This window comes from Homo sapiens, chromosome X (assembly GCF_000001405.40).
Source record: "Homo sapiens chromosome X, GRCh38.p14 Primary Assembly".
Classification (NCBI taxonomy): domain Eukaryota; kingdom Metazoa; phylum Chordata; class Mammalia; order Primates; family Hominidae; genus Homo; species Homo sapiens.
Genome location: NC_000023.11, coordinates 5,809,362 through 6,386,077, shown reverse-complemented (window position 1 = coordinate 6,386,077; position 576,716 = coordinate 5,809,362). Strand labels below are relative to the sequence as shown.

Below are 576,716 nucleotides of genomic sequence, written 5' to 3'. Positions count from 1 at the left end.
ATATGATTTTAAAATGTAGAATTAGAGAGAGCAAAATAGAGAGAGAGAAAGAAAGCTAACTATAAGAGATATTTAGATAATGCATGTTTTGCAGTGAGTTTGACATTATAATTGAATGACTTCAGACATTACAATGGCATCTACTAAAATGTTTTCCACAGGCTGAGATTGCTGCCTTGCCCTTGGTCTACCCCCAAGTTTCTCAACCATCCCACTGTCAGAGGCGTTTGAACCAGAGCAACTCCACTATCTTGAATAGGGGCTGGGGAAAGTAAGGCTGAGATCTGCTGGGCTGCATTCCCAGAAGGTTAGGCATTCTTAGTCACAGGATGAGATAGGAGGACGGCAGAAGATACAAGTCATAAAGACCTTGCTGACAAAACTGGTTGCAGTAAACAAGCCGGCCAAAACTCACCAAAACCAAGATGGCAACAAAAGTGACCTCTGGTCATCCTCACTGCTCATTATATGCTAATTATAATGTATTAGCATGCTAAAAGACACTCCCGCCAGCGCCATGACAGTTTACAAATGCCATGGCAACATCCAGAAGTTACACTACATGGTCTGAGAAAGGGAGGAACCCTCAGCTCCAGGAACAGCCCACCCCTTTCCTGGAAATCTCATGAATGGTCCACCCCTTGTTTGGCATATAATGAAGGAGTAATAATAAGTATCCTCGGTGGAGCAGCTCAGTGGAGTAACCATTCTTTTTTTTTTTTTTTTTAACTTTCTTAATCAACTTGCTTTCACTTTACTCTATGGACTCACCTCAAATTCTTTTTTGTGCGAGATCCAAGAACCCTCTCTTGGGGTCTGGATAGAGACCCCTTTCTGGTAACACCACTATTGACATTTGGAAGGAGATATTTCTTATGATGGGAAGCTGGCATGTGCCCTGTAGTATCGCTGGGCCTCTGCCTGCTAGATGCCAGGAACAACCTCCCAGCGAGGACAAATAAAAAACGTGTCCAGATATTGCTAAACATCCCTAGAGGACCCAGTTGCCTCTGATTTCCCTTGAGTAGCTAAGCATAGCCAGAACTTACATTTGTATAAATGAATGAAAGAAAGAATAAGTCATTTTCCTAACAATGGTTACTTTACATTTGAAACACTAGAGCCCTTTCCCCACTTCTCTTTATGAACACAGAGATCGCCTGGAAAAAGTCTATGCACTTAACCCTTCTACTAGGTGGCTTTGGGTATAGAAGAAAAAAGCCCCACACCCCGGAGCAATCAACATTTAGGAAAGTGAAATCACAGGAGAAAGAGGGTGTCATACAAGTCGCTACTAATTTCCTTGACAAACGCTGTTTTGAGGAGCACTGTTAACTCTCTGAAATCTCTGTTTTCTCCCTCCTGAAAGATTTTTAGAGAGGATTCCTTTCAAAATTGGGTTCCGGGACTCCGTGTTTCCAGTGGAATGCTGTCACCATGAGACCCCGTGACGCACTAGCCCAGGAATGCCGGCAATAGCCAAGCAGAGCCCTGTGCCTGTTCTCTTCCTGGCACAGAGGCACACAAAACCCAAGCAGGCCCACCCAAGTCAGATCCTGGGCTGTGGGAAAGCCTTAGTGAATGAGCTCATTGAAGTGGAGAGATGAAAATGAGGGAGCTCTGAAACTGGCAGGGCCTGCAGAGGATTCCTAGGGGCAATTCCTCTGCCCAGAAAACAAGGGAAGGGGCCTAAAGCCCAAACAAGGACCCTCCTGATTAGTAGGGAGACAGAAAGCTCCACTCTCTTCCCCTCGCCCCCGCCCCCCACCCCATAAAACAAAGCTATTCGGGATGCTTCAATTGCCAAGTAGTGCAACAAATCACTTTGCCAAACGTGAACTCTGAAGTCAGGGGTGCTCAGCTCCGGCAAATGCCACTCTATGTCTGCTCATCCATGCAAGACGCTTTGCAATGAGAATGTTTACACTAGCCCTCCGTAAAGCACACAGTTACAACCCATCAGGAGGTATGCAATCAGCAACCAGGATGCACTGTCTGCTCTGGGCTTAGAGGCTATGAGCTAGGGCCATTTGCATAACTGAGTCAATGAAGGTGGTGAAAAGGGTTTTGATTCCTATCTTGCATGTGGAATCTCATTCTCTCTTAGAGATAATGAGTTATGGGGTCATCTATCCTTCCCTTGGAAAATGATCTGAGATGACACTGTAGCTCCCCATCCTCTGGGATCATTGATGTCTGTAAGATTTTATAGGAAGCAATTGAGTTGAGTGTACCCCCTTTCCCCTGTCCTCAATCTAAGTGATAATCTCTGGCACCCCAAAGGGTGTCAGACTGCTTTGTTGATCTTAATTCTGGAATCCCTCTAATCCCTAACTGGGCTTCCCACAATACCAGTGCCCTGGCTTAAAGGAGGTTTGCAGTATGCACACATCTCTGAGGATGGCTCAACTCTCCTGGCCCCCAAGGAATTCCAGGTATTCCATCCCTCTTAATACCTCCTGAAGTCTCTTAACTTCCACCAGACATCTTGTAATTCAGCCTAGATGACCAGATTTGCGTTTGCACCTGTCAATCAGCCTTTCGAGTTCTTGATGGAGAGAATGGAAAACATTCCGTTCTTACCAGACAATTCCTCTCCATGCCACAGAGCTGGCAGAGCACCTAATAGTGATGCTGGGTAAAGTGGCTCTCCAGGGGCACTGGGCTGCTACAGTTTTGAGGACAAGCACCCACACACAGCCAGTGGGCCCCAGGGCAAGCGCACTGTGAGGCGTGAGACTCTACCCAGTAAAGCTGGAGCCTTCAACCCCATAACTCCACCAACATTTGAAAACTCCAATTGCCTCTGGAAGATACTGCCGCTTTCTTCTCCAGGAAAGCATCTTCTGTCTGCTGAGAGTAATATTGTGCGTGGAAAGTCCCTTACCACGTAGTGTTCAGACACTGGAGAAAGGGAGAGGGAGTCATCACTCTGAGAGAATCCACGAGAGATCTGTGAAGCTGATGGAATTTCAGGGCGCAGGGTGTCCTATTCATACAGTAGACCTGAGTGTGTTCTGCTCACATTCCAAAACAACAGGACAGGGGAGGTAAGGACCTATATAGAGAGCCTCTGCCTATATAAATCAGCTTTCCTTCCAAACCATAAAGCCAAGGAACACTAGAGCTGTGAATCCTGGGAAGCATTTTGATTTTGTGTTCTTTCACATCTGTCTCATTAACATACGAAATAAAGTTAGTTAGTTGCAGGTTGTTTCTTTTTAAAAAAAAGAACAAGACAGGTGTAAAATCTATAAACACCTGCTAGATCAGTAACTGCCTCTCAACAAGACCAGCTGGCACATCAACATCTCCAGGAGATCATATCTTAAATGTAAAGTGAACAGTTAATGTTCCTGAACTACCTCTTATTTTAAAGCCATAGGAAACCTTTTGCGGGGGGGTGGGGGGCATCTCCCCAAACTCCTGCGCATGACAAGAGCTCTGCACAAAAGATAGGAAGACCCGGTCACCCTAGGCCACCTCAGCAAGGCGGTTGGTTATGTTCTGCTGAGAAGCCATGGAGCGATTATGTGAAGAAAGGCTGTTCTCTTTACCGGTGCCAAGAAAAAGATTAGATAAGAAAAGGTCACTGGGGCAAGGAGGGGTGAGTGGTTGTTTAATTTTTAACAAACATTGCGCACTCCATAGCATGGCTGTTTCCCCCACTGTATGATGTTTCAAACATTAATTGAATAAAGGGATGGTCTAAGCAAAGGTAAAAGTAGCCCTAAACAGAATGTTCCTTTGTGATCGGCGAGAATAGTTTGGGACTACATAGTCATGGGGCCTCAGAAGGACAGAAAGTCTACAACCAAGTTTGTGTTTTTTAAATGATTAGATCCAATCTGTGGGTATTTGATAAGTTGCCAAAACATTTCTTTAAATGTGTCGGCTGGGTGCGGTGGCTCACGCCTGTAATCCCAGCACTTTGGGAGGCTGAGGTGGGAGGATCACTGGAGCCCAGGAGTTCGAGACCAGCCTATGCAACATAGGGAGACTCCCATCTCTACAAAAAAATAACAAAAAATCGCCAAGCGCCTATAGTCCCAGCTGCTTGGGAGGCTGAGCTGGGAGGGTCGCTTGGACTCAGATCAAGGCTGCAGTGAGTTATGATCGCACCACTGCACTCCAGCTTGGGTGACAGAGCAAGATCTTGTCTCAAAAAAAAAAAAAAAGGACAGATGTTGCAGGGATGAAGAGTAGGATGAGGTGGGTGGAGGACATCTTTGGGGAAATGACAGGGAGCCGGTGAGACAGAATCCAGAGATGTAGAAGGGAAGTCAGCACAGACATTGGCCTAAGCCCTCCTTGTAAGGGACTGCAATGTAAAACGAAACCTTTCATACTACAGGAGACTCCACGGACTCCTTAACCAGAGCAATAAGGGGAAATCTAGCAGCAGTTGTAATCTTAAATTCCTTCTAAGAGGCAGAAAAGATAAGACACATACACAGAGGAGAAGGCCACGTGGAGATGGAAGTAGAGAGTGCAGTGATGTGGTCACAAGCCCAGGGAAGCCTAGAGCCCCCAGGAGCTGGGAGAGGCAGGAAGGTTCCTCCTCTAGCATCTCTGGAAAGGACTGGATACAATTGTAGTGGATTGAACAGTTGCCTCCAGAAAGATAAATCCACATCATAAAGCCCAGAACCCGGAATATGACGTTATTTAGAAAAATAGTCTTTGCAGATTTGTAATTAAAGTCAGATCTGGAGATGAGATTATTCTGACTTACGGTGGCCTTAATTCAATGACCAGTGTCCTTCTAAGAGACAGAAGAGGAGACATGGACACAGAGGAAAATGCCACGTGCCACATAGAGACAGAGGCAGAGACAAGTGATATGGCCACAAGCCTAGGGATATCTGAAGCCCCCACGACCTGGGAGAGGCAGGAAGAGTCCTCCCCTAGAGCCTCCGGAGGGCATGCCACCCTGCCCATACCTTGTTCTCAGACTCCTGTTCTCCAGGACTGGCAGAGGATATAATTTTTATTATGTTAAACCACCCAGTTTGTAATGATTTGTTACAGCGGTCCTAGAAAACTAAAACTAATAAACTAGTACAGATTCATGACACTACTGTGTTGATTTGCCTCTGCAGAGAAGTAGGTACCATCCAGGCAAGGATTCAAAGCGGCTGGTAGAGAGCTGGGCTCAGAGCAGGAGGAAAGGCCAGGCTTTTGCTGAACTCCTGGATGGACACAAGCTGTGGAAAGGTCACCAGCAATTGGCTGCTAAGAAGACAGGTCAGTGTGTTTACCTGATAGACCCAATTCAAGATCAAAGGAAGCTTCAAAAACAACGCACCAGTTACTTCCAGCAAGAATTCCATGAAGACCCTGAAAATCTTCTATGTCTGTAATGTGGCGGACTCTGGCTGAATACGACCCTGCAAAGGGCGTATAAAATGTATCTTGTGTTCCAAAGCTTCTCAGTGTATCTTTTCATTTGTGCCTTTCAAAAACCAACGTGATTCCACAGGGCTGGCCTGTCTCTACGATGTGGGCTGTAAGACAGCCTACTGTACCCCTCTGAGAGGTTTTTCTTAGCTGATTGATTGGGAAGGGTACAGGCACATCCCCGTTCATGGGAGGAAGAGGCGTCTGCTTCAATAAGTATATGACTGTGGCTGGCAGATTAAACAGACACTACAATGCAGTTACTTGGATTCTTAAAGTTACCCAAACAAATGAGCAAAGAAAATTCATATAACCCCACCAAAAAGTGGGCAAATGCCATCAATAGACATTTCTCAAAGGAAGATCTACAAATGGTCAACAAACATGCTCCACATGCCAACAAACATGCTCCACATGCCAACAAACATGCTCCACATGCCAACAAACATGCTCAACATGCCAACAAACATGCTCCACATGCCAACAAAAAATGCTCAACATCACTAATCATCAGAGAAATGCAAATTAAAGCCACAACGAGATACCAACTTACCCTGCAAGAAGGGCCATTAATAAACAGTCAAAAAACAATGAATGTTGGTGTGGATATGGCAAAAAGTGAATGCTTGTACACTGCTGTTGGGAATCTAAATTAGTACAACGTCTATGGAAAACAGTATGGAGATTTCTCAGAGAACTAAAAGTAGACCTACCATTTGATCCAGCAATCCCACTACTGGGCATCTACCCAAAGGAAAAGAAGCCATTATATGAAAAGGACACCTGCACGCATATGTTTATTGCAGGAGAATTCACAAATGCAAGATATGGAATCAACCTAAGTGCCCATTAACCAATGAGTAAATAAAGAAAATATGGTATATATACAGCATAGAATGCTACTCAGCCATAAAAATGAATGAAATAATATCTTTGTGATGGGGCTGGAAGCCATTATTTTAAGTGAAGTAACTCAGGAATGGAAAACCAAATACTGTAGGTTCTCACTTATAAGTGGGAGCTAAACTATGAATACGCAAAGGCATACGGAGTGGTAAAATAGACACTGGAGACTCAGAAGTTGGGAGGGTGGGAGGGAAGTGAGGGATAAATAACTACATACTGGGTACAATGTACACTACTCAAGTGACAGGTGCACTAAAATCTCAGACCTCACCACTAAACAATTAATCCATGTAGGCAAAAATTACTTGTACCCCAAAAGCTATTGAAATAAAAAATACATAGTTTTAAAAGTTACTACAACTATAGTTGGTGTGATGGTTAGTTTTATGTGTCTGCTTGGCTAGAAACTGGTGACCAGTTGTTTGTCCGAACACGTAGTCTAGATGTTGTTGGGAAGGAACTTTTTTGTTTGTTTGTTTTAGAGACAGGGTCTTGCTCTGTCACATAGGCTGGAGTGCAGTGGTGCAAATAATACAACTCACTCCAGCCTCAACCTTCTGGGCTTAAGCAGTCCTCCTGCCTCCGCCTCCTGAGTAGCTAGGACTACAGGCACAAGCCCCAATGCCTGGCTAAAGTATTAAAAATTTTATAGATATGAGTCTTGCTATGTTGCTCAGGTGGGTCTCACTATGTTGCTCTGACTTCAAGTCATCCTCCTGACTCAGCCTGTCAAAGTGCTGGGATTACAGGCGTGAGCCACCAAGTCCAGCCAAGGGAAGAGATTTTTCTTTTGAGATGTGGTGAACATTTACTATCAGTTGAGTTTTAGTAAAGCACATTGTCCTCCGTAATACGGGTGGGCCCCATTCAGTCAGTCCAAGGCCTCAAGCACAAAGACCAATGTTTCCCAATGAAGGAGAAATTCAGCTTCCAGACTCCAACATAGAAATTCAGCCTGGGTTTCCAGCAGTTAGACACGGGACTGCGTCATCCACTGTTTTCCCGGTCTCCAGCAAGCCAGCCTGCTTTGCACGTTGTTACCAGCCTCTGGCACAATCGAATAAACCTTTCTCCCTCTGTCTTTCCTCTTCCTCTGCGTATATAGGTTGGTGCAAAAGTAATTGTGGTTTTTGCCATTAAAAGTAATTACTTTTGCAACAATTTAATACATGTATCTGTGTGTGTATGTATATCTACATATACATATATGTATATGCACATGTATATGTGTGTATATGTGTATATACACATACGGATATGTATATATACACATATACACGTATATATATATACACATATACATTCATCTATATATGTGTATATATACACATGTGGGTGTGTGTATTATGTGTATATATGTAATGTATATATACTGTATGTGTGCATACATACATGCATGTATGTATGTGTATATATACATGCAAATGATATATATGTGTATATATACATGCATGTATATATGCACACACACAGTATATATACACTACATATATATACACACCCATATCCTATTGGTTCTGTTTTTCTGAGAACCCTGACTCACATGGGTGGCTAAGGTATTTTCTTTTTTAATTTTTATGGGTATACAGTAGGTGTATATATTTATGGAGTATGTAGGATATTTTGATACAGGCATACAATATCATATCATGTAAACTTTGGTATCTATCTCCTCAAGCACTTATCCTTTGTGTTACAAACAATCCAACGATACTCTTTTAGTTATTTTTAAATAATAGTTAAATTGTTATTGACTATAGTCACCCTGTTGTGCTATCAAACTAAATCTTATTCATTTTTTCTACTATTTTTTGTACCCATTAACCATCTCTACTTCCCCTCTCACCACCACCCCCACTACCCTTCCCAGCATTTGGTAATCATCATTCTACACTCTATTCCCATGAATTCAATTGTTTTAATTTTTAGCTCCCACAAATAAGTGACAACATGCATAATGTTAACTCTGCTGAACCACTTTGTGTGGGGGGGAGAGACTGAGAGATACAGACAGAGAGAGACAAAATAGAGAAAGAGAGAGATAAGAGACAGAGATGAAGAGACAGAAGGAAACAGACAGAGAGCTGTTTTTTTTTTTTTTGTATATGAAGCATATATTTCTCATCATCTCTGAATGAAGAATTGTATGTATTAAACCTTTCCAGAGTGGTTTTGTTGTGCACTGTCTTAGCTAACCTAGGACTACACCTTACAACATCCTCTTCTGTCTGTTTCAGAGCCATTGCATCACTCAGACTTCAAAGCTTTCACAGACATTGTTGCCTTTTATTCTTATAATACTTCTCTAAGGTCAAACTAGGTGATATTTTTATTGCCACTATCATCACTTTCTTGTTGTCTCATTTATAGATGAGAATGCTGATAGGAACAAAACCAGAATTTGATCTTTTCATGTTGACTTCTTATCTTTTTTATTACACTGTGCTCCTAGTATTATGAGGTTCCTATGAGCATTCAATTCATGCGTCTATGTTTGTAACACAGTGTCTGATACATAGGATCCGGAATAAACAGCCTTGATAGTAACAATTAACAGTTCACATCAAAATGCCACTCACATTTAGTGAAAAAAAAAAGTGGATATATAAAAAGGAAAAAATATAATTTAGTGGATTATCGATGTTCATCTATACCATTTTCATATAGGTCTCGTGTGAAACTGGCCAAATGCATTAATCTGGCAGCTATAAATGCAAGTTTCCAAATGTGTTCTTTTCCTAGAAATGTATGTATTGTTTAAGTCATTGTGCCATTGTGCATGCATGCTCCTCCTGGGAAGTTCAGAGTGACAGAAGATGTTTAAAGACAGACACGAATCTTTGAAAATTGCATTCTCTGAACTGTAAGGCAGATTTCTCCACAATCCCTTGAGTAATGCAAAGCTACGCTTTCAAGCACAAGAGAACTAAAATGTTCCTGAGAGACTGGCCCACAACCCATCACCCTCTTTAGAAAGGCATTAGGCTGATACCTTAACAAGGACTCTGTAAATAGCATTAAAGAACGATTTAAATTGTTTCCTTGAGAACACTAACTTCTGTGTCACTGAAACATTTTGCTAGTAATTATTTAAGAGGGAAATTATCAACGAGCAGAACAGAGGTGAAATTCTTTAGGTTACAAAATGCTTTTAACGTATTCTAGAAAAGAGACCACTCACAAACTTGGAAGTCTCTTTTGCAGAGTGCTCCATCCACTCAGCCTCATACGGATTCCATAGAGAAAAATAAATGACATGATGCCTGCTGTCATCTCGACAAAGTACCAGTAGATGATAAATCATTAAACACTATGGCAGAAGATGCCTGACTCGTTTCTTTGCAATGAAGTGGAACAAGTCTGAACCCTCAGGTCCGGAAGCCCAGCTTCCAGTGGCATTGTCTTTACTGAACAAAAGCTCAGACTCATTTTAAAATTATCTTTGACACAGAGGCTGCAATATCACCCTCTCTTCAGGGTTCTTCAGAAGATCCTTTGAAGCTCTTTTTGAATTTAAACATACATTTATAAAGCCATGGTTGTAAGGCAGAGTTCTGCAACCCTTTTGTTGTTGTTCCCCAAGAGCCAGATAATGTTTTAGACTTTTCAGTCTGTATACCCAAGAAGCAATGCTGAGAAGATTATGTAAGTACATATACAACCAATTAAGTTTTTTTTCAACTTTTGCATTCAGGGATACATGTGCAGGTTTGTTTCATAGGTAAATGTGTGTCATGGGGGTTTGCCGTGCAGATTATTTCATCACCCAGGTATTCTCATCAGTTATTTTTCCCAATCCTCTCCCTCCTCCCACCCTCCACCCTCTGATAGGCCCCAGTGTGTGTTGTTCTCCTCTAGGTATCCATGTGTTCTCAGCGTTTAGCTCCCACTTATAAGTGAGAACATGCGGCACTTGCTTTTCTGTTCTTGTGTTAGTTTGCTAAGGTTAATAGCCTCCAGCTCCATCCATGTCCCCGCAAAAAAACATGATCTCGTTCTTTTTTATGTCCGTATAGTATTTCTTGGTGTATATGTACCACATTTTCTTCACGCAGTCTGTCATTGATGGGCATTTAGGTTGATTCCACGTCATTGCTATTGTGAGTAGTGATGCAATTAACATATGAACCATTCTTAACACACCAGTCATTAAAAAAACTGTTAACAAACACAGAAACATGGCAGCAGGTCAGATTTAACCCATGGGTCATAGTTTACTGCCCTCTGTCTGAAAGTATCAAGAATGGTCTAAGTTGCCTTATGAATAGTAATTTTAGTAGTAATAATACTATTAAAAATAATCCAAATAACTGAAATTTACCTGTTGAAGCTTACAGAATCATTTCACATGCATTACCTTATTTGATTTAGGTGAGTTCCTTCATTTCAACCATCATTGTAAGTGCTGTCTCCATTGGGAGCCTTAAGGAGGGGACTAATTTGATTTAATTCCATGAGGATAGAACCATCTTTTGTCTGAGATGTTCATAAAATGCTTTGTGGGATCAGCTGGCAATGAAGGATGGCCCAGCAGTTCTGCATGCTATTTTATTGACATTGCCTTCTACAAGACAGGATTTAGAGAAAAACAATAGGCAGTGCATAATACCACTTAATCCTCAGAAGGATTTTAGAGGATAAAAGATGTGTAGCCAGGTTTCCAGTAGGGACTGTGGAATTTCACCTATTTGCTCTTATGATCACTCACTCAGTCGCGTGTGTTACCTCTCCCTGCACAAATGCAAGTTCCATCAGAGACACTTCTCTATTGTTTGCCAGCTCAAATACAAACAAGCCCAAATTCATCTTGCAAAAATCGTTCTTATGTCTGAAGCAATAGATATCGTTCAATGCAGAAGGTTGGACGTAGGTTGCATAAGTAGATTGCAGAGTGCTCCATCCACTCAACTTCATACGGATTCCACAGAGAAAAATAAACGACGTGATGCCTGCTGTCATCTCGACAAAGTACCAGAAGATGATAAATCATTAAACTCTGTGGCAAAAGATGCATGACCAGTTTCTTTGCAATGAAGTGGAGCAAGTCTGAACCCTCAGGTCAGGAAGCCCAGTTCCCTCACGGCCTCACTGGTAAAGGATCATCCTGTGGTTATTAACCTGTCTTTCCCCCTTCACTCCACATGCAGGAGTTTGAAACCGAACTGGAGGAAATCGAATAGGAAGAGTTCTAAGATTTCAGTAAGATAGAATCCCTTCAACGATTTTCTTTTTCCCAATCCTTGCTTTAAGAATGTAACTGCCACAGGGTGTGGTGGCTCACGCCTGTAATCCCAGCACTTTGAGAGGATTGCTTGAGCCCAGGAGTTCCAGACCAGTCTGGGCAACATGGCAAAACCCTGTCTCTACAAAAAATGTAAAAATTAGCTGGGGATGGTGGCATGAACCTGTAGTTCCAGCTACTTGGGTGGCTGAGGCAGGAGGATCAATTGAGCCCCCAAGGTTGAGGCTACAGTGAGCCATGATCATGCCACTACACTCCACCCTGGATGACAGAGTGAGACCCTGTCTCAAAGCGGAAAAAAAAAAAAAAAAAAGAATTCAGCTCAGAAACTACTAGATTCATACGAGCCAGCATGTGGCTGCTTGAATACTACCACGACGACTATTCCACGGAATCTGCCTTGGCAATAGTCATGTTTTTTATTGGGGTTCATTTAAACATGCAGCACCATAAACTCCTGGAAATCAATACTCCAGGTAATAACACTTTCTCTTTTGCTTCCCCACATTATTTTTGTTCAGTGAAGATACACTTATTAGTTTAAAGGAAATTTGAAAAGTTTTTTAATTATGGTAAAATACACGCAGCCTAAAATGTGCCATTTTAACCATTTTAAAGTGTTCAGTAGTAATTAAGAACACTCACGTTGTTGAGTAAGCAAATCTCCAGAACTCTCTTCTTTACTTTTAACTTTAATTTTAGGTTCAGGCATACATGTGTAGGTCTGTTATTTAGGTGATATTTTTTGGGTCTCTGTCCCCACCCAAATCTCACCTCCAATTGTAATCCCCAGGTGTCCAGGGAGAGACCCGGTGGGAGGTGATTGGATCATGTGGGTGGTTTCCCCCTTGCTGTTCTCGTGATAGTGAGGGAGTTCTCACGAGATCTGATAGTTTATAAGTGACAGTTTCCCCTGCTCTCCCTCTCCTTCCTGCCACCTTGTAAAGAAGGTGCTTGCTTCCCCTTCACCTTCCATCATGATTGTTAGTTTCCTGAGGCCTTCCCACCGGGGCAGAACTGTGAATCAATTAAATCTCTTTATAAATTACCCAGTCTCAGGGTATTCTTTACAGCATCGTGGAGATGGACTAATACAATAAGTAAACTGCGGGTCACAGGGTGTGGCGTACAGATTGTTTTGTCAGCCAGATAATAAGCATAGCACCAGCTCAGTGTTTTTTCTGATCCTTTCCCTCTTCCCACCTCCCACCCTCAAGAATGTTCCATTGTGTGGTGTTCCCCTCTATGTGTCCATGTGTCCTCATTGTTTAGCTCCCATTGATAAGTGCAAACATATGGTACTTAGTTTTCTGTTTCTGCATTGGTTTGCTTAGGATAATAGCCTCCAGCTCCATCCTTATCACTGCGAAGAACATAATCTTGCAGAATTCTTTTCATCTTGCAAAATGTGGACTCTGTACCTATTAAACAACAAATCCCCATTTCCCCTGCCCCAACCCTCAGGAAACACCATTCTATTTTCTGAATGAATTGCATTCCACAAATCTGATGACTTTAGAAGCCTCCTATGAGTGGGATCACATATTTCTTTTCTTGTGATAAGTTTATTTCACATAGCTTCATGTTCTCAAGGTTAATAAAGGGAATTTGTTTTTTGTTTTATTTTTTAAAAGCTTGTTTCACAAGGCATAGAATTATAGAATACAATTAACCCCAATGTAGGAACATTTTAGACAAACTTGGGTGGAATATATTTTTCTAAAATCTAGTGATTGGCTCCGTTGCATAAAGATGAACAACATAATTAAAATTCATGTATTCCCTTTTCAAATGGCGTCCACATCGTGTAAAAATATGGGGGCAGTTTTCACAGTTTAGTCTGGGGATTTAATTAGGAACATGGCACTGAGACACAATGTCTGCCAATTAAAAAACTAGAGCACAGGGTAATAACTAATAAAAATGATTTAAAAGTACTTTGGAAACATAGCCTGAAATGTCTGTGCAACAGGATAATGGTGATTTTGGTGGTTATGGGGCAGTTGTTTCCAATAATAGTCGAATGTGCTCAATCCAGAACAATGATGTAAGATGCTTTTAAGATTGGTTACCTTCTTAAAGGGTTATCCTGGTTTTATCCTTATTTAATAGAAAAGGCTTTGTTAGGCACACTTTAAGTAAGACATGAAACACCTAAAAAACAACATCATTAAAGAATATGTATTTTTCCCATGTGTTTTTACCTTTTCTTATTTCAAGGCTTCTTGTCTAATTATTTATATTAAAGAGAAACAATGAGTGTCACATTTGGATTATGAGAAGAACATTCTCTGCTGAGGATAATGCATCTACCTGGAGGAAGAGTGTGTTTGTTTTATCTTCATACAGCAGGGTCATCCTGCACACAAGTGTAAAGGGGATGGTTTTGCAGCAAACTGCAACACTTGGATTTTAGTTAGTGCCTCCTTGCCTCAGATGGGCCGTGTGGCTTTTCTACATCATGTGAAATGAGGAAGCTGCATGGATCATGAGTCTTCAAATAAAATTGTGGCTGAAACTGCAATCCTTTAAAAACAAGAACAACAGAAATCCATAAGATTCTGAGCAATGGATTCAAGAGCAATCCATAAAACAATCAGAAAGCACTTCTATCATTCATAGTCTCCACCTCTATCATTAACAATCTCCACCCCTCACCCTTAGGCCAAGTGGTGCTCAGAACAGAGTTTGAAAATCTCTGGCGTATGTCAGCTCTCAGATACCACCCAGCTTGGATATACAGTTCAAAGACCTGGTAGTAATAAACAAGCAAGCTGGAGAAAAATCTGCTGGTCATTGGTTGCAAATTAGAAAACATATTTTGGAAGATGCCAGGGATAGCAACTTAATGGCTTTAGTCCCTTTGGTATTCAGAAACCTTGCTAGAGATATAAAAGGAGGGAGTAGGGCATCTGGGGTCCTGAACCTATGGGGGAGTTCTCTGGGCAACACCTAGGAGAGGGCTTTAGGACCAGCCCCTAGTGGCCCATACTGGTAGACCTCTCTAGTGCATTGCCTCGTGGAGGTTTTCACCTCGCTGCTTGGAGTGGGTTCTTCTCTGGGCATCTTCCTGAGTGCGTTGACACAACTGTTCCCCAGCCAGAACCCTGTGTGCCTAATGCATACAAGAGGATGACCATTTTCCCCTCCTGATCCCTATAGAGATTTGGAAGCAGAAGCCTCCCTTTACCTCTTAGGGAAGGGTGGACCTCACTTGAGCAGGTTGTTGCCTACTGGCCTATTAAACTGCTCCATCTTCTACTGCCCACCAGAATGAGAGATGGTTGGACACAATGTCTCATGCCTGAAATCCCAGCACTTTGGGAGGCTGATGTGGGTGGATCACTTGAGCCCAGTGGTTTGAGATCAGCCTGGGCAACATGCTGAGACCCTGACTCTACAGCAGAAAATAAACAAACAAACAAAAAAATTAGCTGGGCATGTTGGTGTGTGTGTATAGTCCCAGCTACTCAGGAGGCTGAGGTGGGAGGATCCTCTGAAGCCAGGGGCTTGTTGTTGCAGTGAGCTGTGATCACACCACTGCACTCCAGCCTGGGTGACAGAGTGAGACCCTGTCTCAAAAAAAAAAAAAAGAGAAGAAAAGAAAAGAAAAAAGAATGAGAGCCTCCTCTGGTAAGCTGCTTTGTTTGGTGCAGAGGAAAAACTCAATTAATTTTAAAAATTATTATCTCATTTAAAAATGAGGAAGAGACACTATCAACATCTAATGAGGAGGATATAATCGGAGAGACAAAAGAGAGAGTACAGATGAAAGATCTTGTGACCACCAAGGAGATAAAATGAGGATATTTTTTAAAGAGACTTTCTGAATTTAAGAATGATATTGGTAAAATTTAAAAATCAATAAATAAGGCAAGTTAAAAAGTGATGAGTCACTGCTAATAAACTACATTGATATTTTAGAAACACAAATGAAAAAATTATCTCAGGAAGTAGGAGGCAAAAATAGAAAAAAAAAGGACAATTCTTATTAAATTGATTAATCACAAAGGCACAGAAAAAACCTTATAAGCCTCCACAAATGAAGGATTACCTGTAATAAAAAGAAAATTAGTCTTGAATCAAACATACTCATCACCATACAGGAATCTAGAAAACAGTTAATATTACATACTATGACTGGAAAACAGCTGGGATCCAAGCATCCTATATACACTAACTATTTTACTGGAAGGAAAAAGGAAACAGAAAAAAGAAAAGAATTTTTTTTAATATATGCAGCATCTCAGAAGATTTACTTTCCTTACTGAGACTAATATGCACAAAAGTACTCAATATAAACAAACAAAACCTCTGGCCAGTGCAGTGGCTCACATCTGAAATCCCAGCACTTTGGGAGGCCAAGGCAGGAGGATCACTTGAAGCCAGGAGTTCAAGGCCAGCCTGGGCAACACAGCAAGATTGAGACCCCATCTCTACCAAAAATAATTGTTTCAAAAATTAGCATGATGGTGGCACACACCCCGAGTCCTAGCTACTCAGTAGGCTGAAGGATAAGCCCAGGAGTTTGAGGCTGTCATGAGCTATGATTGCAGTCTGCATTCCAGCCTGGGCCACGAGAAAAACAAAACAGAAAAAGTCTGAGTAGAGATAAAGGAAGATGGTGAGACTAGAAAACCATTTTGAGCAATGGATCTCATTACATAAAAATATGTTTTTAAATATTCATATTTAGAGTTAGATTATAAATATATTTTTAAAAAAGAATGATAATAGTATTAGTGGATATTATAACATGCTCTCTAAAATAATATATATACATACAGAAAAATATGTGTAAATATATAAACAAAAACATATGTGTAAATATGTACACACATATACAGAAACACATATGTGTAAATATATACATATATAGAAACATATGTGTAAGCATATACATACATATACAAGTACATGTGTAAATATATACACACATATACAGAAACATGTGTAAATGTATACATGCATATACAGGAACATATGTACAAATATATACATATACAGAAACATATGTGTAAATATATACATATACAGAAACATGTGTGTAAGTATATACATACATATACCAAAAACATATATGTGTAAATAAATACACACATACACAGAAACATATGTGTAAGTATATACATATATACACCAAAAACATATATGTGTAAATATATACATAAAAATACAGAAACATATGTGTAAATATATACATACACATACACCTAAACAGATATATGTATCTTCTTGCAAGAAAACCATTTACATATATATATATATATATATATATATTTTTTTTTTTTTTTTGAGAGGCAGTCTTGCCCTGTTGCCCAGGCTGCAGTCCAATGGTACGATCTTGACTCACTGCAACCTCCACCTCCCAAGTTCAAGCGATTCTCCTGCCTCAATCTCCCGAGCAGCTGAGATTACAGGCATAAGCCACCACATCCAGCAAATTTTTTGTATTTTTACTAGAGATGGGGTTTCACCATGTTGGCCAGGCTGGTCTCGAACTCCTGACCTCAAGTGATCCACCTGCTTTGGCCTCCCAAAGTGCTGGATTACAGGCATAAGCCACTGTACCTGGCTCATTAATACATTTTAAATTCTCTCTGCAAAATCCTAGGAGTTGAAAGGTAGGGAACTAGTAGGCTCATAAAGAATCTGGATATTGGAAATTAAAACACCTGGATTGAAAATCCCTCTGTGTTATTTAATTTTGAGGTAGTAACAGAGATAAAGATGTTTAGCTACTTACTCAACAAATATTTATTAAGAGCCTATATGGGTAAGGCATTCTTTTAGTCAAGATGATACACCTATCAATAAGATAAGCACAAAGTTTTGTTTCCTGAGCCTTACATCTCAGGGGCAAAAGACAGATAACAAGCAAACAAACATAAATATACTTGAAGGTGGTAGAAAGTCCTATGAAAAAATTAAAGCAGAGAATGGACTGGGAAGCATCTTGGAAAATGATAAAAGAAAGCCTCACTTAGAAAGTAGCATTTGAACTGATATTGGAGTAAATGAATGAGCTCTTATACACACACCCCTCACACACACTACTGGGGGAAAGCATTGCAATCAGATATCAAGAATTTAAACGACTGATAAAAGAGGGGAATAAAGTGGATGAGGGGAAGAATGAAAGAATGTGAGGTCAGAGAGACTGGAATTGTATTTCAAGTGAAAAATGGAAACTGTGTGAGCGTGTTATCAGGGATGTGACGGGGTTGCATTTATGTTTGAAAAACCTAACCCTACAACTTTATCTTCTATTGATGAGAAGAACTTGATAACCTGAAAATGCTCCTGTTAGAAAACAACTAGAAGTGCTATGTACGGTGCAACAGCTGTCCTTTAAACGCAAAATCAAATTCCCCCCTCCAAAAGGAAAAAACTCAGCATACCCCAAAAATAAAAAACACAAAACAACATGAATATAAGTGCATGACATTATTGCCACCCTGGGAATTTTGTGCTGGTTTTAGTAAACTACAGGGATTGATGGAGCTGGAACTGAGACACCAACTAAGTTGAGACCTTTCAAAGTAAAGATAATTTTCTGCCAGTATAGGAGAGTGAAAAAGAAAGTTTGTTTTTTCTTGATCTATAAAAATGGCATTATTGTACATTTTTGACAGTTAATTTTGATTGCATGGATCCAGACTTGTAGTTTATACAATCACTATGCTTCTCGAAGCTGCAACATGCAAGTAAAAAATGAACTGGTCCTGGGGGAGTGTCAACACTACAGCTCATAGCAGAAACACATTTAAAAACCTTCTACAGAGGAACACGCTCATCAAGAGCTGCACACAATTCCCATTGATAAAACCCTCCTGAAGATGAGTTCACAATAAAAAAATCACAATATAGTGAAGTCACAACCCAATGCTCATGAAGGTCAAAAGGCACAACACAATTCCCACTGAAAAACCCTCCTGAAGATGAGTTCACAATAAAAAATCACAATACATGTGAAGTCCCAATCCAGTGCTCATGATGGTCAAAAGGCACAAATAGCAATATAATCACAACAACATAATACGTAATCAGATTTGGATTACAAAAAGCATTTAGAATTGAAGAAGGACCAGAAATAAGAGGAAGATATTGTAATTAAAAGACAGATGGGTTTGAAATAAAAACGAGAACTTGTAGAAGTAAAAAGTAAGCCCTGGAACCTAAACCTCGATGGATAAATTAAAGATCAGATTACACATGACTGAACTGAGAAAAAAATGAATGGGCAGAGAGACATGAAAAAATTACTTAGGATGCAGCACATAAATATCAACAGATAGATTGTATCAAAGTCAGTTTTAGAGAGAAGGAAGGTACATGGAAGAGATTCAGGATATAATGACTAAAAGGTGATGGAGAATAACAGCATCCTGAGAATAAGGAACAAGCAATATTCCAAAAGATAATCATGGAAATATTCCAGAATCATATGAAACAGGAACACGCAGAGTCATGAAACAAAATGAATCCCAAGCAGGGGAAATAAAGACAAGTCCACACCCTGGCACATCAAACTGAAATTCAAGAACAGACAAGTGAAAACTCACAAAAGCAACCAGAATAAATAAAACATCATATACAACAGAATAATAATTATAGGAGCAATACAGCTCATAGTAGGAATGACAGAAGCCAACAAGCAGAGATTTGTTTGTAGTGCCCAGAGAAAGTTACAGTTAAAATTCCATACTTAACAAAATTAACTTTATTAAGTTAATAAAGTTACTTTTCTTTAAAATTAATTAATTAAATTATTAAGATTAACTTAATTTTGAAAGAACAAAAAAAAGAATAATGTAGAGGACTTGTCAAGATTTATTATAAAGCTACAGAAAGTAAGGGCATAATTGTGGAATAATCATTGAAAAAATAGAAGAATGAAACTACATAGAGAGCCTGGAAATTTTTTCCCACATATATGGAAGCATATTTACAGCAGTGTTGTTACGAATTACTGGGAAAAGGATAAACTAATAAATAAAAGTGCTTGTGAAATGGTTATCCATAACGGGTAAAAAGATAGATCCCTATCTCATGCCCTATGAAAAATTAAATAGATTAAAATCTAGAGAGATTAAAGGCCTAAATGCAAAAACCAAAGCTTGAAGGATTTGAAAGCAACCATAGGTAGAAATATTAATTTCCTTGAAATAGAATAGATTTGGCATATAAGACACAAGAAGAACAAATTCTTTTAAAACAACATCGATTAATTTGAATACAAATGATCAACATATCTGAAAATTAAAGATACCCTGAAAAAAGAGAAAAACCGGTGTGAAAACTATTTGGAACATATTTTATTCAAAGGGATTATAATTAATATCAAGAATATAAAAATGTAAATATATATGTATGTATGGAAATATATAGAGATATAGCTATTATATATAGCTCTATTTATGAATACACACACACATACTTCAACAAATCAATAAGTAAAGAGAAAAAAACCTCTGTAGGACATATTAAAGGAAAAGAAGAGCATTTAAATGAAGGAAAAAACCTGAATGACCAATTACATGTGAAAAGACCTCTTTTACTGCTGGTTAGGGAAATTCAAATTAAAACAGCAATGAGACTCCACTAAGATGGCAAAAAGTAAAGTCTGACAGTATCAAGCACCAAGGAAGACATGAAGTCAAAAGGGATCCCTTGCTCTGTTGGAGATAGTGTGCATTTATAGAACCACTTTGGGACGCTATCTTGAAACATCAGGAGAATTGAAGATGTGCTCAGCCTACCAGCCAGCTTTCCACTTGAGAGAAGCTCAAGCTATGGGTGCAGTGTCAAGGACAAGAATGCTAACAGTAACTTGCTTGGAATAACGAAAAGTTAGAAACTGCCCACATTGGAATAATCAACAAGATGAATAAACTATAGTTACAGGTATCAATTCATTCCATCTCAAATTTAACTATAAATGAAGAATGACCTTCAGCATGATACGTTTACTTAAGTTTTACAAATGAACCTATATCTTTATATCTATCTATCCATCTACCTGTCTATCAATTCTATTTATCTATCTATCTACCTATCTATTATCTATCTATGCAATCTATCATCTATTCTATCATCTATCATTTGTTGATCTATCATCTATCTAATCTATCATCTATTTTATGATCTATCATCTACCGGTTCATGTATCTCTACCTATCTGTTTATCTATCTATCATCTATTATTTATCTATCATCAATCTATATCTACTTATAGATATAGATACACACATATGCATTGCAATGATAAGGCAATCCAGAGCAATGATAAAACCAAATTAACTAGAGTCCATTGGGAAGGAAGGGATGGAAAATAAAATCCAGAGCATGTACATAGGGGATTTTAAAATATTTCTCTAGTGTATCATTATATTCTGAAAACCAGCATAAAGAAGACATAAGGGAAATATGGTAATGCTATTCACATTACTCCTTCCTCCATCTCCTCCTCACATCCAGCAAACTCCCAACACCTTGTCTCAGTTGCATGGCTACATTCCACAACATCCAAGTCCTGACACTGTCTCCCTCAAAAAATATTTTTGGGACATGAGGAAAATTACAGACATAATTTTCCTAATGTGAAGTGGTTCCTCCTAAGTTTCAAGAATAACAAGAAATATCTAATTCACAATTGATTTAGTTTCCTTTCATTCATTTCACTTTTTTTTCTAAATGTGGTATGTTTACATAACAGCAAATACACAAAAATAACAAATAGTAGAGATTCTCCTATTTGAAACTATAATTCCTTTGTTTCTTTTTTTATTTTTTAGAAATAAGACCCCTGCGAATCTTGGGCATATGCGAAAACACATATGCTCACACACTTAGATAATGAGGTTCAGTCATAGCAATTAGGTTACATTTAAAATTCCTAGCATCAGTTGTAAGAGTCTAAGTACTTATTTTTTCTGAATGTAACACACCTTTATCTCTGTGCATAGTCTCTAGTATTCCTAAGTCAGTCTCTTTCTTTGCCATGGTCTAACTTGGTAGTCTGAACTTTCCATTCTTTCCTCTGAGTAGGGTAATCTTGAGAGTTGAGGTGATTAACATCTCTAATAATTTGTACAGTATAATGTAGTTAAAAGTTGATGCTTAGGGTAGTGAATGTGTGAAGAGAACAGAAGATCAACAGAGAAGAGAAAAGTTGCTAGCTGGCATGAGCTTTTTCCCAGTCATTATTGCTTGGAAAGAAAGTTAGAATTTTATTGCCAAGATATTTAACTAAATGCCACATATGTGTGTGTGTGTGTGTGTGTGTGTGTGTGTGTGTAGTGTGTGTATATATACACACAAAACACCCAGATACCGATAAGTATATATATATATATATGCACACACACACCTATATATGCACACATATATATGTATATATACGTGTGTGTGTATATATATATGTATATATATATATATATATAGCTCTCTCTCAGAGAGGGGGTGAGAGAGAGAGAGAGAGAGAGACAGAGAGAGAGAAATAGATTAGGAAGAGATAGATGTAGATAGAATAGATGGTAGATAAATAGGATAGATGGAATAGATGATAGAGATAGATATGGATGCAATAGATACATAAATAACACGAGATAGAATATGTATATATATATCAGATAGGGAGATTAGATATAGATGTGACACACATACATACATATACACAGTTATTTAGAATTCTTGTCAGGCAGCTTTGTGGAGATACTATATGTGTTAACTTCACAATTAAATCTTCACAACTGTCATGAGGTGGAAGCTATCATTATAACAATTTTGCATAGAGAGCTGTTGCCTAAAGAGGCAAGTTACATGACTTGGCCCAGCTAGCAAGAGGTGCAGGGGTGACGTGAATCCAGGCTGTGTGATCTGCAGCTCCTTCTTCCAACCCACCGTGCGCTATTAGAAGTTGCCATTTTTCAGTTTTCCCCAAGTGCAAAGTGGCATCTCAAGAGGATATGAATGTCCATAGAAATACTCACAGAAATCCCTCTTACTGAATTCAGTATTCTGCACCTAAGGCTAATCATCAATATAAAAATTCAACGTTCATCTTCGCCATTCTATGTATTGAACCAAATCTCTTCCATATGACGGTTGCATTTTCACTTCCAAGCCATAAGAGGGAGATGAAGGATCCTCTGTAGTTTCTCTTGCTGGCGATAACAGTTGCAAAGGCAAAATTTTGAATGCATCTAAGTTAATCACCAAAGAGAGGCACTAATAGCCCTGGCTCCATTTAAGTAGCTCCTGCATGGAATGTTCCTTATGTATTGAATATTTTTAAGCCCTATCATTACCATTATCATCTACAGCTACATTCATCATCATCCACAAGTAATGGAAAAGGTTTTCCTCGCTCCCAAAGTACTGTGTGCTCATTTCAGAACGTCCTGTGCTCTTAATGCATTTCTTAATGATGACTCTAGTCTGTGATGAGGCACAGGGGTTTTGGAAGTCAGAAAGCCAGGATCTCATTGCACGCTCATCTTCAGTGGAGACCTCTTGCCTAGCTTGAAATGCAACTCAAATACATAGAGCTCAAATTACCTAGCCTTTCTGCTCCAGGTTATTCAAACCCAACGAAATATTGATATACTTTTAAAGATAATTATTGCACATAAAAAGTCACCTCTGATTTTTGTATGAGCAAGATAATGATTGCACATAAGCCACCTCTGATTTTTGTATGAGCAAACACAAGATGGAAAAACGAGAAGCTATTTTCAAAGCACTCAGACCTTGACTTATGTAAGGAGATTTAATATTAAAAAAATTAGTTGCAACTTGAAGTGAGGTCCAGCTTGTCTAAATGTGGAGTTGGTAATGCAAATGAGTCTGAATGGCAATGTGTGTGTGAAGCATTGTTAGAGACAGTGAAAGCCTTCGGTTGGGTTTCTTAGAAGTAGACCTTGACACAAGGATTTGGGTGCGAGGGATTCACTGATGAAAAAACCAGCTGCTCCCATGTCAGAGGGTCTTTGGCTCTGGGACCCTTTGGGTAAAGAGATAAGAGATAAATTTCTAGGAGGAGCAACTCACTGTCAACCAAGGGTCATTCTCCAGAGCAGCAGAGCGGCTGTGAACTGTTAGTAGTCCCCACTTCCAACAGCCAAATGTGCATTGGCCCTTTAAAAAGTATTATCAGGGCACAAAAACAGCATCTCCACGCCTTCTAACTCCTGCAAGTAGAAATCTCTTCAAGCGTCTATTTAAAATAATATCCCTCTTCATGCTGTGATGCCTAATACATCCCACTCAGAAATTTTAATGTGTTAAAATCAGATCAGGTAATGGCTTATTATGCTAATTGTAATTGTACTTAAGGTCATAGTTGCTAAATCTTTCACTTATATCCTAACTATCAGGTAAGGGTTTGTAAATAAAATGGTGTTTTTTTTTTCCCCAAGATTTATTGGTATGATTTCCCAATCTGTGGTAGGTTTCGCACACGTGTTTCCTTGCTTATAAATCCTCATGCTTAGCAAGAGCTGATGCTTAGGATAATGATTTCTCAATGAGAAGTTGAGCTGGATTTATTAGCAGGTTTTATAAATCAAGTGCCAAATATATAGTTTAAACTTCAGAAAGCACAGATTTATGTGTCCTTGCAATAAATCATGAGAATAAGTATCCACTAAGTCCTTCTTTTAAGCTAATCTGGTCAATTGCTGGGTAAATACTTCATGTCTTTTAATCCATTTTGTATTCATAATTAGAACTCATTATTTCAGTAAATATCTGTCGATTTATGGTTATCCTAAATGCATGCATTTGGAGAAGTTTGGAAACTTGCCTGCATATTAACAGTTACAAAGGATAACTCATGCTATCATCATGAGAATGAATGAAAAATGTACAATAATAATATTGAATCCCATAATTAAAGGATAAGGCAGAACTTCAACGAACTCAGCTTCCATTCTCAAAAAGGCATCATTTAATAATAATTATATGGTAATAAGTCATCAGTTATAATTGTATGATGTTTTATAATTGACTTAGCACTTTATGCATGCTTCTTTATTTTATTCTGATGGTAAGAAGTAGGTTGCATATAATTTTAAAGAATTGATGAGACCAAGCCTCGGACATTCAATGTGTTACCCAACATCACTGAGATAGCCTGTCAGTGGTCTCTTTTCTCCAGGTTTTGGCATCCAGCTCTCCTCCGACATCCACCCCAACATGCGTTAGCATGGATGTGAATGTTAATTGCATGAGGCAAATGTTCTCTATGGCCACTTTGATTTCTCTCTTCAAAGTCTGTGTATACACAAAGAATCATACTAAAGGGTCAAACTGAAATTCCATTTGTTTATACCTTCCTCCATAATCATGGGAGAGGACAACGTTTAAATAACCCCCCCCCCCCCACCAAGTTGACACAAACCACTTGTACAGGTTTTAATGTCACTTTTCTTTCATCTTTATGTAAATTGCCAATTACCAGAGAACCCTGGCCAGGTCTCATTTATTCCAGAAGACATAGACTAATAGTTAAGCACAGAGACCCTCCCGTTTGCCTCACAATGGTGGAGCTAGTTCAATGGCTGTATACAGTCATTTAAAAAAATGAAATAGCCAGACGCGGAGGCTCAAGCCTGTAATCCCAGCACTTTGGGAGGCCGAGGCGGGCAGATCACGAGGTCAGGAGATGGAGACCATCCTGGCTAACATGGTGAAACCCCGTCTCTACTAAAAATACAAAAAATTAGCTGGGCGCGGTGGCGCCCAGGCTGAGGCAGGAGAATGGCGTGAACCCGGGAGGCGGAGCTTGCTATGAGCCGAGATCACACCACTGCACTCCAGCCTGGGCGACAGAGCAAGACTACTTCTCAAAAAACAAAACAAAACAAAAAAATATTGACTTCATTTTCAAGGATGGATTAAACACTTTGTTAATATTATTGAATACTGAAGTAACATTTTATAATTTTGATCAACGATTAATACCAATATGGAAAAGAGGATCATCAAAGAAAAGGTTTCCAATGGATCCTATAAATAACAAACTAGTCATTTAAAAAGAAGAAACAAGGACAAGAAAATTGGAAGTTTGGAATGACAAAGTGAGGGGGATGCTGAATGAGGCCACTACATAATTTTGTCATTCAAGCAGGACTCTTGAGAGAAATAGGGACTCAGAAACAAATTTATAATTTTCTAAAGTTTATAATTTTTAAAAACAAACACTGAACATAAATGTTATTAAATTGGTGGAGCTATAAATTAGTTCTATTAAAAAGTATTTCTAGACACAGACACACATCACTTTAAAAAATACTTCTGGCCGGGCGCAGTGTTAAAAAATACTTCTGGCCGGACGCGGTGGCTCACGCCTGTAATCCCAGCACTTTGGGAGGCCAAGGCGGGCGGATCACAAGGTCAGGAGATCGAGACCATCCTGGCTAACACGGTGAAACCCCGTCTCTACTAAAAATACAAAAAATTAGCCAGGCATGGTGGCAGGCGCCTGTAGTCCCAGCTACTCGGGAGGCTGAGGCAGGAGAATGGCGTGAACCCGGGAGGCGGAGCTTTCAGTGAGCCGAGGTCGCACCACTGTACTCTGGCCTGGGTGACAGAGCAAGACTCCGTTTCAAAAAAAAAAAAAATACTTCTTGCATTCTGGTTTGTGATAAAGTGGTGTATTCATTGGCTTGAGCTGCCATAACAAAATATCACAGAGACTGTGCAGCTTAAACAACCTTTTATTTTCTCACAGTTCTGGAAGCTGGAAGTTCAACATCAAGGTGTGGGCAGGGCTGTTTCCTCCTGAGGCCTCCCTCCTTGGCTTGTAGACGCCATCTTCTCCCTGTGTCCTCAAAGGGTCCTTCCTCTGTGTAGGTCTGTGTCCTCATGTTCTTTTCTTATAAGGGCACCAGTCCTGTTGAATTAGGGCCCACTCTAGTGACCTTGGTTACCTTAATCATGTACTTAAAAACTCTATTGCCAAACACAGTCACATTCTAAAGTCCTAGGGGTTAGGGGTTCAATATATAAATTGTTCAAGAAAACAATTCAGCTCACAGATGGGGCATGTACAAGTTTTCCTGATCCACCCACTGAATGAAGCTATGAAATCAGGACAGGATGCATGGGGCAGCTATTTGAGGACTCTAAAAATGAAATGGCCACTACCTACTTGTGAGAATGGCCCAAATTTACAACACTGATCAAACCAAATGCTGGTGAGGACACAGAGCAACAAGAACTCTCATTCATTCCTGGTGGGAATGCAGAACAATACAGCCACTTTGGAAGACAATTTGGAAATGTCTTACGAAACCAACAATAGTCTTATAATAATATCTAGGAATTGTGCTCCTAGGTATTTACCAAAATGAATTAAAGACTTACGTTCAAACAAAACTGCACATTAATGTTTATAGCAGCTTTATACATAATTGCCAAATCTTGGAAACAACTAAGGTGCCCTTCAGTAGATGAACAGAGAAGTAAACTGTGTTAAATGCAGACAATGGAATGTCACCCCTCCCGAAAAAGAAATGAGCTATCAAACCAGTAGAGACACGGAGGAACCTTGAATATGACTAAGAGAAACAAGACAATGTGGAAAGGCTACAGACTGACAGTCTAACTGTAGGACAGTCTGGAAAAGGCAGAACTATGGGGACAGTAAACAGATCAGTGCTTGACAGGGGTCTGAGGGACGGAGGGAAGAATAGGCAGAACACAGAGGACTTTTAAGGCAGTGAAAATGCATGAGACTGTAATGGTGGATCCATGTCATTATACATTTGTCAAAACCCACAAGATGCACAACACTAATGAACTCTAATGTAAACTAATGTGAATCCTAATGTAAACTGTGAACTTTGGATGATAGTGATGTGTCAGTGTAGGTTGATAATTGTAATGTACCATCTGTTGCATGATGTTAATTGTAGGGGAAGCTATTCATATGTGGGGCAGCGGGAAGATGCCCCACTTAACTTTGCAGAGAAGCTAAAATGACTATAAAAAATAAAGGCTATTGGCTGGGTGTGGTGGCTCACACTTGTAATCCCAGCACTTTGGGAGGCAGAGGCAGGTGGATCACTTGAGGCCAGGAGTTTGAGACCATCCTGGCCAACATGGTGAAACCCCATCTCTACTAAAAACACAAAAATTAGCCAGCATGGTGGTGCACACCTGTAGTCCTAGCTACTCGGGAGGCTGAGGTAGGAGAATCGCTGGGATCCAGGAGGCGGAGGCTGCAGAGAGCCAAGATCATGTCACTGCACTCCAGGCTGGGTGACAGAGGAGACTCCATCTCAAAAAATAAATAAGTAAATGTAAAAAAAGCCTATTAATTAAAAAACAACAGCAACAAAAACTAAATACATCCCATTCAGAAATTGTAATATGTTAAAATCAGATTAGGTAATGGCTTATTGTGCTAATTGAAGTTGTACTTACTCAAGGTCACAGTTGCTATGATAGAGGAGACAGGTTGGAGAAGATGAACAGAGTTCCAAGTTCCACCAAGACAGTGATGAGCTGGTTATTGCTTTCCCTTTGGGGTCTGATATGGTTTGGTTCTATGTCCCCACCAAATCTCATGCAGAATTGTAATCCCCAGTGTTGGAGGTGGGGCCCGGTGGGAGGTGATTGGCTTTCATGGAGGCGGTTTCTCATGAATGGTTTAGCGTCATCCCCTCTGTGCCATTCTCACGGCAGTAACTGAGTTTTCATGAGATCTGGTTGCTTAAAAGTGTGCAGCACCTCCTCGCCCACGCTTGGTCCTGCTCCTGCCATGTAAGACACCTGCTTCCACTTTGCCTTCTGCCATGAGTAAAAGCTCCCTGAGGCCTTCCATGAAGCAGATGCTGCCATGCTTCCTGTACGGCCTGCAGAACCATGAGCCAATTAAACCCCTTTTCTTTATAAATTACCCAGTCTCAGGTATTTCTTTATAGCAGTGTGAGAAAGGGCTGATACAGGGTCCTTTATCCTGAATGCAATGCACCAACAAACCAGGAACTGAGCTCGTTAGCACAGGTAGAGAGGATAACAGAAGCACTTGTTCTGGTTTAAGGATCAAGAAAGAGATGCTGTACCATTCAGAGAGGGTGCAGAAACCCCAATTCTTCTCTTTTACTTTCATTATTTCCCCCTGTTTTCATCTTTGCTTTCCTTTGTGCCAGCCCTTGAGTGACCCTGTAACAACGAAGGTAGTGAGAAAGCCCACAGGTGCCTGATTAGAGAGAACCCTGACTACATGCAAGGTTCATTCCTCTCTGTACAAAAGAGGAGGACTATTTCAACAGCCTTTTCAGATAATGTGGCCGTTTATTAAAGTTTGTGTGCAATGTGGAATCTAAAATCACAACCATGAACTTTTTGTATGTTCTTAAGGAAAATGTATTGCTCTGTGTCGCACTCACAACGTTTTGTCTTGTTTTTACTCACTTAAATTTTTTAGCACCATGCAATTGGAAAACAACAGTTGATTGAATTATGCAGATTTTCAATATGTGGACATATTTCACTATACAGGGCCCAAAAGTCACATTTGTTAATGACATCAGCAATCTGATTTGAAAATAGCTTTGCTAAAGGGATTTCTCAGTAGTCAATGAAAGTTTTCCAAAAATCTGATTTTTCCTTGAAGTGAAGGGCTCACTTTATTCAATTCTGAATTACCATGGTGAGTCCATCAGACATTCCTTCAAATGCTTTCACTCTTCCATGAAAACAGCAGCCACTTCAGCATGCAACTGAAGCAACGTCACACTTGTTTTTCCCAAAAACAGCCATCACACTTCAGTATGCAGCAGAAGTGCTCTCAAGCAGTTTCCATGTCACCGTAGAGATTATTAACAAGACAGACATAGAAGAGCTGTATACAATTTTATTGTCTCCTCCAAGTCACTCTTAAGTGAAACGGCCCTTCCCCTTCTTTGTTTCTGAGACTGCATGGTGCTAAAAAAAAAAAACACAATGGCTACCTGTACCTTTCAGTGTCACTGTTTTGATTAGCTTTAAGGCACCAGTAGCTTTATTCACCATCGTTTTACCACTGAAGTGCATATATCAGCATTCAGGAAAAGGTACATGACATGATTATGTTATGAAAGTTGTTTTGACCACCTGGTTTTAAACCCCATCATAGGATCTTGGGGACTCCAAGGGTCTGAAAACCACACTTTGATAATTGCTACTTTTGCCTACTATAAACATTTATAATTGTGGACAATTACAGCTTTGATTTTGATATGTTCTGATAGTGCAGTTCATCTTGTTGCAATTATGAATGATTTGCGAACCACAACTACTCCCAAGTATATGTTTCACCCATTGGTTTCTTACTATGGTAAGAGCTTTGTGCCTACCAAGGTGTGTGTTTTATAAAATTGGTATCACATTATGACAGTAAAACAAATAATTCCATCTTCTGTAGGGAGACCCCCTGAAACTATTGCTATGGAATAAAAGATGAAATGCTCCTGATTATTGTAAATACAAAATTGCATGCAGGATTGTGTAAAGACAATGCCAGGTTGGACTGCCAGAACGAGCCAACAGCGTGTGATGTGCTTCCCCCTGCAGAGAGCCTATGAATGGACGTGCAGTCAGGGAGGTTTCACATCACCAAGATTCCTATCCCAGAAAAGCAGATGTTCATAGCACTGGGAATGGAATGTGACCATCATGGAGAGCCTATAAACGGACGCATGGGGGAGTGCCTGTCCATATGGATAAGATAGGGCTATAAACGCCCTCATCTTGCCATGGCTCTTCTAGGCCTCTTTAGGGTTAAGGCATACTCCCTTCTGAGAATTTCTGGTCTAAACGGTTGCCTAGCTTCACGTCCTGTTTCCATGGATTGTTTGTAACCAGCTTTTGTTGCAATTGTTACTCCTAATTAATATCTTACTAATCATAGGTTATGGAAAGATTGTGTTTCTGTTTTAAGGCTCTGTTAGAAATTACTGACGCACACACTATATTGTAAATTCTTATCTCTGTATACTGTACTTCTGCATACAAATGTACTGTACTTCTACATACAAATGTTATGTTAAGGAATTATTTCATCCCCATGTGACCATCTCACCTCATAATCAAATGACCCTAAATCCCTCACTAACCTACCCCCGCCCTCACTAAACTTAATAATAAATGCTGGTATATCCAGTGCATTGTTGGCACCGTGGGAGCAGAAGATGGTGACCCCCTGGACCCAGCTTTCACTATCTTGTGTGTGTCTATTATTTCTCAACCTGCCGATCCACCTGGGAACAAAGAGAGAGCCCTGTTGCACTGCGGGCTGCTGGCCAGATCCCACAGTAATCGTCCACATTAGACCAGCATTCACAACAAGCATAGAGTTGCAAGTATAATAATAATTTTAAAAAAATTTGCAAAGCTCTACTTTTATTCCATGAACTGGCTAGAAAAAAAAAAAAAAACTGCGCCATTATCAGAATTAGCTTCATTGATATTCTATTTCTGTCCTCTGATGTTATAGATAGAAAACTGATGCCATTCATGTGCTTGTGAAGGTGAAGCTCTTTTGCTAACAGAGCCATCATGCTAATAGCCATCACTTCACTTTCCGCATGTGAACGAGAACATTCGGAACTGAAAAGGAGGAAAAATAGGCCGGCCATGGTGGCTCATGCCTGTAATCCCAGCACTTTGGGAGGCTGAGGCGGGCAGATCACTTGAGGTCAGGAGTTTGAGACCAACTTGGCCAACGTGGTGAAACTCCATCTCTACTAAAATTCTGGGATAACAGGCATGAGCACGCACGAGAATTTGAGAGCTTGAGAATTTGCCACCATTTGATAATTTTCTGGGGGTTATGGACAGCCTCCCTGGAAGAACGTAGCTCTCTATAAATACTCTCCATCAAATTTCAGAGTTCAAGGAGTTCCTGAAGTCTATCCAGGGATCTCCCAGAACGGTAATTATTCAATGATGGCTCTATCTCATCTTGGGGGGTCATTGTGGAATTTTGTGAGTTATTTGTGTTTTATTATTGTTATCATACTTATTATCACTGTTGACATTTAGTGGACAAATGCCAGGAATGAGAAAAAGTTTAGCAATGTACATAACATGAAACAAAAGAAGAATTGTATCATTTCCCATACTATTTTGAAATATCCTGCAGGTATGTATGTATATATAAAACAATTTTGAAATATCCTGCTAGGTATTTATGTATATATAAAACCTCTCAATGATGACCTGAATCTAAATCTAGAACCTAACTCCATTTTATATCTAAACTCAAGCACTTTTTTTTGCACATTTTTAATAAGCATTGAACTTTCCAGGAAACAGTTGCCAAGTAATTAAAGGGGAAATTATAGCTTATTTATTTGGAAACTTACCAAGAGTTGTTAATAATTTCAGAAAAAATTCCAACACTGTTTATGGTATTTGAGTCCCTGGCACAAAGAATTCACCATCCCCACCCCATACTCCTAACGTGTGTCAAGGGCATTTGCAACTATCACAAACAGCTGATTTGATGTGCACGCATAAATATTGGAGCACTTGCTTGTGTCATGCAGTGAAAATACATAAATTATATTATTGCACATTACTTTCTATTTCTTCTTTGAATTGCAGGTAGGAAACTTCACAGAGCTTTTGAGAATCATTATTTATTTTGCATGATACTTAGTAAACACTGCACTCTATGAAATTAGCTGTCATTATCATCATTATTAATATTAATATATATGTGTGAGAACAAGTGGCATATTTTAAGTATTTGTCATATAAGTGGGAGATTTGTGTCTCTGAAAGTTTAGAAGAATTGCTCTAGGAATAGTCCAGGTTGAGAGGTTTAAGGAAAATTGTCTTTAAGTAAAGACAGGATGTTAAGATCTACCTTTAAAAGGTAGGCATGTTTTACTCCTGTTCCCTTAAATGTATCCTGTTTTTGACATTACTGAAATGCTTCTTCGACCTAGAAAAGAAATACTAATTGTACTTGTAATTTTAGATAATTTTAACCTTTTTCCGTTGTTCCTTTTAGTACATAGAGTCCACCTCTTCCATATTTACTGAGTGGTGACGGAATGGACAACCATTTACAGAGAAGTCTTTTGCCTCCAACATTAAATGACATGTTTGCTCAAACAAAAGCAAATTCACGGAGCCTCACCGCAAACAGACCATGGCCATGTCCCTCATGTGGTTGCTCATGAAGTCTTTGTTTACCATGTCTGCCTGTCTCACATCCCTCTGTGATTACAGACACACCTATCACCGTCTGTATTTATGATCAATCATTTTTCTCTCTGTGATCTCCTAGGGACTCCAATGCAATCAACCCCACCAAAAGGGTGACATTTCAGCATTTTAGTTTTGCTGAGACTGCCTTGCTGAGAAGCGAATAAGATGTTTGATTTCTGCTGGTAAAATAAAATTGGCAACCATGAGACCTAAGAGATTCTGAGAAATGGCATGGACTTTATAACTTCTTGTAATAAAAGTCAAATCATGCATTATTTTCTTGGCTGTGTTTCAGGGAGTGAGGGAGGAAAACCAGGGAATCTTTATATATATATATATATATATATATATATATATATATATATATATATATATATGTGTGTGTGTGTGTGTGTGTGTGTGTGTGTGTGTGTGTGTAGCTATCTATCTATATTTATAAATACAGACACATGTATCTTCAAGATATTTACATATCTTTACGAAAGTGACTCTCCTGAAGGTATTTAAATTATATTCAGGAAAGTGACTTTCCTGAAGATATGTAAATTGCTTACATATATTTTTTCTTATTCTTTGAGAAATGCCTATTGCTCCTTCTTTCATTTCTCAAATAAATCTCCTTCAAATTTCATAACTTGCAATGTAAGATGTGCATAATACGCTCTGTTTTGTGATCCTTAAAGTGCATAGATCCACTTTCTGTCAATATCAGTAATGAGCCAGCTATAATTGCTTATCAGAAAAAACAATTCCACACTACATCCTACCTAAGTTCTCATCAAGCCCAGTCAGAAGAATTGTCTTAATGAAGAGTAATTGAAGGAGAAGTAGCTTACTTACCTTCTAGATTTCTAAAATATCAGGACATTTTGTACTCTGTGTATTTGGATAATGAGTCCTATTTGTTTGTTTGTTTGATTTTTGCCACCACATGACAGTCAAATTTAGCATGGATACTAAAAGTAAAAATTAAAACTAATGGCAAAAGCGCAATTACTTTTGCACCAGCCTAATACATCATCAGCACGTGTTGAAGGATTCAACGCACATATGTCCTTTAAGCCAGCCCTTTCATAGGTTGTAAGGATATGATGGCAAATGTTCACTACTCCATCTCTTATATTAAAACCCATCTAAAAATATCCAGGCTTATGTTTTAGAACAACCTCCGTTTCTCCTAATGAATCAATGGGCTTTATTTTTCTTGTGGAAGGTCAAACATGGAGCCAATTTTTATGAACTTTGTGGACTCTGTTATGTTACAATTCTCTTCTATAGTTCTGTTTTTCATTCAAATATGTGTTTTTATATGTTATCATATGTACTATAACAAGTATATGACATTTCCCCGTTCCCTAACATTATGTCCCCAGCACGCCTTCCCTTCAATCTTCTCTGTCGCTTTTTTTTTCTCAAACTTGATGTGCATCCCCTGAACTTGGGAATACCTGACTCTCTCCTGAGAATATGAAACTGCCTTGTGGTGCAGAGCACAGGGCTGTGTCTGAAAATTCACTTCCTCCTATCATCAGGGTGATGGCATGTGGATCGTCATAAAAGGACCAGGGTGAACCCTGCACATCTGCATTGGCTTGAGATCATCTTACAGCGATGAGTTTCCACGTGTGCAGCCTGCAAACGCAGCTTCCCCTCTCTGCTCTTGCCCTCCAGGAGCAGAAGCAGAGGAGGAGGTTTCAGAGTTGCCATCCTGAAGAGCAACACACATTGCCTTTGGCCATAAGAAACAGGAGATAGCAAAGAGCCCACAAATGGGTCCAAAAGAGAGCATTTCAGTCTTGACCATTAGCTAATTCCAGAAAGCAAGGAAAGAGTGTCATCAATGAGAGTGTCATGATACCTGCTGAGTAAGAACCTACTGAGGCTCTTACCTCTCCTCCCTCTTGTAGACCCTGGGAAAAAAAAAAAGAAAAACAGCCACCATATAGGGAAGAAGGAGAGGTAAGAAAAGAGACATCACCCCCTTCCCATATACTTTAACTGACTGGTCTTCATCAAGCTGCAGCTGGGGAAAAGGAGAAGTTGTAAATTTATTCGGTGTTTTATTGTTGTTGTTTTGGGGGTTTTTTGTTGTGGTGGTGGTTTTTGAGAAAGGATCTCACTCTGTCACTCAGGCTGGAGTGCAGTGGCATGATCACAGCCCAACATCTTGGGCTCAAGCGACCCTCCCATGTCAGCAGCCTCCCTAGTAGCTGGGACTACAGGCACATTCCACCACGCCTGGCTAAATATTTTAATTTCTTGCTATGTTTTCCAGGCTGGTTCTTGCTATGTTTTCCAGGCTGTTCTCCAACTCCTGGGCTCAAGCAATCCTCCCATCTTGGCCTCCCTTACAACAATTTAAGTTGTGAATTTAAATCAAGATGATTTTTCTTGGCTGGGTACAGTGATTCACTCCTGTAATCCCATTGGTTTGGGAGGCTGTGCCAGGGAGAATTGCTTGAGCCCAGGAGTTCGAGACCAACCTGAGAAACAAAGAGAGACCCCATCTCTACAAAAGAAAACAAAAATTAGCTAGGCATGGTGGTGCACCTGAAGTCCCAGCTACCTGGGAAGCTGACTTGAGCCCAGGAGGTCAAGGCTGCAGTGAGCTATGATCATGCCACTGCACTCCAGCCTGGGCAACAGAGCAAGACGCTATCTCTGAAAATAAAAAAGGTATAGAAATTATGTCTTGGTGTGCATCTGTACTCCCAGCTATTCAGGAGGCTAAGGCAGGAGGATCACTTGAGCCCAGTAGGTCGAGGCTGCAGTGAGGTATGACTGTGCCACTGCACTCCAGCCTAGGCAACAGAGTGAGACCTAGTCTCAAAAAATATAAACTAAAATAGGATGTTTTTTCTTTAACTTTTTTGTCTATAACTGGACGTCTCGTGTAACTGAATGGTGGATTGTGTGACCAAAGCCAGTGGAAAGAGCGAGATTCCCCTCATGGAGGGCGTTGCCGGGAACAGTAAGAGGCAACGTGAGGATGTGCTCTGATTGTATCTCAGGAGTCCCAGAAGCAATGATCCAGCCATATGCTTGATGAATATTTATCAGGTTCTGACTAAAACCACAGACCGTGCTAAGTACCAGGGAAACTGAGAGAAATGAGACGTGGTGCATCTGCTGGATGAACTCATTGTCTTAGAGAAAGTACGGAGAGATCCAGGTACACAGAGAATGTTTTGCCCCCACCACCTCATGCTGCATGGTAAACGATGGATCTAGTGTGAACTTAATGGTTCCCAGTCCTAGCAGGCAATATCATAATTAATTAAAGGAATGATGCTATGTTCTTCATTCTAAGAAAAAAAAACTTAAAGGAACATTAGTTTACCTTTACTTGCAAGAGACCATTCTAAAAGCATGTCTTGTGCAGCTATTCTATTAAGTAGAATGAGCATTATGCCAGGCACTTTGGGATTAATGGATCATTTTTTAAAAATCTTTGCTACAATTAAAAGTAATTGAGAAGACAAAGTGAATGCCCATAAAACAATAGGCAGTAAAAGTCTGAATGTATTTACCTGCTACTTCCAAGCAATTACAATAAATGCTTCACAGTTTTATGAGGGTCGGTGCCACCTTGATTAGTAAAATCTTCATAAACAAAGTGGGATTTGCAGAATGATTAGGATTTACCTCAAAATAAGGAAGAAGAGAAGTCATTCTACAGAAGAGCACAATAAAATGAATCAAGGCAATAAGAATGAGAAGGGAATATTTTTAGATACCTTGCTTAAAACACACTGACAAAAAGTCGAGTTTGTACAATGGGGGGAGTCAACACTCATTTGTCTAAGTAGAGAAGTGAAAATTATAAGGGATCCAAAATTCCAGAAGAAATTTAAATTTATGATTGAACAATGGAAAAGTATAGTAGGATTTGGAGCAGGGAATTGGGATACACTTAAAGCATTTCAATAAGATTAAACTCATAGAAGAAATTGCCACTAGAGAGAAATAAGAGAGTGTCCAGTCAATTAGGTTCATTGAGAAGCTACTGGCCTCATTCACTGAAGAAGGTGAGTGTAAGAGGCAAAGGTGGAATGAATGGAAAGGAAGACCTGTACAATTTGTGCTTCCACCAATATGACAGACTGGTTATGCCCAAACAACATTCCCACTAAAAACCCATGGAAGTTCTAGAAAAAGTGGAATGTTCCTTAAAACACATAACCAATTCTAGGAAAGCAGAAGTCATTAATTGCTAGCGGGTAGAGACACAGCAAGTCAGGAAACCTGGGTGTTCAGAAGACTTGAAACTCTCTGAGGGGCTTAGTCATTATCAGGATAGAGAATAAACAAGATATTGATCTTGTACCGAGGATGGGGTTGGAATTGAAAGCCCTTCCTGCAGCTACAAACTCGAAAGAGTATTCTGCCAGTCTGGTACTGGACTAGAAAAGATATCCACCTGCTAATATAAGAAAAAAAAAAAGATATCCACCTGCTAATAGAAGAAAAAAGAAAAGTGTACCCTTTAGACCTAAAGTCCAGGCTGGAAAAAATGTCTCCTGTAATGAATTTGTAGTTTCAGAATTGTCCTTGCAAAGGTTTGGGTGTTAGACATTACCTTAGATGCAGAATTTAAGAAGATTCAAGAAAATAACTGGACATCAGATGGCATCATGTTGGTAACACACAGGATGCCTAGAACTGGGAAGGTGGTTCGTCCCCCGTAACAATGGGCAAAAGGATTCTTACAGATGCACAGGTTAACAAACGTGCAAACACAAATTAAAAACCACAGAAGGCAACAAGCCACCAAGAACAAGAGTTAGCTGTAGAAGCAAACAACATGTTAGACCTTCAAGGAACTCAGACTTTGGGATGCTCAAACATAGAATGTAACACCTCAGACATACAGACTTTTGGATGTAACTCAAATACATTTATGATGTTTACAAAAACAAAGCAGGAAACAGACTGCATGAACAGGGCATCAAGTTAAAAAAAGGGTTTAAAAAAAAGGACAAGCAGATTTGGCAAAAGCAAACAAACAAAAGATACAACAAATAGAGCATTTGTGACAGTACGTTAAAATTAAAACAGTGCAGATTAAACGGAAGATTAGATGGCACTGAAGAAAATTATCAGTGTATCAGAAATTAGATATTAAATATAATACACAAATGTAGGACAAAGAGACAAACAGTGGAGCATAAGAGTGAGAAAGACAGTGAGAACAAAAAAATGAGTTCTAGGCCACGCGTGGTGGCTCACATCTGAAATCCTAGCACTTTGGGAGGCTGAGGAAGGCAGATTGCTTGAGTCCAGGAGTTCAAGACCAGCCTGGCCAACATAGTGAGACCCCGTTACTACAAAAAATACAACAATTAGCTAGGAGTCGTGGCATGTACCTGTGGTCCCAGCTACTGGTGAGCCGAGATCAAGCCACTGTACTCCAGCCTGGGCGACAAAGCAGGACTCCATCTCAAAAAAAAAAAAAAAAAATAGTTAAAATGTGTCTGATATACATCAGATCCAAATCCTAAATACTAGAAAAGCAAGAGTAAAGCAGGAAGCACAGCTGGAAAGAGCTCATATTTATGAAAGCTGTGACTCTTCAGATTCAGAAAGCTCAGTAATTCACAAACTACATAAATTAAGAAGAAATTTACACTTAGCTGGAATGTAGGGAGCTGGCAAACTACGGAAGTCATAGAGATGACGTTCAAAACAGCCAGGGGTGGGAAAGGAGCCATTACTTACAAAAATCAACCATTAGGCTGATGGAAGCTTCTCAACAGCAAAGATAGGAAGCCAGGAAGCAGTGAATAAAGTGTCTTCAAAACGCTGCAAGAAAATTACCATCAACCTAGAGTACCTTTATCTATGGCAAAAATGGTACACCTAGTCATCAAGAAAAACATCCAAGACATAGCCAATTGTACACAACGAAAAGCAATTACCTTGGAAACAAGGAAAACAACTCAAATACTGAGACTGGTGAGTGAGGAAATTGGTTAGTGCCATTACATTTACACAAATACTAAATATATTAAGCAAAAATAATAATGTCTAATTTTGGGAGTAACCAACCAGAATAGGAGAGAAGAGGAAGGAAGAACTTAAAAGATGCAAAGGAGGTGTTTGGAATTTAAGTATTCTCAACTTCTTGTGATATTTCATAGAAGTGTAGAAATACAGATTCCATTTAAACTCTCTGAGTATTCAAAATTTTAAGGGTAACCGATAACAGGATAGAAATAGAGTGTAATCTTTCAAACCAAGGGAGAGGCAGATGAAGTTACATAGAGCAAAATTTCTTTGACAACAAAAATAAATCTAGAATGTTGAAAAGAAAACACAGAAAATACAGGACAAATAAAAAGTATCAATTACAATGGGAGAAATTAAACCAAAATGGAGTAAATGTAAATGGACTAAATTCAACTGTTAGAGAGAGAATTTGACCTTTGATTGTAAAATATCTCATTATGTCCAGCTGAAAACGGCCATCCCTAAAACATTCAGGACACATAAAATTTCGAAAGTAACAGAAGAGAAAAAGACATCCCAGGAAAATAGTAACTACAACCCTCTTATTCTGCCTATATTAATATTATAAGATCTCAAGGTAAAAATCTTTAGTAAAGACATAGCAGATCAGAACATCACAAAAAAAATTAAACTCACCAGGAATTACTGAAAAACAATCCTAGCTTATATATGGCAAATACACACCAGGGAGCAGAAATGTTCCCCAGTGAACTTTGAAAAAAAAAATAATAAGATTGTTGTACGAAGGAAGAAGGTGAAAGAATCAAAAGAGGGATAAATCATTGATGATATCAGGAAGAGAGAATGTATGTCATTAAAAAAGAACAGTGGATGTCATCACCTCAAATTGGACTATTAGAAATCCAGAAAAATCTAACAGTGCTCATTTTAAAGTAATCATTTAGGGAGTTAACATGCTAGATTTTTGGTCTAACATGATGTCTTGAATACTGTCTTCCAATTGGGAAGTCAGCATTCCCCTTGGAATTCCCATTGCCATTTGAACAAAGCAAGTCCTAGATACAAAACTCCCCTAATTTATGAGAGTCTAAATCAACTCCGGCTTTTCTCAGCTTCTATTATTACTGAACGCTTATGTTTTCTCTACTTTCAGCTAAATCAATATAAAATATTGATTCTTTCTTTTAACATTTTGCCAAATAGTAGGATATTCATGGAATCAACAGCATGGACAAAAATCGTCCAATAAAGAAAGATTGCAGGTTTAACAACAACAACAGAATGCCATTAAAAAGACATGACCTTAACAAAATTCCTATTTAAGGTAGTTTTCCCTGCTGTCGTGCATAGCAGTCGCATTAGCAATAAGTCAACTAGCTACCAAAAGTTATGAGGTTCTGGGAGTACATCAGATATATTCCCACCTCAAGTATCTGGTAATTGTTAAATGTATCTTAATTTTACAAATTAAATAAAAATGAAAAGGAACTATCATAGAGGCAGATCGAATTCTCAATCTGAAGGCACGTAAATTTTCCTTTCACAGGAAGCTGCTAGGCCACCTGTGCCTCCAAAAGGTATCTAAGGACAGGTATTCCCAACCAAAGCCTGTGGGCAAATGGCAAAGGAAATCAATTTTGACTAATGATCAGTTTCAAGTGGTTGATGAAGGCAGATATGGTCAATAGAAAGGGTATTTAATTTACAATGTGTGCATGACATCATAACTTCAATGTTTTCACATAATTTATTGCATTTTGGCATTTCGTATAATGAACAATGACCATGGGTGATTATGGCTTTAGTTATTTGCGGATGTTGTTATTGAGGTCCAGACAGGTTAAGTATGAATGAGTGAGTGCCAATCCAGGCACCGTAATCCACGTCATTTCATCTGTAATCCAGTGCTCCTGCACTAAAGCACAATTCATATCGCACAGGAATCCATGAGTTAGCTTCACGAAGTGAAGAAAAAATAGTAGATGGAGTAAGTCTTTGCAGGACTATCATTCAGAGAGGCTGGTAGAGTAGATTATTTTCTAAAACAAGCCTCTGGGACTTAACAAGAATTTAACAAAAATGGCAGGTCTTAGATTAAGAGGATGATGTCAATCAACTTTCAAACTTTTCCTGCTTTTAAATTTAACGTAATTCCCATAACTTCTTTGGGGAGTAGGAATACACTAATAGAGGTCTAGCAGTTGCATTTATATTGGACACATCCAAGGTCATGTTTGTATAACAGATATTTTTACAATTATTCCTGTGCATATCTTATTTTTCTTATTACTTGCTACACCCTGCTGTCCCCAACTTTTCCATAAGACAGCCACTTCTTTGACAATATGCATGGTCTTACCCTTTCCTGAGCACAGACAGGGCTGAACCCAAAAGAACTTGTCCACAAGGAACCCAACAATTTCTTCTGGTTAAAATAAAAGGTCAAGAACTCATATTTTGCCATAAACTATGCTTAGCCTAAACCTTTTAAGAGGTATGTTGTTTTGCTTTTTCTTTCATTACCAAAATAAATCCAAGACTATTCTAAAATTTTGATCTATAAATACCTTGAGATAGTATTTATTAAAGTCAACTGAAAAGATTCCTAAAGCATATTCTATTTCAATTGTTAGAAAAAGTGAAGTTGAGGTAAATCTAGAAAAGGTTTCTGAATGCCAATTCACTTCATGCACAAATATCTAGTATTTATACTTTTTCTGAGTACTTTTTAAAAATAAGTTTTTGTCGCTCATATAAGTAGGACCTCATGTGTAAACTACCCAATAAAAATCAGGGTATGTACAAATGCATATGGGTTGTTCAGAAAGGTTTTCCAACAATATTACTGGAAAAAAAATCTGGAGTCAAATGAGTTTGGAAATCCCGGGGTTAAACAAAACGAAGTAGATTTCTTGACTGCAAGACTTGTGAGAATGCCGATAAGTCTGTGAATCTTTAAATCAGCTGATTGTTGGCATATCAGCATATGTTCTTACCTTCTCTCACTTCAGTGAAAGCTGCATTTCTAAAACATCAACCCATCCATTTATCCATTAAGTGCCTTTTGGCTCACAGCCTGTGTTTGGTTTCAGAGACACATGTGAATGTAAAGCTTACAACATCATGTGTATCATTCCTTTTAATGACAATAAACAGTCCAGCATATTAAATATGTAGTAACACAACTAAACAGACTACCAGAAAATATGCATAAAAATGGATCAGATAAAAGATAAAAATTAAAGGTCACATTTATCTGGGACAGAAGCCAGCACACACCGAGCATTCACGCCCATTTAACGTGGTCTTCATTCCAGAGGAATATGACTTCTGAGATGAGATCATGAAGGTTAATACACAATTCAATTAGAGTTGAGGTCAACTTCCATCATGCTACTTCCAATAGACTATTCACACCAGCGTTCATCATCCTACCCTTAATAAACTACACCAACCTCTGACATCTGACCCCCCAATAAACTATTCACATCAGCTTCCATCATCCTTTCTCAAGAAATATTTACACCATTTCCATCATCCTATTCCCAATAAACCATATCAATATCCATCATCCTATCTCTTATAAAATATTTACACCAACTTCCTTCACTGTTCACAATAAATATTTACACCATATCCATCACCCTATCCCCCAATAAACTATATCAACTTTTTCCATCCTATTCACAGTAAAATGTTTACACCAACTCCTTCATCCTATATCCAATAAATATTTATACTAACCTTCATCATCCTGTCCCCAGTAAACTATTTCTATCAACTTCTTCTATTATCTTATTTCAATAAACCATTTACACTGATTTCCATCATCTCATCCCCAATGAATTATTTACTTCACCTTCCATCATCTTATCCCCCAAAACTATTCTTGGGGATGAATCCATGACTAGGGTAGCTGTACATTCTCATAAACATTTCCTTCTCCAACCACATTGCATTCATCACCCCCTAACCTTCGTTCAGCCATTCTTACTTGGAGCCACAAGCTTAACCATATCCTAAGATGAGCTCAGCTTCAAGCTACTATGAAGACACTGGGCAAAGCTGAAGATCCCAGTTCAGTGATTGAGACGGAGAGATCTCACGGGGAGATCTGCACCTCAGATAAGAGCCTAGCCTAGGCAGTACTGAGTCAGACCAACTACACAGGCCATGTGGTGCTCCATGTTTGATCTCTGCATAAAGACTCTTCCTTTAAATGCCCAACACAATGTCTTGTCCAATTGTAGAAATGTAAATCAGTCATCTCTAGTCTTTTCTGTTTTCTTTGTAGACTCATCACCTAAATATATTGAAATACTTTTATACCTACTTATACTCTCTATCTATTATAGCCCTTTCCAGAAACGAGGTCTACATCCTTCCTATCTGGTGTGTAAAGAATGGTTGTGGCATTTGTCCTAAAACTATGACTTTCTGACTTCCAGGAATGTGTCCTGGTTGTGGTATTCTGAAATTAGCTCAATAAAAATATATAAGTGTTTCCATATGCCATGATTTTATAAACGTCAGTCACGAATTCCAGCTCCCTTAAACTTTCCGGAACAATCAATACCTACCTTATGGCTCACTAATAAACTTTGCTTCTTCCAATTCTGTACCGAGTCTGTAGAAGAAAATCCACCTTCCCAGGTCATTAAAAAGGAAAAATACACGGAAAATCACTTGCACATTCCTGAAGTGGTTGATTTCAGATCTTGGGGGCTACAGACACAAATTTTGGTTTATCATTCTTTGATATGCAAAGAGCTTTAAATTATATTGTTTTTGTTTTTTAGGCATACTTTGGATCTGAACATACTATCAGGTGATGTTAAAGATTGGCCTTTGTGATTATGGAGATTTTGAAGGTTTATCTCTAAGAAAACACGCTGAAAGTAGTGAGAGGCAATGTATACCCTAGTTTTGTTTTGTATGTTTTTAAGAGTAATAGCACCTATTTGAGGTAAGAGAAGAGCAAAGTAAATTTCTGAGAGAGAGAGAATACCAGGGAAGTTGGAGAGCAAGGTAGATGATCTTTTGCAAAATAGAACTTGAATAGTAAAATAGTTTGCAAACTATCAAATTGAATTGTTCTAAATATATAAAGACTTTCTATAATATATTAGGTGAAAAATGGTACAAAATAATCCATATAGAACGCTGACTTCTGTGTTGGAAAGATGGTTAAATAGAATTACATATTCATTTTCATATTTGCATGAAGGAAACACCAGAAGAATATACAGAAATCTAATAATCTAATATATGATTACCTGAAAACAACTGATGAAATGTTAGTATGAAATGTCACAACACAAAATGTTTATTTTGAGTTTTGAACTACTTGAACAGCTTACTAATTTTAACATTAAGTAAAACTTAAAAGTTCAAAAGTAAGTCGCATGTAAGCTGATTTTAAAAAGATACGGATTAAATGATTCACTCCTGATTTTTAGTAGATATCTAATATTCAAGACATAATTCTGATCAAGATGAAAGTATTAATTGGGGCTAATATTTTGGGGGTGGGCATGAGTCAAACTATCTGACTATCTATGAGGAGTTCCTTATAGGCACAGAAGGTGGAATTTTGAATGTGCCCACTTGAGATATATAGATATAGGTAGATATAGATACATTGCATTACTCGAGATTCTCCATGAAAAAAATACTCAGGCAGAACAAGTATTTTCAAAAAATGAAATTTTGTACGAAAAATCACAACGAGTCTAAGGATCGGGGTGATCTCTTACTCAATAATTTTCAAATAATATATCCAGATTATCTAACAAGCCCTCAAGGGAAACTACAAAAGAGAGGCCCAGAATATAATTGTAGTGTCAAGAAAGTTCAGATCCAGAACAAGTTGACCACCACACAAAAATGCTAAAATGACAACAGAAAAGTGTTTATAATGTTACAGTTGCTGCAGAAGAACACCACCTGTTGCTTGCTGTAGAAGTTACACTTTTCACTGTTGACAAAGAGACAAAGCTCGATTTCTCTTCTGCTTTACCTTGGTGCTAGGCTGGACAGAATAGAATGAGCATGGTTAGGAAGGAGTGGCAGTTTTCGGCATTTTACAAGTTGCCTGCCCAATGTTCATTGTCGTCTCCTTCAGGCTGAGTAGTCCTCTTGCTTTGTTCTGAGTTAGAATATAACCAACTAGAATAGGACTTCATCGTCCATCCTGCCATAAAGCTGGGTGATGCTCTGTGTGACATGGATCTACCCAATGGTCTTTAAAAGGAAACCATTGCCTTGGCTTGGACAAGTGTGCCTTGCTATGATATGAACTTATCTGGCTTATCCCTTGTATTCTCCCATTTTTCCTTCTCCCATTGTGGAATGGAGACGAAATCACTGGAGCTACAGCTGTCATATCGTGACCATCATGGAGACAGAGACCAAAGAGAGTGGCACCAAATGTGTCCCTAATATTTCTGAATCCCTAAGCAAAAAATAGGCTCATGTCTCCTTCCAGAATTCTTATTAAATGACAACAGGAACCGAAATTGTTTGATAATCATACTAACAAGAGATAACATTTAATCAGCAGCCACTATGTGTCAACTCTTTTCTGGAAACATCTCCTCTACTAGCAAATTTCATGCCCACCACACCCCTATGAAGTATATGCTACAATTGTTCCATCTTACAGAGGAGGAAAAGCAGCGGTTGCCCACATTAACACAGGGAGTAAGAAGCAGAGTGGAAATCTGAAGCCACAGAGTCTGGCTTTGAAGGCTATAGGCTTACCCACTAGGCTACACTGGGTTTCCAAGCCCAGCTTCCTCGTAGAGCACCTGCCCACTTCTGAAGCCGGTGCTCTGAGAATCACAGCAGGACGCGATTCTAATAATTCTAATCATCCACTAGGAGTACAATCCTGGTAAAAGAACACCTAAAGCATTTTGAATCTGCTTAAAACTCTGGCCTCAACAATTACCAGCTGAGACACTGAGAATGTGTTGAAGACATCAAAGTAATATTGCCATCTTTGAAGAATCTTGATCAATGGGAAGGTTAAGAATATATATAAGGATGGGGATAACTATAAGAACTTCTTTTATGGCTTTGACCTAAAAAATATATTAAACATAATTCTTGACTCATGAATACTCTCATCATTAGTCCTTGAATGACCTATTTATTTGTTACTGTGTTTATAATAATATAATAGGCACCCACACAAAAATACAATTTTAAAAATAACAGATTTGTGCTGTTTGGTTCCTCTATTCCATCTCCCTGCATTCCTCTGCCCAGAGAAACTGTTATCCTAAATCTTGTATTCATCACTTTCTTGCCTTCTTTGTATTAAGTCTTACTACAGAACTATGTATTTCTAACATATACACATATGTATATTTATGTTTAGTGCTTAATTTCTATTTAGTTTTTTATACTTGATTAAAACATGTTGAATGCTTTAACTTTTGAAGAATGTGTGCATTTTTAAGTCATCCCTCTCATGACCATTTATTAGATCCCACTGGACTCTATGAAACCAGGTCAGGAAACTAAATCCAGCCCTCCACTTGTGTTTGTAAAGATAGCTACTGTAAACCCATTCTTTTACATATTGATCATGGCTGGGCTTGCGACAACAGCACAGCTGAGTAGTTGTAACAGAAACCTTATGGTCTACAAAGCCAAAAATGTTTACCATCTGCCTATACAGAAGACACGCACTGACCCCTGCTCGGCCGCCATATTGCTACAAAGGTAAGCGATGTAGAGTCTCCCTCGTCAAGGAGCCCTCAGCCCAGAATGATACAGATCTAAGAGTAGCACGAAATGGAATGCAGTGAACACCATTCACAGAACAAGGACAGAGCATGTGGACAAAAAGGAGGATGCCTCTAGCCATTCCTGGAGCAGGTTAAGAAAGTTTCAACAAAAAGATGACACTGACTGGGGCAAGGAATGGAGAGGGCATTGGAAAGAGGTGGGAAAGTAGGGAAAGAAACAACAAAGAAGGGGAGAAGGATGTGGATATAGGAAAGGAATTGGTTTATCCTGAAAACCAGAATATCGTTTGTTCCACAGGAAATACAGAAGCAAATATAGAAGGACCATCATTCTACTCTCTGCTTTTAAGAGTTTGACTTTTTTAGATTCCACAGGTAAGTGATCAGGCACTGAGGAGATGTTGGTCAAAGAATACAAAATTTCAGTTAGGAAGAAGTAATAAATTCAAGAAACACACAGTTAATAATAATGTATGCTTGAAAACTGCTAAGAGAGTAGACTTTTAAGTGTTCACCCTGTTAAAGCAAACTAAATATGGCCTGAGAAGGACTCCGTACTTCTATATTTGAGTCCTTGTGGATGAACTGTAACTTAGCTTAATAGTCAGACAAAATTGAAAACCTAACTTAATAATATGCGCCTGTAACAATAGCTGAGTGTTGGCCAATCCCAGCTGCCATACTTCAACCACTCATAGACTGCTCAATGTTCAAACTGCGTTCAAATCAGGCAAACACTGAGCTGTAACCAATCTCACTGTTTCTGTACCTCACTTCCAATTCCTGTACGTCACTTTACCTTTTTGTCTATAAATTCATTCAGATCATGAGGCAACCCGGAGTCTCTCTGAATCTGCTGTGATTCTGGGGACTGCCCGATTCGCGAATTGTTCATTGCTCAATTAAACTCCTTTAAATGTAATTCGGCTGAAGTTTTTCTTTTATCAACCCACCAAATAAATAATAAGTAGGTGAGTTCATCGATATGTTATTTTGATTTAACTGCTTTGCAATGTACACATACATCAAAAATCACATTGTATACCATAAATATATATTATATATAATTTTTATTTTTCAATTAAAAATTGAATAGAAGGACTCCATTTACTGGCAACACCCCCTCACCCTCATGGCACCAGTTTCCTCTGCAAGGGAGTTCTTGTGACCCCACTCTCCCACTCTGAGCAAAGAGAATCACTGAATTAAATGATCTAGTTTACCTTTGAATCCTGACTCCCTGGGAAATATTACTATTTGGAGAAAAAATAGCTTCTTCCCTATCTTTTGAACAGTAGACTTGATATTATTTCAAATCATCGATTCACATGGCAGTTCCATTTTCCTCCCAAAAATATTTATTGATACCTGCCCCCTCCAAAAAAAAAACCCAACAACTATGGTTCTATATCATAGCTGAGCACGGCCAATAAATCCAGGAGCCTTTCAAAGTATAAAATGACCTTAAGTATAGTGAACTTTAGTTTGCTTAAACTAAGAAATATTTGATGTGCCATATAGGAATCACTTTGGTGAGGTAGATGCACTTGAAGGAGGTTGGTATGGAAGAATAAATTCTCCAGCCTCTCTCTGGGAGAGATATCTTAGAAAGGAATAATTTCTAAAAACACTGAAAAGTTACAAAGATGTTTCATATAAACTACCTAATGCAAAACGAGGATAGTTGCAGCTACGAGTAAATGGTGGTGGTTTCTCCATTTCTCCACCGTCTGCATCTGTCATATTTATTTCCCTAAAAATCCTGAGTACTTTTTTGAGGAAGTTGCCATGGGCATGCAACTGTGAATTTGACTGTCTTCTACAAAGCAGGAATTCTCACACAAAATTGCATCTAAGAGATTGGTTAGGGGTTTGTCCATTCAACTGTGTTTTATAGCTGATGAGTTCTATGTAAAATTATGAAAGAGATGTATTAATAGACACTTCTCTTTTTTTCTTGAATACTAAGTACTTGTTATTTGTCAAGGTAACACAGAATGGCTGTGCTGAATATATTTATTATGAATGTGCATGTATTTAAGTATTATTGATTTTATTATAGAATGCCTAGGGTAGAGGCCAGGCATGGGGGCTCACACCTATAATCCCAGCACTTTGGGAAGCCAAGGAGTTTGAGACCAGTCTGGCCAACATGGTAAAACCCCATCTCTACTAAAAATACAAAAATTAGCTGGGCGTGGTGTCCTGCACCTGTAGTCCAAGCTACTTGGGTGGCAGAGGCAGGAGAATCACTTGAACCTAGGAAGCAAAGGTTGCAGTGAGCTGAGATCACACAACTGCACTACGGCCTGGGTGACAGAGCAAGATTTTGTCTCAAAAAAAAAAAAAAAATGCCTAGGGTTCAGACTATGAATATGCCTCAGAATTCAGATATACCTGAATCCTGTTTAAGAGAAGAAAGAAGATGAGAGTAGAAAGCATCATGAAGCTTAAGAAGTGGCAGGACCACTCATTTGTGTATTTATTCATGTGCTGAGCCAGGCGCATAAAGACAGAGAACTACATTGGTTAAAGTGGCTGTTTTGAAGACAAATACACTCTGCAGCATAGCTGTGCTTTTCTTAATTCATGTAACGTATGGTGAATTGTAAGGCTGGTGAACATTTGGCAGTCTGTTCAGAAAACACCAAAACTTACTTCTAATTTGTGAAAAAATAAATATAAAATTTCAGCAATGTATTATGACAACACTTATTCTAGTTTTACAGGCAGCTGCCATTTTTAGCAGTTGTCAAAATATTGGAACACAAATACTATTAGAGTATTACACTTGAAAAATAGTTATTCTGCACTTCTCATATTATGCATTTTATGATCTACTTCACTGTCATCGCTATGGAATTAATTCTTTCTTTGAAGCCACTTCAATTTTACTTATTTTTAAATGTTTCTTTCTTTCACACTTTTTCTAAAGAGTGGGTGATTATAAATCATTCTGATTTTATTTCTTAATATATTGCTCAGCTTTTCCAGCTAAATCATGCTACTGTGTGCTAAGAAGTTCATGCTAATCCAATTCATTCATTCTTTTACTTCAGGTTTGAATCAAAAATGGAATTTTATTAATCCAAACGTTGTCATGTACCAGGTTCAGTTTGTACTAAAATGAAAGATTTTTATTGTTGACTCTTAAAGGACAATTTTATTTATTATTTGTTATCAATTTTTGATATCAAAGTTTTGCAACTTTGATATCAAAGAATTTGGTATTTGAAAGTGTGTTAGTTCTACCCTGTCTAAAGTTCTTCATCATATAATATAGACAGAAAATCCACAGTAAACTTATAAGCATTACAATGAAAATTATAAACATCATATTTGATATAAAGTGTATGAATTATACACATTTTATATAAACATTTACATTATAAAAATTATAAACATGAAACTATACAATATGCTTTATAATCTGCATGGTGATAGAAATAAACAGAGATTGCAGATACCTTCCATTTCTGGATGATAAGAGTAGATGCCTGAATGAAAATCTCTCCGTGCATCTTTTCAAAAAAGACAAAATAAAAATAAAAATGAGTGAAAATAAAATCATGTATGACCCATGCCTAGTGAAAGACAACAACCATTCCAACTTGCATCTCTCCGTTATGGTCAGCCTTGAGAAAAAGGAAAGAAAGTGTAGGACCCAGAAGAAAAACAGAACAAAACATCCCATAAAGTCTCACATTGAGTGTTAAAGACGGAGCATGAGCCTTGGTGTCTAAGAAAACCAGGTGGAAGAAAGAGCCTTCAATGTGAGTAGGTCTCAGGTTAGCAGCCTAGAAGTGACATTGCCTGGGGAATAACAATCAGAATAGTCTCATTAGAGAAATAGTTATATCGAGAGAAAGAAGGAAAAAAGGGAAAATTAAGATTCTGCTGGAAGGAAAGAGTAACAAGATACTTCAATCCTATCTTCTCCACCACCATCACCATCACCATGACCGAGCATTAAAAAGACCACACTTTACCATCATAACTGAAGAAAGTGGTCTTGAACTAGAAATCCTGTTTACAAAATGCCAAGAAATTGGGGAAAAGTTAAAGCAATTGCAAACAAAGCTACTGTAAAAAGAAAACAGGAAAGGCAATCCATGCTATTCTAGCTGGTAGGAATTCTCACTCACAGCCGGAAAAAAAAAAAAAAAAAAGAAGAGTGAAACTCTCCATTTTGTCCTAATATTCTGCAACACTGAGACAACGGTATTTCTACAAAGTCCAAATGCAGTCACTGACCTACAACAATCTCTGGTAAACAACACTGTAGAGTCCCAGTTCCCCAGTTTCTTCAGAACAACATCTAAGATCAGGGAAGCATCTGCTTGGGGCCAGAATTTCAGGTGCTCACAGCTTCAGTGGTTTACCTTTGCATGTCTATTCTTTGAATGATGGCTTCTCCAAACACAAAGCATGTCTAATATTTGAAAAGGAAATCTAAATTATGTGACACTCAAAATCTCTCCCACAGTTTTCACTACGGAGTAAAACTGTAGGCAACAGGCAACCTTACTTCTTCCTTGAATACTTATTGCAGAAGGAATATCACAGCTGCAGAAGTCATAGAAAGAAATGCTAGGTATTTCCAAAGTAACATTTCCCAAGTGAGAGTTTGAAAACTGAGACACTTAAAACATTTCATTTACTGTGTATCTCCAAACGGACTTTGGGTGATATTTGATTGGCACTTACAAAATTTTTCCACGGGAGTAATCATCTCCTTTCTCTCTCTCTCTCTCTCTCTCTCTCTGTCTCTCCCTCTTTCTTGGTCTCTCATTCTCTTTCTCTCTCGCTCTCTCTCTCTTTCTCTGTCTCTCCCTCTTTCTTGGTCTCTCATTCTCTTTCTCTCTCGCTGTCTCTCCCTCATCCCATTCCACATTTAGAAAGGCTTGGTGGCTTGGAGTTGCCCACTGACACTCCAAACCACCACGCACCTCCAGGTCTACCAAGTTTTGAAGTTGCTGAGTGTCTGGGTAATGCTTCACCAAGGACTAACTACATCGTATTTTATTACGTGAGGATGGTTAAAAAGATGAAGACTCATGAGGGCAGCCTCATCACACTGGATATTAAAATATGCAACAAATTCACTATCAAGACTATTGGCCGGTGTGGTGGCTCACTCCTGTAATCCGAGCACTTTGGGAGGATGAGGCAGGTGGATTGCTTTAGGTCAGGAGTTTGAGACCAGCCTGGGCAAAATGGTGAAATCCCATCTCTACTAAAAATACGAAAATTAGCAGGGCGTGGTGGCACAAGCTACTCTCAAGGCTGAGGCGTGAGAATTGCTTGAACCCAGGAGGTGGAGGTTGCAGATCGTGCCACTACACTCCAGCCTGGGTGACAGAGGGAGACTCTGTCTCAAAAAAAAAAAAAAAAAAGAAAGAAAAAAAAGAAAAGATTATCAAACTGGCATAAGAATAAAGAAAGTAATGGAATAGAATAGAAAGTAAAGAAATAGAGCCAAGGATATATAGAAATGTAGTATAGGATGAAGTTAGACCTCACATCATTTGGACAATAGTGGACTTTTTAAAAAATGGTATTAAGACAAATGTGTGCAGCCATTTAAGAAAAGGTAAATTTAGATCCACCCATCACACCATATCAAAAAAGAATCCCCAATGGAACATATATCTAAAGTTTTAAAGTTTTTTTAAAAAATGAACTACAAAAGAACTAGCAGGAAAGCTGGAAATTTTTTTCTATGACCTGGATGGAGGAAAATGGCTTTTTATGACACAGAACCCATATCAATAAAAGAAGACTGATAAATGTGAGTACATTTTTAAAAACTCTACATTGCATAAAATGTCATAAGTTAAGTAAAAAGCTAGTGACAAATAATGTGGAGATATTTGCAGGGTTTATAATGGATAAGTGGCTAATATTCTCGATATATAGAAACTTATTTGAAAAAACAAGGAGGAAAGAGACATGTTTTTAAGAACAGGCAAAAAGCACAAATAAATAACTAACAAAAAGACCTTTTAACAAACTAACACAGGGATAGAAAATCAAATACCGCATGTTCTCACTTATAAGTGGGAGCTGAATGATGAGAACACATGGACACATAGAGAGGAACAACACACACTGGGGCCTTTCAGAAGGTGGAGGGAAGGAGGAGGGAAAGGATCGGGAAAAATAGCTAATGGGTATTTGGCTTAATGCCTGGGGTATGAAATAATCTGTACCACGAACTCCCATGACATAAGTTTACCCATACAATAAATCTGAACTTGTACCCCTGAACATAAAATAAAAGTTAAAAAAAATCAAATTAGAAAAAACAAATGACCTTAAGCATATGAAAAGAGGTTGAACTTTACTCACAGTGAAAGGAATGCAAATGAAAACAATATTTTTAGAGGGGAGGCTCCTCATGCATTTTCATTATAAAAGGTTGCTTTTTTGATCAAAAGAATCAGAAATGGTGGGACCATTTAGGGCCAATACTGCAGTTGACTTGTGGGTATTCCTTTGTCTTTTGGAGATTTCAGCTAATCCAAGCAGTTTTCAAACCACTGATACTCTCTTGAATGTAACTTTTGTACACTGTTGGAAATACACAGACCAACACGCTCAGTATTTGCGTTGCAAAAATGCACAAAGCTACCTTGATTTTTTCATTACTGATGACATGGGTTGTTAAATTATCTCCTCTATAATTGAGCATAGTGAGTATTAGGCTTTTAGAGTGAAATGCTTTATTACTGTTTTTATAAACAAATGAAAACCTGATGGAGAATTATTTGGCTTGCTGATAATATATTTCACTCTCAGGTAAGGTAATTTTATGTTCAATTAATCTCAGGAGGAGGGAACGGCTGTCTCACCTAAGTCCCTGTTGCCAATTTACATGTATTGTTGTTCCAAGTAATGACCTGACCCGAACTGTCATTAAAAAAGCACATATTTAACCAAATATTCTGTCTCCACGTAGCCCCTATGTCTAGCCTGGATAGTTCATAAGAATTTTTAAATGAGTAAGAGCTGTCTGAAGTATGTTTCCTGCTGTAAAATATACTCTTAAAAGCACCTATGAGTTTATCATGGGTATAATTGATAACAGATTGTTAGTAAATCATTTTTTAAATCTCCTTGCAATGAAAGTATTTTAATTCATATTTTTAACTGTTCCTATCAATGCAACATAAAAAGCTTTCTGATAAATTTTCTGTTGCCAATGGTTAGCAATGTGTAAGTATGGTAAAAATCTTCACTGATCAAAACTCCCAATTTTTTATTTAGCAAGATTCATAAGAAAGAGGCAAATATTTAGGGTTTTAAGCAATCAGACCCTAAAAAAGTTAGGATGTATACTCTGCCCTAATTCCTATCTTCCCAATTTTCTATTACAAAAAATAATTAAAATTGAATTTTATTATGAAAATATTATAAATGGATATAAATTGTTAATGAATTATGAGTGCATATAGGACTGTCATGACATATATTCACTGTATATCTTAATTTCTCTTAAAAATGAGTTCAAGGTCAGGTGCGGTGGCTCATGCCTGTAATCCCAGCACTTTGGGAGGCCGAGGCAGGAGGATCACTTGAGGTCAGGAGTTCGAGACCAGCCTGGCCAACATGGTGAAACCCCATCTCTACTAAAAATACAGAAATTAGGAGGGCATGATGGCACGTGCCTGTAGTCCCAGCTACTCAGGAGGTTGAGGAATGAGAATCGCTTGAATCTGGGAGGTGGAGGTTTCAGCTAGCTGAGATCATGCCACTGTACTTCAGCCTGGGCAACGAAGCAAGAGTGTCTCAAAAATTTTTTTACAAAAAGAGTTTAAGTATATTTACCAAGATTCATCATTTGAAAATAGATTATTGACAGGGAGTCTATTAAGGAAAAATATGTATACAGACACAACTTAATCTTAAATTTATGTTTTTAGAGAATTGGAAAATCATTTAGATGATATGATAAATCAATAAAACAGAAAAGGGAATACAATTTGCTTGATATATACTTTCTGCTAAAATATAATTAGAATTTCTTATTTAACATGTTCAATATATTAGATCATAAATATCATAGGTCATCAAATTTGAAAATGGATCGAATCAAAGTATTCTGTGGTACAAGTCTAATTTTAGACAATTTAGCTTTTTATTTTTGCCTGCATCATACTCTGCACCCATCCCCCATAGTCTTATATACCCATTCAGTCTATCTTCTGGCCTGTCATGTAGAGGACTCTGGATTGGAATTAAGCTATCGACTTCTTGTCCTGAATATTCTTCTAATTACTATCAACTACCTGTGCCTTGACTTTATCACCTCTAAGATGAGACATGAGTTGGTCAACATCAGAGATGCCAACTTTGATTTGTCCAATGTCAATCTATGATCAGCTAGAAATGGCTACATTATATTCTTTGTTGAGAAGAAATATAGGCTTAGTTGGAAACAGTATTGATTATTTCATCTGCACAGAAGCCTAAAAAATAGGCTCGTGGCATATATTCCAAATACCTGCTCCTTGTGTCCTGCAAATGTCCAGTTAACTCTTTGTGTGCGTGTGTGTGTGTGTGTGTATTTATGTGTAGAAGTGAAGTTTTTGTGTATTTGTGGGTCTGTTTCTCAAGTATCTACTCTGTTTCCTTGATCTGTTTGTCCATCTTCATGGCAATATTGTGATGTCTTGATTACTATAGCTTATGTATATCTTGAAATTAAGTAGTGTTAGACCTTCAAATTTGTTCTTTTTTTATTTTTTGTAGCTATTCCAGGTTTTTAAAATTTACAAATAAATTGTAGAATAAGCTTGTCAATTTTGAGAAAAAAATTAGCTGGGATTTTGACTGGGATTGTGTTGAATCTATCAATCAATGTGGGCAGAACCAATATCTTGACCACACTGAGTCTTCCCAACCATGAGCAAAGTATATCTCCCCATTGATTAAGGTTTTCTTTAACTTCTCAGTAAAGTTTTGTAGTTTTCAGTGCACAAGACTTTCTTGAACATCTTCTGTAGGAATTATCCCTAAGAATTTCATATTGTTGATGTGGTTGTTGTTTTGTTTTCTTAATTTCAGTTTTCAAATGCTCATTGCTAGGATATAGAAATACAATTTATTTTTTGTCTATTGATCTTTATCTTGAAATGTTTCTAAATGCACTTAATAATTATAGTAACTGTTTGGTATATTCAGTCAGATCTTCTACATGGATGACCATGTCATCTGCAAAGGAAGACAGTTTTGACTCTTCCTTTCCAATCTGGAGAATTTTCGTTTTCCTTATTTTACTGGCTACAATCTCCAGTACAATGGTGAGTAGAAGTTGTGAGAGCAGACATACTTGTCTTGTTTCCAACTTGTGGGTGGAGGGAAAGAATAATTCACCATTATGTTATTAGTTGCAGGTTTTATGTAGATGCTCTTTATCAAGTTGAGAAAATTGATTCCTTTTCTAATTTTGATAACAATTTTTAAAAATCAGGAGTGGATGCTGAATTTCAATAATTATTTTTATTCAAATATTAAGGCAATTTTGTTTAATGTTAATATGGCATTGGTTGGTTTGAATGTTAAAACAACCTTATATTTTTAGAATTATCCCTCCTGGTCATGATTTAATAATCTTTTTATGTAGTTTTGCTACAATTTGCTAAAAATGCATTTAGAAATGTTGTCTCTATGGTTATGAGGAATATCAGTCTGTTGTTTTCTTTCCTTGTGCTGCCTTTTGTGCAATGTTATATGATAGTATACATCCACTTTTCCTTCCCAGAATATGCTATCGTTGTAATGCATTTTACTTCTAAATATCTTATAAACCTCACAATACATTCCTATATTTCTTTAATCAATTATCTGTTTAAAACACATAAAAAGATAAAAGTCTTATAGTTTTATCAATTATCTACCATTTCTGCTGCTTCTCCTGCTTTTGTGTACAATTGAAATTTCCATCTAATATCAATCCCTCTGCCTAAAGGAATTCTTTGGACATGCATTGTACTGCATGTCTGCTGATCATGAATTATTTCTGGTTTTAAATGTTTAGAAGTGTCTTTTCTTCACTGTTGTTTGATTTGAAGATATTTTTGCTGGGTATAGAAGACTGTACTTATTATCTGTAATAAGTATAGATTGATTGATTGATTGATTGATTTTTGAGACAGAGTTTCTCTCTGACTCCCAAACTGGAGTGCAGTGACACAATCTCCGCTCACTGCAAGCTCTGCCTCCCAGGTTCACACCATTCTGCCTCAGCCTCCCGAGTAGCTGGGACTACAGGCACCCACCACCACACCCGACTAATTTTTTGTATTTTCTGTTTTAGTAGAGACGGGGTTTCACTGTGTTAGCCGGGATGGTCTCCATCTCCTGACCTAGTGATTCACCCACCTCGGCCTCCCAAAGTGCTGGGATTACAGGCATGAGCCACTGCACGCAGCCTAAGTATAGACTTATCACCTGTAATAAGTATAGACTTCTATAACCAGCAAAAATATAGATACTTATTAGAAGTACCGTAAGTATGTTTCTTCTCTTTTTGCTTACATTATTAGTGACAAGAAATCCAAAGTTATTCTTATCTTTGCTCCTCTATACATAATGTGTTTTTTTCCTCTGGCTAATAGTTATATTTTGTCTTTATCACTAGTTTTGAGCAGTTTGATTATGATGTGCCTTGGCAAAGTTTTTCTCAGCTTCCTTGTGCTTAGAGTTGGTTGAGATTACTGTGTCAATAGGCTGATAGCTTTTTCAAATTTTTTGAAAATTTCTGGCCATTATTTCTTGAAGTGTGTGTGTGTGTGTGTGTGTGTGTGTGTGTGTGTGGGTGTGTGTGTGTGTGTCTGCTCCCCTTTCTTTTCCTTTGAGTATTCCAATTACTCACCCATTAGGATACTTGAAGTTGTCCCACAGCTCACTGATGTTCTTTTCGTTTTTACTTTTTTTTTCTTCTGTGTGTTTCATTTTAGACAGTTTCCATTGCTATTCATTCAAATGCAGTAAGCTTTTTTTCCTTCTTCTTTTTTTTGAGACAGAGTCTTGCTTTTCACCCAGGCTGAAGTGCAGTAGTGCGATCTTGGCTGACTGCAACCTCTGCCTCCCCCGGCTTCAAGCGATTCTCTTCCCTCAACCTCCTGAGTAGTTGGGACTACAGGCGCCAGCCACCACACCCAGCTAAATTTTGTATTTTTAGTAGAGACGGGGTTTCACCATGTTGGCCAGGCTGGTCTCCAACACTGCGACAGGCCCAAATGCTGTAAGCTTTGAATGCCAGAGACAGTGAATTTTACCACTTTGGGGGTTGGGTTTTTGTTTTTTTTTTATTCCTCTAAAATTTCTTAGGTTTTATTCTGCGCTTGAGTTAAGGAATTTTGAATGAGATTGATCTCTTAGAGTCTTGCTTTTCAGGTTTGTTAGGCAGGACCTGATTAGAACTCAGGTTGTTGCTAATCTTTTCTTCCTTACTAAAGCAAGACCAACCTCAAAACTTTATACAGTGTCTCATGTATTTAGGGAATTTTTTTTCCTTCTGGCTGGTGAAAACAGGCATCATTTACAGCCCTTTGTGAACCTTGAACAGTGTGCTGATTCTTTTGGATGTTTATATCTCCATCCTTGTGTAATTTTCTCATATGCATGCTGCATCAGCAATTGGTTAAATACTCAACAGGGACACTCTGCATGCAGGCTTTTTTTTTTTTTTTTTTTTTTTTTTTTTTTTTTTTTTGAGGGGGCAGTTCTCTGTACATCTCTCTTCTCTCCTGTAACCCTGTGCTTCAAATTCTAGCTGCCTTGTTCTCTCTAAACTACCAGGTTCATCACTTCAAATCAGACAGTCCACTGGTTCTGTGTAAGTTCCCCTCCTCATACCATTGCCTGGAATCTCTCTCAATGTGGGAGCTATGCAATAAAAAGTATTCACCTCATTTATTAGCTCTCTTTCTGGAATCACTTATCTTTTGATTGATATCCAGTGTCTTAAAAACCATAGTTTCACATATCGTCTTTGTTTCTTTCTGATGGGAAGGTAATTGCCTGTTTACCCCCTCTTAGCCAAAAGTGCAACTTCTACATTAACTTTCTACACCTAAATTTATATAAATCCCAAGGAAGAGAAAATTTATGCAATGTTTGATTTATGAGAAATATGAATTTTATATATTTGAGAATTTTTCACACCAATAATCTTGCCACCCAGCTACTTTCTCAAATGCAAAGGTGCATTAACTACTGCCATCAGTCCAAGTTCTCACTGGTTTATCTACAATGCAGAAACAATATGGAGCCATGGTTAGGCAGCCAGACTCTGGTTTGTATCATGGCTCCAAAACTCATCTGCTGTGTTCAATTGGGCAGGTTACCCATGCTTGTCATGCTGCCATTTTTATTTTATTTTATTTTTATTTTTTAGAAGAAGTCTCGCTCTGTTGCCAGGCTGGATGGAGTGCAGTGGTGTGATCTCGGCTCACTGCAACCTCCGCCTCCCGGGTTCAAGCGATTCTCCTGCCTCAGCCTCCCGAATAGCTGGGACTACAAGTGCGTGCCACCACACCCAGCTAATTTTTGTATTTTTAGTAGAGACGGGATTTCACCATGTTGGCCAGGATGGTCTCTATCTCTTGACCTCATGATCCACCCACCTCAGCGTCCCAAAGTTCTGGGGTTACAGGGGTGAGCCACAGTACCCGGCCCATGCTGCCATTTTCTTATGCACAATGTAGGGAAGGCAATAGTGCTGCTTTGTTAAGTCATTGTGAGGACTAAATGAGTTAGTATTTGTAAGACCCTTTGAACACTTCCTGGCATATAATAAGTACCATATGTGGTTGTTTGAAAAAATGGTAAATCTAAAAAGGAATTATAAATGTTGCAGTGGAATAATGGGAAAGTACTATCTGTGATTTCAGGAACCATTATGTAGACAAATAGCTCTCTCATTCCAGTTGTAATGGTTTTATCAATAAATTATGCTTAAATCTTTTATAGCATTATATCACATCAGTATTTTTTAAATGGGTCATCCTGACAAGATTGAAATTAAATCATTAATCTTATTTTTAATTCAGAATTCTAATGATACTTGCGACTAAATACATACAGAGTAATTATCCACCCTCCAGCTACTTACTAACCAAAGAAAAGAGCTTTTTTTTTTTCTTTTCAGAGGAAAAAGATAAACATGTACTTAAAGGGAAAATGTTAAATGGTCTGATAGAGGAATAAGGTCAGTGTCCAGAAATGAATACATCTAGTGAATTTAGAGGAAGGCATTTCTTAACATCTCCTCTTTGAAACTGGATGTGTATCAGGTATTTCCCTGGAGAGTAGGACAAAGAGGCCCGATTTTTCAAATGGACCAAATGAAGAACTAGGAGTTGAATTCTGATTACCCAGTCATTTTCTGCCTTGAACCCTTTTGCATATAAATGTTCATATTGCCCCTTCCATCATTCTATAATTTCAATCCAAAAGTTATAACCTAAAATCATCCAGCTGTAGCTATCTTAGGATTTAAAGGAGACATGAGTTTTAGTGAAGTCTCTTTAAGGATCAGAACTGGACACATAAGTTGGGAAAACATGGTCCTATCATAGGACATTTATTTGGGCATTTTTACATGGTTTGGATTCTGAAAGGTCACTTGAGTCAGAGCAAGAAAGTTTGGGTTTGGTTAAGTTTCAATTTACCCATATGAAATGGTGAGATCCAGGTCATTAAATGCTGTATAAACTCGGAGAAGTCAGCGAGGAGTGGATAGACGTCAGTGGCTTTGTAATGTGTTAATTTGGCTTTGCTGAATTAAATTTCCAAGAACTCTCTTTCTTACATATTTCCCCTTTCTGCATGAATTTCCGCAAGGGAGATTCTTGGAGGACGAGGAATGTAGAAAGAAAGCAGCAGCCACTTTGCAGGTCACACACTTAGTCACAGATGTGCTGAATCACCTTGTTAGCAGGAAGCAGCAGCCAGGTCTGCAACTGCCCCACCTGTTCCTGGATCCTCCTTTGGCATCTCTGATTCCTAAGCCAGGTGTGTGTGTTTAGCTCTGTAAGGCAGGCTTCTGGATTCTGCAGTTCTGCAGTTCTTCATTACCAAGGTCAGAGGCAACGATAAGACATATGTTTTAGTCCATTTGTCTTAGTCCATTTGGGATGTTAAATAAAATACTATGGACTTGGAGCTTGGAAACAACAGAAACTTAATTTTCACAGGTCTGGAGGCTGGGTGTTGAGGATCAAAGCACTGATAGATTCTGTGTCTGATGAGGACCCACTGGTCCATAGATGGCTCCTTCTTCTTGTGTCCTCATCTGGTCAAAGGAGTAAGGGAGCACTCTGGGGTCTCTTTTACAAGGACACTCATCCAATTGATGAGGCTCCACCTGCATGACCTCATCACTTGGCAAATGCCCCACCTTCTAATACCATCACTATGGGGATGAGGATTTCAACATGTAAATTTTGAGGAAATGGAAATATTCAGACCGTAGCAGCACCATCTTTGTATGGCTGCAAGTCCCACTTGTGGACTCCAGACTGTTCCCAATCTCTCCCACTTCACGGGCATCTTCCCTTCCTAACCACCTGCCCTATAGACGTTTGGCTCCAGCATTAAATTTGCAAAGACAACAGGCTTAGGTAGGCAGCTCAAACAGTTCCTTAAGTTGTTAAAGTGAAATCTCTGTAACAAATATATTATACATACATATATATATATATATATAAACACACATATATACACACATATATACATATATACACACACACATATGTACATATATACACACACATACGTTTTCTAGGAGTTCTGCTCTGATGACATTACCCTGATTGATTTACAGGAAGAGGAAAAATCTGGAAGGCATGGTAAATGTATGAATGAGTATAATGCCACCAACAGTGAGAATAAATACTCTCCTGTCATTGTGATGGGACTTGAAACTTTGCTAACCCCAGGTATCAAATCAAGGTATCCACTTGGGTAGGTTTATTCTTCGACAATTTGGAAAAAAGGAAAAATGATCACCAGTGAAACTACCAGCTGGAATCCTTTAATTTAATAATTAACATCAGGAAAAATGTTTTCAAATGTCAAAAAATGATTTTTTTTCATTCTGTATCATATTTGTAGATATAAAACAGGGAAAATGGGGCTTTCTCCCTACTGCTTTAAAAAAAAAGTAAACTAATACAATAGTAAATTATTGATTTTTAAAACACAAGAAATTAGGTAGTGATAATGATCACTTTAAAGATTTTCCTCTCTTTGCAGTTCTTCAAAATAAAATAAAAATAAATAAGAAGACACATATCTTAGGATGAGGAAGTAGCTTCAACATTTCAAGGAGTAGAGTCTTTTAAAGCATTGTTTCTCATTTTTCTTTTTTCTTTTCAGATGGAGTCTCACTCTGTCACCCAGGCTGGAGTGCAGTGGCACGATCCCAGCTTACTGCAATCTCCACCTCCGGCATTCAAGCGATTCTCCTGCCTCAGCCTCCCGAGTAGCTGGGACTACAGGCACTCGCCACCATGCCCAGCTAATTTTTGTATTTTTAGTAGAGACAGGGTTTTGCCATATTGGCCAGGCTGATCTCAAACTCCTCACCTCAGGTGGTCTGCCCACCTTAGCCTCTCAAAGTGTTGGGATTACATGCCATGTTTCTCCATTTTTAATGGGTATATGAGTCACCTGGAAAACTCAAATGCAGATTCCATAATAGGTCCAGTTTGCATCCTGAAATTTGGCATTTTCTACAAGCTCTCTTTCAAGAATTACACTTCCAATAGTAAGATATACATATGTGTGTGTGTATAAAATATATACATAAATGTGTGTAATATATATACACATACACACACACACATATATATATATATATAATTTTTTATTCTTAAAGGCCAAATAAAAAGGATAACTCTAGTACAATAGGAATTTTGGAGGTGGGAGTGGGTGGAAACCTTAAAAACCCTTAGATCTCTGCCGTTGCATGGATGCAGTATTTGACCTCATCTTTGAAGCAATCACATGGTTCTGCCTTATAGCCAAGATTCATTCTATGTCTGAATTCTATAGCTTCTCTGCGGAAGTCTGGGCAGAGATTTGAAAACGTGCCTTTGTTTTATTATTTAGAGACAGGGTCTCACTCTGTCGCCCAGGCTAAAGCGTAGTGGCGCAATCATAGCTTATTGCAGCCTCCAAGTCCTGGGCTCAGGAGATCCTCCAACCTCAACCTCCCAGGTAGCTGGAATTATAGGTTTCACCACCATGCCCAGCTAACTTTTAAAAATTTTTTGTAGAGATGCAGTCACCCTCTGTTGCCCAGGCTGCTCTCAAATGCCTGGCCTCCAGCAACCCGCCTGCCTCAGCTAAAAATGTGCCTTTTAAACAAATTCCCAGATCATCAACCTTCTGGTCTGGCGACTACAGCTTAGCAACTACTGTTTTCTATTATTGTGTCCAGTTGATTATTCACAGTCTTATTTCTTCTTTTTTTATTGTATGAAAATTACCATTTAAACATTCTCAATTCATACTCTTGTATGATACAAATTACCAATATATGCGTATGTGCATTGTAGGAGAAGAAAAGGAAAAGAGAAGAGAAATGACCTTAATCTAAAGAGAAACCTTCCTTTGCTTTAGAAATACATAAATTTGTAGCTGAGGCTGTGTATAAAAGAACATCTAGGAAAATTTTAACAGAATTTTTAACCATTTAAGAAAAAACATGCTCCACATTTGATCACGTATTAAGGCTAAACGATGTCGTCACTTTAACGTATCATTTTTGTATTAAAATATCTCGTCTTTAATTAAGAAATCCGATGCAACACAAGGTACCATCAAGGACAGTAAATTCTTGTACCTGCTAACTCCAAGGAATTCTGAACAGGGCGTGGAGCCAGGAAATTTCCCTGGTGATCCGTCCTGACCAGAACTGCACGAATCCATTCATCTGGATAAGTAGAAACGGCCAGTCCTCATCAAGACTGATTTCTAGAGTTTTGTTCCTTTACAGAAATGGGAGTTTTCTCATAAGGGGACAGAAACCATTCATCAGAGAGCTAAACTCTATTAGTATTTTACTGCTTCTGTAGAAAAGCACCATGCATTTGCCAGCTTAAAACAACACAAATTTATTATCTTACAGTCTTGAGGTCAAGATTCTGACATGCTATCACTGGGCTAAAATCAAGGTATTGGCGGGATATCATTCCTTTTGGAGGCTCTAGGGGAGATTATTCTTTGGTCTATTCCAATTTCTAGAGGCTACCCTCATTCCTTGACGCACAGCCTCTTATCCCCATTTCCACACGATGCTTCAATCTCTCCTCCTTTCCTTCCCCTTCATTTGTCGTCTTTTTCTTCTTTTTTCTTCTCTCTTCTGTTCCTTCAAGGTAATATCGACTCCAAATACAGACAGGATGCTAAACCCATTTTTAATTGAATGAATAAATCAGTCAGGACTACCCAACGAAACCCAACACGTTTCACATTTTTGGATCCAGTCATGTCTCCCAAAAGCATGCCCTTACATGGCAAATAATAAGTACATAATTCAAATCCTATGATAATTCCATTATGCATCCTTTTGGGTTTACGATGATTTAACTCCCCCTTTGGTCACAGCAGAACCACTCCAGCATCGTTGTGAATTTTGTGATAGAATCGTAGCCATAAAATTTCAGAACCAGAGGCAACTTTGGAGGCAGCAGGTCCAGATTCCTCTTTGTAAAAGAAAACACAGAACCTCACAGTCACTGGCCTGAATGAAGATACCATCATGGTGCAGAGAGCCCAGGGACTAAAGTTCATTCACCTGAAACATGCTCCAATATTCTTTCCATTACTTGACAGCTATTTGCCCTCTCCTCGAACTTCTACCCCTCCTATCTGTTCCTAAATGCAATTTAAGAAAAAATGCTCCTACCTCTAATGCTGTTTGGAGTAGAAACTGGCACAACTCTTTGGGAAAGCGTTTCAGCCATGTGCTTCAGCAACTGTGAAAATATTCATAGCCAAAATTCGAGATGCATCAGAGGGTACATTTTCCTAATTTCAAGCATCACAGTTTGATATGGTTTGGCTGTGTCCCCACCAAAATCTCATCTTGCATTGTAGCTCCCATAATTCCCATGTGTTGTGGGAGGAACTCAGTGGGAAATAACTGAATCATGGGGGAAGTTTCTCCCATACTGTTCTGTGGTAGTGGATAAGTCTCACAAGATCTGATTATTTTATAAGGGATAAACCCCTTCCACTTGGCTCTCATTCTCTCTTCTTGCCTGCCACCCTGTAAGACATCCCTTGCTCCTCTGCCATGATTTTGAGGCCTCCCCAGTCATGTGGAACTGTGAGTCAATTAAACCTTTTTCCTTTATAAATTACCCAGTCTTGGCTATGTCTTTATTAGCAGCTTGAGAACAGACTAATACACAGTTCATCGCCTAAACACCCCTGATATCACAGATATGCATAACCACAGCACTGTGACATCATCGTGGGCTGGGACTTGCACCAGCTGGGAGGTCAGAGATGCAGCCAAGCCTTGGTTTGTCCCCAGCCCAGAAGAAGGTTAAGGAAGGACAGATGCCAGCTCACCTGATCTGTGATATGTTATAGGAAATTATAATTAAGATACAAGAAGTGTCTCCCGCCCTATTCCTACAACTGCTAGTTGATATTGGAGTTCAAAAGGGGGCACAGGAATGGAGAGAAATTACTACAGACAGCTATTTATGGATGGGGATGGGAAACAAAACTTCACACAGTTCAGACTGAAAGTTTATAAAAGATGCCTGTTGTAGACTCCGGGGTCGATTTTAATTTCAAATGAGACCACCCCCTTATGCACCTTTGTGGGCAGTGGGGGAAGAGTAGGAAGATGGAATGAAGGGGCTGAAACTGGAAAGCTCTTTAACTCTAGAAAACAGACTCATTATGGTGAAGTTCCTTCCCCTCACAAAGTTCATCTCTGCACAGTGTTTCGTATATTTGTCACAATTAATTAACCCAAACTGTTACACTATCATTAACTAACATCCGTATATTATTTAGAGTTCCTTCCTTTTTGCCTAACAGTCTCTTTCTGTTCCAGGGTCTCTTTCAGGGTACCCTACATCTTTAATCATCTTTTCCTCTTAGGTTCCTTTTAACTGTGGCAGTTTCTCAGACTTTCCTTGTTTTCAATGATCTTGACAGTTTTGGAGAGTACAGCTCAGGTTTCTTTGTAGAATGACCCTTAGTTGCAATTTTTCTGATGGTTTTCTCATGTTTAGGCTAGGGTTATAGGTTTTTTAAAGAAAGGCAGAGGTAAAGTACGGTATTAATCACATCCTAGCAAAGAAGCGTCCCACCAACATCACTTATTTCTGTTGACCTTGACGTTGATCACCCAGCTGAAGGAGTATTTGTCAGGTTTCTCCACTACAGTTACTACTGGTTGTCATTTAAAAATATATTTAATACAGACAGACATGTGCAAAGAAAGAATTAAATTACTTGTAATTGCACCACTGTTATCTATTGGGCATACATCTTTATAGTTATATCTATGACTGTATCTGTATCTGTAGCTGTGTATCTGCAGCTATGTTTACATACACAAAATCATTTTGACTTCTTTTGTTAATTCATGTATTACACTGGTGACCCCCTCTCTCATTAGTTTTCCTGGAACACTATCATGAAATAGTTGCATTGGCTTTCAACTACTTTTAGTTTTACCCCAATTCTCCATTTGGGATATTCAGTGTCTGTCCACCTCTTCACTGTGAATAAACAAAACTTGGAAGAACATACAATTAAATCTTTGCACCCATCAGTGACTATTTGCATAACCTATGTTTCTAGGAATGGGATTGCTAAGTCAAAGGGTATTCATTGAGTATTATTACAAGGTGAAAAAATAACATGTTGGTAACACTATGGAGAAAAAGGAATGCTTATACACTGTTGTTGGGAATGTAAATTAGTTCAGTCACTGTGGAAAGCAGTTTGGAGATTTCTCCAGTAACTTAAATAGAACCAATCTGAAAGTTTGAAGTGTAGGCAGGACTTCTATGTTGCAGGCTGGAGGCAGAAGTCCTTCTTCTTGAGGAATCCTCAGTTTTTGCTTTTAAAGCCCTCAATGATTGAATGAAGCCCTCTGTTACAGAATGAATGTGCGTGTCCCCTACAAAATTCATACATTGAAATCTTAATTCCCCAGGTGATGATGTTAGGAGGTGAGGGCTTTGGGAAGTGATGAGGGCAGAGCCCACAGGAATGGGATTAGTGCCTTTATGAAAGAGACTGTAGAAAGCTCCCTCACTCCTTCCACCATGTGTAGACACAGCAAGAAACTGCCATCTATGAACCAGGAAGAGAGCCCTCACCAGACACAGAATCTGGCACACCTTGATCTTGGACTGCCAGCCTCTAGAACTATGAGAAACAAATGTCTGTTGTGTAAACCTCCTAGTCTATGGTGTTTTTGTAATAGCAGTTCAAGTGGACTAAGACACCCACACACATCACAGAGGGCATTCTGCTTTTGTCAAAGCATATTATTGTAAATGTTAATCATACCTACATAATACCTTCACAGCATCATCGCAACTGGTCTCTGACAAAACAGGAGCGCACCTTAACCCCGGGCAAGTCGACGCATAAAATGAAACAGCCAAGACAAGAAAGCAAAATCCCAATTGCATCAAGAAGCTGGAGCAAGAAAAGGATAAGTAGCAAAGGGTGGATAAGAACATGCCAGACCAAGGGGATAGCACCTGCAAATGCTGGGAAGAACAAAAGGTCATAAAGCATTCATTCAAGAAACTGCTGCATTCTGCAGGGACTGGAGTTCATAGTATTGATAGAGAAGCTGTGAAAGAAAGGTACAGGAGAGATGCAGGGCAGAGAGTAAACTTAGGAACTGGACATCAGTAGCCCTGTTGGCCTTGGTGTTGTGGTCTTACTAAAAGTGAAAATGTTTTACCACTCCATTGGAAAAAAATATTAGTGGCATCTGAGGGAAGTAAACGACACCCCACGGTTTCTGGTGGGAGATAAATTGCTGTAAGTTTCTGGAAAAAAAATACAGCAACGTACAGGAAAGGCTTTAAACATGTAAATACGCTGTGTTTTTTAATTTCAATTTTTATTTTAGATTCAGGGAGTACATGTGCAGGTTTGTTACCTGGGTATATTGTGTGACACTGAGGTTTGTGGCACAGATGATCCCATCACCCAAGTAGTGACATTGGACCCAACAGTTACTTTTCTAAACCTTGCCACCCTCTCTTCCTCCTCATTCTACTAATCCAGTGTCTGCTGTTTCCATCTTTAGGTCCATGAGTACCCATGTTTAGCTCCCACTTGTGAGTGAGAACATGCAGTGTTTGGGTATTTCGTTCTCTGTTCCTGCATTAATTCACTCAGGATAATGTCCCCCGGCTGAATCCATGCTGCTGCAAGTAACATGATTTCATTCTTTTTATGGCTGTGTAGTATTCCATGGTGTATATGTACCACATTTTCTCCATCCAGTCCACCACTGATAGGCCATTTAGGTTGATTCCATGTCTTTGCTATTGTGAATACTGACATGATGAACCTGCAGACCAAAGAGCCAGAGGGCAATTCTGGGGTGACTCATCATGTATTCTGATGACATTTTCAAAAGAAAATCATTTCTTGGGGCCAGGTGCAGTAGCTCACACCTGTAATCTGAGATGGGAGGATTACCTGAGGCCAGGAGTTTGAGACCAGCCTGGGCAACACGGTGAAACCCCGTCTCTACAAAAAATACAAAAACTGAGCAGGACTTGGTGGTGCATGCTTGTAGTGCTAGCCACTCAGGAGGTTGAGATGGGAGGATCACCTGAGTCTAGGAAGTCGAGGCTGATCCGAAATTGTGCCACTGCACTCCAGCCTGAGTGACAGAGTGAGACTCTGTCTCATAAACAGAAGGAAGGAAGGAAGGAAGGAAGGAGGGAAAGAAAGAAGAGAAAGAAAGAGAGAGAAAGAAAAGAGAGAATGAAAAGAGAGAAAGAAAAGAAAAGAAAGAAAAAGAAAAAGAAAGAAAGAAAAGAAAAGGAAGGAAGGAAGGGAGAAAGAAAGGAAGAAAGAGAGAAAGAGAAAGAAAGAAAAGAAAGAAAGAAAAGAAAAGAAAGAAAGAAAGAAAAGAAAGAGGAAGAAAGAAAGAAAGAACAAATTTTCAGAGTTCACAATGTGCCTACGATTTCACTGGAAACAATCAGCTCATTAGCAGTTATGGGTGCTTCTCAAAATTATACTGCAGGCTCCCCAAGTGCTGCCTAAATTCTCTGGTTATTTCAACTGTGGATGAGAGAATTTGCCCTGTGTGCATGGATGAGTAGCAGGAAGGCCTTCTATTGTTATCACAGAAGACACATGGGAAAATGTGTTTGGGGGCTTACTGCAAATCATACTTATAGGATTGTCAGCATGCTTGCAGAGCAATTATCTGTCATCCCATAAAACAAACCTGTGTCATTATATTCTTGATACATGCATTGGAGCCACCAAAAAAAAAAAAAAAATGTTTCCTAGACCTAAATGTGAAAAATCCCAGCCGGGTGCAGTGGCTCACACCTGTAATTTCAGAATTCTATGAGACCAAGGCAGGAAAATCATTTGAGTCTAGGAGTTCGAGACCAGCTGGGCAACATAGTGAGACCCTCATCTGTACAAAAAATAAAAAATTAGCTGGGCATGGTCCGCATGCCTGTTGTTCTAGCTACAGGCTGAGGCAGGAGAATGCCTTGAGCCTGGGAGGTCAAGGCTGCAGTGGGCCCTGACTACATTTCTGCCGGGGCAACAGAAAAAGACCCTGTCAAAAAAAAAAAAAAAAAAAAAAAAAAGAAAAGAAAAGAAAAGAAAAGAAAAAGAAAGAGAGAAAAATCCCTAAACATGGATGAATATCGTCTTTTAACCCCTTTTCCATTGACTAGACCATTTTTACTTTGTAGGCCCGGTAACTCATGAAATCTCACCTTTACAAGGAAAAGTCTCTCTGTTTTTTTTTTCTGCCTCAGAATTCTTTAATATAATGTAGATATCTTAAGACTCAATGCACAAGACAATATGTTGAATTTTCACCAATCTAGAAATGATGAATAGCCCTTTAAATATTCTGAAATTAATTGAATTATGGAATGTTATAGATTGCATAGACTTTTGACAAGATAGAATCCCATCCTGGAGACTGACATAGCTTTGCCTAAAATATGTATTTAGAAAAGTTTTGAACTCATGTATATACATCATTAACTCACCCTAGTAAAGCACCTGATGACAAAAATGACACGAGTTAGTGCCAACAGCCCATAATCATGTATTTAAATATAGCTTTTATTTTGCATCCTAATTTCTTGTGATACTTGAATGTTCTTTTGATTTCCTGTGATTTAACTTTTTTAATAATTCAACCTTGTGCATTTGTGCTCTCTGTGCTGGAAAGTACAGGTGGCATGAGATTGACAGACCATTCTGAAAACATTACATCAAGAAGAGCAAGTTTTGAGTGGACAGGAGACCTCAGAAAACTGAATGAGGGGGGTCCATTTTTAGCACAAGCTTCGCCAGCAAACAGCTATGTTCCTACCCATATGCAATGTCTCTGAAACCCAGTCTCCTTATTCCTCAAATGCATATGCATTTTACCTGTCTCAAAATTGAGAGATTAACATGAGGTAATGATTATGAGACTCTCTTATAAATGGAAAAGTGCTTTATAGTTGTAAGGTAGCATTACTTTTTTTTTTTTTAAGGAAACTGACAAGTTAATTAAGCTATTCAAGATAATTTTAAAATACCATGTTGTTAATATATTTTAAATAAATTCTAAGATTACCACTCATTTGGTTCATAGCACTGTAAATAAAACTTGTATTTTAATATCATGGAGTAAACCTAATGTCTGTTTTTAATTTTTTGGTCGTTGTTTGTTTTGGGGAAAGCATTAACGTTGAATTTTAATTTTGGTAAATGTTAAATTCTACTAATGTTATTTAAAAATTCATAATTATCAACATAAGTTTAAGATTATTTATTGAATAGTCACACACCACAGCTGGATGGAAATATATATGTCATATTTTGAACACACACCATGAACCGGATTTTATTTCTCTTTCCCCATGTATGGGAATCCAACAAAATTCTCTGCAGTACAAATACAAAAACAACAAGAGCTAGCATCATACGTAATGGTGAAAGGCTGGATGCTTTTCCCCTAATATCAGGAACAAGACAAAGATTTCTGCTCTCACCACTTCTATTAAACATTATACTGGAGGTTCTAGCCAAGGCAATTATGTCATTAAAAAAAAGGAATAAAATGAAAGGCATGCATACTGGCAAGGAAGAAGTAAAACAATATCTATTTGCAGATGTCATGATCTTGTAACAAGAAAATTCTAAAGATGCAAGATCAATATTTAAAAAGTCAATTGAATTTCTATATGCTTCCAATGGATGATCCAAAAACAAAATTACGAAAAATAATTCAAGTTGCAATAGCAACAAAAAATAAAATACATTACTTAGGAGTAAATTACAGAAAGCGGTACAACACTTAGACTCTGAAAAGTACGAACATTTGCTCAAGGTAATTAATGAAGACCTACATAAGTGGAAAGGCATCTTGTGTTCTAGGTTTGGAAGACCCGATATTGCTAAGAAGATTGTATTTGACAGGGTGGTCTCCTGAATCACCACAATCCCCAGCAAAATCCCAGTGGACTATGTCAGAAGTGAAAAAGTTGATCCTGAAATTCACATGGAATTGCAAGGCACTCTGAATAGCCAAATCATTCTCAAAAAAGAAGACCAAAGTTGAATAACTGACACGTTCATTAATTGACGGGTGGATAAACAAAATGTGATATAGCCAGGCAACGGAATAGCTAACCATAGAAAGGAATGAAGTACTGGTACATGCTGCAACATCCATGTGCCTTGAAAACATTATGCTAAGTGAAATAAGCCAGAAACAATACCACTTTTGATTATATTTATATAAATGTCTAGAACAGGCAAATCTATAGAGATCATCAATATATTAGTGCTTGCCTGAGGCTGGGGTTGTGGTGGGGTATGGGGGTGGAATGCAGGGTAATAGCCGACGAATACAGTATTTCTTTTGGGGATGATGAAAATATTCTAAAGTAGGTTGTGATTATGGTTGCACAATCATTTTACTGTGCTAAAACCCATTGAATTTTACACCTTAAATGGGTGAATTATATCTGAATAAAACAGTTACCAAAAAAAAAAATAAAACCAAAAAAAAATTTCTATAAGTCAGAGAGCTCTGTAGCTTGGACCACTTTTTTATACTTCAGCCAGCTCTTTTCACGGTGTTGATTTTTTACCCCCTCATATCCCACAGTTAATTTTCTGTTAAGGGAAAGGATGAATTCTGGGACTTTCAGTGAGTCTTACTTCCTTAGGATACATGAGTCAATTCCCCTGGCCTGCATGTGGGGAAAAAATTCAGGTTTGAAAATATGGAATTCTGATTAACACAATCAATCGATAATCTAATGTTTCTGCTATCAGAAAGGGGTCCCAATCCAAACCCCAAGAGAGAGCTCTTGGATCTCCTGCAAGAAAGAATTTGGGGCGAGTCTACAGTGCAAAGCGAAAGCAAGTTTGTTAAGAAAGTAAAGTGGTGAAAGAATAGCTCCTCCATAGACAGAGTAGGCTGTTCCTGAAAGTAAAAGGAGAAATGCGCCCACCCTAGGTACAATGCTTGTTTATATAGAGGATAACAAAAAATCATGGGGAGATGTGCTGTATTACAAGCATTTGTGATAAGGGATTAATTTTCCTTACTATATTTTGCAAGAATCGATATTATTGTCTTTAAAGCAAAATTAGGAATGCTTTTGTTGTCAAGATATCGGGATATCCAGTACATTCCTGAATTTGGGTCTGTTTGGTAAACATTATTAATCTATTCTCCCCTTAACCGTAAACATCTAGAGGCTAGGAGTACCTAACCTCCTTGGAATGCAGCCCAGGAAGTTCCAGCCTCATTTTTCCTAGCCCTATCTCAAGATGGAGTTGCTCAGGTATGAATGCCTCTGACATTTCTAGAGTAATTGCCTAGAACACAGCATACAAGGTCCAGGAGTTCTGTTGATACTGAGCAACTGTGTAAATGAAAGGAAGCATCCCTATCCTTAAATCCAGTACGACCTAGTCCAGCAGATATGAGGGTTTTAAATTTTTCTCTTTTAATTTCATTTATAGTTTATTTTTGAATATAGAAATTGTAAACTTATCTGTGCCCAAATTCATCAATCTTTGTGGTGCACAGGGTTTCTGTCTTTCTTTGAAAGTTATCTCCACTTCAACACCATGTTTGTAAAATAAACTCTGCTCCCTTTTAGAATTTCTACACTTAAATTTAATTGTATATAAGAAAGAATATAAACCACAAGTAGATAAGTAGAAATCTACATCTATATGCATTCTTATATAGTTGAATTTAGCATATTGTATGTGTATAAATATGTACATAGTTACTAAATATAGTAGCAAATTTAGTTACATATACATGTATGCATGAATATATATATGTATACATGCACATATATGTGTACATGCATGTATTTTTCCCTCTAATGGTCAGAACACACAACTTTTTGTTAAATGCATTCTCTCTTCCTCACTGATTTGCAGTGCTCCCTTTGTCATGTACCAAATTCCTTTCTGTGTACCAATCTATTTATGGGCCGTTTGTCCCATCAATTACTCTCTATGTATATTTCTGTGCCAACCCCAAGTAGCTTTAATAAATGTAGTGTTATAAATCTGGATATATAGGTGGGCTGTTCCTCCCCCATTTCTTTTAAAATCAGCTTTTCTAGAACTCAAAGAAATTCTGTTGGCATTTACATTGATATTGCCTTCAATTTACAAATTAATTTAGGGAGACTGACATCTTTACAACACAGAGTCTTCCTCACCAAGAAAAAAATAATATGTTTTCCCACTAACTTAATACTTACTTAATATACGCCAGTAATGTTTCAACATTTTCTCTAAATTTATATTGTACCTGGCTTGTTAAGTTAGTTTTGAAGTATTTTATTTGTATTTTGCCTATTTGGTAACACAAATGAGTTGTTTTCCTGTCAGTTTATTTCCTAACAGATTATTACTTTGATGTGGGGAATATATTGAATATGTGTGTTAATTTCATAACCAACTATGTTACTTTACTGACTTAACATCTCCATTCTTACTTTCTGCTTGGTTCTCTTAAGTTTTAGTTACAAAATTGTCCCTTCACCCCGATATAATTACTCTACTTCCTCCTTTATAATTGGCACAATATATTTCATTGCCTTCTGCATACTGCATTGAATAGTAATTCTAAAATAACACTAGTCATTAATGTTCTGGGTTCTCATGAAAGCAACTAAAGACTATGTGGTCTCTTAAAGTCTCTAGGGGCCCAGGCACAATGGCTCACTCCTGTAATCCCAGCACTTTGGGAGGTTGAGGTGGGCAGATCGATCACCTGAGGTCAGGAGTTCGAGACATGGCCAACATGGTGAAGCCCCGTCTCTACTAAAAATACAAAAAAATCAGCCAGGCATGGTGGTGGACACCTGTAATCCCAGCTACTCGAGAGGCTGAGGCAGGAGAATCGCTTGAACCTGGGTGGCAGAGGTTGCAGTGAGCCAAGATCATGCCATTGCACTCCAGCCTGGGCAACAACAAGAGCAAAACTCAGTCTCAAAATAAATTTTTAAAAAAAGTCTCAAGGAAGAAAAGAAAACAGAGATGAAACTGAAACTGCCATTGCTAAATCATAACTGAGAAAGTGAAAGAGATCTGACCTAACAAGCTCCATCTTGCTTCTAACCTCCAAGCTGTCCTTTTCCACTCCTGGGCATAGGCTGAACTAACTTTGGTAGGAACTTAGTTTATTCTTTATAGTTTGAAGCAAAGACAATCACAGCCCTTTCCCAAAACAAACCTCCTTCTTGCTTAGGCACTAGACTGCCTTTGTAGGACTAACAAGTTAGTTAAAATATTAGAAATTATGGTTTAGGAGTCACAGGCAGAGGCTGCAAGATTCTCAACCTCCCCAAACTCCTCCTGGGGTTAACATCACTATTGTAAAGCCTAAGATCAGAGCTTGAGATATTTTGCAGACCCTGCACCCAATGGATCAGCTGGTACCACCCCGATCCATAAACTGGCTCATTTAATCTTGTGGTCCCCACCCAGGAGCTGACTCAGCACAAGAGAAGAGCTTTGAGTTCCTATTGAGAGAGGAGAAAGGAAAAAACCTGGTCAGGCAGGCAGTTAGAGTGGGTCCTCAGCTGAATTATTTTAAACAAAAGAACAGCCTGCAGACACAGATAAGGGAGCTTGCAAGGGAGTGGGGAGAGCTTGCCTAAGACATGCCCATAGACACACAGATAAGAAAGCATGCACAAGTGACTTGCCAAGACATACCTGCAATGGAAAATTCCATTCCCTCACACATGTGCAGTAAGGGGAACAAAGCAATATGGAGTAACTCAAGTTAAGGGCCCACGTGTGCATTAGGAGGATGGGTTGGATCTACCAGAAGTTTGTGCATTATGCAAACGAGATGACCAGCCCTCATCAGTTTCTTATAAAAGCTTTGCAAAACAGCAGCCCTTTTTCCAGGATCCCTCTCTGTAGCAGAGAGCTGTTCTCTTTCTTTCTCCTATTAAATTTCTGCTCTAAACCTCACCCTTGGAGTGTCTGCATCCTTGATTTCCTTGGCCATGAGACCAAAAACTCTGGATGTCACCCCAGACAACGAGGCCACTTCACTGTGATTTCCATCTCCAACCCGGCCAATCAGAACTCCTGACTCACTGGCTCCCTACCCACCAAACTTCCCTGAAAAACTCTGATCCCCGAATTCTCAGGGAGACTGATTTAAGTAACATTTAACAATAAAACTCTTGTTTCCCACATAGCCGGCTGTGCGTGAATTACTCTTTCCCTATTGCAATTCTCCTCCGTTGATAAATCCCCTCTGTCTAGGCAGCAGGCAAGAACCCATTGGGCAGCTACAAAACAACAAGTAAACTGGTAAAAACTATAGAAAGAAATGAAAGAATGGAGACTGGTGGTTCTGTCCAGGAAAGAATTTTGATCCTGAACTGCTCTTTGAGGATCTTACAAGAGGACCACCAGTGTCAGATGAGCAAACTCAAGCTTTTCATGTCCCTGATTGTCTCTCAAGGAACTCCACCTACAGCTGGTGAGCAGTAGTAGGGCAGCATTTTCTAGGTTCACCCAGCACCTAGATGGCCTTTGTGGTGATGTTTCCTGACCCCGGAACAAAAGTGTGCATCAATGATGCTCACCTTGATTACTCAGCAAAGGTGGTGTTTGTCATGCTTCTCCAAAGTAAAATTACACATTTGCCTTTAGTCAGAGTTATCTAGAGGAACATAACTAATACGATAGATGTGTATATATGGGGAATTTATTAAGGAGTATTGACTCACACGACACAAGGTGAAGTCCCACAAAAGGCCAGCTGCAAGCTGAGGAGCAAGGAAGCCAGTCTGAGTCCCAAAACCTCAAAAGTAGGGAAGCTGACAGTGCAGCCTACAGTCGGTGGTTGCAGGTCTGAGTCCCAGAGCTGAAGAACTTGGAGTATGATGTTCAAGGGTGGGAATTATCCAGCACGGGAGAAAGATGTAGGCCTGAAGACTAAGCCAGTCTAGTCCTTCCACATTTGTATTAGTCAGGGTTCTCTAGAAAGACAGAGTTAATGGGATATATATTATATATATACATCTATATAAAGGGGAATTTAGGCTGGGTGCAGTGGCTCACACCTGTAATCCCAGCACTTTGGGAGGCCGAGGCGGGTGGATCACCTGAGGTCGGGAGTTCGAGACCAGCCTGACCAACATGGAGAAACCCCATCTCTACTGAAAATACAAAATTAGCCAGGCATGGTGGCGCATGCCTGTAATTGCAGCTACTTGGAAGGCTGAGGCAGGAGAATCACTTGAACCAGGGAGGCGGAGGTTGCGGTGAGCCGAGATTGTGCCACTGCACTCCAGCCCAGGCAACAAGAGCAAAACTCCGTCTCAAAATAAATAAATAAAAATAATAATAAAGGGGAGTTTATTAAGTATTAACTCACACAATCACAATCCCAATCACAAGGTCCCTGTATTAGTCTGTTTTCACACTGCTGATAAAGACATACCCAAGACAGGGAAGAAAAGAGGTTTAACTGGCCTTACAGTTCCACATGGCTGGGGAGGCCTCAGAATCATGGCAGAAGGTGAAAGGCACTTCTTTCATGGTGTAAGCAAGAGAAAATGAGGAAGAAGCAAAAGCGGAAACCCCTGATAAACCCATTAGATCTCGTGAGACTTATTCACTGTCACAAGAATAGCACAGGAAAGACCAGACCCCATGATTCAATTACCTGCCCCAGGATCCCTCCCACAGCACGCGGGAATTCAGGGAGATATAATTCAAGTTGAGATTTGGGTCGAGACACGGCCAAACCATATCAATCCCACAATAGGCAGTCTGCAGGCTGAGGAGCAAGAAAGCCAGTCTGAGTTCCAAAACTGAAGAACTTGGTGTTCGATGTTAGAGGGCAGGAAGCATCCAGCATGGAAGGAATATGTAGGCTGGGAGGCTAGGCCAGTCTCTCTTTTTCACATTTTTCTGCCTGCTTATATTCTAGCTGCACTGGCAGCTGATGAGATGGTGCCCACCCTGATTAATGGTGGGTCTGCCTTTCCCAGCCCACTGACTCAAATGTTAACTTCCTTTGGCAACACCATCACAGACACACCCAGGATCAACAATTTGTATCCTTCAATCCAATCAAGTTGACACTCAGTATTAATCATCACAAGGTTCTTCTGCCTGCTTTGATTCTAGCAACGCTAGCAGCTGATTAGATCGTGTCCACACAGATTGAGGGTGGGTCTGCCTTTCCCAGTCCACTGACTCAAATGTTAATCTCCTTTGGCAACACCCTCACAGACACACCCAGGGACAATACTTTGCATCCTTCAATCCAGTCAAGTTGACACTCAATATTAGCCATCACAGTATCCACTGGGCAGTTCCTTCAAACTGTGAAAATATCCTCTTCCTCATCAAATTTTCTACTCACTTTATCCATATCAATATGAACTTGCTGTTTCTCATTTCACTCAATAACTTATAATCCATTAGTATTTTCATGCGCGTCCGTGTGAAGAGACCACCAAACAGGCTTTGTGTGAGCAACATGGCTGTTTATTTCACCTGGGTGCAGGCGGGCTGAGTCGGAAAAGAGAGTCAGCAAAGGGAGATAGGGGTGGGGCCGTTTTATAGGATTTGGGTAGATAAAGGAAAATTACAGTCAAAGGGGAGTTGTTCTCTGGCGGGCAGAGTGGGGGTCACAAAGTGCTCAGTAGGGGAGCTTTTTGAGACCAGATGAGCCAGGAAAAGGAATTTCACAAGACAATGTCATCAGTTAAGGCAGGAACCGGCCATCTGGATGTGTACATGCAGGTCACAGGGGATATGATGGCTTAGCTTGGGCTCAGAGGCCTGACAAGTATGATTAGTTGTTTTGATACTCAAACTGTACCCAGATTGGCCAGTGGTAGCTCTCCAAATTGGCTTGCATCTTTTACCATAATCTCATGACTCTTTGAATATTTTCTGATATGTTATATTCCTAATTACCATCTTACACTGCTCCTGACTCAGCCCAGGATTCTGCAATTTTTCCAAGGAGCCCTGGAATCTACAAACGAATAATAATGTGTAGAAGACAAAATCTGGATCCTCAATGTTCTCATTAACATTGGAGTGTCCTCATGCCCAGAGTCTCTTAGTGAACAGAACTAAAATATGTACACATATATACGATGGGGTCCATGGCTACCGGCCCCCTAAATGTTTGCTGAAAAATCACTGACATGAGGCAGATTGATTAAGAGGAGAAGAGGAATAGAAATTTATTTAATGTGTATATATGGGAGACACAAGAGTGAAGCTCAACTTCCTAATCCGGTTCAGAAGCTTATATGCCACCCTGAGATTACAGAAAGAATTAGGACTTGGATCCTGTTAAAACAGGTGGTGGGGCGGTGTGGGGGGAGGAGAAGAATTCTATTGAGGGGCAACAAATACTTTGTAGGGAGAATGACAGGAGGAGAACAGAGATTAATTTGTAAAGAGTTCTCTTTGGAATTTAAATGATCCTTGGAAGACACTCATTATCGTGGTAAAAAGGTCTGCTCAGGTGTGGGGTTACATCCTGGTCTTTTCTGCAACAGATAAAGAGATAACGGGGAGGAAGAAAAAACAATTGTTTTCCTTTGGGGTTCTGAATTTTAGGCAGATAAGGGAACTTCAGGTTCCTCGGGAGAGAAGGTTGAGGAAGGAGGTCATCAGAGAGACCTTGAGGCTTCTTCAGTTCAGCATGTCAAAATGCCATATTTTGGGGTATTGGTTTCTGAGCCCCAGCAACAAGTACCTATATTTATTTTCTTTATCTCTCAAAAAGACTATCACAAGCCCATTACTTGATTCTGATACCTCCAATTCTATATCCATACCGTCATGCTCATTCTAGCTTTCCTATCCTTAATTGTAATTCCCTTATCTGATGGAATTTTGGCTCCCATTGTTCCTAATATTTGTGCTTATTTTTATTTGCCCTTCCCCTCTATATGTATCCAATCCTCCATAGCAGCTATCAGATCTTCCCCCAAGACAGATGCCCACTCCCCTTATTTATTTATTTATTTGAGTCTTGTTTTGTCACCCAGGCTGGAGTGCAGTGGCATGATTTCGGCTCACTGCAACCTCCACCTCCCACATTCAAGAAATTCTCCTGCCTCAGTCCCCCGAGTACCTGGAACTACAGGCATGCACCACCACCCCTGGCTAATTTTTTTTGTATTTTTAGTAGAGACGAGGTTTCGCCATGTTGGCCAGGCTGGTCTCGAACTCCTGGTCTCAAGTGACCCTTCCACCTCGGCCTCCCAAAGTGTTTGAATTACAGGTGTGAGCCACCATGCCTGGCACCCTTCCCCTCATTTAAACTTCAACACCTCACACCAAGTAGTCTTCCTGTATGGTCACCATCCTCACACTGACTCTCACCTCTTTCTCTGGACCACTGGGGCACTTTCCCTTCCCCGGTTTTGGCACCTGTCTTTCTCAACCGCATCCTGTAGATTCAGGACTGAATTTGTCAGAGGTGTTTGAACAAGCTTGACCCCATCTTGAATAGGGGCTGGGTCAAATGAGGTTGAGACCTGCTGGGCTGTCTTCTCAGGAGGTTAGGCATTCTTAGTCATAGGAGATAAGAGGTAGGCACAAGATAGAAGTCAGAGAAATCCCACTGATAAACCAGGTTGCAGTAAAGAAGCTGACCAAAATCCTCCAAAACCAAGATGATGATGAAAGCGACCTCTAGTCTTCCTCACTGATCATTATACACTAATTATAATGCATTAGCTTGCTAAAAGACACTCCCAACAGTGCCACACCAGTTTACAAACGCCACGGCAATGTCTGGAAGTTACTCTATAAGGTCTAAAAGGAAGAGGAACCCTCAGTTCTGGGAATTCCTTGTCCCCTTCCCAGAAAACTCATGAATAATCTACCCCTTGTTTAGCATACAATCAAGAAATAACCATAAAAATAGGCAACCAGCAGCCCTCGGAGCTGCTGTGCCTATGGAGTAGCCATTCTTTATTCCTTTATTTTCTTAATAAACTTGCTTTCACTTTACTCTCTGGACTTGCCCCCAATTCTTTCATGTGGGAGATCTGAGAACCCTCTCTTGGGGTCTGAATCCAGACCACTTCCTAGTAGCAAATTAGTCAAGAAAGTAGGAGAAAGAAGAAGATGTAGAAGAATGCTAGGAATATTTCAACTCTCTTCAAGGGCTTGGTTGAGTTGTGAAGAAAATATTTCACTCTATTTTTCATAGCAAACGAAAATTCATGCACTGGATTAGGTATAGTAACACTAGTTCATGAAATACACACAAAAATGTAAAATAGCTCAAACACAAGAGATGATTTTCTCATTCTTGTGATATGAAATCCAAATGAGTAATCTTGACTAGCAAAATGATTCTCCTTTGAGGAATAATTCAGGTGCCAATTCCCTTCCATGTTTTGGTACCATAATTTTCTTTCTCATATACAGTGAATCTGAAAGAGGGGAAAGAATGATGCATATTGTCAGGAAGTTATATGGGAGACCTGAAAGTGGCACACATGAATTCTGCTACCATCTTGTAACCTAGGACCTCACTGCAAGGCAAGCTGGATACATGCACCCCAATGCACCTAGGAAAGAAGAAAGCGGCTTCCTGAACAGTTAACCAGTTTTTGCCAGGTAGCATATACTGTAATTCAAATTTTAAAATACTATATGAACATAAATCCTGAATAATATATGAGGCTATTAGGGAACAAGCTTGCTCTTACAGTAGTGTAACTTGTGTGTGTGTTCAATTCTTCAAGCTTGTTTACCACAGTGTTGACTGTTCTCAGTCATTTCTGTTCTACTTAGACTATTTTGCTTCTATGACCCCTTGGCTTTCATCATTTTGGTGCTTTTATTTTCCTTCTCTGCATTCTCCTCCTGCCATCAGATTATCAGAGGAACTCTCTTACCAGCTGCAGGATTTTGGAAAGTTGCTTGCCTTTTCTGCATTCCCTTTCTCAAGAATGAAAAGACATTGGTTGGCTCCATAATTCTTTGTATTTTTATTATTTTCACCCAGGTTTCATGTTCAAGCAGCAGGCAAGATTTACTGAATGTGGCATTTTTTTATTTCTTTCCTTTTTTTTTTTTTTTTTTTTTTTTTTAGACAGAGTCTTTTCTCTGTCACCCAGCCTGGAGTGTAATGGCACACTCTGGGCTCACTGCAACCTCAGCCTCCTGGGTTCAAGCAATTTCTCCTGCCTCAGCCTTCTGAGTAGCTGGGATTACAGGCGCACACCACCATGCCCAGATAATTTTTGTATTTTTAGTAGAGATGGGGTGTTACCATGTTGGCCAAGCTGGTCTCAAACTCCTGACCTCAAGTGATCCTCCCAACTCGGCCTCCCAAAGTGCTGGGATAACAGGCATGAGCCACTGCACCTGGCCTTTTTTTTTTTTTTTTCTTTTTGAGCCAGGTTCTCACTCTATCACCCAGGCTGGAATACAATGGTGTGATCGCAGCTCATTGTAGCATCAAACTCATGGGCTCAAGCAATCCTCCTGCCTCAGTCTCCTGAGTAGCTGGGACCACAGGCTCCTGCCTCCATGCCCTGCTGATTTTTTTTTTTAGAGATGGGGTCTCACTATGTTGCCAAGTCTGGTCTCCAACTCCTGGCTTCAAGTGATCCTCCTGCCTCAGCCCCCCAAAGTACTGGGGTTACAGGTGTGAGCCATTGCACCTGGCTCCAATTTTCTATGATTGCCATGGCTTGGATGTGTTCCCAAAAGTCCATGTATTGGAAACCTATTCTCCAATGCAATAGTGCTCAGAGGTGGGGCTTAGGGAGAGATGCCTGAGGGTCCTGAGGCCTCCAACCTCATGAATGGATCAATGGCTGCTTATTTTATTTATTTATTTATTTATTTATTTATTTATTTATTTATTTATCTATTTTTTGAGACAGAGTCTCACTCTGTCGCCCAGGCTGGAGTGCATTGGCGCCATCTCGGCTCACTGCAACCTTCGCCTCCCAGGTTCAAGCAATTCTCTGCCTCAGCCTTCCAAGTAGCTGAGATTACAGGCGCCCACCACCACGCCCAGCTAATTTTTTGTATTCTTAGTAGAGACTGGGTTTCGCCATCTTGGCCAGGTTGGTGTTGAACTCCTGACCTCCTGATCCACCTGCCTCGGCCTCCCAAAGTGCTGGGATTGCAGGCATGAGCCACCACGCCTGGCCTTCAATGCTGCTTATAAAAGGGCTTGGGGCCAGGAGTTGAATCTCTTGCTCTCTGGCACTCTTGTCTTCCACCACAAGATGATGCAGCATGAAGGCCCTCAATAGCTGTGGGCCCCTCAATCTTCGACTTCCCAGCCTCCAAGACTGTAAGAAAGAAATCTCCATTCTTGATAAATTACCTCATCTGTGGTATACTGTTACAGCACCACATAACAAACTAAGACAATGATTGAAGAGGGAAGTGTTTTTCACCCCCTGGCAACAGGTTTCAATATTTCACTTGTTTAAGGTTGAATTAAAGAAAGGAATGCAGAATAAGCATGTCTTTACTCAAACTTCATTGGCCAGAAATGTCAAATAAGTGCTAGTTGGATAAATGTACAAACGAGTGGTACATATACACTATGGAATGCTATGCAGCCATAAAAAGGAATGAGATTATGTCTTTTCAGGGACATGGATGGAGCTGGAAGTCATTATCCTCAGCAAACTAACACAGGAACAGAAAACCAAATACCACATGTTCTCACTTATAAGTGGGAGCTGAACACTGAGAATACATGGACACAGGGAGGGGACAACACACACTGGGGCCTGTCGGTTGGGCCTGGGGAGGAAGAGCATCAAGATAAATAGCTTATGCATGCGGGGCTACATACCTAGGTGATGGGATGATAGGTGCAGGAAACCACCATGTCACACGTTTACCTATGCAACAAACCTGCACATTCTGCACATGTATCTGGGAACTTAAAATTAAATTAAATTAAATTAAAAAATAATATACAAACAAATTCATTTCGAATATACCCAGGCACTCACTAAAAATAGCACCATCAGAAGCATAGATTCCCAGCACAAGCCACAATGCTGGTAGCTCACACCCACTCCTTTACTGGAAAAAAAGCACAGATTTGAGTGATAAGAAAGATAACTCAAATGACCTTGTCCATTTCCCTGCCAACTCAGTTTCCAGTGAATGTTTCCTTGAAACCAACATCATCTAGACGGTGTCAAATATGTAAACATACAAAATAAAAAGAACGTAAATCATGACAGTAATCATGGATACTCTAAAACATGCTGGGAGCTATACGCTACAAGATGAAAAGATTAATGGGCATTGCTCCAACTTTCTTTGTTTTACATAGGTCCTTTGGTATCTCTTGATAAATATTTCCTTTTCCACAACAAAGGGATCATATATAGCCAGTCAATTTTATTTTATCTGTTGATCATTCTAGAGATTAGAAAAGACCTTAGAGTAGTAAAATTTTCAGTGCTTTTTAAAGTAAATTTGAGATTCTGAGATAACAGACATTGCCAGTCAGTAAGTCAACACTGTTTAAGACGTAAGAGTGAAACCGTCTTTGCAAAATTATGACTGAGACAGTGAAAGAGATCTAACTTAACTGACTCCATCTTGCTTCTAACCTCCAGGCTGTCCTTGTTCATTCCTGGGTGTAGGCTGAACTAACTTTGGGAGAAATTTAGTTTATAGTTTATAGTTTAAGCCAAAGACAGTAACAGCCCTTTCCCAAAGCAGACCTCTTTCTTGCCTGGGGACTAGACTGCCTTTGTAGGACTAACATTAGCCACAAGATTAGAAATTATGGTTTAGGAGTCATGCAGCTGGAGGCTACAAGATTCTGACCCTCCCTAAACTGCTCCTAAGATCAGTGCTTGAGATATTTTGCAGACTCTGCATTTGATGGATCAGCCGGCACTACCCAGATAGTTAAACTGGCTCATCTGATCTTGTGGCCCCCACCCAAGAAATGACTCAGCATAGGAAGATAGCTTCAACACCCTATGATTTCATTCCTGATCAATCAGCCCTCCTGGCTCACGCGCCTCCCCTCACCCACCAAGTTGTCCTTAAAAACTCTGCTCCCCAGTGCTCGGGGAGACTGATTTCAGTAATAAAAAAACTCCAGTCTACCATACAGCCAGCTCTGTGTGAATTACTCTTTCTCTATTGCAATTGCCCTGTCTTGATAAATCGGCTCTGTCTAGGCCATAAGCAAGGTGAACCCACTGGGTGGTTATAAGAAGACCTGGTCAAAAGATCAAGAATAAAATGAAGAAAGATGAAGTCATGAACTGAAAGTCTGTGTCTCTATCCCCAACCCCCAAACTTATATGGTGAAGCCTTAATTCCCACTGCAATGGTATTTGGAGATGGAGCCTTTGGGAGGTAGGTAAGTCATGAGTGCAGAGTTCTCATCATGGGATTAGTGGCCCTATAAGAAGAACGAAGAGAGAGACGATAAATCTCTGTCCACCATGTGAGGATACAGCAAGAAGACAGCTGTCTGCAGGCCAGGAAGAGAGCCTTCACCACACAGTGGATTTGCTGGTGCCTTGACCTTGGACTTCCCAGCCTCCAAGCAGTGTGAGAAATGAATTTCTGCTGTTTAAGCCACCCAGTATTCTGCTGTATCAGCCCCAGCTAAGTCAGATGAAAAACAGGGGAGAGAAAGACAGAGACCACAGAGATCAAGCCTAGGCTGATATCACATGGACAGCATTTCTACCAGGAGCCATTAGGAATCCTGAGATTCACCTCCACAGCTGTTGGCAGTTTTGTCTTCCCTCTAGTTGACTGTGAATGAGGTGTTATCGGTTACTGTTCTGGTTGTTTGTGGCATAGTAGTCATGTACTGGAAAGTTTGTCATCTACTCCACGGGAATTTAGCTAAAAGTTTCATGGCAGAGTAGAATACTAGAATACGTCTCACTTTGCACAGCATAGTTCTCAGACATGGTGCTGTTGTTGGAAGCAACATGGGCAGTGTGGCAGCAAGCTGTGGGAAGGAATATTATCCTCTGTAATAAAGGAAGCAAGGGAGAGGGGAATTTCATCTACCTTGAGTGAGTCTTACCTTCCATTTGCATGGTGTGTTGTCAAAACTGAGTACAAGCCCTCAGACCAGAAGCAATTTGAAGGGACATAGAGCTTGGAGGGTGAAGAGAAAGAAGCTCAGTTCTCAAAATCAAGGGAAGTCCTTAGGGATCTTCAAAAGAGGGCAGCTCCATCTCTCCATGGAGGGGAAAAGTCTGAGTTTCCAAACTTAGTAAGCACATTATAGGCAGACTCAGAGAAACTACAATCCAGGAACAACTTCCCAAGAGATGGGTGACTTCTCTGTTCTGTTTCCTTATTTTCAACATGGGTCTACTCATAGCCAGTTTACAAAGTACTTGCGAGGATTCCAACAGAGCATACGTGAAAAACTTCTGATACACTTCAATGGCTCTGAAAGTAGTCGTGCTTCTTCCTTTGGCATGCTGAAACTTGGTTCAGAAATGTTGATTTGTTTCAAAACTATTCTTAGAAGTGGCATAACATAATTTCATAATACTAATTGGATTTTGAAACAAAACCTTCCAATGACTAGGCTGTAACTTTGTACATTTTCTGCAAACATCAGGCTTTTACAGCTCTTACCTCATTCCACATCTTACCTCACTCAAAGAGGTTGTTATTCAATAATTAATGGATGCAAGAGATATGTTGAATCACTACTGTTTAAAATGCCCTGAGATGATGTTCTGGGCACTGAAAGAGGCTGGTGAACAAGATGTATTTTTTCTACTTTTGTGTAGCTTAAAATAGACTGGGGAATTACGTTATGTGACGAGTACTCAGAAATACTTAGGGGAACCCCTAACGCGGTGGTCTGGGAACATCCCTTAGAACAATAGGGATGGTCTTCTGAGAGATAACGTATACACTGAAAAGGAATAGATGAGGATGGACATGAGGGATGTGGGGAAAGGGAAGCATGACCCAGGAAGTCAATATCCCATGCCACATCCTGCGGAAGAAAGGAGCCTGGTGTACTTTTGGGACTGCAAGTGGTTCATCACTGCTAAAAAGCAGAGTCAGAAGCAAAGAGCCACAAGAGGTGAAGCTGGAGAGATAAGTAGCAGAATAAGTGGGTTGGGGTGGGAGAGTAACAAAGATTTAGACACAAATCCAAAACATTAGACAACGGTTGCAATTCCTACAGACACACAGGGAAGCATTCCTCATGAATTCATTTGAGTGACACAAAGAGAAACCCTTTGAAAATGACTGCTCTGTATTATTAAATATAGAATTCTATGGCTTCTGTGGAAAAAAAATAGGAATGGAAGGAATGGGCTGAGGTGAGTAAATAACAGTCTCAAGTTCAGAAAGCTTTTTGGATTTCAGAAATGTTATCACAAGAAAAAAGATCTGTTTTGAAATCTTCATAAGGAAAAAGTAAAACCTAGAGAGATCAATGCAGCAATATGCATGGCGATTAGAGAGAGTGGATACCAAGGTGAAGAAAATGGAGCTTTTTTTTAATGATAAGAGAATGTATTAGATTTATTGAGGCTACAGTACCCTGCAGAACATCACTATAAGCTACAAAGAGTAGTTGGGGACTAAGAAAATGAAGACCAATGAAGGAAGGGAGTAAATATTGAGGACATCGTAGAAAAAACTTTCCTTAAGCTGAGAAAATAATTGAGTTTGGTGACTAAGAGTGCTTGCCAAGAATTTCATGGAAAAGGAAAGAATCATATACATTCATTCAAGCAGGAAACATAAGTGACCTAAAAAATGGAAGAAAAAAACAGCTTATCCTCGGGGGTTTTTCCACGAAAAAAATGCCATAAGGTGATTTTAAAACTATGCAGAGCTGTTAAGGAAAATGGTTGTGGGGTGTCATTTGTAGGCATAGTTCATTTCATCTCTGAAGGAAAAGCAAAGTCAATGATAGTGGGAAAGGGTCAATTTAAATATCTACTGTGGGTACATGTTTGAATATGTCATATTACATCAACCTCAGTGGATTATTATATATATCAAAAATAAACATTATGAAAAGCACGTAGAAATTTAGGAAATACAATATACCATATTAAGTATTAACCAGTAAAATACAATTTGATATGAATATGATAACAATGCATAAAATACACTTGAAAAATATTGGTTTGAAATATAGCCACATGTTAATAGTAACTGTCTTTGAGGGAACTTACTATAATGCTTTTATTTTTTTCCCTCTTCAATATGTGAAATGTAAACTTTTGGCCGGATATGGTGGCTCACCCCTGTAATCACAGCACTCTGGGAGGCCAAGGCAGGCAGAAGGCTTGAGCTCAGGAGTTTGAGACCAGCTGGGGCAACAAAGTGAGATTTGTCTCTGCAAAAAAAATTTTTTTAAAAATTAGCCAGGCATGCTGGTATGCACCTGTAGTCCCAGCTACTTGGGAGGCTGAGGTGGAAGGATCACTTGAGCCCAGGAGGCAGAGGTTGCAGTAAGCCAAGACTGAGCCACTGCACTCCAGCCTGGGCAACAGAGCCAGAACCTGTCTCAAAAAAAAAAAAAAAAAAGAAAAGAAATGTAAAGTTTTCTATAGTTAGCCTGCATTAATTTCATACAGAAAAACAAAACTTTATTATTTAATTTATTGATGTTTTGTCCGTCAATAAATTTATGCAACAGATATTTATGCAAATCATCTTTAAAATATTAACATAATTATGCAAATCATCTTAAAAATAAAATAATGTATTTTCAAGGAATTCATGGGCTAGCAGGAAACCTGGACATGATCACCAAGCTGGCACTGTCACAACCCCACAGGTGCTGATCCCTTCCTTTGTGTTTCTACTTTCCAGCCTCTGCTTGTGTTTGATCCTTTCTGTGTGACTTCACAGCTCTTTCATTTTTCCCCCCATCTCTTCCCTTTCTCTCTACCTCATAGCTTCTGCTGCTACCTCTTAAGTTTGGGCTTCCTTAGAGTGTTGTCTAGTATGATCTCTGGTTTCTGTTTTTCCTTCCTCGTTCTGTTTCCACATTTGGGTGAGCTCATTTCTCATTCTTTAACACCTCACTTTCCCAGTGTGTTTTCTAGTTGGTATTTCTAGAAGGAGCCTACCCCTAGTCTGTGTCATCTCTTCATACCAGACCGCACCTGATGTGTCTGGCCTCATTCTTCCTCTTAGGTCAGATTTCCCTCCCCTTGGTCCAATACACAGCACTCCGGGAATAAAAACAAGAACTCTCCATAGTAGATCCTTCAACATGGGGTGTGGCCACAGCAGGAAGTATGGCATGGCAGTCCTCCTCATGATTGAAAATCAATACATAAAACCATTGGCCCTCCTAATAACAGACATTTAGCTAATTGCTATTACTCAACATGAATCATGGTGTCACTGTTTAAGACATTGAGCTGTGGAGGATGAAAACAAATCCTTGCCTCTAATCATATCTAATTCTCTTCTCCCTTCTTGCTTTTGCTTGAAATCACTGGATAGCTTTAAGAAACCTATGTTCATTAGATACATGGATTACTGGAAACATTTATAATGATACTCTTAATTGAGTAACGTACCACATGCCTAACACCCATTTAGTTATAGGAACAACCTTAGGAGGCTAGTATTACTATTACTGTGTTATATATAAAGGACACTGAGGTTAGAAAAGTGACATGACTTACCCAGGGCCATATGGCTCATGAGTGGCTGTGTCATGGCTGGAACTCAGGCTTGGTGGCTTCCAAAGCATGACCTGCCCTTGCCTGCACCATCAGAATTCACTATGGGACTGCAACAGTGTGTCACCCCTGTAATCCCAGAGCTTTGGAAGGCCAAGGTAGGAGAATCGCATGAGGCCAGGAGTTGGAGACCAGCTTGGGAAATATAATGAGACCCCCAATCTCTACAAAACAATCTCTATACAAATAAAAAATTAGGCCGGGCGCGTTGGCTCACGCCTGTAATCCCAGCACTTTGGGAGGCTGAGGCAGGCAGATCATGAGGTCAGGAGCTCAAGACCAGCCTGGCCAACATTGTGAAACCTGAGCTCTACTAAAAATACAAAAAAACTAGCCGGGCCTGGTGGCAGGTGCTTGTAATCCTAGCTACTCGGAAGGCTAACGCAGGAGAATCACTTGAACCTGGGAGGCGGAGGTTGCAGTGAGCCGAGATCGCACTATTGCACTCCAGTCTGGGCGACAGAGCGAGACTCTGCCTCAAAAAAATAAAAAAATAAAAAGCCAGGCATGGTGGCAGGTGCCTGTCTGTAGTCCTAGCTACTATGTAGGCTGATGTGGGAGGATCAGTTGAGCCCAGGAGTTGGAGGCTGCGGTGAGCTATGATCACAGCACTGCACTCCAACCTGGGGACAGGATAAGACCCTGTCTCCAAAAAAAATAAAAATAATAATAAAGAATGCATTGTGACACAGAACACATATACATCAATCAATGTGAGAGATACACACAAATTAGACATTTCTAAATTTTCTGGGCACTTCTGATAACAAAAAAATGAATTTGCTAATGCCTTTCCCAGAGGAAAAAAATGTATAATTTGAATCTAGCACAGAGATGAAGAGACGATAGAGCCTTATCATGAGTTACAAGTATGGGATGAGTGGTAGTTGGCCATCTGCATCTACATGGGTAGAGATTCCTCTCCATGTCTTCGCAAACCTTTGTCTGTGCTCATAAAAAACGGAGTTTGTACTATAAGTACATGTCTCCGGCTTTCCATCATTTCATCTTCATTCTTCCAAACACCCTACATATCTACACATGCCTGATTATGCTAATGATGAAACAAAACCAAGACATAAATGGAAGCCATAGTCACTTGAAAAACAAGTACGTCAGCTTCATTCATTGAAGACCATGTTCATGAACAACTTAATGAGCACATATAGGTGGGAATAAGCTATGCTGAATGCAATTGAGTTTCCCAAGTTTAAGAGGCAAGCCTAGGAATTTGAGATTACATCCTGTTTGTGCATAAACTTCTGAATAAAGAATTGGAGACAATTATCCAAATAATTCAAAAGAAATACAAAAGTTTCTGCCAGATATAGCAACTTCACTTTTTGACAGTGGCATGCTTTATCTCGAATTAAAGACAAGTAACACACACATACACAGGTGGCATTTTCTTCTACAAGTGGCCTAGATTCATTGTAAAATGTGTTCTTTATAAGAAGTGCAAGTTTCTGTAACCGCAAAGAGTAGGAGGATGAGAAAGAAGGTTATCTTGAGTTCTAATACCGTGTCTACCGCTCACAAAGGTGCAACCCTGAAAAGGCTTAATAAGCATTAGGAGTCCTATTTTCTATGTAACTGTAGCAGAAGAATAACATTGCTTTTCGTATTGCTAACCTGCCTGCTCGCCAAAAAAAAAAAAAAAAAAAAAAAAAAGAATTGAAGATGGTTTATACAAATAAACCCAATATAAATTTAGCTACACTTAATAAATCAAAGGACAACTATTTCACAGTAGAAGACAGGCTGTGCTGCACATTGAACCTTTACTAATGTTGTTGTGTTTTCTCCCCCAACTCAGATATTCCTGTTGGTGCAAATCCCTGGAAAACTGTCAAGCATCTTGCAAATGTAGGCATTATTACCATCCCACTTCACTTAGATTATTTCTATTTGTTTTTTGTTCCTTAGAGTGCAACTCATTTTATTATTTCTATTCCTGAAAGTGTGCAGTGAAAATATTCCAGTGCAATTAATGTCTGCCCCAAACCATTGGCAATTACTAAAAAAAAAAATTCTGTCTCAGGAGGTTAATAATAATACTAAGTTCTATCAAAGAAAGGAAGACGCATGTAATTGGAAAGTTCTGATTAAGGCAGAGGGGTTGCTGGGCGTTCCTCCAGTACCTGCTTACTGCCTGTTCCACTGCCTGCAGCTGTGTCTCTGTGGGATTTTTCATACTACTCCTTTCTCTCTGCACTACTTCAGTCCTTATGTGATCACAGCTCACTCTGCTTTATTCCCCAAAACACCTCCACAACAAAGCTGCTGTGTGGAACCAGCCTGAGCATCAAAATATGCAACAACCTCTTTCCTCCCACATCTCCTTGGGTTGTAGAAAAGTGCAGAGAATGTCACTCCCACCAAAAAGAGAGAGAGATGGAGAGCCTACACACTTGTAACTTGCCTTAAGCCCTCTGAAGAGGACAAGGCCTTCCAAGGAGAAATGCTGTATGCAACTGGGGAGGGAAGGCCAGCCTTTACAATAGCAAATACAACAATATCAGCTGAAATGTTAAACAATTTTTATAGGTCCACTGTGTGACCATGTCTATCTGAAATAGCTGCAAGTCCCTCTAGGGAAAAATTTTGAAAGACTTTGAAGTGGAATGGGTGTCCTAACTATCTCATCCATCTGGGTTATTTCTGCCTCCATTGGCCTTGACCAGGCTATTTTATGACTCTCTAAGTTATAGAACCCCAATAGCAAAGCAAATAATTTGTGTCCGAAGCGATGCAAATGATTTCTAGTTGGATGCCATTGGTTTTCACCATGTGAATTTTGCCAGTGTGATGTTTTCTGGATGCGTCAACTTGGCTACACTATGCAACAGGAAACAAATACTAGCATCTGGTCATTTACGCAACCATTTGTATATTCATTTTAGTGTTCTTTATCAGACCAAAAATATGCAAACCGATTGTCTATTTTACCAATTCCTCATTAACTAATAAGTAAAATAAAATACTTAGCACATGATTACTTTATATCTTCACGAGAGTCTGGAATTTACCTTTTTAAAAATTTTAATATCCCTAGAATCCCAGACACAAAGGAAGTTTCTGCCTACTGCCCGTCTCTCGATAGGCCTCATTATGTTCTCATGAGACAGCTTGGAGGCAGGGCAGGAGATACGAGAGAGTCCACTTCAATGACGTAGGCATGCGGTGCGTGGTGTCTCACACCTGGAATCCCAAGCACTTTGGGAGGCTGAAGTGGGAGGATTGCTTGAGCCAGGACTTCAAAACCAGCCAGAGCAACACAGAGAGACCCTGTATTCCCAGCTACTTGGGAGGCTGAGGTGGGAAGATTGCTTGAACCCAGAAGTTCGAGGCTATAGTGAGCTCTGATTATACCACTGCCCACTGCACTCCAGCCTAGGCGACAGAATGAGACCCTCTCTCTGGAAAAAAAAAAAAAAAAAAGGGTGTAGGCCTGAAAATGACCAGCAGTTTCACTGTCAATAAAAAAGTGAAGTCACTTTGTAGTGATTTCTGAGAAAATTTCTGAAAAACCACAAAGTCCCACTGTGATGGGTAATATTGAGTGTCAACTTGATTGGATTGAGGATGCAAAGTATTACTCCTGGGTGTATCCGTGAGGGTGTTGTGAAAGAAGGTTAACATTTGAGTCAGTGGACTGGGAAAGGCAGACTTCCCCTCAATCTGAGTGGACACCATCTCATCAGCTGCCTGGATGGCCAGAATAAAAAGCAGGCAGAAGAATGGGAAACACTAGGCTGAGTCTTCCAGCCTTCATCTTTCTCCCATGCTGGATGCTTCCTGCCCTCGAGCATCAGACTACAAGTTCTTCAGCTTTTGGACTCTAGGACTTACACCAGTGGTTTGCCAGGGGCTCTTGGGCCTTCAGCCACAGACTGAAGGTTGTTCTGTCGGCTTCCCTACTTTTGAGATTTTGGGACTCAGACTGGCTTTCTGGCTCCTCAGCTTGCAGACAGCTTATTGTGGGACTTCACCTTGTGATCGTGGGAGTCAATTCTCCTAATAAACTCCCCTTCATATATTCATCTATCCTATTAGTTCTGTCCCTCTAGAGACCCCTGACTAATACACCCACAAACTTCCCTGACTCCTTCACTCATTGGAAACAAAGACTTAAATCACTGAAAAGAGATGCAGCAAACAATATCAACCATTATAGCCCAGGCGAAAACCCTTCCTTCATAGCCAGTGTAAGAATAGAAGACAAATCCTCTAATTTTAGAAAAGGAGCAGATAACTCATCTGGCCCCAAGATCTTATCCTAATATAAAGCAGTGCTCTGCTGCCTCTGGCGAAAAGAGCATGAATTGCCTCCCACCATGGCCAACCATAGATTCCTCCCTGAGTTTGGCTGCTGTGAAAGGGAGAGTCTCACCTCCCATCCCTGAGAACACGGGACCAGCCTCAATCAGAGGCTAGATTAGGAAAACAGAACCTACTCTTTCACTCAATCTCCATCACCAGCAGAACACAAACTATGAAGTAACAGCAATGAGCTGCTAGGGAAGGTGGGAGAGTACAAAAGGATGTCTTTCCTGTGAGATGCAGAGAGCAGGAGAAGCCAAAAGCTGAGGGGAGAAAAGAAACAATAAGAAAACCGTCGTGCCTCTTAGATTCCACCCTAAGCCCACGGTAACAGCAACTTACCCCTGGACAAATTCGAAGCCTGGGATGCAATGAAGTTAATCATAAGCACAACCAAGCCCAGCTGGGTTAACTGCCCTCCATTATAGGGAAAGATGCAATTATATTTCCAGCTTTGCTAGATTCGTTGACATGCAACCCACACTTAGAAGGGCCCCCCGCACTTGGTTTTTAATGTTTTCCTGTTGCGGTCTTAAAATTAATTACATATATCTTAAAATTATATATACATATATATATATATATAGCATGTATATTATATATATGTATACATGATACAGTGTCTCGCTCTGTTGCCCAGGCTGGAGTGCAGTGCAGTGGGTAGGATCATAGCTCACTGCAGCTTCAAATTCCTGGGCTCAAGGGATCCTCCTGCCTCAGCCTCCTGAATAGCTAAGACTACAAGCCCAAGCCACCACACCCAGCTAATTTTTTATTTTTACTTTTGTAGAGATGGGGTCTTGTTATGTTGACCAGGCTAATACTATTTTTGAACAAGAAGCTTAGCATTCTCATTATGTACTGAACCCTGAACAAGACAGAAATGATGCTGGTTTTCTGCTATTCTGCACGCAAAGGCCAGCATTCAACCCAGTTGAACAGAAATTCCCATATTGTGGTTTGGGAAACGCTGAGTGTCTGCAAGACCCTTTCAAGGAGTCCTTAGGGTCACAAAGCTTTTCATGATAGCCCCAGACAGTGTTGCCTTTTCCGCCCCCCTCTCTCATTCCCTCCTAAGTTTACAGTAAAGTTTTCCAGAGGCCGCATGACATGTGATATTACAGCAGATTGAATGCAGAAGCAGACAAGAAAATCCAGCTGTCTTTGATCAAGCCCACTAAAAAGATTAGTGCGACTACAAAACCATGTGGTCTTACTCCCCGGTTTTTAAAAATTATTATCTTTAATAAAAATGTTTCTATATTAACATGCAAAGGGTTTATTATATATAAATTTAATAAAATAATATAAATACTTCAAATGTTTTTAGGTTTCTACTTTGATAAATATAACCTACATTATAAATGTTATTTGAGGTCCTCAGTCATTTTTAATAGAGTAAAATGGCCTTAAAACCAAACATCTTGAAGAGTGCTGAGTTAAAGCAGATATCCTGCTAAGTTGCTCCCTATAACAAAAATTTGACAAAGGTTAAAACACTTTTTCCCTGAGCTGATTTGTGTTGACTTGAGAGTCTATGCATGAACCTTGACTTGACCTTGAGGAAGACCTCTGCCCTTCTTTGCTGAGGATACTCCATCATTTCTAAATTGTAAGGACCTAGATGACATGTTACAGAGATTTCAGAATATTTAACTGCTTCTCTTCCATGGGGGCTGAAGATGACAATAATATATTAAGAGAAGGTGGGTGAAGATGACTATAACATAAGAAAAGGTGTCATTGAAATTAAATGTATATATACCAAGAGAAAGGGAAGAAGATTTTATATGTGCATAAATGTACATGTTTTCTGCTCTAGTAAGACAATTACAGGTGTGGAATTGGTAAGCCATAAGAACATTTTATTTTCGCTGAGTTTTAGTGAGTAGGATGCATGCTAGTTATTGTATCAAATAACTCCACAGCTCAGTGCAACAAGCATTTCCTTCCCCCGTATACAGAGATGTCCCTGGTCAAATGGTCCTGGGCGGCTTTTCTCTACAGTAGGTATTTTAATGTGTATATGATTCACCAGGTGGTCTTGTCTCAACGCAGATTCTGATTCAGCAGCTCTAGGATGAGGTTGAGACTGCATTTTAATGTTTTATATTTTTTCTTTGTGCATATTTGTGGGGTACCTGAGAAATTTTGTTACATGTATATAACACATAGGGATCACGTCGGGTATTTAGGGTGTTCATCATTCTGCTGCACTACATTTTTGCTGAGTACAGTTACCCTACTCTGCTATCAAGCTTCAAATTTATTCCTTCTATCTTACTGTATGTTTGTCCTCTTTAACCCACGTCTCTTTATCCTCTCTCTTCCCATGCATCCTTCCCAGTCTCTGTATCTGCTTTTCCACTCTCTTCTACCATGGGTTCAAATTTTTTAGCTCCTACATGAAAGTGAAAACCTGCACTATTTGTCTTTTTGCACCTGGCTGATTTCACTTAAAATAATGACCTCCAGTTCCACCCATGTTGCTGCCAAAAGACACAATTTCATTCTTTTTTATGGCTCAATAGTATTCCATTATGTGTATTTTCTTTATCCATTCATGTGTTTGTGGACACTTAGGTTGATTCCATATGTTTGCCATTATGAATAGTGCTGTTATCAACATGGAAGTGCAGGTATCTCTTTGACATATTGATTTCTTTTTTTCAGGGGCAGGTAGATACCTAGTAGTGAGATTGTGGGATTAATGATAATTCTATTTTTAGATTTTTTGTAAAGCTCCGTACTGTTTTCTGTAATGGCTATACTAGTTTAAATTCCTACCAACAGTCAATAAGAATTTTTTTTCTCCAAATCCTCACCAACATCTGTTCTTTTTCTTTTTTAATTTTTTTTTTTTTTTTTTTTTTTTTTTTTGAGATGGAGTCTCCCTCTGTCACCCAGGCTGGAGTGCAGTGATGCGATCTCACCTCATTGCACCCTCTGCCTCCCAGGCTCAAGCGATTCTCCTTCCTCACCCTCCCGAGTAGCTGGGACTACAGGTGCCCATCACCATGCCAGGCAAATTCTTTGTATTTTTAGTAGAGGTGGGTTTTCACCATGTTGGCCAGGCTGGTCTTGAACTCCTGACCTCAAGTGATCCACCTGTCTCAGCCTCCCAAAGTGCTGAATTACAGGCGTGAGCCACCATGCCTGGCCTGTTACTTTTCATTTTTTTAATAAAAGCCATTTTGACTCAGGAAAGTTTATATGAAAAAAATGCTTAGTATCACTAATCATCAGAGAGACTGTGCAATTTTATGAGCTCCAAGATGATGCTTCATGTTGCTGGCTCCTGGACCAGGCTTTGGTGAGGTTGTGAGCCCAAAGGAATGGGGCTCTTGTCAATGTGGTCTTCCCCCTGTGTCCACAGGAAGAGGAATTGCGGTTGATGAGTAGCTACCGAGTTTCTGCAATACATAAATAGTTAGCTATTACTGTGTATTTATTTAGGATGTTTTGTTTCAGTTTAGATGTGTTACTGCATTTGTCTTTGAAAGGACCTTTTACTTAATTTGTAAATGTTTTATATTTTCATGCTGGTAGTTCAAGGAAAATAGAGTGAAATGTTACTATACTTAGAATTATTACATCAGCCTCGCAGGAAGTCACTCCAAGTTCATAAAACTTTCCAGTTTTCAACTGTGTAGAAAATAATGTATATGATATCCATTTCCAAGACAACGTGCCTCTAATAGGCTTGGGCCCACAAACTATGGAACAAAGGATATACTAGGCCCCTGCTTTAATAGCCGGCACCTGCTTGTCAGGGCCCCCTTAGTTACCCACACTGGAACCAAAGACCTTTATCTAGAGTGAAAGTTTACTAGCCTGCAAGATAGCTCGCTTTATCTATTCTTATCAGCTTGCCTGACTACCTGGGTCATAAGTGAAGTACTTGAAGAGCCCCAGAACTGACCATGATTGTAATGCATTATGGGCTGCAACAAAATGCAGTGAGACAACCCTAAAGAAAATACCTAAAAGCCTCAACCCAAAGACCAATAGGCGACATCCGGGAAGATTGTGATCCCATAGTACTCAGCCTATGAGGAACTGAGGGAGGGACTTGCATACTAGGGGATAAATGGCTTGTTGTAACAGTACTGGGTGTGTCTGCCTACCCGACATCCAATCTTGCAAGACCATCATTAAAAGTCTCGCTTCTGCTATTCTCCATGTCTCTGAGTTCATTCCTTGGGTTTGGACAGGTGAGTGCATTTTTCACAACCATGGTCAGAAATTTTTTTCTAAAAAGTCCATGTTTCGGCCGGGCGTGGTGGCTCACACCTGTAATCACAACACTTTGGGAGGCTGAGGTAGACAGATCACGAGGTCAAAAGATCGAGACCATCCTGGCCAACGTGGTGAAACCCCATCTTTACTCAAAATACAAAAATTAGCTGGGCATGGTGGCAGGCGCCTGTAATCCCAGCTACTTGGGATGCTGAGGCAGGAGAACTGCTTGAACCCAGGAGGCAGAGGTTGCAGTGAGCCGAGATTGCGCCATTGCACTCCAGCCTAGGCAACAAAGTGAGACTCCATCTCAAAAAAAAAAAACAGTCCATGTTTCATCTCAGTGCCAAGAACTAGGTGTTTAGGTGCCTAGGATGCAAAATAAACAAGCCCAGTGAATTTGGCCACATGAAAAAAGTGTCTTAATCCATTTTTGTATGACTGCCTAAAACATGGTTATATTTTATAAAATGTAAAAATTAAATATGGATGGTCTCGAAAGAGCATAGCTTACATCTAAATTTGTTTAAATAAACTTTTAAGTGATTTACAATGTATTTTGCTATCAAAACACTAAAAGATTTGATTAAAATTTTATCTACTTTGCTATCTGCCGTTTTGTGCAATTACTATCCCCTCCTCTCTTTTAATTATTCCTTAAAGGAAAACTGCAAAGATAATACATGGATAAAGCTGAAGGATTTTATAACCAGGCAGTTTTCTCAGTTTTACAACGCTTGCACTTTGACAAAATTTTGAGTCAGAAAATCAAAAGTTTAGTTTTGAGAGAAAAATGCTAAATTGAACACTTGGTGCTGATTATCTCTGATCACTACTTGGGAGGATATATAGAAAAACACATTCTTTTGGTAAATGGATGGTTTCTGAATTGTTGACCCCATCACAGATTCCTATACTTCTTTGATGCATTGATTATAATACAGAAACCACATGGCCCTCAATGGCTGACCAGAGTATACTATTTCTGCATCTACATGAGGTTATTATGGAATGTGGTCTAAATCAAATGGGAAGAGAAGTCATACCGCATGGGACCCTTCCATAGCCACTAACCCTGGTATCAATCTCCATATTCCATGAAGACACTGTTTCTTGAGCAAAGGCTGCGTGTGTGCAGAAACTCAGCCTTGTGGGAGAAAGTGCCTTGGCTTTGAAAAGGCAAAATACACCACTTACATTCTGAGATACATAGATTAATAGATACAGAAATATTATTTAAAAGTCTGTAGAACTACAGCAGACCCATTTTCTTTTCTAGTAGAAGTATTATCTTTACCTAAGGAATCTAAGGATGGCAATGCTGGAGGGGGAGGGTGTTTTACAAACTTTTATAGAAAGGCAAATGTCAAAATCATTTAACAAGAATAAACTTGAAAACCACACACAGTGGCTCACGCCTATAATACCAGCACTTTGGGAGGCCAAGACAGGTGGATTGCTTGAGCCCAGGAGTTTGAGACCAGCCTGGACAACATAGCAAGACCCCTTCTCTCCAAAATATTTTTTAAAAATTAGCCAGGCATGGTGATGCACTCCTGTGGTCCTCGCTACTCTAGAGGCTGAGACGAGAGAATCACTGCAGCCCAGGGGGTCGAGGATGCAGTGAGCTGTGATCACAGCCCTGCACTCCAGCCTGGACAACAGAGCGAGACTCTGTCTCTCAAAAAGAAGAATAAAGTTGAGTGAGAGGGCAGATTGAACTTACTTGAAGTAAGAGTCTTTGACAATTCAGGAATGAAATGTATCCAACCAAAATTGAGTTTCAAAATGTGGCAAGCATGATAAAGAAAAAAAAAAAAAAACTATTCCCCTGCTACCACACATAGCTCAAAGAGGAGCTTTTTTATTTCTTGGTAATACTTCATACTGACAAAGTGAAAAGGAAGCAAATGTTGTTGTTACAAAGAATTAAAGATAGCTCATATCATTCCATCTCCCAAGAAGAAAATAAATAGGAACAAGGGTAAAAATGAGAGAGAAATGGTGCTGTTTTTTTTAAACCACACAAGAGTGTCTAATATGGTTTGGCTGTGTCCCCATCCAAATCTCATCTTGAATTGTAGCTCCCATAATCCCCATGTGTCATGGGAGGGACCCAGTGGGAGGTAACTGAATTATGGGGTGGATTTTCCTGTGCTGTTCTCATGATAGTGAATAAGCCTCAGGAGATCTGATGGTTTTTTTAAAGGGGAGTTCCCCTGCACCTGCTCTCTTGCCTTCTGCCATGTAAGACGTGACTTTGCATCTCCTTCACCTTCCACCATGATTGTGAGGCCTCTCCAGCCAGGTGGAACTGTGAGTCCATTAAACCTCCTTTTCTTTATAAATTACCCAGTCTCAGGTATTTCTTTATAGCAGTATGAAAATGGACTAATACAGTGTCCCATCATAGAAAATCATTTAAGTTCCATTCTTTACTTGGATTTATTTCATTTTATTTTTTTTTATAAATGGACACAGTAAATTTTACTCTCTTCAAGCCCTAGGAATTTACCAGTAGATGAGCATAGTACGCATAATATAAGTGTGCTTTTAACTAAGATGGGCAGCCATTTCTCTCTTATACAATACGTTCCTAAAAATCAACACTAAAGTTGGATATGAGAAAATCCAACAATAACTTACCCACTAACAAGAGAGCTTTAGATCCATAAAACAAAAATGCATATTAAAATATCCCTTTCAGAAAAAAAATCATTGATGACACTATTCCAGCATTTCATACTTGCTGTTTAGTTTTTTTCTTTTTCTTCCAAACAGCAGTAGTGGGCTTAAGCCCAATGAGGTAGAGATTCTACATTTTTCATCTCACTGAAGGATTTTCACTTTTGTTTCAATCTCATTGACTTTTTGAGACATATTTCATATTGCAGTAGTAGCATGCTAGTTGTTCCATTTCCTACCCTTTAAGAAATAAAATTATAGAGGCAAAATCAGTAAGATATTCAAAGAACCTTCTTAGCATCACTGTACAAAGAGGAAGAGTCTATCAAAAAGTTACCATTGACTGGCAGAGAATACTATTCAGCAGAAGCCTGTGGTTCTCCATGATCAGATAATAGAGCAAAGTACAGTTTGGCATATTCACACATAAGCATTGATACAAATATATATAAACACAATGATACATACATGTGTGGATATCTAACTACTTATATATACAATACACATATATTTTAAAATCCTTTTCAAATTAAACAGAAAAGTGTTAATATTCCAGTTACTAGCAGTATCAAGGACTAGATCTTTTCATACTCGAATGAGGGTCTACATGTCATATCCAACAAAATGTCCATTGAGTCTTTCTGATTTGGAGGGAGTCTTTACTGGCCAGGCAGTGTGATCTCATGGTTGACTAAGTTCTAGGTTTTGAGTTCTGCTATAGAGTCTGAGTTGGACTGCAGTCTAGTAGAAATAATGAGCTGAAAGTAAGGAAAGTGAGGAAACATTCATCTCCCCAATGAATGCTTTGCCCTGCTATGGTCAAGAGAAATAATTCCAACAATCCCTGTGGATGGCTTAGAGGATGACTTTGCTACATCAGTCTTTTCTTCCTTCAACTGAATGAGAGGGTCCGTTGATCTCTAGTGTGACCCACAAAAGATTTTGAAGGAGATACTAAAGATTGATTTAAGAGAAATGGAAATGTCTTGTGAATGCAACTTGCAACAATTGATTGAAAGAAGGTTCATGGTTTGGAAGGTTTAAAAGCCCCATGAACAAAGGAAAAACAGCAAGAAACTTAAGATATGTGTAGCAAAGAAGACGTGTTTGAACCATGCTGAGAGCTTGGAAATGCAGTTGAAGGCCAGATGGTGGAGGAATTGAAACCCAAGCTTGGGAGATTGTCTTTGAGAGCATTGTGTTGAGCATAGCCTGAGATTCTGGAAAAGAGTGAGCCAACGTCATGAAAGTATCCTGGAATCCTGCAGACTGTGGCTTGGCCACCTTTCACCTGGGTGGTCTGGGAAACTTCTATCCTAATTGGCCCTCAGTCTTATAATCTGCAACGTGAAAGTGATAGGACTGTTGTAAAAATTAAATGTGAGTTCTATGTGAGGTATCTTTTACACGGTAGGCATCCATTAATGTAGGCTTATTATGATTGTTACTGAGACACATTCCTTGAGAATATCCCTCACTGGAAGATGGGTAGAACAACGAAGATGTGTGCAGAATGGTGGGGGTGAGGGTATGTAGGAGTTAAGAGTGAAAAAAGGTCTTGAAATTAACCAGGATTTGAGATTTTGTAACATGAATGTAAGGAAAAGAGAGGCAAGCCAACACATACCTGACAAATAATTTCTGATGAAATCCCAATGACTTAATATCTATTTTTTAGAAACAAATTATTTATATTTTAAGAGAACCACTGGATATAGTAATGGCTTAATCCAAGGCATTGAAATAAAATTTTAAGGGTGATAGAAATTGTAGTCATTTGTACAGCTAAAACAGTAACTTTATCATCACGTCATCATTATTATTATCATCATCATCATCATCATCATCATCATCATCATCATCACATGAGGTAGGTTGTATCTATCATTATGGAAAGGCTAGGAATGGTTATCTATTGATTTGGGGGTAATCATTAACATTCTTGATATGCTTTGGCTGTGTCCTCACCCAAATCTCATCTTGAACTGTAGCTCCCATAATTCCCATGTGTCATGGGAGGGACCGCTGGTAGATAATTGAATCATGGGGGCGGTTTGCCCCATACTGTTCTCGTGGTAATGAATAAGTTTCACCAGATCTGATCGTTTTATAAGGGGTTTCGCCTTTCACTTGGTTCTCATTCTCTGTTGCCTGCTGCCATTTAAGACATGCCTTTCACCTTCCACCATGATTGTGAGGCCTCCCCAGTCATGTGGAACAGTGAGTCCATTTAACCTCTGTTTCTTTATAAATTACCCAGTTTCGTGCTGCTGGTATGTCTTTATCAGCAGCATGAAAACGGACTAATACAATTCTTAACGTAGAAGAAGGACCTGGCCATCTGTTCTGTCTATAAACAATCCTGTACCTTCATCACGGACCCTTGCAACATTTAACCACCTCCTCATTCTTCAGGTATGATATTAAATGTTCTGTCCTGTGCAAAGTTCCTATTCCTCCAATATTTTCTATTGTTGTTAATTTTCTGCTGTGTGTACATGGCAATACTGATCATGGTTTGTAGTTTCCTATTGTCTGATACATTTCTGGCCACCTCCTGTGCTGGACAGACTTTAAAATGACCCCCAAAGATCTGCACTTTCTAGTTTACACTTTCTTGTATAGTCCTCTTCCACTGAATGTACCCTGGACCATGGATATAAACTCTATGCTACATAAAACTCCATCTTGCTAGTCCATTCTCTCTAGAGACTTTCTCTCCTGTGGACATTGAAGAATCCCGTGTTCATGTGAGCTGAGGACGGCCCGTAAGAGTGGAGGGTGTCTCCTAGCCCATAACCAACAAGAAGCTGGTCTCTCAGTTCTGCAGCCACAAGGAAACAAATCTGACAACAGCATACCTGAGGTTGGGAGTGAATTCTTCCCAAGTCCAACCTCCAGGTGAGAGCTCAGCCCAACACTTTGATGGAAGCCCTCATAGACTCTAAGAAGAGGATTCGGCTAGGCTTTCCCTGAATTCATGGCCCACAGAAACTGTGAGATCATAAATGCATATGGTTTTAAGTTTGGGGTAAGTCACAGTTTCTATCCAGGCAAAAAGAGCACCCATCTATGACCACTGTATGTTCAGTTCAGTGTAGGGCACTAAACACTAGAGATCTTAATAAAGATATCTTGTAGGATGGACGACTGGATAAATGACCTTAATGAAGAAAGAAGGGAGAAAGTAGTGAATTGGAAATGAATTGCATTGAATTCTTGCAAGGATCTGCTCAGTCTCATGGCTGAATTTTTCTGATGTTGGTGGAATCTCTGCAGCTAAGACAATTGTAGCACAAGCTCGTTCACATTCAGTCAACAGCCATCACTAAGTGAGTAAGAGCTTCAGAGCTGGATTTGGGAGGGAAAGGTTGGAACCCCAGTTCTGCTGTTTACCAACTACTGATATCACCAAAACATTAAACCTCCTTCTATTTTATTCTTTGTAATTTGAACGGGGCAGATAATAAAGCCTCACAGAGAATTAACCAACATATGCAATGGAAGGATAGTTCTGAAAGTATTTAAGAAGGTTGTCCATATCCCAAGCCCATGATCAATGTGATTTGACTTCCTCTGTTTCTTTCCAGAAATATTAAGGAACATTATTAATCAGCTGCAACAAACTCTCAATTATGACTCTCCTTAATACAAAATTAATTTGGTGTATTCTATTCCATATATCCTATTGTTTCCCTGATTATCATTTGTATTACTCTTATGGAGAAAGGCAACCAATATTAAACTCCTTGACATCACAAGGGTTTTGGTAAATGGTGAGATCACTCTGTTTCTCTATTTCTATGGCTAGCAGTCCTTCAAATTGCTAGGTACGGTGTTTTGCCCATAGGTTAGACTCATTCATTCAATCGTCCATTTAATAAATATACACTGAGGACATCTTTTGTGCCAAGCATGGTAATAGACTCTGATTTTTAAAAATAGAAAAGATGACTATGACTCCAGAGAGCTTTCCATTATTCTGAAACCCCAAATTATACTTTGAGATCTTTTAGTTGTATCAGTAACAAAATTCTACAGTATAACTGAAGAAAGACCGGGGCTGGTCAGGGTGCTACCTTAATCCAAGCACTATTCCCATTTATAAAATAAACCATACTTCCATAGACAAAACTTCATCTTCCTATACCTGTAGGAAGAATCACACAAGGATATTTTGCATATTCTCCAAGATTTTGCTCTGAATCACTGTGGCCAAGTTTTTCATTGATATTCAATGACTTTTCATATTAACATCACTTTGGAATATATGCTCTTAAAGATGATACTTCTAAGAGATTGTGTGTTTTCATGATTAGTATATGGCTACTTTCATCTAATCCCTTAAACTGAACTTTTGATGAATGCTGTGAAAATGGATCAATTAATTCAATTGATGCCATGGTTTGCTTAAGAAGGAGAATGAAAGCAATTCATATTTTATGGATGAAAGGGAGCAGAGTCTTGCAATCTCTGAATTTACATTAAAAAGAAACATACTAAATACAGATGGTAATTTTTTTAACTTGATAAAATATATGTAGGAACTGTATAACTCTAAGCCATTAGAAAGACAGATTCCCAGCATTGACTATGTCTTTATTTCTTTCTATTCTTGATTTCCATCAACTAAATAGATTCCATTCAGTTATTTAACTTCAATGATAAGTAAATCGGAACAAATACTGCCATGATAAATCAGCCACCCACTAACTGGAATCACATGTTCACTAGAGCATGTCATGTAGGGTTTAAGAGACATCACAATTTATTCACATTCTCTGGCACTGAAAAAAATAGAAAAGGTAAATTATCTTGTTTGGCAATTTCAAGGCATTCCTGGAGACGTCTAGTTGTTGTTTTACCAGCACATTTTGGTTCTATTGATGACTTAAGTCCACAATCCAATGTACTTTTGAATATATTAGAATCACAAATTGAAATTTCATTGTTGTAACAAAATGCCCTTGAAGACTTTTCTTTTTATTAACATAAAAAGAAAACCTTTTTGAAACAAAATGATTTAACAATGATGAGAGGAGGCGGATGTGAAACTCTGACTTCCAAGCTGCACAGTGCCCCAACATACCTGCTGGATTTTGTAGCAATTGGAATCAGAGACTAGCATTAAAGGATGTCTGTTCATCCAAAGTTGTCCAAACCTGTTACCTCCAAGACTTTTATGCAGCTCTTTTTCTCTTATTCTTTGATGCTAGCTTGGTCTATAACATCCTCAGAAATATGATCTCTCTCTCTCTCTCTCTCTTTTACTTTCTTGGAGAATCTGAGTTGCATAAATGCCGCAAAAACATTTGCATCAAACTGTTAGAGCACTGGATGTTAAAACACTCATTTTACAACTTAACCCACTGCTTAAATTGCACTGCCAAGATTGCAAAGATTAAATTATAACTCCCAGAAACATGGACAGTGTAGAACTTAATGAAGAAGGGTCTACCGAGATATACATCTTTCGTATTGCTTCCAGCTAAAGCCGCTCAAGGTGAATCCGTCTGGAAGTTTGTTTAAAAAAAGCAAAGAAGAGAAAAAAAGCAAGAAACAGCATCACGGAAATGGGAGTTATATAATTCTCTGGGTTATTTTTAGAATCCTTTCCATGGTGTGAAAAATAACGGATGTAAGAATTAAATTAATAAGGTGCATGTACCTTCTTAGTAACACAGTGAGCTTTCAGATCAGTGGGGTGTGCCGTCTCTGCATCTATAAGAAAAAGGCTTCCAGAACATTAGGCTTCCTTTAACATTTCATGTCAACAATGCACGGCAAACGTCATGTTGTTTTCACCTCTTTATTTTTAAGCTTAGGAGGCGCATCAGAAAGAGGGGGAACTGATTCACTCTCTCAATAATTTGCCAGAAGGCTTTCTCTCCACTGCTCGGGAGTCCTCAGAAACGTCGTTTTCCTGCATACATGCCGAGCAAATATTGTTCTGTTTTCAACAGTTTCCCTACCAGTCTTTTACTCATGTTTCTCAAGATGATGTGAAACCTGCAAAGATCAGTACAGTTACACATTTCACTCTGCCCTCAAGTGTTGCTGTTATTATTGTTGTTTTTCCTTCAAAACCTGCTTTCTGTTGAATCCAGCCTGATTTCTTTCCAAGCCAGGAGGCATGCACTAATCAGCATAACTATTCCATAGCCACCTTTTCTTTTGGGATATCCTGGAAAAAGACACAATGCTCCGTGTTTCATAACAAATATGGGAACATTAGCTCCACAGCTGGAGATGAAAATGTGCATATTACCAAAAACAGTAGGGATTTCAGTAAGGATACTAAACAAACAGCGAGAGGCACCTCATTACAATTGGACAGGGCACAGTCAGACTCCTACAAGTATTTTTTCCTGGCGAGTATTTCCGTTCTCTGATTCAGGGCATACAAGCAAAGCAGCTCAGTAGGTTTGGGGGATGCGGAGGCTAGCCAAACCTTTCATTTGTCTATTTCTCTGGCTTTCCTGCAGACTTCCAGCTCTCAGAAGAAGCCAATAGTATTTGCAAAGGGGCCCAATTAATGCTGAATGGCTTTAAACCTGTTCTGATGGAATTCCACAAAATAAAGTTGCATACACTCACCACAGCTGCAAGTCAGATAACTTCTGCAAGAAGAGAATTTCGAGGAGCAACTTAATAAAACATGTCTCCAGTGCAGGCACCCTAAATTTTGTCAAAAAGGTACAGCGTGTGCCAGAAAAATTTCAGAAAGCTTCCCTAACTCCCTGAAGTGGCCAAGATGAGGAAGATTTGGTGTTTCAAACCCAGTCCTCTGCCCTGTGTGCTGGTCTGCTATTTTTCCCTTTTCAAAGTTAAGCATTGATTACTGAGTCCTGGATGGAGGTTCCTCCTCCAAAACTATCCCTTCCTAAACTACATCTCTAAGCCTTGGGTGAAAATATCTCCCATCTTAGGGTGCACTCATAATTCTTCTCCCGTTCCTTCACATCATTATAATGGCTATCCTTTGCAGTTTTCGGAAGATGCCTTTGGAATTTTTCATCTCCTTGCAGGTTATTTAAATGGTGTCATCATTTTTAAGCATCAGGAACAGTTAAGAACCAGACGAACAATATGTCTCTCTGAGCCATGGCTGCATTTTTTAGGCTTTAGACACCCATGCCACACCACTTAAGGCCATCTTTACTTTGGGAGACCTTCCTCCTATGGGCTGTGACTGCCTTTAAGTTGTAAATTCTCAGAACCAGCATTTCGCTGCAACCGAACTTCCTCTGACAAGAGTCAGCAGGGTTCAACATCAAAATTCATCCAATTTGGTGTCTCACGAAGACCTGCTTGTGGTTGGCGGGATGAGAACTCACTCTGTGTGAAGGAGCTTGCAGTCTCGGGCTTGCCTTTTTCACTGAAGACAGAGAACCATAGGCTGAATTCTACCCACCTTGTGAGGAGCTGAGCTGCCCCCAACTGTCAGGTTGATACCTTGAAGTTCTGAGAACCTTCGAATGTGACTTAATTTGGAGATAGCCTTTAAAGATGATGTAATCAAGTTAAGATGAGGCCATTAGGTGCGTTCTAAGCCAGTATGACCAGGGTCCTTATAAAAAGGGGAAGTTTGGACACAGAGACAAAACACAGGGAGAAGATGGCATCTGCAAGCGAAGGAGAGAGGGATCAGGAGAAACCAGCCCTGTCGACACCTTGGTCTCACACTTCCTGCCTCTAGGACCGTGAGAGAATAAACGTCTGTTCTATTAACTACCCGGGTTGTGGTACTTTGTTACAACAGTCTGGGAAGACTAAGACTCCCCTATGTATCCCTAGCCACAGATCACCAGAAGGCTGCTGCTTTAAACCTGGGCTACCATTTTCTGATGTTTTACAAATTATCAAATGTAGTGACAGGATGACATTTGATAAACAAGGAGATATTGTCAGGCCTCTGAGCCCAAGCTAAGCCATCATATCCCCTGTGACCTGCACGTACACATCCAGATGGCCGGTTCCTGCCTTAACTGATGACATTCCACCACAAAAGAAGTGAAAATGGCCTGTTCCTGCCTTAACTGATGACACTGTCTTGTGAAATTCCTTCTCCTGGCTCATCCTGGCTCAAAAGCTCCCCCACTGAGTACCTTGTGACCCCCACTCCTGACCGACAGAGAACAACCCCCTTTGACTGTAATTTTCCTTTATCTACCCAAATCCTATAAAACGGCCCCACCCTTATCTCCCTTCGCTGACTCTCTTTTCGGACTCAGCCCACCTGCACCCAGGTGATTAAAAGCTTTATTGCTCACACAAAGCCTATTTGGTGGTCTCTTCACACGGACGCACATGAAATTTGGTGCCGTGACTCGGATGGTGGTGGGGGGGCCTCCCTTGGGAGATCAATCCCCTGTCCTCCTGCTCTTTGCTCCATGAGAAAGATCCACCTACGACCTCAAGTCCTCAGACCAACCAGCCCAAGAAACATCTCACCAATTTCAAATCCGGTAAGCGGCCTCTTTTTACTCTCTTCTCCAACCTCCCTCACTATCCCTCAACCTCTTTCTCCTTTCAATCTTGGCGCCACACTTCAATCTCTCCCTTCTTTTAATTTCAATTCCTTTCATTTTCTGGTGGAGACAAAGGAGACACGTTTTATCCGTGGACCCAAAACTCCAGCGCCGGTCACAGACTGGGAAGGCAGCCTTCCCTTGGTGTTTAATCATTGCAGGGACGCCTCTCTGATAACTCACCCATGTTTCAGAGGCGTCAGACCACGCAGGGACGCCTGCCTTGCTCCTTCACCCTTAGCGGCAAGTCCCGCTTTTCTGTAGGAGGGGCAAGTACCCCAACCCCTTCTCTCCTTGTCTCTACCCCTTCTCCGCCTTTCTGGGGGGTAAGAAACCCCCAACCCCTTCTCCTTCACCCTTAGCGGCAAGTCCCGCTTTTCTAGGGGTGGGGCAAGTACCCCAACCCCTTATATCTCTGCACCCCGATCCCTTATTTCCACGCCCCAACCTCTTATACCTCTGCGCCCCGATCCCTTATTTCCACGCCCCAACCTCTTATATCTCTGCATCCCAATCCCTTATTTCCGTGCCCTGACCTCGTATCTCTGTGCCCCGACCCCTTTCCCGCTTTTCTGGAGGGTAAGAACCCCCAAACCCCTTCCCTCCATGTCTTTATGCTCTCTTTTCTCTGGGCTTGCTTCCTTCACTATGGGCAACCTTCCACCCTCTATTCCTCCTTCTTCTCCCTTAGCCTGTGTTCTTAAGAACTTAAAACCTCTCCAACTCTCACCTGACCTAAAATCTAAGCATCTTATTTTCTTCTGCAATGCCGCTTGACCCCAATACAAACTCGACAGTAGTTCCAAATAGCCAGAAAACGGCACTTTCAATTTTTCCATCCTGCAAGATCTAAATAATTCCTGTCGTAAAATGGGCAAACGGTCTGAGGTGTCTGACGTCCAGGCATTCTTTTACACATCGGTCCCTCCCTAGTCTCTGTCCCCAGTGCAACTCGTCCCAAATCTTCCTTCTTTCCCTCCCACCTGTCCCCTCAGTCCCAACCCCAAGCATTGCTGAGTCTTTCTAATCTTCCTTTTCTACAGACCCATCTGACCTCTCCCCTCCTCCCCAGGCTGCTCCTCGCCAGGCCGAGCTAGGTCCCAGTTCTTCCTCAGCCTCCACTCCTCCATCCTATAATCCTTTTATCACCTCCCCTCCCCTCCTCACACCTGGTCTGGTTTACAATTTCATTCCGTGAGTAGCCCTCCTCCACCTGCCCAGCAATTTCCTCTTAAAAAGGTGGCTGAAGCTAAAGGCATAGTCAAGGTTAATGCTCCTTTTTCTTTATCAGACCTCTCCCAAATCCGTGAGCCTTTAGGCTCTTTCATCAAATATGAAAAACCCAGCCCAGTTCATGGCTCGTTCGGCAGCAACCCTGAGACGCTTTACAGCCCTAGACTCTAAAAGGTCAAAAGGCCGTCCTATTCTCAAAATACATTTTATTACCCAATCTGCTCCCGACATTAAATAAAACTCCAAAAATTAAATTCCGGCCCTCAAACCCCACAACAGGATTTAATTAACCTCGCCTTCAAGGTGTACAATAATAGAAAAAAGTTGCAATTCCTTGCCTCCACGGTGAGACAAACCCCAGCCACATCTCCAGCACACAACTTCCAAACGCCTGAACCGCAGCGGCCAGGCGTTCCTCCAGAACCTCCTCCCCCAGGAGCTTGCTACAAGTGTCAGAAATCTGGCCACCAGGCCAAGGAATGCCTGCAGCCCAGGATTCCTCCTAAGCTGCGTCCCATCTGTGTGGGACCCCACTGGAAATCGGACTGTCCAACTCACCTGGCAGCCACTCCCAGAGCCCCTGGAACTCTGGCCCAAGGCTGTCTGACTGCTTCCCAGATCTTCTTGGCTTAGCGGCTGAAGACCGACGCTGCCTGATTGCCTCGGAAGCCCCCTAGACCATCACGGACGCCGAGCTTCGGGTAACTCTCACAGTGGAAGGTAAGTCCGTCCCCTTAGTCAATACGGAGGCTCCCCACTCCACATTACCTTCTTTTCAAGGGCCTGTTTCCCTTGCCTCCATAACTGTTGTGGGTATTGACGGCCAGGCTTCTAAACCCCTGAAAACTCCCCCACTCTGGTGCCAACTTGGACAACACTCTTTTCTGCACTTTTTTAGTTATCCCCACCTGCCCAGTTCCCTTATTAGGCCGAGATACTTTAACCAAATTATCTGCTTCCCTGACTATTCCTGGACTACAGCTGCATCTCATTGCCGCCCTTCTCCCCAACCCAAAGCCTCCTTCGCGTCTTCCTCTCGTATCCCCCCACCTTAACCCACAAGTATGGGACATCTCTACTCCTTCCCTGGCAACCGATCACATGCCCATTACCATCCCATTAAAACCTAATCACCCTTACCCCGCTCAATGCCAATATCCCATCCCACAGCACGCTTTAAAAGGATTAAAGCCTGTTATCACTCGCCTGCTACAGCATGGGCTTCTAAAACCTATAAACTCTCCTTACAATTCCCCCATTTTACCTGTCCTAAAACCGGACAAGTCTTACAGATTAGTTCAGGATCTGCGCCTTATCAACCAAATTGTTTTGCCTATCCACCCTGTGGTGCCAAACCCGTACACTCTTTCGTCCTCAATACCTTCCTCCACAACTCACTATTCCGTTCTCGATCTTAAAGATGCTTTTTCACTATTCCCCTGCACCCTTCGTCCCAGCTTCTCTTTGCTTTCACTTAGACTGACCCTGACACCCATTAGGCTCAGCAAATTACCTGGGCTGTACTGCCGCAAGGCTTCACAGACAGCCCCCATTACTTCAGTCAAGCCCAAATTTCATCCTCATCTGTTACCTATCTCGGCATAATTCTTATAAAACCACACGTGTTTTCCCTGCTGATCGTGTCCGATTAATCTCCCAAACCTCAATCCCTTACAAAACAACAACTCCTTTCCTTCCTAGGCATAGTTAGTGCGGTCAGAATTTTTACACAAGAGCCAGGACTGCACCCTGTAGCCTTTCTGTCCAAACAACTTGACCTTACTGTTTTAGCCTAGCCCTCATGTCTGCTTGCAGCAGCTGCCGCTGCTTTAATACTTTTAGAGGCCCTCAAAATCACAAACTATGCTCAACTCACTCTCTACATTTCTCATAACTTCCAAAATCTATTTTCTTCCTCACACCTGACGCATATACTTTCTGCTTCCCGGCTCCTTCAGCTGTACTCACTCTTTGTTAAGTCCCACAGTTACCATTGTTCCTGGCCCGAACTTCAATCCGGCCTCCCACATTATTCTGGATACCACACCTGACCCTCATGACTGTATCTCTCTGATCCACCTGACATTCACCCCATTTCCCCATATTTCCTTCTTTCCTGTTCCTCACCCTGATCACGCTTGATTTATTGATGGTGGTTCCACCAGGCCTAATCGCCACACACCAGCAAAGGCAGGCTATGCTATAGTACAAGCCACTAGCCCGCCTCTTAGAACCTCTCGTTTCCTTTCCATCGTGGAAATCTATCCTCAAGGAAATAACTTCTCAGTGTTCCATCTGCTATTCTACTACTCCTCAGGGATTATGCAGGCCTCCTCCCTTCCCTACACATCAAGCTCCAGGATTTGCCCCACCCAGGACTGGCAAATTAGCTTTACTCAACATGCCCAGAGTCAGATAACTAAAATACCTCTTAGTCTAGGTAGACACTTTCACTGGATAGGTACAGGCCTTTCCTACAGGGTCTGAGAAGGCCACCGCAGTCATTTCTTCCCTTCTGTCAGACATAATTCCTCAGTTTAGCCTTCCCACCTCTATACAGTCTGATAACAGACCAGCCTTTATTAGTCAAATCAGCCAAGCAGTTTTTCAGGCTCTTAGTATTCAGTGAAACCTTTATATCCCTTACGGTCCTCCTTCTTCAAGAAAAGTAGAACGGACTAAAGGTCTTTTAAAAACACACCTCACCAAGCTCAGCCACCAACTTAAAAAGGACTGGACAATACTTTAACCACTTTCCCTTCTCAGAAATCAGGCCTGTCCTTAGAATGCTACAGGGTACAGCCCATTTGAGCTCCTGTATAGATGCTCCTTTTTATTAGGCCCCAGTCTCATTCCAGACACCGGACCAACTTAGACTGTGCCCCCAAAAAAACTTGTCATCCCTACTATCTTCTGTCTAGTCATACTCCTATTCACCGTTCTCAACTACTCATACATGCCCTGCTCTTGTTTACACTGCCGGTTTACACTGTTTCTCCAAGCCATCACAGCTGATATCTCCTGGTGCTATCCCCAAACTGCCACTCTAAACTCTTGAAGTAAATAAATAATCTTTACTGGCAAGGCTATGCTGAACCTCCTTAGGCACTCTAATTAAATGTCCTAGGTCCTCCCAATTCTTAGACCTTTTATACCTGTTTTTCTCCTTCTCTTATTCCGTTTTTCAATTCATACAAAACTGTACCCAGGCCATCACCAATCATTCTAAATGATAAATGTTTCTTCTAACAACCCCACAATATCACCCCTTACCACAAAATCTTCCTTCAGCTTAATCTCTCCCACTCTAGGTTCCCACGCCACCCCAATCCCACTCGAAGCAGCCCTGAGAAACATCGCCCATTATCTCTCCATACCGTCCCCAAAAATTTTCACCGCCCCAACACTTTACCACTATTTCGTTTTATTTTTCTTATTTATATAAGAAGACAGGAATGTCAGGCCTCTGAGCCCAAGCTAAGCCATCATATCCCCTGTGACCTACACATACACATCCAGATGGCCGGTTCCTGCCTTAACTGATGACATTCCACCACAAAAGAAGTGAAAATGGCCTGTTCCTGCCTTAACTGATGACACTGTCTTGTGAAATTCCTTCTCCTGGCTCATCCTGGCTCAAAAGCTCCCCCACTGAGTACCTTGTGACCCCCACTCCTGACCGACAGAGAACAACCCCCTTTGACTGTAATTTTCCTTTATCTACCCAAATCCTATAAAACGGCCCCACCCTTATCTCCCTTCGCTGACTCTCTTTTTGGACTCAGCCCACCTGCACCCAGGTGATTAAAAGCTTTATTGTTCACACAAAGCCTGTTTGGTGGTCACTTCACACGGACGCGCATGAAAGATATTGTTTGATCAACCATGAAACTTTCAGAAAGAGCTTTTGTGTGCTCATAGCTAAGTATGCCTTCCAGGACAAATCCTGCAAGCCAGCAAGAAAACAATTGATAAAATCAGCTGCATAAACTCAAAATTTCTAAATAACAATAATGTCCTCAACAGCGTAAAAAGACAAGGCATAGTGAGGGAAAATACATGCAATAAATCTGTACCGGTCATGATTCTCCAGACGAACAGAACCAATAAGCATGTCGGATATCTGTATCAATATTTATATCTTAGTTGGGCATGGTGACATGTACCTGAGCTCCCAGCTACTTGGCAGGCTGAGGCAGGAGGATTGCTTGAGACCGGGAGGTCAAGACTGCAGTGAGCCGTGATTGCACCACTGCACTCCAGCTTGGGCAACAGAGCGAGACCCTGTCTCTTAAAAAAAACAAATTCATATTGCCTATATATTTACAGATTATAATATATATTATAAACGTATATAAATATTATATATTTAAATATATTATGTACCATATACAGACACATAAATATATATAATCTATATGTTATATGGTATATACTATATAACGTATACAGTATGTACTGTATATATGGTATATATGCAAGTCAGCAGGGTTCAATGTCAAAATTCAACCAAATTTGGTGGCTCATGAAGACTTGTTTGTGGTTGGCAGGACCACAGCTCACGCTTTATGATACATATATATGTATATACCATATATAATAATATATGGCATATATATTATTACAGTGTATATATTATTATACTAATATATGGTACATATATTATTACAATCTATATATTACAATAATATATGATATAATATATTACAATGATATATATGATATAATATGATATAATAATATATGACATTATGGTATATATTATTTGTGGTATGTTATATAATATATAGATTATAATTTATAAATATGTCTTAATATATGTATATTATGTAAGTTATATGACATATATTTACATGTTTATCTAGAAGTATTTTACATATAATATATGAAGATGTGTTTATTTCAAGGAATTGGCTCATTGAGTTACAGAGGCTGGCATGTTGAAAATCCATATAACAGCAGTCTGGTGGCCTGGAAACTCAAATAGGTACTGGTGCTGCAGTCAGCAGACAGAATTTCTTCTCCTCCAGAAAACCTCAATTTTGGTTTTAAGGTCTTTCAACTGATTGGGCAAGGCCAATCCCATAATCAAGGATCGCCTCCTTCACTTAAAGTCTACTGTTTGTGGATTGTTGACCACAACCTCCGGACATGATAGCTTAGCCAAGTTAACACGTTGTGAGTTGTGCACTCCCAAATTCACATCCTGAAATCCCAACCCTCAGTGTCATAGAATGTGAGTGTATTTGGAGATATAGTTGACCCATGGTATCCTTGGAGGATGGATTCTAGAACCCCCCTTGGATACCAACATCTATGAATGCTCAAATCCCTTATGTAAAACGGTGTAGTATTTGCGTTTAACCTATGGACATCCTCCTGTATACTTTAAATCAGGGATCCCCAACCCCCAGGGCATGGACTGGTATCAGTCCCATGGCCTGTTAGGAATTGAGTCACACAGCAGGAGGTGAGCAGCAGGCAAGTGAGCTAATGTCTGAGTTGCACCGCCTGTCAGATCAACTGCAGCATTAGATTCTCGTAGGAACATGCACCCAATTGTGAACTGCGCATGCGAAGGATCTAGGTTGTGTGCTCCTCACGAGAATGCAACCATAAATGTAATGCAATTGAATCATCTCAAAACCATTCCCCATCCCCCCACCCCACATCCGTGGAAATATCGTCTTCCACAAAACCTATCCCTGGTGCCAAAAACGTTGGGGATCGCTGCTTTAAATCATTCCTACATTACTTACATTATTCAACACACTGTAAATTCTATATAAATAGCTGTTTTCCTCCATTGTTTGAGGATAACAAGAAAAAAAGTATGTATGTGATGTTTGTGTTTAGTACAGACACAACCATCCATTTTTTTTCTGAATATTTTCAAATAGCAGTTGGTTAAATCCACAGATGCAGAACCAACAGATATGGAGAACTGACTAGTCTCTTTAAAGAGATAATTAAGGTAAAATAAAGTCATTAGGGTGGGCCCAGATCCAACAAGACTGGTGTCCCTATAAGAAGCAAAGCTTGGGACACAGACACACACAGAGGGATGACTATGTGAGGACACAGGGAGAAGGTGCCATTTACAAGCCAAGGAGAGAGGCCCCAGGAGGAACCAGCTCTTCCTATACCTTGATCTACGAATTCTAGCCTCCAAGACAGTGAGAAAATTAATTCTGCTATTTAGGCTATCCAGTCTACGTACTTTGTTATGGCAGCTCTAGCAAACGAATGCAACAAAATGCAACAGAAAAATACACACAAAATGCAACAGAAAAATATGTACAAAATACAACAGAATGTGGGCTGGCAAACTTAAAATATATCCAGGATATTTACCACAAAGGAACAAAGACTGAACAGGGAGTTTGAGGGCAACAGAAAGATATATAAATTCAACTAAGTGAAAACTTTTCTTTTTCCCCGTAAGTACCAAAATGCAGATAAAAACAATAGTGAGAGTCCATATTTTTAACCTTCCAATTGATAGCAATCTAACAGATGGGTAAGGCATAGGAAGCACTTTAAATAGTGACTGGGAATCAGGCAGCCCCTTGGGAGGGAAATTTGGGAAAACAGACCCACGCTTAAGATGCACACAGCCTCTGACCCAGCACATACTTTTACTTCAAGGAATACATCCTGAGAGATGCACCCCCACATCATGCAGAGATTTATGCTGAAGGGTGTTTGCACTGCATAATTATTTTGAAATATCACAAAAACTAGAAAAAAGAAAACTAAAATGACTGTCAATAGAAGTTAGCTAAATGACAGTGATTCAGACATGGAATAGTAGGCAGCCATGAAAAAGATTGTGCACGCATAGGCAAGTGCGTGCATGCTTGTGTGTGAGGGGAAGGTGAGCGGGTGGGTGAATGCATGTGTGAATGAGACTATTTGCAGAAGGTTGCTGGAGAAAACTGTAACAGCAACAATCTTATACTGTGGCTCAGAATCTGTTCTTCAAGAACGATTGACTCTTGTTTGTACATCTTTTCATACACTTGCAATTTTTTCTCCATATCTGTTCTGACTTTTGGTGTAAATCATTGATTAAATATTCATGAATTGCCTCATTTCTATTAACACAGTGCTAGATTGAGCCCTATTCTTGTAAAATAATCATGTTAACACTATACAGAAGTGGCTTGTAAAACACTGAATTCTGCAAGGGGACTCACTTTGCTCATTCACATAGACTCCACTGAAGTGCTTTAAAGTTAAGTGCTCCTTCATATGCAACTCATTGTAAGATAAAGATTAATAATGAGTTGATTTCTGGAAAAAAGAAAATGCTAGCCTTTCCTCGAAGGTATAAAATATCTTTGAAACAGTCTCGTGCAGCACACCAGCATGGCACATGTATACATATGTAACTAACCTGCACATTGTGCACATGTACGCTGAAACTTAAAGTATAATAATAATAAAATAAAATAAAATAAAAAGAAACAGTCTCAACTAAAGATTATCAGACATAACTTCCATCTTTTACATGCATTCTGAAGGCTGGGTTACAATTCACCGTATCCAAGCAGACTGTTATATAAAAGTTGACTTAATTACTGAGCACATCACATCTTACATCTGTGTTTTGTGTTTATAAATACAGAAGGAACCATTTATAGTAATAAAACTATGGACTATAAAATGTGTATTCAATAGCTACAAAGAAGAAAAGCCTGTGATCTTAGATTCACAGTTTTCTATCCAGGTTCTAAAAATTCTGGAAAAGATGATGACACACTGAAAGTATTCTCCAAGTGCCAACAATGTTCAGTGCTGCCTCCAAGCAGACAGGCTATAATTGTTAAGAACGCATCTGAGGAGCTCACAGAAAAGACAGTATCTGACATTTATTTAATTGTTCTACACTAAAAAGTGAGTAATTGCCTAGGTGGCTATTACTATGATTAGTAGACGGTATGCACGTAACCATGAGATATGGATTTGAACTCATTACCTTCGGAGTTCAGCAAAGCCTCTTGCGTCAGATAGACTTCAGATAATCTATAGTTATCAAATTGGCTGTAGAGTTTCTTCTGCAGAATTCAAGTCATTTGACAATGCAAAAGCAGAATGCTTCTTTCAAATACTGAGCCAGCTTTTATTGCGGGATTGAGTCACTCTTTGGCCATGTTTTGAGCATCCTTAGTAGCCCAGCCTAAAAGGCACTAAACTTAGAGCTGTGGACTCTAGTTCTTATTCTGCAATGAACTAGGATTGTGGGTGGAATTGTGTCCCCACAAAATTCATATGTTGAAGACCTACTACTTCCTAGCTTCTCAGAATGTGACTTCATTTGGAAATAGGATCGTTGTGGATGTATTTAGTTAGGTTGAGATGCAGTCATTAGGATGAGCTCTAATCCAATATGACAGGCATCTTCGTAGAAAAAACAAATTTGTAGAGATGCACACCAATAGGGAGAATGCCACATGAAGAAAAAGGCAGACATTGAGGCACAGATAGTGCTTGTATAAGTCAAGGAATGCTATAGATTGACAGAAAGCCACCAGCAGGTAAAAGAGAGAGCTGAAACAGATGCTTGCTCATTGAAAGGAACCAATGCAGCCCGTACCTGGATTTCAGACTTCTACCCTCAAGAATAAGACAATAAATTTCAGCCAAGGCTTCTATCTAACTCCAGAACTTGTGCTGACTTTTTCTACAGACAACAGTGAGGAAGGAGACATTGGTTTGCCCAGTCATGAACAGAACATCTGAACTGCAGAAAGAGGTTAAACACAAGAGATTCAATAAAGATATGCTAACCCTACTTCGAGGAATGAGATTTGATCAGAATATAAACTTGGAAGGAAAATTTGAGGTTTAAAAGTACCCTACAGCTAAGCCCTCTGAAGTTGGGAAATTACCATAAAAATTTCCAGAAGAAACTCATCCCCCACAGATGATAATTGACATGTGCCCTCTCAGTGGGATTTCTTTTTTGTAAACTCAGTGTATCATTTGTTTATATATTTTCTCCTTGATTATTTCTCTTTTTTTTTGTAATTTTTAAAAAATAATTTCAACTTTTATTTTAGATTCAGGGGGTATATGTGCAAGTTTATTACCTGGCTATATTGTGTGATCACCCAGGTACCGAGCATAGTATCCAACTGTTAGTTTTTCAGGCCTTGCCCTCCTCCCTCTTTCCTCCCTTTAGTAGTCCTCAGTGCCTATTGTTTCCATCTTTATGTCCATATGTGCTCAGTGTTTAGCTCCTAAAAGACACATGCACGTGTATGTTCATGGCAGAGCTATTCAGAATAGCAAAGACATGGAGTCAACCTAGGTGCCCATCCACAGTGGCCTGCATAAAGAAAACATGGCATATCTATGCCATGGAATAATACACAGCCGTAAAAAAGAATGAAATCATGTTTTTGCAGCAACCAGGATGCAGCTGGAGGCCATTATCCTAAGCAAATTAACGCAGGGACAGAAAACCAAATACTGCATGTACTCAGTGGGATTTTACTACTTCCCATAGACACAATTTTAGAATGTGAATAAGGCAACGTTTGTAAATGAGGTATACCAATTTCTCCCCTTGGGGAAAAGTAGGGTACAAAACAAGATATAATCAGGAGGACTCACGCAGAAAGGTCCCCATTCCCATGCTGTGTGTCATCAAATGGTCAACCATGAGCTCTTACACTGGAATGTTAGGCTGTCCTCTCAGGCCAGGCATCCATTGGGCTGTTGCTGTGCTAACCTTTCCTCTACCCCACCATAGCACATTCTAATCTAGGACACTGTACAACATGGCTGTAAGCAGTTGAGAGTGACAATATGTAAAAGGAATGACTTTAAACAGGTTTCTAGGTATGCATGCCCCGCAATCCCATGCTCTGGGTCCTGGAGAAATTCCCCCTCTGGGACAAATTGGCCCTCGTGTGGCCATGAAAAATGTGCTTCTCATTTCCTTGACCACAGGGAATGTTATTTAGTGAGATCCCAAGCTGCTGTGCTGTGAAATCCATCACCTCATTTGCAACATGCTCATTCTTCCTAGAGACTTAATCTCCCCAATGACTGAGGATGGCAGGGATACTAAGGTGAGTCCTTTATTGGAGACACAGGACCCGTGGTGGCCAGCATTGGCTGGAGGGCTATCAGACCACCATGCCCAATCTTCCTGCTCCTACCCTCTTTCCTTTATGGGAAGTCAGAGTAGCATTGAGCTCTGTCTGGTGGATCTCCTAGCCTCTTTGGGGTGAAAAGAAATCTCATTCGGGACATGATTTCATTCTTTTTTATGGCTGTGTAGTATTCCATGGTGTAGATACACACATTTTCTTTATGCATGCCACTGTGGATGAACACCTAGGTTGACTCCATGTCTTTGCTATTGTGAATAGCTCTGCCATGAACATACATATGCGTGTGTCTTTTAGGAGCTAAACATTTTCGCTCCCACGGGTAATTCTCTCAAAACAATCCTTGCCCATCTCATCACATCTGGGTATTGCTTCTCCAAGGATCTGTCGTGGGGTCTTCTTACTAGGCAACCAAGATTAATACAGGCGTCCTTTGGTTCAGCCTTTTCCATCCAAAAAAGGCACGTCTTTGTTTTTCCCAAGGAGAAGCTGTTTTCTCTCAAATGAGAAGTTAAAGCTCCACCAGTTCAAAAACAGTTTTTAAAAAAATGTTTGCAGCATTCCAATGTCCCTTTTTCTCCTTTCTAGCCATGAATCTCAAAAAAAAAAAAAAAATAATGAGGTTTCAGTTTTGGTGAAAGTACAAGCTTCCCAAGGAATTGGTGTATCTTTCTATTTGCAAGGAATGTCTGCCTGTGTCTGATGGGTGTATGTGACTGTTTTTTGATATTTTTCAGGACAAAAGAAACATGGGTATGTCAGAATAGCTGAATATGAATATTTTTGAAAAAATAATCTGAATTGTAGAATAAATGATAGTGAGAGCTGAAGAGAAAGTCAGAGCTCAGGACAAAACACAGCATGGTTTAAATTTTTTCCTTTTCTTTTCTTTCTTTTAAGTTCACTCCTAAGCTGCCCCACATACATATATTTAGGTCAAAAGCTAGAATCTGTTACTCAGTGATATCAATGCTGGATTGACATTAGGTTGACCCAGATAGCATATTTTTTAAAATGCCAATACCAGGTCCAAGTCGCGGAAGTCCTGATTCAATTGGTGGCAGGTGCAATCCTTGCTGGACACGAGCGGTTTTTATCCCCCTTCCCCACTGATTACAATGCACAGCTGCAGTCGGTCTGGGCTACGGCATTGAACTCTTTGAGTTAAATCGCTGATCCATTAGGAGAAATAGACTACTTGGTTTGTCTCTGCCCCTGAAAGGATGGTAGGACTGAGCCAAGAGCCAGTGTGTGGGTGGATAATTTTGCAAAATTGGTGATTGTGACACATGTTTGACTGACTCAGTAATTTTAGCAATTGAAATGATCCAATCTGTCGTGTAAAATTGTCCAGAAAAAATGTGTATATATTACAGAAAATATTTCTGAAGATTATCACTGCTTTCAAAAAAACTACATAATGATTTAAAAAATAATCCAATAGATAGAGCTTCATATGTAAGAGGGGCTAAGTGGAATATCTATTATTCCATTAAATCTTCATAGTAAACATTTTGGATAGATATGGTAAAGTAATATTTCCTTGTATCTGACCTCAAGGTATAGTTCAGTATGTGAATGAAATTTTGTGTGTTTGTACATGATTTAGTACATTAAACTGAATAGGAGCTCTCACTGATGTATTTAGAAGTTTTAATATATTTTTATAAAGCAGTTGAAATACAAAAAAAGCATATTTAGAAATTTTTGACTAATGTAGATATAATTTTAGTTTCATTCCATTACATTCCTTCTCCCTGCTCTCCAAAAAGAGAATCCCTCAAGTGAATGTAAATAGGTAGGAAAGAACTCCTAGTTCTTTGTGACATGCAATGGAAATACAAGGGTAGCCCACTATGTAGCTTCCAATTTCCCAGGAATCACTTTAAAATATCCAACCAGAAACAGATGAAATCAATTTTAGTAATATTTAATGTAACCAAATACAGACAAAATATAATCCTTCTAACACGTGATCAACTTAAAAATATTGATGAGATATACTCTATTCTTTTTTGTCGTGGTGGTGATGGTGTTAAACCTTTGAAATCTGATGTATATTTTACACTTAGAGCACATCTCAATTTGGACTCACTGCATTAAAAGTGCTCATAGTCACATATGTCTACTGTATCGTGCAGCCGAGGTCTTAGTCAAAATTTTTTTCTCCAGTCAATAACCCATGAATACACCACGGATATTAAAGAATCATAGTAGGTTAGAGAAGAAAGGGAGTATACATCTTTTTCTGGTCTAAGGACCCACTTTAGAAATAATAATACTAAGGCTCAGAGGGGGTCAACTGGCTTATATAAGGTCACAAAATTAACGAGAAAACTAGGACTAAGACTCAAATCTCAGCATCAGGTTGATGACTTTTCTGCGTGTGTTTGTGTGTGTGTATGTAAATTTAATTATCAGCTATTTTGTGCTTACTACTAATGTTCTACTATTATAGATTTATTCTTGTTTATTATTCACAGGGTCTGTAGTGGACACATGTTAGAGGAGTCCCATGGTTCAGTGGTTCATTATACAATTCAATTCCCCTTGAATATAGGCAGGAATGGTGACTTTCTTCTAGCCAAAAACATGGCAAAGGTGAAGGGAGTGTTTTAGATGTAATTTACATCCTGAATCAGTTGATTTTGAGTTGTCTGCCTTATCATGGGTGGGCTTGGTTTAATCAGGAGAATGACCTGAAAAAGACTGAGGTGACAGCCTCTCTTTGAAGACCTGATGAAATAACGCCATGTTGGAGAAACCCAGGTAGCAAGAAAGAGTGGGTGGCCTCTAGGGAGTGTGGGTAGCTTCTATGACCCAAACGTGGCCTCTAGTCAAGAGGTAGCAAAATGAAAGTCCCCTAACCACATAGTTGCAAGGAAATAAATTATGCTAACATTCTGAATGAATTTGAAAATGTCTCTCTCCACATTTGAGACTCAGGATGAGAACATAGCTTAACTACCCGCTTCACTGCAGCCTTTTGAGAACATGAGTAGAGGACCCAGCTAAGCCATACCTAGATTCCTGACTTACAGAAACTATAAGATAATAAACATATGTTACTTTAAGCCTCTATATTTGAAGTGTAATTTATTACAAGATGATAGTAAACTATCAATATCTGTTCCCAAATTTTCAGCCAATGTAGCCGTTGATAATTGATCGTTTTTAACAGTGGGATCATTTATTAATTTTGAAAATACTCTCAGTCAAGCAAAGTGGTTTGGGAGAGTTAACAAATCAAGCATGATTGAGTGAAAACTTAAATAGTACTGTTATGCGTTAGTCATCTAACTTTTGGTTGTATGTGTTAGTTTTCTTGCTTGATCTATTTAGTTTGAACAGCTGTAAGGAAAATTGAGATTCCCTTTTAAAAAATTAACTAACATGTGCCCCAATAAAAATGCTAATGAATAACAAAATACTAATGTTTATTAGAACTCTGATGCATATTGGAATATTTTTAAAAATTGTGATGTTGAATGTTACGTAAGTGAAGGAGAGCACTCTATTTCAGACTTTGGTCAGGAGTTGCAGCAAGAGCATCCATGAGCATCTGATGACCAGCAGTTCCAATGCCAAGGTCTTATAAATGATCCTGCTTCTATGTCTGGATGCTAACTTAATAGCTATTCCAGCAGGGGGCCTTCTGTTAGTTCATATAAAGGCCACAACCCATTTATTAAAAGCTTTTTGGCATTGTCATATAAAAGACAGAGAGAAAAAAATCAATGTGTTAACTTCAAAAATCAATAGATTGCTGAGGTTTGGAGGTGAGTGTAAACAGCACATAATTAGGAAGATCTTGGGAGAAGAAGGATCTAATATTTAAACCTGTCGCACAATCAACACAAGGTCAGATGTTCTGAAAGCATGTGCTCTTAAGGCAAATCCTTCCTAAATTGTACTCCACATTTGGTCTCAGGAGTAGAAAAACTTACAAACTAAGCAACATTAATCTCTCAGCATGATCAGTTCTTTGAGGAAAAAGAACAACAGCAATAATTTTAGTTATTTTTTACATATTTATTCCAAGTCACTCACTCTGATAATAGTCATGATACGGATAAAAGGTTAATTTATTAAAGCTCTTAGCCCTTAAAATAGAAGGGCTGTTAATTGCTTTAGTTAATGGGCAAATTGAGTCAGAGATAAATAAAGTTTGTTTGGATTCAGAACCAGGGCCTTTAACTCTACACCTCACTGACGTTATAATGGAATTAGATATGTATTAGTTATCTATTGCTGTGTAACAAATTACCTCCAAACGTAGCACCTTACAACAACCACCACTGATTATCTCACAGTTTCTGCAGATCAAAGACCTGGGCATGGCTTAGGTGGGTTTGGAGCTCAGCGTCTCACAGGCATGCAGTCAAGATGTTGGCTGGTTGTGTTCTTATCTGGAGATTCAAAAAAGGAAGAATCTGGTTCTAAGCTTAGCCAGGTTGTTGCAGAATTAAGTTACTTGGGGCTGTAGCACTGAGAGTTCTGGCCATTTCTTGCTGCCAGACGAGGACCAGTCCCCCATCCTAGGTCATCCTTAGCAGCTTGACAGTTGGGTCTCTCATCTTGATGACTGACTTCTTCAAAGTCAGCAAGAGAAGTCTCTAGCAAGAGTCTGCTAACAAGATTGAGTTTTATGTGGCATAAAGTAAACAAAACACAGAAGTCACACCCCACAATCCTGGACACACCCAAGGAATGTATCCTCATGCACAAGGGTGTAAATACCAGAAGATGAGAGGCATTGAGGGTCACTTTAAAGTCTACCCACTACAGCCAAGGGGACATGTGGGCTTCTCCAATATGGGTGCTTATATCATTGAGCCCACAAGGAGAACCTTTCGATCTGATGAAGTTAGACCTGCCCAAGATAATCACCCACTGGATTTACTTAAAATCAACTAATTTGAGGTTATTAATTACATCACAATTTTTTTTCACCTTCTCTATATTCTGCATAACTAGAAGCAAGGCACAGGTCCTACCACACTCTATAGGGGGGAATGGCACACAGGTCTGGACACCTCTATGGGGACTATTGGCATAACCTTGGAAATATATTGTCTATCACCATATATTTGAAATGCTTATGCACGAGATCTGAGAATACAGAATTCCAAACAAAACTACCATTGTGCAACTGTTCATAAAAGAAAGAAAGATACTTTTCTGGCATAAATGACTCCAAAAATGTTTTATCCAGATCTTTATACAGACAATATGAAAGGATATACTTTATCATAAATATAAATATAAATAAAATGAAATAAGTTCTAGGCTTCAATGTGCAAGATAAATAAAGGCCACTATGAGCCATGTTGTTAAATCTATAATGTTAATTGTAAAGATAATGTTAACATAATATTAAAATGTTATACCAAAAAGTAAGCTGGAATTGAAATGTTAATAAGGGATGAGACGTAGGGAAGGGCCTTGACCAGGTTGGGTACATTAACACCATTGTCTTGTGCAGAAAGAGGATAAGAGCTATGAAGTTTACTAGAAAGTTAGAAAATCTGAATATTTAAAAGAGCAAGTGAAAAAACTGAGCCGCCAATGAGTAAAATCCCTAGAGGTCAGAAAAAGAGAGGGAAAAAAAGAAAGCTAAGTGTCAGGGGGTAAAAAATGGAAAATACAATTTGAGATAGTAGAAATATGCCCACTTATCTATTATCACACCAGACATGAAAGGCTAAACTTCCCTTTTAAAAAGGCACAGACACTCAGGTTTAATTAAAACTAAATAAAATGATAACCTAGCTCTAAACTATTTAATACTGATACGTCTATGAAAAAAAGATATGAAAATAATGGAAATGAAACTTGCATACCATAAAAGCAATAATCAAAATGAAGTTGATCTACAATAGAATTGAAGACAAAAGTAGGTAACAGAAGTTTAGGGATTTTACATCATAAATAAAACATGCCACCAGAAATCCATAATAATCAAAATCTCATTACATTGAGACTGAGAGTCTTTATAAATAAATATGTGTGTGTCTGTGTATGTGAATATATTATGTGTGTGTGTGTCTGTGTATGTGAATATGTGTATATATATATTTATGTGTATATACATATACACACACACACACACACACAAAATGACAGAATTACTAAAAGATATTTTAAAACCACATCTGTAGTGGAAAAATTGAATGAACCTTTGTCAAGAGTTGATAAAGAAAGCAGAACCCTCCCCCACCAAATAAAAAAGAGAGAGAAAAGGATAAAACTTACAATGTAGTAATTAACAAACATCATCTGATTGATATATCAATATGTATCACAAAAAGAGACATTACTTGTTGTTTTTCAGGCATCTAAATTATTTTGCAAGATTAACCTGTGCTACAAACAAAATCTCAAAAATTCCGTAGTCAAATCCATAGAGACAACATTCTTTGTCTATTGTGCAATTATACACCAGCAATAAAGGAATATAAAAAAATATGGAATTTAAATGTCTAACAATGCTACAGCCACATATAAAAACATGCAGAATGAGCATTATTCACAATAGCAAAGACATGAAATCAATCTAGGTGCCCATGAACAGTAGACTGGAAATATAAAATGTGGTGCATATATACCATGGACTACTATACAGCCATGAAAATCAATGAGATGATGTCTTTTGCAGCAACATAGATGCAGTTGAAGGCCATTATCCTAAGTGAATTAATGGAGAAACAGAAAATGAAAGACCACATGTTCTTACTTATAAGTAGGAGCTAAACATTGGGTACACATGGAGATAAAGATGGGAACTATAGACACTGAGGAGTCCAAAAGGGGTCAGTAGGGAAGGGTAGAGAAGCTACCTTTTGGTACTATGTTCACTATTTGCATGACGGGTTCAGCTGAAGCCCAAATCTCAGCATCATGCAACATATTCATGCAATAAACCTGCACGTGTACCTCCAAATCTAAGATTTAATATGTAAATAAACAAAAAGTAAAACATGCAGAATGCATTGGCTAGGAGAGGAAATTGGAAACACACAAATAAAAAAAAAACAACAATAAAAATTCTTTAAAACCACTATTCGAAAACATAAGAGAGTGACTTTGCACCCTTGATTTAAGAACAAGCCTTCTGGAAAATGTTAAATCCACTGATCTTAGCCTAATTTAGGCTATTACCAAAGACTCCTGTTCATGCAGACTCTATAACTGTTTAACTGATTTCATGCATTCTGATTTTCCAAGGGTCAGATCGTAGTTTTTGAAATGTGACTACGTTCCACGTGGTTAGCCTTGATTCTGTTTTCCCGGGGCTTGACCATAGAAATCGTGCATGGACATAGAAATGCACATTTGTTATTATTAGCAATATGTGTTCATTTTCTTCTGTGATGGAAGCACTTGCCATTCATGGCTATGCTACTAACATGTTTACATTTAGAACTTTCCATTTGCAAGGGAAACATTAGTCTTAGAAATGTCTTGGGTGCTACTCAAGCATTGCCTAATAGTATGTAGCAACCATATGGCACCTGGAAATATATTGATTTATGAGTTCCCTAAAGCACCCAGGCAGGAGATGAAGGATGAAAAGAATGTCACACCACAAGGTAAAAATAGGGTGCAATCACTAATTACTGTTTTTTTATGTTGACACTGAAATTTCAGGTGCAGGTTTTTAAAAACCATTCTAGGTTGAAAATGGATTTTAGAATGCCTTTGCTAGAACAACAGATCTAATTAAATCTCTGGAAAGAAAAGTGCTTTTCTTTGCTTTAGCAGAACTACAGTAGATAAAGTCAATATAAAGATGTGACTTACGCATAGATCTATTGTTAATGTCCTTTTTGAAATACTTCGCAAGTGATTTAATTGATGATTACGCAAAATAAAATTAAATTTAGACTTTATTATAGCTACAATATAGCTTTCAAGTAGTTGTTTACAATTTAAAAAGATGAACTGACTACTGACCTGTGTGAGTACAGCAACTGACACTGAGGTTATTGCTATACCTGGTGGAATTCAACAATAAGGGGGAAAAAGTCTAGAAAAGTAGCCTAGATAAACATTATTGCTGCAATTCATTAATGATACGTTTGTGTAACAATGTAATAATTGCATTGAAGTCAACAGCTTTACATAGAACCTAGTCTCATAATAAAAGGAACTAGGAAAATTCAGTTAGATGTTGTAAAGTACTAACCTCGGCATGTTTGGTTTTAAATGTGGAGCAATTAAAAAGAAAACAACATTCATTTAATGATTTTATGTGAAATAGGATTATCTTCGCAATCCATTTGGTACTTTTCATCAACATTTTTATTTTCCTCTCTCCCTCCTGTATCCTAACATAGCTTTAGATAGTGATTTAGGCAAAGATGTTCTGAACATTTAGTAGCAAAGATAATAGGTCAAATTAAAGTTAATAATTGAAAGGTTGCTGGGTGATAAATGGAATCATGTACTTCATGTACCTAAAACACTCTGTCTCTTTTAACTACAGAAGGTAGCCCAGGTGTCAGCCACAATGTTTTTCTAAATCCCCCTGTAGTTTGAAGTCTCCTTTTAATAGGCACATATTGAAGGAGGAAGGGCCCACCTCATATCCTGCTTTCGTTTCTCATCACTATCCCTGGGGACTCCAGGAGACATCCACCCTCGGTCTAGTCCTCATTTGGGGTTAGGGATGAACCTGCCCCATGGCTCCATCCTACTATAAATATCAACAGCCTCTCAGGTTTCCATCCGCAAACCCTACCCCAGTGACTTCAGACCTCCTACAGGGCACTCTGACAAAACCATGGAAGGTGTGGGTCATGGGGGAGGGGTGATGGAGACTTTAAATGTTAGAAGTTCCAGTCTTTAGAATCTTTGATTTTCTTATGAGAGCACAGGCTTTATCTGAGCTCTCTCTTTGCAGATCAGACCCAAAGATTTCACTCTTCACACTCAAGGGGCATTTCTCTCAACCAGGAGTTTGCAAACATTTTCCATAAAGGCCTGGATAGAGCATAGGCTTTGCAGGAAAGACAACCATCTCTGTTGCAACTACTCAATTCTGCCACTATAGCGTGACAACGGTCACAGATACTACGTGAAGGATTGGGCATGACTGTGTTTTAATGGAATGTAAATTTTATATACTATTCATGTGCCAAGAAAGTTCTCTTATTTGCTTTCAACATGTAAAATGTAAACTCCATTCATAGCTTGCAGTCCATACAAATACAGGTTTGGGGTGGATTTGGTCCAGGCACCATAGTTTTCAAAGTCCTACCATTAAGGATAAGAATCTTTTTGGCTATGATTCTTAAACACTAACCCACTAGACAAAAATTGCAGTAGTCAGATTTCTTTAAGTAACATATTTAAAGAGTTTTACTACACCCAAAGAGACATCTGTTGAACAGAAATTGGGCTTAGTGGGATGCAGGGCTCAGGCTTATAATCCCAGCACTTTGAAAGGTTGAAGTGGGAGGATCACTTGAGCTCAGGAGTTCAGGACCAGCCTGGGCACCATAGGGAGACTCTGGCTCTACAAAAAATAAATTTTAACAGAAAATTAGCCAGGCTTGGGCTGGGCACAGTGGCTCATGCCTGTAATCCCAGCACTTCGGGAGGCCGAGGTGGATGGATGACTTGAGGTCAGGAGTTTGAGACCAGCCTACCAGCATGGTGAAACCCTGCCTCTACTAAAAATGCCACCATGGTGGCAGGTGCCTGTAGTCCCAGCTACTCGGGAGGCTGAGGCAGGAGAATCGCTTCGACCCAGGAGGCAGAGGTTGCCGTAAGCCGAGATCGCGCCATTGCACCCCAGCCTGGGCAACAGGAGCAAAACTCCGTCTCAAAGGAAAAAAAAGAAAAAAGAAAATTAGCCGGGTGTGGTGGTGAGTGCCTGTAGTCCCAGCTACTAGGGAGGCTGAGGTGGGAGGATGGCTTGAGTCCAGGAAGTCAAAGCTGCAGTCACCTATGATTGCACCACTGCACTCCAGCCTGAGTGACAGAGCAAGACCCTGTCAGAAAGAAAGAGAGAGAGAGAGACAGAAAGGAGGAAAGAAACAAGAAAGAAAAAGAAAAAGAAAGAAACAAGGAAGGAAGGAAAGAAAGAAGAAGAAAGGAAAGAAGGAAAGAAAGAAGAAGAAAGGAAAGAAAGAAAGAAAGAGGGAGGGAAGGAAGGAAGGAAGGAAATGGCAGAAAAGGTGGAAAGAGAAAAAAGAAAGGAAGAAAGAGAGAGAAAGAACGAATGCATGAAAGGAAGAAAGAAAAAGAAATTAGGCTTAGAATCAGAAAACCTTGATTTCAGGCCTAACTCAGGTGTACCTGTTGTGGAACTTCTGGAAGAAATGCCTGACTACTAAATCCTGTGGATTTCTGAGCAGGCTATACAAAGGAATGTAGAGAGAGACTGCACTCCATGTTGTTTCCTATCAATGAGGATCATAGCGAAGAGTTTATGTGGCTAGGATTTGATTCTTTGGGCCTCAAAGGAGGAAACCTATTACCTGCACACATTGCAACAAACACCTCCAGAAAAAGCAATTAATTTTGACCAGACTTGTTCTCTCTTATTCCGTCTTTGTATGAATAATCAGCAGAAACAGTACGAAATGACTCTCTGGCCACAGGTTAGTCATGATCATGGGATTCTCCCCAAGGTGAAAATCATGCTGTAGTGCTTGGATCAGCACTACCTCCTCACTTCAAAGGTTGATTGTGATCAATGAAGAGCTGTTCATTTGAACGAACCAGGTTTGCTTTGCAAGGTTCTCCTGCACTCTCCATCCTTAGCCTCTGAAACAATTTGTCTGCATCCTCCTGCTACAGATCAGCAGGAAGAGAGTTTAGGTAAGATTGCAGTGCAACTGTTGACTTAAAAGTTTTATGACTCCAAATCTCTTCAACAGGCAGAGAATTGAAGTAAGATTCCACTTCACTTTAAAATTCACTTTAAAATTTTATTATTCCAGGCCAAGAATGGTAGCTCACACCTGTAATCCCAGCACTTTGGGAGGCTGAGGTGGACAGATCACTTGAGGCCAGGAATTTGAGTCAAGCCTGGGCAACATGGTGAAACTCCATCTCTACAAAAAACACAAAGAAATAATTGGGAGTGGTGGCACATGCCTATGGTCCCAGCAACGTGGGAGGCTGAGGTGGGAGGATAGCTTGAGGCCAGGGGTTGGAGGTTGCGGTGTGTTGAGATCATGCCATGGCACTCCAACCTGGATGACAGAGTGAGACCCTGCTCAAAAAAACAATTTTATGATTCCAAATCTATGTTGCTTTTGTTTTAGTGCTTTAAAATGTTTAAATATTTTTATGTTCACTTTTATTTATTTTTTTCACTTAAGTTTTATGTTTTGGTGAAAAAAAATCACCCAACTCCCCAGTCAACTTTAAAAAATATTTTTGACACACAATCTCTAACTCCACTGCCTTGAACAACTATGGTGACATAGACCCTTTACTTGGAATTTATGGCACCGAGCAAACCCGCCTATAAATAACAGGTATGTTAATTGTGTTAAATGAAATGCTTGAGGAAGAATGAAGAGTTTTTAGGGTGTTCAATTTCTCATATTGTCTGTTTTGTCTGCAGAATGAAACTGAGACAGACAACGCATTTCTTGGTGTTCAGTACAGGGTATAATTAAGTCTCAGTGCTTAATAAATAATAAATGCAGCAACTAAGCACACAGTATTCCTACCCTGCTTAATGAAAATAATTAGTTTAAATAAATGACTTCATTGTTTAAGGCCCAGAGAACCTACAGAAAAAGTTCCGTATACTCTCAGCTTGAGATTTATTTAAGAATAAAATGTGAGGAAGGAATGCTTTCCCAGGCTGGAAGATCCCATTAGGTCCAAGTGGAGATCAGAATTTTTAAATTGAATTCTTTACGGAATTTTTCATGTTTCAGTTTCCTAGAAAAAGCCGTGGTGTGCTTGCTTTCTTCTCTCAGTAGTCACGAAATCAAATTTTTTTAAAAATAGTGCCAAACAGAGAGTTGGAACGTTTAAAAAACAAAAAACAACACAAAAAAATCATTCAAACTGGTTGAAGTTTGTCTTCATGCCCAGCCCAAATTGAGGCTGATTTAATGGCTAGACCAAATTGGTTGTTCAATTTCAAGGTCTACCAAAACAAATTGAGTGTACTTTCCATTCAGATGACTGCAGACCTATTAAGAGAGCCGATCCACTTCTAAAAAACAGCAACAACAACTTGAACCTCCTCCACTAACTTGGACATTGTGTTTTGTCTGACATACCCAGAAACAGAAGCAACCAATTTTCTGTCTTAGTTTTAGGTCACGTCAGGTAAATCCGCAGTATCTTTCATGACTATGTTTCTTTCATCTGTATATGGATTTTTTTTGAGCATTGCTATTGAGTATTTCAACACATGGTTTAGTAAGAAAATCTTCTTTGTATGACATGAGAATATGAGAGGTAATTTGTCCTTTTATCTCATTTTTCAAATCCAAATCCCAAGGGAAGACACTCTTCCAAATGAGAATATTGTTATATATTTGCTTATCTTAGAAGAAGCTCCTATGGAAATTAAAAGGGCAACCTGGCAAACCCTCATCAGTTTCCCAAGCATTAAAGTGAAGTGGATTCATTGTGGCTATTTGGGTTTCTCGATACCATTTTTTTTGGTTGAATTCTCTCTGGGGCCTTGATTGACACTCCCTTAAAATAGGTAAGACTCAGATTAGATTCAGGGCAGATACAACCAATTCCACCCAAGCGGTAACAACCAAAGCAGAATGGAAAAATCTAGTTAACGACTAAAACTTCCCCACATACATTTGAGGGCACTTCTCAATCTCAAGGTCAATCACAAGTGAAACCTGCAAAGAAGAAGCCAATCTTACGACATCCATGAAGACCTCAGTATTTCAACTTGGTGCTGGGCCCAAATGTTTTGCAAGTAGGGGAAATGGAGTTCTCCTCATGAAGTGCAATTAAATAATGATTGCTCACACCCTGAGAAAACACAGACACTGCAGATTAGCTACCTATTTTTTTTTTTTTTAAGAGAGAGTCTCTCTCTGTTGCTGAGGCTGGAGTACAGTGGTGAGACCATGGCTCACTGCAGCCTCAAACTCTTGGGCTCATGTGATCCTCCTGCCTCAGCAGGAGTACAGGCACACAGCACCATGTCCAGCTAATTTTTTTCTTTATTTTGTAGAGATGGGGTCTCACTGTGTTGCCTAAACTGGTCTCAAACTCCTGGCCTTACGTGATCCTCCTGCCTTGGCCTCCCAAAGTACTGGGATTAGAGATGTGAGTCACCATGCCCAGCCATTCCTAATGCAAGCAATTTGCCACCAAAAGTTTCTTGACTTTATTACAAGCCAAACATATAAATTGATGAGATTCTACAGTGTTGCAGAAACCTAGCCAAAGTATTTTCCATCACATTTTTTTTCCTCATAGTCTCTTCACCGTAGTTATCTGATTTTCATCCCCAGTAAAAATTGTTAGCTATGCCCCATGAATCACAGTTAAAAGAGAACACATTTAAAGAAATAATAAGCTTGCCATTAGAACCAGCAGAAAGGTCTTTCATATCAGTTATTTCCTTTTCTGGAGATATCCCCAGCTGAAATACCAAAAGTTTTGCATGGCCTTTTTAAAAATGTAACATAATCTTCATAAATGTTTTTAAACATCAAACTTGACCAACAGAACATTTCTACTGTCACTCTGTGAAAGTAAATATGAATGACCATGTAGGAGTAGGGCTTTTCAATCTGCATAATAGCCTTAGTATTCTTGGTGAAAGCTGCCTGTGAACTCCCCAGACAACTGAATGCAAGAAATCAAATTTAGCACATTCCTATAGTTAACTTCATAAATTGTTTCCTGCCTGTCTTTTTTTTCTCATAAAATAAAATATTCATCCATTGCAAATGTTCAAATTCAATCACTATATTACTTTTACTGAAATGTCTACTTCAATAAGAGAAAGCAGAAGATATTATAAGAACTAAATGTTATAAAAGGTTTCACTAAAAACAACTGAAATTTTGTGTCACCATCGTTAATACCTTTAAAGGGTGAGGTACATGTTTATATTCCTCTGTCTCAACAAAACAAACTTCTATCATGTTCACAGAAAAAAAGTGCTTTTAATTATATCCTTCACTATAGTTAATATGACATTGACTTGTGATAAAAAAATAAGTTTGCCAATCCTTGATTTAGATTGACAGGTACAGAAGACTGTCTTGATGACTCAGGTTGAGTGAGAATGTCTACTGTAATTGTGCCTGATTCATTCCCAACTGTACTGTAAGATCAAGTCTCTCTAAATCTTCCACTGAAGAACTAGGGGCAAGGGCTGTTGCTGTCATCTTTAATAACGAGGAAGCTGTCACAATTACTGTGTCCATTTTGTTTACTGTGCATTTTGTTGAAATATAAAATTCCTTAATCATGTTGTTATAAAATATTTAAATATCACTGGTAAAACAAATAAGTAAAATCTATAAATTATGGGAAGATATTACCTAATCTTTTGAAACTAACTTTAATACCTGTCTCCTAAACATATTAGTAAAGCCCCACACTTAATAGCTCAGTTTCTTTTAGGCCCATGTCCCGCTTACTCCCATCCCCAGCTCCTAATAAGTTGACCACACCTCCTTTGGAGAAAAGGGGCCTCAGCTGAGGACAGGAACCAATCTCCAATAGCATTATAACCAAATCTGCACTTTTTAAAACTACATTTCAAATAATAGCCATTCTGACTTAGGTGAGATGGTATCTTATTGTGATTTTAATTTGCACTTCTCTGATGACCCACGACGTGGAGTATTTGTTCACGTTTCTTGGCTGCATGTATGTCTTCTTTTGAGAACTGTCTATTCATGTCCTTGGTCCGCTTTTTAATGGGTTGTTTGTTCTTTTCTTGTCAAATTGCTTATGTTCTTTATAGATTCCAGATATTAGACCTTCACTGGATGCATAGTTTGCAAATATTTTATCTCGTTCTGTAGGTTGTCTATTTACTCTGCTGATAGTTTTCTTTGCTGTGCAGAAACTCTTTAGTTAAACTAAGTGTCATTTCTCAATTTTTGTCTCTGTTGTGATTGCTTGTCAGGTCTTAGTCTAAATTTGTATTTTCACATGGTAGGTTTTATGGGGGTAGGTAAATTTTTGGATAGTTATTAAGCTTCCAAATATTAAAACTCAAGATCGGTCCATAAAAACCACAGTTTCCAAAAAGCATGGGTCCTTTGAAAAGGTCTGGCTCCATCCATGCTCAAAGCACAAAGTGATCAGGTTGAAAGGATTTTCACCAGGCTTGTCAGAATCATTTAATTATTTTACATAAAATTACAATAAAGCCAACTGGGACAAGCCGAGTTCATGAAGAGCCATCAAAACCCAACAAACTCTGAAATGGGAAAGCTGAACTAGAGTCAACTAACAGGTAGATATATAGATGTAGACTATGACTATACACTATGTTTCACTGTTTTATTAATTGGACATCAATTAATCAATTTTTTAATTCTTGGAAGGCATCCTATGTAACCCAAGACTTATTCACATTGCATCTTCCAGTTCTCCCTAATAGTTGCAGTGGTCTCCTAGACCCATTTTGCACTGGCTCATTAGAGTTAATCTCTCGTATTTCAGAATTTTAAAAAATGCCATTATTAAACACAGTCTCCATTAAAAATTTAATTATACAATCTTAAAATTAGATACATTATTTTAAAAGGTGCTAAATGCTCAAAACTCCTCATTGACTAATTATTGTACTTCATTTTAAAGTTATCTATATTCTTGAGGTTATTTAAGTCTATTACATCTTCATTGTGGAAACCCTATAAAATCCTATACTAATGTACATCTCTTTGTATGTCCATGCTCTGGGATTTCACTTTGGTATATGAAATTGGACAGAATCCAAGTACATACACTTTGGAAATCAGTAAGTGCTACCAATGAAAGCTTCCGCCTCTGCCAGATACCCACTTGTTAATATTTACCACCATACTTCATGTAGAATATTTTCCTCACAATATAAATAAACATTTTCTGAGGACCATGCCTTATGCCTTTAGTTTTGTTTTGCTTTGCTTTTTTTGAAACAGGGTCTCATTCCAGTGCCCAGGCTGGAGTGCAGTGGTGCCATCATGGCTCACTGGAGTCTTGAACTCCTGGGCCGACGTGATCCTCCTGCCTCAGCCTCCTCAGTAGCTGGGACTACAGGTGCACACCACCATGTCCAGCTAATTTTTTGTATTTTTGGTAGATACAGGGTCTCACCGTGTTGCCCAGGCTGGTCTCGAACTCCTGCACTCAAGCGATACTGCCACCTTGGCCTCCCAAATTGCTGGGATTACAGGTGTGAGCCACCGTGCCCGACCTTATCCCTTTTTTGTACAAATTAACATGTCAAGCACCATACTGAGTATATCCACCACCTCAGTAAATTCTTATTTACTTACTTTTGGTGAGTGGCTATTGATGCTATTTGAAGAAATGGTGACATTTTATAATTTGTCCCTTAAGTCATAGATTCAGTGCCTTATAGAAATATTTATCAGCCTATTGTTCATTATCCCCACCACCACCCCCAGGGAGACAATTTAGATGTATTTTTAAAATTTGCGCCAACTGTATGATTTTCACACAGCAGACATATCGTGCATTTGCTTGCATACTCTATGTATATCTTTATATATAAAAAGAGTAGTTTTTTTGCTCCTCAAGGACCATCTTTCACTCTCTAGAGGGTGACATCACCCTGTCAAGAAGGAAAGTCTAATAGTTTAACAACACCATTTGCTGTTGTCATTTCTCATTCCTTGTTAGCTAAGCCATATTCCTTGAAACTCTTCTTCAGTATTTTGCTCATGTCTTCTGCTGTTTCTGCTTCTGGATAGAAAAAAAATCTTCAAAGTCCTACCCATAGCATTATGATCTACATAGGTCAAGACATGCTTAACAGACTCTCTAACTGTCACTTTTCTCATCTGTGTTATGGAGAGATCAAAGACCATCTTCTCGCACTTGTTGAAAATATTCAGGAAGAGGTTGCATGTGGAAAACTCAACCCCATTCACTGATTATAAGTGAATCACTCTTCCCCTTCCGGTTTGGTCAGTTTCATTTGAGTAGATGAGAACATCTTAAATACTGTTTATAGACTCAATCTTACATAGACCAGATGAAAATATTTATCTTTGTATTAATAGTTTGCTCTCTTTCTCCCTCTCTCTCTCTCTCTGTGTGTGTTTATGTGTGTATCTGTCTCTCTCTTCTTTATCTTTTTACTCTTGCTTTTTTCTGCTTTCTTTCTGTCCTTAATTTTTCATTTTAGCAAAATAGTAAGTGGGCTTAAAATACCTAGACTACTGGCTGGGCACGGTAACTCACACCTGTAACCTCAGCATATGGAGAGGCCGAGGCAGGTAGATCACTTGAGCCCAGGAGTTTGAGACCAGGTGGGCCAACACGGTGAAATCCTGTCTCTACTAAAATTACCAAAAGAATTAGCCAGGCATAGTGGCAGGCACCTGTAATCCCAGCTACTGGGGAGGCTGAGGCAGGAGAATTGCTTGAGCCTGAGAGGTGGAGGTTGCAGTGAGCCGAGATTGAGCCACTGCACTCCAGCCTGGGTGACAGAGGGAGACTCCATCTCAAAAAGAAAAAACAAACGAAAACAACAAAAATACCTACAGTACTGAAGAAAAAAGCCTGAAACTGGAAATGGAGTAAAAGAAAAGCTCTGCAAATAGCCGGCCACTTCAAGAAATGCAGAGGGAAAAGTTTGCTTCTCTAGGAGTCCTCAACCAGGGTAATTTAGCTTCTAAACCAATGCAGGGTGTTTGACCTCCACAGTAAATGAAAAGTGCATGTCCTTAATTAAGAAAAAGGCGGCCCGAAGGAAGCCAGATGGTAGAGGAATGAGCCATTGGAGGGAAGATAGCTTTGCTTCTCTGACAAGGCAGGTGTGGTGCAAACTGATGGACCCCCCAGGAAGACCCAGTGTCTGAGGCCTAGGTAACATTGCAGTGAAGTACTTGCCCGTCTAATTCTGTGATTTAAAGTGCCAACACAGGAAGAGAAAAGTCTCGTGAGTTGTCAGTTGCTGCCTACTTTTTATTCAGGTTTTCTGTTCATACAGAGCAGAAGAATTAAAGGGGAAAACTCCTCCAGGGGCAAGCTCTCTAAAGTGTCAGAATCACTCTCCCCAAGCTCTGGGGAACTAGTCCGGTGGGGATGGCCAGGGGGAATTCAAACCCAGGACATGTGGTTTTGTTTTATTTTTATTTTTTGGAGGTTTCAGCTATATATAAAAATAAATGTGCCAAGCATGGTGGCTCACGCATATAATCCCAGCATTTTGGGAAGCCAAGGTGGGTGGATCACTTGAGGCCAGGAGTTTGAGACCAGCCTGAACAACACAGCGAAACCCTGTCTCTACTAAAAATACCAAAATTACCTGGGTGTGGTGGTGATGCACACTTGTAATCCCAGCTACTTGGGAGGCTGACGCAGGAGAATCACTTGAACCCGGGAGGCAGAGATTGCAGTGAGCTGAGATCATCCACTGCACTCCAGCCTGGGCAACAGAGAGAAACTCTGTCTCAAAAAAAAAAAAAAATTAAAATAAAGATATATTAAAAGAGGGTTATAAAAATCATGAAATCTTTTGTGTACACACATGGAAATAGTTGATTGCAGCACTATTCACAATAGCAAAGACTTGGAACCAACCCAAATGTCCAACACTGATAGAGTGGATTAAGAAAATGTGGCACATATACACCATGGAATACTATGCAGCCATAAAAAAGATGAGTTCGTGTCCTTTGTAGGGACATGGATGAAGCTGGAAACCATCATTCTCAGCAAACTATCGCAAGGACAAAAAACCAAACACCGCATGTTCTCACTCATAGGTGGGAATTGAACAATGAGGACACATGGACACAGGAAGGGGAACATCACACACCAGGGCCTGTTTTGGGGTGGGGGGAGGCGGGAGGGATAGCATTAGGAGATATACCTAATGTTAAATGACGAGTTAATGGGTGCAGCACACCAACATGGCACATGTATACATATGTAACAAACCTGCACGTTGTGCACATGTACCCTAAAACTTAAGTATAATAATAATAAAATAAAATTTAAAAAAAAAGAAAATACAATGATTGTGTATGTCCTGAAGAATCTCAGGTTGGGGCCCTGCTATTATAGATGGTGAAGCCCTTGATGCATGAATTTCCTACCGCTGGATCTTCTTCCTCATCCTGCCTCCTCTTCTTGAGCTGGAAGTGTGGCCCAGGGTGATGCCTGAAGCCAGTCAGGAGGGTGCTTTCCTGGGAGAGGAAGCCTCTTGTGTAACTCTGGACACAAGGATGGGTCCCAACAGGCTGAGGTCTCAGGCAAAACCAAGGGCTTCTCAAAGAAAAAGTGTGAGACAGCTTGAACTTTACAAAGGGCAGCCTACAGGTCCCTGTTGGGAAGCAGAAGAATTTGCTACATTTCACAGTCCTTGCCTGTCACTGCCCAGTTCTGTCCAAGGGGGAAAAGGGTGGTTGGAGGGGTGGGGGTTGTGGGATGGGTGTGTGTGTGTGTGTGTGTGTGTGTGTGTGTGTGTGTGCACGAGAGAGAGAGAGAGAGAGAGAGAGAAAGAGGGAGGAAGGGAGACAGAAATTACTTTTTCTTAGTGTTATGAAACACAATTCCAATTTGAATAAAAATATAATCTGTAAATGATTTTTATTTTCTTTGAATTGGCCAACTTGAAACAAAGATTCCTTTGTAGTCTTGTATATCCGATGTGCAAGGAGCTCCTATTATAGATATTTATCCCTGTTTACTATCAAAGGGCGCTTTACCATCGGGGTCTAAGAACAGAATGGCTTAATTTTGCTAGTCGTTGGTGCCGGTAACTTAAGAATTATGATGATGTGCGTGGAAACTGTGTTTATTTGGGACTTCCATCCTTTCCTGTTGTTAATAAAAAGCATGTTACTTCATTTAATACCAGAAGGCCAATGACATTAATATTTTTATTAGATCTCATGTGCAAATGACTTCACCTTGGTCAACATAAGACAAGAATCTCAACATTCAAGAAAGACACAACGTAAATGGAAAGATGTGGTAATATCCACTGCTCCCAGTAAGTTTCTATTGATTTTTTTGAGTGATTGGATCAGTGTACCAAATGAAAGTGAACTGAAGAAAATGAAGGCAAATTCAACATTATATTATGTTAAATATGTGAAGGGGAAAAAGATGATAAATGTATTGATTCCCACTGAACAGTACACTTAAAAATGGCAAAGACAGTAAATTATATATGTATATTTTACCTCAATTTAAAAAATAAATTCGCCAGGCCCCGTGGCTCACGCCTGTAATCATAGCACTATGGGAGGCCTAGGTGGGTGGATCACTTGAAGTCAGGAGTTCGAGGCCAGCCTGGCCAACATGGTGAAGCCCTGTCTTTACTAAAAATACAAAAATTTTCCTGGTATGGTGGCAGGCACCTGTAATCCCAGCTACTTAGGAGGTTGAAGCAGGAGAATTGCTTGAGCCTGGTAGGCAGAGGTTGCAGTGAGCAGAGATCGTGCCATTGCACTCCAGCCTGGGTGAAAGAGTGAGGCCCTGTCTCAATAAAATAAAATAGAATAAAAAATAAATATAAAACAAATAGCTTTAAAGCAAGCCATTAGGGACAGATATGGAAATGGAATCCACAGTGTGATGGATGGCGACCCCCACCAACCCACACACACACACGCACACACACACACACACACACACACACACTGTGTGTGCCATTGCAAGTAGGCCAATTACGTGCTGTTAGAAGGTTAAGGTGCTTTTAATGTAGAGAGGTGGGATGATGAATTTTTCTGAGGAAGGGATTTTGGGGGAAATGGGTGGGTCAAAGGAGATTGCGCTGATGCCGTGTTGAAGAAGGTTTTGGGGACTATGCATCAGTCCACGAAGAAGAAAGCATCTCCTGTGGAAGGAACATGAAACACTCTAGTCAGCAACTAGCAGTATTTGATCAGCCAACACCTACCGGTTTCACAGTGGTTCTTGGCCAGGAACCTCAACACTCCCTTCTCTCCTCCACCAAGAGTATTTGCAAATACACAGTGAGTGTTTGCTTGTCAAAATGACTGGGGAGCCTACTGCAATTATGACACAGGTGCCAGAACTGGTAAGCATTCTGAAAGGCACTGGAGTTGGACATATCGCAGAGATTCAAAATGCCTGTGGGAACGTGGTGAGAAGAATTACCAAGGGTGGCTTTCAAGGTTGTGCAAATTGAAGAAGGGATTCTTTGTCATTTTTTTGATGGTTTGTTTGTTTGTGTTTTGCTTTAGAGCAATGGTTCTCAATGATAGTGATTTTGTCCCCCAAGAGACACTGAGCAATGTCTGAAGACATTTTTGATTGTCACAAGTGGGTGAGTGGGGGAATGATACTAGCATCTAGTGGATGGAGGCCAGGGATGCTGTCCAGCACCCTGAAATGCACATGATATCCCTCTGCAACAAAGAATTTTGCAGCCACAAATATCAATTGTGCTCAGCTTGAGAAACCTTGCTACAGAACTTTCCATGTATATGTAGCTCAGAAAATTAGAAGTACCTGGAATGGCATAATATTTCTAAGATTCTCACACCCTGCTTAGCACAGGGCCTCCCAGATGGTAGGAGGATTTGCTAATTGTGTACTGATGTGATGAATTGTAGAAAGATGAAGATTGTTGATGAAAGCAAAGCGATTCTCAGACAAAGTGAAGAAAATCTATTTTGCTTGATGCAGAAACTACAGATTTGGTTGTCAAATTCCTCCTCTTCCTTAATTTGATACATTTTGGCAGGCTTTATGAGCAGATGATGGACGTTTTACTCTGGTTCATTCATCTATGCTGTGTCTGAAAGGGTTGTAGCAGCAATCCTGCAAATTGGAAAATATCTAACATATTTGTTCAACTTAGTCAATTTTTTTTACTCTTCCTATCTGCTAAAGTTGTGTATTGTCATCTATATCCATATCTATTCCTACATACATATTTATATGCATATGTAAATAATAGTAGTCTATTACAACATAGTGGCTTCAAAAAATACACATTTCATATGTCTTACCTTCTGTGGATCAGAATTTAGAAAATAGTTGAATCCTCTGCATTGAGTTTATTTACAAGGTGCCATCAAGGTGCCAGCCAGGGCTGAGGTCTCATCTGAAGACTCCAGCGGGGAAGAACTCATGTTGAACTCACATCATTGTGGGTAGAATTTGGCTTCTCACAGACTGCTGAACTGAGGGCTTTAGTTTCTCATTGACTGCTGGCTAAGGCCCACTATTAGTCTCTCGATATGTGAACTTTCTCAACATGGAAGTTTATCAGCACCTATTATTATCACAGGGGCACCCCAGAATGTGTGGAACAGGCCTTAGCCATCCCATGCAGTATTTGACATTCTCCTTTAATGCCATATCCATTCCACGTTGATCCTTTTGGTGACACAAATATTAAAATGAACAAAAGACATTCCACAGTCATAATAACAAAATAGGTGATTTTTTTTCAATCATCAATCAGCAAGGCAGAAGGCTGGATGGCAAGATGGAAGTCACAATCTTTATATGCTAACCACAGAGGTGGCATCCCTTAAACATTGAAGTATTGAATTGGTTAAAGCCAAGTTAATCCAGTAGAGGACAGATAAATATATATAAATATGTAATATATGGTATACAGGCCTGGTGCAGTGGCTCACGCCTGTAATATCAGCACTTTGAGAGGCCAAGGCGGACAGATCACTTGAGGTCAGGAGTTCGAGACCAGCTTGGCCAACATGGTGAAACCCCATCTCTACTAAAAATGCAAAAATTAGCTGGGTGTGGTGGCACGCATCTATAGTCCCAACTACTTGGGAGACTGGGGAATAAGAATTGTTTGAACCCAGGAGGCAGAAGTTGCAGTGAGCTGAGATCATGCCATTGCACTCCAGCCTGGGCAACGGAGTGAGAACCCATCTAAACAAACAAAAAAATAAGTATGGGCTGGGCAAGGTGGCTCATGCCTGTAATCCCAGCACTTTGGGAGGCCGAGGCCAGTGGATCATCTGAGGTCAGGAGACCAGCCTTGCCAACATGGTGAAACCCCATCTCTACTAAAAATACAAAATTAGTCAGGCATGGTGGCGGGCACCTGCAATCCCAGCTACTTGGGAGGCTGAGGGAGAGAACTGCTTGAACCCAGGAGGTGGAGGTTGCAGTGAGCTGAGATCGCACCACTGCACTCCAGCCTGGGAGACAAGAGTGAAACTCTTTCTCAAAAAAAAAAAAAATTTAATATGTGGTATGTTCTCTCTCTCTCTCTCTGTGTGTGTGTGTGTGTGTGTGTGTGCGTGCGTGTGTGTGTGTGTACGTGTATGTATTTTTAGAATGAGTGTTGCTCTGTTGCCCAGGCTGGAGTGCAGTGGTGCACAATCGCAACTCACTACAGCCTTGAATTCCTGGACTCAAGCAATCCTCCTCCTTCAGCCTCCTGAGTACCTGGATCTATTGTTGTACACCACTGCACTTGGCTAATTTTGCAATGTTTTTAGAGATGGGGTCTATGTTGTCCAAGCTGGTCTCAAACTCCTGGCCTCAAGTGATCCTCCTGCCTCTGCTTCCCAAAGTATTGGGATTACAGGTATGAGCCACTGTGCCAGGCCTGTAGTCTATAATCTTTACATATATATAAAATGTTCTTTTTTTTTTTTTTTCACTCTGTCGCCAGGCTGGAGTACAGTGGCACAATCTCGGCTCACTGCAACCTCCGCCTCCAGGGTTCAAGTGATTCTTCTGCCTCAGCCTCCTGAGTGGCTGGGACTACAGGCGCCTGCCACCATGCCTGGCTAATTTTTTGTATTTTTAGTAGAGACGGGGTTTCACCATGTTGACCAGGATGGTCTCGATCTCTTGACCTCGTGATCCATCTGCCTCGGCCTCCCAAAGTGCTGGGATTACAGGCATGAGCCACCGTGCCCAGCCAAATGTTCTTTTATAAATTACATGTATTATCTACATATATAATATACACTATATATACTATATATACACACATTATATAGTGCATTCCTTTTTTTTTTAGAGAGGGTTGGGTTCTGTTGCCCAGGCTCGAGGGCTGTGGCACAATCTCAGCTCACTGCACTGCAACCTTCACCTCCTGGGCTAAAACGATCCTCCCACCTCAGCCTCCCAAGTAGCTGGGACTACAGGTGCATGCCACCATGCTCAACTATTTCTTTTTTTGTATTTTTTGCAGAGATGGGTTTCACCATGTTGCCCAGGCTGGTCTCAAATTCCTGGGCTCAAGTCATCTGCCCGCCTGGGCCTCCCAAGGTGCTTGGATTACAGGCGTGAGCCACAATGCCCAGAAATGCATACTTTTAAATTGGGTTTCCCACAGCCACCTCAAAGACAGACAACAGAGGATGGGCCAACACCCCCACTACCAGCACACACACTTCATTTACAGCATCCGTACATGGCCTATGTCATAATTCCTAGTTTCATGTTGTTGTGGAAAAATAAAGTTGACTTTCTTTGAAAAAAATCTGTATACCATTGCCACCTCCCATATTATGTCTGCAAAGCTCATGTCATCAATTATTCCACTTTAATATTTTAAAACTGTAATTTTTCATAAGCTTTATCTTAAGGACAGCACTGGGTTAACAAGAATTCTGAAGACAGTAAGACAGTCACCATACATCGTATCAGGGGTACATACTATCAACATAACATCACTGTTGATGTTGATCTTGCCCACCTGTTTGAGGTAGTGTTTGCCAGGTGGCTCCACTGTGAAGTTACTCTTTTGTCACTCCTTTCCAAACTGTAGGTAGAAAGTCACTATGTCAGCCCACACTTCAGGAGTGTGGATTAATGCTCCCCTCCATGAGAGTGGACTATGGTATTAGTGCATTCTTACATTGCTATAAATAAATAACCTGAGACTGGGTAATTTATAAAGGAAAGAGGTTTAATTGGCTCTCGGTCCTGCAGGCTATACAGGAAGCATGATAATATCTGCTTGGCTTCTTGGGAGGTCTCAGGAAACTTACAATCATGGCAGAAGATGAAGGGGAAGCTAGGTGTCTCACATGGCCAGCATGGGAGGAAGAGAGAGAGAGGGAGGAGGTGGCACACACTTTTAAAAAACCAGATCTCATGAGAACTCACCCACTATACAGTACCAAGAGGGGACGGTGCTAAACACACAGATCCAAACCATATCAGTATACCTGAATAAATTATTTGGAATGATTTATCTGTTACCCTTCCCAATTTCTTTATATAATCAATCATTTGTGTATATCAATATTGAACTCATAAATGATTTTTTATTCTTTGGGTTATAATACAATACTGCTTTATTTATTCAGTTGCTCAAAGAGATACAACTCTGGCCATTGGGAGCTCTTTTGGTTGGTTCTTCTGTCCCTTTGACATACTCTTATCATTGCATTTTTTTTATCTTTGATTTTTGTCTGTTTTAGCACATTTTTACTTTCTGTAACTACATTATGCTCCAGGCTCATCTTGGATATTTCCTGCCTGAGTCCTAGAATCATTTATTTCTTTATAAATTCCTGGATTCTTTTATTGGATAATGGTATTACAAACCAAACTCTGAGCACTAGGTGTACTCATTGGTACTTAGACATTGTGGCTTTTAGATTTCACCAATTATTTTTAATTATGATTATCATTCCATTATCATCAAGTGCCAGGAAAAATACAGCATAATAACAGCATGACTCTGTGGCTTTGTGTGTTTCATGTAGGTTTTCTTCCTATAATATTATTGGCAAGCACCAATCAATAGCTAAATTTTAATCACCTGTTAGCCAGTCTTTAATAATCTATGATAGGGTGTTAGATTAGCTGATTGATATGGTTTGACTGTGTCCCCACCCAAATCTCATCTTGAATTGTAGCTCCCATAATTCCCACATGTCATGGGAGGGACCTGGTGGGTGGTAATTAAATCATGGCCGGTCTTTCCCATGCTGTTCTTGTGATAGTGAGTAAGTCTCACGAGATCTGATAGTTTTATAAAAGGGAGTTCACCTGCACAAGCTTTCTTACCCGCTGCTGTGGAAGAAGTCCCTTTGTTCTTCCTTCGTCTTCCAACATAATTGTGAGGCCTCCCCAGTCATGTGGAACTATGAGTCTATGAAACCTCTTTCCTTTATAAGTTTGTGTTTATTAGCAGCATGAGAATGGACTAATACACTGATTTTATAGGTACTAGATCTCTCCCAAATTACTGAAAATGATTTTGTGGTTTTTTCAACAAAATGAACTAGATCTGGTTGAAGTGGCTGCTTGGCATCAGATTGATTATTCTAAAAATCCACTGTAATTAGTCTGATTAAGGATAAAGTTCTAGCACTGTTCTGCCAACACGTATTTATGGAGTTTCACTAAGGCCCGGCAGGTGCAAGCAAAAGAGAGAGTGATGAGTGGATATTGCAATTGGTTTTCATGGCAATGAGAACAAACCAGTGCCAGGGGATGACGAAAAGTGTGACTGAACCTAGGCATGAGCTCAGAAATTTGAAGTTAATTCTCAGCGAGTCACTAGAATCAGTCCAGAGACAAGGCGTCTCCAAACATGAAAAGGCATGGCAGTGTAGAAGGTGAGAAAAGCAAGCTGCCTTGGGGAAAGTTACAATTATCCAAGAAGCTGTGCCTGACTGCTATGCTCAGAATGCTCCTCCCCACCAAATTTGTACCTTGAAACTGAATTCCCCATATGATAATATTAAGAAGTAGGCCATTTATGATGTGATAAGATCCCTCATGAATGGGATCAGTACCCTCACAGAAGATGATCCCTTTGTCTCTTTTGTCACATGAGGACACACAGCAGCCATCATCTTTGAAGGAGGGAACCCTCCCCATATGCTCAGTCTGCTGGTGCTTTGAACTTGGACTTCTGGCCTTCAATAAATTGCTGTGGTTTATAAATTACTCAGTCTAAGACAATCTGTAATAGGAGCCCGAACGGACTAAGAGAGTGGCTTATTGGACATATGGAAATACTGTCTCATTAACAAAGAATGGAAAGTCCACAGCAAGATTAAATACATCAGGAAGCAGGACATCATTGACCTCAGCCAGGGATATTTTGTATAATTTTACTTTTTTCTACAGTCAATGAGTCAGTAAGTGTAGGTAACCACAAATTTATTGGCTCAATTTTGAACTTGAAGATGGAGTTACGGAGTTATGGTAGGTGTGGGGAAGAGAAGAGTCATACTGAAAACCAACTCCTGATATAAAGAGTCAACTAGAAGCAGAGTAGGCATGAAACATTCTGTGGTATGTGGCATAAATGGGTTTGCCAGATAAAAATCCAGGATGCCCAGTTTCATTTTGGTTGTTGTTGCCATTACCTTTTTTTTTTTTTTTTTTTTGTGAGACGGAGTCTCGCTCTATCACCCAGGCTGGAGTGCAGTGGTGTGATCTCAGCTCACTGCGACTTCTGCCGCCAGGTTTCAAGTGATCCTCCAGCCTCAGCCTTCTGAGTAGCTGGGACTACAGGTGCGCACCACAACACCCTGCTAATTTTTGTATTTTTTAGTAGAGAGGGGGTCTCACCATGTTGGCCCGGCTGACATCGAACTCCTGAACTCAAGTGATCCACCTGCCTTGGCCTCCCAAAGTACTAGAATTACAAGCGTGAGCCACTGTGCCCAGCCCTCAGTTACATTTGAATATGAGACAAACAAAGAAAAAACCAGCATAATTATATCTCAAATATTGCACAAAACATTCTTTTAGTAATGTTTTTGTGAGTCCTATATTTTTAGCTGTTAAATCTGGCAACCCTAGGCCCAGATGTCTGTGCTAACGTCTGGTCTATCTACCACTTAGATAGATACTTGTGTGGTTATAAGCTGTATACTTGTGTAGTTATAAGCCGACCACACCACTTCTCCCAGACAGCTTCCTTACATAAGTTTCCTATGACAAAGCCCCTGTCTTAATACTGCTCATCTTCTCGAAGACGCATTTTAAAAAATCCATTAACACCTTTCATATTAATTAGGGCACTTCCTGTGCAAGTAACATAAACCCATTTAAATAAGCTTAATCAAAAGAAAACAGAAAAGGAAATGTGTTCAAGGATACAGGATGTCTCACAGGTTCCAAGGGCAGTATAGCAAAATGAACACTGTCCACTAAAAATTCATGTCTACCCAGAACCTGGGAATGTGACCTTATTTGGAAACAGGGGCTTTGCAGATGTAATTAAGGTAAGGATGAAGATGAGATCATACCAGATTAAGGTGGGTCCTAAATCTAATGAGAATGTCCTTACAAGAGACAGAAAAAGACACATGAAGACACATACAGAGGAGAAGGCCATAGGGAGATGGAGGCAGAGACTGGAGTGATGCGGCCACAAGCCCAGGGACGCCTGGAGCCACCAGGAGCTGGGATAGACAGGAAGGATACTCCCCTAGGTCCCCTGGAGGGAGAATGGCCATGCAGACACCTTGATCTCAGACTTTTGATCTCTAGAACTAGGGGAGAGTAAATGTCTTTGGTTTAAGCTGCTCAGTTTAAGGTACTGTGTTACAGGAGGCCTAGGAAATTCATACAGGTAAGAATGTGATGGGGCCGGGTGTGGTAGAGTGCACCTGTCATTTCAGCACTTAGGGAGACTGAGAAGCAGGAGGATCCTGTGAGGTCAGGAGTTTGGGACCAGCCTGGGCAATCTAGTGAGACCCTGTCTTTATACTAGATTGGTGCAAAAGTAATTGCGGTTTTTGCCATTAAAAGTAATTGCAAAAACCACACCAACTTAATAAAAATTACAAAAATTAGCTGGGCGTGGAGGCACACACCTGTAGACCCAGCTACTGAGGAGGCTGAGGTAGCAGGATCTCTTGAGCTCAGGAATTCGAGGTTGCAGTGAGCTATGATAATGCCACTGCACTCTAGCCTGGGCAACAGAGCAAGACTCTGTCTCTAAAAGAAAAACAACAAGAACAGCAAAAGAATATGATGAAGATGTAGAAGGATGTGCAGCCCTTCTCTTTGTCATTCATTACCTTTCTGTCTTCATATCTACTTTGTACATTGTATATAAGCTTCCTCCATTTTCCACTGGACAAGGTGGAAAAGCATGACCAGGAAGGCCCCTAAATTTACCTGTTGCCTGTCCACTCCTCTAGAGCCACCATTTGCTGTGTGTGTGGCTGTGTCCATGGACTGCAGTGTCACAGTTGTGAGCCAGCTTTCCAGGGACTGCATACCCATAGCCCGGCTCAGCTTAGATGCTCAACCTTGGACCAAGCAACGTGGCCACAAGATGAAAATCCCTTTGGGTGGATGCTACTTTAACTCTCAGCCTGGATGACCAGATACCTAGGAGGCCATGCAAAGCTGTCCTCCAGGCAAGAGCTTCTCCAACTTTGGCGTTTGGTGCAAATCACCAGAGAACATGTTAAAACGCAGTTTTGATACAGTTGATCTGGGGTGGGGGCTCAAAGTTATGCATTTTTAACAGGCTTCCAGGTATTAATAACACCCATGATATTAGACCGAGGACTATAATTTGTTTAGCAAAGTATCAAAACTCTAGATCTTTTTGTATATTTGCAGGAAAAGAACAAGGTATTGCATGGGTCCAGGTGTTCTTTACATAATTTTAGTCATGACTCTTCCAGGAAAATATTACCAGGCTCCTAATACACCAATGCTTTATAACAGATCAAACCCCACTCAAAACAATCCCATTGGTATTTATACATATGTTGCATCTGCTCTGTTTCCACATGTATGCATACACACATGTGTGTACTTGTCACATGCAAAACGGTATTTGCAATACATTCCCTGTCTTCTCAATGAATAAGACCTGGAAAAAACCAAAATAAGTGTTTTTTAAAAATTCCAATACAGACCTCGAGTTTGAAAAGATAAAAGGGAACCATTGTCCTAGGAATTTTTTGTCAACCTCATTTTATTTCACCTAAAATTATAAACCACACTGCATTCACCAGAGGTGGTCTATATGCCTACATACCTATGTCTAACACCGGTCATTAACAAGAAAGAAAGCTGTTTGCTTGAGCTTTAATAAATAAAACACATTGATGCTGCCTCTTATTGTCTTACCCCCATGTTAAATGTCTCCTTTTAAAGTACAAAGGAAGAAAACAGGAAGAGAGTCCATGTGCACACCCACAACAGAGATACAATCAGGCATAAGTCAACCATCCTGGGAATATAAACCCCTCTGTATTGTATAGATATATATAGATATAAATATAGATATAGATAAATATGTATCAATATATAGAGATAACTATTCATATAGACAGATCCATATCTCTATAGATATCTATAGAAGATACAGATACGCATATATATGTCATAGATACCTATAGAAGATACAGATATCTATAGAGATAGAGATACAGATATACATTGAAACAGACATAGCAATTTCTATAAACATCTATATAGAGATAAATTTATGAATTTATATAAGCCTATCTATATGCCTATTTCTAAATCTCTCTCTATATACATGCATATCAATAATTCCAAGGTCCCAAACTTGGAGAAAGATTTATGTATATTTCCATACTTTTAAAAGTGTAGTGCATGTTGTCATTCATCAAAGCGACATAGACATTGTAAAAGATTTTCATTTTAAAAGTCTTAGGCAAGAACAGTGGTACAGTCGCTGCAGAATGTCATTTAAAAATGAACTCTATTTTGGGCCTCTTATTTGGGATTCAATATCCTTGGTTTTCTTACAAAAGCAATAGTTAATGGATTTCTCACCGTCAATGAATGTAGTGAAATTTTGGAGCCTGAATCTTTTTTAAAAATCAGGGCCGTTTAAAAGTCATTTAGGCTCATCATGCCCAGTGATGAAATAATAACTGGGGATAGAATTTAAAATAATCAAATGGAAGGCCAGCAAAGAGCATAACTCTCTACTGTGGATGCATGTTACATAATTAATGGTGTGTTACAGGTTTGAAATAACAGAAGTCAGAAGGACAAAGGCTTCAAGAAACCAGAAATAGACTCTTGCCCACAAAGATATCTTTATTCCCATTCATCAGATGCAAAAATCGAATTAAGGGTATGTACAACCTTTTTATCGGAAAATATCAATTTAAAGTATTTCCTTCAAGCTGTATTAATCTTATAAAATACTTTCCCTACAAAACCAATGGGAATAAACAAGAGCATCTCTTTATCTCCTCCATCTGGATTTCTGTAATTATATTTACATGTAAGAAATGTTATATACATTCAACTATTTCAATAAAATCTTATTTAAGTGACTGACATTAATTTTAAATTTATGATAATTCAGCTTCAACTGGTCTGGAGTTTACTTGCTATCATTGAAAGAAAAAGGTTGATTTAGCAACTTTGGAGTGTAAAATAAGACAGAATGAATTTTGCTTAACCTTAAGGGTGCAAATATTTCTAAGGTTTACAGCATATTACTCTTATTTAATCTACGTTGTTAATTACCTTATATTTTAAAAGACTTTAAATCCTGTTTGGGAATAACATTTCTTAAATGTTTTCTAAAAAACTGAGTATGTTGTTTACCCTGGTTTATGATTTATACACATATATATTTTTAGATATTTTCTAGTTTACATATATATCTATATGTAAATATCTATAGCTATATCTTTTTATATATCTATATCTATATATTTCCATGTGTGTATATAGATAGATATAGGTATCAAAACAAGTATTATATAAATGTTACTCTTTGTCCTATCATTTCTCAAATTTATTAAACCTCATGTTCTGAACTGGCCTCATATAATGGTGACCACCTAAGGCAATTATCATCAACATGTTTCCGAGATATTTTTCTAAAATGGTGTCTACAATAGCAAATGAAAGTAAGAAACACCACAAATAAACTAACAGATGAATAAAAATAAAGTGGAACAATCGTTCGGATCAGAAGGGGCATTGGGTAAAGAATTAGCTATGTGAGGGCAAAGACTATGTCTTATTTATCCATCTTGAATATTTTGCAGAGTTTGTGGAACAAGCAACAGTTCTCACATTCACGCTTAGTGAATAGTGAATAAAAATAGCAATCAGCAAACCACTTAACAATGACCCACCACAACCCTGCTATTTCTGAATTTACCTTATCTTTTTTTTTCCTTTCACAGGCAGACTATAATTATGATTTCAACTTCCTCATCGGATCCCCAGTCATGAATCTATCTAACATATTCAGCTGAAGGCTGTCAAGGATCTACTGATTCCACAATGCAGTGGTACTCTCCCATCGCCCTTCACTCCTAAAATCTCTGAAGACCATGACACAGTTGACTCCTGCCTACTCCTTGTGGAGGTTAAAGTCCTTCCTTGAATTCCATACCACACTTTCTCTTACCAAAGATCTTCTGCAGATGGGAGAATGACCCTATTTTAGGTTGTTATCAAGACCCTACCCAGTGTCACTTTCTCCAAAGATTTGCCTTTTCTCTTAAGGGAACACTTTCTCTATTTTACACCAAAATGTTAAGTATCATATCCATAGGGTTTGTGCTTGGATCCGTAGATCCTACCTTAAGATCCCTATTCAGGTCAAATCTCCTGTCCCAAAGATCTCAGGTCTGTGGGTCATTGGTATTTCTATGATCCACCAGCACCTCATTTTTCTTTCCACACAAGTGACTCTGGCTGAGTGCACTCTCATTCATCTTAGCCTTCCCATCTCACCACATGAAGGCTATCTCTAGTATCTTCTCATTTTAGGGCTCCATCCCATTTTTGCTCAACTTCTGCAACTATGCATATAGTCAAATGCCACTCATAGTGAAATAAATTCATCATAACTGTGTTATTTTCACTAATACTGCCCTAATTTATGAATGCAGCAGCCTCGCTGTACTCTTTTGTTCTAGAATGTCCCAGCCCTTAAATCCCCTCAGAGTAAGCTCTCTGAAAGGTAATCTCTGCTACCATCCCCGACTAACACCCATAAGGATTCCAGCCAATGAATATTCATCAACCTCTGTAGTCCAGCCTGACCAATTTCTTCTTATTCTCCTCTATGAATCATAAGAACCTATCATCAGCTCACCACCACTCCTGTTTTCAGGGTTTAATTTGAGGATTATCTAAAAAAGCAACCTCATGTAGCAGGGTGGCCCCCCAAATGCAGGTTCCAAGAACTCACTCAAGACCTGCTAGGTTTGAATCCTGGTGTTTAGCTCTAGAGGCATGGATTTTGTAACCATCTTCCTGGGTCATCCTTGTGCACCTTGAACTTCCAAAGCCTTTGCTCACACTATATCTGTTTCTCGTCTCCAGATATTGTTAACTTGGAATAATGTCCCACCCCTGCTCTCCAATTCCCCAGGGAAACCTTGTTCATCTGTGAACCATTTTCTCAGCATCCCAATAGGAAGCCTGTTACGCCTTCTGTATGCTTTGGAGATGGCATATGTCACACATTGAGTTGCATTTTAATAATTAAAGAGCTTAATTTATCCTCTTATTAGATTTTAAGCACCTTCTATACTATACATATTTCTCTCTCTAATAATGATTAGTAATTAATAACATAGTATATATTACTATTGCACGAACAATTATTATCCTACTGAAAATATTTCTGTTTCACTTGGACCATTGTATTAGGAGAGTCAGTATGAATCAGTAGTGCCCCACTGGCTTCACCAGTATTGCATTCAGAGTTCTACGTATTGATCTCACAGGAGCTTGAACATAATACCAGAATGTGGTTGATGGAGACACTGAGATGGAAAATCAGAGAGAACAAGTAGTGTGGTATAGATTATTTCTCATGTTCCCTCCAGTTCTTGTACCAAACTCAGCTTATATATCTTTCTTGGAACCCTACAGTTTTATTTCATTTTATGACTCCCCCAGCTCCCACATTTCACCATACTCCACAATTAGATTTAAAATGGAAGCATGAAGAATGATACTCTTATCTCTTCCAGGAATTGTGGATCTAAACCTCTGTAGCTCCTCTGTCTGTGTTGCAATCTGGTGGCCCAGTTGTTAAAAATTGGTGTTTTGGGTCCTATCCTGGTCTCCTGTAAGGGATTTTGGATTAGGGAAAATGATAATTTCATAACATCTTATATTCACTTTTTCTTACAATCATGATTCCACCTGTCTAAGATGCTTTCTGACTTTTTTCTTTTTTTGAGGGAGGGTCTCATTCTGCAACCCAGGCTGGAGTACAGTGGCACGATCATGGCTCACTGCAGCCTCGACCTCTCTGGCTCAAGTGACCTTCCCCCTTCAGCCTCCTGCACTACCACTCCCAGCTAGTTTTTAATTTTTTTATAGAAACAGGGTCTCACTATGTTGCCCTATTTTTCAAATTATTTTAAAAAACTCTCAATGGAGTCATTCAGATAGAAGTGAAAATGTGCTTGCCTGCTCTCTTCCAGGTCACATATCTCAGGGAAGAGATCTGGTACCCAACCAATCCACCCACAAGCTAAGCCAAGCATTCAGATTTTGCCCAAACTCTCCTTCCCAATCTTACTTTATCATGCTGCCTTATTTAGAAGTGATGTCTCCCCACATCAACTTCTCTTCCCTTCACTACCCTTCCCTTCCTTTTTCCTCCCTTCCCTTTCTCCTTTTCTCTTTCTCTCTCTGTGTCTCTCATTCAGGACTTCATTTGTTGCATCCATTCTTGCAACAATCTTACAAATATTTTCTTTTCTTTCCACGTTGGCCCTCTTCAACTTGTTCTCCATATTGCCATCACAGTGATTGTCCTAAAATATAAATCTGATCATTTCTTCCCCTCTCCCTGCAGAAAATATGTTACTGGCTTTCCCACTGCCTACTGGATAAATTCCACCTTTTCAGTATGGCACTCAAAATTCTTCACAATTAGGTCTTTAATCCTTTCCTTACCACCTTCTTTTCATACTCAATGTCATGGCATTCCAAACCCTCCCTATTTCTAGATCTCCACACATACAGTATTGCTATGATGTCTTTATCCATGGCTTCTTTCTCAACTTCTTGACCCAATCAGTGTCTGTGTACCATTTCTTCCCTACTCAGAAAGTTCTTCCTTTGCAAACCCTTCTTTAATCATTTTCACCTCCATGGGTCCCTATGAATTCATATGTATTCCTTGTGCACACCTTCTTGTAATCATATTTTTTCTCATGCTTTTGGCTATCTTGTCCACTAGACTGTATGCTTTCTCAAAAATAAATGGATGAGTTTCACTCACAGATGCATGTCAGTGCTTAGGACTGCACCAGTGCTAAAAAAAAAACAACCCTGAATTTATGAATAAGTCAATGAATTAATACATTCTTGGCAAAACCCATGACTTTCTGGCCTACTATAAATTACTGTGTTCAAGGTGAGATTCTGCTTTAGTTTAGGATATAGATATCTATATATATGTCCATATATCTGCAGCTATATATCCATATCCATGTATATCACTGATTTGGGGAATAAGCTATACTTATTAACAATATTACTATGTTAATGGGTCTTCAATATCTATACAATAACGGAAAAAGTACATGCATATTTCTAAATATCTATCCAATAATTGGAACACACACGTATGTATGGATGGATATATTTTTTTTTATTATTGGGTATAGATATCTATTAATAGATAAGTGTATATTTATGTACCTATCTTGTTGGTAAAAGGTGCTTTTATACATATTATTTCATTTAGTCTCCACAAGAAATCCACAGGAAAGGTAATTTTAATCTCAGTTTAACAGATTCACAGAACATAACTGACTTTACAACAAGGCAAAGTTTGTGAGGATAGAGTCTTAACATGAAACCAGGTCCCCAAATTGGTGTCTATCACCTTCCCCATTATTGGTCAGGCTGCCCAAATATCCTTCACATCACCATGGCAGGCTTCATGCTTTGGTTTACTGCCTAAAGCCGAAGCAATTAGGAGGATATCCTATGTGTTGCGGACACTATCTTTTTCCTTCCATAAATGAATTAATGGGCCATGAAATAATTTTAAGAAAAGCTAACTTTTCTGGCCAAGCAGAAGAATAAAAGTAATCACCATGTAATATTGTTGTGAAGACTACCTGGCCCCACACATTAACTCAGCTAATCATTACAGTATTACACGGTGATTATCTGTTCCATTTTACAGATACAGAAATGGAGGCAAACGATTAAAATACACACCTAAGGTCACATGCATCTTGAACCCAAGCAATCTCATTTTAAAATCCGTGTTCATTGTCACAACACTCTATTATGCCCTCTGATCTTTGCATTGCCAATTTAAATCCAACTTTCTCCAACTCAACTTTAAGTACAGGGGTCATACCCCCGTCCTCGCCCCCCGCAACTTGAAACTCCCTGGGAAAGATAACCTCCTGGACCCTGGAAATGAAGAGGCGTATTTAAAAACAAATGCCTCATCCTGGGCACAATTCCAACATTTTATCAAAATCATGAAAGTATAAGAATAGAAGTAAACAAAAAGCTTTCATCGATCCCCTCTCAACCATACCCTGAGCATAAAACAGGTCCTGTACTTTACAGAACTGTATTCCAAATTTTGCTGCTCTTAAAAATTTTTTTTATATCATTGCTTCCCAAATGAATTACAATAACGCAGACATAGAGACTGCTGGAGATCGTGACCTTAAACAGTTAAAGATGTTTGCATATACTGCAGCATGTTTGGTGTGGAGGGTATCTAGAGAGTCCTAAAAAAGCAAAGAGGAAGAAGGTTTGCTGTACGCGTCTGGTGCGGTGGCACCGTTTGCCATGCCCACCTGCTCTATCTCCCGAGTACCCGGGATCTCTCCGTTACAGCTGGTTTGCATTGGGATTAGCAGCTCTTTGCATGAGGTTGTAGCTGTGGATGTGGTTTCTGTAGTGATGGGGCCGACTCCGGAGATCTATTGGCTGCTGGCTTTGTAAATTTCATTCAGTTTGGTCCAATGGCAGAGGGAGAGCCCCGGAGACAGCAGGACCTCTCTCCTCAATCTCTCTTTTTCTTGCAGAACCGTCTCTCTCCCTTCTCTGTCTCTTAGCACAGAGCTCTTATTCAGCCACTAGCTTGGCCCTTCCTGCTTCAATTGTAATGCTTGTTCTGCCCGTCCACAGACTATTGGCGGCAGAAACAACGAATTTCCTCCAAACTAGGCGGTGTTGGTGGCTCTTGCATTCCTCTGGATGAGGAAATCTAGTTGGGGGGTTCCAGAAGGGGAAGGCTCCTGGGCTTTCAATACATCCTCCTGAATCATACCTCGTTTCGGGTTCCCTAGAAAAATCTGGACGTGTAAAAAGAACTCTTAACGGCCGATGCAGCTCTTCCAAAGCTAAGGTAGGTGCAGTTTTAAGACCTGTCTCTGGGACATTATTCTCATTTTAAAAAGCCGTTTAAACATTTTGACTTGCAGCAAAGGATGGAAAGCCTCACTGCAGATACTTGAGCTTCACTTCATCTGATCTTTATTTTTTCCTTTTATGATTATTAATATTATTTTTGGAAAATTTGGACAGGACTTTCTCCCATCTGTCTCGCTGCATTTCTTAGGTGTGGGTGGGAGTGTAGACCTTCATACGGTTTTTACATGCAACCTCTCCACAGAAATATTTGGTTTTATTTTCACTTAAAGAGAAAAATCCAGACCACCGTTGTTTGGAAGCGTTTTGCTGCAATCAGCTATTTGAACGGCTCTGGGGCCGTGTGTGATGTGTTTACAAAGTAGCGCTGCCTTCCACACAAATAAACAGAAGACTGTGGCGGGGAGAGGAGGAAAAAAATATATATGTATCTGCAGTACAGGGAGAAGAAGGAGAGAAGCGGCCAGGGCTGGAGATGGTGAAGGCAGGAAGACTTCTGCAAACTGTGAGGCATGGGAGGCTTTTCTTTTCTTTTTCTCTCCCCCCCCACCCCCCCCCCTTATTCTTTAAGAAAACTGTCAGCTACCACCGCCTGGGGTGCTTTTTTGAGGGGTTGGGGGGGTGCTGTTAACCAGAAAGAAAAAGGGAAAACCGGCTTGGTTGGGGTCGCATTTAAGCGATTTTTTTTCCCTCCTTCATCTCCGGGCCTCGGATAAGATGACGGCTTGGGTGATGCACGAAATAACGCACGTGATTGATTAGACCTGGCTTGGCTTGGCTAGGGAACGATCCAGGCGCGCTGGAGACCCCGCGTGAAGATGAAATGACGGTAGCTCCGGGCTGCTTCTGTAAACCGGGGAGCGGGCTCCATGCACCCCTTTCCCGTGTGTGTGGGTTTCGAGGCGGGTGGGAAGGGTGAGGCAAGCCGCAGAAGGAGGGTAGAGCTGGTGGTTTTGCTTCTTTCGGAGCCTTTGAGTGTAGTCTGAACCTTTGAGGGGGGCGCGGGGGGGCTTGCAGCTGCCGCCCTGGGAACCATCTCTGAACTGCCCGCTTTTCCGAAGGAGCGGAAAAGTTGGAAGCTGCGAGGACAGACTACCGGAGCCCTGGTCTGGGTCTCGGGGGATCTGGAGCCCTAGTCGGTGCCCACTGAGAACACCCCTTCTCGGAGCGAGGGTGTCGGGGGGAGTGTTAAGCCTGCGGGGCGCACGGTCCGCCAGTCCCCGAGGTGGGGACGGGGGAGGAGGCTGAGGAGTCGGTTCCAATAGGCGCACCACCTCTACAGCCCTGGAAAACGCAACCGCCACCCCCTCTTCCCTTCCATCCCATCCCAAGCCTCTCTGCTGTCCCGGGCCGATTTCATCTCGTCTCTTCCCCCGCCTCCCCGCTTCCCCGCCTCCCAATTCCCGCGCGGCTCGGCTCAGCCCCTTCCCACTCCAGTGGGCAGAACTGATGGAGAAGATCCGCCAAGCGCGCAGCCGGCGGCGGAGGAGACAGTGCGGGGTGGGCGAGGGGCTTCGAGACCACGCAGAGAGAGAGTGAACTTCAGTCCTGACCCCTCCCCAAGGCCGCGGCTGGGGCGCCCACAGCCCGCGCTGGCACCCGCGTGGCCTGACCTGCGGAAGCGCGAGCGGGGATGAGGTAGGGAGAGGGAGGTAGGTGCCGCTCGGCTGCAGATGATGCGTGGGTGGGGGGCTTGCTGTGGGAGGAGAGGCCCAGGTCCCGGCCTGCGCCCTCCACTCCGCGGCTGCTCCCTCCGCCTCTGGTTTTCCAAGAGGCCGGTCGCTACCCCGGAGGACACTCTCATCCTTCAGTCAGTCTCCTGGACACCCCTTCCTCCTCCTGTCCCTCAACCTGACCTGGCTCTTTCGCCCCTCCGAGAACCGGTAGGCTGGGGTCCCTCGGCGGGGTTCTCCTGGGCCGCACCCGAAGCTTTGCGCCCCCGGTATCCGGGCCCAGTGCTCCGTGCAACCCTGGGCCCGAGCGCACGATTCCGGCGCCTGCTCGCCGCCAGACACAGCGCCCTTTCTTCCCGGAGCGGCGGGGGCGGGAGCAGGGGGGTCAGGCCAACCCTTGCACCCCCGAGGCCTGGCCCGGGCCACCCTGGGAACGGATGTTCTGCATGGAGAGCGAGGGGCAGCCGGAGGACGTCCTCCGCATCATACCCCTCCCCTTCCCCAGAAGGCTTTTTTTTTTTCCGGACTGCGGGTTTCTTTTTCTCTGCCTTCTTCCTCTGAACCTACGGCAGGTGTCAGCCTCTTTTTGTGTATGTGCTGCTGCTATCTCGGGGATGGCGGGGGAGGGGGTGCAGGAGGCAGCGTGAAGGGGTCCTAGGAGGTTCCGGCGGGGTTTTGGCCCCTGCGGTGCGCCGGGGCTTGCAACTCGCCCGGGTGCTGGGCGCGCGCGTCACGAATTCAGCCTAGGGCTTGGGCGAGTCTGCGGGGAGTGAGGACAGAGGATCCCGATCTGTCATTTGGACCCAACTTAAGAAATTTGGGGTGGGGGTTGGGTGGGGGTTTTGGAACTAAGCAGGTGATGTTCTTGCGAGCTGGATCCACAAGGTGGTAGTATGGCTTCTTTTTATTTTTATTTTATTTTATTTCTATTTGGTCATTTTTTTTGGGGGGGGCGGTGGTTTGTTGTTGTTGTTGTTGCTCTTATCTTATGCTTTTTGAAGGCATCCGTTGCCCGTAGGGTTTACATCGGAGCGCGTTGCATTATATTTTCTTGAAAGGGGGTGGTGTGCGTGAGCTCCCATCTCAGAATCAGCCCTTCCGGTGATGTGAGGAAGGCAAAAGCAAAAAAAAAAAAAAAAAAAAAAAAAAAAAAAAGAAAAAAAGAAAGAAAAAAAAGGAAAAGAAAAAGTTTAGGGAGACCTCGTTATCCTGACGAAGCAGAATTGCCAGTTTGTGTGGGCGTTCTGCGGGCAACATAGAAGTGCATGCTTAAGAAATCCGGGGTAGCTTCCTTCTCCAGCTAGAAATTAAATGGCCAGGGTGCAAACACCTGACTTTGATGAGAACAAAGCGGCAGAAACTGCAAGAGACCTGCATGGTTTGAATGGACGCACTGAGCCTTTTCCTAGGGGATGGCAGAGCGGGGTGAAATCAGATAGCAAAGAAATCTGCCGTTTTGTGGGGGCAGATTTGGAGAGTGGAGAATTATTTCATACCTTTAGTTGGCTGTGGGGAAGATGTTAGCAGTAATCCATTAAATCCTCAGCATAGATTTTCCTGTGGAAATGAGCAAAATGTTAAGTGGGGGAGGGATGGCTAATGGCACATGGTTGCATTAATCCCTGTATTTCCAGAAAAAAATATGGAATTTCTGTGTATCCTAAAATTAAGAATACAGGAATTTCATGGAGAACTCTGCAAGCATGTATTTTCTCAGATTAGAAATTCAGTATTTTATTACTCAATGAAATGTAGAATGCGTGTGTGTGTATGTGTGTATACAGACATACACACACGCATTCTACATTTCTACATATATGTGTGTGTGTGTGTATATATATATATATATATATATATATATATATATGGCCATTTTAAAGAGTATTTTCTTTGACATGTAAGAACATAATCAGGGCCAGTTGTAGCAAGTGGAAAATTACTTCATCAGTTTTAAGTCAGTAGATTAAAATGGAAGGCTTCATTTTTTTTTGAAATCAGAATAATAATTGCATTTTCATAATAATGCCTGTGCGTGGATGCAGTTTTAAAGATGCTTTGATGTTTTCTTCTCCAGTGGAAGAATTGCTACTTTTCTTTGCGTTTTATTTAAATAAACTAATGCCGAGTATACAGTTGGCCCTCAAACCAGTAACCTAGCTGATTTTTACCCAAACCTGAGAATGTAACAGATACTTGATAAGGGACTGGTGGCTGCATAAGGTAGATAATGAAGTTATCTTGATGCTGTGAAATTTACAAGCAGACTTGAAAGAATTTGAAAGTTCATAGTTGTTGGCCTGGAATGTAGCCTAATGGTAAATATATAGATTTTTTAAAATTTGTGAACTTGGCTATTTCATTGTTTTGTGTGTAGTAATTTGTGGAAAGCTTATAGTCTCTCCACAAAGATGAGAGTGTTGACTGACTCCGCAACAGAGACTTGCTTTTGGAAGTGCAGGGGTCTCTTTAAAAGCCATTTGGAATACTGTGCTTTTATTTCTAGACCACAACCAAAAGGTTCTCAAAAAACTAAACATTCAAGTGCACGAGGGAATGACCTCCGTTTAACATTCTTTCTTTTTAATTGGTACGCCACATTTCAAACCTTTTGTAATACTGTTGAATATTGCCAATAATGCAACTTGTTGAGCGAATGCATTGCATTCAAATGAAGTAGCAATATACAAATATTTTAAGTCCTTTAGTATCCTCCTTCTAAAGATAGGCTTATCTGGTTAAAATATACTTATATTCCAAATAAGGTGAGAGTTGGTCTTAAGATGTGAATGTCAAGTGTAAGAGACACGATTTTAGTTTGTAAACCAGAATGTATTCTTTCTGTACTGCTTTCTGCCTTTTAACAATATGTATTCTATTCCCAAATGGGGAAATATGTTCAGTTTAGTTTAAATCTGTTGCTCTTTTTGTGTGTGTTTTTGTCTGAGTACTGTACTTTTTCAGAGGAGAGACTTCGTCTCCTATTTAATTATGTGAATGGATATTCAGACAGATTTGAATAGCCACCACTGATTTCTTAAACTCCTGAGCTACCAGTTTTAAATCAAAGATACATCTTTTGCACAGTCAATTAGAGGAAGTGAGAATCAAAATTGAAGCCCAGGCTGCTGAGGCAATTAGGTCATCTGCTGTGCTCTCTACTACCATTCACTCAACGAATATTTTCCAGTTCTGTCATTTTTCTCTAAACAACCTACATTTGGACTTTGAAAGGCTCCACTGTTCTTTGTTAAGTGAACGGCAGTGTAGGAAGCCCTTCCTCATTTTTCTTGGAGCACAGTAGCACACATGAACAAGAAAAAAAAGAAGGTGATAGCTCCTAGCAGTTTGTCATTGTGCCATTTATAGGCTTTGAATAAATGTATAGATGAAAAGGCTTTCCCTCTGCAGGTGGTTACATTAAACAAAAAATAAGTAAATAAAAGCCTCATAAAATCATTACGGGAGTGGAAGGTTGGTGGTGGAAAACAGCCCATCTACCTCGGGCTGAGATTTCAAACTTTAGACATCTCGTGTTCAGTTCACGTGTCCCAGGTGTGTGCGGAACACCTCCATACACCACATCTTCCCAAGGCACTCTCATCTTCCCAGAAATGGTACCTGAAGGAGAACAGACCTAACCCCAACAATACTAAAATACGTATATAAAAAACTATATATAGTAAGATATGTATCCTACTATATAATATATATATGGTAATACATATTATAGTAAGGTCTGCATCATGTATATAAAAATACACTATATATCTTATTATTATATATATAGTGAGATGAGGTGTATTAATCCATTCTCAGGCTGCTAAAAAAGACATACCCAAGACTGGGTAATTTGTAAAGGAAAGAGGTTTAAATGACTCACAGTTCAGCATGGCTGGAGAGGCCTCAGGAAACTTACAATCATGGTGGAAGGGGAAGCAAATACTTCCTTCTTCACATGATGGCAGGAAGGAGAGGAATGAGAACCGAGTGAAGGGGGAAACCCCTTATAAAATCAACAGATCTTGTGAGAACTTACTCACTATCATAAGAATAGCATGGGGCAAACTGCCCCCATGATTCAATTACTTCCCACCACATCCCTCCACGACACGTGGGGATTATGGGAGCTACAATCCAAGATGAGGTTTGGTGGGGACAAAGCCAAACCATATCATGAGGTTTTATTGAATTTATTTGAGACAGGAAAAGAGTAATCCTCCATAATTTAGAAAGGAGATGAAGTACAATGAACATTTAGGTCCTCATTAGTTGAGGAATACATTTCAAAGAGAGAAATGTTAATTTCAGTATAGTGCTAATGAAACGATCTAGGCTTTCACTGCTCTCTGGAAATGTGGATAAATGGCCCAGAATTTTGTTTGGGTTGTTTTATTTAAAATGTATATTATATAAAGAAATCATGGTTTGTCAAAGTAACAGAGTGCTATTTTTGGCTTACAACAGGACTTTCTTAGCTCCACCTGTTAATATCGGTGATCATTTTGGTTTTAAGAGGCTGGTACCTGATTGGATGATGAAAACTTGGATCTCAAAGCCATCACCCCAGACATGTGATTTTATTAACATCTGTGGGCATCTGTCCGGCTCCCACATCAACCCTTCATCCAGGCTCATTTTCTGTTTGTTTTTGTTTGGTTGTTTGTATGCTTTGGTTGGGGAGAGGGGACACGGATTTTGCTAAGGGCACCTTTTTCAGGAGTGAAACTTAGCCTGTCATATAAGCTGAAAAGGAACTTGGGTTGTTTCAAGTTGCATTACTTGGTAAGTTTTTGGATCCTTTAAAAAAGAAAGGACTGAGGTTACTAAAAGTGTTATTGGCACTGATAAAAGAGCTATGGTGAATTGTGGTTTGTTTTTGTAAAGTGCAGAAAAGGCCTCTTTGGTTCTGTGATGATGGCTGTGGTGAAGTTGCATGCGGTGCCATTTTCCATGTTTAGTATTTCAACACCACCAATATGTGGCTCTGGAGTATGGGACGGGCAAGTCCAAGAACTCAGTGAGGCATGCCGTGTGACTCCAATGGTCAGAGCTGTTCAGCATGGAACTGTGGTCTCAAAAGCATGGGGGATGGGGGCAGAAGAAGCTCGCTGCAACTGAGTGCCTTTAACTTATTCCACTCTTCAGTACTCTCTGTGACTATAACTCTGTGAATGGGTTAGGTGGGGAAACTCACAAAAGTAAATGCATGTTTTCACAAACAAAATATGTCATTGTTAACTGTTTTCCTAAGTGAGACAATATGCCCTCATGCCCTGAAGCTACATGGTAAGAATGGCAGTGTGTATGAGCGGGTGTATACACATACATGTATGCATATGCTAACACATTAACTAGGAACTAGTCTTTGCTGAAAATGTTTTTCTCAGCCATTGCAACACATTAGATAAAAGCAAATATATATATATATATATATATATATATATATATATATAATATAAGAAGGAAAAATGTGGTTTTCCATTATTTTCTTTTTCTTATCCTCATCATTCACCAAATCTATATTAAACAACTCATAACATCTGGCCTGGGTAATAGAGTGAGACCCCAACTCCACAAAGAAACAAAAATTAAAAACAAATTAGCCGGGCCTGATGGCAAGTACCTGTGGTTCCAGCTGAGGTGGGAGGATCACTTGAGCCCAGGAGTTCAGGGCTGCAGTGAGCTATGATTACGCCAGTGTACTCCAGCCTGGGAGACAGAGCAAGACCCTATCTCTAAAAATATAAATAAATAAATAAATAAATAATAAATAAAAATAGAAAATGTACAATGAAAGTTATAAAGTTGGCCAGGCGTGGTGGCTCACGCCTGTAATCCCAGCACTTTGGGAGGCTGAGGTGGGCGAATCACCTGAGGTCAGTAGTTCAAGACTAGCCTGGCCAACATGGCGAAATCCTGTCTCTACTAAAAATACAAAAACTAGCTGGGTGTGGTGGTGTGTGCCTGTAATCCCAGCTATACAGGAGGCTGAGGCCGGAGAATTGCTTGAACCTGGGAGGGGGAGGTTGCAGTGAGCCAAGATCGTGCCATTGCACTGTAGCTTGGGTGACAGAGCGAGACTCTGTCTCAAAAAAAAAAAAAAAAAAAAAGAAAGTTATAAAGTTACCTATGATGGGTCTGGATGTACTCCTTATTTAGGAGTGAAGACATTCGTTAACATGAGACCTAAGTAAGTAGAAAGTATGTGTTTAAGGGACAGGTGTCCATTTTCTCTAGGTCTCCTGGAAGCTTTTTTTTTCTAATTTGAGTACTAGTTCCAAAAAAGGTGTTACCGCCTATGTTTATAGTGAAACTATCTATGTGTGACAAAATTCTACCCTCTCTTGTCCATCAATATTGTGCAATGTTGTGTACTTGTATGGAGAAATAGACAACTTTTACAAAGATCAAACTAGGCACCCTTTACCAACGCTAAACTCATAACCCTTTTATCTGCCTTTGTAGAAGATTCTCACCTTTATTTCTCTTGGTCCCTCTGAGAAATATTTTCCTCTGAGACAATGCAATCTATGCCTCATCTTTAAGCAATCCTAGCTCACCAGTATGAGTAATGTTGTCTATTTTTAAGGTTATCTCATTATTCTAAAAGACTTTAAATTGTTGAAAAATAAATTGTGTGAGGGGTGGTAGAGTTTGAAACAATTATCTGTGATGTTACCAGATATTTTAGACTAAAATATATTAGAATCCAAGGTATTGTTCATGCCTTAAAAATGCTGAAATATCTGACTGTTGCTTATTAATTTTAAAAAGAATATAGGAAATAGCCATTAATTAATGAGGCTGTTTCCACTACCACATAAAAAAAAAAAAAGCTCACAGGTGCCTGTATGTTTTTGTCGAATCAAAGTAATCTGCTTTATGTATGCATTTATTCATAGAATTTACTAAAATCAAAATCAAGGTTTTATAAATATAGGGTTTGACAAAGTTTTAAAATATAACCAGCTATACAAATATGGCATGTGGGAAATTCTATTAAATTGTCATGAACATGCTTCTTTGTCATTCCAGGAGTCTTTCTTTTCATTACTCTTTCCTATTTGATCTGTTATTCTATAGAATTATCTTCATTTTCTCTTTAATACTTTAAGGATCCCTGAGACCTTGTCACTCATCCAAATAGAATAAAGGAATGAGGGAAGAAAGAAGGAAGGGAAGAAGGAAGGAAGAAAGGACGGAAGGAAGAAGGAAGGGATGGAGGAACGAAGGGAGGAAGGGAGGGAAGGAAAGAAGGAAGGAAGGAAGGAAGAAAGAAAGAAAGAAAGAAAGAAAGAAAAGAGAAAAGGAAGGAAGAAAGGAAGCAGGGAGGGAGGGAGAAGGATGATAGATCGAAGGGAAGGAGAGAAGGAGGGAAGGAGGGAAAGAAGAAAGGAAGGAAAGAAAGAAGAGAAAAAGGAAGGAGAGAGGGAGGGAATGAAGGAAAGAAGGAAAGAAGGAAGGAAAGAAAGAAGAGAAAAAGAAGGAAGGAAGGAGGGAAGGAAGGAAGGAAAGAAGAAAGGAAGGGAAGAGGGAAGGAAGCTGTGGTTTCTGTGCACCATTAACTAACAATAGCTCCTGTGAACCAGCCTGGAAGTTCATTCACCACATACAATATAGTTTCTTTTGGAAAATGCATGTCAAACTATATATATGGTTTGTGTGTGTGTATATATATATATACACACACACACATACATATATATACGTATATATGTATATACATATAAAATTTGCATGTACTTTTCATACAAAAGAACAAGAACTATATATATACAATATATATACATTGGAATATATTTATTATAGATGTATATGGATTTTACTATATATTATTTCTTGAAAAAGTATAAGAACTCCCGAATCAGGGATTCTTTCTTGAAGAGGCTGCCTGGTCCAATATTTTTGGAAAACCATATATCATTTGCCTCTCTTCAATTATATCCTGAAAATGGACACATTATGGCCTTAAAGTCTCCTGTACTAATGGGTTTAGCAGCTGTGACGGATAACTTAGGGTTCTTTGTAATGAGTTTTAACCAAATTAACCACAAGAGTGTTGAGAATACTTCTGTTGACACAGAGCAGAAAGAAGTACTAACAGGGTATGAAGATACTTGAAAGTGTTTAAATTACCAAGACTACTTGGAGATATGAACTTGTTGGTTTTTTTCTTTATTTCACGAATTTATTCAAAACTTGTTGAGTACCAATAAGTGGGGTACAAAGAAGATGAAATTGCTTATCTTTCCTATATTAACCATACACTAATGTTATTTTGCACCTCTGGTTTTATGTTTAAGAACAAATAAGTTTTACCAGAATTTTTCTTCTGGTGTGTGTGTGTGTGTGTGTGTGTGTGTGTGTGTGGGTTTAATCTCTCATGTCCTATTTCAAAAGTTAAGGAAAACAACAGCTTGATTCAGTCTTCATACATCTTTCTTAAATAGTTAAGGGCAAAATCATCAGAGCTACATAGCCCAAATATTAGGAATTAGGTTCATGTTCGAATTCTCAGAGGGTAATTATATAGTTCGATTTTAACTTCTTCAACAGACCGACTACTACAGTTGATGAGCAAGGAGATGAAAGTATTTGATAAACATCATGGAGTTAATATGATTCTTGAGGGAGGGGAGAAGGCTGCTTGTCTTAGGTAATGCTTTTGAGGGTAGGTTTGTCCTAGCCTTGAGGTAGCAGGCTTGCTCTGTTGGCTGAAGAAGCCTTAACATGCATGCCCGTATTGCAAATTTACCCACATGCCAACTGTATGCTGTGGGAAGAAATGAATAATGTAGATGCCATTACAGGGAATTAGGCGGAACGGATAGACTTAGTGCATCAGAACCAATGAGAAGTAGACAAGACATTTAGAAAATAGCAACAGCAATGAAAACAAATATAAGTAAACCACAATCAAAACCCTTACATTTGGGTTTCTAGTTGCCTGTTACCACAGAGGGTTCTGGTTACTAGCTAAAATGTAACCCAGTAGGAAGGTCAAGACAAGGCCCCTCATGCTGTCTCAAACAGTAACAAACAGTAAGGATGACCCAGGGAGAAAGGGTAACAAGTTACATGGAAGTTAAATACCAGTTACCTGTGCAGAGACTGAAAACATAAAGCAGACACAGGAATGGCAGTAGTAGAAAGTGGGGAAAATCTGAATTTGTTGCAGCATAAAACCAACCAACCAACCCTAGTGAGGGAATCAATACCTCAAAAAAAAAATCTTCTGACAATCTAGGTTCATGGTAGAGATTAAACGGTACCATATTATGAGGACAGAACAATAAATCACACATGGCTTCCCATAGAATTTGTGTGACAGTGGTTGTGTACTATGATTCAGTCTGTCATGACAATTTCACCAGTAAAATAACCTTCCAGGATTTATTTGATATCTCAATTGATAAGCCTCCCGTAAGTGAATAACCAGAATATGACATAATTTATAAAAATTAACTTAAAATTACACAAGAAGTTATGTGTCTAGTCATTTCACAATCAAATGTATTTAGGCATTTAATCTAGTAAGATCCCAAATAATAAAAAATTGTTTCTTTCTAGACCAACATGTATCCTGATGTTATAAATACATATGTAAATTATATACATATATTTGTATATGTAAAATACACATACATTTACATATGCATACATAGCTCACTTTTTATTGGGGAGCACATCTTCCTGAAGGTTTTTCAAAGAATAATTATTCTACCTGTAATGCTGTAGCAGTATTTGTAAAAAGTTCAAATGTGGCTGGGTACAGTGGCTCATGCCTGTAATTCCAGCATTTTGAGAGGCCAAGGAAGGAGGGTTACTTGAGCCCAGGACTTTGAGACCAGTCTAGGAAACACCATCCATACGAAAAAAATTTAAAAATAAGTCAGGTGTGGTGGTGCATGTCTGTAGTCCCTGTTACTCAGGAGGCTGAGGTGTAAGGCTCACTTGAGGAGTATATCAGGAGTTTGAGGCTGCAGTGAGCTATGACCTCACTACTGCATTGCAGCCTGGGCAACAGAGTGACACTCCATCTCTTAAAAAGAATTCAAATGCCTCATTTATCTGGACAGAATTTGATTGGTGTTATTCTATTGCTGAATAATTCCAGGGTATGCATTTACCTTTTCTCTATTGACTTTAAACATAGCTTATGAAAAACAAACAAACAAAAACCAAACAGAGGAGTTTGCAAAACTATATTTAAAAGTAAACCATACTCCCTCACCCCTGACTCCACAAAAATACTGTTTAATGTAGAGAAACCACAGACGGTGCAGCCCCCAAATCTGGAGCATCCTCAGGTACCTGGGGGCATTCTGGAGTGAGGGGCTGAGCCTCAGAGGCATTTGGTCACACTTGGGTGGGGATGCCTCATTGGCTAGTGAAGAAGCAGCTGTCTCTTCCATGTAGTGGTCAGTTGTGGCCTCTCCTGGAAGGGAATTTATCCAGCAGTGTGTGTTCCTGAAGATGCTAATAGCAAATTATGTTCAGTGAAGCCAGCTGCATCCTGTTGGTCTTGCTAGTCCCGGGATTCTTGCCACAGCAGGTCAGAATGGAAGGGAGCTGCTTATCTTTCCTCCTTACTTCCTCTCCCCATCCCAGCTCTCATCTGACATCCTTCCAACACCTATATGACAGGAAAAAAATTCTCTCTTCAAATTAAGAAAAGGGTCTGGTCTGGGTACGATGGCTCATGCCTGTAATCCCAGCACTTTGGGAGGACGAGGTGGGTGGATCATATGAGGTCAGGAGTTCAAGTAGTGAAACCCCATCTCTACTAAAAATACAAAAATTAGCCAGGTGTGGTGGCACGTGCCTGTAGTCCCAGCTACTCAGGAGGCTGAGGCAGGAGAATGGCTTGAACTCAGGAGTCGGAGGTTGCAGTAAGCTGATATCACGCCACTGCACTCCAGCCTGGGCGACAGAGCAAGACTCTCTCTCAAAAAAAAAAAAAAAAGTGTTTGAGTATTTACTCTCCACATCTTTCAGCTATTTCACTTCACTGGGAGTAGACAGGACAGGATGGCTCCAGGGACAGTGCTATTGTTACCTTGTTATCCACTTCCAATTTGGAAAGGTAAAAATATGCTTCAGTGTCTACTAAATTGCCTGCATTGAATTTGAAGTACAGTTTGTTGGGATACTCATGATGAAATTGGAAAACAGAATCACAGATTGTTAGGACTTGAATGTACTTGAGCAATCATTTGTATTCCCTCATGTACACAAGGAAATTGAGTCACAGAGAGTTTCAGTGATTTATCCTCATCCTTTTTTTTTTTTTTTGAGACGGAGTTTCGCTTTCGTTACCCACGCTGGAGTGCAATGGCGCAGTCTCGGCTCACCGCAACCTCTGCCTCCCAGGTTCAAGTGTTTCTCCTGCCTCAGTCTCCCAAGTAGCTGGGATTACAGGCACACACCACCACTGCTGGCTAATTTTGTATTTTTAGTAGAGACAGGGTTTCTCCATGTTGGTCAGCTGGTCTCGAACTCCCGACCTCAGGTGATCCACCTGCCTTGGCCTCTCAAAGTGCTGGGATTACAGGCGTGAGCCACCATGCCCGGCCGTGATTTATCTCCATAATTTTAAACACTATCCCTGCAATGAAAAAGGAATACCCCCAATTTTTAACATATCTGCTTACGCCAGTTCATGACAAGCTTACAAAATTAGAAGTAATTTTAAATGGGCAAAATAAAGCAAAGTGCATTATTTAATTTTCAAAACAGACTTTTCTTTATTATGCAGCAGCGATTTAAACAGATAAATCATTTCTATGAAAGGGACTAGCAGAGAAAGCAGGAAAAGACATGTCCCACATTAAAAGCTGAACTTGTTGGTGGGAACTCATTTTGTTTTATGAGTTATGATGAATGCACCTTAGCTGTTTCTAACCCCGCTCCCATTCCCTGTTTTTATTTGTAAGTCAGAACCCAGCATTTTTACATTTTTTGAAGTGTTAATTAATTGCCTTTGTTTAATGCACCTTGCTGTGTCTCAAGCATTGTTAAGAAAGGATAAGATCTTTTTCAGGGATGATTCTTTCCTTTCCTTACAGGGCTTTGTCTGTGATGAGAACTTTCTATACACATATTTTTCTTTTTAAGAGACGGGGTCTCACTATGTTGCGCAGGCTGGTCTCGAACGCCTGGGCTCAAGGGATCCTTCGGACTGACCTCCTGAAATACTGGGATTACTGGTGCGAGCCACCGCACTTGGCTCTATCTTTCTGCAAAAACTGGTGGATTCTACTTCTCTCTCCATCTATGTTTAGTCCTGGGAGATATAATCAAGAGAAAAGAAACATCTACCTTCATTAGATTAAGAGTCAAACAAAAGGGCCTAGAGGCAAAGAGGCTCCACGACCCTCTTTTGCGGGTGAGCCTGTGCATTGAAATCCTCAGCTTCAAAGAGACACAGAAGGCAAAATAGGAAGTTGGATTTGCAGGAGTTAGTCTCTTGGAGGGTCTTGTAAAATTGAAGGGTTCACATATGCCCTGTCAACTCTCCAAGAGAGAGATGACTTGGTGAAATCTGTATTTTGTGATGATTAGTCTTTCTCAGAGGGCTGGTTCAAGGGCAAACGAAGGGCAGAATAAGGACTTGCAGATGTGTTAAGAACAGAACCCGCTGTGTTGTGCGTCAACGACAAAAGCCCACTCCACTCCTGACATTCATATTTTGGGGTAACTGTTTTTTGCAGTGCAGACCTGTGAAACCTGGAGTATTTTCAGTCACAGCTTTTATCGAGATGCTTTCTGTTGACCTGAGAATTAATTATGGTTTGTCAAACAGCTTGACGACCTTGTCAGTGGTGTTTTTTGGTTTTTACAACTCCCCATCTAAGGATTTGAGAATGCCGCAGTGGATAAAACTGTGTGACTGACGTTCATTATTTTTTTCCACAATGCTTTAAAGTAAGTGCGCTGGGAATGCTCCATTTATTATGTAGAGGAGAGACATTTCCAAACTTTAACTTTGTTGCTGTTGCTTTTGTACACTGAGGCATTGATTCTGCAGGATTAAAAGAAGGTGCTGATTATTCCATTTGGTGGAAAGTTTCAGGAGTGGAAGCCAGCAGAATTGTTCCACTGAGATGATAATTCTGACTCTTTGATTCTTACACATTGACTACTTTTACAAAATACAAACCTGTTTTAATCTTTTTAAAGGACATTTGTGCGCTACTGTTTTCATTTTTTAAAATAACCTTTTAAAAATTTTAGGATAGTTTCAGGTTTGCTGAAAGGTTGCAAAGATAGTACAGAGAGTTACTCTTTAACTCCACACGCATATCGCATCTTACGTGACCATCTGTTACACTTAAGGAACCAACATTAGTACGTTACTAAGAACTGACATCACAATTTGTTTGGATTTCACTGGTGTCCACCTAATGTCCTTTTTCTCTTCTGAGGTACCATCTGAAATACCACACTGCATGGATTTGCCCTATTTTCTTAGCCTCATCTAGTCTGTGACAGTTTCTCAGTTTTTCCTTGTTTTTCATGACCTTAATAGTTTTGAGGTATTAATGTCATGGAGAATGTCCACCAACTAGAGCCAGTCTGATGTTTTAGACAGGGGTATGTGTTTGGGGGAGGAAATCCACAGAGATGAAGGTTTCCTTCATCTCACCCTAGCAACGGTGACTACTGTCCAGAAGACTTTTGCTGCTGGTGTTGGCTTTGATCACCTGGCTGACAGAGAGTTTGTCACTTTTCTCTGCTGTAAAGTTGTACTCTCCCCTCCCTGCCCAAGTCTAGTCTTTGAAACCAAGTCCCTAAAGTGGGGTGGGGGTGGGAGAAGAGGCAGAATTAAGCTCCACTTTCCGGATGGTGGAATATCGATAAATTATTTGGAATTCTTCTCTAAGAAAGATGGGTCTCTCCCCTTTATTTACTTAATCAATCATTTATATCAGTATGGACACATGGATATTTTAGATATGCTTTGGGCTACATTGCTGTGACTTATTCCACTTTATATTCCTTGTGGCCATGATGTAGACACCAGAGAGTCTATTCACTTGAATAGCAAGTAAATGAGGGGACTCAATGGTAAATGACTCTTAGAGAAACTCTCAGCCCTGCTGGTTCATGGATGCTCAGCTTGCAAAAACACCTTCTTCCATCAGGAAACCTCAGTGGATGGGCAAACATTACAGCGTCCTTGAATATGCTTCATTGCTTTAATCTACGAACTTCCTATGCAGTAAGCAAAACCACCCATACCACAGCTTAAGAGTGGGGCTTTCCTCCCAACACTCATCCTAGTGTCTTTTGATAAAGAGGTATAAAGTTGAAGGAACATGTTACTAACCAGAAGACTTCCAGAGGACCCCATTGATCAGGGTAGATGAATGGCTGTGTGCGTCTTGTCACAACCATCAGTATTTCAAAAGGTGATATCATCCTCTTAACCTTATGATGTGTTTTAACATAAAATTTTAATATGCATACAGGCGGTTATTACTTAAGCATTGCTTAAGAAGCAGTCTTTTTTTTTTAATTCATGTAACTGGATCTATTCTCTGAATAAGGAATATAAGCAAATCGTAGCCATTTCAAGGACTCTTTTTTTTTTTTTTTAAATGGAGTCTTGCTCTGTCGCCCAGGCTGGAGTGCAGTGGCGCGACCTTGGCTCACTGCAACCTCCACCTCCTGGTTCAAGCCATTCTCCTGTCTCAGCCTCCCAAGTAGCTGGGATTACAGGTGCCCACGAGCACACCAGGCTGATTTTTGTGTTTTTAGTAGAGATGGTGTTTCACCATGTTAGCCAGGCTGGTCTCGAACTCCTGACCTCAGATGAGCCGCCCACCTCAACCTCCTGACGTGCTGGGATTACAGACATGAGCCACTGTGCCCAGCCTCAAGGAGGCTTTTAAGGGCAGGATGTTTTTTTTTCTTATGGTGAAGGAATGAAGAGTAGTATGGGAAAGAAATACAGAAACTTTGAAAAAAGAAATGTAAAACTGGATCATCATTCCATAGGCTAGTAGTTAATAGTAAATAACTGTATAGTTTGTTCAAGGGATTTTGTGAATATTTTAAACACAGATGATAATTCTCTATCTACATCTACGTGTTTACCTGCATTTATATCATATGTACGTATGGACATATATATTTGCCTGTAGATCACATCTTTGTATGGTATCTGTACCAATATTAGAGTCTATAGCTACAGCATATCAATAACAGTATCTATTCTTATCTATATCTTAATCATATCTATTTTTGTATCTGTACACATATCTTTACCGATATTCACATTATATTTCTATGTCTAGATCTATATATATCTCTATCTATACCATTTTGAACTTTACATTTCCTACAGTATGATAGCATAAGCTATTTTAGGATTATTAAAAATCTTCATAAGCATTGTTTTTCATGGTTAATTTTCTCAAAAGACTATGCTTTAACATACCCAGTTCTTTATATATTTTTTGACATTTGGCTTATTTTAATGTTTTTGCTCCTCTAATGTATTTTTCTTTTTTTACTCCACACCCCTCCCGCCTCTAATTTTCAAATTGGGCATTCTTCATTATAGGGGCATTGCTTATTTTCTTTTGTATGTTTCAAAAAACATTCTGCATTGGTCTGTACACATTTTTCCCTCTTGTATCCCTTCTGTAAACATTTGTATTCACTTGAAACCTTATGGAATATTTTACTACAGAAAATTTCTGGTTATGATAAAAAAAGGCAGAGAAGATAGAATAAAGGATCCCATGTGCCCATCAGTTGGCTTCAGCAATTATGAATGGATAGCCTAATCTTTAGTATCTAACTTCATTCATATTTCCATTCTTATTATGGCATGATGTAATTCATTTAAAGATATGTCTGTACGTTGCTCTAAAATATAGGAACCATTTTATTTTACACAGCTGCAGAATCTTTTCCATGCCTAAAATTATCAACAGTAGTTCCTCTGTATCATCCACTATAAAGTTGTAACTGTCAAAATGATCTTCTCGTAGTTTTGTAACTCACGCAAGGTCAAGGTCTAGCACTGCAATAGGTTGATTTGTCTTTTACATTTCTTTTAATTGATATAGCTTCCCTATCTTTTTATGCACATTCTTGTTGAAAAAACTGCTCTTTTTACTCTACATGAAAGTGGGTTTTAGAATTGGAAAATGTAGTTGTCAAGTTATTTTAGAAGGAACGTGTGTATTTTCCGTAATGCACAGTCTTAAGTTACTAACTCCTTAGGAGCAAACGCTGTGTGACTTGGTAGTGTTCTACCCAGAAGGAATGCTGCTGGGTAAATTTGGCCAGCTACGTGACAGCTCTTTGGACTCAGTATATCTCAGTTTTATCTATTTTTAACAAGGTTTTATTTTGAAGACAGGGTCTCGCTCTGTCGCCCATGCTGGAGTGCAGTGATGCAATCATAGCTCGATGCGGTCTTGAACTTCTGGGCTCAAGCAATCTTCCCACCTCAGCCTCATATTATCTAGTACCTGGCAGAGATACAGATCTGATGAGAAGCAAAGATAGAGGGGTGTCAGAAGGTAGCTTTTGTTGCACCATTACATACATACACACACACACACACACACACACACACACACAAACGGGCGCACACGCACGCACAAAGAATCAACTGCAATTTTTTCCTCTTTGCCAACCCACAGTTAAGTAAAATTATTAGTTCTATTGAACTCCACATTGCATGTGATATTTTGAATGATAGAGGCTAAAGAGAGGCCAAAGAGGGAGGATTGCTTGAGGCCAGGAGTTCAAGACGAGCTTCGACAACATAATGAGACCGCGTTTCTACAGAAAAAAAGAAAAAAAATAGCCAGATGTGATGGCTCGCTCCTGTAATCCCAGCTACTGGAGAGGCTGAGACAGGAGGATGGCTTGAGCCGAGGAGTTGGAGGCTGCAGTGAACTCTGATAGTGCCACTGCACTCCAGCCTGGGTGACAGAGAGATTCTGTCTCTAAAAAACAGGAAAAATATGACTAAAGAAAACCAAACTAATCTAATCTATACAGTTATAGATAGTTGGCTATCATTCTTATGCTAATGTAAGTATGCCTCATTTTAAGAAGAGTTGTGTGTGTGTATGTGTGTGTATCTGTGAGTGTGTGTGTATGCATGATATAAATCCAGACTTCTAAGCGAGTATCAGGGATGGTGAACTATTATTAGTAGATCATTGGAACCTGTTACACAAGGATGCACTAGAGAATTTTACAAACTATTAAATTCTGTATAATTTAAAATGTGACTTGATTTACTCAGATATTTTAAAAGGATGCATGTCTCTTACAAAACAAGATTTACTAACTTTGGTGCTCTTGACGTTGAGGCTGGATAATTCTTTGTTGTGGTGGCTGTCCTGTGCCTTGCGTGATGCTGAATGGTATTGCTGGACTCAAGCTTCTAGGTGCCCGTTGTATACACGTTCCTGTTTTAAAAAAAACTTATATAAATTTAACGGGCACAAGTGCTGTTTTGTTACATGGATATATTGCATAGTGATGAAATCTGGGTTTTTAGTGTAACCACCACCCAAATAACATACATTGTATCCATTAAGTAATTTCTCATTCCTCATCATCCTACCACCCTCCCACCTTTTTGATTCTCCAGGGTCTATTATTCCACTCTCTGTGTCCATGTGTACACATTATTTAGCTCCCACTTAGGAGTGAGGACATGTGGTTTTTGACTTTCTGTTTCCGAGTTGTTTCACTTAAGGTAATGGCCTCCAGTTCCATCCATGCTCCTGCAAAAGAGATAGTTTCGTTCTTTTTATGGCTGAATAATATTTCGTTATTCATATATACCACATTTTCTTTATTCATTTATCCATTGATGGATGCCTAGCTGGATTCCATATCTTTGCTATTGTGAATAGTGCGGTATTAAACGTATGCGTGCAGGTATCCTTTTGACATAGCGATTTCTTTTTATTTGCGTAGATACCCAGTAGTGGGATTGCTAGATAAGATGGTAGTTCTATTTTTAGTTCTTTGAGGACTCTCCATACTGTTTTCCATAGAACTTATACTAATTTACATTCCCATCAACAGTGTATGTGGATTCCCTTCTCTCTGCATCCTCATCAACCTCTGTTATGTTTTGAGTTTGACATCCACAATGTCTGCAGACAGTCTCAGATATCCCCTTGGGAGTAAAATCCATCCCAGTTAAAAAGCTCTGTTATGAAATGAGGTGTACTTATTCCAAGTTTTACATGGGGAATTTCACTGGTTTTTGGGTTCTAGTAGCCCCGACGTGTATACTGGGCATGACCAGATAAGATAAACTGGGCAAAGAGTGCAATGAGAGATAGTAACCACATTATTTTGGAAGATGTTTTTCATAACCAGAATAGACTTTATGAATTCTATCAATTGTAATGAGAATCGGATTGACATTTGGGGACAGTTAATATAACGCACGTTATCCGAAAGGAGGTGGCATTGATTTATATAAGTGAGAGCTTACGAGAAAACAAAGACTGGAAATAAAGAAAAAGAAAATCCTTGATAAGTATCTGATAGAACAAAGTGCAGAACGAAATGCAGCTAGCTTATCTAAAATTGGGCAAAATCATGTTCCAAATGAAAGCTCAGTAGATGGGAAGAGAGTATTTGAACATTTGATGTGAAAAATGAGATTTACTGTTCCACAGATATGAACACATTGATGAGAGCTGTCAGTTATTAGAACTTATTAACATCAATGGGAACACCAGAAATGTGCTGCACAGAAAATTAAATTTAAGACTGTTTGAAAATGGTGTTATATTTTCTGAACTGTTACATTGATTGATTAAAATTAGATTATCCAACAAAATAAGAACTTTTGATATTCTGTGAGTGAATATGAGATGAATTTATGTGGCAGATGTGTTTTTAAAAGATGTATTATTAACCGCAGAGATTCAGAATTAATGTCGCCAACCCCAAAGAATGCAGTATAACATTTGTCATAAGTGACCTCATAATAGGTTATTTTATAATATCGTTTTTAATTTTGATAATAAATGGACACCTTTTACATCTTTAATAATAAAAGGATATATGCAAAACCAGTTATTTTTATTCCAATGTTAATAAAATAGCAATAAGCCTCATTTCATTTGAAGCACCAACTTTCACTCCATATCAAATTTCTAAAAGTCTGGGAGATACTCACCAACTAGTCAAGAAGATTTTCATTCTATAAAATTGTATAATGCAGTGAATCCTGTTCTTTTCCCATATGCATTTATTTAATATTTATATTTGATACAAGGAATCTATATTATTTTCATTAAGCCACTCATAAACGTAAGTGTTTTACTTCTTCTTGGGTACATTTTTAAAAATTTGGTTACATTTTTGAGATGTTGATGCCATGGTTAAAATATTCCAACTAAGTAATGGGATGGGTTTACAATAAGTTTTTGCTCTACAAGGAAATAGGTCAATAAATCAGGCTCCAGCCAATTATAGGAGAAAAGGAAAAGTTAACTTATTATACATTATTGCACACAGTGTTTGATGTATGTATGCAAATTGCTCCCAAATACAGTTTGGTTGCAGTTGTGCTCCACATTTATGGTGGATGCAGTTTTGAATATGTGCAGAGAGAATATATTCTGACCTCATTCATCAATGTGATGCAAATGTGTAGAAATGGCAAGGTCATTTTTGTATGATGATAAAATGCCTGTTTGAAAGTAAACTCATCCACCCATCCATCCAAAGGTTGCATTTTCTCAATTCCCAATTCTAAATATGTCTGTGTGTGTGTGTGTGTATGTGTGTGTGAGAGAGAGAGAGAGAGAATCTAGTGCAATTTTATTGTTCTACTTTGTTCCAGGCTTGACATTTTAGTGATTGAAACTAAAATACCTTGATTCTTACCCTCTAATTTTACAAATAAAATCTGGTTTACTGTTATGGATTGAACTGTGTTACAGATTGAATTGTGTTCCCCAAAAAGATATATTGAAATCCTAATGCCCAGCACCTCAGAATGTGATCTTATTTTGAAATAAGGTCTTTGCAGATGTAATTACAATGAGGTGATTAAGGTGGCCCTTATTCCGTACAACTGGTGTCGTAACCACCATGTGAAGACACAGACACTCACAGGGTGAAGACGGCCATCTGATGATGGAAGGTTGGCATGATGCAGCTACAAAAAGGGAATGCCAAGGATTACTGGCAACTCCCTGAATTTAGAAGAGACAGGAAAGTATCCTCACCAAGAACCCTCAGAGGGAGCATGGCCAACATCATGATTTTGGACTTCTAGACTTCAGAACTTTGAGAGAGTATATTCCTGTTTCCTGAGACATAAGCCTTGTGATTCTTTTTGATAGTAACTCTAGGAAACTCATACACCAAGACACAGAGTTATTTATTTAAATTCATTTTTTTTCATTTAAAAATACTTATTTGACAAAGACTGTAATATGGAAAGTGTCCAGTGTGATGACTGGATGTACGTATACATTGTGTAACAATGATCACAATCAAATTAATGAACATATCACTCATAGCCCATGTGGTACATAATGGATGGACCTGAAGTTATGCAGCCAGCTTGGGGCAGAGCTGGGTTTGAAGGGCAGACTCCTCACCCAGCCACACTTGTCTTCCAGAATCACTTTCACATCGTCATGAGGATTTTAGAGACTCCACTGCTCCATGTCACTGCATCAACACATTGTGGAGTGGGGGGTCTCATAATTCATTGCAGGTGTCTGAAGATCAACAGTTGGGTTTCCCTTCCCTCAACTGTAAAATGAGTGAGTTGGACCTGTCTCCAGGGCCTTTCTAAGCTATATGATTTGAGAACAATGATCATTGTAATTAAGACGCTTGACTTGAATACTGCTCATTTTAAACCATGATTAGGGATATGAGATGCTCCGTGTGTTTTCTAAATAAACTTCATTGTGACCTGGTTAAGTGTTGGATATGAATTGGCAAGAGGAGGCTTGCTAGTAGAAATGGTGTAATTTAAAACCCATTCACAAGTATTTACACACTGCAAGACATCTAGATCCTCAGAAGTCAGGTAGTATCCTAAAAGCACAGTGTGTAATTTATGGTAGATAATTGAAATTGCACTGAAATTGAACTTGGTGGTGGGGAGTACACTTCATAGTATTCAATTTTTGCCTTCACTTTATTCTATGTCTGACTCTCAGGAAATAGGAACTGCAACGTTGGGTTTCTCCAGTGTATTTTCAACTTCAAACTTGTGAATTGTAAACCATTAAACAAATGATCAAACACTACATCTTTCCCTGCTCTTGTATGGACATAGAGTTTTGTTATTCATGCCTTCTCTTTTCTTATCTGGGAAGAGATCTTTCTTAACCTTTAGAAATTGGATTAATGCGACCCTCTTTAACCTCACATTTGATGTGAATGTCAGAACTTTTTGAAACTTAGCTGTGCTTTTAGTACACTGATCACTGAGTGCCCGTTGACTGGCAGGCACTGGGCTGCTCAGTGAGGTAGGTGAAGAAGAGACACCAGCTCCCTCCTGGAGTGTGTGCTCTGCTGGAGGATAAAGACACTTATCAAGCAATAGCATAAATGCTTCTGACACCATGACTCTAATCAGAGTGGCACAGCCAATGGGCATGGGGCTAGGAGAATATGAGAATTCGTAGGTATGGGGATGCTGTCAGGGTTCATGAAAGGTCTTCCCAATGATGAGAAAACTGCAAGTTGGGAGGAGGTAGAAATAACTGAAAGAAATGGTTGTAGAGATGAATACATTGGGGGATGATCGTGTTGCAGGGTGACATCTTTTAGTGATAAAAGGGATAGAGTTTGAGCTCCTGCTGCAGACCCTCAGCGATGTGTTGTAATGGTAAGAATTGGCTCATGGTTTCCTGGTTTGCCTGATTGCTGCATCCACAAAACCATGGGTTCTGGGGTTAATTCCCATCCATTTTGTTGCTGAATTTCTCAGAATGATAGTCTTCGGTACATTGTTACTGAAAGGAGGTGCTAAACCCAATGTCTTCATTGCTTTTGAAGCAGATGGTCCAGTGTAGTGTTTCTCAAACATAAGCATCAGAGTGTCCTAGAGGTCTTGTTAAAGGCAAATTGCTGGGATCCATCCCAGGAGTTTCTGAGTCAGCAGATCTGAGATGGGACCCATAATTCCCCAGTTGAAGTTGCCGTTACTGGTCTTGGGATCACTCTTTTAGAACTACTGCCTTAGGGTATTTCTGGGTTACATGTGCACACATGACCTGCTTAAGTTTTGAGCTCAACATTCTGTTTTATTCCTTCCTGTTCAGAGGCCGGCATCCACAGCTCTGGGTCTCATCATTTGCTTTTTGTCATCCAGTTGTGCTCTACTGATTTATAAGTTATCTTTATGTTTTCAGTTTCCCAGTCAATTCAAGCCAATGCATATTTATTGGGCATCTACCATGTGCTATGGACTGTGAGGGACTTAAAGATTAATAACAACAACCATAAAAACTCATTGACGTGCTGGGCATTATTTATTTCCCCATGGCCCCCAAATGCTAGGCTTATCATTCAAAACACTACAGCAACTTGAAGGCAGCAGATTGTTTCTCATTTCAGGGATCCACAGGTATATGGCTTCTCAAACGAAGGTCTGGTAATTCCAGGCTGCATGCAGCTATTCTTCCTTTAAAGACTGAGAAACCATGCATACAACATCTTTTCTTCCTTCTTCGTTTATACATTTGATAACTATGTACTGACATCTTACTTTGAGAAGGTCACCATGCCAGATACCGTCAGTGATAGAAACACAGATAAGATTCAACCTCTGATCCCAGGGAGACTCTCAGTAAGGAAGAGAAAATGAGAAATGAAAGTACCTATACTACAAGGCATGCACGTCACACATTCCATAAGTGGGTAAAAACACAGACCTTGGCAGCACAGAATCTTGTTTTCCATTTGTGTCATTTAGGACACTGCATTGGTTATCTATTGCTGCATAAAAAATTCTTCTAAACCTTAGGTTAAAACTGCAAACATTTATCATCTCATGCATTTCTATACATCAGGGATTTAGGAGCAGTGTAGCTGGCCAGTTCTAGCTCAGGGTCCGTCATGATGTTGTGGTCAAGTTGTAGACAGGGCTTGCAGTTTTATGACGGTGTTGGAGAATCTCACTTATGTGTCACTTGGCAGGAGGCTTCAGTTCTTGGCCACATGGGCTTCTCCCTAGGGCTAGACGTGTGACATTAACAGCTGGCTTTTCTGAAAGTGAGGAGAGAAAGAGGGAGGCTGAAAGAGAGTCTAAGGTGAAAGCCACACACTCTTAGAACTTGATCTTGGAGGTGACACCTTGTCACTTTTGCACTTGATTTGGAGGTGACACCTTGTCACTTTTGCTACATGCTATTGGTTGTTCAAATCAAATCTGGCACCATGTGGATGAGGATTCCAGGAAGGTGTTAATTGCAGGTGTCAGTTGGCCATCTCAGAAGCTAGACTATCACCAGAAGCTCTTCCAAAGGAGGTGGCTTATGAGCTGCATAGAATTTTGTCATAAGGACAAAGGAGAAAGTGTGAACAAACACATAGGTACAGCAAGTGTTGAGGAATGGGCTGTGTTGTGTTGAGTGTTGTCTCAAGGGCATGTTGAGTTTGGGTGATGAAATTGAAATCAGATCATTTCAGGTGGTGCAACTTGATGGTAAGCCATATAGATGTTATTCTGTAGGCAATGGGGCAATCATATTAGGACTTTTGCAGAATTATTTAAGGAATAGCAGTTTCATGATAGTAGAGGTAGGGATAGAAGACAGAAGGTCAGTAATGCAAGTTGAGATCTAGTTATAGATTCAACTGTGGTAGAGATTGAGGAAATGGGGATGGCATGAGGCTCTGCAGAGGCATTGGAAGGATGATACTGATAGAATCTTGCAAACTATTGGATAGAGGCCAAGACAATGAATAACCATCCAAGGTTGCAGTTATGGGTGGAGTTGTCCAGTTAAGAAAAGGGAGAGAGTTCAGAGGTAGGTGAAGGTCAGCATTATTAGATGCTTTGGAGACACATGAGACTGACAGAGATGTTTACTATTTTTTTTGGTGATTATAAGGTAATCAATAGACTTTGAGAGATTACTGTTTTTCAGTCTTCCATATTATGTTGCTTGGATGCATTTTTCTTTTTTCCTGAAACTTGGCAGACATATCCATTATCAAGACGTTTTCAGAGGGGCATGGTGGCTCATGCCTGTAAATCCAGCACTTTGGGAGGCTGAAGCAGGATTGCTTGAGCTCAGGAGTTGGAGACCAGCCGGGGCAACATGGTGAAACTCCATCTCTACACAAAGTACAAAAATTAGTCAGGCATGGCAGCATATGCCTGTAGTCCTACCTACTCGGGAGGCTGAGGTTGGAGGATTGCTTGAGCCTGGGAGGCGGAGGCTGCAGTGAGCCCAGATCACACTACTGCACTCCATCTTGGGTGACACAGTGAGACCCTGTCTCAAAAAAAAAAAAAAAAAGAAAATGAAAAGACCTTTTCAACCATTCTAATCATAATTCCAAGACCTATTTGTGTCCTGACTTCAAGAGCAGGTACTCTTATTGAGAAACATTTCTGTAATTGTTCCCACTTCCCTTATACCTTTTTTTCTGACAGCAGGTGGCATCCCCTCAGTTGTCTAGCTGACCACTGGAAGGGCTGACCCCTCAACAAACCCATATCCTGCTTGGAGTTTCTCTATAGGCCCTGTCTTATTTATTGCTCCTGCTTTGAGTAACTTTCTCCTTCCTCAAATCTATTCTTCTAATTTTCCTTCACTGCCTATTAATTGAACTGACTTTTCTGATTGTCTGTTCCTCCTGCCTTTGCAGTTACTGTCGCTCCCTAAATTCCATCCTCGAATCACTCCTCTTCCTTCCGTACTGTCCTATGTAGCTTTGCATCTACTCATGGTTTGATGATTATTTCCATCGGAGAGACCACAGGGGTCTCTATCTTCTGCTCTCACTTCTCTTCCAAGTTCCTTCCTGCCCTTACAGCTCCCCTTTCAACAACATTGCCTATATGCTCTGGCCAAAACTCAATTCAGTGTTCCCAAAATTGTCCCATCATCTTTCTTGCCAAGCTTACCCTGCTCCCTGCTCATGGCATCTTCTCCTCTCAATTCCTCATCTTGGATTTGAATCCCCTCTCTTTCCCATCCCCAGTGTAAATCACTTTCAGAAATAACAGGTCCTGTCATTTCTTCTTCTGAGATACATCTGTACTTTCCTTGGTCATCTTCTCACTTTATGTGTTACTATTTTAATCATATCCTGTCTATGACTTGTACACTCTCCAATCTATTTTTAAAGCTATTCTTTCTTCATCTTCACAAATAATTGATTATGTAAGACTACTATCTCGTTCAAAATTCATAAACAAGCATCCACTGTGCTTCACCACCTGCCCCATCTCCGCCGTTACAACTGCAGTCATCATTTTACTCCTCTGGGTGTTATACTTCATCCTCCACCCAACCTGAGTATGGATAGGAATCACTGCATTTCACCTTGGTTTCTTGCTTTTTCTCATTCTTCTCAGGCTCTCTTTCAACCTGGAATACTGTTATTTTCCCATCTCCACACCTTATTCATGACTGAGGGCTAAAATGCTGTTTCTTTCACTGCTCTCTCTAACATGCATTGTTTGTATTCCTCTGTGGTAGTCATCAATTTCCATTACAGAGGCCAGGAGACCTGATACTTTCTTGAGTGTGAATTTCAGTAGTTGACGTCTTGTGTCTCAGTTTCCTCAGCTGTTGAGGGCTGTGAGAAGAGTACCTACCTCGAGGGATGTTTGCAAAATAAATAAGTTAAGGTCAGGCACTGTGGCTCATGCCTGTAATCCAAGCACTTTGGGAGGCTGAGGCAGGAGGACTGCTTGATCCCAGGAGTTCGAGACCAGCCTGGGCAACATAGGGAGACCCTGTCTGTACAAAGAATAATAATAATAATAATAAAAATTAGGCAGGTATGATGGCACATGCCTGTGATCCCAGCTACTTGGGAAGCTGAGACAGGAGGATTGCTTGAGCCTGGGTATTCAAGGTTATAATGAGCTAGGATTGCACCATTGCACTCCAGCGTGTGTGACAGAGCAAGATCTTGTAAAAAAAAAAAAAAAAAAAAGAAAAGGAAAGGAATAAATTAAGCATATAAAGCACTTTAAAACAGGTATTTAGAAAGTGTTGAAGGCGGCCTTGACATTACTTATCTTTGGCCCATCCTTGTCTTTCTCCTTCGTAGTCTAAAATGTTTTACAAAGGACTGTTTCTCATGACACTGAGAATGAACCCCAAATTCCTTTCACTGACCTATTCCACTTTTATACAGTAAGCCTCTTGCTCACTTCTCCACCTTCATCCCAGGCCATCCTCTTCTCACTGAACTGCTGTCCCAGTCCTCTTTTGGTTTTGTGATCTGAGTGGATACCGTGTTAGGACATTTTTGTGTGCCACTCCCTCTGCCCAGAGCACCCTGTCCTGTTCCCATTTAAAGTGGGTTCCACCCTCGATTGTGTTCTTATTTAACCCATTATTTACTTTCTTCTCTGAGCTCACCTGATCTCAAAGGCTTTTTTATTCTTTGTCTACTTATGGATATGTGTGGAGGATCTGGGGGGTTAGTGAATTTTTCTCTGCATTCTCTAAACATGTGTATTGCATGAATCTGGAATAGATCAGCCCTTACTGGGTATTTATTAAAGAAATGAGTAGTTGTAAGACACTCTATAGATATTCATTTAATGAATGAGAAAATCAAATGTTGCCTGGTAAAAACAAGTGTTAAGTCAGCTATCACAGTTTTCTGAGATATGCAGCCAAGCCAGGGAGACTGAGGGAAGGATGTCTTTCATTGTAAAATCAACGCACTGTAGGGGAAAGTTCCTCTCTCACCTAAGGGAATATCGATCTTCCTTGATTGTTTGCTTTGGTATTTCTAAATTAGCATGATTTACCAAAAATGTTTGGATCACTCAGTACATGCATGTGATTTTTTCTAAATGGCTATCTTTAAAAAAACTTCCTCATCTGTATTAATGTCCCTAGAGTTTTTACATTTTTTGCCTGTATTTCATTAAAGATGATGTCATAGAAAATTTTTGTCAAATTTCTCATTCTGGTCCGTGCCTGGAAGATTGACAGTGATGCAGTCTAAGAAAGTTCAGGATTTTGAGGTTTAATCATTTACATTCTAACACTAAAGCTACAAATCTGCCGTGCAGTGTTGCTTACTTCTACTGCTCACTGGATGGATGAGTCTATGTGCTTTTTAAATTCCTTATAAAGATGTGGGTCAAAACTAGCAGTGTGGTCAATAAATTAATTTCTTGAGAGTTTATCAGAATTGTGGGATGATTTGGGAGGAGCAAAATTGTGTAAAATCAATCCTCTATTTTTAAACTTATTCTTCTAAAATTCTAAATAGAATTTTTTTATTCATTAATATTTTCTTGATTTCATAATGCTAAAAATTAAGTAAGATGAATGTTGTGTTGAGAAATGGGAGCAAATCCAAGACCAAAAATCAGATGATTTATTAAATTTGCAAGTTAAAAAAATAAATACAGTTTGAAAGATTGCTCTGTTTGAGGAAAGGACATACAATTTTGTTGAGATAACTTAGGGTACAAATCAAGGTCATTTATGTTCATTTGAACATTCATATTCACATCCGGAAATATCCAGAATGACTACACTAAAACCTGCAGGTAAATTCTTTTCTCAGCTGAGCATACCATATTGTTGTAGTTAATCAAGAAATCTACCAAAATTAAATTTGTCCTCCTACTTTTTAGTTTAGAAATTTAGGGGGTCACTGGGACTCAAAAGAAAATTCAATAAATAATGGACCATCCTAGAGATACTTCTTTTTAACTTAAAAATCCCTCTGAGATATCCTCAGGTTTTAAAAATACCTTTGTATTTTCCTGTTTTTGTGTGTGTTTGTGTAGGCCTACATCTTCATATTAGTCATCAGTGTTGTCAGAACCTTGGCTAGAATCATAGTCTAGACCTCTTGAGGTCACTGGGTGGTTGGCTACATTTTCCACCTCTTGCTTTTCATGGGTCCCACTCTGAGAAACATGCTCCTTCTCTCTCTCTCCTCTTTCAAGGTCATCTTTGAGGACATCTTCTGAAGCTTTTTCTGAGATGCTGCCTCTTCTGAGCACGACACTGTCTATTCTTGTATCACCAGTATAGGAGCTCATGCAATTTGTAAGCACTTGCCTTAATGATGCGCTCCCTGAAAGACCCTGAGGAGAGGGATCAGGTGGCGTTCATCTTTAGGATCCCTTCCCTGTCCTCACAGCACATTCATGGTCCACGTTCAGCAAACACTTGTACAATGACATGACTTAGGGTTTCTAGACAATCTGTATTGTAATTTCTGTTGATATAAAGGGATAACATTAGCATCATATGAAAAGTCAGAGTTCTATCAATGTCATCTTGATGAAAATATTTATATCGTTATATCTTATGTCCTAGGTGTCTTCTTGACTGACTACCCAGGGCGAGTTGGAATGGCTATGTGCATCTCTCTGAACCCCCAAATCTTTAGTTGTAATGATGAACTTACATGGAGAGGCTTATTCGAAACGTCATTATAGTGTGGATGATAACCTTCTTAGTTTCCACAGCTGATATTCCTCCAAAGTTTTGTATGCTTTGACTAATGTATTCTCTTTATGCTAAGCTTTCTTTAAAATGATATGAATGTTCCATAAATGCTGATTTTTTTTGTTTTTTGAGACAGGGCTTCACTCTGTCACCCAGGGTGGAGTGCAGTGGCGTAACTACAGCTCACTGCAGCCTCTGCTCCTGGGCTCAAGCAATCCTCCCACCTCAGCCTGTGGAGTAGCTGGGACTACAGGCGTGCACCACCAAACCTCGCTAATTTTTGTATTTTTTTGTAGAGACAGAGTTTCGCCATGTTGCCCAGGCTGGTCTCAAATTCCTGAGCTGAAGCAATCCTCCCTCCTCAGCCTCCCGAAGTGCTGGGATTACAGGCATGAGCCACCACGCCCGGCCCCATAACTGTTAGTTTAATTAGCACCTTTCTGCTTTAGTTCATGTTGACTATTGAAAATCTATCATCCTGTATAATTAATGTTTTTAAAAGATACTTTTAGATAGTGATCAAAAACTTATTTATTAAGTAGAATGTAAATTATTACAAATGATATGAATACCATAGGATAAAGTTTTTATATGACAACTTAGATTATAAAATGCAATTCTAGCCAGGCACATTGGCTCATGCCTGTAATCCCAGCACTTTGGGAGGCCCAGCAGGCACCAACCGCTTGCTTCCAGGAGTTCGAGAGCAACCAGGGCAACATAGTGAGACTCCGTCTCTATAAAAAATACAAAAAAAAAAAAAAATAGCTGAGCATGGTGGTGCATGCCTGTAGTCCCAGCTATTCAGGAGACTGAGGTGAGAGGATTGCTTGAGCCTGGGAGGTTGAGGCTGCAGTGATCCAAGGTTGCACCGTTGCACTCCAGTCTAGGCAACAGATAAATATGAGTACAAATGGCTGATCATCTTCATATTAATATGAAATTGCATTTTTTGATACAGGATCTCGTTCTGTCTTGTGGCCTTCTGTAATAGGTTATCTTGTCCAAATTCTGGAATAAAGTCCAGAAGAATTTTAATCTAGATAATTTATTCTTTAACCTTTGAAATATTGTATCAGCTACATGACAATGGCTTATAACTAGCTCTAAATAAATGAAATAACGTTTGCGAGAGTGAATCACATCACTGAGAACCAAGGGGAAACATGAAATAGTGATTATTTGAACAGAGAGTGTTAGTGGTCTGCATTCTGCCTTGCACCCAAATGGCATCACCTATGGGTGTGATAAAAAGCCCCTGCCTTTCTCTCCCTCCTCAGTGCTTGGGATTTCCAACAACAGCAAAAGAGAAGCCAGGAAGAATGCTGTGTTGTGAGTACCCCCAGGAAGGGTTTTCCTTTATGAAGAGGCAGACCTAGTTAGGAAATACATAACCATGGACTGCAGGAAAGACAGTTGAGTCTGCATGGAGGATAGAGACCAGGGACCCCATAAAAGGAGAGGTGGTGACCGAGGCCTGCAGGATGCATGGAAACATTCCTGACCTCAAGGGCAGCAACTGTGAACACACTCCTACTAGGCAGAACTAGAATGGATGAACAGAGTTCTTTTCAGGGAGACTCACCAGGTAGATGACTACACATGAGACACTTTTTTTTTTTTTTTTTTTTTTTTTTTTTTGAGACAGAGTCTCGCTCTGTCGCCCAGGCTGGAGTGCAGTGGCGCCATCTCGGCTCACTGCAAGCTCCGCCTCCCGGGTTCACGCCATTCTCCTGCCTCAGCCTCCTGAGTAGCTGAGACTACAGGCGCCCGCCACCACGCCCGGCTAATTGTTTTGTATTTTTAGTAGAGACAGGGTTAAACCGTGTTAGCCAGGACGGTCTTGATCTCCTGACCTCGTGATCCGCCCACCTCGGCCTCCCGAGTAGCTGGGATTACAGGCGTGAGCCACCGAAACACTTTCAGTGGGAATATTTTGTTCCATCAGATTTTAGCAATATCGGATTTGAAAATAGGGGAAGCACACACAGATACAATTAGTTTCACCATCTCACTTGTGTATTTAAACAAACCTGTAAACAAAGCTAAGCGAACCAAGAAACAAACAAAACCTCAAACCTAATACAGTAATAATAGGCTGGGGGTGGTGGCTCATGACTATTATTAATCTCAGCACTTTGGTAGGCTAATACAGAAGAATTGCTTGAGCCCAGAGTTCGAGACCAGCCTGGGCAAAATAGTGAGATCCTATCTCTATAAAGATTATTTAAAAAATTAGCCAGGTTTCGAGGCATCCACCTGTAGTCCCAGGTACTTGGGAGGCTGAGAGGCAGGGGGATCACCTGAGCCTAGGAATTTGAGATTACAGCCAGCTGTGATCGTGCCATTGAATTCCAGCCTGGGTAAAAGAGTGAGGTCTGTCTCCAAAGTTAATAAATAAGTAAAATAATAATAATAATTTTTACCGTATCACAAAAAATATAGCCAGTCAGATACAATGCACACTAATTATTGTAAAATTTTCTGAAACACACATACATCACTAACTTGATAATTGTAAATTTAACACTGATTGGAGGGTGTGAACAAAGGTATGATCAAGTAAAATAAATGTATAGGCAATTTCAAAGTCTTAATAATACAATTTCAAGAGCTAATATTAATTGAGCATTTACTATATGCACACTCATGCATCATGGGACTGTGTTTGGTGCTAATATCACAAAACTTTATTTTTTCTTCCACTGGTAATTTTTGTCACTGTTGAAAACTGTTTCAGCCATGGATCCCCACAGTGCGGAGATTGCGGGATGTGGGAGAGAAATGATGGTCTCAATCCCCACCTGAGCCAGTGTCCTATGGCAGGCAGGTGAAAGCCAAGCCACCCAGCTTGAGTTCTGGCTCCACTTTTATAGTTCTGTGGTGTTGGGCAGGTTAGCTAATCTGTCCCTGCATTAGTGTTCTCAACTAATGGGGATAAAGCTCACATATACCTTATATGTTTTTGGAGACAATTAAGAGTTAGTATATGTAAAGAATTCAGCAAGTTAGATGCTGACCCACTATGTACATATTAGCTATTATAACTTATTATTCGGACAAACAGCTAATGCATGTGGAGCTTAATACCTAGGTGACGGGTTGATAGGTGCAGCAAACCACTATGGCACACGTTTACCTATGTAAGAAACCTGCACATTCTGAACATGTATCCCGGAACTTAAAGTAAAATAAAAATAAAAAATAAAAAAATAACTATTATTACTACTATTATTAGAATTGTTTGGATGAGGAGGTAGCTTGATATCTTGAAAAAATGCATGGTCTTTGGAGTCAAGATAGGTCTTACTCCCTGCTTCAGTGAGCTGCGTTACTTAACACCTGGATATCATTTTTTTCCCAATGTAAAATAAGATGTCATAATAACTCCTGCCCTTGGCTGTAGAAGGGTCAGTGAAGATGAATGTTATTATGATTGTTGTTAAATATAAATTCATTTTTACAAATACAGTTTCATCAACAATATTTATGATAATGCCTATTAATAACAAAATGTGCTAGGTGTTATGAGAAATCAAAAACATAGTTAAAATATGATCTTGTCTTCCTGTAATTTAATAATGTGCTGGCTCATTAGCTATGAAACCCAAAGGCCTTATCTACTTTGTATTAATATTTTTTCAAGCATGGAAGTAAGCCCAGAAGGGTATTGAGTGATGTATCCTCTTCTTCCCTTACCATCTTTCCTATAGATGCAAAATCCTGAGTGTGAAAGGCCACGTGGTACTCTGTTAGATATCTCGCAGGTGTTACTTATCGATGGTTCTTGCTTAAAAGTAGAAGGAGGAGTGTCGCATGAGACGCATCCTATAAAGAGAGCATTCCGGGTGAGATGGCAAGAAAAACTCCGAATGGTCCTGAGATGATAACTGATCCAATGGAGATGATATATCTGTTCAGTTGACGCAAACATAATTGCGGTTTATACCCGTGAATGTAAGGCAAAAACTGCAATTACGCTTGCACCAACCTAATATATATATCTTTTGGAGACAGGGTCTTGCTCTGTCGCCCAGGCTGTAGTGTAGTGGTGCGATCACAGCTCACTGCAGCCTCAACCTCCCAGGCTCAAGTGATCCTCCCACCTCAGCTTCCTGAGTCCGCTGGGACCATAGACACATGCCGCCACATCCAGCTAATTTTGAGATAAGTTTTCTTGCAGTAGAGTCAATGGCAGTGTTGTTCTGACCTTCTGCCACAGCAAAACATCTCTGCAGGTTGAGGATTAGTTCTTGCAAATAAGTGATTTCTAAATGATTGATTGGTTCTTTTCACACATTTTGCAGATTTCTTTTATTAAACAAGTTATATCTAATGGAGAAATACAGTGAGTTGATGATCTCCAACAAAACTTTAATGCCACCCAGATCAATGCCAACCAGATTATGAGTTGCCCATTGGAAACCTCAAGGAGTCTTCATTGATTTTGTATTCTCAAACTGCATGTGTGTGCTAAAATGGTTGCATAGAGATTCCACATGCAGCCATGCATGTGTGTAGGTGCTCCCACTAGACTAGTTCCTTGACTTATTAGGGAACAAGTTAAGAATTACTTCATGTCATGATCGGCTAGTTCTTGTAACTACCCATAAGAAAGCTTATAAGGAATGTCACATTGGTTTTGAAACAATATCATCTCTTTTACTGATGGAGAGAGGTATGTTTTTCTTTTTTTTTTTAAATAGGGAACAATGTGCTAAGATGGAAAAAAAAAATCAAGTAGGTTTCCAGGGAGGCATTTTTTTTTTTTTTTTTTTTTTTTTGAGACGGAGTCTCGTTCTGTCGCCCAGGCGGGAGTGCTGTGGCGCGATCTCCGCTCACTGCAAGCTCTGCCTTCCGGGTTCACGCCATTCTCTTGCCTCAGCCTCCCGAGTAGCTGGGACTACAGGCGCCCGCCACTGCGCCCGGCTAATTTTTTGCATTTTTAGTAGAGACGGGGTTTCACCGTGGTCTCGATCTCCTGACCTCGTGATCCGCCCACCTCGGCCTCCCAGAGTGCTGGGATTACAGGCGTGAGCCACCGCGCCCGGCCCAGGGAGGCATTTTTAAAGGCACCATCTCAGAAGGACGAGGCAATGGTAAGTATCAGGAATAGTTATTGGCGAGTCCAGCACAGCAGTCAATGACTGTGTTCTGGACTGCACCGTTGGACTCGGGAACCACTGTGTGGCCAGGCTGTGGGCTCCGGCAGTTGTTCAAAACCCTGAACCTGGAGCTCAGACCAGAGGGTTGTATGGGAGGCTCACTGTCATTCATTGTAACCCTAAGAACCTCATCCTTCCTTGAGCCCGATTGTTCCCATCTGATCAGAGCTTAGATGCAAGATTGGGAAGAAAGGTGGTGGAGTTGGGGTCTGCCTGGAGGACAGCCCAGGTGAGTCATGCATGGCTGGGAGAGCAGTAGGTTCATTCTCACCACCTCATTTTTCTAAGGGGAAACAGATCCACAAGGGAGGGTCAGCCCCAGATCATTGGCCACACTTATGGGAAACATGTGCTGCTGTTACGCAGGCCCCTTCATTCTGTTTGCATGCTCTCCTTGTAACCCCTGGGCCTATCAGGACGCCAGGGTGTCTGTTGGAAGAGGCATCCAAGAAGGATCTTTAGGCTGCAGGATGGAAGCACACACTACAGCATGACCTTAGGTAGATGGTTCATTCATTACCTTTTAATATCTTCCTCTTTCTTTGCTGTCAAACATGGGTAATAAAATACCTAACCTGTCATATTATAAGAAGTAATTGAGGCCAGGTGCAGTGGGTCATGCCTGTAATCCCAACACGTTGGGAGGCTGAGGAGGGAGAATCACTTGGGTTCAGGAGTTCGAGACCAGCCTGGGCCACACAGTGAGACTTCATCTCTACAAAAAATTTAAAAATTAGCCAGACATGGTGATGCACACCTGTAGTCCCAGCTACTTGGGAGGCTGAGGTGGGAGGATCGCTTGAGCTCAGGAGTTTGAGGCTGTGTAGCTGTGATTGCTCCACTGCACTCCAGCCTGGCCAACGAGCAAGACCCTGTCTCAAAGAAAAAAAAAATTAGGTGAAAACAATGTCTATGCAACGCTCAGTGCCTGGTGATGTCTAAGGAATGCCCAAACTTTCTAGGTAAGGGGTAGGGGATGCATTGGGTGAGAGTCCCATTGGATGAGCATGAATGGGAACTCATCAATATTGCTGAAAGTGCCTGATCCAGAATTAAAATATTTCAACAGAAAATTCAGAGGAAACTTTAGAATGCTGAAAAATGCCATATTGGTCAGTCTTACTGGTTAATCGACTTTTCTGAAGTACATACACACTTTTTTTTTATTTGAGATAGAATCTCGCTCTTTCATCCAGGCTGTAGTGCAGTGGCAGAATTTCAGCTCACTGCAACCTCCACCTCCCAGGTTCAAGTGATTCTCCTGCCTCAGCCTCCCGAGTAGCTGGGATTACAGGCACCCACTGCAACGCTCAGCTAGTTTTTGTATTTTTAGTAGGGGTGAGGTTTTACCATGTTGGCCAGGCTGGTCTTGAACTCCTGACCTCAGGTGATCTGCCTGCTTTTGCCTCCCAAAGTGCTGGGATTACAGGTGTGAGCCACAACTTCCTTCCCACCCAGCTAATTTTTGTATTTTTAGTAGAGGCAGGGTTTCACCATGTTGACCAGGCTGGTCTCGAACTCCTGACCTCAAGTGATCCATCCGCTTTGGCCTCCAAAAGTGCTGGGATTACAGGCATGAGCCACTGTGCCCAGCACACACTTCACTTTGGATCAAGCCCCCTTTAGAGCATCTGAACTTCTTTTCCAGTCCCTTGTTCCACCCAGGCAATCCCAAGCCTGGTGCCTTCCTATCTCTAGCCTTTGATTTAGGCTATTCTGTCTGCCTGTGTGCAACATTTCCTTTCCCTCCTTACTGAAGTTCTACCCCATCCTGTGTTGCATGAGTTGATGGATAATTTTGAAAAAATAATTATTGGTAATCATTAACCTCTACTGACTTATTTCATTGATGCATTTTTGAGCCTGGTTAAACCAAGTCTAGCAGTGCTTTCGGATTACTTTGGTGGTGAAAATTGTTTACTTAAAAAAAAAAAAACAATTTGAAACAAATAAAAGTAGAAAGCAGTGGTTTCAAGCTCATTTGGAGTGTCCAAAGTGACATGCCTGGAAATTTAGGATTTTGAAATAATTGTCTGCTCCTCCTCATGGCCACACTTCGGGGTACATCTCATAAAGTAGACAAACACAGATGAAGGTCACCTGTCTGACTCACTGTATGTAAACCTCTCAGAAATTCACCCTTGGCTGCACTGCTCACCGGAAGTCCATTTTCTTCTAGAGTAAAGATTTGCAATGATCTAGGACTCAAAAAGTCCATCTTGGGCCATTTGAATGACCCCAGCATCTCATTTTACCCTTTGTATTTGTAGCCCCTGCAGAGTGGGGTTCAAAATGTCAGACAGGTACTACTAGTACAGGCAGAGGGGACACTCAGACCATGAGATCCTTCTCACTGTCTGGACATTAGAAAGAGAGCAGAGCCCAAGGAAAAGATATGGGTAGAATACTTTTGTGATATACAGCTGTGAGCCCATGTTAGTGGAGATATTTCACAATTGAAAATCTGGACCCTTCCCCACAAACTCAAATTTTAGAAAGGTTCATCTGATGCTTTCATACATCTCAAGTAAATGGCTCTGTCTTTTCATGGTTCAGCTGCAAATCTGAAGTCTTTACAATTTGATTGCTTAAATATTGGTTATTGACAAATTTTCTTATCAATTTGAATGTTGTAGCTTCCAAACTTTTGTCAAAATTTAGACCACAAAGGCCTTTTGAGTATCTCTTTAATGATTGCCAGATAATTTTCCTATCCATGGCTTTCTCTTTACAGAATAAAACTTCAGTATTTTTCCTTGATTCTAGAAGATTGTCAAGGTCATGTCCTTTATGGAACTCTTGTTTCCAACAAAGTTGATTTTTAAACATCTCTCCATATTTCCTGCCATAAACAAATACTAGGTTTTGTTTTTCAAAGATAATTTGTAATTTATAAAGAAAGATTAATGCTGTCCCACCTCCCCCATTTGATCATTAACATACAAATTGGAAGAAAATCATACTTGGAAAAATGATTGATCAGCTGTTTGCTATTTTTATCTAGTATAGATTTATTTGTCTTATCAAAGGTAAAACGAATAAAGGTACACATCATTTTTCATCAGCATATACAGCTAAATAATCAATAATGATACATTATGTAAATCCCTTTGGCTCCTGAATTACACGACTTTCTTTTTTTCCATTTTCTTTTTTTTCAACCTGGATGAGTCTTAATAAATAATCAAGGCCTGAAGTCTAAGAAATGTTTGTCTTCTCTCTCACACTTACAGCCTTTGGAACAGGAACCCAATGCAGCATTGGTTGTAATTATTTCAGTAGCTGCAGTGCAAAGCACATTCAGGTGAATATAATCAGACTGTCCTAGTTCCAAGGAGAAGCAGTAGTAACAGGTCTGGCATCAGGCTCAGAGCTATAGACGAGTCACAGCTTATAATATGATAGACTCACTTTATGAAACCCAAAGGGAACATTATATAAAGTGCACAATCATGAGAAGGAAATGAGAACTTCTGAACCTAGGACTTTTTTAAAATTGTTTTACCATATGCACTTAGGTTCAAACTACATTTGAAACCACTGGGCATTATCAGTATGTCTCTGCAAGAGTCAGCTACTGCTTTTGCTTAATTGGTAGCTGCATTTTCTCTTAAGGGGGGAATGCTTTGGAGTGTGTTTTCCTGATAATTTGGAGTGGTCTTTGCTGAATGGTGATCCTAGGTTGGAATTTCCTACATTGTACACCAAGAATCAGTTGGCTGGATGAAAAACAAGTGACAAAGGGTTTTTCCTTTCCCAGTATTCTCAAAATCCTCAGTAAGAACTGAAGGCATCATGACTCTTCAGTGACATCAGTTGTCCTTGAGGAGGGGTGGAGGATTTCGTGGAGACACACATAGGCCTGATAATGAGGACATCTATGCTGTAATCCAGCTCTGCTGCTAATTAGTTGTTTGCAATTACTAGGTTTTTGGTATGTTTAAAGACTGCAGAGACAGGCATTCATTCCTTTTCACTATGAAGAATGTGTGAATGTAAATTAAGAACCACAGCTAGCTGAGAAGTACAAATAATTTGTGAAGCCTATTTAATACTCGAAAATTTCAATTTATGTCAGTTCATTCAATTTTTCTACATACAGTTGACTGAACACTTTCTGGTTTTGTAACCCCTATTAGGGAAAATTCTTTGCAATGGATTTTCATGATAATCTGGATAGTCTTAGTGATCTTATGTTAGAATTTATTTTATTGCTAGGATGACTTAGTCCAATTCAAAACTGATGATCAAGAAAAATTCCTTTCATGGCATTCCTGAAAACATAATTTTTAAGTCAAGGGATGATCAGGATAATTCTAGGGGCCTGTAAGTTTGAACATTGAGATTGTTGATACTAAGTTCTGAACACATATTACCCAAATGAATCTTTTATTAAACATTTTGTGGTTTCAAAGGACATAGAGTAGTTATGCAAATCAATGTGGTGCAGCAACTACAGTATAACCTTCAGATGTTAGGGAATCAACGACTAAAAAAAAAAAAGGACAGTATTTGAATGTTATTACAAAGACACCTGCGATTCTTGAAGGACATTTCAAAGGCAGACAATGGGGTAAATTGTGATTGAAATACACGCGCAATCTCTATGATATGCTCCTTCCACTTAGAAAGTGGGATGAAAGCTCATCAATTGAAGAGTAATTGCTAAAAAAGATTTCTCCTCTATCTAGCTTGGGAGTATTTAGGAGCTAATCAGAGTATTTCGTCTTCTCGGAAATTAAAAGAGATGAACAGAGTTGTGCAGACATGGGGAAAATAAAGTTTAGTTTAATATTTAGATTTTAAAATTAGTACTTGATGGACATTTTAAAAAGTGTACAATTATCAAAACTTCAATATCTAATCCTTTTATGTAAACTATGGTGGATACATGGAAACACCAGGGACGGGTGCTGGTTCTTGTTAACTTTTCTTTCTCTGTCAGCCACAAGAGTGCCTGTCCCATAGCAGTAAACTAATAAGTATTTGCTAAATTAAGAAGTGGGAAGGGCGTTGTAGGTTATTGATCAAACGAAAATAAATATATTTTGTTGTTTATTCAAAAATTTCCCCGACTTAATTTTTTTAAAATGTAACTTAATTTTTTAAAGCTCATCTGTGTTTCTTTGTTTTGTGTCGAGTCAAAGATTATTTTATGTCAATTACCTTTTCATGCTGAGGCAACAGTTTCAGTTTTCCCATTCTGCAAAACTAATTTCCTGATTCCTCTCTCACCAGGGACCATTCCCCTCCAAAATCCTACAAGGTGGGTCCATGACATCTGCTAGAGAAAAAGAGGGACATGTTGGAGCGATAGGATTCCCATGGGCACTGACATACTGGCCTCTGGGGATAGGAAGATTAATGCTTAGTACAAGAAAGAAGGAAAAGAAGGCCTTGGCGAGGACTGTTTTATCTCAGCATTTCTCAGAAGCTCCTTCAGTGGAGACTTCGCCTGGGACCTTCGCCCCACCTTCTTCTAATGGCACTTCCTCCCTGTGGGGCTCCACGCGGGACATTACGTCGGTGATGCGTAGGGCATCGGGTGCGGAAATGTGTGCGTGCCTCCTGGCGTGTGCGTGCCTTCTGGCGTGTGCCTGTGCGTGTACGTGCGCATGCGTCCGCCTCCCGGGTTCACGCCATTCCCTGGCCTCAGCCTCCGGGGTAGCTGGGGCTACGGGCGCTCGCTTTTTTTTTTTTTTTTTGTATTTTTAGTAGGGACGGGGTTTCACCGTGTTAGCCAGGACGGTCTAGGAAATTTTTAAGCCACTCTGACTAAAGAAGGTGGAGTTGGCCGGGCGCGGTGGCTCAAACCTGTAATCCCAGCACTTTGGGAGGCCGAGGCGGGCGGATCACTAGGTCAGGAGATGGAGACCATCCTGGCTAACGCGGTGAAACCCCGTCTCTACTAAAAATACAAAAAAATTAGCCGGGCGCGGTGGCGGGCGCCTGTAGTCCCAGCTACTCGGGAGGCTGAGGCAGGAGAATGGCGTGAACCCGGGAGGCGGAGCTTGCAGTGAGCTGAGATCGTACCACTGTACTCCAGCCTGGTTAGAGTTTATATTTCCTTTAAATTTCTAGAGAAAACAGATTGTCATGTATTTTTATAGAGACAAAATACTGATGAAGGTGATATACAGGTAGCTTAATTATGATTTTTCTAAGATTTAATTAGATGGTAAATTTACAGTAATTATTAATATGTTCACTGCTTTTATTAAAAACCATCAATTCTGAATCCACAATGACACAAATGGTGAGTAAGGCTTATGTCTTGTATCTGTGTTCTTTCAGTGCTTAAATGTCAAGAGAAAAACAAAGACTTTTAACATGATTTTTAAGGAACGTTTTCATTCTATGGTGGTTTCTAATGTATGTGTTTGTCTTTAGACTTCCTTTATCCTTTTCCTTTCATCTCTTTCTCAAACTCATAAGGTTTCCTTTGTGCAGATACTTTTTTGCCTGTTTTTCCTCCCTAGTTTATGCTGCTTTTCTGTCAAGAGGCTATATTTCAGAATGGGAAAAAAGGGCAAGCATATATAGTTAAATGAATCATTTTACACTGTTTGTAAGTTATTATACATAAGCTAATGTTTGATCTCTGGAGGATAAAAATGAGCTCAAGTTTGAGCAAATGATGGTGCCGCACACATGCCCTACCTTATGGTGAGTCAACTATGGCCTATGGGTGGTGGCCAATTTTTGTAAATAAAATGTTTTGCAACCCAACCACACACTTAAATTTACATTTTCATATATGGTTCTTTTATACTACAGTGCCAGAGTGGAATGGTTGCCCCAGACACTGCATGGCCTACAAAGCCTAAAATATTTATCATGTGATCCTTTACCAGAAAACATTGGCAATGCATACTTTGGCAATTCATGGTGATCATCTTGGGCCTATGAGTTAATGCATCCGTGCATACATTTTAAATTAGAAATATGTAATACATTAGCATTAACAACAGAGCATATGCTTTTGTATTAGGAATTCTATGAATGCATGCACTACAACTCTTAAACACAGAGCAAGTTTAAAGCCTGGCATCTGGGGTGTATGGATGAGTGGGGCCTGGGAACACCCTTGAATTTTACCTGTAAAATTTATGTGCACCAGGGAAAGATTCAGTGGCGTTCAACAACACAAGAAGCTGCAGCTGGTTCGTGTGGGTTTTCATTGGTGGTCTCTAGCTGCTCAAGTGATGGATTCCAGTTGCTGGTTGATCTCTCTTAGGGCTAAGGTTCATTATTGCACAGATTGATCTTGGAGAAACATCTTGACTGTTTTTTTCACACTCCAATCCATTTGTTTTATGATCTAGAAGAAAGGAACGCTTAAATGCAAACAATTATTGTGATTTTTATTCCGCTTCACTGAACTTTTTAATGAAGTGCATTTTGTACAGTTAAAACCAGGGGGTTCCTGGATTCTATTTTTTGTGGGAATTTTTGAGAGAGAAGTAATTCTGACTCAGTACGCTTCCTTGGAGTGGATAATTAATATTAATGGGGAATGGAATTGTTTTGTCTTTCGCTGGCATGTTGTTCTCTGCCACACCTGGCATGCTGTGGACCTGTAGTAAATATTAACTAAATATATTTTAGACACAGATGATTAAGGATCTTTTGCTGAAAAACATTCTCTTAATCTTTTATACTTCCCTTTCCACAGTGCCTGCTGAAAACATGAATTTCAATTGTGTTTCTAAGTCTTGGTCAATTTAAGTGTGACATGGGGTGATGGGGAAATAGCAGTTAGGACTAAAGGTAGAAGGTAACATGATCCATGTGAATTGTGGTCAGTGCAAAGGCCTGGAACAGCGGTCACTCTTTCCTGTCCATGAACCTTTGTGCTATTCCTCTTTGTACACAGTTTAAAATATAAATAAGAAAATGTCATGCTGCCAAGTATGTATCACAGTGCAGGCCACGTAGAAGATGCTTTATATGTGTTGGATGCAGGCCAGTGTTCTCAACTCAGCAGTTTCAGAGGAAGTGAAACAAGCCCTGGCTGGAAACCAGTAGCCGTAAGGTCTAAGTCCTGGCTGAGCAGTCCAAATGGGTTCCCTAACCTATTGCCCATCCCCTCAGCTAAGAAGGGCAGGCAGTGCCCCTGGGCAATGCTGGTTTTATCCAACTCTCAGAAGGCGCCATTCTTTGCCTACGCTCTCCCGTGTATTGGTCCAAAGCCCACCAACTTCCTGAGTGGAGTTCCTTCACATTCTGCAGAAAACCTTCTGTGGTGCTTTAACATTGGATGGGAAGATGAAGTTATCTTGGGCTCTGGGCTATGTTAGTCATGTTTTGGTAAACGAAGCATTCTGTTTTCACCAGGGGATGAGTAGGTATAATTTTCCTTCTTGAGTTTTGCAAACCTGGGTGGAGAAGAAAATCAGTGCAATGTCTTATGAATTTTTTTTTTAATAGAAGATAGCAACTTGGAAGCAATTGAGTGTTGAGTCTAAGAGATTCCCCACCCCCCCCAGCATTTGTTCTGATCTCATATATATGTACAGAAAAATATAAATTATTTAGCATTGACTTATCTGTAATTAAGTCTTCTAAAAGGACTACTGTTTTAGCTGCTATATTTTCTTCTCAATTACTTGGAAAATTTAAACCTTCCTTGGGGAATGTTTAGTCTTTCACTTGTCCTTTTAATGGTAATTGATTGGATTGTTCAAATTATGCTGTTCTGAGAAGAAGTTAACAAATAAAATCTGGCAAAGTAATAAGCAAATGGCATCAGGTAAATGAAAAGAACAGCACACTGTGTCCAGTGATATGTGTCTTCACTAATTTCTTACCTTTCAAAAGTTGAAGATTGATAATCAAGGTAAACTTTAAAATGGAAAATTTGCCAGCTACAGATTTTAAAGTTCATAAAAGGTGGTTTTTTGATAGCTTTTGTTGCTACTATTTCCATTTAGCCTTTTATAATAATTAGTTAAAAATCTCAACTAATTCTTTTGATAAGATATCATAGGTTGTATTTTTCAATGTTTAAGCCAGATACTTGCTTAAAAATCAGTTAATTAACTGAGAGTGAATAATTGTCATTTATTATTTTATATTTGAAATATTAGGTTATAGTTTAAACATTTTACTTAAAGTGTAACTAGAATACTGGACACATTTTGCTAACACTCAGTGTTTTCAGGTGTTTTTAAAATCATCACCATTTCTATGGTTAAGTCTTAGAACAACACTCTGAAATGATGTGGCATCAACCATCTGAGAAAGTAATTAAAAGGGATAAAATAGTACCACATGAGTTGGGATTCCTTGACTATCCAACCAAAAAATTACCGATTTTAGGAAACATTCTATTTAATCTAATTATCCTTCAAAGTGAGTGGACCTTTGACGTCATTTTCAACAGCAGTGCCATCTTGTTTTTGTGTAGTTGAAGATCAGTTCATTGATCTTATGTCTCAGGAAGAAATTGCAGTATTTCTTTTTTGTCTTTTTTTTTTTTGAGACGGAGTCTTGCTCTCTCGTCCAGGCTGGAGTGCAGTGGCGCGATCTCCGCTCACTGCAAACTCCGCCTCCCGTGTTCATGCATATCTCCTGCCTCAGCCTCCCAAGTGGCTGGGACTACAGGCGCCCACCACCACTCCTGGCTAATTTTTTGTATTTTTAGTAGAGACAGGGTTTCACCATGTTAGCCAGGATGGTCTCGATCTCCTGACCTCGTGATCTGCCCGCCTCAGCCTCCCAAAGTGCTGGGATTAGAGGCGTGAGCCACCGTGCCCGGCCAGTATTTATTTTTTTGGTGTTTAAAAGGTTAAACTGCTTTGGAAAGAAATTTCAAAATGATTTGGGTTTTCCGGGCTTAGAAAGCAGACTCCAGCTCTAATAGTATATGCTTTTTTTCTACAAATGTTTTCCACTAGATGGTTATAGAGAATCGTTTCAATTGATTTCTTTCTGATGTCTTCTCTATTTGGAAATGCAGTCGTTCACATCTAATGGACACTTTCTAGCAGCCCTGTTTCATCCCTCCTGTATACTTCTTAACTAGGATTCCAGAAGGAGCAGTCACATTTGTTTTTCCTTACTTTCCACTCCTTCTTCAGCATGTTCATGTTCTCAGCTGTAACACATAATCACAAACTTAATGGTTTGAAGAACACTCATTGGTAAACATGGTTCTGGAGGCCACTTTCTGAAATGGACCTGGTGGAGCTACAATCTTAGTGTCAGCAGGGCTCCTTCCTTCGGAAGGCTCCAAGGGAGAATCTTTCTCCTTGTCGTTTTCCCCCATGGAGGCTACCTGCGTTCCTTAGCTGTTGTGGCAGGTCACATCTCCCTCTCTGACTCTGACCCTCCTGCCTCCCTCTTGTAAGGGCCCTTGTAATGCCACTGGGCTCACCCAGCTAACCCAGGATCATCTCTTTATCTCAAAATCCTTAACTTAATCACATCTGCAAAGTCCCTTTGCCGTGAAAGGTCACATATTCACAGACTCTGGGGATTAAGATGTGGATAGCTTTGGGGACAGTGCATTATTCAGCCTCAGGATGCTATAATCGTATGATTGATGCATCTCAGGGGTCATCTTAGTTGGCCTCTGCAACATCTTTCTCCCTCTTGATACCTTTCCTGGGATGCTTTCCTCAACATCTTTGACAACACTCTTGTTTTCCCTTTTTCTCCCTGATGGCTGCTTTTCTCTTTATTTTCCTTCTTCCCTTGTCTCTTTCCCTCCTCCTTGCTCCATCTCCCTTGGGAATCCCATTGTACATTGTATACTCGATGGAAGGTATGTTTGGAATATTATCACGTGTGTGACCAAAGACTGATGGCCAGTGAAATGGTCTTAGGTGATTTGGCCCTAAGTTCCCTTTTCTATCCCATTTCATGACATCTGTCTACATATCCTGTGTCTCAGGCATGTTGAAGGACACACAACCTTCTGGTACCAGCAGTGTTTAGCCACAGACCTCCGTGTCACTGTTATTGCTACCTTCCTCCCTTGCCTGACTTTTCTCCCTGCAGTGGAGGTCCTAATGATTCCACATTCACCTGAAAGTCATTTCTCAAGGGAGCCTTCCATGACCTGCTCCCCCTCTATAATCATGTATCCAAAAGAGTACCCCCATGATAACCCTCTTTCCTCTCTTGTTAATTTCAATGCCTTACTTCCCTACCAGACTAAAAATTCCCCTGAATACAGGAAATATCTTACGTTATTGTAATCACCACTCCGTCTAATGCAGTGCCCCACTGCTATGGTTTGAATATCCCCTCCGAAACTTATGTTGAAACTTAATTCTCAGTGTGGCAGTATTAAGAGGTGGGCCTTTAAGAGGTGATTGGATCAAGGATTAATGGATTAATGTGTAAAAGGATTAATTGGTTAAGAAGAAGGAGAGAGACCTGAGGTAGCACTGAGCCCTTTGGCTATGTGATAACATGGGCCACCTCAGGAATCAGCAGAGAGTCCCTATTAGCAAGAAGCTTCTCATCAGATGCAGCCCCTTAACCTTGGACTTCTCAGCCCCCAGAACTTTAAGAAATAAATTCCTTTTGTTCATAAAGTTACTCAGTTTCAGATGTTCTCTTATAAGCAGCGGGAAACAGGACTACTAAGACACACAGTCAAAAATTATTTATTAAATTAATAATATTACCATAAAATCATAGTAGTTAAATCTGTGTTTAGAGATAGTTTCACTCCTTTTAGTCTATCACTTTTAAATCTACGTATTCATGTTAGTTCCGTGGTATGAGCGTCTGTGTGCATAGCTGTAATTATAGTGTAATAGATTACTAAAGCAGTCATGAAACACTTGAGGGTTCTTTGTACCACCGCTCAAATTTATTTACATCCATACACACTTGTCAAAAGAGGTAGAGAGTTTCAGATGCCCTTAACTATCCTTATTCCCCACAGGCCTACCCTCATATTTCTGATAGCAGCTGATATACCAGGGAGACTGAAAATTAAGTTCCATCCTAAGCACAGAGACTTAAGAGTTGCTGTCACTTAGAGAGAGAGAGAAGCAAACTATTGGTGCCTCCGAATGCAATATTGGTTTTCCCCAAAGAATGCTTTATCTTCGCTTTACTTAAAGAAAAAAGCAGGGCAGGGCAGTGGAAATGAACTGATAACCTTGTGTCTGTGGATATAACTCTGCTCCAGGGAAGACATTAAAGGGTAATGCTTTGAAAATAACATCAAGAAATGAAAGTTAACATAAAAAAAAAAAAGCTGTCAGTACTTTAGGTGTTCCAAAGTCCTGTGGAGAGTGGCTTAACTGGAGTTTATAGCAACTCTGAGACATTTTTTTTTAGTACAGTTCTGCCACTACTTTCTATGTTTATAAACAATGAACAGATGCATTCAGTGCTAGTTACCTAGAATCAACTCTCATACCCAGCATTACACTCGAACGTTGAATGTTGTATTAGTCCGTTCTTGCATTGCTTTAAGAAAATACCTGAGGCTGGGTAATTTATAAAGGAAAGAGGTTTAATTGGTTCATGGTTCTGCAGGATGTACAGGAAGCATAGGGGTTTTTGCTTCTGGAGAGTCCTCAGGGAACTTACAATCTTGGCGGAAGGTAAAGGGGGAGTGAGCTTTCTTACATGGCCGGAGCAGGAGGAAGAGAGAGAGAGGGGCAAGGTGCTGCACACTTTTAAACAACCAGATCTCATGAGAACTCACTCACTATACAGTACCAAGGGGGCCGATGCTAAACCATTCATGAGAACTCCGCCCCCATCATCCAGTCTCCTCCCACCAGGCCCCACCTCCATCACTGGGAATTACAGTTCGACAGGAGATTTGGATAGGGACACATTTTCATCTTAATTTGTATTTTGGTATAGTTTCATAGGAAAGATTTAGGTTGGTGTTCTCTCGCATGGAAATTCACTTAGAGCTTTTACTTGCTTGTTACTTGTTTTAAAGCCTTTCCAATTGAACCAATTTATTAAGGGCATCTATTTAATTTTCTATGGTAAATGTACTAAAAACTAGAAGAGATCTTACTGCCTTGATACTAGTTTATTGCTTGTTTATTAGGTGCCCTGAAAAGATAACTTTAGCATCCACTGCTTGCTAACCATCCTTGTCTTCAGCATCATTAGAAGATACGAAGGAGTAAGGAACGTGCTTATGAGAAAACAGAAGCTATGGCATCCCCCATCATAGCCACATGAGTCTTGAATAGGCCGCCTGCTTCTCTGTCTTCTTTTTGCAAGTGGGTTGCATCCTAGCTTTGGTGGTGTCCTTGTAACTTTGGAATTGCCTTTGAGAGAAGACCAGTCTGTCTCTTTCCAGCTGCTGGACCTGAGAGATTGGGCTGCAGGTGGCAAATGGTCGCTACTGAGAAAACTGAAAGCAATGACAGCCATATAATATGGTGTGAACACCATATGGATCAAACTGGGACATCACAGTCAGCACACACTCATCCAATTCTCAGACCAAGGCACACCATGAAATTCTGACATTTAGGTTTCCTGCCTCTTAGGAATTCCATCAAAATTATATAAGTAGCACTATTCTAAATTTTAACCTACTATCATTTTAAAAAATGACTTACTCACAGCCCTAACACTCATCGGAGCAGGTTGATATTGTAGAAAACTCTAGCCCTATGCAACTGGAGTGATCTTGATGCTAAGACAATATGACCCAAAGCCTTGTCCTTTCCTCTTGGCTATATGAATATTTTCTAACTTTTGTGAACAAAATATGCCTCTTTTTCCTCATGATGGTGTTTCAAAATGAGTCGATGGGTGTTTTTCAGTTATTAGTGGATAGGAGCTCTCTTAGCTTAGTCCTTCAAAAGCTTGTGTTTGATGTTGTAGCTTTGTAAATTATCTCAATGTATGCATACACACATACTCCCCTACCAAAAAAGGTCAATAGATGCTTAGAATTCCTTCCTTCCTTCCTTCCTTCCTTCCTTTTTTTCAGGGTCTTGCTTTGTCGCTCAGGCTGGAGTGTAGTAGTACAATCATAGCTCACTGCAGCTTTGAGTTCCTGGGCTCAAGTAATCTTCCCATCTCACACCTCAGCCTCTCCTGGGACCACAGGCATGCACCACCACACCCAGCTGATTTAAAATTTGTTTTTTTAGAGACACGGTTTTCCTATGTTGTTCAGGCTGGTCTCGAACTCCTGGACTCTAGTGATCCTCCTGTCTTGTGCTCCTTGGATTACAGGCATAAGCCGCCACGCCCAGCCACGTAGTATTTCTATATTTTACTTTTAGCATAAGTCCGTGAAAGAACTATATTTCTCATGCTTTGTTCAACTGTGCACATCATGATGTTGAAGGATTTGCACGATGGCTATGATGGTGGCTGTCACTGCACTACAATACTTTTTTTGAAAATAAGTGAAATATTCATTGTTCACTAGAATAGTCTTACAGGCATTTGTTTCTTTAGAATTTGGAAACTTCTTTTTATATTCATGGTCGTATTTCATTCTGCTAGCAGTTTAGGCAGATTCAATCTGTCCCACTTTCCAGTGGTAGAAACAGTGTGAAGAAGTGAAGTAGTTGTTGGAAAATCACTGTGGTTTGCTTCCCAGGGGTTGCCTTGTCCACTGATTACAAAAGTATCATAACACATGGCATCTTCCCACAAGGAGTTTAGAGTTTGAAAAGTCAATGTATTAATGTACATAGGGGACCCACTTCCACTCAAAGCAAACATTGAGTCAGGTATCAGAGCTCGGTGGGTGAACACGATGGCATTTAATTATCCTAAATTACTTTATATAATCAATATCTACTAACTGCCTTTGTTATGATGCTACCCATCATTTTTGGAGTCACAAGCTTTCAACCTTTGTCTAACTAAAAGATGGATATCTGCATTTTATATTAGGTGGTCTGGAAGCCATAGTAATATTAGAGAGCACATAGGGAATGTTTTAGTCCATTTGGGCTACTATAAGGAAATACCATAGACTGTGTAGCTTATAAACAACAGACATTTATTGCTCAATTCTGGAGGCTGGGAGTCCAAGATCAAGGTATGGCAGATTCAGTGTCTGGTGAGCACCCACATCCTGGTTTGTAGATGGTGCCTTCTCCCTGTATCCTCATGTGGTAGAAGGGGTGAGGGAGCTGAGTTCCCTTTTATGAGGGCACTAATCCCATTCATGAGGCTCCAACCTCATGACCTCATCACCTCCCAAGGACCTCGCCTCCTGATACCATCATCTTGGGGGTCACAATTTCAACATAGGAATTTGGAGGGGCACAAACATTCAGATCATAGCAGGGAGAGAGATGAGCCTTGCCCAACTCCATGAAGCCATCTAGATTTTTTCAGTCTCAGTCCTATTTCCATTTTTTAATGTTGAGTTTTGAACTCTATTAATGTCTCCTGGTATTTTCAAAACTTTGTAGAGCTTTCATCATCAATATTAAACCTTTCACATTCAAAGGACATGATTATTTTGTGTGAGTAGCGTGTTGTTATTTGACAAATGAGTACAATTATAAATAAATCTTGACCATCTTGATAGAGGAAATAAATGCACGTGTCAAGATATACTATAATGCTTTTGTAATCAAAACAATGATGGGGCCAGGCGCAGTGGCTCACGCCTGTAATCCCAGCACTTTGGGATTACACCCACTGAGGTGGGTGGATCACTTGAGGTCAGGAGTTCGAGACCACCCTGGCCAACATGGTGAAACCCCATCTCTACTAAAAATACAAAAATTAGCCAGGCATGGTGGTGCACGCCTGTAATTCCAGCTACTCAGGAGGCTGAGGCAGGAGAATCGCTTGAGCCCAGGAGGCAGAGGTTGCAATGAGTCAAGATGGTGTCACTGCATTCTAGCCTGGGCAACAGAGTGAGACTCTGTCTCAAAAACAAAACAATCAAACAAAAAGCAATGATGGATAGAACAGGGTATTATTTAAATGAAAACTGTAAGGGGAGTTGTATGCTCTCAAATGTCATTATGCACAGTCTAATATTTTCCCTTTTACTTTGTCACTCTACCTGCTAATTTGCTTCCTTAATTCAGAGTTATGTCTTTGGTTATTAGTTATAATATAGGCTGACAGTTATGTAGCGTTTCTTCTGTGCTAGGACCTGTTCCAAGTGCTTTTTATATTAACTCATTGGTCTCAACCACTCTACCTGATAGTTACCATTAGTATTAGTTTCCTATCTGTGCTGCAGTAACAAGTTACTACAGACTTAGTGGCTGCTTACAGCTCTAGAGGTCAGAAGTCCAAAATGAGCCTTAGGAGGCTAAAATCAAGGTATCATCAGGACACCGTTCTTTTTGGAGGCTCTAGGAGAGGACAGATTTCCCTGCCTTTTCCAGATTCTAGAGACTTCTTACTCTCCTTGGCTCATAAGTTCCTTTCTGCACCTTCAATGCCAGTAGATTGAGTCCTTCTCATTCTGTCATCTTTCTGGTTCTTCCTCTTTTCTTTTTCCCTTTTCTACTTATAAGGATCCTTGTGATTATGTGGACCCACTGGATAACCTGGAATCATCTCCCCATTTCGAGGTCTGCTGACTGGGAACCTTAATTCTACCTGCCTCTTTCATTTGAATCTCTTTTCCATGTAAGGTCACACAAAGTCACAAGTTCTTGTATTAACACATGGTCATCCCGGGGGGTCCGTTATTCTGCAGACCACACAGTTGTTATCTTCATTTTACAGACAAGAAAGACAAACAGTGAGAGTTAAATCACTTACTCAGGGTTGTTGGGCTGCTAAATGGTAGAGCCAGTTAAAATTAGGAGTGTACACAGGGAAGCTAGGCAGTGTTGTGGTCAAGGGCCTTGGCCCCCTGAAGGTTCAATGAAAAATCATGGAGACAAAGTGATTTTTACTGTCCACTCAACTGGATTGCACAGAGGGAGAGAGAGACCAGGAGCCTGGCTGGCTGGTGAGAAATTCTTACCCTTTGGCCAGCAGTGTGGGTTCCTGGGTTCTCTGCACTGTGGCTTCCAAAAGAGCAGAGCGTCTTTGTTGACCCCGCTCGCTGTGTCATAACTGTAGGGGCCAAGGCTCTTTACTCCCTAAAATTTTAATGAAAAATCACTGACTAGGCAGACTGATTAACAGGAGAAATGACATTACAAGTGTATTTAATGCAGATACACAGGAGCCTTTGGAATGAAGATCTACCCTCCAAATGAGGTCCAGAAGCTTATACACCATCCTGAGGTTACAGAAAGAGTGGGGGCTTGGATCCCAGTAAAACAGGTGATGGGAGGGGGAGGTGAGGAATTCTGTTGAGGAGATTATTAGAACAGAGATTAACTTGTAAAGAGTTCTCTTTGAAAATTAAATGATCCTTGGAGACACCCTTGGAAAACTGTCTGCTCAGGTGTGGTTTTATCTTGTTTTTTTTTTTTTTTTTTCTGTAATAGATAATGATATAACTTGAAGGGGTTGAAAAACAACTGTAGGTTGTCAAATGTATCCCATATCCTAGCCCTCACTTCTGGTTCCATCTTACTTTTCTATGTAAGTTTTCACTTCTAGTTCTATTTCTTACTTAGAAATTGTGTTAATCACTGGTATAAGTAGCATCTTTGCCAGATAAAAAGGAAAAACAAAAACAAATGCTTTATGACGATATGTGGGAGAAAAGAATGTAATAGTACTTGAGAAATATTGGAACTGGTTAAATACTAGATGGTGTTGGGTAGTGTTTAATAAAATGATTATATTTCATAGAGAACATTTTCTCTACGCTGAGGCAGAAATACAGAGATAATTTTATACTATACTCATCCTTTCTCCTAATCATATTATTTTTTAAAATTCAAGTTAGAATTTGAGTGATTGTATTGCTGCTGTGCTGTTTTTCTCAGAGGAAAAATCATAGCAAATTATTTCAAAGATAGATGGAGAACATGGTGTTTCTCTATATCCAGGTTGGATTGAATGTTGTATTAGCCAATGGAAACCTTCCTCTTCACCCTCTGGAGGGTCACGGAAAATCATGTCACAAAAGGCAGATTAATAGAAAGCAATACATATTTATTAAGTTGTAGATTTGTGTAACACAGGAGCCTTCAGAATGAGGACACAAAGATACAGGGGAGACTGTCCAATTTTTTTTTTATTTCAACTTATTTTAGATTCAGGGGGTACATGTGTAGGTTTGCTAGATGGGAATATTGCGTGATGCTGAGGTATAGGGTACAATTGATCCCAATCAATGGTGGTAAGCATAGTGACCACCAGCTAGTTTTTCAGTCCTCACCCTACTCACTTCCCATTCTAGTAGTCCCCTGTGCCTATTGCTCCCGTCTTTATTTCCGTGTTTTCTCAAGCTCCCACTTATAAGTGAGAACATGCAGTATTTGGTTTTCTGTTTTTATGTTGACTCACTTAGGATAATGGCCTCCAGCAGTATCCATGTTTCTGCAAGGGACCTGATTTTGTTCTTTTTCATGGTTGCATAGTATTCCACAGTGCATATGTGGAGACCACATTTTCTTTATTTATTCCACCCACCACTGATTGGCATCTAGGTTGATTCCATGTCTGTCTTTGCTATTGTGAATAGTACTACAGTGAACATACAAATGCATGCGTCTTTTTTGTAGAACGATTTATTTTCCTTTGAGTATATACCCAGTAACGGGATTGCTGGGTCAAATGGTAGTTTTGTTTCATTTAAGTCCTTTGAGAAATCTCCAAACTACTTTCCACAGTGGCTGAACTAATTTACAATCTCAGCAAGAATGTATAAGTGTTCCCTTTTTCTCTGCAAACTCACTGGCATCTGTTATATATTTTTTTTTTTGACTATTTAATGATGGCCTTTCTGACTGGTGTGAGATGGTTTCTCATTGTGGTTTTGATTTACATTTCCCTAATGATCAATGATGTGGAGCATTTTTCAGATGTTTATTGATTGCTTATATGCCCTCTTTTGAGAAGTGTGTGTTCATGTTCTAGGCACAGTTTTTTTTTGTTTTTTGTTTTGTTTTGTTTTGTTTTGTTTGAGACAGAGTCTAGCTCTGTTGCCCAGGCTGGAGTGCAGTAGCACCATCTCGGCTCACTGCAACCTCTACCTCCTGGGTTCAAAAAATCCTGCCTCAGCCTCCTAAGTAGGTGGGATTACAGGTGCCCACCACCATGCCTGGCTAATTATTTTGTATTTTTTTAGTAGAGACAGGGTTTCACCATGTTGGCCAGGCTAGTTTTGAGCTCCTGACCTCAAGTGATCTGCTGCCTCGGCCTCCTGAAGTGCTAGGATTACAGGCGTGAGCGACCACTACCAGCCCTTGGCACAGTTTTTAATGGGGTTATTTGGAAACTCAGTTTTTATGCTAAGGTTCAACTAACTGTGGACAACCCAGTAGAAATAGGGTTGGACAAAAAGGGCCTGATCTAAAGCTAATGGACTGAGTGGGGAAACCCAGCCAGGTCTGTCTGCCTAGATTCTTCTTGGCCTCTCTGAGCAGCATTCCTTCTGGGTGTGAGGTAGGACCCTCTGTGGAATGGGGGGTCTTAGGACCTACAGTCAAAAAGGCAGGTCAGAGGATTTATTTATGGCCAGTGTTTACAGAAAGGCAGGGGAAAGTTGAGGTCATCTTTTTTTGGTTTCATGGGTGCTTTGTGGGGAAGGGGTCTGGTTTGTATGACCTGCTTTAGGGAGGAGGGATTCCAGTTCCTATGGCCAGCCTTCGGGGAGAATGGAATTGAGAGACAACAGGTCAGGGGAGGGTCAGAGAAAAACCTTTTGCCTCTGAGGCTGCTGAAGCCTTCATTTTGTGGTATCATTCTCTGAGCCCCAACAACACAAATTTTTTTAACTTCATGCAAAACTCTTAGGTCAGTTGAGCCTAGAATACAGGTTTCTACGCTGTGTGGCTAAAGTACGGTCCTTCCCTCCTCTCCACAGGGAGCAGATGAAATTTATTTTGGAGGAAGTTAACTCAGAATAGAAGGACCCAGAGATGTCAGAGAGTGGAGTGGGGGCGAGAGCCCAGACTCCGTATCTGTCCTGAGAAAGTTAGGACATAAGGACCCACAGACATCAGAGAGTGGAGTAGGGGTGAGGGCCCACGCTCTGTGTCTGTAAGGGAATTGTCTACACTCTGCATACTCACAGCCATCAGCTTTCTTGTTCTTCCTTCCAAGTTGAAAGTCACTGGACTCCTTCAAGTCCATCCTGGAGGATCCCTTTCTTGGTAAACTGAACTGGCAGAGAAAAGTATTCCATAACTGGCATTTGGAGGCCATTTGGGCCTATTACTTATTTACTGTACAATATGTTCACCTGCTGAGGAAGGACCCCTGGCTATCCACACAGACCTGATTCTTAAGTGAGAAAAGACAGTCTTACATCCTAGATATTTTTGAGAAGCTTTCAATAAGAAATTCTTTTTAAAAATTGAAAAAAGAATCATCTGGAGGTAGCACAGACAACACCAACCAAGAAAACAAGAGACAAAATTTCTAATCTGTAACTTGTAGGAGATATGATGAAATAGTGACTCATAAAAAACATGGGAATTCTATTAAAATGTGACATATTAGGCAAATTAAATAATCAGATTGGAGAACGATTATGAGGATATCTCCAATGGACAAAACTTTAATGAGAGAGAGATAGCAAAATGGAAAGGAACGAATATGGAGACTCTAGGAATCTGACATTCGAAGAGTATTTTCAGGAAGGACAACAGAATACAAATAAGCAAAAGTGACTTATGAATAATTTTTAAAATAATCCCAGCATTGAGGGATCTACACTTCCAGGCTTATGAAACAACACTCAGGGCTCACCATAGTGAATGAATTGAAACTCCAAACTACAAAAGCACATTGCGAGATTTCAGAAGAACAAATATATAGGGAAGATCCTAAGAGCTTGGAGGCTGTATTAGGCCGTTCTTGCATTGATATAAAGAAATACCCGAGACTGGGTAATTTACAAAGAAAAGAGGTTTAATTGGCTCATGGTTCTGCAGGCCGTACAGGAAGCATGGCGGCTCCTGGGGAGGCCTCAGGAACGTGTCAATCATGACAGAAGGTGAAGGGAAAGCAGGCACATCTTACATGGCTGGAGCACGAGGAAGAGAGAGAGAGGACGTGCTACAGCCTTTCAAACCACCAGGTCTCCTGAGAACTCACTCACTATACAGTACCAAGGGGTGTGTACAGTACCATTCAAGAGAACTCTGCTCCCCATGATGCCATCACCTCCCACCAGGCCCCATCTCCAACACTGGGGATTACAATTCAATATGAGATTTGGGCAGGGACACAGATCCAAATCATATCAGAGGCAAAGAAAAAAAACTTATTAAGAATCAAGAATTTGTAATGTCATAGAATGCTTCATGTCTTCACTGAACGTTAAAAGATAGAAACTTTCACAATTCTAAGAAAAAACAATTTACTACGTAGAACTCTTGGAGCAAACTGTCCATGGGCAGGCAGGGTCAAGGCATTTACACTGATGTAGCATTTCCGAAAATTTACCTTTTGTGCACCCTTTCTTGGAAAGCTGTGTGATTATGTCTTCCTTCAAACAGCGGAATAAATGACAAATAGAAAGATGGGGAATCCAAGGAACAGTGGCCTTCACAGAAGAGAGCTGAAAGAATGCAGGTCTCAGATTAATGCCCAGAGCAGGCTGGGACAGCTGGAATCCTAGAGTGAGACTTCAAGGAGAAAGTACATAAAAGAAAAGGAAATGAGCCATTTGACCATGTAGAAATAGTACTTGAGATGGGCTTTAGTTCCCTTGGAACATTCAGAAAAATTGAACAATAGACACACAGAAAAGCATGAAATGAAAATGTGAAGTTGTTGTTGTCTCCAGATAAAACAGGAGGCAATTCAATGAAGGAGATTTAATTAGAGTAGAATGCTTCATTCAGGAGTGATTATTAATTGCACAGTTACAATAAAGTTAAAGAGAGAAGGCCAGGTGTAGTGGCTCACGCCTGTAATCCCAGCACTCTGGGAGGCCAAGATAGGCAGATCTCTTGAGTCCAACAGTTCGAGACCAGCCTGGGCAATGTGGCGAAATCCCACCTCTACAAAAAATTCAAAAATTATCTGGGCATGGTGGTGTGTGGCTGTAGTCCCAGTTACTGCAGAGGCTGAGGTGGGAAGATTGCTGGAGCCTGGAAGGTTGGGGCTGCGGTGAGTTGTGACTGTACCATTGCACTCCAGCCTGGGCAACAGAGCAAGACCCTGTCTCGAAAAAACAAAAAGGCAGAAGGGGCAAATAGAGTGGTGGTTGCCCATTGATAATTTATAGGTAATATCTAAAAATAATATATCAAGAAAAAATAGCATAAACTATTACTTAGAAATATCATAGAGCATATATTTGGAGAGGAGAAGCTAAGAAATCTGAAAGCATTTGCTTTCTAAAGCAAGTGTGGTCATGGGATGTTGTATGTTGGGCAAGAAAGTGCTGTTTGTTGTGCAAATAACACTTGTAGTAGTTTGACCTTTAAAACTTCATGCATGCCTTTCTTTATTGAAACAAAATTTTTTCAAAAGAAAAATGATAAGGCCAAGATTGAATGGTATGTGAATGTGAATATGACAGTTAAAAGCATGATTTCTCAAATGTACCTGCCCATTGGAATCACCTGGAGAATGTAATAGGTATTAATGCCTGTGCTGTGGTCCTCCAGAGATTCTGACTTGCTCGGTCTGCAATGCAGACTGGGCAGTGAAATTTTTCAATTCTCCTTAGGGATTCTAAGATGCAGCAGAGTTTAGGAAGCATGGATCTAGGTAGCTCAGATTCTTACTTGAATTTAAAAATCTCTAGCTGGGTGCAGTGGCTCATGCCTGCAATCCCAGCACTTTGTGCTGGGCTGAGGTGGGAGGATTGCTTGAGCCCAAGAGTTCCAGACCAGCCTGGGCAACATAGCGTGCCTGTGTTCCCAGCTATTCAGGAGACTGAGGTGGGAGGTTCGCTTGAGCCCTGGAGGTCAAGGCTGCAGTGAGCTGAGATTATACCGCTGCACTCAAGCCTGGGCAACAGAGTGAGACCCTGTTTCAAAAAAAAAAAAAATCTTGTCCAGTGTTCTCTTCACCAAGATACAGTGGTTTCAGTAATAAACTACTACTAACATGATGATTTAGATTGAGCCAACTTCATCACTCAGTCATTTCTTTGTTATCTGATATGTTCTTTATGGAAAGGCTTTAATTGCTTGAAAATGACCTAATGCTTCTCCCAAGCTTCCCATTTTTTTTTCCCTTTCTTAACTGAAGTCACAGAATGTTCTCGTGTGTGGAATGCTTTGTCTATCCTACGGGAAGCCAATTGTGCATGGCTCATGGCGCCATGCTGGCTTAATTGTTCCAATTCCTCCTGTTTCTCCGACCACACATGAGGTTGAATTAAATATAATTTCCTCAGTTTGCATTTCCCAGGCAGTCGTCCTAAGTGGCTTCTTGGAGGAGCTCTGTGCATTCCACTGGTCTAATTCTGTGATGCCCTTTAACTCGAGGGCCAAGGACATAATTACCAGCTCTAGAAATTCGTTCCGTGGTCAAGGATGCTTGTGCAGAGGCCAAATTTTCTTTCATTATAATTTGGCCTTTGCCAAGCTTCAAAGTGAAGGGGATTGAGTTCCTACTAAAGAGTATTGGCACCTAGGAAGTGAATGCTTTCTCTATCTTTTGCAGCTAGTGTGTTCTACATTTCTTCAATGTACCTTCTGCCTGGTAAATGTCAGATTATTTGTTGATCATCCTCAGGGTGTAGTTCTTTGTGTTGTTAAATAAGAACCCAGTGGCTTAAAAGCATTGGCTTTTGAGAAGTCATTTTTATCCTGGATGATAACTCAAATCCATGCAGTGCTGATATTTACAGCTGGGAGGTGACATGATCTTATCCTTTGGTCTGTTGCTCAAATTATTGATTTCAGTAGGACTTACTGGCTCCCTTCTGTCTTGGGGATACCTTTGATCTGTCTTGCCTTGGGGGACCCTCCCTCTGACCTGGAATAGCAGCCTATTTCCACAAGAAGGGACCCTCTGAGAGAGGACAGTCTTCATACCGCCTCTTCCGATTTTCCTTTATCTTTTATGGGTTTTGGCTTTATAACTTTACTCTTAGAATGTCCTTAAAGCTAATGATTTTTTAATGTTCTCTAGTGTATTACTAAAAGCTCTTCATCTACTTGAAAGACTGGGGCAGGAAGATTGCTTGAGCCCAAAAGGTCGAGGCTGCAGTGAGTTGTGATCCTGCCACTGTATTCCAGCCTGGGTGACAGAGCAAGACCCTGTCTCAAAAAAATAAAAAGGACAGGTGCAGTGGCTCACGCCTATAATCCCAGCACTTTGGGAGGCTGAAGCAGGAGGATTGCTTGAAGCCAGAGTTCTAGACCAGCCTGCAACATAGAGAGACCCATCTCTTCAAAAAATAAAAAAAAAATAGCTGGACATGATGGCACACCCCTGTAGTCCCAGCTTCTTGTGGGGCTGAGACCAGCAGGAGGACTTCTAGAGCCTAGGAATTCCAGGATGCAGTGAGCAATATGTATGTGTTAATACATAGTGAAACCAGTTATTGGAGAATTAGTATATGTCCTCCCACAAATTCAGTATGTTTTCCTAATTATCCAATTAATTCAAAGGGCATAAACATAATAGATGCAAATTATTTTACGTTTTTTGTTTAAAAACCTTTTTGACTGAATCAGTCTATGACGCTTTAGTATTTGAAGTTGCGGACAGAACTTAGTCTTAAGATAGCACTCGCTTTGTTGATAGATTTCCATGGAGGGAATTTTTGCCAGATGATAATTTAGCTTGAAGATGTTATAGATGTGGACAGTCACACCCTCTAAGTTACACAGTCTGGGGTGGGCCAATTGAAAAGAACATGCAGAAACACAGGCTTGTTAAGGGATAATTAAACGTGGGGGAAATAGAACAGTCATGGCAGAGGATTTAATAGGGTTTAATTGGGTTAGGAAGAATAGGCCGGAGTGAAAGAATAGCTCTTAATAGGAGGTCTAGAAATAGCCAAGGAAAGCATTAATTGCAGAAAATCTGTGACATCTGATTACTGTAGTGAAAGAAAGATCCACCTTTAAAAATCCTATCTATACAGAAAGAAGTGATAGGGAGAAGGAAATCTTCCCACGGACATATTTAAGAAAAACAGTGGGGAGGTTTGAGATTTCAAAGGGCCATGGTTCAGGTTATAATTCAAAAGAGAGGCAAATGATAGTCCTACTCTTCTTGAGTTTCAGGAAGGGGGAGGATTTTGCCACTTGCTGTGAAATAATTTTGGAGCTTCTATAACGTTGATCCTTTCATCCTATTTTTTCTTGGACTTGGGATGTGGGGAGTGGATAAGATGGGGATGGAGAAGAAGCAGGGTTTGAAATGCCTCTTTTGATTCTGTTCATTCCCGGAATTCTTCTCCATGGGCCTTAAAGAGTAGAGACTCCTTCCCGGTGCATGACATCCAGTGGCCAATTAATGAAACTTTATTTCCTCAGATAAGTTCCCTTCCTCCATTAATTTGTGGGAATTCAGATGAAAACTTACTTGGACTGTGGTTTTCTATGTGTTTGTGAATGGAAGGACATGTTTGTCTTTGACCTTCCTTTAGTTTCACGTCTTAGTCTTGATATTTAAGTAGCTTTGGTTCAGACAGAGAAGGACCATGTGTGCAGTTGCTGGGACTGCTCTCTAGCTTGGAGGTTCCCTGGTCTTGGGAAAGATCTCCCTGCCCTATGCAGGTGGCATAGATGTTTAATTTTCTACATGAGAGAAGCGCTAGAGTTTTTTTATTCATTACTTGTGTGCACAGCTGTGGCCTCTAGGGAAGCTCAGCTGAGGTGGTCTCAGGTTCCACCAAAGGTTACCGGGGAGAGATGACTAGGAAGACAGGAAGACCTGTCTCACTTGGGAGGGTATGGCAAGAGCTAGGCAAGACCTCCTGGTGGAGATATTTGCCTTTTATTCTTTCTTTTTTTTTTTTTTTTTTTTTTGAGACAGTTTCACTCTGTCACCCGGGCTGAAGTGTAGTGGTGCGATCATGGCTCACACCAACCTCCCCGTCTCGAGCTCAAGCCATCCTCCCACCTCAGCCTCTTGAGTAGCTAGGGCTACAGGCATGCAACACCATGTCCAGCTAATTTTTAAATTATTTTTAGAAACAAGGTTTTGCCATGTTGCCCAGACTGGTCTTGAACTCTTAGGCTCAAGTGATCCTCCCGCCTCAGCCTCCGAAAGTGTTGGGATTATAGGCATGAGCCATGTTGCCTGACCCATTTATTCTCAAGTACTTATGCTCAGGGCAGGTCTTCCAAGGGAAGAGAACAGCCAGATAAGACTCGTATGAGATAGCTGAGGAGGTGGCATTTCATCCTTCCATGCACATGCTCCTTATCCACAAGCAGAAAGCTGTAACCTTTGCTGTCCCCACTAGGTCATGATAGGTAGATACGCAGGTGATGACCACAGACTGGCAATTAGCCAAGGATTCTCAGCTGTGCACGCTACATGTGTGAGTGTGTGTGACAGATCCCTTTGGCGGTTTGGTGGAAAATTGATACATTTTGTAAAAATGATATGTTTAAGTCATACAATAAGGTAAATAACGCATAAAAGGAAATCGGTTTTATTGAAATAGTTACCAAGGTATATTAATATTAATATTTAAAGTTGGTGCAGTGGCTCATGCCTGTAAACACCAGCATTTGGGGAGGCTGAGGTGAGAGGATTGCTTGAGGCCAGGAGTTCAAGACCAGCCTGGCCAACAAAGTGAGACTCTGTTTCTACAATCAATAAAATAAAAAATAAAAATAAAAAGATATATTTAAACTGGGCTACAGTAATACATGTGCATCTTTATTGTGTGCTAAGTACCTGGATCTACTTAAGAGGTTCGTAATAGTCACAATTTCAAAGTACAATAAGCGTAAACAGTATTTTGGGATATCTGTGATAACAGTGTTAAGTGTCCTACCTACACGGGTAATGGAAGCAAATACTAAATTTCAGTGCATGGTAGTGAAACTAAAGATGTAATTACTTTTGCCCATTGCAATTTGTAGAACCCATGGAATCTATCTAAAGACTCCTGGGTGGCAAAGGATAAATGCTTGAGGGTATGATACCCCATTCTTCATGATGTGATTATTACATATTGCATGCCTGTATCAAAACAACTCATGTGCCCCATATATATATATATGTATATGTATATACACCTGCTATGTACTCACAAAAAAATAAATAAAGACACCTGGGTGGGATTGGGGTTTTTGGACTTAGGGTGGAGAACATCTGCATTTAGAATTGTGTAGAGGAAAGGTTTTGATTTATTTATTATACCTCTGTTTTCTTTAAAAAACCTGCATGTGTAGTAGGAATTTTGCCAGAGGTGGGAATGTGAGAGTCACTAGTTTGCAGCATAGAGCATTCTATACTGAGATAATTATTTTTATGTCAAAAAGAAAGTGAAGAATCTGGCAGATTAGAATCTTCATGTTATTTTCATTTAAAAAGCTTGGAAGTGTCAATATCAATTAATATTGACTGCTATTTACTGACATTTTTGGCAAAAAACATTTCATTTTAATGAATTTTGTCTTGTTTGAATGTTTGTAAGGCTTTGGAGGTAGTTTTAGGAGATAGTTGCCTTTGATTCCTGAGGTATATTCTTGGGTCTACCCTGATTCTGTCTCTTGACTTTGCACCTCTTTCCTTCCTGAACCCTGTTTAAAAGAGCCTTCCTTTTACGACTCTTTTCTTCCATCCTATTCTTCCTTCCCATGCTAATGTGAGACACAGAGGTTTTTATGAGAAGCCTGTTGTCTATATGCTGGATCTTGGAAGCCTTGGTTATTTCCTAGAGATGGAAGGTCTGATCTCAGTTAAGTTCTGACCCCAGGACAAGAAGCCTCTCTGGAGTAACTGACTCACTGGGATAGAGCCTGTTTTCACAAATTAATATTCCTGTCTGGGGAGGGCAGAGGAAACATTTTGGGGAGTGGGTGGAGGTGATGAGGTTCAAGCCTGAGGATGAAGCTTGCCTTTCCTGGGAGCTTGTACAGTGTCATACTCAGGAAATAAACTGTGTGGGAAAGGTGGTGTTTAGTAATCTAGAGCCGAACACCTTGTAAGGCCCTCACCTTGTCATTCTGCACTGTCAGAAGCACATGAGAAAAGAGTGTAGGCTGCCAGAGCAAGCATCACACCGAAATAGGAACTTCTCAGATAGAGCCGTCTGCCTAAAACAAAGTAACCTTAGCAAATAGGATCTGTGCTACAGAAAATGGAGCACTCTAGCCAGGGTTGTGAGATGGAGCTGGTCCTGGGGTCACAGGTGGTGTCTTGGGAAACGTTCTGAAGACACTCAGCTTTTCGGATATTGCACAGTTCATTAGGAGAGGTATGGGCAGTGGTTATGAAGCTCCTTATGTAAGAGACATAGAGATACACTCAACAGTATTACTCCAGAGGGTTCTGGCTCCTGTCTTGCACTTGGGAGTACACACTTGTTCTTGTCCACATTAACCTCCAACTGTCCACATGATCAACCATCTGCAGACCCACTGCCAGTTGAGGGTCGTGCCAGGTCAGAAGTACTAACTGCAGGTTAAACTGTGCTATTTAGAAATTGAGTGTTTTTTTCTTACTCAAACTGACAGTTTTCCTTTGTAGAAGAACTCACTCAGCTTCCACTCTGGCTTAAATATTTCCTTTACATGATCAATATTATCTCTGTCCATCAGATACAGCAATGAGAAAGCCTTTTAAAGGAAATGAGGTTAAAAGTGACTGGGTATCTAGAATTCTTTATTTTGTTTGCTAAATTGCAGGCAAATATATTCCCAGAACTAGTTGTGATACCTTTTCAGAAACTGGCTTATTTGACATTGGCTGAAAGTAATACTCTAACACTTTACTGCTGTGTCAATGAGTGAAATTCCTGCAGGCAAAAACAATAGGGACTACATCGTGAAGCCTATGAGAATTTTATGGTGGAAACATGAGTGGAGCAGGTGGTGGAAGTAGCTCATCTTCTGTGGTTGTGGTACCCACAGGAGATGAGCTAAGGAGAATGCCCTGAAACCTAACCTTGCCAATTTTCTGTCTTCTGTGTCCTGGTTCCTTCTGGTTTCCTTGTGTCTCTTTTCTTCCTTTTAATTTAATAGTGTTTACTGAAGACCTTCTGTCTTCCAAGTTCAAGTATTAGTCATCTCTGGGCTTTGCCCTTAGATACTTATCATAGTCTAGCAATGAATGTAAGCATTGAGGAAGTAATGGTGACATAATGTGAATGTTCAGTGTGGTATCATCTTCCCCACTCTTTGTAAATCTTGGTGGTCTTAATTCTTGAATGTCAATGCTTACCCCCTCTATGCTGTCTTTACAGAAGTCCTCTGGCCTAGCTCTCTCTACATGTCTAAAATTGTAGAAGCATCTTCTGGGCACTCCATTGCAAAGTCCATTCTGCAGAAGCCCACCATCCCACAGAAGGAGCAGGTGGGAGGCAGTGGACCACAGGCTGGCTGCATGGTAGCAATTGAAAAGCAATGGAGCACAGGCTGGCTTCATGGTAACAGTTGAAAAGCAATGGAGCACAGGCTGGCTTAATTGTAGCAATTGAAAGGCAAGCTTCATCTCATCAGCTGGAGTGTTTACTACTTGAGGATGGGTACTTGATTGGTGTATCTTTACATTTTATCAAAATGGGTTTCACCTTGGAAGCATTCAGTGGTACCTCAGTGAATAATTGTAATTAGCTAGGATTTCTTTGGGGAATACTTATTGTTCTAAATTTATATGTGTTTACATATATGTACTGTATTAGTCTTTTTTCACACTGCTGATAAAGACATACCGGAGACTGGGTAATTTATAAAGAAAAAGAGATTTAATGGACTCACAGTTCCATGTGGTTGGGGAGGCTTCACAATTATGGCAAAAGGCAAGGTAAGAACAAAGGCATGTCTTACATGGCGGAAGGCAAAAAGAGAGAGCTTGTTCAGGGGAACTCCTCATTATAAAACCATCAGATCTCATGAGACTTACTATCACGAGAACAGTATGGGGGAAACTGCCCTCTTGATTCAGTTATCTCCCACAGGGTCCCTCTCCCTATACGTGGGAATTATGGGAGCTACAATTCAAGATGAGATTTGTGTGGGGACACAGTCAAACCATATCACATACATATGCATATCTTTATGTAAGGTGTGTGAATATAGGTGTGTATATTCATATACTCTTGTACTTTCTCAAACACAAACCATAGCACGTGCAATAATATCCTTGAGTTACATCTGCTACTCTGCCCATTTTACACATAAGAGATGGAAGCATTGATGGTTATATTAGGTAGGGTTCTCTAGAGGAACAGAACTAATAGGACAGATAGATATATAAAGGGGAGTTTATCAAGTAGTATTTGTTCACACGATCACAAGGTCCCACAACAGGCCATCTGCAAGCTGAGGAGCAAGGAAGCCAGTCCGAATCCCAAAGCTGAAGGACTTGGAGTCTGATGTTTGAGGGCAGGAAGCATCTAGCACAGGAGAAAGATGTAGACTTAGAGGCTAAGCTAGTCTAGTCTTTTCATGTTTTTCTGTCTCTGCTTTATATTTGCTGGCAGCTGATTAGATGGTGCCCACCCAGATTAAGGGTGGGTCTGCCTTCCCCAGCCCTCTGACTCAAATATTAATCTCCTTTGGCAACACCCTCAGAGACACACCCAGGATCAATACTTTGCATTCTTCAATCCAATGAAGTTGACACTCAGCATTAACCATCACAATGGTGTATACACCCTTCTCTGGTTGCTGATGGAGTTAAAGTGAGAGCCAGGATTTGAATCATAGTCATAAAACTGCACAAAACCTCTGCCCCATACTACCTCCCAGATACATAATACACACATGAGTAGGTGTTTTTGTGCCTGTTATAGTGCATTTGAGCCTGTTGTTCTTAGTTTGCTCTTATGTAGGACCATCTCTCTGAAAACAGATGATCAGCATCATATGCAACAGGTAGTATTGATTATCTGTAGCATAAAGGCATGGAACACGGGATTTTCAGGGAATGGAGTAGGAAAAATTCCTGAACCTAAGCAGCTTAATAGTTTAATATTTCACTTGGTTAGTTCGAATATATATGTTCATATGCACATGCATGAAATGACATGGATAAAATAAGTTTTAATGTATTGTATCTATATAAATCTCTTTAAACCTCAAAAAATGTATATATCCAAACTAATTATTTGTCAGTCTCTCCCTCTCTTTCTCCCTCTCTCTCTTTCCACGTATTTATATATAAATATTTCTGCAAACTAACCAACTGAAATATTAAGCTCCTATCTATGTTTTATATGTATTTCTGCAAATAGCCAACCAAAATATTAAAGCAATTAAACTCCTAAATATAATATTTCTTTTATCTATTATATTATTTCTTCAAACTAACCAATTGAAATATTAAGCTTCTATGTTTTATATATATAAAGTATTTCTCCAAATAACCAAGCAAAATATTGAGGTATTAAGCTCCTGTGAATGTTTTATATTATTCTATGTATATAGAATAATATATTTTATATGTTTTTTATTATATTTTATATTATTCTATATGTAGAATAATATATTTTATATCCTATATTATATATAGAATAATATATTTTATATCCTATATTATATATAGAATAATATATTATATATCCTATATTATATATAGAATAATATATTTTATATCCTATATTATATATAGAATAATATATTTTATATCCTATATAATATATAGAATAATATATTTTATATCCTATATAATATATAGAATAATATATTTTATATCCTATATAATATATAGAATAATATATTTTATATCCTATATAATATATAGAATAATATATTTTATATCCTATATAATATATAGAATAATATATTTTATATCCTATATAATATATAGAATAATATATTTTATATCCTATATTATATATAGAATAATATATTTTATATCCTATATTATATATAGAATAATATATTTTATATCCTATATTATATATAGAATAATATATTTTATATCCTATATTATATATAGAATAATATATTTTATTTATATTTTATTTTTATAATATATTTTGTAATATATATGTTTTTTATATATAGAATAATATATTTTATATTATTCTCTCTCTATATATAGCAGGTTAGTTTGAAGATATCTATACGTATAATATATTAAAATTTATTTTTGGCCAGGCGCGTTGGCTCACGCCTGTAATCCCAGCACTCTGGGAGGCCAAGGCGGGCGGATAATGAGGTCAGGAGTTCAAGACTAGCCTGGCCAATATGGTGAAACCCTGTCTCTACTAAAAATACAAAAAATTAGCTGGGCATGGGGGCATATGCTTGTAGTCCTGGCTACTCAGGAGGCTGAGGCAAGATAATCCGGGAGGCAGAAGTTGTAGTGAGCCGAGATCTCACCACTGCACTCCAGCCTGGGTGACAGAGTGAAACTCTGTCTCAAAAAAAAAAAAAATTATTTTATAGATATAATTTCATATATGATAAGTTAAAGTACAAACTCTTGAAACAACTCCTCTTATATATGAGGGGAAAGAAGAAGATTATTTGTACAGTACAATTAGTACAGTGAATTCTGGGAAAAAGTCAGTAAATACTCATTTCAAATCCTCATGTACAATTCAAGTAAAGAAAAATCTGGTGGCATTTTTATATCCTGCTAATAAAGGTTATCTGGTGTTGGAAAACATATTTTATTTTTACATGTACATAGTAGGTGTATATATTTGTGGGTACATGAGATATTTTGATATAGGCATATGTGTAAAAATCACATTAGAATAAATGGAGTATACATCACCTGAAGCATTTATCATTTCTTTGTGTTACAGACTTTCCAATTATGCTTTTAGTTATTTAAAAATATACAGTAAATTAATGTTGACTGCAGTCACCCTGTTGTGCTATCAAATACTAGATCTTATTCATTCTGTCTATATTTTTGTGCCCATTAACCATCCTCACTTCTCTCTCTCTCCCATTACCCTTCCCAGCCTCTGGTAGCCATCATTCTACTCTCTGTCTCCCTGACTGCAACTGAAAGAAATATTTTTAAAGAATAGGCTGGAAGGCCACACTGACTCTCACTGTTTCTGGCACACTAAACCTTGCCATTTTCTGCAGTAGGGATTGTCTCGCTTCAGTTATGCCTTGCTACTTCAGTGAAGGACTTTCTGTTCCCACTGGGCTCCTATACTGAGTCTGCTTTGGAGATAATAGTCTGAGATGTCAGAGCGTCTTAGTGGTGAAAGCAACTTAAGAGGTCACTGGCACAAGCCCTCGTTTTGCAGTGGAGGGAGTTGATGGCGAGGGCACTTGGCTAATTAGTGACCAGGGCTATAGCAGGCTCAGGTTCCATGACTGTGCTTACCATGGCTGGCAGGATCCCAGGGCTTTTCTGTGTAATATGTGGGTGGATGGTCTATTGCCTTGGGCTTGTCGCATAATCATGGAGAAAACAGTTTATATTTTCCCTTCAATTTTTAAATCCAAGATAGTTTGATAGCACATGGGAAAATAAAGTCATTGAGTAAAACTTATACGGATGAGAATCTTTTGATTAAATTTTCATTGTAAAATAATCATAGTCATAAAAAGTGTATCAAAATGTGTATTTGGATATTCATTTTAAAGAGTAAAAAATAATCAGATACATAGTATTGTACCCACTGACAGACAAGGAAAGAGAACATTCCCACTGTTTTTATATATCAGTGTGAGTTGCTTCCCTCTCTCCTACCTTTCAGTGAAATCTAATCCCCCAAGATTTGGTTTTCATACTGTCCTTGCTGTATATTTCAGGACAAACATAGCTCTGAGCAATATATTGTTTAGTTTTACTATTATGTAAATAAAATCACACTATTTGTAGTCTTCTGTGACTTGCCTTTTATGTTTGAGATTTTCCCATTTTCCTCCATATATCTGTATTTTATTCATTTTTGACTGTTTTGTAAAGCCTTCTGTTTTAATATGCCAACATTTATTTATTCATTATCCTATTTATGGATATCTGGATTGTGGCAATATTTTTTGCAATTATAATTGGGGCTTATTTATCCTCAGCAAACTAACGCAGGAACAGAAAACCAAACACCGCATGTTCTCACTCATAAGTGGGAGCTGAATGATGAGAACACATGGACACATGGGGGAGGGAAACAACACACAGTTGGGCCTGTCTGGGGATGCCCGGAGGGGAGAGCATCAGGAAGACTAGCTAATAGATGCTGGGCTTAATACATAGGTGATGGGTTGATTTGTGCAGCAAACCACCATGGCACATGTTTACCTATGTCACAAACCTGCACATCCTGCACATGTACCTTGGAACTTAAAAGTTGAAGAAAAAAAAATGGGGCTGCAGTGGACATTTCCGTGCATGTTTCCTGATGCATGGGAGTTCTAGTTGCTCCACATCGTTGCTCAGTACTTGGTATCATTGTTTGTTTGTATTTTTATTAATCCTATTGTGATTTCATCTGCATTTCACCAATAATGAATGACATTGAGCCTCTTGTCCTATGTTGAGGCTATCTGTAGATTTGAGGACTCCTTCCTGGATGTGGATTTATGGTGGAGAAACCAACAAAGATGGCTTTGAGTGTAGGCTGAATTACTAGAAAAGTAATGATCTAGTTATCCAAATATGAAACAAAAGCATGGAAGCAGTTTGGGGATTGGAGAATGAGATTTTTAGGAGCACCATAAGATGTCTATCTGACTATATTCTTGAAGAGAAAATAGTCATGGCACTACAGGCATGGTGGCACATACCATGTTATCAGCTGGCACTACAGGTGTATGCCTCCATGACCTTGAGGACATATGACTTTGAGTTCGGTGAGAGAGATGAACACAAAGCCTAGAGAGATCTGCAAATCATTTGATTTAGATTTAGAAATTGTGTCTGGAAAACATTTAATTTCACACAGAAAATCAAGCATTAACGCACTTTTATTATTTGCCAGTCCTTGTGCTAGCTTTAGATATGCAGAAGATGAATAAGAAGAAAAAATGCATCACAGGTAGGGATAGATACCTTCATGAGAATGTAAGCTCCTAGTGGGCAGGAACTCCTTCTTTACCCCATTACGTACCCTTACCTAGCATAGTGATCTTTACGGGATACTTCTGTGGTCTGAAGGCTTGTGTCTTTCCAGAATCCCCATGTTGACGTTGTAACCCCAAAGTGATGGTGCTAGGAGGTAGGGCCTTTGGAGCTGATGAGATCATGAGGGTGGATGCCCCAGAATGGTATTAATGACATTTTAAAAGATACCCCAGGGAGATTCCTTGCCCTTTTCCCCTTTTCCAAAGTTATAAGGAAAATACAGCCCTCTAGGAAGCAGGCCCTCACCATACACTGAATCTACCATGCCTTGATCTTGGACTTCCAGCCTCCAGAGCTGTGAGCAATGAATATCTGTGGTTTATAAGCCCCCCAAGCTATGATATTTTGTTACAGCAGCCTGAATGGACTAAGCCAACTTCTAAGTTTTGGTGTTGTCTTATTTCTTTGGTCGGTGTAGGATCTTTCTGTCCACATAGTTTACTCTAGAAAGATGTATGCCCTATTCCTCATGGTATATTTGTCTTTCCTATCTGTGGAATATCCTCTTATCCAATTCGTCTTGGCTGGGCAACATATAAGCCATTAACTCTTTACCCTTGGGTTTAGTTTGGGTTCTGCTGAGGCCCCTGCTGAAAATTCTGGTTTCTACAATTATGGCTCATGCATGTTCCTGACCCATTAAACTTCAGTGGAAGAACAGAAATGGTGAGGGAGGTGATGGAGTTGATACCTTGAGCTGCCATATGGTGCAAGATCATCTTGAAGATAGAACATTTGGCATCCTTTTTTTTTTTAAGAGATGGGGTCTTGCTAATTTGCCCAGGCTAAACTCAAACTCCTGGGCTCAAGTGATGCTCCTGGCTCAGCCTCCCAATTACCTGGCAATACAGGCATGTGCCACCATGCCTGGCCACATTTTTACTCTCCAATTGCTTAATATATAGTAAAGATAATGGTTCAAAATGGTAAATTTTTTTTGTGTGTATACCAATAACATTTTTTTTTACCTTAAACATATTCAATCTTTATTTGACAATTTTTTAAAATTTCAACTTTTTTTTTTTATTCATGGGATATATCTGCAGGATTTTTTACCTGGGTGTATTGGATGGTGCTGAGGTTTGAGGTACAGTTGATTCTGCCACACAGGTATGGAGTATAGCACCCAACAGGTAGTTTTTCTACCTTTTCCCCCTCCCTCTCCCTGCTGTAGTAGTCCCAAGTTTGTTATTGCTTTATGTCCATGAGTACCCAATGTTTAGCTCCCACTTCTAAGTGAGAACATGTGGTATTTGATTTTCTGTTTCTGCATTAATTAACTTAAAATAATGGCTTCCAGCTGCATCCATGTTGCTGCAAAGGACATGATTTCATTTGTTTTTTTTTGTTTGTTTGTTTTGTTTTTTTGAGACGGAGTCTCGCTCTGTTGCCCAGGCTGGAGTGCAGTGGCGCGATCTTGGCTCACTGCAAGCTCCGCCTCCTGGGTTCACGCTATTCTCCTGCCTCAGCCTCCTGAGTAGCTGGGACTACAGGTGCCCGCCACCACGCCCAGCTAATTTTTTGTATTTTTAGTAGAGATGGGGTTTCACTGTGTTAGCCAGGATGGTCTCGATCTCCTGACCTCGTGATCCACCTGCCTCGGCCTCCCAAAGTGCTGGGATTACAGGCGTGAGCCACCGCGCCGGCTGATTTGTTTTTATGGCTGCATAGTATTCCGTGGTATATACGCATCACATTTTCTTTATTCAATCTACTGTTGATGGACTCTTAGATTGATTCCATGTCTTTGCTATTGTGAATAGTGCTGTGATGAGCATACATGTGCATGTGTCTTTTTGGTAGAACAATTTATTTTCCTTTGTATATATACCCAGTAATGTGATTGCTAGGTCAAATGGTAGTTCCTCTTTTAAGTTCCTTGAGAAATCTCCATACTGCTTTACACAATGGCTGAACTAATTGACGTTCTCACCAACGGTGTATATAGCCTTCTCTTTTCTCTGCAGCCGCAACAGCATCTGTTGTTTTTTGATGTTTTATGAATAGCCATTCTGACTAGTGTGAGATGGTATCTCATTGTGGTTTTGACTTGCATTTCTCTGGTGAAAAATGGTGGATTTTTAAATGGGATTTCATTTTTAGATTTAATAGAAACTGCATAGGTGACTGTGCAAAGAACTCTTAAGATTTGACAAAAGGCAAATTAGATTGTAATCTCCTTTATGTAGGAGGGGAAATAAAAACCAGAATATTAAAATATCTACATGTACAAAAATAGACAAAGTGGCAGATTGCTGGTGTTGGATGGATGTTGAGCAGGGATGGAGGACTTGTGTGTGCATGCATGCATGGCCATGCGTGGAGAGTGGTCATTCATTTTGGTAACAGCATAGAGCTTTGGGCTTCAGAACAAAAGATAAGCCACATCCCACTCAGGTACCCTAAAATGTTGTCTCCACTAGACACAAAAGAAAAGGAAGCCAGAGATGTCTGTAGCTTATGCAGAGTTTTGGGAATAGCTATTCTAGACTTTCTTAGTGAACAGTATAGAAGGATTATTGTACAAGCCCAGTAATTTGGGCAAGGATCAGATTCTGTTGCTTTTGTTTTCTGGATGCTCCGTAATGAATGTGAGATGGAAGCGGATGTCTCAAGTGCTTCTTGTTCTCAGAAACCTCCTGGCAGCAGACATCTCAGTGGGCCCAGACGTTCAGCGTGGCTGGAAGTAAAACACAGGGAAGGGTGCTCTTTCTCAGTTATCCTATTTTTTTTTAAAAGCATCTACAAAGCTTCCTGTTTTCTAATATATTCCCAGGCCTTTGAAAGACAAGGCCATAAACACCCAGGAGATGTGACTTTATTCTTTTTAAGGTCCAGATACCAAAATGCCTGTCATCAGGGCTCACCTTAATTAAATACGTATCTTAAAATTAAACCAATCTCAATTTAAGGAATGTATACTTTGGGGAGAAATTTATTACAATTTTTATTCAGAACACTTTAAATTCTGATAGGCCTGAAGAGTGTGAGCCTCACCTTAATTGCAACCTGAGTCAGAATAACTGCCCTGCAGAGAATCATTTAAAATACCCAATCAAGTTATAAATTAGTCAAAATGCCATTCTGAGATATTATTATTTTATGCAGTCTTTGCAGAGAATACATGCTATATAGCCCTTCTTCACTCCCAAAGTATATGTATATATTTAATGAAGTTTTCACCTTTTTTATTAAAATTTTTAATCCATTAACAATTTTAGAATTCATTTTGTAGCATATCCTCTTTATCTTAGAGATATTAAATATCTACCTATTTATGAATAACTATCAATAACCACGTTTCACCCTTTGTGAAATCCTTTTCAGTTTTTGAAACTCACATGGGAGATCTTGTTTTTTTTTTTCCCCACAAGGATGTAGGTTGGTTAAATTTACAGTGGTTCTTTAATGATGATAATGCACATTTGATTGATATCAATAATAAATATTGATATCTTCAATATCAACATTTCTTGTAATGCTAAAAATTTACAAGTTGCCAATTTTTTGAATATGACTATATTTTCACACACACACACATACACGACAGCACTAATTATATTCACTAAATATACCTACAGATACTTAATCATTTACACAGCCACTATAATTTTATACTTGATGCCTTAAACCAGTAATTCTCCCTTGAGGGTGGTTTTGGCCCCTGGGCTACCTAGCACTATCTAGAGACATTTTCCATAGTTAAAACTGGGTAGGAGGTGCCACTATCATCTAGTGAGTAGAGGTCAGGGATGCTGCAAAATACTGTACATTGTACAGGCGACGCCCCCACAACAAAGAATTATATGGTTCACAATGTCATTTATACTGAGATGGGGAAACGCTGGGCTTTAATTATAGCAATTTTGTGCAAATTAGCCAAATTTCAAAAAACAAGGGAGTGAAAAAAGATAGCTCTCAACCTGTGAATATTGTGAATGCCCAATCTAGACCTAGTAAGTGTACAGATGCCCTTGGGCGCGTCTTCTTAGGTTGCTGCTGCTTCATAATCGCTCACTGCCCATCAGGACCTTGTGGGATGTAGATTTAGGCAGAGGAGGGTTTTGATCATACAGCTGGATCAGTCATAACCAATAAGTGACTCATAGTCTCATTCACATTGAGTTTGAGAATTTAAGGTGTGGGCTGGAATTCCTTATGGAACTAACTTTATATACCTTGGAAGAAGTCCACCCACTGAATTCTACATTTATTGAGCTCTGTGTTTCAGGGAATGTGCAATACCTTGAGGATACATACTATCTCATTTAGTCCCAAGTAGCTTTTAAATATTTGAGAGTGGTTTTGGCCCCCAGGCTGAAAGTAACAGCTACCTCTGGTTAAAAATCTTTCAGGAAAGAAGCAACCAAACAGGACATCACCTCTTTGTTTTTCTTGTCTGTCTCTTAATTATTCAGAAATGGGATTGCTGTATGGCAGACATCCAAATGTTGTCTACAGTAGAATTCAGAGATAGAAGCAAACACCTAAATCAGTCATTGGTGAGATGCTATTTGTCACTTTCAAAGTTATAATCCAGATTTTCAGTGCGTTTTCATCCAACTCTGGTGAACTTTTCCCAGGATGTCATGTACTATGGAATTTCCCCCCATTGTATTATTGTTCTGTGATAGATCCAGCTCCAATATGTTTTATTTAAAAAAAAAAAGCCATGTGATGTATTCTGTTCAACTGATTACTTAAATGAAATGGATAATTATTTTCTGATGCAGATGCTCTGAATAACCCACAAAATCCTTAGAAACACATTTGTATATTTTGAGTTGAAGAACATGCTAAAGGCACCCTCCTTGCAACACCTAGTGAAATATTTTCTGTTCCTAGGGGATCATTTAACAACATAATGTCCATTCCTGCACAGCATTCTTTTATTGTCACAGGAGCAGCGACTTATGTAGGGATAGTTATATTATCTATGTAAAGACAAATTGAGGTGGTGACCCTTTAAAAGTTGACTCCAGGCTCAATGGGAAAGTAACTCAAATGCAGCCTCAGCTTTTTAAATGGGCTGAAGGGTGAAGAGGATACCCTCTAAGGCATGCAGTGGCTTACTGGAAAGTCAGGATAATTGTATCAACACTTTTAATTATGAATGAAGTCTTCAAGAAACTAGCACTACAGCATGTACTTGAAATGCACCATCTTGTATAGTGTTTTACAAGGAAACTGAGATTCAGAGCAGTGAAGTGTGTAGCCTAAATATATATGCACTTGACCAGACCAAGGAGAATTTGTGTCCAAAGTCTACACTCTTTTCATTTGATGATGTTCCCTTTGTGGCCTGATAAATATCCACATCATGATGCCAGATTGACTTGGATGCATGCTTCCATCTTTCTCCTACTGGAAAACTTTTAGAGCTCCATGCATGTCTCCTTAGGAAAATGTGACAATTTCCTTAAACATTTGAGAAACAGTGTTTTGGAAGTACCCATGTATTGATAACCAGTCTGGTAAACAATAGCAAAACTGGGAGGTGTTGTTACTATAATCTGCATAACCTGTATAACTCTTGAACATCTGTTTGATCATTCAACACAGATTTGTTTAGTGTTTTCTAAATGTCAGGCATTGTTCATGGTGATAGGATGTACAGAGGAATTAAGACAAGTGGTGGCTGCTAGGCATGGTGACTCATGCCTGTAATCCCAACACTTTGAAAGGTCGAGGGGTAGGATCCCTTGAGGCCAGCCTGGACAACATAGGGTGACCCAATGTCTACAAAAAAATCCAACGAATTAGCCGGACATAGTGGTGCATGCTTGTGGTCCCAGCTACTCGGGAGGGTGAGGCGGGAGGATGGGTTGAGCCCAGGAGTTGGAGGCTGCAGTGAGCTATGACAGCACCACTGCACTGCAGCTTGGGCAATATAGCAAGACACCATCTCTAAAAAAAACAAAATAAATAAAGACAGGTGATGTTCTTGCTGTTGCCTACTATGTGGAGATGGCACTATACACATTTCTATACAAATGAATAGGAATTTCATAGAGAGATGTTGTGGATTTCGTGGAAGAGCCAGCCAGTGTTCTAGGTGGTCGTTGTGTGGCTTCATTATTCTTGTCTGCTTTCTTCCTCTTTTAGGCTGCCTTGGAGTTTTCATAAGAAATTGTCCCTGGAGGTGTTGGATGATCACAGCTTCCTTGGAGCATTGCAGTTGCTGGAATCCAGTTTCAGGATTAAGGGAGGGCTGCCTCCTTGCAATGGGCTGCCAAGAAAACGGCTGTGCTTGTTCTTAACCTCAGGCTCTGTCTGTGATCAGTCTGAGAGTCTCTCCCAGGTCTACTGCTCCCTGGAAAGCCCTATCTCTCTGCAGGCTCGCCTCTGGGCTTTGTCTCCTTGGAGCCACATCACTGGGACAGCTGTGGATGTGGATGCAGATTTGAACCATGTCACGGCCCCAGGGACTGCTATGGCTTCCTTTGTTGTTCACCCCGGTCTGCGTCATGTTAAACTCCAATGTCCTCCTGTGGTTAACTGCTCTTGCCATCAAGTTCACCCTCATTGACAGCCAAGCACAGTATCCAGTTGTCAACACAAATTATGGCAAAATCCGGGGCCTAAGAACACCGTTACCCAATGAGATCTTGGGTCCAGTGGAGCAGTACTTAGGGGTCCCCTATGCCTCACCCCCCACTGGAGAGAGGCGGTTTCAGCCCCCAGAACCCCCGTCCTCCTGGACTGGCATCCGAAATACTACTCAGTTTGCTGCTGTGTGCCCCCAGCACCTGGATGAGAGATCCTTACTGCATGACATGCTGCCCATCTGGTTTACCGCCAATTTGGATACTTTGATGACCTATGTTCAAGATCAAAATGAAGACTGCCTTTACTTAAACATCTACGTGCCCACGGAAGATGGTGAGTACCTCACTGGAACAGAAAACAATACCTCTTGTGCAGTGTGTAGAGAGATTTGCTAGGAGGGTTTTATAATGTCTCATGCATGATCTCTTCTATAACCCGTTTATTTTATTTTAATTTATTTTTCATATTCCAAATGCAATTCTTGCAGCAACTTACCACATGTTCCACTTGTATGTATTGGGCCATCTACTGACTGGACAAAACTATAAATAATAACTTTAATTATTTTCATATATTGCCTTCTTAACTTTTTATAATGCTTATTTGCAGATGAAAATAAATATGAGCATATAATGTTGCATGTTATACCTGAATCATCTGTAAAGGAATGAATCTATAGAAAAATAATAGAATTAAGTACACTATTATGCTCCAGTTTGCAAACTGAAAGATAGAGAAAATGGTTCTTTCTGCCTTAATGACTTAAGATATTAGCACCTTTTTTGAGTTTTCAAAGAAAAACTTGATTGTTTTTAATATACAAGTAGGGGATAGTTCATACAATGGTTGGATTTCATTGTTTAGAATCGGTTTTCTTAACGTAAATTTGGATGTTCTTTTCTTCCAATATTCGCTGCAATCAAGTGGCAAAATGTAATCAGATGATTCTAGCTACATTAGAGATGAATGCGTTTGTATTTTTAAAAATTTCCTTTTTTATATAAAACAACAATGAAAGTCTGTAGACACAATAACGTTTAATATATTAACCTAATGTTAGTAAAACATGAATAGTTTTATGTCTGTATAGATTTCAAATTCAGATTTCCTTGGAAGAATAACCAGACTAAAGTATGCCATAATGGTATCACATTTCCCAGTTAGCATTTCCATATGCCGTTTTTAGATGAGGAGAAAGAACAACAGAGAATAAAATATACCTGGAAAGAAAGGAAGTTAATTTGTGGGAATGATAGATGTATCTAATGTAGAAACTAGAGTGTGTCCTTTGTATAAAGTTCTTCGTGGAAAGTGTGATAAATTTCTTTTATGGAGAAATTTCTTCTTCTTCTTTTTTTTTTTTTTTAAACTTCAATCCCTGGAAAACATTTTTCAGTAAGATTTGGCTGAAAATAGTAAATCAACAACGACGTTAATCCACTGATCTCCAAAATTGTTTTGCATCTATCAGATTACTCTTTCTCCATATAAATGCCAGATAGTTTAAGTAGAGTGTCATGAAAAACCATACCAGGGTTGTGTGTCACTGAGGTTACAAATTGTCATTGAGATTACAAAGAACAGCCCAGAGAAAGAAATTAAAGGATTCTGCTTCATTATATTAGTGGTTTCTGGCATATTGCCCTTGTCGTTATGGTGACAGACCTCTCAATTATCTCATAAAGTCCAGGTCTGAATGTGATTCAAGGAGTTAAACTGACATTTGGACGCTGTACTTCCATGGGGTGTTCTGAGCTGTCTCCGTGCCTAACAGTCCCTCTTTGTGTGTGTGTGTGAGATGAATAAGAGCTCTCAAAAGCAATTAGGGTTCTCATTTGAGCAGCCACCTGGGTTGAGATCTTTCTCATAATGAACTATTCAAACAAAAACCAAAAAGAAAGGAAGACAAAAATGGGGAGAAAACCCCCCAAACAGGACAAAGGGTTAAAATTGCTTTCATAATACTTTGGATGTGCTAGAGTCTGGTGATTTTGTAGAGCTAGCCTTGGCAACAATGAATGCACTTCAAATAGAAGGCCTCCTCATATAGGAGTTGGACAGAATGAGACCACCCATGAAAAAGAATCAATAGCCTCCCTGACTGCAGAGCCCTGTATGTACAATTGTGTGGATGGAGACCACAAACGGTGTGGCCGTTTCATTGCAATTCGGTATTGAATTAAAATTTGAGGAATGTAAATATGTGAAAAATGCTATTCAGTGAAAAAGTAATCCAAACTTCATAATAAACCCAGTTCCACTTGTTTAGATCTTTAGGCTTTTTGAAGCAATATGTGCATATGATCTTGACAAGGGAATCAGAAATCTAATAGTGACTGAAAAGGTAGAATCGATCTCCCCACGATGTGTAAACTTTAGAATTTTGCTGGTGAGAGTTCAAAGCTACAGCCCTGCATGTTTGTACCATCCACAAGTCACAGCCTATTGGGTTAGGAGTTTTTATTTTTGGTTGCTTGCTTGTTTTCTTAACTCTATCAACGAAGAACCAGTGCAGGCCAGGCGCGGTGGCTCACGCCTGTAATCCCAGTACTTTGGGAGGCCGAGGCAGGCAGATCACGTGGTTAGGAGATCGAGACCATCCTGGCCAACATGGTGAAACCCCATCTCTACTAAAAATACAAAAATTAGCTGGGCATGGTGGCGCGTGTCTGTAATCCCAGCTACTCAGGAGGCTGAGGCAGGAGAATTGCTTGAACCAAGGAGGTGGAGGTTGCAGTGAGCCACAATCGCGCCATTGCACTCCAGCCTGGCAACATAGCAAGACTCCGTCTCAAAAAAAAACAAAAACAAAAAAAGAACCAATGCAGAGCTTTAGATGTTTAATTATTAATTATTCACTAAATGAATGAACTCCGCATCCACAACATATTGAAATGTTGGCATCATGCTGATTCTCTCCAAAGGCCTTCTCTTAGGGAGTATCTCAGTTCAGATCAATGCTTTTATTTAGCAGGAGAGAGAGCAATATTATTATTTGGAATTCAAAATTCCACTCTGACCAGTCTGACAAAGCCAGAAAGACAAATCTAAACAATAACAACAGCAAAAATCTACTTTTTTTGTTTAGCTTTGTCTTTCTGCCTTGATCAGATTGGCTCAAATTTCTATGTTTCTACTTTCATAAAATGTGTAGGTATATTAAAAATACAAAAATAGACTATTTTAGATACGTACTTATCCTTACATTTAAGAACTAACTTGCATGAGGAAAAGTGTTGGAAATTTCTTCGTAGTACAATAGTTTATGAAACATATATTTTTTTTCTGTAGAAAACAATACTTTTTATAATTCCCTTTAAAATAAATCAGGTCTTGCTGAAGGTGAGTCTTTTCATTTAAACTGGCATCATGATCTACTAAACTTAGGCTTGGGTCTTTATAACTATTTCCTACCTTACAAATTTCTTTATTTAAATTTTCATAGGTTATTAATTTCTCTTTGTTGTTAGACAACAGGCTAATTAATTAACTTGAATTGCATATTTAACCTTTTGATAGGTGCTCAAATAAGGTCAAAGTCAGTCAAGCCAGTCGGAAGCTCTAGTAGGACACGTGGGCCATTGTTGACAAGGAACAGTTGGAGACCGATTGACCGAATCTGCATGGTGTGTGTGTGTGTGTGTATGTGACAGAGAGAGAGAGAGAGAGAGATAGCAGAGAGAGTGTGACTGAGTGACTACTTTGAGGAAGCAATGCAGAATATGGCTTGGTAGCTTGATTAAACATAAATTGTGAAAGTCAAGCCGAGAAGTTCCAGTCTCACATACTAAGTCCACTTGAGTTCATACATGAGGGGATGGCAGTACAGTTCGTGATTCGTCTTGGTCCCCAAGGAGACTGAACACAGAAAGATGAGTTATGGAAACACTTAAGGTTTTTAATGAGAACCAGTGATACTGTTTAGAAGTGAGGTTAAAAAGTAAGGGAAAAATAAAAGACACATTTTGAAGGAGTTGCTCAGACAAGATATCATATTAAATATAAAGCTTGGAGGAGAAAGAGCCACAAGTGAGTCCAGATTGCCTTGGGAAATGGACAGACCCATGGAACCACTTCCTGAGTGACCTACACCTGTGCTTTTTCTCTGGATCCTTGGACATACATCTTAAGGTCTTATTCTTGAAAGATTTCAGGGGCGAGAAGCCCTTCCATTCTTCATCATGGGACTAAAAATACTGGGAAATATAAAGGAAAATATAAATGAAAGTCATTATCGCCCAGGCACAGTGGCTCATGCCTCTAATCCGAGCACTTTGGGAGGTCATGGTGGGTGGATCACTTGAGGTCAGGAATTCGTGACCAGCCTGGCCAATATGGTGAAACCCCGTCTTTACTACAAATACAAAAAATTAGCTGGGCATGGTGGTGTGCGCCTGTAATCTCAGCTACTTAGGAGGCTGAGGCAGGAGAATGACCTGAACTCGAGAGGTGGAGGGAGGTTGCAGTGAGCCGAGATCGCACCACTGCACTCCAGCCTGGGCAACAGAGTGAGAATCCCTCTCAAAACAAAACAAAGCACCACTCATTATCATTGTATTTTCATTGTAGCATAACAGCAAATGCCATTATGATTTCTAGAAAAGTGAAATTTTGGGTTGTTTTTTTTTTTTGCTAGCAATACAATTGAAAAAGGAAGATATTAAAAAAGAACAGATTATTGGATGCAAGGTGTCCCTATCATCTTTTTCCCCCAAGATGACACCTGACTCTTTGAATACTATGACTTAAGTAAGCTTGCTATGATTGTTGATTGAGGACCTATTTGGTGAAAACATGGAGCTTTATGATGAAATATAAACAGACACGACATGGACAATGACCTGTAGGAGTTTGCACAGTTAATAAACCTAGAGGTAGATAATAAGCCAGAGCATCCTAGTTAGGGAACAAAGAAAGCTCTGTGACAGCTCAGGGACAGGCTATTTTTTGAGGAAAAACTTGATGGAAGCTGTTAAGTTGTTGAGCTGTGCCATGAAGAATATATGGGTGATGGAAGGGATTCATCTATTAAAGCATCTGATGAATGGAACATTTGAACACAGAAATCTATGTTAAGCAGTTTGGTGTCAATCGTTGCTGTTGTTACTACTTGGGTGTTAAGTGTGGCGTGGTAACAGAAGCTGTGCTTTAGCATGGGCTGTTTCTGGCAGTGCCATATCATGAAAGTTCTTTTTTTTTTTTTTTTCCTTTTAGAAACAGGATCTTGCTCTGTCATCCAGGGTGAAGTACAATGGTGCACTCATAGCTCCCTGCAGCCTCAACCTCCTGGGCTCAAGGGATCCTTCCATCTCAGCTTCCTGAGTAGCTGGGACTACAGGTGCACTCCACCATACCTGGCTAATCTTTTTAGTTTCTGTAGAGATGGGGTGTCACTATGTTGCTCTGGCTGGTCTTGGGTTCAAGTGATCCTCCCACCTCGGCCTCCCAAAATGCTGGCATTACCAGCATAAGCCATTGCACTGGGCCCATAAACTTTTTTATGTTATCCACAGCTGCTGACCCTATACTTTCTAGGGTAGACAAGCTACCTAAGATGAAAGGGTGGCAGGAGAACAACAGGGAAAGAAGCTGGAAAGTCAACCAGCTTTGCTAGCGATTTTACAAAAAAAAAATGTATTCGCTTCTTTTATAGATACCACTGGATCTAATTCAAGATATAATTTATAGCATGGTTTTCATCCTTGAATAGCTCCCATCTTTTCTGAGGGTCTTACAAACTTTTCTGGCATTCTGCATTAGTCAAGAGATATTTGTGTTCAAATGGTAGAAGGCAACCTAGCCTCAATCTGACTTTGAGGGAAAAAATGGAAATTTATTAGAAGGGCTATGGGATATCCAAACTTACTGTAAAAGTTGAGAAATCAGATTGGCAGAATGGCAGGGATGCAGCTAGACTTTAGACACACCTGGAAGCATTGAATCCAAGGACATCACCAATCTTCATATCTCGTTCTTTGCTTCTTTCTGGAAATAGGCTTGCTTTAAATGGCAGTAAGAGGGTTCTCTGCAGTTTTTGTTAGTTGCATTTTGTTTTTCTCAGTACCACCAGTGAGGGACAAAGTTCCATAATTCCATACTAAAAATCCCAGGGCGGGGTTTTGATTGGCCCACTTGACTCAGGAGTAAGAAGAGATAAAACTGGGCTGTTCTTGTGTATACCAGTTGGCAGGGGGAGAAGGACAGTTCTCACCATAAGGTGTCTGGAATGAGCAGGCACTACTTCACTTCACTGTCCAAAATATTTTTGAGCATCGATTATATGCCAGACATGCCTTAGAGGCTGAGATTGTGAGAGATACAAGCATTCCTAATTTTGAGAGATAGGTACTTGTAGGCAGAAAAGTCATGGTCCCTGAGAGATGTGCAAGCACCGCCCTCCACCCCTACCCCCCAGCCAACTCGCCCATTCCTGGAACCTGGGAATAGGTTGGAGGCATGGCACCTGACTTCTTCAATACTCTGCCTTAAATAATGACTTCAAATGGCAAAGGGGAATTAAGGTTGCCGATTGAATTAGGTTTGCTAATCAGCAGACCTTCCAATAGGGAGAATCTATCCTGGATTCTCATATATATTAACAGAGACCCTCCACTGTGGATGCAGAAGACTCAAAAGGAGATCAGAGTTGGTGTAAAGCAACGTGAGAAAGAGATACCTGGACATTGCTGGCTTTGAATATGAGAGAGCCAGGAGAAAGGAACGCAGGTGGCAGTCTCTAGAAGCCGGAAGAGACAGGGAAACAGATTTTTCCTTAGAGCTTCCAGCAAGGAGCCCGACAGCCCTCCTGATACCTTGATTCTAGCCCCATGGAAGAAACTCTGACCTTAGAACTGTAAAAGAATAAATGTGTGCTGTTCTAAGCTTACTAAGTTTGTGGAGATTTGTCTTAGTGGTAATAGAAAACTAAGGAAGAGTTTTATCACCCTGTAATATTATTTGAAATTCATAATGAAGTATTACTCTGAAAACAAAAGTTCAGAGTCTCTGAAGTTGTTTGGTTTCGGGCCTTCTGGACCCCTCTCCATTCTGGGATTCTACTTCCAAGAATTTCTAGTTGAAAACACCCTTGGGCACTTAGAGCTTTCTACCTTGCTCAAGCATGCTAAGGAGATCATATCAATTCTTATTTTAGGGCAGACATTTTTCAGATTTTTAAAAATGTATTTTTTAAAAATTTGAGAGATAGGTACCCTGTCTCTGAATGGGGTCTTGCACTGTGGCCCATGCTGCAGTGCAGTGTCACAGTCATAGCTCACTGCAGCCTCGAACTCCTGGCCGCAAGTGATCCCCCAACTTCAGCCTCCTGAGTGTCTGGGACTATAGGCTGAGACTACTATATTGAGGTTCAGAGAAGAAGCATGTCCAGGTGTCTGCAAATTAGAAAATGGTGGCAGATTTTTTAAAAAAGAAACGATGAAAAATTATCCCTGATTAGATTTACATTACAATTTTCAGCCACCATGACTGGCTAGTTTTTAAATTTTTAAAGAGTTGGAGCCTTCCTATGTTGCCCAGACTGGTCTGGAACCCTAGCCTCAAGTGATCCTTTCATCTCAAACTCCAGAGTTCTGGGATTACAGGTGTGAGCCACCACGCCCAGTGACATTTTGCAAATTTGACATTTTGCATCATGTTAATATAGCCTCATGGCCAATTGTCCTAAATGGTATATTCAAAAGATAATACTGTTTTGACACAGAAAGGTACCAAAGGGTCATTTAGAATTTTTTCAGGAAGCTATAACAGATTTCCAGAGTAGATGGCTTTGAATGACATATAACAAAATACCGAAATTGTTCTTTCCTCATCTGTCTCCACAGAGTTTCACTCAAGATCGCGGCTGCACCTTTACATGTCTTATTTTCCTACTTACAAACACTGCTGACAAAATCCTCTGTGTTCCCCACTCCTTCCGGCTACACCTTAAGCTGTGGTCTCTTCTGGGCAAAGTGATTCTCTGACCTTTTCAAGCTACACCTTGTTTCCTCCTCCAACCAAAACTTGTTTGCTGGAGTTGAAATGCCAGTTTAGCCCCTTAGCAGATCAGTCATTATGGGCAAGTGACCCAGCTTGCTTGGGCCACAGTGTCCTTATGTCTAAAATAGAGGCGGCTGAGAGGTTTAAGGTTTTAATCCATATAAAGTGCTTAGTAGCCAGCACGTACAAGCACCCTGTAATCTGATGTTAGTGCAGCATCATTAATAACAGAAAAGGGAACCCGAAAATTTCAGCAAAATTGCATGTGCATAGTGGGTCTGGTATGTATATTAGTCTAGGCATAATAAATGTTGAACGTCTGTGACATAACTATTGTAGTAGTAGAGGGGTAAGCTTAAGAAGTAAGACCAATAAATAGCCCATCATTTCTGGCAGTTTCTAGTATGGTTTTAACAAAAGGGAATTTTGGGAGGAATAACATTTTTAAAAAGAGCCCACTATTATCATTCTGCTTTATTCCTAACTTTAGTCCTTTTGAGCCTGTGTTATCAAATGGATTTTGAGCATATGTGAATTAGAGAAATTAATCACTAGGAAAGGATTAGAATTAACTTTTTTGGAAAAGTTCCTTAAACCGTGAAAAGGCAGTAACACCATTCTTTGTGTGTGAGATTAAAGAGAAATTAATTTTCTTTCTCTTCTTGTCTAGACACACAAAGTCCAATTGTACGCATACAGTCACAAAATATAGGTGAAAAACGAAAACTGTGTTAACACGGTGAGACAGATGTTTTAACCAATCAACATCAACATGCAACTAGGTGAAAATAATTAAATTACTCCAGTTTTCATCTGTCAGTTGGATGTTTGACATTGTGTAGACACAGCTTATAAGTAAAGATAATTATGAAAGATTATTAAATAAAGATCTCCCTGACACGGATTAATTGAAAAGTATTTAGTATTTTTTGTAAGCACAGTTAAACTGGAGTGGATTTCCGATAGCATGTGTCTCTCCCCCAGCTCAAAAAGCTTTCAGCAATTTGAATACTGAGTAATAATCTTATTGAGGGTTTAGAAATTACATATGTTTGGAATAATACTATTTAGTAGTATGAATTATGCCTGTTTGAATAATTAAGAAATATCTTTTCCTAACAAAGAACATTTTCCCTTATGTACATAATCTTCCAATACATGAATTTTAATTCAATTCAATTTGCAATTTAGATTCTTGTCATAATTTGAACAAATACAGATTACCTAGAATATATTAAAAATCAAATTTTCACATAGTGCATATCATAAGAATTTTTTTTTAGAAATTGTCAGAGATAGAAACTTTAGGTACAACTAGTCCACTGGAATATTTGGCCATTTAAAACAATTAGCTCATTATTTATTTGTGGAGTCTTGCTTCCTAAGATGTTGTAGTCTTATTTGTTGTCAATTAATATTGCTGGTTTGAACATGGTTATTTATTTTCCGTACTATTTTAGCCAAGCTATTAATTTTTATTATTTATTTTTTTAATTTTATTTTTTTTATGTTTGAGACAGTCTTGCTCTGTCACCCAGGCTGGAGTGCAGTGGTATGATCTCTGCTCACTGCAGCCTCCACCTCCCAGGTTCAAGTGATTCTCCTGCCTCAGCCTGCCGAGTACCTGGGACTATAGGTGCCCACCACCACACCCAGGTAATTTTTGTATTTTTAGTAGAGATAGGGTTTCACCATGTTAGCCAGGCTCAAACTCCTGACCTCAGGTGATCCTCCTGCCTTGGCCTCCCAAAGTGCTGGGATTACAGGTGTGAGCCACCGTGCCTGGCCTAGCCAAGCCATTTAACCTTTAAATATTTAGTGTCCTCAGCTATTAAAAATAAGAGTAATATGATTATACATCCTATGAATTTGTTTTATAATTATTGTGATTTGGGAGTAAACAACTATATAAGAAATAATTATAAAAGAGATAAGATTAGTGCATATTAAGACTTTGATGTCAGGTTAATTGAATGTTAATCCCATGACTTTATCTTTCATTGCAAGATTCTTTGCCTGAGTGGGGTACTGGAAGCCATTGTTGAGAGTAGATCCGATCTTACTAGACTGTTGGCTGGTTCTCCTAAAACCAGGCTGTTTTCATAATGAGTTAGTTTAACATTTTGTCTTTATGTTTAAGCACCCCTTTCCTTGGTGCAGTCACAGCCAAACTGCAAACAGAAATCGAGAAGTTGTGAGCTCCAGATTTGAGAGCCACAGAGAGTTTGTGAGATCAAAAACATCCACTCTCAGTAAATAAATCAGAGCTACCTAAATCACACAGTCAGCTTAAAGGCAAGGGAACCAGAGGGAAAAACTCCAAAGGAGTGATCTCTTCATGCAATTGCTACTGGTAAAATAAAGCAAAGATGAGACAGTGTAGTCTCCACCTTATTATTTCAATCTAATATTCTATATTGAGGTTCAGAGAAGCAGGTCCAGATTTCCACAAATTAGAAAGTGGTGGCTTGCTCTTGTAATCCTAGCACTTGGGGAGGTCTAGGTGGGTGGATTGCTTGAGCCCAGGAGTTAAGACCAGCCTGGGCAACATGACAAAACCCTGTCCTTACCAGAAAAAAAAAAAATTAGCTGGGCATGGTGGTGCTGGCCTGTAGTCCCAGCTACTTGAGGGGATGAGGCGGGAGGATCACTTGTGCTTGGGAGATCAAGGCTATGGTGAGCTGAGATCACAGCAGTGCACTCCAGCCTGGGTGACACAGTGAGACCCTGTATCTAAAAAAGAAATAAAAGAGAAACATTTCCTTGTTAGACTTTACGTATCTGACGATGACTTTTGATGGTGAAGGTAGGCATTGGTATGTGGTCTGTGGTGTGTGTGTGTGTGTGTGTGTGTGTGTGTGTGTGTGTGTGTCTGTGTGTGAATGCTATTGAAGGAAACCCGGTAGGAGAAATATCCACAATTCAGTTAAGATCAAACATGTTACAATTTTCTGGGAAGTGCCAAGTTTTACAACACCTAAACTATATCCTCTTCCTCTCTGAAACCCCAAACATCCCAAAGTCTCCTTCAAGCCAGACATCCTCTTGGTCTACTGTGCATGGTGTCTGCACGGTCCTCAAGTTTGCCTCAGGGAAAGTGCCTGTTGCCATCAGAAAGAAAGAATGCAGCAGGTACTGATTTATCTCAGGCAAAGGAGCTCTTGTGGTGGGTTTCAACAAGATATGAAAATTGTAGGTTCTTGAACACTCCTTTTCTTCTTCCTTAAAATGGATGTCTTTAGCTACATTCTACTCTCTTCTCTGTCTTTTATGACATAATCAGTCATTCACTCAACAAGGGAACATCTAATATTCACCTAACATCCCATTTGCCTGTCACATATGGACTTTAGCCTCCAGTCGGGCCAATGACACTATTGATCTCCTAATTCCAATCTAGACTCTTTGGGTATTTTTTTCTCTTTTCCATTCCTTATTTTCTTTAGAGGCATTTTAGATAACTCATTTAAAAATTATTAGTAAATAAATCATTATTTGCAATCAGCATAGACAAGGCCTTGGGTGAGTCTAAGTGGATATCTGGAGAGATCTAAACCCGCTGCTGGAAAAGTGAGTGGGAAAGCCCCATTGATATGTGACCCAACTAAACCAACGTTTCATCAAAAGCAGTGTCTTCAGGGACTGCTTTAGGATTTCAGGGAAAAGAAAATGGAGGCAAATCTGAAAGTGGATGTTTTCTATGGAGGATCCTTGATAGAAAAGTTTTCACCCAGCCTTGAGTGAATATGCAGAGCGTAAACACATGTTTGTGCAGTGAGGAAATGCTGTCTATGTTTCCTAAAATGGAAGTTCTTGTTTATTGCTTCTTTAGCTGCACGGAGACATAAAAGATGCAAAACTGGGGAGAAGGGAGAGATAAAACTAAGACAAAACTGGAGGAGGGTGCAATGATGTTGTAATTTAACATGCAAAATACTCACTTGGGTATTTTTTAAATTGTTACATTGTGACATTGGAGGGTTCATAAATGGAATTCCATCCAAACTAATTCTAATGCCTATCTTTTCTTTTTAGCAGACTATAGAATAAAGTTAAATCAAAGAACATGAGGTCCCATTCTTACCAAATTCAAATATACTTTTTATCACCTGGTGTTTAAATCATTAATACAAAAGCTTTCAGTCTCCTCCAAATTTCTATTCTAGTAAAGTACTTTCATAATTTTATATTGGAAATGTACTAATCCAGATAACTAGTATGAAATCAAGTTATAATACTATTTTGCATGTTTCTAAAATGTTTACATTTAAAAATAGAGAAGTAAGCCTTAGGGAGAAAACTTCAGCTTTCCCAAGAATATTAAAATGTTAACAAATTATTTCATTTTGAGCTAAAATCAGATAATAATGAGAACAAATTTCACCATCGCACATTCTACAGGGATCTTTGCATTTTATACTTTTTTTTTTGTTTTGCTTTATAAGAGGGGATTTTGGTATATTGAATATCATACTGGAAATTTACCTGGACGGAAACGATAGAGTCAACTTAGACTTTAATCACAGAATGATAACATCTTCCAAGGAGAAGGAGCTTTTGAGGTCATTTCACCAAAACTCTTTCACCATACAGTATTTTCCCGTTCATTAACCTTTTGGCACTCTAAGCAGAGATGAAGTATCCTCCCCTGAGTTCCTAGAAGTTGAATTTAATCACCATTTTACGAGTCTGCCCTCCCCAGTAGATGGTAAACCCTTTGAAGACCCAGAGCATTTTTGAGATAAAAGAATGAATCATATACTTCAGTACATGGAACAAATGAATAAACCTGTAGTGCCTGGCCACCCAGCTTTTTTTTTGAACCTGACCGATAAAGACGTTTACAGCTTTTTAATTTCATTATCAGAGAAAGGGTTGGCAATATTTACCTGAGCACTCTCTACAAACAGAGATGAAGAAATTTGGAATGTTTCCTTTCTCTCCTAATACATAGCTTTGGAAGTCTTAGAAAACATGTTGGTATGTTCCTTCTAGGTAGTCTTTTGCAAGCATCCTCTTCAGTGTCAAGCATCTATTCTCATGCATCACATTACAGGTTATGAATATACCCAGAGTTTATGTGAGATCTTTTTTTGTCAAATGCATTAAACCCTTGGCTTATATATATTGAGCTGGAAGCCACAAGTTTTTGTAATATTTTAAAAGTAATATATTTTATAATATGCCTTAGAAATTAAAAAGAAAATAGAATACCTCCACTTCCTATGACAAAATGTCAGCATATACAGCAAGGCAAAGCCATTTGTTGCTGAAGCTCAGTTTTTCCCACCGGATGCTGAATGCACAACAATCACCAGCCAAGCCAGGAGTCTGTTTACTGCACGTTTCCCTGAAATGCCAAGCCCCTGAGGTGTTACAAGGAGGGAAGGCAGCATACATGTGTGATAGAATGGCCAATAAACTAATTGGTTTATAGTTTTGAGAAAGCAGCTGGTTGCCTGTTTTTAAATGCAGTGGTCTATAATTTGATAGAATGCAGAAGGAATCATTTCCAAGAAATTAATTAAAGTTCATAGGTTGGAAAATAATGGAGCTCATCATTAGGGAAAGCTTATTCTAAGACTTAGGATAAAATGAGCTTCCTCTTGCATTTCATTCAACTTAAGGTTTTGTAGTTACTTGTCATCATCAAAAATATCATCAGAGTCATCGCCATCATCATTATCTAAATTTGAGTAGCTATGAGAAGGTATTGTGAGGTCCTAGCTTTAGAGGAATCAATTTCTTTGAGATTTGATATTGTTATTTTAAGACTGCAGAGCATAGGTTAGAATCTGTGTTTTAAAAACTTTGACAGGCCACGTCATAGGTAGTAAAGTTTTCTCTTGGCATGAGTTTTGAGTTGACTTGTGTTATGGTTGAATTGTGTCTCTCAAAAAAATTGTTTATGTCTTAACTCCTGGTGCCTAGGAATTTCACCTTATTTGAAAATAGGATTTCTGCAAATGTAATCAAGGTAAGATGAGTTCATACTGTGTTAGGGAAGATCCTAAACCCAATATAATTGGTGTTCTTGTAAGAAGAGACACAACAACAAAGACAGAAACAGGGAGAACACCATGTGAGGATGGAAGCAAACGTTGAAGTGATTCATCCCTAAGCCAGGGAGCACTGTTGGAAACCACCAGGAACCAAGAACAACTCAATCCAAGACAGAAGCATGAAATGGATTTTCTTTAAGAGCCTCTAGAAGGAATCATCTTAATTTTGGACTCTGCCCCAGAACAGTGAGACAATGCGTTCTTGTTTCAAGTCACCAAGTTTGTGGTAATTAGTTACAAAGCCCCAGAAATGAATGCAGTCTGGATTAGGTATATTCTGCGTACATATGCTGCCTAAGAATGCCAGAAGCCAGAAGAGGTGATGTCTGCATTTTTGGTTCCTAAAATCCTCTCTCAGTACCCACTGCTCTGTCCAGGGCAAAGCTCCCCTGACACATTTTTAGCCTTTAGGCTATGTCCTATCTCCCCTGCTCACCAGAGAAGTAGGTCTTGGATTCCAGTCTCTCAGGGCTGGCATTTTCCAAGTGAAAGACACTGCCTTTGTGTAAATCCTTCCCCCTTGAGTGTAGGCAGGACATTGGATTTGTTTGTGTCTCATGGAATATGGTAGAGATAATGGAACACCACTTCCATGATTATGTTACATAAGCATATAAATTGTGTCTTACTAGTATACCCTTTTTGTTGCATTCTTGGTTTCCATGCTTTGATGAAAGAGCAGCCATATTAAACAGGTGCATATGGCAAGAAGCTCAGAGCTGCCTCTGAAACAACAGCCAGCAAGGAACAGAGGCTTTCAGTCCAGCAGTCCACAGGGCATTGAATCCTGCCAACAACCACATAAGTTTGGAAGCGAACCTTCCTCAGTTATTCAGCTTTAAAATGAGACCCCAGCTCAGGCCAACACCTTCATCAGTGAGAGACTTCAAAGCAGTGGACCCTGCTAAGGTTGTGCCTGGATTCCTGATATGCAGAAACTCATAAAATAAATACATTACTTGAAACTGTTAAGTTTTGGTTATTTGTTACATAGCAGTCAATAACTAATGTGGCATAATATGCAAAACATGGATTTCAGCTGAGCACAGTAATCCCAGCTCCTTGAGAGGCTGAGGTGGGAGGATTGCTTGAGGTCAGGAGGTCGAGGCTGCAGTGAGCTATGATAGCACCATTGCAATCATAGCTCATGGCAGCTATGAGCCTGGGAGACAGAGCAAGACCTTGTTTCTAAAAAAAGACATGGATTTCAAATTTGGCCAGATTGTAACCCAACTTCTACATAGATATTATGTCTCCATTGGAGGGATATATATTTTGAGACTTTGCAATCCTTAATTACTTAGGAACAATTAGTTAGCAAGTGAAAGAAATTCAGGTTGAATTCACTTAAGGGAAAAGAAGAGATTTTCGGGTTCCATTTACTAGCGGTGCATTTAGTTTCGAAAATGGTGTCCTCAGGTCTAATCATTGCTGTTAGGAATCTGGCACTTTGGCGCCATGTTTCTTCTTTGGCTTTCTTAGAGAGGCTTGTCCGTGTGTGGTGGTAGGCAGTCAACAGCATTTCCTAGTATGTCATCCTTTTCTCAGAGAAGCACATTGGCCTAGCAACTATGCGTACTGGCCTAATTTTAGTTGCATGCCAACCAATGTCTATATCCAGTGGAAAGAGATACTTGAATTGATATGGACTGCTTGGGTTATGTATACTCTTCAGAAATGAGAAGAGATTGGGTAAGTCCAGTAGGCTTAGGGTAGATGGAAGTAAGATTGCTCCCCAGAGGAAAATTGAATGCTAGGTAAGCAAAACTCATTGATGTCCATTGTTGCTTATATTACAAATAGTACCAAACAAGAAAGAATGGCATGGCTGCTTCATGGAAGAGGAGATGAACTTGGGGCAAAACCTTACCTAGGATATTTCCTTTTTTCAGCTAAAAAGAGGAACTTGGACATTCAGAAATGAGAAAACTTGTATATCAGTTGCTGTTGTTGTTGGTTTGTAAACAGCTGTAGCTCTTAGTGACATAGAGAGATAAAGTGACAGGAACAGATGAGGATATTTCTATTAGGATGTTATCCAGGCAGTTCTATGTTGGGAGTCACCCTCCTGGGACACTCCTGGGTCTGGAAGCTGTCAGCTGGTGGCAAATCAGAGATAGTCTGAGATTTAATGCCAGATGGGAAACGTGACCTCAAATGAATGAGGCTGTTTAGGAGTGGGCGCAACATGCTGTGCTTGCCATCTCTTTTAAGAGTTCTAACTGAAAGGTTAGGTTTACTGAAGGATAAGCCAATTTGGGGAGCTGATCTGGTGAACATGAATTTGGCCAAACTTCAGCCTAAGCGTTTAGCAGGGTGAAAGTTTGGGAAGAGTTTCGTTGTAGAACATTAGGCAAATGGCTGACAAAAGAGCTTCCAGTTCTCTCACAAGGAATTCTTCAAAAAGCAAAGGAGGTCCTTCTCAGTCAGCCTGCTCTTTCTGCTCAGTAGACTTCTTTGTGAGACTATGCTGTGAGTGAGTTCTCAGGCTGGTGATATAACCTGGTCTTCAATTCTTGTGCAGCTCTGTAAGTCCACGTAGGCACCACTAAATATCCTTACGACATTAAGTGTCATTGGATTGTTTGCTAACATTTGCTTCCATATGGGCCCCAGGCATTAGCAAACATGTAGTTTATTCATTTATTTATTCACTCAGTGAATATTTATTGAACTTATTCTAATTGTCAGGCCACTTTGCTAAATGTTGTTCCATCACTTTCCTTGCAGAACATACAGGGGAAAATGCACAACTAACTGGAATCATCATTTAGTGTAATCCATGCAATGATGCAACAAGTTGGGGAGATGTGAGAACATCTGGGAGAAGCATGTGTCCCAGACTGAGAGGGTGAAAATGCACTAAGGAGAAATTTGAAGAATCAGTAACTGACCAAATTGCTGGGAGGAGAGTCATTTCAGACAGACAGAGGAGCACGTTCAAGGCTGAAGTCCACAGCCTGACATTAATATCGATTCTCTTAGCTAAGTTTTGTTAAAGAAACCAAATGACAGTGAATTTGAAGTCCTGCACTCAGCCAACCGTATGAAGTGTAGTCACTGTATGGTCAGTTAATTACAGGGCAGCATCCTTCAGTCATCAGTCGAGCTAGAGAGAATATTGACAGATGTGCTCTTATGAAAGCTGAGAAGCTCAACCAGGACAAGTATTTAGCTAAAAGGGGGTCTGACCTCCTTTTAGAGATGGGAAGCAAGGGTGGACAGCATAACCTGTAGACTAAATCTATCACACTGCTGTTTTTGTGAAGGGTTTAATGGAACACAAATAAGCCCTTTTATTTATGTATTGTCTATGTCTGCTTTCACACTACAAAGACGAAGTTGAGTAGTTGCAAAAGAGACCATATGGCCTGCAAAGTCTACAATATGTACTATCTTACCCTTTATTTTAAAAAGTTTTCTGACCCCTGATGTAAAGGACCAACTTCATGAAGTCGCATGTGGATTTTCTAGTTACCATATAGACATGAATGGAAGAGTACAGAAGTTCCATGTCAGACAGCAATTGTTTTCAAACTTGCTATGAATTTTTTCCAAATGCAGATTCCTGGGCTCCATCCAGGCTTCCAGTGACTCAAAATCTGGGTATAGATTCCAACAATTTGCCTTTTAGTGACCTTAGAGGTGATATTGATGGCAAAAATTTTATATATGTACATATTCATGAAACAGAAAATTGGACGTGAAATATTTTTAATCCACATATAAACAGATACTCCTTTCTGTCATTAAAAACCAATTAGGAAAAAATGATAAAAGCCTGATTTTAAAACCATGGTCCATATGGCTTATGCAAGATAATTTTCTGAAGTGACCTTCAAGATGAAATAGTTGCAAAGTATATCTGTGTTCAGTTAAATTAGGAGGTGTGTGTGCAACAAGGAATTATTAGCCGTAGATCTTTAAAATCAAATCAATGTAAACAAAACACTGTCAGCCCAGTGGCCAAAGAACACAATCAATCAAAATATGAATAAATATACACAATTATACACTACTACTACTAGATGATGATGATGATGGTGATGATGATGGTTATGATGGTGATGATGAGGATGGTGATGGTGATAGTGATGATGGTGATAATGATGATGGTGGTTATCGTGATGACGATGGTGATGATGGTGATGGTGATGGTTATGATGATGATAGCAATGAAGATAACAATTATTGTGATGATAATTTATGGCGATAATAATGATTGTGGTGATGGTCTGTTTCTATGCGTCAATCTCAGTTGCTCCCCCAGACTCCATACAAACAGAACCACCTTAGAGATGTTTCAAACTTACCATGTTCGAAACTCAGCTGCTGCTTTTGACACAATGAATGCCCTCCTGTCTCCATTTTTACCATCTTAGGAGAACTCACACCATCCCCTCATCACTCAGTGAGCCAAGTGTGCTAGCTGCTGATCCACATGTCTGAATGGCCGCCTTGAGGAATTGACATTACCTTGGGGACCTACAGGGAGCAATGATGCTGGACTGGGGCAAGGATGAATAAAGGAGGGATAAGTCCAAGTTGTTGGGGGAAGACAGGGCAGCCAACTCTATCTGGAGCTCTCAGATGGGTTTAGCGGTTGTGGAGATATTTCCAATGGCATTTTGAAGACGTGGAAGAATGTTATTAGGCATAGCAGAGATTCTTAACTAAGAGCAATTTTGGCCCCACTGTAAGGGACATTTGACAATGTCTAGAGATATTGTTGGTTGTCACAGCTGGGGAGGTGCTACTGACATGGAGTAGGTGGTGACCAGAGATGCTGCTGAACATGGTAAAATGCAGAAGAACGACTCACACAGCAGAGAATTATCTAGTCCAAAATATCAGTAGTTCTGATATTGAGAAACTTGGCTCTGTATTGTGCATGTGTAATCGTTTTTTACTTACTGATTCTAGATTCAGCTGGCAAGGGGGTGTCAGCAATGTCTGGAGATATTTTGGATTATCCCATCTGGGCAGTGTGTGCTCCTGACATCTAGAAGGCAGAGGATGCTGCTAAACATCCTACAATGCACAGTACAGCCCTCACAACAAACATAATCATCCAGCCCCCAAATGCCCACAGTGCTGATGTTGTGAAACCCTGCTCTAAGTCAAAGCATTGTCTTACTCAATTTTTAATTCCTAGTGTATATCAGTGGTTCTCAACTTTGGGGAGGGGACAGGTTTGCTTCCAGTGTACATTTGGCAATGTGGGAAGACATTTTTGTTTGTTGTGAGTATGGAGTGTGTTACTGGGAATGGAGGCAAGGGATGCCACTAGACATCTTAACAGTGCATAGGACAGCCTCCACACCTCAGAATGATCTGGCCCCTAATGTGAACAGTACTGAGGTAGAGAAAACATGAGGTAGACTGTAGAAGCCTATAGAAGAAGAGAATCTGAGAAAATTGTTGTGCTTGGGGAACACTGAAGAATGTGGAGCAATTGAACAAATGCTTGTGCAGACAGATTGGCACCAAATTGCAATGGAGCACCAATGGGACAGTGAAAAGGGACAAGTCCTACAATGCACAGTTCTTGACCATCCCCAAAGTGCTCCAAAGCTACAGAAGTTGGTGTGCATGTATTATCTCATTGATCCTATTTGGGAATTATCATGTTGACAGCTGGAGTCCCATGAAGGAACATTTTTAAGCAGCAAAGTGACAAGCTCTGATTTGCCTTTTGAGATTAATGACTCAGAGACTGCCAGTTATTTGTTAACTTGCTTGATTCAGCCTAAGCAGACATCTAGAGGGTGTAATTTGATTTATTCTGCAGAGGGGTGATTGGCCCCTACATTATCTTGGCACACTGCCTGAATTTCTGAACACCAAAGACTTATTTATTTAGTGTATGGCCATCTCATTTCCAAGAGTCACCAAAGAAGTGAGAATGGATTAGATAGGGAACAAGCTGACCATTGGATTAGTTTATCAGATGATTAGCATGCCATGCTAATTTATCAAGACATGGAACATTTAAAGAAGGGGAGAGTAACATATACAGGGAAGATAGGAGATCTTTGTCCCAATTATTTCTTTTTTTTTAATGCATGAATAGTCTTTTGGTAAATATAGTTTATGTTTGTTTCTGCTTTCTAAGTTAGGCTGCAAAATATTATTTATCGGTGGTATTCTTTGAAATTGATTGGCATGGCAAGACTGTAAAAGAGTATCCATAGGTGTATTTAAAAATAAAAGATCGTCTTTTCATCTTTGCAGAAAAACATGTATTTACTATTGCTTGGAATAGAAAGCAGAATTTTGCTGTAGCCATTAGGAAGTGACAAACACTACGCCATAATTATAGTGAGAAGAAAGCATCAAAAAGAAATGTTTTGGTTTTTTTTATATACAGTTGGCACAAAAATGTCCACATATATGAATACTCTAAAGAATGCACCATAAAAAGAACCTTCCACCACTATTAACAGGATTAATCCGTGCTCATTACCATGGGATTGGGGATACATTTTTACATGTTCTTGATTAGATTCAAGAGCCAAAGAATAAGGCCTAATTGATGAAAGTGGGCTCTAATTTTGTGCTTTTAAAATAATGGCCTCTGGCCAAATATGGGCAAAAGAAACAGCACTTGATTTGTTACTTTACATTTGTTTCTTGCATCCTGCTCGAAAATAGAGATGATTTACAGTTTTAATATATTTTTCATGCACAATTAACATCATTGTTGCCAGTTTTATAGAAGAGGCAGGAAAGTGGGCCTTCTATGATTTATTGTGAGTGCATGAAACAGAAGTAATGCTACTAGCAACAGAGTTTTAGTAGGAAAAAGTTAAAGCACACAGTCTTAAAAAGGAAAGGTTGGTGTCAAAATTATGTTTGCTTTAGGTAAGCTTTATACCTCCATGGATGGCTTTTTTTATAGTAACAACAACAGTAACTGTATTTACATTGGGGCCTTTTCTCTGTTTCAGAGGCTTTCATGTGGAGTGCCAAAATGGTAAAATATATAACATTGTTATATGAAGGAGTGAGGGAAAATCCAATCAAGATTGGCATTTTTTAAAAAAGAAAAGGAGCATGGGGAATATTTTAAAGATTTGGGGCCAAGCCTCGTGGCTGATGCCTGTAATCCCAGTGTTTTGAGAGGCTGAGGAAGGAGAATCACTTGATCCAGGAGTTTGAGACCAGCCTGGGCAACATAGCGAGACCTCCACCTCTATAAAAAAGACTAAAAAGTTAGCTGAGTGTGATGGCACGTACCTGTAGTCTCAGTTACTAGGAAGGCTGAGGTGGGAGGATAGCTTGAGCCCAGGAGGGCCAGGCTTCAGTGAGCTGTAATCACATCACTGCACTCCAGCCTGGGCAACAGAGCAAGACGCTGTGTCTCAAAGAAAAAAAAAAAAAAAAGATTTGGTATCTTTCTTTCCCCCACAGTTTGCATATACATTGAAAACTGTGCATTTAAGCCAAAATAGTTTTTTTTTTTAAACATTTCACTATAAAAAAGGAGTCTGGCTTTCACATGGGTACATGATTTTGCTTTGGCTTCTTCAATTCCCACCTGCCCTGTTGTGAGACCCATGAAGTAAGCAAAGCATTCTTTTTGCCACGGAAATGAAACTCCTAAACATATTGTTTATTGTCACATAATGGAAAGGAGAAACGTTTCAAAAATAAGGATACATGAAGCCCTTATTGAAAAGCAATCATACATTGGTGAATTTAATGTTTTGGAGCAAAAACTGTTATGTTGGATACCTATTAGTCTTTTTAGCTAGTGAAATATGTACAAGGCAAAATCAAGCATCAATAGAAGGGTCTAACTAAGCTTGTTTCTCATATGGTTTCTCTGCCAGCTCACACCTCAAGGGTGCCTCCTGCCTGCAATGTGTACTCTCTGGTCCACACACTGATTTCCCCTTTTCTGTTTCATGGGGTGACTTGCTGACCTTCTCTGTGCATGGCTAGTAGTACTCTATTGACTGGCAAGGGTTGTGTCTTCCACTTGGGTCTTCCAAGCTGCTGAAGAAAGCAACACAGAAAGTATAGCTGACAATAATTATCTGTCAAATGTATGTGAATCACAGTGTGGATGGTCGACCTGTTGTTTCTTTTTTCTCTTTGAAAGGAAGATTTCAGTTTTCTCTGCAGCCATGGTACTTTATAAATTATTTCCTCTTCCATCTCTTAAAAGTCACTGTTATTTACCACCCCATTAGCTGTGGATGGGGTGAAATGCCCACTCATGCAGCACAGGAGGATACACAGATTGTCACACATCTTTTCAGGAGACCACACAGCAGTGGGTAGTGTAGTATTAAATAAATGCCTGAAATATGAGCTGGGAATGCATTGCACTTCAAGGAATTTTATCCATAGGATGTAACTGGGAAAGTGCAGAAGAATGCATATATATATAGTTGTTCATTGTTACATGTTTTATGATAGCAAAAAAAAATTAAAAAATATTCAACTTTCATTTTAGACACGGATTTGCAGGTTTGCTACATGGGAATACTGTGTGATGCTGAAGTTTGGGGTATAGATCCCATTACCCAGGTAGCGAACATGGTACCCAACAGGTAGTTTTTCAACCCACATCCCCCTGTCTTCCTCCCCTTCTAGTAGTCCCTAGTGTGGAGTGTTCCCATATTTATGTCCATGTGTACTCAGTGTTTAGCCCCCACTTATAAGCGAGAACATGTGATATTTTGTTTTGTTTTCTATTCCTCCATTAAGTAACCAAAATTTTTAACAATGTAGAATCCATTACATAATTAGAGATACAATACAAGCATTGAATACCAGCTGTTAAAATGGCATTACAGGATAATATTTAGTGATATGGAGGAATATTCAGAGTGTATTATATACAAACATTTTCATCATATCGTTTTTTACTAGAGTGGACTGTCATTTTCTTGTGGGCTCCCTTGTATTATTTACTCTATTGCATCTCAGTTTTGTTGCATATTATGTAAAATAGAAGATAATGATAGCTTGGCGCATTCTCTGCTGAGACTATTTACAGTGGTGTAAAAAGATGTTGCCAGGGGTGTGTGCCTCAGTCTGTCCCAGCCTTCGTAGGGCCCCATGTTTCAACTCCCTAATGACCCATTGAAGACACACGGGCACACAGGGGAGAATGCTCTGGTTTAAACAGTCAACCATAAGCCAGACACAGTGGTGCAACCTGTGTTGCACCTTGTGGTAGCCTCTTGCTACCCAAGAGGCTGAGACAGAGGATCTCTTGAGGTCAGGAGTTCAAGACCAGCCTGGGCAACATAGCAAAACTCCCATTCTAAAAAATTAAAGCAAACTCAACCATTTTGAGTTTTACATGTTGTAAATATCTTCTCCCACTGGCACCCACCCATCATTCCTGGTTTTGATTGAAACAAAACCATTAGTTTTAATGTAGCAAAATGCCATCAACATATTTTTCTTTCTAACGGTTTCTCCTACGTAGTGCCTGTTAAAGAAATCCTGTTCTACCCCAACATCACAAAAACATTTTCCTATAAGTATCAGAATTTCATTGTTCATACAGACAGTTTTTAATCCATGCAGAGTTTATTTTTATATATGAAATGAGGTGGGAATCTCATGTTATTTTTTTCCCCAATAGGGGAACATTGCTTTGACACATGAAGGAAGCAATGTATTCTTTTTTTTCTTTTGAGACAGAGTCTTGCTCTGTAGCCCAGGCTGGAGTGCAATGGTGCAGCCTCAGCTCACTGCAACCTCTCCCTCTCAGGTTCAAGCGATTCTCCTCCCTCAGCCTCCCAAGTAGCTGGGATTACAGGCACACGCCACCACGCCCAGCTAATTTTTGTAATTTTAGTAGAGATGGGGTTTCACCATGTTGGCCAGGCTGGCCTCGAACTGCTGACCTTGTGATCCACCCTCGGCCTCCCAAAGTACTGGGATTACAGGCATGAACCACTGTGCCCAGCTACAATGTATTCTTTCCCAATGATTTGTGGTGTCAGCCAGGACCTTGATAGGGATAAATGGCATGCAACTTGAGAAATGTAATTAAGATGGGGACAGGATAGTGGAGTCCTTATGTGAAGTTGCTGATGCCCGCTGAGGTTGAACTGGACCTACCTACCAGGGAGGGAACTGGAGGTCATATATACAGGCCTTACTCGCCTTCTGCCCTCCGGATTACCTGCTAGTGTCTTCCTTGGCTGAAACCCAGGAGCAGCCAGAAGGCAAGAGTGAACCTGTTTATTTACCTTCCACACCAGAGAGGAGTGGAGATGAGGAAAAGTCTTGAAGGGGACAGACTCCTCCCCCCACAAAATAGTACAAGCTTTTAAAATTCATCATATATACATCAGCCAATCCAAGGGCTTTATATTTGGTCTTGTTGATTTCCTGATCCATTCCTGCAAGATTAAAGTATGACTCAAATAGTACAAATGCCCATATATTTTTCATCTTCAACATTCTCGTTGCTTTTTGTAGAATTTATTCTTTCATATACAATATGGAATCAATGTATCAAAATCTGCAACATTCTTCTGTCTTTGCTGGGAATTGTATTTATTGAAATGTTGGTTTGAGGAAAAATAAACATCTTCCAAGCTCATGTTATCTCATTTGTAAACTGGCATAGTTCATTACTTGTTGAGATCTAATCATAGCTTTATTAAAGACTTTGAGCATTATGTGTTAATTGATTATTATTATTATTTTGCAAATGATATCTTCAATTACATTTTCTACTCCTGGTATAAAAGAATGTCGATCTTTTTTATACATTGATTATATGTTCAGCCATCTTTTTTGATTCCCTATTATTTCTAGTAGCTTTTCTGTTAAATTACATGGTTTCCATAAAAATGGTGACATTATGTACAAATAATGACCATTTTCTCTCTTTCCTTTCAATACTTGTAATTTTCATTTCCTTTATAACTTGTACCATTGTATGGCCCACTGACGTCCAGTGCGAGGATGAATACTGTTGGTACAAACTTTTGTTCCCATTCATGATTTTACAGGAAATGAGTCTAACATCTTTTTTGTAAATGCAGCGTTGAGGAGAGATTTTAAAGCATGCAGTCATTATCAGATAATATGAATTACTTGCAATTCCCAGTTTTTTCTAAGTTTTTAAAAAATGTTTTCTTTTGTTCATAAATGTTGATTATGACCAAATAATCAACTGGCATTTCTACAGCTGGTTATATGATTCTTCTCTTATAATTAATGTGCTCTGAAAATTAATATATTTTTAAATATATATTCAATTTCGGGAATAACACATTTTTAATCTTAAAAGAAACATTTTTAAAATGGCCATTATTCTATTATAGTGGAATATATTGTATATGAAAAATAGCTACTATTCTACTAAGTTTGGTTTGTAAATATTCCACTTAGGTTGTCTACATCTACCTTCATAAATGAATTTGATTTATAATTTTCTGATGTTATACACTCTATACTTTTGATATGAATGTTAAACTGTCCATACAAAAGGATTTGGGTAGCTTTCTTTAATTGTATATTTTCTGAAGAAAACTTAAATAAGTAGAATTACTAAAATTTTTGTGAAAATTATCTTGGGTGGTGAGTTTTTATGTGGGAGATTTTTAGTGATTCTTTCATTACTACTTATAGCTTTTAGTTTATTCATTTCTTTGCGTAAAGTTGCTTTGTTTGTTTTTTTCCTCAAATATTTCAATTTCTTTTTTTAATACCAGGGCTTATACTATTAAAATAGTATTTTGTATTTTTTATAACTTTGTTTATTTGTTATTTTAAAAATGATTTTCCTCTTTAAAGACTATTTGTTCTCATTATTTGTTGTATATTATTTGTTGTATATTGTTGTATATTATTTGTTTCATTATTTGTTGTATATGTTACTCTTCCTTGGTCAGTCTTGCCAGAAGTTTGTTTATATTATTAAGCTTTTCGATAAACTAGCTTTCATTTTGGTAATTAGCTCAACTGTTTTTTCTCTGTTTCGCTAATTTCTGCTCTTACCTTGATCATTTCCTATTTTCAGATTTATTTGGATTTATTCTGTTTTCTCTTCTTCCTGTTTCTTGACTTGCCTCCATGGCTCGTTTATTTCCAATTCTTCTTGTTACCTTGTAAAGATATTTGAAGTTTTAATTATCCCTTTTAAGCACTTCTTCAGTCCCATCTGACAAATTTTCACATGTGACATTTGAACTATCACTGGACTCTGACTGTTTTGTGTTTATACGGTAGCATAAAGGCACATGCACACATATACATACACACATAGATGTGTGTGTGTATATGTTTAGTGTTCTATCATTATTTTGAATGCTTTTTACTATTGATTTCTAATTCTGTTGACCGATAGAATATAGTGCTGAATGCTGCTGTTTCTTTAAAGTACTCTTTATGAAAGGCAGATTTTGTAAACGTTCGGTGTGTGCTTGAAAGCTATGGACACATTTACACATACATAGACATATTCACAAATACAAATACAGATATACGTGTATATGTGAGAATGTGTGTTTTGAGGAGCATAGGTTTCCATAGATACCCACCAGATCACATGTATGGGTTACTTCAGTCTTCTATATCTTATTTGTTTTGGTGGGTGGGGCTAGGGACAGAGTCTCGCTCTGTTGCTCAGGCTGGAGTGCAGTGGCCTGATCTCGGCTCACTGCAACCTCGGCATTCTGGCTTCAAGTGGTTCTCCTGCCTCAGCCTTCCAAGTAGCTGGGATCACAGGTGCACACCACCACGCCCAGCTAACTTTTGTATTTTTAGTAGAGACGCGGTTTCACTTTGTTGGCCAGGCTGGTCTCCAACTCCTGGCCTCAAGTGATCCACCAGCCTCGGCCTCCCAAAGTGCTGGGATTACAGGCGTGGGCCACTGCAACTGGCCTATATCCTCAATTACATTTTATTTCCTAAGTTTATCACTCCAAGAATGTTGTGTTTTATTCTACTGTAACATTTTATCTTTTCTTATCTGTCCTTTATCTTATATATTTAATGTATATGGATATACTATGTTATATATATGTAGTATGTATATATAAAATGTACTTATATACCTTTTACATGTTTTGAAGCTGTATTATTAGGATGTTACATGAAAGTGTCAGTTACACCTTTTTAATCTTCCATTCCTTTTCTAGTATTTATTATCCATTTTTGACATTTACAATTTTTGTTTGATACTAAATTTGCTTCCTGTGATATTTTTTCATTTATATTTTGTTTTATATTTAAAATTTTTAGTGTCTTCATTTTCAAGTTTATGTATCCATTTATTTTAAATATATCTTTTCAACAATATGTTGCTAAAAGTATTTTAATCAATATTTTATCTTTATTCTAATTTTATTTCTGCAGTTATCATTATTATAGATTTCACTTCTGACATTTTATTTTATATTTTATATTTATCAATCATGCTTTTTAAATTTTACCTTTTTTTTTTTTTGCTTTACCTGACTTCCATTATATAATTTTAAAAGTTTCTTTTACTGACCTTATTATTATATTTTTCTTTCTTCTGTTTTTTTTTCCTTATAGTTGGGATTCATCAAATTTCCCTCTTCCCATTTTATGCTGCACTTATATTTTAATGAAGATGTATCTAGTCTTATTAGCTATCAAACATTTCAGTATCCATAATTTTCCTCAAAACAAGATATTGATTTAGCATTTTCTCTACTCTTCGGCATCTCTCTCTCTCAATCACCCCACACTGTGTTAGATTCTAAGAGAATCTGGGCTCTAGATCATGTTAAAAATTTGATTTTAGATCATTGTTTCTTCGGAATAATTTTTTGTCGTTACCTGTATTATGTTGCTGTGTTCTGGGTTCCTCTCCTTGCAGAAATATATTGTGTCAAGATTTCTGTGATGTAAGTGGATTTGGATTTAAGCTATCATTTAAATGACAGTTTCACTGGACATAAAATCCAGGCTGATTTTCTTTCCCTTGTACTTGCTGGGGGTGAGAAGCCACTGCATTTTGTATCCTACGTTGCTTTGCAATTAGCCTGGTTTTCATTCCTTTGCACATCGCCTGCTTTTTCTCCTTGGAAAAATTAGACATATTTTGTTTACATTTGAGGTACTCAAAAATTGGAATTTGTTTTTGCTTTGTTCTGTTTTAAATCAACGTATTATTTACTTTGTGAGTACTTTCACTTTTAAGCCTTTTTTTTTCTTTCATTCTGGGAAATTCTCAGCCTTTCTGTCTAATGTAGTTCTTCCTAGTCTTTTTCTCTTTGTTCTCTTTCTGGGTCATTTTTTTTTATAGGACTGGTAACACTTCTATTTCCATCTTCCATACTTTAGCATTTGGAGGATGTTTTTCCACCATTTTTCATCCCAGATCCATTTTGGGAAAATGTATCTCTGTCTTTTGGCTCCTATGTGCATTGTTTGTGGGTATCCTTCCATTTCAGTCTGTTCTTTGTGCTCTCCAGTTCAACAATTTCATTTCTTCTCCCCGGTATCTCGTGTGACTTCCTTTGAAACCCTTTGTTCCAACTTTATATCGCTATCATTGTCTCTCTGTCCATTGGAGGGATCTGCTTCTTTTGAATCCCAGTTTGTTTACTTGGGTCATTTTATTATTATTATTTTTTAAATAGGATGTTCCTTTTCTTTTAAGTGCTTTGCTTTTTGACTGGCTCTTAAAAATTTCTTGGGAGTTCTTTTATTTTCTTGAGGCCGGTAGAGGTCTTGGAAGGTACCAAGTGTCCAATGGGCAATCAAAAGCCCACCTCTCTGCCTGGCGCGGTGGCTCACACCTGTAATCCCAGCACTTTGGGAGGCCGAGGCAGGTGGATCATCTGAAGAGTTCAAGACCAGCCTGACCAATATGGTGAAACCCCATCTCTACTAAAAATACAAAAATTACCTGGGCATGGAGGCATGTGCCTGTAGTCCCAGCTACTTGGGAAGCTGAGGCAGGAGAATCACTTGAACCCGGGAGGCAGAGGTTGCAGTGAGCAGAGATTGTGCCACTGCACTCCAGCCTAGGTGACAGAGTGTGACTGCATCTCAAGAAAAAAATAAAAAACAAAAAATAAAGGCCCACCTCTCGATTTCATGCCTCTGGGTAAATTGGAGGGAAAAGAGGGTCCCTCTGTGAAGAGCCCTTGGAACTCGAGTTCTAATTTCTAAACCAAGAACTTTATATTCTTTCCTCCCTCCCTATCACTTCCATCCACTGGCTGGCTCTTATCTGAAAACTGTCGTGTGCAGTTATAAATACTCAACACTTAGGGAAGGAGAAGGAATTCTGAGAGATTTCGCCAGCCTGATTCTTTTCATTGCCATAAAATTCCACTGCTTTACCAGAAATCCTTGGAATGTGGCTTTCCTAGCTTTGCACTGTGACCTTCTTCATTCGGAATAACGAAGATGAGAAAAGCATTGATCCGCCCAGACAGTGAGGAGCGAAGAGCAATACCTAGGTGGAAAGCTCTATCTCCCCTGACTGTCCTGTGAAATGCACCTGAGTCTCAGAGGACTCCACTGCCATCTGTCTGTCCAGGAATTTCCCATTTTGTATGGCGACTTCAAAGTAGGTAAATACTTTGATTAAAGGAATAGAGAACAGAATTTGGGTAGCTTGTTCAAAAGATGGCATGGAAAATTCTGTGACTGGAGTAGTTGTGAAGCATCACTCTTCCCGTAAGAATAAAGGAGGCATTTGCCAGATGTCTGAAAACACACAGACACACACACAAAGGAATTACTTCTGGCTGCAAGAATATTCTCTCTCAGCATCTTCCTGCATCTCCATGGGCAAACAGACCCACAACAGCCTGGGATTTTTTAATTGCCAACAGTTTTCATTGCATGAGAGCCTGACATGTCTGTTGCATGATAGGGTGTGTTTTTATTTTTGGCTTCCTATTGGTTTCAACATATCCCTCCTTCCATGTCATAATGACAATTACAAAGACCTGAGTTGAACCTAGAACGCTTTTTTTTTGTCAGACACAACAATGCAGTGGATGTTAGTCATAGGGTAATTCAAACAGAGATAATTTTGTATATTCTAGAATATTATGTTTTCAAACGTAGGTTTTGATGTACCATAAGATTTCTTCTGCCATTGAGGCGATATATATGTGTGTGTGTGTGTGTGTGTGTGTGTGTGTATGTATATATATGTGTGTATTTTAAATTTAAATTAGATATTTTTTAGAGGCCTTAGCCCTTAAGCAGAATTCCCTCCTAATTTAATGATTTTGGACGAAGCTCATTGTGAATCATTTAAAAACACATTCATGCTTCTTCAAACAGAGGTAACAAAGGATACAGCACCTTGACTTGTTGACTAAGTGCTGTCATGGTAGATGTTATTTAGCATAGAAGATGCCTGCAGGGTCAGTTCTACTCTCTAAAGTTTCTTGAGGCTGTGTTAAATGAAATCAAACACCTGTGGATTTTTTATTCTTGTTCACGCTTTTTATACCTCTCCTTTCTTCTCCCTGGGCAACCTGCTTTCACACTAGTGCCTACCTCTGTTTTCCCTTCAGAATGTGATCTATGCTACACAATCTGATTAACAAGCTCAACAGAGTTCTACTGGACATAGAATAAAGAAACCAGTATAGTTTTCTCTCTAGGGACAAGGCAGTGAGGAAGCCAGTTTGAATACAGGTTCTTGCTCTTGTAAGCATTGACATTCAGCAGGTTCCTTACTTTCTGAACACTGCAGTTATATGATGGGCAGACAGGGACTAAGAATAACACCTACCTCAACGGGGCTGTTGTGAGGATTACTGAGATAATTTATGTAAATCCCTAGCACAATGCCTGACTCATGCGAGATCTTTAATTCATGGTAGCAGTTACTAATTTCATTTATCATAATGAGCTGCCTGAGCTACCAAGGAGCTCTGCCACTCCCAGTACTGTTCTACAGTTCTTTAATTCAACAAAGAAATTTTTCTTTAGTTCCAAATAAGTGCCAGGCATCAGGCTAGGTGCTGGGTGTATGATGATGATCAAAACAGTGTTCGTATGGGGGTAGTCATCATTTTGTCGATGGGCCATTTTTTATGATGTCCCTCTTCATTATAGGTCTTGATTCTTGCCTCTGTTTTGTATACATATGTGTTGCGGCAGGGGCTTGCTATAAAAATCAGAATTGCCCAGGCTGAGCGCAGTGGTGCAATCATGGCTCATTGCAGCTTCGGGCTTCAGTGATCCTCCCACCTCAGCCTTCTTAGTAGCTGGGATTACAGGCACACTCCACCACACCTGCCTCTGTTTTGTGTAGCTGTGATTACGTAGCAATTTTCTGAATCAGTGACAAGATGCAATGCATATTTTTTTCAGTAGGTTAATTAATTTATCTAATCTACATTTGGAGCTATTTTTTGGAGTGTTAGTCATCATAATAAATATGGTGGCACTGTCAATAGTAATATAAATATAATGGTACCTTAATTCCATAATACAAAGATCACGTCTTCATGACTGATGGGCCATTTCAAACCCATAGGTACATTTGCTCGCTCTGTAAAGTATACAAAAGTAAGAATTCTGGACATCTTTAAAAGTTGTAAATTTTTACATGAAAACTTACATTCACACCATCTTTTGAATATTGAAAAGATTTGGGAACATGGGGCCTATATGTGACTGTGGATGAGGTGTGGCTGTTCCCTTTAGACACAGCACTCACTTTGCCATAGTCACACTCCCCACCGCTCCCTATTGTGTCTCCAACCCCCAGGCTGTTGTCTGTTTCTTTTCCAACGTTATTACCCACTCATAGATGGTCAACCTTATGATCATTGTTACTTTCTTTTCCTCAGAATCTTTCTAGTATTTGTGATTTTTTTCATGTGGTTATTTTGAGCTTTTTGCATTAAGAATTTGGGATCACATACTCAAAAGTTTAGTATTTACCAGTTTGTATTATTGAGCACTTCAGAAATTTATTTCTGTTGCTGTTATCAACTCATAAAATATCTGTTTAATTATCCAACTAAAGACTAGATAGGATAGTGATTCCTATTTTCTCCAAGCTCATATCTGTGAACTCCTTGATTGCCCAACATAGGCATTCAATCATTCATTCAACAAATACCCATTGAGGACCTACTATGATCTGGGCACTTTTCTAGGTGCTGATAATTGTAGTGAAATAGTAGACCACAGTGGACAGTGTTTCTTTATGGAATTTAAGTGAATAAGGAAGTTATTTTGGAGTATTTCAGATCGTGATTCCTGCTACGAAGAAAAATAATTCAGAATAAAGTAGATAAGGAATAATAGGAATGGACCCACACAGTTATTATTTTTATTGCTGTGGTCATACTGATATCTGAAGCAAGTAAGAGAAGAGTTTCCTATGAGGATGGAATAGCATGTGCAAAGACCCTGGAGTTGTAGAATCCTTGATGCGTCCAAGGAATATGGAGAAGACCAGTTGGGCTAGAGTTGACAAAATGAGGGTGAAGTGGGGGTATAAGAATAGAGAGGTGCTGGACAGTAGGCCGTTGAGAGGGCTTTAGCTTTTCCGTGATGAATATTGGAACCCACAATGTAATTTTGAGCATGAAAATGAGAGCCTTGATTTACATTTTTATCAGATCACCCTGAGTTCTGGTTGGAGAATGAGCTCTAAGGATCTGTGGGTATATTTAGGGAGATACTTAGGTGGCCTTTGCAATAATACGCTCAAGGGAGGATGCTGGCTTCACCAGAGAGCTGATAGATAAGCCATGGCCAGATTCTGGGAATATTTTAAAGGAAGATCCAACAAATCGATTATTCCTAGAATGCAGAATGAATGAGAAAGAGACAACTTATGGCCAACCCCAATTCCTTTGGCCGCCGTAACTGGAAGAATTGCGTTGCCATGTGCTGACAACAGGGAGATTGTGAGAGGAGCACTTTAGGGTGAGGGAATTAGGAGACTGCTTTTGTTTAAGTTAAGAACAACCAAGGAGAGATAGATGTCTTAGAGACAGCTGGGTACAGTAGTGTGGACATGAAGAGAGAGGTCTACGCTGGAGATACAAGGTCAGGAGACATGAGCATGTAGATGATATTTACAGTTGTGAGACTGAATCGCATTTCCAACACAATGAATGTAGATAGAGAGGAGAAGTAAGTGTACTAGAAGAAAAAGAAGGATGAAGAGGAGGAGAGAGAGAAGACAGTGAGGAAGAGGAAAGAAGCAGCGTGCATGTGTGCACTTGTATGAGAAAGAGAGAGAGAGAGGGAGAAAGTGGAAGATATAGATAGAAGGAGAGAGAGAGAGACTGGGGGAAGAATTACATCCACCCAAAACCCAAATTTTAATGACTTACAATATGAAAGCTTCATTTTTTTTTTCTCTTATGTTGCACCTCACTGATGGACTATCATCAGCCCCACTTCTCTTCCAAGTCTTTATTCCAGAATCCAGGCTGGAGGCCATGCCTGAACTGAGGAAATGGTGTTCATGTACAACAGTTCTTTCAGCTTCTGCTCAGATGTGGCATTGCACATCCACTCATATGCGATTGTCCAAAGCATTTTTCTATTCTCTGGGAGATACTTCAAGGGGCACAACAGTGGCTGGGGATTGAGGGGGCTGTGAATAGACTTTCAGGAAAAAGGATCAGCTGTGCTAAATGCTGCTGATGAGTGCAGTAACACAAGGATGAGTAACTTGAGTAGCTTGTAGAGAGGTATAGGCCATTTGTTTCATGCCCAGGAACAAGGCAGGACCAGGAATCCTGGTTGAGATGCTGCAGTTTGGGCTAGTTGGAGGTGGGGGCAAGTTTTTCTCTCACTGCTGGGACTTACTCAGGTTAACAGATGGGACGTTGTGGAGGAGCTGGAGACGGAGGAGAAAGTGTAGAAGAGTTAACTAGGAGATGGATTGAGAGTGTTTGATGTGAGAGGCAGTAGAGCATGCATTGAACCTAGGCTGTATGGTTGGAGGGTTTTTTTCCAGCCATGTCCTGTCTGCTCAGGTTCAGAGGAGGTAGGAGGTAGATTGAACCAGCCACAGGTGATGCTCCATGAGTAAAGAAGGGTTGAGAGTCAGGAATTGAGGAGTCCAAGGCATTAACTGAAAAGATGGTTCATGGAATTTAACAAAGATGCGGACAAATATGAGGAGAGGAGGCAGTCAAGGGAGAGAGAAAGAGTAGGGTTGGGATACAGGGAATGAAAGTGAGCTCCTTAAGATGAATGGCTAATCCCACAAAACTGGCCAATTCCCATAAGGTGAACGGCTAATCCCATTAGTGCATTGTTGACATGAAAATGTCCTCACCAAATAATGAAGAAAAATTTGATTTTCTTATGTGGAAAAAGCAGGACCAAAAGCAATCAACCAAAATCGTATCTACTACCTGGCAGTCCATTAGAACACACTAAACACACACATAAAGAGAAAAATGAAGTATGTTAATTGTGAAACTTGTATCTCCAAAAACTGGAAAGCTTCTTGGCACTTAAAAGCACTTCTTGGCACTTGGGATTACTTGCCTGTAATCCCAGCACTTTGGGAGGCTGAGACGGGCGGATCACTTGAGGTCAGGAGTTCCAGACCAGCCTGGCCAACATGGTGAAACCCTGTCTCTAGTGAAAATATAAAAATTAGCCGGGCATGGTGGCGCATGCCTATAGTTCCAGCTACTCGGGAGGCTGAGGCAGAAGAATCACTTGAACCTGGGAGGCGGGGGCTGAGGTAGAAGAATCACTTGAACCTGGGAGGCGGGGGCTGAGGCCGAAGAATCACTTGAACCTGGGAGGCGGGGGCTGAGGCAGAAGAATCACTTGAACCTGGGAGGCGGGGGCTGCAGTGAACTGAAATCGTGCCATTGCACTCCAGCCTGGGCGACAGAGTGAGACGCTGTCTCAAAAAAAAAAAAAAAAAAAAAAAAAAAAAAAAAAAAAAAAAAGAAAGAAAGGTTCAATACCTACTTGTTGAATGAAAGTGGACGTGTGAATTCAAAGTTTCCGCTCTTTCACAGTGTTTTTTTTTTTTTTTTTTTTTTTTTTTGACAGAGTCTCGGTCTGTCGCCCAGGCTGGAGTGCAGTGGCACAATCTTGGCTCACTGCAAACTCTGCCTCCCGGGTTCACGCCATTCTCCTGCCTTAGCCTCCCGAGTAGCTGGGACTGCAGGCGCCCACCACCACGCCTGGCTAATTTTTTGTATTTTGAGTAGAGACGGGGTTTCACCGTGTTAGCCAGGATGGTCTCCATCTCCTGACCTCCTGATGCACCCACCTTGGCCTCCCAAAGTGCTGGGATTACAGACATGAGCCACCGCGCCCAGCCTCATTCAGTTCTTTATTACATTTGTAAAGGTAACTCTAACTCCGTGAGAGCACTTTCTCGCTCACCTCTTAATTCTTGAGCAAACAGAGAAGCTGTGCATGATAAAGCTGGAGAATTGGGTGGTGTCTTCCTATTAAGCTTACAGGAAAGCACTGGGCATTTGGAACAGATGTTGCATCTTGAGAGCCACAGAGTCAGGTGTGCACGTTAAAACGATGCTTCTAATTGTTGCATAGAGACAGAAGACAATCACAAAGATTCTGCCTTGACCTCCTTACCTCTCCAGTTCTAAAAACATTTCTCCCACTACAGAAAGCATCCATCTATGTGTTTTTTGCCTCCACGTGGTCCTATTCCTGAAATGCTCCTTCCAAGTCTGTACTTTTCCAAGAGCTACTATTTCTGGATCTTTTGCAGTTGCTTCAGCAAGAATCAGTTCTGGCTTCCTTGGTTCTACCATGCCAACTTTACCTTCTCGTCCCTCAGTGGGATGCTAGGGCTTGGGTTAATTCATCTCTCTCCTTCAAGGCGACATGAAGCCCCTGAGAACAGGGGCATATTTTTGCCCAGCCATTACCTACAATGATACAGGAGTCCTGTAATATTCGTTAGAGAAATGTGTCCACTGAACATGAATTTCCTATCCTGTTCCTTCTAAAAAGGATGCATGAGTTATCCTATATTCCCAAGGCACAACATGACTTTGTTCTGATATGTGCCACCGTGATCCTGTAGAATTTGTTTTGTTTCCAGTCCCTAAGAATAAATGTCTCTTAAAGTATTGTAGTCATTCACTCTACATTTTTATGAGTTATTACTGGCCCACCTACAACCATATTTCCTCCGAAATTCATCCATCCTCCTGGAATTACCTGATTCTGAATTATTAAGTGGTTCTCTTGGCCATTTGCTCAAAAAAAGAGCACACTTATTCCAACACACAGGCATTGTTTCTAAATTATTATTGTTTTTTCTTCCTAGAAACCATTTAGAGATGAAGATCCACTTTAGAACATGAACCCATTTAGTTTAGACTATAACAATTGAAGATATGGTGACTACTGTTTATTTCTGTTAGGGATATATTTTTTGTAGATTTCACAAAAGACAGAACCTGCTGTGTGACAGCTTATCTGCAGGACACCGATGGTTTGTAGGACGATGGTGAGGCTTTGTGACAAGGCAGAAATGTGGAAGGCTGGCAAGATTGTTTACTGAGCTTCCCCTAAGGATGGAATAATTCACCAATCCCACAACTCCTCCACCCTCAGTCACTACCAATAGCTGTGCCTCAGTGTTTTCTTTTTAATGATTGTATGTATTAAGAAAAAAATCCTCATATGTAGTGTTTAGTTTATCTGATTTTCGTTACTAAAATAATAAAGGAGAAAAGTAAATAATTCATATAAAAGTAAACTTTCTTATTCCAAGCAGGTGTATGTGTGCATGTTTGTGTGTGTGTGTGTGTGTGTGTGTGTGTGTGTGTGTGTTTGCCACTTTGATGGAAAGAGGCTGACTTTGCAGAGACTATTTTTTGTTAAGAACTTTCCATTAAATTAGAGCTTTAAGTTATAACACTGATTGCATAGGCCAGGGAAAATGGTAGGATGTGGCTTAAAAGGCAATCTCACAAGAAGTATGACTTTTATCTTATATTATAAACAACAGCACAACCTTGGAATTTGTCCCAATAAATTCCATAAGTATAAAATAAACTAAATAAGTAAAGTGACTAATATCCTACTAAGTCTTTTCCTTCACACATGCTTTTTTGCCTAAAGCCATTTAAAGTCTCTGAGGATTTAAATCTATGATTCTTTCATGGAGTAGAAGAAACCCAGAGAATATAGAAATTTAGAAAAACTTTAAGACTTATTGGTTTAACAGAAGTAGGCCGGGTGCGGTGGCTCATGCCTCTAATCCCAGCACTTTGGGATGCTGAGCTGGGTGGATCACTTGAGGTAGGAGTTCAATACCAGCTTGGCCAACATGGTGAAACCCCCTCTCTACTAAAAATACAAAAATTAGCCGGGCGTAGTGGTGCACACCTGTAGTTACAGCTACTTGGGAAGCTGAGGCAAGAGAATCACTTGAACCCAGGAGACAGAGGCTGCAGTGAGCTGAGATTGCGCCACTGCACTTCCAGCCTGGGTGACAGGGCAAGACTCCATCTCAAAAACAACAGCAACAAACAAAACAAAACAAAAAACCCAGAGGTAGATCTAATTCTGCAGACTGCAATCACTCAGTTATGGATGGATAAGTCAGTCCTTAAGTCCATCTGCTATTTGTGTATCGTGCATTTTTTTTTTTTTTTGAAACAAGCACGTTCCCACCTGGATTGAATGTTAATATTCACTGAAAGCCAGGGCATTGCAACGAGCCCTTAGGATGTTATAATTCTGGGCCATTTTTACAGTTCAGGATTTCAGATTTATTGCAATGTTGTAAGTTTTTAGTTTCTTGTCTTTCTCTAACATCTAGTAAGTTCCAAAACTTAAAGAACTACAGGTTTTCTTGATAAATACCTGTGTCACTACTTTTTATTTTTAGATTTTTCTTTTTTACTACATGATCTGAGTTAAAAGTTAAATATATATGAATTATTGTTTTGAAAAATATTACCTATAATAGTTTTTTAAAAGAAACTTTAATTTTAGATTTGTGCTAAATTGGCGAAGATTGTGTAGAGTTTTCCTTATACCCCACCCTCAAATTCCACTACTAGAAACACCTTACATCATTATTGTACATTTGACACTATTAATGAGCCAATATGTGTGCAATTTTTTACTAAAGCCCACCCATTCTTCTGATTTCGTTGGTATTTTCCTTCTGTCTTTTTTCTTTCCTCAAATCCTATCCAGGATCCCACATTACATTTAGCCGTCATGTCTCCTTGAGCTCCTCTTGACTGTGACAGTTTTTCTTCTTTTGTCTTTCATGACCTTAACAGTTTTGAGGAGGGCTGGTCACGGGATTGGTACCTTGTTTGGTTTGTCTGATGTTTTTCTCATGGTTATACTGGGGGGCTATGGATTGTGCAGAGGAAGACCAGAGGTGAAGTGCCACTTTCATTACATTGTATCAAGGGCACATACTAGCACCATGACATTGCAGTTGATACTAACCTTGATCCCATGGATGAGGTGATGTTGGCCAGATATCTCCAGTATCACGTTCGTCCTCCTGCACACACACTTTCTATACTGTACCCTGTGGAAAGAGGTCACTACGTGCAGCCTACACTTAAGAAAGCAGGAGGCCGGGTGTGGTGGCTCACACCTGTAATCCCAGCTACTCCAGAGGCTGAGGCAGGAGAATCACTTGAACCCGGGAGAAGGAAATTGCAGTGAGCCGAGATCGCGCCATTGCACTCCAGCCTGGGTGATAGAGCGAGACTCCATCTCAAAAAAACAAAAATAAATTAAAAAAAAAAAAAAAAGAAAGCGGGGACTATAATCCCCTCCTTGAGGGCAGAGTATCTACAGAAATTATTTGAAGTTATTTTGCATGAGAGATGTGCCTATTCTCGCCTACTCATTTATTTATTCCCTCATTTACATATATCAGTATGGACTCATGGATATTTATTTTATACTTTGGGTTGTAATCTAATGTGATGTTGTTTATCTGCATAGATTTTGTGTTTACGTAACTTTTTTTCAAATTCCTGAGGGATAGCTTTTTAGAAAATCCCTGTTTTTACTTTAGATCCAAGGATTACGTCTGCAGGTGTGTTACAAGGGTATCTTGTGTGTTGCTGAGGTTCAGGCTTCCGTTGATCCCGTCACTAGGTTATTCTGTGCCCAGATAATGAGCACAGGAAGTTTTTTAGTCCTTGTCCCCCCTCTGCAACAGATTGTAGGAAATAATCTGAGACTGATCATTTTTAATTTTCAAGCACTGAACATGCAGTTATTTTATCTAGAAGGTAGACCAGCAAAACAAAATTATATTTGACATTTTAGCATATAAGTATTTTCTAGTTAACTTTGACATACAAGAAGCCAGGTTATGAATGTATTTGTTCATGACTCTAGCTTGTTTGGTTAAAATTATTCTCCTGCCAACCAAATGCTTTTTTGCTACCCTGAATATTTAAAAAATTTTTACAATATTTCATCTTTAAGAGCTATAAATGTATGTTTTAATATCCCAGGGTAAGATATAGGGATATTTTTTAGTCTGTCGAGGCTGCTATAACAAAATACCTTAGACTGGGTAATTTATAAACAATAGACATTTATTGTTATTATTATCATTAAGACAGGGTCTCTTTCTGTTGCTCAGGCTGGAGTGCAGTGGCTTGATCATGGTTCACTGTAGCCTTGACTTCCTGGGCTCAACTGATCCTCCCACCTCAGCCTCCTGAGTAGCTGGGACCATACGTGTGTGCCACCATCCCTGGCTAATTTTTATTTTTTTAATTTTTAGTAGCGATGAGGACTCACTACGTTGACCAGGGTGGTTTTGAACTCCTGGCCTTAAACATTTCTCCTGCCTTGACCTCCTAAAGTGTTGGGATTACAGGTATGAGCCACTTTGCCCAGCTAACAACACACATTTATTTCTCATGGTCCTGGGAAGTCCAGGATCAAGGTGCTAGCAGATTCAGTGTCTAGTGAGGGCCCATTCCCCCAAATGGCATCTTCTTGATTTATCCTCACATGTTGGAAGGGACAAGGTGGAAGGGCCTGCAGCCTCTTTTATAAGGACACTCATCCCATTCATGAGGGTAGAGTTATCATGTTGTGTATTGGATTTCAGCATATGAATTTTGGGAGGACACTACCATTCAGACTATATAACAAGATACATTAGGTTTGGGGTGTTCTGCACTTGAGTGAATCTATGTAAGCCCTTTCACATATTTTTACTTTCACTGAAATAAAACTAAATAAGGAAACCAATGCTATCCTATATCTTAAAATGAGAATGGTTTGTAACAGCTCATTGCCTTGCATCATGGTCTTTTAGGGTTAGGGTTCGGGTTAGGGTTAGGATTAGCTTCGCTTTGCTGGGCAGAGTAGGTATTTCCGCCTCGAACCACCTCTAAGGGCTTCAGCTTTCAGTAACGCACCTGTCACTTCTAATGCAAAACCTTGAGTCCTCTGTCTGTGTGCAGATTCAGGAACAGGTTTGAGGTCTAAGAATTTTCTTATTATTGCCTTCCATTTCAATTTCTAGTTCCTCCAAAGTCCTTCACAATGATGACCGAGAGGAGACACTCAAAAATTTGTTAGCCAGAGTCTCAAAGTACATAGAAGCTGTTTCTCTTGGGTGGATATTACAAGTGCCTCTACAGGCAACTGCATTTCTTTCTCTTTCCAGGATTTTTGCTTATTGTCCAGATATGCTCCTCCTAGTGAGAGGGACACTTCTGATTTTTCCTGCCTCCATGGAACAGGGGCTTCAGAGAAGAAACTCTCTACAGCCCCTTCGTTCCATTAATAATTTATAATTAAATGCATTTCCAGCATGAAGGCTGCCTAGGAGTAGAGAAGCATATTAGAAGAACCAATCTGCTGCGTATCTGCTTATAGGGTTTGAGCCCAGTCAAGGAGGGATGCACAGAAACTCAGGATTCTGACAGCCCAGCCCCCTTGCAATTGGGAGGGTCGCCAAATTTCTTTCTTGCAAGGGGTACTTACTGTCTGTGAGTGGGAGCCTCTTGTGGATAAGGAGTGAGGGCAGAGAGGGAACAGCAGAGCCCTGGGAAGTTCTTTCCACTTGACTCTGAGCGTCTAGACAGCAGCCTGCCCCCACCCCCTAGATTGGCTTTGTACCTGTGAGCAAAGTTTCTGACTGTGCCATACATCTCTGGAATACATTTAGTTGCTAATGGAGATATTACTATAATTCCACATATGTTTTTAGTCTCTCCTTGGGGCTGTGCCCTTCTGTGTGGCTTGGCAGAAGAGAAAGGAGAGAAAGATTATACATGGCAGCCTTGCTTTGGAGGGAGTGAAACCTGTGATTTTCCTTTTCTGTGTCAGGAAAGCGTTTTTCTGCTGCTTGACTAGCCACCTCCCAGGCACATTAACCAGTCAGGTGATGCTGACATTTGTACCCCCTAATCTGGCTTATTTCTGAAACCCTCCCTTTGAGCCCTAACTGCTATAATTAGGAGACTGGATCCTAACAGGTTTGGAAAAAGGTTTGCAATCTCAAAATAAAGTAGTGATTTTGAAAGAGAAATGTATAGTAGAGTTAGCTATGGGGTTTGCACATTCTACATTTATGTTTGTTTGTTTTTATTTTTTCGCTCAGACTGCTCACAGATGCAGTGAGCACACCCAAATGCATGTGATCAATGCATGTCTGACTTCTGCAGCTATGGAAGGTCTGGGTTTGTAAGATCACTGCTGTAGACCCTTGTTTGACCTTTTTGGATTGCTGGATCAGAAAGTGAGAGATTGCGAAAGTTTTCTTAAAAGAACAAGTCAGTGAATCAATTCATTAATTCTTTTGTTCATTAGGATTAGTTAATATACTGCTACAGTAAAACCTTTTGTTATTGTCTGTAATAATAAAAGTTGGATTATGGCATGGCTAACCCCAATCTCCATACAATCTGCTCATAGTTTTGACCTCATTCTAATATAACCCTGTATTTCACGTGATTGAATGTTTTGCACCATATTTATAATATTACATCCAGGTATTACTTGGTTTCTGAAGGTTTATAAAATTGTAAATGCAGTACATAGGGTATTAGAGATTTTGTTGTTTTATTTTTTTAGAGACTGGGTCTTGCTCTATCAACCCAGGCTGGAGTGCAGTGGTGCAATCATAGCTCACTGTAACCTTGAACTCCTGGGCTCAAACGACCCTCCACCCTCAGCCTCTGGAGTAGCTTGTATTATAGGTGCATGCCACCATATCCGGCTAATTTTTTATTTTGATTTTTGTAGCGATAGCATCTCAGTGTATTGCCCAGATTGGTCTCAAAATCCTAGCCTCAAGCAATCTTCCTGCATTGGCCTTCCAAAGTGCTGGGATTACAGGTGCCAGCCACTGTGCTTGGCCATTACCTAGAGTTTTTGTTAGAGATAATGAAATAAGAATGAGATTAAAATGAGGTTAGTCTCATGCTGCTTAAAACAGTGATATGCTTAGGAGCAGCTGCAGGAACATCTGATCCAATCTTGGAGGCAGCCTGGAGGGCTTCCCAGGGGAAGCACAATGTAGTCCAAAACCTGAGAGATGAGCAGGGATTGACTAACTAAAGAGCAGACCTACACACCAAATTCTGCCATCAGTTCCTTGCATGGCATGGAAAATTGATTTCTACAACTACGCAGTATTTTTCTTCCTTTTTTTTTGAAACAGATTCTCGCTTTGTCACCCAGGCTGGAGTGCAGTAGAGCGATTTTGGCTCACTGCAGCCTCGACCTCCTGGGCTCAAGTGATCCTCCCACCTGAGCTTCCCTAGTAGAGTAGCTGGTACTACATATGCACACCACCATGCCCAGCCAATTTTTTATTTATTTATTTATTTATTTTTGTAGAAACAGGGTTTTGCCATGTTGGCCAGGCTGCTCTTGAACTCCTGAGCTCAAGTGATCAGCCCACCTCGGCCTCCTAAAGTGCTGGGATTACAGGCATGAGCCACCATTTTTATTTGGTATGTGTGCATTCATAGTTATTCTACAAAAAATAATATTTAATAATAATTCACAGTATCCTGCAGATTCCAAAATAAAGTAAGCTTAAGTTCTGTTGGAAAATGAATTTCTGTGAGAAGGCTTTGGTGCTTTGACTTGAAGCTGACATCAACATTAGTGTTGGGCATTTGGCTACACACCTGTCACATTCAAAAGCCAATTCACTTTGAGTCTTTATTTTGTTGGCAGTAAGGGCTGCACATTTCGATCCACTGTGTATTTTCCTAGCCCAGATTCCACTCAAAGCAGAGGTTTAGAGAAAACCCTTGTTTATTGCAAATATTATGCCAAAAATAGGGATGAGGAACCAGCACTGTGTTGTGGGAAGGAACGAGAAATAATCACTATTTACAATAGCCGAGTTGTGGAATCAACCTAAGTGTCCATCAACAGTGCATTGGATAAAGAAAATGTAGTACATCTACAACACAGAATACTAGGCAGCCATAAAATAGAATGGAATCATGTCCTTTGCAGCAACATGAATGTGGCTGGAGGCCATTATCCTAGGTGAAATAACTCAAAAACATAAAATCAAATATAGCATGTTGTCACTTATAACTGGGAGCTAAACAATGGGTACACATGGATATAAAGATGGAAACAATCAACACTGGGGACTCAAACAAGGGAAAGGCTGGGAGGGGGTGAGGGTTGAAAAATTAACCTATGGGTACAATGTTCACTCTTTGTGTGATTGGAACCCTAGAAGTCCATATGTCACCAGTGTGCAATATACCCATGTAAGAAACCTGCACATGCACCCCTGAATCCAAATTAAAATTTAAAAACAAACAAAAACACAAAAAAGTGTATTGGCCACAGAGGAGTGACTGCTGCTTGACCCAGTGAGGTTGTCTGAAAACCCTTATGTTATGTGTCTCCAGACCACCTTTACCCGGTGAAAATGGAGGACCCATATTCACACCATCTTTCACCTCTTATTAGTTTACTGGGGGTAACCTCTCCAGGCTGCTTGGGGAGTGCTAAGTAGGTTTTAGTGTGCATCCACTGTGAGGCATCAGAGAAACTTCAGGAAATCAAGAAAAAGGCAAGTTTGCAGGTATGAAGTGAGGCTGCACCTGCGTGAAGCTGGCTGAAGTCTAGGCAGAGCAGATCACCACAAGAGCGGCTGGAATAAGCCATGTGGCCGAATGGCATCCAGCACAACGATCAAGTGAAACAGAGCTCCTCCAGCTGTGGTAGAACTAGGGCCAAAGTATGTGAAAGTGTTCAAAGATTCTTCGCATTGAATTCAAGCTCATCATTGTCCACAAATCAATGAGACCATGTCTATATTGGTAAAGAAAGAATAAAGCATAAATTCATATTTCAATTTTTAGGTTATCTGAATAAATGAATTTCAAGAGTGCTTAAGGTTTTTGCTAGATGTTTGCAGGTTTTTGCCTGGAGAGGCACAGGCAGTTCTTTGTCCTATCATTCTAGCCTTCCACTTGTAGGGATTCCCTGGAAAGTTGACATAACCGCTGATTCCTAGTTCTGTTTTGTGGGAAGTATCAAGATTAAGAGACCCTCTGGGTGAACAAGATGTCTTTCAATAGATGAATGGGTAAATAAACTATGGTGTATTCAGACAATGGAATATTATTCCATGCTATAAAGAAATGAGCTATTAAGCCATGAAAAGACATGGAGGAAAATTAAATGCATATTACTAAGTGAAAGAAGCTGATGGGAAAAGGCTACATACAGTATGATTCCAACTATAGGACATTCTGGAAAAAGCAGAACTGGGGGACAATAAAAAATCCATCATTGTCAGAGTTTCGGTTGGGGATGGGGAAAGAAAAGATAAATAGGTGGATCATAGAGGATTTTTATGGCAGGGAAGATATTCTGTGTTATACTGTAATGGTGGATGCAAGGAGGTTCTTTTTGTCTAATTAACTGTTCACATTCATCATAATTGATTCCATACAGTATGCATGGATTTTCAGGGTCCAAGTGTTAACCAACTTCAGTGGACTTAAACCACTCTGTAAATGGGGTGCTCTTTAGTGTTTGTTTTGTTTACTGTTCTAGGACTGGTTAATAGAAATCAGAGGACATACAGATCCAGAGTCCCTTATCTACAATTTGAAAGTCAAAAACAGTTCAAAACTTTACAGTGATATCAAAACTCATTTGGGGGCAAAACCTGATCTGACAGATGACTATTTGTGTTCTTTCTTTTCCACCTCAGGGTGGACATTTAGATATTTTCCTGCAGGAATATTAATGAGTTTGATTTGGGAGTGATGTTCCATATTCCTCTGAGGGTGCTGCATAAAACAGATGTAAAAAAATTAAAAAGTTCTGAGTCCCCTTCCTCTTGTCCACAAAAGCATACTCATTCCCAAGGGTTTCAGATCCCCATTGGTGGATCTGTGATATCAAAGGTCTCATTGATAATGTTGGTGGTCAGTGGAAAATAGTTGTGTGGAGAGAGATGTGTTAGTCTGGACCTCATGCAATGACTGCAGAAATAATTTTATGATTTCCAAAGAACAACAGACAATCTAACCACCTCCCTTACCTTTAAAGACTGACATCTGTGTTGTGTTCATGGATGATTATGCAAATCAAGAAAAGTGGCTTCCATCAAAATAATGTCATTTCTTTTTGGAGAAAAGAGCCTGGGACTGAGTTGTGTTATGTGTGCAGTTTGCCAGCTAAACTCCTGGCTTAATGATTGGGATGGGTTTCCAAGGGCTGGTTCTGAGACTCAGTGGCAGTTAGTTAGGTGGTAATTTCCCCATTAACATTAATGAGAAATGAAATAAGTTACTTAAGAAAACGTGCTAGACGATAGTCTCTAAGTACTGAAAAGTAAATGAACCCACCTACGTTTGTTCACATAAAATTTCTTAGTATATTTTAAATTTGCTAATCTAATGTACTTTTTTTTTTGCTTGTGCTTTAACTTTGTTAAATTATGTCACGTAAAACATTTTATTCCATATTCTAAATTACATAAATGTGTCACACACAATGTCATGAATCAAGTTTGTCTAAAGAGGAGATAGGCCAAGGCAGGTGGATCACTTGAGGTCGGGAGTTCAAGACCAGCCTGGCCAACATGGTGAAACCCCATCTCTACTAAAAATACAAAAGTTAGTGGGGCATGGTGGTGCACACCTATAATCCCAGCTACTCAGGAGGCTGAGGCAGGAGAATGGCTTGACCCTGAAAGGTGGAAGTTGCAGTGAGTCAAAATCATGCCACTGCATTCCAGCCTGGGAGACGGAGTGGGACTCCATCTCAAAAAAAAAAAAGGAGATAATACACTTTCACGTTTGTAAAATAATGTTGATTAAATGGTCTAATGTGATTTTATCTTGCTAATCCAGTTACCGTCCCAGTATCTGAATTATGATAACAGTTTACGCAGCATAGTTTTCTAACAGTTTTGGTTCCATCTCTGCTATTAAATTCAGGCCACTGGATCTGTTTGGTTCAACTTGGATTAGGGTGTGAGGTTCTGTTTTCCTACCTCTAACTCCATATACATTGTCCGTGCTCCTGACCTTCCATGCAGGAGGCTTGCAGGTATCTCCTTAATCTGTCTGTCATCTGTTTCTTTCTGCCATCTCAGGGACTCCTGATCTTTCCAGACTGCCCATCCTCTCCTGTCCCTTTGACTCTTCCTTTTTTGTTCACTTTCTGTAACTCCAGTCTGATCATCTAAATAGTCTGAGGGGAAGATGAGGTACTGAAGGCACTCTTGTGAGAATATTTCTCAGGTTCCTAGGTCCAAGTTTCCGTTGCATCTTGGTTTCTATTTCAGTCTGAGCAGAGAGAGAGAGAGAGAGAGCAAAAAAGATCTTCAGGATAAAAGTGAGAGAGAGAGAAGATGGAGAAATAAATATAAATGAACAACTGATAAATGCCTTGAGCTATAACTCTGCCAAATGAACACAGAAACTCATGTGCAGTTAGATATTATCCACCTGAGAATGTAGTTGATAACATATTTCATCATAAATAATATCGTCTAAAGCCCTTACTTGGGAAGATTATGAAGCAAGCCAAATCTTATGCAGTATGTCCTTCTGTTCTCTTGACAAGCATAAGTTTCTATTTCTGTATTGCTAGAAATTTTTAGTCACATGCAATTCCAACAGTGCTTTAAGCTGGTTATTACTAAGTAGAAGGTAAATGTTTGATGATGGAAGAATTTGCGGTGGAGGTGAAATTTAGGATAAATATTAGCAACTTTGAAAAGTAAGGTGTAGATCTGTGCGGTACCAGAAAACATTTAACAGATTCAGAAGTTAGTTTATGTGTACCTATATGTGCACACACATACACACACAATGCATGCACACTTATGCAAATCACACACACATGCCTCACGCACAAGTGCAACACTCAGGTGCACCCAATTGCACATACGTATTCTATTACTATTCTTTGCAATGCTTTGAATGCTCATCATGTACCACAAAGTTATGGTCTAATTCATAATACCATAAGGTGCGTGTGCTTTAGAGATACTGTGTATTTCCTTTCAACATCGAACTAGTGACTATTAATGTTTTAAAATCAAATTTGATAACATTCTGAAATAAAATACTGATGTATTAAGTACCAATGCGTTGACATCAGGTTTCATAGGTGTTGAACTGTAGCGAGGAAAACAGTTATCAGGTGTCCTACTGTAACTCTACCCAGCAGGAAAGCTCTATGTAATGATGGTAGAATATCCAAATGATGGTGTCCACATCTGCACAGGTACGATTTGAGATTCACTGACTTATTTAGGAGGATTCAGTAAAATTTCGCAGATGTTGTTATGTAGTAATATTTGGCTCATTCATATTCTGCACTCCTAGACATTGCAGAAAGACATGCAACTGTGATTTCCATCTCATCCCTTTCACCCTATTTTGAAACATTTAGTTATGTCTACTAGTTACCCTAAGTTGTATTTTTTACCCTCTAAAAAGGAACAAGAGAAGTTGGAATCCATCCCAGCTTTCCTTCCAGAAAATGGAGGGGAGGAACAATTGGAATGGAGAGGAACTCCAGGGAGAAAAAGACAAAAGGCACATGAGTGAGTTTGTCTAGGCTGGGAGAGTGGGCGATCACATGAGATTTGTGAACTAATTTTGTTCTCCTTCTGTTTCCACTGATAAGCACTTTATGAGTGCCACCAGTGTAAGTAAATATTAAACCTCATCTCAATTAGTATCTACTCTTTTCCAAATATATGCTTATGTCAGAAAATGAGCAGTAGAAAGCAACCACAGGATACCACCTGCACACCCACGGGCTGAGCATTGCATACTTTCAAGGAGTGCTGTTGTGTTTTCAAACTTAGTAATTTCCCAAAACAGAGAATTCACAGCTTCCCTAATCACCTTCCTCAGAACCCTGAATCTTGTTAATTGAGTCATTTTTCTGATGATCATGTACTCATACAATTGACTAAATGTCTCACTATGCCTTCCTGATAAGTAGTGTCTCTACATGTGAAGTATCTATTTAATCTATCTACCCCTCTCTCTCTATCTAATCTGTTGATTTCTTATCTATCTAATTTATATCTATCATCTCTATGTATCTATGTATGTATGTATGCATATATGTATGTATCTATATATATATCGATCTATCTTATCTATATGTATCTATCATCTCTATGCATCTATGTATCTATCTGTCTATGTATGTATGTATGTATGTATGTATGTATATATCTATCAATCCTCTCTCTCTCTCTTAGTTCAGCAAATTACTTACAGGTTTTTGTTATGTAACTGAGCAAAATTATATACACACACATAAGAAGGCTGGAAGTTCAAGATCAAAGTGCTTACAGATTCAGTGTCTGGTGGGGACCCACTTCCTGATTCATAGACAGCGCCTTCTCACTGTGTCCTCACATAGTGGAAAGGGCAAGGGAGCTCTGTGGGATCCCTTTTATAAGGGCACTGATCCCATTCATGAAACTCCACTGTCATGACCTCATTACCTCCAAAAGGCGCCCACCTCCTAATACTGTCCCGTTGGGGATTAAGATTTATATATTTTTTCTTTTTAATTTCTAATTTTTGTGGGTACATGGTAGGTATATATATTTATGGAGTACATGAGATATTTTGGTGTAGACATGCAATGCATAATAATCATATCATAGAAAATGGGGTGTCCATCTCCTCAAGCATTTATCTTTTGTGTTACAAACAATCAAATTATATTATTTTAGTTATTTTAAAATGTACAATTAGGCCAGGCACGGTGGCTCACGCCTGTAATCCCATCACTTTGGGAGGCTGAGGCAGGCGGATCACGAGGTCGGGAGATTGAGACCAGCCTGGCTAACACAGTGAAATCCCATCTCTACTAAAAATACAAAAAAATTAGCTAGGTGTGGTGGCGGGCACCTGTAGTCCCAGCTACTCAGGAGGCTGAGGCAGGAGAATGGCGTGAACCTGGGAAGCAGAGGTTGCAGTGAGCCGAGATCATGCCACTGCACTCCAGCCTGGGCGACAGAGCGAGACTCAGTCTCAAAAAAAAAAAAAGTACAATTAAATTACTATTGACTATAGTATTGACTATAGTCACCCTGTTGTGCTAGCAAATACTAGGTCTTATTTATTCTTTCTGACTATAATTTTTGTACCCATTAACCACCCCACTTCCCCACATCCCACCCCCACTACCCTTTCCAGTGCCTGATAACCCTTTTTTGACTCTCTATGCACATGAGTTCAATCTTTTTGATTTTTAGCTCCCACAAATAAGTGAGAACATATGATAACAGTCTTTCTGTCCCTGGCTTATTTCACTTAACATAATGATCTCCAGTTTTATCTATGTTGTAAATGACAGGATCTGATTCTTTTTTATAGCTGAACAATACTCCATTGTGTATATGTACCACATTTTCCTTTATCCATTCACCTGTTGATGGACAGTTAGTTTGCTTCCAAATCTTGGCTATTGTGAACAAAGCTGCAACAAACATGGGGGTGTGGATATCTCTTTGATATACTGATTTCCTTTCTTTGGGGGTTTGGATATAAACATATGAATTTTGAGAGGACAGAACTTTCAGACTATAGCATACTGTACCATCTATCTATCTGTCCATCCATCTGTTTATCTGTCTCCCATTCCTGAATATTGCATGGCATATTTTGTTAATTATTTCCAATGTCATATTGAGTTTTAAAGTAAGATTACATTTCTGAGAGGCCTCACGTGGGGGCATCCTGAAAAGTACATTCTCTTTATAGTTTAAATGTTTTGGTTTTTTTCTTTATTTTTTTCATATTTAATTATATTTCTTTCAAGTGACTCCTTTGGGAGACATGATTTTCCTACCTCCTGGGACTGCCACAATTCCCCTGCCTCTTGGAATGCAATCGATCTCTAGTCTGCCTCAAGTATAAAGATGATATTCATGTTGATGACATTGAGAAGGATGAGGAGAAAGGAGTTGATCAGAGATCTATATTCATGGTATATATGTTTATCGTATATATATTTATCTGCTTATCGTCTTCAGAATATAAACTCCAAGACTGTGGGTCTTTGTTTTCTTCAGTACTACCTTGCAGAGTCTAGGCCTATTTATTCAAAGCTTAATATTTGTGAAGTGCATGAATGAATAAATGAATTCTAATGTTATCACTGCCGTTGGTATGGTATCTGTTTCTCTATCTGTATTGTCCTCTCTACTTTTCATTATTTGTTTAATTCCCACTCATTGAGACAGATTGCAGAAGATTCCTTTGCCAACTACTTCTGGGTAGAGATAAATTTCCCTCCACGGAGCTCCCACTGGACTCTACCTGCAGCTATATGTTATCTTGTATTTTCCAACACTCAGCTGTACCACATAAGACTTGATTGAGTGAAGACCCTGACTTAGCTTTGCATAAAACCAAAGTAAATGCTTTCCACACATAGCCATTCACAGACATTTTCACATTTTATACAGCAACTGATGAACTAGGCTAGTGTTGGGAACAGGCCCCCTAAAATCTGGCCATAAACTTGCCCCCAAACTGGCCAAAACAAAATCTCTGCAGCACTGTGACATGTTCATGATGGCCATGACCCCCATGCTGGAAGGCTGTGGGTTTACCAGAATGAGGGCAAGGAACACCTGGCCCACCCAGGGCGGAAAACCGCTTAAAGGTGTTCTTAAACCACAAACAATAGCATGAGCGATCTGTGCCTTAAGGACATGCTCCTGCTGCAGATAACTAGCCAGAGCCCATCCCTTTATTTCAGCCCATCCCTTTGTTTCCCATAAAGAATACTTTTAGTTATCTATAATCTATAAAAACAATGCTTATCACTGGCTTGCTGTTAACAAATATGTGGGTGAACTGTTTGAGGCTCTCACCTCTGAAGGCTGTGAGACCCCTGATTTCCCACTCCACACCTCTATATTTCTGTGTGTCTTTAATTCCTCTAGCGCTGCTGGGTTAGGGTCTCCCGGACCGAGCTGGTCTTGGCAGGCTATAAAGACATTTTCTACTGGCTTAACAGAGAAGAAAAACAAAGCTTAGGGAGACTGATTATGCAGAATTTAATTTGCAACAAGCAAAGACAAGTCTATTGACTTCAAATGGACATCATCACATTGTCATCTGATAATTTTTCCAGCATCCTTTGCCTCCTCTGTGTTAAATTATAAATTAATGCTGATTTATACAGTTCAGTTCAGCTTCACAAATATTTAATGAGCACTTGCTGTGTACCAGGTATTATTATATAAGTAGTTCTTTATGGTGTAAGAATGGATAGTAGATACTTTTTTATCCATTCAACTTTAAAAGGTTGATGCCTAGTCATAGATACCAGGAAACACTTAAGTGAATGAGGACAAGTTTTCTGCTGTCAAAGAGAGAGATCAGACACCAACTAGAGTCCAAGAAAGAACAAAGTAATTTTGATCAACAAAACTCATAGAAGAAAATAAGCATTCTTTGTTGTTACATATACTTCAGAGCCATTTTAGTGCTCAAAGTTTGATAGAAATTGATACACAGGACTTGCTGCTCTGAATTGGCTATCCCAGAATATTCTACGAGCTACAACCAGACCTGACATTAACCTGTAGTTACTTGTGGTTTATTCATCTATCCATCTAAATGTTATGAGCATCTCCTATGTACTCTTCATGGTACTAGACTTTAGACATTGAATACGGAGCAAAAAAGACATAGTTTCTTATTTAATGTGGCTTATACTCTGATGTAGCATTTCTTCACCAGGGGTAATTTTGCCTCAGGGGACATTTGGCGATGTCTAAGGACAGTGTAGGTTGTCATGACTGAGATTTGTTGCTGATGTCTAGTGGGAAGAGGCCAGACCCCCTTCACAATAAAGAATTATCTGACCAAAAAAGGTCAGCAGTGCCAAGGTTGAGAAACTCTTCCAGCAGTTGAAGAAAAATAATCATCAGATCACCCACAAGTATAATTACAAACTGAAATACATGTTAGATGCTGGTAGAGCTGGTTTCCAAAGTTTCTGATCCAGTTGTGAGGATACATATTGATATTGAGAACGGGCGGTTGAAGGGGCAGTAGTAAGTTATTAGGGTAAGAAGGTCTTGGTGAGCAGAGGGACTTTCATGCGAAGACTCCAGGGCTCGAAGGAGCCCAGTGCAGTCAGGATCTGAAGTGACAGGTGTGGCTTGAGAACAGCGGCAATGGGGAGTTAGGCAGGAGGGGAAGCTGGAAATGCAGGCAGGGGTAGACAATAAAAGTACGCAGGCCGTTTATATTATACAATCCTGTAGACTTCTTTCTTCTTTCATTCTTGATACTTTTCTATAATAACATTCAAGCATTGGATCAGCACCCTTTGTTGTCTTCTGTCATGTAGCCCAAAGGTTTACCTTGGAGACACAAAGGCAACTAAGACAATGGTTTCTGCACTAGGGAGATCATATTCTCACTCAGAAGACATTTGCAGGGTGTGATTAGTGAGTCTCACATACATGTCAATTTCTTCCTAAGACCTTGTGCTTTTCTAGTTTTTATTTTTTTATTATTATTTTTATTTATGTATTTTATTTGAGAGAGCCTCGCTCTGCCACCCACACTGGAGTGCAGTGGTGTGATCATAGATAGCTCACTGCAGCCTCCAACTCCTGGGCTCAAGCAATCCTCTTCCCTCAGCCTCCCAAGTAGCTAGAACTACAAACATCCACAACCACACCCAGCTTATTTTATTTTTTGTAGAGGCAAGGCTGTCTCTACAAATTCCGTTGCCCAGGCTGGTCTCAAATGCCTGGGCTCAAGCGATCCTCCGGCCTGGGCCTACCAAAGTGCTGGGATTCCAGGTGCGAGCCATCGCGCCCCACCCTCTAGTTTTTAATTGGTTTATTTTCTTCTCATATTTCAGTTGAGCATTATTCATTTATTGCTGTTGAGGTTTTACTTTTTTTTTTCTTCCCAAAGGTAGATTGTAGACAGCTCACCTTTGTTACCAATTTGAAATGCTAGATGTTAATTCTTAATGTTGTAGCTGTAAAGGGCCATGATTTGAGGACGTGTTATTTTTTTAAGCCTGAGTTTGGATTGGTCTGAGTTGAATGCAGTTGCTAAGCCATCGAATGAGGGAGTGTCCCTGAACTAATGAGTGACATGGACCTTTTCTTATAGGTGAGAGTCCATTTGTGATAAAGGCATTGTTTTAGGATACATAAGGGTCATGGTGTATATTCTTAGCAAGTGTTATGAATACATTCGATCTATTTCTTTTGAATTTTAGTGTTTCTCTACTCTCCATCTTACTAAACCAGGTGTCCCAGATTTCGGGTTCAGCACATTTGTGTCTGGGTTCACATAGAGGGACTAACTAGGTGGAGTTTAGGGTAAGGGGGTATTCAGAGTCCTGCCCTCCTGCAACCACAGCAACACCCCCAAGTCTCTCTCATTAGATTGTATTTGTTCTCCTACTTATGTTCTTTGGCCTCTGCTATAAACATTTTCAAAAAAGTATCCAATGAAAACAATGTTGTCAATGACTGTCTTTAGTAAGTCTGTAGTCAGATTCATATCTTTAAAATATGTACACTGTGTGAATATTTCAAAGTATGTATCATGAAAACAAATAAGGAAAAAAAAAAAAAAGCCAAGAAAGCTGAGATGGCTCTATTAATATCAGGCAAAGATACCTTCAAGATAAGGATTATTTCCAAAATAAAAGAGAGACATTTCATAATGATACAAGGAAGAATTCACCTAAGAGAACTAATAATGTTAATTTGTGTACACCTAATAAGAGAGCTGTTAATTATACAATTAGCAATAAATGCAAAGAAAGACTCATCAATAATGACAGTTGGAGATGTTAAGATGTTACCACAATAGATGAAAGATGAAGATAGAAAACACACACACACACACACACACACACACACGATATGAAAATTTTCAACAGCACCATCAATGTCCTTGGCAACTTCGTACTTCGAGTCCAACCTCCCTTCACAATCTAATACAGAAACAAACAACCCATGATTTTTCTGCATTTCGTGGTTAGGTTCCCTGTGGCTCAAGGCCTCTGGCGCAAATGATGTTGTCTTTTAGATTTTCATGCTAAGAAGATACTCATGTTCGTATGTGTGTGCTTTTTCCTCTATAGCATCCTTAATGTTGGCCTCCAGATGAGAGTCTCTGACAATGGGGCTTTAACATCAAACAGCCAAAGTCTCTCAGCGAGTTAACCTCTTTGGCCTTAAATTTCTCACATAATGACATACAACAGTCCGCTCTTCTTCAAGTGGCCTTTGAGGAGTCTAGGGACACTTGTGAATTCACTTCCACAACTCAGCTGCATTGCGAATTCAATTATTGTGCTGGGAGATGTTGTACCATTATTTTTTTTTAAAGGTGCATATTCTAAAGGTTAATCTTGAGGCTATCACATTAAGGGTTAACATTTTATCGGGGGCATTATAGAGTGCATTTTTGATGGCTGTGATTTCAGATAACAAGCTTGTTGTTTCTATTTTTCAGCTCTAGCTTGGCCTCTAATCTGTAGGGAAGGCTGGTTCCTAAATGCAGGAAATGAGGCTCAATAGAACATGAAAAGCCAGTGTTAATACACCATTCAATCTCAAGAAAGAGTGGGAGGAAGAATGACAGAGCTGTTTTTTGACAGATGAGTGGTTAGGCATCCCCCTAGCTCTCCAAGTCACCACTAGGATGAACTTTCAGGATGCAGTGTCCTGTGGAATTTGGCTCTGAAACATAACTTCTTCATAAGGCAGATATTGTAACGCAGTTCTGGATTTTGTACCTACAGACAGCTCTGTGTTATGGTAACTGTTTTCTGTTGGCACAACAAACAATTAGTTAGCTTCATGCTGTAGAATATTTCCAGATGCCCTGATACTCCAAACCATTGGTCATTGCAGCCTCCATATTCAGATGTAGCGGCTATAAACAGGTGATGCATGCATCCTGGCCAGGGACCATTTTGATTTTTCCACCTTTTTCTTTCCCAAATTCAGGGTTTGTCCACATTAGCACTATTAAAACTTTTGGGGCGCTTCCTGTGCGTTGTAAGATGTTTAGCAGCACTCCTGGCGTCTACCCACTCCAAGTCTTTAACACCTAACGCCCATCCTTAATTGTGACAACCAAAACTACCTGCAGGCATTGCCAAGTGGCTCCTGAGGGGGCAGCATTGTCTTCATTGAGCACCAGTATGGTAATCCTAGCCTAATCTATTGTGTTACCTTATTGTTCCTTAACATATATGGGGTAGAATCAGAATTACAGGAACGTGAATTTCTTTCAACAATTATTTCTTTACAATTATGTAATAAAATCATAAAAGGTAAAACTGTATCTTTTTAGAAGCCAAGAAGCAACAGTTTATGAAACAAAACCTCTTTTAGTATTTCATATTAATCAATAGATATTGTGGAAAGGCTAGTTCTTCTTTAAGGTAACAGTTGCTTAAGAGTTGAAGTGCAGCTTATGAGTTTTACAAGCCCTGATTTATGCACAGCTTGAGGCATTGTTGTTTTGCAACTATTGTTTTCCAGCAGCACTGCTATTTTATAAAAGCATGTATCAGCAATAGTATAGAATTGCATATATGCTTCAGAGTCAATGCAATCATTAAATAGCATGCAATCTGAGTAGAGTCTACCCAAAGCTGGAATTCAGAGCGCATATTTATGCACTTAGCAACATTGCCATAATTACACACACACACACACACACACACACACACACACACACACACACACACGCACGCACGTACTTAAAGCCTTAGCCATTTAAAAATAGAATTCAACAACTAAGGCTCGTACACATGGAACTCTTTTCATAGCAGGATTTCCAATGTGCAAATTTGATAAAATTACTCTTTTTAAAAAAAAAATTGCTGCAACGTTTTTCATTAACACCATAAACATTTACACATGATTCACCCCAAATTGCACCCTAGATGTATTTACCCTGACTTGGCAATTTCATACTTCATGTCTCTACTTCCCTTCATGCTTCAATACAGAAACAGACAACCGATGACTTTTCTGTATTTCTGTGGCTCAAGTCCTCTGGCCAACCTGATAAATGGCTTAGGCTATTCGATAACCTGCAGCAGATCCTCTGAGATCTTCTTTAGAAATTTCCTCCAAGATCCTAACTACATTCATTTGTAGAAATATTTGAGATGCAATGCATACCCTGTCTAGTATCCCCCCACCCCATAACAGAAATGTGAAGTAGGGTGATCTGTCATCTTTGTGCAGGTCATTGCCAGCTCTAGCACCAGAATCTCCTCACCTGGGGAATATCTCAGTCCCAGGCCAACTGGGACTTGGATACTCTAATTCTAGGTGTGGTTGAAGCATCGGTGGGTTCCTATAACACTGGCACAGGGAAAAACATTAACAGTGGGACAGAATAGAGAGTCCAGAAGCCAGAAGTGCATATGAATAGAGAAGCTGGTCCCAGCTGGGACCAGCTTTTTAACCTTGCCAAATCTTGCTATTGCATCTTTAGCTTTTCTTCTTTCCTTTTTATACCTTCTTCCTTCTACTTTCTGTTTAGTTTCTTCTGTTTTTCTCCACTAATTTCTTAAGTGGGATGATTCACTCATTACTTTTTGCCCTTGTGTTTGTTACTGATGTCAGTATTTATGGCTTTAAATTTTCTCTACTGCTAATTTTCCTGCCTCCTGTAAATTCTAAAACACAGTATTTCAGTATTTGTCTATTAAGTGTTAAGTGAGATTTGTGTGACGTTCTAATAAACAGTTAATTTTTAAGTGTTTTGTGTGTATTTTCTAATGATGAGATACAAAATTATGTAATTGTCTATCAAATCATCGGTTAACTGTTTATGGCATCTGTTTTTCCTATTTTTTGATCTATTAAAATTGAAAATAGGTTTCTTTGTATCTTCCATTAATGAATGAATTTATAAATTCTTCCTATAATACTACTGATTTGGGGTTTTTTAAAGAACGTATGTGGCATAAAATATATAACAAGTTATCTCCTTGAAGAATGAAATATTTTACTATGTAATATTCTTGCTATCTCTTAAAATGCTTTCTGTTTTACAATAGATATCCAATATTAGTAGAAATATGCTTGTTTCTTTTTTACTTTTGGGTTGGCTATTGCTGAGAATATATTTTTTATATTTTCACCTTTAGTAATTTCAGATATTATGGTTGTATCATTTCATATGACAGATATCTATAATTTCTTTTTTTCAATGTGACAGTTTCAGTCTAGTAATTGCATAACTTATGCTATTTATGAGTTTGAAGATATTTGATATAATTCAACGTATTTTAATCTTTCGGATTTCCTTTTTTATGCATTCCTTTTAATAAATGAGTTTGTTCTTTTTCTGTATTTTCTTCTTAATTTGCCATTTACTTGATTTCTACTTTTCAAGAAAAGCTTGCAGTTGTAAAACTCACATTTAAGTCATTAAAGTCTAAAATTAAGCAAGACCTTAGCTCCATTCTAGAAAATACCAATCACCTGTCTCCCTAGTTACAGGCTATTATTATGTATCATGAATATTTGTTATAAACTCTTTCAGTTTTTGTTTGATTGAATACCTTTGTTCCCTGCTCATTCCTGAAAGATAATTTTGCTTATTATGCAAATCCAGGTGGACCATTATTTCACATTTCACTGTCTTCTGGCTATACAGATGTCAGTTGGTTTTGAGTTAAACTTTATGCACAGGTTGTCTTTGGCAAGGGCTAAAATTTAAGATCTCCTGTTTATTTTTGGCATTCATCAGTTTCATGTCAATATTGATTTTTTTTTTGCTTTATCCATTCTTTCTATGGTTTCTGTGCCTTTGGATTCATATATTTAATCATTATTTGAAGATCTTAGGGATCACCTTTCAAATACTGACACTTCTCCATTCTTCCTGTTTTCTCAAATTTTGATTTGATATATGAGATTCTCATTTTTGCACCCATGTCTCCTAAATTGACTTTTATATTATTAGTTTCTGTCTTCTGTTTTTTGTAAGATTTTCCCAGACATATCTTTTTTTATTGTCTTTTCTTCTGTGTCTAATCTCTTTAGCTAATCCATTAATTTCTATTTATTTCAACAAATACAGTTTTTATTTATTTCATTTCTATGTGGTCATTTTTCAAATCTTCCTTGTCCTTTCCAGTAATTTCCTGTTTTTTGTTTATTGTTTCCTGTTTCAAACTTTATTTTTTAAATAGCTATTTTAATACCACAAGTTTTGTGTGCAGCACCTATAATACCTCAGTGTTCATGGGCTTAGTGATCTTTGACTGTGAACTCATGTTTGTTTGATCTTAATCTGTGGGAATTTTCTGGCCTATGCTGGCATTCTTTCCCCAGGCAGGTAGGTTCGCTTTCCTTCTGATAGAAGCTAGAGTGTAAGACTTGAGCCCTTTCAAGGGTCCAAATTCTCCACCTTACTGGAAGCCAAGCTTGGGTTTCTGGCCCCAGCCCCTTGTCTTACACATCTGGCTGCCCTTCCAGCTACCTGCTCCCTTTGTCTGAGGTCAGTGCTACTATGGGTGTGTTACATAAGGGCAGACTTCCCTTAGGTCCAGTTTTCCCTTTGCTCAGGACACCCAAATATTCTTTTGCTTACACTGTTGGAGGAGCTTTATGTGGGAAAGCTTAATTTTGGATATTTCTCTTACTTCCTTGTGCCCAGAAGTTCACTAGCAAGTGCATCTTATCAGGAGGTAATTGTTTTGTTCAGGGAAGGTCTCCCAGAGTGATGTGTTACCTGCTGATGATAGGAGTGGAAGCTTTTCCTTTGAGAAGGTTTCACCAATGGAAAAACAGGAAGGAATGAGGGAGGGAGGGAGGGAGGAAGGGGGGAAGAAAGAAAGGAAGAAAGGAAGGAAGAGAGAGAAGGAAGGAGTAAAAAAAGAAAGGGAGGAAGGGAGAGAGGGAAGGAGTGAAAAAAGAACAAAGGAAGAAAGGAAGGAAGGAAGTAAAGAAGGAGAGGAGGAAGAAGTACTGAGGAACATCTTACTCAATGGTGAGACCCAGTTCGTACATGTTCTTATCCTATGAGCTAATTTTTTCTCTTTTGTTTTTCTTAAGAGAATTGGCTGTCTCTTACTCTGTAATACAGATCTGTGAGAAAATAGCTTTTATAAAAAGAGATTTTGTAGTATTACACACTTGGCAGGAATATAGTTGTCTGTTGTAATAATGAATACTAATCTAGAATAGGAGGCTGAGAAGAAAAATATAATTAAAATGGTAATGGCTTTTTTTTTATGTGAATGAAACTCATCCAGTATTGGTTTTGAAAGATATCTAAGTTCTAGGAGCAGACTGTAGCAGAATCTCCTTTAATACTCTAAGGAAAGGACGCTTTTAGAAAGTAGGCATTGCCTCCTTATGTGAAAACTGCATTCCTTTCATGAGGGTTCCATTTTCTGGAACACAGGATGTAAGACAGGAGACATAAGAAGGGATCTTGTAGCAGTGCAGATGAATCAAGTCACTGCACTTTCTTATTTGATCTTATTTTAAAAAGATGCTTCCAGGGAAGCAGGACCTTGGAACCCACAAAGTCTGGAGCAAGTCATTGACCTCGCAAGGTATTCACGTCCTCACAGTAAAATGGAGAATAAAATTGCTAGTTTTTAAGGATACTCTTAGGAATAAATAACTTGTTATAGCACATATCAGACCATCAGTCATGCCAGCCTGTTTTCCTTTCTCTCTTACTCTCTCCCTCTGTTCATTTTCTCCATCTTCTCTCCAACTATTCCTCCCTCTCTACCACTGTTGCTCCCTCCCTCCCTCCCTCCCTTCCTTCCTTCCATTTTTTCCTTCCTTCCTTTCTACATCCCTCCTTCCCCTCTCTTTCTTTTCCTTTGCTTCCTTTTCTTTTTCTTCCTCTCTCTTTTTCCTACAAAACAGTATTTGTCAACTTTGGCACTCATGACATGTGGAGCTGATCACCCCGTCTTTGTTGTAGGAGGTGTCCTATGCATTGTAGGAGGTTTAGTTTAGCAGCATGCCTGGGCTCTGCCCAGTAGATGACAGTGGCACCACTACCACAAGTTATGAAAACCAAAAATATCTCCAGACATTGTCAAATATTGCCTCTGAGGCGAAACCACCCCTGGTTGTGAACCACCACTCAAAAATACACTTCATATCAATAAAAATCCTGCTTTATATATATATGTTTTTTGCTCAGTTCAGGGTTATTAAGATTGTAAGACACTAGTGTTTTTACAAGATTTCTAGGGATGTTCTTTGATTGAGTCTTAAAATCTTACTGTTGATGAAAAATTGAAATTATGTTGTTATTTTTATATTCCTTCATATAGCAGCATAAAACTTGGTATTTTATGGGAATGAGTATGCATCTTGTTCTGATTCTATGGTCTACTTTTATGTGTCTCAAAATGAGATTCAGATCAAAGAAAATTAAAACGAGAGCAAAAGTGAATATTAAGGTAAAGGTATAGCATTCTGATTATCTGCTGCTTGTCCATCTCAGGTATGCAATACTGACACTGTGCCACTAGTAGCTTCTTGACATTCTTAAGATGAAAATAGTTTAGTTTTTATCTAAATATATTAATAGAGAATATACAATATATATTTATTCATATATTAATACTGGAACAATAGAGTAAGGTTAAACACTCAAAATTTAGCTCAACCCTGAGATTATTATGAAGTACTTACAAAAATAAAAACTAAAAAGACATTAGTAGCGTACTTCCCAGCTTCATCTCTGCAGGAGGTGTTACCTTAGCTCAGGGCTTGGAGAATAGGACATGTGTTTACGTGATTGACTCTTGTTGGGATTGTTCTCAGAGCTCTCCTGACCTTGGTCCACACACTTGGGAGCACATGATTCCTAATACTGATAACCACAGTCTCATGAATTTTTCTCATTTTGCAGAGGAGGGAATTGAGGCACTAGATGGTAATATCTTTTTCATTTCACATAGTTGCTGGTGGCTAAGGGAAGCTGGTGCTCAGCTTGTCCCAGGCCATATCTAAGACATTTGTCTGGCCCCTTGCTTTCCTTCCTTTCATGCATACAGCAAGCATATCCAACTTTTCTATGCTGGTCTATTTCTAGAAGGTGTTATTTGACATGGCATCACCTCCTTTGTAGCCCTCTGACTATGAGAATGATAGAATGACCTCTCTTTTAAACCTATCTCCTTATCCGCCCCAACACATACCCCTTTGGGGTGGGGTCATAAGGGGGTATCCCTTCTCCACACTAACTTTACCGACTTCTCTCTTCATTGTCTCTCTGCAGCAGATAATGTAAGCAAGAAAAAGATTAAGTTAATTACATGCACCTCAAGTTTCAGTAGGAATATCCCACAATTCCTCTGTCTCTTAATTTAACTGTTATTTATTGAACACCTGCTGTGTTCTTGGGAAAATTCCAGGTGCTGGATGGAATTAGTTTATGATGATAGCTAAGACTTGCAGAGACATTAATGTGCTGTTCTTCTTCTTCTTCAGAAAGTATAGCCATGTACAAACTACTAAAGGGCGATATCAAATGTTGGGGAGATAAATATCAAAATACAGAGCTTCCATACCTGTAGTTTTGGTTAGTTTAATAGGCGTTAACATTTACTCATTTTCAGCTACCTACATTTATTGAGCAGTGCCTATACCACTCATTGTAATTTAATTGCATAATAAATTACACTGTATTTGCTGTTTATAGAAATTTAGAAATTTAGTTTAACGATATGTTTATAATTTTCTTACTACTATGGATAATACATTTAATGACTATAATTAAATTCTTGCAAAATTTTTGAATTGTTTTTAGTAATTTGCCAATGATTTTCCCAGGTATTAATTTAATATATTGAAATTTTGTCTTTATAGCATAGAGGTTTTTTATTTCATTCATTTATTTAACAGGCATTTATCATTCATCTGCTTTATGCAAGGAAAAAAATGGTCAAGACAAGGATGCCAAGTCTTTAACCTCAGGGAACTTACAGTTTATGTACAGGGACACATACTTATCAAATAAACAGAGAAAGGAATGTATATTCATATGAACTCGGCATCATATATTCTTCTTTATGTTATCATTAATAACATCCAAATGTCAACAACACATCTATTGTTACTTTGGTTAAAAAGCTACACAGACAGTAGTAGATATGGTACTTGGATGAAGAAAGCTGAAGTTTATTATTTTCTCTTTCTAGTTTTAATCCCTAAGGGTCATTGATAAAAGACTTACACAAACCCCCCTTTAGTAACCTAATAATGTATAATAATCCTGTTCTTAAAATGGTGATAGAGATTTGCTTGGTTTCTACTACATAACACCATAATACCATATTAAGACTTGAATCTCTTTATATCATGGAACAACTCAGGTAGTGTTACAAACTGCTGTTACTGAATAAATGCGGAGAAGAACAAGCTCTCCAGAGCAGTGCCATGCCTGTGTCTGATGTTTCCCAGGATAGAAAACTGCGCAGATGTTGATGGTTTGTTTCAGGTGCTTTGACAGCCTGATCATGGGCTCTAGCCGTGGACCATGAAAAATGGCTTCTGCAGGGGCTTAAGAAAGACAATGAAGAGCTTCGCATTTTCTCTTGGCATTTCCTGCTATTGTTTAAAAGGTCACATATGCAATTTAAAATGTTCCATGCATGGAGCATGACAAATGCCACGTAGAAAATGAAACTGCTTTCGTTGACATTTTTGGCCAATTTCCAAAGGGTACCATTTTCCGCCTTTTCCCTTTTGTGGATTTGCAAAATTTGGCTTGTGCAAAATGCGTGCCCCACGGTGCACTCTAGGTTGGGAAGTGCCACATGTTAGGTAGAAAATCGTGTGTAGATGAGAATGGCACATTCAGAATAAAAGTGAGAAATTAAATGACATCAAAAAAATAGAGAAAAATAGAGAAAAACTTGTAAATGAGTCCATCAGAACTATCAGAAGCTCAAAAAGAAAGAAAGGCTTAGAACTCATCAATAACAATGTCCAGTCTCATTCATATGTAAAGAAAGTGAAATCAACTTTATTTTAGTTAATTTTACTTTATTTTATTTTATTATCCTTTTACCTAGCTGAATGGCAAAACTCAGTTCAGTTATCTTTGGGCATGGAAAAATGAGCACTCTCACAGTTTGCTAGTTGGAGGAAGAATTGAAGTAGAGTTTTAGAAGACATTGGGTATTATACAACAAAATTTAGAAAGAGACCCACTTTACTCCTCTGGAAGCATTTTTGCTTCCAGGAATCTATCTTACAGATATATACACAAAGATATATGTACATAGGTGATCATTGCAACTGAAATTTTTCTCATCAGGAAGATGAGTGAATTATTTTAAGCACTTAGAATATTAAAACTATCTTTCCCTTGAAATTGAAGAGGCAGAGCAAAATGTGAGGACACAGAGTAATATTCACATAAACTCCTTAAACCTATGTATGCACGTATAGATACTTGTATATATACATAGATATGAATGCACAATAGTATCCATACACATATGTGTACATATGTGTGCATGTGGGTGAATGCTTATGTGTAGATTTGTATACAAATGTGTGTATGTTGCTGTATTAAAAAAAGTCAAAAAATAAACAAATTATTAACAATGTTTGCCTCTTAGAAGGTGACTATGGTACGGTGCCCTTAGAGAGAGGCTTTGATTGGCAGAGAAAATGAAAAACCATAACTGCACCTATATTTAAGATTTTAAAAAATTCTTTGTAGTGAGTTTGAGTAACTTTTAAAAGTACATTGACATTTCATTTATGCAGATCTTCTAGGTGTGTATAAAAAGCCATGAGAAAAAGATGATTTCATGTGATAGAGAAAACTAGCACAGGTTAGAATTTGGACTCAGCTGATGAGACAGTATCTGCCCAAACCAATTTAATCAAAGCTTTGTTGCATGAGCCGGGTGTGGTGAGTCACACCTGTGACTGCAGCGCTTTGGGAGACCGAGGAGTGAGGATCACTTGAGGCCAGGAGTTCAAGACCAGGCTGGGCAACATAATGAGATCCCTTCTCTACAAAAAGTTTAAAAAATCTAGCCAGGCGTGGTGACTCAGGCCTGTGGTCTCAGCTACTCAGAAGACTGAGGTGGGAGGGTTGCATGAGCCCATGAGTTTGAGGCTGCAGTGAGCTATGATCACACCACTACACTCCAGCCTGGGGGACAGAACAAGACCCCGTCCTTAAAAAAATTTGTTTTAAACACTTCATTGTGTGGAAGAAAGCTGTATATTTAAACAAATATAACCAAACCCGTAATACTGGGGAGAAAGATTGATGGATTGTTGAAAGGATTATACCCGTTAGGCCAATTTTGAGATGTAGGCAAGGAATCTCAGAAGTTCCAAAAAGTTCTGCTGTGGTTCAGTGTTACAGGGAAATCTACTCAAGGGAATAATATATGGCTTGCAATCATTTTGCTTTTTTGTTACATTTCCTATTATTCATTGCTTCATTGGGCTTGAGAGAAGCCCCACAGAGGAATAAGAAATACCCTACATCATTCACATCTTCTTGGCTTTTGAAAATTAAATTTTATATACTTAAAAGCAGCCATGACACATGAAAACATTTTCTTTCTTCCTCAAACCATCTTTACCTAGCCTCACCCAAACCAAACTTTAATTTTTACATTAATTTTTCTTTTCCAAAGCTATGCAGCTGACACTCATCTGCTCACTTGGCATAATTCATTTGGTATCCAGTAAGTTTAAGAAATTCTGTCTGGGCTTCATGCAATCATAACCTACATCCAAATAGCAACACTTATAATAACAGTAATAATAGTATTTTTTAGTGTTCACATGGATTTTCTCCCTTAATTTTCATGACATCTCAACAAAATAGACAAAATACATGGGCTTCTCCTCAGCCCTGAGCTTTGCCTATCGTTAACCCCTTGAAGAAAAATGGCGCTGAGCTATCAGTCAGTCATTCCCTGGCAGAAAGGGAACAGAATCAGTATAGATGGCTTTCTGAAGACATTGACTTGATTTCTGTCACCAACAATGGCATATTCAGGCTGTGCTCCATGCCAGGTGCCGTGTGGGCATGGAGTCCACCACACCAGGGGAATTCTCAGAAGCAGTATTGAAAACACATAGGAAAGCATTACTTAAGCCTGTATAAACATAAGCTCTGTCCAGACATGGAATACAGTGGGAGTTCTTCCTAGGATAATCCCAAAAACTAATACATCAGAAAGCTTACCTATAACATGAGAATTCAAGGCAAAGGCATTTTTGGTATGTAAGTAAAATATTAGGTTGAATCCATCTCTTAATGCGGATGTTGAAGAATTAATGTTATATCCATGAAGCCAGTGTTGACTGGAAGGACTCAAAAAAATCTGAAGAATATAAATTCCTTGACCTTCTTTATTGAAGACTTCAGCTCCATTACACGACCACCTCACAGTCCTCATTCGGTTGCCTTTTGCCTGTTTCTGACTTACTGAAGGACAATGGTGTGGAGCTACGATTTATCACCCAGAAAATGATTACTAAAGTCCGTATTCTACTCTGAATACTGAAAACTCTGAAGTAATGACCCTAACCTAAACCTCCTCTTCTTCTGGCTATCACTTCTTCCTTCCCACTTTGATCACTCTTCCATGAATCCTGGCAAACCTCCTAGTACTGAGTATCCTTCCAGCCACCAAACGTCTGACATAGATCGCTGGATCTGACTTTAATTCTCTCACTAAGACCCTCAATTTCCTCCTCTGCTTGTGGTGGGCTCACCCTGTTGTTTCTCAGCTAAGGGTGCATCCAGATATCAATTTCTTGTGTCCCATAGCACTGCTAGCATTAAGTGAATTACTGCATGGTTTGGTCTCATTAGTGTGTGGTTTCCAGAAACACTTGAGATCTTACTGTTGGCTTGTAATCTGTCTTAGTCCATTTTGTGCTGCTATAACAGAATACCTGAAACTGGGTTGTAAAACATATAAATTTATTTCTCCTAGTTCCAGAGGCTGGCAAGTCCAAGATCAAGGCACCATGATCTGGCAAGACCTTCTTGAACATCATCAAATGGCAGAAGGGCAAAGAGCTTAAGAGAGTGAACCCACTCCTGCAAGCCCTTTTTATAATTACACTCATCTGTTCATGAGGGCAGAGCCTTTGTTACCTAAACACCTGCCATTGTCCCCTCTCCTGCAACACTGTCTTACTAGGGTTTAATAATATTCATGTCAACGCATGAATTCGGGGAACACATTCACACCATAGGACAACCCATTTACACTCTCTCCTCATCGGGGTCAAAGGGCATCAATTTAAGGTTTTTTGACCTTTTTTGTTTTCATTATATCTCATTTTTATACTAACAGATTCATTTGTTCGTATAACTCTCCTGTCTTCCAGAATCTGGGACAGTTTTCCACCTCCCAAGTGGGATCTAGGAGTTAACCCCCACCATCAACCCAAGTACTCCTCCTGTGTCCAATGGCCAGTCAGCCTCAATCCTGTCTTCTCTTGAGTTATGACATATTTTTCTCCTTCCATTAATAGTGACCATTACTGTAATAGGAATTTATAGTTCTTTGTCCTCCAGTTCTCCAAAACTGGTTCTCTATCCTTTCAATTTTATGCTAACAAATCTCATTAAAGTATGACCAGTGATTTCTACATTGCCAAAACCCAGTGGTGTCTTTTTAGTGATGATCCTATATCAATTTGATGGGCACTTTATCACTTGCAGAATTCTTATTCCTTTTCATTTTATCACTATGTTCTGGTTTTATTCTACAATTGTGAGAAGCTCTTCTGTATTTTCTTCTCTTATTATTCTTAAATGTTGACTTTTCCTAGGATTTGTTCTTGACTTCATTCTGTATATTGTATGTCTAGGTAATTCATTGCATCTTCTTATCTTCAACTATCTGCCTCTATGTGGATGATTCTCAAGTCTTTATTTCCAGCTCAGGCCACTAGCTTCAGTTACAGTGTTTGTAATTTTAGCCCCTATTAGAAATCTCTAGTTGAGTGTCACATAGACACTCCAAACACAACACATTCAAATATTAAGAGATGCTCTTCCTCTAAAACCTATTCCTCTCTGCACCCTCCTGTTAGTTAAAGGTGCCCCATATACCAGTGTGTCCAAGATACAAACTCTGTTGGATTTTACTTCTCTTTTCTCAGCACTTATGTAAATGGATGTCTACTTCTCATTTCTGCCCTGCAGAACATTCCTAGCTATGTGCTGTCTTCCTGTGGCCCACTGTGACAGCTTCCTTATCTCAGTTTAGATTGTTATGCAGTCCATTACTCTTCTGCCTCCTACCTTCAAGCTACTATTGGAGTCATCTTCCTGATTCTCACATCTGATGGCTTTCAGTGGCTAAGTGATGCATTCCAATCTTTCTTAGTTCATTTTATGCTGCTACAACAAAACACCTGAAACTGGGTTATAAAAAATAGAAATGTATTTCTCATAGTTCTAGAGGCTGGGAAGTCCAGGATCAAGGCACCATCATCTGGCAAGACCATTTTGCACATCATCAAATGGCACAGGGGCAAAGAGCTCAAGAGAGTGAACCCACTCCTGCAAGCCGTTAAAAACGCATCATGGGCCGGGCGCGGTGGCTCACGCCTGTAATCCCAGCACTTTGGGAGGCTGAGGCAGGCGGATCATGAGGTCAGGAGATCAAGACCATCCTGGCTAACACGGTGAAACCCCGTCTCTACTAAAAATACAAAAAATTAGCCGGGCGAGGTGGCGGGCACCTGTAGTCCCAGCTACTCGGGAGGCTGAGGCAGGAGAATGGCGTGAACCCCAGGGGGCGGAGCCTGCAGTGAGCCGAGATTGCGCCACCGCACTCCAGCCTGGGCGACAGCGAGACTCCGTCTCAAAAAAAAAAAAAAAAAAAAAGAAAAAAACGCATCATGGCAAAATCTCTTTTTTTACCACCTGGGAAAACCTAAGACCCTTGGGACAGCACAGAAGACTCCTTAATCTGCCCATGTGTCCCTTTCCAGTGTTAGCTTCTTTTACTTTTTCTTGTACACCTCGTGCCCTTGCCCCTTGGAACAAACAGCTCACAGTTCCCTCAGCACACCCACCCTTCTACCTGCCCGGGAGCTGCCTTCCGATAAGTTGTATCTCGATGACTTCCTCCCCACTCTCCATCTGGGAAGATCCCAGTCATTCATTTGTTAAGGCCCAGTGAAAAAGATTTTATTTATTTTCCTTCATATAATATTTTTATGTATACATATATATGCATATGTATGCTATCTATCTATTAGATACATCTTGTTTTGGCTTATTTTTATTTTTTATGTTTTGAGACAGAGTCTCAGTCTGTCACCCAGGCTGGATTGCAGTGGCATGATCACAGCTCACTGCAACCTCGACCTCCTGGGCTCAAGCAATCCTCCCACCTCAGCCTCCCGAGTATCTGGGACTACAGGTGCATACCACCATGCCCAGCTAATTTTTGTATTTTTTTTTTTGTGGAGACACAGTCCCACTATATTGCCCAGGCTGTTTTTGAATTCCTGGGCTCAAGCAATCCACCTGCGTCAGCCTTCTATAGTGCTGGGATTGCATGCCTGTGCCCCTGTGTCTGACGTTATCCTTGTTATTTTAATGCCTACCTCATTTGTCTTTTTCAAATAATAATCAACAAATGATTTCTGGATTGATAAATGCATGAATGAAATGATAGTTTGCCAAAATACAGAATATTAAAACCATAGGGTAACCTTGAGACAATTTAGGTAAAAAATAGGGGATTATTTTATATTAGAAGATTATTCAATGTATTATTAAAATGTTTGTTTATTGCATGTGTTTTAAGTGTTGAGAATTTAACAGAGAACGAGACATGAATGGTCTAAGTGTTTATGCATCATAATAAAGTTGAAGAAATGTAGGGTTCCCATGGTGTTTCTTTTCAAACTTTGATAATAACACTTCTTTATTGATCGCAACTGTACATTGGCAGCACCGCCTCCAGACTGGAAAATAAGATCGATTTCTCCTTTGTGTTTCTTTTATAACCTTGCAATTTTATTCCTCTTGGGCTTACTGTTATGAGTTTGGTTTCTAGTTTCTAGAGCATGAGTTCTAAGAAGTGGAAATCAAGATGGAAGGAAGTTACTATAGTGAGAGGGTGTCATGCCCTGCAGGCTAGGTATCTTAGAGTCTGACTGCAACTCCCTTGACACAGGCAGTTCTTTTTCTTGCCTGCAGCCCTTTCCAAACAAATATCACCAGCCTCATATTCCCCTCCCCTTTATAGATGGAGCCCCTTTGTCAAGCAGGCCAGTTTACTGGGAAAAGGCCCTTCTCAGACATGCTTTCTCATCCTGATGCTTTGCCTTTACCAGGAGTGAGGCCAGAACCTTCAGCATGCATTTATATCAAAAAAGAGAGATGTGCTGTTTTCATTTAAATTCCGCATTTCCACTGGGCATAGTGGCTCATGCCTGTAATCCCAGCACTTTGGGAGGCTAGGGCAGGAAAATCGCTTGAGACCAGGAGATCATGACCAGCCCAGGCAACATAATGAGACCCCGTCTCTACAATTTTTTTTGAGAAAGGGTCTCAGTCTGTCACCCAGGCTGGATTGCAGTGGCATGTCCACAGCTCCCTGCAGCCTCAACCTCCTAGGCTCAAGCAATCCTCCCACCTCAGCCTCTGGAGTAGCTTGGACCACAGGTGTGCACCACCATGCCTGGATAATTTTTGTTTTTTGGTAGAGACAGGGTTTTGCCATGTTGGTCAGGTTGGTCTTGAACTCCTGACCTCAGGTGATCTGCCTGCCTTGGCCTCCCAAAGTGCTGGGATTACAGGTGCGAATCACTGCGCTCAGCCTCTATAATTTTTTTTTTTTAATTAGTGTGCTAGTAGTCTCAGCTACTTAGAAGGCTGAAGCAGAAGGATTGCCTGAGCCCAGGAGTTTGAGGATACAATGAGCCATGATCACATTCCACCCTGGGTGACATAGTGAGACGCTGTCTCTATTAAAAAAATAAATAAACAAATTATAAATTTTCACATAGTCGTAAACCTCTGAAGATGTGGATACTTCATTTGTCACATTTAGGTCTTTAATACACTAATACCTTCTCTTGGGAAACAGTGTTTCTCAGTCTCTCCCGTATTGATAATGTTTCCACTTTGCCCTTGAAGATTTTGTGGGTTATGGGGAAACAGTTTATGGGGTGTCTTTCAGCAGAACCACAACCCTTTTTAGGAAGAAGCTAATTATGGTGTGAAAGGGACAGGTGCTCTTATTAGGTAGTGATAGTAAGAGTTAAAACCCAGTTCTCTTGAGCTGTTACTTGGATTCTTCAACTGAGGGTGATTTTGCATCTTTGGCACTAGATGTCATTCAACTGACAGTCATGGACTCCCAGGGGACCCCCAAACTCTATGTCACCTTTATGAGTAGGCGAGAATGGATTTTTCTTGGAGAGGAGTGTCTCCTCAAAGAAGTCTGTGACCTAGAAGAAAAGATGAAAAATCTCTGCTTTGGATTCGGAATGTCAGGACTGTTCACTTGGAACTTAAGGAGAGTTTCTTCCTAGTATATACGAGACTGAACCTTATGGGGTTGCCATTTTCTTAGACCCAAAGCTTTCAAATACAGTCATTTTCATATGACTTCTACTTAGACAATAAGATCATCATGTATTCCTTTTTTCCTCTTTCAGCATCTGGCATTTTTCTCCTCTTGGGCTTGTTGTTCTGGTTTTTTTTTTTTTTCTGGTTTCTAGACCATAAGCATTCATGCATTCACATTATGTTGCCTCCTAAGTTGTAAGCTCTCCAAAGAGAGGGAATATAGCTGCTTTATGTCTTCACCCAACTTTGAGTAGAGATGATGGCAGGAAACAGAGAGCATTTTCACAGAGAAGATGGAGTCCATTTGAGTCAGGGGATCTTGTTTGAAATCTTACCTGTGTGATCTGGGGTGAATTAATACAGCTGTCTGGAAAATTTAGAACAGAGACCTCAGAGGATTGCAGTAAGGAGTCCTAGAAGTTAGGATCTCCTCAGTAAATATAAATACTTATTCTCTTGGGTAATGAAGCTGACCCACAGGATGATGCCAATTATTTCCTTGGTATTATAAGCACATAAACAATAGTTCACATTTATTGAGTGCTTACTATGTGTAAGATACAATTATGTGCTTTGGGATATGGGTTCACACATGAAACAAGTGTTTATTTAGTGCCTACTCTGTGCCCAACACTGGAGATGCAGCTGTCATGAGCACTAACACCATCCCAATATCATGGTGCTCATGTACCCATGTGGGAAAAAGTAAAGACAGGCTCAAGCATATAAAATAGGGAAGGTGGTCTTAGGATAATTCAAGCTGGATTGGGATCAGTAGTGATTGAAGGGCTAGATTAAATGAGGAGTTTAGGACATGCATCTCTGCAAGATGGCATTTGAGCAAGAAACATAGGCAAGACTTATCTACTTTAATTTTCACAGTAGGGTCATGAGATTACACTGTTTATTAACTCTGTTACAGAGATGTGGAAACTGAGATTAGGATGATTGAATAACAGCCAGATTAGTAATAGGGCTGGTAGTCTTTAATGCAAGTCTCATGGGCTATGCTGCACACAGTCTTAACAACTTGCCACCTTCCGTGGTATAAGAGAGGAACCAACCCAATTCCCGTTGCCTGCCTTCCCTGCTATATTAGTCTATTCTTACACTGCTATAAAAAATACCTGAGACTGGGTAATTTATAAAGGAAGAGGTTTAATTGACTCACAGTTCCGCATAGCTGGGAAGGCCTCAGGAAATTTACAATCATGGCAAAAGGTGAAAGGGAAGGAAAGCACCTTCTTCACAGGGCAGCAGGAAGGAGAGAAGTGCTGAGCAAGGAGGAAGAACCCCATATAAAACCATCAGATCTCATGAGAACTCACTCGCTATCATGAGAACATCGTGGGGGAACTGTCCTCATGATCTAATCACCCCCCATGAGGTCCCTCCCCCAACACGTGGGGATTACAATTTGGATTACAATTCAAGATGAGATTTGGGTGGAGACACAGAGCCAGACCATATCACTTGCCATCTAATTACCTTGATCAACTACCCTGCAACCATTCCTTAGTGAGTAATAGGGCCACACTCAGGAATGGTTTTAATAGAATTTAAAAGTTATCAGTATTGTAGTTTAATTGTAATTTTAAAAATGGTGAACCTCACATCAGTGGCTAGGATCAGCACATGATATGCTGCATCTTGGGGTCAATAATTGCCGCAAGCACATTATTAGAGTTGCTGTTAATAGTCATGGAAACCACCCTGTACCTTCTTCCCCCAGTGCAACCAACCTGGCAGTGATTGACCTACTCGGTAGCGAGTTGCTAGACATCAGGAGAAGTCAGAAGTAAGTGGAAGAAGGCCAGGTGTCTAGAAGACCCCCCCACTACCCATAGCAGTAGCAACACATATGCATAGGAATAGGTTAAATGAGTCTTCACTCATTGATCCATTCATTCATCTTTCATCCATGAATTAACTATTCATGACCCATTGTTGTTGACTCTGAAGATACGATAGCAAACAGGATGCACAAATTGTCCTGCTGTTACTTTAGTTATGGGGACAGAAGATAAAGCAGTGATCAAATGCATGAAGGACAGAATTGCTGATGGTGATCATAGCTTTGAGGGAAATGAAGCAACGATAACATCTAATGTGGGTTATGAGGATCTTTGAGATGGAGTGGCCAGGGCATGTCTTTATGAGGGTGAGGAATTTAAGCATCCCAGACACAAGTTCTGACTCAAACATCAGCCTTTTAATTATGTGAAAGGGTCTCGCAAAATTTAATAAACTTAGTGGTAGGAGTTCAGGTAACACTACAAGAAACCAAGCTTTCTTTGTGAATGGTGAGGTTAGAAGGGGTTTGTTGCTGAAAATCCCATTTGCAGGTTCTAAGGCTGGGGATGAAGTAGAAGGAACAATCTCTTGTCATTTGCCAATCAAAGAACAATCCCTGTATCTGGCAAAAGAGACATACCTTTCTATGAATCCTGGTTTTGGTCATAAGCCAAACTTCTATATTAGTTTTCCCTTTTTGGTTGAGTTAGTGAACAATTGGATGATTAGCTAAATGTTGCTGAAATAGGAGGAAGGCAGATTAAAAATACAGAAAGTAACTCTTATTTAATGATTTGAAAAAATGAGGTTAATCCGACAAAATTTTAAGGAAAAGTGAGATAATTTTGGTGTATAAAACTATGAAATTTTAGGCTGGGCATGGTGGCTGACACCTGTAGTCATAGCACTTTGGGAAGCTGAGGCAGGAGGATTGCTTGACCCCAGGAGTTCGAGACCAGCCTGGGCAACATAGTGAAACCCCGTCTCTACAAAAATTACAGAAATTAGCTAGGCATCCTGGTGTGTGCCTATGGTCCCAGCTATGAGGGAGGCTGAGGCAAGGAGAATTGCTTGAACCTGAGAGTTCAAGGCCTCGGTGCACTCTGTCCTGGCTTGTAGAGTGAGACCCTGTCACACACACACACACACCACACACACACACAGACACACACACACACACACACACACAAAATAAAATTTTGGAATGTAATAACATTGATGCTGAAGTGAATTGTGGAAAAATATCATATAAAATATATTTTAATCACATAGTATAAATTTCTCTCTGTGCATTAGTTACCAAAATTTGAACATAAACATTTTCAAATACACACTTGTGCAAATGTCAGGGATAGCAGGTGGTATATCACTTTTTATATTTAAAATGCATGTAGGAATGAAAGGAAAAAGGTAAAAATATGTTAAGTGTAGAATTCTAATGAAAGAACATATTGGAACTATGAAAACATTATGGAGGACTTTGTTCATTTATGGTCTGAGCACAGATGATGCTAAACATGGTCCTTCAACTTTAGCTGGCAGCCATTTGAAATGAACACACTAAACACCATGAGAAGCAACTGCATGAAAAGCAAAGAGAGTTATCCAAGTGAACTTCATATCTCATCATTTGCCTGTGTTTATGTAATAGTAAAGACCCAAGGAATTGGTCTAATTAATTGGTATTTTATTTTAGTGATGAAATAATGAGTGCGGTTGAGCATGCCAGATGTATTCATCTGATACATTCTTCCAGTCACATGGTAGGCTGCATTAGGTGATAATGCTTCACCCTGCATTCATTTATAAGTTAGTGAAGGGAAGTCCACAACTCTGGTCTCAGAGCATTTATCCCATTGTTGATCAGCTAAGCTGTTGCTCTTACTTAGCTGCTAAGGAATGAAGCTAATTGGACCATTCCAGCATGTAAAATATGTAAAATATGTCCTTTCATGGAACTCTGAAACAAACAATGAGAACAACCAGAAAAATTGCCAGAGTCATACAAAAGCTGTCTATTTCTAAATGATCATTCCTCAAGCTCTTGTCATCTACTGGGAGCCCCTAGATGGATGTATAGTTGTTGCTGTTGTGGCTGATTTTGATAGGACTAACATAGGACCAGTGTATGGAGCTGTTTATTAAGATGCTTTTGTTGCTGAGTATTTACATTTTGGGTGTTCTCGGATAACATACGTTAATTCCTACTGCAGTATTTAATAAAGTGTAACTAGTGCCTGTCTCACCTGTCTGAAGACATTCAAATATGGAGCGTTTGTTTCTTTCTCTAGTGCAGATACTAAATATCATATTGTAATTAGAGCTATACAGAGATTTAGCATATAGGACTGGCAAGTCTTGGAGGCCAATTTTTATGATGTGGGAAGAGGGGGGCGTGATTTAGAGTGGACAAATAAAGTGTGGGAAAATTTTGTGTTTCTGGCTTGAGTGACCAGCTCTTACCTCTCCTCCCCATATTCTCTTCCTTGCCTCAGTGCAAATTCACACTGTCTTCATTTTGTATGATCACCCTCTGTCTTAGTCCATTTAGTTTTGCAATTAAGGAATCTCTGAGACTGGGTGACATATAGAGGAAAGAGATTTATTTGGCTATGATTCTGCAGGCTGTACATGAATCACGGCATCAGGATCTGCTTCTGGTGAGGGTGTCAGGAAGCTTCCACTCATGGTGGAAGGTGAAGAAGAGCTGGTGTATGCAAAGATCACGTGGCAAGAGAAGAAGCAAGAGAATGGGGGGAAGGAGGTGCTAGGCTCTTTTAAACAGTCAGCTCTTGGGGGAATGAACAGAGCAAGAATTCAGTCATTACTGCAAGGCTGGCACCAAGCTGCTCATGAGGGATCCACCTCCATGACTCAAACACCTCCCACTAGGCTTCATCTCCAACATTGGGAATCAAATGTCAGCTTGATACTTGGAGAGGACAAACATCCAAACTATAGCACTCTGTCTCCTTAGGTGCACCTTTCTTCTTCAGTGACTAATCTAGAGTTCTCTTTGGAAAATGCAAATGTAGTTATGTTTCTTTTTTGCTTTTATGCCTTACTGGTTCCCTGTTCTTTATAGCATCAGGTTGCATCTTCATCAACTGGGGAACCAGTTGATGAAGAGAAGATCAGCATCCTGAAGTATCTTGTAACTTCTTGAAGTATCTTGAAGTATCTTCAAGATTCAGAATGCATGTTACCTTCTCTGCAAAGTGCTCTTTGCACCTTGTCCAGTGTAGCTGTGTTAACTCCAGTGCACCTTCCTGATGATCTTCCTAAGGCTCTTACCTTCTTGTCATTAGTCGTTTCTGTGACCATCTTGCCTATAGGAATGTGGGCTACTGTGGGCAAGTACAATGCCTGGCATGCAGCAGGCTTTCCAGAAATGCTTGTTTGGCTTCTAGAGTTCTCTTTGCTGTTACCACATCCATCCCTTTATCATCCTTTTTTCCCTAGTCATCTTTCCTCTGTACCTTTGCCGTTGGTTCTTTCTCCATGAATCAATATAAATAATACAAGCTTTGTGCATAGCAGACCTTCACTCTTGTCTCATGATTTCATTTCTTTCTTCGGCATACTGAAAGGCAAGTACCTTTCTCTCTCTGACTCTCAATTTACTCATCTGTATAATTTTGATGGTTCTTTCAATTGTCTGCTATTGCTGATGATGGCACGAACTCAGATATGCAAAGTATCAGACTTTCACTCTTGTCTCATGATTTCATTGCTTTCTTCTGCATACTTAAAGGCCATTACCTTCCTCTCTATGACTCTCAAGTTCCTCATCTGTATAATTTTGATAGTTGTTTCTACTGCCTGCCATTGCTACGACAATGGCACAAACTCAGATATGCAAAGTACCTCTGGGTTAAATGTGAACAAAACCTTCAACCTGCTGCAAGATAATCTGACCTCTGCTTGACTGTCTAGCTCTGTTTTCCTGGCAGTTGGATGAAGAACATGGCAACAATATTCTTGGCCACATTGCTTACAATACAAACGATCCCCTATTTGTAAATAGCATCATGACCAGGAGAAACCATAAAGACCTGAAAGAACCTAGTGGTAATACCACCCCACCTCAGGCTTCCCGGAGGGCAAGTTTTGGAGTCACTTTGCAGCTGCTCTGTTCACTCTAGGAACCATGGAAACTCTGCTCATGGAGTATTTACAGGGAATATTGGCTGCTGTGAAGGCTGGGACTTCAATGCCAAGGAATACCCAATTCCCGTGGATATGGACCTTGTAGGGATCTTTGCATCTCAGCTGTCCTTTGTGGAGCAGATGGTTCCCATATGCCTGCTGCAGCCTTCCTGATGAGCTGAGCTTCTTGTCTGTATTGTTTTGAGTCGGTTGGCACCATGGTAACTTTGGGGGGGTCTTGTGATTCTGCATGTTTAATGGAACCTGAGAAGACCCTTACTGGGCATTAAAGAACAAAGACAAATGTCCCTGTGACAGAATACTGGCTCAACAATTGGTTTTCTCTCTGATGCCTCTTCCCTGCTTGGAAAGCCCTTTTCTTTTATCCTTCATAATCACTTCTTACATCTGGCACAGCCTTCAGCTTTGCATTATTCCTTCATTATCTTTTCTCATCCCACATTAAAAAAAATTCTTTAAATTGTGGCCAAATGAACATGACATAAAATGTACCATTTTCACATGTGCAGTTCAAGAGTATTAAGTACATTCACATTGTTGTGCAAACATGCTTTTTTTCACTCTGTGCCCTCATTTTGCTCTTTCCTGGTTTCCAATGCAGTATCTTATATATGATCTAATAAATGTGTCCTGGGCATCTCAGTCTTGTATATTTTGGTCCTCTGTTATATCAGGTACACCTTAAGGATAGACATTGTGCCCTACTAATCTTCCTCCTTCATCACATGAAATATTGTGCTTGCATAGTACATTTTCTTCACTCCCCTCCCTGTTATTTTTTATGTATATCATGACACTTATTTGCCAAGGATGGCTTTGGCCCTCTATGCAAAATGTCACCAATGGGAACAATGCTAAAGTCTGCATAAATCTTAAGTTTAATTCTAATTTTAAATATTTGAATATAGTGCTAGTGTTGTCATTCTATAGGATTCATTAATTCATCCCATCAACAAACACTTATTGAGTTCCAAATTTGTTCAAAACATGGCCGTATGTGCTGCTGTAGAAAAAATGTAAAAAGTCAGTTTCTAGTGTAAGGGAAATAAAATATGGATATCATTAAGTCCTGGAGAAGGCAGGGGGTGACTGATTTCAGGCTTGTACCATAGGGATTCCCAGGAGGAATAAGTAGGTTGCAGCATTTAAGAAGGGATCATGAAAGACATGCCACTTTAACTAGTTCCAAATGGAATTTTGGAAGCAGAGCCATTGGATGTTATAGCTGAAGTAATATTTTAAGCAAGGTGTCAGAACAGGATTGAGGCATAATTTCAGAAGAACATGAAGTCCTTGTTTACTAATGCAGAATATGTTTTATGATAGGCTGGAAAGTGAATCTGTGACTAGATTTGGGAGTGATTCAGTGTACAATGAATATGGCAGTAAAGAGCTTGGACTTAATTCGGGCTGCTGGTCTGGTCAGCCCTTGTGTTTGGAGAGATGAGTAACATTTGCAAAGGTGGAGAGAAGGAATTGGAGATTCTAGTTAGGTGCTTTGGGCATATGTTCAGTGAGGGATGAGGCATTAATGTTCATCAAGGCAGCATTCACAAGGGCTATGGCGGCACTGAATGGGAGAGCAGACAGACACAGGTGTCATCCCAGAGGTGGACTCCGTATGGCACAGCGGCAAGGGAGTGTGAAGGGTTATGACAGATGCTGAGTAGGTGCTAGCAACATATTTTTTAAAATAGTGGCAAAATGTATGTAAGATCTATAATTTTTGCATGTACAGTTTAGGGATATTAACAATATTCACACTGTTGTGCAAACATGCTTTTTTCACTCTGTCCTCATTTTACTCTTTCCTCATTTACAGTGCAGTATCTTATATATGATCTAATAACTGTCCCCTAAGCATCTCAGTCTTGTATATTTTGGCCCACTGTTCTATCACGTACACTTTGAGGGGGCATTTTCAGATAATTCCAGGTAAAACGTAAACCTCACGATGGCAGCTAAGAAAACAGGGGCGTTCTCTGCATTGGTTAGTTGCAGGGCTATTAGTCAAAATTCCAAATCTCATATGCAGAAGGCCAGGATCTGCAGTCTTAAGTAGTTCAGTTTGTTTCACGGAGGTAAATAAAAGAAAAAAGGCATGCTGAAGATACATATCCCTGGCCTCTAGATAATCAGACAGTAAGATCTCTCCCACACACCAGAGAAATCTATTTCCAGCTTTCTGTTGCAGTCCATGAAAATGACAGAAAATACATGCCCTGCTTGGACCACAGCCTAGCTCATGGGAAAAAAAAGGAAAATAAAAAAGAACCCGAGCTTGCTGTGGATGGTTCCTATGGAGTGTTTTTGGCACTGTCAGAGTGCACACTCTGACAGGCTGGGCATGGTGGCTGACACCTGTAGTCGTAGCACTCCATGGCACTGAATTTACGGTGGAAGGATCACATTGGCAAGTCAAATCCTTGGGCTACAGGAAAGACTCCCATGTGCTGCTTTTATGCTCCCCAGCAGCCAGGCTGTCGTTCACAAAGCACTCTCCAAGCATCTTCATTTAATGTTGTTGGGCACAAGGCCCTGGTGACCCCGTTAAAATTTAAATCTTGCTCATACAAAGTGAGGGCAGGTTTTCAGTTGACATTTGGAGGTTTCTCCAGCCATGTTAGAAACAAAATGCATTTAAGTGATGAGCCCTTGATACATAAGAAGGTGTAGAGCCAGCTGGATTTCTCCGGGACCATGAGGGGATCCATCTGATTAGGGCTTCTGAAGCCGAAGGAAACTACAGAGAGATGTAACTTGGCTGACTCTCAGTTCATTATTTTCTCTTGGTAAGAGCACTTCTCATATTGGACAATCTTTTCTTCACTGATTTAGATATTATTTTAGATGCACCTTTTCTTTTTGTTATGGAAGCTTTATTTTAAAATAAAGTTAACCTAAAATGGGCGTATTACTCTCCCCCCGCCCCACCGCTAATGATTTAGAACATGAAAATAATCCACAAGACCATGGGTGCTGTCTTCAGCTACAATTACTACTTTCTTAATTGTCATGGAAACATGATTTATTATTGGATGGTTTTTTACTGTCTTATGCAAAGATTTCATATGAGCCGCAATACACACTGTTTCATATGGGTAAGTCTCAATATTATCTGACAAAGAGAGCTTCTCTGCCCAAGTTTATGAAAAGTACATTTTTTTTTAAGTCACTGTCTTGCCCAGGCTGCAGTGCAGTGGTACCATCATAGCTCACTGCAGCCTCAACCTCCTGGGCTCAAGCAGTCCGCTCACCTCAGCTTCCTTAGTAGCTAGGTGTTTTGGTTTGGCTTTTTATCCCCACTTGAATATCATCTTGAATTGTAATCCCCAGATGTTGAGGGAGGAATCTGGCGGGAGATGATTGGATCATGGGGGTGGTCTCCCTTATTCTGTTCTAATGATAGTGAGTGAGTTCTCACGAGATCTGATGGTTTTAAAAGTGTCTGGCAGGTTCCTCCTTCGCACATTCTTCTCTCTCTTCCCACCATGTGAAAAAGGTCCTTGCTTCCATCCCGCCACCTTCTGCCATGCTTGTAAGTTTCCTGAGGCCCCCCATGCCATGCGGAGGTCAATTAAACCTCTTTCCTTCTTAAATTACCCAGTCTCGGGTATTTATTTATAGAAGTGTGAAAACAAACTAGGACACTAGGACTACAGGCACATGCCATCACGGCCAGCTAGTTTATGTTTATTTTTTAATTTTTGTAGAGATGGGGTCTCACTATGTTGCTCAGGCTAGTCTCAAACTTTTGGCCTTGAGCAGTCTTTCCACCTAGACCTCCCAAAGTGTTGGGATTACAGGCATGATCCACTGCACCTGGCTGAAAAGTTTCTATTGAATGGAAAGAACAATGCTGTGAAAATATATTTTATTAATGTTCAGGAAATTGTGGAACTTGAAAAACTCTAGCTTTTTAGCAGTTTTAATGGCTACTATGTGCTTCTAAAATTTGTACCTGCTTTTTTGAAGTGTTATATGCATTTTTGTTTGTTGATGGTGGTGATGTTTTTGCCGTTGATCTCACCTGCTAACGTGGAAACATTTCAAGAAGTGGAAAAATGTCTTATTTTAGTACATACTATGGTGTCAGCTACATTAAAAAAAAAAGCCTTAAAGAATGTAGCTTGAATTGAGGGTTGCTATGACTTTTTGTTGTAGTAGATTTATGAATTGTGTATCATCATTTTCCTTCAGTGGAAAATTCAGTAACTAGTATGTTACTGGTTCCTGGATTCCAAGGGAGGAGAACATGAAACATTGCAATGGAATTAAACTCCAATGAGCTTGACCCAGCTACGATGTTGAAGTGAGGGAATACATAAAGACTTGGGTGTATGTGTGTGATCTGTTGGTATTAAAGTGCCAGGATTACAACATTCTATGAAAATGGCTAATCATATTCAATATTTATTTGAGACGCTTAAGATGCATGGTTTGGGTGGAACTAGGGTTAGGGGGCTGCTGTTTTGAACAGCCAAACTAGAATTCTGCTCAATTATCTCACACAGGCACACTTCTGAGGCATTTTTTACATGATGCCTCAAGAAAGCTTTGCTCCATTTTGTATTTCAGCATGAATACAAATTTTTGAAATTTCCACAGTAAAGTGTTTAGACTTACCAAAAGGTAGGCCTTGTTATAATAACACCAGTAGGACCGATGTAGTCATTTCTAAAATGATTCAAGCACTTTATGTTTCTGGATGAGCTATTAGATCTTACCTTATGTGTCTGGATAAGCTATTAGATCATTACATATTTTAAAGTGAATTTTTGAAATTGTTGGTTCATTGTTTAAATTTTCAATTTTGTTTCTGTTGCATTAATCTCTGAGATTTGAAAATGAGAAAAGAAAAAAGATGGATACACATTAATGCTTTTATACCTTCCTTTGTAACAGCAATTGATTGTGCACTTGCTTTTGGCTGTAGTTAGTCCTTTTCTTAAATTAGTTTCTGGTATGGATGTCTACTTTTATTTAATTTTTTTTTTTTTTTGAGACGGAGTCTTGCTCTGTCACCCTGGCTAGAGTGCAGTGGCGCGATCTCGGCTCACTGCAAGCTCCACCCCCGAGGTTCAAGCAATTCTCCTGCCTCAGCCAGCTGAGTAGCTGGGACTACAGGCACCTGCCACCACGCCAGGCTAACTTTTGTATTTTTAGTAAAGACGGGGTTTCACTGTGTTAGCCAGGATGGTCTCAATCTCCTGACCTCTTGATCCACCCGCCTCAGTCTCCCAAAGTGCTGGGATTACAGGCGTGAGCCACCGTACCCGGCCCCACTTTTATTTAATTTTTATTCAATTTTACATTTTATATGCCTTGTTACTTCATTTCTTAGCACCAGAACTACAAGTTTAATTCTTCAGACATCTTCTCTAGCACCTCATAAGGTATTCTTTGTTACTTGGTGATAGAGAACTATGTAATTTGATTTTCTTCTTTTGCAATGGAGTGTTCAAATACGTCGTTGCTTTTAGGTGAGGGATGTGATTAATTAGAAAAATGAGTGGATCTTAGCTCAATGAAATTTAATCAGCAGAATGGAATTTTCCATTCAGAGCAAATGAGTTCCTAGGACTGGACACACCTAGATCTGCTGACCCAAAACCCTTTATAGATTTCATTTCTGAATGAGCTATTAGATCATTGTATATTTTCAGGTGAATTTTTACAATTGTTGATTCATCGTTTAATTTTTAGTTTTATTTTCTGTTGCATTAATCTCTGAGATTTGACATATAGAAGAAACTCTCATGCCAGCCCCAAACGCTTTCCCTATCTCCTCCTCCCATGCCTTCCTGGAGTGGAGGGAACGTCAGGCATAAGCAGAGCCCAGGAGACACTCATAGACATTCTGAGAAAGCTTTTCTCTGTAGAAGGGACCAACACATCTTGCACCCTCTCCCTCTCTTGCCCCCTGCCTGCATGTGGGTGCAGGTGCTTTTGTCAGGACCCCACTGCTTATCTCAGGTCAGGAGCTGGCAAACCTATGAACAAGATGGAAACCCAACTGCTGACCAGGGTGGTGTTCTGACAGGAGAGAAGACTTGAGCCCTTATAGACACTGTTGAATCACTAAGCTGTAAACAATTTTCTTTGGTCTTCTTGTCTGGTAAAATCAATTCTCTTTCATCCTTTTTAAAGACCTCAGTTTGGGCTTTAGAATCCATACTGGCAAATGCTTCCTCACTAATATTGTGAGATTTAATTAGAGATAGCATTTTATGTGCTCACCTAAAACTATACGGTAGACACAAAGGAGTCTGGGTCTCAGATCCCAACACGTGGATTATAGAGAAGGCAGAATGCTATAATGCCTTGAGGGTGAGCCATCCATTATTTGGGGATTTGAAAAAGGACAATTTCTGTTTTATGTTTCTGTCCTCCTAAATGGAGTTGAGAGACAGCTTCTTTTCTCCTTAGCATTTGGGCAAGAACAGAATCCAGTAAAACCACTGAGGAAGGTCATCATTGCAGCGTTTATTTAACATGAGTAATTCTAGCATGAGCTGGCATGCCATTTACATCCATCTGTTTTAAGTGTTTGCAAGCAGAATGGTAATAAGAAACTGGGGTAAGTGTTAAAAATAATTATATGGAATATAGATTGCCCCAGATGCACTATCTAATGCTGATGGGAAAGGAGAGAGCAGGGGGTACCTGGAACCTGGACTTCTCCTTGGAAACATGCCATGACCGGGTATGTTACTGGATTGCATAGGTGCAGAACATGGAACATTGCAGTGGAATTGAACTCCAATGAGCTCAGCCCAACTACGATATTGGAGTGAGGAATGCATGAAGACAAAACCTTTATTATAAGTCTGTGTGTGTGTGTGTGTGATCTGTTGGGATTAAAGTGCCAGGATTACAGCATTCTATGAAAATGGTAGTGGAGAAAAGGAAAGGTAGAGGAAAAGAGAAAAACCAAAGCAAGAGGAAAACCACTGGAAGAAAAGAAGATGGGAAGGAGAAAGGGCATCTCTGAAGAATGTAAGGAGTACAAGATCCCTTACAGGCAGTGAACACATAAGAAGGCATCATTCACCAGAAAGTCATACCAGTTTATGTATTAAAACTGGGAATGGCAATGATAGGCATTAGTTAGAGATTATGCTTTAAATTGTATGCATTTGCATATTTTTATATGTTTTATTTAATTTTGTTTTGGGGGGGGGACTGTATCTCACTCTGTTGCCCAGGCTGATGTGCAGTGGTACAATCCTAGTTTACTGCAACCTTGAACTCCTGGGCTTAAGTGACCCTCTCACCTCAGCCTCCCAAGTAGCTGGGACTACAGGCATGTGCTACTATGTCCAACTAATTTTGTTATTTTTTTGTAGAGACAGGGTCTCAATGTATTGCCCAGGCTGGTCTGGAACTCCTGGGCTCAAGTGATCCTCCTGCCTTGGCCTCCCAAAGTGCTGGGATTACAGGCGTGAGCCACTGTGACCAGCCCTTTTGCATATTTATTGTTTTTGTTTGTTTGTTTGTTTTTTGAGACAGAGTCTCACTCTGTCACCCAGGCTGGAGTGCAATGACGCGATCTTGGCTCACTGCAACCTCTGCCTGCTGCGTTCACGCGATTCTCCTGCCTCAGCCTCCCAAGTAGCTGGGATTACAGGTGCCCACCACCAAACCCGGCTAATTTTTTGTATTTTTAGTAGAGACAGGATTTCACTATGTTGGGCAGACTGGTCTCGAACTCCTGACCTCATGATCCGCCTGCCTCATCCTCCCAAAGGGCTGGGATTACAGGTGTGAGCCACTGTGACCAGCCCATTTGCACATTTAGTGTTTATTTTCTTAATCAGTATCGAAACTGTGAAAGGGAATGTTAAAACGGTGGAGCCAGGTGAAAAAGAAAATCCAAGAGTCAGAAGAGAGCATCCAAAGAAGAAGGCAGAGGCAATAACAAGTAGACTCTGAGACTGAAATTAAACTGTATGGCTAGAAGATGGGCTAGCATAGGACAAGATGAGGTAACATGCTAACATGGAAGATTGAGAAGAATTGCAAATGAGAAATCACGGATAAAACACTGACCGCCTAATAGGATAAAAGCAGAGGATGTTCATAAGCAGCTGTCATCACCAAGGAAGAGGAAAACATGGGAAAGGTTTTGCCCTCTGAGCAGAACAATCCTGCATGTCAAGGGGGAGCCTCATATACCATGTAACCTCATGTTAAACCATAAATACTTACCAATACCTCTTACAGTGTGACAGGACACAAACTATTAAACCTGATGCAGATAATGCCTTTTAAAATGAGTATTATATTTGATTATTATTTCTAATAATGTTATAACTATGTTTAAACCATCCACTTTATTCCCTAGATGAAATATAATTGAATTAAATGTTAAACATATTTGACATGCATTTCTCGGGGCTTTTGATTTAACATTTTAAAATATGCAATTTAGCTATTTTAAAAAACAGTCTTAAAAAATAACATAGTATATCAAGATAGGCAGAAGGAAAATTTAGGCACCAAATAATAGAGTACATGTTTCCTATTATGTGTTTTGGTTGGGAGATGATCTTTGGAAAGTGCTGATTCTGTTTTTGTTTCCATAAAACAAAATTTCCAGAGATTATATATTGGATTCTGCTTGAAAGAGTTCAGTAGACATTGCACTTCTATCACACTGATAGCCCAGGAGGAATTTTAACTATGTAATTATTTAACCGCAAAATTTTCCACCTTCTCCCCTTAAACATTTGGCGGATAAATTATGATAAAAGCAGTCATGATATGCAGTTCGGTTTCATAGTTTCCTTTCTCTTCCTTTTTGCTATATTTCCTAAAGTTCTATTATGGAGAGATACCAGTTTTAAATGTCAAGCAATGTTAACATCTTTGCATCTTTATCTTTTCCTATCCACTCTTCTCTCTTTTCTTTTCTTTTTTTTTTTAAGGGCCAGAGAGTGACACTTAGCCAATACTTAACCAGTACTCTCTTTCTGTTTGTTTGTGGGAATTTTATATCTATTTTTTCTTTTTCAATTTTTATTTTAGGTTCAGAGGGTACATGTGCAGGTTTGTTACATGGGTAAATTGGGTGTCGCTGGGGTTTGGTGTACAGATGATTTTGTCACGCAGGTAGTGAGCATAGTACCTGATAGGTAGTTTTTTGACCCTCAGCCTTTTCCCACCCACCACTTTGAAGTAGACCCTTGTGTTTATTGTTCCCCTTTTTGGGCCCGTGCGTCCTCAATGTTTAGATCCCACTTGTAAGTGAGAATATGCAGTACTTGCTTTTCTGTTTCTGCATTAGTTCTCTTAAGATAATGGCCTCCAGCTGCACTCTTGTTGCTTCAAAGAACATGATTTTGTTCTTTTTATGGCTATATAGTATTCCATGATGTATATTACACCACATTTTCTTTATCCAGTTCACCGTTGATGGCCATCTAGGTGGATTCCATGTCTTTGCTGTTGTGAATAGTGCTGTGCTGAACATGCAGGTGCATGTGTCTGTTTGGTAGAATGATTTATATTCCTTTGGATAGATATCCAGTAATGAGAATGCTGGGTCGAATGGTAGCGACTTGTCTCTTAATAGTTTTTACTTTGCCTCGATCTCCTGATTCTCTCCCTTTTTTTCCTGGCCATTCCCGCTGCACTTGCCTCATTTGCTATTGATGACATGCTTGTCCCCTGCTTCCATAGATGTGTCCACAAATGCATGTGCACACGTGCTTCAGCTAAAGATTCCTCAGCTAAAGATTCTCCCTCTCCATCAGGGTTTCTCTCTTTAGCTCACCTGCCCTTCTCTACATGGTTTTAAAGTGAGATGATTGTAAATGTGTTTTTCACAATGGAAATTCTCCCAGCGGGCGGGGAGGAAAAAAGACATCTTGAAATATTTTCTGAGAACTATGAGGACCGGCAGAGTTTGACATGTTTTTGAGGCGATAAAGTCATGTGTCCATCTGTGAAAGACAGGCATTGGCTTTATCCACATCCACACAGCCTTCCCCGCTGTGTGGCTTCATTATTGATTTGCTGTCATGTAGAGTCGATAATGAGAAAACCTAGGTAGCCTTGAACCCAACTTTGCAAGAACCTTTTAGGACTCTGGGACTTCTAACCCTCTAGGAAGGTGGAGTTAAGGGGATATAGGCACAGAATGGGGCAGAAGGGAAAGACATTAAGAGACAGCCTTTAGCAGACCAGAGAATACATGCCGTTTATCAAATTGTTAGATGTCTGTGCACCAGGAATGTTGATTCAATTATGGTATCTAAAAATAGGACAGAAATAAGGAGGAAATAAAAGGAAATGAAATAGCAGTTTACCTCTGGCAAAAACAAAGAGCCCAATCAGAAAAACTAGACAAAGCCACCTGTAGGACTGGAAGAAACCATGTGAGTTAGGTATCACTAACCTTGGAAGGACAAGGACTTCCTAGTATTTTTGTATTTTGTGAAGCACTTTCTCTGCATTTTCTTAATTTGTCCTTAAGTGATTATCTCTCAACCAACCCCAAAATTTGACTCTTCAAATCATTTATTCTCTAAGATTTTTAAGCATTCAACTGTAATGGCTTATGTATCAGCATAGTCTTATATAATTCTAAAACAACATTCATAGCATGGTATCTTGTAATATTTGACTTTCACTATTAATTCTTTCAGTTATTATTTGAGTGCCTGTCACATGCCAGGTATTGTTCTAAGCTTCAGGGATGCATCCATGTACAAAATAAATAAAATTTCCTCCCTTGTGCCACTGATATTCTATAGGTGGATGGAAAACAAACTTAAGAGTTAAATAAATTAGGTTTTATTTAAAGACAGGGTCTTGCCCTGTCATTCAGGCTGGGTGCAGTGTTTAATCATAGCTCACCGTACTCTCCAACTCCCGGGCTCAAGCAGTACTCTCACATCAGCCTCCCAAGTACCTAGGACTACAGGTGTTGCCACCATGCCCAGCTATTTATTTTCTGTATGTTTTTCTTTTTGTAGAGATTGGGTCTTGCTATGTTGCCCAAGCTGGTCTGGAACTCCTAGGTTCAAGCAACCCTCCCTCCTTGGCCCCCTAAATTACTAGGATCACAGACATGAGCCACCATACGTGGCCAAAGTTTTGTATTATTTTATAAGGTGATGAGTGCTGTGAAGAAAACTAGAAGAGGATAAGTGGAATTAGAATTGCTAGGGAAGTTGCAGTATTTTAAGTAGGGTGGTCAATGACAACCTCAATGAAAAGGGGATGTGGGAGTAGAGAATTGAAATAGCTAAGGGAAAAAGCCATGATGATATATGAGAAGGATGTTCCAGGCAGAGGGAACAGCCAGTGCCAAGGCTCTGGGGTAGGAACATCCCTGTTCTGTTTAGGGCAGAGCAGTGTATTAGTCTGTTCTCAAGCTGCCAATAAAGATATGCTCAAGACTTGGGAATTTATAAAGGAAAGAGTTTTAGTGGACTCACAGTTCCACATGGTTGGGGAGGCCTTACAATCATAGCAGAGGGCAAGGAGGAGCAAAGTCATGTCTTACATGGATGGCAGCAGGCAAGAGAGAGCGTGTGCAGTCCCTTTACAAAACCATCAGGTTTTGTGATACTTACTCACTATCACCAGAACAGCATGGGAAAGACACACCCCCATGATTCAGTTACCTCCCATCAGGTCCCTCCCACGATTATGAGAGCTACAATTTAAGATGAGATTTGGGTGGGGACACAGCCAAACCATATCAAGCAGTAAGATCCACATTTCTAGAGTATCAGAGTATGCCATCAGAATGGCAGGTATCAGAGTAGGGTGGTGCTATCGAGAACTTTGTAATTCTGAGAACCAGGGAGAACAAATGGAAGGATTTCAACAGATAATTCATGTGTCAAGGTGTGTTTTAAAGGAGCACTTTGCTTAGCTGAGGCTTGTCTGTAGGGGCAAAGGTGGAATGTGGGAGACCAGTTAGAAGGCTGATGTAAGAGTCAAGATAAGAACCTACAGCTGGGAGGTGAGAAGTGGTTGGAGTTTTTTATACATTTGAAGTAAGATTTGCTAGTTATATGGATGTGGAGTGTGGGAGATCGAAGGAAGTCCAGAGTTTTTGGCCTAAACACTGGAAAAGGTAGAGGTGGTCACAGGTGACATTGGAGGATGGGCTAGTAGAGACATTCTTAAGTTATCATCAAAGTTTAAATGTTTGAGTTTGAAATGTCTATGAGACATCAAACGGAAGATATCCCATAAGGAGATGGATGTCAGAGTCTGAAGTTCAAGGCAGAAATCTGTGCTGAAGAGAAAAAATGTCAGCCTAGATAGTGTCGATGGTATCTAAAGCTATGAGGCGGAATAAAATTATCAAGAGAGTTCTGTGGACAGAGAAGAGAAAGGACCAAGGCTGGAGCTTGCCAACAATTTGAGATTGGTAATAATACGAGGAACCTGGAAAGGAAATGAACATAATTGTCCAGGGTGTAAAAGAAAGTCTGGTAATGTGGAAGTGAAGGGGGGAAAAAGGCATTTCAATGACAGAGAGGTAGTCAACTGGGTGTAATTCAAATAGGTCATAAAATGCACATCTGCTGCTATGGTTTCCACTACAGATGCAAGGAAAAAGTGTCCTCGTCCTTTTGTCTGTCTGATTGTGGCAGTTGAGATTGAATAGAGGTAGACAGAGGGGAAAAAAGAATGAGGAAAATTGAGAACATAGCAATGCAAATGTCATTTTTGACCTTTAGTAGAAAAGTAATAATTTTGGTGGAGTGTTGGGGGTAAAAGCCCCAATTGGGGCAGGTTTCAGAGAGAATAAGAGCAATAAAATTGGAATCAATATCAATAAATATTTTCAAGGATATTTTCAGAAAAGGAACAATATAGACACACTTTTTTTTTTAAGATGAGAAAATTGTTTTATTGCTTTTAAGATGGAAAATCTAACCACATTTCTGTGTGCTGTAGGGTTGATCTAGAGGCGTGGTGTTATCAATCAGTACAGTGTATAGTGTGCTACATTAACAAATATCCCTAAAATGGCAGCGACATCCACAGCCACTAAAGTTGATTTCTCGCTCATGTTCAAAGTTCGCTAAGGGTTGACTGTGGCTGTTTTCTGTGTATTCTTAATTCTGGGACCCGGGCTGATGGAGAAGACTCATTTATTCTTATTATTACTAATTATTTTTGTTATTTTAGCAAAGGGGGAAAATGGGCAGAACCACATTATAGCTCTTAAGGTTTTCGCTTGGAAGTAGCCCCACTAATTTCTGTTCATGTTTCATCTGCCAAAGCAAGTCAATTAGCTATAACTGAAGTCATGGAAGTGAGTCAGTGAAATTCTTTCGAGTTAGGGACAGGGAAAGTCTTGCAAGTGTGTATTTGTCCCCTTGAGAGGTGTGGACAGTTTTTTACACAATAATACAACATACAAGAGGAAGACAATTCTGAGGATATAGCAAGAGCAAGGTGTTCTATTGTTGGGTTGTCAAGAGTTGATGGAGTTTGATGGGTGAGAGTCAGCCTTATATTGGGTTCCTATCATTATTCTCTTATGAAAAGAGGAGGCACAAAAGATGGGGCCATTATTGTCACATGGGTAAATGGGTTAGTGGTGGTTTGTGCATGTTTTCTTGAGATAGAATTTCTTCAGTGTAGTAAGAAGCCAGGTCATATTCTAACAGTGAAGATGGAGCACGAGGGATTGGGGATTAGAAGAGGAAGAAGAAGGTGCTATTTAGCAGAGCCTTTAAGGGAATTCATCAGAGAAATTTAGTATGATATACAGGCATCTCGATTAACCTACTGGAGGTTTGTGTTCATGAATTTAATGTGAGATAAGTCAGCATGATTAAATATCTTCTTTCATCTGTGCTGATCAGTAAAGGTGAGGCGGATGCATGCTGGGTGGGGAGGTGGATTTCACCAGGGTTGGAGTTTTGCCAAGGAAGAATCAAGAATTAAGGCTGGATTAGAATTGAGGGTGTCTAAAGGATCGTGGATCTGCTATGACTCCACAACTCTAAGAAAAGAAGATTCGGTACCACCATCCTCATTATGGAAATAACAAACGAATGAAACAAAACCATTTGTCACTTTCTACAAGATTCAGAGGGCTTGTATGTCTATGATCTCAGGCCTCAAAAAGAGTAAATCAGTTACCTTTTTCCCACATAACTCTGTGTGTGTGTTAGTACAATTTTGTATGTTTGCCCTAGAATGTGAACCATGAATTTGTGAAATGAAAGCAGTGAATAGGAAAAAAGGTAAAGATACAGTTTTGTATTATCTGTAGCAAAAATATTACCACAGCTATGTAATCCACAAAAATGGAAGAAATTTATTAGGTATTTAATTTTTATCCAAGAGTAGTAAAATGAAGGCAGCTATATAATTATGTAGGTGACTGTTAAAATATTAGACTTTTTGTTGAAATTTTTTGGCTCAGAAAACAGGTTTCATGCCATGCTGAAAAATTACTTAGTTTGATGAAAAAGTAAACAAGACATGACAGTGAAATCATACAGTGTTGAAACAGGAAATAGCTAAAATGTATTTTTCTCAGTAAATAAGTGGCTGGCATAAGTTGTCCTCATTTTGGGGTCAAGATCTTATTTTGGTGTCTCAGCTGAAGATGACCTCTTCACAATCCATTAGGTATTGTGACACTGATTAATTATTATCAAGCAGAAAGTATTTTTTGGAAGTACTTTGCACTAGGCAGGTAAGGCAGTCGCTACCACAGGGGCACAGGTTTCGAAGCAGTTCAGGAGGAGCCAACGTCTTGCTGAGAAACCCAAGGCAGACAGCAATTAGAGGATAAGATAATGTATAATTAACTGCCACCGTGTGTGGGGTAGACAATTAGAGAACAAGGCAACACAGATGTTGTAAGGTGCTGATTATGGGTTTTAACAATAATGAAAAATGGAAGACAACATCATCAGCGTGGGCTGACGCTGTCAGGGGTGGTGTGTTTTCTCATGTGCTGTTACCCTCTAATCAGTGTTGAGTTGGATAGTATTCCCAGGAATGGCTGTTTGGCTTCGCTTCTCTTACCAGAGAATTGCTCTGCCTTATAAATGTAGAGACTGACATGTAGACACACTTGGATCATGAATTTCCATTCTACTCTACAAGAAGTACAGCTGCAAAGAAAATCAAATCATGTTCAGTACCTTTCTGGAATTTTCCCAAGTACTCAGTAGTCATTCTAGCTCACATCTTAACTCTGCTAGGGTTCAATAAGTATACCAAATGCATATTTTTTTTTAGCTAATTCCAAAATCTAATTCACTTTGATCAATAGTCATCTCCTATGAATTCCTTGTGTTTTCTTCACTATAAAATATTTTTGTGATTCATCTTTCAGTAGACGAAAGGTGAGGTACTTTGAGATTATATTTCTACTAAATCATGAATGATTCATTATTTTACTGAAAGTAAACACATCCATCATATTAAATCCATATCATGTTCTGTTGTATATTGTCACTTAAGTGTTTTTATTATTTTTAAACAGGTTGTATAATTGCATAGAGCTTCAGGCTATCTACATAGACAAAATATCTGAATAAAAGTACAACGATCATATTTTATCTTGTCAGTTTAAATTATGTTTAATGATTTTAATTCCAGGGAAAACTCTAATGTACCAAGTTACCAACTGAAATGTGCCCAGTATCAATCCTTTATTTTTAAATATAACATTGTAAGTTGTTAAGTAAGTTGTTAACTCTTATCCCTAAAAAGACATAATGTTCCCTTTTCTTATCATATGCTAAAATAAAAATTTCTAACAATGAATGTGCCATTTTTATAAGCCAGCAAACTATGCAAGTAAGGATCTCAATAGAAGATTTAAACAAAATAATTATTTTGCTCCATATTCTGTTGCTTTTGTTTTTTGATGAGATAATTAATTTTCATGGAATTTTAAATGATCAATTTGTAGTAAATTTTGGGAAATATGTCCATTATTTAATCACAGATTTAGTATCTTAAACACATTGACAACGTCAAACTTGTCTGCAGCAAATGGTTACTGTTAAAAATTTGCCATAGGGGTGAGAACTGCAATTTATACTATTTCTAAGCTATCAATGCTTCAATTATTACATGTGTTTATATATATATGTGTGTATGAACATGTGTGTGTGTGTGTGCATGTATACACAAATTTTAAAGTAATGGCTTACTGAAAGGCCTTTTTTTCTCTTCATATGACTAAGATATCTGAAATTCTGCCCAAAATTGCTAAGATTATATACCCTTCTGAAAAATTGCAATGTGTTTATGACGTATTTTTATGATATTTCAGTACCGGATATGTTCATTACCCCATGTATGAAGTCTTATCTTGTGATGATGAGTTGATCAGACCTATTACATTGAGAATATTTTTAGGTATAAACTTTATATAGTCTCTGATGGTGAGTGTGTAGGTAAATTGCTTTGGGCTCACCTGATTGTATTTTCATTGTTGTTGACTTTCATTATTTCACTAATTTGGGAGCAAGGGCTTCTTTTTTATGGTCTATTTCTAGATCATCTTCCCTTAGATTACATCATGTAATGAACTGGCAGAAGATATTAAGTAGATCTTATTCAAACAAGAACTTTGAACCTAAATGGAGATTTATCAAGCTAAATTAGCCTAATTGTCTGTAACAATGACCACAGCATATTAATAAAACCTGTGACCCTTACATATATACATGTGCATTTTAATGTTCTTCCACTATGAAAGGCATTTTGTGATTTAATCTGCTTGATGAACGATTAATATGATATTCACTAATTTTTACTCATCTTATTCTTAATTCATCTAATTTATCTAATTCTTAGTAATCTAAATGATTCAAGCCTCTTACAGATTTTTATCTCTACCCAGTTTTTCATCCAGCTGTCCGTGTGGTCATCTCTGCCTTGGTGTGCTTGAGAATTATTTCTGATTCTATGACACCAATGCACTTTGCAGTCTTTGAACTTGAATTGGCAGAATCAAGCTTCCTCTAGACAAATCACTGAATCTCTTTTCTCACGTTAAGGTTTGTAGGAACCCTATTCTCAAAGCTGCCAAAACACTACTGCTTAGTCTATGCAAATCAACAACTACAAATGCACGTCACTCAATCAACATTATGAAACTCCTTTTTGGAATGATTGATGATCACAAAATGTGATCTTGTGACAATATGATATATTCATTTAAGCCACATTGAGGTTTCAAATTGGCACCATTGACAACGTACCTCTTTCATGCTAAGTGTAATAATTTGTTGCCTCTCATTTTCCTATGCTGCTTCACTTCATTAAATCTGAATAATTAAAAATTTTCGTAGCATCGCCAAAGTCACTTCCCAGGAGCTAGGGAATGTGTCGATCTGTACACTGATCCAGTTCCTGCTGACGTTTGCTTGGATGCAGAGGCCATCCATCGCTTTCCATTGATTTTTGTCAATTGATGCTTTTCTTCCTTCTTTCCTGGTGACTTAGGAAATGTTCTGAAACTGTGCATTCAAGTCAACACATGTTAGATTCATAACTAGGATTCACCTTCACAGTGGACTGGTCCCAATTTGCTGTATTTTTATTCAGCCTGTCAACTCACACTATCTGACTAAAAGACGCTAATGCAGTGTTGGCCAGTCCCCTGTCATCTCTTTCTAATTGTTTGGTCTCAAAGCAATGGTGCATGTTACACATATCCATTTAACTGTCCAATTAACGCATGTTTCTAGACAATTCTGATAGAAAGGGTCTCTTTTCTTCCTTCAGCCCAAACAAAGCAAAACAAAACAAAAGGGCACTTACACGATGTTGATCTATGTTTTATCTTTTTTTTTTTTTGAGATGGAATCTCCCTCTATCACCCTGGCTGGAGTGCAGTGGCGCGATCCCCGCTCCCTACAACCTCCGCCTCCCAGGTTCAAACAGTTCTCCTGCCTCAGCCTTCCGAGTAGCTGGGACTACAGGCATGCACCACCACACCCGGCTAAGTTTTGTATTTTTAATAGAGATGGGGTTTTGCCATGTTGGCCAGGCTGGTCTCAAACTCCTGACCTCAAGTGATCCACACACCTTGGCCTCCCAAAATGCTGGGATTACAGGTGTGAGCCACCACCCCTGGCCTGTTTTTGTTTTATCTTAAATCTCTTAGGCTGAGACTCATATGGTCCCACTTACCCATCTTTTTACAGCATGAAATTGTCCAGTTAAAATTACAGCTCTTTATTAATGGCCTTAAGACTCTTCATTTTGAATGGATAAAATAGTAATAGGCTGTGAGCACCAACAGTATTAATGTATCATTCATGCATGATATAGTAGTGTTGACATCTTTCTTTTCCTTTTCTGTTTTTAAATGAAGTTCAGGAAACCAATATGAAAGGTAAGAAATTGCCAACATCTTGGACTATCAAATCATGGCAGACAATGAATTAAAGAATTCAACAAATCTTTGGCAGCATCAGTTTCAAAGGTATTTAGATACAACCACCGTGTAATTCTACACAATTTAATTAAATCATTTATCAAATCCTCTACAACTTGAATAATTTAACTGATATCAGAATAATCCATTTTTCAGATAATTATTTTTATATTTAATGTGTTAAATATAAAAATATGACACTTCTCTTGCATAATTTGCAGAATGTTATTTATTTCATTATTTTATTATTATTTTTAAAATTTCAACTTTTATTTGATACATGTACAGATTTATTAAATGGAAATATTGCCTGATGCTGGGGTTTGCAGGAAGGATCCTGTCACCCAGGTAGTGAGCATAACATCCAATAGGTAGTTTTGTAAGCCCCCCCACAACCAGCACCCTATAGTAGTTCTCAGTGTCTTGCTCTTTTGCCCAGGTGCAATCAAAGCTCACCACAGCCTCCAACTCCTGGACTCAAGTGATCCTCCTGCCTCAGCTTCCTGAGTAAATAGGACTACAGATGCCACCATGGCCAACTAATTTTTTAATTTTTACTTTGTAGAGATGGAGTATTGCTATGTTGACTAGGATGATCATCCACTCCTGGCCTCAAATGATCCTCCCGGCTAGGCCTTCCAATGTGCCAGGATTAGAAGTGTGAGCCACCTCGCCCAGCCCCAATGCTTGATCTTTAAGAGCTTCAGGCAGTTGAAGGGTTTTGTCTGCCTGCCACAGCCTTCCATCTTTTTGAGATGTGTTTACCTGAGACAGCTAAGTAGGTGACAACCTGAACTACGGTTGCTGGCAATTGGAAAACAGAAGATTGCTCTGTTGATCCATTGGGAGAAGTACAGTAGTCTGTAGAGGAACAGAATCCCAGGGTTTTTTTCTGGCATGGAATCACTCTAGAGAGCCACATTAAAAATTTAATTCCTGCTGAGCACAGTGGCTTACGCCTGTAATCCCAGCACTTTGGGAGGCCGAGGAGGGCGGATCATGAGGTCAGGAGTTCGAGACTAGCCTGACCAACATGGTGAAACGCTGTCTCTACTAAAAATACAAAAATTAGCTGGGTGTGGTGGCGTGCACCTGTAATCCCAGCTACTCGGGAGGCTGAGGCAGGAGAATTGCTTGAACCCGGGAGATGGAGGTTGCAGTGAGCCAAGTTTACACCATTGCACTCCACCTTGGGCAAAACAAGCAAAAAACTCCATCTCAAAAAAAAATTAATTCCCCTTTGACTGTTGATTTTATTTATTTATTATTATTTTTTTAGAGACAGGGTCTTGCTCTGTCTTTCAGATTGGAGTGGTATGATCATAGCTCACTGCAACCTTGAAATCCTGAGGTCAAGTGATCCTCCCACCTCAGCTTCCCAAGTAGCTTGGTTGACAGGCATGCACCACTACACCTAGCTAATTTTTCTATTTTTATTTTTGTAGAAACAGGGTCTCGCTCTGCTGCCCAGTCTGGTCTTGAACTCCTGGCCTCATACGATCCTCCCACCTAGTTCTTCCGAAGTGCTGGGTTTATAGGTGTGATAGTGCCGAGCCATTTGGCTGCTGTTTTTACATTTATACCATTATCTTCATCCTAAATAGGAATTCTGATAGTATTGTTGGCAGAATAGGGTCAACTGGAACACACATTTTTGTTCTCTAGGTAAAGATGATGAAACTTAAAATGTAGCTAATGTTATTCCTGCAATGAATATGTCAATTTCTAATCTGGGGACAAAAATAAATAAAAAAAAAGTTGCACGTATTAAACACCTTCTTGACTAAGTGGCAGCTGTAATGATTTCACTTGGGGATAGCCATTGCTTCTTAACTCATGCTAACAGTGCATTAAAGCTATTGATTTTTAGTGGCTGCTGTGCTTTCGTGATTGTAGATCATTTCTCTCTTTGGAAACTCTATTTGATGACAAAGCTGGCTCTGTTGCAGAGTAATGATAAAAGAAAGGACCTACCAGAATTTCAAGTGAAATGTATAACATATGTGATAATGCATGGTGACTGCAATGATTATTTCCCGATGTTGCTGTTTAATAGCCATGAAAGCATCCTACTGAAATAGAGTATTTCTGCTTTGAATGGCTTAGTTAGCTCAAAAATTTTGAAAGCTTTCTCAGTAAAGCATGGTGCCAGGCACTGAAAGATTCCTTTTGGAGGAGCCAGAGTCAATTTGGATGATGTTTATAAAATGCTGCTGGAAAATTGGGTGGTGTTTTCTAAATGATCTTCCTAGTAATGATTTATGCTGTAAATCAGAAAGGTTGCCATCTCTCTGGATGGAAATGCATAGTCATATGCCCGTAAATGCAGGGATTTGACCTCCTATAAAAAAGCTCTCTCTTCCCCCTCATTTATGTGATGATTGTATACCATCTGAGCGCTGAGAAACCCATTGGCCATCTTCCACTTGTGTGTGGCTGGAGGTGCTTGCTGCAGCTCTGTGATGCCCTGAGCCAGCATGCTCGTGGAGTTCCAGTCTGCTGCATGAACAAGTGGAGAAACATGATCTTCCTAAACTGCTCACAAGCTGCTAAATGAGTGATTTGTGTTCCCTTTGAATTCATGCTGTAAATGGAAATGCTTGCTCCTTCCCGGGTTATTACTCTGTGTACACGCCATTTGAGGATGCAGATAATTGTTGCATCTTCACTGAAGCATCCCATCTTAGTCCAGATTTCCGTTTTCACAGACCAAAAGGGCAAAGTCAGACTTGGCAGACAGCGCAGCTTCAGTCTCATGGGGGGATTTCTTTGTCTCATCAGCCTCAGTCATGGGCTTTCCAGCCATTATAATTTCACATGTAATATGGTGGGTGTCCATCTGAGCAAGTGTGGTGCCTCAGTAGGGTTGGAGGAGGCACTTGGAGCTGATGTAGAGAAAGGAGAGTGAATTAAAAGTGGAAGGAGGCAAATTAAAAGAAGCGAGGAAACATTCTTTTTCACACCAGAGAAACGTTTTCAAAACACCAGGGAAGCCTCAGAACCAATCCAGGTACTGCTTTTATTTCTGAACTCTGTTATAATTTGTGATGTCAGAAGCTTCTATGGAATCTACTGATATGTGCAGAAATAATGTGCTGCTGTGCCCATTCTGTGTTATACATTTAGAAGCAGTTGCGGTATCATGGGATACATAATATTCTTTAATCCCAATAGGGGCTTCAATTCTAAATATAACAAAAACAGTTGGGAAAGGCACACATACACAGGTTGGCCTGTAGAGATGGAGGTGGCCAATTTGGTGTGTTTTGAACAGACGGGGATGCTCTCTGCGTACTGCCCCCACACCACAGGACAGCTGACAGGCAGCCCAAATGCCCGTGCAGACTGCTGAACTCCAGATGGCTTGCTGGTGCTGGCTGGCACGCCTTCAAGTCCTGCCTTTCTTGGGTCCCTAACAGAATTCACATTACCTGAAATTTCAGGGAATTTGTGGGGCTGGCTAAACAGATTCCTTACATAACTGGTGATGTGCGGTCAGAAAGAGAATAGATGAGTAAGATTGCATTGGCTGCCTGTGTGTATTAGTTTTCTTTTGCTGCATATTGAATTACTGCAAACTCAGTGGCTTAAAATCACACACATTTATTATGTCACAATTTCTGTGGTCAGGCGTCTGGGCATGTCTGAGCTGGATTTCCTCCTCAGTGCCACACAGAGATGCTATCAAGGTGTCGGCTGGGCAGCATGACTCTCGGGAGGCTCATGGTCCTTTTCCAAGGTCACTCAGGTATTGGCAGAATCTGGTTTATTTTGGTTGTAGGATTGAGGTCCCCTCTTTCTTGGTGGATGTCAGCAGGGGTCGATGTCAGCTCCTAGAGGTCCCCCAGGCAGCTTCTTGCCATGAAGCCATCTCAGGGACTGTCTCCCAATACGGCGACACGTATCTTCAAGTCCAGCAGGAGAATCTCTTACTTCCAGTCGGCTAATAAAATAATCTTAGATAACATAACCTAATCAAGGCAATGGCATCCCATCCTATTTCCTAGGTAATGTAATACACTCAAGGGATGACTTCTATCAACCTCATAGGTCCGGCTCAAATTCAACTTCCTGGGATTACGGGAGGGCATGGCTTATTAGGTCCTTCTGAGTCATAAATGCTCTAATGTATAAACTTCCTAGGGTTTCTATAATATATTAACACTGGGTGGTAAATGGTGTAAACTGGGTGACTTACAACAACAGAAATATATTCTCTCCCGGTTCTGGAGGCCAGAAGACCAAAATCAAGGTGTTGGCATGGTTGGTTTCTTCTGGAGCCTCCGAGGGAGAATTTGTTCCTTGTCTCTCTCCTACTTTCTGGGGGGCTGCCGGTTAACTTTTGGCTTTTCTTGGAAGCGTCACTTCAATGTCTGTCTTCATCTTTACAAGGCCTTCTTCTCTCCATATGTTTCTGGATCCTCTCCTCTTCTTAAAAGGATACTAGTCATTGGGTCTAGGGACCACTGCAAATCTGTGATGATTTTATCTCCAAAGAAATTACGTGATCACATCTGCAAAGACCCTGCAGTAGTACCTTTTTATCCATGGTTTTGCTTTCCAGGGTTTCAGTTCCCTGTGATCATTTAATCTCTAGGCTTAGTCAGTTAACTCTTGAGATATTAAGAGTTAATCTCTTGCTGTGTATAATTTATAAATTAAACTTTATCATAGACATTAATACATAGGAGACAACATAGTATCTATACAATTTGATACTAGCTGCAGTTTCAGGCCTTGAAACATATCCTCATAGATAAGGATGTGGGGTGTTATATATTTCCACATAGGAACACATTCTGAGATTCTGGTGGATGTGAATTTTTGGGACATTATTCAACACAGTACACCCCGTCAAGCTTTGCCCATGACCTGACACTGCCCAATCCTCTGGTCTCATCTTGTGGGGACTCTCCTTCACCTTTTCTGGAATATTTCCTTACAACTTCCTTTCTAACTCCTTAACTCCTAATTCAGATCATCTTGGGCTAGGAGTAATATTCAGTACTCAATCATTAGAGAAGATGGGGTCACCAGGAGATAAATAGGTAAGCAGATAGGTAGGTTGATAGATATAGATAGTTAGATAGATAGATAGATAGATAGATAGATAGATGGACAGACAGACAGACATGGGTGAATAGATGATGGAGATGGATAGATAGAAAGGTAGATAGATGATATATGTGTAAGAATAGATAGATAAATAGATAGATATGAATAGGTGGATAGATGATAGATCGATGGATAGATACATGGATAGAGATGATAGATATAGGTAGATAGAGATGGATAGATAAATGATAGAAAGGCAGATAGATACATAGATGCATAGACAGATATGGATACATGGATAGATGATAGATAGAGATGGGTAGACAGGTAGATATATGGTAGATATAAAGATGTTAGAGATGGATAGATGATAGAGATGGATAGATAGGTAGGTAAATAAGTAGATATAAATTTAGATAGAGATGAATAGACAGGTAGATAGGTAAATAGACAGACAGGTAGGTAGGTAGAGGACAGAGATGGATAGATAGACAGGTAGATGATAGATGGTAGAGATGGATAGATAGACCTCTTAATCCCTATGTATCAATCCATCTCTATAGCTATCTGTAATCACACATGTATATGTCTACATGCTCATTAATAACATTTTCACAGCAGGAATTCAGTGATTTAGTGATTATTGAATTAATTGTTGCATAAGGCTCCCTGAGGGCAACACTGGGTCTTCTTGTTCACTATCCTCAGTGCTATCATTTTACAGTGGGAGGAAGCTTACCTTCCTACCAAAAGCATTCTGTGGCTCTGAAGTGGGAGAAAGATAGATTCTCTGCCACCTTTCCCAAACCAGGGATCCTGGTTCCAACATCAGGATTTACCTGGCGCTGAAAGGATTCATTCCATTGCATTAATTGTATTCATGCACATGAGTATTTTCTGAGCATCTCTGAGGAAGGCAACAGTTTCTATGGTGAACGGTGTGGAGAGCACAGTCACTCCTCATTACAGCACTGGAAGTAATCACAATGATGATAACATACCCTGCATTCTATCCAGAGCCATTTTTAAGATTTAAAAAATTTACTTGGCATTATTTTCTTCATTTGAGTAGCTCTTTAAGGTATTTTGTGACCGCCCCCCCCCCCCATTTTATTTTTCCTTTTGTAGAGAAGGCATAATTTTACTTTCACCCTCTTAAGAGTTTTTTCTGATGGTCCTGAGAATTAAATGGACAAAGGACAGATCAGCAGGAGAAAAACATACAAACCCATGTAATTTAAGGTTTCTGTGACATGAGAAAACCCTCAGATGGAAACGAAGACTCAAAGAAGTGGCGACACTTCAGTGCTTTTAGAGAAGGTTGAACAAAGACAGACGATGATGGAAAAGTAGCTAACCTATGTGGAGGCTAAAGAAATATGTGGTTTATTTTAACATGGTCTTTTAGTACACAATTCTCTTATTTCAGCCTCCCCTTCTCAATGACAAGAATGCTTTTTCCTTCTGGTATAGGGAGGGCACAGTCCATACAGGAGTTTCATCTCTTGCTTTCAGAAAGGAAAACAGGATCAGAGCAGCTTTCTTGTACCTGCTGTTTTTTTCCTCCCCTCCCCTCCCCTCCCCTCCCCTCCCCTCCCCTCCCCTCCCCTTTCCTGGCCTGGAGCTTAAATGACCATACACCAACATAGCATTTCTGGGGTGGCAGATTCTGCCAGCCTTTCACTTTACATCCTCCTGTTATCATCTGAATTTTTGAATTATCACTCACAACTTTTGTACATGGTTTCTTAATATTTTACAAATATCTATATGCAAAAATAATGTTCATTTGGCATACCCTTATTCTTTTTTAAAATTTTATTTTATTTTATTTTATTTTAAGTTCTGGGATCCATGTGCAGGACATGCAGGTGTGTTGCATAGGTAAACGTGTGCCATGGGGGTTTGCTGCCCCTACCAATCCATCACCTAGGTATTAAGCCCCGCATCCATTAGCTATTTATGCTAATGCTCTCCCTTCCCCCCGCCCTCCCTGACAGACCCTAGTGTGTGTTGTTTCCCTCCCTGTGTCCATGTGTTCCAATTGTTCAGCTCCCACTTATACGTGAGAACATGTGGTGTTTGGTTCTCTGTTCCTGCATTAGTTTGCTGAGGATAATGGCTTCCACCTCCATCCATGTCTCTGCAAAGGACATGATCTTGTTCTGTTTTATGGCTGCATAGTATTCCATGGTGTATATGTACCACATTTGCTTTATCCAGTCAATCATTGATGGGCATTTGGGTTGATTCCATGTCTTTGCGATTGTGAATAGCGCTGCAATGAACATACACTTGCATGTCCACATTGAGAAACCATCTCACGCAAGTCAGAATGGCGATTATTAGAAAACTCATATTCTTTAATAACATCTTTGAAATGATGATTCTTCAGTCTTGAATCATCAGTGCTTCCAGGCCATACCTTCCCCATTCTTAACTTGAATCCTGACTTCATTCTTGAGCTTGTTGGAGTTGCCCTGAGCTTGATTTCTTAGAGTGAATTATCCTGTGATTTTTACTCTATGCCTAAGTTAGATGGACTTTCTTAGCATGCTAATCTCTAAAAATACCTTTTCAAAGGAGAGATTGGGAAAGGTTTTGTACCAAAACATGGTAGATCTTGTTCCATTATCAACTGCGTCTCGTGTCAGAGAGTTCTAAGGTGAGTGAAATTGTGCGTGTTTGTAGCGTGGTCATAAAGACATTTCACAGAGTGGATCGCAAACAAACCAACAGAGCACAGAGGGCTTGAGAGCAATGGCAGCTGGTGGAAGCACAGGACAGGGCACAGCGGGAATTTCATGGGACCACGAACCAAGAACAGAACCCATGACCAGGCTGTTTTTCCTTCCAGGGGCCCAGGCTTTCTCAGCTCAGCCTTCACTTGCATGCTGCTTTGAGCATGTTTGGCTTCTTTGAGAAAATGAGCCACCCAAGAGGCCTACATCCAAGTCACCTGCACTCAGATCCCAGCCAGGAGTATGGAGGGCCCATGTGGGGTGGAGTGGTGCACGTCCTCACCACCTTAGACACAGGGACCACCTACCTCATTTTAGATGGAGTGGGCAGATAATCTGCACACATACCTCCAAAGGTGTCCTCTATTGTAGAGACACCTTTTGTTTTTCTCCCTCAATCCTGGACATTTTGTTTGTTTTTCTTTATTTCACTAATTTTACAATAAACTGCCAGGATATGTCTCCATGTCTAGCTCTTTTTGTGAATTATTCTGGAAATAACAGCCTCTGCAAGGCTGCTAAAGTGACAAAGGTATTTTTCAATCGCGTCTGATTCCTTTCAGATATTTCCATCTTCCTACTCCATCATCCATCTCTTTTTAAAAATTTTGTTTTGTTTTTGAGACAAGGCCTTGCTCTGTCACCCAGATTGGAGTGCAGTAGCATGATCGTAGCTCGCTGCAGCCTTGGTCCCGGGCTTAGGTGATCCTCCCACCTCAGCGCCCCCAAGTAGCTGGGACTGCAGGTGCACACCCCACGACCAGCTAATTTTTGTGTTGTTAGTAGATACTGGGTTTTACCATGTTGCCCAGGCTGGTCTCGAACTCCGGGGCTCAAGTGATCCGCCTGCCTCAGCCTTCATGTTTTCTTTACCAGTTGGTTCCCTCTCTTTCCCACACTTGCTAAGACCACTACTGGTTCACTGTCACGATGTCACTTACTTTTTTGACTACCTTCAGTGATCTTTCTTTTCTGATTTATGTATATATTTCCTGAGTAATGTCATTCTTTATTAAAAATGTATATGTATATATGTGTACACAAAAGTATACATATATGTGTATATATCCTAAATGATTCTATTATTTATTGAAATAAATAATGTATGTATAATTATATATTTATATATAATGTAAGCATTAGTATATAATGTATATTATGGATACATTATATATACATTTTATACACAATTAGGTTCTGTGTATACTATATATGTATGTATACAGACATGTGTATATATATATGTGTTTATAATATATACAAATGATTGTAACAGTGTGTGTATATATGTGTTTATGTGTATATATAGTATATATATAACATTAATGTGATAAAAGTGTATGTGCATATATGTGTATTTGTGTTTTTGTACATACTCATGACCACATTTAAAGAATACCATTGTAAAAGCTGACCATATAATCGTCTATGCGCATATATATATGCAGCAAAAATGCCATCATCTTCATTAATAAATGCCTTCTTTATTAATAAATATACATTGGTTCACAATATCAACCTCAGCATTATATACATTTCAACAAACATGCTCATTGTTTTAAGCATACATTATTAATTCATATTTATTTTGTTTTAAGTTGAGATTGTTATAACTCCCTCTTTTTTCAAATTTTTAGCTAATGGTACTTTTTAAAAAGAATGACTTTATTGTATTCAAATTATCACTAGTGGGATAAATAATGTAATGATGGGAAAAAGCTTCCTTTGTTCCAGCTATAATTATCTGTAGTTGTTTATTTGTTTTATTCAACTTAACATTCATGTTTTATTCAAATCATCAATATATAATGATTTTGTTCTGTTACCAAAGATCTTATTGGGAATTCTAAAGTAATAAATTATTTTGAAGAGGTATCGATACTATTACACTCTTGATTTATACCTGGATCAATGAATGTTTTTAAATATGTAAGCGTTCTTTTATGTTTCTTGTTATTTTATATATTTTATGTAACATGTGCTGTACACTTCTTAGAGTTATTGCTAGAACATTTATCATGAATGTGCAAAGAATTTTTTCAAATATATTTATGTGCATATATATGACAAATCATTTTGTGTTAATTTTATACAATTCTAAATAATAAGTGACTCATTCTAAATTATTTAGCTGATTCTCTAGATTCTCTTTCTCTTGTTGGATAGTCATATGCAGGAGTGACTTTATTTTGTCTCCTTCTTTCTGATATTTTCAGTTCTCAATACTTTTTAATAAAAACATATAGGCTTCGAGTCTGTAGAAGTATCTTGAAATATGATGGTGATGATGAACATCATTGCCCTGTTTATACTTTTAGTGAAAATTCACTTAGTGCAACATTTCTTTTCCTATTTGTTGATAAGATTAAAAAGGATTTCCTGCCAAAATAAATATTCCATGTACTCTACTTTTTAAATTAAATACATTAATAGTACCAGATACTATTTGCCATCTTTCAAATAGCTTTTTTCTCCTTTGATCTTTCCCTCAGCTATCACCTGACTTCTTTCCTTCAACTGTGAATGAGACAAAGCAAAACACCCTACTTCTTCCCATTGAACCATCTTACTGTATTTGTAGAGTCAACCTAATTCCTTATTAGGTCACTGCATAGTTTTTTTTTAATTTAATATTTTACGCTATTTATTATAATGATCATTGGAGGAATAATCAGAACGTGTTAAGATTCTTTACAAGTAACTTTTACATTTTAGTGTTCTTGGCCTTTGAACTGCGTTTTGGATGAAGAACTTTTAGGATTTTCTGTGCTTGGGGGTGCTAAAGGTGTTTACACCTGAGTGAATGCCCAGAATTTGATCATATAGATTTTTCTATTGACAGTCTCACCTTCTTATGGTTATTCTCTTGTAAATTATCTTTACCTCAAGACCAAGATTTGCAAATATATTGATTTTCAGTAGATGCAGTGTTCACATAGTATCTCCTGAAACAATCACTTTTTGCAGTGTCTTTTGTATATCACTGGTTGCGTCCCTTTACTCAGATCTAAGGTACATCTGTTTCTGTATTTTTCCTTATGAGTGGTCTGGATTTTAATTCTTTCAATACACTTTATATTTTATTGGAGTATGCTTTGCCAACGCATCCTTTTTATCTCAGACTGTTCTTATGTCTCTGTAATAAAGAAACTGCATCTTATTTTACTCCATGAAAAATCACAAATGATTCCCTAAGTGTTCCTTTAGAGTGTTCCTGAGAGGACTGTGGTTGTCTTTTATTCTACATTGTGTGTCTTTTTTAAGACTTTATTAGCGCAGTTTTAGGTTCACAACAAAATAGAGGGGAACGTACAGAGAGTTCTCATATATCCCCTGCCCCCATACATGGACGGTCTTCCCTATTTTCCACATCACCCACCAGAGGGGTGTGTTTGTTACAATCCATGAACTTACACTGACATCTTCATCACCCAAAGTCCGTCCTTTACAGTAGGCTACAGTCTTGGTGGTGGTGTACATTCTGTGGGTTCAGACAAATCCGTAATAACATAAATCCACCATTACAGTATCACACAGTATAGTTCTGCAACCCTAAAAATCTTCCATAAAAAAACCTCCACAATTTTAGCAGTTTGTAACAACAAAGGCTTATTTCCTTTTTCTGAAGTTCATGTCGGTTGTGGGTGGACTTGCTTGTTACTTAGGTAGACTGATATTAGAAGGTGGGAAAAGAATAATACCTCTCCAGGAAAGGATAGGAACTATTTTGAACCAATAATACAGCTCACTACACAAAATGAGTGAACACAGTCACACTGAAAGAGAGATGAGTGACATATGCTTAAGTTATGCTTATGTTGACAAGGTCTCACTCACCTAAACTGGAGTGCAGTGCCACAATTATAGCTCACTGCAGCCTGCAATCCCTGGACTCAAGCAGTCCTCCCACCTCAGCCTCCTGAGCAGCTGGGACTACAGGCACACACCTGTGTGATTTTGTTATTTATTTATTTATTTATTTATTTATTTTTAATAGAAACAGGTTCTCATTATGTTCCTAGACTGGTCTCAAACTTCAGCGTTCAAGCAGTCCTCTTGCCTTGGCCTCTCAGAGTGCTGGAATTACAGGCATGAGCCACTGCGCCCAGCCTCCTTTAGTGTTTAACTGAACAGAATAAAGAACCTCTTCATTATGGTGAATTGGCTAAGTTCAAAAGAGTAGCAAAAGCCTTCGTGGGCAGTAATAATTACTCTATCTTCCAAATACTTGAGTGACCTTATGCTTCTTAAAATATATATTTTAGGGCTCTTAATTGAAATCAATTGCCTTTATAGCCTCTATTACAGCATACTCAGAAATTGAAGAGCGGGATGATTTTGTATAAATCTAGACTAATTTTGTTTTTCTGGAATGACTAGAACCATTTACCATGTCAGGTACACACACAAGAAACGCTAAGGGCGAGTTGTGAATGATTTGACTAGGAACAATAGTTGGGCTGCTTTTAGATGTCTCCTTTTGCTACATAGACAGCAAAAGGAGAATTCACCAAAGGTGCCAGCCCTTCAGAATCCTTGTCCCACACCACCAAAAAGTCCTGTGACAGAAATTCCACCTATTAATCAGCTGCTGTGTCCTGACTACGGAGAAAAGTATGATGCAACAGAACGCAAACTTTTCCACAATCTCATAACAAGGAAAAAATATATGTATGTATAATATGTGTACATATATAAGAAAATGTATATTACATATATAGTAAATACATACAAATACACGTATGTGTGTATGTATATATACACACATATTTTGTTTTGTTAGGTATTTTTTATGACTATTTATTTAAAAAAGTCACATTGAAAATAAAATTGACTTTTATTTGCCCTAAGTTACCTCTTGAAATATTGTGTTAAAAACCTAATAACTTCTGACAGGTATATATATACCTGTAGAGGTTAATATATATACGTGTGTTTGTGTGTGTGTGTGTGTGTGTGTGTATGCGCGTGCATAGAAGTTATTAGGTTTTGTTTGTTTGATGGTTTTGTTGTTGTTTTTTGAGATGGAATCTCACTCTGTCGTGCAGGCTAGAGTGCAGTGGCGTGATCTTGGCTCACTGCAGCCTCCGCCTCCTGGATTCTAGTGATTCTTGTGCCTCAGTCTCCCAAGTAGCTGTGATTACAGGCATGTGACACCATGTCTGGCTATTTTTTGTATTTTTAGTAAAGATGGGATTTCACCATGTTGGCCAGACTTGTCTTGAACTCCTGGCCTCAGGTGATCTGCCTGCCCTGGCCTCCCAAAGTGCCAGGATTACAGGCGTGAGCCACTGCGCCAGGCATTATTAGGTTTCTAGTACAACATTTCAAGAGTTATATGTATAGATATGTGTACGTGTGTGTGTATATATATATATATATATATATATATATATATATATATATATATAAAACCTCTATGGGTATGTTAGGTTTTTAATACAACATTTCAACAAGCATCTTAGGACAAATGAAAGTCAATTATGTTCTCAACATGACTTTTCTTAATAAACATACATTTAAAAATACCTAGCAAAATACATTATTTAGTACCTATTTTTAAACACACTGTGGTTTAATCTCAAGCTCATAGATTCTTCGAGATAATATTGTCTATCAGCTGAAAATTCTAAAAAAAAAATGGGAAAGGCTCATGTAAATATAATAGGATTTGTATTTCATTTCTGAGGACAGAAACATTTCAATAGTAAAATTTGCAACAAAAAGTGCTTATGGAAAGTTAGACAATGCTCTAGGACTCTAATAGTAAGCACAGGAATATGTCAGAGACCCATAAAATCTTTAGATTTATTTTGATTCCTACCTGTAAAAGTGTGAAATCAATTATTGCTAAATCCAGCAAAACAGCAAAGGAAAATTACTATTCACCTTTTTCTCTCAGTCTGTCTTCCAAAGCTACTAAGAGAAAAACAAGAAAAATACAGAAAATCCTACTTCCATTATTACAATGAAGCATTTTTGAGCTAGTAGAAAATTAGAATTAGACCTTGCTTTTACTGGCATCACAAAAGCATTTCATCCTGTTTTTTGAAATGACAAATGGCAGAATTCTTATATACAATATGCTAACCAAAATCATGTTATTGCCACGTCATGAATTATAATTTAATTTCTACTCTCAAAGTTAAATAAGAAGATACAATATTGCATTTCCCTGCTTGAAGAGGAGAATTAGTTACACTTGTTACGTAAAGGCTGTATTCATCACTGGTTGTCATAGCTGTTATGACTGTGACTCTTATAATAGAGGTGGGCTTGCAGCCAAAAATATATGATTCATCCAAAAGATATTTACCATGTAACTTATATTATATGTGCTGAATATTTTGGTAGTCATTGCAAATTAAGGAATATGGTGTTGAAAAATCACAGGTAACACCTTTTTCTTGTTGCTAACAATCTAACAGGGAGACCTTATTTAACAAGATATCATATTACACATTACAATTCATCTTGTGAAGAAAAATGCCAACTACAGTGAATAATTGAGGAACCCAAGTTCATTTACGAATGGAAGGTTGGGATGAACAGGGAATGCCTTTCTGAGGAAATGGAATTTAAGCTGATCAGTAAAAATGAATCTTCCAGGAGCATATGGGCTTTGCAGATGGGAGAAACAGCAGAGAATGCCCAAAAGTTCTAAAGGAAACCTGATGATGAAATGAGTTAAGCCATGTTCCTGGTAGTGTATCAGTTAGCTTTTGCTACATAAGGAACCATCTCAAAGCCGAGCATCTCAAACCACCTTTATTTAGCTAAGCATCTCAAACAACCTCTATTTAGGTTATGATTCTTGGCTGGACATCTGGGCTGTGCTCAGCTGGGAGGCTCTTCAGTCTAGAGTCAGCTTCCAGGTCTGTTGGGTGCTCATTGGCCAAGCACTATCTTAACAGGGTGCTTGACAGTGCTCCATGTGGAATATCATCCTCTAACAGGCTAGTATAGACTCTTCATGGAAGCTTGTCAGGGTTGCATGTAGGTGTGTTCAAGTCCTCTTATAATGAAAGCTAAGAATAAGGACAGTGTGTCACCCCCCACATCCGGAATGTCCAAATAAGCAAATCCAGAAAGACACAGATGAATGGGTAGTTTCCAGGGGCTGAGAGTGACCACTAAATGGTACCATATTTTTTTGGGGGGGATCATGAAAATGTTCTGCCATTAGATATTGTCAATTATTGCACAGATCCATGAATATATTAAAAACCATTGGATTGCATACTTTGACACGGTGATGTGTATGGTATATTAATTATATCTCAATTAAGCAATTATATCTGTCTATCATTTATCTGTAAACCAGATAAAATAAGACAGGCTAGGTATATAGAAAAATAGAACAGAACAAGGTAGGCAGAAACAGAATCTAGCAGATATAAAACTTGGCATGTAAGTAAAGAGCTGTAATACCTATGTAGCTGAAAATGGAACTGTTCTCTAAGGAAATAATTAAAATAATCTCTATGCTCTAGCATCCAGATAAATAAATTCCAGGTGAGTTATGACCCAGATGTGAAATAAAACCTTAAAACTGTTAGGAGAATATGTAAGCAAATAAAATGTCTTTATGTTTCTGGATTAAGTAATCCTTTTTTTTTAAAAAAAGCAGAAATTATAGAGAAAATAGTGATAAATTATAATACTTATGCATTTTAAAGCATTAGTTTAGATAATTAAAAATCAATAAAATGGTTAAAGACAACAGACTAGATATCACCAATGCTCAACTGTGTAAACTTGGGCAAATTATTTAATATCTGTATACCTAATTTTCCTCAGCTATAAAATGATATTAGTTACACATCTCATAAGGTATTTATGAAGATTGCATATTCGGAGCTGGACACAGTGGCTCACACCTGTAATACAGCACTTTGGGAGGCTGAGGTGGGAGACTTGCTTGAGGCCAAGAGTTCAAGACTAGCCTGCACAACATAGTGAGACTTTATCTCTACAAGAAATAGAACAAAATTAACCAGGTGTGGTGGTGCACACCTGTAGTCCCAGCTACTCGGGAGGCTGAGGTCGAAGAATCACTGGAGCCCTTGAGTTGGAGGCTGCGGTAAGCTACAGTTGTGTGACTGCACTCCAGCCTGTGTGACAGAGCAAGACTTTGTCTCTAAAAAACAAACAAACAAAATGCATATTCAACATGCATAAAGCCCTTAGAACCATACGCAGCACTGCTATGCACTGTTAAATGTTTGCTTTTACATGCTCAAAAAGAGGCCAGCATCCATGAATATAAAGATTTCCTACAAATCAATAACAGACATTCAGCCAGTCAAAAATTGGATTGCTATTCAAGATGGGAATTTAGAATGGGAATATAGAAATGCATCTGTACTAGTTTTAAGGAACATGCAAATTGAAATATAAACTGTTAATATTTTATACTCATCAAAGTGGCAAATGTATTGTCTGATAATGTCAAGTGTTGGCAACAGGGTAAGGGCCAGGAAATTTTCTTACCTGCTAGTGGGTGTATAGCATAATACAACTTGTTTGGAAAGAAATATGCCAGTATCTACTGAAGATAAAATTAGTATTACCCTATGTATCAGTTAGCTACTGCTGCATAACAAAGGACTCTAAAAGTCAATGCCTTAAGACAATAAGCGCCTATTACTGCTTATGAGCCTCTGCATCTTGTTAGCTGGAAATTTATTTTGGTCTTGGCTGGGCTCATTCATGTGTATGCATTGTTGATTTGGAGTGAGTTCTCTTAGGTAATTGGGGGTTGCTGGAGGTAATTTTGCCTAGGTTAGGGCCAATGGGTTCTTCTCTATGAGATCTTTTGTTGTGCAACCTGCTAGTCTGATTTTTCACAGGACAGTGGCAGAATTTCAAGAGAGTAAGAATAGGTACAGGGGATTTGAGTCCCAGTCTTGGAAACAGCACATCATTATATTTTTTCTTTTGAAAAAATGCAATCTTAAAGCCACTCAAGATTCAAGGGGTGAAAGTACAGACTCTCTATGTATGAGGAATAGTAAATTCATGGGGAGGATTGTAGAACTGGGAACCTTTTGCCTGTCAGTGGACTACACCCTGTAATTCAACAATTGTCTATCTAGTAGTTATGTGCCCTGGAACTGGGGTCTTCAAACTGGCAGATGTCTTTTCAAAATTTTTCAAAGTATGACTCTGCTGATGATTTTAAAGAAACTAATTTTCAGGTACTCAGCCCCCAGATGTTCTCCTTTCTAAGCCTTCCTGGTCACCAAAAGCTTCTTCCCACATCACAAAAGGATGACCTTCAGTAGGCATGACACTTTGTTACCAACCTTTTCTGCCAGGGTTTATAATACAAGAAATATCTTTTTGAATGCTGCTTTCTGGAAAGCCCCTTTGCTGAAGGCTCCATAAAATAAGCCTCCTATCTTATACATATTTCCATTAAGAGTGAAGTTTGGTCCTGTTCAGGTGTTCTGATTTCAGAAAAAGAAAAAAGAAGCCATAGGTCAGCTATGGCAGTTCTTTCAAATGCAGAAACTGAACTTTTCTGTTGCTAACCAATTTTTCAAGGTGCATATACATTGGGTGAAGCCCATCGGTAAATGATCCAATCCGAAAATCATCTGAAGGTCATCTTTCAAATTCATTGTGGTAGTGTTATTCAAGTGGAGGCTCAAATATATTTCAAGTGTATGCATGGAATATTTTCCCCAGCTAGAGTCTGTTCTCCAGGTGTATGGAGGAAAGAGGAGTTGTCCAGGTTGTGTACCTGTTCTTCTCATCTTTCTGGGGCTATTCATGTCCTTTCTGTGCCCTCAGCCTCCAACCCATGCTTCTGCTCAGAGCAGCCTGTTTTCTTTGCTCCCATAAATGTATTCCTGGCCCCAGATCTTCTGTGCATATTTAGAAGCCCTAACCCACTTCCTCACCAGCCACCCCTCTATCCCCAGACTCTCCTACCAGGAACAGCAGAGGATCCTAAATTCATGCATGCATTTTCCTGCCCCGTTGGAATGATCTGTGTGCATGTCTGTCTCTGATGTTCATCTCCTTCTTCAGTGTGGGTGTGTCATTACCTCTTTTAGCCAGGACTGCATGGCATTACCTGTCTTAGTCGGGACTGCATGTTAAAAGGGTCAACACATATTTGTAGAAGGAATTGGCTTCTGAGTGAATGAACCCATGTGTCATGGGCAGTCTGTGAGGACATACCAGTCACTTCCTTGCTGCCGAGAGCTGGGGATATTGCATTGGATTAGAAGATTAAGCCCATATTACTCTATGGCCAAGTGACAAAATAATCAATCACATCCACATCTGTGATAGCCAGGAAAACATTTCTTTCCGTGCCCCTCCCCCACCCCCCGCCGTATGCAACTTTCCCTGTGTGGAAATAATGTACTTAGCTTAAAAAGTCTCTTTCTCTACTTAACAAGACTAAGTTGAAAATTAACCTTGCCCACTTAAAAGAAAACGAATATGCAGTAAACTATGAACTACTAATACAGTTCAATATGATATCTCATGCAGAACAATAATGCTGAAGGTTCTTTTTGGTTCTATTATTTCCTTATATTCTTGCTTAGATAAGATCACATTTGTATCTATTGACTTTCTATGATGATTTAGATACATAAGTGGCAATAATTAATATATATTAAAAATACAGATTTAAATTGTTTTTCTGACTTGTAATGTTAACAGCAGTATATGTGACTGTGAGGTTTTCCTTTGATGTTAATTTTCACTTTGACAATAGTCTTCGTTTTCCAATTTTTTTTAATTTTTTTATTTTTATTTTTATTTTTTTTTGTGATAAGGTCTGGCTGTTTCACCCAGGCTGGAGTGCAGCAGGGCGATCTCAGCTCACTGCAACCTCCACCTCCCAGGCTCAAGTGATCCTGCCACCTCAGTCTCCCGAATAGCTGGGACTACAGGCATGCACCACCATGTCTGGCTAATTTTTTGTAATTTTCATACAGAAGAGGTTTCACCATGTTGGTCAGTCTGTTCCAGAACTCCTGACCTCCGCCCACCTCGACGTCCCAAAGTGTTGGGATTACAGGCATGAGCCACCGCGCCCATATCATTTTCCAAATTCTTTACAAAGTTTTTCTCTTACATTCATAACATAAAGTGCTATTTTAAATAGACTAACTTTTGAAAATAACATAGATAAAGCACTAAATGGGGACATCAGAGGAACAGGCTAAAAAAAAGCTGGAATATTCTTCAGGATTAGGGACATTGAGATTTTATTTATAAAATGATATTTAAATTTTAATAATAGAATTGTTGTACTTTTGCTTGGAGTATTTAAATCTTCTCTTTAATATTTAAAGCCAGTTCTGCACAGAGGTTTTACGGAGATGCTAATTGTTGTATGAAAAGGAATATTATTCTGGAATTTTGAGGAAGGGTAGACATAGAGAAGATAAAGGAAACTCACAGCCTACCTAGGTTTTATTTGGGCTGTGTGTGTGTGTGTGTGTGTGTGTGTGTGTGTGCGCCAGCCACAAGCTGGGTTTATTCTTGAATAAACTGTAGACAAATTGTTTTTCCTGAATCTTCTAAAACCTGCATTTACATAGTCCATGGTTGTGTCTAAACTAGATACTCAAGAGAACTTGGTTTGTTTTAAAGGCATTTAATTAGTTATATTTACATGGACAAATAGAGCAGCAGTTTATTAAAAAAGAATGAAAGGATAAACAAATTAAATATACGTAGAACAGGAAAGACAGCATCTAATTATGTTTCTGGGTCAGGCTCTGATATACAAGATTAATTTAAAATTGGGATTTGGCAAGTAATTTCTATCGAAATCTCAGCAGGAGTTTTTATTGCAACTAACAAGCTGATTTGGAAAGTTTCATGGAAAGGCAAAGGATCTAGAGCAATCAAAAAGACCTTGGAAAAGGGGAAGAAAGTTGGAGGGCTTCCATTTCTCTATTTTAAAAGGTACTATAAAGATATAGTAATCAAGATAGCAGGCAACTCACATGGGTATAAATTTAGACCAATGAAATATAATTAATTACAGTTGGCCCTTGAACAACGTGAAGGTTAGAACCCCTGCACAGTCGAAAATTCACTTAAAACTTTTTACCCCCCCAACACTTAACAACCAATAGTCTACTGTTGACTGGAAGCCTTACCAATAACATAAACAGCTAATTATCACATCTTTTGTATGTTATATATACAATGCACTGTATTCTCACAATAAACTAAGTTAGAGAAAAGAAAATACCATTAAGAAAATCATAAGGAAGAGAACATATATTTACCACTCATTAAATAGAAGTGGATCTTCTTAAAGATCTTCATCCTCATCTTCAGGTTGAATAGGCTGAGGAGGACGAGGGAGAGGAGAGGTTGGTCTTGCAGTCTCAGGGGTGGCAGAGGCAGAAGAAAATCCACATATAAGTGGATCTGCACAGTTCAGAACTGTGTTGTTCAAGCGTCAATTATAAGGGTTTAGAAATAAATCCTTCAATTTGTAGTCAATAGATTTTTAACAATGGTGCCAAAACAATTAAAGGAGGCAAGGATAGTCTTTTCAATAAATGGTGCTGAGACAATTGGATATTCATATGTAAAAAGATCAATTTCAACTCTTACCTCTTATTGTACCCAAAAATTAACTCGAACGACAGGTGGCAATATAAGAATTAAAGCTCTTAAACTTTTAGGAAACTTCAGCAACACAGGAGAAGGTCTTCAGGGCCATGGATTGGGAAAGATTTCATAAATATGACCTCAAAAGTACAATCCTTAAAAGAATTGATCAAGTGAAACTCATCAAAATTAAAAACTTTTACACTTCAAAAGGCACTATTGAGAACATAAAGTGCTATTTGTTGAGAAAACCAAAAGACAAGCCATAAACTGGGAGAGGAGATTTGCCAACCATATTCCCAATAAAAGACTTTTATTTAGAAAATATGTAAACAAACCACTTACTATTCAATAATAAGAAGGAAAGAAATTATTTTTTAATGGGCAAAAATAAATTAATAGACATTTCTGCAAAGACAGTGTACATGAGAAGATATTTAATATCATTAGTTACTAAACATTAGCTAAATGCAAATGAAAACTACAATGAGGCCAGGTGCAGTGGCTCATGCTTGTAATCCCAGCACTTTAGGAGGCCAAGATGAGTGGATCGCTTGAGGCAGGAGTTCAAGACCAACCTGGCCAACAGGGCAAGACCCATGTCTACTAAAAATACAAAAATTAAACAGGAATAGTGGTGCATGCCTGTAGTCCCAGCCACTTGAGAGGCTGAGGCACGAGAATTGCTTAAACCCAGGAGGTGGAGGTTGTCGTGAGCCGAGATCGTACCACTGCACTCTAGCCTGGGCAACAGAGCAAGACTTTGAAAAAAAAAAAAAAAAAACCTATGATGAGACACCATTTCACATCCATTAGTATGGTTATAACAAAAAAGGATATTAGCAAGTGTTGGCTAGGTATTAGAGAAATAGAGACCCTTTATACCACCGTTGGTGAGAATGCCAGGTATTGCAGCTGATTTGGAAAATAGTCTGTCAGTTTATTAAAACATTAAGCATAAATTTGCCTTATGAAACAGCAATTTCACCCCTAGGTATCTATGCAATAGAGATGAAAACATATATCCATGCAAAAAATAGTACACAAATGTTCATAGCAGCTTTATTAATAATAATCAACAAGTAGAAATAAACCAAATGTCACTCAACAAATAAATGGATTTAAAAGATGTGGTATACCCATACAATGGAAAATAATTTAGCCATAAAAAGGAATGAAGTATTGATGCATGCTACAGTATGAAAGGACATTGAAAACATATGCTAAGTAAAAGAAACCAGACACAAAATACCGCATATTATATGAGTTCATTTATATGAAATGCCTAGAGAAGGCAAATCTTATAAAGACAGAAAGTGGATCAGCAAGGCTATCACACCCACGCACCACCCAGGTCTGGTTTTAAAAGGTATTAAGCCCCCATGAAATGGACATTACTTGACTTTTGTTTGATATATGGAAACAGCATTATCAAGTCTTGGTTTCAAAATATGTTTAAGCTCTTCTGAGTTATGTAGAACAGAGGAGTGTTTTCCATTCACAAGTGTTGGAGATGACAGTATTTTCCCTTTGCCTTAATCCGCTTATCCTAGAACCCTATAGGAAGGCAAAGACTGTCTTGATTGATTGACGCAGTTAAAGTTATTGATAGTGGGATATGCACATATGGGCTGCATCTGTCTATGAGAAGGAAGCAATGGAGCCAATTAATTAATTCAAGCAAAATTAAATGTTCACACCTTTTAAATGTGGAAACTATAAAAACCAAAATGGTGCTCTGTGCACTAAGAGCATAAGCTAGTTTTTTGCTATCCTTAAGGGCCTCTTCCTGCATTTTGCCTATATTAAAATTCCTATGCAGATCTTATTGAGGTGATCAAGGTAGATGACTTCGATTTTTATTTTCTTCAACAAATTCACGTACCAATAACTTTCAAATGATATTTAGTAACTATTTTAAACACAGAGGACATGATCTTCAAACGATATTTAATAGCTATTTTACACACAGAGGGCATAACTTTCAAATGATATTTAATAACTATTTTAAACACATAGGACATGGTCTATAATGTTTTGTCCTGACTTAAATATTTATTGCATGTAGTAGATTTTAATAGAAGAAAACAAGAGTGAATAGTGGGTAGTGCTTCTCTAAACACAGAGTAGAGGTAAATCTTAGTGATTTAAATTAGTCACAATTCTGACTTTTTGAGATTGCATGTTTATAAGTTTTTAATGCATGAAATTAATGTCAATTATATAATATTTTGAATAAAGTCCTTCCATGTTTACTGTGTTTTTGCTTGCCTTATGAAAATTTCTAACCATAATGTGTCAGTAACATTTCAAAAATTTATTTAAATTACAACATGTTAACATCAGAGGACCATTGAATACGCCATAAGCATTTCTTTAAAGAATGTGGGAAATGTCTTTTCTAATAATTTAATTTTTTCTTTTTTTAAAACAACTCACGTTAGCATTTTTTTTTTTGCAGTAGCATCATTTTAACCCCCAACTGCATATTCACAGGATATCTAATATTTTTTGCAAGTAACATTTTGAATTTGTTCTTCTTGACATCTTTATGTTTATATGCATTTTGCATTTCCCTATCTCATTTTTTTGAAATCCAAATGTAACAAATTTCAACTTTTTGTGTTACATTCTTTTCTTTTTTTCTTTTTCTGGGTAGCATCTCTCTCTTTTCTGAATTTTTTGAAAACCTGTTGTTTTTGAATTCTCTTTTTTCCCTTTATTTTCCTTCTCAATATGACCCCAGGAGCCAACACAAAGAAAAACGCAGATGATATAACGAGTAATGACCGTGGTGAAGACGAAGGTATTTTTTGTTTTTTCAAAGCTCAACCCCAGTGCATGATTTTATATCTATCTATCTCTCTTTTTTTTTTTCATTTCAATCTGTTTTTTCTCCCCTTATTTAAAACTAGTACACTTTGGTGTGCTTCCTTAATTATTTTCTTCTTGTATAGAAACCACTGTCATTTTTTAATCCCAGTTACCATGTACAGGAAACAAATCACTGTGAGAAGTATAAACATTGTTTCTAAACATGAAAAGAGTAATGAACTACTGTTTACAGAGAAGCCCTTTTTTTTTTTTTTTTGGCTTGGTCGCAAGAAGAGAAAATGGAATTTTAAAACATGCATGTATAGTCTATTTTCTCCCTTCCAAATGTTATTTTGTAAGTTAATATACTACTTTGGAGCTTTGGTCTTCTTAATTATTTTTATGAACTACAAAACTGTACAGCACCTTAGAAGAATTTTTTTTGGGGGGGGGGGGGCTGAAATATCAGTTTTTTTTTTCTTCACAAACATATTGATTCCAACATAGATTTCTGATAATCTGCTCACAGTGAAGTACACCAAAAAGTGTTTTAATGAGATGCTGTTGTTAACGAGCCCTGATGCATTCAGGACTGCCTTTTACAGCATTTAAGGGGGGGTGGGGAAGATAAGAGTATCTCAGAACTGAAAAAGGACAAAAAGCTAGCTATGTTCATCTTTCTTTTCACACCACGGCTTTTTTGAAAACGTTTTTCTCCTTAAAATGTTTTGTTGCTGTGAAGTTTCTTCTTAAGGCTACCAAATTGCTCAACACATTGTCTACCAGAAGTGAAAGGATTTTTTTTTAAAAGATGGTAGGTCTGAGGTACTCATGCAGACAACTCGCATGCTGTTTTTCTGCCCTTTCTGCACAAGAAATGATTTTTTTTTTTTTTAAAGAGGAGAAGCAACAAAAAAAGTACTCAAGCAAGCCCTTCTTCATTGGTAAGGCTCTATAGGATTAGCTAAAAGCACATTTTTCCCATCTGGGTAGCAAAATGCATGGAACTCCATTAAGGTCCTGGCTGGACCTTTGGGTCTCTGTCTGAAAGGCAATTTAAAGCCCAAAAGTGAGTCCTGAATTATCCTTGCTGGTCAAGCCCAACGTCCATGACAGGGTCTTTTGACCAATTCTTGTAGTTGCTCCCCTCCTTGCTTATCTTCATAAATCAACTGTTCTCCAAGAAAAGAAATCTTGCCAACACCCTTGCTGTGCCCAGTCTTCCCTTAACATTTTGAGTATTGTTACTTTTACTGAGCTCATAGAGCTGTCACTGTCTCAAGTAGCTCTCTGAGAGATCTCCATTCTGATGGCCATAGGAGATCAAAATCTACACCTGCTTCAGGTAGCCCCTTCTTTGATAAGGGCTTCTGAATGCCTGACATTTTATCAGTATTGAGCAAATACATAAAAATGAAATAAACTTTTGTCTCATATCTTATACTGCTCTAATTTGTATCCTGTTTGGCCTTCTCTTTTTAATACATTTCCTCTCGATAATTAGAATCTGTTTTCACAGTGTTCCCAGTGAATCTTTATTACCATTAAAATGCCATCTAATTTTCATTTCATATTGTTAAGTTATGATTTTTTGACTTTGCATTAATATAACAGCTGGTTATTACTTCCACAAGTTCAAGAGAGTCTTGTTCTATATTTTATGAAAGGTAAGAGATGTTAATCTCACATATTTTCCAAGGGAGCACTTTAAAGCAGCCCTTCAAAATCTCTACTTACTCTTTTTTCCACAATTTACTAGGCAACCGCTGGTAATGGTAAAAGAAATGAGGCCAAAAACAGCAAATTAGGAACCAGAAAGAAGCAGTGGATCATGAGAAAAGCCATTTCTTATTCATATAGCAGAAGACATTTCCCGTAGTGTATGATGAATAAATGATTAATAGAAGATTTTTACTTCATATTTGAATTTTATATGAGAAAACAAAAGACACTTTTCTGCCGTGGATTAAATATCTGCAAATAAATACTTGGGTAACTTGACACTCTTTTGTGTGCTTTACTGTGACCAATGGGTATGTCGTGTCTTCTGTATGCACCCAGTAAAATTGTGATCATAATTCATTCAAATTGGAGCCACCATCCAAACGATGGTAATTCATATCCTCAGAATTCCTTTGTGGTATTTCAAAAGTGTCCCTGTGGATTATGAGGAAAAAAAAACTTTATTGATGAAGAAATTGAAAATAAATATGCATAAATACTTGAGTTTTCTTTTAGTTACAAAGATATTTAAATTGTACACACACACACACACACACACACACACATATCTGTATCCAGAAATATTTATACGTGAGGTCAGTCTTCCAAAGATTAAATGCAGCCCTAATGGCTGATTAATGTTATAAAACAGGTCTTTTTCACAAAGCAGGCCCTACAGATGGTCTCCAACTTTCTATCATCACAGATCATTGTTTTTACATCATTGTTAATTTAAATAATAAAGTAAATTACCAAGAGGAATCATTGGTTGCAAGTCACAATGGGAGTTTATATTCCCTGTGAAAATATAAAGCATTTAAATAGTTTGGATTCTTTTGCCATTTTTTATTACATCTCTTTTATTTTTGTCACCTAAGTATGTTAGTATGTTACTGTAATCACTGGAACAAAGACATTTGCTTGGACATCTTTTCTTTTTTTTCCCTATTTCTGTTCAGTTAATAATTTTTAACTGTTGATTTTGCTTTCTTGTCATTATCTGTCCCTTATTGATAGTTTATAGCTTCACTACTACTTTTATGTTTTTATTGTTAAATTGAAGATGAATCTGTACACTCACCTGCGAATTAAGATGCAACTATATTAAAATTAATTATAATTTTGAAGTTGATTTTATACTTAATTAGAAGATAAAATATATTTCATCAAGGGTCCCATGTGTTTATTCAATTTAAATCACATTTTAGGGTTTGAGCAAAATTTAGGAAATGTGTACTTTACCTAAAACCATTTCTTTTAGTGCTTTAGATATATATAGAAGCTTAGATGAGCAGAGTACGCTAAATGTCTGTATGCTTCTTAAAATACCATTTCCATAAATAGAAAACGTAATAGCATTGATCATTTTCCTTAGACACTCTTATCAAGGGTCATATCATCCATAAAAATAAATGTGCTTAATTCAAGTCAAAATAGGGAAATCAGTGAATCTCCTTTTTTCTTAATTTAGCATTGGTGAGTCAGTGTGATTCTTTATTGTGTTTCCTTACTTGGCTTTTTTTTCCAGATATTCATGATCAGAACAGTAAGAAGCCCGTCATGGTCTATATCCATGGGGGATCTTACATGGAGGGCACCGGCAACATGATTGACGGCAGCATTTTGGCAAGCTACGGAAACGTCATCGTGATCACCATTAACTACCGTCTGGGAATACTAGGTAAGTGATTTCATCATGTGAATGACTGAGCAAGAGGAAACATGAAAAGTCCACTTCTCGTTTTGACGGGGCTCGTGGATTTGAATCCTGTTATTCCAGTTCCTGGTTAATTCCACTTCACGGTATTTACTTTATGTGATTGGATATGTTTATTCCTTTTACTACCTTTGTGCAACATGGTCATGAATCCCTTCTCAAACCAATGCAGACTTTAAGATCTTAAAGATGAAATGAAATTTTATTTATAGCATGTTTCTCCCTTGGAGTTCAATGAATGTATGTTTGTCTACATAGACCTGTACAATGAACACATATTTGGTGATATTATAGTTGGGAATGGCCATAGATCTTAGCTTTCTTTTCTGATTGTGTCATTGTATGAATCAGTATATTGTGTGGAGGAAAAGATTTTATCCAATTCTCTAACTGATTATGTTGAGCCTTTGGAAGATCTGTTGTTTTGGTTCCATTGCATTTGCATGCAGGGAAACTTAGCTGTTAGTTGACTTTTGTCCATTGATGATCTACGATTAAAGGCTAAATACATGGAAATTCAAGTTTAGTTCCTCCTTGTTTTGATGTTTCATTTCTTTTCTTTCTTTCTTTTTTTTTTTTTTCTTTGAGATGGAATCTCACTCTGTCGCCCAGGCTGGAGTGCAGTGGTGCGATCTTGGCTCACTACAACCTCTGCCTCCCGGGTTCAAGTGATTCTTCTGCCTCAGCCTCCCAAGTAGCTGGGACTACAGGCGCATGCCACCACACTCAGCTAATTTTTGTGTTTTTAATAGAGACAGGGTTTCACCATATTGACCAGGCTGGTCTCGAACTCCTGACCTCGTGATCCGCCTGCCTCGGCCTTCCAAAGTGCTGGGATTACAGGTGTGAGCCACTACGCCCGGCCATCATTCATCTTCTTCTAATTGTAGGTTGGAAAATTATACATCTTCAGAGTCAGATTTCAGTACCTTCTGAGATGGCCTTTCCTGGTGTTGGTTAGTTTGTGAATAATATTCCTAAGACCTATGTAAAAACATTTGTTTTCCAGGCAAAAATGCATTAAAATGGTATAGAAGATAAAGTTTTTAACAAGTTAGCCATGAGAGAGATGTGTATATTGGTTCCAGTGTGATTATGATACAATATGAAATACAAAACAAAATGAAGGCCAGGTGTGGTGGCTCTCGCCTATAATCCCAGCACTTTGGGAGGCCCAGGCAGGCAGATCACTTGAGGTCAGGAATTAGAAAACAGCCTGACCAAAGTGGTGAAACCCTGTCTCTACTAAAAATACAAAAATTAACTGGGCCTGATGGCAGGCGCCTGTAATCCCAGCTACTCAGGAGGCTGAGGCGGGAGAATCTCTGGAACCCAGTAGGTCGAGGTTGCAATGAGCAGAGATAGCGCCATTGCACTCCAGCCTGGGTGACCGAGTGAGACTTTTCTCAAAAAAAAAAAAATAATAATAATACTAGTAATAAATTAATTAAAATAAAAAGCAAAATAAGATGGACTAAAGGAGGTCTGTCAAACAAGAAATATGACTGAAAATGTTTTCTTCAAATATGGCCAAGAATATTTTCTTTTCAATCAGATGACTTCATTTCATTTTGAGTGGGTTTTTTTTTTTCCTATGTGAAAACATTAACCTGTAAGAAGCCCTAAAAGGTGGTGAATTGCTGAGAAACCCTAAGAGGTGTTGTAAGAAACCCTAAGAGAAATGCATTTCTTACTTTGAAATGCAAATCAGTCACAGGTGTTGCTAAAGTTGTATCTTTTGAAACATTGATAAAGAACTCAAAATTCCAGGTTGGTTTCTGCATTAAAGAAAATAAACACCACCAAAAAACCTTTTAGTGTCAAAAAACTTATTATGTCGTTGGCTTTATTTCCTATATTTTTTGTAGTTTTCTGTGAGCCACATCTTGGCGGAATAATGTCTCTGAACTTTTGCATAGCAGTAATTGCACGCTTCACTGAATAGTTTTCAGAGGCGCTGGATAGTTGCTTTGGCTACTAGTGTTGGAAACAGGAAATTGTGCTTCTTGATGTTTTACAAAAGGTTCATTCTGACAAAGAGGTGGAAGGAGGAAAGTATGTGTGAGGGCATTGCACAGGCCCTCTTCAAAGGGAGCAGTGTGTGCACTGCCTGTAGCACGGCCACACGGAAGAAAGCTTGGGCATGCTTTTCTGAGGGAAGCAGTGGGCATCAAGAAAATTCTTGCTTTGCTGGAACCACACAATATTCTGTTGCATGCGTGATGAATTGATGTGTCTGATAAGATAGAGTTTCAAAATAAATTGATCTCCTTTTCCCCCTAAAGCTCAGTTGTATCAAGCAACTCTACACTATGATTTTTTTTTTATCAGTTTTGTCCCTTCGTGAATCAATTGCACATCTTGCAAATTAGCCTGGAAAGTATACACACTTTTTTTAGAGGAAAAAAAAACTAATTGAAAAATTGTTAAGTCTACTTTTTGTTATGGAGAGTTTTTAAAAGTCATAAGATAACAGAGAGCTGTAAAATTGGTGGGGAAGAAATAAAAGAAGCGATTTAGCATCTCTATGCCGGTCTATTTACATTCCTCCAATGAGCTAGTGTGGAACAGCCAAGCACACTACAGACCCCCTTTCATTTGATGGAATGAAATGTGCCAAGTTTGCCGATTTTACAGGACGATAGAGACTTTAAAATGTGACTGCGTTGGTTTTTATCATGGATCTTGCATTTACTATTGTCCTCTTGAAAACAGCTAGGCGGCATTTACTTTTTGCTTGCAGGAAACTCCTATTATCGGTCTTGAAAAAATGTTTTTAAACCTTTGGCATCCAGATATTTAAAAAGATGATCAAATAAAATACACAGCAGGCACTGCAATGATCATTTCAGTGAGTGCATTTCATACAAGTAGATACAATTTTAGGCAAAAAGTTGAAATATTCTTTGAGTTCTTTTTCTTCCAGTAAAAGTCATAAATGCATAAATGTTATCTTCCTACCTGAGGAATGGAAAAATATTGTTTTAAGATTTTTTTTTTTTAATGGAGTAACAAATGCTATTCTCTGTTACCCAAAAGAGAGGATTAAAAAGATGAAACATGCCCATAATGGAAGCGGAATGCTGGCATTGGAAAGAATGTAGATCGCAGCCAGAGACAGACAGGAGCTAACAACTTTCCTCTACCTCTGCCTTGAGAAAGTCAGCTAGCGTTTCCTCAGACTCTTTCCTTAGATGTAGAAGGCAGTGGTCTCTCCCTTGCAAGGTTGTTGTACAGTATAAAAGTTCCATGGTTCAAAATACCACACTTTACCTCATTAATATATAATCTGCTTGTCAATAAAAAAATAACTTTTTTCTTTTCTTTTTTTTTTTTTTTGAGATGGAGTCTCGCTTTTATTGCCCAGGCTGGAGGGCAGTGGCATGATCTCGGCTCACTGCAACCTCTGCCTCCCGGGTCCAAGCGCTTCTCCTGCCTCAGCCTCCGCAGTAGCTGGGATTACAGGCGCCTGCCACCACGCCCCGCTAATTTTTGTATTTTTAGTAGAGACGGGGTTTTGCCATTTTGGCCAGGCTGGTCTCAAACTCCTGACCTCAGGAGATCCACCTGCCTTGGCCTCCCAAAGTGCTGGGATTATCAGCATGAGCTACTGTGCCTGGCCAAAAAATAACCTTTTAAAAAAGATTTAATGGACTCATGTAGATGAAGTTTCATAGGCTCTCAGCAGCAACCATTATACCCAGTCACACTACAATTTCTAGTGTTATTAATACCATTATGCATTGTATTAATACTACTGTTTATCCACAGTAAGAATTGTAGCTGACCCAACCTGTAATGGCTAACTAATATCTATCAAATATTGGCATCCAGACTGAACCATGTTAATTTAAAATAACATTACAAGACACTTGTAGACATTAAATAAATCAGAAGATCATCATGTTTGCTATTTTTTAAAAAATAATCAGAACTGTGCTACACAATCTTGCTAGCCATTGGCCATATAATTTATGATCCAATCCAGGACATGTTTGAGAGTTGCTCATGTGCTATGAATAAACTGGGATTGTCCCAGGCAAATTGAGATGTATCATTATAGCTATAAAGTAATTATTTATATCTACATGAAGTGTCTTCTGATTGAATTGGTGTTCAGTTTGTTTTTAAAGAAGCTGCACTTCTATAAACAGATTTCCTATGTGTTCTGCTATACACCCTTGTCACTAGGAAGGTGTATATGTTACCAGAAAGGGATCCTAATCCAGACCCTAAGAGAGGGTTCTTGATTCTCGTGCAAGAAGGAATTGGAGGCAAATCCGTAAAGTGAAAGTAAGTTTATTAGGAAAGTAAAGGAATAAAGAATGACTGCTCCATAAGCAGAGCAGCCCGAGGGCTGCTAGTTGGCTATTTTTATGATTATTTCTTGATTATATGCTAAGCAAGGGGTTGGTTATTCATGAGATTTCCGGGAAAGGGGTGGCAATTATTGGAACTAAGGGTTCCTCCCCTTTTTAGACCATATAGGGTAACTTCCTGACATTGTCATGGCATTTGTAAGCTGTCATGGTGCTTGTGGAAGGGTCTTTTAGCATGCTAATGCATTGTAATTAGTGTATAATTAGCGTATAATGAGTAGTGAGGATGACCAGACATCACTCTAGTTGCCATCTTGGTTTTGGTGGGTTTCGGCTGTTTTTTTTTACTGCATCCTTTTATCAGCAAGGTCTTTGTGGCCTGTATCTTGTGCTGACCTCCTGTCTCATCCTGTGGCTAAGAATGCCTAACTTCTTGGGAATGCAGCCCAGTAGGTCCCAGCCTTACGTTACCCAGCCCTTATTCAAGATGGAGGTGCTCTGGTTCAAACGTCTCTGACATATATATTCAAGAATTTGGAAAACCTCAAGTTCACCAATGCCTCTCAGATTAGTCATTGCCAGGGTGTGTGGTGTTCCTATCTGCTCAGAAGCCAGAAGCCAGCAAAATCCTTGCTGAGCTGTACGTGCCAGGGCATTTGCCTGGTCTCACCTACCCACTTGAGTACCTATGCCCTATCACCCATTCACCTCACAACATCCATACGTATCATTTACCCCTAAGAAGATTAGACATTAATCCAGGTAATAAACTTTCAGAACAATCACCTCCAGACAGAAACTGCAGAGGATAATCTGATAAATCTGAATCCCTGTAAGGCCATTACTGAATCAATAAATACTCTTTTCTCCATCTTAGTTCCTTACTTTAGTATAACTTGAGTTCTCCCCAATCTGTTTTTTTTTTGTTGTTGTTGTTCATGATAGTCCAAAGACCTTCGATGTAAAAGAGAATGCATCTTGCTCATGCTTTTTGATGGAAATACCTGGAACTTATTTATTCCTTCCCCTTTCCAGTTGTCTCCAAGTGCAAGTCTGTCTGTACCTGCAGTGGATTTCATCTACCTCCATTTAAATATGTATTTCCGTTTAGCTCACATGGTACTATCACCTTTTTGGTGATCCTATGACTTCATGCTTCATGTATGCTGAAATTAATTGTTGCTTCAAAAGAGTCCCAACTATGTAACATCAACTCATTGTGTGCCTCTATGTGGCTGGCAGATATTACTTCATTTAATCTTCGTAAACTCCCTTGGAAGAGTTAACCTTATGTCCTACCTATGAGGAGATGAATGCTTTGAGGTAATGGGATTTACTCATGGCATCACACCTTCTAGCAGTCAGAGCAGGGACTGAAACCCGGGTGTAACTGAAGCCAGAGCTCTGACTTACCACTCAGAACTCATCCACAGCCTTCTTAATTAATGTCAAGTATGAATTAGTAAACCATGGAATGAGTGAAGAAATTGAGTATCACTTTAGCATCAGATGTAGCTTTTATCATTATGCAAAAAAGTTCTTACTGCTGATCAAGATACACAATTGTGATAAGATGCTTACAGTGTATTTTTAAGTTCCTCAAAGTGGGTCCTTGAAGGCTGATTCATTTCCATTCAATCGATACTGGTTTGCTTTGGTTCACGGTGATGGTGGCATTAACCACAACAATGGCATTTGTCACATCAAAGCTCTTCGGTGCAGTAGAACTAGTGTTTCATCAGGAAATTTGGTGTCCTACCCCCAGTTCCCATGTCATTGCTGGCTTGCTGTGTCGTGTGCATAAATTGAGTCAAATGATCATTTCGGTGCATTTCTTACAATCTTTCACATATTATAGCTATCCTGAAAATTTTCATCTGAGGGTAGATTGCGTCATGGTCTTCTGAAGTTGTCTTTCTCTTTAAGACCATTCATTGAATAAACCTATTAGACGCTTTGGAGTCATAATTGAATATAAGACAGAAATGGTTTGATATAAAAGCAACCAACATGCATAGCAGAAACAGCATTTGTAGTCATAATTTGGGTGACTTAACCCATATGCACGTGCTCAGCCTAATAATGTGGTCACTTTCCCTGTTCTGGTGTCCCTTGTAGGGTTTTCCTCTGAAATTGAGGGAGGGTGGGCTGAGCTCTGAAGCATTCTTGCAACATCGGCCAGAGTGGTCTCACCTTTATGCTTTTGTGATATGTGTGAGCCATGTAATATTCCACTCAACAAAAGAAGCCTGGAAATCATTAGAAGAGAGGACCAATACGTTCTTCCCAAGAGTTACAGCCTCAATTCCATGGGTGTGCATTTATGTGACATGCATCTGACATTAGTGGGAGTTCAATGGGTCACTATAATTTCCCTGAAGCACACCTGCTGAAAAATGTCAAGCTATCTTATAAATGACCTGTATGTTCTTCTCCCCTTTGGAAGTTAGAGGAGTTGCTCTATTTTTGGTACATTTGCTATTTTATTTCTTTTTTTCTAACAATATTTCTTTTCTTTAATGCTTTATGAAGGATTTTATTTGAAATGATAAATGGAACACATCTTATGTATCAAGTCAAAAGTTCATAAGCGTATATATTAAAAAAGAAAGCATCATTTCCTTTTTCGAGAATCAACACACCTTGATGCCAGTCTCCTGGTTTCATTAGAATCCCTCTCTTCTCTTCCTCTAACCAAAATGTCTCAGATTCCCCCGATTTGATTTCTGTAAATGGCCTACTTTGACTGGAAGAATTGCCTCTCTCTGTCTAAAACAGGACCCAGGCGTTACTAAAACAAAACACTGCAAAAAGTTAAATGAGGAGAAAGGAAAGTTAAGCATTGTACTTAGTGAGAAATACATAAACAAAAGTAGAGACGTAAAAGAAGCATGAGAGAAGGGTGAGAAAGTGAAATCCTGAGACAAGATGAATGGTGTGTGAGCACTCAAACCCAGGAAGTAGCAAAAGGTGGAAGGAAGAATGGGAGCCTTTAGAATAAGATTCTTTGTGGGCTGGGTGGCAGATGTTATCGGTAAAGCCAGCCTGGGGAGTTGGCAGGGGTCCATGCAGTAGATAACACAGCAATAGAGTGAACACATTGCAGAAGATAGGGCAACCTCTAATCCAGAAATTATCAGATAAAGAAAAACCAAGACACTTTGCAAAACAAAAAAAAAAACAAACAAAAAAACACAACACAATGTCTTGTTTTTCATCATCATCTTCTTTATAATGAGGTTTCCATGCATTGAATACACACTTGGAAACACTGTAATCCCATGGTTGTTGTGGCTGCAGATTGATAGGTGTGGACAGGTCTTTGGTGGGGCAAACAAAACCAGGATCATGTTTTTTGCTCTCAGAATGATCGTTTGCTTGGACTTTCCTCTTCTGCCTCCTAGTGGCTCAAAATGCCCACTGCATTCATTGGATTTATTCAGGATGTGAAGAAGGTCAGGGGAAATTAAGGATGAGTGCTTTGTCATTAGGACCTGAGAGGCAAATGGAGCAGAGATGGGGACGACTGCAGTGGGATAAGGACTCTCTCACCAGGAAGGTGCCATTGATGTAATAGTTGATGGGAACAGCAGAGCAAAGAGGCTCCCTCGTCCTCAGCTGACTCAACAACAAGCGAGACATCAGATGGAACGGTATTTATTGGGCAAGGAAAATCAGGGGAAGGCTAGGTGCAGTGGCTCTCACCTGTAATCCCAGCACTGTGGGAGGCCAAGGTGGGAGGATTCCTTGAGGCCAGGAGTTCCAGATCAGCCTGGACAACCTAGTGAGACCCTGTCTCAGAAAGAAAGAAAGAAAGAGAGAGGGAGAGGGGGAGAGAGAGAGAGAGGGAGGGAGGGAGGGAGGGAGGGAGGGAGGGAGAGAGAGAGAGAGAGAGAGAGAGAGAGAGAGAGAGAGAGAGAGAAAAGAAGGAAGGAAAAAGAAAAAATTAGCCAGATGTGGTGATGTATGCCTGGTGTCTCAGCTACTTGAAAAGCTGAGGCAGGAGGATTGCTTGAGCCTAGGAGTTCGAGGCTGCAGTGTGCTGTGATTGCACTCCAGTCTCAGCAACAGAGTGAAATCCTGTCTCAAATTTTTAAAAAAGACTCAAAAGAAAATCAAGGGAGGGAGTGGAGACAAGGTAGAAAAGAATTTTTTTTATTTTGTGCTTTTTTCCCTAATGTATTCATTTAATCATCAAATAAAAATTGAATATATTGATCATGTACAAAGTGATGTTTTGAAATATGTATCCATTGAGAAATGGCTAAATCGAGCTAATTCACAAGTGCATTACTTCAAATGCTTATTTTTCTGGTGCAAACACTTAAAATCTACTTTCTTAGAGATGTTCAAATATTCAATTCCTTGTGATTCAACTTTGTTTGCCATATTGAACAGATCTTTTGAACTTTTTCCTGCCAACTGAAACTTTGTAACCTTTGGCCAACATCTCCCGTTTCCTCTCCACCTCCAGCTTCAAGTTCTGTAAGAGAACATTCTACTCTCTGCTTCTGTAAGCTTGACTTTTTTTTAGATTCCACATATAAGTAAGAACATGTGATATTTGTCTTTCTGTGTCTGGCTTGTATCACTTAACATAATGTCCTCTGGTTCATCCATGTAGTCCCAAATGACACAACTTCTTTCCTTTTTTTTGAGGTAGAATAATAGTCCCTTGTGTGTATAAACCCCATTTTCTTTATTCATTCATCTAATGATGGACATTCAGGTTGATTCCATATTTCAGCTGTTGTGATTAGTGCTGCAATGAACATGGGAGTGCAGATTTCTCTTCAAAGACTTCTTTTTTCCAATCCCAAATACACAAAATTATCATCTGGCATCTGTCATGCTATGGAGACTCTCCTTGATCTATTTATAAACGATTCAGGATTTCTTTAAAGAAGCTGAAATTTTATTTTTACATGCATAACCATATTTAGAAATCAAAATATTCAAACAGAAATCACAGAAGAATCTATTCCATCAATATATAATTCCCAGTTAATTGATTATATAATGTCATTTAAGCATGAGTTAGTAGTCACAGAGAATATGCCTTAAAAATGTTCTGTCTTTGAAAGTTTTACATTCAAAACAGTCTCTTAAGATTATTAATTCTAAAAGACACCATCCCTTTCTCTCTTCAGCCTGTTTTCTTCATTTTGCTTCTCATCCAGTATGTGAAAGGTTGATGATTTTTAGTTGATGAGGTTGACGTGCCCTCTTTCTCCTTGGGGACAGAAGGACATAAGTTGTGCTTTAAATGAAAATAAGAGTATGATGAGTATCCCAAGGGATGATGGAAAGTTCCAGGGAGAAGCATTGAAATTGAGAGCCAAATTCAAGTACATTGGAATTAGGGTTCTGGTGATAATTCTGTCAGTATCTACATATATTCAAGGAAATTAGTCCTTTCGAGTAGGATAATGGAAAAATCTCTAAAAGGCAATCTGAGCGGGATGTTTAAAGACTACGTGATTATTATGCAGTGCATGCCTGTACCAAAACATCTCAAGTACCCCACAAATGTATACACTTACTATGTACCCATAAAGTTTAAAAAAATGTAAGACTACTACACATATTCTGGCCTGCAGCTTTTTTTCCCCTGACATTTGCCTACCCGCCTGTAATAGCACAGGCAATTCTACAAGAAGCATGAATATGCACATATGTACATGCATGACAGCAGTGATACAAAGACAGATGTGTTGTGTTCTAGTATAATTGTCTTATTTTTGTCCATTCCAACGTTAATAAGTCATTAGCTTTATGGAAATGAACCCTAGGGGATGAAACATACAGGTGCAAAGTAAATTTCCTAGGGACTAAATTATAACCAAATTATGGCAGGTACACCCTGCATTTAGCGATATAAATATATGTTTCAAATAAAATTGTAACATATTGATTGGCACGTCCAGCCATATTCTTAAGATACTTTATCCTTGGACTAAAAATAATAATAATCGCTTTTTTGAATGAAGTGTTTAATTTTCAGTGTAAAAAGTCAGGAATATTTTAGAATGCTCAACGCAACATTGCTTCAATGAGCTAGGGCCTTTATGAAGATAAGTCACTAGAAAGTCTGTGTTGATTCGGTTAATTATTTGAGATTGTATGCACTGATTTTCACTGTGTTAAGTATAGTGGCATTTATTAGAGGCTCAGATGTTATAGAGAGAAGGCTGTGTCCAGTTATAGGGCTGTAGTCATAAACAGATGGGTAAAATCAACACATCATTGTAAATCATAAACAGGCAGGTATGATAAACACATAATGATAAGCATTTCAGCACTGGGTGCAGTGTTGCATGCCTGTAGTCTCAGCTACTCGCGAGGCTGACGATCTTTGGAGCTTAGGAGTTCAAGAGCAGCCTGGGCAACATAGTGAGAACCCATCTTTAAACATTAAAAAGAACAACAAAAAAACATCATTTCAGTGTAGACAGGCATAACATGATCTCACAGAGAAACACTACGATTTGTACACAAGAAAACTAAGCTTTGCACTGGTGTTGGGAGAACATTTTGGAATGATAAACTATTTCCTGTTTGTTTTAAGAAATATTTGGTAAGGTTTAAAGTAGTGTCTGCCTCTTTACTAAAATATTCCAGTATCTGTTTAGATGTCCCAGTTGGTCTTAGATACTTGGTGGTAAACATATATATACACATATATAGCGCATATATGTGTATATATGTGGGTGTGGGTGCATATGGGTGTGTATAATCTATGTGTGTATACATACATATATGTGTACATACATACATATGTGTGTATACATATACATGTATCAGTTGTTTGCCCTTGTGATGCACACACAGATCTATATGTGTGTATATATATGTGTCTATATATGTATACATGCTAATGTGTATGTATACATATATAAAATATGTTCCTTGATTCACAGTGGGATTATATCCCAATAAACCCGTTGTAAATGTAAGATGTCATTAGTTGAAAATGCATCAATACATCTAACCTACCAAACATCATAGCTTAGCTTGGCTGACATTGAACATACTTATAACACTTACATTAGCCTACAGTTGGGTGACATCATCTAACACAAATCCTATTTTATAAATAAAGTGTTGAATGTTTCATGTACACTGCAGAGTAGCAGTTGTTTGCCCTTGTGATTGTGTGGCTGACTGGGAGCTACAGACCGCTGCCTGGCATCCAAAGAGACTATGGTACTGCATATTGCTAGCTTGGGAATATATCAAAATTCAAAATATGATTTCTACTGACTGAATATCATTTTTGTATCATCTTAAGATCAAAAATCATAAATCAAACCATTGTAAGTCCGGGAATGTCTGTGTAATAATTTGGCTATAGTCTTAAACAGGTGGGTAGAATAAACACATTATTATAAATCCATCCTGTGCTTTTGAACACATGGAGGCTACCCCACCAAAATGCCTGTGTTCAATATATTGCGAACCTCTAGGTATCTTTTTCCTTCATTGCTGTTTAATTTTTCCTTCTAAGCATGAACTTACAAGATTACTTAGGAATAGCATTCATCCTTCTTCATTCCTCTTTGTTTAAAACATGCTTAGCATTTCTCATCTTGAAAGAAATGAGTAGCTTTCTTCTTTTCAATCATATTTCATCAGAACTATTCTCTTGAGGGCCACAGAAATGTCATAAGCATTTTCTCTGGCACTTCTGATACTTTTAATGGCTTTTGATACATCTTCATGTTTCTTAATCTTCTTGTGATCCTTACCATGTAAGTGACCCGTTGAGCTTATCTCCAACTCCTATTTTTCATTGTCTCCTTCCTTTATTTGAAACAACTTACATCCAGCGTGCACGTTTGAAGTGTGCAATTCAATGGCCTTTAGTATATGCACAACATTGTGACACCAGCAACACCATCTAATTTTTGAACATTGACGTCATTCCAAAGAGAAATCCCATACCTCTTCTCTCCCAGGTCCCCAGGAGATAGGCTTCCACTAACTATCTACCTGTCTATATAGATTTGCCTTTTGGGGGCATTTCATGTAAATTAAATCATATAATACATGCTTTTTTGTGTGTCTGACTTCATTCCCTTAATGTTTTTGAGGCTCATCCATGTTGTAGCATGCATCTCTACTCTTTTATTTTTTATGGTTCGGTAATATTTCATTTTATGGATATACCACACTTTGTTTATCCATCCATCTGTTGCTAGACATTGGGATCATTTCCAGTTTCTGGCTGTTCTCAATAATTGTGCCATGAACGTTCATGTGCAAGTTTTTGTATGGACATATATTTCATTTTTCTTGATTGGGGATATAGGAGCCGAATCGATAGGTCATATCATGAACTCTGTGTTTAAATATTTGAGAATCTTTCAAATTATTTTCCAAAATAGGTGTACCATTTTACATTTTCACCATCAATGCACAAAAGTTTTAACTTCTCCACATCCTCACTCACACTTGTTCTCATCTGTCTTTTTAATTATAGCCATCCTAATGGGTGTAAAGTGATATCATGTTTGGGGGTTTATTTTTGAATATTTACATCATTCCAAAAAGAAGTCCCGTATCTCTTCTCTCCTACATCCCCAAAAAGTAGGCAAGAGGTAATCTACTCAAGAAATGATACCAGCTTAAACCAGGGCAGTACCAGTGAGAATGCAAAGAAAATAAAAAAGAAGAGGTTGTTCTGCGTGTCTTACAGATGCAACAGGATTTGCTGATGGATTGGATGCAAGGTGGCAGAGAATGAGAATGCATTTTTCCTGATGACTAATGATGTTGAACACCTATTCATGTGCTTATTGGACATGTGTGTAAATCCTTTGGAAAAATATCTATTCAGATCCTTTGCCTATTTTAATTGGATTATCTTTTCATTACTGAGGTTTAGGAGGGGTACTTTTAAGTAGTATAATGTGGATACATGTTCCTTACCACATGTGGGATTCACAAACACTCCCATTCTGTGTCTTCCACCTCCACTTTCTTGATGGCACATTCTTATTACTCATGTTTCTGAAAACATAATCTTCAGCCTCATTGACCAATGACTCTGAATATTGACTCATATATGTTTAAGCAGGCTTGTCCACTTACTATATCTCACAAGTCCCATGGTTATCGTGACAGTCCACTGCTATCCCGTCCCTTGTGGCTGTCTCATCATTGTATGGAGACAATATAAGGATGCCGGGACAGATAAAGGGTATTAGGATAGAGTGCCATCAATGTGTCTGTGAAGAAGGGTTCGTTTCAATCAGTTCACCATGACTGGGGATTTGATTCTGTCAATTGCTGACTCAGGAATGTAAATGCTGAGTAAGGCAGGACTTGATCAGTCTATTGGGGGAAGGCATCATTGACCAAAGTGCAGTGCAAATTTATTCATTGACTATGAGGCATATAACTCTTTATAACTGTCAATAGAAAATGGACAAGGCATCCCTCCGTTCCTTACAAGGTTTTGTAATGAGCCCTGGATTTAAAAAAATACTAGTAATAATAAGAGAAAGAGAGGGAGACAGAGAGAGAGAGAGTGAGATAGAGTTTCTAGTTTAAGTGAAGTTAAAATGTTTTTTCTATATATACAAAACTAGCTTTGCCAAGGAAGATGTAGTAGTGGTTTTCATTCATTCATTCTTCTTTCATTCAAGAAACAGATATTGACAACCTGCTGTTTGACACATGGTATAACAACTTCCATTGAAAATGGAGTAGCAAACAAAACAGAGAAAAAATCCCCAATCCTACAGCATTTCTATCCAGTAGGGGAAAAAACAACGACAGACAAGTATCGTAAAATACACAGTAGAATATGATATCACAAGTGCTATGGAGAAATATTTAGTAGAGAAGGGTGCTAAATTAGAAATTTTGTGCCAAAATTTTGACTAAGGTGGTTATGGAAAGTTTCACAGATAAGGCAAAACTGATGTGAGGGAGTGATCCATACAGTTACCTGGAGGAACAGCATCTTGGGCTAAGGAAAGATCCAGTGCAAAGGCCCTGTGGCCACAGAGTCCCTGAGAATATCAGTGCAGCTGGAAAGTAGTGGTGAAGGGGATAGTAGCACCTGATTTCAGAGATGTCAGCATGAGCCACATTTTATATGCCTTTAAAGGACTAGTGTATTGTTCTTAGTGAGAAAGGAAATGGCTGTCTATGTAAAGGGGCATTAGGTTAGAAGGTTGTTGCATAATCCACCCAAGAAATAAAAGGCATTTCGATCAGAATTTAGCTCTTCTACTCCATGAAACTACTTATCAGTTCCATTAATGCCTTCCACTCTGCACTCTCAGGGTTCGATTTTCTGGAAAATTTTGAATTTTGATTTTGATTTTCCAGAACATTTAGAGTTCTCGATGACTCTCTCCTTCACGAAAAACATTCCTTACTTGGTATCTATATTTGTTTCTTTCCTATTGCTGCTAAAACAAGGTATCACAACTTGTTATAACTCTAATGTTAACTCTAGGGAATTAAAAGCAATGCAGATTTATTATCTCACAGTTCTGGGTGCTAAAAGTCCCAAATGTGTTCACATTCAAAGAGAGAATCCATTTCCTTGGTTTGTCTGTTTGTCTTCTTTTGAAGACTGGCTACATATCTTAGATCTCATTCTCTGTTTCTAACCTTCCATTTTAAAAAACAAACAAACAAAAAACATTATGATTACCTAGATTCATCCAGATGAACCGGGTTAAGTTCTCATCTTAAGATCCTCACTTTTTTTTTTTTTTCTCTCTCTGAGATGGAGTCTTGCTCTGTTGCCAGGCTGGAGTGCAATGGCGCGATCTCAGCTCACTGCAACCTCCCCCTCCCGGGTTCAAGTGATTCCCTTGCCTCAGCCTCCCGAGTAGCTGGGACTACAGGCCCGCACCACCATGCCTGGCTAATTTTTTTGTATTTTACTAGAGACGGGTTTTCACCATGTTGGCCAGGATGGTGTTGATCTCCTGACCTCGTGATCCGCTCTCCTTGGCCTCTTAAAGTGCTGGGATTACAGGCGTGAGTCACCGTGCCTGGCCAGGATGTTCACTTTTTAAAATTGATTTATTCTTATTTTATTTTAGAGATGAGGTTTTGCTCTCTCAGATAGGTTGGAGTGCAGTGTCATAATCATAGCTCACTGAAGTCCCAGCCTCTTGGGTCAATTGATCCTCCTATCTCACCCTCCTGAGAAGCTGGGACTACAGACATGCACCACCACGCCCAGCTAAGTTTTATATTTGTTTACAGAGGGGGTTTCACCATGTTGCCCAGGCTGGTCGTGAACCCCTAGGCTCAAGTGATCCACCGGCCTCAGCCTCCCAAAATGCTGGGATTATAGGTGTGCTTCCTGACACCAGTTTCTGAGGTCCTTGACGGCTGTGGTCATAGCTCATACTACCTCTCTCTCCCTAGTGTCTACCGGACAATAAGCAGTTTCTGAATGATTAGCCGTTGCAGGGTTTTTGACTCCAAATTGCAAAATGCAAGCTAATTAAAAAAGGAGTGAATCTATTTACTCATTTTTTTTTTTTTTTAGTTTGAGTGAACTGATTCTCAAAATCAGTGAATGCCCAGTTTCATGTAAACCGTGTTTATTTCCACTGTTTACACTCAGCAGCTGTTTCTTTTTCACAAACACTGGAGATTCCATGTTCCCCGAAATATCTATGTATACCTGTATCATAATTCATTACACATAGGTTAGCTGGAATGGAGATATTTTATATTTGTGGCATGCATTTGATCTTGAATTGAAACCTGTAGTTTAGAAAAATCTACATATCTTTATATTTTTAACAGATTTTGAGAATTATAAAAGCAAAACAGTAGAGCTCTACGGTAGAATTTTTTTTTCTTTAGGTCTTTCCATGGGTATTTTAAATGTCTCATTATGAAAAGACCATAAACCATGGTTTTCTAAGAGTTCTGCTGAATTTTGCAATTGGCTGGCACATTTTCTAAATGATCCTGTAATCTCCATGTATTAGTTTTCTAGAGCGGCCATAACAAATGACCACAAATGTGATGGCTTTAAAAGAGAGAAATTTACTCTTTCTCATAGTTTGGGAAACCAGATGTTCAAAATAAACGTGTTGGCAGGGCTGCCTTTCCCTGGGTGGTTCCAGAAAAAGATCCTTCCTTGCCTTTTCAGCTCTGGTGGCCTCGGTGTTTGTCTCTATCTTCCCAAGGCTGTCTTCCCTCTATTGTATGTGTCGTCTCCTTTTCTTATAAAGATACCAGTCATTGGATTTAGGGTTATACCCTCAATTCAGGATAATTTTATCTGCAGATCCTTAACTAATTATATCTGCAAAGACCCTATTTTCAAATAGGGTCACATTCTGAGTTTCCAGGTGGACATGTATTTTTGGAGGATATTACGCAACCCACTCCACCCAACACATCATTATTGCAATATATATGTATGAATATAGGTGTTTCAGATATTTACACTACACATGTGTGTACAACCAATGTATTCAGGATGCCACCTGGCTTTCTCCTTACTAGGCCACACTCTGGCAAGAAGATCTAAGGACAATCTGGGATTCTTCATCTCCTTCTTGCATCCTCTTTGCTTCCAAATAATGTAGTCATGCAGTATCTGAAAGTTTATTTCCTGAGCCTTTAAAACTTCTCCATCAGTTTGACAAGGAGTAAAAGCGTTTTTCCCCGTTGGCCACAAAACTTGTGCTTTTGCTCCAGCAATACGCAAAGCTATATTTCACACTTCCTTCTTAAATTACAGGCTATAAATATAAAGCAAAACCTTTTACCTTGGATATTCTTTCTGTCTTTTCCCTCTGTGATTAAATCTGATTACAAATGCTCATTAATGCTCTGCCTTGGAATTGCAATTTGGGCATGTGCCATGTGAAAATGGAGGTTCCTAAAAATTAAAATCAAAGATTAATGCAGGTTTTAAAAAAGGGTCTTATTCAAATATATCTCAAGTTTTAAAACGACTCATGGACTTTTAATGAAATCAATGGCCTTGTAATGCCTCATTTTTTTTTTCAAACTCAACTGTTTCATAGCCTTCTCTTTAGAACATATCTGATTTACCAGAACCCAAGATTTGTGAGATGGTGTTATTTTTTATCTTTACTTTTTCCTCACCCCACGGTACCATGAAGAGATCGTGTAACATCCTTTCCTGGTTTTAAAGACAGGTGAGTAACGATTACATAACGTTCAAACAAGTCAGGTGTTCTCCAGAAGATGGTGTTAATGGTGTCTGATTCACAGATGCTGCCTTGACCCCTGGCGGTGGTAGGACCTATATTCTGGTGAAAGCCAATTTTAGGCCATGGATTATAGGACCTAGATGGAGAAAAACGATACCTAAACCTCATGAGATCTTAATTCACTGATCGGTGGAGAGATATTTTTCTTTCAGATGGTATCATCTTATTGCATCTCCAGCAGAGTGTTTGGCCGGTGAAAATAAAAATGGCCATTATAAAGAAGTTCTTTAGACTTTTAAAAATTTTACTAGGATCATGCCAGAAATTCCTGCTGTAGAAGTAGATATGTATGTGTGTATACATATATATATATATATATATATTTCTGAATTTGAGATGTTGGGTATTGGTAGAGATTCATTCATTTGAATGGAAATACGCTTGCTTTACTTTTGGCCAGCATGAATGCTCTCATTTGCCACAGGTTGGCAAGCTTATTGGTTTAAATATAAAGGATCTTGTGGGTAAGACTAACAGCAGGTTTTCATAGTGCCAACATTTCTTTCTTTTTTATTATCATATTTAGGAAAGTCTCTTGACTCTGAGATACTTTATATTGTGAAATAATAGTTCTGGTGCAAGTATAGATTAATAGATTATTAAACACTTTAAGATATGGATGGAAGAGTACAACTAGGATATTATTAATGAGTCCCATTTACTATTCTTTAATTTGCAGTGGAATTTTCATTTAACTTTTGAATATACCAATGATAGGAAGTTAGTAGTGTTTGCCTGTAATTTATCCTGAGCTCATTTATTTGAAGTTCAAATTTGAAAGCTTCCTTTTGTTGTTTGGTAAATAGAGATTATTGTGATTCAAAATGAGTAATCCCTAAATTGATGTAGAAAAAGATATTTGAGGCTGGGCACAGTGACTCACGCCTGTTATCCCAGCACGTTGGGAGGCTATGGGAGGTGGATCACTTGACCAGGAGTTTGAGACCAGCCTGGCCAACATGGCAATACCCCGTCTCTACTATGAATACAAAAATTAGCTGGGCATGGTCTCACAAACATGTAATCCCAGCTACTTGGGAGGCTGAGACCCAAGAATCGCTGGAGCCTGGGAGGCGGAGGTTGTAATGAGCTGAGATTGTACCACTGCACTCCACCCTGGGCGACAGAGCAAGACTTCGTCTAAAATAATAATAATAATAATAATAATAATAATAAAATAAAAAGAACTTTGAGATATTCATATTGTCCAAAAAGTATAATTCAAATACTTAATGCAGAAGGCAGTAGGATCACTAAACTACAGACTCATTCATCAATTATAACAGATGGAAGGGTCTTTGTTAGAGTCCTGGAGGCTGATTGAGCATTTTAAATGGCAGGTTCATAGGGGAGATCCAGGAGGTCTAAAGGTGAGGGTCTACAAGCAGGAAGCACCCCCACTCCCACCCCCAAATTCATGACAACAACACTAACTAGGCAGCAAAGGGATATTTCCTGATGTCAGCAGTCAGCAGAATGGTACTGAAGGTTGCTAGATAAATGCAAGTTTTGTAGTCACTCACCTGCAAGTTATAGGCAAGATATTTATCTGTACTCCTACAGGAAATTAGCCCTAATTGACTGCTCTTAATCAGAACAAGACATTCTAACCTCTTATTCATGGTTAGCAGTATATCCCACTTGCTTCACTTTGTGATTCTCCATCACATTGGAATAACTGGACGTGGGATACATTTGGAATTGAGTCTCAAATTCAAATCGCCATAGAACCTGAAAAGAAAATGTAAGAAGAGACAAAACAGAAGAAAAATGCAGGATAGAGAGTTATGATTTAGATGTGTTCATTCTGTGAACAGAGAGCAGATTCTCTTGGATCTGGCTGAAACAGGGGCCCCCTGTGTTGTGAAAGTGGTGTATGTCTTCATACGTGTTCCCACGGGCCTGGACAACCAACCACATTTGAAAAATGAAGAAATGAAAGCTTGTGGTCAGGGTCACAAAACTTGACAGTGGCAGAAGTGGATCCAATTTCCAGTCAAATCTATGACTCGTTCCATCTTGGCCACAATTATACTGCAACTCAATTGCTTTTCTTCCAGTCAGTACCCACCCACCGAAATGTCAGCTCTTCAAGGGCATTAATTGTTGTTTGTTTCATTCATTGTTGAGTCTTAGGAGCCTGGGACAGTACATTGAAAATCTCAATTGTTGACATTCTCAATAATACACAAGAAATCATGTTTTCAGATCATGGAAATCATATCCATTAGGATGGCTGTTAATAAAGTAAACGTAAAATAAGAAGTTGTAATGGAGATGTGGAGAAACTGGAACTCTTTCACATTGCTGGTGGGAATGTAAGATGGTACAGTCATTGTGGAAAACTCTTTGGCTGTTCCTCAAAAAAGTAAACATGGAACTACCATATGTGATCCAACAATTCTACCTCCGGGTATATACTCCAATTCTACCTCTGGGTATATACTCAAAAGAATTGAAAGCAGGAATTCCAGGAGATATTTGTATACGCAGTCCTTAACCATGTTATTCACAATAGCTAAAAACTGAACTTTTGAACTAGCCAACTATCCATTGATGGATGAATGGATAAACAAGTGATATATATGTATATATTTATGCGTGTACACACACACACACACACTGCTGAAATGGAATATTATTCAGCCCTTAAAAGAAAGGAAATTCTGATACATGCTACAACATAAATAAACCTTGAGGACATCATTCTAAGAGAAATAAGCTACATGCTAGTCACAAAAGGACAAAAGCTGTATGATTTTACCAATATGAGGTACGTAGAGTTGTCAAATTCACAGAGGCAAAAAGTTGAATGGTGTTTGTGTGCGGCTGAGAGGCGGAGAGAATGGAAAATTATTTCCTAATGGATAGAGTTTCAGTTTGGAAAGGTACAAAATGTTCTGAAGATAGATGGTGGGGACAGTTGGACAATAATGTGACTGTTCTTAAGGCCACTCAATTATACACCAAAAAATAGTTTAAATGATCAATTTCATATTCTCTATATCACAGTAAAATAAAACATTATGGTATCTGTGATTTAATTGACTATTTGTAATCATCACCATGTTAGAGCATGTTCAGTATCTCATATCCTGCAATATTGGAATGGACATGGTAATTTTTGAGTGGTAGAAAATAAAGTAACTTTTAAAAACCCATCTCTATGTATTCACATAATCTTACATTTCATATAAGTGAAATCATACACTCTATATCTCATTTCTTTCTCCTAATAAAATGTTTACAAGGTTTACAAGGTTCATCCACATTGTAGCATGTATCAATCAGTACCGCATGCTGGTTTATGGCTGGATACTATTCCATTGTATGATAGACCGCATTCTGTTATGTTTATCTATTTTTCATTTGATGGATATTTGGATTCAATTCATAGAGACAGAAAGTAGATTAGTGGTTGCTGGTGCTTGGAAGAGGACTATAGGGAATTAGCGTGTCATGGTTACAGAGTTTCAGTTTGCGAACATGAAAAATTTCTAGAGATAGATTCACAAAAATGCAAATATACTAAATGACATTGAACAGAACAGTACACTTTAAAATGGTTCACTTTATGTTACGTGAATTTCCTCTTAAATAGAAGAAAAATAAAGTCTGAAGTTGTCATATCCTTCACTGGGATGCTCTCTTTAAAAGTGTAGAAAGGTCCTGAAAGGAGCATATAAACAAACTAAACAACAATCAAACAAAACATGTCATCGTACCCCACAGCATCCTGACATGGAAGACTAAAAACTGTCCCAGGGCTCTCTTCTTCCTTATCTGTTACTTTCAGGGGCATTTTAGCTTAGGATTTAATTTGACTATTGACAACCCCAGTGTCTCCATTTGATCTCAGAGCAAACTTGAATTGATAATTAAATTTCCATGCTTTTGACCAGGGAAAGACTTTAGGAAATGTCTTTGAAACTGTGAACTTGCAGAAAGGAGAAAATTTTATATGTATCTAGCTTCTATCCATTCCATTTGTCATATGGTCAGAACTTACATGATGCAAGCAGGCCATTTACAGGGCCCTGGGCTGACAGCTACATGCTATATTTTGTATTTGCTTCCACTATTTTGTTAGCAAATGTATGTACTTACTAACAAAATACGTGTTTTAAGAAATAAAATTATTTTAAGAACAAAATAATACAATGTTTTAAGAAAACCTGCTTTTATTTGCTTTTTATTTTTTATTTAAAAATGTTTATAAATTTATGGGTGTTACAAATTCAGTTTTGTTATATGGGTATATTCATAGTGGTGATGTCGGGGCTTTTAGTGTACTCATCACCCGAATAGTGGAACCTTTATCCAGTAGGTAGTATTTCATCCTTCATGCCCCTTCCTCCTCCTTCCACCTCCTGACACTTTATAGTCTCCAGTGTCTATTATTCTACCCTGTATGTTAATGTGCACCTGTTGTTTAGCTCCCACTTATAAGTAAAAACATGCAGTGTTGGACTTTCTGAGTTATTTCACTTAGGATAATGGCCTCCACCCAGTTTCATACATGTTGCTGCAAAAGACATAATTTCATTCTTTTTTATGACTACTACTGAGTTGTATTCCATGGATATATAAACCATGGTATATATAAACATTTATATATCCAGTCATCTGTTGATGGACACTTAAGTTGATTTCATGACTTTGCTGTTGTGAATAGTGTAGTGATAAACATATGAGTGGAGGTGTCTTTTTGATAGAACCATTTCTTTTCCTTTGAGTAGAAACCCACAAGTGGGATTGCTGGGCCAAATGATACTTCTATCTTAAGTCATTTGGGAAATCTCCATACTATTTTCCATAGAGGTTGTATTAATTTACCTTCCCACCAACAGTGTATAACTGTACCCTTTTCTCAGCATCTTTGCCAACATGTGCTGCTTTTTGACGTTTTTCAAAATGTCATTCATTTTCATTTTTATTATAATTACTTAAAAATGATGACTTTTAACAGAGAAGGGAAAAATAAAGTTGGTAATCTTTTGTAGTGCCATATAATTTCTAGTTACAAGACCACAGATAAGTCCCATGCTGAAGAGAGGTGGGTAAAATAGCTCGTTTGAAATGAAGCACATTTGGGAAGATAAAATTGTTTTTAGGATGATAACGATGTTTGATGTCTAACTTTGGTCTAGTTTTTCTAATGTTAAGTGTATTCTTAACATCTGCCCAAATTATTCACTCTTTAAACCACATGCCAAAACATTACTTACATTTACTTGGTTTATAATAAAATTTGGGACTATTAGTGGATGATATTTACTGCAAGAATTGTTAATCTGGCGTTTGGATCTAGTATTTAGATTACTTTATATTTTCAGCTGCATATGCAACTATTAGATATCTGCCCACACTTTTTCCTTCCCACTGTGGAAAATACACACTGTATTAAGGTGACAGGTTTTCCTATTTTCACCCCTTAGACTTGAGTTATTTTCTCATCATTATTAACTCATAGAACCTGTGCTTTGTTCCTGGCTTCAGCTTGAGCACTGTGCAAAAATTTATCTTATAAGATTTGGTCAAAACTGTTGGCTGTGTAGGCACTTCCCCTAGTAGAAACTTCCCCTTTCCCCTCTGAGGGTTCACTGAAAAATCAACTTAAAAAGGCAGATTAATTGAAGAAAAGGCATGCAAATTTCCTTTAATGTGGATAGCTTGGCAGGAAGGATTAGGAGACTGATTACCCAATATCTTAATGGAGTAGATATGCTTATATACTCTACTTCCTAGAGGAAAGGGAGGTGAGGACTCCTGGATGATACTTAGGGGGATAGTAAATGATTTTTAGGGGAATTAAGTGGGCTTGAAGAACATACAGTGGCTTAGAACAAAGTCTGTTGGGCTTGCAGAGCAGACAGTGGTTTGTCACAAAAGTCTGTCCAGGTGTGTTGACAGACTTCATTCTTTCTTCCTGCGATATGAGTCCAGTTACTAGAATCTCGGGGAAGGGACCAGAGGTCATTGTTTTCTTCTTTGATGGGTCCAGACTTTAGGCAGATAAACAACTTCAGAAAACAACTTCCTCCTGTGCTTTGGGGGTCACAGAGGGTTGAGAGACAAGAGGGAGTGGGAGAAGATGAGAGAGACGTTGAGGCTTCTTCTTCAGTTCAGCACATCAAAGTGCCATATTTTGCTGTATGGGTTTATGAGTCCCAACAACTGGGTAGTGAAGACAACCCAGGGCTGTGTGTTGATGGTTCCGCTGCAGACAGTCAAGGCTCACTTCTCTGGGAGGAAGCTAAATGCCACTCAGAGACACATCCCCATCTCAGATGTCTTTGTTATATTGATGACAGTTGGCACCCAGATGGCATGTATCCCTTGTGGTTTCAACCATTGGTTGACATGACCTTAAAGGCCCAAGGTATGTATTCGTTGGTCCATTTTTTGGAGGAATGCCATTTTACTTCCACAATGCAGCATAGCTGTTAACCATTCATCATGCCAGTAAGAGAATCCCCGGGATCTGCATTGGGACAGAATCCCCATTCACTGCCTTGTCTCACTTTTGTAGTTTGTTTTGTTTTGTTTGAATTTGTTTTAGTTTTTAACAAATAATCTGAAGGTAAAATACAATTGAAAGAAGCACTTATCTTATGATATCAGGATAAGTAAACTAGTGCAGTTTCAGAAACATCTAACCAAGTGTTGTTTTCTTGCTGGATTGCAATATTGATAGGCACATGGGATAATATCTCATGTAAATTCTGAAACATCTAATTGCATCTTGATCCTTCATCTTGACCCTCTTCTCAGTGGGCTGCATTTATCCCTAAACAGCAACATTCTGTCAATTCTTAGGAACGTGAAACGTTACAGTCTGCAGAGCAAATTACCAGCAGGAGAAAATATTACTGAATATTCAAAAGCATGCCTTTTGTGTGAATGATCTTGAAGCCCCAGGGAATGGGGGAAACAGGGTTGGGAGTACATAAGCCAAGAACCTTATTTGATCCAGCAGTTTCCGGCTTCTAAAACCCTACCCATGCAGTTCCAAGAAGAAAATAACAAATTGGCATCACTTAATGTTTAGTGATAGAAGAAGAAAAGCATGCCTTTGTTCATTTTCTACTCTTCTCATTTCCTGCTTCACCATTCCTATCAAATGAAACATTTCGTTTTCATTTCCTCTCTATAACTTGTACTATTTCTGTGAATAGATGATGTGCTTAACATATTGATGTTTGTGAGTAAAGATACTCTTGCTATCATCAAAAGAAATAGTATCCATTTGAGAAGCATCTAGTATATGAGGAAAAGTTTTGTTTTCATTTTTCCCTTATGTTGTTTTTTATATTTTAAATGTAGTTGTAAAATGACAGAACATGGGATCACAAAGAAACACAAAATTCGTAATTAATAAATGTGATTTTGTATTTATTTTAGGTATGCAAGGGGCACGTTTGTGTGGGAGTTCAAAAGCATTTAAATATTTTAAATCTCCTTTCATTCATTTAATAAGTGTCTTTTGAGGTCAGATGTAAACAGACAACTTGTTACACATGTTTCTTGTTTTTAGGGAACTTCCACCCCAACATGGGAAATAAACAGAGACCCTACTAGTTCTTTAACAGTTTCTTAATGAAACAGGATATTTCCCTGACCCCTTCACAGGTGGGAACTGGAGTGCACTGGTGCTGGAACTAGCCGGCTGCTTCCAGGCCAGCGGGGGTGAACCCTGCTCACTCGCTGCTCTACCCCTTGTGGGAGGGGAAGCACAGGTGAGCAGGTACAGGAGCCAGGGCGAACAATTTTGGGCACCAGCAAGAATGAACTCCATACCAGCCCCACGGCAGCATCTAGTAGAGGGTAGCCCGCAACCCCTGAAGACCCAGAGGAAGTGTTACACTGCCTGTTTGGCTTTGCCATCCGCAGAGACCGTAAGTGTTAACAGCTCAGTGGAGGGTCAATGTGACAGCCTTTTGCACCCACACTCATGGCACGCAAGTTTTTGTCCTGAGGTGGGAAATTAAAGAAAAATAAAATCAAAAAGAAAGAGAAATAAGTTTTCCTGTATTAGGCTGACTTTTCCCAGAGGCAGCAACAGGCACAGCCCAGACCCAGGAAAAGTCTTGATAATATTATCTAATGTGCTCTGGAGACTCTCCCAGCACTCCCTCAACATAGGGAGAAGGAAAACAAATTTTCGTTTGTTTTATGGAATGAGTTTATAGATTCCTGTTCTCTGTAACTAATGACTTCAAGTATTCTGTTTTATCTAAAAAGTACAACGAAGGTCATGAGAAGCCTGATTAGGCCTGAACTACAGCTGCTTGGGCACCATAGTGAAGGTTATGAAATAAACCAGTGCAAGGCACTTTAGAGCAAAACCTAGGTAACAGACATCTGGATTGCTTGGCAATGGTCATATGCGGTCCTGAGTTTGTCCTGCCTCTGTATCCCTGCTTTCACGCCACTGTAAGCTTACTTCAAGCTAGCCCACCCCCTTTTGTTAAGTGTGTATGAAAGACAAGTGCTGTCTTTGTTCCGGGCCCAGTCGTTGGACGTTGAGTCTGCTGGGTCTGAGTGCACTCAATAATAAAGATATCCTCCTGTATACACCCCGAGGTCTCTCTCTGGTCCTCCTGATCCCGCAACAGACTGACGTCCAGGAGCAATCAGGTCACACGAACAAATTGAAGATGGTAAATGCAGGGGATTTTTTATTGCTGGTTGAAAGTAGCTCTCAGCAGGAAGGGGAACTGAAAACGGGATGGAGCAGGAAGATAATCTTCCCCAGGAGTCCCGTCATCCCCGGCCAGAATCTTCTCCAAAGCTATGCCATCAAGCTGTCCCTCTGAAGTCAAGCCACTTCTCTCTGATGTCCAACTATAATTTCCGATGTCCAGCTGCTTCTCCCCTTTCCAAGCTATGCCTGGAGTTTTTATGGGCACAGGATGTGGTGCAGGGCAGGCCATGGGTGGTTTTGGAAAAGGCAGCAGTCGAGTGGGAAAACAGGAATGTAAATTCTCACTTTGGGCCCTGGTTGCTTTTTGGCTTGAGGGTGGGGCACTTACCGGGAACCCGCTCTCTTCTGCCCAGAATTTCCCTGCCTTCTGTCCCTATCGGTTTTGTATTTATTTTAGGTATGCAAGAGGCACGTTTGTGTGGAAGTTCAAAAACGTTTAATTATTTAAAATCTCCTTTTATTAATTTAATGAATGTCTTTTGAGCTCAGATGTAAACAGGCAAGTACAGCTTATAGCTGCAGTGAATGCTGAGAATGAAGTACTCAAACAATTCCAGCTGAACGGGGCGGGGAACAGCTCTTCTGAGAGAGTGCTGCCCCAAGATCCATCCACCTGAATATTTATTGAGAGAGCTTGTTTAAACTACAGTTCAGATGAACAAAAGACATCCACCAGGTGGCTCTTTGCGGTTGGGTCATGAGGCACATATGACCTTGTAAAAAACACTCAAACCACATTCTTAGGAGGCTGTGTTCAGCACTCCTTATCACACATACTACTCCCTGTCCTGTTTTCAGGGACAAGGAGTTCTAGTCTCATGCACAAACAACATGCACACAGTGCCTCAGTATTTTTCCATGCCTCGACCTCACGTGTCTTCTACATTAGCTTGAATATGTTGCCATGCACCCCCCACAGGAAGTCATTACACATGTTTCCTGATTTTAGGGGAGCTTCTACCCTAACATGGGAATTAAAGAGAGATCCTACTAGTTCTTTCAAGTGTCTTAGGTAACCAATTAGATATATTCTACACCCCTTAGTGGCAAGTGCTCATGTTGTCAAATTTGCATTTGTTTTCAAATGAGATTAAAACACAACAACAACAATGTTTAAATGTTTCTACTATTAGAAAATAAAATCAATGTATTCTATCTTGGATTTTTCCTTTATTTCTTTATAGAGTTCTGGTTTGCAACAAAGTTTTATCAGTAGCTTATTTACCTTCCCAAGAGCTCGGGCAGGATTTGATGGTGAATGTACATTTAGTGGTTTCCATATTTAAAAAAAAAAAAAAATGACTCTGAATAAGCTCCCAGGCTCTCAGTTTCTTCTAGTTCTTTCTGAAATGGTCCACAACATGATTGTTTTGAAATTGAAAAATTAAATGCTTTTATTTCAAACCCCACCGATCTAAAACCAGTAGGTGTACCTTTCATGAGCACACTTCATTCTGCAGGTGAAAAATTTTCTTCCAACAATTGTCTATGATAGTGATTTATAAGTCAGCAATTTGCTCTAAAGAATGTGTCTCTTTCTAAGCATCACAAGAAGTAATTTAAATTATGCTGTTTCTTAGTAAGCATGTTGATTGAACCTCACATATTTCCACTGATTCTACACTAAACACAGACTCTCTTTTAGTTGTACTCCATTTGACTTGGTTTATACAGTTCACATAGTCACTTTTGTATGTCTAAACTTGCCTGACCATTTTACTAGATGGCATGGTGATATGGTTTGGCTTTGTCCTCACCCAAATGTCATCTTGAACTGTAGTTCCCATAATCCCCATGTGTCATGGGAGGGAGCCAGTGGGAAGTAATTGAATCCTGTGGTGGTTACCCTCATGATGTTCTCATGATAGTGAGTTCTCATGAGATCAGAGGATTGTGTAAGGGGCTTTTCCTCCTTTTGCTCAGCACTTCTCCTTGCTACCACCATGTGATGAAGGACATATTTGCTTCCCCTTCCGCCATGATTGTAAGTTTCCTGAGGACTCCCCAGCCATGCTGAACTGTGAGTCAAACTTTTTTCCTTTATACATTACCCACTCTCGGGTATGTCTTTAATAGCAGCATGATAATGGAAATTGCTACTGAGAGTGGGGTGCTGCTGTGAAGATACCCAAAAATGTGGAAGTGACTTTGGAACTGGGTAACAGGCAGAAATTGGAACAGTTTGAAGGGCTCAGAAGACAGGGAGATGTGGGAAAGTTTGGAACTTTCTAGAGACTTGTTGAATGGCCTTGACCAAAATGCTGATAGTGATATGGACAATGAAGTCCAGGCTGAGGTGGTCTCAGATTGATATGGGTAACTTGTTAGGAACTAGAATAAAGGTGACTCTTGCTATGTTTTACCAAAGAGACTGGAGGCATTTTGCCTGGCGTTGTTGTTCCATGATTTTTTTTTTTATGTTCAACAGGACGATGGCACAACCTAGCTGCAAGGCACAGACCAACTCCCAGCATTGCCAGGGCTTAGGGTACATTACCAGGTCAGCTGCTGACCAGCAGGGGCTGCTTTTCTCTTTTGTGAGTAACTGAGAATTAAATAAACTAAGTAACATGCCTCAAATCCTGCAGAGGGTTGGAGATAATACTGGAGTCTCAACATAGACTATATGGGAAAGTCTAGCCCATTAATCTCCAGGCTTTTTTCTAAGAAACCAAACGCCAATATTTTATTTGTTGCAGAAAAGGGACATCCTGTGGTCAACACAATCTTCAGTGGGAGTTAATTTTAATCAGGTTCTTTAGAATTCAGGAAAGCTGGAAAAAAGAGGAGTTGTGTAACTCACATACTGGGAGGCATCTTCTGTGGCCAGTCAGCAGATACCATCTCCATTGGAGAGATGCAGGCATCTTAAGGATGGGAGAATTCCATTTATAGCCTAGGACTTTTGTCCATGGGCCTGGCTTGGATAGGGATGGCCCATATTAATGTCTTTGACTCTTGGTTTTATTGTTACATTCTGTATGGCTGATTCAGATTTGTCCACACTGATATATTTGTTCTCTGATTCTGATCATTGTGGCCATCTTTTCCTAGAACAAAGGGCTTAGGTTAATTTTTGCGGAGTAATGACATTTTCTGTGGCAGCCAAACTCCGTAGAACAATATTGCTCCTACTTCTTGTTTTCTTCCAATGGTAATTGAACGTGCAAGCCACATTCAGGAGTAGGGTCTGAAATTCCCCAAGAGCTAGCCAGCGATAATAGTGCAAATCTAATACATGCCCTTGAAACACCAAGGGATAAACTCATGTGCATTTGTTCTTTTGGGGTTTGAAGAACCAGATGACATGCAAAAGAAAAATATTGACAAAAGATATCTCATCGTTTACTTTCAATTATTGAGTTTGATTTTCATGCATTCAACCTTAGTTTTTTTAAGAGGTAAGTGATTCTAGTTTGTGAGAGCCAGAAGCATGCACAAATAAACCTTATTTAACAAATTAATCTCATATTTTCTTGGTTCTGATGATTGCATACTGCTTATTTTAAAAAGGTTGTGAGCAAGCCAAAGTTATCATACTTATTTTTAAAGTGACAGCATGGCTGAGCTTTCAAAATATGTTTAAAGATTCTAAGAGAAACAGGTTAGAAAACAAGATGATTGACAGCTTTTTGGGTTATTAGATACAGAAAATTATACTTAGATTTATTTAGGTTGAAAATTAATCCTACAGCATTTAAACCAGCTGGGAGAGCTTGTGCATGCACAAGAGTGTTCAAGCTGCAACTTAAGGCCATTGGGCAACAGTAGAAAGAAAAAAATGGTTATTTCTTCTCTTTCAGAACCAACTGTGACTGATTAACCACAAAAGATCAGTGGGGGTATTCAGGCCTAGGTCGTCTTGGTGGCAACTGGGGTTTTAGTTTGCTTTCAGGCTCATTGCTGGAAAAGGCTGTTCAGAAGCTTCCTCTACAACAAGGGAGATGACAGTGCGTGAGTACAAAGCAGAGAGGTGCAGTGCTTTCTACAGCACCGAGTGGGCAAATTGTGCAGATTTTTCAGTAGAATCTACTTAACACCAATCCATGCATTTGCATTTTATTAAAATGAAACTGTGATCATTTCAACTGCACATTGCAGACATGCCCTATAAAATGTTTGAAGTCCTGTTTTGGACAAAAGTTTTGAAAACATGCACCCCGTATCAATTTCTCTACTTATATTTTGTATTTAATTTGTCTAAAGAATGCCACATTTTCAAAGCAAGCAGGCCAAGAGAATGATCTTTTTTTCCTCTTTTTTTTCCCCAGTGTTTAAAATGCAACTGCCATGGGGCTGTGCCATTTTAGCTGTTGGAAAAAATAATCTACTATGCCTTGGTTGTATGTCTGAGTCATCAGAGCTTCTGGGAATGATTCTTTGGCACATTCTACCAACAATTTAACATGACACAAAATCATTTTCATATCTTGTGATAGTGTCAGCCAAGTGTTTCATACACATGGTGCTAGGTGCTGAAAAAGGTGTCTGAATAAAATTGTTTTCTTAAAGGAACCATAGGGGACATGATAAAAAGATGCACAATTATATATCTTTTTTTTTTTTTTTTTTGAGAAGGAGTTTCCCTCTTGTCGCCTAGGTTGGAGTGCAATGGTGCAATCTTGGCTCACTGCAACCTCTGCCTCCCAGGTTCAAGTGATTCTCCTGCCTCAGCCTCCCGAGTAGCTGGGATTACAGGAGCCTGCCACCACACCCAGCTAATTTTTGTATTTTTAGTAGAGACGAGGTTTCACCATGTTGGCCTGGCTGGTCTTGAACTCCTGACTTCAGGTGATCCACCCGCCTCGGCCTCCCAAAGTGTTGGGATTACAGGTGTGAGCCACTGCGCCCGGCCTAAAGATGCACAATTACATTTCATAAATTGAGAGAGTTTCCTAAACAAGAGAGAGCATACCTGGAAATATCAGAGAAAAATACAAAGGGCTTAAAGATGTTGTATTAAGCAAAGTTAGACTAAGGCAGCTTGGATGTGCATCTCCTCCACTTTATGTTTATACCTAAGTAGAGATTAAAAGCAGAGGAATTTCAATTTCCACATGACTTGTATATGAGCAACAGATGGGAGTTCTAACTACTGACCACATTGGCACATCACACAATGTTTTCTTTCAGGTTTCTCTACCTATGGCAAAACCAGTGCTGTATTAGAGCCTCGTGAGCTGTGTGTTGTTGATTAATTGACTTAACCTCTCTGGGCCTCATTTTTCTCACCTTTAAAATAAATGAGTCTTATGGTGTTTTGAGGATCAAAAGAGTTACTGTACAAACAGTGCTAGTAAGAGTCCCTGCCACATGGAAAGGCTATTATATATATATATATATACGTGTGTATATATATATATATATGTGTATATATATATGTGTATATATATATACACACACACACACACACACATGTAATTTTATATATTAAATGTGTATAATTTATAAATTTTTGTATTATAAATGTAAATCTGTGATATATATTAAAACTATGAAATACAGATCATGTAATATATACTACCTATTGTTTTTTTTTTAATTTGTAACCATATTTTGAAAATTTTATTTTGCTTATAGGTCTTGAAAGTCATTCCCCAATCAACCTTTATTAAAATCCCTTTGATTCATTGGAGAATATCAATACATATGAGGTATTAATATATATAACATATGTAACTCTTCTGAGTTTATAAATGTATGTATAAAACATAAAAATTACTAACTCTTCATATATATGTTTGTATCTATATATAATTTATATATATAGATATATATACATATTTGTATTACATATGAATAATCATCACAGTGTGTCTGCATTTGTTAATCTAACCTCCTCCAACCCCACCCCCAAAAAAGCAGAAACTAAAAATAGAGGAATTTTAAGTTCCACATGATTTATATAGGAGCAACAAATGGAACTACTAACTTCCGACCGCATTAGCTAATCATACAATTTTTTTCTTTCGTGCTTTTGTTGTAAATATGATTTTTATTTAAGAGGGTATTATTGATTATCTACGCAAGAATTAGCCATGTTCTCCATACTTCTACTTCAGTTTTTTAAAAAAGGATGAGGATAGACCGGGCATAAGTGGCTCATGCCTGTAATCCCAGCACTTTGGGAGGCCGAGGCCGGCGGATCACTTGAGGGAAGGAGTACAAGTGGCCTGGCCAACATGGTGAAACCCCATCTCTACTAAAAGTACAAAAGTTAGCTGGGCATGGTGGCGCATCCCTGTAATCCCAGCTACTTGGGAGGCTGAGGCAGGAGAATCTCCTGAACCCGGGAGGCAGAGGTTGCAGTGAGCCAAGATCACGCCACTGTACTCCAGCCTGGGTGACAGAGCAAGACTCTGTCTCAAAAAAAAAAAAAAAGGTGAAAAGGGTGAGGATTGTTATTTCTGTGGGCAGGCCCACACAGCATCAGATTCCTCAGAAACTGCACCGGTAAATGGGAAAGTCTTTGAGTCCCTCTGACAGAGCTTCAAGGGGCTGGCTGTTCATTATCCCACAGCCTCCTTTGCTCTGTGTAAGTGGAGGCTCTGTGCCTCTGTTATCTTGCAGTCCCTAGGTGACCCCGGCAGGGAGAAAAATCAGTGGAATCAAACTCGGTAGCACAGAAAAACGCCCCAAAGGCAAGGATGAGAGGAAAGTTGTGATCCCACATATCAAAGTCGGACTCTTATCTAGATGGGCACACCTGAGCCACAGGCTGGCAGGCTGAGATTCTGCAAAGGCTCTGGACCCCAGATAAGCTTGACTGATTGCATTGTGATCTCTTCTTTTCATCAGGGGAGGCGCTGCTTTGAATGACTAAGCTGGATCTGACTTTCCAGGGAATCCTTTCAGGGACTGTGACCATCCAGCTATCTTTGGATGGCTTTGATGCCCTAATTATTTTTCACTTGGTTGAGGATACTTTTAGGTATCTGTTCATGTGTCATCTTGTACAGAAATGTGTGTTCTGGGCTTATAAAAAAAGTTTAATTGTAAGACAAAGGGCTCTAGGTTTCATATTTATTCACAGTCTGATGAATGGCACTTATGGATACGTACGTGTATACAGTAAGTGCTCACTGAATTTCTCTTGAGTGATAAACTGGGATACAAAATGTCAGAAAAGAAAGAGTGAGGATGGGCACTGGATCCAGATGTCAGTGAACTCTGAGGGTCTCTTGCTGGTTAAAAGAACAGGGTACTTTTATTTTCATTCTAAACCCTGCCTGACCCTTGCCCTTATATCAGTGAATCACCATCTCGATGGCCCCTCAAACATGGCATCTTTGAAGTAGAGCCTCATTGAGAAGGACTCCTTAGAAGTCTGTCATGGCTACTAAAATTCATATCTGTGCTTTGTGCCTGAGCACTAGTACATGTGTCAGCTGTTTCTTAAGCCTACATTGAACCATTAGGTAAAGCCCAGTGTGCTCCCAGTTCCTAAAATCTGGTCAAGTCTTGATGTTGGTCAACATCTTGCCTGGCCCCAGTCAGATGTCTCCAGCTATCTGTAACAGGACTCAGTGTCTTGTTTACAAAATGCATTAGTCATATGGCTTCGTTGCTGGCTTTGCTGTATAGGTCAGGAATAAGTCAGAAATAACCAAAATGCTCCAAATCAAGTTCTAGCTGTTTTGATACCAACATCTTCCATCAACTTCGCTTCTCCCTGACTCATCTGTCTGTCTGTTCCTGTGCTCTTCGCACACAGAGGCAATTTTGTGTATAAAGCTCCCCAAGGGAAGAAGAGGACAGTGCCTTCATGGGAAACTCCTTTCTCTTAAATAGGATTTGCATACTTAACCAGAGCATTTGCTTCAGTTAACCAAGTGAGAGGTGGAGAAATTCTTGCAAAACTATAGCTACATTGAGAGGGATTATTAAAAGTATTGACTCATTCATTAGAGGAGCTGTTACAAAGATTGTAGCAACCAAAGCAAAATAAAAAATATTGCCAAAAGTATTCTCAAACGTATTTTAAAATGTCCAAAATATTGGGCAAGACTAACATCAAAGAAGGTATATGTTTTGACATTGATTTACTAACTACTTATCAGTGTAAGTAAATACACCTTCAAGCACTTATTTAGGATTAAGGTAGTCAAGTTATATGAGTTGTATGAGTATGTGCAGGCCACAAGGGTTGCAAAACATAGTGAATTCAATATCCCTCTGCCATATTGAATATCCTTCTGCCGAACTTCTGCATCACAGTTGTGGCCTGCAAACAGGTAACAGTTGTCTGCCAATCCCTTAGGGATCACTGCATTCTATAGGGCTTGACCAGGAAGTAAGAGGCTCTTCCCAATAAGCGATATCGTTATGGTCCTTGTGGTTCTGCTAAGAATCTCAGAGAAGAAATGAAAGATACATGAAATTGTTTGCATGCTACTAGCTCTAGTGGGTAGGTTGGTAGCGTAGTTCTTCATGGCAAAAGACAGAATATATCCAAAATTTTCACCATTTTGCCCCTGGTTTGAGGGATGCATATTCCTTTAGACCATTATGTTGAAAAGAAAGTTAAAAATAACATAAGAAGAGACCTCCTAAGTTGTTTAATCCAAGCCCTCAATCTTAGCAAGTGCCTGGTGTAAAATGTCTCATTAGGTAATTACCCATCTCCTGTCTACCCACTAAGAGGTTCTAGTAAAGTACATACTGGCTGGATTCAATAAAGCACAAATAGGCAGCAAATGCTTCTTACATCTCAATCTAATCGGTAGCCTTCTTTATCCTCACCCTTGGCTGACTAACGTGCATAAAGCATAGGAATTCTGGCCACTCAAGGATCTTAACCATCCAGTTCAGTCTGTTGCAATTTCTCCTCCATTACAAATTTTTTTCACTTTCCTTTCCTGGGAAAGCCACAGACAGGACAACCATTCAGTGAGAAAGGAGTGTGAAGCTGACGTCTTTCCTCACTAAGAGGAGAGGGGCCATGAGAGGAAAAGGCAACTTCTTGCGTGGCTGGTGGTAGAGTTAAAGTCTGATGCTACTGTCTTCTGGGAGCAGCAGCTGTACACAGTTGAACTTTACTTTGGAGGCATATATGATTTCCAGGGTTTCTGTGGCAAGTTCCACCCACTGCAGTTCATTTGACTTGGGTTGAATCTCTTTCCTCCCTCCATCACTTCAGCTGAACCTCTTCTGTGATCCTCACCTGTTCTCTAGAGGTGAGACCAGGGCACAGTCCCTTTCTAGATGACCAAAGAGCACTTCTTTCTATGTGGTTCACATTTGGCTCCATCACCATCGTAGCTGACAGGGCCAACCCTCCGGCATCTTCATCCTTCACCACTGTCTTTGCTGTGCCCCATAAGGCCTGAACAAGGCTGATGGGCCAAGTATGGTGTGGCCAGCCCCACAGTCTGTTACTAGGCCTTGCTTTGGTAGACACACTTCTTGATTTAGAACCATGGCTCTCAGTCATGGGCAGTTGTGCCCTGCTTGGCAATGTAAGGAGACATTTCCAGTTGTCAGAGTGAGTTTGAAGGGTGTTAATGCACTTAGTTGGTGGAGACCACGGTTACTGTTCAACATCCTACAATTCGTAGGACACTCATCCATAACAATGATCTGATTCCAAATGTCATTGATGCTGACATTAATAAACCCTGCTCTAAGTTAATGTTTTTTTCTTACTCATATTTAAAATGCTTCCTCTAGCTAAACCATTAGCCCCCAGTGAGGTATAAGTTTTCCTCTCCAAGGGACATTTGACTATGCATGTACATACTTCGGGTTGTTACAGCTGGAGATTGGTGATGCTTCTGGCATCTAATGGATATAAGTCCAAGATGTTGCTCAATATACTGCAATGCAGAGGACAGCCCACGAGAACAAGGAATTATCCCATTCATAATGCCACTAGTATTAAGGTTGAAAAACCTTGGTTTAGAATATGGGGATACTTATTGGTGCTCCCTAAGGTGCTATCTGAAAGCAGCTTTGAAGACAAGCAGAGGCTTTGAAGACATACTCACAGGGTATGATATAGTTTGGATATTTGTCTTCTCCAAATCTCACGTTGAAAACTGATCCCCAGTGTTGGAGGTGTGACTTGGTGGGAGGCATTTGGGTCATTGGCCGGATCCCTCATGAATGACTTGGTGCAGTCTTCCAGGTGATGCCTGAGTTCTTGCTCTATTATTTCTCAGGAGATCAGGTTGTTAAAAAGAGCCTGGCACCTTCCTCTCCTCTCTCTCTTGCTTCCTCTCTCACCATATGATCTGCGCACACAGCAGCTCCCCTTCCTCTTCCACCATAAGTGGAAGCTCCCTGAGGCCTCACCAGAAGCAGATGCTGGTACCATGCTTCTTGTACACCCCGAAGAACTGTGAGCCAAATAAACCTCTTTTCTTTTCTTTTTTATTTTTCTAATTAGAGACAAGGTCTTGCTCTGTTAGACTGGAGTACAGTGGTGCAATCATAGCTCACTGCAGCCTCAAACTCCTAGGCTCAAGCCACCCTCCCACCTCAACCTCCCGAGTAGCTAGGACTACAGGTGCATGCCTCCATGCCCAGTTAATTAAAAAAATTGTAGGGACAGTCTTGCTGAGTTTCCCAGGCTGGTCTCAAACTCCTGACCTCAAGCGGTCCTCCTGCTTCAGCCTCCTAAAGTGCTGGGATTACAGATGTGAGCCACCATGCCTGGACCGTCTTTTCTTTATAAATTGCTCAGCTTCAGGTATTCCGTTATAGCAATGCATATGGAGTAAGACATTGTACAAGTCCCACTTTGGGCACGTCTAGATCTGTCTGTGATCCTAGACAAGTTATGTAATCTCTCTTTGTGTCTAAACCTGTTGTTTGTTTCTGTCTTTATTCCTCATTAGGTCCAACTCTAAAGATAGTAAAATTATAGGTATAAATGGAGTTAAGAGGGGTGCCTTACCAAGAGTAAACCCTCCAGGAGTGTTATTCTGTCAGTATGACTTGGTTTTTAGCTTTGAAACTTTTAGCATGAAACTAACATGGCAGGAAAAGGCCTAAATTAGAATTCTTCACACACAAAACTCCTTCTATCAGGAGGCAGCCCATCTGTTGTCAAATAATCCTACTCGTAGAAATGTATTAAATTTTTCTTTTCCTTCCCTTTTCCCCCTTCATTAAATGGAATTAGATTGTGACACTATGAGGAAATTAAAGTGAAGGTAAAATAAAACAAACAGGAAGAAGTCTGTCTTCAGATTGGATATGCAATTATCCTGTCTTTACTGCTGATTTCAATTATAACTCATTGGTGTTACCAGCCCACGATAGATGTCCCCTGCCTATGTGGTGTTTAAATCAAGTGTTGGCATCATTCACACTTGTTTACTGTTATTAGCACTGATGGATGTAATCTTCATGTCTTCCTCTGAACACTGCATGCTGAGAAAGGGGCCTTATTTCCTCGTGGATTTTCTAGGCAAGAGAATGTCAGGCCCTCACCTGTCCTATTTCCATCTCACTCAGCAGAAAACACACTGGCTCATGGAAACTGCAAGCATCGTTGTCAGCTGCACCTGCAGGCACCATGGGGTTGCAAGTCAGCATCCCCTTTCAGAAATGAGGATGGAATTAGAGGTGGAAAGAAAATTCTCCACAGTCCTCTCACTTCTCTGGGCTTAGACAGGGAGGTTTCTGCTATGTTTTCATTGATTATGCTGTGGGGGGAAGGGAGAGGAGGAATCCCCTAAGAAGAACAATGTCTCATTGGATATTGTTCCTTTGGGGGAAAAAAAAAAAGGAAAGGAAATATTTTCATTTTTTCTTACTTTTTCTACCCTAGAATCTCAATGCCACCTTCAAACATTTGAATCTCACAGGGAGAAGGCGGCCACATATTTCACCCCCAAATGCTAGGCCATGTCTTCTCATGTCAGAAATGCCCTATTGTGCGTGTGTCCTTGTTGCAAGCCATCTTAGACTTGTTGTTTCAGGGATAGGGAAACCATTCTGCAATCCAAATAAGGTTGCATTTCTTGCAATTCAAAATAAAAGGTGTGCATGCACACACGCATGTGCTGGTATTATTGTACAGCTTGCGTGGTGCAAGGCTGAAGGCTAAGGGACTAATGGAGGCTGAAATTTAGCCCTAGATACACTCTGCAAGCTGAGTACCTGTGGGGCCGTATTACCTGGCTAGAGGTGTGCCTATTTCTCATGCATCCAGTATCAGGTACTTTTCTGACTTAGAGGGTCCCTCAACCCTCTCCTCCTTCCCCTCCACCTATCGTACTTAGCATACTGTATATTTGCCCTTAGTCTGTTTCATCCAACTTGATCACTTGGTAGCCTGTCTTTATCCCCACTGTCTAAATCAGTATTTGGAATGTAGTAGGGACACAAAAAAAATTAGTTGAATAAAGGAATAAATGGGTGAAATAGTGAATGCATGAAAAAGGAAAAAATGAATATTTTGGCTGCTGTGTATTCTTGTATTGTTGTTATATATAATTCTTCTGCCTGTCTTTCTTCATACATACCTCATTATTAGTATAAACTACCAGCATTCGTGATATGCAGGTCTTTGCTTTTGCAGAGAGCCATGGGTTTCTCTAAAAGGCATCTTGCAGCCTCCCGCCCAGGGTGTCTCTGTGCAGCTAACCTGGTTGCTAATCTCTGCAAGCTCGTACTTTTTCTGCAGCACGTGATTCTGTTCTCATTTACTCTTGTAATCCTTCTGTTTCCTTCTGACCAGCTTGAGCTTCTGTATCTAGTGCCTTGACGTTCTCTTTCTTTCTTGGTCTTTTTAACATTATTATGTCAGTTATAATGTTTTTCAGTTGCTTTTAGTATTCAGAAAATTCTTGAAGCCTTCTTATTGCCCACTGGTATTTTGTCTTCGCCGCTTGTTGTTTGGGTGGATTTAGATATAGCAGAGAGAGAGAGAGAGAGAGAGAGAGAGAGAGAGAGAGGAAAATAGAGACAGAGATATGTAATCCCCCCAACCAACCCCCGTTATCTGTGATTTCCATTACCCATGGTTAGGTTAGTACAGTACAGTGATATTTTGAGAGAGAGAAAGAGACATCACATTCACGTAACGTTTTATTAGAGTATATATTGTTACAGTTGTATTTTATTTTAATTGTTGTTAATCTCTTACTGTGCCTAATTTATAAAATAAACGTTATCATGGGCATGCAGGTATAGGAAAAAACATTGCATATATAGAGTTTGGTACTGTCCACAGCTTGAGGCATCCAATGGGGGTCTTGGAAAGCATCCCTCACTGCCCCTGGTAAGGAGGAGCTACTCCAGTTTTGAGAGGAGAAACTAAACAGATATGAAAAACATACAAGTTGTAACCTAATAGGAAAATTTTTAAAGTGTTATTAAAAACCATATCTTATATATCTCATATATTAAAGGACTTCACAATGGACTTTAGGAAATTAAGATGGAAGTTGCAATAGCAAAAGTTTAGCAATGCGTATTCTTACATATGAAAATCAAAATTAACCTAGCAGTGTTCTGAGCAACTTCACTTTAAGAAGTAAAACTAGTGAAATGATAAAGGTATATGGGTGCTGACTGTTACGTAATTAGGCTGATATAATTTAGCAAGGATATCAGAAATCATATACCCAAAATGAGCTTTATTATATTCAAATTAGTCACTTCAGAGGCAGTACACTAATTACAATAAGGTAAGACTGCTGGAAACTTCTTTATTTCTCCTCACTTTAAAACGTTTCAGAGCCCATAGTAATTTATTTTTAATATCTTGCTGAGGCAAGTCTTAATCCTTAAGGAGGCATTTATATTTGGATACAGCCAGGGTTCTGTTGAGTAAGGTCAGTGACCACATTGTATAACACAATTTTAATTCAAAGACAAGGAACAGCTATAAATAAAGGTGAGCTTGTTTCAACTAACTCTTTTTTATTTTTTTTTTTATTTTTTTTATTTTTTTTATTTTTTTGAGACAGAGTCTCGCTCTGTCGCCCAAGCTGGAGTGCAGTGGCATGATCACGGCTCACTATAACCTCCACCTCACAGGTTCAAGCGATTCTCCTGCCTCAACCTCCCAAGTAGCCAGAAATACAGGCACGTGCCACCACGCCCAGCTGATTTTTGTATTTTTTTTAGTAGGGACGGAGTTTCACCATGTTAGCCAGGCTGGTCTCGAACTCTTGGCTTCAAGTGTTCTGCCCGCCTTGGCCTCCCAAAGTGCTGGGATTACAGGCGGGAGCCAATGCGCCCAGCCTCAACTAAACCTTAAGGCACATTGAAAAGAAAATCAAAATGCATTGAGCTAAATGCCAGGCATATGCCTTTCCAAATGGACTTGCCATGAAGGATGTCATTCCTGTGCAGCCAGGTGTTGTCTTCTATGTATTTTTAGAATGCCCATCATATAGTCTCACCTTTTAAAGTCTGTTTAGTGGAATGTTTTCTAACTTTCCCATGTACCTCCCATGTCATTTTTTGCCAGTTCTGCCTTCCCTAATAACCAATGAAGGTACTTGCTTCATGTTAAATTCTAGGTAATCTGGTTTCTACTGAATTAGAACATTCCCACCCGCCAATGTCTTTGAATAATTAAAGGTTTTATAATGTGGTTTCCATACAACTAACTGAATATTTCATGTGGCTAGATAAATAGGTAAATTGCAGTACAGTAGCAATTGGTGTAGACACTTAGAGGGTCCTAATAAATTATTGCACACGCCAATGTGCAATCAGAAAGAATAACTGTAGTGTTAAGCCTCAGACAATGCTATAGACCTGAGGATGGGCCTGTGATGGACGGATCAATGGCTCAGTTCCTATTGGAGTTTCACATCTAGGAATAAGTGAATTCACGACTATTCATCAGCTGCTGCTACTGTACGGAAGTGTGTCCATTGAGAAGTTGCAGAAGGGGCTGGGAGATTGGATAAGGCTTTTGCAGTACCCCTCCTTTTTAAAAAAGCAGACAGGGTGTAACTCTATTGCAGGCTGGAGTGCAGCGTTGTGACCATGGCTCACCGCAGCCTCCAACTCCTGGGCTCAAGTGATCCTCCTGCCTCAGCCTCCTGAGTAGCTAGGACTACAACTAGGCACCACCATACCAAGCTAATTTTTTTAAATAAATTCACTGAGACAGAGTCTTACTATGTTGCCCAGGTGGGTCTCAAACTCCTGGCCTGAAGCAGTCCTCCCATCTCAGCCTCCCAGAGTGCTGGGAGAACAGGCGTGAGCCACGGTGCCCAGCCTCAATACCTTTTAAATTAACAGGAAGTGGAAAACAGAAATTCTGCAGCATGTTTTTCTCATTAGCATGAATCACTCTCTGGTGATGTGTTCATGGTTTCTAATGGTATTTTCAAGATGGACAATATAAAGACAACCATTAGAAACCACAAATAATAGGGCCATATGAAACAATATAATAGATGCATGAGGTTAACTGGTCAACATTTATGCTGAACTTAGATTTACACTGATTAAAAAAAATAATCCATTTGAAGTGTAACACACAGAAACCAAAGTTCTGTGTGTTCTGTTATCTTATATTATCAATGCTCCATGCAATGTGAAAGCTTAAGGCAAGTGTTTCTATAACCAACACCCATGTGAAGAAATATAGTTTCCATCTTCAAAGCAGTGCATGCTCTTTTCCCATTCTATCTCCTTATCCTCCTCCGTGATAACCATTATTCCCTTTTACTACTCATTTCCATGCTTTTCTTTATATTTTCCCAATGATAAAGGCATCCCTGAATCACATAATTAAATTTTGCTTGTTTGGAGACTCTAAATGAATGCAACTTTCTATTACTTTCTGGTGTGTTTTTTTCATGCATAATACTGTTTTATAAATTTCATATGTGTTGCTGTGTATACATCCATTCCACTCATTTTAATTGTTGTATAGTGTTCTAAAGTCTGAACATACCACAGTCCCTATGTCCATTTTATTCCTAATAGATATGGTTATTATTTTGAGTTTGAGGTTATTATAAATTCGTGTTATTAACATTCTTTTTCAGGCACCCTCCTTTCTCACAAGCATTGGTTTTCTGAGACATATACCATTATGGAATTGCTGGTTCAAATCTTCAACTGTATAGTTTATATAAGGATGAACTGTTTTCCAGTACAGAAATGCCTGTTTTCACCAGGAGTGTGCAATCTTCAACATGTGGCAGTATAAAAGTTCTATTTTATTTTTCTGATCTAGCGTGTGTACATGGAAACCCATTGTGTGTTCACTGTGTTTACTCTGAGGTTGAGACATTTCCATATATCTCTTGGCCATTCATATGTCCTGTTTGGTGAAGCGTCTGTTTTTGATCTGTTTTTCTACTGGGTTGTGTGTCTTATTGCTGTATTTCGATTAGAGTGCTTCACTGATTATATATGTTGCAAATATCTTCTGATTTTCCTTCCATGTTTTTAATGATTTATTTAAATAAGCTAAAGTTCTTAATGTTAGTTTATAGACTTTACAATATTTTCTTTCAGATTAGTGCTTTGGAATTTTTGTTTAGGATATCTTTTCCTACCAAGAGATATGAAGATTTCCTTTTATTTTATCTGAAAAAAGCTTAATATTTTATCTTTCATATTGAAACCACACAGGGAATATATTTATTGCATTCTGTAAGAGGTCTAGTTTATTTTTCCTTAGAATATCACAATACAATTTATTTTAAACAGTTTGATCCATGTCACTAAAGTTCAAGTGATCTCTTTGTCTACCTCTGTGCCAATCATCACATTTTTATCTTCATGATTTTATAATAATCCGCAATTTATATTTTTATACTTTGTTTATTTCTTGCCAATATGCATTGCATCCCTGAGAAAAGTGTTTATTTTGCGATGGTTGGTGCAATGTGCTATATGTCTAATATCTCAAACTGTTGAAGTATGTTGTTCACATACTCTATATAGTTTTCCAGGTGGTAGTTTACATATTCTTTCAGTAACTAAAATAGGTCTATTAAATTTTCCCACGATGTTTATGGATGTTTTAAAATCTTTTCGTATATTTTTCCAAAATTTAGTTTCTTGCATTTTATATGCTTATGAATTTTAGTGGATACAGTCTAGAATTTTTATTGCATTGTGGCAAATTAAGGTTCTTCTCATTATAAAGTGATCCTCTGTAAGTCTGTGGTGCTTCATGCCTTAATGTCTGTTTAGTTTGACGTTAACATTACCTTTGTTTTGTTAGTAATCCAATTGTGTATAGTTCCCATGTGTTTACTTCAGGCCTTTCTGTTGACTCAGGTTTTGAGTCTTTTCTACATAGCGTCTATTTGGGTCTCATAATCTTTGATTTTCAACCGCAGATCCACTGATATTTACTTTTATTTTTGATATATTTGTGTTTAAGTCTTCTATCCTAAATTGTGCTACTAATATCCCACTTCTACATCTTGCTTGAATTGCTTTTTAAAAAATCATTCAGGCCAGGCACAGTGGCTCACACCTGTAATCCTAGCACTTTGGGAGACCAAGGCAGGAGGATCACTTTAGAATCCTCCAGGAGTTCAAGACCAGCCTGAGGAACATAGCAAGACCTCATCTCTATGAAACATAAAAAAAAATAAATAAATAAAAAAAATAAATTAGCCAGGTGTGGTGGTGTGCACCTGTAGTCCTAGGTACTCCAGAGATAAGAGTTGACAGGAGAGTCTGATCCCATGAGTTCAAGGCTGCAGTGACCTATGATGGCACCACTGCACTGCAACCTGGATGACAGAACAAGATCCTGTCTCAGAAAATAAAGAAATAAAAGACAAATAACATTACTCCATTTCCTTCACTCCCACTTCTCCCTCTACACTAGATGTTAAAAGACTGTACTAGTTTTAGTAAATAACCCTAGAAATTACAACACAGATCCTTAATATAATCACTAATTTTAATTAATACATTTTCCACTTCTCTGAAAATACCCAGTAGTCAGTGTATTTTAGCTCCATGTTTATGACCTAACCTACTTGCTGTTAGTACCTTTCAATGTTTTGTGTTTTTTAGGAATCTTTTTCAGATATGATTGCTTATCTTATTATTTCAATATTAATTTTGATTTTCTGATGATTACACTATTTTATTTATGTTTCATTACTTTTTGTACCTCCTACTTTTATCTGTGATTATTGTCTTAAAAGAATCTATCGGTGATCTAAAATATATTTTCAGAGCTAACAAGCTGTTGGAAACTCTGTTTGCATGGCTAAATGTGTCTTTATGACATCCTCTTCTTGAACAATATTCTCATTGAATTTTAATTTGCAATTACTTCTTTCAGCCATCTGAGAAATCATTCTCCTATTCTCTGGATTCCATTATTGGTATGGAGAATTTAGCTGTCAGTTTAAGTGTTGCTCCTTTAAAAATAATATATTTTCTGCAGATAGTTTGTCTATATCCCCCTGATACCTTTAAGATAGTTTTTCTTTGAGTTTCTGCCGTTTCACTGTGATACCATTAGGGGTTTATTAATCTGATTGGAATTCCTTGATGACCTTGAAATTTGCAATCGTGGTTTCTTCCATTCTGAAAATAGTCATTACCTCTTCAAATTTTGGTGCTGTTTCTCTTGTTTTCACTCTGTTTGCACATAATTTAGATTTTCTCCCTCTGGCTCCTTTTTTAGTCTTTTTTTTTTTGTATTTTGTATTAAATTTTACTTTCAAGCTTCATTCTGGATTACTTTTTCTCAAGACCTATAATCTATTTCATTAATTCTCTTTTCTACTGTATCTAATGCATGGTTAAACCAATGCATCAAATCTTTATGTTTGATATATATTTTCATTACATTTCAAGGATTAATTTTAGTTTCTTCTTATAGTTTCCACATTTTCGAAGTTCTCAATTTTATATTTTCTGGAATGCATTCTTCCTAGTTATTTTAAAGTCTGCATTTTGTATTTCTATTTTTTTCAATCACCCTTTTGTTTCTTTCTCTTTTTTGCTTTTTGGTTTCATTGACTAATATCTTCATGGTCTAAGTATTATAATTATGCATATATTAGATATTCTCATATTGTTTTCCTTATTTCTAACTCTCTATTTTATATTTTTTGTATATGACAGCTCCCTGTGTTGCCCAGGCTGGAGAGGTTGTGCTCTGTGCCCAGTGGCACAATCATAGCTCACTGTAGCTTCGATCTCTTGGGCTCATGTGATTCTCCTGCCTCAGCCTCCTGAGTAGCTGGGACTACAGTCACATGCCACCATGCCTAGCTACTATTTTATACTTTAAAATTTTTTTAGAGACTAGGTCTTGCTTTGTTGCCCAGGCTGTTCTCTAATTCCTGGCCTCAAGCAATCCTTCTAACTCAGTCTTTTGAATAGTTGGGATTACAGGTGTGGGCCACTGCACCCGGTTTCCCAGCTTTTTTCAGATTTCCACGATACTCTCTGGATCGTTTCTTCTCACCTCTTCTCAAGTTTGTCCATTTTTCTCTTCAGCTTTGTTTAATCTGCCCTTAGGTGGACCCATTCATTTTCTCATTTTGTTTATTTCTCTGATCTAGAAGTTTGATTTGATTTTTATTTTTTCATTTTTAATACTTTCTTATTCCCTGCAGATGTTTTCCAACTTTTTGTTTTCAAGCTTTTTGAACATTCTTCAAAAAATTGGTTATCATGTATATATTTTCATGGCATCTTAATTCCTTTGGGATTTCTGCTGGCTCTTGTTGGTGACTTCTTGTTTCTTTCTTCATGGGCTTGGTAATCATTGTGAATTGGCCATTGTATTTGCAAATGGATTAGTGGCATCTTTCTCCAAAGCAGATAACCCATGGGTAGCGAAATTCTAGGTTCTTTCATCCATGGGGCCATGCTCTTCCCTGAATTGTTCATAGATGTTATGAAGGTAGACTGCAAGCACTTGCAAGACTGAATTTAGTTTTGTTTCATGTTTGCCTTGAGGGTGAAACCCATGAAGGTAGGAAAATGTTAAAGGCAAGTATATTAGATTGGGACCTTCAGGCGTGACTAGGGTCTGAGAGTTGCCCCATTACATGGTGATGCTGCAAGAACTCCCACAGTTTCTTCCAGATTGGAACAGTGCACTAGGGCAAAGGCTGCTTTGTGTGCTGGGCATCTAGCTGGATCATCATTTGGTCGTCAGTGTGTTTTTGTTTGTTTCTTTGTTTTTTGTTTGTTTGTATTGTGTTTTGAGACAGGGTCTTACTGTGTCATCCAGGCTGGAGTGCAGTGGCACGAACAGGGTTCACTGCAGCCTCGAACTCCTGGGCTGAAGACTTCCTCCCACCTCACCCTCCCCAGTAGCTGGGACCACGGGTGTGTGCCACTACGCCTGGCCACTTTTTAAAAAATTTTTTGTAGAGACAAGGTTTCACCATGTTGCCCAGGCTGTGATAATCAGTTTTGAAGCTGTAATCTTAAATATGATTTTAGCACTAAAATGTTTTTAAGAGACTTAAAAAAATCACACATATTACAATCCATTTTCAATAAGAAGGTTGGTTTGAATAATCTACTCTGTTACTGCTAGATGTAGGCTTCTGATTTATTCTAATATATTACAGAAATGAGTAGGTGGAACATGAGTTTATAAAGATAATGCAAATATTTTATTAGCACTGTATTCTCTTAAGAGCAGTTCAGAGTTCAAAGAATTGTGACTTTATTTCACAGGCATTAAAATAAATTAAATCAGCAATCTCATTCCTAACAACTCAAACTTCAAAGAAATTTCAGACAGTTAATCATCACCTGACACCACAGCCTATGCAACTTGGGTTTAATTAGGATTTATGTTACTGGTAGCATTGTGGTTGAAAAGATATTTTCATTAACATTTCTCTCTGAAGCACTGAGTCATACTCTTGTTTATTCGCAAGTTTCTTTACACTTTTCAATCAATATTTGAGTGTTCCTTGGGAAATGTATGTTTGGCTATTTTGGTGTTTTTGAGAGTGTTTGATCTTTGAAAATGCATGATTAAAAGCCATTTTAGAAATAAACATGAGTGTTTTAAATACAAATTACTAAAGCCACTGTTTTGTTTCAAATTTAGGGATTTAATTTTTTTAATGAAAATGCTCCTGTTTATATATGCATGAGGTTATGTAAGGTCATCAACTTAAAGATTGATGATGGATTTAGTGCCAGCTGTTGATTAGTATGTCTGCAATCAATCTACAACATAGCAATAACGCTAGCTACCTTGGAGAGTTACTGGGAGAAATAAATAAGACACAATGTATGTAATTGGCCTAGCAAACTTCTTTGTATACTATAATTATTCAGTAAATAATACCCTTGTGATTATTTATCTATCAATCAGTCTTAGAGCAGTGAATTTACCTTTAAAATCTAGACACATTAGGAAAGAATAATGGTAGATTTTAAGACAAAATTAAAATTTCTTGGTGTACTCAAAAATATATATTTTCTGTTAATGCAAATTAGGCTTTTATATTTATTATTTTTAATATTTGACTCTGGAATGTTTTCAAAATTTAGTTGAGTAGATCTTAATGCAAGTCTACTTTTAAAAAATCTCATTATCTAGTAGGCTTTACTAGTAATTAATTTGAATTTGGTAGACATGAAACACACCAATTTCTTGTACACAATCATAAATCCTGTATACTATGTATACTCTGTATGCCTGTATCTTGGTGAAGTGGGAATTAAACTTTATCAAATTTCCATTGAAAAACTGAAGAGCAAACTAAGATGTAATCAGAATGTTAATAAATATTGTAGAAATGGAAAAGTTTCAGAATGTTTAGATTTCTCAAGGAAATCTCAAAGCATGACACTTTTCATTGGTCTGTCATGGATAATTAGGTCTTTTGCTATTTTTATTTATTTATTTCCAATCCGTCACAAACGTACTTTGGTTGATGCATATATCAACTATAGAGTAGTAAATCTGACAAAGTCTATGCACTGAAAACTATACTCTGTCACTGAGGGACACTGATGAAGGCTTAAGCAACTGGGAGACAGACTGTGTTCACAAACACAACACCCTCCTGAGAAGATACAATATTGTTAAGATATTTATTTTGTACAAATTAATCTACAGACTCTTTGCAATCCCAAATAAAATAACAGTAGACTTTTAGAAAATACATAAATTAACAAGATAAATTTAAAATTTTAATGAAAATACAAAAGATCTACAATAACCAAAACATTTTTGTAGCAGTAGAACATACTTGGAGGGCTCCTGCTACCTGAGCTCAAGACTTAGTATAGAGCTATATTAATTGAAACAGCGTATTATTGACATAAAGATGTAAAACCTGATCAATATCATAGACTAGAGACACCACATAGAACTGTACATATATGGACAATGAATTTTCCAAGGAGATTCAAAGGTAATTCTATGCAGGAATGATTTTTTTTTCAAGAAATGGTGTTGGAAACATTAAGTATCCATATACAAAAGAAAAGAAAAAGTAAACAAAAAGCTTTGATCTATAACTCACAATTTGTACAAAAAACAACTGAAAAGTGAGTCAAATACCTAGATGTAAAGCTTAAAATTGTAAAACTTCCAGGAGAAAAAAAAAAAAAAGAAAAATTTTGTGACTTTAGATTTTGGCAAATATTTCTTACTTAAAACAAGAAGCTTGATTTTTAAAGGAACCAATTAATACATTGGACTACATCAAAACTTAAAAAAATGCTTATGCTACATGAAAGACATTGCTAAGGGAATGTAAAGAGAATTCACAAACTGGGAGGTAAGATAGGCAAATTAAATATCGGATGAAGGTATTGTACCAGTATAAATGTATGCATACATACATATATATGATGCAGTTTCCTATAAATATATAGTATATATGGTATTAGACATATATGTATAGACACGTACTGGTACAATTATATACTATATATACAATATTCATATATAGTATATATGATACAGTATTGTATACTATATATAAAATATATCATATATTTACCATACAGTATACTACACATATGTATATATATGATATACTGAGTATCACTATTACTAAAAATTACAGAATGTGAACTATGAAAATGTAAAAGCCTATTTAAATAAAATAAATATTTAAAATACTGTGTTTTTTATATATATAGCACATGTAGTATACTAAATTGTATACAGTATAGTATATATAGTATACTGTATCATATATATTGTCAATATAGTATATAATTTACCCCTGTGTGTGTATAGATGTGTGTATATGTGTGTATATATACACATATATATGTATGTGTGTATATATACACATATATATGTATGTGTGTATATATACACATATATATGTATGTGTGTATATATACACACATATATATATTCTAAAAGGAGAATTAAAAAGAAACCACCCCATAACAATTGGACAGAAAATTGAACAGGCAGTTCACCTAGGAAAACATACATATGACCAATAGCCCAATGAAAATGTGCTCAGCATCATTAGTCATTGGATAAATGCACAAATGAAACCACAGTGAAATACCACTACACATCTGAGAATGGCTGAAGCCACAAGACTCGCTATGCCAGGGCTTGGTGAGGATTTGGAGGAGCTAGAGTCCACCCCAAGCTGCTGGTGGGGAAGTGATATGAAACCAGGACTTTTGAGAAGAGTTTGGCAATTTTTTTGTTGTTAAACCTACAAGTACCATGTGGTTCAGCCATTTAACTCCTAGGTATTTACACAAGAAAAAGAGGAGCATATGTCCATACCAAGACCAAGAACCTGAATGTATTCATAGGCTGGAATGCTTCTGAGCAGTAAAAATGAATGAACTGTTGGTGCATGCTACAACCTGCATGAATATTAAAATGATTATGCCAAGCCTAAGAGGCCAAGCAATGAAGAGACCGTAATTCTGTTACTTCGCTTTTAATATTTTGGAAGCTGTAATTCATAATGCCTGTCTGTAAGCAGATAACTGTTTGCCTGAGATGAGGAGGAGGAGCAAGAGATATAGATTATAAAGGGATATGGGTAAACTTTGGGGTGTGATATATATATATGTACATGTATATATATGTGTGTGTGTATATGTGTATAAAATACACATATATGTATATTTTAAACAGAGTCTCACTCTATCACCCAGGGTGAAGTGCAGTGGCACAACCTCGGCTCACTACAACCTCCACCTCCTGGGTTCAAGCAGTTCTCCTGCCTCAGCCTCCCCAGTAGCTGGGACTACAGGTGCATGCCACCACGCCCTGCTATGTGTGATTGATATTTCTGTCACCTTGACTGTGGTGATGGCTTCATAACTGTATACATAAGTCAACATTTATTATACTGTATACTTTATGTACAGTTTATACTTTTACAACTATAACTTCAGAAACCCACTACCCTATTTTAAAAAAGTTAATAATTACTCTCAGCCACTGTGAGACCTCACTGTTTCCTTATGCTCATTTTTCCCTTTAACAACAATGGGGAACTAGTATTTTATCAGATAAAAATAATGTTTGATAGGATTTTGTGCAAAGTCTGTTTTGCCTACTAATTCTGCCTTATGGCATCTCAGACATGTAAATTAGACAAGAGCCTTCAGTATGTCTGATCTGTTGTCACGTTATTTTCCACTAGTTTGTGTGATTTAGATTATTTTTAAAGAGCTGATAAAGGAAAGGAAAGGAAGAGAGAGATAGAAGAAAGAAAAGAGAGAAGAAAGAGAAAGAAAGAGAAGGAAGGGAAAGAAAGAAAGAAAGAAAGAAAGAAAGAAAGAAAGAAAGAAAGAAAGAAAGAAAGAAAGAAAGAAAGAAAAAAAGAGACGCCTGTCTTTTTAATTCCAGTTGGAAGCAGCTTTAGTTATAAAATTTCCACTCTCTAGAATATTCTTGGGGAAAAAATGAAGTGTCAATTAAATTGATTTTTTTAACTTGCATCCTATGTCTCTGAACATGATTCTTTTTCAATCAGGCATGTAGTTATTGAGGACCCATTTATGAGCTGTGCATACATCCCATCCAATTCCATCCAATTCCGTCCAATCCTGTCCACAGACATGTTGAAAGCATGAGCTTCCTGCAAGAGCAATGCACCAGCCGTTTTCCTAGAGATGGGTCTTCAAAGAGAGGGTTCTTTCTCGGAGCACCTGCTCAGGGAACAAGACTGACTTTAAACCAGTGTTAGCAATATGCATGGTACACTGAACCATCTGCTGGAGGACCTCCTTGTGTCCAACACAGTCCTTCTGTTGAATGTCATGGAAAAGACTGAGGGTTGAAGCAAATCATTTTATGCAGTGAGGAGAAGACCGTGCTCATCTTTCAGTTTTTGAGCCACATCTACCTAATTTATAGTCAGGTTTGGTAGCCTCAGCACTACTGATATTTGCTGCATAAATCTATGCTTTGTTGGGGTTGTCCTGTGCATTTTAAGGTATTGAATAGCATCCCCAGTTCACACCCACCAGATACCAGTATATAAATATATACCGTTTTTGCCAATTAAAATGAATAAGAAAAAAATCATTGTTACAGATTAATAATAATAATAATAATTAATAATAAGTGGCTGGACACAGTGGCTCATGCCTGTAATCCTGGCATTTGGGAAGGCCAAGGCAGGAGGATCCCATGAGCCTGGGAATTTGAGGCCAGTCTGGGTAACATAGTGAGACCCCATCTCTAAAAAAAAAATGAAAAATTAGCCAGGCATGGTGATATGTGCCTGTAGTCCAAGCTACTCAGGAGACTGAGGCAATAGGATCACTTGAGCCCAGGTGTTTGAGGCTCCAGTGAGCTAGCTATTGATGGTTCCACTGCACTCCAGCCTAGGCGACAGAGCAAGACCTGGTCTCTAAAAAATAAAAATAAGTAAATAAGCTAAATGCTCTTGAACTGAAAAAAAGAATGTATTCTATGAGAGATACCTGATAATCACCTACTTTGACCATGTTTTTATCCTTCAAGGATTTCAAACTGTTACAACAAACTTCTAAACGTGTATCTCTTTAGTTCAGCTTCCTTACATGAATTTAATGCTCCAGTATGTGAGACCAATTATTGATTTAAAAAAGGGTAGATCTGTTTTAAAATTCCTTTACCAATATTCCTCATGCTCATGAGAAAGATATGAGGCAGTGCTGTTGACTGCATTTGTATTTAGTTAATACCACGAGCAAGTGGGAAAAATTCAGAAGTGACACTGAGTTGGTCATCTCTCAATTATCATCATGAGAAGTACGCACAATGTGAACATTCTGCCATAGGGCTTGTCTCTGTAAACTGCTGGTCAAGGGGCATGGACAGATTCTACTATTTTTAAAAACATCTTTCTGAACAGATAACGGAGGCTTAATTGTAGTGTAAACACACTGATGTACAAATCTCGAAAAACATAAAATAAAGTGTGTTGAGATTGGAGGTGCTCTGTTCAACTTTCGAGGGATAGAAAATATGCCTATCAGCTGTAAAAGCGGTGCATTTATTTTCATTTTTTGAGACCAACACTAGAGCAGAAAGACACATTAACAAAAGGGTAAGAGTCTTCAGAGCAGATTACTCCCACTTGAAAAATGAGTTAAGTGATTTCACAGCGGGAGAGAGGGATATTTGCAGCAAGAAGTTTCATTAGTCACTGAATGAGGTTTCTCTGACATATATTTTCACAGAATGAGAAGCATGATCTTTAGAAGCAAGAGCCATAACCTTTCTATATTTTTCTTCTGTTTATTCATTTTGCTGGAAGATTCCCTTCCCTAGCCTTCTGGAAATTTCAGCCTTCTAGTCTGATTTGGTGACCTTTGTTCACTAGGAAGAACATAGTCCGTTTCTCTTTGCCAAAAGGTAGTTGCATGCATTTGCAATTTAAACAAGGAACATCCAAAAAAATTAGAATGTGTGTTTGTTGAAAATATTGTGATTATTAAAGTCAGAGAAGATAGCTAAAACAGAAGATGCCCATACTTTGAAATCAGATGATTATTAATAGATGCTGCTTTGTGTTGACTGGAGTTTAACTGCCAGTCCTTTCTTTTGCCAAGATATTTTCCCAAAAGAAACATTTCAGTTGTAGGCTCAATAAGGAGACTGGAATCTGCTTTGTGAATTGGTGGCAAAAGGAAAAGGTGGGGAAGGTAGGAGAAGAAAAGAGAGATGGAGCCTTCAGGTAGGAGACTACTTTTTCTTCCTTTGGTGTCTCATCTTAATATTTAAAAAATTAAATTGAAGACTCAGCTAAGGTATAGAAAATATCAGGCTTTTTCTTTTTGACATATAACCAACATTATCTCTTGTCAAGCAATTTATTTTTTTATTTTATTTTTTTAATTTTCTAATAAGACTAGGTTTATTCAGTACCCTAGTAAAAGTTTTTATTATAAGTATCCAACAGTATAAAAAGTACAAAACAGACCTGTAGATTTCTAATATATTAATACAAAGTGCTTATTTTTTAAACTGCTTTTTTTTTTTTTTTTTGAAACGGAGTCTTGCTTTGTCGCCCAGGCTGGAGTGCAGTGGCGCCATCTCAGCTCACTGCAACCTCCATCTCCCGGGTTCAAGCAATTCTCCTGCCTCAGCCTCCTGAGTAGCTGGGATTACAGGCACCCACCACTATGCCTGGCTAATTTTTTTGTATTTTTAGTAGAGATGAGGTTTCACCAAGTTGGCCAGCCTGCTCTCAAACTCCTAAACTCAAGTGATCCACCCACCTCTGCCTCCCAAAGTGCTAGGATTACAGGTACATGTCACCACGCCCAGCTAATTTTTGTACTTTTAGTAGAGACAGGGTTTTACCATGTTGGCCAGGTTGGTCTACATGATGACTTCCTAAACAAGTGCATAACTTCGATTCTACAAAAGATGACAGAATTCATTAGTACTACTCGTTTGTCCTCAGTTATACTTTCTGCAGTTTCAGTTATCTACGGTCAACCATGGTCTGCAGAAAATTCCAGAAATAAACAATGCATCAGTTTTACATTGCCCTTGGTTGTGAGTAGCATGATGAAGTCTCCAGCAGTCCTGCTCCCTCCCAATCCATCCTGCCCAAGAGGTGAATCCTCCCTCTGTCTGGCATTTTCATGCTGTAGAGACTGCCTGACCCTTAGTCACTTAGTAGTCTGCTCAGTGACCAGATCATCTGTCATGGTACTGCAGTGTTTGTTCTCAAGTAACCCTTATTTCAGTTAACAATGGCCCCAAAGTGCAAGAGTAGTGATGCTGGCATAGTGTTATAATTCTTCTATTGTATTATTAGCTATTATTGTTAATTTCCTGTGACTAATTGATAAATTAAGCTTTATCATAGGCATCTATGTATAAGAAAATGCACAGCACATATAAGGTTCAGTACTATCTGTGTTTTCAGGTAACCACTACAGGTCTTGGTACGTGTCCCCCGTGGGTAACGGAGGACTCCTATTGTCTGTGTTTTATTTGAAGGGATTTTGATTCATTTGTGATCTGTTTCACGCCCTCTTCCTTTTCTCCTCTGGCAAATTTGAGTTGGCATGCCCTCCACTTAATCTTTTAAATGCTTGATCCATTCTATTCTGCAGAAGAATGTTAAATTTTTCATTATGTCAGTCAATATGCTTTTGGAAAAAGGGACACTCCTGTTTGTGTTTCCTCTTTAAATTCATGGTTTAGAGTTTTCTCCTCTTCCTTTCGCTTGAGCCTCCCCAACTGCAGTGTCTCCTCAGTCCTCTAACTCCATGACTGTGGATGAAACTCCATCTTGTTTTTCTTCAATGTGCTATTTCTCAAGTTTACATCTACAAATGTGCTGCAAATATCTGGTACTGAATGATGTTTCATTTCAGTGAAGCGTTTGTTTTTGTTTGTTTTGAAAGTTAATTGTGCATGTGGTTTAAAAAATCCAATATAACAAAAGGCATACAGGGACACCATTTGACCATGCCATTCCCCACCCCTTCATTCAGTTGTTTCAGCGACCACCTTTCTTTGTTGTGGCTTGAGAATCCTTCCAGAGACGTGACTAAACAGCCATGGAAATGCCAGTGCAACAGAGCATTCTTTACATCTTGCTTTTTCCACTTAATAACATAACTTTGAGGTTGTCCTATTTTGACACATAGACATCCACCTCATTCTTCAGGAAGCCTCTGTCACAGGCACATATATGGACCTACCATAATTCATTGATTGGACTGCCATGGTTGGACACGAAGATTGTTTCCAAATACTTGCTACCATAAACCCTAGTGCAGTGAAACTTCCTTCACACACCTTTTTTTTTCTTTTTTGAGAGGGAGTCTAGCTATGTCACCCAGGCTGGAGTGCAGTGGCACGATCTCGGCTCACTGCAAGCTCCGCCTCCCGGGTTCACGCCATTCCCCTGCCTCAGCCTCCCGAGTAGCTGGGACTACAGGTGCCCGCCACCACACCCGGCTAATTTTTTTGTATTTTTAGTAGAGACGGGGTTTCGCCGTGGTAGCCAGGATGGTCTCCATCTCCTGACCTTGTGATCTGCCTGCCTTGGCCTCCCAAAGTGCTGGGATTACAGGCATGAGCCCTTCACACACCTTTGAGTGGGGGTAGGATTCCATATCTATTTTAAATGTATATAGATGTTATTGAGTTTTAGAGGACTAAACAATTTAGCTTCCAAGCATAACCTATAAATGCATCTTGGCCACTTTCTTGCCAACAGAGTGTGTTATAAAGCATGTCATTTTTGTCTGTCTCAGGTCAGTGAAACTCCTGTAAAGGACCAGATAGTAAATGTGAGCCACATGGTTTCTGTCCTGACTACTCAAATCTGCCCTTGCAGTGTGAGAGCAGCAATAGATGATTTGTCCATGAGTGGTGTGGCTCTCTTCCAATAAATCTGTATTTACAAAAGGAGGTCCTGGCCAGGTTTGCTTCCTGGATCATAGTTTGCTGACCCCTGGTCTATCTAATAACAACAATAATAATCTTTAGTTTGTTTCTTTTGTATGAGTTAGGCTGTTCATCTGTTTAAAAATCTACTTAGGTATTTTTTTCCTGTTAATTACATCCGTTGCTCATTTTGCATAATGCAGTTTAACTTTCTCTTGTTGGTTTATTAAAAGCAATCTATATATTTGAAACTTAATTACTTTTATATATTCTGAAAAATAATTGATCTGTTAGCTGTTGCAACAGTTGGCTTTCTGATAAATTTCTATTTGACATAGAACCAAGTAAAAATTATGTTACCTTGGGTTGTAACAGTTACTCTTAAAAACATTTAGATCTGCAAGGCACAGTGTCTCATGCCTGTAATCCCAGCACTCTTGAAGCTCCTGGCTTCAAGAGACATCCCCGCCCCCACCCCGCCCCCGCCCCCCACCTTGTCTTCCCAAAGTGTTGGGATTATAGTTGTAAACCAGCAGGCCTGACCTTGTGTAGACATGGTAATTGACAAGAATCTTGTAGTCACATTTTCATAGACTATGCAGTAGATGCAATAGACTAACTTCTGTATGAATCTTTTTCATTTTGTATTAATTATAATCATTTGCCAAGTTTGCTTCATTCATTTGTTTAGTAAAAGAGTATGTGTAAGGAATTTGGTAGGCAATTTTTAGAACTTTTAGTGACAACTTTGTTTTTGATTGTTTCTTAGTGAAAGAAGGATTACAATAAGAACTTAGCCACAAAATACAAGTTTCCATGAGTCACTGCAAAATAACAGGGATAGTTTGGAAAGGCAAGGAGTAACCAGAAGCTTTGGGGCATAGTTTTCCTTAGTTAAATCAGTATAATAAATGGGGTACACATTGCAAATTATTTATTCATAGTTTGGTAGTTTGCATTGGTATGTCTTAAACCTGAATACTTTAGAGTGAATGAAGTAAATAGGATGAGATGATGGGGAATGCACACACACCCACACACATGCACACACAAACACACATGCATGCATGCATACATACATGCACACACACATATACATATGTGTGTGTGCCTGTGTGTGCACATGTGTGTGTATGTATGTTACGTTTACATTATTTCTGCATATTAAACACTTTCCCCTTTCGTTAGATATTCTTTATTGAGAAAATGCACTACACTAGATTACCATTACTTAAAAGTTGCTCTCGCAGCACAAATCAATTCATTATCTTTAAGGATAAGCCCATGTCTGGAGGTAGGGAAATCATTTTTTAAAAATTAAAGTTTCTGTCTTGAAATATTGTCATCCTTCACTTTTTCTATGCACTAGGATGCTCTTTGCTTTCAGGAAAACACGTTATGACTCATTTAATACTGTTGTCCCTCTTATCCAGAACAGAACATACCGTGGTTGCCTAACAGGAAGGCTGCATATAAAACCCAGTTTTGTCTAGTATCATTTTCCCCAAGTCCATTATGTGTGTTATTGTGCAGTGCATGTCCAAATGAGGATTTGAGCAGTAGAGAAGAAATTCATTAAAGAAATGTGTCATCTCCTTGCAAAAAGGAAAGTATTGTTGAGGAAATTGTTACTGATAAGACAAAAGTGGTGAATGAACATCTACCATTTGAAGGCATTTCTCTGAAGTGAAAATTACCTTGAATTGTCTTGGGATCAGTTGTGACTTGATCCTTCTATTAGGAGCTGTTTCAAACTCAGAGAAGGGGTGATGATTCACACTGATGACTGAAGGTTTCTTGGAGCTGGTGTGAATAAGAAGGGAAAAGTATTGCAAATGCATCATTGTGGCTTTCACTGAGACTCAGTGGACAGAATTCATCATGATCTTCCTGGGCTCCAGAAACACAGGCTTGAAATTTAGTAGCCAGTCTGCCAAGCATGGAGTTAGGCACAGATGGGATCTGAGTTAGAGAACTCTCCTGGGACTGGTACCCAGGGAGGGTAATGTAGGGTGAAATGTCATTGTTCAACATGCTTATTATTCACCTGAACATGGGTGACATTCCTTTCCTGAGAAACTCTGGTCTGACAAATGGGTTCTTACAATTATTTCTGAAAATAGAAAATGTATTTCCAATAATTATTAGTTATATCTATTTATTATTTCTAGTCATATTATTCCTAATAATTGAGCTCTATGGCTATTGGGTGAGGTTCCTCAGGGAACAGCGGATTCTCTGTTACTGAAGGAGTTTAAACAGTATCTATACCGAGAGTAGTCAAGACATGCAGAGATGATTTCCATATTATAAGAGAAGTTGGATTGAATTAAGTCTGTGATTCCCTGCCATTCTGAGATTTTAAAAGTCCAGGCCTTTAATGTACCAATTCCCTGTCATCATTAGTCTAATTATTGGCAACTACATTGAATTATACAGTATAGTATCAGTTGATGAATATAGTATCAATTGATTGGTACAACACTGTATCAGGTTGAATTTAACTGAGTTAAGGTATGGCCCTACCTTCTAAGAGCTTACCAGTTGACAATAAAAGCACATGGGTAGGCAAGAGACACCCACATTATTAGATATAACTATGTTATTCATGTTACCTAAAGTTGGAGAGTAAGAAGAATGAATTTCTTGAGGTAGGGATGAAAGTATATCCCCATTCCAACAGTTTAGATCCAGAGAAGAAAAAATGTTTCAGAGAGGAGATATGATTTTAAAAATTGCTTCAGAGGAAAAATTCAGATTGGTAATGGCAGCCTAGAAAGATGCTAAATGAGGAATTCTAAGTCAAAGGCCTTGCAGAAAGCTAGGAATGAACATGTCACTGGTTCTCATGGAAAATGCTTAGAGTCCTGCAGGGAATAAATTCCTTTTTTTTTCTTTTTCTTTTATTATTATACTTTAAGTTCTAGGGTACATGTGCACAACGTGCAGGTTTGTTACATATGTATACATGTGCCATGTTGGTGTGCTGCACCCATTAACTCGTCATTTACATTAGGTTATCTCCTTTTTTTTAAATCATTATTACTATTGTATTTATTTATTTATTTTTTATTATACTTTTATGTTTTAGGGTACATGTGCACAATGTGCAGGTTAGTTACATATGTATACATGTGCCATTTTGGTGTGCTGCACCCAGTAACTCGTCAATTAACATTAGGTATATCTCCAAATGCTATCCCTCCCCCCTCCCCCCACCCCACAACAGGCCCCGGTGTGTGATGTTCCCATTCCTGTGTCCATGTGTTCTCACTGTTCAATTCCCACCTATGAGTGAGAACATGCGGTGTTTGGTTGTTTTTCCTTGTGATAGTTTGCTGAGAATGATGGTTTCCAGCTTCATCCATGTCCCTACAAAGGACACGAACTCATCATTTTTATGGCTGCATAGTATTCCATGGTGTATATGTGCCACATTTTCTTAATCCAGTCTATCATTGTTGGACATTTGGGTTGGTTCCAAGTCTTTGCTATTACGAATAGTGACGCAATAAACATACGTGTGCATGTGTCTTTATAGCAGCATGATTTATAATCCTTTGGGTATATGATCAGTAGTGGGATGGCTGGGTCAAATGGTATTTCTAGTTCTAGATCCCTGAGAAATCGCCACACTGACTTCCACAATGGTTGAACTAGTTTACAGTCCCGCCAACAGTGTAAAAGCATTCCTATTTCTCCACATCCTCTCCAGCACCCGTTGTTTCCTGACTTTTTAATGATTGCCATTCTAACTGGTGTGACATGGTATCTCATTGTGGTTTTGATTTGCATTTCTCTGGTGGCCAGTGATGATGAGCATTTTTTCATGTGTCTTTTGGCTGCATAAATGTCTTCTTTTGAGAAGTGTCTGTTCATATCCTTTGCCCACTTTTTGATGGGGTTGTTTTGTTTTTTCTTGGAAATTTGTTGGAGTTAATTGTAGATTCTGGATGTTAGCCCTTTGTCAGATGAGTAGATTGCAAAAATTTTCTCCCATTTTGTAGGTTGCCTGTTCACTCTGATGGTAGTTTCTTTTGCTGTGCAGAAGCTCTTTAGTTTAATTAGATCCCATTTGTCAATTTTGGCTTTTGTTGCCATTGCTTTTGGTGTTTTAGACATGAAGTCCTTGCCCATGCCTATGTCCTGAATGGTATTGCCTAGGTTTTCTTCTAGGGTTTTTATGGTTTTAGGTCTAACATTTAAGTCTTTAATCCATTTTGAATTAATTTTTGTGTAAGGTGTAAGGAAGTTGAGACTGGTAGAAGACTAAGCTTCTTCCAGACTTTAATCATTGTTATCTGGAAAGGAATTGAAAATAGTTTTTTTCTGAATCATTGTAATCATGTGAAATCACTAAATGTCAGTGTTGAATTGACCACAAGGACCAAGCTAATTATGGAAGAAATAGGTGGGGGAGACATTGAACACAGCAATCCACAGGAGTTTGAGTAAGTCTGGAGTGTTGAACTGGTGAAAGTCCTCCCTGCAACAGCTCCATCGGGGCAATTCTGTTAAGTCAAGACTCAAGCACTGGACGGTGAATGGTCCAGAAAAACTATGTCATTAAAAATGCACATTTGTTTAAAATAACTAACTGCTCTTTCGTGGATGATTGGTACTAAGATTTTATAAACTGTTTAGGGACCACCATGATTCCTCACACACATTAATTAATTCATGAGAGTTGATTTTCTTTTCAAACACATTGATACATTATTAGTAGATAGCACCCCAACACACACACACACACACACACACACACACACACACACACACACACACACAGAGAGAGAGAGAGAGAGAGGGGTACTTACAATCAAAGACAGCCATACTAGATCCAATTGGTAGCAACAAAGTGAGAAAAGTACCAGAACACACAGGCAAATTGAAAATACACAAAGCCACATCCACAGCATGCCCTTTAATGGAGGAAGTGGGAAGAAGGTTCCATTTTCCACTCTGCTCATTTTCTTCCCCACCACCCATTAAGAGTGTCAATTCTCATTCACATTCCTTTTAGAGAAGAACGAACCATCGAAAAGGGAGCTGAGAGTTGTAATAAAAATATTGCATTACGGATTTCTCCAGTTTCCTTTCAGTATGAAGTATTTGTTACTTCATTGAAAAAAGTAGAAGTATTGATCAGCCGCTTAGCTTGTGGCTTCTGCTCTCAAGGAGTCAGCACATAGTCTGATGTGGAGGAAAATCTATAAATGGATTTCTGCAATCTGCAGGTAAGCATGGGATGAAATGTTCCTTGACATCCAACCCAGGTTAGAAATCAGTTTTCAAGACTCTAAATTTGAGGACCCCTAGGAGCTCAAATGATAAAGAGAAGAAGGTTTATAGTCCATGATGGGGGAGGGACTGCACACTACCTGCAGGGTGAGCAGAAAGGATGCAGGGGCTTGGTATCACAGGACCAGCATTGTAAATATTACAGGAAGTAACCTTTCCTGTGTGTCCTTCATGTGCTTTTCTTTGTGCATATTCTTGAGGCTTAAAGGAAAGGGAGCCAGTCTGTGTCCATACTTCTCTCCCGTGCACATCATCCCGGCATGGCACTGCTGATGCAAATTAAAAAAATAACCTTTGACTAGAAGCATTTTCCCAGCTACCAGTTTCCTTCTCCCCAGTGCAAGACAATGTGACAGCAAAGGTTCATGCACAGAAGCAGAAAGGTAGTGGAATGACTCAGCTTCTAACTAAATTCCTTCCACCTTCCTTAGCTTTGTGGTCTCAGGATTTTATAAGAGGTCTCTCATGTGCTGCTACAGAACCAGCAGGAAAAATCAGACAGGGCCAAGACAGAGAGAAAAGAGACACCTTTCTCCTATATTGCCCCTACCTAGGGCTCCTATCCAAAGCATGTTCTAGTTCCTAGATGGTTGATTCCAATAAAATAACATAAAAATAAACTGTGCAATAAAAATTTAAAGGGAGTTGCGCTGACCATCATTTTTGAAATATTTAAAAATGAGTCCTCAGTAAATTTTGGTGTGAACATTAGTATTTTGTCATGGATAGAGGCACAAGAAAGGAGTAAATGTGAGACCTACATTGCATCCAATGCCTGCATCAGTAGAATCTAATCTCTTCCCCCCATGATAAAATGGCCTCATTCTGTCAACTACAGGCTTTGCTAGCTTTTTCTCAGACAACAGACCAAATTTATCCCCAGCCTGATAAGGATCTTTATTGCATTTGCTCCCACCCCACCTACTGTATTTAGGGTAATGGTGAAAAATGTACATTGATGCTGAATTTTATAGAAATAGTAGAAATGGAAATGATCTTACAGAGTTGTCATCTACTATCTGGTGTAGGTTTGGTTACAAAGCTGTATTTCCTCTTCCAAGTTTTAAGTAATCAAGTTTCAAAACAATCTTTCCTGACATCCAGTTTGTGTTAAAGCCAATTTCCCAAATGATTTTCATTTGCATTCTGGAAATGCAGTGAAGCCTTGACATTTTACAAAATGACCTATCTTCTACTCAAGTCAATGAAACTACAGTAAACATTTTATGTGTAGTTGCAATGCTTGTATCTCCCTCAAGATTAAACACAGAAAAGCATCTTTGGGGAGGATATTTAAATACGATATTAAAGCATATAACATGTGTCTGTATTTTTTCAGTTTTAAGTATACTTACTAATAATAACAGGCAAAGTGGTACGAGGTAAAACACTACTTTTCATTGTTCAGTTTACAGTAGTCATTGACTATTCTACATATGCGCTTAGCATAATATTTACAGACTATGTAATACAAATCACACTCTGTGAATTCTCATGTCCTGTGAGACACAGGAACAGAAGAGCTTTGTAAAAAAACAGCAAAGTACAACTTGAAAAGTTAAGCCATATGAGTAAGAAATCAAAGTGATGAATTTACTAAGTGTTTATTAATATTTAAGCTAAGTTTACACATGACTCAACATCATATTCATACTCATAGTCTGTTACTGTACTTTGCCAAACTGTCTGTACTATTTTGTGAGAGGATATTATCTTTAATATTGCTCTCACTGCAATGAAGCATAAATAAAGTATATGTCATGTTCTACCTTTTCAGGAGCTCCAATGAACACATGCTATGGTTTTTAATGACTGTAAAGAAAATTTCAAAGCCATATCTTATCTGTTTCTATGGAGAAGTTGATCAATGATCAATACCATTTGCAAGGACCCCGATGTGTGACTTGTTTCTCTTTATACTGTGACATGTTTCCCTGAAGGTGGAACGTCAATGAGACATTCATTTTCTACTAAATGAAAATGATGTTAAAGTTGCAGTCTAGTGATAAAGTTACCAAGATCTGCTTCTTGGATTTTTTATGGGGTTTGGGCAACACATAAAGAAACTTTCCTCTCATTCAAGTTGAACATATCCAACCACTTATATATATGTTGCCCAGTGAGGTCAGTGTTACATGAAGTTGTAGAACATTTACTTTGAAATGAGGTTTTCTCATTTAATAAAAGTGTCACCTTGTGTCAGTGGCTTAGCTAGTTCCAGCTTCTATTTTATCTCTTATCCAATGAGAATATGCCTATCACATAAGGAGTGTGGCTGGGAAGAATGGTGGTCTGTCCTTATCTCCTGGGTTCTCTGGTTTCAGAACCTGCACAGCGGACAGTTCCAAACACTGCATTCCACCATCATTTCATCAGCATTCCTCTTGGAATAAATGTGTCTTGACAGTCTCTCTTAGAAGTGCTTTCTCTGAAGCTACTGAGGACCATGCCATGTGTAGGCATAACTGAAGCGTGCACATTCTATAGAGTGCCTCGAAGATGTGCACATTCTATAGAGTGCCTCCAAGGTTTTCAAGAAGAATGGAGCCCAACTTGGCCACATTGGTTACACACTTGTGCATGGTCCATTTATTGACTATCCCACCTTCCAAGTAATTTACCTGCACCCGACTTCTTGTCTCATGTGGGGCCTTTAGAGTAACTCCAAATAAGACCAGGTGGATGTGCAGATGAAACGTTTGATGCTTGCATGTGCTTGCCTGATTATGACTGTTAATCACCAGGTGTGTCAAACTACTCTAGATGCTCATTGTGTGTGTATGACAGGTTTTGGTGCTCTTTCTGCTTTTGATAAGCCATTCAATTTAATAGGGTGTTCTCTGAATGCCCAGCTTTTCTTTAAACTTAGCATGTATATTCACTACCCCACGATCCACCTAAGACAGTTGCGTATCATTTCTTTATGCCTGTTCCGTGTTCTATGTATATTAGATGATTTCATATAGATAAGGAGGGAAAGCTCATATTTTATACATTTTAACTATTATGATGAAAACCTTATCTAGAAGAGGTTCTCTTCTTTTTGAAGTTGCATAGCATTAGTAAAGCTATAGGAGCTATCTCTTGTATCTGACTAGAAACGATACACATTTAAGATAAAAAGCATGGGCCAGGTGGTGGCATATGCCTGTAATCCCAGTACTTTTGGAGGCCAAGGCAGGAGGATCATTTGAGGCCAGGAGTTCAAGACTAGCTTGGACCACATAGCAAGCCCTCCCTCCCCACCCTGTCTCTACAAAAAGTGAAAAAATTAGCCAGTCATGGTGGCATGTGCCTATAGTCACAGCTGCTCGAGAGGCTAAGTTGGGAGGATTGCTGGAGTCCAGGAGTTCAAAGATACGCTGAGCTATGATCATGCCACTGCAGTTCAGCCTGGGTGACAGAGTGAGACCATGTTTCAGAAAACAAGTGAGTAAAATAAAATAAAAAGCAATAACAAGATTGCATTATGCTTTGAGGGCATTAATTTTCAAATTTAACTTTACTTGCATTTTTTTCCTGTCATTCTTTCTGTGTCGGCTAGTTCTTATTTTAGTTGTAATCTTTTTTTAGAATACTTATGAATAGAATAAATACCACTGTATTCACATAGTATATTTACTATTATTTTTGTCTCCTTGCATTGTATTTTAATTATCTATGTCAGACACTTTCCTCAGTCAAATGTACTACTAGCCATCTAAATGGAGAATTTATCTTAGGAGGAGAATTCTTCTCATTTATTTTTGCATACCCAGCAAATTATTCGGGAGTGAGTGCACTGTTTCATCCTGTTGATAGTCTTCCCTGAACATTTATAACCCACCCCTGACTGGCTCCAGTCTTTACACCTTCCTCAAGACCTAACTTAAATACACTGAACTGCCTGAAGTCGTCTTTGAATTTTACATCCTTTCTCTTAACTCTCATACACTTTGCATTGTTTTCCCATACAGGGGCATCAAGAAATAGACCATATTATAATGAATGTACAATAAAGTACTAAGAGTAATAAAAGTAAATATATTCCGAAGCAGGAAAGAGCAAATGCTTGGGTTTTTTATAGAAGGAGAGAAACGATAATTTGAGAATGTTTCATGGAAACTCTTGCATTTGAGCAGAACTTTACAAATTAGGCTTAGGCTTCAATAGTTAAAAATTAGTGAAGAGAACATCTCTGCAAAGTTGAATGTTCTGGTCTCCTTTCTGTTTGTTTAGTGAGCAGAATTGATAATCGACATGCAAGTGGCTTTTAAACTTTTCCAAGGACCAGTCATTGGGGAATTAGTGTGGTTCCTCTGAACCTTTCTAGTAATCCCAGGATTTGAGTATTAAGAACAGTTAGTTGTGTTAGCCTTAAGATGAAATTCTCCTACCTTGTTGTTTTGAAGATGTTACTTAGAGGGAAGGAGATGTTTTGGTCTGTTCGGGCTGCTAATACATCTTTTTCTTCTCAAATTTTACTTTAAGCAGTCAGGAGGAACCAAGCCATTCCTTCAACACTTTTCTTAGAAATAGCTTCAGCTAAATCTACTTTTATCACTCACACGATCTGCCTTCCACAAATTACTAAAACATGAACACAGTTCAGCCAAGTTCTTTGCCACTTTGTAGCAAAGATCACCTTTCTTTCATTGTGCAATGGCATATTTCTCATTTGCCTCTGACAGCTCATAAAAATGGAGCTTCCTGTCCATATTTCTAGTGTCATTCTGTTCAAAATTGCATAGATTTTCCCTAAGATGATTGAGGCTTTCTGTACAGCTCTTCTCTTTTTTTTTCTGAGCCCTCCCCTCACTAGAATCACCTTCAAAGGTCTATTCATGGCAACGTAGGCTGTGTCTAGCATACACTTCAAAACTTTTCTGGCTTCTACTTATTACCCAGTTCCAGAGCTGCTTCTGCATTTTTAGGTATTTGTTATCTTAACACCACACTCTCAGTACCAATTTCTGTCTTAGTCCACTCAGACTGCTATAACAAAATACCATAGTCTGGGGGTGGGGGTGGGGGGGGGTAATAAACAACAGACATTTATTTCTCACAGTTCTGGAGGCTGGAAGCCCAAGATCAAGGCAGCAGAAGATTCAGTCTCTGTTGACAACCCACTTCCTGGTCCACAGACAGTGACTTCTCCCTGTGTCCTCACATGGAAAAAGGGTGAGGGAGCTCTTTGAGATCTTTTCTTGAAGGACACTAACCTCATTCACGAGTACTCCATCCTCATGATCTAACAACCTCTTAAAGATGCCACCTCCTAATACCATCTCCTGGGGGAAGGGAGTTTAGGATTTCAAGGTTGAATTTTGGGAGAATGCCAACATTCAGCCCATAAAAGGAGATAGTATAGGAAAACTACAGAAATCAATAAACTCTTCTACTGTTTTGATTAAAATATAGCAAGTGCATTTTTGGTGTACATATTTTACTTTATCTTTGTTATTATTCATCTAGAAAACAAACGTACATAGTGATAGTTAATTCTTCCATGACTTTTTTGCAAAAGTGTTGGTATGCATTGGCTATAAGTCTCCTCTCTGACTTCATAAGACCTTGGAAAGCTGCCAAATATCTCAGAACTTGTTGTCTTGAGTCTTAAAGTGACTAAAATGACCTTAGCTCTACCTGCCTTATAGGATGCTCTGCCCAATGATGCATGCAGTATGCATGTTCTTTAACAGAGTATGTTTTGAGACTGCAGGTTTAGGCGTTATTAGAATCCATTTGACTCCATAGCCCTTTTTATGGAAACATACATACATACTTAATGTCAAATAGTTTATATCTTTTTACTAGCTAATATGGATAAGTACTGTCTCTTCCCATTTGACTGTGTGTAACTGCCTTCTCTTAGAACTCAACACAAAATGAGCTTTATGATTCACATTTACAGTAACATGGAGACAGAACCACCTCATTCAAAACAGGAAAAAGCAGGTATAAGATGCCATGAAGGGAAATGAGACTGAATGTGTTCAATTTTTCTTTGTTTGGCTTATCACATATCGTAGAGAGATGTCCTCTTACATGCAGTAGAAATAAGAACATCCTTGAAAACTCGGTTTGAGCAGTTCAAAATCATATATTTTTTAATGTTGTATGAGTTTCAGGTGATAAATCCTCTTCAGGATACCTCAGGGGTTCGCAAAAATGTAAAAATATGTTTAAAGTTTGAAATGACTCACATTTTTTAGTATCCACGGCAAAGAACTGCTTTTCCAACCTTAATAGGATTTCAAATTGACATTGACATTTTAGTAAATCAGAATTAGCTTTTTCTTTTTAAGCTCCTGTGTCTTATGTAAATGGCTGTGCTGACTTTTATGGAATTGAATATTCCAGAAAATGTCATGGAACCTAATATAAAACAAGTTAACATTCTCATTTTTAGATCTTAAAGGGATATGGTGTTAAAATATAGCTTTTGATACCCATCCAACCTGTGCAAGGTTTTCTGTGTATATGCGAATTTCAAATTTGAGAACTTAGCATGTCGATGAAGGCAAATCTATATACCTGTTGAAAACAAAATTGAAATTCTGAAGGAATTATTGTAATTTACTTAAATAAGAACTGTAAGAAGTCAGACTGTTAATGGAGTGTCAATAGATTTCTTCTGAGAGCTTCAAAATCTTTTCACTGCCTTTATTACAAGTCTACCAAAATATCTGTTAGATTCTGAAAGCCAATCTCTCATTACAAAAAGCATTATTCACAATTTTAACTTATTTCCACAATGAACATTCTACAGAATTATTGTATCTTTGTTTAAAGATAAAAAATTCTCCCTCGGGAGGCTGAGGCAGGAGAATGGCGTGAACCCGGGAAGGCGGAGCTTGCAGTGAGCCGAGATCGCGCCACTGCACTCCAGCCTGGGCGACAGAGGGAGACTCCGTCTCAAATAAATAAATAAATAAATAAAAATAAAATAAAGTAAATAAATAAGTAAATGAATAAATAAATTCTCCCCCCGAGGTCTGAAATTTATTATTAATGTGAATATTTTAAGCATTTTTAGAAGAAAATAATTTTGTAAAAAATATTGTAAGTTATGGAAAATATGGTGGTGAAGTATAACATTCACGAACTTGCTAGAACCTTGCCCTAAAAATGAACTAATTATTGGATCATATGGCAAACTGATTAAGAAGAATAAGGAACTACTTTATATCATGAAAAAATACATGACTATCCACCTGCCTTCCTAAAACTTCTTCCTCTCATGTGCCGCTATTTTACTTAGAGTTTTCTTTCGGGTTAAGGAACAATATCTTTAGAAGGCTATTCATTAAAGTACTAATTAGAAAAGGTAGTTAATTAAGCTTGTCACACACAATTTATATATTTTCTTATGATGTGTAAGAGAAAACAGCATAAAAAAGATAAATTATTTATTTTCAGTCAAAATAGGGCACTTTTTTTGCTTTCCTGCAGCTCATTATACCTAAATTCCTTTGTGAAAGTATTTAAGTAAGTTCTTTGAAATATTGCTTTTAAAATATGTTTACTCTTTAAAGTTTTAAAAATAAGGAAATGTATAATATAGTGAAATTTCCCCATCAGTGTGTTCTGTGTATTTTCTCCAGCTCTTTCTTGAATTACAAACAGCAGTTCTACAACTTTACCACCCACACACACACATTTATTCATTTGCACATATTTCTTTTTAGTGTTTTTTTTTTTTTGCAAAATTGGCATCATATTAATTATACTACTCTGCAACTTGCTTTATTTACTGTTTTTAATATGGAAATTGACTGAAGTTAATTTTCAAGCAGTTGTGTAATATTGATTGAACTTAATTGATATACTATAACTGATTAAACTACCTCACTGTTATTTGGAACACTTATCGACAACACTGCAGTGTAAAACCCTCTTTCTACTTTTGCAGCTTTATGATAATTCTATAAATAATCAGACACCGATTGTGATGCAATCGTATCACAAATTCAAAGACACATTATAATGTCAGTGGAATAAGTTAGACATACAGTGCCAATTAACTCAGGGTTCCAGGGGTAATTCTTTTCGTATTGATGAAACGCAAATGCATCTTACTCATTCAGAGTTGCCAGGGCCCTGGTGTAGAAATCTAAATCATAACCAAAACAAACAGCATCACCACGAAGAAATCAACAAAAACAATTTCATGAGGGTTTTGAGTATTTGAATAATATTTCAGTAATTAAATTTTAAAGCAAGAACTGACAGGTTTGCCCACCCCATCCATCCTGTGATGTCAAATGCACGGTATGTATCTGGCTGACAGGGAAATTGAGGTAGGAAAATAGAATAGATAATATGCTATTATGTACCTGCGCTTCAGTTTGAGGAGGATAAAATTGTTTTAACCTTATGTCCACATTCCTGGAGTGGTTTGCTAGACCTGCATCAGAAAATCCACATCTTAGTTCTTCAGCTGTTCACATCTCAATCCACACAGCCTTTTGTCATTAGCATGCCAGAAATGCACTACATTCATGAAAGGAATTACTAGTTACATCATGGTGAATGTTAGCATGAACTCTCATTGGCCCATAACATTAAAATATTCAAAACATACAAATTGGCTAAAATCGTTTAGAGAAAATGTTCACAATGGCATGATGAAGGTATAAAAATCCAGAAATGCCTATGCCTTTGACCTGCTCCAGTGCCCATAACTTGAAGTCTCTTTAGTCCTACGCTCAGCCATGGACTAAGGAAAATTTCTCATTACCTGATGCTGACTGAGAAAGATAAAAGAACACCACTTGTTTTGTCCTTAAAGACTTGAGAGGCAAAGAGCTACATGATAGAAGTTGTACCTCTCACAAGTTTATGGAAGGAGACATATGAACTGTTTTCTGTCTGCTGTGGAAGTCAGATGAATGACTGCCTATATGTGTAACACATTTGGGCCTGAGACACACATGATGAGGGGAGGAATTACAAACTATCACTGGTCTCCTTCTTTTTCTGCGATTACTGTTACCTTACCTAACAGTAGGTAACTGTAATCTAAAATGAACCTAAAAATTGTGCATGAACAAATTAGCTCAGGTAGCTTGCAACATTGACTTTACAGTTTGACCTAGGGGAGCCCCACGGGCTGAACCTAATGAAACTCAGCCAGGTTATATTAAAACTGCGATAGCCTGTATCTCTACATTTTCTGCAACCTGGTTTCTACATAGGGAAATGCTGCTTGTGTTTGCTGTAGGCAAATCTTAAATAAACCATGACTCAGCAAGAAGAAGAGAATGATGTGCAGAGATATTTTAGGGAAGGGATAAGATGGCAGTTTTGAATGGGAGCCCACATGGTACAAGTACTCATATTCCATTACCAACTTCAGGAGCTTTTTACTTTGGAAAACCATTTTTCACCTTATTTCAGTAATATGTCAAGCATTTCAGGTGGTCTGCAAAAGCCACATAGCTCAGAGGCTTAGCAAACCTCCTCAGACATCAGGCAGAAACACTTTCTAAACCCCTTAATGAGTGTCAAGCAGGAAATTGTGAGTATATAGTATTAAGGAGATGGACTTGCTATTCTTAAATTTACAGAAAAAAATTCTGGATTTTCTTCCTCAGTCTCCACTTAATGACAGATTTTTTTTTAACAAAAAGATGCATGACAGTACCTATTTAAACTTACTCTGATAAATTTGATGAAATATTCTTTTTTTAATCCAGACATCTCTATGAGTTTCAGAATTATTACCCTTGTCAAATTCATCTATGCTTTTTTTGTGGAAATGTTCAACTTTTGTTCTCACTGCTCCCTGCCTTCCCCCATCAACAAACCCTGAATATCTGGGAATTTCTCACCAGCTATTATTTAACTCCATTCCACATGTCCATCAGATGTCCTACACAAGATTGGTTAAATAGAAGTTTGTTCGCTGGGAGAAGATGACAACTTTTTATATTAAATGCATAAAAATTTTCTCAATACTGCAGGGTGATAAAGACAAAGAAAAGGCCAATTTAAAAGGAAGTCTTTAGAAAAAATACAATAAAGCAGAAATGCTTCACTTTCCTACACAATAGGGAAAAAATTTTAATGCTTTTGCAAAAATTAAACTCTAATGATGGAACAAAGTTTATTTTATACTGGGTAAATTTATGTTAGGCATGAAACTACATAAAAATATGTGGACAACAAAGAGTGATTCAGGGCTGCTTAATCGCTGTTGCTCTTGGTGTGGTTTTTAGGGGATTGCATAATTGGTGAGTTCCTTACACGTTGATTTCTCAGATTCACCAGGCAATACATACCAGCTGTCTTGGTAAATGCATGAAATGTTGCAATCTTTGCAAGTCCTGCAATTTTACTTCACCAGTAACTTTCCCTGGTCAACTAACAGTATCTAGAGATCAGGCAGAGGGTGACCAATGGCTGCTCTGACGTACACATGGAGATACTGAAAGATGTGGAGTTAAGGATATTTGAATAAATATTTCATATAATGACAACTGTCTTTGTTAGCAAGCAGAAATATCCACTGTGATGCAAAGGCATATCCTTATGTCATATATATTTGCTGTGAAAGGTACTGATTCGTGCTTATGTGAAAACCTCTTAAATCCCGAATCTGGGGTCTCCTCTCCCCGTTTTTTCTGGAACTCAGATGCTAAAGTTGATACAGGAGGAGTGGACTGTCCCAAATAAAGCAGTCGGGGAAAGGAGGATCCATTGCAAATAAAGGGTAAAAAAGGTACATATGAATAGTATATCTATTTGCACGTAATGCAGGTTATTCTGGAGGGTATTAAATATCTATCAGTAACTATCATTTGTTAAAAACCAGGGATTCCCAAGGATGTTAGTGGATGTATGAGAAAGAGTTTCTGGAGATATATGTTTGGGTGTCCACTACGATTGTTGCATTTCTTTTCTTCTTTGTCTCTCTCTGTCTCTGACTGTCTCTCTCTCTCAGTTTGCTTCTCTTTCCCTTTAAACACACACAAACACACACACACACACACACAGACACCACACAGAATATTCCCAACTTCTTAACACACAACACCAATAAAAAATGCCAATAATCAGATTGTAAAACTGGCAGTTCTTTTCTTTCAATGTGGCTTTCTATTCTATTGTCTCTCACATATCAAAGAAACAAGAGGACAACAGATCAGGATACATTTTGTCATGTTTACATTATGTAGTAACCTGAAACAAATGCCCAGTGAGTGGAGGGTTTCTTAGCTTTCTGTCAGTTTTCAAATGTTTTCCCTCCTCCTGCCTCCCTGGCTTTGGGTTGGTGATGCACGTGCTGGTGCTCAGAGATGCCGTGCGCCCTGACAAGAGATTTTGAACTGGGGCATAGATGATTGTCCCCAAAGTGATCTGCTCAGTTCCCATAATTCTACACATTTCAGGCAATGGAAACACAATGAGAGAGATAGTTTGGGTGGTTTTTGGATTGCAAACTTAGGCAGCCACAGTTTCAACCAGCAATACTGATTTTTCTCAGCCTTTCCATTTCTACCCAGTGCATAACTTATATAAATTTTCTTCCAAAACTTCACAATTAAACTATTCCTTATTTTATGAAGTTATCAATGTGTGTATGTCTTAGAATATAATTGGTGTCATACAAACCAGTTTATGCCTCTTTAACTTTAGTGCTATGATCTTAAAAATTTTGACTCCCAGGCAAATATAGATATAAATATAAATATACATGCATTTTTTTCTTGAGAGTCAAAATTATATATTTATATATATGTGTGTATATTATATATATGTGTGTATATACACACATATAGATTAAATATATATATTTCATATTATATATTACAGATTAAATATATATTATCTATATTTAATTTCATTAGTCATATTGTTTTCTACAGTTTGATTTCCAGTTTTGCAGGACTTTGTATTCATATTCCTGATATCAGGAAAGGGTGCATATTGACACTACAGCTCAGGTGGAATATTTAGAAGACACATGGTTGTAATTAGTTACTTGCATTTTTCCTGAATGCTTTTTATGGTGTTGACTGTTTAAGAATATCTTGCATTGCTTTCCAAACAAATATACTACACAAGCAGCATTTCTTGAATCTCGTTGATCTGTGTGGTGTGTTGGTGTGGTCTTATACAGGATTTTGTCTTTTTTTTTTTTTTAGTGTGGTTGTTTCTCCTTTTTTCCTTTAATCTAACAAATATTGAAGTACTTTAAAATTTTTAATACTGGTTTTTATGGAGAATGAGAGTTTCCTATCATTTTCCTGGGGTAATGTCATACAATGCATTTCTGAAAAAAAAATACTTCTTAAATTTTGTTAATGTTCTGATTATTTTTCTGTCATTATTTTGCCACTTTGTATTATGTTACATTACTATTCCATAACCTCCTTTGATTCCAGCATTGGGAATTGGTTTTCATTTCCATGGACTCATTACTGAGGTCCTTGTTTCTTTCGAGATATTAAACCTGACCCTGAATTTTTTTTCTTCCCTGTGAGAGTGGAAATTATAATTCTTTTCTACTGGTTCAGGAAAAAAAGAAACTTTACTTTCTAAAGAATATATTTCTTTTTATGGTCAGATACGTTTTAAATAAAACGAAAGCTTTCAATATCTGTCTGTAAAAGAGCAGGGTTTGGAATTCTCATTGGTGATGGATATGTTTATTTTCTTACCTGACACGTCAGCTACTGCAGCTAAAGCCAGTGAACTATTTCTATATCACTTACTGATGAAGAAATAAAGGGCTCTCTCATGATACTAAGTGTATTGCTGTTCCACCATCCGGATATTTTTGGCTTAAACCCTGAGGTGTTACCAGATGGTAAGGATTTTAGAAATGCTAAAATGATAATAGTAGGGACTACTTTCGATATTGTGAAGTCAGATATATCATTGCAAGTTTTAAAAAAATGGAATATTTTATATTTTTAAGTATCTGATTTACCTTAATAAACACTTTCATCAATTTCAAGAGCATCTACATGCTACATTCTGGTCCTGAATTTTCATGGTTAAAATAAAGCCCCACCCAGAGACTAGCTAATAACTATGGTGATCAACAGTGGACAGAAATTCAGAGATACTAGTTATGGTAACATCCTTTAATGCTGGAGCCTTACTGTCATAGAAACATGTGAATGTCAAACTAAAAGTTTAAAAGCCAGATATTTCAAAAGAGTGGGGAGTGGGAGAGTATAAATTACCCCCAAGGACCCTGGAAGTGCTAGATTCTGGGCAAGATCCAGATATTTGCAATTTGTTTAACTCCCAGTTGACCATCTGAGAAATATTGAGCAAGAGAGACAGAGAGAGAGAGAGAGAGAGAGAGAGAGAGACAGAGACAGAGAGAGACAGAGACAGAGACAGAGACAGAGATTGCCAGGGACCAAGGGATGATGCTAGTGAACCATTTAGCTACAAAGTGTCAATGTATGAGGCTGGCGTGGTGGCTCATCCCTGTAATCCCAGCACTTTTGGGAGGTCGAGGCAGGAGGATTACTTGAGCCCAGGACTTTGAGACCAGCCTGGGCAACATAGTGAGACCTCATCTCTTAAAAAAAAAAAAAAAAAAAAAAAAAGTTAGCCAAGCATGCTGGTGCCTGCCTGTAGTCCCAGCTACTTGAGAGGCTGAGGCTGGAGGATCATTGAGTCCTGCAGTTGGAGGCTGAAATGAGCTGTGATTGCACCACTGCACTCCAGCCTGGGTGACAGAACAAGACCCTGTCTCTAAATAAATAAATAAGTACTATGTATATGCTGACTCTCCAGCCTTGCCTAGTCCCCAGAAGCCTTGCAACCTTCCAAAACTTGATTGTTTTTCTCCTAAATTTCTCAGATAATTGAGGGGAAAATAGAGCTCAGAATTTGACAACAGCTGTCCACATCTCCTGGAATCCCTGGCAGAATGCTGGTGCTGTCTCTTCTCTGGGTTTCACAGGGCGGGCATAAATTATAACTTTATTAGGTTGAGCACATATGGCCTTTAGCCCCAGGAGACCCTCCATGGGGCTAGTCTGTTGGCAGAGGCAGCTTCTGCACTTTCATTCAAATTCACAATCCATAAGGAAAAAGAGGCCTTCAAGGCTGCAGCCTGCCTTGGGCTTCCGTGGGGCATCTCCTATCATTGCCAATAATGCTGTGGTGAAACCCAGGCCAAATATTCCAACATCTTTTTGCTGCTTGTATGAACACGATGCATATTGCAGTTCAAAACTAGGAAAAAAGAAGAGCATATTACAGGCGAACACGAATGCATCAGAATATGGTACCTTTAAATTAAAAGAGAAGGCTCTTGATTTTGAATTCTCAAGTGTTTCTCTTCAAATACACACAATGATGTCTTTCACTTTAATTTTAACTATTATGGATACATAATAGATGTATATATGTATGGGGCACATGCAGTGTTTTCCTACAGGCATACAATGTGTAATAATCAAGTTAGGGTAATTGGGGCATTCATCACCTCAAGTATTTATCCCTTCTCTGTGTTAAGAACATTCCAAATCCACTCTTTAGTTATTTTAAAATATACAACAGATTATTTTTGACTATAGTCACTCTGGTGTGCTATCAAATAGTAGATTTTTTTTTCGAGGCAGGGTCTTGCTTTGTTACCCAGGCTGGAGTGCAGTTTTGTGATGATAGCTCACTGCCGCCTCAATCTCCTGGGCTCAAGCAATCCTCCCACCTCAGCCTCCTGAGTAGCTGAGGCCACAGGCACATGCTACCACAGCTGGCTAATTATTATTTTTTTAATTTTGTGTAGATTAGGTCTCACTGTGTTGCCCAGGCTGGTCTCAAACTCCCGAGCTCAAATGATCCCCCTGCCTTGTCCTCCCACAGTGCAACGATTACAGGTGTGAACCTGTGCCCGGCTGATAGGAATTTTTGATGGAGTTTCCCAATATCTGGGCTTTCAAAGATTTTGGATAGTGAACGAGATACTGCAAAGATCTCTCTAAATATCACCAGCCTGACCAGGGACCTTGTGTTACCTATATGAATACACTGAGGTTGCTGTCTGTTTCTCTGTTAATGTATAAGCAGAGAAAGTTACATTGATGCTCATCAGATTTTCAGTTTAATATCAGAGCATTGCAAATTAAAATATAAGGTGCGGGACATGTACAATTTTACTGCGGGGCATGCAAAACCTGAGGGCCCCCAAAGCAGAAGAAGGCATTCGGCCTCTAGTCTGCATTTCCTCCCTCCTGAGTTGCCAGCCAGCCAGCCAGCCTGTCTTACAGATTCCAGACTTGCCAGCTCCCACATTGCATGAGCCAATTCCTTAAAATAGATCAATTTAATAAATTTAACCTATATTGGTGAACAAATTTAGCAGAGAACTTTGATATACATTAGTACCACTTATTATTTTTAGAAAAATTGGAATTCGAATAACTAACACTAAAGTCTAATTCGTCATCTGGTGTGTATGTTATAAATGCACACCCACTCACCGAGACCTATTCACAGCCACAGCCTCATATAAAAATAGGCAATAGATACAGGAAATGAGAAGCAGCCATAGAGGGTCTTACGTAAGAAACCCCATCCTTCTCACACCTACTCAAGAACGTTGTTCCCAACATCTACATCTTTTGTAGTTTATATCCACTGGGCGCACCTAACATCACATCCACATTCTTTTGTTTATCCCGTTTGGAAATACGTGCCTGACCTTCACTTTCTCTGCCTGATGTGGCTGCATGTTTTTGTTTCTCTGGCAACCATCTCCTCGTCTTCCAAGAGTCCTCACCGATCACATCTCAACTCCTCTCCACCTATCCTTTCTTAAATTCACTCCAATCAGTATATAGCCTCACCACTTCACCAGACTCCTCTTGCCAATTATACCATTGCATCCTAGGCCCCACAAAAGTGGAGTTGCTATTCCTAATGTTTCTAAAAAATGGCCATTCTGCATTTTCCCTCGAATCTCCACTGCCTCTATTTTTGGAAAAGAGTTTCATCTTTGAAAAAGCATTTAAGACCAACTTTTTTCCCACTCTGGAGGGAAATGAAATATTGCTGAATGCAGAGGATATCTCCAAGGCTTCATACTACTTGCTCTGGCAATATTTCCAGATCCTTATCCTGCAGCATTTGCGGTAGTTGTCCCCCTAGAAATCATAGTTGAAACCTACTCCTCAACTGTGTAGGTATTTGGAAGTGGGGCTTTGGAAGGTATTTGGAGAGTGGAGCCTCATGAGTGGAATTCCTACCATTATAAAAGGGACCCCAGAGGGCACCCTCGTCCCTTTTATCATGTGAGGACACAGCAAGAAGGCGCTGTCTATGACCCAGAAAGTGGGTCCTCACCAGCCACTGAATCTGCCATGCCTTGATCTTGGACTTCCGGTCTCCAGAACTGTGAGCAATTTTTTTTACAAGCCGTGGGGTCTGCAGTCTTTTGTTTTAGCAGCCAAAAGAGGTAAGATAGGGCATGTTGGGAAGGAATGGAGATGTCCACAAACACCCTGAATCATATACTGCTCCCCAACCCCCCGTCCTCCCAGCAGAGAGAGCAGGAAAGAGAAGGCTTACTTCCTCCAGGTTCGATGCTCTTCTACACACAGTTATGACAGACAGATTGCCTTATATTTTTATTCTTTTTAGTTCATCTGACCAATTGTCAAATTGCTCAAATGTCAGAAAAATGGCTCAAAGGGCCGCTATGGATTTCTGCAGTAGAAAAAGAAAAGACAGAAGACTAGATCCCAATGTGTTCCTGGACTGGAAGAAAGTTCTTATTTTATGGAGCCATAAATAAATATGACATTTCTTGTGCCTGAGAATTTGAGGCAGGTAGTACTCCTGTGAAGTAAGATAATGTCTTCTGTAAAAGAATAAATTCATTAAAAACCATGGGAATCATTGTAAGTTTCATTGTCAAGAAAGAAACAGACATGATTTTGGATGTAGGTGAATGTTAATTATTGAAGATGATTATTGTTCTCAGAACAAGTTTATTCTGATTCGTAGCCACAGCAGTTCAAGAGAAAAGCAATAAAGGAACCACAACCATATGACCCTTCTTATAATCATGTTGTGGTGGGGATGTTTCTTCTCCGTCCTACTTCCTGAGAATGACAGAAGGGTTTTGCAAGAGTGAAGGCAGCTGGGAATATATTCCAGCCGCTTCCATAGTTCATGCTGTGGTAAGGAGTTTCAAGGTCACAGTGAGGCAAGGAGTTTCAAGGTCACAGTGATTGAACACTAGAACTTGTGCCTCTGTTCTCTGCTGAACGTCTTCCATGACTGCTACATCAGGGCTTGGGGTTCCCACTGACGTGGTGTTTAAGTAACATTTAGAGTCCTTATGGTTATACACTTTCATCTCCTTGTACAGAAAGTTTCTGGAAACTGCCCACTATTATATGACACATATTAACCTGTTGAATTTGGTTATTTATGTGAGGAAACCACAGAAAACCATAACAAATCAAAATACCTAAGAGCCACAAATTTCCTCCAGTGCAGCCACATCCCATAGACAGGTAATGTGCACTACATGTGTAATTTTAAGTTTTCTAGTAGTTGCATTCAAGAGTGCCCGAAGAAACCATTGATACCAATTTTAAAAATACATTTAATGTATCCCAATATTTATAAAGTACTAAGTCAGCAGACAATAGAGACAAAATATAGTTTGCATATTTTTTACTACATATTTGATATTCAGAGTACATTTTACACTTACAACACATCTCGGTTTGAACAAGCCACATTTTATGTGCTCAATAGCCACATGTGGTTATTGGCTAGCATTTTGGAAAACACAGTGCTAGAAAATGCATTCTTCCTGCCATGATCAACCATTGTCTCTCACTTACTCCTGGGCAACTGTGTTCTAATTGATTTCCGGGCATTGATTATTGCCTTTCAGGGAGAACAACTGATCACCGTATTATAGTAGGTCATTCCTACACATGGCCTTCAGGTCCCAAACCCGTCTGATTTGCTAAGCCGTTTTTCCCTCTTGTCATGCCATCTTCCCTTCATTTGCTACATTCCAGGTTTTCTAGTCTAATGCAGTCACTCCAGGCACTCTGTACTTGTACTCAGCATTTACTGGGTGGTGTATATCTGTCGTAGGCTGTTGGTTGTAAGTTTCATGACAGCATACACTATGCCTCCCTTTTTCCACATGCACCAATCCATCAAACCTCATTGAGGACATAAAACACAGCATATAAAGCACTCCATCGATTGAATTGAATTAATGTGTGAACAATTGCACCTGCAAGTGTAACTGAGGGCTCACGTGGTTGTCATGTATCATTTTTAAAATGTTTAAATAATGCGAGTTTTCATCTATATTCTTATTACTTCTGTAGAAATTAATCTATAATATTTCAACAGTAACATGGTTGAAATTGAGGCCTTATGTAATGTTTGAACACAAATGATAACTTGATTCTGAATCAACACTGTATGTGCGATTTGATGTCTGATGTATGATTTGGGGCAGTTTGAGGGTCAGTCATTTATTTGTACTGAGCCTCTCAAATTCCCTGTATGTGAAGGGAACAGTTGAGAATAAGTGTCTTCAGTGGATAAGACAGTCGTCTTTATCCCTGGAAGGCATCACCAACTGATCACAGCAGTCTGTTTTTCTGAGTCAAGAGGCAACTTCCCCTCTATGTAGGATACTACTTTTAGTGTAGTGTGCTCTTCCATATCTATTGGAATCATTACACCTGATCAATCAGGTTTAAGATAAAGGGTGTGATAGATAGAAATGGATGCAGATGCTCTTGCAAATTGAGTTGAACCCTTTGTCTTTGCATCTTGTGCTGGCCTCAGTGACTGTCTTCTTGAATAGAATGTTCTGGGAGTAAAGCACTGGGACTTCCAGGGCTGGATCATAAGAAGCTATTAAGCTTCCATTTAGGGCACTTGGAGTACTGACCCTCAGGGCATTCTCTCTTGGAAACCACATCTCATGTTGCAAAGTGTTCAAGCCCCATGGAGAGGCTATGCATGGTGCTCCAGTCAGTAGCTTTAGCTTCACTCCCGGTTGACAACCATTAGTACCGCCATGTGAGTCACCCATTGTGGACATCCCAGCTGATTGAGGACTCCTGTCTCTTCCTATCCCTTAGCTGACTAAGGAGATCTCAAGAGAGAACTTCTCAGCTAAGCCCAGTCAGCTCACAGAATCATGGGAGATCCTCATAAAAGGTTGTTTGAAGCCCCACATTATGGGCATGTTTGTTACACAACATTAGCTAACCAGAGCAGGCACTGAAACTGGAAGTGAGGTTCTGTTTCAACAGAAACCTAAAGTACATGGTGTTGGTGTTGGACCCTCCATAGGGCAAGACTAAAGGCTTGAAGAACAAGGGAAGAAAATTGGAGGCTGGGGAAATGGAATGGACAAAGAGAACTCTTTGAATGACTCACTCACAGCCTTACAGGACGAGAAGTAACTTTTAGCACTGTGCAACTGCAAGCAAACTGGATTTTGTCCTTTAAAATAGAAAGATGGCATCTCAAAGAACACATTTGTCATGAGTAGTTCCTAATAAGCATAATACTTAACATAAAGTTCACTGGCGTATGTTATTTATAATCTTACTATAGTATAATTTCCATTGGATAGCAAAAGGTCAAGGATATAATTACAGAAATATATTCTTTTAAAATTTCTTTTGGTTACACTTAAATGTAAATTGTGAACACCATTTTATTTTCTATTGTATCCCATGACTTTTCTATTGTTTGGGTCATATTAAATCTATTTTTACAGTATAAATTTTGCAGCATATATTCCCACAGGAAAGAACAAATTATAAAACACACAGTTTGTATATGTCTTTCCTTTAAAAGTGAAATTTTAACTAGTTTTTCTTTTTTTTCTGTTACTATGTCTTTCCATTCTTTGGTTCAATACATTCCCACCTACTCTTGAACGTTTTTTGGAAAGTTGGCAATGACCCTTTAAATTCTTTTCAGTCTCTATCTGCCTAACATATATTTAGGTTCCGTATATATTTATATCATTTCCTACTTAAATACACATATTTCCATTTTTGTGCTCATGCTATTCTGCAAATGCCTGCATTTTAAGGATGAGACATACATTTAAAAAGGGCATCTATGCCTTCTTTCAGAATTTTTTTTCTAAATATCTATTACTTTGATATTTGAAATTTTGTACCCACAAACATACACATACACCCATGTGTGCATAATATACATCTCACAGAAATGCCAGCCATGTCGGGAAAATGACAGCTCCATCAGAAATGTCTTTACATCCACGTAATATATCTTATTTCCTTGTATAAGGCACAGATCCTCTGTTACCAATATCAACTTATCCCCAGGCTCTAAATCACTTGAAGCTACTTTTGATTCTCTGGAGAATTTCAGAATATATTTTTTTCCTCAAAATTTCATGAACTTGTATGCATTTTGTGCCTCAGACTTTGAACGCCTTGGACAAATTCCTTTATCCCTGTGAATTTTTAACGAATTCTAAACAAAATACCTGACTCCACTTTCCCCCCAAATTTCCTGACCTTGCGTGCATTTTGAACTGCAGACTTGAAAACACTTGTGCAAACGTTCCTTCATCCCTATGAATCTTTAATCCTAAACAAAATGCCTGTATCAATGCTGGCAAGGTTGTGGAGAAAAGGGAATCCTTATACACTATTGGTGGAAGTGTAAATTGGTTCAGCCATTGTGGAAAGCAGTGTGGCCATTCCGTAAAAAGCTAAAAGCAGAACTACCATTAGACCCAGCAATCCCATCCATTACTGGGTATATACTCAAAGGATTATAAGTTGTTCCATCATAAAGACACATGCGCACATATGTTCATTGTAGCACTATTCACAATAGCAAAGACACAGAGTCAACTTAAATGTCCCTCAGTGGTAGACTGGATAAAGAAAATGTGGTACATATACAGAATGGAAAACTATGCAGCCATAAAAAAGAGCAAGATCATGTCTTTTGCAGGAACATGAATAGAGCTGGAGGCCATTATGCTTAACCAACTATGTCGGTAACAGAGAATCAAATACTGCATGTTCTCACTTATAAGTGGGAGCTAAAGATGAGAACACATGATCACATAGTAGGGAACAACAGACACTGGGGCCTGCTGGAGGGTGGAGGGTAGGAGAGGGAGAGGATCAGGAAAAATAACTATTGAGTACTTGGCTTAGTACCTGGGTCATGAAATAATCTGTACAACAAACCCCCATGACACTAGTTTACCTGCATAACAAACCTGCACATGCACCCCTGAACCTAAAATAAAAGTTTTAAAGAATGCCAGTATCCACTACATTTATGGGCGGTCTTTCTGAGTTTCACCTCAGAGAAACACTCCTAAAATTCAAGTTATGACTATTTAGACTATTTGTTAATGATAGCTCTGTGTGTGTGTCTTAGCCCCCTCTCTGTTTCCTATGTGTTCTACTTGATTTTTAAATAAACTATAGGAGCTCCACATACTAATTTGATTCTCTACATAAAATGGTGCCATATTCTCTTATTTTTCCTTTAGGATTTGTACAGAGACTGTACAAAATATTTTTTGAGTTGTGTAATGGTATCCAATATGGACAATAAATGATAAGTAAATTTTGGAAAAATCAGTTAAAAGAAGTGTAATAGATACATAGGTGTCTTAATTGTTTTCCGTCCTCAAGTATGGACGTTTTTGCAAAGACACGAGCTTTTTACTTCAGGAGACATTTGTCGACGTCTGGAAAAAATTTTGGTTGCCACAGCTAGATCATGGGGGTGGGTATCACTTGCATCTAGAGGACAGAGGCCAGGGATGCTTTTAAGGGACCCACAAGGCACAGAACAGCCCCCCATGACAAAGAGTCTTTCATCTACATGTGTCAATATCGATGAGATTGAGCAACCCAGGTATAGAGTAATACTGATGAGCACAAAGTATAGCTTGAAGCCTCTTTTTCCATATGGCTGTGATAGATTGTTTTAAATGATCATTGGAAGAAATAAACCCTTGGTTCTATGGAAGTCATGAGGAATATTCTGCCCATGTGCTTGTGAAACCTCAGCTTGGAGCAAAGAGGCGAATATCATGCAAGTGGCTTCCTAGAATCATGGGGTTTTGTACAGATTATTTCATCATCCAGGTATTGAGCCAAGTACGCATTAGTTATTTTTTTGATCCTCTCCCTACCCCCACCCTTCACCCTCAAGTAGGCCCCAGTGTGTGTTGTTCCCCTCTATGTGTGCATGTGTTCTCATACTTTAGCTTCCGTTTATAAGAGAGGACACGCAGTATTTGGTTTTCTGAGCTGGAGGCCATTATCCTTAGAATCTTCTATGTTAAAAACAACAGAGCACCTCCTGGCTTTCCTGGGAATCCTTGTTTCCTGATTCCAGACAAGCGCCATGGCTGTGAAATCATGTATTTATGTGTATGCTGTTGGATTTTAATGTGAAATACCTTTTCACTGCGCCAAGTTCGCTTCCAAATGTGATCCCGCCAGGCTGACCAACAAGGCATTCAGTCAGCCTACTTTCTTATGCCGGGACCTTTCACAAAATGAATCATATGTCACTTTTCTTTTCAGAAGCATATGCCATTTTATTTTATTCTGGGAGTTTGAATCACACCATGCATCTGTTTTAGTGTTGTTTTTAGTAAGTTCACTATCAGTGCTTCCTGAGCATGGTTTCTCGTATGGGGTACTCACTGACCTGTCCCATCCATCTTTTCTTCCTATAAAGCCTTTACTGCTATACTTGTCTACTTGCAGAACCTCCACACTTTTTATGAGCTCCCATTTTTCTCTCTTCTTGGTATTTATCATTACTTATTGTGACTCTTGCATATTGGATGGTCAAAAGAGATCCCCAGTGGTTACACTACAACAAGATAAATGTAGGTATACTTTTCTTAATTGTTATTAGTGTTACTTATTATTTTGTTTTATTAGACACTACTTTCAAAGGCTTTACAGCACTGGGTATGTGTTCTACCTTTTTCTTTCATTTTATCCTCCACAACAGTTCTGTGATGAAAGTACTATTATTAACTTCATAGTTTACACGACAAAGCATGGTTTCATAACTTGTCAGGATTTCTTAGCCATTATTTGATAAAATTAGGGATCTAAATTCTGTCTTCTAGCTCCAAACAGATGGTTCTTTCCATGCTATTTGCTATTATCTTGTCAAAAGTAATGACAAAATAGAACTCAAATAGTATTTTTCTTTTGGCTGATTTCTTCTTTCAGACCAGAGAGGTTTCCAAGGTTAAAGTAGTTCATTAATTTCAATTTCTTCTTCTTTTTTTTTTTTTTTTTTTTTTTGAGACAGAGTCTTCTGGTTCTTTTGCCCAGGTTGAAGCACAGTGACACCATCATAGCACACTGCAGCCTTGGCCTCCTAGGCTCAAGCAGTCCTCCTCTCTTGGCCTCCCAAAGTGCTGGAATACAGGGGTATGCCACCATGTCAGGCTACTTTTTATTTTTATTTTTTTAAGAGACAGTCTTGATCTGTTGCCCATGCTGGTCTCGAACTCCTGGGCTTGAACATTCCTCCCTCCTTGACTTCCCAAAGTGCTGAGATTACAGACATGGGCCACCATGCCTGGCCTTAATTTGGGTATCTTCTAATTGATGTGGACTCTTATGCCCTATTCATTTGTGTTTTGAAGTGAACTGACTCTGAATGTCAGTGATAGGGCACTGCTTAGTGTTGGGGGTGGTTAGGAAGATATGCAAGTTTCTTAGAGAATAAAGCAGCTTGCTGTTCACAGCAGAGGGGGTGTAACTGTTTCAAGAATTTTAGAATACTACTGTCTGTGAGTTCTGCAAGAAGTTAGGGAAGCCTCCCACTCCTGGTTAGACTGGCAGCAACTTTTTGCATTATAACACAACAGACATTTCATGTCCAAGCCAGGTAATCTGAGCTACCCTTGTTCATTCCAGATCCAGGGTTGGTGAGGCAAAAAGGGTGTCCCCAAAATAGATGGGTCTCTTTATTGAACTTCTGGGTTATCTCCATCATGTACAGAGATACAGAATCATGCATTTATAAACTTTATGGTTGAAGATGGCACCCACAGTTACAGTTTCCTCCCAAACCTCCCTGGCCTATCTCAGTTCTTAAAGATGTCTGGGGATTCCCAGTTAGGCATAGAGTAACAAGGCAGCTCTATCCTTAAATGATCATGGCAAGCTGCCATATGGCTGGTATTCATCCTCAGTTAATGTGGATATTCTAGTAGGAGGGCACAGTGACATAGGAAGAAATGGTCACTCTGTGTTCAAATTATTCCTTTAACTTAGAAGGCAAGTTTACCACCCTGTGGGTACTGAGCATTGCAGACTTCATGTAAGCATATTTTTGAGCATTTTCTACAAACCCTCATTTCTCCAAATCCCATCCTTTGCAACCTCAAGTTTATCCAGGGGATTCACACTGCCTGCATGTCCTTGTATGCGTTTCTTATTGTTCCTGTAACAAATTATCCAACCTGTAGTGGCTTAAAACACACGCATTTGTTATCTCACCATTCTGAAGCTCTGAAGTGTGAGTAGCTCGGATGGTTTCTCTTCATCATCACCCAAGGGTGATTTCTGTGTGTTGGCAGAAAGGCTGTGTTTCTTCCTCCAGACTCCAGGGATGCATCCACTTCCAGGAACATTTGGGTTGATGGCTACATCCAGTTCCATGGGGTTGAGGTTCCTGCTTCCTTGCAGGCTATTGGCTGAGGGCAAATTTTGGCTTCTTGAGAACCGTAGCATTCCTTGACTCCTGGCCTCCTTCCTCCCCCTTCAAAGCCAGCAGTGGCAGCTTCTAATGCACTGAATCTCTCCGACTTCCTTTTCTACCTCTTGTCTCCTTTCCCAAGTTGCATGGCTTGTCTGGACTGATTGTTCCATTACCATTTTCCTGCTTCTCAGTATCATGGACCCACTTGGATATTCTAGGATAATCAGCTTATCTTGACATCAGCTGCCTAGTAACCTTAATTATATCTGCAAAGACAATTCACAACAGTACCTAGATTCATGTTTGATTTAATAACCAGGGGAACGAGAATCTTGGGTGGATGACTTTATAATTCTGCTTACCACATTCCTGTCTATAAACTAATCTTAAGGTTGGTGGACAGGCCCCTTACAACTGACTTTGAGTACCCAGAACACTGGCTTCCTATCTTTACTCAACCAGTGGGCTCCTCCAGGAAAAGCCCAATCAAGGAAGATAACGCCATTATTCTCATGCTTTTCCTTTCCCCTTCCCTCCCCTTCTCTCCCCTCCCCTCTTCTCCCCTTTCCTTTCCTTCTCTTTCATTTTGAGACAGAGTCTTTCTCTGTCTCCCAGGCAGGAGTGCAGTGGCATGATCTCGGCCCAATGCAACCTCTGCCTCAGCTTCCCGAGTAGCTGAGACTACAGGACCATGCCACCACACCACCTAATTTTTCTATTTTTAGTAGAGACGAGGTTTCGCCATGTTGGCCAGGCTGGTCTAACCTCAGGTGATCCACCTGCCTCAGCCTCCCAAAGTGCTGGGATTCCAGGCATGAATCACCATGCCCAGCATGTCATGCCCTTTCGAAGTCTGGGTAATAATCCTCAGATGGTAGTGCACATAGTTATGGAGAATTAGTGAACCACTCCTCCCTGATGTGGCTCGCCCCCACTGCAAATAATTTGTCTATTTTTATTTTTATTTTTATTTATTTATTCTTTTTTGAGACAGGGTCTTACTCTGTCGCCCAGTCTTGAATGCAGTGGTGCAATCATAGCCCACTGCAGCCTCTACCTCCCAGGCTCACGTGATCCTCCCACCTCAGCCTCCCGAGTAGCTGGGACTACAGGTGCATGTCACCTCGCATGACTAATTTTTAAATTTTTTGTTGACGCAGGATGTTGTTATGCTGCCCAGGCTGGTCTTAAACTTTTAGGCTCAAGCAGTTCTCCCACCTAAGCCTCCCAAAGTGCTGAAATTAACAGGTGTGAGCCACCCAGCCTGGCCTATTTGTCCTTTTTAATTTAAAAGACTCAACATGTAGAAACCATTTTACCCCTTCACCTTGTGCATTAAGAGCTTCCTTTTTCTTAACATCCTGCTCCTTGAAATCAACCCACTCTACTTGTATGGCAGTTGTTATTTTAATATTTCTAATTAAGATACAGTTTTCATTTTACCTTACAGAGACAGTGAGCGGGTGCTCTTGAATTCCAGTCTGGCTTTCTCCATTCCTTTGGGTAATCACAGGTTAACTTTTTTCCTTCATCAGTTTTCAGCAGTCAGTGAAAGGTGCATTCATTTTCATAAATCAGCCATTTGGCAACATTTGAATGTTTAATCAGTTTGCGATCACATCAAAGAACAAGGGAAGTTCTTGGGAGATTTATTACCTCCTTTGGAATCTGTGTTCTTAGCTACAAAGGTGCAATGACTTTTTCTAGTTCTCTGCCCCAGATGTCTGAACTGTTAATATTTACAGTGCTCCTTTCCTGAAATTCAGAGTCAGCACCTCATTTTATCCTATTTGTATCCCAACTTACTTTATTCAAAGAGATTTTACAACCTGAGATAGCTCCGTAGGAAGAGTTCAGTTGTCAGAAGCAATCTGATCCATGGAAATTTTCTGGTGTTTGTTTTTCCTTGAATTAATTTGCAGGTTTAAATTCTTGCTTAGGCCACTCTAGGACTTTTAATTGCTATTTCTTAGGAAATATTCCTTAGAACATGAAGCAGTCTGTCTTTCAACACACACACACACACACACACACACACACACACACACACACACACACACACCCCCTAGCATACGATCCAGAACAACGTTTTATCTTTTTTTTTTTTTTTTGTAGGAGGGAGTGTCTCACTCTGTCACCCACGCTGGAGTGCAGTGGTGCCCTCATAGCTCACTGCAGCCTCGACCTCCTGAACCCAAGTGATCCTCCAGCCTCAGCTTCCCAAGTAGCTGGGACTAGAGGCACACACCATCACACCCAGCTAATTTAATTTTGAAAAAACTTTTTTTTTTGTGGAGACAAGGTCTCCATGTTGCTTTGGTTGGTCTTGAATTCCTGGGCTCAAGTGATTCTTCTGCTTCAGCCTCCCAAAGTGCTGAGATTTCTGGCGTGAGCCACCACACCCAGCCCTAACATTTTATTCTTTTACTGACTGTGAGATTTTCATTGACTTACGCTATGTCAGGCAGACTTTTCAAGCCATAACCTGGCTTTGGTGATTTATTATTTTAGCTCTTCATGTTTTAACAGCTTCTCTGCTACCATGATAGGTTATAATAAGTGATAGAAGAAAGGCATTTTAAAGTAATTTATGAATGTGGATCTCATTTTGCTTAGCTAAAAAAAAAAAAGTTTTTTTTTTTTCTAGAGAATAGAACCAAACAGTGTTCACTGTATCACATATTCCTTTTAGTGTATTGAGCATTAATGGGGTATTTTTGCAGCATCAGATCTTCACAAGGCTGGGGTTCATCAGCAGCACAGTAGCTATTAGGTGATTTTACTCAAGGCAGCAAAATTCGTTTCTTATAACACAGTCTCTATTGAAGACACACTCTAAGGCAGTTTGCCTCATCTATTTAGCTTTCCAAAATTCTCTCTTAAATTGCAGTTTAATGAATAGACTAAAACACAAATTTTAAGAAAAATGTAGTTATAAGATATGAAGTGTCTTTTAAATCTGCCAGTGGTTTAAGGGATAGTATACATTTAAAATAAAGTTATAGGCACTGATTTAGTCCTGGAAAATAATGGCTTTATTTCAATAAGCCAGTATCAGAAATTAGTTTTTGTTTTCTTTTTTTTTTTCCGTGATGAAATGTGGTTTCTAGTACTGGATAAGAAATGCATGAGAAATAATGTATCCCAGCATATTTAATATGCAACAGTGTGATCTCAGTAGCCTTGCAGATGGCTGAGCTGAGGCACTAAAAGTGATGAGATGACATTTTGTATTTTTCCACACGTTCTTGCCCATTCTCAGGTGAGTCTGGGCTCTCATCAGTATTTAAATGCTGTTTTACCTTGGCAAGACATTTAGGTCCAGAAAATAGTTTAAAAAATTAACATCTACGCAGAAAGAACCTCCAGGTAGTTAAAAATAGGGCAATTTGCGGATACACCACATCCTGAAGACTTAGTGTTGCTAAGTAAACCACATTATTTTAGGTGTTTCTTCCTGACATTTTTATTTTTTTCTTGTGTTATTTTAATTCTGGAACATAACTGGGAACTGAGAATACTACATGGGACCCTTATCTCTTTTCTTTGTTATGACTGAAAATCATAATTTGAAAGATGCTTGGAAAAGGGAAAGCTTAATATCTTACACATATTTTTATAAGACAAAAATATGGAAAGATATGAACCATAAAATCAGTTTAGAATGGGAAGGGTTAGTAAAACATTTTTTTTGAGCAGAAAAGGAATCATGGAATGGACACTTTATAATATAGTAATTCAGCCAATTTATTTGATGGAATTCAAATGTCATGTCCTCTTTGTAGCTAAGAGTGCACATTAGCATTAACCCTAAACCAGACCACTTGGAGCCAAAGAGATGTGTATGTGTGTGTGTGCATCTGCTTCTGTGTGTGTGTGTTTGCCCCATCTGAGTGATTTGATTTTTCACCATCTCTCTATTTTTCCACTTCCAAAATTTAAGCATTTAGACATTTATTATATTAAATATGTTTGCATTCTCCCTCCCTCCACATGCAGTGTTTTACAAATTTCCTATCAGACTGTTCCCATCCTGCAAACCCCCAGAGCTCTATGGCTGAGGTACTCCTCTTTCTGTTCCCTTCTCCATGCAGATGGAATGTCTGCTGGGAACTATCTTCAATCTATATGTTTCCCATTCGTAGAGGTGGCTAAATCTGTGACATGCATCCATCCTCATCCAATAGTGTCTCCACATGAGTGAGCTGGATAATGCAAAACCAAGCTTCGACATCAGTGGTATGAAGTACACACACACACACACACACACACACACGCACACACACAAATACAAACACACATAATCTCTGTAGCTCAGATTGGGATTGTCTAGGGTTAATATCTTTTGTGCTAAAAATATCCCTGTGCCACATTGAAGCTTATTATAATAATTATTAATTACTGATATATTTCAACTGTTATGTCTCCTAAAAATATGCATAGATTATTAAGTTTTCCCTTCTCCTTGTGTTTTTCTGATTATGATTTTCTATCATAAAGGTGAAAGTGATAAGGGTCCCATGTAGTGTTCTAACTCTAAACCTAATACTGACCCTAAACAGAATTGAACGCTTTAAACTAACCCATGGCCTTTGACCATTGCTTCTTGACCGTTGAGTTAACCCATAACCCTGAACAGAGAATGAGAAATTGAACCCAAATTTGAACCCAAACCCTAACTAGTGACTGGATATGAAACCTAATCCTACCCAACTTTGAAAAAGAACTCAATTCTAAACTCAAAAGCAAAGCCAACCGAACACCTAATCTAACTTTAATGTAAACCTTTGAACTTACCCTTAACTTTTGCCAGTAGCCCTTGACTCTTGACCCCTGATCTGAACACTGAAGGCATCCCCCAAATTCTCCGACCCATGGCCTTTGATCCTAATCTTGACTTTTGATCACTGTCCCTAATAATGAATATAATCCCTTGATCATAACATTGAACTTTGCTCCTACCCTGACATTCAATTAGTGATCTAACCATACCACAACCTGAACTTGAACCCAAATCCTAACATGAACCTTCCTCCATACCTGAAAGCTATCCTAACCCTTGACCTTTGATCTTTATTTTTCTCCTTGACTCCTGACTGTGAGATCCCAGCCTGGACTAAAATGTATACACACACTCAAAATCTTTTTTGTTCTGAATCGTTACCCAAACCTGAACTTGAACCCAAACCCTGACCCTACCCAATTACAAATCTGAATACAAAACCTATCCCTATTCTAAAGTTGGGGATTTGAGTCTCTTAGTCCCGTAGGGTAGATGTGGTGTTTGCAGCCCTGCAGCCACTATGGACACCACAGACTTGGACAAAATCTCCAACGTATTTTTGGGAAAAAAGGATGCAACCATTAGAGAACAAGATGTTGAAACTTTCATCCATAATCTCTGTTTGTACAGACTTCAGGGTGAAATACATGTGGTTGGAATTGTGATATTTCCAGCCACAAAATTGTATTATGTTGAGATAATGTGGGTTTCCCTATCCCTGAAAATGTGTTCATCCAACCAATAGTTACTTGTACCAGCAGTGCACCAGGGACCATTTTGGGTTCCTGGAGGCAGCCGTAAGCAAAAGCATCCCAGATCCCTGCTTCTGGAATCCCTGACTATGGAATTGGCATCCTCATAATGAATGTAATAAAGAAATAAGGTAAATAAAGAAATAATCTAGACTCAAATGTGAACTTTAGTCGCTCTGGAAGTCCAAACCCTGTCCAAACATGTCCGCCGATTACTTTCAGAGGATGGGTGATGACTCAGGTTAATATGGTTATTTTTGGAGCCCGTCTTACCTATTGTCCTTTATAGATGATGTGTTTTCCACCTCAGATATCAACATGAAAGACTGGGTCACTTCTCAATTCAGAAATCCACTCAAGGTTAGGCACTTTGGGAGGTCGAAGTGGGAGGATCGCTTGAGCCCAGGTGTTCAAGACCAGCCTGGCCAAATGGTTAAATCCTGTCTCTACAAAAAATAGAAAAAAATTAGCTGGGTGTGGTACCACCTGCCTGTAGTCCTGGCTGCTTGGGAGGCTGAGGCTGGAGGATACCTGATCCCAGGAGTTTGAGGCTGCAGTGAGCTGTGATCATGCCACTACACTCCAGCCTGGGCAACAGAGTGAGACCCTGCTTAAAAAAAAAATTCATTCAACTATGTGTAAGAGAGAGAGAGAGGTGTTTATTAGATTTAACTGAGGATTTGGGGAGAAACTTGGGGGCATTTTATCCTATGGGATAAGAGGGAAAAATAAACCTTTTAAATTAAACATCTCGCCCTTTTGCTGACTACCTTTTGGCTATCCTAACATGAAATATTCTTCTGGATGCTACAACTCTCAGCTCCACTGATCGGCTAGAGCAGATTCACCATCACTTCTTGTTTTTGGATTTCACCCTCTGCCACTCGTGATTTAACAAATAATTCTCTGAAAGGCAGTTCTCTTTTGAAAAAGAGTTTTGCTTCTCTGTGTTAAAATAATGTGTGCTGCTGTTAAAATAGTTTTGTATACACGAGGGAACTCCTTTAGAAGCTTTATCACGTCTCTTAGCTGTGCGTGCAATTTGAGTAATTACTATGTACCAATTCCAGTAACATAGCCAATACATCAGAACTCTCAGGGGACGTAGCTGGGAACTTTCTTGCAAAACAACTCCCACGTGTTCATTCCTGTCTGGAAACCACCAGTAAAATTTATAATCAGTAATAATTTCTCCAGGCACAGCAACTGAGAATGGTAGAACATTAGTTTTAAAAACCATTTTAATAAAATGCCTTTATAAATATTGAGACTTAATTATTTAGATTAATTTGTTCCAGTTAATGAAAGATCTCTTAGCACAAGACTGGGAAAAATTAGAACACGTATAATTTTCTTCATTCCAGATAAACAATTATTTTAATGTTTATCTGGTATTTGACCACAAACTTAAATTCCTGGGTTTCGTAGGATTAGAAATTTTAAGGTTAGTAATCACTCCCGTTGTTAAACTGCTGGATTTTACCTAAAATTACTGCAAGGATGTATCATTTTTTTATACCTCAAGCTGTTTTGTGCAGTTCTGCTTCCAACTTCCATAGACAATTTTAATCATTTATTTTTGTTTTTTCTTATCAGATAATGTTTCATAACATGGATGTGAAGAATTAAATGAACATCCTTCTGTGCACAAATTAAGATTAGAACACGAAGATTTTGGGATTCCCCTCAGTTCCTTTTATAAATTGTATTTCTTTGGACCTGTCCTAAGGATAACCACTTTTGTGAATCTGATTCATTATTTCCTTCTTTTATTAAGTTTTATTTCTGCAAAATTGTCATGACCAGCATAACCCAAAGAATATATTGTTCGCTCTGCTTTTGATCTTTTATAAATAGGATCATCCTATGTTCTTCTTGACCTGGCATTTCCCTTTTCATTGAATAGTATGTTTTTGATTTTAACCATGAAGATGCTTGGAGCTGTAGTTTATTTGTGTTCACTGATATATGGAACCTCACCCGATGGTTATACCACAAGATATTTAACTCTTTCAGAAGCTGGAAATTTGAATTGGCCTTATGTAAAGAGTTCAGCTATTAGGATTCTGTGCGTGTCTCTTGTTGAAAAAAAATGCAGAAGTTTCTCCAACTAGAAATGTATTTACTGGACCATATTTTATGTGCATATTTGGATATACACTCTCAGGTTAAAAACTGTTTAAGTGGTTGGACAGTTTTATTCACCCAAGAACAGTATCAGAGTTCCCTGTCCTCTCTGCATTCACTGCACTGAATCCAAAATTGAATAGAAATGAAATTAGCTGTCTTTGATTTGTTCTCTCTTTAGACAAAAGGCTTCCAATGTTGTATCATTATGTATAATGTTTGAAGTAAGATATAAATAAACTACCATTTTCAGATAAAGAAATGTTTATTTCTTTCCTTAATTTGATAACATACAATCATAAATTGGTTCAAGGCATTTTTCTTTATCTTGTAAGATTATCCTTGCTTTGCATTTAATTTTTTCATGTAGCAAATTAAATAACTTAACTTTCAAATGTTAAACTTAGCTTGATATTCAGTATCTTCTTTAATACTGTTTTTGTATTTGTTGTTAGATATTAATCATTTTTTTCTATCTCTGTACAAAACAAGATAGACTATAATTTTTCTTTGTTGAGCTTCCCTGGTTTTAGCATCGACTAATAGTAGCTGTGTAGAAAGAGTAAGAGAACATTTGTTTATGCTTTCTGGGAGAGTTCATATAAAAACACAAATTATTCATTCATTAATAGGTGGTAGACTTGCCATTCAGTCCACCTTGGACAGATTATTTCTTTGTTGTACTTAAAACCATCATTTATTTCCTCCTTGATTTGTGGACTACATTACATATTGACTTCTTGTATATATGAAGAAAAACATGTTTGTATGTCTGCACATGTCTGTTATCACTCTATTATGTTCCCTTTCTGCATTTGTCTGTCTGCTATATACATTTTGCTAAACTGTCATAACAAATTATGAGAAATTTAGCAGCATAAACGAATAGCCATTTATTACATCAGGGATCTGTAGGTCAGAAATCCTGGTGCAGTGGAGCCTAGCTTGGTCCTCTTCTTAGGGTCTCCCATGGCTGAAATCAAGAGATTGGCAGGGCTGCATTCCTTTCTGGGTGCTGTAGGGATGAATATATCACAACATATAGATTTTTAAAATCTAATTATTTGCACTAACTTCTGATTTTACCACATTAGATTCATAGGGTGAATTCCTGTCATATTGATCATTCGAGTCTTATGGAAGCTTTCTTTCTATCTTACAACATCGTCAGATTGTTACAGGTTTTCATATGTATTTATTCTTATGCTTTAAACAAGGGGTTTTCTCTGTTTTATGTAAAGTTTGACCTAATATTTTCATCATATCTGTGTTATACTTGAGATGTATATTGTGAATATATAAGCACACACAATGAACTATTCTTCAGCCTTAAAAAAGAAGGAAATAAGAAGGAATTCATGTAATTTGTGACAAGATGGATGTACCTGGAGGACATTATGTTAAGTGAAATAAGCCAGGCACAGAAAGGTAAACACTGCATGATCTCAATTATATGTGGAATCTAAAGAAGTCAAACTCAGAGAAACAGAGAGTAGACTCATGGTTGTCAGGGACTGGAAGTTGGGTTCATGGGGGAATTTTGGTCAAGAGGCATAGACATCTTTCTTCTTCTTATAATATTATGTTCCTATGTTCTAGTTTTTGAGCTATTAGGATTTCCATATCAGCATTTTAGGTCTTATTTATGCTTGCATTTTTTATATTCTTGATAATTTTAGTCTTTCTATATCTTTTGGGTTTAAATTTGTCTCTTGAGTTGGATGCATTCTTCATCTTAGGTTTTGTTACAAACATGAGATTGTCTGGAAATTTTTTTAAATTCATGAGTTTAAACCATTTATGTTTGTTGAACGTTAATTTTACCGATGCTTATTTCTGCCATCTTGTTTTATATGTTCAATTTAGTTACTTCAGGATAAGCGTAACTGTACATTTTGTTTTTGAAAACATAAGTTTCTACCTGTCATTTAATAGATATTTAAATACATAGTTATTTAAAACTCTGTTATCTATTTTTTATCCTTACTATGGTTAACCATAACTGATCACAGGGAATGCTGTTTATTTTTCCCAGTTGTTTTTATAAATTTAACAACATAATATTGGTTTATACCAATTTTGTTCAATTTCTATATGAAAATCAAAAATATATAGAATACATCAAGGAATTCATTGACAGATCTGGGAATTTCTAACAAGATAAACTTTTTTCAAACATGCATCTTTTTTAGTCCCACCCCTAGTGCTATTTAAGTAGATATTTCCAAGAATTTAAGTTCTGGGCTATTATCCATATATGATTTTTGTCTTCCTTTTTCTACCCATTTTAGCCAAATAGAAATTATAGTTATTGGTTGTGCTTGCATTTCATATATTTTTCAGAATTCTTACCAAATTAGTTATATTCTTTGATAAGTATTTTCTCAAAGATAATTTTCAGTCTTTAAATCTTTGCTTAGCAAAATGATTGAATCTCTTTTTGATCTTTTTTTTTAACTTGGCCTATAGTATTAAATTTTTTTAAATTCAGAGTTATTTTTCTTCAAACTTTCAAATATGACTCCTGTGTCTGCTAATGTCTTGTGCTATGACTGGGAAGTTTGATGTCAATCTGATTCCTATTCATTCATAGCTCACCCATTTTTCTCTCTGAAGGCTATTAGAATTTTCTGTTTGTCTTTGATGTTCTTAAATTTCTTAGTAATATATCTATTCAGGGCACTCTTTGAGCCCATTCAAAATAAGGTTTTTGTTCTTTTTGTTTGTTTCAAGTGTATTTTCATTCTTTCATCAACTTAGTTCTTCCTCTGTATTTTTTTTTCTCTTTCTGTTACCTGATCCTGGTATCTCTAACAAAGTCATCCATTTTTCCAAGGATGCCTTTCTCTCCTTTATTCTTTCCTGATGCTTTCTGGGAATTTCTTCCATCTGATCTTCCAATTTGGTAATTCATTCTATGATTTATCTTAACTATTAGGTTCTTGTTCATCTTTACTATTATTTATTCTATACCTACTATATTTACCAAGTTCTCTTTTACTTCTTATTATAATCTCCTATTTGAAATATATTCCCTTAGGTGATCGAATATATTTATTTTGTCTATTGTAATTTCTTCATTGATCTGTTCCAATCATTATATTTAACGTAGAAGAATTTTTTTTTCTGTTGAGAGAGAGCGTTTGGTACCTTTGTAAATGTTCAGGTATATAGCTCTTTGTTAAACATTTAGCCTGTGTTCTCCTTAGGTGAGTGGAAACTCATCCATCACTCTGGTTTGTAATTACGCATGTGATGGGACCTAAGGGCAGACCCAAGTCTATGTTTCTTCTATGAGATTAACATTCAACAAACACTTTTAGATCACTCTGGCGCACTGAAGAAGTTTGAAATTTGAGATTTGGCTTTAAACTCTCTAAAGGAGCCAGCATTAGGAAGAAACAGCCTCTTTAGCTTCATTCCTGGGGGTGTGGAGGGGAAGGGGGTGAAACAGGAAAAGCCCATAGTGGCCATAAGTGACTGGTGGCCCTGAAAGTTTTTAACCAGCTCCTCAACGCAGCTGAGTTTTCCGTGGGCTTGCCAGAGTCCCACTACCTGATGGCTGCCCTCGAGTTCTAAGTTGTATGGAGAAGAGAAGATGGGAGGGAGATTAGACAATGATTAACTCAAGGCATTCTTTATAAGAGACAAGAGTGAACTTAATACTTTGTTTTTAAACCAGCATCTTTCTATTACCACTTCCACCCTCTGCCAGAAGGTGCAGCCACTCCCATTCACCATATATACATGATTCATCAGCTTGTAATCTCCTCGGGATGGCTTATAGCTTACTGATTTCATGTTCTATTATTGCTCTTTCCGCAGATTGATGCCTCGTCTTATCCTCTGTAGTTTTTCAAAAGTAGATTTCTGTGGAGGAAGGGGCATTATGTTCTATTCACCATCTCAAAAGAAGCATAACTCTCTTTCTTGGATATATTACTATTTTTCCCACGTTGTGTATGCTTCTCATTAAAGGTAGGATTCTAAACCATCCAAATGAATCTGTGCCACCACCTGCCCCTGGACTTTGGACTGAAGAGGATTGAGAAATGGTGAAATACTTAACTATTTGATAGCTTCCTTCATTCCCACAGACCACATCAGATGTAGTTAGCTAATATACCAATTAACAAAATTACCCAGGAAATGCAACATATATACTTATTTCATTACTTGTCAAAACTTTCTAAATGGCTTTCATCTATTTCTAAAAAGAATCCCAAATGTTCCAGGAACAATTTCCTAATGTTCTGGTTTTGAATATCACAGCTCATTTATCAGCGTATATCATAGCTATGACTATAGACGCCAAAATATTAAGTAATTCATAATGACAATTTGGACAATGAAGGGTATATTAGAACTTCTTTGAGTATTTTTTATTGCAATATGAATTTTTAACCAAAGACTTGTATGAGCTCCAGAGAGCAAATCCACTACATTTCCCCACTCTGCCTCCCAACCCATCACTATATAGATCCATTGTGGAGCTTTTTTACTTCTTTGTGGTGTATTAAAACAAAGGATATAATATCCCCTGATTATGGATGAAAGTGATGGAACATTTACTGCCATGAGAGTCCCTTATGATAAGTGGTAGCTGAACTGGAAGTTTAAAGAACTGTGGCAGACAGGATGGGGTAAATCAATAGGATCCAGGACCTAGGAATGCATCAGGAAAGACAGCAACAGGGAAGGATGAGCTAGAGCAATTGAAAGGGTGATACATATATTTGGAGCCAATTCTTTTTATGCTATCATCAAGATAAAACCAGTATTCCTCACCTGGTAGATATTTCTCTTTGCAAAGGTGGATATTCCACAGTTCACTTCCACAGACCTCATGCAAATGTCAGATTCAGCGGGGAGAGGGAGCACCCCAGTTTCTTTGGCAGCACAGAATATAATGCATCATGTTTATTTGCAAGCCTGGAGATATTCTTGCATACATATTTTATCTAGCAGATGACACTGGATCCAATTAATTGGTGGCTTTGAAATATATTTATTGGAATTCATTATTTTGGGTTATAGTTGTTTCTGTGATCCATGCAATCTACCAGGATACTCTTCATGCTTTTGCATTTAAAAGAATGACACCAAGGGCTTGTGAAAGGCACATTCTGGGGTCCATCCCCCACAATTTGTGTTCTGTTGCTTTAGGGGAGGGTGTGAGGATTTGTGCATCTACCTGCTTTCCACAAAGTAGGGTCCCTGCTGGTATAAGGGCACACCGTTTAAGTGCTACTGCACAGAAGCATCAGATGTCATTAAGATTGTGTGTTATCTACATTTCTTATTGTTGCTCAACTGCCAGTTACTCTTTTCATAAAATATGTATCTGTCCTATATAGGGCTAAGAATTAATTTATCCCAGTCTATAACTACAGAGAGAAGCCTACTTAATGAGCATTCTTGATGGGGCATACCACCCATAAATATGGCACCTTAGCATTTGAAAAAACAGAAGAAGCAGGAAAGTTCTCTCTGACCTTCTCCCCATCCTTCTCCCCTAAAGCCAGGTCATAAGACCCTCCTATGAGAGGTGACTCTCTATACCAAGAGGAATAGAACATTCTTATCTCTGAGGACAAAAGGACACAGAGGAGAATCTGAACACACAGGCCTTGCTAAGTTCTCCCCAGTTTTTTCCCATTAGATAATAAACATTTTTACTTCAATCATACTTTCCAATGACTGTCCACTCTTTATCAAACCTAAGTATCTAAGCACAAAAATCCACAGGTTTCCCTGTTTCTTTTGGGTCTTCATTGCCTTATGAAGGCTCCTGTGTCATATAAAACTGTTATTAAATGAAGTGCACTCTTTGCTTAATCTGTCTTTTGTCATAGGGGCCTCAGCCATGAAACTAAGATAGGAAGAAAAGATATTTCTTTTCCCTTATATTATTCAACAATATTCTAGTTATACATGTAAGCTTAACCAAAAGCTTCTAGAATATCAAAGTAATAAGTGTGAAATATGTGTGTGTGCACACATGTGTGCATGCATATATATACACACACTACATTGTAGGTGTGTATATATATGTATATACATATACACATATATATTTTATAAGATGCGTATACACATATACATTTTTGTATGTGTGTGTGTGTGACAGAGTCTTGCTCTGTTGTCCAGGCTGGACTGCAGTGGCGCTCACTGCAACCTCCACCTCCTGGGTTCAAGTGATTCTCCTGTCTCAGCCTCTGGAGTAGCTGAGATTACAGCCATGTGCCACCATGCCCGGCTAATTTTTGTATTTTCTTTTAGTAGAGATGGGGTTTCACCATGTTGGCCAGGCTGGTCTCGAACTCCTGACCTCAGGTGATCTTCCCACCTCGGCCTCCCAAAGTGCTGGGATTACAGAGGTGAGCCACCACGCCAAGCCGGCACATAATACATCTTGTAAAATATATTTAGCAAAGTCTATTTAAAAATAATTAATAGTTTATTAAATCTTATGTAGATTTTTTTTTCAAAATGAACAAGCTTCTGTCTTTCCAACAAAGCTTTGGAAATAATAATCATTGCATTTTCCTCTAACAGGTTAATCAGCAGATCAACTAAAACCAAAATGAGTCTTTCTCTGGGCACGGTGGTGCATGTCTATAGTCCCAGCTACTCAGGAGACTGAGGCAGGAGGATCACTTGAGCCCAGGAGTTCAAGGACCAGCTTGGGCAACATAGCAAGATACCATCTCTAAAAAAAAACTAAAAATTAAAAAAAAAAATAAGTCTTTCTATAACTGTATGACAGGGCTAAGGTGATTTTATTTGACAGAGGAATTAAATTTCAATGTACCAAGTTCTATCCGTATGATATCTTTTCTGATGGTTGGAAGGGCACCAAGGGGCTTCCATGAAGCTCAGTGACAGCATTTTCACATGGAAGTCACTGCAGCGGAAAGTAGGGTACACATTCTTGGTAAATAATATATGATTGCACTATTGATGAATAGCATTTCAAAAGCTCTGCTATTTATTGTCTATTGAAAGATAAATGAATCCAGCAAGTAAACTGCCTAAAATATTTGTACACTGTTATAAAATGTAAACACCTCTATCATACTATAAATCTCCCTCCCCTCCGCTGGAAAAGACTTCAAGCTGAGATCATCCTCGTCCTCATCACATGATTGCTTGGAATAGAGTTGTCCCTGAGGCCACCTGTCACCTAAGAGGACTTGTATTCATTTATTCAGTGTCCATGTAATGAAAGAATAAGACAGACATACTGTGAATATAAGAACACAGAGTTCAAAAGACTATTCTGATTGAGCAGAAGGAAGATACTAAACAAATATTAGATGAACAAAGCTTGTGTGTATGGCTTTGGAAGATAAGCCTAGGATCTTAATCTTGTTTATATAACACAACTATTAAACCTTCCTGCGTAAAATACATTTTAATTGAGACTTAGCATGAAGATAGAACACCAAGTCTGGGCATTCTGAAAAGTTTAGACGCAGAGGAATAACTGGCAGGCAGTGATTTAAAGTGGATACAGATTTTTGCCCTGGAGTTGCAGATGCGTGTAGGAATGAAAAGGAAGTAATGGGTGTGATAACCGATTTAAACACTAATCAGTGAGCCCCAAATATTAACCATATACTGGGATTCTACAAAGAGATGCCATGGTAAAAATATGAATTCAAGTGTTTTAACCTGTATAGCTGGATACATTCTTGTGATATTAACACGGGAAATAAGAAAAGAGACGAGTTTGAATGAGAAAAAGATGTTTAGCTCAATATAGCACACACTGAGCTTTAGGCTCGAATAAGACATCTGAGTGGTGGAAGACTTAGTCAAGCATGGGAGAAGTTAGAGCTGAAACCCAGGTAAAATCCTTCAAGTTACAGGCAGAAATCATTACCAGATGTGTGGTGGAGTCACACGGGGGATGTGAGTCCTAATGCCTGTGCAGATGCATGGGGAATGCAGTGTCTTTTTGAAGGACTGGTTTTAGCGCTGCAAGAAGTAAAGTAAATTCTCTTTTACCTGCATTCTTGTTCCCTCTGGTGCTTTTATGAGGACCTAGGCAAGAATAGTATTGAACCACTTATACCATCCATCTGTTAGAAGAACCTATAATACAGAAATATTTGCTTTGGGCTGAACTCCAAACGTAATACTTAATGATTTCTCTTCAAGTTTGTTGACACATTCTACATCTCCACATACAATTTGCTCCCAGTCGTTTCTGAGATATGCTACAGAAAGTACAATTGATCAAACGTTGGCTGTAGGGATTCAAGAACAGTCCTGTGACTGCATTTTCGTTCCTTCCTGAAACTATTCCAAGGCCATAAAACACCTTTTTTGTGTGAACTGTCTTTCTGTATCCCATTTCAGATGATATCTTCTTTCCTTTAAATACAGTCTTTTATATTTTTCTAATTGTCTGATTGCCAAAACAATATATCTGCATTGCTATAAATTTACAGTATCAAAGATCATACAGAAGAAAAATCTTTTTTAACAAAAGAAAACCATTGTTGATAATTTAGTTTACATACATACATATGTACATACATGTATCCTCTTAGCACTCTGGGGCCCGGAGTAGAGAGCAAACCTGTGAAACAGATAGATAGATAGATAGATAGATAGATAGATAGATAGATAGATAGAAGATATAGAGATATGTTAGAGCTATAGAGATATAGTCTCTAGATAGATAGATAAGAATATCTGTATTCTCTCTCTCTAGACAAATGATTAGGAAACAGTCTATAAGAACGTGTGTGTGTGTGTGTGTGTGTGTGTGTGTGTGTGTATGCTCTCTAGAGGTAGAATATATCTCTCTGTAGGGAGAGAGACTTATGCATGTGTATGTATGTATAAAACAAAGAAACAATAAAAACACAAAGGCCCAAATATCAACCAGAAGAAACTGACCAGCTGTAATGGGACAATTAGAACATCTGTAAGAATATTTGTACTGGATTTAAAATGATAAAGACATAAAAGTTCATGTATTCATCATGACACCCAGAATAAAACTCACTGGTTATATTACTAGGCCACGATCGCATTTTCCTGAATCTTGATCAATAAAAGAATCATGATTTTTTCCCACTTTTCCTATATATATTGAATTTCAGAGTAACTAAAAAATTGGTGATTACAAGTAAAATTTCAGATAATATATGCAGAAAGAACAATACTATCTGAAAATCATTATTTTGTGAAACTCCAAATTAAGTAAGTATATTAATCTGTCCTCACACTGATCTAAAGAACTGCTGGACACTAGGTAATTTATTAAGGAAAGAGGTTTACTTGACTTGCAGTTCCACATGGCTGGGGAGGCCTCAGGAAGCTTACAATTGTGGCAGAAAGGGCAGCAAACGTGTCTTTCTTCACATGGTGGTGGCAGGAGAGAGAAATGAGTGCCCATTGAAAGGGGAAATCCCTTATAAAACCATCAGATCTTGTGAAAACTGACTCACTACCACGAGAACACCATGGGGGAAACTGCCCCCATGATTCAATTATCTCCACCTGGTTCCTCCCACAACATGTGGCCATGGAACTACAATTCAAGATGGGATTTGGGTGGGGACACAGCCAAACCATATCAATAAGAGATCTAGGAAATTATCTCTGATTATTTGAAAAGCTTCGCAGGTTTATATATATATATATATATATATATATATATATATATATATATATATATATGTGTGTATGTATATATATATATATATATATGTGTATGTATATATATATATATATATGGTGGGATTCATTACCAACTGAATGTAATTATCAACCACTCTTAAGATAATTAAAAGTAACACTAGCAGGTATCATGTAAGTCCTTATTAAATTCAGTATAAAGTACAGAGCAGTTCCTGGGTGCGTTGTTTCCTACAAAGGGCACCATAACCCTAAGGAAGAAAAACAAGATGTGATTAGGAAACATTCTGTTAATTCTAGAACATGGGGTGTTCTTCAGCAGTAATGTTCAAAATGTGGTTCACAAAGCAGCAACTTGTTAGAAATGCAAAATTTAAGATCCTATACCTGGGAGGAGGCTTCCTGAATCTAAAATTGAGGGTGTGGGTTGCAAACTATTATTTCTTTCCCAAACCCATCTGTGATGTTTATGCTTGATAAAATTTGATGGGACGGTTCATTGATTTCCATAAGGAATTAACGATGTAAGAAAATGAGAAGAAGAATTGTATTATGGAAAAGAGGGTGTCAATATTTTCACTTGCTTTCTCTTTAAATGTGTGGATCACAAGATTTGCTTTTCATTAAAAGTATTCAGATATATATACGTATTTGAAATACATGTGCCTATACACTAACCCCAAAACAGCTCATTAAGAATCTCTTCCACTGGGACATAGGCATCAGTATTTGTTAAAATATCACTAAGTGTTTAGTGTGGTTGATGAGTGTAGAAAGAATATATTTTCACCAAGCTTATGAGATGGGCAGTTTGGGGCCAGGAGAAGAAGGCAGTGAAAGAACTTGGGTGATAAGCAGCTGTCTACTTGCAAAACAACTTATTATTAATGAATTGGGACTTTAAATTTTTTTTTTTATTTTCATAGGTTTTAGGGGAACAAGTGGTATTTGCTTACATGAGTCACTTCTTTAGTGGTGATTTGTGAGATTTTGGTGCACCCATTACCCAAGCAGTATACACTGAACCCAATTTGTAGTATTTTATCCCCCAACCCCCTCCCACCCTTTCCCTCTGAGTCCCCAGAGTCCATTGTGTCATTCTTATGCCTTTGCATCCTCATAGCTCAGCTCCCACTTATGAATGAGAACATAAGATGTTTGGTTTTCCATTCCTGAGTTACTTCACTTCCAATAATAGTCTCCAGTCCCATCCAGGTAGCTGTGAATGCCATTAATTCATTTCTTTGTATGGCTGAGTAGCATTCCATCATATATTTATGTACCACAGTTTCTTTATCCGCTCGTTGATTGATGGGCATTGGGTTGGTTCCACATTGTGACCCAATGCTTTTAAAATAATGTGTGTGTTTGGCCACGAACATAAGCCAGAACACTAGAAAAATTGTTTACTGAAAGCCATCTTAGTTTCAGGAACACAAAGGAAATGAGGTAATGTGTGAAAAGAACTTTAAAAATTGTAAGGCATTTTGCATAAAGATGTTAGGTGCTTTTTGAAGTTTCTATTTAAATGTGGTCAATTAGAGAGGTTTTTTTTTTTTCATTTTATGTTTGCCTTGAAAGCATTTAGAAGTATGAGAATATATAATTTCATTTTGTAAAACACAATATGTTGAACCTAATAGGATCTTTCTTGGAAACTGAACATTGTCCTGGGTTTTGGAGGCATCCCATTGAAATTTAGCCATGATTCCATATTCAGCAAATTGCTGTGGACCCAGATACATCTTCGCTGACCAGAAGTCTTTCCAGAGTGGAAGATTTTAGTAAATGTACAAGTCAATCTTGTAGAATTAGATAAAATGCATTCTGTTTTCCATCACTTGCCGATATCCCCCCACTGCTAATTAAAGGAAACACAATCCACAATTGATTTACTTATGTAAATGTAGATTACAAACCAACAACATGATTTTAAGAGTCTTAAGAAGTTGAGGGCTATTTTGAATGTTTACTCTTGGAGACATGTATATTTAGGTGTCCTGGTCAACAAGATCAATTGTAGGAATGGTTGGTGCAATCACATTGGTCATTAAATACAGACATCACACATAATCAAGCAGATTTAGCTCAGGGTATGGGTAACTCAACATATGAACACCATTCAAAGTATTTCCCCAAAAGGCTGGCATGGTGGCTGACATGGTTTGGTTGTGTCCCCACCCAAATCTCGTCTTGAATTCTTGTGAGAGGGACCCAGCGGGAGGCAAGTGAATCATGGGGGCAGGCCCTTCCTGTGCTGTTCTCATGATAGTGAATAAGTCTCATGAGATCTGATGGTTTTAAAAAGGGGAGTTTCCCTGCATAAGCTCTCTTCTGTTGTCTGCTGCCATGTGAGACATGCCTTTTACCTTCCACCATGATTGTGAGGCCTCCCCAGGCACGTGGAACTGTTAAGTCCATTAAACCTGTTTCTTTTGTAAATTGCCCAGTCTCAGGCATGTCTCTATGAGCAGTGTGAAAATGGACTGATATAGTGGCTTACGCCTGTAATCCTAGCACTTTGGGAGGGCAAGGCAGGCAGATCGCTTGAGCTTTGCAGTTTGAGACCAGCCTGGGCAACATGGTGAAACCCTGTCTCTATAAAAAATACAAAAATTAGCTGGGTGCAGTGGCACAAGTGTGTATTCCCAGCTACTTGGGGACACTGGGTCAGGAGGATTGCTTGAGCACAGGATTGCTTGAGCTAGAGATGCCCAATGCATCTCAAGGGTGCAGTGAGCCGAGATGGCGCCACTTCAGCCTGGGTGACAAAGTGAGATCCTGTCTCAAAAAATAAAAAAATATTTCCCCAATGGGGACATATGGCTTAATAGTTAGGGTTATTGTTTGTAGTGATGAATAGGTTTGGAAATAGGTAGTGGTGATAATTATACCACATTGTGAATGTAATGAATCCCACTGAATTGTACATTTTAAAATGATCAAAATGGCAAACTTATCCCACACACAAATAAATAGATATAGATATACATAGATATCTTCATATGGTTTTTCTTGTTTTTTAATTTTTTATTTTTTTATTTTATTTATTTATTTATTTGAGATGGTGCCTCCCTCTGTCGCCCAGGCTGGTGTGCAGTGGCATGATCTCGGCTCACTGCAACCTCCTCCTCCCAGGTTCAAGCGATTCTCCTGCCTCAGCCTCTCAAGTAGCTGGTATTACAGGCCTGTGCCACCATGCTCTGCTAATTTTTGTATTTTTAGTAGAGACGAGGTTTCACCATGTTGGCCAGGATGATCTCGAACTCCTGACCTCAGGTGATCCGCCTGCCTCAGCCTCCCAAAGTGCTGGGATTACAGGTGTGAGCCACTGCGCCCTGCCTTCATATAGGTTTTAATATTAGTTTTGCTTAATTTAAAGACAGTTTGAGGCAGTACAGCATAAAGTACTCCCCACATTTCATTTATTTAGTTTTAATTGACAAGTAATAATTGTACATATTTACGGGGTGCATACTGATGTTCCAATACATGTAATATACAGTGATCAGATCTAAGTAATTAGCATATCCATTATCTAAAACATTTATCATTTCTTTGTGTTGGGAACATTCAATTTCCTCCTTCTAGCTATTTGAAACTACATATTATATTATTTTTAACTACAGTCACCCTGCAGTGCTATGGAACACGAGAACCTATTTCTCCTGTTTCCCCCCCTCCCCACGAAGAAATAAAAGAGGTGAAATCTGACACACAAAGCAAAAGGAACAAAGACATTCAGGTACTGGAGTTGAGCATAAATTTTACCTCACAATTTCTGGCAGATAAAGCAAAAAGAGAGAGAAAAACAATTGGTTCTGGGATTAGTATTTCCGGCAAGAGAAACCTTCTCCCTTTTCCCTCTGATTCTTGGTGAAGAGCAGTTATGATGTTGGAGATAAAAGGAGAAGATGGCAGTGATGGTTCCTTGTTCTTTCCTTCTGCAGTGGCTGTCAGCTTCGCCTGTGATATTAACAGTAAGACAGGAAAGCCTGAGACCGCCTCACTAAAGACAGACCCTTCCCATTATGTGTCACGGCAGCCTTCACCCTTGAATCTAGAAAATACTACCTGGGCCGTGCTAAGTTTATTCTTAAAAGCCTAACACCGTGTAGCTACCGCTGCCCAATGCATCTGCCCAAAACAGCACTCCCCAAATCCTGAATATGCATAGAAATAACTTTTCAGTTTTCATGCCTACTGCTGAATTGTACCAACAGAGATTCTGATTTGGAAGTCAGCGGAGGAGTCTATGCAGTTTAAATTTTTACAGACAACTCAAGGTTTTGTGGATATATCCTGAGACAGCTCAGCCCTCCCAGGCTGTTGGTACCATAGGGGCTGGGAGAGATTGCCCTCACTTACCCCGCAAACACCTTGCAGGATGCAGAACAGCTCTTAATAAATATGTGTTATGGAAATAAAGGAATGCCCCTGTGCTTGGAAGTATTAGGCTGCCTCTCTCTCTCTCTGTCTCTGTCTCTCCTCTCTCTCTCTCTCTCTCTCTCTCTCTCTCTCTCTCTCTCTCTGGTTCATTTTCAATGCCGCTGAGTCATACAGTGAGAAGCAGCTTAGGGTCATTAAGAGATTGAAACATCGGAGAAAAAAAGTGAATATGTTTTCATTTGAATCTCTATTTTTAACTCTTTCTGACCTTGTCTGTCAAATTTGGCTACCTTGAGACTGTTGCAGTGATAATGAAATAAGCCTATGCTGTTCTTTGGAATCATTTTAGACATATACATGTCTAATATATATATATATATATATATGTATATATATATATAAAAAATACTTACCATATGTGATCTTGTTTGACATGCCTTTTTTCTATACAAAAGCACATGAATCACCATGCTTCAGCAATGAAGATGTTGTGTTTTGGACTAAAGGCAGTGTAAACACAACATGCTATTAGCGTTTTTCTTAATCATCACTACCACCCAGCCGTTGTCTTCTTGCACAAGATAATAATAGCATCTCACATTTCCATGGAGCTTTATAATGCATGAAGGTCTTTCACATTCATCGTTTTGTTCAATGTCATAGGGAGAGGGAGCTTCAGTAACCTCAAAGCCCAGTGTGCAGAAAGAGAAACTGGGATTGATTCAATCATTTGGCCACAGTCCTAGGACTCTTGAATGTGTGTGTAACTCAGGCAGGGTGAAAATCCCAGAAGATACGTCCCCATCCCAAGGGCACCTACCCAGGTTCAATAACTTGGTTACAACTGACACTCTTTGGATGATGCTGCACTCTTCACAAACACGTATCCAAACCTATCATGAACCCAAACCAGAGCAAACATCAAATCCCCACTCCTACCACATATTCACATCTTGTATTAACACCAAAGCCTGAAGCACCCTGACAACATGTGTCCAGAAGATGTTGAATGTCTTCCACCCTGACTGCCACTAACCTGGTTAAAGCCAGGACCAACTTTCACCTGGACAACTGCAGTGGACTTCTTCCAAATGCACGCTCCTGCAGTCCTGTCCACCAGTGGCTCCTGTGAGCTTTACGAAACCATAAATCCTATCACATCCCTGCCATGTTCCAACTCTTATGCCTTGTCATTGCTTTACAATAAATTCCAACATTTTACTCTCTCTTTCAAGTGTGAACTCACTTTGCCTACTACTGGAATAACGTTCTTTCACATTTCCTTGCTAATTATGAGTCAGCTACACCGGGACTCCTTCTGTTCTCCTCACCCTTTAAACATATTTCCCATTTGAAACTTCGCAACTCGTAATTCTTTTCAGGAATGTTTCCCTTTCATCATCTTGTAGCTGCTTCGTTGTCATCATTTCCTTTCATTTCCACCTCTTCAGAGAGGCTTTGTTTAGAAGAAAACATAGGAGCAAATATTTGCCAGCTAGGGTTATGCAAAAGTTTCTTACATAGAACACAAAATGTAAGAACCGCAAGAGAATGTATTGACGGGGCCTTCCAGACACCATGAAGAACTCAGAGAGCAAGCTTCAGATTGAGAGAAAACATTTACAACTAATATAGCAGAGAATTGACTTGTAACTAGAATATATAAAAATATCTCCCAACTCAATGATAAGTCAGGCAACCTGCAGAGCAGCAGTCCTCAACACTTTTGGCACCAGGGACTGATTTCACGGAAGATAATTTTTTCCAAGTAGGGGAACGGTTTCAGTATGAAACTTCCACCTCAGATCATCAGGCATTAGATTCTCATAAGGAGCAGGCAACCTAGATCCCTCACATGTGCAGTTCACAGTAGGGTTCACACTCCTATGAGAATCTAATGCCACCGCTGAACTGACGAGAGGTGGAGCTCAGGTGGTAATGTGAGTGGTAGGGAGTGGCTGTAAATACAGATGAAGCTTCCCTCGCTTGCCCACCACTCACCTCCTGCTGGCCCAGTCCCTAACCAAAACTGGTCCATGGCCTGGGGCTTGGGGACCCCTGCTGTAGAGGACAGAATAACAGCCCCCTACATATGTTCACATCCTACCTTATGCAGTAACACGGACTTGACTGACGTGATAAAGATTTTGAGATGGGGAGAGTATCTTCAAGTATCTAAGTGAGCTCAGTGTAATAAAAATATCCTTATAAGACAGAAACTGGAAGCTTGGAACAATAGAAGAGCTGAAGGTGAAACAGACGTCAGACAGAGATTAAGATGCTATGCTACATATATATATATATTGCCCAGGAGGATTGCTTTGTTGGAGCCTATAAAGGTTTGTGAGATAAAAGTTCTGAAGTGGAGAATTGTTACTATGATGGTTGCTTAAAATCTAGTTTTTAGAACAGAGATGAGTTTGACTGTAGCTACTCTGGTATGTGATCCATTTAATCATTTTTTTGTTTAATTAATTCTCAGAGAGAAATCTTAGCCCCAGCTATTTAAATCTCTCCGTAAATAAAGACTTCCAAGCACCACTGGGACAGTTACCAAAAATGACAAATCATTGGCAATTCTAACAATAAACTTCAGTATAGTAAGAGATATAATGGAACTCTGTAACTGCTCTCAAATCAAACATCCCTCCTGCTTAGTGAAAACAGAATTGCACTAATTTCTCTGATGCAGTCTCAAAATCGAGCCACCATTTCAGGTTTTGTAAGAAAAGTTGCGGACTTCAGGCTTAGAAAAGACATCCCAGTTATGCATTGTGGCTGAGGATAACAGGAAGATGAGAATTAGGATGTAGCTATCTTCAAAAAGAAAAGTGGCAAAAAGAAAAGAAAAACCTTAATGTTAGAACATATAAAAATAGTATAAATAATTAAGAACTTAAAGAGGCAGAGAGTTTGGTTAAAGCGGCAAGCCAGCAGGACAATTTTAGTGTGTAGCTTAAGGTACAATACATGCATAATTTGCCCTTCCTCAATTCTAGAAAATATTGTCTGTCTTCTTCAATAACCTTTCTATTCCTGAAACTAAGCATTCCACTGGGATTTTAGCTATTTTATGTGCTGTCATATTTACTTTGCTAGCGTGCATGTGATTACACCTAAGTTCTAATTCGTCTAATATATGTGCATTACTTTTTCATTCATCTAATATGAATTCTAGTTCATCTAATATAGTGTTGTATAAGTTGTCTTTTTACTTATGTGCATTTTACAGTGCCCTGAATAGCACTGAAGTACAAAAATGTATCTTAATATGTGTTTTATCTCCATACTTTGATGGTGAAAAATATTACTTTCCATTCAAATGAGTTTTAAAATAGTCTCATTAAAAACAAATGAAAACGTAAATAAAAAAAAAAAAACCTTTTCTGTAATTTTTCAAGATATCTATGGAAATGCACTGAACTACCGCATCATTTTCCCCCAGATTTTGCTTGGGTCATCATGGCTACTTCATACATTGTTGAATGAGCATTTGCCGTAAATCTCATAGCATAAGTAAAAGCTATGATGTGTTTTTTGCCTTGTCTTTCTCTTTTCACTTTAAACACATAATAAACACTTAGTAAGCAGATTGAATAAATACATACCCCCTTTATGCAAAATTATTCACAAATAAATGGTATCTAATTCATTCTTTAAAATACCATCAGAGAACACACAATCTCGCTTTACCATCTGTATAATTTTAGAGTCAGAGTCTAATTTGACCAGCAGTCAATTTTTTCCCTTTGGACTCCTTTCATATATTTGAAGGACATTTCTTTGTTCCTAGTATGTGTAGATGAAGCAAAACTAAACTGCATGGCTTCTGATATTCATGAAAGCAGGCTAGTAGGTAACCATTTTTGAACACATTCCACACCAAGCGCAATGCTGTTTCTTGTGCATTGTCCAGTTGAGTTCCTCAGCTTGCTATGGGAGGGCTACTATTCTCCTCCCCATTTCACATATAAAGAAAGTGGGACTTTGAAATCTTAAGTCATGTGCTTAAGGCTTTGCAATAGATTCCACCACAAGGATGTCCAACTGAATCCACTGCAAGCAATAACTCCAAAAGCAGTCACCAAGCAAATGCCCTTGGTGTAAAGTGATACGTTCTGTAACAGAAATTCATTGAAAGCCATTTACTGTGCCGAGAGAATAAAGATAATCACACAGGACACTTTTGGAAAGGGGCCCACATTGGTAGAAAGAGATGGCCAGGTTCTACCTGAGTATGCAGGTGACCCCTGCGGAAGATGCAGAGACTGACCTTCAGGTCACACTGACCTTTCAAATGGTGCTGGGTCCATGAGCTAGCCGTGCAGCTTTGTGTGCGGCCATAGCCCACAGGAAGGTGTGCTCAGGCAAGGTGTTCAGGGCAATTTATGGTCGCCCAGCAGCCCTGCAGAGGGCGCCCTAGATCTTGGGGATTTTATATAAAAAGGCAAGCATATCAAAATGCAAGGCATATTCTGGAAATAGCTAGCAAGTGTTGTGGTGGATTTGCAGGCTCCAGAACATAAGTAGGGCATCCCTTGAGAAGGTCACATGGGCCCACACAGAATGACCCTTGGATTCCCAGTAATGAATTTGTTTCTCCAACACATTCACTTTATTGTGTGGGTGTGATTGTTGTTGCTAAAAAGGGAGATTTAAATTATGAACTAAATATAAACAGATATTAGCAATAAAACGTGAATATTCCCTATAGTCACATGCTTCGAAATAATCACCCTCCACTGTTTGAATTCCTTCCAGATTTTATTTTTTAATAAAACAAATGGGCTGGACGCAGTGGTTCATGCCTTAATCCCAGGACTTTGGGAGGCCGAGGCGGGTGGATCACTTGAAGTCAGGAGTTCAAGACTAGCCTGGACAACATTGCAAAACCCCATCTCTACAAAATATACAAAAATTAGCAGCAAATGGTGGCACATTCCTGTAATCCCAGCTATTTGGTGGGCTGAGGCAGGAGAGTCGCTTGAATCCAGGAGGCAGAGGTTGTAGTGAGCTGAGATTGCACCACTGCACTCCAGTCTGGGAAGCAGAGCGAAACTCTGTCTCAAAAAAAATACATAAAAATATAAAATAAAATAAATGATATGTAGTATTCAGTAGCCCACTATTTTTTCTTGAGATACCTTAGATGTGTTTCTGTGTCCATGAGTGTAAATACTCCTTAGCACTTTATGCAGACAAACAGCATCTCATAATATGGATCCAACCAAGACAATCCATTCAAATCTCTGACTTGTGAACATTCAGCTTGCTGCTATTGTTTGTTTTTAAAATTACAATCCGTGTGAATTGTGGAGCCTTGGGTGGCTATTTTTATGCATCAGAATAAAGATTTTCATAGAAAGCATTCAAAGAATTAGGACTCCTGGGTCAGAAGTTTCCAATTTTCATTTTCCTGGGTTTTACCCATTCTCTTACACTGGAGACCATCATGATGATGTTGATGGTGTGGAAATTCAGAGGAAGCTAAAAGGACGTAGCACCCAAATGAGCAGGTCCTGGGGAACTGTAGTTCTCATCTCAGACACTAGGATGCAGACCCAGGGAGGGACAAGATGTACAAGCTCTTTGAAAACTAAAACCAAAGGATGTGACAGCCAATTGAATGAGAGTCAGCAGCAAATCTGGAGAAATATCTAAGGAGAAAGTGTTCAGTTGAAAATACTCAAAGTTGGCTGGGCATGGTGGTTCACACCTGTAATCCCAGCACTTTTTGGAGGCTGAGGCAGGGAGATCACTTGAGCTCAGGAGTTCGAGACCAGCCTGGCCAACATGATGAAACCCCGTCTCTACTAAACATACAAAAATCAGCTGGGTGTGGTGGCGTGTGCCTGTAATCCCAGCTACTCTTGAGGCTGAGGCAGGAGAATTGCTTGAATCCAGGAAGTGGAGGTTGCAGTGAGCCAAGATCACACTGCTGCACTCCAGCTTAGGCGACAGAGCGAGAGTCTGTCTCAAAAACAAAAAAAGACTCAAAGTTGACTCAAAGAGATTTGTTTCCAGGCTGGCTATTCCCAAATTTTCATTTGCATGAAACTCATGTATCAATTATCTTCAGATTTTGATGTTTTATTATTTAATAAACAAGCTGTATTTATTATTTTATATTTTGTTCCTAAAATATGATCAATTTCAGTTTTTTTTTATTTCATGTAATTTAAACTAAAGCACTTAAAAAATACCTATGCAGCTTAATTCTAGATAAATGTGTGGAGATATTATCTTTTATGAAAATACTGCAAGGAATCTCAGTAGTAGTTCATAGGCCCCAGAGTTTGGAAACCTGTGGTATAAAAATCATTTGTCTCTTATAATTGTTTTAGATTTTCTCTACTGATATTGGAAATAGACTTTGGTTCTGTGCAATACTGCTGTGATAACATGATACAAATGGAGAATGGTCTGCTAGTACTCATTCCATTTTTAAGTAAAAACTAAAAATAAAAGGCACTGAATTTCAAGCAGCCCTGCCTATCAGGCAACAGAATTTGAATGCAGTGCATCAGCTTCCCTCCCTTCCAGCCCATCCTGTGCAATGTGTGCTTCTGTGTTAAATCCTACATGTTTTCAGTCAGAAAGTTAAAGGTTCACCTTGTAATAAATGCATTTCATGAATGATTTCCTATAACCGTCAAAGATTAGTTTTGCATCTGTTTGACTGATTTTTGTTTTTTATGCTTCTGCTTTCATTCTAACCAAACAGATTTCTTTTTGACCTCATTTGCATGATCTAACACAAATTCTGTTTATTCTCACTGAAGAATTTTTATTTAAACATTTTCTGTTTGGTGTCACTTCTTTAGTTTAAAGGTGCACAAATGTATGTCTGTGTACATATACATTTATAGTCACACATGCATATATATGGTTATATATGCATATATATATATATATACATACATATATTATATATATATACATACACACATATCAGGTGAATTACACACACTGAAATGGTGAAAGATATTTAACTTCTGTATTCACTTAATTATCTCCTGGTTACTTGTCTCCAAAAAATGCCTACTGTGTTTATGCAAGGAATGATCTCCTAAAAGAAAATGGATTGCAGCTTTAACGTCATGTAACAATGTCTTTTGTTAATTGAAAGAAAAACAATATCTGACCCCATTGGGTTCCTTACCATTTACTTGCAGTGCATGGAGAAACAAAAGACCTGCAGTCATTCTCCTAAGCCCTGTGATGTAATTCAAAATGAGAGGAAACATCTACATTATTATCTATAATAAAAATTGGAAACTTTTCTGTTGTGACAACAATATTAAGCCTGAATAGAAATATTCATGTTTATATGATATTCACTTCAGTCAACATGCAGCAGGAAAAACTGTGATTCCTATTTTTAGTCATCTTTTCCATGAAACCTGTTTCTAAATAACCATACTAACTAAATGTACTAGTCTGTTCTCATGCTGCTAATAAAGACATACCTGAGACTGGGTAATGTATAAAGAAAAGAAGTTTAATGGACTCACAGTTCCACATGGCTGGGGAGGCCTCACGATCATGGCAGAAGACAAAGGAGAAGCAAAGTCACATCTTACATGGTGGCAGGCAAGAGAATGTGTCCAGGGGAACTGCCATTTATAAAACCATCAGATTTCATGACACTTATTCACTATCATGAGAACAGCATGACAAAAACCCACCCCCATGATTCAGTTACCTCCTACTGGGTCCCTCCCATGACACATGGGGATTATGGGAGCTACAGTTCAAGATGAGATTTGGGTGAGGAGACAGCCAAACCAGATCACTGAACGTATCTATTGATATCTCTTGTGTGTGTATATTTGTTATTGTTGTTCCTTCCAGGACCCTGGATGAAACTTGGCATCAATGTAGCCATTAACATGGATTCATTCACATGGTCTCTTTTGCATCTTTCTTTCGTTGTTCAATTATTGGAGGAGAGGTTGCTGATTACAAGCTTCATATTAGGGAGAGTAAAGCTCAGAAACCAAAATTTCATCGGCTAAAATGCTTAGAGAGTTTGTAGCCTAAAGGACCTGTCAGTTAAAGGAGCCATTTGTTGTAAATCTCTGGTTTTAGACAATCAAGTAGCTTGTTCTCTTCATTCACCTTGAACATATATTTAAAGTTAAGTGATCTATCCGAGGAATGACTTCTCAGGAGCAGCACTCATCTTTGGTATCATGTGTGGCTCTTTCCAAGTTGATGAGCTACCATCATTTTGCTTTCTACAATCAGGAGGCAAAACCCAGTGGTTTAGGTTTGCAGGATTCCTAAAAATATTAATTTTAATTTGCTACAATAAATACCAGGATTCCTGGTGTCAAAAAGCTTGCAAAAAATCACACCATTAGAATTTTTTAAGATCACTCTTTATTTACACTTAAGAAGATAGCTTTGCCAGGAAAATGCCTGCCTTCCTTCTTTCCTTCCCTCCTTCCTTCCTTCCTTTCTTCCTTCCTTCCTTCCTTCCCTCCCTCCCTCCCACCTTCCTTACTTCCTTCCCTCCCTCCCTCCTACCTTCCTTCCTTCCTTCCTCCTGCTCTCCCTCCCTCCCTCCTTCCCTCCCTCCCTCCTTCCCTCCCTCCCTCCTTCCCTCCCTCCCTCCTTCCCTCCCTCCCTCCTGCCTTCCTTCCTTCCTTCCTTCCTCCCTCCTGCTCTCCCTCCCTCCCTCCTTCCCTCCTTCCCTCTCCCTGCTCCATCACATCACAGAGCTGTAGTGTGCTGCCTGTTCCTTGCCTCCAGTCTTATTCACAGGAAAACCTGGCCAGGTGCTGATGAATAAAGAAGAAGACAGATTGATAGTGAGATCTAATTTTCACAGATCAGGCGACTTGGGAAAACAGGTCTTTTTATTTTCAAATGCTAACTTTCTGGGCTCATAGAATTCTGTATCAGTAAGCCCACATGCTTTTTAAGTCTGATTTATAGAAAACATGATTTGGCCCTCAAAACAATGTAACCTCCCAACAGATTCATCTTTACCACTACACAGATAGAGCTGATTAGTCAAGACAGAAGAATTGCAATAGATAAAGGGTTTAATTCCTGCAGAGCTGGCTAAATGGGAGACTGGAGTTTTATTGTTACTCAAATCAGCCTTCCCAAAAATTTGGAGGCTTGGGTTTTTCCAGAATACTTTGGCAGACAGGGGCTAGGGAATGAGTGCTGCTGATTGGTTGAGGATGCAATGATAGGGGTGTGGAAAACAGCCCTGGTGCACCCAGTCGGCCTCTATGTGGGGACACAGAGGAGTCACTGGTCCTAGTAGGACCAATCAGTTGTCAGAAATGCAAAAGCCTGAAAAGACATCTTAAAAGGCCAATCTGTACTATGCTTATTACCTGGGTAATGAGATAACCTGTACATCAAACCCCTGTGACATGCAGTTCACCTACATAATAAACCTACAGGTATACCCCTGAACCTAAAATAAAAGTTTTAAAAAGGCAAATTTTAGCTTCTAGTGATTGGGGAAGTTGCAAATCTTGTGACCTCTGGAATAATGGCTGGTAATCATTCAACTAAGCTTACATCTTAGCAGAATTCAGGCCTCTCTCATTCTTTAACCTGGTGGCCTTTCATTACTTTTACAAAGGTGGTTTAGTTTTAAGAGGGGCTATTATCATTTAAACTACAAGTTCAATTTCTCCCAAAGTTAGCTTGGCCCGTGCCCAGGAATGATCAAGAACAGTATGGAGGTTAAAGGCAAGATGGAGTTGGTTAGGTCAGATCTCTTTCACTGTCATAATTGTCTGACTATTGTAAGTTTTGCAAAGGTGGTTTCAAGGTGAAAGGACTATACTCTTAAAGAGCATAAAATTATTGCATTCATTGTGTACCTGAAACAGGCACTCCCCCTTGTTGATAGTTTAAAAAGAAAAAAATAATAATCCCTGGATGTTGCAATAAATGAAAATGCCATGGCAGAAACTGTGGAAACACCAGCCTCAAAACACCACATTGATTTGTTAAACTTCAGAGATCCATGGATTGTCGTTTCCCTCAGCCAGCCTGTAGGATATTTGGAAGAATTTCAGAACCTCAAAGATCAAACCATCCAATAGGATGCTGTTAGAAGAACTAAGATTTTTGAAGGCAGGGGATATTCATTAGCCTGCTTTTGGAAAGGTTAAAACACTCTGATTTTGCTAGGGAGGAAGAGTTTATGGTGGAAGAAAGGCCAATGATTTCCTGCGTGTTGAAAATCTTCATACTCCTCCACAGAAACAAAATAAGTCAACAAGTCATTCTGCAGAATTGAGAAAGAGAGAACAGTGAGTGAAGAAAAGACGTGCTGAAGACAGAATCGTTCTGTTAGAAAATTGCTCGTGCCTTAGGAATTAATCACCTCTTTCTTTAATAGGGGAAGAAAGCATTGCCCTGTGGTATTATAGGGCACCTAAACTGACATGATTCGTCATTGTCATATAAGGATCTTCGATCTTTTCTCCCAAGCAAAGCCTGATGCCTTTTATGAACGATCGTGTCAAAGATATAGTGATGGAGACAGGTGTTGCAGAACATTTTTGGCATGAAGCACTAATTAGTAATTGCTAATTAAATGGGGGAGGAGGCTTGGGTAATGTCTGATCGCACCCACTAATCGTAGCTAATCTCCCGTCACATCCCTCTGAACTTTAAAGAAGATCACATTGGTAGGATGTGTCTTAAGTATCCAACCTCGCAGTTGCGACGCTGCCTCTCTTTGAAGCTGCAGGAGATAGTGACTCCCGATTCAGGCTTGGAGTTTTTATTGTCATTGTTGAACGAAAATCGTCCTGTGACTTTCTTTGGAGCCAGGCCATTTCCTCCTTTCCAGCTCAGAGCATTTTTCCACAGGTGCTCAGGAAAGCTCATGGAAGAAATGCTGGTTGACTCAATTGGTATGCAGCCTCATCCTCTACTCTTTTTGTTTTAAAAGTAGAAGCCGGCACTCAGTCACTCCTTGGAATGCCGTCAACTTTGGTTAGGGACGTGCTTTGAGGGAATTGGTTTGATGTTATTTTAGGGCTTAAAGCAGCCTGTCTTCATACAAACATGACTGCAGGTGGCCATAATAATGTGCTGAGCATCCCTTGAAATGAGTGAATGACATGGCTCTTGGAAAAAAGAAATTGTATAGAAGGGGCAAATATCATAGTTGGGTAGTTGGGGAAGGCTCAAATAAGGACGTGAAAATGGTTAAAAAAAAAAACTTTTAAAAATTCTTTGTCTTTTTGGAAGGCATATCCAGTACAGATTTGGACATAAAGTTGGATTAAAGTTTATGCAATGAACTAAACTTGCAGGAGGCCTTAGAAAATATTCCTAGTTTTGAATCTGAGTAGGAGAGTGTATGTCTTCCCAAACTTGACTTCAAAACATCAGAAGAAAGCAGTTTTTCCAGGTCAAGCTATTTTTCAATACAGAAGGAACAAAAAATAAAATAGATTAACTCATAACTTTGCTATCATTAATACCAAAATTGCCATTTTTCAACTACTAAGGAGAAATTAAGAATCGTATGCCTTGAGTAAAATCTAGATCCTCAACTCACAGAATCCTTCTTTTTAAAATAAGGAAGGCCAGTTCCTGATATTTTGGGAACAGTTGGGGAGATGTGAATATTCATTAGCTTTTGGGTGAGGTTCAATAATTACATTTTTTTGTATGTGACTAATATTTTCGCTATGTAGGAAAATAGAGGTGTATACTATTTACGAGTCGGATCTAGTGGAGTCTGTAACTTACGTTGTTTCTTAAGCATTGAAAGGAGTTAAAACAAAATGTTAATAACTAATTCAGTGAGAAAGACAGGCGCACACTGCCTTTGTATACATGCACATATTCTTAGACACAGACACACATGTGCACTTACGCCCCCTCCCCCCCCCACACACGTACTGTTTTCCCTGAAAAATTTCTTGTAGGAGTCTGTTGCATTTTTCAAAAAAGAAAATGAAAATGTGCACAGAAATGATACCTTGAACCTAGTAAAATTTACGACGTCTTCTGGGATTGCTTCATGTTATTAATATTTTAGATTCATTTTGCCTTCTCTATTAGCCACATATATACACAAAGATGCCATGGTATCATAACATCAACCTAAAATAACCATTATTTATATAATTATTTCTGCCACAAAATTTTTTCTCCTGTTCTTCCTCTAATTGGTGGGGGTGAGAGTTGAGGAGAGAGAGAATGAAGAAGACAAGCTATGAGATATCTTTTCAAATAGCAGAGACACGTATGCACTTTTTCTATTTGGCCACCAAAAATATCTTGTGTTCTTTTGTAGGGTTTTTAAGTACCGGTGACCAGGCAGCAAAAGGCAACTATGGGCTCCTGGATCAGATTCAAGCACTGCGGTGGATTGAGGAGAATGTGGGAGCCTTTGGCGGGGACCCCAAGAGAGTGACCATCTTTGGCTCGGGGGCTGGGGCCTCCTGTGTCAGCCTGTTGACCCTGTCCCACTACTCAGAAGGTAATAATGGCACCCCCAGGGTGGGCGGGCAAATACCCTGAACCAAGAAATGAATGGTCAGAGTTCATATCTCAGATGCATGTCCTGGTTACCAGAAGTCACTCTGGCAACAGAAAATGCCCAAAAGATCAAATGAATCCATCTTCATGTCTTTTAACTCAGCTTTTGTTCCATTTGCTCTGTCACCCAGGCTGGAGTGCAGTGGTATGATCATAGCTCATTGTAGCTTCCAACTCCTGGGCTTAAGGCTTCTCCCATCTCAGTCTCCTGAATACCTGGGACTACTGGCTGCTTTTTAAAATTTTTTATAGAGAAGTGGTCTTGCTATGTTTGCCTGGGCTGGTCTCAAACTCCAGGACTCAAGCGATCCTCCTGCCTTGGCCTCTCAAAGTGCTGGGATGACAGATGTGAGCCACCATGCTTGATCAGTAATATTTTTCTCCTAATTTAAATGTGTGACAATTAGGTGTTGGTTACAATGATTGGAACAAAATAACTACTTTAGAAGTCCTGACACTTTTGTTTTTTTTTGCCATTCTGACTGTATTTGACTATTTGAAATTTTATTAACTTCTAGCTACAACTTAGTAAAAGTAGTATGGAAGAGAGACAGTATGTCGATAAGGGATGCGGGTGTATAGATTTTGTAACCATCAGGGCTTTTAGCCACATGTTTTTTAAGAAGTCGCTCCTCTCTCTAATTCATATTAATTCTTTAAATCTTCTGGAAATATTGAAACACGTCTGGTGCATTCATTTAGAAGTAGATTCTGGGTAGAAGTAGATTCTACCCAGAGGAATAGTGTCTCTCTCCCTGATGGTCTCCCTCCCTCCCTTGCTCTTCCCCTCCCATTCTTCTCTTTCCCTCTCTCGTCCTCTCTGTCTCTCTCCCTCTCTATGTCCTCCTCCCTCTACCTCTCTCCTGCTCCCTCTCTCTCTTTTGCTCTGTCTCTCACCCTCTCTCTCCCCCTCCTTCCACTGTCTCTCCTCCCTCCCTCTCTCTCTCCCCCTCACACTGTCCCCCCACTCTCCCTGTCTTTCTCCCTCTCTCTCTCTTCCTCTCTCTCCTTTTCTCTGTCTCCCCACTCTCTTACTCACTATCTCCTTTCCTCTCTCTCTTTCCCCCCTTTCCCTCTGTCCCTCTCTCTCTTTGTTTCTTTCTCTCTCTCTCCCTCCCTTTCTTCTTCTCCTGCAAATATGACTTTCACCAAAGGACCTCCTTCCTGGTCAGGTCAGCATGCAGCACTAGGGAGTGTCCAGAGTTTGCTTTCCCCTCTCCCTTCCTCTCTCTCTCTCCTGCAAATATGACTTTCACGAAGGACCTCCTTGCTGGGCCAGTCAGCACGAGGTCCTCTGCTTGTCCCCGTGGGAGCTCCAAACCCTCCCTGGGGCCCTGCTATTAACCTGGAAAAAGCTGATGTTGGCAAAGTGGAGAAAGAGGAAACCACAAAAACACATGTGCATCATGTTACCTCAACCAGATGTGCACTTGAACGTGTAGTCAGCATAGGCACCCGTACCCAACCAGATGTGCACTTGGACGCCTAAGCAGTAGATGGTTATGCTGCCTAAGTAATGGTCAGCATAGGCAGCCACACCCCTGAGCCCTGCTGGAGTGCCTGAGGCTTTCCCCGGAGGCTCACTCAGTGGATTCCCAGCTGTCCCTTTGTGAAGGAGGCTCCCTGCAGTATCCGATGAGAGACTTCAAAGAGGAGTCCACAGGAATTTGAGGCAATTGGTTCTGGAAGCAGGATCACAAATTCCTGGCTGTGGCCTAAAAGGAAGAGGCAGGAAAATCTGCAGTGCAGATCCAGCCCTGGGTTGCCTGGCCACACGCAAGTGAATATTCCTAATAGCCGTCTCAGTCATCAAGACAGCTTTGTAATTTGTTCTGTGTTGTCAGTGGTCTTCAGAATGGCACCACACTGACTGAACCTGAAGTTCTCAAAACCTTCATGGAATTTTTTTTTTTTTTCAGGGAGTCTCACTCTGTCTCCCAGGCAGGAGTGCAGTGGCACAATCTTGGCTTACCGCAACATCCACCTTCTGGATTCAAAGCGATTCTCCTGCCTCAGCCTCCCGAGTTGCTGGGATTACAGGCGCCCACCACTGTGCCCGGCTAATTTTTGTATTTTTAGTAGAGATGGGCTTTCACCGTGTTGGCCAGGCTAGTCTCGAACTTCCTGACCTCAAGTGGCCCACCCACCTCGACCTCCCGAATGATTATTTTTAAAGTTATCAGCTGGATATGGTGGCTCATGGCTGTTATCCCAGCACTTTGGGAGGCTGAGCGGGGAGGATGGCTTGAGCCCAGGAGTTTGAGACCAGCCTGGTCAACATAGCGAGACCCCGTTTGTACAAAAATGAAAATAAAAACCAGCTGGGCCTGGTGGCGCATGCTTGTGGTCCCAGTTACTTGGGGGGCTGAGGTGGGAGGATCGCTTGAGCCAGGGATGTCGAGGCTGCAGTGAGCTGTGAGGTTCCACTCCAGCCTGGGTGACAGAGTGAGACCCTGTCTCAACATACATACATACATACATAAAATTAAAAAGTATCTTTCTTTAGAGTAACTGCAGGACTTTCTTCACTTCGGCACCGTCTGGACAAGTTTCTGGATCGCTGTGCTCCTCAGTGTCTTCATTGGCAAGATAGGACAGATGAGGGTTTCCTGAAATCCTCCAAACTCTGAATTCCTTGAGTTTTTAGTTCATAATGTTTTGCCCATGAGACCAAATGGCCTTTGATTTCTTACTAGTGCTAATGAGAGGAAAGGCTCATATTTGTATTAACTTTATTTCAAAAACACGATAAGTGAAGAATCTGATGAACCATTTGGTAGAGAGATTTCTATGGCATTTTTGAAAATACCTCGATTTTCACTTTTCTCAATTGATATAATCACAATTGTAGATTTAGAAAGCAGTCAGAACCAACTTCAGGAGTAATCAAACACATGTAAGCCACATTAATTGGAGGGAGGTGTTAATTATTTAAGTCAATAGGTTGGAAATTATTATACTTTTGCATCGGTCATTTCTGCAAGGCATGCTTCTAAACAGCCCATCAATATAATCACGAATTATGAAAAATACAAGCCAGGCACTGAGGCTCCTGCCTGTCTATCATCCCAGCAATTTGGGAGGCCAAGGTGGGCAGATTGCTTGAGTCCAGGAGTTCAAGACAAGCCTGAACAACATGGCGAAACCCCGTCTCTACAAAAAAGAGACGCATCTGTTGTCCCAGCTACTTGGGAGGCTGAGGTGGAAGGATCATTTGAGCCTGGAAGGCAGAGGCTCCAGCGAGCCAAGATCCCGCCACTGCACTCCAGCCTGGGTAGCAGAGTGATACCTTGTCTAAAATAAAAATAAATATAGCCAGACTGTTTGCCTTAGGAATTCCTTGCCTGGTTATATGGTCTAATGAAGACAAAGTACACGTGGAAAGTGATAGTTTTATGAAGATGTTCACCACAGTATTAGTATCGTAGCAAAGAATGAAATGAAAAGCTACAAGATCAAAAGGAGAGGAAAATTATAATGAACCATATGTATTTACTCAATAATAATTTAAGAATTTACCTAAGATATACATCAGCTGGAAAAACAGTTTAGACAGCTATATAAATATTGGGCTCAGCTATGCAAAACAGACATTTGAATGGAGGGAAAGAGCTAAGAATTATGTGAACTCCTAGCATACTCATTACGCTAAGGTGAGTTGTGTTTAAAGTATGAATTCTGGGTGATTTTTTTCATTATCCAACTATTTTAGTCTTATCAGGAGTTCTGTTACTTCCCTAACATACAAATAAATGTTTTATGTATGTTACTTTATATACACTACTGCCTAAATTATTGCCAGTACTTATGAGAAGGGCGGGAAAGGAACTTCTCACAGCATTTTTTCCAATTCTGAATGTTTTAACTAATGAAAGTATCCAATAGAATACATATTGACTTTCTCTTTTGGTTTTTTTTTTTTTGGACATTTTAAAATAATCTTCAGAGCCAAGCACTCAAGTCAATACTTGCACATTTCTGACAGAAACGTTCCCAGGATGGCTTTGATGACATACTGGTCAAAGCCATATTGGTTTCAAGTTGCGGTCCTGTGTGTCATCTTTGGGCAATCCTCCAGTCTTTAAAATCACGTCTTCCTGATGACAGTTATATTTTCCTCATATTTGATTGCTTCTGTGACCTTAAAAATCGACAGGGCATGAACTTCTGGACTCACAACTGAATGCCTTATTCTTTAGTGCCCGACTCGGGCTGGGATTCACGGAAATGGCAGGAAGCAAGTGTAAATGGAATGCTGATTTTTACAGCGCACCTCTCTTGTCCTATCGTAGTTAAAAATACAGATTTTATACTTCTGGACATCCGTGTAGTAGACTGAACTCATGGAGAATTTTAAGCTACACAGAATTTTACTCCTAAAATTGCCCATGCTTTTTCAAGTTTCTCAGCAAGTGGAGCATTTTTATATGTGGCAAAATAAAATATACACATCTCTGAGTTTCCAATGGATGTAGTTTTGAAAGAAGTGACCTAAAAAATACTCCTTACTTGGGCACCCAGTTGAGGATTTCTTTAAGCATAGCTAGCTGAATGTATTTATTTTAATTGGCAAATCTTAATATCTTCATTAGACTCAAGGTAGAAGTAGAAATGCGCTCCTGAATTAGCACTCTGAAGTTGATTCAAGTGGATTTCTTTTTTTCCCATAATGAAGAGATACCTAGTTTTGCTTGTGAGACAAGAGGGCCTTTGAACTGGTACTAGCTTAAAGCATTTTTTTTCTTGGAAATGGGGAATGCAGTTGCTCTTGGAGTTTTTATATATGGCATCTGGAGGCAAGGAAGCAAAAACGACACTAAATTGTGGAAGGAAAAAGAAATCACATGTATTTTACCAGTGCAGGAGAAGTGTCAATGTGGTTTCATTTCCTTAAACTCGTGTGTGTGTGTGTGTGTGTAGAATAACATTCCCTAAAATGAATGTTCAGGAGGAGGGGTGAAGGGGGAATGGAAATGAAAATGGGTAAAAGGGCCCCTGACAGAGCTGAATGCTACTACATCCAGAAACTCACATGCCTGAGAGACAATCACAGCCTTCATTGCTCAGTAAAAGCTGCATTTCTGTCCTGTGGGTTTTCATTTGCATGTCCACAATTTTGCACCTGCAGGTCTCTTCCAGAAGGCCATCATTCAGAGCGGCACCGCCCTGTCCAGCTGGGCAGTGAACTACCAGCCGGCCAAGTACACTCGGATATTGGCAGACAAGGTCGGCTGCAACATGCTGGACACCACGGACATGGTAGAATGCCTGCGGAACAAGAACTACAAGGAGCTCATCCAGCAGACCATCACCCCGGCCACCTACCACATAGCCTTCGGGCCGGTGATCGACGGCGACGTCATCCCAGACGACCCCCAGATCCTGATGGAGCAAGGCGAGTTCCTCAACTACGACATCATGCTGGGCGTCAACCAAGGGGAAGGCCTGAAGTTCGTGGACGGCATCGTGGATAACGAGGACGGTGTGACGCCCAACGACTTTGACTTCTCCGTGTCCAACTTCGTGGACAACCTTTACGGCTACCCTGAAGGGAAAGACACTTTGCGGGAGACTATCAAGTTCATGTACACAGACTGGGCCGATAAGGAAAACCCGGAGACGCGGCGGAAAACCCTGGTGGCTCTCTTTACTGACCACCAGTGGGTGGCCCCCGCCGTGGCCACCGCCGACCTGCACGCGCAGTACGGCTCCCCCACCTACTTCTATGCCTTCTATCATCACTGCCAAAGCGAAATGAAGCCCAGCTGGGCAGATTCGGCCCATGGTGATGAGGTCCCCTATGTCTTCGGCATCCCCATGATCGGTCCCACCGAGCTCTTCAGTTGTAACTTTTCCAAGAACGACGTCATGCTCAGCGCCGTGGTCATGACCTACTGGACGAACTTCGCCAAAACTGGGTACGTTCATCTTCGTGTTGGGGTATCACTATCCTTGCCACTTGTTTGTGTCCTCAATATAGGTGTTGCTTCTACTGCCACGTGCAGGAGCACACACGCATACACACACATACACATGCATGCACACACATACACACAGACACACGCTTACACACACAGCAGTAACAGGCAGCTTCTCCCCCAACATCTATGGCAACTCATTTTTTTCTTTACTCCTAAAGTGTTATAGGAGTAAAACACTTAACTGTCAAACCAGATTTTTACTAGAGTTCTAATTGCCCATTGGGAATTCCAGAGTTCCTACCTGCAGGTGCAGGACTCATACATATATGATGGTTCTGTTAACAGCTGATTAAACGGTTTTGTTTTTGTCCTTGTTGTTTTAGAGACACAGTCTCACTCTGTTGCCCACACTGGAGTGCAGTGGTGCAACAGTAGCTCACTACAGCCTCCTTGAACTCCTAGGCTCAAGCCATCCTCCTGCCTCAGCCTCCTGAGTAGCTGGGACTACAGGTGCCTGCCACCATGCCTGGCTAATTTTTAATTTTTTTTTTTTGGTAGAAAGAGGGTCTCACTCTGTTGCCTAGGCTGGAGTATAGTGGCGCAATCATAGCTCACTGAAGCCTCGAGCTCATGGGTTCATGTGATCCTCCCATCTCAGCCTCTTGAGTAGCTGGGACTACAGGCGTGCACCACCATGCCCTTACATGGATTTTTGTAGACACAGGGTTTGCTATGTTGCCCAGGCTTCTCTCAAACTCCTGGGCTCAAGGGATCCTCCCACATCAGCCTTCTGAATAGCTGGGACTACAGGTGCACACCACCTTACTCAGCTAATTTTATTTTGTTAGAGACAGGGTTTTGCTGTGTCACCCGAGCTGGTCTCAAACTCTTGGGCTCAAGTGATCTTCCCACCTCAGCCTCCAAAAGTGCTGAGATTACAGGTGTGAGCCATCACACCAGCCCTCATTACAGAGTTTTAAGTCTAATTTCAACCATATCTCTTTTGTTAATTTGCAAGGATATCACAGCACATGTACCACTTGGGGAACTGTGTTGATTGCCTGGCCATAGGAATGAAAACAAATATCATAATAATTATAAAGAAATATAAATATATATTCCTATATATATTTAATGTCTATATAAAAATATAGATATTCCTATTTGTATAATATAGTACATTTATATTTGTATTTGTATATATATACACACAAATATATTTGTATATACAAATACAAATATATATACAAATACTATATATATACAATATATATACAAATACAAATATATATATACACAAATACGTTTGTATTTTCTCTGCTATATAAATAACTAGAGAGAGAAAATGAAAATATATGATATTTGTATCATATTGCTATATGTCATGCATACATAAACACACACACACAAACACACATACATGTGTATCTCACAGGAAAGCTCATTTATTGGCCTAAATATAGTAGAAAATATAAAATATACAAAAAGCATATATACAACAGAGTCTGCCAATATTCTGCTGAGCGGATTCTCTGCAAACCATGGGAGAAAAGAACCCAAAACAACCTAAATAGCTCCAAACATTGTGGCATTTTTTCATTTTCTCTTGTCTAATAATGTAACTGTGGAAATGGATGGGGTGTCATTCTGTTCTACCAGTGTGTGCCTCCATCATCACCCTGAGCCTCTTTACACTGAATGAGAGAGAAAGATGTGCCTGTCGCCCAGGGAGGGTAAATCTTCCCGTGCGGAATGAGGCTCTGAGACTGCAGTGGCCCTGCCACACATGAGTTATGCACAGTAATCCTTAGAAGATCTGGGGATGCTGGTGGTTTCAATGCCTACGTGTTTAGCAGCTGGCATACTGTACAAAGATTCCAAAGTGGTTTGGGTAGGGAGTGGTTTGAGAATGTTTTGTGCCCTTGGCGAAAGTACAGCATGTTTTTGGAGTGGAAAAGGTATCACCTGGATACCACCTTTCAATAATCAGACTTTGTAGATTTGGTCTGAGAAAGGCTACCCAGAGGAGAAGAGAGGAGGGACCCACATTTGATGCAAATGCTTGTCTATCACTCAACGGTTCTTTTTTGTGTGAAGAAATGATTGAAATCAAATTAATACTTTTTTTAAAGTAAACCTTGTTTATTAGTTTGTTGGGACTGCTGTTATCAGAGTATCCAAAACTGTATGGCTATGCTGGGCGCAGTGGCTCATGCCTGTAACCCCAGCACTTTGGGAGGCCGAGGCAGGAGGATCACCTGAGGAGGCCAAGAGTTTAAGACCAGCCTAGGCAACATAGTGAGAGTCCGTCTCTACAAAACAAATGAAAAAATTTAGCTGTGCATGGTAGCATATGCCGAGAGTCTCAGCTTCTCAGGAGGCTGAGGCAGAGGGATCACTTGAGCTCAGGAGGTCAAGGCTGCAGTGGGCCATGTTTGCACCACTGCACTCCAACCTGGGTGACAGACCGAAACCTTTATCTTTAAAAAAAAAAAAAAAAAAAAAAAAAAAAAGCACCAAAAACGGTGTGTCTTATAACAACAGAAATGTATCGGTTCACGCTTTCTAAGGCCAGAAGTTGCAAATGAAGGTGCTTGCAGGGCCAAGTTCCCTCCAAATCTGTAGGGGGAGGGTATTTCCTTGCTCCTTCTTAGTTACTGGTGTTTGGGTGCAGTCTTTGGCATTCCTACCTTGCAGGTGCACCATCCCACTCTGTGTCTTTGTCATCTTACGGCCTCCCTGTGTGTCTCTGTCTCCACATGGCCGTCTTCATATAAGAGCATCTGCCAAGGTGCATTAGAAGCTCACCCTACTCTAGTATGACCTCAACTTAACATAAATAGTCATATCTGCAGTTACCCTATTTCCAAATAAGCTCACATACTGAGATACTGGGGTTATGACTTCAGCGTATCTTAATTTATGGGGAGACAGTATTCAATCTCTAATACCCTGTGAAATCAGGGCCAGGCCCTCTTTTGTGACAGCACTGAGATAGGCGGTGTCTGCCCTTGCAGAGAATTTCATCCTCTTGAAGCCTAAAGACTTCCATGAGAGTTTCCCAACATGGCTATACTCATTCAATCTTCGCTACATTGGCATCCAAACGTATTACCGACTTGGTCTGCAAACACTCTCTTTACTTACTCTCATTAAAAACATATGCTTTTTCTTTTCCTCCTTACATGATTTGAAAATAAACTTTATATGATTATCTTAAGTGGAAAGCTAGAATCATTCCTCATACATTTTATGGAACCATTAAAACAATAGTGAAATCTAAATAATGCTGTTAAATTCTCATTAGCTCTTCCTGACTTCCAAAGGCTATGAGACTGAGGCTGGCTCTCTCATTATTAAAAAAAAATAAAAAAAAAAAAAAAGGAAAAAAGACAGAAAAAGATAAAGGAAGTTAATTAGTTCCATGAGGTGATCGTTATCACTGCTGACACCAAATGGACGCTTTTACCAAGACATCACGAAGGTCTGAGAGAGCCGTGAGAAGAGAATACCACAATGATCTCTCTGTTATTGAGTGCTTTTAATGCCATGAATCTGTTTCTTAAAATCACTTGGCTTAGAGCCTGTGATTTCCACCCTGCATTTAGGGAATACATTCACGTTGCCATTCATGGTCTGTGTTGAGGGTGCTTCTAGCTTTCATGAAGGCCCTGACATGGCTGGAAGAGATGAGGAAGGAATAACTGCTAGAACTTGGAGAGACGCTCTGATGCTACTGAAATCAAAAGCTGCAGGTAGAGAGAGTTCATTGAGGTACCCAGAGCTCGAATGTCAGTCCGTCTGAAGCCTCTATTTTTGTTTCTTCCGCCCATGGGAAACATCCCTGAAATAACACTGAGTGTATTAATGCAGTGAGCTCTTTTAATTCATTGGAAAGGTATTAGAATGACTCAAATGATTCCTCAAGGAAGTTACTCAGAACTTACATCTCATGTGAAATGCAACGTGTGGATTCAAATACAAATAGTTTAAGTGATCACACCTCCATGGCAGCCCCATAAAAGAAGGAAATGGGGAATTTCACTGTCGGGCACAGTCTGGTGAGCTAGGTATTCGTCAGTGGATGACAAGGACTTCAGTTGCAGTTGGTAGTTATTTGTTTATTGTAAATTGGGTGGTGGCCCGATCACTCCAGGGCAGAGAAGGATTCCCTGGTCACCAGGTGCAGAGAATGAACCAAACTGATGCCCGCAAGGAGAAAGTATGGGATGCACCTTATCTGCTGTCATGGTGTGAGCTGCCAAGTTTAACGCCATTTTGCAGAGCACACACTCAGATGATGACTCACAGAACAGGAGGGCATATTTCTGCATACCATCACTGTTCCCTTCCAGCACTGGAGGTGACAGGAGGAAACAAGAATAGCTCCCAGCGTGTCTGTCACTACACGGTGCCGTGGAGAAAGGATCGCATTGTGCCAGGACATACTTCACCACTCTCAGTGGGCGTTAAGTCAAGCGTTCTAAACCTGCAGGCACAGCCAGTCTCTCGATGGCGCATGTGTTTGCCAAGATGAAGTGGATGGGGTCTGGATGCTTCTATATAGACATCTCAAAGTAGATGGTTCTGACCTTTAGTCTAGGTTTGAAGGCACATATACCTGGTATACATAAACCTTTGGTTTTGGGATGAGCACAGAAAAATGATGTTGGGATGTGCATGGCGGAGAAAAGGAAGGAAGGAGGGAGGGAATGGAGGAAAGAGAGTTCAGACAAAGGAACGAAGGGAGGGAAGGAGGGAGGGAGGGAGGAAAAGAAAAGGAGGGCGGGAGGGAATCAAGAAAGGAGTAAAGGAAGGGAGGAAGGGAGGAAAGAAAGAGGTAAGGGGGGAGGAGAGGAAGGAAAGAAGAAGGGAAGGAAGGAGGGAGGGAAGGTGAAAGGAAGAAAGGGAGGAAGGAAGAAAAGATGGAAGGAAGGAAAGGAAAGAGAGAAAAGAGGGAAGAGAGGAAGGGAGAAGGGAGAAAGAAGAGAGGAAGGAAGGAAAGTAGCGAGGGAAGGAAGGAAAAAATGGAGGGAGAGAGAAAGAAGGAAGGGAGGGAGGAAGGAAGAGGGAGGAAAAAGGGAATGGAGGAGGAGAGGAAGAAGGGAGGGAGGGAAAGAAGGAAAACAGGGAAAAGGAGGGTAAGAGAGAGAAAAGAGGGAAGGGGGAGAGGAGGAAGGAAAGAAGGAGGGAGGGAGGGACAATTGGATCTTTGCTTATAAATTATGTCACCTGTATATTTTCATGGTAGCATTAGGTGAGAGGGCTCTCCCATCTTAGAAAGGCGGAGTCAGCGAGTACGCATAGTAGAAATGAGGAGGAAGTCCCTACGGAGGCTCTAAATTATGAAAACCTTGATCAAGAAAGGATGTTGAAATCATTGAATGCCAGGGCCTCAAGTAATCCTTGCTATTTCTTTTTTATTATTATTTTGAATAGGGAAGCAGTTGCCCAGGCCTGTGCCTGAGGGGGATCCTCCCCTGTAGCAAGGAGGTGTTTCAATGTTAGTCCAGGTCAGAGGACTAAAATCATGCTGGAAGAGAACCGTGTGAGCCCAAACATGCAGAGGCATTGTAGAAATAAGGTAGATTGAGACCGTTTTTGGAAATCAGCTGCAGTGTCAAGGAGAAGTGAAAACTAACTCTAAAGTTTCAAAAGGGTTCTAGAGCATTAAAGTCCTTTTCCTGGAAAATTACTTTGGGAATAGGAGAAAAAGGGTTCGTCCAAGCTGATCAATGAAATTCAGGTGCTCAGTGATCCAGGATTCTTTCATTTTGAGCTCTGTGTGGAAAGAGATGGACAAAAAGGAGTGGGGAATCTTGGTTTATTTATAAGGTATGACAAAGAACAGTGCTTTAAAGTAACCAAACAATGCATTATAATATAGAATAGAAGACCTTATGTGCTATTGGAAGTCAGATATGAGAAGAGAGTTTTGTAATGGAAAATCAGATCAACACATATTTTGATTTTTTTATGTTGTTCCATCGAGTCTGGGGTTTGTACGGCAGATTGATTTCTGTCCTGTTTGCATCAGCTACCATCACTGCTTTTGAATGTGCTGGTATCCTATGATTAATTTACGTTCAACTATTGTTAAATCTTTGGGAAAAAAAAGAAGTTCCAATGAGGTATTTAGTGGGGATGGGTTACAGAGAGTTGCAGCGTAATTCTGGCTGTAAAGGCGACCTTTATTACCAAAAAGGAATTTTAAGCTGAATGAATGAACATCCCCACCTGGTGTGGAAGAGGAGTCACTGAATGCATAATAAACTAGTCCGGTAATAATCGTTAACTGCGAACAATGTTTTGGGTATGAGGAAAACCTGTACTACTTAAAGGAACAGCTGAGAGGATTCACAGATATTTTTAGAGAGATCATAGTACTATATCCATCTCCAGCTAAAGAAATGAACTAGACCTTAGAAAGGCACTTGAGTCTCTGCTGCCAAGATGACATCTCAAATAAAACAGGACAGGTGGAAATGGCTGTGTTAGGTGCTGGGGGATAAGGAGGAAGACATGCATTGAGTCTTTTACTAGAGAGACCAACTTGTGTTTCTGTCCTCAATCATTATAGTCTTTAATTTTACTCACAGGAGTTTAAACACTTCTTAGGCTGAATAAAGTCTAAAAAACAAAACACTGATACCCCACATCTAGACCTCACTGTCTGGAGGGTTTGGTAAGGGAGAATGACTTGGGCTATCATAATCTCCACAAGTTTATCTGGCTTTAAGAATTCTGGCTGTGCATCTCCGAGATCTTTAATAGACAGACGGTATCAGGTGGCAGCTCATTTATATGGATTTTCCAAATCCTCTGCTTTATTCTTCAAGAACAAAATATAATGTGTTTTCTTTACCTTTCAAATATACCCTGAGTTCCTTCGAAAATAGCCTTGTACCCAACATGAACAGAATACTCCTTTTCCTAGATGCTCACTGCTTAATAGATGAGGTAGCCACACATCTAATAGATCCAATTCAGTAAAATTGGATCCATGGAAAAAAAGGTAGAATCTTCACTTCCATTTGTTTCTTTAGAATATTAAAAATCAATAACTAATATTAGTGGATTTTTTTCCTAAAATATTCATTCACTTATTTTTCTTTCAGTACACGTTAAATAACTGAAAATTTTAAAATTATTTCAGAGGACTTAAAGAGCAAAAGAAACATGAGTTGCTGCATTGAATCCAACATTTTTTCAAAACCATGTAAGAATACATGCATAATAAATAAAAAAAGCAGAAGACTTTTCAAATATATTGTTTATCAGTAAATAAGAAAACTCATGGTATTAGAACCTATGAGATTATATATATTTGTTCTCACCCTATTAGTAAAGTGAAAACACAGCAGTTAGTGTGCATTCAACTAAAGGGTAGAGGTCAACTTTCTTTTTCTCCTGTATTATGTTATACATCTAATATCTATATCTATAGATAGATATACACATACACATATATACACATGACATACATATATATACTGCATATAGTATATAGTTAGTATGCAGTATAAACTGTGGTATGCAGTATACTTGTATATAGTATGTAATATACAATATACTTTTATGCACTCTACAATGTATACAATATAGAAATTCAGTATGTACTCTGATATACAGTATATCACTCCCTACTTCTCCCTCCCTTGCAATATTATAGGTGTTCTATTTTTTATATTGGAAGAGAGGGGGTAATATTTCCTGAATTCTTACCATATGCCAGACATCTTGTCATTATCTTTCAACCTTCATCACTTACCTCCAACCCTGATATTTTCATCAGCCATGTAGAGGAGTAAGTTAAGGCCAATACTGGCTGGAAAACTTGCTTAAGATTTCACAGCTCTTAACTAGCCAGAGCTGCAGAAAGTTGAATACAGGGAAATGATTTATTTTATCACCACCACAGACTCAGACTGAGGGGATAAAATCTTCCTTCAGCAAGTGTGGCGCCTCTGGCTCAAGTATATTGTTTGAATCCTGCACAGTGTCTGGTAATGGCTACAGATACATGATCTTCCTTGGTCCTGCAGCCTTCTGCCATGCAGGCCATGCAATGACTGGAGGCAGTTTCACAGAAGTCCCGCCAAGGAGAAGTTACCTGGAAGATAGCCCTTAGCTCACACCTGGAGCCATTGATCAGGATGTTGCAACTCCCTGCTTGCCTGGTTCTGCACATCACATCTCAATGCTCAGTGCTAACTAGTACATAACATTTTGCCATGCATAATCTCAAATCGTTTTTATAACAAATAAACCTTAAGACGTAATTGTTTTTTAGCTTACTTTACAAGCCATAAAAAAAATGGAAGAAATGAGCATTTGGTAATTTATTTTTTGAAGGGGAAGTGTTATCCTAAAAGAGTCAGTTGCAAAGATGTTTATTAAAGGCCCTATGTTTTATGAATTATCTCCAAATTTTTATGATTCTCCTTCTACCTGTGACCACTTGTGCAAATAATAAGAAGATAATTCTTTGGCTCATAGTTTCCAAGCACAACTTAGCATCTGTAACAGCCCTTGACTTGTTTCTGGGTGTCTTTTTTATCTTAAACATGTTAACCTCATCATAACTATATGTACCATTTTAGCAAACTTCTTACAGCTAACATAGCGTGCTTTCATCTTTTTACCTTCAAATAGAGAGCAAACACATGGTGCATATGTCTATTTACAAACACTTTGTAATTATAAAGCCTATTTTTATTTCTACTGTTAATATCAATTTTCATTGCTAAAACTGCAACATTTATTCATTTACTTCAAAAGCAATTCTTGAGCAAGAAAGAGAATACCCATTTCTTGGACAATAGCTTCTTAATCAGAATTTCTCAACCTCAGTACTGTTAACATTTGGGTCCAGATAACTTCTTTGCTGTGGGGGTCTCTCCTGTGCACCAGAGGGTATTTAGTAGCATCCCTCACCTCCACCCTTCATAGAACAACCCTTCGTCTACGGAAACCAAAAGTGTCTCCAGATACTGCCAAATATCCCTTTGGAGCAAATCAGTCCTGGATGAGTTTTACAGTTCGACAAGAGTGAAACTTGAAATACTGAAATTTTTCCTAGAGACACTTAGTTTTCCTTCTTTCCCTTTATTTTTGAAGATCATTTGATGCCTTAAAAAATAGTAAACATGTTATAAAAATTGCATAATGCTGCTATCAGGATTTATATTTAAAAGAAAAATAAGAGCAATTTTTAAAGGAAAAGACAACATGGTAGACAGGTCTAGGATTAAAGCAGAATGTACCTTTGCTGCTTGGGTATTTTGTGCTCATTGATAAATATATATGAAGAGCAGATTGTAACTTCCTGATTTATTGGTTTAAGATAATTTCACGTCACATGTGGAAGAGTATGACCTTTCTTTTTTTCTTCCTTCTATCCTCAGTGATCCAAATCAACCAGTTCCTCAGGATACCAAGTTCATTCACACAAAACCCAACCGCTTTGAAGAAGTGGCCTGGTCCAAGTATAATCCCAAAGACCAGCTCTATCTGCATATTGGCTTGAAACCCAGAGTGAGAGATCACTACCGGGCAACGAAAGTGGCTTTCTGGTTGGAACTCGTTCCTCATTTGCACAACTTGAACGAGATATTCCAGTATGTTTCAACAACCACAAAGGTTCCTCCACCAGACATGACATCATTTCCCTATGGCACCCGGCGATCTCCCGCCAAGATATGGCCAACCACCAAACGCCCAGCAATCACTCCTGCCAACAATCCCAAACACTCTAAGGACCCTCACAAAACAGGGCCTGAGGACACAACTGTCCTCATTGAAACCAAACGAGATTATTCCACCGAATTAAGTGTCACCATTGCCGTCGGGGCGTCGCTCCTCTTCCTCAACATCTTAGCTTTTGCGGCGCTGTACTACAAAAAGGACAAGAGGCGCCATGAGACTCACAGGCGCCCCAGTCCCCAGAGAAACACCACAAATGATATCGCTCACATCCAGAACGAAGAGATCATGTCTCTGCAGATGAAGCAGCTGGAACACGATCACGAGTGTGAGTCGCTGCAGGCACACGACACACTGAGGCTCACCTGCCCGCCAGACTACACCCTCACGCTGCGCCGGTCGCCAGATGACATCCCACTTATGACGCCAAACACCATCACCATGATTCCAAACACACTGACGGGGATGCAGCCTTTGCACACTTTTAACACCTTCAGTGGAGGACAAAACAGTACAAATTTACCCCACGGACATTCCACCACTAGAGTATAGCTTTGCCCTATTTCCCTTCCTATCCCTCTGCCCTACCCGCTCAGCAACATAGAAGAGGGAAGGAAAGAGAGAAGGAAAGAGAGAGAGAAAGAAAGTCTCCAGACCAGGAATGTTTTTGTCCCACTGACTTAAGACAAAAATGCAAAAAGGCAGTCATCCCATCCCGGCAGACCCTTATCGTTGGTGTTTTCCAGTATTACAAGATCAACTTCTGACCCTGTGAAATGTGAGAAGTACACATTTCTGTTAAAATAACTGCTTTAAGATCTCTACCACTCCAATCGATGTTTAGTGTGATAGGACATCACCATTTCAAGGCCCCGGGTGTTTCCAACGTCATGGAAGCAGCTGACACTTCTGAAACTCAGCCAAGGACACTTGATATTTTTTAATTACAATGGAAGTTTAAACATTTCTTTCTGTGCCACACAATGGATGGCTCTCCTTAAGTGAAGAAAGAGTCAATGAGATTTTGCCCAGCACATGGAGCTGTAATCCAGAGAGAAGGAAACGTAGAAATTTATTATTAAAAGAATGGACTGTGCAGCGAAATCTGTACGGTTCTGTGCAAAGAGGTGTTTTGCCAGCCTGAACTATATTTAAGAGACTTTGTAAAAAAGAAAAATGTATATAGCTGTGAGTTTAAACAAAAACCACAAACAGACAAACAAGAAAAAAAGCTTTTATTGGTGTTTTCACTTTGAAAGAGCTTTTAGCAAGGTTGTGCTTTTCATTGTGCTCTGTACGTATATAAATATATATATATATACACACACACACACACATTAGTCATATCACCTCTGTTTCCTCCCCAACAAAAGAGGCTTTTCTTCTTAATTACTTGTGGTAAACAAAGACATGGGATTTTCTTACATGAGATTCTCATTTGTAGGAGGATGTGATGTCCCACAGAAGACCCAGACGGTCTGTGTGGCCTATTTCCCCCGTCAGGTTGCACAGGTGCATGCAAGAGCATTCTTAGGAGACCACTGTTTTGAAAAACTTTTGACTTGTACGTGTTAGCCTTCATGAAATTGCAGTACAGAGATGGGTCCCCAAAGTGGAGTGTATTTACAGCTTGTTAAATTAGAGACATGCACACACAAAGAATCAGTAGGGAGAAACAAAAATACAAGTCCCGTTCTGTAGCTCTGGCCCTTTGAATATGTTTAGGAAGAGTTGCTTCCCATTTCAGGGCCCTGCCAAAAAAAGAAGAAAGCTTGCCTTTGGTGGGGCTATGCCCCTTGGAGTAAATACGGCTCTGTGTTCCCTAGCAGCTGCGGGAGGGTTTGGCCGATGAAGTACCTGCTCAGCTTAGCTAATCAGATTGAAGGAAGACATGTGTCTTTCCTTTTTGTTTAAGCACTCGGTCCCTTATTTATCAGTAAGCAGGTTTTTAAAAATCTTTTATATCATTTATGGGATCAAACATATGATTGTCTGAAAACATCACTTTTTGTGGATTTGTGTATCCGGTCACCAAACGGTGAATATTATAGAAGAATGGGGGAAGAAAGGATAGAATATTAAAACTGCTTTGCATGGGTTTTCTGGGAAATTAGGATAACTTCACTGAGAAGACATTGAATGGAAATTATTCACCCATTTTAAATTGGTGACCTAGGGATCAGAGATTTGTCTTTCCAACAGCTTGTCATTTTTTCATTTCTCTTCTCATTTTTCAGGAAAGTTTTGAGTGTTATAAGGTGGAAGGAAACATAGTAGCAATGGATACTTTTTTGAAAAATTATTGCATTACCAAGAAACAGTAGCCAAAGATATTTGAAGATCATGTTCCTCGGCTCCATTGTGGGTTATTCTAGAAATCCAGTCTTAAATCTCTCCGCTAAAGTGGACATTCCCCATAAAAATTGTCCAGCTGCCTGGCTCTTTTGCAATAACAACCTTTGATTACTGAATCCCTACACTCAAACTATAGTGATATATCAGTGTTTGAGAGTGACCTCTAGAAAAAAGAAAAGTGTTTTTAGAAATGCGTACAAGTCACCCCCAAATCCTATTGCTTATCTTGGGTTAAATTTGAGAGTGATTCTCTGTATATAAATATGTGAAATATTATTATCTCAACTTAGCACACGTGAAGCAACATTTCTTTCCTACAGAGAGGTGTCATGGTAAGATTTCATTCCGAATTCATTGTTTCATAGAGCTATGATCAGGCCATTTCTGCAAGCAATGTATGACCCCACCTGAGCAACCACAAATAGGCTCTCTGTGAAACTACAAAGGAAGTTATGTGTGGCATCCATGTTGGTTTCGTCTGTCTGTAATGTGAATTCCAGTATTTGTTTAGTATTTCCAGTTGTCTCCTGCTAGCAATATGTACAGTAACGCGTCAGGCTTGTGACATTTGAATAAGGAAAAACAGAGTTCCTGTTAAGTGAATAACTTTAGCTTTTACAGGGGATTATGATCAAAAGTGATTTTAGTACATCTTAAATGATATCTTATTTCTACATGGAAAGAAGTTATAGAATCTTCATAGAGTTCTATGAGAAAAAATATACTTGCTATCTATAAAAAAGAGAAAAAAGAAAAAAAATGAGAAAAAAGTAAGAAAAAAAAAAATCCTGTCCTAGGCTTTTACTCTTGATCTTCAAAGGCACGCAGGGTTTAATGGTTCCTTGGGTTATTATTTTGCAGTTTTGTTTTTTATTTTGCCTTAAGTAATGATAGAAGATATATATGGCCGGACACATATGTATAAACTTTTCAGCAGCATTTTTAATAATAAAATATCACAGTATTTTCTAATGCTTTGTGCAAATAATTATGCGTCCATTCTTTCTTGGTAGGTGGCGTGTTTTATTTACTTTTGTTGTTCTTTGAATGTCTTTTTCTTTGTAAAAACTAAGTGATGCGCCTGACATAGGCTACAAATAGATAAATACATTTGGTAATGGGATAGTTTCTTTAGCTTTGGCCAGCTGCACAGTTGAGGAGGCTCTGCTGGCCTGATTTTGGAAAACCAAGCCCTGTTTGGTGAAGCTCCTCAGGTGACACTGTCTGAAACGGAGTGTTTGGATTTGTTATTTCTACCACTGTGCCTTCTTGCGTCACTGTGTTTTGATTTGTGGTCAACAAAACACTTTCAAATAGCCTTAGGTGAGTAAGCCTGCAAGTGACAGCAAGAAATTCTACCGAATGAAACTCAAGAGGCAGAAAATCACTATCATACCAATGGGAGCTCATTTGTCAATTCCTTCCTGTGCATCCAACCATCACGATCTTATTTGACATTCGCAGTAGCCCTAAGGGGCACGCACCTGCATTGCTCCCCTTTCATAATGGAATATGTTCAGAGGAAACTAGCCCCTATTCGACAGGAGAACTTGATGGATAACAGGATAGTATATCCTCATAGCCAAAATCTTTTCACCAAGAAGTTATATGGCAAACACTTGTAAGCCAAGGCCCTGCATGTTGTGATAATCCTAGCTAAGTATCAGATAAAGAAAGATAGCAAGGACTTGGACTCTCTGACATATGTGAACTCCTAAATTCTTCAGATGTTGTTTGTCTCAATCGTGTTGTGAAGGCACACAGGAGAAATACATAGACACACATACACATATATGTACATTTATGTGTACATTATATATGTATATACATGTACATATCCTATATATGCATTATGTATAGAGTCATGCACAGCATAATAACATTTTGGACAAATGCAAATAACATGATGACAATCTCAAGAGATTATAATAACATTTTTCTTGTGCCTTTTCTATGTTTAGATATGTTTAGATACACAAATGCTCATCATTGTGTTACAGTTGCCTAGGGTCTTCTCTCCAGTCACACGCTGTAGAGGTTTGTAGTCTGGAAGCACTAGGCTATACCATAGAGCCTAGGGGTACTGTAGGCTGCACCTCGAGGTTTGTGTAAGTACACTACATGATGTTTGCACAATGATGAAATCACCTAACGATACATTTCTCAGAATTGATCCCTATTGTTAAGCGATGCGTGACTGTGCATGTATACATTACATACACTGTATATGCACACATGCATATATGCATATATATGTTACACATGTAAATATATACATAGATATCACATACTTAAATTCCTGAAGATGCCAATTCCGTTAAACATAAATATACACACACTCATATATATGTGCACACACACTCGTATATCCACACACAACATATTTAATGTGCTCATATATATATTCCTGGGTGTGTGTGTGTGTGTGTGTGTGTGTGTGTATATATACATAGAAAATACATTAGTTCTCTTTATCTGTGCAATCACATTCTGCAGTTTCAGGTACTGTGGACAACTGTGGTGTAAAAATATGTGAGTACAGTTCAATGAGATATTTTGAAAGAGGCCACACTCACGTAACTTTTATGACAGTATATTGTTATAAATGTTCTCTTTTATTAGTTATTGTTCATCTCTTACTGCCTCTAATTTATGAACTTTATCAAAAGTGTGTACATATAATAAAATACATAGTATATAAAGGGTTTGGTACTATCTGTGGTTTCAGGTATCCACTGAGTTTTGAACACATCCCCCTTGGAAAAGGGCCATTACTGAATATACACACACCTAGACACACATACATATATACAGATACATAATGTACATAGATATATTCATAGATATGCATGCACTTAAATCTCTAAGAATGGCATTTGCATTAAACACACATATAAACACATGTATATACACACATACATATATACTTATACTTATTGTCATCTTCAGGCATTCAAAGTCGAATTTTTAGCAAATTTCAGCTGGAGGGAGAATCACTCTTGTTTTGACTATTTTATGCATTCTTGTTCATTGTGAATAACCCAAGGAATGCTAAAAAATATATGCATTCATTAATTCATTCAACAAACCTTTACTGAATATCTCCACTGTCCCAGGCCCTGTGCTGGGCTGGTGTTAAAATTGAAGAAAAAACTTCTCACACCATAAAACTCAAGGGGAAGGCAGAGAAACACAGAAGCAAGGAGAGGCAGGGGGTGCTGGAGATGGAGATGGCACCCATGCTAATACGTGGTGCTAAGAAATGTCTGGACACTGCTCTTAACCTAGTCTGGGAAGGTTGGGAACGTATTCTGTCTGAAGAAACCTAAGCCAGATCTTTCCAACTCCGTAGAAAAAATGACAGTGGGTGGTGTGTTGTGGGGAAGATAGAATTCCACACCTTTGAAGTGAGAAGACAGAGGAAGTTGGGAAACCATGCTCCTGCATCATGGGTAAAAAAATACAAGGTATTTTTTAGAAAGGTGCGAAATACGAGGCAGAAAGAAACTGGCTGATAAAAAACCTCCAGAGGCAAGGCAGGGAGTTTGGGCTTTGTCCCAAAGTCAGGGAGACGCCAAATGATTGCACCAAATTGGTGTATGAGTGTAGCTGGGACATTTAGCAGTAATTCTCAAAAATTCACGTTCTTAGGAACATGTAGGACATCTGCTTAAAGTGCAGATCCTTATTCAATTGTGGTTTGGTGAACCTGTGTCTGCATTTCCAACGAGCTCTCAAAGTGGTGCACATGTTGCTGGTCCTCAACTAACCCCAACTCTTTTAGGTTGCAAAGGATGGAGAACTGTCCACTTTAGAAGTAACCGTGAGCATAGTTTGTATCAGAGTGAGAGGGCTCTGGATGCAAGGAAAGCATTAAGGAGGCAGAGCAATCTGTTTGAGAAATTAATGACTGTCCTCTTTTCAAGGGTGATGGCGATAGTGATAATAAGAAAGCAAAAAAAAAAAAAAAAAACAATAAAAACATTGCATCATTTTATAGCTGCATGTACCAGAACTGATTAGGCGCAGTCATCAAATACCACCTGGAACCGCATCTGAAGTTAAGCTTGGGTTTAGGAACTTGTTTCAACAGAGGGAGGGCATACAAGGAGAATGATGAGCTACCTTGGAGAGGGGTTCAGACGGGCTGGTCAAGGGTTTGGGCTTAGACTGGGTTGTTTTAGAAGTGCTAAGAGGGGCAAGAACTTGTTCCTGGATTAGTTGCTATCAGGATAATGGGGATGTCAATAACCTTTAGCCAGAAAGTGACAGGACCAGAGCATGACTAGCATTGTCTTCAGTAAAAATAAGCAGTGGAAGAGAAGGGGATTTGGGGTCGTTATTAGTGGTTACAAATTGTTCATGTTTCTGTCTCATCCCGTGCTGGCTGTGGGCTGCCTTCTTCTGATGTTGAAGTTCTTTCAATTATTTTTATGTGCAGCCGGATGCACCTTGACTTAGCCATTAATTAGCAGGCTAGTTCCAGCAGCCAGATATGAGGGCTGTTTCTTTTGTTCTTTCTCAGAACTTCCAGAATATGTACTCATATGTCCCATCTCTCAGGCCACCTGGTTCAAAAAAAATCTAGGTTATGCTAAGGAAGTGAAAGTGACACTTCCTCTGCAAATTCTCATTATTATATTGAAAGAAATGGGGATACAGGAAAAAGTCCACGGAAACTCTACCCTTCTCTAAAATGACCATCCGTGTAAATACTTAGAACACCCACAAATAATCCTGTTTCCTCTAGAGGCAAGAGAATTAGGGAAAATGAGATAAATTAGCCAGGGGAAAACCTTACCTGGAATTAACAGGTGACATTTATTAAAGGTGAAGGTTCAGACTAGTTCTTGAGGTCACTGGTTCCTAAACAGGCTGGATAGGGAGTCTTTGGAGACTAAGACAAATTGCCAACAGCCACAGCTGGAAGGATACCCAAAAGAAAAATCTTTCTCAGCCCCAGGCTCTAAACACAGGGCCTTGGACTCAGAAGAAAGGAAATGGGGAGATGTATTTCTGGCACCCCAAAATATAACCCTAAAAATTCCAATAAAAACTGAGAAATCAAACGATGCCTAATTTTGAATATTAGAACCATTATTATGCTTCAGTGGTACAACTGGCCGAATCAATTTTTTGTGGGCTCAGGTATTAGCTTCGTTTTTATGCAACATCTCTTTCTATGAGGATATACATTATGAACACAGCTTTCAAACTAACATGCTTGGGCTGCCTGTGTTATTGGGCTTCAGGTGTTATTTCTAGTAGAGCAATTACAGTTTTCAAATTATAATAATAGAAAAGAATGTAACAGTTCATAAGGATGTGCATTACATACAGACAAACTTTTCAAACAAATGCTTAAGAGATTTTCGAAAAGCATTGAGTCAACCATTTACAGAGCAATGACTTGTTTTAAAACTTTCAAATAATCATCAAAATGTGTTGTTCTGCATAGGTTATATGCATTACCTCATTTAATCCTTTTACCAGTCCCAGGGTGTAGACTGTCTCATTTTACATACGAGGAAAGTGGGGTACAGAAGATTAAATGAATTGCTCAAGGTTGCAGTCTTAGAACATAAAATATCTAGTGATCGCAATCATATCGTTTTGCTTTTAAAAGCATGTGCTTGTCAACTATTCTCTAACACACACAGTTGTTGGAGAAATATATGCCTCCCTGTAGACATTTTGGGGAAGAAAAAAACTAATCTCTCCATGTCTTGAGAACAACGATAGCTTTAAATCTTAAAACTCATCATGTACACACACAGACACACATATATGCACTCATAAACAGAGTAGATTCAGAGTGCTTATAGATTTTGTAGAGTGCCCGTTTAAAACAGTTTCTCAGTTTTACCTGTGATTTTACTTTACTTGTGATTTGTTTTTCTCTGTGCTCATTTTTGCTGAAATGGCGCCTTAAAACCCTTGTTGTGCCTGCATCTCACCTGAATGCACATAGAGAGCGCATGGAACTTAGAAGATTAAGGTTAGAGAGCACAAAGGAGATACAGGTGCCCACGGAAACATTGTGAATAATGCTTAGCATAGGAGAAAGCAGGCTTGGATTGCTATAGAATGTACACCAAAATGCATTAAATAGGACTGGCTTTCAAAAGCAGCACTCTTTGAATGAGATGAACAACCCCAGGACATCTGCTCCTAACCAGCGATGTCCATGGACTGCCTAACCTGTGTGACCAGTGCACACACTTTGTGAAATATGTGGCTATTATCATCACCCCACCATCCCCAATGCATTGTGTCGTCCCCATCAGACCACAGACAAAACCCCTTTTCTCCAGACTTGGGCAATGGAAGAAACCGTTATCTCCCTACCTGACTGCTTCAGAATCTCCTTCCTCTGTCCTCGGATACCACTAAAAGAACGTTCAGCGGCAGACACAGGGCAGATCCCCATCTCCAAACTCAACAGCTTTGGTTTAATGTTGTCATTTAGGAAGAGTGATTCCACCTTAGAGATCTATCAAATATTTAAGTAGGAATACATTTAAGTGTGAATATATTCATATACTTAAGTTTTAAATGTGCAGTATTTTTCATCCTGTCCCTCCCCACCTCTGAAATCCAAATTTCTATATGCTGGCTTGCTCCTGAGAGAAAAAGAAATTTAGCAGGATACATGGTCACTGTTTATACCCTTTAGCCACAATTTTCTCATAAACCTAAGTGGGACCCATTATATAACAAGTTTTAACTTTGTTCTTCCAACCCAGGGAATTGTTTTACAAACTCAATTAAGTGTATCTTACGCACTAGCAGAAACAAGGTACAAACTAATGTTTTAAGATGTGTCTCCCTTAATTTAGGCGTATATATAAAATAGTTTGTAATATGGAGGGCTAACATTTTGTATTTTCAATTAATTACTTGAGTGACCAAGGAAGAATTTACAGCATGTCTGCACAAAAATACTCCAAATTATGTGAGTCTTTTATGATCCATGTATGCTGGAGAAAAAATACTAATATTTCCTTCTTAAAATACAAGAACAAGCTGACAGTTATTGTCTAAAATGGACCCTGGAAATATTATTCCAATATTAAGCTAATAAGAGGAATGCATGGTTTTGACTTTTCTCATTTTGAAGCAATGGGCTTCAACTTCAAAATTATGCTATTGATGTAGGTGTTTACTGTAAAAACAATTCAGAGGAAACATGGCATTCACTTGTGAGCCACGTAAACTAAATCTCACAGTTACCTCTGTCCTCTGCAGAGCTTTGACACCTTGGATTTCCATGAAAAGTAATTTAATAGAATGAGCATTCACCTTGCAGCCAAAACTTCTAGAACATATGGATTATCATCTTGTTGTCTAGTCCAAGATGCCATAGAAAGCCTTTTATTTAATTCTCCCATTTACCATGACATGTTTTACGGCCTATTTAAATTGACAAAAATATCAGCACCACATAATGCAATATTTCTATTAAATAGTGGCATAAATTTGACTTTTATTATATTAATCCACCATATAATTACTATGAACAGATACCACAGTAATCCCTTTAACAAATAAATAGTGTACAATTTGAGCCTATGCTAGTTTTATTCTTCATAGATGGGCAAATGTTCACACAATTGTACCCTGTAGCAGTTGTCCTGAATTAATAGGACTTGGGATAATAGTTCAATTTCATACCCTTTTTAACTTATTTCCTATCTTAATATAGAGGCAGATCACGCATTTTTTGCATTTTATTATTTTTTTTCCTTTCTTAGGTTTAGTAGTTTCTTAGGTTTAGTGTATAATATTAAACGCTTTTTCCCCTCATTTTCTTCCCTTTTCTTTTTTCTTTTTTTTAGACAAATTCTCATTCTGTTGCCCAGGGTGGAGTGCAGTGGTGCAATCTTGGCTCACCGCAACCTCCGCCTCCCACGTTCAAGTGATTCTCCCGTTTCAGCCTCCCGAGTAGCTGGGATTACAGGGACACGCCACCATGCCTGGCTAATTTTTGTATTTTTTAGTAGAGATGGGTTTTCACCATGTTGGCTAGGCTGGTCTTGAACTCCTGACCTCAAGTGATCCGCCCACCGTGGACTCACAAAGTGCCAGGATTACAGGCATGAACCACGGTGCCTGGCCTTTTTCTCATTCTCTTCTACATTGATATAGTCTGTGGGCTATTCAAGAAAAACTCAATGTTTTTCTTACAAAATAATAATGACAGTAGAAGTAATGATGGTGATTATTATTATGATGATAGTAATATAGATCAATGGCAGCTTCCCACAATAAAAATAAAAAGGGAAATCAGACTGGGCGTGTTTCAAGTATAGATGAAGGCAGAGACATTTGACAATGTGAAATTGGGAAGCGCTGTAGAAGCAGGATCAAGTGAAAGGCAAGACAACATGATCTGGAAGAAACTGTATCCCCCAGAGAGGAAGAGGAAGGGAAATGCAGAAAGAGGGTTCTCTCTGGGAAGGGAGTATTCCTGGTTGTCCTAAAATTCCCCATGACAGGAGCACGTTGTCTGCATAGCAACCTTTGTCTGATGAGTCTCTTTTCCTTGCAATCAAAAATCCAGGATAAGCCATCAATATCGACGCAAAAGTTATTCATTACTCAAGAGCTGGTTGGATGTTCATAGATTTTACAACTCTTCTCTTCACCCTAGATTTTATCCCTGTTGCTGCAAGGTGTTGAAGCACTTTACCAAGAATACCATTAGCTCTGGTGAAAGGCACATGAGAGGAGAAATTAGAAATAAGTGGATAATAGGATTATTCCATCTCGTCCGTCCACGTAGCACATTTTCCTTTAAACAAATCTTCTTTAAACAAGTTTTCCTTTAAACAAGTCTCACTGGATATTCTAATTCCATGAACATCGCACCTACATCTTTCTCCACTGGGCTTCAGATCAATTTCTTCATTCTATCACACATCCCATTTGGGATAAGCATCCTTATGTTTATTTCCTAACTGCAATAACAAAATCACCTGAGAAGTTAGTTGCATGGGGGGTGTACCTGGTACACTTCATTATTAACCCAATTCTGCAGTTGGTTTTAGTGATTGCTCCCTAAGACCAATGGAGGGTCAAAATGACATGAAGGCAAGGAAGTTCCCACCTGTTTTCTTCTAATAGCAAGTCCAGTTTAAAAACAGCAAGGTAGCTTCTTTCAACCAGCTGATTCGGATTGGAGCGGACAGTTAATTTATTGGAATGAACACATGTCAGCAGCACTCTGAAAAGACAAGCACCCAACAGAAAGCTTAATGCGGCTTGAGTTCTGAACAAACACCTCTTAGGTGCAAATGAAAAATATTATCTATTTGTCGCCAGCCCATTGCAAAGACAACAATACAAAAAGATCAGTGGAAATTATAGTTTCTAAATTGGAAATGTTTATGCAGAATGCCTGTTTGTATTATGCACTATCTGAATCTAAAACCAGCTGCTAGCCTCCGCATTTTGTAGAGAATACAAACACCATGAGATCTGTACTGTGCCCAACGGGGAAAGGGGAGAAAATGCACCTCATAACAACTCCTCAATGACCCTTTACTTAGGATTGAGCTAATTGGGGAAACTACTTTCTGGCCTGAAACATGAAGCATAAATGCATTGTTTCTTGGTGGAACAGATGATGATATTAACAGCTGGTCTTTCCTAAGATGAGTCTGCTGAGGAATAAGTGATAAGGCATTTTCTGGAAGAATTGTAAATAAAGGCAGCATATTTGAGGTCATATATTTTTACCACCAGAGCATACATTGATAATAAAAAATAAATAAGTGAAGTCTTCCTTTGTCAGCAGTGGGAATAAATCCACGCTCAACCTGGGAAGGGAAAGGCTTGCAACTGTGCTAAAGGGCTTTGTTACATTCTCCTGGAAAGCATGCATCTAAATAATAGCAAAACATCTGCTGGCCAAGGACCAGAATCAGCTGGCTTGGGTTATTCTCCTCCACTAGCAGCGGAAGCTCAAGTTACCCTACAGGAGACCCCCAATCTCTATATGCTTATCTGCTCACCAGAGAGAGTGTTTGGCCAGCTTGCACCACGGGGTCCAGTTAAACATAAAACAAAATTGCAGATTTGAGAATTTGTCATCAACTCATAAAAAATCTCAAAGGATCCAGGGTCATCTGATTCATTTTCAAGTCTGCTTTTAAGTCATATTTGAAGAAAGGAAGTGCCATAACTCTATGCTGCTGACTTCTAGGAACTCTGCTTAACATGTTGGCAGAATTTAAAAAAAAAAAATTAATTATCTTTGTTCATTTGGCATCTTTACAGCAAGCGCACAACTAGGGCCTGTGGGAATAAAACAGAAATAGCAGAGTATGCCTTGTTTCCGTCCCGTAGGAGGAGAGAAACTGCCTGATGCACATCTAGAGTGCAGATGCACCGTAAGGAAACAGGGAACAGAGACAGTGTAGAAGATTATACTGGACTAAATTAAGAGGAGGAGATAAACCAAACAAGGGTCAGGTCAGGGTAGTGGGGAGGTGGGAATCTCAGACACGACGTGCGTGGTCTTGAGGGAAGGAAAGAAAAACCACTAAAGTTTCATCCCCATAATTATTCCCCCAAAATAGAAATTAAAAATTTAAAAGCCAGTCAGGCACTCCGCTGACATACCTGATGAAGAGACTGATTTTGTTCTTCCCTCATCATTGAGTCAAGAAGTTTGTAACTCAGCTCCATTTGGCAGTCTGACCCTATACTTTGTGGTATTTTATTTTATGCATTTTCTTTTTAATGAGGGAATGGAGGCTCTGCCTGGAGACAAGGTAACTCATCATCAAAATTCACTTTCTTGGTCAATTTCCAAGTTACCATCAAGGCCACATCGTGATGTGGATAGACAAAAATATTTCTATCCATTTTGAGAATTACATTTTTTTCCTAGCTTGGTGTGGAGAGAAAGATGTCCTTCCCTCTTTCTTCTTTCTTTCTCCCTTCTGCACTTACTTCTCTACTATTTCTTCCTCTTCCCGATAAACGTCTTTATAATCTCCCTGGGAAGATGAAGAGATGACACTGAGAAATATATCATTATGGCAATTTCCAAAGAGTTTTATGGAACACAAAGTTACTGGAATTTCTTCAAGTTTTTATCGGTAAGAAGCCTTAATATATATTCATGTGTAATAGCGAGTAAAACACAAGGTCATATAACATGGTATTCTAGTGTTGTACTGCCTATCATATGTGCATGTGTGTGTGTGTCTGCGTGCATATGTGTGTGAAAAAACATATATTCCGTATAATATATAGATACGTATTATATGCATACATATCCAGTGTACCTATGTATGTACACACACATACACTCAAAAATAATTATACATGAAGCTCTCTAGAGCATACGAACTTTTCTTTTGAAACACAACGATTGCATATTTGTTCTGACAGACTCTTGCAAATGCTACAAACAATATTTCAAAATGAACCTTAACTTTCCTTGGGATTTCTTGGATGATCTTTGATAAACACAATCTCATGGAATTAGAAGCACAATCTTTTTCCTTTTTTAACTTTTAAAAATTAAACTTCTTATTTAGAATACTTTTAGATTGACAGAATAGTTGCAAAGGTAGTACAGATTGTTCCCATATACCTTGCACCCAGATTCTCCTATGTTTTAATTGTATATTGACAAATAATATTCATATCTATTTATGGGGTACAAAGTGATGTTGTGATATATGCGTTCAGTGTGGACTCATTGATCCAAGCTCATAAGCATATCTCTCCCCCAAAAACTGATTATTTATCCCTCCTGTCTAGCTGAAATTTTGTATCCTTGGATTAATACCACCCCGTTCCTCTTATCCATGCCCCTGGTAAGCACCACTCTACTCTATGTTTCCATGAGTTGGGCTTTTTCATAGACTCCACATATGAGTGAGATCATGCAGTGTCCGTCTTTCTGTGTCTGGCTTATTTCACTCAGCATAACACCCTGCATGTTCATGCATGTTCTCGAAAATGACAGGTTTTCCTTCTTTTGAAAGTCGGGATAGTATTCCATTGTGTAGATATACCACATTTTCTTTAGCCATTCATCTGTTGATGTTGTTCATTTCAAAGTAAAGTAAGCCTATGCTAATAAGGAAAATGAGGATACTTGGGATGTGTGATGAGTCTTTTAATATTAGCATCTTTTTGGCCTATCTAGTGACATGAATGATGGCATTCTACCTCTATCAAAGACATTAGTTCACACCCATGTAGCGAACCCTTCATGTTCATGTTATTCTCCCAGCTTCATAAGAGCCCTTACTTGCGAATGTAAAAAATATATATACTATATGTATAGTAAAAGCATATATACTATATACAATATATATACTATATAAATATATATACTATATAAATATATATCCTATATAAATATATACACTATATACAGTATCTAAATATACTATATACACTTTATATATAGTGTCTAAATATACTACATATACTCTATATATACAGTATCTAAATATACTATATATATATATATATATACATATATATATATATATATATAGTATCATGGTCAATTGGCCACAATCCAGTTACACTTACATCTATATTGTCTCTTCAAAAAAACCCAATGAACAACTTCCACTTTCTACTTTAGATATTATTTTTATTGCCTAAGATTTTATGCACACATGCACACTTGCAGGAGTCTATCATGTATGGCTAGGGATGTGTTTGTGTAAAATAAATACTGTAAATATATAGTATATGCGTCACACACACAGACACATACACATGCATATATGCGTGTATGTATAGGTAACATAATCTCGCCAGTGACACAAACTGAATATGCTGCTAAGATTAATTGTACTAAAATCTGACTCTATAATAGAAATTTTTTCTGCCATAAGTAAACCAAAATCAATGTGTTAATGAGTAGTCCCTGACATATCTACAATAGACAATAGAACATACAATTTTCCAAGAGTTTTATGGAACACACTTACTGGATTTTTTCCCAATTTTCTTGATCAGTAGGAAGCTTTAATATATATTCACTATAGTCTAACCTATTATACACACGTGGAGTATGTTTTCCTAAGCCATTAAAGATGCTTTATATGAAGTTTATTAGGAGCCTTTTAAAAGTGTGTCAATATAAGCAAAGTACACAATGATTCCCTCATTAGGAGACAACATTTTGTGATAGGTGAAAAAGCTTCACATCTGAAGCCAGCCTGATGTGAATTCCAAGGTCCCACCCTTACCAGCTGTTGAATCATGAATAAATGACTTACTTTCTTCCGCTTTGCCCTCATAGGGCTTTAGGATTAGCATAACATTAATACACGTACCCCAGAACTTAAAATTAAAATTTAAAAAAGAATATCATATACATGATATGAATACTATAAATAGATTTAACTATCTCTATTTATCTACCGCATGTCCATTCATATTATAATCGGAAAGAAGTATTGCAGCAGAGAAATAAAATAACAGAAGTAAAATAACAGAAAATAAAATAACAGAAATAAAATGAATGCCGCCACGTTCCATGAAGCAACGCGAGTGTCCCAGTAGGTGGTGCTATCCGCTCTGCGTCAGGAGAGGCAGCAAGAATTTCAGGTGGAAATGGGGAAGGCTGAATGGATAATGGAGGGTGTGAGTAGGGAGTGTGTGAAATAAGAAGTGACAACCCAAGTGGCATGACTTCCCATCTATCTTCTTGAAAACCCAATTAAGGCACTTTTCACCGTCATGCGTGTGCGAGTAGAGCTGCTTGACAGGTGAACTTACTTTCAAGAGGAAGAGTCTATGGTTTTGTAGAATTCCTTCCAGCTCCATGAACAGTTCTTTCCATTCCACTTCCCAGAGGAGACAGAAGCGCCAACGCAACCTGGATTTTACTGTCAATCAGCAGGGAAATAGAACTTTGACACCATTATATGAATATATATTTTATTAATAACCTTGGATTCATAGTAGGTCCTCTGGGAGGAATGGGGAGGAGAAATTCCAAAATATTTCACTGGAAAATTTCAGCATCTCAAACTAGAGCAATTTCTACTATGTTGTACACTGATCGGAGGATGATTATATTTAGTGCTTGTAAACTCGGTTCTAGGAAAACATGATAGTCATTTCAAAATGATGGGAAGAGGCATACGCAAATATATTATTCTCAACTTCAGCTCTTTATAGCATGGGAGACCCTGAATTGGAACATGTCTGGTTTTGCTTGTTTGTTTTTTTACAGAGAATGTATTTTATTTTATTTTGTTTTTCAAATTTCAATAGGGTTTTGGGGAACAGGTGGTGTTTGGTTGCACAATTAAGTTCTTTAGTGGTGATTTCTGAGATTATGGGGCACCCATCACCCGAGCAGTGTACACTCTACCTAATGTGTAGTCTTTTTTCCCTCACCACCCACCTCCCACCCGTTCCCTTGAGTCTCAAAAGTCCATTGTTTTTTTTTTTTTTTTTTTTTTTGAGAAAGATTCTCACTCTGTCGCCCAGGCTGGAATACGGTGACAAGATCTTGGCTCATTGCAACCTCCACCTCCCAGGTTTAAGTGATCCTCTTGCCTCCGTCTCCCGAGTAGCTGAGACTACAGATGCATGCCACCAAGCCTGGCTAATGTTTGTGTTTTTAATAGAGTCGGGGTTTCACCAAGGTGGGCCAGGCTGCTTTCAAACTCCTGACCTCAAGTGATCCACTCACCTTAGCCTCCCAAAGTGCTGGGATTACAGACATGAGCCACCAGCGCAGCCCGCTGTATTGTTCCTATCACTTATGAGTGAGAACATAGGATGTTTGGTTTTCCATTCTTGAGTTACTTCACTTACAGTAATGGTCTTCAGTTTTATCCAAGTTGCTGCAAATGCCATTATTTCATTATTTTGTTCCTCTTTATGGCTGAGTAGTATTTCATGGTACATATATATATCACACTTTCTTTATCCACTGGTTGATTGATGGGCATTTGGGCTGGTTCCATATTTTTGGAATTGCAAATTGTGCTGCTATAAACATGCATGTGCAAGTATCTTTTTCATATAATGACTTCTTTTCCTCTGAGTAGATACCCAGGAATGGGGTTGCTAGATCAAATGGTAAATCTACTTTTAGCTCTTAAAGGAATCTCCACACTGTTTTCCATAGGGATTGTTCTAGATTACATTCCAACCAACAGTGTAAAACTGTGCCCTTTTCAACACATTCATGACAACATCTATTATTATTATAATTTTTTATTACGGCCATTTCTGCAAGAGTAAGGTGGTATCACATTGTGGTTTTGATTTGCATTTCCCTGATCATTAGCGGTGTTGAGCATGTTTTCATGCTTTTTGGCCATTTGTACATCTTCTTTTGAGAATTGTCTATTCATGTACTTAGCCCACTTTTTGATGGGTTTGTCTGTTTTGTGTCACACAGAAGATCACGTCCAGTAAAAGCTCTGATGCTGATGTAGTCTCTGTTACATTTCTCATTGGAAATATTTCATTTGAAATTCTATTTCACCTTGAAATTTATTGTTTGATGTCAGTAAAAAATTGTATCCTAAGTTGGAATATATTGACACTTGTAGTTCTTTAAAGAGGTACGCATTTTAAAGCTGAGAGACTGACATTGTGAAGCGTCAAATGATTGTTCAGATGTCTGTTTTCTTAAACTTGGTCTCACCAAGGGTTGTTTATTTAGTGATGTTTACATACCTAGCTCCTTCCAGGCTTGTGGGACACACACAGTGTTAAATAGAAGAAGAGCTTACAGGCTGGGCGCAGTGGCTCACGCCTGTAATCCCAGCACTTTGTGAGGCCAAGGTGGGCGGGTCACCTGAGGTCAGGAGTTCAAGGCCAGTCTGGCCAACATGGTGAAACCTCATTTCTACTAAAAATACAAACATTAGATGGGTATGATGGTGTGCGCCTGTGGTGCCAGCTACTTGGGAGGCTGAGGTGGAGGGGTCACTTGAACCCGGGAGGTTGCAGTGAGCTGAGATTGTGCCACTGCACTCCAGTGTGGTGAAAGAGTGAGACCTCCCCCCCCCCCAAAAAAAGATGTGAAAAATCAGAAAAGGAAATAAAGAGGTAGCTTCAAACTGGTAAGGACTTTTAATTGCACAGGGTTTGGTAATGCAAACTTGAAAAGAGATTGTCCAGGAAAAAGTGACCTTGGAGCTGAATCCTAAAGGCTGAGAAGAAACCCACATTGCAGGAGGGAAGGAAATGTTTAGATAGAAGAGGACCTATTAGGGTTGGCTAGGACCTTTATGGGAATCAAAGGATGTTTCCATGGACTGGAATGTGGAGGGAATGGTAGCTTAAAAGGTGAAGTTGCAAAGCTGAGCCAGGTCAATGACCTTATCATCCTGGTGAGAGATTGATGGATTATTTTAAGTCCACTGGGGAACTACTGATTTAAGCAGAATAGTGACCTGAGGAATATATCAACAGAGATCCTCAAAGCTATGCAGAGAGAAGAAGGTGAGGGGAGAGGACAAGACAGTCTGTGGGGAGATCAACTGAAGCTCCCAAATGAGTTTGCAAGGGGATTGTTCCCTGTCTTCAGGTGAGACTTCAGCTGTGGGTCTTATCTTGAGGGCAGCCTTCTGAGAGACCCTGAGGCAGATGACCCAGCTAAACCATGCCTAGACTCCCAATCCACAGAAACCATGAGATAATAAATGTATTGCCTTAGGTCACAAATTCCTGATGTGGTCCTAGAGAACAACTAGGTTGCAGGGGAACAGATAGAATCTCGGGTTCAGCTGGGAGGGTGGCTACAAAAATGGGTTTGGATGAATAAAGTCAAGCACTTAATCACTGAAGATAGTAAATAAGAATTAGGGAATAGGTTTCAAGGATCAAAACTATGTCCCATAATTTGGCTGCAACATCTGAGTCTCTTGCATTTCTTTTTTCGTTTCTGTCCTATTTGGCTCACTGTGCAGACCACCTGCATATGCCAAACGCTAACTTCAAGGTCCCCTTGTCTCCAAATGCAGCCTTGTTGCATTCTGGTAGGCAGGAGAGACTTTCCTGCCCTTTCCTGGGGTGCCTGTTTCTGTTGCTCTTGACAAATTGAGGGATGCGTCAGCATAGTTTTGATGCTGGAAAAAAATAATAGGGTCCCTACCACTGGATGTGCATCTTGTGGGTGAGCAATTGAGTCATATATGGGAACGCATTAGAAGGGGCTTGGTTGATATAGCTGCTATTATTGTCAGGAAGAAGCTACCCTGGAATACAAATCAATAATTCACAATCTTCCTCTAATAAAAATTACCATTAATTAGGTCTTTTCAATCAACAAGAGGTGTCATCCATTGATAGGGCTATAAATAAATTCTGGAACCAACTTATGCAAACAGTAATTTTGCTTCCCTAATCAAAACCTACTCAGGTCGGGGATAGCACTAAATAAAACATTAAATGTTCTCCTTTCTTCCTTTGATGTTCTACGTCTCTTGTTCATTACTGCAATAACAAGCTCAAATCAACCAACTACATGAGAATAATATAGAACTGAATTATGGTGAGTACGCTAAGCTTGGTCTTATCCATTAAATAGCAAAAGAGACCCTGTTCTCATTTATATTTCAGTGGGCTCTCTCTGCAGCTATCACAAATGTCATCCTAGCGTTTAGCACAAAAATAAGATGTTAAGGAAGTGGAGGAGGGCAGTTTCTTTCAGCTTACTACAGAAGGTGGAATGAGGAAAGTTGGTCTTAAATTTCAGCATACAGGAGTAAAGCTAGATTTCATTTACAAACTTGGCATGTGTAAAGTTCTGGGAATTTTTATGTGGCAGAAACAAGGATAACCCTTCCATTTTCTCATCCCTATGAAGAAAAGACAAAAGACACATTATTGCCACTTCTTGTTAATTAAAATAACTTTTGAATGACATTTAACATTTCTAACACACAATATAGAAATGCAGAATATAAACATAATAAAGCAGAAGGAAAAGTTAATTGATGTTACAAAAGAATTCATCCTGGCTGGGAAGGGAGATGCAGGTGTAGTTTACAAGCATCTTTCAGGTATTCATATTTAATTTATACCCATCGAGTTATTTTTCTGCATCTGCTCAAGCTAGTAAGTACTTCCTCCAAAGAAACTTTAAAAGAATATGCAATCAGCAAGAAAAAGACAAATAGCTCTATTAAAAAAATAAGCAAAGTGTTTAAATAGACATTTCTCCAAAGAAGATATAAAAATAGCCACTCAACACATGGAAGCATCATTAGTCATTAGGGAAAAGCAAATCCAAACCATAAGGAGGTCACACTTTACACACAGCGTGGCTAAAATTGAATAGATGGTCCTTAACAAGTGTTGACACGGATGTGCAGAAATTGAAATCCTGATACACCGCTGGTAAGAACTTAACCTGGGGCAGCCGCTTTAAAAAGCACTTTGTCCCTTCCTCCAAATGTTAGACATGGAGTTACCCATGACCCCATCCATTCCTCTCCCAGATACGGACACAAGAGAATGAAAATGTATGTCCACATAAAAACACGTATGTAAATGTTCAAGCAGCAGTATTCATAAGAGCTAGAAAGAGAAAACAAAGCATATGTCAACCAACTGATGCAGAGATAAATAAAATATGATGTATCCATATTCCACACTGCATAATAAAGCATTATTCAATAAGCAAAAGGGATGACAAATTGATTCATGCTAAAATATGGATGGACTTTGAAAAATTGTGTTCCATGAAAAAGTCAGACACAAAAGGCCACATATTGTATGATTCTATTAATTCAAAATCTGTAAACTATGCAAACCTATTAAGCCAGAAAGTATACTACTGATTTCCAGAGACTGAGAGGAAGGAGAAATAGGGACCTATTAGGTATGGGGTATCCTTTGGAGTAATGAAAATATTAGGTGATTAAATAATGTTGGTGGTTGCACAGCAAAGGGGATATACAAAAAATGCTAAACTGTACATTTTATAAGGGCGAATTTTAATTTCTTGCGGATTGTCTTAATAAGGTTGTTGTTTTTATAAAAGTCTTATTTATGGATTCAATTCACTCTCAGTAGTAGTAACACTTAAAAGTGAGTCACTTTGCATCGGGCAAAAATTATAATATCCCCCAGAAGAAACTGAATTTTTTAAAATCAGCTAATTCTTGTAATGTTAAAGAGGATGATGCTGAATTGACATTATTCCTTTGAGGCTGACCAGATGAATTCCTCTCAATCCCTATTCTTTCTTAGCTGCCCCCATCATAGAGGCTAGAAAAGCTAAAAAGCCCATTTCTTTGGCCTATTGGCAACTCGGTGGTTCATAAAGGCAATAGCATAACTATATTTATTTTTGTCCCCTTCTCCTTCTTTTCTGCCTGGAATATGGTCATGACACCTGAAGACAGAGCAGCCACTTTGTAGGCATTAAGCAGTCAGTATAAAGACAAAATCCAGTAGTCTAAGGATGGCAGGATAAAGGGCTACAAAGAGCACGAACCTGGCAATGGGCAAGTTTAAGCGTCTGTGTCTGCACTGAACTCCTTAGTTTGGGCTACTTGGTATATGAGAAAACATACATCCCTATCAAGTTATTCTTGAGATTTTTCTGATATTTGCAGCTACGTGAACACATGGTTTCTTCAACATTGATTAACCATGCACAAAATATTCCCAGAAAATTCAATATTTGTGGTTCAGTTTGTAAGAGATTTTATTATTTTCATGCATATACCTTTCAAGACTAAATGAGCAAAGTGCAGACTATTGACGGAACGTATCTCAAAATAGTAAGAGCTATTTATGACAAACCCACAGCCAGCATCATACTGAATGGGCAAAAGCCGGAAGCATTCCCTTTGAAAGCCGGCACAAGACAAGGATGCCCTCTCTCACCACTCCTATTCAACATAGTACTGGAAGTTCTGGCCAGGGCAATCAGGCAAAAGAAATATTTCCAAAATTGATGAGAAATTTGGCCAGTTGTAGTGGCTTACGCCTGTAATCCCAGCACTTTGGGAGGCCGAGGTGAGTGGATCACTTGAGGTTAGGAGTTTGACACCAGCCTGGCCAGCACGGCGAAATCCTTTCTCTACTAAAAATACAAAAGAATTAGCCAGGTGTGGTGGCAGGCACCTGTAATCCCAGCTACTCAGGAGGCTGAGGCAGGAGAATCACTCGAACCCCAGAGGTGGAGGTTTCAGTGAGCCGAGATTGCGCCACTGCACTCCAGCCTGGGCAGCAGAGCGAGACTCCATCTGAGAAAAGAAAAAAAATGGATGAGAAATTTATTCTCTGCATAAGTATCTATGCCTTGACCTAAAAAATTGAGTTCTAATCAAATACTGTTTTCTGTATCTGTAATAATTTTTTGCCTCTGTTCTCTGTGCATTTCTATTGAGTGGGAATTTTTCTTCTATCAGTTACCCTTGGGGAATGAGAGTCTACATCCTCTGTCTGTTTTCTGTAATCTTCTGTTTATTGTAACTCAGGCTTTACAAGTGATAGATGCACTTTTACAGGATGCTGTGTTTCCCTCAAATATTGGGCAATTCCAGCATGCTGATCATTCTTTATTGCAGAACACTGGTTGCCTGCTTGGGTAGTTTAGTGTTTCCACTCTCTTGTGACCAGGGGAGTGGACAGAAAACTTGGCAGTACTCATAACTCATGTCCTGGGTGTGGGAGCTGCTAGCCACAGCTAATCTTTGTCTTTTTTGTTTCCGTAAAGCCGTTAATACAAAGGAAAGAAAACGATGAGTTGTGGATTTGTGTCCCTGCCAAAATCTCATGTCCAACTGGAGGAGGGGCCTGGTGGGAGGTGACTGGATTGGGGGTGGATTTCCCCCTTGCTGCTCTCCTGACAGTGAGTGAGTTCTTATGACATCTGATGATTCAAAAGTGTGTGGCACTTCACGCTCCACTCTCTCTCTTTCTTGCCACCATGAGAAGAAGGTGCTTGCTTCCCTTTCGCCTTCTGCCATGACTATAAGATTCCTGAGCCCTCCTAGTCATGCTTGCTGTGAGAAGTTTTCTGTATTAATTTGTTTCACACTGCTATAAAGAACTACCCGAGACTGAGTAATGTATGAAGAAAAGAGGAGAGGTTTAACTGACTCACAGTTCCGTAGCGTGGACTACAGGCATGTGCCACCATGCCCAGCTAATTTTTGTACTTTTAGTAGAGATGGAGTTTCACCACATTGGCCAGGCTGGTCTCGTACTCCTGACCTCAAGTGATCCACCCGACTTGGCCTCCCAAAGTGCTGGGATTACAAGCGTGAGCCACCGTGCCCAGCCATTATTAGCTTTTTTACATCTCTGAAGTACTAGATATTGAGAGAGATGATGTAAGTCCTGAAGGTATAGAGCTCATCCCTGGCTGATTTGTATTCAATATTTACATCTGCGGTATTTGAAAGTTTTTACTGTGTTTATGATGGCAATTTGTTTCCTCGTGACTTAGATCTTGCTTCAAGTTTCAAGGCGTAAAGAAGATGGATGATCCTAATGAGTACATCTTGAGCTGCGTGGTAGATATTGCATTCAAGTCTACGATGAATATTAATTCAAATGCCAGAATTTACAGCTATTTAAACTTCCTATTTTCCCCAAGAGTTTCCATGCATCCTCAGAGGCCAAGTTGGCGCCTAAAAGCTAAATTTGTTGATTGACTTTGGTGCCCTCTTCTGTATATGAAAAACTAATTTCAAAGCATAGTTAATTTGTGAAAATTCCACACATATTTATAATCTATCAGAAAAAACCGAAACTGTACACATCACAAAATCCACGTTAGAAAATAGCTATGAATTGTGCCAATTTCAGTGCAAGCTTATACATTGCAGATTAAATCACAAATTAAAAAAAAATCTCCCTTTAGTTAGGCAAAGAAATATTCATTGTTGAGCCAGCATGAGAAAGCCCAGTGACAGGGAATTCTATTTTCTTACTGGATATTTATGTGAAAAATGTAAGTGGCATCAAATGAACAGCTCAAACTTTGAGGAAATCATCATTGGCAGAGCAAGAAACAATATATTTTGACATTTTAAAAATTTATGCTGTGAGGAGTCACTCCTTCCTGCCAAAGGAAATATTATGTACACATTTAATATACAATTGACCCTTGAACAAAACAGGTTTGAATTGCATAAGTATATGTATATACAGGTTTTCTTCCACTTCTACTACCCCAGAGACAGCACAACCGAACCCTCCTCTTCCTCTTTCTCTTCCTCTTCCTCCTCCTCAGCTTGCTCAACCTGAAGATGATGAGTATGAAGACTTTTAAGATGATCCACTTCCACCTAAAGACTTTTCTCTAGCTTACATTCTTTTCAGAACACAATATATAATACGTATAGCATAAAAATATGTGTTAAACAACTGTTTTTCTTTTCAGTAAGGCTCTGGTCAACAGTTGGCTATTAGTAATTAAATGTTTGAGGAGTCAAAAGTTATATGCGGATTTTTGACTGCACAGAGGGGCTGTGCTCCTAACCCCCATGTTGTTCAAGAATCAACTGTATAATAAAATTGTTACAACAGTATGAATGAGTCCACTCTTTGGGAGTCACTGAAACCTATTCACCTCGCAAATATGTGTACTCATGTAGATCTTTTACTGCAACTCAAGTCTACTATTCTCTTAGGTTCTCAGGCAGACTTTAAAATAACAAAGTCAACTTAAAAGGGAAAAAATTACCCAAAAGTCTGCAAATATCAGAAGTAGTGGAGACAGAAAAATTCTCCAGATTCTTGGTAGTTCACTCAAGGAATACTGTGGGATTCTGTACTTCAGATGAGCAGTTTGCTTCAAAACACATGGAAATGTGTTCAGCACAAAGACTTTAAGGTTTGCATATAAAGTTTCACAAGCTGCCATGTGGCAAATCCATACAACACTGGGAAAACCAAGAAGCTCATACACTGTAGAAAATATTGATTGTTTAAGAAAATGATTATCATAATGGTGATGATGATGGTGATGGTGTTGATGGCCATTATGTTGATGATGGTGACTATGATGATGATGATGATGATGATGATAATGGTGATTGTGATGATAATGATGATGATGATGATAGTGATGGTGATGATGGTGATAATGATGATGGTGATGATGATGATGATGATGGTGATAGTGATGATGATGATGATGGTGATAATGATATTGATAATGGTGGGGGCGATGGTGATTTATCATGGGGATGTCCGTATATACTGATATGGTTTGGCCATGTTCTCACCCAAATCTCATCTTAATTTGAAGCTTCCCTAGTTCCCACATGTTGTGGGAGGAACCTGGTGAGAGATAATTGAATCATGGGGGCAGTTTCCCCCATACTGTTCTCATGGTAGTGAATAAGTCTCATGAGATCTGATGGTTTTATCAGGGGAAACCTCTTTCACTTGGTTCTCATACTCTCTCTTGTTTTCTGCCATATAAGACATGGCTTTTGCCTTCCACCATGATTGTGAGGCCTCCACAGCCACGTGGAGCTATGAGTCCATTAAACCTCTTTTTCTTTATAAATCACCCAGTCTCAGGTATGTCTTTATCAGCAGCGTGAAAAAGAACTAATACATAGACAAAATGGGCGAAGAGATAAAATGAATAGAAAGGAAGAGCAAAGAGAAATTTAGAAAAAAAAAAGCAAGAGTAGAATGAAAGAGGGAGGATCCTACACTGTAAAATATTGCTTAGTACCCAGGAGAGAGCTACCTTGCTAGCAATTGCATACACTGAACTCTTAAGGCATCCCCCTAATAAACATGTTGCATGTCTTGAATGCTTTTCAGAGAATCTGACCTAACATACAACCCTTGATTAAGATTATAGAAAATAAGTATAAGAAGATGAGGACCATCTCAAAAATAAATTCAATTTGTAGGGTCATCAATTGTAACAACTGTGTAATCAAAGTACCACTCTGGTGGGGGATGTTGATAATGGGGAAAGCTATGCATGTGTGGGGGCAAGGGTACCTTCCTCTTGATTTTCCTGTGAGTCTAAAACTGCTGTAAAAAATAAAGCCTTAAAAATAGATGCATTTTTAAAATATTTACCTTAAGTGACAAGTATTGACCATATAACGTTTCTTATTTTTTCTCTTTCCTTTTTTTTTTTTTTTTTTTGAGACAGAGTCTCACTCTATTGCCTAGGCTGAAGTGCAGTGGTGTGATCATGATCAGAGCTCACTGCAACCTCCACCTCCTGGGCTCAAGTGATTCTCCTGCCTCAGCTTTCCAAGTAGCTGGGACCACAGGCACGTGCCACCATGACCCACTATTTTTTTTTTGTATTTTTTTGTCAAGATGGGGTTTCATCATGTTGCCCAGGCTAGTCTTGAACCCCTGGACTCAAGCGATCCACCTGCCTAGGCCTCCCAAAGTGCTGGGATTACAGGCCTGAGCCATTGCACCCAGCCACATCTATAATTTTTCTATGCAAAAGATAAATAGTAGTTTTCTATAATTCTAATAAAGAATTTATTATTGCAACAATAGATACTAGCTGGGAGGATTCTTGCTCTTGCCTCACTTTTGCCTTACATCACAGGCATTCACAGCCTCGGGTGAAATAGCACCACCAGAAATGTCTTACCATTGATCTAACATACTTCTACTCATTTTACAAATCAGCAGGTCCTTAAGATTCTGTCCCAAATGCTCAGAATTCTCTAGGATTTCAGGTGTGTGGGTTTTGCAGCTGCAGTACATTTCTGCCTGAATGCGTTACCTTTACTTCAAATTCACGTAAAAGGGAACTCGTGAACATCAGTGGAAGCTGGAATCCTTTTCCCTTGGTTTTTACTGTAGGAACAGCCTTTGAACCACAAGCTATGTTGATTTAACTCCTTTGGGCAGCTTTCTGGTGGAACCTTGAACTACCACCAGCTGCAGGTCTCAGGTGTCTCTGAGTTTGCTTGTCTTGGGTTGGTAGACTTAATTCAGTCTTTGTTCTGCTTCTGTTTAACGGATGTAAACTGAGAGGCATAGAAATGTTGGCCTGGCCAGATTATTAGCTCAATCCTTGGTGAGAGGTGGGGAAAAGTGCCCTCATTAAATATTGCCACCAGATAAAAGCCAGTAGAATTCCAACAGGTAGATGGTTGATTCCAGAAAGAACAAAGAAAAAATGTTCTCTAGAGTCCAGAACAACTTTCATGCCCTTACTTATTCCTGAAGCTCATGTTATCATCAATACTATCATGTATTTGATCATTGTCCTTTGTTTCATGGAGGTACTTGGGGCGGTGAAAGTTTCGGTGAGGCTCAGGGATGATGGTATGGGTTTTCTGTTGTTTCTGTAACGAATTCCCAGCAACTTAATGTCTAAACAATGCAGGTATAGATCTTACTGTTCTAAAGTCCTAGAGGTCTCCCTGGGCTAAAAAGGCATTGGTAATATCATGTTTCCTTCTGGAGGCTCTAGATAAGTATCTGTTTCCTTGATCTTCCTGGCTTCTAGGAGTTTCCCGTATTTCTGGACTCATGGTAGTCATCCCACTCCAAAACTAGCAATGACCAATAAAGTGTTTCTTACAAAACCATCTCTATTATGCTAACCCTTCTTCTGAATCCCTCTTCCACACAGAAGGAAACTTGTAATTACATCGTGCACACCCAAATAATCCAGGATAATCACCACGGTTTAAGGTCAACTGACTAACAACATTAATCCCACCAACCACTTTAATTCCTCTCTGCTGGTCAATCTAATATATTCTTAGCTTTCAGGGTTAGGATATGGATACCTTTTGGATACAGCCATTCGTTTATGTATATTCAAAGTATGGAGGCTTTATTTTACACACCACAGTGACCACTCTTCTTATATCTTACCAATAAACAGACAGTGACTTTAAATTGACACAGCCATTTTTAAATGGTTTTATCAAACCAGCCAGGCACAAATGTCCCTTGCATAAAAGAAAGGAGTCCAACATTTCCTCTCAAATGCCATGAAACCGCAACTACAGAAAGATCACTTGATGATTTCATCTCCCAAATTCCACAGATCAAATGGAAGAAAAAAGCTGATCGTTTGGTAATTTGTAGCATTTTTATTTTTTATATTTTTAATCAAAGAAAACTAAAATCTAGCTTAGTAAAATCACACCAATGTATCTGGCAGTCTGTACCACCTGGTTCAATCATTTGCATTTCATGGTCTACTTGGATTTTTTCATTAATTTGGGAGCTTATAATATTGATTTTATTGTAATAAGTGGGACACCAAAGAAGCAAGCCACAAGAGGAGTCCTCATTATTAAGAAACAGATAAGGGAAAGATGGGGGAAGTCACATAATGAATAAAAAGGTGAGAAAATTCCAAGACTCTGCCTCATTTCATAGCAACACTGAAGAGTGCATCCTGGGTCTTCTTAGTTTGAATACAGAAAGACAGGTTTTCACAAGTACACATATGTCAGCCACTGCCTAATGGTCTCCCTGGGGGAAATACCTCCCAGAGAGTTCTGAGTCTTTTTGTACTTTCACGTGGAGATCACAATAGCATAAGGACAGATTTCTCAAGAGAGTTACAGAAGTGGGGTGTTGAACCAAACACACAAACAAATATTCCAACAAACACACACACATGCACATGCATACACACAGAGAAGATGGATCATGGCACATAGAAACAGTTTAAGAGTAAATGTAATCCAGTGAGTTGATGTGCCTCACCCATACCATCAGCTACAACAAAATATTGATAGACTTTTCTGGTAAAAGTAGTACCTTTTGGAATGGTAGATATTTGAGAAAGAAAAAAAATTTAATAATGTGTTCTCAATAATTTCCTAAGGGGCCCCCTATTGGGGCTTATTAAAGAGAGTTTGATATTGGGGAAATTCTTTTATTTTTTAATCTACATCTAAGCTCACAAACTGTCACCTTGCAAGAAATAAAATTTTGCAAATGATGATCCATCCTTCTAAAGACACTATTATTTAGTGGTTTATCAGTTCTGTCATAGGAAGTCAATGTCAGCCAAATGCAGCAGCCAGAGGACTGGGGGACCTGATCTGTGAGAAGACACTACTTTTGGCTCCCTTCTCATCTTCAGTGGTTTCCAATACATGGAGAATACAGTTCAGCTTTTATAACGTATTGTGGAAATTCAGAGAAATGCCCTCATTACTGGATCTTTTCAAATGTACTTTTGAATGATGATTTCAGAAAGCACTTTAATCAGAATAGAAAAGACTTTTTCAGATGTTAGGGAAAGAACATAGAATACCCAGACACTGCCTAAGATTGTTCATGCTCCTTAGTAAGTACTTTGCACTCATCTTTGTGGTCAACTGGGCTTAAGTGCCTACCCCTTCTAAACAATACAGCAATCCCTCATTCCAACTCTAGTCCTTATAAAACAAAATGACATTGGCTTTCTCATTTTCCTTGTCCACTATATCAAGTTTGCAAACTAAGCCATCCATCCGTTTTTGTCAATGAAGTTTTATTGGAACATGACAACATTATCTGTGGCTACCTACTCTACAATGTTAGATAGAGTTGAGTAGTTTGCACAGAAAGCCACAGTATTTGCTATCCAACCACTTTAAAAAATAGACAGGAATAAATTAGTCCATTCCCGCACTGCTGTAAAGAACTACCTGAGACTGGGTAATTTATAAAGAAAAGAGGTTTAATTGGCTCATGATTCCACAGGCTATATAGGAGGCATGGCTGGGGAGGCCTCGGGAAACTTATAATCATGGCAGAAAGTGAAGGGGAAGCAGGCACTCCTCACATGGCCAGAGGAGGAGGAAGAGAGAGAAGGGGAGTGCTACACACATTTAAACAACCAGATCTCGTGAGAACTCACTCACTATCACGAGAACAGCAAGGAGAAAATCCGCCCCCATGATCCAGTCACCTCCCACCAGGCCCCTCCTTCAACACTGGGGATTACAATTTGACATGAGATTTGGGTGGGGACACAGGTTGTTCAGGAAGAGACAAAAAAGGCTGTAGACACCAGAATGGCCATATCAGAAGTAGTTTGTAATTTCAGATACATTATTCTTTACCCTATTCTTTGGTTAGAAATGAAACTCACTCCTCAAAAGTAAATGTTACATGCAGTTTCCTAAGCATATGAGATGCTTTAGAAGTCTTTAAATAATTGCGATTTGTTCTAGTTAATTCAATCTCTCTTTTTTTTTTTCTGATTTGGGTTTAAGTGACCAAGGAATCAGGTCTTATACCTGTTTTCAGATGCTTTTTATTCTTCCCAAGAAATAAAAAAATTAAATATTAAAATTATAGTCATTTTTTTACCTAAGATTGCATTTATTTAAAGACTTACTATATTTCCATGATAAAAAATGTGCATATGTGTGTATATATGTGCGTGTGTATGTGCATGTGTGTCCTATAAGTGACTCAACATTTATAAGAGTTGATAAATCCATCAGGGTCAAGAGCAAATTACTTGTACATATGGTAGTATGAAATTATTTATGTTAGTTTGAGGTGTGTAAAATAAATCATTAGCATTTACATATTTAATCTCAGCTTCAAATGATGCAATTCTTTAAATAAGACTTGTAATCCCAAATGTTCATGCTTGTTATTTTTGCGAAGACCAGATTGAAATTTAACCATCTTCTTCCTAAATTTGTGGACTGGCAGAAAAAACTGCTCTTTTTAAAAAAGTAAACCAGAAATTATTTTAATGCTACCTTTTAAGTATGAAATTATAACATTAATAAAACTATTCTATGCCCTCTTAAAATCAGTTTCTGAATATAACTTTTTTACTCTGTCCCAATATAGGAATAGTTGTGAGTAGGTAACCATTCTGTTGTGTACATCTTTTTCACACTATCTAAAACCCTAAGTGTTCAGGCTGGTCATGGTGGCTCATGCCTGTAATGCCAGAACTTTGGGAGGCCGAGGCCTGTGGATCACTTGAGGCCAGGAGTTCGAGACCAGCCTGGCCAAAATGGTGAAACCCCATCTCTACTAAAAATACAAAAATTAGCTGGGCATGGTGGCACATGCCTGTAATCCCAGCTACTCGGGAGGCCGAAGCAGGAGAATCACTTGAATCCGGGGGTGGAGGTTGCAGTGAGCAGAGATCAGCCTGGGCAACAGAGCGAGGCTCTGCCTCAATAAATAAATAAATAAATAAATAAATAAATAAATAAATAAATAAAAACCGTTAAGTGTTCAATTGTATCCATTCTATAATTTGGCAAAAGTTTTTGTCTTATTTAAAATTTACACTTACTTTTTGAGCAGTCTGAACCTTTGAGGGGATTTATCAGAAGAAGATAATTTGATTTTACAGAAATGTTTGCTGCTGTCTGAAAACAGAAATCACTGAGCTTTATTTTGAGAGCTGACAGATGGGTTTCCTATATCATAAGATTTTTTTCTGACATTTCTCAAAATATCAGCAAGAGTAAGCAGAATATCATCATTTAAGTAGCAATTTTTGACATCCTTTGAGTCACAAACACTTTTGAGTAACTGATCACAATTATTGGCCTCGTCCAGAACAATGAGCACATGCATCTTTTCAGAATTTGACGGGATTTTGTATGCATATATATAGGTCACTGGTTAAGAATGCCTCCTTCGAAAAGTAAATTGTCCTTGGAAAATTAAGCTGCCTTTTATAATTTGAGAGGAACAAGAATTTAAAGAGATAACTATCAGCAAATATTCACAATGAAAATGATATGCTACCAGTATGTCCTGAACTTCCATGCATAAAAGAAAATGATTTCCAAGAATTAGAATTTATCATGGCCTTAGTGTTCACGCAGATGTTATAAGAATAGTAAGCATCTTCAAATTCTTGAACCTAATTTTTTAAAGGTGATCATTTCTTAGGTAGAAATGGGTAACCGCCAACAAAAATGGATTGTTCAATCAGTTTCCCTTGTGAGTAACAGAGTGGCAATTTGTCTTCTGTTGCTGTTGTTAGATTTTAGACTCTCCACCAAGTTCTATTTCAGAGTGTTCAACCAATGGGTAAAATACCTATTTTAAGTAATATCAGGAGGATTCAATGTTACTTTTGACAAGTTTAATTTAATGTCCAGTTCCTTGAGTTACTATTTACAACAATTTCTTACAATAATAAAAGTATATACAGCTAGATGATACAGTTTTAATTGGATAGGTCAGCATGATGCTTATACATGAAGATCAGCCGGATGCGGTGGCTCACGACTGTAATCCCAGCGCTTTGGGAGGCTGAGGCGGGCAGATCACTTGAGGTCAGGAGTTCGAGACCAGCCTGGCTAACATAGTGAAACCCCGTCTCTACTAAAAAAATACAAAAACTAGCCGGGTGTGGTGGGGCGGTGGGGAGCCTGTAATCCCAGCTACTCGGGAGGCTGAGGCAGGAGAATCACTTGAACCAGGGAGGCGGAGGTTACAGAGCTGAGATTGTGCCACTGCACTGCAGCCTGGGTGACAGAGTGAGACTCCTTCTCAAAAAAACAAAAAAAAAAAAAAAAAAAAAAAAAAGAAGAAGAAGAAGAAGCTCATTCCCAAGTCATCTTGGGGTTAAATACCACACCGTACAATTGTTGATGTTCATGATTTTGACCCTGAGTTTCAAGAATAAGTAAAATTAAGCAAAACTGAATGCCCACCAATGAAATACTTCTCAGGAATTAAGCAAACAAAAATAAATGCTACTAATTCAAGAATAGCATAAATGAACCTCAAAAAAATTTAATCACTGCAAGAAGCCAGACACAAAAGAATACAGAGTGTGTGCTTCCCTAATATGAAGTTCAAGGTCATTCAAGACTGATGTCTTAATAGGAAGTTCAAGATCAGTCAGCAGAAGTGGTTGGCTTGACGAATGGCATTTGTTGGAAATAGGCATGAAGAACTTCCCTGGGAGGATAGAGATGTTTTATATCTTGTTCTTAGTGATGCTTATTTGGATACAACAGTTTTTTACCAAAGTGCATTAAGCTGCATACTTATGGAGTATACATTCTTTTCTGTATACATTTTACCTTAGTGAGATACTATTTGTAAAGACAATAAACTAAGTTAGCCTCTGATAAAAATGTATCTCTAAAAGGAACAATTTTACAGGATTTTAATACAGCTTATGCAATACATTTCATGTATGAAATAATATCCTATATCGTTAGTGTGCCTAACAACACAATTTGGGAAACTCTTATTTAAATGGTGTTCAGCATTTAAAGAAGACATCAAATTATAGCCCATTTGTTAAAATGAATGTTTCCTTATAAAATGGTCAGATTTTGAAAAACTGCCTTGGGTAGCATAGCTCGCTGATAAGTGATTCCAAAAAAATGACACATTACTACAGAAAGTTGAAGAAGTGGAGATTTTGAATTTCACTGTTAGAAACATAAAACTGATTCTCAAAAGTTAATGTCAGTGAGTGGAACTAATTAAAAGATATTATAAAATTTGTTTATTTTCTTCATTTATATTCTTAACAGGCACACATAATAAACTGATAATTTTTTTAAGATCCAGTTGCTTATTTTCTTAATGATGCTAAGAAAATTGTTTTTTAAATTTATTTTTCTCTCTTAAAATATATTAAAGCCATCACACACTCCAGGACACTAGGGAACCTGCCAGTTTTTCAGATGAGCCCTCGTAAGTACACACATAGAAAAGTATGATGTAATTGCTGTGAAAAAGAAAAAAGAATATTGCTACGCTAATCTAATTATCTCACCTACGAAATCACGATAGGCCAGGAAAAAAATCATTTTTCTGTTTGGTACACATCTTCAACAATGTCAATTATTTGGGGGAACAGAATGTAAAGCTTTCAACTCGTTAGAAACAAGATAACCTTGAGGATTTCCTGAGTGTATTTCAAAAATGAGAATTCTGTGCTTATTATGGGTTAAATCGGTAGTGGTTCATTTTTAACCATATTCATTTCATGAAAATTTATGAGGGTGGATTTTTCCTCCTTAAACTCTTGGTACATACTAAATCTACAACCTTCGGTGCTTCCAAATGAGACCGAACTGCTTTGCTACATATTCTAAGCAAAGGAATGTGTGATCAAGATTGTGGCACACCCCTTTAACGTAATGATTTTTTGCATCGCTGCAAGCCTCTTGTCTCAATAGATTTTTCTCTGCCAATTGTAACTAGGGCTGTAACTCCATTTTTGTCTGCCCCTGCTAAACAGGTCTGATACTATGTGTGTGTGTGTATATATATATATATATATATCCACACACATATGTATATATAGCAGATTATATATTATATATAGTAGATTATAAGTATTATATATTATATATTATATATATTATAATTATATATAGTATATAATATATAATCTACAGCCTACTCCTTGAAGGAAGGCAGGAGTCTATTCTCCCTGGAGTCCAAACACCCAGTGAACTCAGAAATGACCAGTGATATCAAATTTGTCATTATCATTGAAAAATAAACTTTAGATTTCGGGATTTGTTTTAGTATCAAATTAGGATACAATAAAATATAGAAAGCTGACATGACTTGAATGAAAACAGCTAATAACTTAATGGAATTTGAATCTACAATTAAACTTGTTTCCCTGAATTGCCATTAATTAATTTGCTCTATCCTTTGCCTACAGGCCGAAACCATACACCATAGTTGTTATTTCTGTTTTTGTTCCTCACTACTAAAACTCACAGCGGAGCAAGCCAACAGATACAATAAAATATTTTATAAATCATTTGGAGAAAAATATAATCCACTGAAGAATGGAAACTTCCCTCAAAATAATGCTAAGGTTCAGATGGATTTTTTTTCGTATTTGCAAGTTAATCCTCATCTGAAAATCTCAAGTGCATTGTAGTTTATATTTGCTTTTTAAATAGAATTTGTACCAGATATTAAACCATTCGCTTCCCTGTTTTACTCTTTTTTTTTTCCTTTCATTGCTTGGTGCTTGAGAGAGAAAATTTTTTTCCAGGTTTTATAAAGACATGAGATGTTGGATTAAAACATATATTTTTTATTGAGTTACATGTAACTTACACATAGAAAATGCATAGATGTAAAGTACTGTCTTTGCTGCTTTTTGTCTATTGTATACATCCATATGACAATGAACCAATTTAGGATACAGAACTTTTTTCATTATCTTAGAAAATCACCCCATCTAGCCATTCTCCACCAATTAACTCTTCCACAGAGGAGACCTTTATCTGACTTCTATTGGCCCTAAAAATGTTTTTCTCTTCTTATATTACTTAATAATAAGAAAATACTCTGTCGGTTTTTAACTCAATAGAAGACTTGAGATTCATTATGACGTTGTTTTTGTCAGTAGCTTATTCATTTTTATTGCGGTTGGTATTCCCTTGAACAAATCCTTCACAGTTTCTCCTTTTCTTCAGATGTTGGGCATTTGGGTTATTTCCATGTTTTGACTGTAACAAATAAAGGTTCTATAAACATTTGTGTATCTGTCTTTGTAGAACATGTTTCAGACAGGTCGAATCTTCTGTAATTCCTCTTGTGATTTTTTTCCTATGACCAGTGAGTTTTTAAAAATTATCTTAATTTTAAAAATATATAGGGCTTTCTCTGTCTCCGTGTCTGTCTTTCACTTCCTCTTTGTCTCTGCGTCTTTCTCCCAACCCTTCCCCCTTCTCTCTCTCGCACACACATATCTCTTGCTTTGTTTTATGCCGTGGGGTCTTCCTATGTGTTTGATTGCCATTGATTTATAATTTAACATTCTTTTAGCTAGGGAATATATTTGGTATGATTTGGTATGGAATCATTTGATAAGTTTTGAGACTTATTTTAACGCACAGCACATAATCAATTTTAGTGACTGTGCACTTGCAAATCAGTGAACCTTCTGAAGTGGCTGGATATACTGTTCCACGATAGTCAATTAAGTAAATTTGGTTGATAACGCAATTGAAATCTTTCATATTTTTACTGAATCTTTGTCTGTTGGGTTACTGAGAGTGAGTGGATTTTTTCCTATTTCTCCCATTACATCTATTTTTATTTTCTACATTTTTAAGCTCCGTTCTTAACATTTCTTGCAGTGCAAGCCTGCAGGAGAGAAATTCCTTCAGCAATTTACGGTTTTCATTCCATTGTTTTCTGCATACCCATGTTTAAGGGAAACTGTAACATTTCATTTATCTCAACGTTTTGCTCACTGTAATGTGTCTTTTTATTCCCTCAGACTGCTTGAAGGTTTATTTATGATTTCAGTTTTCACCAGATTGACTACGGAGTGCCCAGGTGCCGCTTTCTTTGTTTCATCCTGCCTGGGGTTCTCACATTATTTGGGTAATGTATTTTATCAGTTTTAGGAAGGTATTGGCCATTTTGTTTTTCAATATTATTTGGCTGTTTTCTCAGTCTCATGTCTTTCTGACGCTCCACTTACACACACAATGTTTGATGTTGTCTATCAGTTGACATCTGCTCTTTTCTGTTTGTCTACTTTTTTACTTACAAATTTGGTGTCAGTTTGGATATTTTTTATGGACCTATGCCAAAGGTTACACAAGCACACACCCACAGTTTGCTTTTTAAGTTTCCTGTTGAGTAATTCTAACAAATATGTCATTTTAATAACATAATTTTATTTCTGGTTTAAAAATAACTATTTAATAAATAATATATAAATTCATAATTATACATAATAAAAAATTTTGGTGCCGCTTTATAGTTTTCACCTCTTTACTAAAATATCCACTCTTGTTTTCCTTCTTCTTCTGCCTGAATTCCTGTAACATAAATACCTTGTCTGATAATCCTAATATTTCTAGAACTACTTTTATTGACTATTTCCTGTCTTGTTCATGGGTTACACATTTATAATTCTTTGGAAGTCTCATTATGTTTGATTTGCATGTCAGATATTTTGCATAAAAGCATAGTAGAATGTGAAATATGTAATCTTTTTCTCCAGGAGAAAATCTGTTATTTTTTTTTTTCTTTCAAGCTCCTAAAGTGTGGGCTTGTGCCAATTTGACCTCTAGTTGAGCTGCATCTATGCTTTCTACTGCTTTAGTTTAATTTTCTAGTGGCTTTAAACTTTCCAAAGACATGTTCTGGGCTTTCTTTTCAGCATCCCTTGCAATCTTGAGCACTTGTATCATTTCATTTACTGGGTGGCTTCCCTTGTTTACTACCCAGCATTCATCTTTTAGGAGTTCTCTTAGCTTTCCAGTTCTGCTTCTATATTTTTGTTTTAGGGAGACCTTTTTCTCCACTGATCTCTTCCCCTAGTCTTTAGAGGGCAACTGCCTTGCAATCTGTGAAGGTCAAGGATGCTTTGAGGAATCTCTCTCAGCATTTTTCTGCTCCTGCCTTCCGAGAGTGGCTTTATAGAACTAGAACTAGGGCTTTATAGAACTTCAGAGAGGGCCTGAGGACCTCATAGGGATAGATCTCAACTCCTGTGTCCTGTGCCCAGGCATGCATGCACTGCTCATACATTCTGGGAAGACCTAAAAGCGGGGGATCCCCGGTACCTCTGGCGCAGACCCTCCTGGAACTCTAATCTGTCTTACCAGCCCATTTGGTTATGGAAAGTTTGTTGTAATTTTGGATTTTAAAATAAATTGCTACCCCTTTTCTTTGTTGTACTTCTTGCTCTAATCCATCAGGGAGAGGAAAAGCCACGGCCCACGTCTCCCTCACAAGGAGATCATCTCTTTTCTATGGATTGCAGTAGATTTCTTTGCCTCCTGTGTTTATAATAAATTTAATTCGTATCATATCCAGTGTGTTTGGGTTGATAGGATGAGCGTGATATTCTCTCATTACTTTCTATATTCTAATTGGAAGCAGAAGAAGCCCAGATATAAAATTTAAATTGATTGGCTACTAAAAAAGAACTGAAGGCAATTATTCACTTAACTAATAATTCTGACATATGAAAATATATTTTGTACATTTATAATTATGTAAATATACAAATATAGAAGTATATACAAATTCAAATAGTACATTTTATAAATATAAGTATGCATATTTTATATGCTTATATACACATATTTATTTATGTAGTAAATGCAGTATAGTACACATATAGTATTTTTTTTTTTTTTTTGAGACAGGGTCTCACTCCATCATCCAGGTTGGAGTGCAATGGCATGATCTTGGCTCACTGCAACCTCCAGCTTCCAGGTTTGAGCAATTCTCGTGCCTCAGCCTCCCAAGTAGCTGGAATTACAGGTGTGTGCCACCACATCCAGGTAATTTTTGTATATATATATATAGTTGTTTTTTTTTTTTTTTTTTAGTAGAAACGGGGTTTCACCATGTTGGCCAGGCTGGTCTAAACTCCTGGCCTCAAGTGAACGACCCACCTCAGCCTCCTTAAGTGCTGGGATTACAGGTGTGAGACACTGCATCTGGCCTATACCTATTGTATTTATATAGTGTATACTATATAGCATTTATATAGTATATAATATTTATATAGTATATACTATACACATGTTTATATTCACTATATATATTATATATGCATACACATCGTGTAAACATATATAGTATACATATAGCATATACTATATATAGTATATATAATGTAAATTTATACCCACTATATATTTACACTATATATTTATACATACTGTATATTTATATACACTAAATATAGTGTATATTGTATATATAAATATGTATATAGTATATATTGTATATAAATATGTATATAGTATTTACTATGTATGAGTATATGTACTATATATAATATATACATATATAAGTATAATTGTCTCTCAATTTCTGCAGCATGCTAGTTCCAGGACCCCAGCAGATATCAAAATCCAAGGATGCTCAAGTCGCTGTAATAAAAAGGCATAGTATTTTCATATAACCTATGCACATCCTCCTGTATACTTTAAATAATCTTCAGATTACTTATATTACCCATATAATGTAGATGCTATGTAAATAGTTGTTATACTGTATTGTTTAGGGAATAATGACCAAAAAGTATGTACATGATCTGTACAGTTGCAATTATTTATGTTTTGTTTCCAAATAGTTTTGATCCTAGGTTAGTTTAATCCCTGGATACAGAGGGCCAACTGTGTGTGTGTGTGTGTGTGTGTATATATATATACACAAGCCAATAAGTATCTAGCTTTATATGTAGATTTACATGTGAATTCTATACTTATGTAATTATATATACATATGCATGCACACACATACAATTTCATACTTGTGAATCTTCTGAAACCATTTGTATTAATGACATTAAGTAAGGTCCAACCATTGTGAACAATAATGGAAACCCTTTTATTTGTAGTCAGCATTATATGACCTGGCAACAGAGAAGAAAAAGACCATAGCTACTTAAGGTTTCCCACGATAGACACTAATTTCACAGCCCATTTTGTAATAGCTGCATATTCAGGCCTCCATAAAGTTATTTGAGTGGGTTTTATTGAACATTCCTATCTTAGGAACATACTCAGTTCTTTGTAACCTCCAATATTAAAAAGTTCAGATAATTATATTTTTACAATGATGGCATGTAGTACATTACACTCCATAAATTGGAGAATGTGCATGCAGAATTAAGGTAAAAGGTATTAGGGATATCCTACTGAAGAAGAATCTCTTGGGAATGATAGTGTCCAAGTCTCTCTGTGTTTAGGAGTAGTTAGAAACCATGCCTCCCAGGCTCAGAAATGAAGAAGGAGAAAAAGACATTTTCCCCAGACACAGTGGTCGAACTGACTTCTCTGCCGTGCTGTAGCCTCTTTTCTAACGTTCCTAATTGACCTTTGCATGTTCTTCATTTCTATTATAACACAAACATTTTCTAATGTAATTCCTTTTGTTTGACCCAACTTGCCTAGCCAAACCTCAGTCTGTGTTGGGAGTTCCCACACCTGTTGCAGTTTAAAAAAGCAGCTGTTCCTATTTAGTTTGGCCTTCTCAGAGCTATCAAATTAGGTTGGATTCAGCTGTCTGGTTCTGCTAGTTAAGGTCAGGCTGCCCCAAGGCTTTGGCCAGGGTAAATCAACTAAGTGGCTCTCTCCCTCCTTGGAGGCAGCTGGCAGGTGACTGGGGGCTTCTTGATCAAAGATGAACCCAGATGTGATTTGTCTTGGGTGACAGACAGGTACAGATGGAAGGGATGGGGCAGTAATCTTCACATAGGTATAGGATAGGAGGAATTTATATTGGATGGACATGGATGCAGAGAAGTATGAAAAACCATGTTTTCTACTGTCACCAACCTCCCACACCTGGATGCCCTTTCAGGTAAGCTGGTACTCTTGACTAAATCAAACCTTCTAGTTTGCGACTGCCGAGCTAGCTTCTGTGTTCCAGCTAAATTATAGATAATCTTCAAAATACAACATAAAGCACTAATAGTGTCAAATTTCTACTTAAAAAAATCAGGTGCATAAGTTGTATGTGGATATATGTGTGTGTATGTTTTTTTGTGTCTATACACATACACACACATATATGTATAAAACTGTATTGCAATGCCTCCAATAGGTGGCTATTTATTTGAAAGTCAAATCTGTTTAAATTAAATACAAATTAAAAGTCAGCTTCTTCATTTATACTTGCCACACTCAAGTGCATAGTGGCCATACAGTTTATGCCTACCATACCAGGCTGTATAGTGGTCGAATATTTGTTTCTTTATAGAAAATTTCCCTTGTTCTTTGATAGCCATTATATTCACAGACACTTTAATTATTCAAAAGAGGATCACATCTCTTCCTGGGGGTTTAAATGGCCAATATCTCCATGTTTATCAATCTGCCCTATGCTGAACTTACTTTAAAAAAGCAAATAGTAACAGAAAAGGATATTCCCGTCGCGGCTAATTTCCAAAGAAGAAATTACATTGAATAATTGAAAAGTGCAGCCTGTATTGTGCTTTGGGTGAAAGTCAATAGGACTTGGCCTCGTCACTGGAAAATGACAATAGGTAAAATAGGCTCTGCCAATCAGTTCTGATATGCTCTGCCTTTGAACAGAACTGAAAAGAGAGAATGACACTTTCTCAGTTGGACAACCCAAACCGTTGATCATTTCATGACGCTCAATTCAAAACTATGAGTCTCAATTTTTCATTCTGTCCGGGGATAATGGGTTTGTTCTATGTTCTGTTATGAAAAGTATTCCATTTCTTGTGGATCATGCATATCAAAGAGTATTTACTAAGGCAGAATTGTTGCATAAACAACTAAAGCTGGGCTGGGTGCAGTGGCTTATGCCTATAACCCCAGCACTTTGGGAGGCTAAGGCAGGAGGATGCCCTTAGCAGTCTTGAAGTCAGGAGTTTGAGACTAGCCTGAGCAGCACAGCAAGACCCCATCTCTACAAAAAAAAAATTTTTTTAATTAGCCAAGTGAGGTGGTGTGTGCCTGTGTTCCTTGCTACTCAGGAGGCTGAGGCAGGAGGATTGTTTGAGCCCAGCAAGTCAAGGCTGCAGTGAGCTATGATTGCAGCACTGGACTCCAGACTGGGCAATGGTGCCAGATCCCGTCCCTAAAACACACACACGCACACACACATACACTGAAGCCACACCATATAAAGCTATATAGCTTGTGTAGCTTCACCGGCCTCCTCTTTGTGGCTTAGTTTAAATCTATTTGAGGACTGAGGGATGTTCTTCAAAATAACTTTTGTCTCCCACACATGGTCTTGGCTGCCTTCTGCCCTGATCATTTATTCAGTTGTTACCAAGTGACAGGTAAGCACTGGAGACCAGTTTCCAATCGGCTCTGACTGTGCCCAGGTAGAAGGAAAATCCAGCCAGATATGAGTGCTAATTTTGGTCTTTTACATCAGCTACTAGCTGAAGCTTTTTATACCCATGCAGGTCATCAAATCAAGATTATACATCGCCGATCTCTTGTTTTTCCCAGGACAAATGACTTCTTCCAATCTCAGGAGAATAGTTATTGAAGTCATGATATAGTTATCTAAACTTCCTTAAAATGCAGTTAGTTAAATCATTCTCTTGTCGGTTTTCCCATGTACCTTCTCATTTTCTCTTAAAACCACAATAGTACATGCCATTCTAAAACGCATGTTTTCGTTGATTCAAGTGTGCAGTGATTTAGAGACTCCTCTTAAGTATTTAAAATTATCTTGGTTTGATATCTAATATTGACAGATCTTGCCTTCCAAAGTAAAGTTAAAGAATTGAGTCATTGACTGGAAATCTCTGCAAAATTAAAAATAGACTTGCATAGAGGAGAGAGTTCAGGAAGAAGCTGGTGTTTTTCTTAACAACAGTTACTTGGATTCAACCAGGGAAATGAGGAAAGAGACTGTGGTATCTATAACTTGTTTTCTCAGATAATGTTAAAGCCTAGCTCTTATATAAATGTTGTCCTTTTTTAGAACCTTAAAAACAACAGCTTTCAAACAATGGAGGAAGAAGTAACATCAGTATGATGATAGCTGACAACAACAGTCATGAAGTCATGAAAATATTCCACTTAGATGAGCTTCTTGTATCTTTAACTGCATTAGAATGAATACATAAGACTTTTCTTCTTTCTTATGACTGATATTGATAAAAACCAAAGTCATAATGGTCAATACATGTTTAAGAGCTAAAGAGATGTCATATGGATTACACATTCATTAATTTTCCTAACGTATCTTGGAAACATAGTGATGAATTCTGGTTCCACCACTGTGTTTTCCTGCTTTGAAGTGGCTAACTATTTGGGCAAAGAGAAGTTTGATAGTCTCTCTACAAGGTACTCAGAAGAGAAAACGTCATGCCTTGAAAATGTGTATCATTAGTGACTGCTCTGTTTGCCACTTTAGCAACTTTCCTGCCATGGGACTTCAGTTCTGAGTTTTAAATAGGGTAGTCTTCTAAAGGGGCTAGTCTGGGCCACTGTACTTCCGCCTGTGGTTGGGGTCAAAGCTACAGTTTGTGTCAAGCATGTTTCATCTCTATTTCTTCTGAAGCACAGACAACAGGGGCCATGGCATGTCACTGGAGGTGAAGGTAAACCTACCAGTGCAGGCACATGTTAATCCTCCACTCACATTTTATGGACTCATCTTCTATTGACCAAACACAATCGTATGGTCAAAGTCAAGAGGAGAGAAATGCTTAGCAATGAGAGAATATATTATTATTTGCAGAAAAGTGAAAAATTAGGACAAATTATTGGATCTTCCACATGCATCTTCTTGTGTGAGTTGGAAGATAAAGTGTTTACTGTTAGACAAGGATAAAACATTACACTTAAGTACTGAGAGACAGATGGATAAAGAGTGATCACAGTGGCATGGGCTTAACCGTTGAGTCAACTGTTCTGAGTCAGATATGGGAGACAGAAATGACCAAGACAGTGGCACTGGCTTAAAGGAGTACAGTTCCGTGCATTTGAACATGATATCATGATGTAAGGTATCTAGAAAGTGGATATCTATAAGAGAAGGGCACCAATTTGTACCCAAGTATGGAAAACTGGAAGCAGATTGAGGTTTGCGAAGAGTGTAGAACTCAAGTCACAAGGCCAGCCTTGGAATATGAAGTCTGCCTTCATCAAATAACACTTCTGAGACTCAGTGTCTTCCACCTGAATGTCCCAGAAAACAGTACAATCTAAGTAACGTGGCTCTTTAAGATTCCCCTGACATAAGGCAGAATTAAGTTTGATGAAGGAACTGGCAAATTATAGTGATGATAATGAGAACCCTACAGCTTAATGAATTTGTCAAAGTTACTTAGAGTCAACAGAAGATCCCAAATGTGAAACTGATTCCTCTTGATGCCTTTAAACAGGTAAAGGATCCAATTAGGAACTCTTGATAATTCTAGAAAATTCCATTTCTTCTGCCTGCTGGAAATTTTCTTTACATGACCTTCAAGACAGAACATGAGTGGTTTATTACACATCTTCTGCTACATTGGGCTATAAACCTATGCTACACAGACCCTCCTACTATAATTTGGTGCAAGCCATCCCATATCACTTTGTCATTTGGTTACCAACCTTGTTACGTTGGACAATACAGTACTTGCTTACAGACCGGTGATAATAATGTTGTCCTGCAACAGATAGCTGCCTCTAACACAGTTCCTTAAACATTTGCCCAAACCATTCAGAAACACTGGAATTTTTTTGTTATAATGTTCTGGAGTCTGGCTGGCGATTATTCAATCACTGTTGTCACCAACCTAAATCAATGTTGCATGCAGTGGAATAAATAACTTGGCATAATGAACTGTTTCATGCATTTTTGTAAGAAGCTTGTCTAACTTCAACCATTTCTTCCACTTAAAAGTGACTTTGAAATTGAGCACCATTGCATAATTTTGTGACAGCTGACTTACATTTTTGAGGTCAGATATTTAGAAATAACTAACCTTGCATGAGGATGACAAGAAATGTTATAAATGAAGACAGAAAAATGCCACCTTTCCCATTTCACGTGCCTCCTACACATCCAACAGCTAGTTACATTGTCTCATTTTCTCAGCACTTTTTTTTCCCCAGCATAGAAACAAATTGGAGATGATAGACAATACTCTCTTGGCAAGTTCCAAAAGGATGTGAAATTTCAATGTCATGTATAGTCCAAGACCCCTATTTTCATGTGTTCATGATATAAATTTCAGCCGATAAAATCAGCATTAATAAATAGATTTATACATGAAACTGAATATTTTCTAAAAATCACATTTCATTGTGCTCTTACTGAATTGGGGAAAAGAGTGGTTGTGTGAAAGAAAGAAAATATGTGTATATTTTCAGCTACCATGTCTTATTATTAAAAGTGTATCTTCCCATTGGAAAATAAACATGTGGGAGAAAAGTCTATGTTGTATTGTAGCATAAAAAATAATTACAGTCAAGTCAGGTAATTATTGTCATAAGATAGAAATCTTCAACTATAAAAGGAATCTTAGAAAGTATTTTATTCAACCCAGTTAATATACGCATGAGAAAGCTGAGAACAAGAATTGTGTTATGTTTTTACTCACAGTTCTCACGTTTTTAATTTCCTAACTGTGTATTTTTCAAACAGATATGTCTATGCTTCATAGTGCGTGGGAAATTCCACATCAAAGTAAATCAATTAGTAAATACAGAGAAAACAAAGGAGAAAAAGAGTCTTCCCTGAAGTATATTTCAGGGATTTCAATAATCTCATGTATAACGCAAATCTATAAATCTTATGAGATCCCTATGCCTCCTCCTGCCTCTCTCCCTCAGAGCAGCTCCTGAAATGAGTGTTTTGGGCAACGCAATGTAGAAAGCATTACGTACCACATGCCCCTAACTCTATCACGGCCCCCTCTGAATAGAGACAGTTGTCAATGAGCTGATATTATTTGTTCCCCTTCAATATGTGTCTCCAGATGGGTCCATTATTACGGATAGACAGAAAATGCCTGCAATCTACAATATTTTTCTGTGTCAGGGCTAATTGCATGGACTCCAAATATTTCACTAGGAAATCATATACCAGTTCTAGAATATAATTTCTGCAGATGTGCTTAACTCTTAATTTGGTAAAAAACCCTGTTGTTTCTATAAAATTAATATAAAAATGGAACAAATTCAATAGGAAGAGGAATATATACAACTTTAGAATGAAAAAGGAATTATATATTTATACCTTCCTGTGGAAATACATCATGATGTAGTGGGTGGCTATATTAAATTTCATGGCTTCTTTCTCTCTCTCTCTCTCTCTCTCTCTCTCTATATATATATATATATATATATATATACACACACACATATTAATATATACTCATACATGCACATATATTCATTGATTTATATACACAAATTTATTTGCTATTTATATCCATAGCTATATTTATATATCTATATATATCTATAGATACCCCAGTGCTATAATACATGTGTATAAATCTATCATCCTATTATCTATCTATTCATATTATCTATCTATCTGTCTACCTACATATCTAGTATTTCACAAATAAGGGAAAAGGGTTTGGGTTCAGATACTCACCTCATCAGCTCGACATCAATAGGGAGTTGGTCTCTATGCATTTAGTCTCCAAATCTCATTTTTTATCTTCAATACTGTCTTGGATCCAGATCCATCAATCTCATTAATCTATTCCTAGTACTAGGTACCTTTACAATACCAGTACCTGTTGAGGAATAACACATTGTTTAATACACATGTTGTTAGAGTCCCAAAGAAAAAGGAGAGAAAAAATTTTTAAAATGGCATAAAAAACTGAGAACACAAATATTTGAAAAGAGACAAGTAAGTTACGTCATACAAATATTGATGTCCCTGAAGAAAAGAACAAATAACAAAAATTACACTTTTGGTTATGTCCAAATTGGCTTGATGTCCAGTTTCTTCCTGTTCACCATGTACTAAAAGCACTAATAACAAAACAACAGCCTTAAATCAAAAATTGATTTTGTTTAGAAGGGGAAAGCATGATAACCCACGATTACGTAGAGAACGCTGAGTAAGTACCACTTCATTGCAAGCACAGTGCTAATTTGAAAGAAGGAGACATTTTAAAATAGTTCTATAAAATCGCTTAAGTGATTTTGCCCACTTCTAATACATTTCATAATGGTGTCTGAGAACATAAATACGCATCCAATTATGATAAATTCCTGGATGCTTTCTTCACAAAACTAAAGTTCCCTAATCACACCCACTTGAAATGGAAAATCAACGTGTTGTGAGATGCCACTTATTCAACTTCCCTTTTCAAAGGACCCATAGTCCACTGAATTTTTGTCAAAATCTAAATTGCCAGGAAAATGTATGGAACTATTATCATGGGTCAGATTTCCCTGAGAAGATATCGCAGTAGACTTTACCTATCTATGTAGCTTTTGTTTAACTAGAGTCATGACTCGTTCTTTGGACGGAAGCTTAGGATCAATTATTCAAGCCAACGAGTTCCATCTAAAAAACGCACTTCAATAAATAACATCTCACAATACGTTCATGTTCCGTTTAACTGGATGTGATTATGGGACTTTAGTTTTGTGAAGGAAGAATCCACAAAATTATTGTAATTGGATGCTTATTTACTTTCTCAGACACCATCATGGAATTTACTAAACGTGGACAAAATCACTTGAAGCAATTTTAAAAATCTTTTTTAAAATTCTGTACTTCATCTGAATTCTTTTCTCTCTCTCTGTGTGTGTGTGTGTGTGTGTGTGTGTGTGTGTGTAAACATACGCCTTTTTTTAAATTTCCATTTCACATTGGTTTTCCTATTAGTTCTGTTTCTGAATTTAATTAACATTTTACATGTCTTAATTTCTTTCCTGGATTTCAGTAATTTTGTCTTATTAGCACTTCAAAGTCAGACTCAGAACTCGAAGCAGAGGACTTAATTGCATGAGTAGTTAATTTCCTATTACAGACAAACTCATACATAGTAAGTGGTCTTTTAAGTAAGTAACCTTTTAAATGTTCTCAGGAAAATTAGAGTGTGAATGTCTTAAAACCATTTTTACATATTAATTTTCTCTAAACTTCCATGAAATAATAAAAGAAGTTAAAATAATATATTTGCTTTCATTCAAATAAATTAAAACGATGCCTTTGTTAATATGCTGAACTTTTTAAGATTGTACATCTATTTTCCTGAGACTTGGAAACTGAAGGTATTTATCCCAATTCAGGTTTGATGAGGTTTGCTACATTGCATTTTCATTTATTTGTCTTTTCTGGAAGAGAGCGCAACAAAATTTTCTCCTTAAAACAATAGGCAATATATTCAATTTTAAGGAATTTTCTTCAGTAAATGATGGGGATATTTCAGGTTTTCAATAAGGTCATTTACTACCATATGGTTTCTAAAGAGAATACTTCAACCTCCTTAATATCTAGCAATAGAGGACTGGATAAATTATTTATAATCTATCTATATATTTCATCTATTACTTTGACAATACTGATTGTTGCTATTATTCATCAATTGAAAGAACACATTTTAAAAATGTGTGGAATATATAAATATTTTTAAAATCAGTATAATACGTATTTCAACCCACAGAGAACAACTGGTGGTATATAAAACAAAATGTTAAGAGCAGTTATCTCTAGGCAGTAAAGAAAGGTTATTTTATTCTTTGGGATTTTTGGTGCTTTGCAGATTTTTTTTTTTTTTTTTAAGAGACAGGGTCTCTTGCTCTATGTCGCAGGCTGGAGTGCAGTGGTGCAGTCACGGTTCACTGCAGGCTCGACCTCCTGGGCTCAAGCGATCCTTTCTGGCCTTAGTCTCTGGAGTAGCTGGTACTATGGGTACTATAGATACACTGTTATTGTTATTATTGTGGATACAGTGTCTTGCTATGTTGTCCAGGCTAGCTTTGTAGATTTTTTGACAATGTTTGTTTGCTTATGAGATGAAATAACATTAATAATAAGCATTTAAAAATGTACATTGTCACTATTTTGAACAGCTTCATGCTAGAAGATAGCTACGGAATTATGAGTCTGGAAACATAGGATAGTATATTATAATTTATATATAATTATGGTAAGATCCATTTTTTTTTTAGTGTTTTCATAATCAACTTTGTCTTTTCCTTCCAGGTCAATAACGACTGGAGTGTGATGGAGAGGAAGAGACAGTACACGGTTGAAATTTTTCCTGATGAAAGGTAAGGAAAGAAAAACCAGGGTCATATCAGACTTAGATAAATCAGGGAGAAGAGGTAACAATTAACTTAATCTAGATGACAAAGCTTATTAACTTGAAAAATCACTCCCTTAGCTCTTTTTATTTCTTGCTTTCATTAATATTCCTTTGGACTTCCTATCTTACACAGGATCCGTGTGGCCTCCAGAATACCCTTTAAGTAGGCATTGAATGGTAGCCAGTGAATATGGCCCATGATGTTTACTTAAAAAAAAATCACAAAGACTTGGGAGAATCTGAAGTGTAGGATTTATGTTTTATGGATGCTGTGGTGGGAACTGGGGAGATGCTAACTGATTGCCTCTTCAGAGTGACACATTCATTCTCCATCTTCTGGAAATTTCTGCCACTGAATGCTCCCAGATTCCTCCTTTTCTGGGAAATGCGTTAAACTGCAGCCTTCCCTAAGCTTAGAAAATCCTCACTTGATGGACCTTGGCCAGTTATTGATTGGTGTGGGGTTTGAAGCCATTGGCCACTTAACTTCAATTTAAGAAAATTCTGATGCACCATCCTAACTCCAGAGCTCCCTCACAGGTAGGCTGATGTCTCTGTTGCAACCATATTGCAGGACAGCTTCTCCTTCAGTCCAATCTGACTTTCTTTCTTTTTTAGTTGCACTTGTATTTCCCAAAAACACTCTCCAGAAAGCTTTCTGCACACAACCCTCTGTCGCTGAGTCTGTTTCTAGGGAACCAGTTTTAAGACAATTGTTAAATATAAAATTGATTCAGAGCAGGTGCAAGGCGTGGGAAAGTGTGTGGGTGTGGGGGGTTGGGTGGGTTACCCAAAGAATTAACGATGTAAAAATTGAGATGGAGTTAAGAAGTAGGAACACGTTAGGGTGCCTTTCCAACCATTCCCTGAAGCATCAGCACATTAACCCTGAGTAATTAGCACATTGCTAGTTAGGAAGAGGACACAGCAGAGGATAAAATGCCTTTAGGTTAGAAGTGTTCATAATATCACAAAGGCATGACTTTTTGGGTCATGGGATAATTTTGTGATGTTGGCCAGTAATAAGAGTAATTATTATTATTCCTCCAATCACAGTTACAATTTATTCCGGGCTTAGGATGTGCCAGACTGTTCTAGGTACTTTGCCAGCTTTTTGTCTTCATAAAAAACAAACAAACAAACAAAACAAACCTCTGAGGTAGGTACAATTATAAGTTGCTTTTTTTAGAGATGCAAAAACTGTGGTATAGAAAGATTAAGAAATTTCCCTTCAATTGCATAGACTCCAGTTTCAGGAAGATGCAATAGAATTTTTTCCGATAATTAGGATAATTACAAAACATCATTAGGAGGTATAATTGGCTATTCACGTAATGTTACTCTTAATATTACTGATTTATTGAGATTATGTTATGTGCCAAGCACTGTACTAAGAACATTTGTATACATTTTTCATTTAAGCTTCATCAACTATTTTTTAGCATATGGGGAAACAGTTTTCATAGAAGTGAGGACACTGTGTAGCTGCCTAGAGGCAAAATCAGAACTCGGGCATTCTGGCCCCAGAGCTTGTGGTTTTGCACACTATTATAGTTCATCCACTTCCTTGGCAAAATCAAATCTGTAGACAGTGATTTCATTGTTAGGTAATACTTTCATTGTTGACAGTTCATGCCAGGGTCCATGGGTCTTCCCTTTGTCCAGGTGTTCTTCATGACTGATACAATTCATGCATGTCTGTCTTAACTTTAGAATTTCTAACAAGACACCTAGGAAATGAAATATAATGCATATATAGACAGCTGAGTCATGCGATGTCTCAACTATCACTGAAATCAAATATTGCATTCTATTCCAATGGGATGATGCCATTATTTTGGAACTTTTCATTGTGAAAAAAGACAAATACAAAATGAACTTCCAAGGCACTGTCACATATCTCTGAAAGTTAGTATCCTATGCAGACTTTAATCTCCTAACCACCCCCACATCCAATTCCCATACCCATTATCCCCAGTTTACTTTGAGGCACATCTCACAATCATATTTCAAAAATTAAAATATGAAATATTGCAGTATGGATGGACATAGATTTAAAAGGTCAAGATTCTTCCGTTGAGGTAATTTTTCAAATTTACTATAAATGTTCTTCTCCTCCACGCCCTCCTCTTCCTCCTTCCCCTCTTTTTCCTTCTTTTCCTCCTCCTTCTCACCCTTCTTTTTATTCTTCTTTATTTACTCCCATTTCTTCTTCTCTTCTTCCTCTGCCTCATCCTCCTCATTCTTCTTCTGTCTTCCTCCTCCCCCTTCCCTCCTGTTTCTGCTTCTGCTTTATATTTGTAGTTTTTCTTCTTCTCTCCCTTCCTCTCCCAGCCTCCTCTTTCTCCATTAACTTCCTATTTTTTCATCTTGTTCTTATAAGTTTTGTTTGAATCAGTATCCTACAAGGTCTACACATCACATTTGTTTACTATGCCCCCATTTTTGTCTTCCTATTTTTTGGTGTTGAATAAAAACTGAGTCCCTGTGTTACTGACAGCAAATCCGTATGGGTCTGCAGCAACCTTAATTCTTGACTCCTCAGAAGAAAGAATTAGATTGAGAAGCATAAGGCAGAGCGAGAGAGAGATCAAGGCAAGTTCTAGAGCAGGAGTGAAAGTTTATTAAAAAGCTTTAGAGCAGAAACGAAAGAAAGTAAAGTACAGTTGGAAAAGGGCCAAGCAGGCGACTTGAGAGATCAAGTGCACGGTTTGACCTTTTGACATGGGGTTGTATACGTTGGCATGCTTCCATGCTCTTATGTCCTTTCTTTTTTTGATTTTTTCCTTTGGGTGGGCTGTCCGCATGCACAGTGGCCTGCCAGCAGTTGGGACGTGAGCATGTGCGGTGTGTTTCCTGGAGTTGTATGCATGCTCACTTGAGGCGTTATTCCCTTACCAGTTGAGTGTCCCTAGGAGATCATATACCAGTTAAACTCCACAATTTTGTGTCTTAATGTGCATGCTTGAGCCTACTCATGCAACTCCTGAGATCTTATCAGAAAGCTGCTGATCACTCATTTCAGGTGTTTCTGTTTATTGGAAGACTGCCTTTCCCTGGTGCTGGCTGTGACCAATTATTATTCTAGAGAGACAGTTATCAACCATCTGATCATTATCTGATGATGGGGGTTGTTCCTGGTGGGGGGGGCCCTCTCCTGCCCTGCTCCTGTCTGCCTAACTACCTGCTATAACTCCTGGCGCCCTGTGGTGACATTCACTGTACTTCTTCATCCCTATAGTTCCTCCAAGCTGGAACTTCATCTAGAATTTTTATCAGATTCAAGTCTTAATGTTTAGCAGCAGAACCGTCTCATAATTGGTGCTGAGTTCTTCCACCAGCAACTACATAATGCCTGTTTGTCTCTCTTTGGGGGAAGCTAAAAAGTTAATGATCATTGATGAGATCTGTCTTCATAAGGAGTTGCAAAATGGTGATAGCGTAATTATATACATATTTCTTTGTTTGGTTGGAATTCTTCTTTAAAGTGAAAATTTCCTTCATCAGCTGTGTGGTTCCTAAGAATTCAAGACTATCCAGAACTATAGGATGGTGTTTATAGGACACAACAGCTGACTTGAATGGACTCCCACTGGCTAAAGATGACACACTTTGACCGTCAGTAAGAATGATAATTTAAATGCATTTCAATACATCAAGTTTGATAAAAGACACGAGTTCCCAATGATGTTAAAGATATGCACATTAATTGTCTTTAGAAAATAGTTGGGAATCATTTCATTACTTTGTGAACTGAAAAAAAAAACCAAAAAGAAATCATGTGTCCTACTTTTCCTTAATAAACGCTTGATCAGATTAATCAATAACATTTTTAAAAATATGTTTTTATGGAATCACTTATGAGATACATGTTGTATAAAAACAGATCTTCAGTTTTCTGTATAAATCTTTAAGCCTCTGATATATATAATGTTACTATAATGTGTTCATCGTACAACAAAAAATGAGGAAAGAGACCATGCTGGATTTTGACATTGGCACATAAACCACTGGGCTGTTTCTTGACATGCAACTACAACAGCTGGTCAATGTTGTGTTTTGTGTGCCTGGAGGAAGATATATTCCCTACTTTATTGACTGGTGATGCATAGTACACATCTTTGAGTATAACTTCAGAAGAAATAAAAGATAATTTATCAAAGGATATTAACTTCTCAATACCTGTGGTGTGAGTTATCTCCTAATGATTCTCATGCCTCTAATATATGAGATAAATTCAACAAAATTGAGGTGAAATGAAAGAATTCAAAGAATTGTGATAAAGTTAGGCGAATATGAAATTATAATAACTATCTTAAAATACAAACAGAATGATTTCAGCTCTCATGATTTTAATTTACAACTTTATTTGTTATGTGGCGCAATAGTTTCTAATTTAATTAGACACAAAATTTTGTCTCAGACACAAAATGAGCCACAATGGTAATTTTTGCTTGGGACATCAATTAAAGGAATCTTTCTTTAACACTAACGTATATTTTACATCAAAAGGAAAAGAATACAATGGTGGAAGTTTGGGAATATCACTGGAACACAAGTGCCCTGAAGGTCCACAGCCCCACAGGTTGTAAATCACTGAACAGGACATGGATAATTTAATAAGATTCCAGGCAGTGTTCCCAGGGTTCATCGTTTCTCTGCTCTCCACTGAAAACACAGTGAGAGGGGAAAAAATTAGGTGGCATGAGTACAAAATATTATGCAAACACTGACTATTTAATCTACATGTCACTATTGTGATGTGAGGCATTGCTGTTTGCTAGTAGGAAAATAGATTTGAACCTTGAAATTCCTATACACTTAAATAGCCATTTAGTTTTATCATACAAAGCATCATCCATATTAATAAGGTCACCAAAATGTTGGTCCAAGCAGGAGCTACTGACGAAAGAAAAGAAAAAGCCCACTGATTCTGAAGAGTAGGCTCACTACTTCATCATATTTAGACATGGCAATTTGGATAAACAGGAATATATTTTTAAATATATCAATTCTATCTTCTAAAGAACCAACATATGAATTACAATCCCTCAGGGTTAACAGTTGGATGCTCCTGGGTTCAAAGCCCAATCTTTGCCGGGCACGGTGTCTCACACCTTTAATCCCAGCACTTTGGGAGGCCAAGGCGGGAGGATCACCTGAGGTCAGGAGTTTGAGACCAGCCTGGCCAACGTGGTGAAACCCCATCTCTACTAAAAATACAAAAATTAGCCAGGCACAGTGGCGTGCGCCTGTAGTCCCAACTACTTGAGAGGCTGAGGCAGGAGAATTGCTTGAACCCGGGAGGCAGAGGTTGCAGTGAGCCGAGATCCTGCCACTGCACTCCAGCCTGGGTGACAGAGTGAGACTCCACCTCAAAAAAAAAAAAAAAAAAAAAGCCCACCAATCTTGGCACTTACAAGCTGTGTGTTCTTGGCCAAGTTACTAAATTCTACTTATTTTTTTGGGCCATTCTGAGAATTAGAGCTAATGAAGCTAACATTTTTGGCACAAAGGTGGGTATTTAATAAACAATAGCTCTTATTCTGAGACTAAGTCATGGGGCTAGCAAAGTTTTCGAAATGCATCCCCAAACATAGCTTTATGGTGCCCTTCACTGCCATGCATTAGTTTAACCATGCGTTTATTTATTCACACATTTGTAAAGTAAGTTTAAGCACTGTCCTCTATCTGAGCTTAGAGATCATTAACAAATGCATGTATTTTAGGAGAGCACATTCTATTGGGAGAGAAAGATGAAACGTCTAACAGTGAATTAAGAGAGCTAGAGACTAGATGGGAGTGGAGGTGTGGATTCAAAATGATGCATGTCAATGGGTGAACGTCTACTAACAACCCAGCCAAAGTTCAGTGTGGTGATAAATACTCAGTAAAAGATGGGTATTAATCCCAGGGATATGGGAGTCCAAAACAGGAGGATCACTTGAGGCCAGGAGTTTGAGACCAGCCTGGGCAACATAGCAACACCCTGTCTCCACACGAAATTTTAACAAAAATTTACTGGGCATGGTAGCACATGCCTGTAATCCCAGCTACTTGGAAGGCTGAGGTGGAAGGATCTCTTGAGCCCAGGAGGCCGAGGCTGCAGTGAGCTATGATTGCGCCATTGCACTCCAGCCTGGACAACACAATGAGACCCCGACTCAAAACATAATAACAAAAAAAATGGAGAGTTTTGGGCAACCTAATGTCAGAAGTGATATCCCATCACTTTGCCCATATCCAATTTTTTAGAAGCAGGTCACTAAGGCCATCCCAAGCCAGTGAGATCTCCTGTACCTCCTCATTTTGTTTCCAAGAAGTTGCCTGTTGCCTCACGAAAGGATCAGCAAAATAAATATGTGTTGGTTGGCTAAAACGAATGTAAATCTGGAATTAAGGCAGGATGCAAGTGCTGGTGTCTATGGGATAATAATAATAATGAAAATGATAATGATAACACTTATATAATACTTGTCAGCAGCCAGGCATTGTTCTAAACACTTTACATATTTACTCATCTAATCCTCACAAGAGTCCTGTAAGGGAGTTAGTATATTATTCACATTTTGCAGATGAGAACAATGAGAAACAAAATGGTTGAGTCAGTGGCTTGAACTCACCCTAGCAGCATGCCTTGAATACATGATTTGAACCCCAAGAGGGTTGCAGTCAATGTCTGTAGACTTAACCAATAGCAGCTCTCAGAAATAGGCAAGATGCTGAACTATTTTAGCAGTAAATCAACAACTCAAAATATAAATGTTATTAGCTGCCTTAATGTAAATACAATGCATTAATAAATACTGTTTTACTTTGAAGAATTTCCCCTTTAGAAAATTTAAAAGAAAACAAAAACAATCAAAGTCACACATACTAGGAACTCTCTGAAACTTTCCCTTCACCCCTCCAAATGAGGCAAGTCCACTGAAATCCTGTGGCATGTGTTTCTCATATCCTTTGCTCCCCCTTTCTAATTATATCAATTTGTCCGCTCCTAGTACCTCTCAGAAGTTAATCTAGAACTCCTTTTGTCCTTTACATCGGAGACAGAGAATTTTGTTGAGAAAGTAACAGAGTATCTAGTCAATCTTGCAGAAAGTAGGGCAGATTGGCTTAAAGTTCAACCTTGAGTATCTGTCTGTGGTCTGTGTCCTGGAACTTTCATTTTATTACTTCTACAGCATTAGCTAGTTACTTACACTTCTGGAGCTTCAGTTTCCTACATCTGAATGTTGCTCTGACATTTAGTTCTCCAAATGCACATATAAAACCCCCAGCTCCTAAACATAGAATGACCACGTGACGTAGCAATTCCACTCCAAAAAATTTAGTATTTAAATCCAAAAGATTTAAAGACAGAAACTCAGATACTTGTAAGCCAATGCCCATTGCAGCAGTGTTCACAATGACTAGAAGGTAGAAAAAACCCACATATCTATAGAAAGATGAATGGATAAACAAATTGTGTTGTATACATATAGTGGAATATTATTCAGCCATGAAAAGGAAGGGAGCTCAGATATCTTCTACAACATAAATGAGCCTTGATGACATGCTAAATGAAATAAGCCAACCACAATAGGACACATATTGCTTGGTTTCACTTACATGAGGTACCTAGAGCAGTCAAATTTATAGAGACGGAAAGTAGGACGGTGGGTGCCAGGTGCTGAGGGGAGGGGAAAAAATGAAGAGTTACTGTACTCTGGGTATAGAGTGATAAAACTGTTTTTGGAAATAGAAGGTGGTATTGGCTGCACCACAGTATGAATGTAATTAATGCCACCAAATTGCACTCTTAAAAGTGGTTGAAATTGCTATATATACAATTAGCAATTTCAACCACTTATATATATACTTATTTATTTTATATTATTTACTATATTATATATTTACATAGTGTTACATATTAATATATAATGTAATGTATTATATTATGTATTAGTTATTTATATGCACATATATATACATCTAAAATTAAAAAAAATCAGATCCACCTACTCATGTCATCAATTGTAGTTGTTAATGTTCTTTAATGTAGGTGGACAATCCACGTAAGATACTAAAAAAACAGGGTGAGAGATGGCTAAGAAGAGCAATGCATTATTTAAATGAGTGTTAATGAAACATCTGGGTTAGAGAGGTCATCCAACAGTGGCTCGTTTTGCTGTGGTCTTCAACAGTCAAGAAGAGCATGATTCTTAAGTCATAGAATGCACTTGTTCTCCAGTGGCATCTCCTGGCCCACCTAAGCCCCTGGATTCATGACAGCAAGAGGAATTGCAGCCAACCAGGTGTGCTGAGAAGACATTGCATGAATAAATTACAGTGTGTTGCTTATTTGGACCTTTTGTCACAAGGAAGACCAAACATGAAGGAGGGAAGTGAATTTAAAAGGCTCCAACTATGTTGTTGGGTCTTTTCCATAAACTTAAAAGTGGCTGAAGAGGAGTCATGTTCATTGCTTCCTACATTGGCCGGGAACATTGGCACCTCTTTTCTCCACTTTGGCTGCACGATCGAATCACCTAGAAAGATTTTGCAGAGCCTCATGTCTAAGCTCACCCAGGACCTGTTAAGCCACAGTCGTAGGGATTGGAATCTTGGCCTCAGTATTTTTAAAGCTTTACAAATGATGCTGACCAGGCGTGGCGGCTCAAGCCTGTAATTCCAGCACTTTGGGAGGCCGAGGTGGGTGGATTGCTTGAGCCCAGGAGTTCAAGACCAGCCTGGGCAACATAGTGTAAAACCCCGTCTCTATTAAAAAAATAAAATAGATAACTAAAAATAGCAGGATGTGGTGACAGAGGCCTGTAGTCCCAGCTACTTGGGAGGCTGAGGTGGGAAAATCACCTGAGCCCAGGAGGTCAAGGCTGCAGTGAGCTGTGATCATGGCACTGCACTCCAGCCTGGGCAACGGGAGTGAGATCCTGTCTCAAAACAACAACAGCAAGCAAATGATGCTATATGCAGCCATGGTTGGGAATTGCCATACTCAATGCCAATAATGTCAAGTTACTGGTGATAATCTCTGAAGTTAATTAAATGTTTTAACTGTAAAAATAATCTCAAAACCCAAGTTTATGTGACACTAAATCCAGGCACATTTACTAGAGTGCAAAAGATGTTATTTTGCACAAAGGCTGTGATCACTCCAGGATTGGCCAGTTCCTTAATGTCAGGTTCCTGATCGATCTAAGACATCTAAAAAAAAAAAAGCCATTGCCCATTGCTAGCTTTTAGTATTGTTTTGTTTTGGGAGCTGGAGATTGGAAGCTGTTTAATTTGAAAATAGTGTGAGTTATATTTTATTGCAAGAATATGTGGCATAGTTTAGGGTTCAGATCTTAAATTTTTTATAACTCTTTAGACTTTTATAAAAATCCAGGAATTTATTTCATGACATAATATTGTTTGGTTTTGATTGATTTTTTTATGCCTAATTTATCAGCATATGTTTTCTTAAGTGTTGTTGCATCCAACCGAATCACTCTTCACAGGATCCCTTTACTTTTTATTGCTACATCCTGCCTGGGGGATACTTGAGCATCATTCCAAGATGCTGTGGTCTTTAGAGACCCAAAGGTTAGGTCTACTCTTGATTTATTAGCTATAGCAGTAACTGAAATGATAAACTTCCCACCATAACTAAATTGGGCACTAGTTATTTTGCATCCAGTTATGTCCTTCCTTGAAACCAAAGGATTTACTAGATAAGGGTTCTTTGGCAAGTTATATCATGTCATGAATCTCTGGTTCCAGTTTTTTATCTGTAAAGGGAATAATTAAATATATCACCCATGGCAGTATTGGGAAAATGAGAAAGGGAAGGTAGATGAAATACTTTTAGCACACTGCAAAGAGCAACGTAGTAAAAGCATTTCAATTTTGCCTCACACTGGTTCCTATTTATTTAATTGAGTGATACACTGGCAAGTGAAATCAAATTAGGAAGTGAGTTTGGACCATTCACAGTACACTGCATTGACTCTCCCTCCATAATAGCATCTGAGCAGAGTCCAAGAATAGCTTCTACTTTCTAATAAGCATAATATGGCCCAGAGAAATCAAATTTTATTAAAAAGTATAAAGTAGAGCAAATTATTTTATTACTAGAACCGATTTGATTGCTGTACTGTGAAGACTAAGCAATCCAGACATTGACACTATCCGTGCAAAGTTTTATTGTTGTTGCTGCTCAGGGCATTGATATTTCTGAGAAAGTCCATGCCTAGCGTACTGGATATTCAGGGACTGAATTTCTCCCCAGTATTTCGTCATCAGGGTGATGATCTCAAATGCTTGTATCCCATTCCCCTCAAAATGTGGGTAGAGAAAAAATGAAGGTAACCATGAATATATAAATTCATATTGTCCACTGTTTTAAAATGTAAGTGCCAGTATTTAAATAGAATAGAATAAAGGCCAATTTCATTCATATTCAAAAAGAGAGATGAAATTATCCTATATAGAGCAAGTAACAATATATTTGAACAACATACATTTATTCATCAAAGGAAACACCTTCTCAGAGGACAAAATCCCTCCACTCATAACATGTACTATTTGTCTAACTTTGTACATTGGACTTTTACTTCCAGAGAGCAGAAAAATCATACACTGTAGATTTTTCTTTTCCTCTCCCACATCAAATCCTCATATATGTCAGACACTTGTCAGGACATAAAATGTTTCAAATACCATGTTGGAAAATAATAAAAGTTGTCCTTGGTGGATTAAAAAGGACTCTGACATATGTCAAGCAGATGCCTTTTGTTTTGAACTTTGTTCTATAAGAACAGACACTGTGGAAAGAGGCCACGGTAATACAGGTATTTTGTCTATACATGAAGCAGAAGGTAAGCCAGAAAAATCTAGCAGGGAGGTCAAGGTGCAGTCAGAAAGGAAAGAATAATGAGAAGCAGGTGCACTTGCCTCCAAGTAGGAACAATAGCTGTGGAAGCTTGGGAAGGATAGTGGTAGCAGAGACCAAGGTGGATGGCAGCGCACAGAAGAGGTGGTTAGCTCTCGTGCTCAGATGAATCAGCTTCATTGGGCTTGACACCTCCAACCTGTATCCTTGCAGGCTGAATAGAAGAGGGAAACAGAGAAGGAGAGGGGGAAGGAAAGGGAAGAAAATGAAAGGGAAGAGGGGGACGAAGAGGAGAAGCAGAAGGGAAGAGAGGTAGGGGAAAGAAAGAGAGAGAGATGAGAGAGAAGAGAGAGATAAATGAAAGAGAGAGGAGAGAGAGAGGCAGGGAGACAGAGGAGAGAGAGGAAAAGAGGGAGAAAAGAGAGAGAGGAAGAGAGAGGAGAGAAGGGGAGAGAGACAGAGAGAGGAGGAGGAGAAAAGAAAGAGGAAAGACAGAGGGGAGAGAGGGAGGGAGAAAGACAGCACCACCTACATCCTGTCTCCATCCAGGCTGAATAGAAAAGGAAGAGAGATTGACAGAGAGACAGAGGGAAAAGGAGAGAGAGAGAAAGGAAGAAGAGGAAGAGGAAGAAGAAGAAGGAGGAGGAGGAGGAGGAGGAGGAGGGGCGGGGGACAAAGAGAGCAGAGGTGATCTAATGGAATTCACACACTTGGTGTACAGTGGTAAATAACCACATGCTGAAGGAAAGTGAATAGATAAAAGAGAGAAACAAATTCAACTAACTCAAAACAACATTGAACCTACGAAGCACAGATAATTGAGCAAGTTACAAAGTTTATTGGAAATATATGAATGATCCTCAAGTGTGTGATGTGATGTTGCCTTCCTTAAATAGTATTTTTAAATATCATCTAAAGATTTAAACATTTGTCTTTAGCAAACAAAAAAAAAATCTTAGGAGGTTGGGTAACTAATAAAAAATTTATAGTTGAAGGAGGGGTAAAATGGAGTGTAAGTTTTTGCTGAAGAACATTCTCAGAATTCAGCCCAGAAGGCATGAATTTGAAAAGTAGAAGTAGAAATGAAGAGATATACATTAAATCCACAGTTTGCAAAATATCTGCATTAATAGTTCTAGAAAGAGATACTAGAAAGTACAGTGGGAGTTAATAATTAGAGAATCAAATAATATACACTTCTGTAGAAGTAAAGAAAAGCATAAAGAATGGACTTAGTGCCCAGTGTGATAAATACCTAAGTAAATAAGTAAGTCACACATATTGTTGTGGAATTTCAGAAGTAGTAGAATAACAACAACATCAAAAAAATACCAAAAGGTTTTCGTATGGGAAAATTATCTATAAAACCACAGAATCATCATTAGATTTATTTTCTGTGACACTAGCTTAAATATGTTTTAAACAATTAAGGGAAAATAAAATATGGCAATGATAGCCCTTATTTTTTCAAATTATTGTTAGCATTAAATAGGTTGATAATTTAAATATTTTAGTTTCCTGCCACGGAATAAATCAGAGTGAATTTTCTCTCTCTCTCTGTCTCACTCTCTCTCTCTCTCACACACACACACACACACACACACACACACACACACACTTTACTATTTTAGATCTGTTAAAAACCTCAATATGAAAAACATGGAATACATAACAATAATGAAAGAAGAGATGATGTTATAATCTTGAAGGCAGAGAAACTCCTCTTTAAAAAGGCTGCAATAACCAAAAGCTACTCATGAAAATATTGAATCATTTGGTTACCTCAACATTAAAAACTCACAACAAACTACAGTTATGTGTTGCTTAACAACAGGGCTATGTTCTGATAAATGTGTCATTAGGCAATTTAATCATCTTTGTGTGAACATCACAGAGTGTACTTACACAAATCTAGGTGGTATAGCCTACTACACACCTCGCCTACATGGTACAGCCTATTGCCCCGAGGCTACAAACCTATGCAAAATGTTACTGTACTGAATATTGTAGGCAACCATAACACAGTGGCAAATATTTGTGTATGTATCTAAACACAGAAAAGGTACAGTAGAAACGTGGTTTTATAATCTCATGGGAACAGTGTGGAATTGTGGCTCATCAATGACTGAAATATTGTTATGCAGTACCTGACTGTATGTCCAGAATCTATGCTTAAAAACCTCCTCACAATACAAAGGAAGCCACTAATGAAAAAAATTATCAAAATATGATCAATTTATTCGGGATTACAAAAATACAAATTAAATACTAAATGCTACTTAACCTTATTATTAATAAGGGAAGCACAATTTTCTCTCATCAGATTAGCAAACATTTCAAAAGTACGATAAAATCAGGCCTGGAGTAGGGAATTAAGTGCTTGGTGTAAATGCAAATTTGCTGATATTTTTGAGGTTAATTTGGTAGAAGCTATTATAGTTAAACAAAATCAGTTTCTCTGATTCAGCAATTCTATTTCTCATGGCCCATTTTAGAAAAACATGCTCCAAGAAGCATGTGTAAAGATATGCTTCATGGCTTTGCTTCTAACAGTGCATGCCTTGGAATGACATAGACACCCACAGGAAGGACAAAGGCAAAATGCAACATGGCAGGGAACATTATACAGCAGATAAAATGATAACGCATGCTTATGTACTGTGGTGGAGAAGGAATTTTAAGGGTTATGTTGGGAAATAAGCTGTTGCAGAATAAACGCAGCTTTGCGTATGACACACACAAAAACAATCAGTAACCACAGAATTACTTTAGTATTTCTTTTTTTCTCAATGTAATTTATAGATTCACAGACTTCCATATTTCTTTGGTGTGAATTTTTGATAGGAGATAGATAGATAATATATTAGATAAGTAGATAGATGATAGATAGACAGAGATAGATGATAGAGTAGATAGGTAGATAGATGATAGATAGATGATAGAGTAGATAGGTAGATAGATGATAGAATGCATAGATAGATAGAGAGTGGATGGTTGCATGAATAGATGGATGGGTGAATAGATAGGTGTTAAGGATAGATTCATAGAGAGATATACCACTAGATAATAGGTATAGAGATAAATATTAGATACATAGATATGTAGATAATAGAATTAAGTAGAGTACATGTATAAATGGATAAATAGATGTATAGACAGATGTTAAAGATAGATGGATGGAAAGATGTACAGAAAGATAAAAGGTATGTATGGATATATACATTTGATAGATGGATAGGTAGATATTCATAACTACAGAAATGCTGCTCCAGCATGAGACATATCAAATTGATAATGGTGTTTACTTTTGGAGAGGGATTTATAATTAGACATGATGATTCAGTGTGCCTTAGGATTATCTATAATTTTGGACCTTTCACAAACAGAATCGGTCCACGTATTACTTGTGAAATTAAAAGTTAACTTTGTTAAAGGTTATACCTGATCAAGTCCTCCATGAAAAAAAAACTTACTTCAAATCTATGAGGATTTATGTGCTGTGTAAGCAAAGCTTAGGAACTCTACAATGGAGAGAGACCCAATCTATTAGATTGGGATCTGCAGAGAAACAGAACCAAAGAAGTTTCTTGGAAGGCATGGGTTCATGTGACTGTAGCGGCTGGCACATCCAAAAGCTAGGGCAAGGCTGCGGGCTGGGGATTCAGGCATGAAGTGATGCTGCAGTCTTGAGGCGGAATTTCTTATTATTCACAAAACCTGTTTTTGCTCTTAAGGACTTTCAACTATTATTGGATGAGACTCACTCCCATTATCCTCCTAAAGTCAACCGATTGTGGTTGTTAATGACATCCACAAAAGTCCTTCACAGCCACACCTATATTAGTGTTTGATTAAGGAGCTGAGTGTTATGGCCAAGCCAAGTTGGCACAGAAAGCTAACGTTTCATGCAGCATACTCCTGCTCCAACAAAGCACAGATGATTGCAGATTGGGGCATACAAAATTAGAATCTCCATAGCACCAAGACCATCTGGTTCCTTTTGTTTCCATTTTATTCTCTTTAAACACACCTGCAATTACAGCATCAACATTCCAGTTATTTTGAAGACGTGGAAAATTCACGGAAGGATATTTTGTTGGGTGTGCACCTCTCCTCCGGGTTCAATTTCTGTATGAGTTCCGTCTTCCTTTCCACTCACTTTGGCATCTGAGGAAGTGCAGGGGAATGAACAAAGTTGGTTTTCCAGACTTGCAACCTGGGACTCAGAACCAGGTCCCTGGAAGACTCACTAAGATATGAGCACCTTTTATGTGCGTCCTTGGATGCCAGCCATGCTGAGTAACACTTCAATTACAACATGCTTCAAGAAACTCAATTATATCACCACTTGAAACAAGAAGGCAGATTATTTCCTGCTACTAAGTAGTTAAAATTTACTTGTTAAAATCGAAATGTTAATATTCCCAGAAAAACTTCTTTGATACTTTAGCAATTAATTCCCTGAACTTTTTCTGTTTTTTTGACTCTGTCCTTTTACATAATTACACCTATACCCAGTACATGTCTGATTCTCCTCATCTCAGCTCTGAATTATTATTTATTCTGCAACCCCATGACACCACTTTTTGTGCATACCTGCCACTTTGAAATTTCTCTAGAGTAGGCAAATGACACACCACAATTCCACATTTTATCACTAGATTTCTGAGAAGAGCCAGGTCATTCAAAGATAGATCCTACCACTAGATTTTTATATATTTTTTAAAATGGTCAAATTTGAAGTATTTTTTCTTAGTTTGCATTGATACTTTTATAATAGTATTTCTCTTCTTAGACATACTACCTAATGTTGACCTATTTATGTTTCACCCTTGAACAAGAGTCAAGAGTAATTTTTCAAATTTTGATTATTTCATAAAATAGATATATCAATGCAGTAATGTTTCCTTTTTAAATGGCAAGAAACAAATCATTTTGCATATATATACTGAGGAGAGTAAAGATCACTTGATGACCATCTGGAGGCAAAACCCCTTATCTGAGGCATTCAAGAAGAAATTTATAAGTAACTAGAATTTCTATACATCTCTAGAATGTACGCATGTCCAAACCCATTGTGCAACCTTTGCTGACATCAAGGCACCAAAATGTCTACGTAACAAATATGGCTGGAATTATCCTTCAGCTCCTGCTCCAAGGTCCGTAAGTAACCCTAAAGAAAATCCACCACAGTGCACTGGGTCCTCCCTTGCCGAAGCTCACCCCTCTTCACTCTGCTGCAGTGTTCTTTCTAATACAACTTTCTTTTTCAAACCTATACCGTTGTCTGTAAATTCTTTTTACCACCTGTGAGCCAACCACTCTGCTACAGGGGCCTCTGACACCTTGCACGGGCATATATAAAACATTTTAAAATATATGTGTGTGTGCATGAAAAAATGCTCATCATCACTGGCCATCAGAGAAATGCAAATCAAAACCACAATGAGATACCGTGTCACACCAGTTAGAATGGCGATCATTAAAAAGTCAGGAAACAGCAGGTGCTGGAGAGGATGTGGAGAAATAGGAACATTTTTACACTGTTGGTGGGACTGTAAACTAGTTCAACCATTGTGGAAGACAGTGTGGAGATTCCTGAGGGATCTAGAACTAGAAACACCATTTGACCCAGCCATCCCATTACTGGTCATATACCCAAAGGACTATAAATCATGCTGCTATAAAGACATATGCACATGTATGTTTATTGCGGCATGATTCACAATAGCAAAGACTTGGAACCAACCCAAATGTCCATCAATGATAGACTGGATTAAGAAAATGTGGCACATAGACACCATGGAATACTATGCAGACATAAAAAAGGATGAGTTCATGTCCTTTGTAGGGACATGGATGAAACTGGAAACCATCATTCTGAGCAAACTATCACAAGGACAGAAAACCAAACACTGCATGTTCTCACTCATAGTTGGGAATTGAACAATGAGAACACATGGACACAGGAAGGGGAACATCACACACCGGGGCCTGTCGTGGGGTGGGAGGAGGCAAGAGGGATAGCATTAGGAGATATACCTAATGTAAATGACGAGTTAGTGTGTGCAGCAAACCAACATGGCACATGTATACATATGTAACAAACTTGCACGTTGTGCACATGTACCCTAGAACTTAAAGTATAATAATAAAAAGAAAATAAATAAATAAAATATATGTGTGTGTGTATAAAACTGAAACATATGAAACACATGGTGTCTAGAGTATACCAACTCTAGTGGATACTGTTGTTATCCATTTCAGATTCAGTCCCTTCACGGGGATACCACATCTAGTCACTAGAACCTGTGAGTATTGGCTGCTAATCACACACAGCTTCGTTCTTTTCCAGAACTGTATCCTTCAAGTTTCTCCAGCCTTGTTCCTGTTGACATTTGAAGTTGGTAATTTCTTGTGATGGAGGCTCTGCTCTGCATTAGGGGATGTTTAGTAGCCTCCTTGGACTCCACCCACTAAATGCCAACAGTGAAACCACCTTTGCAAAATTGTAATGGAGGAAATTATGACAGAGAAAGTAATCAGACCTAACTGACTCCATCTTGCTTCTAACATTTAAGCTGCCCTTGTTCGTTCCTGGGCATAGGCCGAACTAACTTTGGGAAGGAATTCAGTTCATGGTTTGACTCTGAAACAAAATTGATAATAGCCCTTTCACAAAAAGACCCCCTTCTTGCATGGGGACCAGTCTGCCTTTGCAGGACTAACAAATTAGCTACAAGATTAGAAATTGCCGTTTAGGGGTCATGCAGCCTCTGTCTCCAAGAGTCTGAACCTCCTCAAATTGCTTCTGAGGATAACGTCTGTCTCCAAGAGTCTGAACCTCCTCAAATTGCTTCTGAGGATAACGTCACTATTGTATAACCTAAGATAGTGCTTGAGATATTTTGCAGCCCCTGCACTGGATCGATCAGCTGACAGCACCCAGACAGGTAATCTGGCTCAACCAGTTCTGCCATCCCACCCAGGAACAGAAAACAGCAAGAAAACCTCACTTCAACCCCCTATGATTCCATCTCCAACCTGACCAATCAGCACTCCCCACTTCCGAAGCCCCTGGCCCCCAAATTATCCTTAAAACTCCGATCCCCGAATGCTCGGGGTAGACTGATTTGAGTAATAATAAAACTCTAGTCTCTAGCACAGCCGGCTCTGCGTGAATTACTATTTCTTTATTGCAATTCTCCTGTCTTGTTAAATCGACTCTGTCTAGGCAGCAGACAAGGTAAACCCACTGGGAGGTTACAATAGCATCCCCAGTTGGGAAAAGCAAAACCATCTCCAGATATTGCCACATGTCCACTGATAGGCAAAATCACCCCTTGTTTAGAAATATCACCCTAGGCTGATAAGAGTCAAATTGCCTGGGAATGTCAAAGAGGTTACACAGCCCTCTCCTGGGTGATCCCATTCCAAGTCCTCTTCTTTCTCTTCCTGCTCCTCCTCCTCCTTTTCCTCCTTCTCCCCCTCCTCTTCCTCCTCCTACTCTTCCTTCTCCTCCTCCTCGCCTACCTCAATGAGGGCAGCTCTGTGGTGCTTTTTTTAATTGAAGACCTCCCTGTAGGATGGGCAGAACTAGACTCTAGCTGAAGTTACAAGTTAACTAAACTTCTTCCTCTGCCCTATCTGCTTCCTTACCCTAGAGTAAGGATAGAGCAGGATGAGCTTTAGGAAATTCAACCAAGACAGCAAAATATTTTAGCGTGTTTATATTTCTCCTGGTCCTCCTCCTCCTGCTCCTCCTCCTCCTCCTCCTCCTCATATTCCTCCTCCTCCTCCCATCCCCCAGTAAGGACAATTCTGTGGTGCTCTTCCCACTCAAAACCTCCCTGCAGGATCAGCATGAAGCTAGACTCCAGCTAAAGGTACACCTTTGCTGAATTTCTCCTCTGCCCTAGTCTGTTTTTCTTGCTTACTCTCATAAATTTTTCTTTTGAACACATATTACTCTCAACAAGTCACCTGCACAAGAGCACCTTACCCTTGGGTCTGCTGCTCCAGAATTCAGCCCAAGATAAAAAAGTATTTCGATATGTTTATATTCCTCCTCCTCTTCCTCTTCCTCCTCTTCTTTCTTCTGCTCCTCTTCCTCCTCCTCTTCATCTTAATAGATGCTATGCACGAGGTATTATGAGATAGTTCACGTATCTTCATCCTTATCATCTTCCATTTCTATCCATTAGTACATGGGGCTTCACAAGGATTAAGAAACTTGCCTGCTGTGTTATGGCTGATTAGTGACAAATAGGGGGTGCATTAGGCATATGTTTTAAAATAATTCTACACATAAACACTGCAAAAGAGCTTTGCCAGCTCCAAAGTGCTCGACCCATGAGCCTGTCATTTTGCCTTCTGACAAGGGGGCACAGATTTAGCTAAAAATGAATGTCACATGGTGTTTTCCCCAAGCATGCAGTGATGTATCTTCATCGCTGTTTTGATTGAAATGCTGTGCAAAGATGATTTCTAAAGACAAACATCTGTTTTGAGCACAGAAGCAAAAACACCTGGAGCATGTATTGTATTATAGATGCATTATTGTGTGAGTATGTACCTGTGTGTTCATGTGTTGGACTCTTGCAATATGCATTGAAAACTTAGCAAGGTGTAAGAGGTCACAACTGAATATACTTGTTTGTTGACAGAGTTAAAGTCCCACCTGGTGCCCATTTTTCCACACTCAAAAACTACAGTGTGGTTGTTTATAGAGAAGGCACCCAGTAATTAGTTTTGTAGGCTGAGCCAAATTTTTGGTTTGCCTGATTATTTGCTGGAGGGCTGAAGGTACAAAATATATCATTACATTTGGGCTCCCAACCACCTAATTTAATTCACCCATGCAGAAGTTGTCTTGCTCGAATAAGAAAATAAATGAAGCTCAAGTCACCTTCTTGCCCTTGTGTTGTTTATTTGAAGGGTCATCTCTACCTTTATGATCCGTGAACATCTAGAGTAACAGACACACTAAATTTCTGAGGGAAGCAAGCTTTTAATATTTCTAAATTCTAAACAACCATACACATTTGTCTATGTTCCTGGACCAACAAATTTGTGTCTGTTTTCTGCCACGTTTGATCCGATACTATTATATCTGTATTTTGAGAAAGGTAATTTTTTTTTATAATGGGAGATAGAGTTATAAGATAAACCCATTGTAACTCCTGCCATTATTTCAAGGATAGAGCATTCTAGGTTCAAATCATCTAATCTAGAATATCATTTCTCTTGGTCAAAGTTGGACGGAACCTCGTTAGTCTCAAGATATGTATTAGTCCTGCCAGGCAACACCGGCAGTCTGAAAAGATTGCATTTCATTGACTGAATGGTGGCCTCTGCCAGCCTTGCCTGCGAGAATCATTTAGCACTGCCTCATAAATAAATGCAGACTGCCGCTTTCCCCAGGGCAGCCTCTGTGGAAGGACTGGACTTCAGCAGCAGCAGCTGCAAATCCGAGCTCACTCTCTGCTGAGTCTCTGCAATTTGGGTGGCTGCTAGATGAGTCCCCAGCTCATTTTCTCTTTCCAGAGTGCCTGAAGAGGAGCACATTTCTCTGCATGCAGAAGCTGGGTTACTCTCTGCATGTCCACCTCAATTTCAAAGACCACTGAGAGCCTCTCAGTTGGAGGTGACCTCAGAACCCTCCAGACGACTTCTGGTTCCCTATAGTTAGGTGAGACTCTCTCAAGCCCTCTCTAACTTTGGTAGAAATTTTTCTATACCACTCATATGCCAAGGAATTAGATAATTATTTTGAAAATAAATTTTCCGTGTATAGCTGATATAGGTATAGCTAGTACATACGTAGCTAAGTATGTATAATTTTATATAGGAAATTTATTTTAAAAATAGCTAATATATATGTAATTACATATAACTAATATATGTAGCTAATATATAAGTAATTACATATAGCTAATATATACATAATTATACCTAGCTAATATATGTAATTATACATAGCTTATATATGCGATTTTATATATAGCTAATATATATGTAAATATATAGAGCTAATATATGTAATTATATATAGGTTATATATGTAATTATATATAGCTAATGTATATATAATTATATATACCTAATATATGTAATTTTATATATAGCTAATACATATGTAACTATATATAGCTAATATATGTATATATAACTAATTTGTTTGCAATTATATACAGCTAATATGTACGTAGCTAAATATATGTAATTTTATGTAGCTAATATATAAAAATATATAAAGCTAATATATGTAACTATATATAGCTAATATATGTAATTATATATAGTTAATATGTATACAATTATGTATAACTATTATATATGTAGTTAATATGTATGTAATTCTACATAGCTAATATATATGTAGCTTCTATGTATAATTATATAGTATAATTACATATTTATTATTACTTAATATATAAATACTTAAATATCATGTTATAATTACATATATATTATTTTATGTTATAATTATTAGAATATGCGTAAAAGATCAGAGAGGTAATATATTTAACAGATATCCCAAGAATTATATAACCTGTTGTACATTTAAAACTTGTCTTTCATTAAGCAAAAAGATGTGAGGTCTTTTTCCAGAACATCTTTTGTGGTTTTTCAGATGGACAGACACTGAGGAAATCGTTTCTCACTAGGTGGGCAGATAGAATCAGGAATATAGACAGGGCATGGAAGCCTGACCAGAAAATATCATGGCATCAGTTCAACGCATCCCAAAAACTCACTTAAAAGCCAAAGGCAGGCCGGGCGTGGTGGCTCACGCCTATAATCCCAGCACTTTGGGAGGCCGAGGCAGGTGGATCACCTGAGGTCGGGAGTTCAAGACCAGCCTGACCAACATGGAGAAATCCCATCTCTACTAAAAATACAAAATTAGCCAGGTGTGGTGGCACATGCCTGTAATCCCAGCTACTCGGGAGGCTGAGGCAGGAGAATGGCTTGAACCTGGGAGGGGGAGGCTGCAGTGAGCGAAACTCCATCAAAAAAAAAAAAAAAAAAAGGAAAGAAAAAAAAAAGCCAAAGACAAACAAATCATCTGACAGCTGCAAAGAAAAGTGCAAGTCCCTATGTTTTGTTTTGTTTTTCATTCTATTTCCAGAGGTTCTTCTTTCCTGTCTTCCCTTCCCTCTCATCCTTTTTTTTCATTCCTTCTCTCCTTCCTCTCAATCTGCTTGAAAAAAAAAGGATTTTTGTTCACTCAGCATAGTTTCGTATGATTTTTAGCTGCTATGCAAAATTATTCAGAATGAGCAAAAGTCCTTTTTTTTGCTCATAATGAAAACATAATAATTATGACCCTTTGATAATTATTTGATTGTGATGATGGTAAGGGAAAGAATGTAAAGGAATGTCAAAACACTTTTCGAGAAGCCTGGGATAAACTTCACATTTTCCATATTCAACTTAAGCCCGCTTACAGGAGAGCATTTTTGATAATAAACGTTAACTTCTTTGCAAGGAAAATATCAATTTTGTTCTTTATTTTGCTTTAATAGAGTTCATGTTCATGCTCATGTTTTTGCACTCTGGAGCCGCGGTGGATCGTGGATTGTATTCCAAGCAGACAACTCTTCTAAAGGGATGTTTAAGTGCTATGGAATCTTGAATGCAGGATCCAAAACCTGCCTGATGGGAGACAGCTGGCACCTTGAGCAATGCATGCATATATTTTGTCTCTAAATAAACTAAGGTCCACAGACCAGTGCCATTAGCCAACAATTTGAGTATCCTTGAAATCCATCTGGATGCCCAGCACACACATTTTTTTTTAATTTCCATTTTTATTTTGTATTCAAGAATACATGTGAGGGTTTGTTACCTGGGTATGTTGTGTGATGCTGAGGTTTGTGGCATGATTGAATCTGTCACCCAAGTACTGGGCATAGTACCCAATAGGTAGTTTTTCAACCCTTGTCCCCCTCCCTCCCTGACCCCTAGTAGACGGCAGTTCATATTGTTCCCATCTTCATGTCCCTGCGTACCCAATGTTTAGCTCCAGCATGTAAGAGAGAACATGTGGTCCTTGATTTGCTGTTTCTGCATTACTTGACTTAGGATGATGGCCTCCAGTTGCATCCATGTTGCTGCAGAGGATATAATTTTGTTCTTTTTTATGGCTGCATAGTATTCCATGGTATAGCTGCACCACATTTTCTTTATCCAATCCACAGGTGATGTACGCTTATGTTCATTCTATGTCTTTGCTATTGTGAATAGCAGCATACACATTTATACAGGGTCCCAAGAGAACCGTGTGCCATTTGTGTTTCCAGAGCTAGGCAGAGGAGTAGGATGGGGGAAACAGGAATCTAACAATCTATGAACAAGGAGAAAGTATATTTTTATCTAGCAAGGAAAAAAACACATCTCAAAGCCATCACTCCCCTGAACTTCGTATTTTTGCTAACATCACATCCCTTAGATAAAGGAAATAAAAAAAATGTTTAAAATATTGCTATTAGAGTCAGGCTGAATAAATACATCACCAAGAAAGAAAAGTTATACTGTCTTCTGTCCTGCCCTCCAGAAGGAGTTTATACTTTAGAACATAAAACAATTCAGCGACACCTTTCACTTTACTTTGGGGTTCCAAGACAGAGACTTTATAAAATATACTCTCAAACAAATAGAAAGAGCTTCCTGCCCCCAGGAGACATTTTGGCTCTCTCAGAGCCTGTCTCCAATATTTATGAATGACCCTGAAGCTCCTTGTGGGGAGATTGGTAAGTCTCTCTTTGAGAATTACTGAGAGCACACCCCCAGCAGGTAATACCTAGGACCATTCCTGGTAGTTCTGCTTGTTGGTTAAATCCTTCTGCATGGCTTCCCTTGGGTCATTTAGTTAAAGAAATGCCTTTAATTTCTTCATGAAGTAAAATAAATATATCATGGTTAACAGATAATAAATATTTGAATGCGGTAACCAAAGATTAAACATACTCTCACAATTTGAGTTCGATATTGCTATATTACAGACATAGCATCGATGGAAAAATTCTAAACAGATAAGGAAACCCTGGGGTACACACGGATGTTTGATATTTCTCCCTTCAATATTGTGTACTGCACTGGATCGAAAATGTGAATGTACCAGCAATATTTTTTCTCCGTTGGATTTTACGCCAAGTCAAATGAATATAACAGGTAAGTCAGGATATAGGCAGTATAAACATTTGTGTGCAGGTTTTTTTGTGCACATAAGTTTTCAATTCAGTTGGGTTAATAACAGGAGCATGGCTGCTGGATTATATGGTATGATTACAATTAGCTTTGTAATAAATGACCAAACTTTCTTCCTAAATGACTTTACTCACCAGTAAAGAGTGAGAATTTGTGTTTCTCTGTATTCTTGTCAGCATTTGGTATTATAGAAATTTGGGATTTTAGTCATTCTAGTAGGTGTGTAGGGCTATCACATTGTTGATTTAATTTGCAATTCCCTAATGAAAACTGTTGTTGAACATCTTTTCATATGCTCATTTGCCATCTGTATACCTTAGCTGTTGTCTGTTTAAATACTTTGTTCAGTTTTTTAATTAGAATAGTTTGTTCTCTTATTTTAAGAGCGCTTTGGTAAGAGCTTTTGGTGTATGCTGGCTACAGATCTTTTACCGGACATATATTTTGGGTATATTTTATTCTACAACCTGAGTTTCCTTTCAAGTTTTAACAGTGTATTTCATACTGTAGAAGTTTTTAACTTGAATAAAGTCCAACATTTTCTGTCTTTCATAGATTGTGCTTTTAGATTTAATTAACTTGATTGTGGCAATCATTTTACATTATATTTAGATATGTATGCATATACATATGTGTGAGTGCATGTATGTATGTGTATTATACGGGTTTGTGTGTGTGTATTTGCAAATGAGATGATTTTATTTTTGCAGAGAATCCCCAAGATGTAACAACAAAAATGCCTCTGGGAATTAATAAGTGTCTATACAAAGATGACAGGACACAAGGTTAATATACAAAACTCAGCTGATTGCCTGTAGACAGGCATAAGCCAGTAGACATTAAAGAAACAATTAAAGGGGTCTTTGAGAAATGGCTGAATCTAGGGCTGGGGTCAGAAAATACTCATAGTTGTGTGTGTATAAATTTAAGGTGTGTAGTGTGATGCTTATATAAGAATCACATTGCACACAATTTTATTCATAAATTATATCTCAATAAATACAGGGGTGTACTCAACAAAAGTACCTCATGAGCAAGCCAAAGACATGGAGATTTTTTTCCTATTTTTTTCTAGATGTTTTACAGCTTTTCATGTTACATTGAAGTTCCTGATCCATATTTTGTTAATTTTTGTAAAAGGTGTAAGGTTTTTGTCTTCCAGCAAAGGTACATTCCATTTTTTTCAGCATCATTTGTTGAAACGGCCACGTATCCCTCCATTGACTGTCTTCGCACCTTTGACAAAGATTCGTTGGTCGTATTCACATGAATCTATGTCTTGGCTCTCTGTTCTGTTTCATTGCACATGTGTGCATTCTTTTAATAATACTATGGTCTCTCCATGGTTGTAGCCTTTCACTGCTTGAAACTGGATCATTTGACATCTCCAACTTTGTTCATCTTCTTCAGCTTTGTGTTGGCTATTCTGGGTCTTTTGCCATTCCATTTAAACTTCAGAAACATTTTGTCCCGTCTACAAAATAGCTTGCTGGTATTGTGATTGAGAGTACATTTAACTGATACATAACATTAGAAAGAATGGCTATCTTAATTGTATTGAGTTTTCAAAAACATGAACATAAAATTTCTCTCCATTTCCTCAGATCTTCTTCCATTACTTTCATCAGAGTTTTCAACTTTTCCACATACAGATCCTGTACAGATATTATTAGATTTATTCCTAAAATATTTGTCTTTTGGTGATATTGTTAATAGGATCTGGGCTTATTTTGTGTTTTTCCTGCCCCAACTCTAGAATCAGCCATTTCTCAAAGACCCCTTTAATTGTTTCTTTAATGTCTAGTTTCTCAGGCCTGTCAATAGGTAATCAACAAATTTTTGTATATTAACCTCGTGTCCTGTAACCTTTGTATAGACACTTATTAATTCTCAGAGGTATTTTTGTTGTTACATCTTTGGTATTCTCTGCAAAAGACAAAAAAACTCATCTGCAAATACAGATGATTTGATTTTTTTCCCTTCCCAATCTGCAAATTTATTACTATTATTATTATTATTTTGAGATGGAGGCTCGCTCTGTCGCCCAGGCTGGAGTGCAGTGGTGTGATCTCGGCTCACGACAAGCTCCGCCTCCCGGATTCACGCCATTCTCCTGCCTCAGCCTCCCGAGTAGCTGGGACTACAGGCGCCAGCCACCACACCTGGCTAATTTTTTGTATTTTTAGTAGAGACGGGGTTTCACCGTGTTAGCCAGGATGGTCTCGATCTCCTGACCTCATGATCCGTCCGCCACGGCCTCCCAAAGTGCTGGGATTACAGGCGTGAGCCACTGCGCCTGGCCTTAACTTTTTTTCTAGCTAGCTAGGACTGGGGATTCAATACTATGTTATACAGGACTGTTGAGAAAAGTCATCCTCATGATTTTGCTAATATTATGAGAGGGAGATAATCCAGCTTCTCACTGGATGTTAAGAATAACATTATAAATGTGTTTTCTTGGATATTTTAAAATCAAGTTAAGGAATCATCTCCTGATTCTAGTTTGCTAAGAATTTTTATAATAAGTATTGAATTTTTGTCAAAAGCTTTATCTGCATCTAATTATAAGTTCAGATGATTTCTTTTGCCTTCTTTGGACCACTGATATGGTATATTACATTCATTAATTTTAAAATGTTGAAACTATTTTGCATACTACAAATAAATGCCGACTGGTTGTGCAGTATAATTACTTTATTTCTTTTCCCCTCCTTTTTCAGTCTTTCGTTTTAATGAAGCATTTTGTATGACTGCAATTTCCCTTTAGTTTTCACACATTAATTCTACTTCTTTTAACAAATGTATTCTTTTACCTAGGATTATTAATATACCTTTTAAATTAAATTACTTCCCACCTCAAATATCGCTGAATCACTTCCTGTATAGTTTGAGTAATTTATAATAAAGTGTTCCCAATTTCTCTGTCTTGTTCACTATAACATTGCCTTAATTCATTTCATTGATCTGTATGCTACAATCACTCAATATATTATGATAATTACTATAAAGAAATAGTTATCTATTATATCAATTAAGTATAGAAAAATAAAAATATTTCATTCTACATTTTTTATTCCTTCTTTGAAGTTCCCTTTTCCCTTACTAGATCCAAGTTTCTGAACTACAGCATTTTTCTTCAACCTGAAGAACCTCTTCAAACATTTCTAGTGGGCCTGTCTGTGGAGATGAATTATTTGAGTTTTTATTTTTATGAGAAAGTCTATTTCTTCTTCACTTTTTGAGGATAATGTTATTAGATACAGAATTCTAGGTTGATGGTTGTTTAGTTGTTTTCTTTTTTTTTATTTTTTATTTTATTATTATTATACTTTAAGTTTTACAGTGCATGTGCACAATGTGCAGGTTAGTTACATATGTATACATGTGCCATGCTGGTGTGCTGCACCCATTAACTCGTCATTTAGCATTAGGTATATCTCCTAATGCTATCCCTCCCCCCTCCCCCTACCCCACAACAGTCCCCAGAGTGTGATGTTCCCCTTCCTGTGTCCATGTGTTCTCATTGTTCAATTCCCACCTATGAGTGAGAACATGCGGTGTTTGGTTTTTTGTCCTTGCGATAGTTTACTGAGAATGATGATTTCCAATTTCATCCATGTCCCTACAAAGGACATGAACTCATCATTTTTTATGGCTGCATAGTATTCCATGGTGTATATGTGCCACATTTTCTTAATCCAGTCTATCATTGTTGGACATTTGGGTTGGTTCCAAGTCTTTGCTATTGTGAATAGTGCCGCAATAAACATACGTGTGCATGTGTCTTTATAGCAGCATGATTTATAGTCCTTTGGGTATATACCCAGTAATGGGATGGCTGGGTCAAATGGTATTTCTAGTTCTAGATCCCTGAGGAATCGCCACACTGACTTCCACAATGGTTGAACTAGTTTACAGTCCCACCAACAGTGTAAAAATGTTCCTATTTCTCCACATCCTCTCCAGCACCTGTTGTTTCCTGACTTTTTAATGATTGCCATTCTAACTGGTGTGAGATGGTATCTCATTGTGGTTTTGATTTGCATTTCTCTGATGGCCAGTGATGGTGAGCATTTTTTCATGTGTTTTTTGGCTGCATAAATGTCTTCTTTTGAGAAGTGTCTGTTCATGTCCTTTGCCCACTTTTTGATGGGGTTGTTTGTTTTTTTCTTGTAAATTTGTTTGTGTTCATTGTAGATTCTGGATATTAGCCCTTTGTCAGATGAGTAGGTTGTGAAAATGTTCTCCCATTTTGTAGGTTGCCTGTTCACTCTGATGGTAGTTTCTTTTGCTGTGCAGAAGCTCTTTAGTTTAATTAGGTCCGATTTGTCAATTTTGGCTTTTGTTGCCATTGGTTTTGGTGTTTTAGACATGAAGTCCTTGCCCATGCCTATGTCCTGAATGGTAATGCCTAGGTTTTCTTCTAGGGTTTTTATGGTTTTAGGTCTAACGTTTAAGTCTTTAATCCATCATGAATTAATTTTTGTATAAGGTGTAAGGAAGGGATCCAGTTTCAGCTTTCTACATATGGCTAGCCAGTTTTCCCAGCACCATTTATTAAATAGGGAAACCTTTCCCCATTGCTTGTTTTTCTCAGGTTTGTCAAAGATCAGATAGTTGTAGATATGTGGCATTATTTCTGAGGGCTCTGTTCTGTTTCATTGATCTATATCTCTGTTTTGGTACCAGTACCATGCTGTTTTGGTTACTGTAGCCTTGTAGTATAGTTTGAAGTCAGGTAGCGTGATGCCTCCAGCTTTGTTCTTTTGGCTTAGGATTGACTTGGTGATGAGGGCTCTTTTTTGGTTCCATATGAACTTTAAAGTAGTTTTTTCCAATTCTGTGAAGAAAGTCATTGGTAGCTTGATGGTGATGGCATTGAATCTATAAATTTCCTTGGGCAGTATGGCCATTTTCACGATATTGATTCTTCCTACCCATGAGCATGGAATGTTCTTCCATTTGTTTGTATCCTCTTTTATTTCATCGAGCAGTGGTTTGTAGTTCTCCTTGAAGAGGTCCTTCACGTCCCTTGTAAGTTGGATTCCTAGGTATTTTATTCTCTTTGAAGCAATTGTGAATGGGAGTTCACTCATGATTTGGCTCTCTGTTTGTCTGTTATTGGTGTATAAGAATGCTTGTGATTTTTGTACATTGATTTTGTCTCCTGAGACTTTGCTGAAGTTGCTTATCAGCTTAAGGAGATTTTGGGCTGAGACAATGGGGTTTTCTAGATATACAATCATGTCATCTGCAAACAGGGACAATTTGACTTCCTCTTTTCCTAATTGAATACCCTTTATTTCCTTCTCCTGCCTAATTGCCCCAGCCAGAACTTCTAACACGATGTTGAATAGGAGTGGTGAGAGAGGGCATCCCTGTCTTGTGCCGGTTTTCAAAGGGAATGCTTCCAGTTTTTGCCCATTCAGTATGATATTGGCTGTGGGTTTGTCATAGATAGCTCTTATTATTTTGAGATATGTCCCATCAATACCTAATTTATTGAGAGTTTTTAGCATGAAGGGTTGTTTTCTTTCAACACTTTAAATATTTTACTCCATTCTCTTCTTGCTTGCATGGTTTTTGGTGAGAAGTTCACCGTTTTGCTTGTTTTTTTAATACTCAGCTCACTGCAACTTCTGCCTCCCAGGTTCAAGTGATTCTCCTGCCTCAGCCTCCCAAGTAGCTGGGATTACAGGCGCCTGCCACCTCCCCCGACTAATTTTGTATTTTTAATAGAAATGAGGTTTCACTATATTGACCACGCTGGTCTCGAACTCTTTACCTAAAGTGATCTGCCCTCCTTGGCCTCCCAAAATGCTGAGTTTACAGGCGTGAGCCACTGTGCCTGGCCAATTCTTTTTAAAATGTATTTATGTTTTTATTTTCATAGGATATTGGGGAACAGGTGGTGTTTGGTTACATGAGTAAGTTCTTTAGTGTTGATTTGTGAGATTTTGATGCACCCATCACCCAAGCAATATACACTGTACCCAATGTATAGTCTTTTATCCCTCAATGTGTGGTCTTTTATCCCTCTCCCACCCTTTCCCCCAAGTCCCCAAAGTCCATTTTGTCATTCTTATGCCTTTCTGACCTCATAGCTTAGCTCCCACTTACGAGTGAGAACATACGATGTTTAGTTTTCCATTCCTGAGTTACTTCACTTAGAATGATGGTCTCCAATTCTATCCAGGTTGCTGTGAATGCCATTATTTCATTCCTTTTTATGACTGAATAGTATTCCATGGTGTGTGTGTGTGTGTTTGTGTGTATCACATATATATATCACATTTAATTGTGGATAATTCTTCATCCATTCATTGATTGATGGACATTTGGGCCAGTTCCATAGTTTTGCAATTGCGAATTGTGCTGCTATAAACATGCATGTGGAAGTATCTTTTTTGCATAATGATGAGAAGTCCACTGTTAATTCTTGTCCTCATTTATCTATAGGGAAGGTGCTCTTCAACCCCCTTCCCAGCTTTTTTCAAGAGTTTCTTTGTTTCTGGTTTTCTGCAGTTTGAAAGCAAAATGCTTAGGTGTAGCTGTTGGTATTCATCTTGCTTGGTGTTCTCAGAGGTTTCTAGACAATGATCAATGTCAGCCATTAATTCTAGAAAATTCTCAGCTATTCTTACCTCAAACACTTTTTTCTGTTCCATTCTCTTTTTCTTCTCCTCTGATATTTCAATTATAAATAAATAAGTCACAACTTTTGTAATTATCCCACAGTTCTTCGTTATTCTGTTTTTGTTTATTTTATTTTTTTATCTTTCAATTTGGGGTGTTGTCATCACTGAAACTGGGTCTTTCTTCAATTATTTTTAGCATGTTATTTTGTATTGTGTTACAGTATTGAACCCTTCTAGGGTATACCTAGTCTGTTTAAGATGCTGGGTGAACTGATCATCCATGGGTTACATAAGCAAGCATGGAAACTGGGTCTCAATAGGATATGATTGATCATCTAGAAACAAACCAACACCTATGCGTTGGGCATTCTGGAATTTTCTGTTCAGGAATTTATAGCTTGTATAATAAAAATGTTGCCAGTATAATATAAAATTCCATCAATGGAACAGCAGTAAAAAAAAAAAAAGAAAAAACAAAACAAGAATAACAACAACTTATGGAAACAACTATCCTCAAGGCACTGCTAATGCCTTTTTTGAGCAAATTCTGTTTTCTCTCCAGTGTAATATTTCTGCCATACCAGAGCACTGGGCTTGGATTAAATTAAGTGGTTTACTGACTTAGTTAAGTCACTAGAAAAGAGAAGAAGAGAAATTACCTTTATTGAGTTAACAGTTATATATCAAATAGCATACAGGACATACATTATCCAATGTTAGTCTCACTATATGATGGCAAAGGCTAGCATATATTATCATTTTCCCTGCTATCCACTAAGGCAGGACAAGAGTAGGTAACAGATTTCAAAGCCAGGGTTTCCCCTGCCACAGAACATAGGCCTCCTTTTAATCTCATCTTTGCTTTCTTTCTCCCTGCATATAATTAGGGCAGAAACCTCTTTTATTTTAATCATATCTTCATCCTTGGATCTCAGTAAGGACCTAGCATACATTAGACACTAGGTATGTCTTGCATACACACAGAAAGAGAGAAAAATTGGGAGGCCATGTCAGTTTGACTTTGATATGGTTTTGCTGCATCCCCATCCAAATCTCACCTTGAATTGTAATAATCCCCACATGTCAAGGGCAGGGTCAGGTGGAGATAATTGAATCATAGGGGAAGTTTCCTTCATACTGTTCTCATGGTAGTGAATAAGTCTCATGAGATCTGATGGTTTTATAAATGGGAGTTCCCCTGCACAAGCTTTCTTGCCTGCCACCATGTAACACATGACTTTGCTCCTCATTCGCCTTCCACCATGATTGTGAGGCCTCCCCAGCCATGTGGAACTGTGAGTCAATTAAACCTCTTTCCTTTATAAATTACCCAGACTTGGGTATGTCTTTATTAGCAGGGTGAGAACAGACTAATACAGTCTTCAATACTTGTACCCTTTTATTCGCAAGACGTGCTCTGATACTTTGGAAACATTGCTTAACCTGCCTTATTCTAATTTTCTCTCTTCTACACTAATGGGATTAACTACAAGATTAACTACAGAAATCCCAGTTGTATTTATGTTCCTCCCTCAGCCCCATGTTGACACATGGATGTCAAAGAGCATGAAAAGGAAGGAGGCTTGCTTTAGTGATGCTGAGCAAACAATGAGTGGATGCTTGGTATGTGATGTGTACACATCTTTATGAAGATGGCACTGAAGGAAGAATAGAAGATTGAGACTCTTGATGGAGAGACATGGGTCAATGTTTGTAAAGTTTATATTGGGAGGTTAGTCTTGAACTCCGTCTGTGTATATGTGTAGTCTAATGTGTGTATATGTATACAGTTGACCCTGGAACAATGCAAGGATTAGCGGTACCAACCTCCACACAGTCAAAAATCTGTGTATAACTTTTGACTTGCCCAAAACTTAACTACTAATAGCCTACAGTTGACCTGAAGCCTTACCCATAACATGAACAACTAATTAAGAAATATTTTTTATGTTCTATCTATTACATACTGTATTCTTACATTAAAGTAAGCTAGAGAAAAGGAAATATTAATAAGAAAATAATAATGAAGACAAAATGTATTTACTATTCTTAAGTGGAAATAGGTCATCATAAATGTCTTCATCTCTGCCATCTTCATGTTGAGTAGGCTGAGGAGGAGGAGGTGAGAGAGGAGGGGGTTGGTCTTGCTGTCTCAGAGGAGGCAGAGGTGGAAGAAAAGCCATGTTTAAGTGCACCTGCGTAGTTCAAACCTGTGTTGTTGAACAGTTGACTGTATCTGAATGTGTATCTATTCTCAAGTTGCTACAAAATTCTCCAGAGAAAGAGTAGCACATCAATTTTAAGCAGAGGAAGGATAATATTGGCTGGGTCAGGAAAGTAAATATAGAACAAAAGTAAATGTTTTCATAGGATTTATGGAAACTAGGGCAAATGCTAAGAAAACTCACTAAATAGCCCTTTAGGAAAGCCTTGCCAACATTTTCCAAAATACTCCGAGTAAATTAGTCAAGGACACTGTAAGTCAGAATGGGCCACATGGAAAAATGTTCTCTTGATAGAACATCTTACTCTTAATCACATGTGAACACATGACAGGTGAGCACAAACAATTTAGAAATAATCCACATCCATTAATTGTCTTCTCAAACCTGGGTTTATCTGCAAATGCTAGAGCCGAAAAAGTGCATGAGAGATTTTCGTTTTCTTGATATGAGCGGCAAATAATTGCAGAGTTCTGAAACAGAGTTGTAGAAGTCTGTAAAGGTTTTGGAGGACGTATTGAAGGGAGGCTCCTAGGAGCCTAGAAGAGCCAGCTGCATAATATCCGGAAGCTTGGCCCTATCTCAGCAGGACTGTCAGACAGGATAATTACTTCCCTGTAAGAAAGTGAAGTGGTTTAATTCCCAAAAGCCTGCTAAGTTATTTGTATCAGTGAGCTGTTTGAGAGTGCCATTAGTATCGGGAAGGCACTCTTTGATTTTTATCAGTCCCGTACATTCCTCTCATATCAGCTTCATAACCCAGCCCTTATCTCTGATCCGTGAACAGAGACTAACAAAGTCCCAGAGAACAGCCAGCAATGAAAACAATTTATATTCTTCAAAGAATGCAAAAGTATCTGATTCTATCTGTACCCTCAGATAGAGGCTTAAATATAACGTTTGTGAAATATTATAAATCTCCCTTCACTGCACCGTATTTATCAGTTTTAGATTGGTTTTTAAAATTGCCTTCTCAACAAAGGTTTTTATTAGGCAGATAATGACCTTCCGATGGGTATTTAGTAGAATTGTTGACTATCCCTCAACTATATACACTAAATATAAGAAGACCTTAAAAGCCCCAAACCTACATTTAAATGATTTTTGTCCTAAATATTATAGATTAAAGAACAAAAACCAAAAAACAACTAATCATCTTTGCCATAACTATTCCTGCCTGATGTATTCAAAGGCAATTTGCAGCCCTTGTAATTTATGGATTTCTCACAAAGAATAAAAAAAATTAAAAAAAAAAATTAAAACCTTTACCCTAAAGCACATTTATGTATAGGAGAGGCCCTATTTGAAGTTCATCATAGATATTTACTTTTATTTTGTCCTCCCAAGCACGCTAGAGTATTTGGTTCTTTCAGAAGTCATCAATATTATTGTTGTCTAAAGACTTCAGAAAGCCAGATTGTCTCAAAAACTATTTCTTTGCTTGCCTGGGTACTTTCTAATTCCATCTTTAACCTTTTATACCAGTTAAAGCCAATTTTTTAACTTGCTTTCTTTGTCTTTCAGAGACTAAATTATGTTCAGAAAAGAATAGCAGATGATATATGACAAGCACAAAGAAAAAAACATATTTAGTAGTTGTATGATTACTTTCAGCAATACAAATGGCCATGGAAAGTAATTCAAGGCTGGGTGCTGTGGCTCAGGCCTGTAATCCCAGCACTTTGGGAGGGCAAGGTTGGGGCATCACCTGAGGTCAGGAGTTTGAGACCAGCCTGACCAAGATGGTGAAACCCCATCTCTACAAAAAATACAAAAAATTAGCCAGGCGTGGTGGCGAGCGCCTGTAATCCCAGCTACTTGGGAGGCTCAGGCAGAAGGATTGCTAGAACCCAGGAGGTGGAGGTTGCAGTGAGCCGAGATCACGCCATTGCACTCCAGCCTGGGCAACAAGAGTGAAACGCCATCTCAAAAAGGAAAATAAAAACAAAAAAAACCTAAGCAATATGAAGAATTGCATATCGGAAGTATCATTTTGTTTCTTCCCAAAAATAACACACTGTTATTTTGTTAAGAAATGTTTTAGATAATACTTTATTTTAAAAGGAAACATTTTCTACTAATTTAA

At 39.0% G+C, this 576,716-nt stretch overlaps 1 protein-coding gene, 1 long non-coding RNA gene and 1 other non-coding gene across 19 annotated transcripts, besides 4 other annotated features; 2 read left to right on the top strand and 1 right to left on the bottom strand.

Moving 5' to 3' along the window:
• The first annotated feature begins 2,114 nt into the window (after positions 1–2,114).
• MIR4770 (microRNA 4770) lies at positions 2,115–2,172 on the top strand. Its single transcript, NR_039927.1, has one exon. It is a non-coding gene; the product is annotated as a microRNA 4770 (primary transcript).
• Positions 105,934–106,817: an enhancer, noted in NCBI's record as "OCT4-NANOG hESC enhancer chrX:6197302-6198185 (GRCh37/hg19 assembly coordinates)". NCBI's record gives its function as "activates a minimal SCP1, AML or CMV promoter by ChIP-STARR-seq in primed H9 embryonic stem cells {active_cell/tissue: H9 hESC(primed)}" and the evidence as "EXISTENCE:reporter gene assay evidence [ECO:0000049][PMID:30033119]".
• Positions 108,745–109,483: an enhancer, noted in NCBI's record as "H3K27ac hESC enhancer chrX:6194636-6195374 (GRCh37/hg19 assembly coordinates)". NCBI's record gives its function as "activates a minimal SCP1, AML or CMV promoter by ChIP-STARR-seq in naive H9 embryonic stem cells {active_cell/tissue: H9 hESC(naive)}" and the evidence as "EXISTENCE:reporter gene assay evidence [ECO:0000049][PMID:30033119]".
• Positions 155,787–159,720, bottom strand: LOC105373156 (uncharacterized). Its single transcript, NR_136577.1, has one exon. It is a non-coding gene; the product is annotated as an uncharacterized LOC105373156 (long non-coding RNA).
• NLGN4X (neuroligin 4 X-linked) lies at positions 157,211–496,036 on the top strand. Of its 17 annotated transcripts, none has more exons than XM_005274564.4 (7): positions 157,211–157,537; positions 234,307–235,083; positions 353,328–353,387; positions 356,646–356,798; positions 476,839–477,024; positions 482,212–483,001; positions 492,412–496,036. In XM_005274564.4, the coding sequence occupies exons 2-7, from the start codon at positions 234,612–234,614 to the stop codon at positions 493,259–493,261; spliced, it is 2,511 nt and encodes an 836-aa protein (XP_005274621.1). In that variant the 5' UTR covers positions 157,211–157,537; positions 234,307–234,611; the 3' UTR covers positions 493,262–496,036. The 17 variants fall into 17 exon arrangements, with proteins under 17 accessions (XP_005274621.1, NP_001269074.1, NP_001428253.1 ...); NM_001282145.2 differs by lacking the exon at positions 353,328–353,387 and adding an exon at positions 198,289–198,595; NM_001441324.1 differs by lacking the exon at positions 353,328–353,387 and adding an exon at positions 157,998–158,065.
• Positions 184,424–184,924: an enhancer, noted in NCBI's record as "H3K4me1 hESC enhancer chrX:6119195-6119695 (GRCh37/hg19 assembly coordinates)". NCBI's record gives its function as "activates a minimal SCP1, AML or CMV promoter by ChIP-STARR-seq in naive H9 embryonic stem cells {active_cell/tissue: H9 hESC(naive)}" and the evidence as "EXISTENCE:reporter gene assay evidence [ECO:0000049][PMID:30033119]".
• Positions 358,457–359,030: an enhancer, noted in NCBI's record as "OCT4-NANOG hESC enhancer chrX:5945089-5945662 (GRCh37/hg19 assembly coordinates)". NCBI's record gives its function as "activates a minimal SCP1, AML or CMV promoter by ChIP-STARR-seq in naive H9 embryonic stem cells {active_cell/tissue: H9 hESC(naive)}" and the evidence as "EXISTENCE:reporter gene assay evidence [ECO:0000049][PMID:30033119]".

Bases quoted from the DNA above. Each gene is read 5' to 3' on its own strand.
- NLGN4X (XM_005274564.4), top strand. From the start codon at position 234,612: ATGTCACGGCCCCAGGGACTGCTATGGCTTCCTTTGTTGTTCACCCCG. The intron at 235,084-353,327 runs GTGAGTACCTCA...ATATGACCCCAG, and splicing joins CTACGTGCCCACGGAAGATG to GAGCCAACACAAAGAAAAAC. The intron at 353,388-356,645 runs GTATTTTTTGTT...TTTTTTTTCCAG, and splicing joins TGACCGTGGTGAAGACGAAG to ATATTCATGATCAGAACAGT.